Source organism: Alligator mississippiensis, chromosome 5 (genome assembly GCF_030867095.1).
Source record: "Alligator mississippiensis isolate rAllMis1 chromosome 5, rAllMis1, whole genome shotgun sequence".
NCBI classification, from domain to species: Eukaryota; Metazoa; Chordata; order Crocodylia; family Alligatoridae; genus Alligator; species Alligator mississippiensis.
Window position 1 is genome coordinate 109354751 of NC_081828.1, and position 576716 is coordinate 109931466.

At 42.9% G+C, this 576716-nt stretch overlaps 1 long non-coding RNA gene across 1 annotated transcript; it reads right to left on the minus strand.

The window, feature by feature from the left end:
- Window positions 1-156000: 156000 nt before the first annotated feature.
- On the minus strand, window positions 156001-157594 carry LOC132250651 (uncharacterized). Its single transcript, XR_009462250.1, has 2 exons — window positions 157315-157594; window positions 156001-157019 (listed from the first exon to the last, which is right to left on the minus strand). It is a non-coding gene; the product is annotated as an uncharacterized LOC132250651 (long non-coding RNA).
- Window positions 157595-576716: the final 419122 nt, after the last annotated feature.

A 576716-nucleotide genomic window follows, 5' to 3' on the forward strand; every position in this document is an offset into this window, starting at 1 on the left:
TGAAGGTTGCTACCAGCTAAGGATTATGTGGCAACTTGAAGTGGATAAGACTGGGCAAGGTATCCTGGCACTAGACAAGAGTATGGTATTTAAGGCATTTGGGGGCACTTACTAAAACCACCAGATTTTGTGCTCATAGGGTGTGTCTCCATGAGTGTGCATGTGTCATTTGTGGTACCAGAAAGGACTGTGGTGCTGCAAAGCACATATACCACACTTACAAGCATTCACCTGAGGTTGTTTTTTTGGGGGGGGGGGGTTCACTTGGGTTTTTTTGACACTGAGTGTCAAAACCCATGCCAGACAAAAGTGGGGCAGTGCATGTGGCAGCAGCATGCGCCACACAAAACTGGAGCCTAGCTGGCCAGAGCCATACTCTGGCTACTACCCAGGCTCTGTGTGACCAAATTACCACTTCTGGAGCCCTGGGAGGTCCCTAGGACGCCAGGTAAGGCTGCTGTGGCCAGCAGCCTCCTCTACCCTACCTGGAGCACAGGCTGCATGCCAGAGCTCACATGCAGGGGCATTCCCCAGGGACAACAAGCAGTGGCACATGTTTATTCCACTGTTCACTGTTCCCAGGGAATTCACATTCCCACTTGTGGGCACGTGCCTGTGGCAGAATGCCATCTCAGTCTCTGCCTAAACTCTGCTATCAGGCGTATTACCTATCGGACAATTTGGTTACCATGGTCACTGCAGAGGGCAGAAACACCCACCCCTGCTTCAGACACACCTGCTTCAGATATCCCTGTGTTGTAACCTGAGCTGGATACATTCCTGAGGGAGGGGGGAACCTGCTCCCTTTGCCTATGTGACTGTCCTCACACACCTGGGTGGGGGCTCAAACTCCCTATTGTTCTAAGCAATGATATCGGGATTGGAAGGGGGGCTAGAGACCCTGCCAATCTACACGGCAACCAGTGATTCCTTTCAAATTGGTTGGCTGGCAGCCAACAAGTGCTGGCCTTCATTGGATCAGGTAAATGAGGTCATAAGGTCTATATAAGTTAAAGACTGCCCAGGAGGAGGGGCAACAGCCATGATGAGGACTCTCAGAGAGGCTGGACCATCTGAAACTCACTCTCTCTCTTGAAACTCATGTGCAATTAATTGCTTGCCTCCAGAGGGAATCTCCACCTGCCCCCACCTGGTTGGGCACAATAAGGTGTGTGGCTCAGTGCAGGAGCACCCCCCCCACCCCACAGCCTAACTCAGCGCCCATAATGCCTTACTCTTGAAATACTTGTAATGTTTGTCCAAAGCATGGTGCATTGGGCAGACTATCAGGGACTATGTTAACTTGAAATGTTGCACTAAGACATCACAGATATCATTCAAGTCATACAATACAACATGTTATTAACAGCAGAGGCAGTGTGAATTTGATGACATGTTTAGCTTTCAACAAATTGTATCCATGTTTGACAGCTTTTTAAAGCCTATTTTGTCTTTATGTTTTATAGCTTTTGTATTTTAAGTGTACATGCCTAAGAATCTCTTACACCTAGACCCAAAGTACAATATTAATTTTAGCCTGTCCTAGGGACCTTATGGTGGGCCTCGCTTTCAGTCAACCTCTAGCTGGAAATTGAGCTGACTAAGCCAGAAATCCATCTACTCTGGGATAAAAGAGAAGTAGGTGGGAATTCTACTGACCCTCATCAGAACATTATAACAGGGTGGGCCATGTACCAGCATTGCATCATTTCTCTATAACCATTTTAGGAAGGCAGTCATTGCCTCTGGTAACAGGCTGAACAATCCATAATTCCAAATGAGACTTTCATCATTCCAAAGCTACATATCAGCATATGGGCATATGCATAAAGTATTGAGTATTGAGCCAATAGTTAATATGAATGAATATTTGCTGTTGTATATGCCATTTCAGCCTGTTAATAGTTTAACACAAGATCACATTTTAGAATCAACTCCAATAACATAGGGATGAAAAATAAGGCCTTTAAAATATATATAAACATATACTATAATCCAAATGTCTGAACTATATTAAACTTCATAATAAAGGCAAAAATAAAACACTAGTTAGGCTGACATTATAAGCCACTTTTTATGGAAACAAGTCCCCCTCTCCTATTACATTAAAAACTGTCTGGAAATATTATTTAATAATGGAAACACTTATTGGACTCCTAAGTATTTCAACCATGATAATGAATTAAGTTTTTGCTGTATTCCAGAGGGAATCTGAAGTCATTTATACACTTAAATTAAATTTGATTTATACTAATATCTAAACATAACTTTATTCACCACTACCAGTCAGTACTATTTCAGGAAATATTTTTCTGCATAAAGGACATTTTTGTAATAATATTGACTATACAAAAACATTTTCTTTCTTATATTGATAGCTTAATAGACTGTAAATTCAGAAGGGGCTGGTGAGTTCATGTAGCCTGACCTCCTGTAATATATAGGCCATAGGATTTCCCTGATTTAATTCCTATTTGAAACTGCAGGGAAAACAAAACAAAACAAAACAATTGATCTTGATTTTAAAAGGATTCAGTTATGGTGAATGTACCAGAAGCCTTGGTAAATTGTTCCAATGGCTTTTTATTTTTATTGTTAAACATGTGCTTAAATACACATTTCAAGCCTGTGCTTGAAATACAGCCACATTTGGAGTGAAAACTGGTAAGTGCTTAGCAGATAAGTTTCACAGTTGTAAAGGATAGGAAGTGTAGAATACTGCACTAAGGTGAATCTGCAATGGAAATATAGATTAACAGAATATTATTACTTAAACTGTAATTTAGTTGGGGTATAGGAGTTCCCACCTTATTCTGTAAAGACAGCATGAATTGTATAATTGGTACCAGTGGTCCTGGTTTCAGTCTGACTCATAGAAAAGCTACGTCTTCAATCGTACCCCCCATTACCCTCACACACTGATTTGTCATTAAGTCAAAGGAATAGACACCAATGCTGAAAAAAAAATCCCTTCAGCACATTCCCTTGTAATCTTCCTTCCAAATACCAATTTAGCTCAAATGAAAGTTGGCTTGTGGTAGCTGATGATAACTGGGCCCCAAATTGTCTTCAGGTATGGTCCTTTAGAACCCTTATGTTAGTTGAAGTTCAGCATAAACTGGTAATAGACAACTAGGATGCATCCACACATGCAGGCACATGCACTTGTGGCAACTCAAATAGGAGTGGCACAAATTTATGCCTGGGATTTTTGCCTCAGTGCAGTGCCTGGACATTCACTTTGATGTGGGGCAAGTTGTGAAACTTGGAGAAAAATGACCCTGCTCAGCTCCTCCCCAGATCTGCAACCAGGGGGTGCTAGAGACTGGCCCCACCTGTGCTGGCCCCAGCAGTATAAAAACCTGTCCTGTGCTGGCCACAGTAATGTAAAACTCTGCCTCAGTGAGCAGCTCAGGGCTACTTGCCCTCAGGAGCTTCTGAGGCCCAGCCAGTTGTTATCTGACAGTAGCCCCTTGTGCCAGCTGGACTGCTGAAGCAGCCCTAACCTGGAGTTGTCCCTGCACCTCTATGCACTGCAGCAGTCTGGCAGTGGGGCTGCTGCCTGACTGTGACCTGCTGCCACCTGGAACAGCATTCGCCCCCTTGGACCTGAGGCCCCTGCCAGACCTGGATGAGGTGCTTCCACTCTGCCATCTGTGTGGCTATTGCCCAAAAGATGTGCTCCTTGTGGTGGCCCACTTTGAACTCGCAAAGTGTATCCTCTTGGCCCCAAATGACCAAGAGGTAAGCCACCACATCTGCTCTCCAGCTGTGTCCCAAGTTCTGACCTTGGACAGGCTCCTCTGAATGGGTCTTGCCCTTGTCTCACCAGCAGATGTTCTCTGTTTAAGAACTGCACATACTCTGATAAGAAACCTGAACTCTCTCATTAAAATACCCAAAATAACGTTCTTCTGATATTAAAAGGAAACACCACTATATAGAGAGAGATCAGTTGGGCAATGTTTTATTGATATATTTACAAATGTAAAGCAATTAGAAGCAGGGGGGGGAGGGATTAGGTTACTTTATCAGTGGGTGTAGAATTTGTGGGGATGAGGTCTGGTGGAGTATGGGACTGGGGTTTGGCATTGGTGGCTGGGTATGGTGAGGGATTTGAGGGGGTAGCTTGGGGATGTGGGTGTTGTGGGTGGATTGTGGGGGGACTGGTGGTGTGAGGGTCTGTGTGGGTTGGGCTGCTCAGGAGGGGTGGGTTCCCTGACCCCCCACAGGGAGCTGCACAGCACATGGACTCCCCCCGCACAGGGCCCACAGCACATGGACTCCCCCCCCCCACAGGGCCCACAGAGTCACAGCCCCTCCCACAGGGCCACAGCTTCCCCCCATAGGGCCACAGACCCCCCACAAGGCCACAGTTTCCCCTCACAGAGTAAGAGCCCCTTCCTACATGGTCACAGGCCCTGCCCACAGGGCAAACCCTCCGCTACATGATTCACATGCCCCCCCACAGGGCCCACATGTGCCCTGGCTGGGCATACACCCCCTCTGCATGGCCCACAGTCCCCCCCCCCCCCATAGTAGCAGTGGCTGTTGGGGCACTTGGGGCCTTCCTGGCACAGCTCTCCACCATGGTGCAGGGCAGCGCAGCTTGGCCCTGGCCACCTGGCACCTGGTGCTGCCTGCGCCACACTGTGCATGCCCGGCCCAGCTCAGCATGAGGCTGTGTGCCTTCAGGCAGCTCTGGGCCACTCAGGCTGTTACCCAGGGCCCAGCACTACTCGCAGGTACCATGTGTCATGCTGGGCTGGGTCCTGCCTCGACAAAATTGGTCCAGTGGTTTCTGTGCATTTAGAACCCTGCCTGGCATGACATGTAGTCCCAGGTGACAGCCCAAGCAGACCAGAGCTGGCTGAAGGCATACAGCCCCACACCAAGCTGAGCTAGGCTAGGCCTGCACAATCTGGCACAGGCAGTACCAGGTGTTAGGCAGCCAGGACCAAGTTGATCTTGGAGGGGCTTTGCTAGGAGGATCGCAAGTGCCTCAATGGCTGCTACTTCTTCAGGGGGAAGGGGCCGTGGGTCATGCAGGGGGTTGTGTGCCCTGTGGGGGCATGTGGGGCAGGGGACCCACCCCTCATGAGCAGCCCCCCCACAGTCCCTCACACCCTCACAGCCCCTCCCCTTCAGTCCCCCCTACCCACTACTTACCCTGAACAGAGCCAGGGTTCAGGTCACTACAGCCTGCATCGGTGTTTGCCCCACATGGGTAGGCAGCATGCTGCAGCACTGGGGCAAGGGGCGGGTGTAGAAGCTCTCTGGCTGGCTACTGGAGCATCTCTATGGAGGACTCCAGCCTCCAGTTGCTTCAGGGCATGGTCCTGAACTGTGCCCTGCCCTGCTTTTTTTTCAGTTTTCTTTTGTTTTGGTTTTTTTGATACCTGGATTTTCTGTACTACAAATATGCAGCATGGGGAATGTTTTTTTGTTCCCATTGTGCCTCTTGTGGTGTCTCAAACTGCTTTGAGATGCAGTAACATGCATGTGTGGGCTCGTCTAGATATGCCCCTAGTGTCTGTTTGAGACTAAAGGAAAAACTTGTGCTTTTAGTTAAGTGAAGAAGTCTGATATAAGTTTTATTCCCTTATATAAGGCCTTAATTTTAAATATTTTCTATAAATAGATCGTATTTCCTTCTTTAGTAATATCAGCTGGGGTTTTGAAATCTAGGAGACTAAAGTAAGGGTCATAAATATTTAATAAATTGTGTTGTACTATGTTTTATATTTACATACTAGAAAAAATGAACTTGGTTTTCAAAAGAGATAAGGAATTACTGATCATTTGACTCTAGTGAAATAGTAGGCATTTAGTGATTTCTAAAACAATCCATATTTTAGTATTTGAGTGATGTGACCTGAACAAGAATGCACTGTATTTGAAGGCTTAAGTTATCCTGGCCATGCAGTTGGTCCAATATCTCACTAAGTGAACTCGGGTTCATGAAAACTTGCGCTCGCTCTATATATCTTATTTAGTTAATCTACAACAATGCATATCTACCCTGCCTTCTGACTGATTTCAGACTAACACAGCTAACTACCTCACCTAGTAAAAGATATCACTCAAAAATCCTTGCCTCTCACATAAGCTGTATTTTAGGTGTTCACTAATTTAAATAATGTTTGAGGAACCTCACTTCATGCAGTCTGTTTCAAAATGTTTGGCCATGAAATGTTAAGTTTCTTTAGAGACACCCACTGGCTAGTTGCCAAATATGATTTTCCCCAAAGTTGTTGAGTCTAACAAGTCTCCTAGATGAAAAAAAATGATGATGAAATTTACATTCCTTTCCTGTACTGCAAGGTACAACTTCAATGTCACTGTAACATTAAAAGTGGATTGTGATGAAAGTACTTTAAAAATCCACAATAATTTCCTGCCAAAATTCTGTTTACATTGACAATTTAATAGAGTGGAAAAATGCTTGTTTTCTCTTCAGTAAAATTTAGGACCTGATCTAGATGTGACTCACCTCCATGGCAGCCCTCCTACAGAAACTGTCAGGCTTATGGGTTCTGTAGCTGTGTAGGTGGATTGAAATTTTGAAAGGTAATGTACCTTTGCCCAGCAGATAATTGGGTGCTCTTCACAGTATACTTCTCAAGAAAGAAGTTTTCATACTGTACAGAAGAGACAACAGGGCCCTGGGGAGTGATACCTGGGCATTTTAGGTATGTTCAATGTATCAAGCCATAGTGCTTCTTATCTTACTAGCTGAGCACCATAACATTATATGAGTGGACTATTCCTTTTGTGTCTGAAAGACAGAACAGAAAATAATTTTAAATGCACTAGAGCTCAAAAATTCTGTGCTATTCCCACTCCAAGTTCTGTTCCTGAGGTCACACGGATAGAAGTACATATAACATATGCCCTTTTTTGACATTTATGTCTTTTTCTAATAATGAGAAGGCACAGATCAACGACTGATGTAAACGAGTCTCCTATGTTGAACTCAGAACCCAGAGAAAACGGAACAGGGGTTCCAAGTATTTCCAAATATTGTCTCATTTTTTTTTAAATCAGCAGCAATCCTTCCAAATTAACAACAACCCCACTCAATAAAAACAAATACTTTGTTCAGAAGAGGCAGGGCACTGAGTCTGTGTAGTTTGCTACAGCTGTAGTTAAAGGAGAGTTAAACTTTTTTGCTCTGACTGTAGAGTTTGTTTTATGATCTTTTGACACTTTGGAATGAACTAATATGGCCTTCAGGTCTAATTAAGACACTCTTTGTTCTGCCCTTGTAATTTTCTAATCAAGGGAGGTCTGGTCATCAATCTATGTTGGAATGGCTAATGTCTGGGAGAACATACTGCAGCATTAGACTTAGATCACTGATGATGTCTAGCCTTTCTTTTGGAACCTTGAATGAACAATGGTTCATACATACCCCCTATCCATTCAGAGAAACAGTTTTCATTAAGACTAGGCTTCATAACTGTTGAATCATAACAAAAGCTAAAGCAGCACATTTGCTTAGAAACTGCTTTAGTCCTGACATTGGTGTGGCAATCCCAGGCCTTAACAGCCATTTAAAAATGAGCTTGTAAATCTAATTATTAACATTTTTGTTCTCTTCTTTCTGCTAACCCCAGTCTTATTTTCCACTATGTCCTTAAACTTTCATATAAAATAGCTTCTTGTCTTGACTTTCTCCTGTTTACCAGTTCACATTTATCTTGTCAGATCTAGCTAAATTGCAACCTAAAAAAGAAATAGAACAATTAAATCTCTCTTTAGGAGAAGAAATGAGCAAATAAATTATTTCAATAGTCAGCAGAAATAATGTGTTGCCTGTGCTATTTTAAGGCCAAATTCAGTCTTGGTGAAACACTTCTTAAATTAATGTAGTTACACCAAGAATTAATTTGTTCCTGAATGTTTATCTTTGCAACAGGATGTCTATACTCCCTGCCAGGAACCAGATGCCTCTGATAAAGAACTACAAGATTTAGAAGAGCAATTCATACAATGAAGCTGGTACTCTGAAGCATTATTATAGGAAATTTAATTACTTTATTGGTGGTCCAACACCAGCTGAGACATAACATAAAGGGAGTTAATTCCTTAGTGGGTGGGATATGGGAGAGAATTCAATAACTGGACTAAGTATAGGATCACAGTTGGATCACAAATAGAACAGACATAAACGTTGATAATTTAAGGCTAATTATTTATAGTTAGCATCTGCCCATTTTGTGTGCTGATCCATATAAAAAGAGACACTGGCAGATTACATTGTAATAGAAGGCTATGAATAACTTAAGTGACTCAGGTGGGCATTTGGGTCCTGTGAGACACATGACCTCTCCATCTTTGATGCAATTGAAGATTGCAAAGGATAATCTGGATGCTGATTTGGAGGAAAAAGATTTAAAAAAGTTCTCAGTAGTGCTTTCCCTTGCATTGACAGATTTGAAAATGAACACCAATGTAGGCTAACCACAATGGCTGAATGGACATTTCTGTAGAAATTGAATAAATGACCTCAGGACACCCCCACTACAATATATAAGGGTGAAAAAAAGAACTTATTGTACCTAAGTGTAGGCAGCTTACTTTAGGTTGCCTATACCTAGAACAGGAGTGGTAATGGTAGGTAATGGTAGGTGTAGGTTGTCACCTCTTCCAGGACCTATGGGTAATCTGGGGTGGGAGGAGGTTAGTGGGTCTAGGGGAGGGGGGATCAGCCAGTTTGGGAGTGTGTTGGGGTCTAAAAATAGCCCAGTAAGTATTCTCAGGTGTGGGGGGGAAGGGGTAATATTAGCATAGACCTGGGCTGAGGTGAGGAGTTGGCCTTTTCCAGCCCCAGGGATGTGCTATGAATGAGTGCAGGCATTTGAGAGATTGCATTGACCCTCTCCTACATTAGGTTAACTCAGTCTTGATCTAAGTTAGTACACCTACTTAGGTATTAAATTTAGATTGTGCCACGTTGTTGGCAATTTAAGCCCTCTGAATACCTACACAATTGGGCATTTTTATTGACCTAACTTTAATTAGGTTTAAACTCTGATTATGTTTTCATATGCAATGGTTGCCTTCATTTCATCATGGAGCTCCTTGAATAGAGAGAACACCTTTTGGGGACAACCAGTTTTCAGCAGGATCTTGTAGATGTCATTCATGTTATAATATCAAAGGCCTTTTGTAGGTCAACAAATGCTACACAACTGTTGTTTCATGCAGCAAGTGCAGTGTGAAGGACATGTCAGTCATGGAGCTCTGACCCACACTGGCTCTCAGGGTAGACTTTATCAACAAGGACTTGGATTCTTTTCAGCAGGACCCTTGCAAGCACTTTGCCAAGCATGCTGAGAAGAGATATCCCTCAGTATTTGCTACAGTCTCCTCTGTCCTCTTAGTTCTTGTATGGAGTTATTATCTTGGCATCTTTCAGATTCTGGGATATATGGCTTTCTGTATATGGCTTTCCTTCCAGCGGGTGAGAAGAAGTGCATGGATGTCACTTGCAAGTTTTCTCCCCGCTGCCTTTAGGAGCTCTGGAGGTATCTGATGGTTGTCTGCTGCTTTCCCAAGTTCAATCTCTTTCTCTTTGATAACTTTCTTTCCATCTTTGAGAGTTGGTGTTGGGTCTAGCTCCTGCATTATTGGAAGCTGGGCGATGGCAGCTAAGACAGTATCATAGATAATCTCATCCTTTGAGTAGAGTTCTTTGTAACTTTCAGTGCATCAGTCAATTTGTTCTTGCCTGTCAGTCAGGATGGTACTATGATTCACTTTCAGGTTTGCAGTCTTTTTAAAAATTGGACCAAATGCCTCTTTGATTCCATCATAGGTACCGTGAAGGTCCCATCATTTGAAGCAAATCTGAATCTTTTTGTACAAGTATTGCCCATGCTCCTGGACACATTCCCTGGTGGCTTTCTGGACTGAAGCCTTAGCCTCTTTGAATTTGAGTTATGGACTTAGTTGGTTGAAGTAGAGTTAAGCAAGCCTGATTTTTTTTTTCCTGTGAGTGACATGGTCATCTAGTCATGTTGTTTTTTCTTTGTTGTTCCAAAGACAGCCATGGCAGTAGCCAGTGTCTTGTTCCTAAAATTGTCCCACAAGGTGTCAGAATCATAGATTCATCGATTGTGAGGCTGAAAGGGACCTTAAAAGATCATTGAGTCCAGTCCCTCTGCACCAAGCAAGAAAGACAACTGAGGTCAGGTGACCTCAACAAGATGACCATCCAGTCTCCTTTTGAAGATTTCCAGGATAGGTGATTGTACCACCTCTGGAGAGAGATTATTCCAGTTTGGACACCCTAGTGTGAAGTTTTTCCTAATGTTGAACCTAATGGTCTTCTACGAGTTTGTGACCATTACTCCTGGTTTTCCCCAAGAGTGCCTTGGTGGACAGTTGTTCACTGAGCCCTTGATATATGCCCCTGATGTATTGGTAAGATGCTACCAAACACCTTCTCAGCCTTCTCTTTTTAAGGTGGAAGAGTCTCAGGTCCCTGGGTAAATCAAGGAAATCGAGTTGATCATTTTCAGAAACACACTCAGGCACACATTGAAACGTTGCACAAGTGTTATTCATGTTCAAGTGAGGTGATATTTGCCTTTTGGATTTGCATGATGGATCTTTTAAGAGTATGATTGGAGCTTGACCATGAAAAAGGCATGGGCAGTGTCACAATCAGTGATTCCATGTGACCTTGCTGTGGATGCTGCCAGCAAAATAGGTGTTTGAGACTATCAGATCACAAGAGGCACAAAGCTGAAGGACACACTGGCCATTTTCACTGAGGCTACCTATGCCATGTCGGCCAATGATGTGTTCCCAGTCCTTACCAACAGGGGAATTGAAATCACTGAGAACAGCAAGTTTGTTACTTGCAAGAATGTTCTTAATGATTTGTTCCAGTAGAGAATATAACTCCTATTTTTGCTGTTTCAGGTAGGCAAGTGTTCGTGTTGGTCCATAGATGGACAAAAGACTCAGGGTTCCTGAGTTCACGTTCACATCTACTAGCATGATCCTCTCATTGATAGATACTGGAGGGGTACATGCACTGACGAAATACTTCTTGACAGAAAACCCAGCACCATGTATCTCCTTGGTTCATTGTCAGGTTTCCACCAGCAGAGGTGGTAATTTACTTCATCTAGTGATCCAGTTTCCAAAAGTCTTGTCTTGTTGAGGGCTGCAGTATCAAAGCTCAGTTGATGTAGTTCTCTATCAATAATGGCTATTTTCTAGAGTTCAGGGTCTTCAGCTTAAGTCCAGTTATCATAGTGAGAGCATTCCAACAAGCAATGATTAATTTAGAGCCAGGAAAAATTGATTAGGGCAATCAGGTCTCCCCTAAATAGGGATGCTTGGACATCTGAGCCACTGCCAAGTGCCTGGGTTCTTCCTCACCAGGACAAGCAACCACTGAGCATGGATCTTAGATGAGTATGCGTAGACAGAACAAAGAAGAAAGGGGTTGCCATGGGCCCTCCACCTTCTCTCTTGGCAGAGCTCCAATGGCAAGAAAAAGGTCAAGACAATTGGGATAGGTCTGCTGCAGCTCTGAGATGAAGGATGCACCCACTTTATCACATCTACTACTGCACCTTTTCTGAATTGGTGTGGTCCCAGTAGTATAGGTACCATTGGCCAACAGGATTTTGGCACATCTGCTTTTCTGTGGATATTTCCTTCAGCCAGTGGATTCCACTATCCCACCCTTAGGTGCTCCTCTGCCTGGGTACACTGGGGCTTCCCAGGGGGAGACTGGTTTGTTGACTGGTATCTGTCATTCACCATTGCATTGCTGGCTGCATCATCTATGCATCTGGTGGTGAATCCCAGGGCGGCAGGGGAAATGGCCAGATTATGAGTGTATGGTGAATAGTTAGACTTCACAGTATTTTCTATGTCTATTTCATTATTTTGGGATTGGACATCTTTATCTATTATAACTTCTTGATTATATGTTAGGATTAGATACTATGTGCAATAAATTTATCATGTGTCTTATAGTGAGGTATTCCAGTAGTTTACTCAAAGAGAAATTGAAGGGGTCAATTGATCATAATCCAAAAGGACGTACATGGGAAACAGAAATTTAATTATTGAGTCTTGTTCAATCTAGAATACAAAAGTATAACAAGATCTAATGGAAGTATTGTAACTAGAAACATTTTAACTAAATCTAAGGTGTATATGCTTAACCATGAAAATAAAGAGCCATTGGAACAATTTACCAAAGCTTCTGGTAAATTCACCATAACTGGAATTTTGGAAATAAAGTTTGAATATTTTGTTTTCTTTCCCCCCTGAAATTTAAACTGAAGTTTCGAATAGGAATTAATTCAGGGAAATTCTATGACCTATATATTACAGGAGGTCAGGCTACATGATCTGAACAGTATTTTATGAATCAGACTATTAATCTATCAGTATCTGCTTTTGTAAAATACATATTGCTTTTAAATGTCCTTTTTTCAGGAAAATATTTCCTTAAATAGTACCGACTGGTATTATTTTCTACTGTTTTTTTTCTTCTCATACGGCACATCTACACATGCCTCTGACTATGTAGTTGGTACTACTCAGTCATTTAGTCTTGCTTTAGCAGTCCCAGTAGGGCATGGGTCATTTCAGACCCTACTGTGCAGTAGCAATGACCTACTGTGCTCATTGCTACTGGGCAGTAGAATTGGCATCATGGTTTGTGCCCACTGATGCTATGTCACCGTAGGACAAGTTACATCATCATAACTTGCTGTTATGGTGATGTAGAATCTCATGTAGACATGCCCATAGAGTTGGAAACTATCAATGACTAATATAATCTTGTCCCACTCTGAACTTTCCCCTTCTATTTCCAGTATTTTCAAATGTTTGCTCAGATTAGGCCTGACTTTATTACCACTGTTTATATTGGAGGAGTAATTTGCCCTTGAAAAGGAATGATTTAACATTTATTTGTATGCAGTGCTATTTTCTTGCCCAGTGCATCGAGACAGAGAGACATAATATCAAGGACATTATTTGTAATGGAACCACCATTTTTAAATTTAGCAAGCATAGTTTTGTTTCATTTAGTGGACCAAATACCAGCCTAGTGGAGTTTAGAATTTCACAAGGCATTGATTTGGTAAAAAAAAAAACAAAAAACAACTCTCACTGCACTATGTTCATGACTCATACTGTAAAAAACAATACATTGGAGATAATGGGCCATTGTTCTACGCAAGTAATTGCAAATGGAAAGTAACTCCATAAAAGTCAAGCTTTAGATAGAGGGGTGCAATTGAATTCAAATAACAATAGAATATCATACGAATTAGTGCAAATTCAAATCCATTGGCTATGTCCAGGGAAGCATGGTCATGCAGTATGTGGTGCAGCAGACCAATCTATGGCACCACATATCACAGATTTAGTTTTTCTCTGTACTGCAAGGGAGCAGCACAGGGGTTTTTTTGACCCCTGGATAGCCAAGGGGACCCATGGATCAAAAAAACCCATGGTGAAAAAAATGGAGCAGTGCATGCACAGGCAGCATGCACTGCCCAAAACTGGAGTAAGGCCACCTGGTGCTGCACTGTGGCTGACAGCCAGGCTCCACATAGCAGAATTACTACTACAGCATCCCCAGAAGGCCCCAGGACCCCAGGTAAGGCTGCTGGGGCTAGCCCAGTGCTGGCCCCAGCCTCCCCTACTGCCCCCAGGGTAACTTGCCATGAACCAGAGGGTGTGTGACGTGGGCATTCCCTGGTGAAAACTAGCAGTGGTGCGAGGTGCGCTATTGCTAATTTTTCCTAGGGAACCAAATGTCCACACCACATGTGGATGCAACCATTGTGTTACATTTTGGAGGTAAAAATCTATTTCTAGTTTGCAGATGATATTAGTTCAACATAATTTTGCAGCTTCCAACATATAACTACAGCCATGTTAAAGAGTATACTAGTCAATTTGGTTTGGCCCTGTTTGTACCATAATGGGGATTCTAACTTTTCTTGTCACTTCAGCATGTACTTGGAACTCACAGCTAACAATCACAAGAGACATTACTAGCTGTCGAACTACTGTTAGCAGCTGAAGATTTCCAGGAGAGAAACAACACTTTATTGTCTTCAGGGCATCATTTCATTATTTCCCATTAGTTGGTATAACAGATGTCCCAGCTGAAATGTGAAATGGAGTCATGATTGCTTGGAACAAATCACAGCTTCACTACCTGCATACCGCATCTTGTTGCTGACACATGAGACAGGACTCCATGTAGGTAATGCCACAGATTTTAATTGACTCTCCAAAGCTTCTGGAAATCCACTTGAAACCCTATAAAATACAATTACCACTAGACATTAAAGAAAAGCTGGTGAACTTTGGAACATTTATTTCAATAGTAAATGGCAAGGTGAGAGTGATTGACAAGAAACTAACACTTCAGACATTTGTTTAAAGGCCTAGAAAGAATGTTTATAAGATGTGAAGTTTTTATTCAACTTTTAGACACCAGTTCAAATTATATTGAAAACAATTTCAATTGTTATCTTACCATTTAAAAAATAAACGACATAAGAAGAAAGTGTGTTGTAAATACAATCAATGCACGATTAAGCTGTCAGTCAAACTGAAATGTCAGGATATGAAGGTCCAGTTTATAAAATATGCAAACTTGACAAAGCTTGTAACGGAAAAAAGGTACGCATCTGTGTGTGTGTGTGTGCACACATGTAAATAAATAAATAAATAAATAAATATTCCTCATATGCATCTGAGGAACTGAACATGTCAAGAAGGATGTCAAGTAGCATATTTTCACTTTTAAGATCCTTTGAAAAATGATGACATAGAAAAAAACCCCACTTATCCACATAGAGTGCTCCTTATTTATCGGAATATCTGCCTTGCAGAGAGATGGAATTTGAATTCTAGTGATATTGAATCCACCAATTTTGGAGAGCGGATGTCTTGAAAAGCCAGTTTTGGACTTGATGGTTTTCTTTGTGGTGATTTTTTTTTTTCTCTTTTTTTCTTTTTTGCTAACTGGATTACTTGTGGAATCTACCATCTAAAAAAATAAATCTGAGGAAGAACTTCACACAGAAGGCACAAGGGCAAAGCAGAGATTACTTTTTAGAGGTAACAAGGGTGAAAAGGAACTGATATCTGATCATGTCTGCTTCTACGTTTATGCCCATGGCTGCAAGCTGTAAGGGAAACACAAGACATGTATGACCCTTACAGAAACAGTTACATAAAAGATTCTGCATAAAAGATTCTGTGAGGAAAAGAGGTTGAATATAGGTGGACAGGCACTTAAAGAACTGAAATTTAAGAAGGAAAAGTCTTGTATATCTCTGCCCTTCATGGAGTTGTCCTGAAAGCAGGCTGACCTAGAGGTGATGTATCTATCACAGCAATTAGGAACAGACATGATACTAGGTGGGTAGGTGGGCAACTTCTATTTGGAATTATGTAAACAGGGACAGCAGCACAAGGACAGACAGATGGTTAAAAAAACCCAAAACAAATAAAGGGTTTTTTTAATCACTGGCCACACATTTCATGAAATAGCCATAGCAATAGTGCAAGTTATGCTTCATGAGTAAACCTAGAGTACAGATATGAAACTCTACATATAGAGTTTGTCCCTTCCTAATGCAGCACCTCATCTTTATACAAGCACTCTAGCCAGCAGCAAAATGCATCTAGCCCTGGGTATCAGTGCAACCCTTCAGCATATTCCTGTGAGGAAAAATCAAGAGTTTCCTGTATTCAGAAGCAGACTCAATGTTCATTCAACTAAGAAACCCTAGAGCTGTAATTATGAAACAGGTGACCAGCTAGCATGCACACTGATCTTTAATCAACGCATACTCCAAGCTTGAAATCCATAATGCAAGAAAGTGATTAGTTAATTTAATAGCTAAAGGAAAGTCAAATGGGAACACGTTAAGAACAGCCTGACAGTTCATTACTGCACTGGCAATTTGTGACAGTAAAATTTCCACTTCTCTGAAATTTTCATGATAATTTTATTAACAACAAAACAATTTGCTAAAAGAGATCAAAATGTCAGTGACAGAAACAGAAACATTTTAAAGAAATTATATTAATTATATTCTGGATTTTCATTTTGTGGTTATTAGCATGTTTTGCCTTTTGCTAAGATAAAATTTAAACATATTACATGGTGCTTTGAAATACTGCCACTTTAATGTAAAGACTTGTGGGGTTCTGATTCTTATCTTATGCCAGCTGACTCCATTATTTCAATGCATTTACCCCTAAATTATGTTAATCTGAGAGACATTGGAAAAGGATCCATTTCGCATTAAAATACTGGAAAGAATATATATTTTTTAAAGTTTGGTGAATTAAATAGCCTGGGGGGGGGGGGGGCGGAGCATATTTATTTATTTACTTGGTTCTAAAAAGCTAAAATATCTTTGAGTCTGCTTTGCTCTGCCTCTGCCCTGAAATAAACAATTAGATCATCTTTTCATTTACTAGCAAACCCTGTACCACTCTGCTTGGATGTGGCAGGTGAAATATAAAAATTGCTGGAGTTCTACTGCAGAGGAGGTGAATGTACCACATTCAGTATGTATAATCTAGCTCCCTAAAGGGTCCCTAAATTGTCCTTTAAAATGGTTCATTATGGCAGAGAAAGGGGCTGGGAGGTCCTTACTGATGGCATTTGGGAATCATTGCAAGAGCTGCAGAGGTCATTCCAACCCAAAGACTTATATTAATCTTAGATTGCTCCTGGAGCACTTAACCCCTGGATTGTCCACACATTAACACCTACAACTAGTTTTAAGCTCATTTTAGGTGACTTAAAATTATGCCACTCTAGGGTAGGTTTATCTCTAATTGGTATTACCAAGTTTGTGTTTCTTTAATGCACCCAAGTTGCAGTCCTCCAGCATCTCAGTGTGCAGTGTCCACCCCCATAGTTTCATAGTTGGTAGGGTTGGAAGGGACCTGAGCAGATCATCAAGTCCAACCCCCTGCCATGGCAGGAAAGAGTACTGGGATCAAATGACCCCAGCAAGGTGTTCATCCTTTCAAAGACCCCCAGGGTAGGAGCCAGCACCACTTCTCTTGGAAGTTGGTTCCAGATCCTAGCTGCCCTGACAGTGTAGTGCCTCCTGATACCTAGCCTGTTTCTACTAGCTTGTGACCATTATTTCTTGTCACTCCTGGTAGTGCTCGGGGAAACAGGGACTCTCCCAATGCCTGCTGGTCCCCCCTAACTAGTTTGTAAATGGCCACCAGATCCCTCCACTCTGTTTGTCAACTCTGTGGACAAACATTCCACCCCCTGAACACTAGGACAGAAGGGTGATCCAGACAGACCTTGACAGGCTCAGGAATTGGGCAGATGAGAACCTGATGGTGCTTGACACTGACAAATATAAGGTTCTCCACCTTGGGAGGAAAAACCTGCAGCATGTTTATAGGCTTGACAGTGCTATGCTAGTTAGCACTACGGATGAAAGGGATTTGGGAGTCATGATTGAGCACTGCAGCATGTTTATAGGCTTGACAATGCTATGCTAGTTAGCACTACGGACGAAAGGGATTTGGGAGTCATGATTGACCACAAGATGAACATAAGCCTTCAATGAGATGCTGTGGCTAGTAAAGAGAGCAAAATGCTGGCCTGCATCCATAGATGCTTCTCCAGTAAATCCCAGGATGTCATTCTCCCATTGCACTCAGCTTTGGTGAGGCTGCAGCTGGAGTAGTGCATCCAGTTTTGGGCTCCACAATTCAAAAAGGATATAGAGAAGCTTGAGAGAGTGCAGAGGAGAGCCACATGCATGATCAGAGGTTAGGAATACAGACCTTATGATGAGAGGCTGAGAGCCATGGGACTCTTCAGCCTGAAAAAGCGTAGGCTGAGGGGCTATCTGGTGGCCACCTATAAGTTTATCAGGGGTGCTTATCAGGATCTGGGGGAACATCTGTTCACCAGAGTGCCCCAAGGGATGACAAGATTGAATGGTCACAAACTTCTCTAAGACCATTTCAGGCTAGATATAAGGAAAAACTTCTTTACTATCCGAGCCCCCAAGGTTTGGAATAGACTGCTGCCGGAGGTGGTTCAAGCACCTACCTTGAATGCCTTCAAGAGACATTTAGATATTTACCTTGCTAGGATCCTATGATCCCTGCTGACTTCCTACCCCTGGGGCTGGACTCAATGATCTTCTGAGGTTCCTTCCAGCCATCTGTGAATCTACTACTGCTCAGGGGGAAGTTCTGGCACCAAGGTCACACCTCCTCCCAATCCTGGAGGTATGATATTCTCATCTTTAGGGGTGCAACCCTGTGCAAAAAGCCTGATGAGCACATGCCAGCTAGCCAGGTCACGGGGCATGGATGGGTTCAGGCGTAGGATAGAGAGGGTGCAGATGGAATAAAATTGTGGTCTGGATCAGGTCTCTATGAGCTGCGGCTTCCTTCCTGGGGCAGGGGCAGTAGCACCCTCAGAAACACTTTCCCTCACCACTCCCATCTACCCCAGGAAGCATAACCAGCACCCATCACATCCCAATCCCAAATCCAAATTTATTAAAACATGAGACTGTCTTTAATTTGCTTCCTCTTTATTTCTTTTTTTTTATTTTACTTCTTTTTATTTTAATCTTCATTGGCTGACTTATTTTATTTTACCACACTTCCCCCACTCCTATTTCCTTTCCACTGCCTATTTCATTACCTACCCCCAACCCATTATTTCTCTGTTTCCCAGCTTCATGTGTCCTCCACCCCCAACCAATCTCTCACCCACCTCCATGTATAGCAGAGATAGAAGCCTATCTTGGCTCGCCAGCCCTGTAGTGACAATCACAGCTATGCAGATGAGGGCCTGTCAGAGATGGTTTTTAGGTTTAAGGTATGACTGCTTCGAAATCGAGCTAGTACTAACACTGATCAACTTGTGAGCAGCTTAAAGTACAATGTATAACAAGGCCCTTAGAGAAGCTGTCATGGAATAAGTTGATACGTGTTCTGTGGCATGTGGGAACAATCTTTGAAGCTCATTTGAGGACTATAATATACTGCTCAACTTCTTGCAATGACTCCTGGAAAATTTTCTTTGGTTCTATGTATATGTGAGGCAGTGTGTGTTTTTCTGTTAAGTTGCAGAGACCTGTAGGATGAGATAGGGAAGCAACAAGATGATTCCACAGCAATCGGGAAAGATTAAGAACAGGTTCAAAAGAATTAAAACAAGATTACATGAGGAATTTCTATTTCTATTTTAGCTCTGCATGAAATCAATACAAGAGCTTCTAATAATACCAAAAAGCCAAACAAAAAACCAATCAAAACAACCCTCCAAACCTGCAGGACTTAGCTATTTTTTATTATAGTTTTAGGATTGAATTCTGATTCAAGTTGCTTCTCCTTTGTTCCCTCTTTACATGGATTGTCTTGTAATCCCCTTCACAAGAACAAAAGTTAATGTAACATTTCATACTTGGGCAACTGCAAGAATTTGTTAATTTCTGGAGTAAATGTGCTTGGGAATGGTAAACTATCATGAGTATTTTCTTAAATGAAAGAACAAAGGTCATACAATGCATTTTATGTGCACATTTGTATGTGAAAACTGTACCATTGTTTTCATAAGGATAATATAAACATTTATACATTTTTTTTTTTAAGGAATAACTGCTGATTTATATTAACTCCAATAGATACCCTACTTCATCTGCAAAATAATGGAGATACATTTTTACATTACTACATTTCTAAATTTAAATAGTGCTGTAGACACTGCTGTAGACTATATTATCAGTGACTTCAGGGAAGCTGCCTCTCCTAAGCTAAGTACAGACAGTCAAAAAGCCCAAGACTGAATTGTTTACATCTTCTCAGGATAGTCTAATCCTGCATAGACTGAACTAATAAGCAAGTGAACAGCATTCGCTTTTGATTCCAGAAATGCAGCCACATGCCTGCAATGACTCAGGCTAGAAGCCAGGGGTTGCTAGAACATGCTTCCCTGCTCAGCTGGAGCAGACAGCTTGGGCCAAAGCTAGCCTGCGACAGTGTGAGGGGCAGGTCTCAAGGGAGGTGCAAAGCACCCTGGGATGCTGAGAGAATATGAGTTCACTTGAATCTGGAGATAAATTCCAGGCATTATCTGGGGATGATTCAAGTTTGAAGCCTATCTAGAGCCTGCCAGAAGAAGATATAAGCATGTCTACATCTCACTCACTGCCTTTGGGAAATTTGGGTCCTCAGAGATGATCGAGAAGGAATGATCTGTTCAACAGTGTTCAGGCTTGTTTCTTATGTGGACATCCAAGTATGGTGAAGACATGACCAGTCTCTATCTCCTCTGTACCCATGCAGGGGAGCAGTCCTAGCCTTGCCCTGAGTGAACAAAAACTCCTTCATTTCAAAGTACTTTTTATAGATTTTTTTTTCTATTCCTAAAATCAGCAGTACCAGCTATTTGCGTGAAGAAAAAGCATCCCTCCTGCGTATGGATTTTTAAAAGGAAATGGGAAAACTACATCCTTTCATCAGATGTTTATAAAGGAGAGTCTTCTGAGACTTAACACTGAGTACACTTAGAAGGGAAGTGGTTATGTAAGTGGAGAGGGCTCATGCAAGAAATTTAATAGAAAACCTACATTGCAGCAAGACAGAAGAAAATTATATAGAGAAAAAGCAATATATTTCAATAACAGAACTCTGTGCAGTACAAGCAGCTAAATGATAGATTACTGTGAATAAATGTAAATATACACATTTCTGCATTCAGTTATTGAACTGGCTTCAGTAAATAGACGCCTCTTGTAACCTCAGTGCAGAATAAATAGAAATTGGATTCTGCATGAGCAATGAAACCACATTAGTGGGTAATATTTTAAACATTAGTCTCAATAAGGATATACCCATTTTGCCCAAGAAATACATGTCTGACAGGGCAACTTCCCAATGTGAATTTAACCGTGTGCAATTTTTCTCCATTTAACATAAATTTCCTTTATTTCATGTATTTTGAAGGCCAAGTTCACTTAAAGAAATATTTCACTGTGTAATGCAGTGTTAAGCTATAATCTGATCTACTGCCATTTATTGATGTTTTCAGTGCTTCCTGCTAGCTAGGCTTCTGAGGAATTTAAATATCTTTTGAGGCCCTGATTCAGCATGATACTTAAGCACATGCCACATTATAACTGTGAATTTTGAAGTCAATGGAACTATGGAAGTGTTTACAATTAAACATATCCTTGTCCGGAGGTGATGTGACTCCACCAGCTTGTTGTTTGAGGCGTTAAGTGACATGGCTACCTGTGAGTGACATTCGGTGACGCAGTGCCGGAGGAATGTGACCTTAATATGCACCATCATGCGGACAGTGCGTGGTCGCTTATAGCCTAACCAGTCAGGAGTTACCCTAGAGCGTGACTGGCCGGACCAGCATGCTGAGGCCTCCAGAGTGTTCCATCAAGGTGGGGGGGGACCCTGATTGGCTAGGGAGTCTATAAAGGGGACTGCGCGCCTCGGCATAGGGTCCCCAGACACTCCCGGACTCCGGTCCTTGGGATCAGATCAAAAAGACAGCCTGATCACCTGTCTTGCCGTCTGGACAGACCCCTAGGCTTCTAGCTAGATTTCTAGCATAGGCTGCTATAGCTTATAGTTAGACCACACACAATCCGGAATGTCCTGTGTGTTGCCCAACTAGGCATCATACTTGTATCACGACTACACCTTACTTGTCACTCGCCGCTACTCATCATTTGTTCATTTTTCTACCTGCATCACGTCGTCTGTGTCCACCTGCTACTGTAAATAGTCCTTGTAATTAGTTCCTGTATTCATCAAGTTACTTCAACTCGTTAATCATCTGGTTGGCTTGTAAGTAAACTTATAAACTTTCCTCACATACCATTTGTCTCAGTAGCGCGCTCTTTCTCCCTCTCTCTTACACCTGGCATCCCCAAGCGTGTCTGGGTTGGTGTCACTACCCAATGCCCCACTCGACACGCAACTGTGGCCATCTCCCAAGCACTATCTGGGAATCGTGGCCCACATGGCGATGAGGATGGGATTGCCGAAGGGGTGAGAGAGGAATAATGCCCAAAATTTAAGACCCCCAAAAAGTGAGGAGGACAGGGTTGATTATGTGTCGTTAAACTGCCCCTGGAGGGGCTGTCAATGGCCCCTGGTTGAGAGTACCACTGATTTGCAAGATCATGCCCGGTACCACCGAGCCGTAATGGGCCCAATTAAAGGGTACTTTTCTGTAATTGCCGCTGCAAACTCCAAGGGCGAGAAGGAATGGGCCATGGAGAACCTAACTCCGGCCGCATTTGCCTGCCTAATGTCAAGCCCAGCAGTGAGGTATCGACCTTATGATAAAGCACAAGACGTAATTCCTTTTATAACATCAAAAGAAATCACCGACAACAAAGATAAAAACCCCAGACGAGAATACGGGTGATGCATCAAATATGTAAAACAGAGTAGCAGCTATGCCACACCGTCGGACAGATTCAATTGCCCCACTCTCCGTGAGGAGAGTAGAGAGAGTGAAATCCTAACGGAGTTCAGGGAACAATTAGAGGAAAAGGAGCGAGAGTCCTCCTGGTGGAAATGTGGAGGAGAAAAATGGAAAAAAGGAAAAGTTATCAATATAATGTTTAGAACAATAACTGAGCTCTTAAGACTTGCAGTGAACCAAGTCGGTGACATCGAGGCCTTGGCCCAAGATGTCGCCGACAAGAATGCAAAACTTGCAAGGTTAAAGTCTCAAAATGGCGGCGATGCTGAGGAGAAAAATACGGTTGGCGAAGAAAAGGCGTGAAAAAACCTAACGGACGTTGCGGGTAAGGAAGGCGCAGCTCACAAGATGGGAGGGGTAAGTGACATCACCCCAGGAGGGGAGGAGAACACCGGCCCCCTAGCGCCCCCTACCGTCTCACCGGGAAATGTAGGGAATAATGCTTTGGCACCCCCTACGGTGTTAATAAAGGGATCAATCACTGACTCTCTAGCGCCACCTCCCTCACCACCACCATACAAAATCCCCTCAGTATACTCCAAGTCTTCCCCAGAAGGCCGACACCGCGAGTACCCCCACCTTCCAAGTAAATCCAATCGCCACAGTCAAAACAACAGTGGAGGGTGAGGTAACCCGGACGGTTGCAGTCTACCAGACCCGGACAAGGGGGGAGATGCAAGATTTAATCAGGGAGACAAAAATCAGCCCAGAGGTGACCCCAGTAATGTGGGTGGGGCGCCTCGTATTAAATCATGGAGGCGAATTACTCGACATGGAGGAGGCCATTACTCTGATGAGACATCCCATCTGGAGCAGGGGAACATGCACGGACCAAACCCAAATTGCTAACAACTGGGTATGGCCGATACCAATAAGTGCAGTAGTAGTCCCGACCCTTTTAGCACAAATTCACAAGTGGCATGCAAACCCACCATCTCATCCGATGCCGTTACAGTTGCTTTATTCCATAGCTGGCATGAGTTACCTAATATGGAACACAGAGGTATGGCCAGTGATGCTAGATGAGCAACAGCGATGAGAGTACTGGCCGCACCGTTGGTGCAGGGAACCAGGCAGAGCTCCCGTGGAGGCGGATGCGGTGAAAGCCTGCGGAGAACTATACGGGGGAGACCAACCCCCCTTGCTAAAGGTAACGCTACACACTTTGATAAGGAGCCCCATAGGGAACATCCTTACGGAATTACCAGACCTTACAAGGACCAGCAAAGTGGAAGCGGCCATGGCTAGTCCAATCATACAAGTAGCAGAGGGGGAGGGAAAGAAACACCAATCCCCTAGGTCATCTCTAAAGCTGTCTCCCAACGTTCAGTGGAAGGAGAGAACCCCGGAAGAAAAGGCTAGATTTGGGTTCCTGCTTAAAAATAGTGGCCTCACACCGATACAACTACAAAGAATAGGAGATCAAGGCCAAAAGGAACTAGCTACCCATATGGGATTCAAATACAAAAATTTGGACCCAGACAAGAGGACCCAACAAAAAAACGAGTAGTGGCCGTTGAGGAGGGCACCGGCGGCTGCTTTAGTAGTGACGAGTGCCCGTATATAACTTTAACTATACAGAAACTAAGTAGTCGAGAGGAAATGTCTGCGCGCTTTTTACTAGACACCGGCACACAAGTTAATGTTATTAAACCCGAAGTCTATCATAAAAAAGTCAAGAATAATATTCGTACAGGGGCTCCATGAGGTGGCCAGTACCCCTGTGATAAGGTTTAAAGTCAATGGCAAGACCCTATCCGGGACCCTAGGGGGCATGAATATTTTAGGGATCCCTGGAATTAAATCTTTGTAACTACAACAACATCTTATCTCAGCCCTACCATTAGAAATCCTGGAGACGGAGAGCACCGACCAATTGTTAAGAACCCGACGTCGTGGTGATACAAGCCAATAGCGACAAAAGAGCATCTACGGGCATCCATTGAAAATCTGCTACAAAGCCTTCAACACCATGGCTGTATAACAGAGGTGAAATCTTCCACTTACCTCTCACCCGGGTGGGGCATACCAAAGCCGGGGAGGCCATCAGAGGCCCGGCTAGTGGTTGATTACCGGCAGGCCAACCGCCGATGCACCTTACTGCAAATGCCTGCAAATCATACGATCACAGAAATCATGCAAGGCATTACAAAGGCCCAGGCAGGGGGTGAATGGTGGGCAGTAACATTAGATTTAAAAGATATGTTTTATTCAGTCCCAATGATAGACGACCAAGGAATATTAAATGTGTGTGTCGGTGGCAAGATATACGGATGGAATGTATGCCCACAAGGGTACCAAAACTCCCCAGCTCTTGCAACTGCTATGATGAATAATAGCATCCAATCTTTCAGAAATATCTATGGAGGCACACAAGAAATCAACATCTGGACCTATGTAGACGACGTAGCGATAATGGGACATCACCGAGGAGCTGTACACCAAGCAGCCACGAACCTAAGGGCCTATCTGTGGATAGAAGGTTGGAAGATAAACGATGAGAAGTCCACGAACGAACCAGCTAACAGCTTCACGTTCCTGGGAACTCATTTCGAAGGTCAGTACCGTTTGGGTCCTACACATAACGTTATGCCTACATCTGCAAAATGACCAAAGACCGAAGCTGATTTTCAAGCCCTGTTGGGACATCTAAATTGGCTCTGAAATTATGTAGCACCTCCACACCCTAAAGTGGTACAGCGTATTCAACAACAGCTCTGGAAAAAGCCTAGGAATCGAAAGCCATGGACAAATTATGACCAGAGGGCTCTAGAATCAGTACTAACTGAGGTGACTAACACTCGCCTGATGGTACCATCAGAAAATACTCTTCTAAACGTCTATGTAGGGTTCACAGAAGAACACATTTGGGCCACTGCTAGAAACACTGAGACCCAACACCCAGTGTACATGGGCCACCGCACCCTGCAAGAGCATCAGCATAGATATGGGTGCCTAGCGAAGGCCGTGTTGGCTACCCAATTGGTAGAACACTTAGCTCCATATACAGGAACTCTGATTGCACCGGGAGGGTCACTCTTAATATCATTAAACCCTGGCAAGATCCACCAAGAGTATCAGGGGACCGCGAATTGATTCCGAGTACATCTGTAGAATCATGACTAAAACCGCTAGGGCTAAAGAGCATCTACAAATCTGGGAGGACATCAGAGAAACCCTGCTACACCTCGAGACATTACCACTGATAAAACACACCCGGTCACACCGGGGGGACACAGACCCAGCACATCAGGTCATTGATCAAGCTCTTGCACAAGGAGTATTATCGAAATGTACAGAAGCGGTCCAATCAATCCAAATAAGTAATAAGAATAGTCAAGGTACAGTGGATGACCAATTATTCTTAAAGTGGCTTCATGAATTCTGGGGGCATCCCAGTGCTGCCAGAGCCCGAATCCGATGGCAGTTAGATGCGGAGAAGGGGCCTAATATAAAACGTTGGCAAGAAATAGTGCAGACATGCCCCACCTGCGCTAAAGAAAACCAAGACAAAATAGACACAAATATGGAGCTTTCAACACCAAGTACTTTTCATCGGGAAAAACCTGGCAGATTGATATATTAGACCCCCTACCAGAGGCGAAAATACCTAACAAGGGCTTAGCTATAGTAGACCTAGGAACAAGACAGCTCCTTGTCCTCCCGATCAGAAAAACAACTGCAGTAAAGGTCCAAGAAAGTTTAATAAATGCACGTGCTCATTGGCAAGTGCCAGCTGAAATACATTCGGATGGAGGGCTGCCTTTCACCTCTAAAGTTATTGAGCAATTTGCGGCCACATATAACATCAATTGGTATCACCATTTACAATACCATCCCCAATCCAACGGGGTAGTTGAGAGACATATTGGCCTCTATATGGAGAGCCTATGCCTACGGGGCAATGGTAGTTATAAAAATTGGATCAAATTCAATGATGAAGTCCTAATCTCACTAAACAAAGTCAAAGGTTTATGGAAGGAAAGACCAGCGGTTACAACACCTACTTGGAAACCTTGCTACAATGAAAAAGAAAGGGTATGGCTAGCAGTACCCATGGCCGTAACAACGCGACCGACGCCTCTTCCTGGGACAGTTGAAAAAATAGGAAGTTATCCTAATACTTACTTTATTTCCCTAACAGCAGCCACACCGCCACGCATCCTCCTGGCCCACCATAATCGGTTGAGCCGAAGGAGTTAGGGGGAGGTTTTCCCGATTGATAATTGGGCATAACATTGTCTATATATACATTTATACTAATTAGGTGATGTTTTATTTTCAGATGCGCATCTATTTTAACGGGCAAGTCATCCCCAGCTTGTTGTCTAGTAGCCTACCTGGGGTCGCCAATAGTGCAAGGATGGTGACGACTTTCACCACCATCCACCTGTTCCTGCTCCTAACTCAAGCAACACCAGAGGCGAGCACTGAGGAGGACCCACTACATCGGAACTCTGTGCTCCGGATGATTGAAATAGGGGCGAATGCCACCGGCCCTCATCCAGAGGGGGTAACCGCTTGCATCCCGAAGCCCGCAGCAATCGAGGACAGTGTTCTAGAGGTGTATGTTACTCCCCTTAATATCACAAAATGGTTTTCTGAGGTACGAGGACCATTGTGTGGAAGCTCTATTTGTAGAGTCAATGGTCCCATACCTTGCCCAGGTTACCAAGTAGTGTCTTTTCCCAACTATACACACATAAGCGGGAGTAAAATGATGGCGTACTACTGGCCATCAGGTCAAATAACAGAGAAAAACATCTCTAGCCTAAACTCTAGGAGTTGGGGACTAGGGAGTAACAAAGTAGAGCCAATTGATTGTCATCGTATCCCCTGGGGGGCTCGGAAGTGGGGCACCAATGAAGATCAAGTACAATTCCTACCATGGCAAGCCCATAGTCTCCAGCCTTCATGGTTCCTTTTCCTTAATAACACTCCCATGCCAGAGGGAGGGTGGAATGTAAGCAGAGGGGTAAATCTCACTATTTTTGACGAGAAACATCAGCTGCTAGGTGCTTTCTTCCCATTGAGAAAAGAGGGAGTGCGGTATTTAGAAAGCCACAACCTAACACACCCCTACTGCACACCTAGAATCCAGGCCCTTTGGTGTCGTAGAAAGGGGCTGCCAACCAATGCACCCCGAGGACTCATGTGGGCATGCAACAATGGTGTACTATATACTGCTCTACCTGCTCACTTTGATGGGGCTTGCTTTATTGCCAGTGTGGAACTCTGCCCACCTCCTGCCACAAACACTTCCAACCCATCCACTCCCTGGTTCGCGCACACTGAGGCCAGGGGAAAACGCTCCACCACCACTTGGTCCAGAATGACCTATAGCCAACAAGTAGGCAAACATTTTGAATGGGTAATGGAAGGGTTGTTCCTTTGGTATGTAGGAATCATGAGAGCCCGGGAGGCCATTGTAAAATTAGCAGAGGAGGTAGAAATAGGCTTCAACGCCACCAATGAAGCTCTATTCCTGCGAAACAAGCAGTTACAAGAAACCTCAAAGATGACTATGCAAAATCGACTTGCCCTAGATGCTATGTTACTTCATAATGGAGGAGTATGCAAATATCTAAATTTATCTGATGAGTATTGCTGTATTTCAATTCCTAATGTGACAATACCACTAACGGCTCAACTGGAGTTAATTAAAAAGGCCGCTAAAGGTGCTAATGCCATAGCGAAAGTAAGTAGTGGTTGGCTCGCGGACCTTTTTTCCAGTTTTGTTTGGAGTTTTTCCTCGTTAGCAATGTGCATACTCGCCCCATTATTAACCCTGTTAATACCTCTATTCAGTTGTTTATTGTGTGTTTGCGTAGGATGTTGTGTCGTTGATTCAATCAAAAAGAAAGTCATAACACTATCAGCCTTAGTTTACACTCAAATACCTAATCCTTCCAAAGACGAGGACTTTAAGTGTGCGTCTATGACCAGTATTAGATAAATTAACGATGTATCCATGTTCAATCATATAACAATCTGGCAGTAGTCAAGGGGGCATGTCCAGAGGTGATGTGACTACACCAGATTGTTGTTTGAGGCATTAAGTGACATGGCTACCTGTGAGTGACATTCGGTGACGCAGTGGCAAAGGAATGTGACCTTAATATGCACCATCATGCGGACAGTGCGTGATCGCTTATAGCCTAACCAGTCAGGAGTTACCCCTAGAGCGTGACTGGCCGGACCAGCATGCTGAGGCCTCCAGAGTGTTCCATCAAGGGGGGGGGGGACCCTGATTGGCTAGGGAGTCTATAAAGGGGACTGCGCGCCTCGGCATAGGGTCCCCAGACACTCCTGGACTCCGGTCCTTGGGATCAGATCAAAAAGACAGCCTGATCACCTGTCTTGCCGTCTGGACAGACCCCTAGACTTCTAGCTAGATTTCTAGCATAGGCTGCTATAGCTTATAGTTAGACCACACACAATCCAGAACACCCTGTGTGTTGCCCAACTAGGCATCATACTTGTATCACGACTACACCTTACTTGTCACTCGCCGCTATTCATCATTTGTTTATTTTTTTACCCGCACCACATCGTCTGTATCCACCTGCTACTGTAAATAGTCCTTGTAATTAGTTCCTGTATTCATCAAGATACTTCAACTCGTTAATCATCTGGTTGGCTTGTAAGTAAACTTATAAATTTTCCTCACATACCATTTGTCTCAGTAGCGCGCTTTTTCTCCCTCTCTCTTACACCTGGCATCCCCAAGCGTGTCTGGGTTGGTGTCACTACCCAGTGCCCCACTCGACACGCAACTGCGGCCATTTCCCAAGCACTATCCGGGAATCGTGGCCCACAATCCTAAGGTGTTTTGCTCAAATGGGGTCAATGTGGAGTATCCTCATAAGACTAGAGTGTATTCTCCTGTAGCAGCAGTTTGAGGTAGTGAGAGAAAAGGTTTAGGTTTGTGTAGTTTCTCTGAAATGTTCTTCTCAGGTGAAAGACTAGCTTAGTGGTGGAAAGCAGAAAATGGACAGTGTTTCCATAACTTTAAGCTCCCAAATAGCTACAGGGAAAAACTTAATATCCCAACACACAGCCAACTCCTCCCAGGGGAAACTTGTCTTTATGGTCAGATACTATTATTTTTTTCTTATTGATACATTTCTAGAGTTATGCTCCCTGTCATTCTCTCTTATGACAGCCTGCTTGCACAGAGAGGAGTTCATGAAGGATACAAATGTTCATGCTACTTTGCCTAACCCCATCCCAGTGGATATTTCTGTATAGACTATTAGAATTTGTCAGCCTGTCTTTTCTTATTTATTTACATTTCAGTGGAAGAAGCAGTAACTACAAGAAAACTGAGCTGTTGGCCTTGTTCAAAGCATAATTAACTAACAAAGAAATGGGTGAAAGCCTACAACTGGAATTTCTAACCACTTTCGTCCCTACACAGAGCACTGACCTTATTACTTCTGGGCAGATGAAATACTGCAGCTCAGAAAGGTGGGGATAGAGAAGAGTAGAGCTATTGCTCCTTCTATAGTTTCATAATTTCATAGTTGGTAGGGTTGGAAGGGACCTGAGCAAATCATCAAGTCTGACCCCCTGCTATGGGTAGGAAAGAATGCTGGGGTCAAACGACCCCAGCAAGATGTCTATCTAGCCTTCTTTTGAAGACCCCCAGGGTAGAAGAAAGCACCACTTCCCTTGCAAGTTGGTTCCAGATCGTAGCCGCCCTGACTGTGAAGTAGTGCCTCCTGATATCTAGCCTGAATCTACTCTCTGTCAACTTATGGCCATTATTCCTTGTTACTCCCAGTACTGCTCGGGGGAACAAGGACTCTCCCTTTGCCTGCTGTTCTCCCTTGGCCAGTTTATAGAAGTCCACCAGATCCCCTCTCAGCCTTCTCTTGTGGAGGCTGAACAGGTTCAGGTCCCATAGCCTCTCCTCGTGGGGCCTGCCCTGCTGCCCCCAATCATGTGGGTGGCCCTCCTCTGGACCCTCTCCATGTTGTCCACATCCCTCCTAAAGTGCGGTGCCCAGAACTGGACACAGTACTCCAACTGTGGCCTGACCAATGTCATATAGACATGGAGGATCACCTCCTTGGACCTGCTCGTGATGCATCTGTGGATGCATGACAAGATGTGGTTAGCCTTCCTGACTGCATCCCCACATTGGCGGCCCATGTTCATCTTGGAGTCTGTAATGACTCCAAGATCCCTTTCCACCTCTGTGCTGATGAGAAGGGAGTTCTGCAGCCTGTAGGTATGCTGTTGGTTCTTTCTCCCTAGGTGCAGTACCCTGCATTTGTCAGTATTGAATCCTATCTTATTCTCATCCACCCACCCCTGTAACCTGTCCAGATCCAGTTGCAGCCTGTCCCTCCATTCTAGTGTGCCCACTTCTCCCCACATCTTAGTGTCATCTGTGAATTTGAACGGGGTGCTTTTCACCCCCTCGTCCAAGTCACTGATGAAGATGTTGAAAAGTGCGGGCCCGAGGACTGAGCCCTGGGAGACCTTACTGCCCACATCTCTCCAGGTCAAAAATGACCCATCTGCCATGACTCTCTGGGTGCAGCCCTCCAGCCAATTGGTGACCCGTCTGACTGTTTTTGGCATCGACACCACAATCTCCTTTTTTTTTTTTTTTTTATGAGAATGGGGTGAGAGACAGTGTCAAAGGCCTTCCTAAAGTCCAGAAAGACTATGTCCGCTGCAATACCTGTGTCCAAGGATTTTGTGACCTGGTCATAGAAGGCCACCAGGTTGGTCTGGCAGGACCTGCCTCTAATGACCTGATGTTGGTTGCCCCAAAGCATACACTCACCTGCTTGCCCCTCACAGATGTGCACCTGGATAATTTTCTCAAAGAGGTTCAGCAGGACTGAGGTAAGACTAACAGGCTTATAATTTTCTGGGCCCTCCTTCCTCCCTTTTTTGAAAATGGGGACCACACTGGCCCTTTTCCAGTCCTCTGGCACCTCACCAGAGCACCACAAGTGCTCATAAAGCTGTTCCAGGGGTCCCACAATGACTGCTGCTAATTCCCTCAGCACTCTGGGGTGGAGATTGTGAGGACCTGCTGATTTGAACACGTCCAGTCCCACCAGAAGTTCCCTGACTAGGTCCTCTCTGACCCTGGGCCTGGCTGTGCCTCCCCAAGGAACATTGGGGATCCCAGTGGGAGGGGATGACCTGGTCCCTGCTCAGAAAAATGGAGGGAAAGAAATTGTTAAATAGGTTAGCTTTGTCATCTGGTAAGACCACTAGATTTCCAAGCATGTCCTGCAGAGGCCCCATGTTACCCAGAACCTTCTTTTTACCCCCTATGTATTTAAAAAATAATTTCTTGTTATCCTTGATCCAGGTTGTTAGTCTCAGTTCCATCTCTGCCTTGGCCTTCCTAACAGTCCCTCTACAATCCTGAGCAATGGAGGTATAGTCCTCTCTGGTGATGGCCCCTCCCTTCCATTGGGTGTATGCCTCCTTCTTAGCTTTGAGACATTCCTGGATACTTTTGGTGAGCCATGGGGGCTTTTGAGCACTCTTGCCCTCTTTGATCCATCTTGGGATTGCCACCCTTTGGGCTTGGAGGATTGTCTCCTTCAGGAACGACCACTCTTTTTGGACTCCCAACTCCTTTGCCACCCTGTGCTGGAACCACCACACTTCACACTGATTGCACAACCTTCTGATAACAATAGTACAGGACAGCATCCTAACCAAAGACTTTGAAAAAAAGTGCATTACTCTATTTTTCATGCTATTTGTAAAACCAATCAAACTATTTTGCAATGTACAGCATGGAAATTTAAAGCCATACAGAATTATTTTAGATAGGCATAATGTCAGCATCAGTCAATTAGCCAAATATATATGTCAAGGAGTCAGATTCTCTTTAGACACTGATAAGACTCAAGAAGAACTTAACTGAAGGAAAAAAAAAAAAGAAGCTATTCCACATTGAGAGGGTAATTAAAATCCCACTCTTCTTGGGGTCCTTTGTGTATGCTCCTGTTGTATCTCTGTGATATATCTAGTCATTGCCCTACCTTTCTGTAATTTCTATGCATTCCCCCTAAGTTGCCCTTCAGATTTACTTTGTTCTTGAATCATAATAGAGGGATTAGTTAATGCAGTGGTTCTTAACCTTGTCACACTCAAGGCACCCCTTGGAAAATACCATCTCTTAGCTTTCATTTATTTTTTACAACAGAACCCCCCCCCAAAAAAAACCAATAGAGCGATTATTGTTTTCCAATGAATTCAGAAAGACCCCAAGAGGCTCCAGATCAGTCTTGATATTTTGTGAAACCTTTGGGTTTATCCTGTGACTCCTATGTAGTAGGGGTTTGTCCACTTAATAGTGCTAATATTGAGCAGTACCCTGAAACAGCCTTAAAACGATATCAAGGCATCCCAGGGTGCAATGGCAAATAGCAGCCTGGTTGAGAGTCAGTAAGTCAAAGTGTCTACAAAAGTGTTCTTGTTTGTGAAACTCACTGGTACCATTTGGTGGCTCACATCTAACTTAATCCTAAAACCCTGAAGGAACAACAGAGGGAGTGTAGCCTTTGTTTAACAAAAATAACATGGAAAACCTCATAGCTGGTTTACTAAGTCACAGGATTCCTTCGATTTTCATTTATTTGGTACTTGTCCTCACATATCTCAAAGATTAACAGCTTTAAAGGAAAAGTCACAGAGTGGCTATTTTACTTTTTTCTCCTAGGACAGATGCTTGGCAGTACAATTACTTGTGGAGAGGTGAATTGCATGCAAGTGGCACCTGGGTTCCGGTACCAATATAGAAATGTGTTTATATGTAAGGTTCAAAAAACCTAATGAATTACAGCTTCCCAATGAGCCCATTAACTAGGAAAATTAAAAATGAGTGAACTATACATTCAAATGTGCCTAGAACAGCAGCATGTTTTTTCAGCCTCAAATGCTTTCCAGCCAATAAGCATCATGAGGCTAAACCTTTTGTTTCTGTTCCTGTGCTTCTTTTCATGATTTATACTATACCTCTTTTCTAATATTAACTTCTTTGATATAACAATCTAAACCCTTCTTTTTACACCATTTATAGCAAGATACAAAAAAAGCACTAAAAATTAGAGGACTTAATTTGAACAATTTTGCAAATGCTGACTCACTATATTTACAATATATTTGTTTTTGTAAACATTCCTGGAGGGAAAAAAAAATCATTCACATATGTCTCCCTAAGCAAAGAAAGTCACAAATACCACTTAAGAGAAGTGGCTGGTTTTATATATTTTCCCTCGGCTTTGCTCAGAGAAAATTCTTCCCTGGTTGCAATGGAACATGAAGTTAGCATTTTCATAAAATCTGATGTCAGGTATGATTTCAGTTCTTTGTTCTCAGATCATGTTTGCACCCCACAAGTATGGACAGAATTAACCTTTATGGACCATTCTCTAATTTGCTACATAATTTAAAATGATAGTAGCTAGGCTTTTTTTATTATGGAAAGGAGGAAGAGTGAAAGATTATGGGCATAGTGAATTACTAGAAAGGATCCAAAAATAAAGATATTGCAGAGACGTTAACTGATTATTTTCACCAGTTTTCACCAAAAATGTTCCTTGTCAATTTTATAGACACTTGAAGATACTTAGGTACTCAGGAATGAAAGGAATATAGAAAAAATATATCATAGAGATCAATAGAATATGTCTGAAAAAGAGTAAAAACTAAGGAGGTAAACACAGTTTTTAGCCTAATAAAATTTAATATATTTGTATCTGATTTCTTTGAGAAGACCTTGCCTCTAAATTTGGTTCAGAGAGCTGGAAAATGTTACATTTATTACATTAAAATAATATTATAAATCATTACATTTATTACACCCCCCCTCCCCCATTAAAATTCTCAGGAATCATCTTAAGTAATAGAGATTCATCCACCTACTAAACACTTATCTTGAGAATTAGTGTTAGATTTATACAGTTGGGCAAGTATGCTTAGACCACAATAAAAGCAACTGAAGAAAACTTCAACACCATTGGCTGGTTGCTGGTTAAATATTTTGTGTAAGGGAAACAACAACAATAAAAAGACAGTCATGAAGATCCTCCTAGGGCATGTTTATATGTGCATTTAAGTGCAACTGAATTTATTGTGCATTAAGCTAATACGTAATATGCGATTTTGGGCAGGTGTCTGCATATGCAGAGACTTGGCACTAAATCTAGTGCCAAGTCCCTCCTGCCCTGTCATGTGCCCCTAGGGCCACTGAGGGGAGCTCCAGTCTCCAGCCACATGGCTGCCAGCACTTGACAGCCATGTTGAAGCCAGAGCCAGTTGCCAGCACTTGGCAGCCATCTTAGAAACTTTTATCCCTGGCCATCCCCTTCCCTGCACAGAACCTGCCTGCCCAGGTTGGCTGTGCACAGGTTCCCAGGTCTAGGCAGCTGCCACCCAAACCCCCCTTCCCTCCTTGTTCCATGGGTGATGGTGGCTGACTGAGTACAGTCTGCAGGTAGTCTTCCTCCCCGACCCACTTCCCAGGGTGGGGCAGGCCAGGCTGCTTGCAGCACCTGATGCTATGGCTCCAAACCCCACTCCACTCCTTTCTCCCTGTAGGCCAATTACTCTGCCATGCTTCCTCCCAGCCCACAGTGCCCAGGCTCAGGGTGCATGGGGTTCCCAGACAACTCAGGTGAGGGGTTGGTTGCACCCCTTCCCTCCCCACTGAGGTCCTCTCCAGAGAGATGCCCCAGGGACAGCCTTCCTGCTACACCACCACTGTGCCCCAAGTATGTCCCTCCTACATGTGTCCCAGGCAGTGCATGATGAGCTGTTTGTGAAAGCTGAGGGGTGCCCAAGTTACCATGCTGTGGTGCTGCTGATCCTCCTGGTGCTCCAGCCACATCTGTGCTCCTGGTTTGGGACCCTGACCTACAATGGCACAGGGGGCAAGCCTGGGTTGCCCCACCACCTCTTCTGCTTCCTGGAGGGCTACCTGTTGCTGTACTCATCTCAGCCCACTGCTGCTGAGGAGAACATCACTAATGGCATCAATGTCTTCCTTAGTGTGTGAGAAGCCCTGCCCAGCTGTGGGGACACAGGCTGCTGAATAAAATTCTGAACTGTGTGTCACCTCTATGCATGCTGGGGGCGGGGGGCATGGGGCCAAGGGAGTGCAGGCAGGCCAGGGGCAGGGAATGGTGTCATGGGCCAGGGTCAGGAACAGGAGCTGGGACCAGGGACAGGGGCAGGGTTGGGGACTTGAAGAACCCTCCTCCAATGTGGGATTTACCATGTCTGGGGCTGGTGTTATTGGTGACTCAGCATGGACCACCCCATCACTGATGGCATCTAGCTGTACCCAGTATCTGCAGCTCATGGTGTATGGTACGCTGGCGCCTGGTCAAGACCCCCTCCATGAAGGATCTGGTGCTGCTGGTGGACAGTGGTAAATTGCTGGCTGCTCTTCATAGTGGGGTCTGGGGCTGCACTGAGGGCAAGCATCCACTGGACAGGGCTCCCCAAGCTGCCAGTGGATGAACCATCCAAGGGGGAGGATGGGTTGGGGCACTGAAGGCCCAAGAGCCCCTTCTCTGCTGATGTGTCACCAGAGGGGTCAGATGGGGTGAGTGCTTGGCCAGGCCTCCCATGCTGCTGGCACTTGTAGGGATGAAGCTTGGGTCCCACAGTGCCAAAATATGGGTCAGCTCCCACATAAAGACCATGGTCTCATGATCATGACTGGATGGATAACTGTAGTTGGCCATGACCATCCACTGTACTCACAAGGCCTTGACCTTAATGTGGCATTGCCAGACTGCCATACTGACTGGGAGCGCCCTCACTCTCACATGCCACCCAACAGGGCCTCATAAAAGTTGGTGTTTTAGCACCCACCCAGTACAAACTGCCTCTGCACATCTGCATGGCCCCAGAGGACCAGGTCACCAACCTCCTTCTGGGACCAGTTGGGGACCTGGGCAGTCAGCATGGGCATGCACACAGGGGTGGGTCTGAGGCTTAATGGGGAGAATGGTGAGGATAACATTCTCATCCTGTGCCAGCGCTCTGGTCCTCTGTTCAGTTGTCTCTATATGGCTGGCCTTGGACAGTGCTTAGCGTCACTCAGCAGAGGGGCACAGCCAGGTAGTGGAAGCTGAGCAGCAGAAGCAATTCACCACAGCACCTGCAAAGAGACACTGCTGAGGGCCAGCAGGAGCAGGGACCTGTTTCTGTCCAGCTGCCAGAGACAGCCAGCCCACCGCCCTGGGGGATTGCAGGGCTGGGCAATGGGTGCATTAATCTGCAGCCTTTTGCAATGCTCACCTGTGGCAAAGCAGCAGCTCTTCAGAGGGGACAGGCAAGGAAAAAGCAGCCTGTGGCCTGTTCAGGGGGGTACGCAAGGCCTGTTGGGGTCCTGGACACAGAACAGGCTCCCTCTGCTTGTGTGGGCCCCAAGGCACAAAAGGGCTCAAGTCTTTTATACCCTGTAGCTAGGGGCTGCCAGAAAGCAGTCCAGCCCTGAAGCAGGAGAGACGGCCAGACAGGAGCCCTGGGCCTGGGCTCAGTCCAGCCCCCTAGAGGCTGGGTAGACCCAGCACTAAAGTTAGTGCCAGGCCTTGTCCACATGTACATTGCTGTTCATTAACTAATTGTGCTTAATTTTGATATCTGCATTTTCAGGGATCATCATATAGTCACTATTGGACATTTTTAATGCTCAGTAAAGGGTGTGCACGTGTAGATGTGCTTGCATAATGTGCAGTAAATTAGGTTAATGTGCATTACCACATCTTATGTAAATACATCCCTAGTGTTACAAAACCACTTGTGTGTGTAATGGCCTGGTTATGGGAGTAGGGACAAAATGCTGTTTATACAGGTCAACCCCTTATTATAATTACAAGTTTTTCTTTAAAAAGAAAGCTGTCTCTAGAGCATATCCTTTAACTTTCTCAGCTGATTGTGCATTGAAGAAGACATGTTCAGACGTTGTTATTGGAGAGATGGTAATCTCAAAAAAGGGCCACTGCAATCCTTTCCAATAGAAGAAAATGGAGACTTTTCCTAGATTTGAGTGGGATTTTTTTAACCATTATAAAAATCACTGCCTGTCACATTCAGGATTCTTTTACCTGATTTAAAATATTTAAGTTTGTATACTATAAATATTGAATAAAACTAATTTCCACAGTGTTGGTTTTCAGCTCATAGGATCTCTGGCTAATCAACCAAAATAAAATAAAATCATCAACAAGGCATAACAACATATTTTAGAAGGAAAACTATTCATTTGCTTTTGAATATTTTTGACAGCAAAACTTTATTACAATGGCTCACTGGTCTTGCAAAGGGAATGTTTACAGTCCAAACTCCTTAAAAAACCTAAAAATGGATATGCTTATTATCTTACAAATTTGAAAGGTGATTATCATTTTCAACACTCTATTTTTTATGAATCTGGGTGGATAGAGAAAAAAAAAATGTATCTCACAGCAACCTCAAAGGTATAAGCCACTGACTAGACTGAGAGAAAAAGGATATTAGCTCCTTTATGGATTCTGTACTTTAAGAGGTAGTAGGGTGAAAGGAAGGGAAGCTAAACTGATTTCAGATAAGGTCCCTGAGCACTGGGGAAGGGTACTGAGGCTGGGCTCCTCCAACCTGAATTCTCTCTTATGCTCAGATTAGTAGTGGCACAAAGGCAGAAGAGGGACATGCCATACTTATATTCAGACATAGAATCTTAAATGATTTCTTGTGACCAGCAGGATCCAGTGAGGACTGGTTGGAAATCACCCAAAGATCAGAAAAGACACTGTGGCTATTAAAGAACACAACATTATATCCAAGTCCTACCCGAGGTTAGGAAAAGCTCCAGGATATATAAAGCAGATATACGGCCTACAATAAAGTTCTTTTCAGTTGATGACCATGGAGTCAAGGGACTCTGACTTAAGATGCACAAGATGGCAAGACAGAATGAGAACTCTGTCTCTTAGGAAAGAACATTGGATTATTTCAAAATGGGGAGATTTTTTTTCTCTTCATGCACACACTGTCAAGGGTAGCCTGCTGGAGGGGACAAGAGGTTTTCCCAAGACCCAAAACTTGTTTTCTATTTATAAGTAAAAAAAAACCAACAAAACAATACAAAACAGATCTGTTCATATAGGAATAAATGGCAAGTCATGAATTATGAACAGCTTAAGAAGTCTGATTTTGCTCTTATATTAATAGTGAAGTTTGCTACTGATAAGAAAAGTTATTCTCAGGCATCCTTCTCTGGCAGCTTTGGAGAGCCATGGCCTCCAAGAGCCTTCTCTGCAGAGCCATGGCCTCCAGTATGCTTGAGAGCAGATGCTGGGGACAATTCCAGAGTGGCTTCATAGGAGTGTTTATAGGTTTGGAGCATGCAAGCACAATTTAAATTGCAAACACACATCAATTTCACATCCCAGGTGATACCCTTGGGATGTAATTTTTGCACTTGATAGTCAGTTTCCTCCTGATTATCCCTATACTCAATTTATTATTAAGGACACATTAATAGATGAAGGTTTTATTGAGTGTAGAATAATCCCTCAATCAGTGCAATGGGATATCCTTGAAGGCCTGAAAGTTATTTGAATGAATTATGTCTGGAGTTTCCATTACTGAAGCAGTGCTCATTGAAGATGGGAAACTTTCTCATCCTAGTGTCTAAGACTAACTGCCAGAATGACGTCAAGAGAAGGGGAAGGATTATGAAGTAAAAGAAAACAGAAAGTGGTCCCTGTTGGGCACAGGCACTTCTTCAAGTCAGTCAGAATATGGGATTGGTGGGATTTAAGAATTGGTATTGAGAGCCAGTGACGAGAAGCCTACTTCGATGGAGCTAAACCTCTAGAACAGTGATTCTCAAACTGTGGTATGTGTACCACCAGTGTTATGCACATGCCTTCAAGTGGTATGCAAAAGGCTGGGGGAAGGGGCTAGACACACCCAGAGCCCAGCAGCAGGCTGCTGCACACAGCCTGTTGAACATGGCCAGGAGCACAGCACCACATGTGGAGCAGCACCCAGCAGGTAAGTGTGTTGGGGGGAAGGGAGGAGGGGCAGATCAAGGCCCTCACAGTGAGGAAGGGAGTGGGACTGGGGTGAATGGGGCACTGGGGTGGGTAGTGGGATAGTCAGAGCCCAGGCAGCTCATTGATGGGTGCAGGGGGGAGGTCCCCACCATTGTGCACACCCTGGGGAGCCATGTGGAGTACATGCTTCCATGATTTGCATGTTGGGTGGAGGCAGGCTGCCCACTGGGCTCTGTGACCCACTGCCAGTGCCTCACAAGCCTTGTATGATTGCATGTGCCCGCCATGCACTGGCTGTACTGTGTCCTCTGCCTGCCTAGTGGCCGCAGGCACATGGTGTCCCACACGGCTCCAGAGGCAGCTGCAGTGGCAGCGGGGTGCATAGCACAGCAGGCAGCCCACCTCTGCCCTGCTCACAAATCTGGGGGGCACTTACCCCCCATGCTCACCCCGGGGTGTGCACAGCTGTGGAAGCCCCCTCGTGCCTCACTACTGCTGCCTCAGAACAAGTCACTGGGAATGGGGAGGATCAATAATTAGCATTTACATTTTGATAATTGGCACCCGAGTTACTTGGAGACTGCTATTCCACTAGTAGCAGATAGAATTTTGGCTATTGTTAGGGAGGGTGTTATTAATTGTCTGAGAACCCAAATAAAGCAGGTGAGAAACAGCTTAGATATTTATAGCACATGTCCAATGCAAAAAAACTCTATCTGAAATAGCTCTGGTTCCTTGATAAACAAGAACTGGATTTAGAGAAAAAACACATAATCTGAAGAGGTGGGAAAACAGGGCCAGGACTTTAATTGTCTGGCACAGTAAGGAAACCCTCTCCCTAGTCCTTTAACCCCCCCCCCCCTCCACATTTAAAATGGGAAGAGGGTGCCAGCAAATGTTTATGTACCAGCTGTGGAGGGAGAGGTCTGATGGCAGACCTCTACCATGGGGAACAATTAAGAAAGGAACCATAACCTGCATTGAACAAGCTATTGCTGGATTATTCCCTGATGAGTTAAATCAATACATTGAAACCTAATTAAATCACATTACTTGTATCTTGCCTTTTTTTTCTCTGCACATCCAAGACTACTACAAGTCTTCATAAATCTCAGGCAGTGTAGAGCTATTAACATTCATTCAGATTAGTTTCACATTCTATACTGGACTATAGTTAATTTAGCACCAATTCCCCTCCTAGAGACCCAGGGTAAGCATAATATAGTTTTCCCCTAGAGCATGTTCCCCCTTAACACTAGTTTCCGGTTAGTATAGTGTCATTGCCTTTAATGGAGTAACTCATTTACCTAAGTATTAGAAACAGCCGAATCAAGTTCATTTTCTTTAACTCCTAAGCAATCTAAAAGACATGAATCTGAATGTCCTCATGGACAATTCAGGAGTAACTCCACTTTGCTCAGTACAGACAGTCAAAAAGCCAAAGGCCAAATTGAGTCAGTGAACAGATAGCAAGTGAACAGAAATTCACTTTTGATTCTGGGAATGCAACCACATGCCTGCAGTGGGTCAGGCCAGAAGCTGGGGAGCATGCCTCCCTGCTCAGCTGGAGCAGACAGCTTGGGCCAGGGGTATCTTGCCCACCTTGTGGGGGCGGAGGGGAGGGGCTGCGGGGGAGGTGCAAAATATCCTGGGATGCTGGGGGACTGTGAGTTAACTTGAATCTGGAGGGGATCTGGGACAGAAGTTCAAAAAACTGATTTAACCTATATCAGTTAAATCTGATATTACATCCATCCAGGTTTATTTTAAATCAATTATGGCCATTTTGAAAGTAGCTTATGTGCATTGAACTTCAGTTGTGTTACAGATTTGAACCAGATCTGATCACTTATACCAGTTTATATGCAATTTCTGTCTCTAACCTAGAAGGTCAAAGGGTTAAGCTGCTTTAAGTTTGCTTCATTTTTCACTGAATTAAAAACCAAACAATATTAAAAAAAAAAAATTAACAATTTTTTTTTTTTTTTTTTTTTTACTGGTTAAACATAGTTTGAAAATGACTGTATTCAGCTAATGTATAACTATATTTTACTATAAGTGTAATACTTATTCAGATTTTACTGTTGCAGAAATCCAGTCTCAAAACATATTTTAAATGATGTGTGATGAGTCTGACAGTTTCCAATGTACACATAGCTTAAGTCAATTATACTATTCAAATTTCCACCTTGAGAGCTTCATGAAGCAGGAAATGAATGTATTCCTTCCTCTCCGCCATAAGATATTCCAAGCTACCCAAACAATCTGAAGTAATTGTGACTTTTTTCTTTAACCAAAATAATTTAAAATTCCTATTAAAGTATCTTAGGCCTATCTTCTATCTATGGGGAATATAATATACAAGATATTTAGTTAAGAAGTGTATAAATAACAATTTTTTTTCAAACTTAGTTATGTAAAATATGGAATCTACATTTGACATAGGTATCAAACTGTGCTATCCCAATTCACTTCAGATGGGTGAGAGCTACAAAATATGCTACTCTGTTAGGTGCCTTATTTTAGGGGCTGACATTTAAAAGACCAGCCATACTTTTCTGTCTTAGAACAATGTTAATGACACTAGAGAGAAAGCTTACATAAATGTGCATGCACATATACACACACAGTTCTCTTAATGTATTTCTATAAGAAAATAGATGTTTTATCCCCAAACCATTGCAACTGTAAGGTTATTAATTCCCCTCAAACAATGGCCACTCAGGCATAACTTTAACTGCCTAATAATTGCTCTGTTCACCTCTATCATTATCCAAACCTTAATTTTCACACAAAGTAAACTAGTTAATAATAAGAAAATGTTTTTATAATCACTACTGAAAACAGAAATATTTTGTCAATAGTGGGAGACATTATGCACCTGTATCTAGAGCAGGGGTGGGCAATTATTTCGGGTGGAGGGCCACTTACCAAGTTTTGGCAAGCCACCAAGGACTACATGACAGACAGCCAGGGGCAAATAAATATGAGTTTTCTAAATTTTTTAGGGTCCCTGTGGGTTGGACAGAATGGCCTGGCAGGCTGTATGCAGCCCGTGGACTGCATTTTGCCTGCCCCTGAAGTAGAGGAACCTTCTACTATGAAAAGTGAATGCCTGAAGCTTTCAAGCACTTTAACTGAGATAGGCACCAGCAGTAGTATAACTAGGGATGGATGAGCAGGACACCAGCCCTAAGTGCCAATTTAGGAATGGCACCAGAATTACCCTCACAAAGTCCATGCCCTGGTAGCAAAAGCAGCCCTACAGTTAGGGTGACCATCATAGAGGAGAGTCCGGTCATCAGAGAGAAAAATAGAGGCCATAAAGGTTTGTATCAAGAGAGGACAGAGTAGCAGAAAACTGGAATGTCCTCTATGATGACCACCCTACCTATATTGCTACCCGACCTTGGAGAAGTAGCAGCCAGGTGCGTGGATACACCTGGAGGAGGCAAATCAGAATGTAGTGGCTGCTACAGCACCATCACTACAACCACCACCACCAGCTTAGGACAGTTTATGAATCTCTGGCATAGATAGGACTCCCAAACACTCCCTTGCCCTCAGTATTGGAACTCACCTCTCTGATACTGTCCTCACCTGTGCCCCTGCCTGCTCCTACCCCCTCCCACTCTTGGAACCCACTAATCTCTGGTGCTCTCCCTGCCACCCTTCCCCACAGGACTTGCCTAGGGCACCAACCTTGCATATTGCACCTCTGGGAACAGATCTCTGTTAAAATTAGATGGAGGTCAGAACTTCTGCAACCAGGGAAGAAATTTGCTTAGTAACTAAGACTGGTATGTCTCTACAGTACAAGACTCTTGCACAGAGACACCCTTAACTATTTCACTGGATGGTAGCTCCTGAACGGGTAGCAGTGTAGTAACATTAGTGTAGTGCTGCATCTGGGCTAATTACCTTTGCTCAGACACTTGGTATTAATGAGAAAGGGTGAGAAACAAGCCAGAGGCTTTTTAATGTCAGCATAACTGAAAGGAAGCATGCTGCAGGAAGCTTAAGTGACATATATAGAAGTGAAATGTAAGAACTTACATGTTAATGCCTATTTCTTCCATCCATTGCAATGCTTCAATCTTGATGGAACTCTGTAAGTATGGCCATCTTCTCATTTTTGTACTGTTTTAAATTCAGTGAGGAAGATAATGACTTTTGTTGCTGAAAGAAAAGTTAAACAGCCACCTGGGACAACCCCAGAAAAATCAAAAAATGGTTTTCTTTTATATCAACTTCTTTTTTATTTCAGCAGAATACCTGTGGCGTATTTTATTATCACTAGATTGTGAAAAAAATCTAAAAAATATTTTCCAGCAGTATTCTTTGCAGAAAAAGGAACCAGTGAAATAATTATCTGAATTAATAACAGTGATTCCATTTAAAATATACAGATCAAATTTTGCCTCCCATGTCTGTTTCATATAATCTGTTACCCTGAAGTTCAAGTGAAAGGATCCATAGATTGTATTTTTCAGTTGAAATCAATTATAAATTAATTTAGTTATTCTAGGAGGCTTGCAAAGACCTATAATCTCTAGGTAAATAATTCCATTCTGCATTTGTGGTCAAACTTATTCTTTATTTTTGCTTCTAGAAAGGAGTATCTACACTGGCAAATGGACCATACCATGATTTAAGACATTTTTTACCTTCCCTGCTGTCTGAAACTGTGGTTTTGCACTGGCTTTTTGCCTAAAAATTGCCTTCTGGAATTTGAAACCATTTACAATGAGAGGATCTCTGTTTGATAGCTAACACTGTAGCATTTACAAAGTTCAGGGCCATTGATACTCAGTGATCAGCTTATGCTAGCTAGAATTATACCCAAAGCAGAAGAAAGAGCTTTTTGTAACTTACTGTAATTTTCAGACACTGGCTAAGTACAGAGATTCAAAAACCTGAAGCAGAATTGATTAAATTCACTTGGGTTTTTGTAAGCAGAGTAGGCTAGTTTGGGAGCAAATAGAACATACTGTCATCCTTTGCTGTGGGGTTGGGGGGGAAGGGGGTGCATGCAGGGTTTCTGCACTGGCTGAGGCCAGAAGGTTGGGGGCACTCCTGCACACTTCCCATAAGGCTCCCTGGGCAGCGGGATACTGCTATGCACAGCCAAGCAGCTGGGTCACCACTGACTGGCTGCCAGGAAACAGAGAGCACACCTTCCTGGGCCCCCATCATTATCAGCCACAGGCATCTGTCAAGCTTGCCCATCTCATGTAGCCTGTTCATGCTCTCTGGGGCTGTACCCACTTGTAGGGGGGCATGGAAATTCCCTGCTACATTCCACAGACAGAAGTCTCTCAGTCTGGGGAAGGCACAGGTGAAACTTGAGATCTTCCAGATGTCTATGCAAAAGATAGTTCTTGGGAAGGGGCATATTTAGTCTACAAGAAACTGAATGAACACCAGTATTCTGGCATTTTTTAGCCAGAAAGTGCTGATTATCCTGGTAGTAATGTAATGTCCACATATGGCTAAAGTTTGTACAACTTCAATTTATTCCCCGGTTTGCATCTGACTTGTTATACAACCTTTGCTCAATGATCACTTACTATTATTTCCTGTATGACCTCTTCCCAATCACTAGAGGATGGTCCTTGCCTGTAGGTAAATAAGAGTTCTATAGTAAAAAGGCTGTCATATATGAGACCCTTAATTCATTTTTTGAAGGACCCAAGATTTAGCTACTACAGAAAGAGAACTATCTACTAGTTCAAGTAGCTGAATAATGCCCTTTTGGATGTTATGCAATGCTAGAAAAAAGGCACTTGAAATAGAGTTTCCTGAGGTAGTCATCAGCTGTAAGTCAACAGTAAGTCAACTTGCACAATTCCATGCTCACCTGACCCCAGGAGAGCAGGTGTCTCTTGATCACAAGAAAGCAACTCCAGTACAATCACGGCAAAAGTCCCTGGCTGTATTCATGTTCAAGGCCAAAGGATGTGTCGTCCTGCCTTTGTGATGAATCAGGCTCAAAGTTTTGTGAGTGAAAGCCAGATTTTGATAAGATGCAATTGTCAGAAACCATAATAGTATATTTTCCTCATATCTATTTGGCCACTTGAAATACTCCATATCTAGTAGAACTGGCTACTCAGATGGGTGGCTTTGTGAGATGAAGTAAATAATAGTTATTGCTGGCCTCACAGAAGCTTCCCTTAAAAATAGCATTCAGAATGTGACACATCAAGATAAAGGTAACTTCTATAATTTCTCATAGCCACAGTTGTTATGTTTGTCCAAGACATTCACAAATAAACGACTTCAGCCACAAGTGTGTCAAAGGAGTCCTGCAAGACTGGCAGAATATATTGTGAACATAAAGTAAAACTACCCATGTATTGGCATTAGTAGTTCCAACAGAAAACAACTTTAGAGTCACAAATGAAGTTTCAATATATTTACATATTTCACAGCAGTCAGTTTTTCTTACAATGAACTACAGTCAGTATAGCCAGTACTTACTTGCAGTGAACCTTTGTTATTAGGGGACCTGCATGTAGTTTCTAGTCTGTGATTCCCAACTACAAATATGGTATGGGACAGCTCTTGATCAGCCACAAAACAATCTCTGTTCTTTTTGCATGCCATGTAATCTCACCACCCTGGATTCTTGGTTGAGAAGGTTTTGTACTCAGGGATAGACATTACTCTCCATTGGCACAGGACAAAAAAGAAATCCATTTGAGTGAAGAGGGCATCATATCACTATACAAAGCTAAAGGCAAATGTTCTAACATGTTACTGTCAGTTTCAAGAAACATTTTGGCCCATGATCTTGCCAGAACTGAGTCACTCCTGGCTCATTAGCACTACCCTGTCCCTCTGGGTTGTGGGCAGACATGTCAGGGGCCAGGAATCAAGATGCTGCCCAGAGTCAGAAGGAGTGAGCATAATCTAGGGAGAAGTCAGGTCAGGAAGCCAGGAGATCAGGCAGAGAGCAGAGTTAAAGATTAAGTCAATTAAGGAAGCCAGGAGATAAAACTATAAGCAGTGAAACAGGCTGGAATCACATTTCCCATTCCTGCTCAGGACCTTATATGGGGGAAGAGAGGGGTCAGTTGACCCCAACCAGCCACTCTGGTGACGGGGAATGGGCAGAGTTCTAGGCCCTAATGGAGGCTTCAGACCAGCCTGGTCCAGTCTGGGTGGTAGCCTGGTTTGAGACACCGTTTGAGGTCTCCAGATTCAAGTCTGTGGAGTGAAATGCCCAAACCATTTAGTTTCAGTACAGGTTGATCAACCATGGAGGCTGGCACCATGAGTACAGTCACAGAGATACTGAAAATTAAGCTGTACCTTACATGTTACCAGTTGTCAATTTAAACTCTTGCTTCAATTCTGCAATCAGAGTAGCCAGACTATAAACTCCAGAATAGTCTTACAAAATTTATATGTAGGCTATAGTTTGATACAAGAACCGAGGTGAGCAGAACCATCCCAATTGTTCAAAGTACGTATGACATCCAGGAAGATTTCATCTTTGGCTCAGTAGTATGCTATCGTGCCATACACAGGATCTCAGAATAAATGGCATAGAACGCAGGAATAACCACTGACCATATAGCCTTCACATACCTCAACTATGTGGATGAAATGGCTTTTTTTTTTTTTTGAGAGTCAGCGAAACACTTGGAATTTGCACGTGGATGCTTTCAGATAAAAAAATGCTTTACCTGGTCTCTCTTTCTCTTGGATGAAGAACAAGGTTCAGAATCTGCCAACTGGACAAGTCTTACAGAATGGTCATTCCACTAAGAGATTAGAAGGATGTGGTTATACACACTTCAAGCAGTGTTCTTCTGCTGGGTATTTACCAAATGTGCTTCAAATGACTATTATATCTGTATCTGTGAATTAAATATCAGGTGAAAATATAACCTGTATCTTTTTATGAAAATCAACATCTCCCAGACTTCTTTTTTTTTTCCCTGTACTTTTACATGAAACTAAGGTTTGGATGTTAGAAGTGGTGACTTACAGATACCAGAAGTAGTTAACTTAGTTATGAACATAATGTCTTAGTACAGAGTGGTAATGCAGATATTAAGCTTCCTACAGGGCCTAAAGGCAATTCTTAATCAGACATCTCTGTCACAGGGCACTTAGGTGCCTGCTTCTAAAAGAGCAGAGACTGCCTGGGAAGAGCCCAAAGAGCCAGACAGGAGCCCAGGTGCAGGTTGCCATGGCAACCAACTAATAACGAAATTAGCCTGCACCTGCTCAGCTGGCTGGAAGCAGCAGGGCCCTTGGCCCATATAAACCCCAGGACAGGAACTAGGAGGCAGTTCTCTGCTGGCAGCCAAGGGAGAAGGAGCCCTCCTGGAGTGAGTGGAGGGAGAAGGCCTGACTGGGTTCTGCTCTGGGTAATGTAGAGGGGCTGAGCACACGTTATGTAGCTTGTGTTATGTTATAGCCCAGAGGCTTATGTTTTGTTTGCCATTTTATAAGACTGGTGGATTGGGTGAGGCTATTTGGCCTCATTGGGGGCCCACTGCAGCGTGGGGACCCTGGCGCCAGAGAGGGTGCAGCATTTGGGGTTCACAGACCCCAGCACCAGAGACGGCACAGCATTTGGGGGTGCAGAGCCAGTGCTGAGGGGTGCAGAGAAAGGGCTGTGGAGAACCCAGTGAGGACAAGGAGCTGAAATAGAATGAGGCCTAGGCAAGACAACGCCAGTACCATCTGTGAGCCTTGGGGCATGGTAAAGGGGTGGTTGGAGCCACACATCTAGCCCATAAGGCTAGGATGCCCTGAAACACCCATTGTAAAATGGAACCCACAAGAGGTCCTGAAACCCACAGGGTTCAGAGAGTCCATCAAACTGTGTCCAAGAGGACTTAAAGACAGTCTCCCTATTTTTATATTTTCCATCAAAGACGTGGCAGGCGAGAACTGAGGGTGCCTATTGGGCCAAATTGGCATGGTCGAGTGGTCTTAGGAGATCATTGCCATCCTTGAGGACCCCATCCAATGACAATCTTTTACACTTTAAAAACACTGCATGCTTGGATTAATTCATCTTTGCACATAAGGCCCTGAAGTTTTTCCATTGACATGAGAGCAGACAGACATTTCTGTTACTGACCTGTTTGAAGGCTTGTAGTCAGGCTTGCCTATCTTGGACTTGTCAAATGTTGAACAATTCTCCTGCTACTATCAATGATATTTGAGATGAGACCATGTTCAGAGGTCATTGCAATCAATGCAATATACCTCAGCCAACTGGGCAAATTGGAGAAGACAAGTTGCAGGAGTGCTGAACACTCACAACTATGCTGAATTCAGGGGGGAGCTGCACTTTAAGAAGAGTGCTCTATAATAACAAGTAATATGAAAGATCAGAGCCAAGGAATCTTGGACTGTATACCAAAAATTAGTTAATGTTTTTTCTTTTCGTTCCTTAACACAGTGGCATCTGTAAAATGGTGCTGATATTGCAGAAATAAGAATGATATATTCAGACACTGGATAGTGCACAGTCGGAAAGGTAGGAGACACTAGATATAAATAAGTAGAATACTGATCATTTTATTAAGTAGGCAAATATTGCATTGAATGATATGTGAATTGTGGGGAGGGGGGCAGGGACACCATATGTAGTTAAAGAATGTAACAGTGATATGGACAATGAAGCCAAATTATGGCTTTGTAGGTAGGCAACCTATATCTTAGCATTCCTGTATTTCTGAGTTGACTTTTTGTATCTTTAATAATATCTATGGACATAATCTTTGCTGGAATGTACTAGCCACATCAAATAAATAATCATTCCCACATTTACTGCTAAGAAAATAATAATCATCATGGCTGAGACTTTCTTTGAAGTGGTCTGATTTCCCTGTATAGCAGCTGTTTGTTAATATGTTTTTATTGAGAGTAAGTGGTTTTTCATATTAGACAGAAGTGAACAGCTGTAGCCCTAAAGTGGTCTATTTTCAGTTTACTATTCATTACATACTTTTCAGTTTTGGTTGGTAGGTCTTAAACTTCATAGAGTTATACACACTTATGTCTGCACGCACCCATATATACTTTATTTACTCAAATATAAGATGACCCTGAATATAAGACCCCCTCCTCCCCAAATAACTGGATTCTATATGTGAAAAAATTATAAATCATTGGGGGTTAGTCTTGAATTTGTCACCCCTCTCTCCCCCCCCCCCCCAAAATGCTACAGCAGGAAAAAATAAACCTGGGGTTGGATGCTTCTTTGCTCTCTGCTCACCTCCAAAGTTCTTCCCCCTATATCCCCTTCTTCCCTCTCTTTGATGTCAGGCCCTGCTCTCCATGAGCACAAAGAAGTGGGTGACCAATTTAAGAACATTAGCTTTGAAATACACATACTAATTTGCCTACAGGCAAATTACTATGGGTATTCATAACCTTAGCTCGTTCAGAATTGTTGCATTGTACTTTTTTTTTAATGCTGCAAGTTTTAGCACGGGTACTCAATAAATATACTTTTGAGCAGTAATTTGGCACCTGCTTATATATAGCACAAACTGTGCATAATATTAGTCCAAAGCCAAAAAAAAAGCCCATGAATTACCATATAGTGCATTGGGCTGGGCCCCACTAGAGTCAACAGCATTTCATGCCATGGTAACCCCACAACTCAGCACTACTCTGTGTGTACTCCAGATACCACCTGCTGCCCCCACAAACCATCCATGGGCTAATTAGCCCCTCACTCATGGCTGGAATGATGTATTCTTCTCATGAGTCCTGGGATCTTCCAAAAATTTATATGCAGATGAGGACCAGGACAGCCTGGTCCAGCTCCAAGTCATGGAGGGCAGAGTCACAATATTCATATGATACAGGATGGTGGTGGGGAGGGGGAAGGGGAATTCTGTGTGAACTGTTTAGAGCTTCATTTGGTGAATCATTCCATATATTTAAGACTGGTGGAAAAAATGGGAATTGTTGGAAATGAGAAAGAAAGGAACAGCTCAGCTTTAGGAGTGAAGAGGAAGTCAAAATGGGTTCAGTTTAGTGGCTCACCATGACTGGAAAAAGAGTTGGTGCTGAGGGGGCTGAACTTAATGGGCATTACTATATATCTTACACAAATCTGCTGCACTAACATATCCTTGTGGTAGGTTTGCCCAATATGGGTCATGTGTTTTATAGTCATGTTCAGTGTTGGCTGCATTTAATCAACTTCATAGTTGGTTCCCATTATTGAACACATGCTGCTTTTGGCAGCAGCTTAATGTGAGACAACATATTTAATGAGGTTTCTTTGTATGTAAATGTAAGACAAAGAACTTTTCTTTCCCATGCCATTTGTGGTGAAAACCCTTGTCTTATATTTGAGTAAATTTGGTGTGTGAGGGGGAAGAGGGGAGTTCCAATCTTTTAATTAATCTGCCTCAACCCTATTCACTCCCCTATTTTATTTGTTTTCTAAGCTCAATATTGTTGAATGTTCTTAGAGCACAAATTTTACATGCATGACTAGATACTCACAAGAAAAAATACTGGAAAGCTGATTACAGGAATTACCATCATGCAATCAGAGAACTAACCAATACTACATAACTTAGGAGAGCAATCTTAACTAAATTACATCAATTCAAACTGTGGATAGAAATCCACTGGATGAACAAGACTTATAGAGAAAATTAATCTGAGAAAAATTCTGAAAAATGAATTTGAGAAAACAAAGATCCATTGTAGATGTTCTGTAATGATTAAAAAAGGCTAAATTTCCTCCAGAATTTGAATAAGTTATTTGGCAAATGTATCTCTCACACACGTTATTTGCCATTCTCTAAAATATAGATGTAAAAAAAAAAGTACACTTAGAGATTTCTTAAACCAGCTGATAAAATCAATTCTTTATCTGATTCAAAACTGGACAGGACAATGTTAATTTTAATAAACTTCCCTGAAATTATATGCTTGAATGGTTAGATAATCTTGTATCAGCTGTTGGTATCAAAGAATGAATGACATACTGATGAATCCTATATTACTTAATGGTTTTAAAACTCAATATAAAGGAGAGATACCCAACCTAGCTGAAAACTTGTGCTTAGTTCAGATACTGGGGGCAGTCTAGTTATGTCAGCATGTAACAGGTAACCCTAGCCTTGTTATTAGAATGTTTAATGACAGATTTTTCAAAGCACAGCCTGTAAGCAGAGTAGGAGTTAAAGGGTAGCCAGTCAACTGACTGAGGCTATCTCATGACCAGGACTCAGGCCAAAACTATATAAGCCATGGGATGAGCTAGCCAAGGCAGATTGCTAGCCCTGGATGTGGTGGAGTGTGGGGATCCTGAATGCCCAGGAGACTGGAAGAAAAAAGCTCTTCAGACCGGTGGACAGAACAGAGTGACCCAGAGAGAAAGAGATGTTTGGTGAGCAGTCACACCACCTCTATTGTTTTTCTTGTTATGTTATAGCCTGGGGCTTAGTGTTTATGATGCAGTTTAAACCAGTGGCTTGGGTTGGGACAATAAGGAGCAGTTTCAGAAGTCCCATTAGTGCCCAAGAAGCATGTAATTGTCTAACTGCCAGAGGCAGGCTCAAGGCCTGAGCTTTTGTTGAGCCCAGGGGGAGGGGGGGGGTCACAGTGCAGGAACCTGGCATCAGAAGGGAGCAGCTATGCTGGGGCTGGGGCCCAGAAGCCAGGCCTAGAGCAGTAAGTCGTGACTTCAGGACCAACCAGAGTAGAGGGGTCTAAGTCAAGGCGGCTGAAGTCCTGACACAAGGGAAAAGAAAGGGCTGTAGTGGCTTGAAGATCACTTTTGGAGAAGTGAACTCTGAGGCATGGGGCATGGTGTAGGGATGGTATGAAGCCATGCAATTACCCCTTAAGGCAGCAGCTCCACACCTTCAGGTGTAGCATGAACTGAACTAATGTAGCTGATGTTAACATAGAGTGTAATAGTAGTGAAATGTAACCATGTTAGTCTTGTCCTGTAAGCAAATTGAAAACTCCATTTTGTATCCTTCTGCTTGACATAAGTGAATGAACTCTGCATAGCCTTTATGTATTAGTGTGTGTAAAAGGGTGAATGATGAAAGAATGGCATAAAGATGGGAGAATAAGATTTAACTGTTTATGTAAGCAACAAGGCACCAAATGTAAGTTACCAGTGAGTAAACTAATTAATAAATGGCTATGGCACAAAGAAGATAACGAGGAGAAAGAATGCACCCATCCTGGCAGACAGGCAGCAAGAACACTCCAAGGCTGAAATAAGCTGAAGACAAAAAAACAAAACAAAACAAAAAAAAAAACTGCAAAAACAAAAGCTAGGCATGGAAAACCCCCAAAGTACTGAAAAAATGGATGCTAATCTCTATTAAATAACACTGAAAATGCCACGTTAGGTAAGTCTCTTTCTCTACTGCTGTTTCATCAGAGCACAGATGCATCTGTTCACCCTGCTCCAGCTGTTATCTTCAAATCTGTTATCTTCAAATCACTATCATCTGCTCAATAAGCCAGGGTTGGCCACCCTGGGCTGATATTAAGCAACTATTGCTGGTAACTGTATCTGGTGTATGTGTGGATAGAATAGTTGTCTTGTGTATGTGTATGCCTGTGTGTAATGATGTGTATAATGATTTGTGTGTGGTTGTATAAATGGTGTGTCCAAACCTGTATGACTAACTCATTTAATCAATAAATGCAGCATTCTGCCTTATCCCCTTTTAAAGAGTCTCGCTTGTGATTTAAGCAATTGGCAATTTAAGTAACACAGGTGTACTTTAGAGTGAGATCTGGGGCAGCCCCCCCCCTTTCAGAATGAGAAGGAACATCAAAATGTGGCAGTTGAGTGAAGGAGAAACTGCTCCCAGAGTAAGCTGAAGAAAAGAGGGACTCTGGGGTGCCTCCAGGGGTTTTTGACCAACCTGGGTATGGCACTCAGCCTGGGCAGAACTTTCTACTGTATAACAAATTTATCCTATCCCAAAACTTGTTATGTTCAGGTGTCTCCATTCTACATGGTAGTCCACAGGTCAGACACCAAAGACCAGATTCATTTACCTTTACTGTAACACCTAGCTATATGAGTAGCCCAACTAAATTTCTGTGAAGCTACTCTCACCACATTGTTTAATAGAAAGATGCCACAGGCTACCCTGAAACATTTAATCTAAATAGCTGTCTCACAAATTGCATGTTCTTATCTGGTATGAGCAAGTACCAGTGTAAAAGATTTTTTTCCTGGTACGAGACCTTCAGGATTAAGTCCCAAAGATGAGGTATTTAAATATGCTAAGAGTACTAAAGAACTCTGAAAGCACAGATTGCAGGTTTCATGCCCAATTCCACATTAATCACCACTGAAACTCCTAGTTATATCAAGAGGATCTTTGTGTGTGCAAAGAATGCAGAATCAATCCTTGATGTAATGTTTAAGGGAGCATTAGTCAATTGCAATGTATTAAAAGTAGGTTTGGGTTACTACTTCTTTCCCTGAGTCTTTCTCCAAAATTATTTGGACTGACAATCACTTTTTACTGCTTTCAGAATGCAACCCCCTCCCTCTCCCCACATTGCCACTACTTCAAAATTACACACACACAAACACAAAATGAGGCTGTGTAAAGATGATTCAAGGAGGTTAATGTGAAGTTAGATTGATTAAAAGTGGCCACCCCATCTAACTTAATTTGCCCAAGTACAGACCGTATACTAGTTATTTGGATCTATGTGCAAACTGTACAGAATTTCAGAACAGTTAGATCAGTCCAAAAATGGCTGACTCAATCTAAGTTAAGTGCACCTTCAAGGTGGTCTAACTTAGTTTAGGTTCAGTGAGACTGATCTAACTGAACTTTCATACAGTTCCCAGAGCTGGGAAACCCAGCTGCTGGGCCCAACTCTGAGGCTTCACTTTTCCTACCTGCCCTCTTGGCACTATGCTATTTTTAGCCACCTGCCCCACTAACCTACTCCCATAAACCAGCCAGCTTCCCCCACAAGTCCACCAAACCCTTTATCCTATAAGCCACTCCCATTGTTGGTTTTATCCATGTTCACTGATGCCAGGAGCTGAGAAAGTAAGTCAGGGTGGGGGGAAAAGTGGGAAGGATAGGGGGTATGTTTATGGGGAGGGGGTTAGTCTGGGGGATAGGGGGTGTCGGGGAGCTAAAAATAACCCCTTTCCCCAGGGGTGAGAGGAGAGAGCCCTCCTATCCTCCCAAACCTCCCCACAGATCTTGTGAGATACCAATCTGATCCTGGCAAATCTTCCCAGACTCCAGCAACCCCCTTGTAGGCCCTGCCTACACCATCAATCCTCTGTATGGACTCTGCCTGCCTTCCCTCCCCACCCCCACTGCTGCAATCCACCTGATCCCCGCAGCACTAGCCCTCCAATTCCAACTTTGCTTAGATTGGATAGCTATTTTGAACACAGTCTAACCTCCCCCTAAACTCCCAAATGTCTCTGCATAGCCCCTAAGTGCAAGGAGAACAAGGATATTACAAATTGTTGTTGAATGCAGAAGGTAAATGAACTGAAAATTTTATATCTCTAATTTATAGTAATCTGAAGTATTACTTGCAACACATAAGAAACAATATTCAAATAAGGTATGATTTCTTTAGTTGATAGTACCCCTGTAAGTGTGTTACCTAGTGCAAATGGACAAGTCTTGATCAATTGTTAGGAAGGCATCTAACAAGAAGTAGTAATTTGCACATTTCAGCACTATAGAACATGGTGATTCTCATTTCCATGACAAATCTGCTTAGAAGTGGAAGCCATCTTCTTCAGTCTAACAGAAGAATGATGATCTGCAAGATGAGCGTTAAAAAAAACTGTCTTAAAAAAAATACTAACTCCTTGAAGCTTTTACTAACTGCGACTTGAGAAGTAGTTTAAAGGTTTAAAGGTTTCAAACATTTTAAAGGCACAGATGAGAAGGAGGAAAGGAAAAAAAAAATCCCTCTCCAGAGCGGAACAAACTCTTAGAATTTAGAAAAAAAAGAAAAAGAATGCAAAGTTAGCACAACCTAATACAAAAGGGCCTAAAATACATTGTCATTAAAACTCATTAAAAGCAAAGTTAACCTGAAGCTTCCCTCCTTATACTGTCATTAATAGTAAAGAGAAAAAAAAGAAAAATAGACACAACAAACAAGAGACAAAACAGTGTTTATGATGTGCCAATAAGTATAAACACTGACTTGAAATTAAAATGTCAGATTACAGAAGAATGATAATGACAATAATAACAACAATAAAAATAAACATAAAACCAAAACAAATGAGGAATTGGACACAATGGAAAAACTCATCTGACACTGTTAATATGAGCCAAGATTGTGCCTTGATTTTCAGGGAGGTAATAATCCTCTGCCTTTTTCATTTCTATTTTTAATTTGTAAGAAATAATATCACAACTTTCTTTCAGTCTGGCATAGATTGCCGCATCTCTAAAGGAATTTAATAGGGTTTCTTTTAATACAGGCCAAGCAGACACAGGTGGAAGGATGACCAGTTTTACCATGGCTGAGCATACATTTAAAAGTGAAAAGAAGTCTGTCTTCACAAGCATGGGATGCAAGCAGAATGATATTTGCTAGAGTATGTTAATAACTAGCTTCCTGACCACATACCTAATGTCAGAAGGTTTCGTTTGAACTGATTCACTATGTTTGATTATATGAAATGACATATGTCTGAACCCAGAAGGCTGTACAGCAAACAATGCCTTGTCATATAATATGACATATGTATGCACCCAAGCTGTAAAACCTCCTCATTAATAAGGGATCTTTTGACATAACAGATGAGCTTTCTATTTATATGCTACCTTTAAAAGAACCTTTTTTGCTTCTTTAAACTCATTCATTGCAATGGGAAGACAACAACAATTCCCCAAACATTAGAGATCACTTTATGCCATTTCCTTTTTCTCTTCCCCATTTTGTACAGTGTATCCTTGAAAAGCAATCAATGTAAGATTTTATATGTTTCAATATTATGCATAACAAGTACAGTGATTATGATTGCCTGACAGGTGTTATATAAAAGCCCCTGTCTTTTTCAGTAAAACATTATGCAGCAGATTTTTTTTCTTTTTTTTCTCTCTTTTCTTTCTTTCTTTCTTTTTTTTTTTTTTTTTTTTTGATAACACACACGAATCAATGTGCCTAATGATACTCTGTAGCTTCCCCATACCAAAAGAACTAAGGTGTCAGGTATTCTAAACAACATTAAGTGATTCATTATATTTAAACTAAGTATCAAAGTGCAAACTAGATCTAAATATACTAAAGACTGAAGAAGGAGGAGTGTCTGATCAATATGGGTAAAGGGTACATCTAATAATAGTGAACTATACCATATAAATAGCTAAACCAAAATGCATCACTTACAGTCTTTATGGGAAATTGAAAACAAGTAAAATGTTTTTCTTATATTGCTGCACTTTTAACAGAGTGCTCAGGCATGTTTGCAGAGGTCTATGCTAGTACATTTCCACCCCATCTCCATATAGTCACTTGTAAGTTCCCTCTACCCATTACCTGTATGACACAATTAATTACGAGGTAATCTGAGCAATTAATTTAAACCATCTACACATGTAAATTTACAATCACACCCTAAAAAGGTCCAACCATGTATAAAATTAATGCTTGAGAATTCTAATATTATAAAAGCCTTAATCTGTCTGTCTGTCCATCCATAATGCTTTATTCACACTCTGATTGGCTGACTGAAACAGTGTTGGGACAGGGGGTGGTGGAATGATGGAGTGCTGCCATGATGTCGGGGACACAAGGGATGGAGTGGAGGAGGCAAGGCCAGCTCTGCTAGCCTCGTCTCCCCTGCCCTGCTTCCTGCAAGTGGCAATGATAGAGCAGGGGGCGCAAAACCACCAGAGCTGGCCTCACCCTCCCCTTGCTCCTTGGAGGTGGTGGCAGTGGTGCGGGGGGAGGGGGGGCAGGGTTGGGATGCTATGGGGCTTTGAGGCTATCAGCCATGGCCTCGGCTCACCCTCCCCGCCTTTTGTCATTGCTACCTACAGGGCCAATGTGGGTTGACATGGCAGTGGTGGGGGGAGAAGCAGGTACACTGAGGTAGCAGGAGTCGGGGAAGAGTGGACCCAGGCCAATGCAGTGGTGGGGGGGAGGAGGAGCAGGACCAAGTTGGGAGGGGGAGCAGAGGGCCCAGCCTGACATGGCAGTGGCAGGGGGAGGGGAGGAGCATGCCTCCACCCCCCCAACCTTGGGCCCAGGCCCACTCCTCCCCCCCCATGTTGGCCCCGAGCCTGGTCCTCCCATCGTCCCACTGCCACAGTGATAGCCTGGACCCACTGCTCCCCGCTTACTCCATGTCTTAGCAGGCCAGATTTTCCCCACCCTTGGGCCCGTTTCTCCGTGCATCAGGCCCGGGCCCACTCCTCTCCTCCTGCCAGCACTCTGGAAGGGATGGGGGGAGTGGGCCTGGACCCCAAGCAGGAGGGAAGGGGAAAGTGGGCTGAGATTTGGGTGGGTACGGGTTTCTGTCACCACCCACTCCCGGCATCATCCTTTGTCTAGTATGTAAAAACTTTATAGCTGGTTCCTATCCAGTTTGAATTTGCACATTTAGCTGAGTGTGCCTCTGCAGCTGGGAGCTCTGTCAGCTGGCTGGGCTCCTAGGAAGAGGGTTACACCAAGAGAAGTTGGGGATGGGAGTCTTACAGCTGACAGGACTCTCAGCCCCAGCAATGTGGGGCACCTATGGACTCTGGGTTCCAACAGCATTCCATAGAGGGATTAATTGCTCAGGTGCTGCAATCTCCCAGTTGTGGGGGGGGGGGAGGAGATGTGAGATGCCCCCACACCTGGGAATGCCATCAGCTAAGGGGGCCCCAATTGCAGGGGTCTGCTTCTTGCTGATGCGGGGGTGGGGGGTGGAGAAGGGAGGGGACCGCCCCTCCTGCACTGGCAATAAAATGTAATGGAATATAATCTATGATCTCACAATCACATCTCCTGCCATGCATGTGTGGCATGGTAGGAGGCACAGTTGTGGCAATTGCACATAGATACCCACTGAGCTTTATCTGTCCATGTAGAAGGGTCCATATCCTTCAAACATCTAATAGTAAAGATTCTGCTATGAAAGACACCAGACAGTGGAAGCCTTTTGAATACATGCATTACTATAACATATGGCACATTCTCTGAGACACAAGTCTGCTAACCAGTCCAGTTTATCCAGTAGTAACAAATTAGTTTGGATGTGCATTACTAGTTTTCTGATGTAGTAAATTAGCAATGGCATTGCTTCTGTATAGTAGGGTTGTGGCAAAACCTAAATTATGTCAGGTTCTACTGTTCCATCTCTGAGTCCTATTGTAGGGAAAGAGAACCACAATATGACAATTAAACTGCTACTCTCCTTAGGATTATCATCCCCTAAAAGATTACTTTCCCCTGGGCATTGAGCTACAGCCTACCCACACCCAAAGTTGCAATAAACCAAGATTCATTCAGTCACCATTTAGGTTGAACAACTTGTATTAAGAAAAAGTCTAAAGAACAGCCTGTAACAGAATAATATTAAGAACAGTGTCAAACAAACAGAAACCAGTAAGAGTATACATCTACAAAACTTCAACAACTTCAGCTCACAATAAAATAGTGACTCATCCTGTTACTGTTTTCTTCCCCTCAGGGATGAAAATCTTCAGTAGTAGGATAGGTGGATGGTAACTCAGGATCACCTCTTCTCAAAGTAAGTCTCCTCAATAGCCAAATCCACACATCAATCACTCCATTGTAACAATAATCCACCATTCCCTCAGATCCATGATGTAATCCAATCAATATAGGATAGACAAGTCCATGTGAACCATGCTCTCTTGCTCAGATGTACAATCTCACTCAAAATCTCCTCATTCTCAAAGTTGCAATGAAATTGCCTCATAAAGATTCTCTGTACCTGTCTGTGGCAGAGCACAAGTTGTGCTTGCTACTTTAAGAGGATTAGGCAGGCTGCAGGGCAGCAAGCAGGTGTGATCAGGACCAATTAGGCAGTCACATGACTGCAAGGGAGACACCTGACTGGATGATGGCTGGGCAGCTAGGATATAAGCCTGCACTAGGAGCTGAGCTGGTAATTACATCTAGGGAACCAGTGAAGAACAGCTCCCAAACATCTGGAAGTTAGGGTAGGAAATATGGGGATGGAGTATGTTCCTGATGGTCCTGGGTAAGACCTAAAACTGCACCCTGCTGGGGTTGGATTATGTGGTGGGGCTGCCTGTGGCAGGGCAGTCTCCAGGAAACGTCACACCTGAGGCTCCCCAATGAAAGGCCTCATTTCTCACTTCCTTGTGGGTACCCAATGGAGGAGAAAGCCTAGAAAGCCTAGAGAAGCACACTCCAACAGAAAAGTACTGAACCCAGGTCCACTGAGGGAGGTCTGAGGCAGGGTCCAGGCTCATTGAGTGGGTCCTGAGACAGGGGCCAAGGCCCACTGAGTGGGGCATGAGGCCCAAGGGGCATAAGTTCAAGGAGCCCAGTGAGGGGTGGAGTAGTGGCCCAGTGAGGTGCAGAGAGTGGCCTAGAGAAGGGGCCAGAAGGATAAGTTGCACATAGTGGGGCCTGAGGTGAAATCTGGGCTATAGGTCAAGTGCAGCCCAGAAAGGGGGCTGGGAGAGTTATGGGTGATTTGGATGCTACCTGCAAGGCGTGGGACCTGGTCTTTGGGGAGGTTCATAGCCTAGGCATCAGGGCAACAAATGGGCAACCTCCCTTATGTTGACAAGCATTATTGTAACATCAAAGGCATGGCAGCCAAGGCAGGGTGGACTGCTCTAGACAGGGGGTGGGCCAATGACATGCACAGCCTGGGCAGAGCTTGTAGTTGTCTACGTCCTTCCACACTGACTCTCACTGCTTGGTGGCACGGAAGCGGAAAGGGATCTTGGAGTCCTAGTGGACTCCAAGATGAACATGAGTCATCAATGTGATGAAGTCATCAGAAAAGCTTATGGCACTTTATCGTGCATCAGCAGATGCATGACGAACAGAACCAAGGAGGTGATAATTCCCTTCTATTGGGTGCTGGACAGACTGCAGTTGGAATACTGCATGCAGTCTTGGGCACCGCACTTCAAGAGGGATGTGGATAACCTGGAGAGGGTCCAGAGAAGGGCCACTCATATGGTTAAGGGTTTGCAGGCCAAGCCCTATGAGAAGAGACTAGGGCACCTGGACCTCTTCAGCCTCCGCAAGAGAAGGTTGAGAGGTGACCTTGTGGCTGCCTATAAGTTCATCATGGGGGCACAGAAGGGAATTAGTGAGGCTTTACTCACCAGGGCGCCCCTGGGGGTTATAAGAAATAATGGCCATAAGCTAGCAGAGAGCAGATTTAGACTGGACATTAGGAAGAACTTCTTCACAGTTCGAGTGGCCAAGGTCTGGAATGGGCTCCCAAGGGAGGTGGTGCTCTCCCCTACCATGGGGGTCTTCAAGAGGAGGGTAGATAGGCATGTACCTGGGGTCATCTAAACCCAGCACTCTTTCCTGCCTGTGCAGAGGGTCGGACTTGATGATCTATTGAAGTCCCTTCCAACCCTAACATCTATGAATCTATGAATCAGGTACCTTTTATACCACACCCCTGTCAATCACTGTCACTCAAAATATTAATAGTTCACAATTCTGTGCACACATTTCATCCACCTCTGCACTCATCATGCTCACTCTGCTCCCAGCACTTGATCCATCACAAGTAACACTTTACCTCAGGCAGCTTACCCACAAAGAATTGTATACACTTCACATGTCCCATAGGTACATCATTGAGGTAGAAAGTTCAGATGTTCTGGCAACCTCATACCTCAAGTCAAAGTGTGCATGCTTTGGAGGGAATTAAGGCCAGGAATCCATCTCCACCACTATGTAGTGCCTCCTTGTCCTGAGTTTTCAAAGGTTTTGTTCATGTCCCAATTACAGGAAGCCAAGTAAACTCCCAGTGATCCCTTGCTTTCCAAGAAAGAAAGAAAGGAAAAATATAATGGAGACAAAAGTGAAGAGAAAATATAAAACAAATTTAACAATCAATACACATACATATGTTTGAAGACAACTCTCTATTTAGTTATAATTTGATACCTAACATACTGTCAGTTTCTAGTCTATTTGAAGCATTCTGTGTTGGATTTATATTGTTCTACTGTCAAAGTGTCAATAAGTCACTTATTGACTTAGTCTAGTGTCAAAGTGTCAATAAATCAAGGGGTCCAAGGTTAAATGAGCTACTGAAATTAAAATATATGACATCATTATTTTACCTTTCTCAATCACACTTGTCATCTTAAAAACTACCAACTTTATTTGACAACTATTTTCTGTAAGCCAATGCTTTGATTATCATTAATTATTTTGCCTCCTACGATTGATCAAGTCCTGAATCAGAGATTTCAATATTTCACCAGGGACTGAAAACAGATAGGTCTATAATTACTTATAATATTACTTATAATAATGTTCACTTTCTTGTAGTTCTCTACAACGTCATCAGTATGCCAACACTTATTAAAAATCAGCATAATGGGATACAAATGCAGGGAGGCTGTTCTGGTGCACTGTAATTACAGTGCATGGGAGAAGACTCAATTAATTGAGTCTGCTGGAGTGTGGTAATTACCACTGGGGTTGGTGGCAGTGTGGAGCCTGTGCCCAGGGGCGTGGCAGAAATGTGGAGCTTGGGTGGGTGGGGTGTGAATGTGAGGGAAGGTTGGGGGTTGGGGGGAGATGTGGGGGCCCCTACACACTTCCCCACTTAGTGCACAGCCCTGGCCAGAGAAGCAGCAGCAGCAACAACAGGTGGATGCTTATGCCCAGCAGAGGCCCTGTTGCAGGTGGCATGAGGCTCTTGCTAGCACTTCATGTGGTGGTGAGGAGCACAACCCAGTCAGCCCAGTTCTATCATGCAGGGCTCCCCACACCTGTGCAGCCCCCACACTTGTGAACCACCAGGGGAAGCCCAGTGTGATGGAGCTGGCTGCCTTCAGTTCTATCTTCCATGCAGCTCCCAGGACTCTGGGGAAGCAGGGGCCAGGACTCCCCTCCATTTCCAGTGGAGTCCTGTAACCTGCACAAGAGGCAGTGAAGGCAGCTGGCTCCATCATGCTGGCTTTCCCCTAGTGAGGCATAAATGTGGGAGCTGCACATGCACCATGGGCAGCCCTGTATGGTAGATGTGGGCCAGACTGGTTGCACTCCTTGACACCATATGCAGCACTGGCTGGAGCTGCACGCTGCCTGTGGCAGTACCTACACCAGGCACAAATGCCCCAAATGCCCCTATGTGCTGATGATGCTTCTGCCGGTGGTGGGGACTCTGCATCATGATGGGGAGTGTGGAGGGGTGTCACAGAGCACTTAGGTGCCCTGCTTCTTAGAGTGGAAACTGCTAGGGAAAGAGCCCTAGCAGTGAGCAGGGAGCCCCAGCTGGTGGTTACCAGGGCACCCAGAGTGAGCTAATGACCCACACCTACCAGCGGTCAGCTGACCAGAAGGGCCAGGGCCTGGCTCACATATAAATCCCAGGGCTGAGGCCAGGATGGGAGTTCCCTGCCAGCAGCCAAGGGGGAAGGAGCTCTCCCAGAACAACCAAAAGGGGAGAGGCTTGACTGCAGATACAGCCTCTGAGACTGGTGAGGGACAGAGCACCCCTGGTGCAGCTTGAATGAGGTTATAGCCGGGTGGCTGGAATTTATGTTATAGCCCAGGGGCTTGTGTTTTTTTGCTGTATAACACCGGTGGCTTGGGTGAGTCTATTAGGGGTTGGAGGACGCCTCATAGGGGACCCACGGCAGCGTGGGGATCCTGGCACCAGAGAGGGTGCAGCATTTTGGGGTGCACCAACCCCAGCACCAGAGAGGGTAAAGCATTTTAGGTTGCACTGACCCCAGCGGCAGAGAGGGTGCAGCATTTGGGGTGCACCGATCCCAACCAGAGAGGGCACAGCACTTTGCAGGGCTGTGGAAAGCCCAGGTGCCAGTGACAGCACAGTGTGAGACAGGGGCTGTGGAGAGCCCAATTGCCAGTGGGGTGCAGTGTGAGGGCTGTGGAGAGCCCGAGAGCCAATGAGGCACAGTGCGAGACAGGGGTTAGGGAGAGCCCAAGTGCCAGTGAGGTGCAGTGTGAGACAGGAGCTGCAGAGAGCCCGAGCATCAGTGAAGGCGCAGTGTGAGACAGGGCTGCAGAGAGCCCAGGGAGGACCAGGGGCCACATTACAACAAGGCCCAGACCGAACAATGTTAGTTCCATCTGCAAGGCTTGGGCTGCAGTGTAGGGGAGGAAAGGAGCTGCAGATAGCACACCCTGGGATCAGGGCAGGAAATGGGCAGCTTAATTACATCTATTAATCAATTAACAACAAGGTGTGGCAGGCAAGAAGGTGGGTGATTGGCCCATAATAGGTGGGCGGGGCCACAAGTAAGCAAACCCCAAGGAGGCGCCTGTTACAAGGGGTCTCATCACCCCTCTCTCATACCCCACACACCCACTCAATGCCCCCACAACCTCCCCACATGTACACACACCCCATCATACCTTATTCCCTCCACACATAGCCACACTGCTTCACCATCCCCCCACAGCCCCTTCCAGCATACACATACACCCACCCCAACCACATCCCACACACCTCCCATGCACAATAGACAAAAGTAAGAGTCTATTTTAACTATTATGTAATCATCTCTATATACTCTATGCAAACACAAACCATGACAAAAATATATTTGGTAATACCATGAAAATAAGTTATAGTAGGTGTTTGACTTTTAGCACATGATTTGTCTTTTTCTGGTTCCAAGATGACAACTCTTCACTCCCAAAATGAGTATTTCTGGGGGGCAAGGAGAGGGACTTCTCATGGCAAAGGTCAGGAATTAGGGGCAGGACTTCTGGTGAGAAAATTGCAAACCGGGCAGGAGCACCTGCCAAGGGGAGGCGCTAACCTCATGGCCCTTGATAGCTCACCAAAACTCATTAAGTGACTGTCCAGTCAAAATAATTTACCATCCCTGTATTATATTGAAACTCCTCCTCATTGTTTTTAACTCAGCTGATCATGGATTTCTCCTTTTACTCTTTCTTTCCCTTATTAACATTTTATGAATGTCTAGGTTCTTATTTATATCCATTCCCCTTTTGCCACTTCTTATACTGTTCCTTTTTAAACTAGGTTAGTCTTGGACTTCCAGGTAAATATTTTTTTACACCATTTTGAATCATCATTCATATTTTTCTATTTACAATTGTTTTTTTCCAAGCTGATTTTAACTTCAGCTTTAAGAAACTGGCTTTATTCATTCAAGATGAAGTTTTAAGAAAGTCAGCTTTTGCCCACCATCCCTATCCTATCTCCCATCTAGTTCTTGGTGCTAGTTTAGATACATACCCTGTCATAAAAAACATCCAGCAGGCTCAATCAATGTTGCTTCAAGGTCTCAACAATGAGCTGCAGGAGGCAAAAATGGTCATCTGCTGAGGAGATCAAGCAATCTCATCTCTTTATTTGTATAATGATGCACCATGTGAGTAAAAAGAGGTAGGAGGAGAAAAGAAAACAAGGTGGGAATGCAGGCAGCAGTTTTCATAACAGATACAACTTGCATTCTTTTCCTACATTTTCAGTTTATCAGGAAGTCCACATTCATATGGTTGTTTTAGTTTGGTTTCTTCAAACTTTGTTCCTATTGATTTCGTTTAAGTACTTCAGCTAAAAAAATTAAATGCATTGCTTATGGTCAGCTGAAATTTAATAAAACGTAAACTTAGAGAGTTTTTTTTTTTCATATCTGCAAATGTAACAAAATAAATTAGATCCAAGGTAAGCTATACAACCCATCAGAAGTTTAGTATCCCTGCTACAGTGAGCCTGGAAACATCCCTCAACCTTAAGGTTTTGAAGATTCTATTTGTGTAGTAATCTTCTGATAATTAGAAGTGAAATCAAAGAGCAAAATCTTTACCTGAAAATAAGTTCATGATAATATACTCTTGGTAGCATTTTTCTCCTTCTGTTGTTATGGTCAACTTTGTTCTTTGCCCTGAATTACGTGTTGAAAGAAAAAAGCACAGGTTGTTAAGGTTAAGGCTGAAGTACAGTCAGTGAAGGACAAAGCCCGAGGGTATTGTAAAAAGCATCTCAGCAAATACAGTTGTTGATTAAAGAATACTGCAGGCCACCAAAGCCTATTTTAACAAGAGAAAAAGCCACTTTGTGGGCTAGTATATGAAGAGTTAGTTCACCCACACAGTATTTCAAATGATCCTCAAGGTGTTCTGGATACATTATTTTAATTACTGTAATTGTCCTGGAAGTGCCTGATGAAGGGAGGTTCAGCCCACAAAAGCTTGTGCTAAATATGTATATGTGCATGTATATGTACACTTGAGTAAATCTATAAGGTGCAAATCTGTGCTGCTTTCCATTTGCACTGTTTGCCAAGATGCACCTAAAGATATTATTAGCTAATTGCCAGGCAACTGAATTTTAGAAATTGCCATTTTTCAAATATTATGCCTGGCATTTCTTTGATCGCATTCCTGATTTCTCAATGGAAAAAAAGTTCAAGCTCTATAAAGCAATAATTGTTGTTCATCAAACAGGTCAACCCAAATATATTCCCATAAGTGGGAGCTGAATGTCAGAAGAGTGTTGTATAGATATATTAATTAGAGAAAACTATCTTTAACAGTCCAGCAGATTTAACATTGAAAGTCATTACCTACTGGGAACTCGAGCAGAAATTTCTTAAAATCATAGCAAATTCTATGTTACATTATATTTCTCTTTTAAAGGTTACTTCCTAGCTAGGAAATGTCTAATTGCTCCATCTGCCAACCCTACAGCACAGCAGTACTGTCAAGAGTGCCATATGTGGATAAGTCAGCCTGTTGCCCTATTTATCGTGCGCGCGAGCGCGCGCGCGTGTGTGTGTGTGTGTGTGTCTAACATATATAAATTACCCTGTGGAACCTGTAAAATGAAATATTAGTATCGCTCAATAGATCTTGAAATACATTAGCAGTGTTTATTTTTCTATTCCCTGAATTAAATTGACCTAGTGTTCAATGGTTAATAAGAGCCCTGAAATTCAGAAAGCTTAAGACAACATGGCCAGTTAATTCCTGTTGTCATAGTAAACAGCATATGCGTGACATCTATTTATGCTGTATAGTTTCTGGCTATTCCCACATCTAACCTCTCTTCTAAAAACTCATATAGCTACATGAACCAGATTTTATGCTGATGTAGACCCAATGGAAATGCACTCAAAATATGTCAAAATATGCACACTTCTAAATCAGCACAGGTCTGGCCCAAAGTATTTCTGATATATGAATATTTTATAGTACTGGCAGTGAAAGGCCAAGGCTACCAAGAAAAAAACAATCAATCTAGGAAGCAAGACTAACTTAATTCATCTTCAAGTTGGCTTGTTTCTTTCTGATACAAGTTGATTTAATCATGTTGTTTAAAATTACAGGGTGTTTGCAGAGCCTCTGTGTTTTCCTTAAGGTTTGCATATATTTGTATGAAAAGGAGGAAAGAAATTGATGAAATATTTGTGTGTATCAAATATTTATTAAATTTACTATTTTTACTTCAAGTCAAGCTATCAGGGGGAAAAAATTACATCAGAAATAAGGAGCTCTAGTATCAGGTTTTTTTAAGAGCACATGTAGCTTTTATTCAGTCTCCAGTTCCTTTTATTCCTGGCAGCTGCTTTACTGCAACTGAAGAGTCATTCCCTAAACATAATCTTTACAGAAAAAAATGATGTAATTTATTGACAGTCTCCAATACTACGTTAGAAGTCAAAATTCAATAAAGTCATTTGTTCTACATAAATGTTATCTTCTTTTAAATGAAGAGCTATAACCTAAGGCAGCAAGTTAATACATATTTGCCCTGTTAATGTATTTACGAGCCATTCCAATCACTACTTTGGTTCTTCTAGTGATCATTTGAATACTAACGTTGTTTAGAATGGCATTCTGCAAAATGCTCAGCAGGAAACAAAGCACTGTTAAAAGATATTAAAAATTGAGTCAAATTCTGAAACTGCACAAGGCTGACTTCATATAAAGCAAACCACAGCTCATTATGAGTAGCAGAAAGACCATCGTTCTCTGCTGCATCACCATATTGCTTTCAGAAGCAGGCATAATCTGTGGGAGCTTCTGTTAGTAGCTGACATTGTTGGCTCAGCAGCTGTCATATCAGCATAACAAGGGCCCTCCTCCAGCCCAAAATGCCCATCTGCAGCTCAGGCTGGTGGCCTGGCCCTGAGTTCTGGGAGAGAACAGAATAAGGACAGCCAATTTTCTGCCTCATGTTCTACCTTCTTGGGTGCAAATTTTCTGGTGGACACCCATGCACAACACCTGCACTTGCCAACAACTTTAGTGGGAAATGCATGATGGTTTCCTTTGGCCTGAAATCAAGAGGTGCATGAACTAAAAGAACAGGAGTGAAGAATTTAGCCATCTGTTTTTCACATTTACACACACACAAAAAAATGCTGCCTCATAACAAAGGCAGGCAGGCAATACCATATGTCAAACTATTTAAATCAGATACATTTGTTAAAACTTTTTATACTTTGACCTTTAAAAATACATGTGCGCACACATTACATGTTTAGTAGAGCTGAGAAATTTGCAGCATGCTAGAGAATTAGGCTTTTTTGAAAACTAGGGAAAGGCCTAGGAAACGCATACTTTTCCCTAAAGGCAACATGCTTGTTCTGTATTACATTCATTGCATGCAGATCCAGAAATGGTTAAGGTCTTAATTATAACTGGGGAATCACACTATCACACTATCTATATCATCATTAACATCTTGTTTCAAATGGATTTTGTAGCATTTTGTAAAAAGGCAATTTGAGACAGCCATCATAGCTACCCAATTGGAAAGACAGGAATAGGCCCCTCATCTAGGAATGTCACTACTAGGGCAACACCAAGTCACCAAATTGGGCTTTGTCTAGGGAGAAAGCCACTGAACGTGACAAAGTGAAGGAGTCTGTTAAGATTAGAAGTGTCTGAGGAGGCCCACGGACAGCAGTTTTGGGTGAAAAAGGAGACAGATGTCCTCTTCCCTTGCAGACTAGGCCAGCTTCTCTGGGACAAGGCTACCAAATGGCTCCATCCCAAGGAAAGGTTACCAGAAGAGTTTCTAGAACAGGTATCCCTGGAACAATTTGTTTGTGATCTAGAAGGTGGGGTCAAGGACTGGGTAAGGAGGCATCAGCCCAAGACCCTGGAGGAAGCAATCAAGTCGGTGGAAGACTTTCTAGTGGCAGAAAAAGAATCAGGTCAGGAGAACCAAGGTTGCCAGGCTAGGGGGAGGCCTCAACCATAGCAAAAAGGGGATATGGATAAAAACTCCCTATGCCTGAAGAGACTCCCTATGCCTGAAGAAGAGTGATTGTGCCTGAAAGCTTTCAAAGAACGTTTTACTAACTACTCAGTTGGTCTAATAAAAGATATCACATCTACCCAAAGAAGTTTGCCTGCCTTGTTGATAAAAAGGCACCTGTGGTCAGCAACCCTACCTGGGCAAGTTGCTGGTGTGGTCATGTTGGACATTTCACCCAGAGCTGCCTCTGGGGTGGGCAAAACAGGGTCAGATCCGTGAATCCAGTGGGGAATACAGGAGGTAGATAGAATCCACTACAGTAGAGGAGATGGAATGTGGCTATAGGGCCATTCCCCTGAGAGAAAGAGGGGGTGAGATACGTGATGGAGCCTACCTCATAGCAAAAATATGGGTGGAAGGAAAGTGGGTCCCAGCTCCCATAGATTTCAGATCTGAGCAAAACCTGGTGTGACAGGGGTTGTTGAAGGGAACCCTGGCATGGGTGATAGATCAACACATATTGGTGTACCTACACAACAAGCCAGAAAGATATTACTGGATGCATATGCTGATGACTATAACAGGAAGCACCCACATCTTCTTGGTGTGCATTGTTCTCAGTCTGCCTTACTCAGGGATGCTGAACCAGGACTGGCTGTGATGGAGGAGAGGCACTATGCCCTACCACTTGAGGGGGTACATTCCCCATTTTTGGCTGAGGACCTGGTGTGTGTGGGGGGTCCCAAGGAGATAGCCGGAGTCAGAGAGCCTACTGTGGACATGGAGGTAGATATCAGTGAAATCACTGAGCATAGTCAGGTGAGAGTTGAGCAGCCCAGAGAAGATGGGTTTCAAAAGATATATAAGGAGGGGAACATATCCCAGAATGACAATGAAGAATTATGCCTAGACCTTGTTCAGATGTACCCTCTATTTTAAGTAAGAACAGGCTATTATAGTGGGAGGATGGAGGGTCCACACAGGGGAAGGATATAACTCAGTTACTAATCCCAAAAGTATATCAGAGGGCTCTCATGAAGGTGGTATACAAACTCCCCCTGGGGTACCTTTTGGGGAGTGACAAGATATGGAACCACCTCCTCCTCCAATTTTTCTGGCCAGGGATGCACCAGGAGGCATTGGATTTTTGTAAATCTTGCCCAGAGTCACAGTGGGTGGACCCTGGGAGGCCCCAGAAAGTCCTATTAGTCTTGATCCCACTAACGGTGGAACCATTCAAGCAGGTGGTTATAAGCATTATGATGCCACATGAAAAGAGCACAGCCAGATACCAGTATATTCTGGTGTTAATGGACTAAGCCACAAGATATCCAGAGGCAGTCCCCCTTAGTGTGTGGGGTGGGGGGGGAGGTTCGAGAGTTATGTGAGACCGTATGCATCAAAAGACTTCAGACATCAGTATACTACCCTCAGACTGATAGAGTAGTGGAAAGGTTCAATCAAACCATAAAGGGAATGCTTAGGAAGATCATAGCCAAATATCCCAGATATTGGGACAGACTCTTGGACCCTTAACGTTCTCCAGTCAAGAGGCACCCCAGGAGTCAAATGGGTTTTCACCTTTTTATGCTGCTATATGGGTATACGTCTTGGGGAGTGTTAGATCTCATTAAAGCACAGGAGGGGTTAGCAAGTAATCCAGTCAAGCATGTACTGAACTCAGGGAACAACTTAAATTGGTCAGGGCATTTGCTAAGGAGAACCTGCAGGGCTCTCAGGTCAAATAAGCTGTGGCATACAACCGCCAAGTGTGGGAATGACAGTTTGAAGTAGGAGATTGGCTGCTAATCTGACTCCCAAATGAGGCAGCAAAATTGATGGTTTCATGGTAGGGGCTGTATAAGGTCACCAAGAGGGTAGGACCAGTGGACTACAAAGTGCAGCAGCCAGGTAAAAGAAAAACCTGTTTTGTGAGTGGATGCTCATGTTTTTGGTTTGCATTTAAACTGGAGAATTAGGTATGGTTGAAAGGGAGGCAAGGAATCCCTACAAAGAGCATTTCTAGGGCCTGAAGCCTGTTGGGCTGCATAGGTGCAGAAGACCAAACTCTTCAGAAAAAAGACTGCTGCTTATTGGGAAGACTCCATACCTGGTGGCAAAGATTGGGGGTTGCAAGTCCAGAGCCCATGAGAGGCAAGGCAAGGGGGCTGAGGGGCTCAGAGCCCACAGTGGGTAAGGAGGGGCTTGGAAGCCTGGGATCCCCGATACAGTGGACCTCAGGTGGGAAAACCCAGATAGATTAAAGTGGGCCAAAGCTGGGGACACTTCAGCCCAGACAATGGCCTACCACCCCAAAACCTTCTTCTACTTCCTAGGGGGAGCCCCACTTATGAAATCATAACATCAAGGTGTGGCAGGAAAGATAACAGGGTGAGTGAACTCTGAGAGGCTGGGGGAGGGGAAGGGGGTAATAAGGTAGGGTCTAGATTGCAGCCACAAGAGAAGAACTTGCTGCTGCAGTCTCAAGCATGTTACAACAAATAAAGTATGTAAAAATCAACATCACAAAAAACAGATTAGTTAGACAGCAATACTACTATAAGAACTATCACTTCCCATAAACTTAAAGGTTTCTGCCATTAAATTAAAGAATCATAAATAAGTAAATAAGATTGAAATAATCTAAACAAACCTGTGCTTTTTATTTATTAATTCCTTTCTTCCTTATTTACTTTTTGTCTAGGTTCCCCCCCCCCCCCCCCCCCCAATTTATAGTTCTTCCTATTGCCTTCTTCCTGAGGTGCAGGGAAAGAGGAGTAGTTCCTTTCCTTTTTCCCAGCACCTCACATACCATTTCTTCTCCCAATGATCTTGTTATCTTTATTATTTGCTATTTCCTTTGCTCCCCATCTAGACTCTGATAGGGGACCCAAATGGGAAGATAAAGCATCCACAGAGTTATATTAAAGAGATAGTATAAAGAAGGAACCATCACTCTACAGTCTTACATTCTACCCCAGACGCTTCACATCCCACAGTGTTAAACACTGCGGCAGCAGGGTACTATTGCTTTGTGTTGACAGACTGGGGTGGATACTTCCTTTCCTTCTCAGTTTCCCTATGCTGTCTGTTAAGCGGCAATAAGAAGCTGACATTCAGCAGGGGTGGAAGCACTTACGTTAATGGGGTAGGGCAAACAGCTGTAGGCTTAGCCAATTGCTTAGCCACGTGAACAGCAGCCACAAGACAGAGAATGCAAGAAAGGCAAATAAAAATGCATTATCTTTACACTGCTCTGTGGCTTGCCAAGCTGAGCTCTGGGAAAACATAACCCCAGGAACCAAGGTAGCACCATTGCTCAATTTGTACTGCTGTAACAAGGGACTTGCCAGAATGTTGCACATTATTTCGTGCTCTGGTCCAGGTACCTGACTGATTCTTTCTTTACTGTTTCTCCAAGTCAAAGGTTTTCTGCCACCATAGTTCTTACACCATGTGATAAATTCACAATTACAGCTAGTTCTTCCCTTCATTGCCACTCTGCACCATGCTGTCAGGATCCTTCAGAATACAGAGCAGCAGCTGGTAGTGGTAGAAGAAATAAAAGAAGTTTCTCTTCTAGCAGCTTTACAACAACCATCTGGTTCTTGCTTTACTCATTCTCCACAAGATTATTTCTTTTGTTTTGTGTGCTTTTTATTTATTACTGGGGTGGAGGGGGAGAGGTCCCCCGCCCCTTCTCTGACTAGTGAAGAAACAGGAGGAAGCAGGTTTTACCTTTATCACTGGAGGTGGGAAGAGAAGAAGTAAAGTCAATGAGTCACTCTAAAGTCCTTAGGGTTTTCAGCTTTTCTTAGGCTGGGAGGATCTGCATCTTTCTTTCCTGCCCCTGCTCCCTGTGAAGCATGCAGGGTTTAATCTTCTTTCTGTGAATATGTCTACTCTGCTACCCATGGCTGCCCCCAGTCCTCAACCCAAAATCCATGGACCATTTACAATTGAAGTCTTGCAGTTTGGTCTCTGGGTACCTTCCATCTTGCTCACAACATTTGTCCTGATTATTAAGGCCCCAAGATCAAGCGTCTCCTAATCTCACCCCTTCCCTACTATGTGTTCAGGACTCGCCTGGACTGATGGCCAATAAACACTGAAGTCTATCATCACCTGACTTCCATCCACTTGTCTTCACTGCCTGTAATCAGAGCCAAGAACAGGAACTGCCAAGAAATGAGCACACACATTCCCAGAAAGACCAGAGCAAAGCCCTTCTGGAGTCTGTCTGCCTTCTTGCCTCTTCTGTACCTGGTACACAGTTTGAGCAAGTAACATATTCATGGAGAATGGCAGCTTATGTGGCTTGGGTTATTTTAGGGGAACCACAACAGGTCGACCCTACACAGCAATTTTTCTCTCTAGATAAAAGTCAATGACCAAACTCCTTTCTATGGTTTCTTAGATAAGCAGTCAGAAAGGAGTGTGGCTCAAAGCAGCAGGAGACAAGGACATCAGCTGTCAAGTCCCACAGATGGGTAATATCAGGCTTAAGTGAACGACAGTCATTATATTATATTAGCCTTACTATAAGGCGCAGGTTAAATTGGAACTGAAGTGACTGAATTAACTCAGAGGAGTGAACCTGAACTAGTTTTGTGGCTATCCAGGCTGTGCCCTATAAAATACCCCTTCCTCCTGAAGTTCTGTGAGAAGCTACAACAGACTTCCTCTGCAAAAACTTCTAGTCCACACAGGTAGCTTAGATAAGAACAGTTATTACATCTCAATTAGTTTATTACAGTATTGTATCTTTCTTTACACAGTATTTAGAGGTCTTAAAAATAAAATGCAGTTAAGTAAACAAGCATTTGACATCCAATGAACTATCAGTTATTACTGTGCAATCATTTAGTACTTGCATACACAAGTACTAAATGACTGCACAGTAGCCAGCATTACTTCACGGTATTATACCTGAACAGCTTCTTGGTGATGATGATTGCACAGTAGCTCATTGCTACTGCGCAAGTGTTGCATCATGCTTCGTGCCACGTGATGCTACTACACAGTAGTACCAAACTACTTCACAGTAGTAATGAGATACTGTACAGTCACTGTCTCATATAGTCATGGCCAGTGTTAACCATTTGTCATATTGGCAGATTTGAAAGTTGAAAAGTGAAATTCCTGTCACACACTGTGTAGCTGAAGAGGGAAGAGATCCTCTCAATCTCCTCATCTCCTAAAGCTTATTAAATGGTCTAATTTTCTTCTGCTCCTTAATAAAATGCAAAATAGGACTGAGATATGGCTTTTTCCCCAACTACCCTTTTTTCCACCTTTTCTTCCTTTCCTTTTGCTTACATGCACTCTTTAATAGTGCATGTAAGCAAAAATAGTATGCATGTAAAAATAGTTTAGCAAAGGAATGCTGTGAAGTAACAAAAAACTCTTCCTCATCAACACACCTTTGTAGTAAATGCTTGTGTAAACTCTATTCTCATAACCCTCATGATATTAAGGACACAGTTGTTTTCAGAAATAATTTAATTTTTTAAACTGTGACCCAACTACAGACAAACCCAACAAAATCACACTAAGAATTATTTTTTTTCTTTCTGAAACATATTTATAGAACAGTACAACATATGGAACATAGCAAAGGAAGAAAAAAAAACAACTTTTCTTAAAAAAAAACCCTTAAAAACTTCTAGGGCAAAAATATTTTTTTCCATATACAGAATCCAATTACTGGGGAGTTGTCTTCTATCCAGGGCCAACATATGTTTGAGTAATTATGGTACTTGTCACCTTCATCTGATGTGAGTAATCTTGAAAGGTGAGTAGGGCACAATGACGTCAGTTCTTCCAAGGTGCTGGACATCTGCATCTCTTTGATTCAATAGGTGCATGATTGTGTCCTGGGTAAGTAGTCAGTAGTTTGAGAAAATTACAACATTTCAGCCAGTGTGTCTACAGCTGAGACTGAAATTCGAAATGAGATCAAATTTGATGATGTAAATGTTTTTTTTTGCATGCTGATGGGAATATATAGAAAGGTATATCACCAGGCGGTAGACAGTAGAAAACCCTGGTACATAAAAACATTACTCAAATAGTCTAACCTATATTAGATGCATAATTTTATTTTCTGTATTATTCTTCTAAAAGATAAATAAAAACAAGATTCCTTAATTGGTTCTAGTATGTACTTACTGTTTGTGAGCTTGTTGGCTTACTAAGACTTGATTTATAAGAATGTTGATATGTTCGGGGATGAAAGATTAAATGGTACTTTCACTTGAATTAATTCATATAAGCACAAATATTTGGAGATAAGGCCTCTTAGTCTTACGGAGAGATTTTATTTTTACTGCATTTGTGTGTTCTAATGATGGAAATTTTCAGGTGCTTGGCTATTTATTTATGAAGTAATGAAAGTGTATTGAATGAATACATAAGAATAATTTAATAGTGAGAAACAAGCAAAGTTTTGTCTCGTCTTGGGAACGTTTTCCTCTTTCTAAATTATTATCATATTATGAGTTTCACAAATTTGTTTTCATGGTAAAATACAATGATGGAATATAATAAATGCAGATGAAAGGTTTTGGATTTATATTTACAGGTTATGTGCATGTAGAGGTTATAATTATCCAAGATACTTGGTTAACTCAGTTTCCAGAGTCAAAGTATAGTGTTTGATTTATAAGCAGAAACAATGTTGGATTTATTTAGTTAAATAAGCTTTGTAATCCAAGCATCTTTTATTCATGTTTTGAAAAATTAAGCATAAAATTATTTGTGGGTGGTGTCATTCTGTGTATGTATTAGTCTTGTACTTTTCCCACTGAAATTACATTAGGAAGGTCCTTTTCTTTCTGATTAAGAGGTCTGCTTGTCTTCATTCAATAACAATCATGACTTTAGCTATAATATACATTTTAATAGCAAAACACCATAGAAAAAGTCCTATTTCTAACCTGTTCGGTATTTTCCAAAGATATTTAGATTGTCCCATTTTTCACTTGGTCATTTGTCTTCTCTCCTTTGGTATATGTTACTTCTTGATTAAAGAAGACTTCTCTTTTCATGCTGGAAAGCACTTCTTCAGGCCATTTAAGAACACAGCTGCAACATACACATTTTACAAGGTTCTTGCTTTACAAATTATTGTCAAAAAGATGAATTTGGTAACAGTGATGGAGCTACATAATTTTGATGTTTGGTGCAGGTTGTGTATGTATGTGGGAGAGAGGGGAAGAGGGGGGGTGTTGATTAACAATAGATACATCTTCCAAATTCATAGGCACTGAGAGAAAGTGTATCCATTTTCAACAAACATTGAGTCAAAAGTATAAATAATGCAATTGGACTCTAAAGAAAGGCATAAATAAAACATACATTTTTCCTTAAAAGTCTTTGTTGATATAAGTTGAGTCATGTTCTCATTAATAGAAATATAAACTTAACCACTGATAATTAATTCAGGGAAAAAGAGAAAAAAAACTTGAGAAAATAGTTATGCTAAGCTAAGACTTATTGGACTATATAGACATGATCTCTCTACTTATCCCTCTTTGTATGTCTTGTCTGTTAGCATGACATTCCTGAAGGGCATGGTTGGTATTTACCAGCAAACATTTTCAAAGTACAATGGTATTTTGATGAATGTTTCTCTAACTATGGGAACCTGGGCTGCACTAGGGGGAAGGAGGGCTGTCATGGTGACATAGATGGAAACCCATTATTCTGACATGTAAACGTGTATAGAAAAATGTTCTTTGAAATGTAAAAGTTCAGTGGATCAACTCTTTCCCCAGAGTTAATTAAAATATTTCTCCTGACAATCAACTAAACATAAAGGTCTCATAAGCTTCTAGGGGCCAAAATCATTACTGACGTAAATGGCTACAATTCCATTAATGTTGTTGGTAAATTTGTCTCCAAACTCCCATGTCTTCAGGACTGAAAAAGGGAAAAACTGAAACAAAAATTCAGGAAGCTGTCTTGAAAAATGAATTTCTATTCATAAAAGTTTTCATAACCAATATTCTGAGTTACTTATTTAATTGCCCAACAGAAATGATAGTAGTAGGTAGCCTGTTTTTTCTAATTAGAACTGATTAAAACAGTTCTGATTTCAGATAGAAAATACTTCCCACCAGGAACAACAACATACTCAATAGACTAGGAGTTATTCACAAAATATTAGCAAGTAGTTTTAAACAACAGTTAACACTGAACATTGCAAAGTGCAAAACGATAAGTATTAAGCAAAATGGCTGTTATAGAATCTTCCCATATATAATTACTTGGTCATCCTTACTAAGGAAGACTGTCCATGTTAGAAAATTTAAATCATAAAGCAACAGACAGAATTTATATTCCTAGAGCTTTAAAAGTTCATCTGTACTGCATCTTGGGAGGATTACTTTTTTCCCTTTGACTTGATGCTTTTCAGCCTTGACTGCCTCACAGGGCAAGACATTTCCTCTTGATGAGGGGAAATTTTAAAGATCAAGAAGTTCATATGCTGGAATAAGGGTAAAGCTCTACACAGTAATTAATAGCTTCATAGATGTGAGAGGTGGGAAAGACCAGTTGGGACAGCTAGTAATGGAATTTCTGGTACTGCTACAGCAGTTTCAAGAAACATCAGTAGGAAGCTAGGGGTTGAAATAAAGTATTTGCCCCAAAATGCAATAGTGAGTTCATAAGAAAAATATTAATTTGGTTTCTCTATCCATTTAGAAGTTGTAAAGTGGTTCATTTTAACCACTTTTGCTTTGAAGGTGTGGCATATTTGCAGTTTGACATTTCTGTTCCAAAGAAACACTGACAGGATTTTTAGTACAGAGAAAAATTAAGAATACCTTTGTCTTTCTTAATGACTTGCCATGATGTGTGACTTTCATTGTGCTGACTGGAAGAAACCTCTTGAAAATGTGTGTTTTTTAATACCTACTCTGTCATCAGAGAACAAGCAGATTTCAAGCATGACATTTTAGAAGCATGCAAGCATGGGGGGCAGATGTGCAACATAATTATTTGTGATTAACCTGAACTGCTTCTAAATTTAACCTTCATTCCACAAAAATATGAGCTAAATAAACAGCTTTTCTGTACAGCTGAGCCAGAACTGAAGTACTTTCAGCCTTCTGATCCATAGTCTGCAGGTGTTTCGAATTGGAAATGGTACACAAAGTTCAGTGTTACAGTATCCATGCTGGTGAAAGACTGGGACATAATGTTAAACCAGTGTCAATTAGGTCGTACTTGTTGATGGTCAGTCTTTAATATTTACATAGCATCAGTTACAGGCATGATCAAAAAGTGTGATAAGTCATCACCTGATTTTAAACTATTTTATGTTGCAATATGTCCCATCGTATCATGTTTTTGGCTATAATTAATCAACACTCCCAAATGCACTTTCTTAATCTACAGCAGTGTTTCAGAGGGTTTCGATCACAAGGATAAGTGTGATCACAAGGGAAAGGTGTTGAAAATGTCGTTGTAATCTAAAGCAAAGAATCCTCTCTATGCTCCCTGTGCTTACTTACACTTCAATGTCAAATAACCTGTGTCAATTTTGAAACACATTTACGTTAGAAACTTAATTTTTGTCATTGCGAAAGTTTTCACTCCTAATACGAAAGCAAAATTGAAGAGTGACTAGGAATATGATTGTCTCTTTCAAAACATGAAGGTGAGTGGGGGAAGGGGAGAAGGATAGGAACCAAAAAAGAGGGAAAGCTGTTTAAGCTAAAGGACAATTTTAGCACAAGAATAAATTCCCTTAAGCAGGGTATGAATGCATTTAAGCTGAAAATTGGAAGACGAATTCTAGGCACCAGAGAAGTGAGATCCTGGATAAGCCTCCCAATGGGAGCAGAGGGGACAAAAAAAATGCAAGATGGTTCAAAGATAGAGCCTGATAAAACTTAAAGGAATTAAGCAATTTAACTGCGAAAGGAGAGCACTGAATACCATGCTCTAGGACAGTGGTTCTCAGCATTTTTTTGTACCAGGACCCATTTATAAACATTGATGGCCAGTCCTAACCCAGTACACCTCACTCCTGACCCACAGCCCCCCTCCCCCCGTGGCCCCAGGTCCCAGCCCCCCAGTGTGTGAGGCAGGGGAGGTCACAAGCAGACACTTGCAGACTGGAACTCTGCCCACCTGCAAGGGTAAAGCCTTGGTTTCCCACATTTGTCTCCTTTGAAGTAAAACCCATTTTTAAAGTTTGTTGATCCATTTTTAAAGGTGTTTCTTGTGACCCTTTCATATATTCTTGCAATTCACTTTTCGGTTGAATCCCACAGGTTGAGAAATGCTGCTATAGGAGGCCTGTTCCAGTCCTTCTAGTGCAAACTTGTCCAACATACAGCCCATGGGCTGCCAGGCAGCCCTCCAAGCTGTTTTCTGAGGCCCAAGGTGCCGCCACAGGAAACAAAAGTAAACACCATACTGTTGTTTTGTGGGGGGTGATGTGATACCGCTTCCTGTGTGGTCTTTGAATATGGCTTGCTGGCCCACTGGGTGATAAAAAGTTCATGATCCAGCCCCACATTCAAAAAGGTTGGACACCCCTGTTCTAGTGAGTGCTCAGGGAAATGATTTTTTTAGTTTGATGTTCAAATATTATCAGGAAAGGTATTTAAGATAATCTATTCATTTATATATATTCTGTGCGTGTAACATGCAGCTTCCCAATATATGTCTTCCTCCTCTTTTTAAGATATCTAACTGGTTTATAAATTAATTTAGCTAATTTACAGCACAAATTGCAAATGTTTAATTTGATTGTAACAGTCACAATTTGACATATGTAAAGACTGAAAGGAACCCAAAGACTGAAAAAAAATAGTATAAAAATGTGGATAGTAGGCAAAGGGATATTTGATTTTTTCCCCCCAAATAACAGATTGGAGAACATTGTAATACATTTGCAGACAACAGCTGTATGCAGGAAAAAAAATTATTCATTGTAAATTATTCACTCTACTCGAGGCCATTACACAGATGTCACTAAGATTTTGTAAGTCAGGATGGCATAGTGACTTCTTCCTAAAGGAAAATCAAGGTACTAATATCTCCAGTGAAAACTGTATAAACAGTGGTAGATTTTAGCTTGTGAAATATAGTTTTGACAGTGCCAAGTATTAAAAAGTAATGAGCTAGGCTCCAAACTCAGAGTGGGTATGTGTGTGAGGGAGAGAGGTTTGGGTATTTACCTGCAACTGTGTAGGCTAGAATCTTATTTTAAATGACAGATGAGTCTCCCCTCTTTGGATACCTCTAGGCACTTATGTTCGAATTGAGTACACAGTTTTAGTTCCCCCATCCTTTTGTCCGTCCCAGCAGTGACAGAAGTGGGAGCTGATATGGCAGACATTCCCTCTTTTCTCATGGTACCCTGGATGATTAGGAGCTGATACTATCATCTGTTGTTTTTTAGGTAGCCTGGAGGCTTGTGTTTGTGACATCTAAGTTTATTTTATAAACTTTGTTTTTGAGACATCAGGACCAATTATTTTCTGGCTATATATTTAAAGATTTTCTTTTTTACCGGATCAAATATCAATGAAATCCTCCTTTTTTCAAAAATATTTGGCAACCTGATGAATATATCAGTATTTTCTGTTTTAGATGATTCAGCATTGAAAATCATTAGAGATCTAGATGCAATACAGTGAAAACAAAGCAAAAGCATCTGTTAAAAGCATACATATACAAAAGAAAATATACATAACTATCATATTTAATCAAATACAAGATGAGTTTTTTTTTCCCCAATTGACATGGGGGTCTTATAATCGCATACAAGGAAAACTCACCAAATACATTGTTTATCATTAAACTGTTGCCAAAATTGGCATGTGCTTAGTAATAAAAAACAACTTTGAGTTTGATTAAATACAGTCAACTTTGATTATGACTATAAAACACAAAGCCCATATTGGGCAAATATGCTGATGGAAATGTTTATGAAAACAATTTTTTTTGGCCCTTAAAATAATGGCCAGTTTCTTCCCCAGGAAGGAATGGGCACAGTGTCTGGAGGTACTACAATGACAGGATGACACTCAGAGAGGCTTGATCAAGCTTCAACATCCTCTGCTGGTGCCATAAATGCTGATTGGAATCTTATTTTAATGACAAGACAACTAAAAGAAACAACATTAACACAAAACTTGACAACCTCCTCTATAACAATATCTTGTTCTTATTATGCCCCCTTCTACTGGTAACACACTAACCTCACACAACCACCACCAAACCAGGAGGAAGCAACAAATTTAACTCCGTCCCTTTGTCCTGTTGTAAGAAATACCTTCATTCTTCTTTCCTCCATCTCTTCTGTACCTTCTCCTTCCCCATCTCATCTCATCTTGACCTTAAGTAACCCCAAGCCTCAGTTCCTCAGTCCAGCTTCTCTCTAGTCTACTAGTTCTTATCCCAGTTCCAGCAACTTTCACTCCTTACACTTTCTCTCTCACCTTAACCTTCCCTCAGGTATCCCAAGTACCCCAAACACACACATACATACCATACCATCCAAGTTAGGAACTCACCTGTGTATATGTGTAGGTGGGCGGTGTGTGTGTGAAGTGAATACACACACACACATATGTCATCATGTGTGTGATATACGAATTAGTGATCCATGTATGTGTATGGAGTGCGTGGGTATTGACAACTGATTGTTGCCTAATTTTTGGTGTGTAGTGTGTATGTGCTTGAATTGATGATAGGTATGCATGTGCCTAGGCTGGTTTAGCTGTGTATGTACCTGAGTTGGTAGAATGTGTGTGTGTATGCACCTAATTGATTTGTATGTTTGTATATGTGCAATTGTGTCACACCCTCCTGCCTAACAGTGCAATATTGGGATCCTTAGAGTTGACCTGACCCCATAGGGCAACAGATCCAAATAATATTTTAATCCATATATTGCCAACTAAACATTTTCTTCTGGTGAAAGCCAGTCCATTGGACAACAGTAGGTTCATCACATGCCATATTGCTACTATTGCACAAAGTTGTATGGTTCTCAGTCTCTGTGTCTCCAGCCCTTTGGGCATTAACCCATACAACACCTATTAAGTCATAGTTCATATTGAGTGTCCTCCAAAATTGACACCCCCCTCCTATATGCCTTGCACAAAAAGACAGTCTCAAAAAATATGTATGGGTACAGATTCTTCAGCCCCACATCCCACTCTTAGGCATGCTGCCAATCCTACCAAACCCCATTTATGCTGAATGCCCCTCTCAGGAAGAATATTTTGTATCATCACCCAAATGATATCTGTATGCTCTTTTTCAATTTATTGTCTCTTATTTCACCACATTTGCCATCAGTTCTTCCATTAAATCCCTAACTATAGTTATGATGTCTTTCTTTCTTACCATATTAATCACCTTCTTCCAGTCTTTCAAGCACTCTTATCCCACTCCGTCTAGTTTATTTACCTAAAGAAACTCTCCATCTTCACATAGTGGGTTGGCAGCTGGCACGCACACAGTTTTTTTTCATTACCCCCCATGTATGTCCCATGTTCTTAATATTCTTCCTGCCAGGTAACAGCAGAAACATGAAGTCTTCCCACCCCCTCCACTGCCTCGTTAAAAAAAAAAAAATATTTGTAAAATAAGTATACACAAAGCTTTCCAAATCTGGCATTCTCCAACTTCCCATATATAATCATGTTTGTCCATTTATATTATAAATCTCTACCATTTTACAAGCCTTCTATGTTATTGCTTAATACAGTCAGCTCTCATTCTCCCATTCTTGGCATCTCCATAGTCTTTGCCACTTGTTTTATTGTTTTGACAATCAAGAGAGATTCCCTTTCCCCTCTCCCCAGGTGCAGCTGGTGAACTCAGACTGCTGGGGTGGGTGGAGCATCCCACGAGAACAGGGAGGGAGGTTGCAGCCAGCCAGGCATGGGCTGGGAAGTTGCAGCCTCCCTGCTACCAGCTGGAGTGCCTGGTCAGCTGCAACCTCCCCCCACCCACTCCTAGCCAGCTGCAAACCCCACTCCACTCCCAGCCATCTGCAAACCCTGCCTCTCTGCTCCCGTGGGATGCTCCACCCACTCCACCAGTCTGAGTTCACCAGCCATGCCTGCCTATACCCAGCCTTTCCACTTCCACCCCTCTCCTTCCCACTCTGTCAGTCCCAGTTCACATTAGCTCTGATGAGCTTTTCATCAACTTGTCTCCTTCCCCCCTCTCTCTTTTTTGACCTTCTCCTTTCTAAGCTTACTAGCATGCCATTTCTTCTTTTCCCCCAATTTGGCTCTCTTCTTCTTTCTCCTGCTCTGTCCTCATTCCTCCGTCTCCTTCCTGTAGCATTGTCTCCTCTTTCTCTCTCCCTCCTCTGTCTCAAAGTCACTTGTGCCACTTATGTTTCCTTCTTTTCCCTCCTCTGTCACCAGCTGTGCTACTTTGACTACTGACATTTAATGCTCTTCCTCCCTGGCTCTTCCTTCTTGTGGCATCTCCTCTTGCGTCATACATTCTGATTCAACATCTCTTCTTTCCTCACTTTCCCTTTCCTGTCTCTGCTGCTCCTCTGTAGTTCTAGGTGTAGCTGAGAAGTACCATGGGCATTGCCAGAGTAAGTGTCCCTCTTCCCAGGAAATAAAACACTTCAGTATTACTTAGCACTCCAACATCCAAGAAATTGTTTTTTAGATATATAGGGAGTAAAAGGAAGGACCAAGGAGGAATAGGACCCCTGCTAAATGGGCAGAAACAATTGGTGACGGACAGGGGGGACAAGGCTGAACTCCTCAATGAGTTCTTTGCCTCAGTGTTCCTAAGTGAGGGGCACGACAAGTCTCTCACTGGGGTTGTAGAGAGGCAGCAGCAAGGCGCCAGACTTCCACGCGTAGACCCTGAAATGGTGCAGAGTCATTTGGAAGAACTGGATGCCTTTAAGTCGGCAGGCCTGAATGAGCTCCATCCAAGGGTGCTGAAGGCACTGGCCGACATCATTGCAGAGCCACTGGCGGGAATATTTGAAAGCTCGTGGCGCAAGGGCCAAGTCCCGGAGGACTGGAAAAGGGCCAACGTGGTCCCCATTTTCAAAAAGGGGAGGAAGGAGGACCTGGGCAACTATAGACCTGTCAGTCTCACCTCCATCCTTGGTAAAGTCTTCGAAAAAATTATCAAGGCTCACATTTGTGAGAGCCCGGCAGGATAAATTATGCTGAGGGGAAATCAGCACGGGTTCATGGCAGGCACATCATGCGTGACCAATCTAGTTTCTTTTTATGACCAGGTTATGAAACACCTGGACACAGGAGGACGGGTGGATGTCGTATGCTTAGACTTCAGGAAGGCCTTCGATACAGTATCCCACCCCATACTGGTGAACAAGTTAAGAGGCTGTGACTTGGATGACTACACAGTCCGGTGGGTGGCGAATTGGCTGGAGGGTCGCACCCAGAGAGTCATGGTGGATGGGTTGGTTTTGACCTGGAAGGGTGTGGGCAGTGGGGTCCCGCAGGGCTCGGTCCTTGGACCGATACTCTTTAATGTCTTCATCAGTGACTTGGACGAGGGAGTGAAATGTACTCTGTCCAAGTTTGCAGATGACACAAAGCTATGGGGAGATGTGGACACGCCGGAGGGCAGGGAACAGCTGCAAGCAGATCTGGACAGGTTGGACAAGTGGGCAGAAAACAACAGAATGCAGTTCAACAAGGAGAAATGAAAAGTGCTGCACCTAGGGAGGAAGAATGTCCAGCACACCTACTGCCTAGGGAATGACCTGCTGCATAGCACGGAAGTGGAAAGGGATCTTGGAGTCCTAATGGACTCCAAGATGAACATGAGTCAGCAGTGTGATGAAGCCATCAAAAAAGCCAATGGCACTTTATCGTGCATCAGCAGATGCATGACGAATAGGTCCAAGGAGGTGATACTTCCCCTCTATCGGGTGCTGGTCAGACCGCAGTTGGAGTACTGAGTGCAATTCTGGGCACTGCAATTCAAGAGGGATGCGGATAACCTGGAGAGGGTCCAGAGAAGGGCCACTCGTATGGTTAAGGGCCTGCAGACCAAGCCCTACGAGGAGAGACTAGAGAAACTGGATCTTTTCAGCCTCCACAAGAGAAGATTGAGAGGCGACCTTGTGGCTGCCTATAAGTTCATCACGGGGCCACAGAAGGGAATTGGTGAGTATTTATTCACCAAGGCGTCCCCGGGGGTTACAAGAAATAATGGCCACAAGCTAGCAGAGAGCACATTTAGACTGGACATTAGGAAGAACTTCTTCACAGTTCGAGTGGCCAGGGTCTGGAACGGGCTCCCAAGGGAGGTGGTGCTCTCCCCTACCCTGGGGGTCTTCAAGAGGAGGTTAGATGAGTATCTAGCTGGGGTCATCTAGACCCAGCACTCTTTCCTGCTTATGCAGGGGGTTGGACTCGATGATCTATTGAGGTCCCTTCCGACCCTAACATCTATGAATCTATGAATCCAGTACCCTTTCCCTTCACATGTGTACAAAATTCTGTACCAGAAGTATGGAGCCAGATGTCCACTTTCTACAGAGTTTGGACTGTTGAAAATACATTGTAAACCCTCAGTGGTCCCTATTTGAATTACTGATGGTAAGTGCACTATCCCACCAGGACTCCTCTTGTTTACCTTGTTACCACTTGAGTTCTCCATGATTCTGTCCATATACCATATGTATTGTATATCTTCTCAACACATATAACTTTTGCACATAATTCACCATCACTATGCCCTTGGCACTCCTGGCATCAATCAGGGTGATAAAACCAAGCCATTACCCAGCCACTATCTTTGATTTTATCCAAGGAGTAGGCAAAAAGCTGTGTCACTAATAGCACTCTATGACAAGGAAAGATTAATGAAGCCCATCTGAATAAGGCACATGGTACTGCTCATTAATTGCAATCCCCTGCACCACCGACTCTTTTTCAAGTTATGGTAAGCCATGACACTGCATACAGTTCACCCAGAATCTTTCTGCTGTACCTCTTCTCAGTTGTGCATATTATTAGTGTGGCCCCATATTCCATGAGACAAAGTTAGGCCCACTTGCCCTGCATCTCATCTGCACATTAAATATTTGGAGGATCCCAAGACTTATGACAAGAATACCCATTTCCAGCCATGAATGGGGAATAATCAGCATATGGCTCCTTTGTGGTGTGTATCTGCAGTAGAGACAGATACTGAGCAGTACTGGGCTGTGGGGTCACCATGGAGGGTGGGGCCACACTACTCATAAATGCCAGGCTAAGAGAGGACATAAAGAAGGATTTTGGGTGCACTGGCTGCAGTCATGGCTCACCATGGCTTGAAACACTGTTGAATGTGGTGGGGCCCAACCTAGTGAGCTATGTGGTAAATCATGAGCTTTTCTGCTTTGGACTAATACCATGAATAGTTCATACTGCATACAAATATGTGCTGAGTGTTTCTCAAAATTGTGTTCATGAAACATCTGTGCTAAAACTTGCAGCTGTTTCAAAAAAAGGTAACACGCATTAATTCCAGGTGAGTTAAGTGTATGGGTGTTATATTCAAATTACTACAATCATGTTTAATTTCAAGGTTATTGTTTTCAAATGTGCTTTTCACTTCTGCATGCCCAGGGGGAGCAGGGTCTGACAGTAAGGGAGGAGGGATGGAGCTGCTAGGGGAAAAAGTTGGAGGAAGCAGAGAGCAAAGGGCTACCTGATCCCCCATATTTATTTTCCCTGCTGTAGTAGTGGGAAGGGGACACATTGAAGGCAAACCTCCAATAATTAGATTCTATACCTGGAAAACTATTAAAAAATTATAGCATTTTCATACATCTAATTATTCAAGGGTTTTATAATCAGGTTCATCTTCTATTTGAGTAAATATGGTAAAATGTTGCAATTCCTACTTGAATTTCAGGCAGTCTCAGCCAGCCTTTATACTACTACTCCATAAAAGCACTACCCTTAGCATAATTCTTTTCTGTCCCTAAAGTGAACATGTTTTATCACTTCCTTTTGGTCTCCTATGTAAGGAACACTCCCTTCAGAATCTTAATAATAATAAAATTAATTGAATATAAAAACCTTCAGATGTAGATTTCCAAACCTAATTCTTAACTGAACTAAGTAGTTTTTGAGAGAGAACAAAAGTTTGTTAGCTACCACAGCGGTATGCACAAACTATTTGCTAACTAAAGGTATATTTAAAAAAAATGAATTAATCTTATTTACGTGACGTAATGAAAGAACAACATTCAACAAGGAGGTCAGTGCCTTGTAAAAAGAAATTTAAGCTGTATTGAATTATTCATGGAAACTGTTAATGTGTAGAAATGAATGTCTATTTCATGTCAAGCACATGATAATCACACATCTTTGACATTTGTCCTAACTGTACTTACCAGGCACATTCATACACCACCCAGAAGGTGGTGGATGGATCATTTTCAACATGGAAAAATGAGGGTAGTGGAGTTCCCCAAGGTTTGCTCCTTGGACAAGTGCTGTTCAATATCTTCATCAGTGACTTGGATGAAGGTGTGGAAAGCACTCTGTCCAAATTAGTGGACGACTTCAAATTATGGGGCAAAGTAAACACACTGGAGGGCAGGGAATGGATTCAGGCAAATTTGGACAGGTTGGGAAAGCGGACAGATAAGAATAGGATGTAGTTGAACAAAGATAAATGCAAAGTGCTGCATCTAGGGAGAAAGAATCACCAAAACACCTACAGACTGGGAGGTGACTTTCTAAGCAGCACAGCAGCAGACAGGGATCTTGGAGTCATAGTTGACTCCAAAATGAAAATGAGTCATCAGTGTAATGAAGTGATATGCATTCTTCTTTCATGCATTAGAAGGTGCATCATGAACAGGTCTAAGGAGGTGATACTTAAGGGCCTGCAGTATGAGGAGAGCTTGAGGGACCTGAATGTCTTCATCCTCAGCAAAAGGAGGCTGAGAGAGGATCTTGTGGCTGTCTACAAATTCACTGGGAGTGGAGGCAAGGAATAGGGGACACTCTATTTACTAGGTGCCACCTTGGGGTTACTAGGAACAACAACCATAAACTGATGGAGAACAGATATACATTAGACATTAGAAAATATTTCATTATGGTGAGGGTTTCCAAAATCTGGAATGGGCTTTCAAGGCAGGTGGTGCTGTCCCCTATCTTGGAGGTCTTTAAGGGGAGACTAAACAAACACCTAGCTGGGGTCATCTGACCCCAGCTCTCTTTCCTGCCCAGGGCATGGGGTCAGACTCAATGCTCAATAGTGTTATTGAGGTCTCGTCTGACCATAAAAAGCTATGAAATCTATGAATAAACATTTACTTTTCTGTCAAACACTGTACTTTGCCTAGCCCTAAGGGTTACTGGAGATATGTTGGCAGGTTTGGTATTTCTTGTCATGGCATGGTCTGGATCCATTCAGTGTGTTTGGACTGTAGGAAGTTTGCTTCTGGTGATGAGGTTAGCAAGGTTCAGTGCTTGTTTGAATTTACAAAACACTTTTCACAGATGAACCTACACACTTCACTTCATCAACCTCCTAGATACAAAAGCTCATGGACTCAGTATAGACATTGGATTTATAATACACTATAACCTGCCTGACATCTGACTCCCCAGGTACCTCTCCACTTTTACCTGCTACATTCCCCTCCCCCAACCACAGCCTGTCTCTCACTCCCTGATGCCTCAATTTACATTTTCACTGACTGGCTTTATTGCGTATCATACCAGCCTCTGGCTTGTTTACTATTCATTCCATCCAGGAAGAGCACACACAACTGCAGATGCTTTCTCAGCCTTATAAAGGGTTTTTAAATCCGAAACCTTGCTAAGATATATTTCTCCAACTATTCAGTTGGTCTAATAAAAGATATCAGATTGACCCAAAGAACCTTGTCTACCTATGTCCTTAGATGACACCTACCTACGGCTAACAACCTACACCCTTTAAACGCACACAAGTGATAAGAGTTTTGCTTTCAACAATTTGAGGGATACTTTCACAGAAACTCCTAAACCAATCTCTTTAAAACTTGGCAGGCTTCATGCCCTCTGAAGGGGCTACCATCTCTGCTGTCTTCATCTGAATCAGCAAAAAAATGAAAAAGTTATAGGCATTTTAGTGATACTCCATTATAATCTATGGCCGAATCTTGGAATCTGCGCCAAATCTCTGAATTCGATTCAACTGAATTGAATTGGGACAGTGACTCAAATCACCAAATTGAATCACTGTCCCTCCAAATTGGCTGAATCCAAATCTGAATCGAATACTTGCTGCTTCACACAGGCCTAATATCTAACCTAACATTATTCATATAGATCGATATCTATATTTACATCTATACCTATTAGGCCTATGTGAATAGGGAAGTATTTGATTTGGATTCAGCCAATTCAGAGGACAGTGATTCAGTTCAGAGATTCAGATCACTGTCCAAATTGGATTTGGAAGCTTTGGCACTGATTCAGAGAGATTTGGAGATTCGTCCATAGAATATAATGGGAAATCACTGAAATATCTATAACTGTTATTTTTTGGCTGATGCAGATTGAAATTGCAAGGATGGTAGTCCTTTCTGAGGGCACAAAGCCTGCCAAGTTTGAAGGAGATAGGTACAGGGGTTTTTGGGAAGCTGCACCTCAGGTTGCTGACAAACAAAACTCAAGACATGGGTGACACTGTATGTGTGTGTTAAGTCGCATCCTCACTGGTGCTGGTGCCTCTACAGGACACAGTAGTGTGCCCCAATGAAGTCTCCCCCTCCTCTACAGCCTCAGCCTGGTCCACCACTTTAAATAGCAACAGGTAATAAGCAGTGCACTGCAGCACAGTAGCATAAACAGCATCTGAGACAGCCAAATTTTCACAAAGTCTTTCTTTCCTTTCCTGCAGGAGCTTGTTCTCCAGCAGCTGCCAGAGAAATCTCCCTGCTAGCCCCAGCCCTGGGGCTCAGATGCACCCAGGACCCTAAATCACTGCAGTCAGCTGACCAGGAACAAGTGCTTACAGTGTTTGTCTAAGGACATGGCACTGGCAGAGAAGGTCCTTTGGGTTAATTTGGTATCTTTATAGTTAGAGAAATGTATCTTAGCAAGCTTTCGGGTTGAAAAAACCCTCGTCAGGCTGAGGAAGCACCTGCAGTTGGTGTATGTGTGCTGTTCCTGGATAGAAGGACTAGTAAAGGAGCCACAGGCTGACATGGAATGCAGACAAGAAAGTAAGCCAGTGAAAATGGAAATGGAGTTATCAGGGGTGAGGGGCAGGCTGGGCAGGGAGGGGTGATTAGCAGTACAGGAAAAAGTGGAGAGGTACCTGGGGAGTCAGATGTCTGGCAGGTTGTAGTGTGTCAGAATTCCAGTGTCTATACTGAGTCTGTGAGTTTCTGTAACTACTACCTAGGAGGCCGATGAAGTGAAGTACAAACCACTTTCCACAGCTGGGCCTATGAAAATTCAAACAAACACTGAGCCTTGCTAACCTAACCTCATCACCAGAAGCCAACTTCCTACAGCTCAAAACACAAAATCTGCCAACAATCTCTGGTACCCCCACAAACTGCACACCACAACCTATCAAAGACAAGAATACCCAACTACCTGTGGGGACATATTTCTCACAAAAAACCCACTCTGTCTCCAGTCTCTCAGGCCTGATCTTGAAAGGGAATTTACAAACCGCTTTTCACACCCAGGCCTATGAACTTCTATGTTTGGGGTGGGGGCATCTTGCAGCTCTCTCTCTGCCCCCTCTCCCTCCTCTGCCAGAAGACCTGGCACTTGCCTTTCCAGCATGTTTCATATTCATCTTTCCTGTGCTGAAAAATGTGTCTCTGTGTGTAACTAACTAATAATCTATGTCTTCTTCTTCTCTGATGTATGACTGTGTCTGACTTCTTCTGTGTTGTGTTTACTGTTGGTGTGTGTAAATAAAATAATACTTCTCCTGTTTCTCCTTCTCCTCCTCCTCTCTGACTTCAGTGTTGTGTTACTCTGAATCTCTGACTTCTTCTTCTGTGTTGTGTTTATTGTTGTGTGTGTAACTAAAATAATCTCTTCTTCTATGACTGTCTTCCTTCCAAATCTCCAAATCTTTTACGAATCAATTCAGAGCCTCCTAATCAATTCTGAGGTTTATTGTCTTCTCCTGATTTGAGTAGGATTTGGTGATTCAGGTGCTGAATCGCATCAAATCTTCAAATTGAATCGTGGACTGAAGCTTTGCACAGCACTAATATACGTGTGTGTGTGTGTGTGTGTGTGTGTGTGTGTGTGTGTGTGTGTGTGTGTGTGTGTGTGAAGTACTCTGCCAGCTAACAGGAAACTATGGGCCAAATTCAGACCTGACTTGCAAAGTTCAGTGGAAACTAAAATGTTTCACAACATATAAAATTTAGAGTTTTTAAGGAACAAAAAAGAAAGAAATGCACTGAACCAAGGAGTGGGGCATTGGCTATCCAAATAATCAGGACCAAAGACCATTCATAAAATGGAGCTTCTCAGTTAATTAAATGTTTTTAAAATGAGCATGCTCCAATGCCATATTCTAAAATAAGTTTGGTAACAGATTTGTCTCTTTTTCACATTGTTGATTATTTAAATTTTATTCTCAATCATTAAAACATTTCTTATTCTTTGAGTTCTCAGTGCTTTTACTTACAGGAGACATCAGACAGGCTGGTGATACATGTTAAAGATTAGATAACTTGATAGTTCAGATAACCAGCACTCTACTGTACCAATATCTTAACATTAAGAAAGGGTGTCTTGGTGCTTTATGTTTATAGTCTTCTCAATAGCTCAGGCTCTCTAGATAGACTTCATCTTTGATGGTACAACACCTCCTCTCAGAAAGAGGAGATATCATGGTGAGTCAAGGAACCCAGTGGCCACAGTGTAACATAGGAAATTAAGTTTATCTGAAGCAAGCTACAACTCCCAATAACCCTTGTGACAGCACATCTCTACTTATACTTCAGTTTTCATGCTTTAAATTCTGCCCCCTGCCCCCACAACAATGTCAACTACCTGCAGAAAGAGTTCATAACATTGTTTCTTTTGATCATAAGCCCATTTTTCTATCACACACAGCTCCCAAGGTAAATTTTCAACAAGGTCTACTTACAACCTGGAAATTAAATTAACTCTAGCAGGTATAGGAGAATGAAAATTGCACTCCTAAAGACATGCCTTATGGTCAGGGCACATTCACAAGGAAGGAGAGATGGTGGTACCCATGGAACAGCTCATTTAGATTTAGATTTTTGACTCATCAGGAAATTAATTTGTTCTGACTGTCTATTTTGTCCATTTCGCCTTTTGCTGATGAGTAACACTGACTGACTGCCAAAGGTGTTTGCAGAAGATAAGTTTGTGACTCATCACATCACTAGGATATCTCTTGTTTTGCCAGGAGATGATGGGCAAATTTGGCTTATTTTGGCTCATAACCTGTTAGAACGATAACTTCTTTTTTGATTATTAACCATAACTTCCCCCTATTTTTCTGAGGACATTTAGTTGAGGTATCTCTATAGTCTAACCTGCTATGATGTGGCATTGGCCTAATAGTAAGTATGTAGTTGTTATAAGCCTTTTCTTTCTTTTTAATAATGTTCATTTTCAACACTTTATCTTGCGTCTCCAACATTCATACTGTAATAGTAAAAGTAACTACATTACAGTTTAGACAATTAACACATTTAAAAAACTGAAGACAGGAGAGAGCATTTTTAAGCTTTAGTAATTGCTTATGCAATGTTCTGCAATTCAAAAATAGTTTAAAAGGAACAGATCTCAAATAGCTTCAGAACACATCATACCTTATGGTACTGACATGAGATCGTATCCACGTTCCCTAAATTTCATTATTTTTAATCCTGGTAAGTTAACTGGCTTTCAGAACTAAAGGTTGACCAACTGAGTTAAAGCTGAACAACCCATCAGGCTAGTGCAATTAAGCATGCCAGACACTGGCAAATAAACAAGTGATATGGCTAGCATCACATCCAACCAACTGTGACTTTCCACCTAAATAAGCAGGTATCTATTTAACTCTCTGTTTTTAAAAGTAGCCTGCAACATAAATATGAAGGAGAGCTCAGAGTCATTCCCCATGGAGCCATAGCAAGATGTCCTAATGACTTTTCCATCACATCTTAGCAATACAAGATTTCAGAATGAATAATGTTGTTGTGAAAATTTGCAGCATTTAGTTTTTGCTATCAAGTCTTGCATTTGTAAGAAGATAGGTCATTTTCAGCATACAGCCTCTTTGTGAACTGTTTACTTTGACTAATTGTTCAGTATTCACACAAGTGCAATTTGCTAACCAAGTTGCATGTTGTTGTTGTCGTCACACTGGCTGACTTTTTGAATGATACATCTTTAAACCACTTTCTGTCTAAAACTGTGAAGGCATCTCTCCCAAACCTCCAGGAATCTAGTACATACATTGAAAGAGAGCACAGGCAATGCACAACGTAAACAAACATGGGTGTGTGCACATTCATACCCATGGCAAATAATCAATCTGAGGAATTGGTGCTGCTTACACAGTCATCTTGCTAACCCTACACTTGTTACCAACAACTTAGAAAACTTTTGGAGCTAACAAGTATCACCAGCCAAAAAGTACCATAATCACTAAAGAAATTCATCATATTCCATCTGGTACTAGATTACAAAAGACTTCACATAGTGTTTTTATTTCTGCTTCAAAGAAGCTTTTCCCTAAATAGTCCTATACTGGAATATTTGCAAGACTACTATCTGAAGCAGTCACCTTCTCCTCACAAAACGTTATTGTTTGTATCTGACTATTAGATCCAATGCCAGATTTTGAAAAGTAAAATAATGCTGATAATCTGATTGATAAAGCTTCCCTCAGCATCCTAACAAGGATCTTGCTATTCATAGAATCATAGAAAATTAGGGTTGCTAAGTAGGGGATGGATCTCAAAAGATCTAGTTTAACTCTCTTCTCAAAGCAGGACCATTCCCAAGTAGAACATTCCAGCCAGGGCTTTGTTGAGCTACGCCTTATAAACCTCCAAGAATGGAGATTCTAGCACCTCTCTAGGTAACCTGTTCAAGTGCTTCACCACCCTTCTAGTGAGAAAGTTTTTCCTAATATCCAACTTAAACCTCTCTTGCTGCAACATGAGAACACTGCTCCTTTTTCTGTCATCTGTCACCACTGACAACAGTCTAGCTCCATCATCTTTGGAACTACTCTTCAGGTTGTTAAAGGATGCTATCAAATCCCTCCCTTAGACTTCTCTTCTGCAGACTAAGTAAACCCAGTTCCCTCAGCCTCTCCTCAACAACTTATGTGCCCCAGCCCACTAACAATTTTCACTGCCTTCTGCTGAGTTTGCTCCAACTTGTTCGCACCCTTTCTGTAGTGGTTGCCCAAAACTGAACACAGTACTCCAGATGTTGCCTAACCAGTGCAGAACAGAGGGGAATAATTACTTTCCTCAATCTGCTGCCAGCACTCCTACTATTAGCCTTCTTCACAACAAGGACACTCTGTTGATTCATATTCAGCTTATTGTCCACTGTAACTCCAGTCCCTTTCTGCAGAGCTGCTGCTTAGCCAATTGGTCCCAAGTATGTAGTATTGGGCTTTTTTGTCCTAAATTCAGGAATTTTCACTTGTCATTATTGAACCTTATGACATTTATTTTGGCCCAGTCCTCTAATCTGTCTAGGTCACTCTGAATCCTAGCTCTACCCTCCAGCATATCTATTCTGTCCCATGGCTTGGAATCATCCACAAACTTGCTTAGGGCGCACTCCACCCAATCTTTCAGGTTGTTAATGAAGATATTGAACAAAACCAGCCAAAGAATCAACTGCTGGGACACTCCACTTGATACTGGCTGCCAACTAGACCTTGAACCATTGATTACTACCTGTTGGGCCCAACAACTCAGCTAGCTTTCTATCCACCTTACAGTTCATTCATCCAACCCATACTTCCTCTGCTTGCCTGCAAGAATGCTTTGGGAAACTGTATCAAAAGCCTAGTTAAATCAAGGCATATCACATCCACTGCTTTCCCTGAACACACAGAGCCACTTATCTCATCATAGAAGGCAATCAGGTTGGTCAGGCATGACTTGCCCATGGTGAATCCATCTTGATTGTTCCTGATCACTTTCTTTTCCTCCAAGTGCTTAGAAATGGATTCCTTGAGGACCTGCTCCATGATTTTTCTGGGGACTGACGTAAGGCTGACTGGTCTGTAGTTCCCTGGATCCTCCTTTTTCCCTTTTCTAAAGATGAACACTATGTTTGCCCTTTTACAATCATCCGGGACCTTCCCCTTGTCACCATGAGTTTTCAGTGATAATGGCAAGCAGTTCTGCAATCATACTAGCCAACTCCCTCAGCACCCATGGAAACATTGCATCCAATCCCATGGACTTGTACACATCCAGCTTTTCTGAGCAGTCCCTACCCTGTTCTTTCACCACTGAATATCAATCATCTATTGAGAGATCCACATTGACATATATATGAAGAATAAATTATTTCTAATGCTATGATAATTGTGGTTCTTGAGATGTTGTTGTCAGTATGGTACTCACAACCCTACTTTTATTATCACCTAAGTCCTCAGCTTAAACACGTTTCTAAACACTGTACATAGCCTTGATAAATGTAACTATTGAACAAATTCTGAAATGTTGTGAGTGAGGTCCCACCTATATGATAATCAACCAGTTATGATAATCAACCAGTTGTGTTATGGGAATAGACCAGCTTTCAACCACTTGTAGTGGTAAAAGTCTGTATTTGGTCTGTGTGGCTAAAGGCCCCTGTGGCTGGGAGCCCTGTCACCAGTTCAGAGGTCCTGGCTGTGGGGAATTCATATGCATATCCAAGCCTGGGAGCTCCCAACTGACAAGGCTCCAAGCCACAGTGGGCCTCACACATCCCCATGTCTTCAGGGGCACCCCTCATATTCTCAATGCTGGGAGATCAGTTGCTGTGGTCTCCCACCCATAGGGATCCATGGGGTATCCTTATAGCTGGGAGATTGCAGAAGTTGAGGCCACTCCCAGCCATGGGAACTTGCTTCTTGCCAGTGCAGGGGGAACCCAGGATTGGGCTCCACCTAGACCAGCAATAAGCTATGATGGGATCTAATGTGCTATCTCACAGTCATTCCTCCTGTCATAAACATGTCATGGTGGGAGGCACAATTGTGTAGATGGTGCATTACATCCCATTGGACTTTTACCTGAACATGTAGAGGGACCTTACGTGCTCACCATCATTTTGAGAAGCATGTACACAGTCTTTTATTTAGTTTTCCTATTCACTAAGTTAATGACTTTTTAAAGATAAAAATGGAGAATATATAGCCAGATTAGGGTATGTATTCAAGTGAAATAGGAAAGAATAAAATATTGCAAAGTTATTCAGGTAGTTAGAAAATTCAACTTTGCTTACAGTTCTTGAAACCAAAACCCTAGCTTTTTTTTTCTCCTATGTTAGCTGAGCTTATTCTTATGACAGACAGACAGACAGACTTTTAACTTTTAAGAGGAGTTTATTCCAGGGAGGGTGACAAATCGGGGCCAGTAGAGGGTATGTACAGGTTGGCCCGAACACCTGGGCCTCATGGATATGGTCCTGGGCTCACGGCCTGCAAGGCCTGCCTGTACAATCTAGATTAGAAAACCATAGCGAGCCAAAGGACTATTTACATACTTACATTTCTGCCAGTGGGGACACCCATGGGGGGCCTCAGGGGTTGACCTGCATGAAGCAAAGTCCAAAGCCTTGGCCCGCTGGATGCGTGTCTGCAGCTTGAGCAGCCAGAGGTGTTACAGGGCGAGGAGCAGGAACCCCGCCTCGACTCGGCAGAGCGCCCCCTCGAGGGCCCAATGTTCCTCTAAGGTGGGCACCGTCCGCTGCAGGACCGTGTCCTCAAACTCGAGTGAAAGGTGGGCCTGCACCAGCAGGCGGAAGAGCTGCAGGGCGACGACCATACCGGTCCCGGCGAGCCGGTTTCGCCGGCTCTTCAGGGTGGCCATCTTGGCCTGGCCCAGCAGGAAGTTGGCCAGGCTGACCATGGCTTGCTCTGCTGCCCAGTAGGGGAAGGAGTGGACGTAGACGTCCTCGGAGAAGTCCCGGCCCAGCACCCAAAGCAGCGCGCTCAGGGTGGCAAAGACCAGCTGCAGCCAGGGACAGTCTAGGAATGCATGGAAAATGTCCTCATCCGGCACCCCCAGGCAGAAGGGACAGGCCGCCGAGGCCACCGGGTCCAGGTGGCGAACAAAGCTGCCGGTGGCCAGGATGCCGTGCACAAGCCGCCACTGCAGGTCGCCGGTCTTCTTGGCGGTGGGCACCTTATACAGCGTGCACCATGCTGGGGTCCCAGGCTGTGACAAGCGCCGCTGCCACGCGGTGTCTGGGCAGCCGGCCAGCACCTGGGCATGCCGGGTACACACCACCCACATGTAGAGGCCCTTGCGGGGCTCCGGGAGCCTGAGCAGTGTATTGGGCCACTCGGCCAGCTCGCAGGGTACCGCTGGGATGATGGGCAGCGGTGAGAAGGCATCGTGCATGACGTCCACGGTGGGGAGGGTCCGGCGAGCCTGGAGATGTACTTCCAGGGTGGTCGCTGCTTCCGCCGGGAGGATGCCCCTGACGGCCCACGGTGCGGACGGAGCGCGGCACCAGCTGGGCAGCCAGGGCTTCAGGGGACAGCCACGCTGACCGAGCAGGGTCCAGGAGGTGCTCCAGGTGGGTGGTGCGCACCTTGATGAAAGCTGCCACGAGGCTGGTGGAGGCCAGGCTTGGCGTGACACGCTGCAGGGCCGGGTTGTAGACCAGGGGCTCCCAAAGCAGGTGCGGGAACCGCAGGCGCCTGGCCTGGGGGCAGAAATGGAAGGCCGCCCGCCAGGCCCGCACCATGCTGCGGTAGAATGGGGGAAGAACCACGCCATTCAGGAAAGTGAGGTCCAGCAGAAACAGCTCCCAGTCAAAGCTGAGGCCCCCCACTCACCGCAGGAACCGGCATGCCAGCTGCCACCACGGGAGGTGGCCTTCGGCGTCCAGGAGCAGCTGGAGGGCTTGCAACCGGTAGGCGGCCACCCGGCTGGCCAGGTCGATCAGGCCTTGGCCCCCTTCCCCAGTGGGCAGGTAGAGGGCAGCTCGGGGGAGCCAGTGGCGTCCATCCCACAGGAAGTCGACCAGGAGCCGCTGCACTCTCTCCAGGAGCTCCAGTGGAGGGTCCAGCACTGCACAGCGGTGCCACAGGGTGGCCACCACCAGGTTGTTGGCGACGAGGACCCGGCTGCGGTAAGAGAGGGCGGACAGGCACCAGCGCTGCAGGTGGGCCTCCACTCCCTCCGCCAGGTCCTCCCAGTTGCAGGCCACAAAGGCCGGTGGCCCCAGGAACATGCCCAGGGCTTTGAGGCCTTCCCAGCACCAGGCGAGGCCTCCCAGCAGGTCCGGAGGCAGCGTGCCGGCCCACGTCCCCAGCAGGAAGGCGTTGCTCTTGCTCCAGTTGATGCGGGCTGAGGCGGCGAGCTCGTAGGCACATTGGCAATCCACCAGGGCCCGCACATCCTCCTGGCTGCCCAGGAAGATGGTCACGTCATCCACGTACACCATCAGCCGGAGCGGGGGGCTGATGGCGGGGCCCGGCGCCAGTGGCAAGGCGTGGCCGGTCAGGCAATGTCGCAGAGCGTGCAGCAGCGGTTCAACAGCCAGGGCGTACAGCATGCCCGACAGGGGGCAGCCCTGGCGTATGCCGCGATGCACGGGGAATTTGGAGCACAGAGCGCTGTTCACCTTGAGCAGGCCGGAGGCATCGTGGTACAGGACCCGAAGCGCCGCGGTGAAGAGCAGCCCGAAGCCAAAGGCCTCGAGGGTGCCGAGCAGGTACCGGTGGTCGACGCGGTCGAAGGCCTTCTCCTGGTCCAGGGAGAGCATGCTGATGTCCAGGCCAAAAAGCTCCGCGGCCGTGAGCAGGTCACACAGCAGGAACAAGTTGTCCTGGATGGTTCTGCCCGGCACGCAGTAGTTCTGCTCAGGCCCAATGATGGAGGCCATGACGGTGCGGAGACGGGTCGCCAGCGCCTTGGCCAGGATCTTGTAGTCAGCGCACAGGAGGGAGAGGGGCCGCCAGTTCTTCAGGCAGCCGAGGTCCCCCTTTTTGGACAACAGGGTGAGCACAGCCCAGCAGCAGCTGGTCGGCAGGGTCCCGTCGGCAAGGCTGTCGCGGAAGACGCGGAGGAGGCTGGACCTGAGGAGGGGACAGAAGGCTCTGTAAAATTCTACGGGCAGGCCGTCCAGGCCCGGGGCCCTGCCCGAGGTGAGCCCCCCCACCGTGGCCTCCAGCTCTGCCAGGGAGAGTTCGCGCTCCAGGGCCTCAGCCTGCGAAGCGCCCAGGTGCGGCAGGTCCCGATGCAGCTCTTGGGTGGCCCGCAGACAGACAGGCTCAGCCACAAACAAGTCCCAGTAGAGGGCAACGGCATGCTCCCGCACTTTGCCCAGGTCCGTGAGCAGCCGGCCCTCCGGCTAGATAGATAGATAGATAGATAGATAGATAGATAGATAGATAGATAGATAGATAGATAGATAGATAGATAGATAGATAGATAGATAGATAGATAGAGGGCTGTGCAAAAAAACCCCTCTGAATTGATTTGGAGGCTCCAAATCAATTCAGAAAAAGATTTGGATATTCAGAAAGCAGTCTTTCAGTGGAACAGAAACTGAGAAGAGGGATGGGGAGAGGGGGAAGGGAAGCTGACATCTGTAGCTGGCCAGTGACTGTGATCTTTCCCCAAGTCCCCTTCCAATCGCAGTGCTCTGGGGGAGGGATGTAGAAACAGCATATAAGCCTCTGTCTGCAGGTGTTCTGTGCCTTTTGTGAGCTGTTTCTGCTTGAGTAACAACATCTAAAGGGTACTGGAATGGCTTGGCTTCCAACCTAGTCAGTCTCCTGCTTCTTTTTGTTCTTGAAAAGGACTGGATATAGCTTACTAACTAGAACCCCTCTACTTATCCCTATGAAATCCATTTCTTTCAATTTATATTTGTTCTTGGCGGGGGGGGGGGGGGAAGGTTCCAACACTTTTAAAAAAGAAAGCTAGGTTTTCCCTGGCAATGTGATCCATCACTGTGCAGGGAAGCACATACATTACACACACTCAGACACATATATCATAGATGATGTCAGATATTATTACAACACAAAAGAAGTCAGATGTTCATAGAAGAAGACGACGAGATTAAATATAGTTATTAATATTATTAGTTATAGTTACATACAGGCTAAAGAGAAAACAGAAGAAGTGAGCTAGAATTTCACATTAGCAGAACACAGAAGTCAGACACTCAGGTCTAGAAGAATAAGAAAAAGAAGAGGTTATTTTACTTACACACAACAGTAAACACAACACACAAGAAGTCAGAGATTCAAACTAAAGCAACACAGAAGTCAGAGAATAATAGAAGAAGAAGAGATCAGATTATATATAGTTATTTCATAGATTTCATAGACATTAGGAGCTGGAAGGGACCTTGTGAGATCACTGAGTCTAGCCCCCCGCCATAGCAAAAAGTCAGCTGGGATCAAGTGTCCAAAGCAAGAAAATCTTCCACATTTTTTTTTAAAGAGTCCAGTGTACGTGCTTGCACCACTTCTAGGAGGAGTCTGTTCTAGACCCTGGACACACACACCGTAAAGAACTTTTTTCTTATGTCTAGTCAAAATTGTGCTTCTGGAGTTTATGGCCATTAGACCTTGTTACCCCTTGAGAAGCTCTGGTGAACAGCTATTCCCCAGATCCTGATGTATCCCTCTTATGTAATTGTAGGTTGCTACCAAGTCCCCCCTGAGCCTTCTCTTTTCCAGACTGAAGGGTCCCAAGTCCCTCAGCCTCTCCTCATATGGCCTGCTCTCCAGGCCTTGGATCATGTGAGTGGATCTTCTCTGGACACTCTCAAGCTCTTCCACATCCCTCCTGAAGTGGGAGGCCCAAAACTGGATGCAGTACTCCAGTTGTAGTCTCACCAGGGGCAAGTAAAGCAGGAGAATGACATCCCCAGTTTTGCTTGAGATGCATTGGTAGATGCACACAGGTCTGATTTGCTTTGACAGCCACAGCACTGTGGAAAGAGATCTCAGAGTCATTATTGACTCCAAGATGAACAGGAGCTGCCAATGCTAGACTGCAGCCAGCAAGGCCAGCCATACCTTGTCATGCATCCAAAGGTGCAGCTCAAGCCGGTCCAGAGAGGTGATACTCCCCCTCTATGCGACTTTGGTCAGGCTGCAGTTGGAGTACTGCGTCCAGTACTGGGCACCACACTTCAAAAAGGATGTGGCCAGCCTGAAGAAGATTCAGAGGAGGGCCACCCACTTGGTGAAAGGGCAGCAGGACAGGCCCTACAAGGGTCGGCACGGCGAACTAGAATTAGGCACTGACGCATAGAGGTTGATTAAAGATTGTTTTACTTACACCGTAGGTGGTCGCGGTGCAGGCAGGAAAAACTTTCTTGAGTTGCAGTTACAGACAAGCACAAGCGGAGTTTGCTAGGCTCCACTGAAGACACACTCATGGAGTTTGCTAGGCTCCGTGGAATGACTGAAATGAGAGTCCGAAAGGTGACTCTTCACGAACACACAGGGTAGGGTATGTTGAGGGATCGTGCGGCGACGGGGAGAGGCTAGAGGTTGATCAGGCCCCTGTATCCTCCTCTAAGGCACACGAGGAATTTGTTAGGCTCCACAGCGTGCTTAGAGTTCTTCAAGAGATGGATGTGAAGTCCTCCAACTTGGGCGGAAACTGCTCAAGCCTCTTATACGGCTAGCAAGCCAATCACTAGCTGCCACGTGGGAATAATTTAGAAACAGCCAATAGTGGTAAACAAATTTACATACGGGTGGCGGGAACCCCTTTGCACCGGGGTTTTCTCTATGCAACTGAGAATTGCACCGTGCAAAGAAAGCTCCATGTGGCGAGAAATAATTCTGCAGTGCCGAAGCACACACAAAATCATACCCTTTGGGTCATGACATCCCCCCTTGCTGAAGGCACAGCTGAATTATACCACATGCTTATCACTCGGGTCGCCAGTGGCTCTTATAACAGGTCGTTGAACTAAACAGGTAAACACAAAATCAGCTAACATAAGAAGTTCATCCTCCAGGGATCGAATTAAATAATAGCCAGCACAAATACATACACACATAACCAGATTCATAACAAAAAACTGCACGATCAGGGCTTCAGTGGGTGTCGTGGCGAAGGCGGGCGTCAAGCCCTCGCTTCTGCCGATGATGTTATCCTTCTTAGGGCTTCTCTCCGCCACGCACTCTGAGTTCTGGATCTGTGAAAAGAATTCTCTTAAAACAGTTATTTCACTAATATTTACAAAATTCACATGGAACCGCACTATCATTTCTAAAACATATAATACAGGTGTTTGAGCACAACTCTACTTTGGACAACCGTCTCTTGCACACTCAACTAGATGAAATTGTCGAGGATTCGTCATCCAGTTCTTCCAGATAATGAAAACCTAACTCATAGGCCAGTTGCCATTGGCCTGCGTCCCCTAAAATCCGAAGTTGCCGCTTATTGAGCCCAGAACGCTGTAGGAGAAATCCAAACATGTATCGCTCCTCTGGTGTTCTCTGTGGCAACGATGGAAGATCGGATTCGCGATGTCTTGCACCTTGAGCCTCAGTCGGGTGTTGACGTTCCCGATCGCTGGATATTCTTGGCTCCATCCGGATACACAGTCGTGACAATTGACGAAGAAGATTACTCACAGGATGGTTAACCATTGGGTTAAACAGAATCCGGAGGACAACGATGTTCTTTCACCCATAAACCTCAAGACAACTATCTATGCTGTGAATGGTCACTGGAACGGTTCCAGGATTTCATAGATGACGGAGAGGCCATGGTCTTATTCGCTGGAGTGATGTCAGTCCTAGTGCACATGCTCTGGTGTTCCAAGCACAGTACGAGACTCTGATAATTGCTAGCATGAGTTGCTCTGCGCTGGTATGTTCTGGCCGTCCGTCATGCCATGCATGGGCTTTTTGACCGATCAGTCCTGCAACAAGCACTAGCAGTGGAATAGGCCAGTGAATGTTAAACGCCACCATGTCGATGTCAGTGACATGTCCTCCACTCCACGAAGCTTGTCTGACCAAGAAGCTTGCTTCTTCCTGGTTCAGCAGGTCAGACCCAAGTTCCACGACCAAATGTCCCAACCATACAGCTAGAGTTTCTTCTGGCTGGATTCTTGATTCTCTGCACAAATCCTGCAGTTCAGTTCTGGTGCGAGCGTAATAGGTAGTAGCGCAAATTACACTCTGTGGATTGATGACTCGACTGGTTGTTGCTACAGGCTGATCTGTTACTTCGGGAGTCATTGCTGCTGTTATTGTTTCAGGCAGGAGGGGCGGATGCACTCCTCTGCTCGATTCTCCTTTCCGTCGGCAAGAAGGCACGGTCGCTGGAAGCGACACTGCGTCGGTGGGCAGGGTCGCCGGCTGAACTCTCGTGAGTTCCTCCGAAGCTCCACCCTTCGCTTCCGGTTCTTCCACGCGGTCTCCCTCTTGCTCGGCGCCATCTTAGCGTGGCGTCTCAAGATTTTCTTTCACAGATGCCTCTTTGACCGCTTGAATGGCCATAGGCAGCTGGGCTTTCAAACTTAAATTTTTCTGCATTTGATCAGTTACTGTACGGAAAGTTGCAGTTAACATTCCCCCCTTGTCGTATCTCGGGGTTACCCTCTCATCTGTGGTGTGTTCCTCCATCTCCAGATCTTTGCAGAGCTCAGATGGAAGCCCGCAACCCCTCAATCTAGACGCCAGCATAAAGGGGGCAAACCGGTCGATGGGCACCGGTTCTTCACTCTCCTGAGCACATCTTAGGCAACGGGCACAATCCCGGGTGAGGGTCGGGTTTACTGCACCTGCTGGGCTGACTCTGGTGAGGGACAGTGTTGAGGGGCCTAAACAGGTCCTGCTCATCATTCATTATACACCCGAATGCCGCGGGGTGAAGATACACTTCCCTCTCTCTTTGGGATCCGTCTTCGGAAGCTCCCTCTTCTCCCTTCAGCGAAAGGCGTCTGCTGATAAACCTTTCACCTGTTCTACCCGCCTAGTGGTAAGCAATATGCGCCTCCAGTTCCACGACACTTCCTATGTTGCGTTTCCCACTTCGCCAAGGGCAGTTCTCAACTAATTCTAGTTCTATCGTGCTTTCCCCGTATCCCATCCTCGTCGCCATGTCGGGGCCGAGGGGCTGTGACCAGCAGCGCGAGCACGTGGGCCAGGGAAAGGGTCAGCATGGCAAACTAGAATTAGGCACTGACACGTAGAGGTTGATTAAAGATTGTTTTACTTACACCGTAGGTGGTCGCGGTGCAGGCAGGAAAAACTTTCTTGAGTTGCAGTTACAGACAAACACAAGCGGAATTTGTTGGCTCCACCAAAGACACACGAGCGGAGTTTGCTAGGCTCTGTGGAATGACCGAAATGAGAGTCCGAAAGGTGACTCTCCATGAAAGCGCAGGGTAGGGTAAGTCAAGGGATCGTACGGTGACGGGGAGAGGCTAGAGGTTGATCAGGCCCCTGTATCCTCCTCTAAGGCACATGCGGAGTTTGTTAGGCTCCACAGCGTGCTTAGGGTTCTTCACGAGATGGACGTGAAGTCCTCCAACTTGGGCGGAAACTGCTCAAGCCTCTTATACAGCTAGCAAGCCAATCACTAGCTGCCACGTGGGAATAATTTAGAAACAACCAATAGTGGTAAACAAATTTACATACGGGTGGCGGGAACTCCTTTGCACTGGGGTTTTCTCTGTGCAACTGAGAATTGCACCGTGCAAAGAAAGCTCCATGTGGTGGGAAATAATTCTGCAGTGCTGAAGCACACACAAAATCATACCCTTTGGGTCATGACACCTACAAGCTCATCAGGGTGGATTAACAGCAAATAGGCAGAGCTCTTTTCTCCCCAGCACCACCTGGGGTGATGAGGAACAACGGTTATAAGCTGATGGAGAATAGTTTTAGGTTGGAGATCAGAAGGCAATATTTTACAGTTAGGGTGGCCAATATCTGGAACCAACTTCCCAGGGAGGTGGTCCTTGCCCCTACCTTGGGCAAATTCAAGAGGAGGTTGGACGATCACCTGTCTGGGGTCTTGTGAACCCAGCATTCATTCCTGCCTGTGGCAGGGGGTCAGGCTAGATGATCTGTTTTTGGTCTCTCCTGACCCTAGCTACCATGAAACTATGACATGACCTAAGCTAGAACTGTTAATAGACTGCCCATCACCCAGCAGTATTAGTTTAAAACCCTGTCAAGAGGGTCAGCCATTCTGGCTGAGAAGAGCTTCTTCCCTTTCCAGGTGAGGTGGAAGCCATCCCTTTCCAACAGTCCACTCTCTGAAGTGCAGACCATGGTCAAGGAAGCCAAACCCCTCACGATGACACCATCACTGGAGTCTTCTATTTACCTCACCAATGCACCTTTCCCTCTGAGCCCATGCCCTGTGACTGGGAAGATTGAAGAAAAAAAAATTATCTGTGCCTCCATACCCTTCAGTCTATCCCTCAGTTCCCTGTAGTCATGCATGCCCCAGCCCAAACTGCTCCACACCATATCATTCATGCCCACATGGATGAGTAGCATGGGGCTGTGGTTGGAAGGCTGGATGGGTTTGGGAATCCTCTCTGTCACATCCTGGACATGAGCTCCAGGAAGGCAGCAGACTTCACAGGCTAGGGGGCTAGGGTGACAGATCTCTCCCTCTGTTCCCCTAAGGAGGGAGTCACCCACCACGATAACTTTGCATCTTCTTCTAGGCACAGGTGCTGGTGGCCCTCCATCTTCAAATGCTGGAGCAAGTGGAATGGCTGCCTCAGTTGATGTGAGAGATGCATAGCAGTAGTGCAGCTCCAGGGGAGTGGTAACCCTGGTGCTATGCCTCTTTGGGATGGAGATAACCATCATCCAGGCAACCCCAGACTGGATTTTATCGTGGTTCTTGGTTCTGCCATGCTGTCATCAGCTATCAGGTGGACAGCCTGAAAGTAAGAGTCCAGTTCCTGCTTTACATTTCTAATGGAGCGCAGCCACTGGACCATTGTCTGGAATTCCCTAATCTGGCACTCCAGGGCTTCCACCATTAGGCACATCCTACAAAGGAAGATATCAATGCCCCCAAAACCATCTGCATTCATCCTTGCTAGGCAGCCTTCACATGAAGACAGTGGCTCCATCTGAGTGGAGGCGGAGGCCATGGGTCCTGCCTGGGTGGGGCCAGGACCACAGGTTCCATTTGGGTAGAGGCCAGAACCATGGGCTCTTTTTCAGTGGAGACTGCAGTGGTGCCAGAGAAAGGGAGTCCAGGTGTAGGGCAGAGCCTCAGGGTGTGACGTGTCCCACTCACCATAGTCCTTGTAGTAGTCTGGCTACTACTGTGTAGACCCTTAGCTATGGCTCAGTGCCTGGATCCTTGTTCCCTCCTGCTCACCCTCCTGCACAAACTCGGGTGCTGGGCCCAGAAGTGTGCCTGTTTGCATGGCTTGTTCACATAGCTCCCTGGGGGGCTGGGCAAAGTAGGAGCTGGGATGGGGCAAGACCCTGCTTGACTCCTCTCAGCTTCCTCCCTTCAGCTTGCTACTCCCTTCCCACCATGGCCCCACTCATCTCTAGCTCTTCTGGGTGTCAGACAGGGTACATTGCAACTGATAGGGGTCACTGGGGCGGGGGGGTCTTTGGAGTGGGGGGGGCACCATGGGCTTTCACCCATGCATCTCTCACCACTCCCCGACCCTAACTGAAGTTTTTTGTTTTTTTTTCCATTGGTGGGCCCTTTTTTCCATTGGTGGGTGCTGCTCCCAGGGTAGGGGGGACCTTACCCCACCACAGAGGGACTGGTAAGTACCCTATCCCCCTCCTCTCATGCCCTGGGGAGCTGACCAAGTTGGAGCTGGGGCAGGGTGAGACCCTCCTTATCTCCTCTCAGCTGTGCTACTACCCTCCCACCATGGACCCTGCTCACCTCTGGCTCTGCTGGGGGTCAGACAGGGCCTGCCGCAGCTACTGGGGGTCTTTGAGGCACGGGGGCACAATGGGCTTTCACCCATGCGTCTCTCACCACCCCCCCGACCCTAACTCAACTGTTATTATCAGTTATAGTTACAAGTCAGGTTACAAACAACACAGAAGTCAGATAGAAATTCAGATTAACACAACACAGAAGTCAGAGTCATAGAAGAAGAGTTTATTTTAGTTACACACACACAACAGTAAACACAACACAGAAGAAGTAGTCAGAGGTTCATATTAACACAACACAGAAGTCAAAGAAGAAGAAGTCAAAGAAGTAGCCTTCAAGAGGTCAACATCAAATGGAATACCAACACATTAAGGTAACCAATACAATAAATTCAGGTATAGAGTAGGGGTTGCACTAGCAGGATAAATAGATTAGCTTACAATCCTCTCATAATATAACATTAAAGACACAAGTTTACAACGAAAAGCCCAACAACATTAGGAACCAGCACACAATAGCACACCAGCTGTGCCCAAAGAAAAAATGGTATCAGGGGGAAGGAACCAACTATCTTAAAAAAACACCATCACTTTCCCCTAAGCCATGGCTAGGAGGGGCCCTGTAAACATCGAAACCACCCTTAACAAACAGCGGGCCCTATGTTTCTCTCTACTACCAAAGGGAAGTTGTTTCCCCTCATCAGGGGAAACCTATTTAATGATTCCTTTGCCTCCATTTTCCTCAACAGGGACCAGATCAGCCCGTCCTCTGGGACCCCCACAGGACCCAGGGGAGGTGCACCCAGGCCTAGGGTCAGTGAGGATCTAGTCAGGGAACTTCTGGAGGGACTGGATGTATTTAAATCAGCTGGTCCTGATGACCTACATCCCAGAGTGCTGAGGGAATTAGCAGAGGTCATTGCGAGACCGCTGGCACAGCTTTATGAGCACTCATGGTGCTCTGGTGTGGTGCCAGAGGACTGGAAAAGGGCCAATGTGGTTCCCATTTTCAAAAGAGGGAGGAAGGAGGACCCAGGGAACTATAGGCCAATTAGTCTTACCTCGATCCTGGGTAGGCTTTTTGAGAGAATTATCCTGGCGCATGTCCACGAGGGGCCAGCAGGGGAGGTTATGCTTAGGGGCAACAAACAGAGGTTCATTAGAGGTGTTCATTAGAGGCAGGTCCTGTCAGACCAACCTGGTGGCCTTCTATGACCAGGTCACAAAATCCTTAGATGTAGGGGTAGCAGTGGACGTAGTCTTTCTGGACTTCAGGAAGGCTTTCAACACTGTTTCTCACCCCATTCTCATTAAAAACACTTGGGGACCATGGCATTGACACCTACACAGTCAAATGGGTCACTAACTGACTGGAGAGCCGCACCCAGAGAGTGGTGGTGGACGGGTCATTTTTAACCTGGAGGGATGTGGGCAGTGGGGTCCCCCAGAGCTCAGTCCTCGGACCCACACTGTTCAACATCTTCATCAGTGACTTGGACGAGGGGGTAAAAAGCACCCTATTTAAATTTTCTGATGACACTAAGATATGGGGGGACGTGGGCAAGCTAGAAGGGAGGAATAGGCTGCAATTGGACCTAGACAGGTTACAGGGGTAGGCAGGTGAGAACAGGATGGGTTTCAACACTGACAAGTGCAAGGTGCTGCACCTGGGGGGGAAGAACCAGCAGCAAACCTACAGGCTGGGGAACTCTCTTCTTGTCAGTGCAGAGGCAGAAAAGGATCTTGGAATCATTATTGATGCCAAAATGAACATGGACCAACAGTGTGGGGACAACGTCAGGAAAGCCAACTGCAACTTGTCATGCATCCACAGATGCATCTCAGGCACGTCCAAGGAGGTGATCAATCCCCTCTATGTGACACTGGTCAGGCCGTAGTTGGAGTATGGCATCCAGTTCTGAGTGCTGCACTTCAGGAGGGATGTGGACAGCATTGAGAGGGTCCAGAGGAGGGCCACTCGCATGATCAGGGGGCAGCAGGGCAGGCCTTATGAGAAGAGGCTAAGGGACCTGAACCTATTCAGGCTCCACAAGAGAAGGCTGAGGGGGGATCTAGTGGCCTGTTACAAACTAGTCAGAGGGGACCAGCAGGCATTGGGGGAGTCCCTGTTCCCCCAAGCACTACCAGGAGTGACTAGAAATAATGGTCACAAGCTGGCAGAGGGTAGATTCAGACTAGACATGAGGAGGTGCTACTTCACAGTCAGGGTGGCTAGTATCTGGAACCAACTTCCAGAGAAGTGGTGCTAGCTCCTACCCTGGGGGTCTTTAAGAGGAGGCTAGATGAACACCTTGCTGGGGTCATTTGACCCCAGTGCTCTTTCCTGCCATGGCAGGGGGTCAGACTTGATGATCTGTCAAGGTCCCTTCCAACCCTACAAACTATGAAACTATGAAATCCAGATGAGTAGGAACTGGCACGTGTATCTCTTGGTTGCCATTATGTTTAACAACATAAAGGAAGGCAATGATGAAAAACTGTATAATAAAGCATTTAAAAATTGAACTAGGATTTTTATAAAATGGAACTGCTACATTTCATGTGGAATAGAAAGAATGAAACATGCAAATCACTGTAAGTACTAGACCCTCAGCTTAATTCAGAGAATCATTTAATGGCTTATTTTTTACACTTTCTTCCTACTTCCTTGTATAAAAATTGTACGTATTTAGACTAGGACACGTGGAGGCTATGTAAAGGGCTGTGAATTTGAAAGTTTAATTTTTTCAGCCCAGCTGAGCAAACTATAGGGTTCCTAGCATTTTGAAACTCATGAGATGCTTGTTGTATCTTGGTTACATACCCACCACTCAGTCTGAATCATGTGCATTTTTTTGTCTGAGCTGTAGGAAGGCTGAAGGTGTTTGTTTGTGGTTCTGAGTTACTGAACAGATAGGCACCTCCTCACCTGATGTTCCCCTCACTAGGTCCCAATTAAAAAGAAGCACTCAGGATAAACTGGCAGTAAAGGTTGAACCAGCTACTGGTAAAGCCCTGATAATGGTTCCAGGCTCCTGGCCTTGGCAGAGGCTAGTTGTACCAGGATCCCCCATAAACACCCAGTCCCAAATACCTGCACAGGCCCCAGGAGCCATCCAACAAATGATGCATAAGTTCCCACTCTGAACCTGTAACTCAACCATACATGGAAACACTAGTGAGAAAGTACGCATTCACTTATCCAGCCTTGCCACTGCTCAGAGCCAGGTGTGTTTGACCATATGATAAAATGCATTTTTTATGCGATATCTTCATGTCAAATTTGTATAAGTGTCTCACATGGTGCAAGAAAATTCAGAAAATACAATAACCTTTGAAAGGGATTCTAAGAAGGGAAATTTCAAGTGGATCTAAGGAAATCTGTGTGTATTCTCTATCTCTGTACTATTGTTGAGTCCTTGGCTCCAGTCTTCCTTTCCAGGCCAGTGCAAGACTTTTGGAAAGTGTTTACTAGGAGAGACAATATAGTTTGGTATATAGGGGTGTGAGAAATGGTCCATATTCAATTCAGATTTTGATTCAGCCTGAATCAGGAACAGTGATTCAATTCATTGATTTGGATCACTGTTCCGATTTGATTCAGCTGAATCTGAAGATTTGATGCTCATTCAGAGAATCAGTGATTTGGCCATAAACACAGCTTTAAATGTTTTTCTACATACCTCAAGGTACCAAGCACAGCTCATGAAAGCTGAGATGCTAGGGCGGATGGAGTATCCCATGGGAGTGTGGGGGGGAGGGGCGTGTACTCAGCAGAGAACACGGAAGTGGATTGGAAGCAACCCCCCCCACCTGCACTCCTGTGAGATGTTCCATCCATCCCACCAATTTAGCATTCATGAGCCACCTGGTACCTTGAGGTATGTAGAAAAAATATTTAAAGTTGTGTCTATGTCCAAATCATCAAACTTCCCTGAATCTGTCTGAATCAATTCAGAGGTTTCCAATTCAATTCAGAGAGATTAAATGGTCTCCTGATTCGATTTGATTCAATTTGGATTCGGGGATTCAGCCACTGAATCGGGTGGAATCTCTGCCAAATTGAATCAGCGACTGAAGCTTTGCACATCCCTGCTGAGATGGCATTAAGTCTCAAAGAAGATCTTTGTGGCTGTCCCATTCTCTCCACAGCACAAAATATGGGACTAGAGAGCATCCTCTTTGTGGGTACACATTTCAGCAGTTCAACACTCATCTTTGTAGACAAAGATCTTAGGTAGAGGTGTAATCTGATTCTCAATTGCTGAAACTGAGATAGGTAAAGGATCTGATTGTCACCTTAATTCACCACTGAATTTCAGTCTGAATTTGTACATGACTAGAAATATTTTGTCGTAAGTGTACCCTTTCCCTGTGACTTGATTATTTTTAAACTAAACTTCATACTTAAGTCGGGTGCATAGACTGCTGTGATCCAGTCTGTACACCGGTAGCATACTGTTTCTCCCCTGAACTATACTGCTTTTCTGTTGCTTTATGAGAAACGCATTGAGAAGAAAAAAAAAAAAAAAGGCAGATCGTTCTTTTCCACTAATATTCCTCATTAGGTCTTGTATAATCTTCATCCTTTTTCAAACAGTAGCTTTGACATGCAATTCTGAGGAGAGGATTTATTTCTCCACAGACAGCAAAACTGCAATAGAAAGCCCAAAGTAGAGCTTTAGCCACCTTAATTTTGTACACAATTTAGGGCATAAATATTAGATTTGACCTTTGTAAGCATCTCACAAAACCTTTAAAAAACGCATACACTTTCTTTAAAGACTGCCTTTTCTTACCTTAGAATCTCAGTTTTGCAGGACAAGCAACTACAGACACAAATGATTACAGGTAAACAGGTGAACACTCTACAGGTAAGTACCTGCCTTGTGAGCAAAAATTATGTTCCATGCACACAGAGTGAACAATGTTTTTTTTTTCAGTTGACATAGCCTCTATTTCATAATAATAATAATAATAAAAAAGAATTCCCTGAAAGCAATGTTACCTCTCAGCTCCGTGTTCTTGGGGAACCGTGGCACAGTTCACAGCCTATCTGACTCAAAGAATTTTCCCCCTCCCTCTGCTCTTCTACCTGAACAAGAACTGATTACTAAAGACAATGAAGATGCAGTGGAAGACACACCTAAAGCCCTCCAGATAAGGGAGAAACTCCCCTGGTCTCATTTGCATATGAGATGGAACCAGATGACACCTCATTTAAATGGGAGATGGGACAGGAATGCACCTTCATTAGCATTCAGGATGGATAACACAGATTCCAAGGCAAGGAACGCAGTGAATTCTGGGATCAGAAAAGCAGGAGAGCACTGCATGATGGGGAATCTGTGCTCCAAATGCTAATCAACCCACATTTACACACACACACAGCTCAGCATTTATCAGACCAATTCTAATCTGGATTTACAAAGGACTCCCCCCCCCCCCCCCATTTAGCAGAACTAAGCAGAAGTAAAATTTAATAGGCTTCTTGGGCCGTACATTCCCCAGTCCCACTATGGGAAGCCTATTTAAACTTGATTGACTAAAACTCGGTTGCCGGGTGAGGGAATGCTGAGGCAAGAGACTGAGTTAGAGGGGGTATGGGCAACATTTGAACAAAGGGAAAGGGTTCATCACAGCATCCAGCCCATTGGAGCCCTGACCACAAATGCTTTCATACTTTTCCTGGGATGACTGGTGGAAGTCCTCCCCACAAAGTTTATGAACACTCCAAGTAATCCCCTAAAGTCTGTTTAAAAAGACTACAGTAAATCTGGAAAAGACATGCTAAGCTGAGGCCTATTCACAACAGGTAAAAATACAAAACCCTGATGCTGCAAGCTATCTATTCTTTCTGAAGAAACAATGAGGTATTCCATCCAGTATATCTGCTATCCATAAGAATTTCAAGCTGGCTCTTAAGTGTCTGGTTACTCCTTAAAAACGTATATTTTTTTCCTGGTTGTTAATCAGTTTCTTGAGATGTTCCAAACCAGATAACCCCTGGTTTGTCTTTTCAATAGAAAAGACAATTATTTACACTAGTAAAATAATGCTTTGAAGAAGCTGAACAGAGGGTATAAAAATCTGTAAAAGCAGCAACCAGTGTGCTTCAAGAGAAGAAATCTCTCTGACATCATCCACTATTGTTCCTGAGAAGCTGGAAGAAACAGATCGTCTCCCTTCAAGGACTGTGCTAACAACTTTACCTGTCAGCATTGGAACCCGAGTTCCTTGGACTGGTGAGATCCCAGCTCTTGCTCTCTCTCTCTTTTCTCTCTAGGCATAGATTTCTGAACCTGAATTGTATTAAACTTGAGGTAAGTTTTCCCAAATACTTAGTGAAACCAGGGTAGTACTGTAATGGTTTTGATTGTTTTGCTTTGCATGTCTATTATTACTAGTACCATTATACATTTCATATACTCAGCAATAAATAGCTTTTATAGTCAAACTGGTAGTAACTGGGTATATTTTTCCTTCTCTACTTATTCCCCACTTGCTCTGCAGCAACTTATTTTACCTAAACTAAAGATCCCTGTGAAACCCAGAAATACTGTGGGGCCTGCTCATCAAGAGGCTACTACTACTAGGACAGTTGGGGCAAAATATTGGGACATGTTGAGTTTGAAACACATAAGGGGATCAGCTTGTACAGGCTGATTGACCCAGTTTGTCTCAGACGTGCCCTTATGAACTGAATGCTGGCCCATGAGGGTGTCAGGTGGATGCCCAGCCAGATTCAGAGGTATTCTATTCACCTGCATGCTTGTGTTTGACTGCAGTTTATTGTTACCTTAATGAACTGATTCCTGGCATATGAGGGTGTCAGCCTGTCCATGCTGATCAACCCAGCCGGATTAGGTGTGTCACGTTAATCTGTGTGTGTATGACTAATTTGGTGAGTGGAGGAACCCAGCCCCATTGAAACTGAGTCCTGCAAGATAGCTCCATTGGGAGTGAGGACTTGCAGAAGGGAGATATACAGCTGCATACAGAAACACCAGTACACAAGCAGCACATTGATAGAATTACAAAGACCCTAGAAATGTATCCCTAATAAATGAGCACACCCCAAAGTGATGGACAAATCTGGTAACAGCAAGTACTCTTTCACTCTGTTAAATTTCCTTATCCTGACTCTCTTTAAACCCTCTCTGCCTCAGAAAGGTAGACAAACACATATGTAAAGCCACATGCAGGGTATGGAGAATATGAACACAGATAGAGATCAAACATTACCCATTAACACATTACTAAAGCTTGTGTTGTGCAGAGGGCCCTCAAATATGTTAAGTGTAGGTACCCAGAAGGAATTCTTCAAACTTGACCTTTCTCAAGCTCTTCACATTCTGTCATCGGGATTCATTCCAGCGTAGCATTTTCATTTATTGTGTACTCTTGGGCCAACTAAAGACCTCAAGTGAGTAATCTGTTCTGATTGAGGACATTAAGATACACATTCACACAGAAAGTAATAATTTGATCCTGAGACCTTCTCTGTTATGGTCTCTCTCTCTCTCCTTTTTTTTTTTTTTTTCCTTTTACTTTTGTAAGGGAAAGGATCATCATCAGTCTTTTTTACCATTGCTATCTAGTGAATTCAAGATTAATTTTCATATCACAATAGTAGTGTAGATATTAAGATTCAAATCTCAGTTGAGACTTTTCTAAACTATACTTTTACTATCTAAACATTACATTCTAAGATGCATCTTTGTTCTGAGTTTACAGGGACAATTCCACAAGGAAAATGATCTTTAATAGATGGTTATAAAAACAGGAGGAAAGACCAAAGTCATACTCTATTTTTGGGACATCTCTTGTAAAAAGCAAAAGCTCCAATCCTCTGCTACTACACATCTATTTGGCATTTACATGGCTTTTATACTTCTAAGTCTCTAAATGTGATCCTATTCTACCCTGCTACAGGTCCTGAACAATTGTTACTGCATTTACTTTGGCAACATACCATAATTGCATATATTACAAAGTGAGGCTGGTAGAAGAAAAAACCCACATACCTTTTCTTTAGTAGATTAATTGTTAGGATCCTTGTCCAGAAAGTGGGAGACCTGAGAACCTGGGAGACCAAAGGGGATTTGAATCAACATCTTTCACTTCCTCTAGAGGTGCCCTAAGCACAAAATGGTGGTGCAGGCAGGAATGAGAGCATACTTTGGTAAAGTAGGACCACTAAATAGAAGGGAATACAAAGGTTTTGGTCCCAGAGGGAAATTGGGCAAGGCAAAATCTTACTCTGAAGCCCAGAGGTGGGCACATCTCCTGAGACAGAGAGAGAGAGAGAGAGAACTCTGTGTTCTACTTCCTGCTCCTAATGCTATTTATGTATTTTGCATTAAATAATTACTGAATGCAGTGCCTTTTTGGATTTCGTCCTGAGATGCTTAACTCTCCCCACACTAGAAGAAATAATGATACTTCCCACTTGACAGTAATATTTCTAAGCTTGTCATGTGAGATACAGCAACCAGCTGAATTGAATTCAAGGGACACTAGGGTGTGATGAAAAAAGTAATTTAGTCTTTTGCCTCTTTTAACTGAGGACAAAAAGCAAGTGTGTTTTCCAATGAATATCTGACATAGAAATAATCAATGGAAACATAATAAGTGTTGTTATTTCCTTATTAAGTCATATAGCTTGTTGTTGCCCAGTCACCTATGTTTATTAAATATGAGGCGGCAGAAAGGAACTCTCCTTTCTGAGAGCTAGAGCAAGAAAACGGGGTAAAGTGTTCTTTGTATAAAGTATGTGTGGTAATAGAGTTCATACATAACTGGTACTGTCAAATCCACATTTGTGTCTTCTGGGAATTTTGAGATGGGGGGAAAAGGACTTTTAAACAAACATGTTCTGGCAGATATTTTATTTTTACTTTTATGGCCAAGCACACAGAAGGAACAGTATAGCAACAGAGAGACCAACAGGCTGTCACACAGTGCTACATGATAAAAAGCACTATATTCCTTTTGAGTGGATGGTGGCTTTAGGGAAAAAAAAAGGTCAGAATCCTTTTATCTAGTTTAGAGGAATGTCTAGATGGCTTTCATATCAAAGATTGAATTAATGAATATTTTAATAAGAAACTGATAAAAAGACTATTAGGACAGGTAGGAGCTAGACAAATAGCATTAGAAAAAAATGTTTAGCAGAACTTTGGGGACTCCATGAGGGATTAACCACAAAACTGAGCAAAGTCTGTCAGATAAAATAATAATAATAAATAAAAACACAACTCCTTTGTTACCGTTCTGCTTGGGAATTCTAATTAATTTGTATATTTTAATAAATGCAGGGATTCAGATTATTTCTATAGACAGCAGTTTGTGAAAGTAGATTTACAATATGCTCTGGTTAAAATTATACAATGTTTTAATGCATGATGAAGGATGTAACTGGAAACAAAATCAGAGGAAGTGCTGTATGCAGTGTTAATGATGCATTTTCTGGTATAATCACATAATTATTCCAGCTGTTAAAGATTTTCTACTCATGGGTACTAAGTAGCCCCTAATGTTAGTGTCAGAAAATATTGTATATGACAGATGTTTGCTTATAGTTTGTTTGTTTTTTAAAGAATCTTCATAATTGCATGAACAAGCTTAAGTATTTGTCTTATCAAATTCTGACAGATGTATGAAATGATCCTGCATTGTTACAAACTGCAGTACAAAATGGGTTTGAATATTCTATTTATAATATTGTTTGGTGGTGTATATATATATACACACACACACACACTTCAGACAAATTTTGTCTTGCTACCTGCAAAGTAGATAATCACGGTTTAATTGCTTTTGTCCTGTCCATTTATTCTCTTTGCTCACTCAAGTCCAAAAAACATCCATCACCAGCTCATTAATAGTTAACAGTTACTTTTTTTTTTTTTTAATATCTATATCTATTGGGAAAGAATATTGGCACACACTGTATATGTGCATGTCATATATATATATTAGACACACAATGCATGCTATTATTCTCAATGTGTGCCAATATTTTTGCTAGATGACATTTTCAGAAGCTACATCATGTGACAACATTTGGTGTCATTGTGTTAAGAACAGGGAACACTTAAACAATCTTGAGGGTACTACTATTTTGGGGGTGAAAGAAACTCAAGTTTCCTTAGTATCTGCTGTTTTCACCACTTGTCTTTGTGAAAGGCTATGCACTGGCTGTAGCTGCTTTTAAAAATTACATATCCCTTCCTCAGTTATGAAAACTCATTGCTTAGAAGTCTATATGTTTTTTATCTTTGTCACTTCTGCCACAACATTATGTTGTTCCCAGAAAAAAAACACAATATAACCTCATGTAGGTAAGACTACTAAGATATTTAAAATGTTATAGAGAATGTCCTATAGGATTTGTGTGAAAATTGTGTGCATGTGCCTGTGCATATATGTGCACAAATCATCAATTTCAGTTATGATTCCCTTATCCCTTGTCCATAGCTAGCATTTTATCATGATGTACATAGCTGTAATTTTAATGATTTAAAGGAAAACTCTCCTTTAGTCATAATGGAAGAGCGCTGTATGAATATCTCAAGAAGAATTGGCTTATTAACGTATTTATTCAAATACAAGATGAGGTCCCTCCCCCATTAGCTCCTTGTCACAAGGAAAACTCACTAAATACACTGTCTATCATTTAACTGCTGCCAAAAGCAACACATACTCAGCAGTAGAAATCAACTGCAAAGTTGCTTAAATGACTGAGCATGACTATAAAACACATAGCAAATATTAGGCAAACCTGCTGATTATTACAAAATAAACTAAAAGAAACTACGTTCACACAAAACTTGACAACCTCCACCTACAACAATATCTTGTTCTTACTACATTCCTCCCACTATTAACACACTAACCTCTCCCAAAACTCCCACAACCTAAGAAGCAGCAATAACTTTCACTATGCCCTTTGTCCTTCTGAAAGAAACACCACCATGATTATTCTGCCATCTCTTCTCTACCTTCTCTTTCCACATCTCATCTGCAACTTGATCCACACAGTATTTCAATTCATATATTGCCAGCTCCAGACCCTGATTCTGGTGGAAGCCAGTCCCTTGACCAACAATAGGTTTCTCACTTTCCATATCACTACTGTTGCATAAAGTTGTATGGCTCTCAGTCTCGGTCTCTAGCTCTTAAGTCACAGTTCATATCAACTGCCCTCAGAAATTGACACCCCCCCCCCCCCCATACACCTTGCACAAAAGGGCAGTCCCAAAATACATACAGTACAGATTCTTCAGCCCCACATCTTGGGAACACTGCCAATTTTACAAACCCCACTTACACTGAATGCCCCTCACAGGAAGAATATTGTGTATACTCATCCATATGATAACTGTATGTTCTTCTTTTAATCTATTATCTGTCACATCTTTAACCACATTTGCCATCTGTCTTTCCATCATATCCCCAAATACTATCTTATCTTCCTTAACATATTAATCATCTTCTTACAGTCTTTCAAGTACTCTAATCTCATTCCCTTGGGTTCATTTACCCTTAAGAAGGTCACATCTTTACAGGCTGGTGTCTGCCACACCCATTTTTCCCAATCTTCCTTGTACATGCCCCCTTTTCTTAACGTTCTTCTTCAAAGTAACAGCAAAAACGTGGTTTTTCACAATCCCTCTGCTGCCTCTTTACAGAACATTCTTATAAGGTAAGTATGCACAAAGTTTTTCAGATCTGGCATTCCCCAACCTCCTAATTCCCTGGATCTATTTTGACTACCCTTTCTCTTTTACTTTCCCCTCAAACTTATATCAGCCTATGTATCATCCTCATCTGTTCCCATAACAGTGGATACACCACTCCCACATAAAGGATGATCAGTTAGAGTAATTTTTCAATGAAGCCACTTTCCTGTTGAAAGTTAATGTCGTACTACTGCATGTTCTCAAGATCTGCCTCACTGTTACCTCTAATTTCTCCCATGCTTTTGTTCCTTTCCCTTCAGTGTCCATTGGGATTCACAAGTTCTTGATTAGACCCTCTAATATCCACAGCCTGAACTTCTGTAAATTCTCCCAATCCCCCACACCCATCAACGTACTTTTCATCTTGTTTAATTTTGCCCATGACACTTCAACATAGCTCTCAGTATGCTTCAATACCCTTACAATTGATGTGTTGCTCTGAGCCACTATGTTAATGTTATCCATCTATATTGTGCATTTAACTTCTGCCCTTGATATCTTCATACCACTTCTTAGCTTATCACAAATTCATTATTCCAATGTCTCTGTTGTGTACACAAAAAGATAGGGGGACAGATGGCATCCCAATCTTGCACCTGTTTCTATGAGGAATGCTTTGTACAAATAACCATTTACCAGTATTCAACTTCTTGCCACATTATATAACACTTTGACCCATCCAATCATCTTCACAAGAAACCCATCCTCCTCAATCCTTCAAAAATGAATCATGGTCAACCTTATCATAAACTTTTTCCAGGTCTAGATTCATGATTATTCTGCTTTTTTTTGGGTCTCCTATTAACCATAGGGTCTGGAATATCCTCCTCCCAGAAACAGCACATGCTTGGTTCTTTTTGTATCTCATCTGCTAAACAGTCATGCATTCTTTTGTCCAGTACTTTGGCAATCAATTTATAGTCTATGTTCAAAAGGGTTATTGGCCAAATACACCTTCCTTTCCCTCCTTCAATATCAAAATTACCATACCTTTTGAAAAATCCTCTCCTATCTCTTCACCCTCTATTATTTCCCTGTGGGCACATCTATATATTGCCTTATAGTGATATAGTGATGTGCTACATTATTATACGGCACACTACAACATAGCCATCATGACGGTCTACACAATTGGCAGCTACATCGCTGTAGTGGCATGCTCCCCCCAGTACAGCACATTGCTATGGTGATGTAGCAGAGAAATCTAACTGTATGCAGTGCACACAACACAGTACAGGCAATTACTTCCAAAAGGAAGTACTAAAGCATGGTGTCATAGCAATGTCACTTTATGGCAACGTGTAAATGTGTAGATGTGTCCTGTATGTCTCTATTAGATCTGTCCCCAGCCATTGACAACATTTTTCATAGAATTCCACCAGAAGTCGATCACTTCCTGGTGCCTATGCTATTCCTGGTGTCTACCCTCTCTTGCAAGCTTTTAAGCCATCCTACATCTCTCTCATAAATCTCCAATGCTTGTTTCTTTCCACCCTTACTCCTTCCTTTATGTTGTCAAGGAATGCCTTCATTTTTCTTCCATCTACTCTTTTTCTTTTGTACAGCTGATTATAAAATTCTGCTACTGTGTCCAGCACCTTCACACTCTCTTCTACTCAGGTTCCTTCTTCAGTTCTCCTGCTTTCCGTTCCTTATTTCTTTTCTTCAATTTTGCTGAAAAATACTTATACCACCCTTCCCCCTTCTCCACCCAAGGTGCTCTAGTCAGAAAGATTTTCTGATGTTTTCCTTTTGAACCATTCTTCTGCCCATCACTTTATATCTTCCAGTTCTTTATTTACTTGTACTCCTCTAAGCATGTCCTTTAATAATTCTTGTGTCCCTGCCTGTAGTTCTTCTAGCTCTTCTACCCCCTTCTTCACTTCCCTTCAACCAATATTTCTTTTAAAAAAAATCTCTATTTCTCCTCCTGATCCACTCCCAGATACTTTTGTAGTATTTCTTCATCGCCCTCCACCCTTTATACAGCTCCACATATCCTTGACAGGTCTCCTCATCTTGTAGTTATTGAATATTTCACTTCCACAACCCTTTCCCCCTACCTTGGCTTTTATCTAAACTCACTTCCATTCTCAACATCTGGGCATTTGCTGATGGTCACTTCTAAGATCTCCTTCTTTCCAATCCCTGACCCATTTTACATTAATACAAAAATAGGCATTGACACCTGTCTCCCCCTCAGTTCCATCCTCACAATCACCTCACCAGCTCATACTTCCTTTAAACCTATTTTTTTTATGTTAACTAGTACCTTTGACAAGCTTTCTAGATCCCCATCCCCTCCATTCCCTTTCCTATCCCTCTCCTTAATAATTCAATTGAAATGCCCCTCCATAATGCTGTGCCTGCCTCTGCCTACATACACCTTTAATTTCTCAAACAGGGCAATTCTTTCTTTTCTTTCAGCTGGCATGTATATATTAAAATTTTCTACAACTTTCTTTTCAAACCCTACCACTATCCATTACAATCTACTTTCTACCATCACTTGTATTTGGTGCACTTCCATTTCCTCATTCATGAGCAAAATTGTGGCTTCATTTACTTCTTTTACATCTGACTCTACCCACCACAATGGTCCCCATCCCCTTCTGTTCATAAAATGCTTGCAATCCCTCTCCCATAGATTCCACACTCCTGTAAACATGTCTGCTTTACCCCACACAATATTGGCATTTTTTTTCCCCACCGCTTCCTTAATAACTCACTTCTTACACTTATAGATGCAACAGAGTCATTCTTGTCCATTTTAAATTACATGTGCCTACCACTTTACAATTCTTCTATGCTTTTGCTTGATGTAGTCAGCCCCTGATTTTCCCCTTCTTCACATTCCTGTAGTCTGCCAGTTGTTCTATGGCTTTGACAATCAAGAAAGGTCCCTTTTCTCCTTTGCATTAGTCCCAGCCCACACTGGCTCTGATGAGCTTTTTGTCAAGCAGTTTCCCTCCCCATCTCTCTCTCTATTTTGACCTTATTCTTTCTAAGCTTACTAGTATGTGATATCTTTCTTTTCCCAAATTGGATCTCTTCTTTCTCCTCCTTTGTCCCCATTCCTCCTTCTCCTTCCTGTAGCATTCTCTCTTTTTTCCCTTCTCTCTTCTCTATTTCAGTCACTTGTTCCACTTATCTTTTCTTCTCTTGCCTCTTCTGTCACCAGCTGTACTGCTTTGATTACTGAAATTTAATTCTCTTCCTCCCTGGATCTTCCTTCTTGTGGCATCTCCTCTTGTGTTATACATTCTGAGTCAACATCTTCTTTTTCCCCACTTTTTCTTTCCTGTTTCTGCTGCTCCTGTGTAGTTTTAGCTTTATTTGAGAAGGACCAAAGGCATCAGTGCTGCAAGTGTCCCTCTTTGCCACAAATAACATAGTTCAGTACTTCTTGGTATTCTGCCACCCTGTGCCATTTCCCTTAACATATGTAGCATATTGTGTACTAGAGGCAAGCAGCCAGATGTCTTCCTGCCCACACTTGCTACAGAGTTTGGGCTGTCTGAAATACATTGTAAACCCTCCGTGTGGCCCTACTTGGATTACTGATAGTAAGTGCACTATCCCACAAGGACTCCTCTCATCTGCCTTCATTGCCACTCAAGCGCTCCATGATTCTGTCCATATACTGTATTTATTGTGTATCTTTTCAAGAGACATAACTTTTTGTACATAATACTCCAAGCATTTTTCTGTCTTTCCAGCTCAAACATATCTGTGTGCACTTGAATAATTCTTGTCTTTTTCTTGTCTTTTTTTCCTCAGTAAGTCTTAACCCCTTTAATTATTCTCTCTCACCTACTGCTGCATACATCTTCCAAAAATTCTCATAATTTTCTCGGCTCCGGGACCAACATTTACCAAGACTTCTGCTTAGGAAAAGCAACAAGGTTATCAAAATGTTCCACTTTTATATTAAAAAAAATTACATCCTCCGATGCTCATGGCATCAATCCAGACAGTAAGCCAGGCCTCTGCCCAGCCACTACACTTGATCTTAGCCAAAAAGAAGTCAAGAAGCCATGCTGCTGATGGAAACTACCACAAGAATAGTTTAGTGTAGTTGTGACGGGGCAAGCTTTCATGCCCTGTTAAAGCACCAGCCTGACCCCCGTCTATGGGTAAGCCAGCTGCTTCAATCTCCTGCCACACCTTGATATAATAATATTGACATGATAATTACATGGGAGACTGCCCATTATACACCCCAAAATTGGGGGGGGGGGTGCTATCTGCAGCTCCGTTCCACCCCTACACCGTGGTCCAAGCCTCTCAGATGACATTTCAGGCAGCCAACTCAACCATCCCTTTTGACCATTAGCTGTGATCCCTTCCCTGGGACCTTTGGCTTCCCCTTAAGCCCTGGCCCTGTCTCAGGCCAGTCAGGACCCCACATTTCTTTTCTCTATATGGGCATCCTTGTGGTGGGCCCCTGGGCCTTTTGACCCCTATCTGGGTCCTGGCCCCAGCACTTACCAGTTGGGTTCCTACCAAGAAGATTACCTGGCCTGCCCTGGATGAGATGGATCATATAACCCACCCGAAGGTGAGGGCTGGAATTAAGGCGCCCCTATCCATCTTTCACTGGGGTGGTAACTGGCCTGGAATTTTCCTGGGGTTTCCACACCACTGGGAGCCCCACCAGACCACCCACTCCCAGCAAGGTCCAATCTTAGGTCATGCCCAGGACCAGAGCCTCCTGCTCCTACCTGCAAGGTGTTCCCATGCAGCAGCTCAGCCAGGCAATGTTTCTTGCCTGGCCCCCAACACCAAACAGCTCTTGTTTATATAGTCAGCCAGAGTTCTAAAATGGCCACCATAATCAAACACCTGCTGGCTGCTTGATCTAGCCCTTAAAGTAGCAGGCACCACTGGTTCCCTGCCACAGTAGTTCATCTGAATAAGACATATAGTAATTCCCATTAAGTGCAGTTATCTCTCACCACTAACTCTTTTTTAAGTCATAGAGAGCCACAACATTGCACACAGTTCATGCAGAACCCCTTTGTCAGCCTATGTCTCAGCCTGGTGCATATGGTTATTGTGGCACCACTTCCCATGATGTGAAGCCAGGCCAGGTTACCCTGCATCTTATCTGCATATACATTTTTGGAAGGTCACAGTTCTTGTGACAAGAATACACCTGGTTCCAATCATGAGTAGGGACTAATTAGCTCATGCACCTTTGTGGTGGTTATCTGGAGTATATACACATACTGAACAGTGCTGGGCTATGGGGTCACTATGGCTTGAAATGCTGTTGACTCTGGTGGGGTGCAGCCCAATGAACTATGTGGTAAATCATAAGCTTTTGGCTTTGGACTAATAGCATGCATAGTTTGTACTACATATGAGCAAGTGCCAAAGTGCTGCTCAATAGTGTGTTTATGGATTATGTGTGTTAAAACTTGAAGCAATTTCAAAAGAAAGGTAGCATGCATCAATTCTGAATAAACCAAGTACATGAGTACTATATGTAAATTGGTACAGGCATATTTAATTTCAAGGTTGTTTTCAAATGTTTTCCTCCCTTCCATGTGCTCAGGGAGAGTAGGTTCTGACAATAAGGAGAGAGAGAAGGGGCTGCCAAGGGATAAGGCTGGGGGAAGCAGAGACCCTCCAGATTTATTTCCCCTGCTATAGCATTTGGAGGGGGACAAATTCAAGGCAAAAGTCCAATAATTAGATTCTATACCTGGAAAATTATAACAAATGTATAATTTTTCTTTTCCATATATAGAATCTAATTATCAGGGAGTCATCTTATAATCAGGGTTATTTTCTGTTTAAGTAAATATATTGGCCCAGATTGCCTCTTCTGTGCCCTGAGAGTGAGAGATTTTCCCCAGTGTGGCATAATCTATGTTTTTTACCCAGATATTCTGCGGATCCAGCAGAAGCAAAGCCTATCTCTGCAATGACCTACATGAGATGGCTGCACCTTTGGTCCATAGTAGTATGGCTTCAGTGCATTACATTCACTTGATTGTTTAAAAGAGTTTAGAAGTATAATTTACTAATTAAAACATATCAAGCAGTGTCATTCATATCAATTAATTTTAGCGAGAATGCCTCCAGTGGTGGTATATTTAAGGTGAAAGCCAAGATCAAATTAAATTATTTAAAAAATAATTCTGTTAAATGGAGATAAAAAATAACCACGCATATGTAAACAAGAAATGTTCTGCTTCTCATTGACACTTATGAAATGAGGACTCTGTTCATCAATTCTTTGTTCAGCTATGACTCTTCTTATTTGCCAAATATCTCACATATGCAATGAAAGCTGCTGCTTTTCAGAAATGACTAAGTGCAAACAGATTCTTTGAATATTAATACTTTTTTTTCTATTTTTAATAACAATTGGAGCTAGTAATATAAGTAAAAGCACTGTGCAAGTGCAAAGCAATAGACAGTGCCAGTCTTGAAGAGCTTAAATCTAGGTAGGCAAGAAAAATGCAATGACTATCTTCATTTTTATAGATTGAGTGAATTTTCAAATACACTTTAAGCCTGTGATAGCACTAAAAATTTTACACTTCTTCAATCCCAACACATGTAACCACATAGCTATCCCTTTTCCCTGTCTTTGAAAGACTGAATAAATATTTGCAGCTTGCTCCTTCCTGTGTTTCTTTTTATGTCCAATGCCCTGCCCATCCTAATAGCTCCCTGTTCTCATCCCCAGTCTTCTCATCTAATGTGTCACTAGTTCTGTTTCCTCCCAACATTGCACCCACTCACTGGGGGGTGGGGCTAGAGTTGGAAGGAAGGAGGGTCTGCCTCCCTCCACCCCCCCCCCCCGCACCTCTCTCTCTTGGTCAAGTTTCCTTTCAAAATAGGGCCTTGATTCAAAGTGTACCCTACCCCTATTTATCCATTTACTTTTGAATCATATTCCTCTTCTAAATTGCCTTGTTACTAAAAAAGGGATAATGGGTTGTTGAGATGATGGGAAAGACTGGCTCTGTGATTTGTTTCTCTGTCTGTCTCTGTCCTACTCTGCAGCAGCCTAGGGCAAATACTGTAGGGGGAGTCCTGTTTAGCCTAAGGCAGTCCAGTACAGTCATCTTCACTGAAAGTCCCAATTGTTAATCCCTTCTCTTCACCTGAGTCTCACTGTGCTCAGTTGTCCTAATTAATTCTTTTCCCTACTTCTGGTTCCAGCTCTTGCTTTTTGCTAGGCAACCTACCAGTGCAATTTACAACAATACGTTCATAGAATTACTTTGCCTTAACTCTCCAACTTTAGTATTTGAAGACTGTTATCAAACTTCTCCCACACCACCCTCCCAATCTTCTCAAGCTTTCCTTAACTATTGATCTCACTAATTTTTGTTGTTTCCCTCTTGACTTTTTCCAGTTTGTTCACATCTTTGCTGAATGATTCTGAGCAAAACTGGACATGGTACTTAATATGAGGTCTCATTGTTGCTGAACAGAGTAGAAGAATGACTTTCCATAAATTGGTTACAACATCCCTGTTAATACATCCCAGTATACTAGTAGCTTTGTTAGTCAGTATAGCTGTGAGAGGAGTAAATATTATTTCCCTTCTATAAAAGGAGATTCTGAAATAGATTGGTTTGCTAAAAGTTGAGAAGGAAGTTATTGGTGGATACAGAATTAAATTCTAGATCACTGGATTTCTAGTGATGTAACCTTTAGACATGTTACTGTCTCCTTCTGTTTGGTTAACCAATATGCTACATCTTCCTTTCATTGTCCCTCATTGTGACTAGTATACTGGAAAAATCATTTGTACTTTTTGCCACTTTACAGTTTTAATCTTCAGTGATCTCTCTTATCATTTCTGACTAGAGATAAGCCTGAACTAAAATCCCTAGAGGAAAAAAACTTACTATTGTCTTAATAGCATCCTTCACTGCTTAAACTTTTTTAATGTGGCAAACATTAGCTGTGAATATCAGTTCTTTGACATTTGGGAAATCCAGAGTTTGGATCTGGTGTTTGACCCCTTCAATTCAAAGAGTTTGAAACTGAAATGTTGATTAGGCTCATTTTTAAGATAGGTAGTAAGTATCCATATCTGTATTTGACATTCAAATCCAGTGTTGGCTTTGGGACGATCCTTAAAATTAACCAGCTTGTCTTAGCTTAAGATATCTGCCAAATTGAAGCTCTAGGTCAGCTTGTCCTACTTACAGCCTGTGGGCCGCCATGCGGCCCTCCAAGCCATTTTCTGAGGCCTGAGGTGCTGTGATGGGAAACAAAAGTAAACACTGTGCTTTCATTTTGGGGGGTGATGTGGTATCGCTTCCTGTGAGGTCTTTGAATATGGCTCGTGGGACCACTGGGTGATAAAAAGTTCATGATCTGGCCCCACATTCAAAAAGGTTGGACACCCCTGCTCTAGGTAATGTCTGTCCTCCCAATGGATGTCACATCAGTATCAGAAAAAAATGTTAATTTTCTCAGTGCCCAAACTCAAATCAATATTGCATTTGGAACTCTCTGTTAATAACAGCTTATGTGGGCATTTCAGCATACATTTGATTTAACCCAAATAATTATGGAATTATTCATTACAATTGATAATATATTCATCTTAATGTCTTAATCTCCTCAAAGGAAGAACAACAATGTAATGAATTTGTTTTTCATCTGTCGTTCCATAGCATTTAAGCCACATCAGGAAACATTTCATCCTTGATGGATAAAGGTGATGTTTAGTACATCTGGATCAGAGAACATGACATACTAGATATGGGAAGGGTAACATAACTGGATAAGGACAACAGAGCAAATGATTTCATATTGATAAAGAAAGTGTTCTGAGATCTGTGACATTAAATATGTTTCCCAATTGCACAAGTGAAAAGAATGCTAGACAGTAGAACAGTCTCATAATGAAATTATATAATTTGCATAAGACACGCAGACAAATACCTGGTTACATTCTTCATAACATTTGTAATCAACCAGCATATCCAATAAATAAGGACCTCATTCTGTTCTGGTGAAAGTGGTTGCTGTCAGATTTGCTTAGGCTTGGACTACATTTAACCTAGAATATCAAGGAGATTCTCGTCCCTCCCATATCATCTACATTACAGAAAAATTACTGTGAAGGAGTGAGACAAACCTCACAACATGGAGGGCTGACAGGGCTGCAGCTGGACACTGGAAGGGAAGGAAAATACCCACCCCACTTCTGGAGCAGCATCTCACTCAGGATTGGAGGGGGAAGGCTGCCCAAAGGTATTTCCAGGCACGGAGAGGGACAGAGAGGGGTCAGTTCCCTGCAGGCCACAGAGACAGAGGAGTGGCTGAGCATCTCTGCAGTCAAGGGCTCCAGAATCTGCCTGAGGAGTGTAGTGGGAGTGACCCTGAGCAGGCGGCAGGCAGAGGCCTGCACACACATGGCTGGTGGTGATCTCTGGAACAGAGCTGCAGCTGAGGATCCAGAGTGAGGGAGTCCACAAGGCCTGTGATAATCTCTGGAGTGGAATTTTCAACACAGGATCTGGAGGAGGGCCTGACAGAAAGCTACAGTTACAGGTAGAGCCTTCCTGCACATAGGGGAGACCCCAAGGAGACTGGGAATGTTCATAGGGGTGCAGGAAAGGCTGGTGCATAAGAAAGACTGGACTAAGGGATTTGTCTTGATCATAGCGATTGGGATTTTGAAAACCTGATTCCGGGTAAAGGGGACATGGATGGAGTCTGACAAGAAGGCTGAGAGCAGTCACATTTTTCTTTGCCTTTTTCTGCCTTTTCTTTTGATATCTGAGCACAGGCCAAGACCAGCCCTGGAAGGGCTGTACCTAATCAAAACCAAAGGTCACCCTGGGGTAGAGGGCCAAATAACACCACAACAGGCAGCACTGCAACCTGGCTGCAGAAGAATTTTGTGAGTACCACCTGGAGAGGCTGGGTTGGGGTAAAGGGAAGGTTTGGAGCCCCACAGAAGAAACAGGGATTGAGACCAGGCAGGATCACCGTGGGCAGTGCCTCCTGGGAATATATTTCATTAAAGTCATGACCGGTGAGAAAACATAAGACCAACTTCCTGGCAGACCAGGTGATCCAAAGCCGAGGTCCACCCTGTTGCCGCCTGTAGGCAGACGAGCTCAGGGCAGTGGTAGCAAGCCCTACAACACATACAGCCATCACAGTTACTCATTTCAGAAGTAGAATTAGCAAATAAATTAAGCATTTTGAAAGACTTTGTTTTACAAATCTTCCTTAAATAAACTTCATGGACCAAAACAAGAAGACAGACTTTTTGTGGTTTGTATATACTTTCAAATATAAAGTGACAAACAGATTTAATACACACACATATTAATGTATCTAAAATAAATGTCAATTCATTTAAAATATATTCAGGGAAAAGTGTCTTCATTGATGCTACAGCAGATGGGTTTCTGGAAAAGATAAGAATTGCTCAGTTGGAGGTAGACCAGAGGCTATTTTTGACATCCTTGTTACAGGGACAGATGATGCAACAGTAACTTTTTAACTGAAATTCACTTAGCCTTGAGTGATGTTTAACAGAAATCAATTTAGAGTTCAAATGAGTTCAATGAGTGTGTTTCATGTACATTTTCAAGGTTGGAATTGTACCTCCTTTTACATTAAGAATCTTCTATTAGTGTATTTATAATTCAGTAGAGAGGGACTTAATGATTGTGGTGTTCAATACTGATCCATGTGCAGGTATTTACCAGAAAAAAATGAAGTGTACAAGTTCAATATGCAAACACATGGTTATACACTAGAAGAAGGTTATTCAGAAATCAAACTCATTTTACCACTTTTGTCTAACAAAGATTTCTCATTTTACTAAGTTCTTAAAACTAAAGGGATGACTTTCAAAATAATAAAATTTGAAACAGCAAGTTATGTGATGGAAAATTCTTAAGTTTGAGAAGGCTACCTCATCATCTTAATCAATATTTATTTTGAATATGAAGAAGCTAACTTTATTGTGTAAGAAAATAATACAGTTCCCTGGAAGAAGACTTAGCTAGTAAACTGATCTTAAATTGTATTTTCAGGCATTGGGATTATTATAGGTTTTTGTTGATGACAGCAGGGCCCTTTTTTCCTGCTGCACTTTTCAGTGCTCAAGGTAATGAATAGTATGCATGGGGTGAAAGAGATGAAAGAAAGCAGGGGTTTAGTATTTGCAATACTGTCAAGGAATAGGTGACATAGATGCAGCAGGTTAATGGCCTGCATAAACTGATTTTGCTCTAATGCTGGAAATAGTGAGGAGAGGGGAACATTTTCTTTTCTCTTTTTTAACAACTTCATTATCTTTTGTATCAAGTCATGTCTGGCTCATAATTACACATATGAGTGGGTCTGGAACTCTGAATTAGTTTTCTGTGAATATTTGAATTTAAGGTCTCCTCTACATGTTACATTTTTGCCATAATTAAAGTGTTAATTAAGGCATAAGTGTCAAGCATGCTACACATACAGACCAACCATAAAATGTTCTACATATAATTGACATATAGAACATTTAATGCAATATTCCACTTACAATGTAGACTATATTTATGACCAGTTTGTATGGAGCCCTAAATTGAATGTGATAGTGTCGCAGGGCACCTTAGTGCCTGTTCCTAGAGAGGAGAAACTGCCAGGGAGAGAGCCCTGGCAGAGCCAATTGAGCACAGCTGCGGGTTGCCGGAGCAACTAAGCGGAGCCAGCTGCCTGTAGGGGGCAGGGCCTGGCCCTTATAAAGCCCAGGGCTGAAGCCAGGCTGGCAGTTCCCTGCCAGCAGCTTGGGAGGCAGGAGCTCCTGGAGTGAGGATGCAGAGAGAAGCCTAAGAGCAAGTACCGCGGTTACATTGAGCAATGTTGTTGGAGCCATAGGGCTTTGAGTTTAGTTATGGCCATGCAGCTCGTAGTTATGTTATAGCCTAGAGGCTTGTACTTTGAGTTTGTTTGGCTCTGTTGGTTACACCCGGAGGCTTGGGTGAGGCTGTAGGGGTTGGAGGATGCCTCGTATAGGGACCCCAGAGAGTGTGGGGAGCCCTAGCACAGGAGGGCGCATTGCCCTCATAAGAGGGTGCAGTGTCCTCATAGGGACCCCAGAGAGTGTGGGGTGCCCTAGCGCCAGTGAAGGCGCAGGCTAGCACCAAGAGGGCGCATTATTTTCACAGCGCCAGGGAAGGCGCAGCTTGCACGTCAGTGCAGGAGCAACTGGCGGTGAGGAGCACAGCCAGTGGGTCGCGGGCGCAACCAGTAGGTTGCAGACAGGGGACATAGACCCCGGATTGCGTGCGGGGTACATAGACCCCGGCCCCAGAGCGAGGGGTGATTTCATTGAGAAGCCCAGGGGGGGCACGGCGAGCCCCAAAGAGGGGGAGTGCCATATTAGGGAGCCCAGGACAGGCGCAGCAGATGCCGGCAAGGGCATCACTTGCGGGGTGCGTAGACCCCGGCCCTAGAGTGGGGCTGTGTTGAGGAGCCCTAGAGTGGGGCTGTGTTGAGGAGCCCTAGAGCGGGCTAGTGCGGCAACACCCCTCAGACAGAGGCAAGGCGCTGCGGTTGCCCCCAAGACAACAGGGAGTAGCAGCGCGGTGAGCCCGTATCAGAGAGGGTACCCGTGCGGTTGGCCTGAAGGACCGGAGGCCTGCTAGAGAGCCCCTGAGCAGGACCATGCCATCAGGGAAGGCCCAGAGTGGGCTGGTTGAGAGTCCCAGTGAGAGGCTGGGTATTGGAGAGAGCCCAGGAGTGGGCTAGACTACAGGGGAGGCCCAGGAGTGGGCGAGACTACAGAGGAGGCCTGGGAGAATGGGTGTGGTTTCTGATGGACCAACGTCCAGAACATCTGTGAGGCTTGAGGCATGGTATCAGGGGAGGTAGGAGCCACATATAGCCCACAAGGCGAGGGTGTCTGGGGAACACCCACCATATCAGGAGACCCCCAGGGGGTCCGGGAGAACCACGGGGACAGAGGTCCCGAGTAGCCGTGCCCAGGGAGTCATAGGCAGCCTCCCAACCTTTATATTTACCAACAAGACGTGGCGGGCGAGAATAAGAGGGTGCCTTGGGCCGGCCTGACACGGAGCGAGGGACCTCAAGGAGATCACGGCCCTCTGCGAGGACCCTGCCGTGACAGATAGGTATGGGGCAGGGTGATGATTAGCTAACTTTTAGCCCTGGCCATGGGGCTACATTGGTGTCTCAGAGTGTGGCTTGTGTGCCACATAGGCCAACAATCAGCTGAATACCAGTTTGAGACCCTAGCCTGTTTTTGGTGCCAGGAACTAACAATTATTAGCTCCGACTTCAGCCCTGTAAGCACCTGGGTTTTGACTTGCTTGTGTAGCAGTATCATTGAAGTCATTCCTTGCAAATCCACTAATTTATCAAGAGGCCTTGAACGCCATTAAGCAAATGAAGAACAACAAAGCATGTGGTCCTATTGGAATACCATCTGTAACTTCTTAGCAAAGCAAATCTTTCTCCCCAACTATACATTGTTATTATGGAAAATCTGAAAATATGAACAGATTCCCAGTGACTTGAGAGATGCTAGAATTGTTACTATATTCAAGAAAGAAGATGGATCAGATTGCAGCAATTTGTGGTGTAAAATGCCCATTCATACCTGGGAAGATCCTTGCCCACATTCTCCTTAATAGACTTACTTTCCTCCCTGAAGAGAATCTACTCAAGTACCAATATGGTTTCAGACCACTCAAAGGTAAAATATATATAATCTTTGTCACTAGACGGATGCAGGAGAAGTACTTCAAGAAACACTGAGATTTTTATGTGGCTTTCATTGATCTGACTAAGGCCTTTGACTCTGTTAATACAGATGCCTTATGAATGATAAGGCATTACTTTTGGATGCTCTCCAAAATTTGTTATGATTATTAGGCGTATTCATAAAGACACAGCAGCACTGTCTTATGCTTCTAAATAGACCCCTTCACTATTAGAACTGGAGTCAAGCAAGGTTGTATGATTGTACCAACCCTCTTCCATCTATACTGCAACTATACCATACATCATTTCTGATAAACTTACATCTGAAGTACTCATCTAATATTGCATGGATGGACATTTCTTTAACATCAACTCATTATATTCAAAATTCAAGATAATTGCCTCCATTCCTGATCTTCTATATGAGGATGGTTGTATAATTTGTGCCCACTCAATTAAAGAGCTCATTTTGATTTGCTTATGAGAAACATATTACAAGCTTGGATTCACTATCAATTCACAAAAACTAAGATAGGTTACCAACCCACTCCAAACTAGCCAGCTGTTCCCTCCACATATCGTAATTAGAGAGCAAAGCTTGGAGAAAGTTGAGTATTTCCCCTATCTAGCTGGCCATCTTTTCCCATAAGTAAACACAATGATGTAACAAGAGAGAAAATCTAACAGTGCTGCCTTTAGATGTCTCCAAATTAGTATCTTCAATGATCATGACATCAGGATGCAAACCAAACTTTGTCTACCAGGTTGTTTTGATGCCTAACTTGTTGTTTGGGTGTTAAACTTGGTTAATATATTGAAAATACCTCAAATCCCAAATATTAGGCCATGGCTTTGAATCTGGTGTTTTCTTCTGGTGAATACAGCCATCCATCCAGGCCTGCCATTCCATAGCCAAGTGCCTAAACAGGACAAGACTAGCCTAAAGCCTCCAGCAGAGTCTAATCCTTCTCCCACTGCCTGTCACTGTAGTGGCCAGTCGGGGTTAGCTGTCTCTCCACTACCCCCAAATAAACTGCTTCACAGGAACAAGAAGTGTTTGGATAAAGGGCTCAAATTTTAAATCAATCCCAGACTGCTTTCATATTCCCTCTGGCTTGTGCTCTGACTCCACTGTCTGCTAAATTTCTCAGCTTCTCATCCCGGTTCGCTAGGTGTGTCTGCTCTTTGCCTGATTGCTTGGCTTCTGGACTCAGCTTCTTCCTAGACCTCACCCTTGGATTGATCTCCAGGATTCCTAATCTGGATTGTCCCTAGATTTCTCTCTCTCTCTCTCTCTTTTTAACTCTGGTCAGCACATTGATCCTGCAGTAGCCCATGACCTAGCATGACACCAAGACAGGTCCTATACTCCTAACTCTGTGATGGTCACCATTCTAGAGGTGGGCAAAAGAAGAGTTGAAGACACCTTGAAGACCAATCTGAAGAAGTGCAGTATTAACATCAATATGTGGGATACACAAGCACTGAAGCGTTACCCATTGGCATGATGATACATAACAAGGCATTGATAATTTTGAGCAAACTCATCTTGCTATGGAGGCAGATAGACAAGAGAGACAAAGGAAAATAACTGTGATCTGCCATCACCAGGATCTACTCCTTCCACCCAAAACTTTGCGCCATGTCTGCAATTGAACATGCAGCTCTCAGATCAGCCTCTTCAGTAATCTACAGGCTCACTGATGACTTCCTATTTCTTGGAAGTCTGTCTTTCTTGTATCAAGAGACTGCTAATGATGATTACAACGATATACATGTTATAGAAAGGTTCCCTCAGGAATGTTTAAAGAATATCTATTAAAAGCCATCTACTTTAATTTTAAAGACTCCAGTGTTTAATTGTCCTTATTGCTAGGGAATCACATTTCATTTCAAGGTTTAATTTGTCTAACTTTAACTTCCACCCACTGGGGGCTCCAATGCAAGCTGTTAGCCCTCTTTGTAATTGTTTACTGTGCAGTGTGGCTGACTTAAATACCAACTCCACTGAGGAATAGTCAATGTGTTTCTCATTTTAAGGATAATAAATATTCCTACCTAACAAATAATAGAAAAAGTATGTGGATCCTTTCAGTGACTACAGATTAGACTGGTTTCCTTGATTTCTCAATGTTGTTAACTGAATGAAAGTCAGCAGGTTAGACTTACCCTGGAAAGGACGATGCAAGCTGATGGGTGTTGGCAGTAGCTTTGAAATACTGGTATAAGAGGACTTTCATCAGAAGCCATCAATTTAGGGTATCACTCACCTTTTGTCATAGGTTAACAGTCTCAGGATCTGAATAGAGTCCCTAATAGCACTCCCTAATAGAGTCCTTCAACTATCTATCCTTAACTTCTGTGCTCAATAGCTAGAATGCCCCTTTCATCCAAGAATTTGTCCAATTCCTTTGTGAATCTGGCTAAACTGTCAGCTTCCACAACAGCTGGTGGCAATGAGTTCCACACTTTACATGCTGTATGTAAAAACCAACCTACTAGTTCATTTTGTGATTCCTAGTTCTTGTGCTGTGAGGGACAGTAAACAAAAAAAATCACTATTTATCTTCACCATTTAGATTTTATAAAACCTTATCGTGCCTCCCTCAAGAGTCTCTTTTCTGAACTGAATAGGCCTAGTCTCTTTAGTCTCTTCTCATATGGTAGCCCCTTATACAATTGATCATCCTTTTTGCCTTTCTCTGGACCTTCTCTAGTTCTTTTATATCCTTTTTTTCAGGTGTGGGGACCAGAATTGGGCACAGTAGTCAAGGTTTGGATGCACCTGGATTTATAAAGGGGGGAATGACAATACTTCCACTTTTGTTAACAATAGCCTCCTTAATAATCCCTAGCATATTGTTTGCCTATTTAATGGCTGCTGAGCACTGAACTGATGGTATAGTTAACTGTCCTCAATGAGTCCCAGATCTTTTTCCTTTATGTGGTAACAGCTAATGTAGAGCCTATCATAGTGAAAGTGTAGTCTGAGTTACTTTTGCCCAGGTTCATCACTTTGCATTTATCTACATTGAATTTCATCTCCCATTTAGTTCCCCTTTTTTCTCAATCCTACAAGATCCTTCTGTAGTTCTTCAGAGTCTACCTTGTTCTCTACCATTTTGAATAATTTTCTATCATCAGTAAATGTGGCCATCTCAATACTTACTACTTAGCTCCTTTTCTGAAACATATTTATAAATATGTTAAAACAACACTGGTCTCAACACAGATCCCTGGGAAACTCTGCTGTTTACTTCTTTCCATCCTGAAAATTGACCATTTATGCTGACTCTTTGCTTTCTATCTTCCAGCCAATTTCTAACCCAAAAGTGACATTCCCTGTAATCCCATGACTACCTAATTTAGTTAAGAGCCTCTAATGGAGGACCTTGTGTAAGGCTTTTTGGAAGTCCAAGTGTATTCATAGATATTAGGGTCGGAAGGGACCTCAATAGATCATCGGGTCCGACCCCCTGCATAAGCAGGAAAGAGTGCTGGGTCTAGATGACCCCAGCTAGATGCCTATCTAACCTCCTCTTGAAGACCCCCAGGGTAGGGGAGAGCACCACCTCCCTTGGGAGCCCGTTCCAGACCTTGGCCACTCGAACTGTGAAGAAGTTCTTCCTAATGTCCAATCTAAATCTGCTCTCTGCTAGCTTGTGGCCATTGTTTCTTGTAACCCCCGGGGGTGCCTTGGTGAATAAATACTCACCAATTCCCTTCTGTGCCCCCGTGATGAACTTATAGGCAGCCACAAGGTCACCTCTCAACCTTCCTTGCGGAGGCTGAAAAGGTCCAGTTTCTCTAGTCTCTCCTCGTAGGGCTTGGTCTGCAGGCCCTTGACCATATGAGTGGCCCTTCTCTGGACCCTCTCCAGGTTATCCGCATCCTTCTTGAAGTGTGGCGCCCAGAATTGCACGCAGTACTCCAACTGCGGTCTGACCAGCACCCGATAGAGGGGAAGTATCACCTCCTTGGACCTTTTCGTCATGCATCTGCTGATGCACGATAAAGTGCCATTGGCTTTTCTGATGGCTTCGTCACACTGCCGGCTCATGTTCATCTTGGAGTCCACTAGGACTCCAAGATCCCTTTCCACCTCTGTGCCACCCAGCAGGTCATTCCCTAGGCTGTAGGTGTGCGGGACATTTTTCCTCCCTAGGTGCAGCACTTTGCATTTCTCCTTGTTGAACTGCATCCTGTTGTTTTCTGCCCACTTGTCCAACCTGTCCAGATCTGCCTGCAGCTGTTCCCTGCCCTCTGGCATGTCCACTTCTCCCCATAGCTTTGTGTCATCTGCAAACTTGGACAGAGTACATTTGACTCCCTCGTCCAAGTCACTGATGAAGACATTAAAGAGTATCGGTCCAAGGACCGAGCCCTGCGGGACCCCACTGCCCACACCCTTCCAAGTCGAGACCGACCCATCCACCACAACACTTTGGGTGCGACCCTCTAGCCAATTCGCCACCCACCGGACTGTGTAGTCATCCACATCACAGCCTCCTAGCTTGTTCACCAGTATGGGGTGGGATACCGTATCGAAGGCCTTCCTGAAGTCTAAGTATACGACATCCACCCCTCCTCCTGTGTCCAGGCGTTTTGTAACCTGGTCATAGAAAGAGACTAGATTGGTCAGGCAGGATCTGCCCGCCACAAACCCATGCTGGTTTCCCCTCAGCATAATTTGTCCTGCCGGGCTCTCACAAATGTGAGCCTTGATAATTTTTTCAAAGACTTTACCAAGGATGGAGGTGAGACTGACTGGCCTATAGTTGCCCAGGTCCTCCTTCCTCCCCTTTTTGAAAATGGGGACCACGTTAGCCCTTTTCCAGTCCTCCGGGACTTGGCCCGTGTGCCACGAGCGTTCGAATATTTCCGCCAGTGGCTGTGCAATGATGTCGGCCAGTGCCTTCAGCACCCTCGGATGGAGCCCATCCGGGCCTGCCGACTTAAAGGCATCCAGTTCTTCCAAATGACTCTGCACCACCTCAGGATCTACGCATGGAAGTCTGGCACCTTGCTGCTGCCTCTACAACCCCAGTGAGAGACTTGTCTTGCCCCTCTCTTAGGAACACTGAGGCAAAGAACTTGTTGAGGAGTTCAGCCTTGTCCCCCCTGTCTGTCACCAATTGTTTCTGCCCATTTAGCAGTGGTCCTATTCCTCCCTGGGCCTTCCTTTTACTCCCAATATATCTAAAAAACAATTTCTTGTTGTCTTTTACTTGGGTTGCCATCCTCAGCTCAATGGTAGCTTTGGCCTGCCTAACTGCCTCCCTACAAGCACGAGCACAGGAGGTATATTCATCTTTAGTGATCTTACCCTGTTTCCACTTTTTATGTGCTCCCCTTTTGGCCCTTAGGCTGCCCTGGATTTCTCTGGTCAGCCATGGAAGCCTCCTGGCCCCTTTCCCTTTTTTGCCTCGCTCAGGGATCGTCTTACTTTGTGCCCGAAGGATCATTTCCTTTCCTATTGTCAGTGGATCACTCCAATCCACCTGCTTAATGACGCCCTCAAAGAACTGATAGGTTGGTGAGGTATGATCACCCTTTGACAAAGCCATGTTGAATGCTTCCCAGCAAATCATGTTAATCTGATGGCTAGAAAATAGTATATAGAGGTTTGCTTTTGGGAATTGGATGGTAGGTGAAATAAGATATGCATTTGAATAATGGCAAGTGTTAATTGGTTTCTAAAAGCCTGATTGTGACAGTTTCCTTCAATGCTCAATGCATCTAGCACAGGCTGGGAAATTAAAGACATGTACCATACTGTTCCATAACATGAGACAAGGGACTCCATCATGTTAACCAGGTCACAGCACCCAACTGAAGGGCCCTTGGGATTTCTAGTTTTGATAGATGGACCAAATTAAAAGAAACCAATAAAGTCCAAGTTAGGATGTGTGCATAGGATGGTTTTGTGAAACAAAGGAATATGCTGACAGGACAGAATTTGGACAGTATGATGTGATCAATGATGCCCAGAGATGAAGAGTTATCAGGATGGGAGAAGAATACAAAATCAGGGATTTCAAAGCAGCAAAGGATCCCTGACAGTGGAATCTAAGGCCACCATGGACCGAGGACACACCACCAGCCCATCTCACTCATCCCACTGCAGGGGAAAGCAGCCTCCAACGTTCAGGCTGCTGATATCTGACGTTCAAGAGAGAACCTCAGAGTGAAGCTCGTATAGTGGCCAGACATACCTTGACACTGTGAACCCTGGGACTGGTAGATATAGAATCGTTTACCTTATTCTTATTGTTTGTCTTGTTTGCCTCTGAATTAGAAGTTCCTTGACCTTATGTGTTGGAGGCTGCAAGTGAAAGAAGAACAATGGGGAAAAAGAAAAGCCTGGTCATACCCAGCTCACTCTTCCTTTCAGCATCCACTCTCTGCCACTGTGTGACAGACTACTTAGCAAGATGGACCTATGGTTTGGCCCAGTAAATGGCAATTCTTATATACTTATCTTTTAATTTTTTAGCCCTCTACAATACCATATATTCTTTAGCTTCACATGACTGGTAAATTATATTCTGTTTTTCTGGATGCAGATGCAATCCTAGAGCTCAGTAACTGCTATGGATTATACCTGGTTTATCCTTAAGCAGCACTTGGAATTTTAATTTACTAGGAAAAAGGGTGTATATCCATCTTTAAGATACTGCAAGTCAATGAGATGTATTACCCGTGTATTCTTCTCTTTTTACCTCATTTGCTTTTAATTAAGATTCAAGATAGTGGGTGCATGTACTTGAAGGTGCATGCTTACTGCGAAATAGCCTAACAACACTGTGCAGTAGTGCGCTGGTCAAAAACCATGCTAATAAGATCTGTTCAGTGTTATTAGGCTATTGCACAGTAAGCATCACAAAAAAACCCAAAAACAAAACGTGCACCAGTGCTACTGCTCGTAACTGTAGTTACTATGCATTTAGTTAGTACTTCTTTAAGCAAGTACTAAACTAAATGTGCAGTAACTACTGCACATTAATGAACATGTAGATGCATCCATTGTTTACTAAGCCTCAACTGTTTGAGGACGTGGTATTGGAGACTCCTTTAAACTGCTTCTGACAGCTGAATTCAGAAGGAACACTGACTATCTGTCTCAAGGATGGAGATATAGGAACTTGTGACCAAATCATTCTTATTGAAGGCTGGATAATTTAGGCAGTGATACATAGTAGTATTCAAAATACATTTTGGCTTAAGGCAGATTACTTGTGCACTGTGTAAGATACCTCTCTTAATATAGGATTGCTATTAAGTTGAGTTTTGCAATATTTCAGACAGTGTTCACTGCTTGATAATTCTGCCTGATCCTTTTTGGGGTAGTGATTGCTATCACCTTGGTATATTTGTTTGCTGTATATAAATATATATGTATTCATATTCCACAATATTCAGGCTGACCATCTGATTGTTCCTTAGGTTGGCCATGGCAGATATAGGGGGTGCTGCAGATGTGCACAAAAAGTGTTATGAGTTAGACCAACCCTCCCAATCCAACAGACATTTGCTGTTGGATCAGGAGTGCCTGTCCTCTAGTCCTGCCCCCCACTTTAAGCTCCTGTGCTCACTCAGGATGGGAGCAGGGATGGTGGGGGACTGAGTTCAGCCATGTTGAAGTGGGGGGATGGAGGGGGTGTGGATTGGAGCTCCCAACCTGAGGGAAACTCCAATCTATCTGCCCCACCCTCCAGCACGGTATTCTTATAATTGTATATTCCATCTTGCAGTGAAAACTGTTGGTAATTTCTGTCTTCTCAGGGCTCTGGTGGGTCCCTGTGATTCCTAAAAGCCCATCCCATGCATAAACATAAACATCTTTTAGGCAAAATAGTAAATCTGAATGGGATTCAAACGCCTTGCGTAGAGTTTCAAAATTCAGTCCACTCCTACCTAAACATTAGTGCCATGACTGTCAGGATCCACTGTGGACGTGTTTAGAAGTGGAAAATATTCAGGTTTTGTTTTCCACTTTTTTGTTTTGCTCTCATAAAATTGCTCTTTTGAGTCTATTTTCTTAATGACATTGTAAATGGTAGCAAAGGAAGTAGTGGCACAACCATTTAATTAATGTTAGAGAGACAGCATATCTTACAGTAATAGGGGAGGAGGAGAAAGGCCAAGCTTTTTTCCTAATTTAGCTGAAAACCAGAACAATCACAGGTGAGCTATCCAATCTGAGGCTTTTCACCTTTATTATTTGCTTTGTTTGGCAGCATGTGCAGTCTCTTTATATACCTTAATACTCCACTCTCACTCTTTTTCTTTTTTTCCTTTTTTGAAACAGGAATAAAACTAAATGTTAACACTCCAGCACCTCAATTTGGTTTCCATACATGCATCAGCTTCAATCTCTTTTTGGATTTCTGGCATGCTGTTAACATTATTTTAGCATAAGTAGAAATGCAGTCTCATCATGTGGAAGAAACCTGCTGTGTGAAGAGCATCTTACTTGTGAACTGTGATTGCTTTATTGGTTGGTGAGAATGGCTTTCCAGTGTAACTTCCCTGATTGTCATAAAATGGTAATTGTTGCTATACCATAATTTGTGGACTGCTAGAGCTTCTTGGTAAAAGAATTTGGTGTTTTGTTTGGTTGTCAAGGGCTTTCTCAGATTGGCTATTTCACCTGTGATTTGTTCTGATTTTCAGCTAAATTAGGAAAAGAGCTTGGCTTTTCTCCTCCTCCCCTATTACTGTATGATATGCTCTCTCTCTAGCATTAATTAAGTAAGATGCAGCTACATGGTTGCATCACCACTTCCTTTGCTACCATTTACAATGTCATTAAGAAAATAAACTCAGAAGAGCAATTTTATGAGAGCAAAACAAAAAAGTGGAAAACAAAACCTGAATATTTTCCACTTCTAAACATGTCCACAGTGGATCCTGACAGTCATGGCACTAATGTGCTTTTGAGACTTAAGTAGGAGTGGACTGAATTCTAAATCAGAGTCTTTAAAATATATTTTTCTCTTTAAAATCAAAAAGCCAAAAAACAGGAAAGTAAAACATTAACACAGCATAGTTAAGAATTAAATGCTACATCAGCAAAATTATTTTTAGTATTACATGTATTTGACACCTCTACATTTCTCATATTTGTTTTTATCTGTCTCCATATCACAGAAGAAAACATACTGTATAAGGGCCAGTCTGGTCCCTATAGACCAGTCAGTCTCACCTCCATCCTTGGAAAGGTCTTTGAAAAGATTATGAAGGATCATATTTGTGGGAGTCCAGCAGGAAAAATAATGCAGCAGGGAAACCAGAATGGATTTGTGGCAGGTAGATCATGCCTGACCAATCTGGTTTTGTTTTATGACAGGGTCACAAAATGCTTAGATGCAGGAGTAGAGGTGGATGTCATTTTCTTGAACTTTGGCAAGGCCTTCGATATGGTATCTCATCCTATTTTCATAAATAAATTAAGAGCCTGTGACATAGGTGTCTACATGGTCCAGTGGGTGGCACATTGGCTTAGAAGTTGCACCCAGAGAGAGGTCAGTATCCACCTGGAAGGATGTGGGTAGCGGGGGTCCAACAGGGTTCGGTCCTTGTACCTGTAACTCTTCAGTATCTTCATCAGTGACTTGGATGTGGGTGTGAAGTGTACTCTGTCAAAGTTTGTGGATGATACTAAATTGTGGAGTGAAGTGCACACCCCAGAAGGTAGGGAATGATTACAGGCAGACCTGGACAGGTTAGAAAAGTGGCCAGTACACAATAGGATGCAGTACAACAAGGGCAAGTGCAAAGTGCTGCACCTAGGGTGCAAAAATAATCGAGCACATCTACTAGCTGGGAAGTGACCCTCATAGCAGCACAAAAGTGGAAAAGGATCTTGGAATCATAATGGACTACAAGATGAACAAGAGTTTCGGACACTGTACTTCAAGAAGGATGTTGATAGATTCAAGAAGGTCCAGAGAAGGGCCACTCGTATGGTTAGGGACTTACAGGACAAGCCCTATAAGGAGAGACTCAGGGACCTGGACCTCTTCAGTCTCTGCAAGAGAAGGCTGAGAGGTGGTCTTGTGGCAGCCTACAAATTCATTAGGGGGATTCAGCAAGGGATTGGAGATGCTCTGTTCTCCAGGGTTCTTCTTGGGGTAACAAACTAACAGAGAGCAGATTTAGGCTAGATATCAGGAAAAACTCCGTCACAGTAATGGTGGCCAAAATTTGGATTTCCAAGGCAGGTGGTGCTCTCCCCTACCTTTGGGTGTCTTTAAGAGAAGGCTGGATAGGCATCTGGCTGGGGTCATCTGACCCCAGCACTCTTTGCTGCCTAGGCAGGGGGTCGGACTCGCTAGGATCAGAAGGGACCTCAATAGATCATCTATGAAGCTATAAATATAACATGTGCTTAGATATTAGTTCAAAGGTCAGTGGAAGCTTCTAATGAAATATATTCTACAAAAACTTAAAATACATGGGAAAGATCTAATAAATTATTCAAGCTGTCCCAAACCAGTGCATATTTCTAGAACAATATTTTCTAGTGTTTTGTCTAGTCTAGATTTAAACTCAGCCCAACTTTTCACCATATATATATATAATATGATCATTTCATTTCTCCTTTTTATACCACTTTGTACTTAATAAATTATTTCCTCAGAATCCCTGGAATTTATACCTATTAATACAATGCTATGTTTTTTCCTTAATTATCTATTTCCCTCAATATACATTTTCAGCTCTTTAACTCTTTTCCCAGAGCTAATTTACTTGATCTAAGTTTGTTGTTTCTTGAGAAGTTTTCAGTGAGCCACTTGGTGCATACAACCATTTGCCACATTCTGTCTATATTCACAACTTACTTTTAGATGCTTTAACATAGACCAGGAACAGCAAGTGCAGTTGTTTGCTGGTCCTGGGATACAAGTGCAGAAACTGAAGTAAGTAACTTGGGGTGACATCTGCCGGGGGTGGGGTGGAGGGGAGGGGCCAGCAGATCTGCTGGGGGGTGGGGAGGTTGTTTATCCATGGATGGGGACAGTCAGGAGGGTGAGCTAAAAATAGGCTGGTCAGGATCGGAGGGGGATGGGATGGGTTGCTTGGCTCTCTCAGCTCCAAAGCTGGGTTCTGAACATGTACGGGCGTTTGATAGATTGGCTTAATCCATTCCAAATATAAGTTAGTTTTGAAGTGAACTAACTTAGATCAGGCTATGGAGATAGTTCAGCCTTTTGACTCTTAACAGGACTGACCTGTCCCTTAAGTCTGCAAGGCCTAGAGCAGCCTTAATATAAGTAAGCGAAGAGTACATTCATGGAATTATGTGATTGTATGACTTGCTTTCTATAGGGAAAAGAATCTGATGCAGCTTGTTTTTCTTCAAGAGTCTAATGATAGAGGCTTGTTATGAATAAAACCATTTGTTATGGCACATGCAACCTGAATCTGGAGCAGATAGCTCCTGGTACTAAGTAGAAAGGGAAGAAACAGTGATAAAGGGGAGACATAATTCAGGTTGTTGATAAAAATGAAAAAAAATGGCTTAATTGGTAGCTACATAATTAGAGGATTATGAGTATTATTACCTGAGCAAAAGAAACCTCTTTCTTTTCCCCACCCCAGTGATACCTGAAAACTGAAGACATCTGATCTTTCCCTTCAAGGAACTTTGCCTGCTCTGGATGCCTGGCCAGCCCCTAGGTCATGTATTATTAGGACTGGTAATATACAATTACTTGCTTGCTAAAATCATATATTGGTAAGATTACTGAACCAGCTAAGATTATATCTATATGCATACTTGGATTTAATAATTTATAGTGTTGAATAAAATGTATTTATTAAAGAGACAACTGGGTTCTCATTTGGAGAAGACAAATAGACAACTGGGTTCTCGATTGGAAAATAGAAGCATACTTTAAGGCAATAAATATCAATCCGGCTGTTTGCTCCTTCTCCGTTTGGGATGAGAACCAGATACCCCCTGCTTCTTAGAGCAACAAGACCTGCCATTTTTTTGCCCAATTTAACCCTGCTGAACACCTGCAAAGATGGGTATTTACATTGACCTAACCCTAGTTAGGATAATCTTAATGTAATGGCTGTACATACTTAGTATCTGTTTGGTGGCTTACTTCCCAGAAATCAGTGCACTATTGCATGTGTGGATGCATCAGAGCTGTGATTCTTTTTCCCTAGATGCAGCACTTTGCACTTATCTTTGTTCAACTGCATCCTATTCTGATCTGTCCACTTTCCCAATCTGTCCAAATCTACCTGAATCCACTCCCAACAATAGAGGTGAGGCTAACCAGTCTATGGTTATCTGGATCATCCTTTCTACCCCTTCTTGAAAATAGGAGACACATTGGCCCTTTTTCAGTCCTCTGGGACCTGTCCTGAGTGTCATGTGTGCTCAAACAATCTCGCCAGTGGTTCTGCAATGACACTGGCCAATTCCTTCAGCACCCTTAGATGAAGATTGTCCAGGCCTGTTTACGTAAATATGTCCAGCCCTTCCAAATGCCCCTTCCCTAGGTCAGCACTAACTGTTGGTGGTTTGGAGTCCCTCTTATGCCTGTCTATAGCCCCTTTAGGAGATATGTATTTTTCCGTGTTTAGGGATACAGATGCAAAGAACTTCTTTAGGAGCTCAGCTTTGTCCCTCCTATCTATTACCAATTGCCCAAGTCTGTCCTGTAGGTGTCCTATGTTGCCATATGCCTTCTTTTTGTTCCATGGGTACGTAAAAGACTTTTGGTGTCTTTTTACTTTTTGTAGCCAGCCTGAGTTCCATTTCTGCTTGGCCTTCCTAACTGATTTCTTGCAAGTGTGAGCCAAGCAGGTATACTCCTCCTTGGTTGGATTGAGTTTCAGGTCATTATTAGTAACTCCTGATTTCTACTTGCACACTAATCCTAGTTAAAAACAAGAAATTATTCTGGGGAAAAAAATGCTTAGTGGTCTGCCACATTGTCAGTGTCCCCTTCAATATTTCAGACTTTATTTTAATAGAGGAATTTTAGAATGCCCATTCTAGTTATCCTTAGAGATTTCCTCCTCTGCAAAGAGAATTCTGTTGCAGGGCACAATCTCCTCCATTCCTCTTAAACAGAGAACATTTTCAAAGAAGAAGAAATACAATATTCACAAAGTCTGGGTGAAGTATTGTCAGTGAACAGTTAAATTTATTCTATTTTTCTTTTGTATAAACAGTGCTTTTACAAAATAGTTAAAAGTTTGAAATGATTTTTGAGTAGTTTAATGCAAACATAATATATTTCTAATCTTTTCTTGGACTGTTCCTTTTGACTGGAGCACTCCTCAGAACAGTTAAGTGTGTTATATAAGAAATGCACACAAGAAATGTTCAATTCATTACTTACCTTTCTGAAAATATAGTAGTGAACAAATTTGCACTGGTTAATCCCTATGAAAAGTAAAATGTTAAAAAAGAGGGTCCTGTGTTACAAGAGTATCTAGCATTACAGTACTGGTTTGCCATATGAAAATAATTAGCATTCTAGTGAGTCATAAGTCCAGTATCATAGAAAATGCAGGTCACAAGGGACCTCAGCAGGTCATCTAGTACAACTCCTGGCTCAAAGAAGGATTGTCCCCAACTATATCACCCCAGTCATGGCTTTGTCTAGTCAGATATTAAAAACCTACAAAGATGGAAATTATACAAACTCTCTGGATAGCCTGTTCCAGTTCTTCAATACCCTCTGAGTGAAGGAGCTATTCCTAATATCTAACCTAAACTTCCCTTGCTGCAACTTGAGACCATTGCTCCTTGTTCTGTCATCTACCACCAGTGGAACAGTTTAGCCATTCTTTTTGTAGCCACCTTTCAGGTAGTTTAAGTCTGCTATTAAATTCTTCCTCAGTTCTCTCTTCTCCAGACTAAATAAAACCAGTTCCCTCAGCCTCTCGTCAGAAATCATGTACCCCTGCCCCCTAACCCTTTTCTTCGCCTTCCACTGGATGCTTTTCAATTTGTCTATATCCTTTCTGTAGTGGGGTGCCCAAAACTGGACACACTACTCCAAAGGTGGCTTCATCAGTGCCAAATAGAGGGGAATAATTACTTCCCACAATCTGTTAGCAATGCTCCTACTAATTCAGCCCAGTAAGCCATTAGCCTTCCTGGCAACAAAGGCACATTGTTGGCTCATATTCAGTTTATGGTCCATTGTAACCCTTTTCTGTAAACCTGCTGCTTAGCCAATCTATTCCCAGCCTGTACTAATGCATGGGATTGTTCTGTGCTAAGTGCAGGGCTCTGGACTTGCCCTTATTGAACCTCAAGATAACTGTTGTGGTCCAGTCCTGCAGTTTATTGAGGTCTCTCTGAATCCTAGCCCTATGCTCGAGTGTATCTAATACGCTCCCCAGCTTCGTGTCATCTGCAAATTTGTTGAGGGAGCACTCATCTCATCGTCCAAATTGTTGATGAACATATTGAACAAAACTGACCCCAGGAACATGCATGCCACTTCATACCAGCTGCCAACTAGACACCAAGCCATTGATTACTACCCTCTAAGTAAAATGATCCAGCCAGTTTTCTATCCACCATACAGTCCCATTCATCCAATGCATACTTCTGTAGCCAGTGATTTGTTTGGTACCCAGATGTTGGATTACACATGAACAATAGTACCAATTGGAAAAGTCTTCTAGAAAGTGTAAACTTGGGACCTGGTGACCCAAATAGGGAGTATGAACATGTGTGGCTGTGTGGATTTGAGTGGTGGGAAATGAGGCCCCTTCTTTCTCAGTAGAAGTGAGACAACAGGTTTGACTGGCAGGTGAATTTTACAATTTGTAATGATTATCCAGAGTCCAGGGGAGAGCCATGTGCATGATCAGAGGGCAGGAGAACAGGCCTGATGAAGAGAGGCTGAGAGCCATGGGGATCTTCAGCCTGGAAAAGTGCAGGCTCAAGGGGACCTGGTGGCTGCTTATAAGTATATAAGGGGTATATATCAAGATCTGGTGGAACACCCGTTCACCAGAGTGCCCCAAGGGACAACAAGGTCAAACATCACAAACTCTTCCAAGACCATTTCAGGCTGGACATAAGGAATAACTTCTTTCCTGTCTGAGTCCCCATGGCCTGGAACAGACTGCCTCCAGAGGTGGTGCAAGCACCTGCTCTGGACTCCTTTAAGAGACATTTGGACCTTTATCTTGTGGGGATCCTTTGACCCCAGCTGATTTCCTGCCCCTGGGGCAGGACTCAATCTTTTGAGATCCCTTACAGCCCTAATGTCTATGAAATTATGTTTGGAGATGTGAATAACAGTTGGGTGGCAATTGATGGCAATTGGTTAACACAGGATGGTGTGAGAGGAGGTGACAAAGCATAAAAGGTGACTGTTAGACCAATCAAGTGGGTGAGTGAGTGTGTGGTAGTGGTTGTCGGTGTGAGCAGAGGGGTTAAGTGTGCCTTGTGAGATTGATTGATTGATTGATTGATTGATTGTCCTTGTGTGAAAACAACAAAGTGGTGATCTCTGGGGCAGAGAGAAGCTCCTTTAGAAATAAACAGAGCCTCTGCCCAGTCTTCAAATGTAGAGCTCTCTAGGATTTGGCAGTAGGGCTGTACAAAGCTTCAGTGTCTGATTTGAGTCAGTGGAGATTCTCCCAATTTAGTAGCCAAATCTCCAAATCTGAATCAAATCAGAGGACCCTTTAATCTCTCTGAATTGAGTCAGAACCCTCCAAATTGATTCAGAAAGATTTGGAGATGGACACAGCTTTAAATGTTTTTTCTACATACCTCTCAGTAGCAGGGGCTCATGAGTACTGTGATCCTGGGGTGCACAAAGCATCTCATAGCAGCACAGGGCCCCACCCAGTGCAGTCAGCAGCAGACCCGAAAGTGGACAAGAAGCATTTCCAGTCCACTTCTGGGTCTTCTGGGGAGCATGCCCCTCCCCAAGCCCCTACTGGCTTAGTGACTTATTCCTCATGGGTCTGGTGGGGGCACTTGGGGTCCCCCTGTGGCTGATTGCCAAGCCAGGGAGGTGGTGAGGGAGGGGTGGCAGACCCAGAAGTGGACTGGAAATACTTCCGGTCCACATCCAGGTTCACCGCCAAGCACATGGAGTCCCCCTCTGCACTCCTGTGAAGACTAAGGTAAGAAATTCATTGAGTACTAGCCTTTTCCACATCATCTGTCACTAAATTGCCTTCCACATTCTGTAAAGGACTCATACCTTTCCTGATCCTCTTCTTGTTGCTGACATACTTGTAGAAACCCTTCTTGTTACCCTTTGTCCCTTGCTAGATGCAACTTCAGTTGTGCTTTGGCCTTCCCGATTTCATCCTTGCATGCGTGAGTAATGCTCTTATACTACTCCCCAGTCATTTGTTCAAATTTCCACTTCTTACAACCATTCTTTTTATGTTTAGTTCACTGAAGAGTTCCCTACTAAGCCAAGGTCAGTAAATGAACCCTTAAAGTGTTGCTAGGCTTCTTCCCTTCTATAGACAATCAGACCATAGGAAAGAGGAATAGCCTCTCACATTCTCCCTTGCCTGATTTAGAGCAGAGACTTGAACCTAATTTTCCCACTTCCTACTTGTCCATAGCACCTCGTTGTCTGGCTATGGTTTTGAATGAAAGTAGTCATAGTTGTCACACTTTGTGCTGAACTTGGTGATGTCAATGTATGTTAAGTGTACTTTAAAAATGCTCCCAAAAGGTTAATAGATTCACAGGTGATGGGGTCAGAAGGGACCTCAACAGAACATTGAGTCCAACCCCCTGCCTAGGCAGGGAAGAGTGCTGGGGTCAGATGACCCCATCCAAACTCCTACCCAACCTTCTCTTAAAGACCCACAACATGGGGAGGATGTCTCACAAAAATAGCCTCACAACGTTTTTCAATAAGCTTTCCATTCTTTGGGTTGATTTTTTTTTTTTTTCCTGTTGGGGTAAGGAGAGAACAACAATCCAACCAGCTTTATTTGAAAACTATTCATAATCTACTACCTAATTGCAGATTGCTACTCTGTATCATCTTGTTGAATTTCTTATTATTCCCAAGCCAGGAATAATGCACCTTTTATTTTCTCTAAGTTTTACCTTCCAGGTGACCTGCAAACCAGTCTGTCCTCCACAGACAACTTTCATGCTGTTGGTTCCAGCTTACTGCTCTTGATCCCATATAGCTTCTGGCTTTCTGGTTTACTTTTTTGTTACTGTACTTGAGGGGTCTATAGAGCCCTCGATTGGCTGCCTGATGAATTGATGGCATAGGCAGAAGGCCAGAGCTAATGGGGCTTAGACCCCTCAAATTGGGCCAGCAATAGCAGCTCCAGTGCCACTGCTGCCACAGCGCCATGCCCACTGACCCCGCTGCGCACTCCTCTGCTGCCACGTGCACAGCACCAGGACACACCGGCCCCAGAGCGGCCCTGTGTGAGTGATGGGCAGGTCAGGTGGGTGTTCTGTGCACCACCCAGCCCCCACAAAATAATATTTTCTAGTGCTGCTTATGATTAATGGTAAATGATAACCCAGTAGCAGCCAGTAAAAATTAAGTATATCTATTCATGAAAAAAATAAAATAAAATTGAGGTTTCAACATTTAATTATATTGAGAAAATGTTAAATTAAAATCATATTGCTTAGTAGATTTAATAATAATACTGGACTTTGCACATCGTGGCTACATAGATACATAATTGTTGTATATTAATGCCATCTAACACATGTACTTAGTCAGACAGCCTATGTTAGCCTAGGATAAAATAACTGGGACATTGCCATGCAATGCTATGGTAGAAAAGAGGCAATACCCCTTCACGTGACTGTAGTAGTACAGAGTTGTAAGGTTTTAAGGCATTCTTACACAATGACTACAGTGTGCAGTACAAGGGAATATTAATTAAGGTTAGCATTATTTCAAAAAGGTCCATAGTATAAGGAGCAGGGTGGAAGAAGTCTTTATCAGTCTGTCCTTCCATCCTTAATTATAGCAGGTGGTTTCAGCTGACTCTCTTCAAACACATCACTGGCCATTGCCAACATGATGTAGACCACGAACATCTTATGAGGTACCTCATGGTATCTGACAGCATTATCCTGGAATATTTTGTAGGCTAAAATAGAACAAGGCTAAAGTACAGCAAAGCTGGGAGCTTTTGTGGGGCACAAAAAATTGAAAAACAGTCTCTGCCCTGACTCAGGAATACATGTGAAACCAGGTCTCCCATATCCCTTTTGGTGTTCTACTACATGGGGAGTGATACTCTCACCCCCACCTCTTTTCTTGACTTTGAACATAAATTCCCCCCCTCCCCCCCCCCCCCCCCGGTATAGAGAAATTTCCCCATAAAATTATTGTAAAATATGATTATTTCCCATTTGTATTTTTATTTGTTTTAAAGTATATTGAGAAATAACTCTATTCATTACAATAGCAAAATTGATAATACAAATACCAAACTAGTACCCCCAAAATATTACTCTTCTACAGATTTTCTTTGTAAAGAATAGCTCTCATTAATTGCCTTTGTTGAAAATTGTATATATAAATATAGTATCAGAAGGAAACTTGTCTCACTACCATAGCACTCAGAGCATATTTAACATGGACAGTTTCTCCATAGCACTAATTAACCATGTTAGAGCACCTCACTAATGGGGCTATACTGCTTATAGTTAGGATGACTAACTCTGTGAGCCACATTGCCCCTGACACCTAGTAGTGAGCCTGGGGGCCATGAGGAGGGACCCGGACACATGGGTTCTGTCCCCCATTTTATTTTCCCCAGCAAAGAAGATAATTTCTAGTGGGCTGACTGGCTGGGCAGCAGCTCTGCAGAAAAGGACCAAGGGGTTACAGTGGACAATAAACTGAATATGAGCCAACAGTGTGCCCTTGTTGCAAAGAAGGTTAACAACATACTGGACTGCATTGGTAGGAGTGTTACCAGCAGGTCCAGGAATGTGTTTATATGGCCTCACCCATTCTAAATAAAGGAAAATGTGGAGTACTGTGTTCAGTGTTGCTCCCCTCCCTCCACCTACGACTACAGAAAGGATGTGGACAATTGGAGGGAGTCCAGCGGAGCCAGTTACTCAGAGATTGTGGACTCTCCATCTCTGGAGGTTTTTAAGACCTGGTTAGTCAAAGCCTTGGCTGGGATGATTTAGACTTTTTTAAGACCTGGTTAGTCAAAGCCTTGGCTGGTCCTGCTTTGAGGAGGGGGTTGCACTAGATGATTTTCTGAGGTCCTTTCCACTCCTAACATTCTATGATTCTTTGATTATATGGGACCATGTGACATCCTGACCCCATCCCTGCTCCTCCCCATTCCCTTTGCTGCTGGCTGCAGTTAGTCAATGGCCCATTAATGACCCATTGTTCTTTACTTCACGGGTGATTTTTAACACCTGTGAAATAACAACTAGTGTTAATAGTGCTGGCTATTTCACAGCTCCTACCACTCCACCTATGCACCCCCATGCTTGTTTTAATTTTCACTGGCTATCTGGGACCAGCCTCTGAAAACTGGGGCCTGTCCTGATCAATCCAGGACATTTGGTCACCTTATTTATAGCTTCCATATGTTGTGTGGAGATTCATAACTTTCCCTAGGATTTTCAACAGACATTTCCAGAGTCAGGGAATAACTACCACCCGCTCTAGTGTCTTCGGCCACGCTACTTCTGCTATTAAAATGACACTGAGCATAGTGTTAAAATAAACCCAGGGAGCAATTCTGCAATGGACAAATCACTATGCTACTCCATTTTAGTTTACCTGGATGTCATATAAAACTAACAGTTACTCTGGTTGAAAAGGTCTCCAACTTATAAGGCTGTAAAACATTGTATAAGAGTTAAAAGTTCTTGTTCTCCAGGAGCAATTTCTGTAATTAGATAATATAGTGGATTAAAATTTTGTTAGCAAAGTATGGTCCAATCTTGAAGTCAACACTTGGTAGCTTTCCATTTCCTTCAACTGGAATTCTGCTGAGGACTATAAGATCAAGCCTAAAAACAGTAGTTTTAATCTAAAATGCAGAGACTTTCTCTCATTGTCCAATGGGGTATTGTACATGGAACTCTACTATGTAAACATAGTAGCACAGTGCTGCATAATATCAATCTTGAAACATGTCTGTTCCACTTGTTCCAGCTGTGGTATGACCAGAGCCACAAATGGTGGCTACTTTGCACTTTTTTGGCACTGCACATCCACAAAGCATGAGCAGGTGTGGTGTAACAGGTGCTTTCACTTTGGTACTCCCTAGTATAGTCCAATATTGTGTGGACGTGCCAAAGGTTTGTTTGGACTGCATTAAAAACTACTGAATATCTATTTACAGCACAATTTTATTTACTGTTAGAATTCTGTAAGTAGACTATATGAGAAAAGGGAGATTAGAAAAAAAAATCATTAAGTAAAATGCCAATCATGCATGCAGCATATATGAAATTTTTCAATGGAATGGTAAATGATATGTGTGCCTAACATTTTATTGGCAAGTTATGCAACACAAGGAGTGGCTCAACTTCACTCAATTACATTAAATGGTGTTAAATCTGTCAATCAAATTTAATGAATAAAGTCCAAACTCTGAACTTTATGGTTGATATTTCTTAGCGCATGCATATTTTGGCTCCTGGGGTGACTAGAAAGTAAATTCTGACACTAGGAGTTAGTTATTGTTGACTCAGCCTCATAATAAGTTGCTTATGATATTGTGAAAACTTGCTGCTCTAAGCTACATATCAGCTGCTCTGGGAGAAATGGTTTCATAAGTTTTAATAACTAATAAAAAGAAATATGAAATCATATTATTGAAATCCACTGGATGCAATTTGAATCAGAGTAAGTTGGAATGAGTATAATATAAATGAAATATGAGAATTTCAAGTAGTATTCATAATGACATAAATTTACAAGATAAATATTCTAGAACAAATGGGTTTGATTTACTTTTGAAGTAAAAAATGTGAGCGTATTAGCATCACTGTACATTTTCAGAACACTGCATTACTGATTATCTATTTTAACTGATGAAAAGCAGTTATGGAGAAAAACATTTGCAACCATCAGAGGCAGCCATAATGATTTTTATTATTATTTTGACAAACCACCCCTTTCCCTGACTCTCCGTTGGTCTTCTATGTACATTTTTAAACATACATACATGTACATTATCTGTTGTTACTTTCAGAGAGTCTTGAAAAGCTCACTCAATTAAAATAGGGTAAAACCCTTGCAAAATAAAGTGCTATGATAATTCAGAGTTGGCCGACCACCCATCCCTAACTGAGCAGGACAATCCTGCAACAGGAACCTCAAGCCCCAGTCCCAGGCTGCATGTCTCTGGAACACCATTTGTTCCAGATTCACAGCATCTGCAGGGATTGGGAAATGGTGGTTTTCCCTTGCAGGCTAGCCGTGTTCCAGCTTGCAAAGAACTGCCAGAAGTGGGACACAGGGAACACTACATGCATGTGCACACCCATACACATGCACATGGCTGAGAAATACAGCTGTGAAGCATGGAGAGCAGCTCCCTGATGGCAAGTCTATGGGGGGAAGGAGCTTAAGAGGCAGTGGGAGGGGGGGGAGCAGATTGAGTCAGCTGTGGTGAGGGACAGAGTGGAGCAGGGCTGGGGCATTGTTAGCCAGGGAGGTGATGGGGGCAGGGCAGGGAGTGGAGCAGAGTTGAGGGTCACTCATTCAGGGAGTGGAAGCATGAGGGACACGTTCCCCGAAAGTTGTGCGTGGGGCACAGGCAGGTGCAGGCTGCCTGCTGCAGGCTTGGGGCTCTTTGCCCTGCTGCTCTGCTTCCAAGGGCCCTGAGATGGTTTCTCTGCCATGGTGATGTGCCTCCTTCCCATCTGGCAGCCACTAGGGGAGTGGCAGCAGCGGTGGTGTGGAGTTGTGCCCCTGCCACTGCCAGGTGGGCAGGGGACACATGGCTGGCACAGGGCTCCCAAGGGAAAGGCAGCAGGGCGTGAGCCCCAAGCCCACAGTGGGATGCCCACATCCATTCCCCACTATGCTCAGCTGTGGTCCAGCCATGCTGGCAGCAAGGTGTGGGAGTGGGGGAGGAGGCGGACATGCATCTCACCTTCCCCTTTTGAAAAGGTGGTCACCTTAATTCAGAACATTTTGTACCAGCCAGCTTTCAGTATTATCCAAAATATCTGTAACACATCCAGGCATAAAAAGGGAAGGGCCATATCTTCCCACGCTCCCAGTGACTGCCTGGATCCTCCCCTTCCCTGCCTACTCCAACCTCTCAGGGGATCCACCCTGCCATCAGGCTTCCCCTAGAGGTCAGGGGTTTTACTTCATGTCTTAAATCCTTGTCTGTACTACAACTTGGTCTTGGCCCACTTTACTCTGGCTGGGCCCCTCTACCTGAGGTCACTGTCCCAGGACCCCAAGATTCCAGGCCCCAGCTCTATCCACACCCCCAGGGGCTCTGGGCCCATGTCTTGTCCTTGCAGGCTTTGGGCTTGTGCCCTTAGCCTTTGGGGCTCCAGGCCCTGCTTCTACTTCCTTCTGGTACTCAAGTCTATTTGTTACAGGCTCAAGTCTTCCTTTCTTAAACTAGTCATCCAGCAATGATAGCAATACCCTAGCTGCTGCCTGTGGTCTCCAAGCCTCCCCTTACAGATGTTTCCAATGCTCTGGTTAAATTTAAACATAGGTGTAAGCTAACTACTATTAACCCAAAATTTAATCCCTAGCCTGGGTCTCTCTTACTACAGCAATGTTGAATAAACATATAACAAAAATAACTTAACTTTAATGCCTGGTACTGCCTCTCAACTATCTCAGGGTCTGGAGATCCTCTTACCAGGCAGACCAGGGTCCATAACCCCCTCCCACCAGGTTCTTTTGGTTTGACAAGTCAGAGCCAATCTCCCTTCACAGCCATGGTCTTGACCTTATGAATCCTGCAATCCCTCCTCTGGGTCACCTGATGCACCATTTTCACTGTAGGCCTGTCACTCACCAGCCTGAATGCACTGCCTGCACCTGGGGCAAGCAGCCATCTTCATAAAGCGCTCTTCAGCTTTGAGCCCTGGAGCTATTTGGTTGTTCCCTGGCTCTTTCTTCTCATAAGTAATGAGATAGGGGCTCCATTACATTATCATACAAGTGGTTAATTTTTTAATTCAAATATTAATTCAGGTAAGCACTATTAATATTCCTAACTTGAAAACATTAGTGGCTTTGCAAGCAGAACTAGGTATCTCAGGACTATAAAGCTCTTAAGTCATATTTCCTTGGGTATGAAGGAAAATTCTAAAGATCAATAGATCTCTAAAGGTACATACAGGCATTGCATTGAGGTCCACTTAAGTGACTATTATTCTATCTAAACACTTAGATGTGCAGGCATTAGCCATGTAGGTTGGGTTAAAAAAATGAATTGGGTAACTTAAATTTAGGTTGTGTCCAAGGCTTATTAAGCTTATTTTGATAGGCTTATTCCTATGAAATGCTTATATGGTGTGCATCACATCCCTCCCCCAAGCTGTCCCTCATGGGTAGGCATGCTGGCACTCAGCAAACCTCACTTCTGGGCTGTCTCTGAGTCAAGAAAGCTCAACCCCAGCCCTGCATCTGACTGTGGATCACTGACAAGCAATGGGGAGGAACCAAGGCAGCTATGTCCCCTGCATACACCTCAGGCCCCTAGGCTCTGGAGACCGCAGACTGTGGCCTCAGACCTCCAAGACCCTGTCATAAAGCACCCCATGACCTACATGCAAACCCAGACACTGAGGCCAAGAGAACTCCAAGACCCAGACCCCACATTTTAAAGGCCAGATCCAGGCACCCTGAAGACTGGATCCTAACAGGGATGAACCCACCATGTGTGAGCTCATGCAGGCAGTTCAGCTCTGGAGAGAAGTGGTATAGACCCTCAGTACTGGGCCAGCTCAAAGAGGACCCTGGCCAAAAAACTGCAGGGCTTGGCCACTCCCAGCAGGTGCCTGGGCCATGTCAACCTGGGGTGCTGGCAGGGTTGTTTTTTTGGGGTTTTTTTTGCCATTAGGTACATGTTCCTGGAGCATTCATGTCCAGTGGGTGCTGTAAGCATTCAAGTTGTGGTAGCTAGGTGGATGCATATGGAAACTTCAGGAGCAGGTGGGAATGTCCAGTTACCTTGGGGTTACCAAGTATAAGTCCATGGAAATTTGAGGCTTGTAGTGGGGTACCTGGCATCTTAGAGGTGGGAGGTTGAAGTTCCTGGAATGCTTGAGGCTGAGAAGTGACTTGGCCAATGGAGCTGTGCTCACATTCAACTGGAGCAAGAGAGAAAACCACCTGCCAGCACCCATACCTATGCCCACCCATCTCTGCCCTGGCAATTGGAACCTCAGCCATCTCTGGACACAGACTCCACGGGTACTGCCACACATCATAACAGACTCCGTCCTATCCTTCTCCAGTACACAATCCTGGGCACAGAGCAGGGTGGTCATTAAATGACAGATCTCATCTCTCTCTGGACAAGCAGGAAACCCAGGAGCAGTTCTGCCAAGGGCACTGAAATACAAAGGTGTTTGAGTGGATTTCCAAAATAGAAGCAATCATAAGGCCATGACAAAGACTGAGTGCAGCGCTGGGTGAAGACCAAATGGATGAAGGTGCCATATAGATACTTAAAGTGTGTGGCCCAGGGTGCTAATTACTTAATTTTTTGTTCTTTTTAGTTTAGCACTAGGGAGATCTCTCCTTTCCTTGCGCTCACACCCAAGGCATCCAGCCCATGGCCTTGGACATTTTTCCATCCCCCATTCAACATGTGGGAGCATAAATCTGTCTTAGTCACAACACCCACCTTCTCTCTCTCGTCATGGTTCAAAAGGGCATCAGGCCTAGTAAGTGGAGCCAGGCATGAGGACCAGCAGCATTCCAGGAATATACTGTAGATTGGGAACAACTGAGGGCAACCAAATTTACAAACTGGGAGTCAGGCCTTGAAACCCAAAGTCTGAAACTGAAGCAAAGGTTTAACTAGGGGTCCAAGATTAAGAAGCTAAACCAAAGTCCAAAGTCAGTAGAGTTGACCAGAAATCAGAGGAATTACAGAAACAAGAGCCCCATGTGGACTAAAAACCAATAAGTTGTGCAGCAAGATCCCATCCTGGAGGGGTTCCTTAAGAATAGACCCCAAACCAATCAGATGGAAAGGGCCAGGACTCAGCTGACACTGGTTAATTTGTTAGGTTCAGTTAATGAGGCTTCAGGGCAAGGCTTCACTTAGTCTTGCCCCTGTAGACCAGGGGACAGCTGGTCCTGGTTAGTTCATTGGGTCCAGCTGATCCAGTTAATCAGATTGCAAGGTATGAGACTCCCGGCCTATTCCTGACATCTCAGGATGATCCTCAGCTACTGAGAATAGCTGATTTCCTCCCAATCACCCTGAATGTTGGCAAAAAACCAGAGGCAATCCATGCCCCTGAGCTCTGAGTTGGGAATTTCAGCATTCTGCACATCTCCCCACCTGCACTTTGGCAAGGGTCATAGGTAACTGCCTTTTTTCCTCCAACCTCTCACACAACCCACTACCTTGGGGTTCTTGCCAGGACCCTTCTTTCTGAGCTGGCCACACCACCACCCATTCTGGATCTGGGCAGCCACCGGGACCTCACAAGTGTAACTCATAGAAAATCACCAAAAGGATTTCTTTAACTGCAGGAATAGTGTAAGAAATAGGGAGAGCTGGTCCACACCATGCAACCCTGGTTTTGGTTCTGATCCTGGGAATGCTCCAGCCACAGTGGGAATAAGCTCCTGCTAGCCTGTGTCTCAGCATTAGGCAGGCTTCACTTGTGGCTGAGACATGGTGTCTCTGCAGAAGAAGATTAGGACTCAGGATCAAGTAGGTGTGGATCCCTCAGAAGAGCATGAGGAACCCATGACCTCAGATGTGTTGATACTTCTTGCCCCACACCAGCCATCTTCTCTGCCCCAGAGCCTCTCAGGAAGACAAAAGGTCAGGACCTCTGTGTCAAGCTTCCACATGGAGAAGTCCCTGGTTATCAATCCTAAATCTTGAAAATAATGTGTTAGGTTTTAATCCCCCTCCCTTCCAGGTTTTTGTGCTGGGTGCTGCCCTTGAGGTATTCCTTGCATCCTTTCCTGTGCCCATTCTTGAAAATAACCACCCTTTCATATTATTTCACCTTTTCTGCCCCCCCCCCCCCTATTCTGAACACCTACTGGCCTTCATCCATGGATGGAGGGACTAATTTCTGGCACAGTCTATGTTCAATGAGTTTTATGAAATACAACTAAAGTTTTGCAATTGATTACTTGTAAACTTCTTCACACTACACTCTCTCATATCCTTGTGTGTGCCCTTCAAGGGAAGGTGTCCAACCAACCAGGTTTGTGGATAACCCTGATTGACTCATAGTGCCTGAGCACCTAGGGCAGGAGGTCCCTTCCCCATCTGGGAAGTAGCCCTGGTCTCCCTCCTAACCCTAAGGGTGAATAGCTGCACGCTTCTCTCCTGATCTAAACTTAGGTCACTCAGAGTGAACTTTACAACTTAGACAAGTACTTCTCCATGCTTTGTGACTATATGTATGAACCCTGAGAAATTTCATTGATATATTTTATATGCACTTTTTAAAAAAGAAAAATATATATATATTTAGATCTTTTTCAGTAAATATCTCATAAAGGAACAAAATTATTAGTGGCCTCTGGAAACAGAAAGCAGTAACCCAATCAACTGCATAAATTAATCCTGCTAAATTAAATACTCTCTATGCATCAACAAGCTAAATTACAGCTACAGAAACTGTGAATAATGTGACTTAAGACAACAAATCTCCAGTGAGATCCTACTCTTCTCACTGGAGAATCTAAAAAGTTAGTATCAGTTACATGGAATACATTGGAAAACAAGAAATATATTTGCAAATAAAGTTATCTAATTCCACTGTCTCCTAGTTAGGTGATAATATTATTAATTGTATGTTCAACTCATTCCTGTGCAGGGGACAATCATGCACATTTAATCCCTCAAAATAGGTTTTAGGTGAGACTTCTGAGATTTATACTGTAGTTGGGTTTTTCTTCTGATATCCCTTTGCACAAGGGTGAGTTTCAATATATTCACAGAAATGTGGACAGCTACTGGTATTCATAAAAATAATTATGAATCCAAAATGTTTAACTCATTTATACCAGAAATATTTCCTGCATTCTTATATGCTACTCATTACATGCTTTTTGTTGCTCCTGTGAAAATGTTGATATGTAGGTGGGAAGCAGAAACACAACCACCTGACCAGCGGTTGTGCACATATTTTATACAAAATGGGGTGATGGAATTTTTAAATTAAATTATTCATCAAAAATATCCAATGACTTGTTATGCATTTGAAGAAACCAGAACCAGTATACAAACCAATACCTTTGCGGATTTTATTTTATTTATTTTTGATTGGTCTAACAGTTTTTTTGAAAGAAACTGAAAAGCCGTTCTCTATCCCCTCCTTTAATATTATTCCACATAGTTACCAGGAGACAAAAATGGATACTCCAAGCACCCATTCAAATTAAATCAATCATAAAATACAGATTATCTTGTGCTGAATTACCAGAGACCATTAACTCATTATGAATTGGGTAGAATTTGAAAAATGTGAGAATCTTGATGTATGAGGTTTCAGAAATAAGATTTGAAGGGGGTGGGGGGCAGGGGTCTGTGAAAATGTGATCGCTTCACTTTAGGATTAACATTACCAAAATGTGGTATTAGCAAAAGAGAAGGTATAAAAAGTTGTCTTACAATTCTCAGGTGCTTTATTCCTGAAGTTCAGCAGTCATAAAGTTTATAGCACTGGTGTGTGTTATTGGGCACTCATAATAAGTAGGTAACTGATAAATTTGGGGCACTTAAGAAAAAAAAATGTAAGCAACCCTAGTTACAATAGCCTAGTTTGTGGAGGTGGGATTTTGGGGGGACAGATAAAAAGCCTCCATAACATTTACTGCTACACAATGGCCCTCCTCCCTCTTATTTCTATCACACCATTCCTTACACTGTATCAATTACCCATAGGGCAAGTCACCATGCTGAACCCTCTTCTCTTAGTCCTTCATTATTCTATCATCATTCCCACACTGTTCACATTCCCCTGGTGTTTTCTTAATTTCTCTGGCTGCAGCAAAAAAGGAAGAACTTGGAATTAATATCCCATCACACATTCTTCCTTCATCCTTCCTTAGCTTCCTCTGTTTCCCCCTCCACTATATATTCCACCCTTAGACCTGTTTATCTCCCTTCCTTTGCCTGTTTCAAACTATTATTTCCTTTTTTGTTTGTTTTACTCTTCCATCTCTAATTTCCCCGTTTCCTACAGCCTTCCAGCTCCTATATAAGTGGTGTTTCATTTTAATGACAGAAAAATGTGGATTTTGGGTTCCTTTTTTAAAACCAAAAATTGGGGATGTTTTTTAATGAGAGAAAGCCAGGATCCCTGGTAATTTCCATGCTCCCGCAGACTTGATTAATCAAGTCTACTCTGACACACTATAATTATAGTGTGCTAGAGCAGTTCCACAGCACATCTACAGGCACCACATGGCTGGATGAAGCATGCTTCAGGAATCATGAACTACTCAACTACTGTGGTAGAAGACTGCTTGAAAATCTTCTTGCTGTAACAGAGCCCAAATAATTTATTTAAGAATATACATTTGTCATGTGCAAATCTGCAGTTGCACATGATACCCTTAACGTTTTTTTTCAAATATGCTTTCCCAAAAGAAAAATGATATTGTGATGTGATAAAGTCCAAATATGGGAGGCCTAGAGGTAAAAGTTGAATGCCATATGTGTACGGAAAAATACTGCTTAAATGACCTGGATTACTAATACAATCCAACACCTAGAAGAGGCACAATAGTGTTCCAGGCAATACCCAATAGTATGTGGAAATGAAAGCCCTTAGAGTACTGTGCCTTTACACAGAAAGTGATGCTTAACCATAACTACTGCAAGCACCATAACTACTGCTGGCACTCTGATTAATTATTCACATTTTTCTAAATTGCAGGTAAAATCACTAATAGCCAGTTCATATCTTCTTCACTTGAAATGCAGCCATTACTGTTTCTCTTTTCCTCTTTTCTGTTGCTTATGTAAGCATTCAAGAAGCACTCTGTGTATATTTATGAACACACACTTCTGTTTAATTTGAAAGACTATAGCCTGTCTTGTTTTGAAGCATCTAGCATCAGAGGGTGATATTGTTGTAAAATGACAGATTTTAGGACCATGTACTGTTAAAATGCTGATATGCCTGCAACTGCCTGAAGGATTAAAGATTGGTAAGAAATCCTTATTCTGGACTTCTGAATAACAACCAACAATTTTACAAATACCTCCTGACTGGTTGAAAGCAGCTGAGTCAGAGGCTGTGTACAGACATTCAGGGTGGTTAGTTTTCCCAGCTTTGAACCGTACACTAGTTTGATGGATCTACATGTAAACTGTATGTAGAAGTTCAGAACAGTTAGATCTGTCTAAAAATGGCTAATTCAATCTAAATTATGCATAACTCTGAGACAGTCTAATTTACCTTGGGTCTGGCAGAACCAATCTAACTGAACTTCTGTATAGTTTCCAGCACAGCCCCAGGGCTGGGAAAGGCCAGCCATTGGCCACAGCCCTGGTGTTCTACTTTTCCTATCCCCTCCCTGACATCGAAGTTATTTTTAATCCCCCAGCTCCTGCCCCCAAACTCCCAGATGGATAACTCCTCCATGGACCAGCCAGCACCCTCCCCATCATCACACTGACCATTCTAACTGTCGCTGGCTTTCTGGCCCTCATCCTTCCAACATACAAGCATGGCAACACTTGCTTCATCATCATCATCACCGTCATCATCACAAGCCCTGCCTGCAGACCCTGTGAGCTACCCTCATCCTGCTAAACCCTCCCCAATCCCAGCAACCCCCTTGCAGAGACTTCCTGCCCCCAATACCTCCCACAGCCCCCACCTGCCACCCAATCTCCCCAACTCCTCCTACTATCACCCTCATCCTTAGATTGTGTAGCTATTTTTAATGCAATTTATCTTCCCCTAACTTCCTCAAATATCTGTATACAGTCAGAAAGTGTATGTTGTTTTCTTCTTGTTCCTTAAAAATGTGCAAGTCTAGAAATATTACTTTTAACCAGTCATGGTGCAGATGTAGATTGGTGTATCTCAGACCGGTTGCAGATGAGTTCAGTGATAAATGTTTTGTTCTCATTAAGTTAACTTTTATAAATCTTTCTTGACTGGATAACAGACTTAAAATAATGGATTTAAATTACAATATGGGGAGATTTAGGTTAGATATCAGAAAAAGAAACATTCTCAGTCTGACAGTTATGGTTAGGAAAAGATTAGCTAGAGAGGTTGGGGAATCTCTGTCACTGGAAGTTAGACATATCTTTAGCTGGTCTAATTTAGTCAGAAATGATCCTGCCTTGAGAACGGGATTGGACTAGATTATATCTTGAGGTTCCTTCCAACTGAATTGTGGTTTGTTTTTCTGTCTGTGATTGTTAATAGCATTAATGCAGTTTTAACTTTACTATCCCTTTTACCTATTAGTTGAAACAAGCACAACCAAACAAAACTGTTATACTTCCAAACTTTGTAACATGGACAAAGTAAGGAAATGTCTAGATAGTTGAAGTTATTATATTGAGAAAACACATATCACTATATATGTTGAAATATTGCTTTGGTGAACATCACAATCTATTGTCCTTCAAGATAAATTCTTAGCTGACTCTCCTGAGTGAAATTATCGGTCCAGGAATTCAGAGGCATAGCTGAGAAGTTATGCACCCCAGGGGCAGAAGCAGTGGCCAGGTTCCCAGCAGTGGTAGCAATCTTGTAGAGGCTAAGTCAGTGCCCAGGGCTGGTTAACTGTTCACTTCCTTAGTTCCTCACCTCCTGCTGGGAGTGGGAAGTGAAAAGAGAAAATTTGGTTCAAGGAATCTAGGCTCCAAGTTCATTTTCCCAGGGGATGAAGATAATGCAATAATAATGTTTTAACAAAATAGTTTTTGATACATTTTATTTTTAAAGTGATTTTGTTATATTATTTATCCCCTTGAAAAAATAAGATGGCATCCAGACTCTTTTGGTATAGTGTATAACTATCTGAGTTATGGGTACAAGCACATTTGCTCCTGCTACAATGTGTGTGGAGTTGCAATTGCAGTTGATTGAGGATACAAAATCAAGAGTGGGTTTGAGGACTTTTAAAAATATGTCCCTTTCAGGTGCTCTAGCTAACATGGCTGTGCTTATTCTTTTTTGTATCCATGGTGCCAGAATTCCTGACTCCTAAGGAAAAAAAATAAAAGCTAACAAAGTTACAGAGGAGCAACAAAAGAGTTCAGGCTTCTATGTTACTATGGAGGCAATTAAACCTCCTATGCTAGTATAAATAACAAGAAATATGGGCAGTTATTAGACAATATTTAAGCAAAGGTTTTTTGCTCTGTCTCACAGCAGCTGCTGCAAATGAAAAATCTGACAAAAAGGGAGCATTGCTTCTTACAATAGTAGGGTCATATGACCGATATTTATAATACATTAAGACACCAAGGGAGCATAAAAGGACAAAATAGATGAGATTTTGAAAAAAAAAACTTTATACATTCTCTTCTCCAAAAGAGACTATAATATGGAGCATACAATCCCTGAGAGGTGGTGCTGGCTGGTTTTGAGTCAACTCAGCCTATTCAGAGGCTGAACTATTCAGAGGAAATTTCTACCTCCTATCCATATGTCACCCACTACCTAGTCACTGAAAGTGATGAGAGCGGGGTATTGGAAGGACCTTGCTACAGAGTTTGCCACCTCCAGCCACCCACAATACCTGATGTTGTGTGTGTTTTTAATGCTTCTCTTATGGCCATACTTCTAACAGAAATTAACTTCCTCTTTATCTTGTACTAACTTTCTTATGCAGTCATTCTTTTCATCTGTTTTGGAGATCATGTTTAGGAAAACTACCTTGAAAGGATAGAATATTAGAAATCTAACTATTGGTCATAAGTTTGATTTTTAGACTTTCAGAGCAGACACACCTCTTTTCTTGCTATTCCCCTGCAATACAGGTTTATTCCTAAACTCATTCAAAAAGAACCATTAACTGATTAATCCACATAATTTTTGTTATACATGATTTTCAGTCAACATTAAGAAAGGGTCATGGTAGACTTCAGCATCAAAATTTATCAGTATGCATATTCAACATTTATTACCACTTGCATATCTAAATGCTTATACCTCCCTAATTCTTTTGAACAAAGACCTCCATGATTAGGCATGGATTGTATATGGAACAGGACTCCTGGACAAAAGCAGAATAAGAAAAGTTTTTACCAGTCTAAGGGCCCTGTCACACACATTCACTTGCAACAGTTGCAGATCATCAGACTGTTGTGATGTATTAAAGTTAGCATGTGTTAGGAGATAATGCTTACCTGAAAGGGAACAATTTTGCAACACTAGGAGGGCATTTAACACCTGCTAAACTACTCAACATGTATCTACTTGCATTTAAACTGCACTTAGTAAGTATTAACTTGACTGTGTTGCACCACCCTAAGGTGAAGGAGGAACAGATGGTTTTGTGGGCAACTATACCTTTAAAGAGGCTCTTAAATGAGTCATTTATAACTGGTTATCATACTGTGCAGAGGCTCATGTTACACCAGGCTGATAATTAGAATGCAGATACTATATGAGCAGACCTTTGGTAGATTTTTAAGGCTGTCACTGATTACTGAACAACATATGCACCATATGGTATACTATGTACCAGGAAAAAAAACAAATGAAGAGACTACCCTGAGTGGGAGAATGCAGTACTTGAAAGCCCTGCCAGAGCTGATGCTTTCCAGAAATGTAGAAGGACAACTGGAGGAAGTTCAAATAGTGTTTCTCTGTGTAGCTATAAAATGGGTGCCAAAAAGAAAAAAAGACTGTCAGAAGGTATATTAATTTCTGACAATGATTACTTCTGAAGCACATGTTTAATAGTTTTCAATAAACTCAGGCAGAGGAAGTGTGAAGAATACTGTTTACAAATAGGTATGTTATCACAAGGGGTAACCCCACAGGCAAAGGAGGTAGTCAGCCCATATGGACATATACTGCCAAGAATAGGCAGCACTCTTTTCAAATCCCAGAAGATAGGAGACTGTAGAAGCAGGAGGCAGTACTCAGGTGGGAACCCAGGAGTATGAGCCCTGAGAAACCCACTTTCTCATACCTGGGTGAGATGGCAATGCCCAGTAAGGGCTGGAGACTCTTCTTGTGTTCCCACAGTGACAGCAGCAGCAGTGGCTGATCAGCAATGGGCACAGGGGCCGCAATTCATAACTTCCTGCTCTCTCCATATTGGTGGATTCTCAGGAGCTGGGCATAAACCTGGGTGTCTGGCATGGCTGGGAGAGGTAGTGAGAGGAACTGAAGGAAGGGACAAGGAGATGCATGGCTGTGAGAGGCAAACAGACAGAGCTGAAGCTGGTGTGGGAAGAATTTCCATGAACCAGGTGTTTGGAAAAACATCTGGCAACAGGTCCTTAAACCCTGGGCCTTCTGGAGGAAAGAGAAGACCTCAGGAAGCCCCTGCAGGATTGACCCAGCGCGTGAGGACCTGCCATTCCTCACCTGAACCTGGGGCAACAAGCTGATGTTCCTCACAAAAAGGTATGGCTCTAACATCCAGAACACTGGTCCAGAGGAATTGTGGGGGGAGAGCTGGAAGGTGGAGGAGGGAAGGGCACTGAGGTATGCTGAGCAAGATTGGAGGAGTCAATGGAATTAATTGGAGAATGAATTGCAGATGTATGATTATTCCATTAAATCAATTGGGTTAATGGAGTACCTGAATTAAGGAGATGGCATATTCAAAATAATTATATGGACTGAATCTCTTAGTTATTAAAAGTGATTGCATGGATGAAGATCCCTAATTGATCATGATTTTGTGAAACTTTAATTGCTTCAATTCTTATTTATTTACAATCAGTTAAGTAGATAAGCAAAGACAGCAATAATCCAGACTGTGATTCTAGTTAATGACCATCATTCTAAGGTCTTATTAATAATATGCAGAGGGTCAATACCTGGTAGCATTTTGGGTGCAGAGTTAGAATGGTTGGCTGATGTCATCATAGCTGGTTGGTGTGTGGATAGGATGTAAGGGGAGGCAGAGCCCCACAGAGTGCCTTTACATGTGGCAAAAAAAGTGAGTCCTGCTGTCAATCAGGAACCCGCACAACAACAAATAAGAACAAGGCGTGGCAGAAGAGAGGAGGGTCTACTCTGAGGAGTGGGATGTGCAAAACATCTAACTGTCAATCCCAGTCATCATTTTAGGGGCTTAAGATCTCTCTGCATGTGGCACAGGCTGTACCTGTGGCACCATATACAGAGACATGCAGAAGAAACCCTAACACATGTAGCAGGAACAGCACAGCTCACTCAAAGGACACAAAACTACTAGTAATAATGAATTCATTATAGAGTGACAAGACTATATTTGTCTCTGGGGAGATTATCAGGTCTATGTGATAGTTTAGTACACTGCATATCCAAACTTAATACTATTCAGAAAGTAGGTTGTTAATGTATATTTAGAACTGTGGGGAGCTATAACTTGAAGACACTTATGAGCCATTGGATCAGTTGTATTGAGAGTTACGTTAAACAATGATGTTGGGTCAGAACTCAGACATGGACTAATTAGATTTCTATCAGATTCTCTGGGTCTAAGTGATTTCTGAATAACAAAGTTTTTTATGGCTAAGGTCTAGCATTGGGACTCAAAAGAGCAAAGTTCAGTTCTACACTGCTATGGACGTATCAGATTTTGGTCAAGTCACTTAATCTCTCTGTGGTTCATCTCTCCCATCCTTTGTCTTTCTTATCTATTCAGCTTATAAACTCTTATAACAGAGCTGTTGTATGATTCAATGCCTGGCACACTGGTTCTTTATTTGAAATCTTCAGGCGCTTCTGTAATATGAATAGTAAAAAACAGTGATGATGTTAAAAAATATATATTTTTGATTATACAGGATAATGAATCCTTGTACCATAACCTCATATGTTATATTAGTATTAAGCACACTATGTGGTCTGAATGCTTATTATAGGTAGTACTGATAGTATTGCTTATTAACATTGGCTGACTTACCATTTTAAATGTCTGTTTTCATTTTTGACCAAATGGTTAGAAGTGGGCTTAAATTATAGACACTGGATATCTGACTTGAGCAGATTTTTTTTTTTTTTTTTTTTTTTTTTTATTTCAGCTAAAACAGATCACCTCTTTCCAAAAATCCATGTTAGGGGAAAATAATTGATTTTGCTAGACTTTTTTTAATTGCTTTGCTTTGAAGGAGGGATTTGAACTTTGCTATAGTGCATTGTTTGTTCTGGAGATGTGCCTCTGCAGTAAGACTTCTACTTCAGTTGTTGCAGAAATTTATAAGTGGGGTAGTGAATGAGACTGAAGTCTGCAAGAAGTAAAAAGTTGGTTTCATGGTTATGGAACCAAATCCCTTCTTGGAACATCAGATTCTATCCCTGCCTTTACTATAGAGGCAGAGTCACTTATCTTTTGACAGAATATCTGTGTGTTCCTTATTTTCTTGTGTCTTACCTGAGACTGAGATCTTAAACTCTTTCTGCTACTGAAATCAATGGGAGCTGTGCTCTAAGCCAGTAACAGTTCCCCTACAACACTTGATCTATGTACACGTGTTCATTCGTAGCACTACAAAGTGATGAGATACTTTTTGTGTTACTACAATATCCTGTTGCTGCTGCAACAGGGGAGGGAGAATAGAGCACTACTAGGTGCCAGGGGTCAGAGCCTCTGTAGCACTTTTCATAACTATCCACATATGACATGTGGTGCTACAAAAAGTGGAGCTACAAAGAAGTTCCCGTTTGTAATTGGAACATTATTTTTGTGATATATCTACTATTTTTGTTGTGGATATGCCATTTTCATAATGTTACAAACAACCTGAAAATATGCTATAATCCTTTCTTATAGCCCTATAAGCATTCATATAGAGCTACAAAAGTAATATGTCCACATTACTTAAATACTCTGAAAAATTAAGGCTCTCAAATCTGTTAAATGGGGATAACATAACTCAATCATAGGGGAGCAGCAGGGGAGGAGAGGGAGAGGGGTTAAGAAAAATTAGTATTTCTGAGGCATTTAAATATTATAGTGATGAGCTCCATAAAAAGTCCACATGGAGATGAATTATTCTGTGTTCGTAGCAAGGCTTGAAAAGTGTGGAGTAAACTGCCTTGGGCTATACGTTGAACAATGAAGATAAAACTAAATATTAAAAGGCAGCTTATTAATTGGCTATTGACCATGCTGTGTATTGTATGCAGCAAAGGGGAAAATAGTATATCATTATGTAAGTAAAGACTTCATCAATCTGAATGTATTCAAGGAGGACAAACCAAAATTGCACAAGCAACTTTAAATCTCTTATATTCATGACTTTTGTACACTTGACTTCATAATATTCTGTGATATTTTTTTTTTATGTTTTGTAAACACATCCCCTTATCTATAGACGTTAGTGTGTAGTGATGGAGGGATGTAAGCATCTTACTGTAGATCTAAAATAGTGGTTCTCAACCAGAGTGTTATAATACCTTGGCATTCTGTGAGATCCTTTTAAGCACCACACAATAAGAGCACTGTTAGGTAGGCAAACGCCTACACATGATTCACAAAATAAACCTAGAGATTTCACATAGGAATCCAAAGTGCCAAAAATATTCTGACCTGTTGTGATCTTTCCAAGTTATTTGCAAAAGACGAATTGCTCTATTATTTTTCTACAGTAAAGAAACAAGTGAAAGCTAAGAGCTGTCATTTTCCGAGGGGTGCCTTGTGTGTAATGAAGGGAGCCTTATCTAAAAAGTTTGAGAGCTACTAATCTAGAGGAATGAGATGAAACCCTGCCCTGGACTTATGCTGAAGACAACTACCAATTGATTGAACTGTAAATGGGGGTTTTAGTCATATAGGCTGGAAAATCAAAGGAGGCTATGATGTAATGCTAGTCATATCACTCTGAGTACTATCATCTATAGAAGCTAACAAGTTTTAACCTCACTAATGTAATGGGCTATGGTTTGAGAGAAACTTTGATGTCGATAGATATTTATATATACAAAACTGGCTAAAGAAGAGGTCAATAGCATGGCATATTATAAACCATCATTGTGTAATGGTTGAAAAAGTTATATGTCATTTTAGATATTTTGTAGATTCTGAAGGAGAGGATATATAGATGCTATGTAATGTGTATGTTCCAACAGTCTGGGAAAGTCTTGGGGTCTGACTAACAGAGGACAGCCTTTTCTTCTGGAGGCAAAGTAAGAGTTAGGTCAACAGAATTTGGGGGTGTAAGAGATGCCTCTCCTCCTGCACAATTTTAATATGAAAATCAATTCCAGAAAACTGGAAAATGTAAAATTGATCTTTATTAGAAGCCAAATAGATAATATATGTCTATTTAGTCACAGTTTATAACTTGATGAAGGTGAAAGGAAATTATAGAAATGTTATAGTATATGATTTTGAAATCAAATGTTTTTTCATAGTTTTATTTACTTATTTCTAATAGCTGAAATTTACAATCTTTTATGTGAAATAGTACACAGACTGAATTATATTGCACCAAATTGTTTTGGGTAGACATAATGGATTTTTTTATGAATTAAGCAAAGTTTTTGTTTGTTTGTTTTGTTTGTTTGTTTTAATGGAGTCCCCTGTCTCTTCATGTAACATGACTGTGTATAAATTAGTGTGAAAACTATAAGAATACCATTAACTTAAAGACAGAAATGAGGCAAAACACCTGCATTTACTTAAAAAATTGCTTCCCAAAGACCAAATGAGATATAGATCTTGCTCATTGTAGTGATCTGGTGACAGCAACAGCAGTGAATATAATGCATCAAGTTATTTCCAACACATTAAGCAAACAAATCATTTATATAGACTAAAGCAAGCAAATTATTTATATATTTACTGAACACAGTTCAGCAGTAAACAATGCCTGAGTGGCCTATATGAAGCAGGTTATCACATGAGCTAAATCCATAAAAAGTGTATTGCAGATGGGAGAAAATTGATACATTTTAAAGAAGTTTCCTGAATCAAAATCACATTTGGGCAATACTCCTGGTTCATCATGGTGGCCAAGCAGTAGGAAGTCCTCTGGTCTCCACTGCATTTGCTAAACCTTTGATATTTTTTTGCTATCTTACTGGTTTAAAATGAGGATTCCAATGACTATGTACATTGTGGATATATGCCAGCTGGAAGACTTGCTTGGAATTAAATGCTTTTCAGTTAGCAGCTTCAAACCCATTGGACCTACATTCTCAAAACAACAGCTCTTGGAGGAGGCCACTTCACCAGGGCTGAAGCTATCTTTAGTTGAGTCAGGCTTACAGAGGGGATAGGTGCCAAAAACACAACTTACAATAGGTAGTTAACCCTCCCCCCCCCCACCAAAAAAAAAACCCTCAAAAACTAGGGCTGCCAATTTTAATCAGCATTAATATGCACAGTTAATGCAAGAACTAATTAACACATTAATTTTTTTAACACATTAATTGCACACGTGGTTTTGGAGCCTGTGCTCAGGCTGCCCTGTAGCTTCTCTTAGCCACCATCACCGCTGCATCTGTGCTGCCTAGTGGGGCAGTGGTGGCAATGCAGGGGAGCTACAGGGCAACATAGGTGCAGGCTCCAGGCAGCTGCAGCAGGAAGACAAGTGAGAGGGACACACCTACCCACCCACAAACTAGAGGTGCACTGATATATCGGTGCCATATCAGGACACTGCGTGCAGGCGCAGAACCACAGCATACACATAGCAAGGAATGCAGACTGGTGGTGTGTAGAGCAGTGCCCTGCAGGTAAGTCTGTGAAGGGGAAGGGGCAGGAGGAGGAGGAGAGGGAAGTGGTGGGGCTGCAGATCGAGGCCCCCACAGTAAAGAAGGGAGTAGGGAAGGGTCAGGGACTGGGGTGGGTGGGATCCCAGGGTCAGGGTGGGTCATAGGATGGAGCAGAGGGAGGTTTATCCAGGGATGTGGTGGGGGATGTGGCTCTATGCTGCTGCATGCACCTCCAAGGTAGGCATGGAGGGCATGTGTCCCCACAGATTTGTGTGTGGGATGGAGGTGGGCTGCCCACTCTGTGCCCTCCTGCCTTTGTTCCAGGAGCCAGATGACCCACCCTGGCCCCAGGATCTCATTCATCCCAGTCTCTACCCCTGTCCCTGCCCCACCCCACTCCCTCCTTCACTATGAGGGCTTTGAGCTGCCCCCATCCCTTCCCCTCCACAGACTTACCTGCAGGGCACTGCTCTATACACTGCTGAGTTACATTCCTGTATGATTACCATACTTCCAGTTTCGAAAAAGAGGACACCTGTAGGTGGATATGATTGTGGGGTGGGGAAGTTACTTGCCTGTGCCCTGCCCCTGCCCTTCACTCCTAAACCACAGTCCCCTAGCCATGCTGCTGCCCCTCACTCCTGAAATACAGTACTCTTCATCTGGCCAGGACATGTGGTGGTTCTCCCATCTCAGGCTCCAAAACCCACACACACACTCACACACACACATAGACCACCCCCCCACACACACCTTCACAAATTGCACACACCCCACATCTACCCCAATCATACAAAATACCTGCATAATTGTTCATAATTTTGAGTTTTTCTGCATATAATTTTGAGTGTTTAGCTATGCAATTAAAATTGCAATTAATTGCAACTATTTCTTAAATCATGCAATTATGCAAGTTTACAATTTTTAATCATTCCATGGCCCTAACCCCACCTCCCATCTATTTCCTAATATAAACTTTGTCCAAACAGAGGGAAAACAGAATAATACAATCAGAAATTGGTAAGGTTGTGTTGCTCCTCCCACTGCCCAGAACTATCTATCTGCAAGCCAGCTACATTAATTGTGCCCTCCCTATTCATCAAAAATGTTCTTCACAGATTATAGGAAGATAACGAAATTTCAAAATGTGGGTTGTCATTTCTTCCTTCCTTAGTTCCTCACTTTTATTCTCCAAAGAGTAGTCCTTCTGGGCATCTTTACATGTACTCCAGGGGTGTGTGGGATGAGAGGTAGTACTTTAATTAGAGTGGCTCCAAGAGCTGCTTTAATTAAAACACTTACCATATCTTGTGTATTCAGAATCCTGCGCTTCAAAATGACATTGGAGGTACTTTAACTAAAGCTCATCAAATGAGCTTTAGTTAAAGAGCCCTCAATGCCATTTTGAAGCATGCGGGATGCTGAATACATGAGAGATGGAGACTACTGGAGCGCGCTTAAGAGCATGCTTCAGAAGATCCAATTAATCAATTCTGCTCCAATGCACTGTAATTACAGCATGTCCAAGCAATGTCCCCTGCATGTCTACAGTCACCTTCTGGATTGGAGAGATTATTCTGAGGCCTTTCTCTTGAAAGAATGATCCTATTCAAAGAAATGGAGGAGTTAAGATGTTCCCTGTTCACAAACACTTAATTCAGGAGTAAAATATTTATAAGTAACAAATAAAGCAAGAACTATAATGAACTATTCATAGATTCATAGACATTAGGGCTGGAAGGGACCTCGGAAGATCATTGAGTCCAGCCCCCTGCCCAAAGGGCAGGAAGTCAGCTGGGGTCATAGGATCCCAGCAAGATAAGCATCCAGTTTGCTCTTGAAGGTGTTCAATGTAGGCGCTTGAACCACCTCTGGTGGCAGGCTGTTCCAGACCTTGGGGGCTCGGACAGTAAAGAAATTCTTCCTTATGTCCAGCCTGAAACGGTCTTGTAGTAGTTTATGACCGTTCGACCTAGTCGTCATCCCTTGGGGCGCTCTGGTGAACAAACGTTCCCCCAGATACTGGTGGTCACCCCTGATAAACTTATAGGTGGCCATCAGATCACCACTGAGCCTGTGCTTTTCCAGGGTAAAGAGCCCCATGGCTCTCAGCCTGTCATCGTAGGGTCTGCTTCCCTGACCTCTGATCATGTGCATGGCTCTTCTCTGGACTCTCTCAAGCTTCTACACATCCCTTTTGAACTGTGGAGCCCAAAACTGGACGCAGTACTCCAGCTGCGGCCTCACCAAGGCCGAGTACAGGGGGAGAATGACGTCCCGGGATTTGCTTGAGAAGCATCTATGGATGCAAGCCAGTGTTTTGGTCGCTTTACTAGCTGCAGCATCGCATTGCAGGCTCATGTTCATCTTGTGGTCAATGATGACCCGCAAGTCTCTTTCTTCCATAGTGCTAGCGAGCGTAGCACTGCCGAGCCTATAAGGATGCTGCGGGTTTTTCTTCCCTAGGTGCAGAACCTTGCATTTATCAGTGTTGAATACCATCAGATTCTTGTCCATGGGTGAAAAAAAATTTTTTTTTTGAGATTTTTATAGATTTTCCAAATCCATGGCCTGGGAGCTATATCTATGACCAAAGGAACTATTTTAATCTGAAATCAGTTTTTGTACTTGCTATTGGCTGTTCAGGCTGTGACAGAGCACCTTTGGTTCCTGCCAATTTAAGGGCCTGAGCAGGCAGCAGAGCAGCCTGCAGGTGACTGCACTGCCAATCAGGAGTGTCAATATGGTCAGCAGGAGGCTGCCTGATGGGAAGATGGGCTTAGCTTCTAGAGAATAAGAGAAGGCCCTGAGCAGTAAAGCCAGCAGTTGCTGTAAGCAGTTGGAGGGAGAACATCATCTGTCTAGAGGTGTTGCTCTTAGAACACCTGGAGTTCAAGGGCAGGAACTATGGGGATGTCAGGAGGCTCCTGGTCCTGGGGAATTACCTGGGGTTTGATGGTGTTGTGGGCCTGATCATGGCAGGACAGCTTCCAGGAAATGCCACACCTGTGTCTCCCTAGTGAAAGGTAAGTATGGGATGCCAGAAATCCTCAGCCCCTGCTCCCTTACAGGTACCCCACGGAGGGGAAAGGCTAGGGGTGCACACTCCAACAGAAAAAGCATAGGGGCCAAGGCCCAGTGAGTGGGACCTGAGGCAGGACCTAGGTCCATTGAGTGGGGCCTGAGGCAGAGTTCATGTATGTTGACAGACACCTGAGTGAGCTATAGGCCAAGAGTGAGGTTCAGGCACATTGACAGACACCTGAGGTCTAAGGGGCATAAGGCCCTGTGGCTCTAGTGAAGGGGCAAAGTAGTAGCAAGTGGCCATGTGGAGTAAGGCCTTAGGGGGCCTGAGGGACTGCCCATGGGATGACTGAAGTAACCAGAGTTGAGGCCCCAGTGAGGGGGCATAAGTTGAGGCCCCAGTAAGGAGGCAGGACATCCAGAGACATCTGAGGACACCTGAGGTCAAGTTGGGCCATAGGCCAAGTGCGGCCCGGTTAAGGGGCCAGGGGAGTAATAGTGAAATTGCATGCCATCTGCAAAGCATGGGACATGGTATAAGGAGAGTTTCAGAGCCATGTATAACGCCCTAAGCATTGTGGCATAAAATGGGCAGCCTCCCACCTTGTTAACAACTTCTAATTAGTTTCATCAAAGGTGTGGCGGGTGAGGCAGGTGGGTGGACTACCCTAGACAGGTGGGAGGGCCAACACTGTGATCGACCTTGAGATGGCCCCCTGTCAGACAGCTACTCAACATTTTAATTATATAAGTAACGAACTATACTAAAATACTTAAGTAAAATTTCTTGTAAGCTAATGGATGTTAAAGTAAAGTTTGTTTGTTTTTTAATGAAGTGAAATATTTGCAGTGGTTTAACTGGAAGATATTTTGCTTTATAAGACCCAGATTTTCAAGAAGATAGGTTTTGAAGAAGATGGGCAAAAGTTCAGAGGACTGCAGAAATGCCTCCTCTCTACCTCCAACGTGTGTTATGTGCGTGTTATGTTATGTATGTATGTGTCTTACTGACGGTCATTAGGTGGAATCATAAGCTGGCCAGTTCACCATTCCAAGTTGACAGGGGATTACTGTATTTACCCAAATCCAAGACAGCTTTGAATTTAAGATTACCCCTCACCACCATAATTAGATACTATAGGTAAAAATTATAAACTTGTTAGTGAAGGTACATCTTAAATTCCTGCGCCCCCCCCCCCCCACTGCTGTGGCAGGAGAGGCAGCAGTGGTGGTCTCCCCAACACTCCCCACAGCCATGTGCTCCCTCCCCTGCCAGACAAGCCATTCTATCCTGGGACAGGCAGTAGCTCAGCTCCAGCTTCAGCCATGAGCCTGGGGCCAAAGCCGAAGCTGATCCACTGCCTACCTCAGGCTGGTACTCAAACCTAAAATGAGATTTTATTCCCACCTCACTTTCTGTCCCCACCCCCATGTTGTTTTGGGGGAAAAAGACTTCATCTTGGATTCAAATAAATGTAGTATTAAACAGCCCAAGCTTTTGAACAGTTGTAGAACACTGTTGTTTTGTGGCAATAAGATGCTGATACTTCCACCTAAACTAAATTGTGCTGAGGTCCAGGATTGGTGACAGGAACTGGTGGAAGATTTTTAGTTATGAGAACTGAAACTTTATCATATTAGAAAAGAGACATTTCTAGCTGTTCAGGGAGATGAAAACTTCTAGCCTTGGAAGGCCAAGAACGGTTGAATTAGATACATATTAAGTACATAATGCATATAGTTATGTTTGTTTATTTTTAAGGACAGGTCAATAAAGCAATAATGATAGAGTTCAGGAATTAAATAATATGCCTTTTTTCCTCTCACCTTTGTCAATTGAATTGATGGCAATTAAAGCCTATGGGCGTGTCCAGATGAGCGCGCATGTGCCTCTTGCCCCATCTCTAACCACTTTGAGATGGGGCAACAGGCACATGTGAGAACAAAAAAATGTTCCCCGCACTGCAAGTTTACAGTGAAGGGAGAAAATTAGACTATTGGATATCCAGGGGTTTAAAAAAATTGAAGTTTAAAAAAGCAGAGCAGGGCACGGTCCCCTACGGCAACTGGAGGCTGGATCCTCCAAGGAGATGCTCTGGATGCCAGAGCACCTCTGTGTTTGTCTCCGCAACCTGGTGCTGAAACACATGACTGGCCAGGCCATGTGTTTCAGCACCAGGGCTTCAGTGCCGTTGAATAAGGGGTCGGGGGGCTGGGGGAGGGGGCCATGGGGGGAACCCCTGCTGGCCTGGCCTCTCCCCCCACCAATCCCCCCAACAGCTCCCCAGGCCCCCCCAAACTCTTTCCTGCCAGGCCCCTGCCCCCTCACCCCATAGTTAAAACAAACAAACAAACAATCCCCCCCCGTGGCACTTACCGGCAGCTCTAACTGCCTGGCTCCATCTGGCTGACTGGGCCCAGCCTCCACAGTGCAGGGTAGAGTGACAGCCCCAGCCCAGGCCCTCTTGCCCCCCTGCTGTCCTGTGCTGCCCTGGGGGCTCTTGCAGGAGGTCCTGGAGCCCACCCACCCCTGCTTCTAAGGTAAGCAGAGGCTTTTTTTTCTGGATTTTTTCTGGGTTTTTTTTCACTTTAAGTGATGGGGCCTGGGGTTGTGGGAGTAGCCATGGAGTCCTGGGGAATGCATGTTGGGGGGTGCGGCTGGGTGGGGCAGCCACTGGGGAATCTGGGGGGGAGCTGGGTGCGGAAAAAGTCAGGGGGGCTGCAGCAGCTGGTGAGGGACGGAGCCAGGTGGGGCAGCAATTGAGAGGCTGGGGTGGGGCATGTGGGCCTTGAAGCGGGGTGGTAATCCCCTGTTGGTGGGCCGTAACCCCTGTGTGGGGGCCATCGCCCCTGTGGAAGGACAGCAAAATATATATTAATGAAACATGTTGTGGCAGAGCACAGGGTGTCTCTGCCACTTTAAGGGCCTGGAGCTGGCAGCCTCCAGGTGCATGATTAGGGCAGCCATTTTGAGGCCTAGGCTGCCTATATAAACAAGGCAGTTTGGCTGCAGGAGGTTAGGCAGCAACATTGTATGGCTGTAGGGCTGCTGTGAATGACCCGGAGGTAAGGGGGAGCTGCAAGGGGTTGTCAGGGGCTCCTGGTCCTGGGCATGACCTGAAACTGCACCTTGCCGGGAGTGGGTGGTCTGGTGGGGCTCTCAGTGGTGCGGGAGCCCCCAGGAAATGCCAGGCCAGTTATCACCCTGGTGAAAGGTGGGTCGGGGCGCCTTAACCCCTAGGTCCCACCACCACTGGGTGGGTTACCCATGTGTTTGTTGGAGGGCCTAGAGGGCCAGTGTTACGAGGGGCCCAGAGAGGGCGGACCCGAGAGTGTGGTTGTGCACACTGTGTACAGGGCATGGTGCTGCGGTTGCTCCTAGGAGGAAGGGAGTAGTGGCACGGTGAGGCCTGAGGATGAGAGAGAGGGGCTAGAGACCCAGCCTGAAGGGGATAGTACCCTCGACTGGCCCATGCTGGGGCCAGGACCAGTGAGGGTCAAAAGGGCCGGGGGCCCACCGCGAGGGACACCCAAGAGCCGGGGGCTTGGGGTCCCGACTGGCCTGGAGGTGGGCCAGGGCAAGAGGCTGAAGGTTCTGGGGGAACCACGCCCGAGAGGGGAACATGGCTTTGGGGGGGCTAGGTAGCCCGGATGGTGGCGGAGAGGCTGCCTGATAGGAAGGATCAGAGAGGGGTCCTGTTAGGACGATTCTGGGGCCCAGTATGGGGCCGGTGATAGTGTTAACACCGAGATGCCATCTGTGAGGCTTGGGCTGCGATATTAGGAGAGGTTGGAGCCGCAGAGCGCCCCCTGGCATTGGGGCATTACAATGGGCAGCCTCCCGCTTAATTGACATCGATATCTGAATCAATTATCATCAAAGGCGTGGCGGGCAAGATAAGCGGGCGGTTGCCCAGAGACAGGTGGGCAGGCCACGAAGAGCTCAGCCCTGAGTAGGCCTGCTGTCACGGTGACAGGTGGGCGGGCCACAGAGCTCAGCCCCAGGAGGCCCCCTGTCACACATGTATTTAGAGTTCACTTTTTTTTTTATTATGATAAAAGACATTCTTTAACATTGTAGCTATATCAATAAAACATTGTCCAACTGATGGCGCGCGCTCTTTCTCTCTAGTGGTCTTTTGTTTTACTTGTGGAGGAACATGAATTTGCAGGTATTTTATAGAGTGACCTTGGAATTTTTTTTTTTATCAGGGATTTTTCAGTTTTCCCATAAGGAATACCAGAATTCCTGCTAGGGTGGCCAGTGGCAGGACCCTGCCTGCTCAGTGCTAGCACCTTGGACTCATCTGGCTGTGGCTGACCTCCTGGCCAAATGGGGCTAGAAGGACATGTTTTGACAGTTCATAGCAGGCCACCACACCCAGAACATCTTCCAGGCAATAGCTGTCTAGATGGCTGGGTAGAGAGCACACATGGCAGTAATGCCACACAGAGGCCAACCCTGCAACCACAGTCCACTGGCAGCTGGCCCAGGGGGGCAGATGCCTCTACTGGCTCTGCAGTCCCCATCTGGGTCTGGCAGGTGCACAGCAAGTCACAGCCAGGCAGCAGCACCCACTGCCAGACTACTGCAGTGGGTAGAGGGTGCAGGGCTCTCTCAGGGCTGCTTCAGCAGTCCAGCTGGCACAAGGGGTAGTGTCCTCAGGTACCAATTGGCTGGGTCCCAGAAGCTCCTGAGAGCTAGTAGCTCTGAGCTACTTAACAGGGCAGCTTTTTATACTGCTGGGGACAGCACCCCAGGTGCTGGCCCCGGGCTTTAGCTCCCCCTGGCTACAGGTCCAGGAGGAGCCAAGCAGGGTTATTTTGCCTCAAGTTACACAATTTGCTCCACAACAAAGTGCATGTCTGAGCATGTGTGCTGAGGCAAAAATCTCTGGCTCAAATTTGCACCGCTTCTATGTGAGCTGCTGCAAGTGCATGTGCTTGCATGTGTGGATGCACCCTATGAGTCTACAGAAGAATGGATAGGAAACAGAGCAACAATATCTGTTTTTTGTAAAACCTCTGAACTACTTCCTGTGGTACATAGGGTCTATACAGAATACTTGATGGTGGTTTTGTGGAGGACCCCAGGAGCCACAGCAGGATTGCAGAGAAACATAATAGATTGCCTGGTAACGGTGGGACGTGGCTGGTGCTTACCTGCAGATACAGAGCTAGTGGAAGAGGAGTGACAAGCAGCACCATTGCCATCATTTATAATCACCTGTTTGTTGAGGAAGAAATGGCATGCAGGACATGACATCATAGATCTATGCCCGGGGCCGGTAAGGAAAATGTGAGTAGAGCTGAGTAGTGGAGGCAAGCAGAGTAACGCACCTGCATCCAACTTCTCAAGGATGAGTGGGGTAAGAAACTGCACTTGTTCCTCAGTCTGGAAACCCATAGGAGTCTTCAGCAATCCAGGGATGCCCAGAGGAGGGCTCTTCATGGACCCTGGCACCCTGACACTGAAATAGACATCACATGAGTGCAGCAGTGGCTGGAGCCCACCACCTGGGCACTGCTAAATCATGGTCAATGCTTTAAATTTTCTTTTGTTGTTCTTCAACGAATTGGTCAATGGTGACTTGGAAGGCTGGTGAGCATTTGATGTGAATAAGGAGGCCCAGCTCCAGAGGAGAGTGGGGCTCTGAATATTTGATTCAGATAAGAGATTTAATTGGAGCCAGGATGGTTGAACAGAATTGACTGGGGAGAAGTGCCTGATGGTTACCCATTCCAAATTAATTCTGAAACTGATTTATTTAAGAGAGCTGGCAAATTAATTATGTGCTTTATTTATTAATTTATTTTATTTATTTATGTGAACCTATGAATCAATGTGGAACTTTGAGAATTTAAGAACACCCACAAATTAATTACAAACCATGTTAATTTAGAAAACCCTGCATAGTGCCTGGGTTTTGGCTAGCCAAATCAAATGCCCTCGAAAGCAAGCACCAGAACCCCAGAATCACTTAGAGGTCTGGCATTCCTCAACTCTAAATGGGTCAGGGACATTATGATCTTGTCTGCCTATGGGCAGGAATATTGATGACAATGAGGCCTTGGTTGGTGAGTGGACGGGGTGTAGGACAGAAGAAGGCCCCCAAAAAACATGAATGATAAGAGCACACTCATGGGTTGTCTGTACCATCCCAGGACCCTCATTTCTGCTTAAGATCAAGGCATGGCGGGAGAACTGAGGGGAAACTTTGTGTGGACGTATTGCTCAATGTGCCTTGGCACCCTGAGCAAAGAGGGGGCCAAGCCAGGGCAGAATCCTCCCAAACAGCAAGGCACCTCTTGTTCTGGAATATGGGGTATATGCTCACACATATATCTTTATATATGTTTTGCCATAAAAATACCATATTTACTTAAATTGGAGATGAGGTCCCCACCTAGTAAACATGGGCAGAGGGGGTGGGGGAAGCCGTGTCTTACAGATTTCATAGATATTAGGGCTGGAAGGCACCTCAGAAGATCATTGAGTCCAGACCCCTGTCCCGGGGGCAGGAAGTCAGCTGGGGTCAAAGGATCCCAGCAAGATAAACATTGAAATGTCTCTTAAAGAAGTCCAGAGTAAGTGCTTGCATCCCCTTAGGTGGCAGCTCCTCTGGCTTTGACCACAGATGGGTGCCAGGGTGAGGACAGGCAGCAGCAGGGTAGGCACAAGTATGAGGGGTGTACAGGGTGGGAAGATGGGGGTGGGGCAGACACCAGATACAGGCAGCAGGAGAACAGGCACAGACATGGGTGGGGTATGGGGTTGGGAGGCAAAAGGCAGTGAGGCATGTGGCAGGGGAACAGAGTGGCAGGGGTGAGAAATAAGTGGCAGGTGGAAGGCAAGCAGGCACAGGCAGGGGAGAAAGGGTGAGGAGGCATAGGTGGCAGGGGGGCATGACTCTGACTCCTTTGCCCCCTCCCACTAATTTCTCCACCACAGTAGTGGGGAGGGATGCAGTTTAAGACAACTCTACAGTAATTAGATTCTATACATGAAGCATTATAACAAATTTATAATTTTTCATGTATAGGACATAATTATTAGGGAAGTCATCTTAAATTTGAAGTCTTTTTGGGTTTTGGTAAATACAGTGTGCATACATTTTCTCTTTCTGGGAAATGGTGACCATTTGATGGAGAAGACCCCATCGAATCTGTCTTGCTGTATATGCTGAGCTGGAAGTAGCTACCCTAGGGTATTGCATTTCCTATCGCTAAATTGGCCAAAGAAGCAGTTCAAGATTATTACTAAAATTCCTTTCGCCCAACAGTCTCAATTTTTTACTTACTGAAGTATTCCAAGTCTTTGACAGGCAGACAGTGAAAGATGAAGACCTCATTGCAACATGTTCCATAGACATAATATGCAGTTCCTTGAGAAATATTATTCCATTTCTCTCTTGTGGGCTTGGATCAATTGCTGTCTTATACACCTTTTTGGTTTAGATATCAGCAGCATATTGTAGTCCCTTTCAACGCAGGCACTGCAGGCCATTGGCAGTGAAGAATCAAATATAAGCCAAATTAATTAAATCTAGCTTAAGCCTATGTTTGAAAAATGAACAAAACAACATAGGGAGCTCCAAATTAAATGAGCACAGCAGCTACAGGCTCTAAGCTGAAAGGGTTTAAACTCAGATGTCTTTACACTGCTAGCTAGGAAGCCTTGTACAGGTTGAAGGCTGGCACTACTTGACCTCAAGGTGTAATACAGAGCTTGAGGGAATAAAAAGGTTAGTGGGATAGGCCAGATTGATTTGATACAGTGCTTTGTATGTTAAAAGAGCAATTTTCAGCACAGTAGGTCAGAACTGATTATTCTTGTATCACAGAAAAAGCACCGGTGTTGAAAATGCCTGGCAAAGGCAAGAACCCTAGCTGCTGAATTCTGTATAAGTTATGATCAATGCAGAGAAATCTACCATGGAAGTCTTTTAGACATGGTATTACAATAATGAAGTTTTACAATGACTAATCTAAGGTTCAGAACTTCAAGGCAAAAAACCTTGTGAGCTTTCCTGAGTGATAGAACAACGAAAAGACACAATTAGGTCAAGTTGCAAAGACATGTTTCCTATAGCTGAAGATATTTTGCTAATAAAACATCAGAATTTCAATAGAAGAATCCATTTTCTCAGAACATGTGCTATGATGAATAGAAATATCGGGGGGGGGTGTGTGTGTGTGTGTGTGTGTGTGTGTGTGTGTGTGTGTGTGTGTGTGTGTATATATATATATATATATATATATATATATATATATATATATATATATATACACGTGTGTGTTCAACTTTTTAAATTATGACATTTATTTGTGTGTGTCTTGGAGATGGGGAAATGACACTGGGATAAATGTAGGAGAATTTCTTCAGAAAACAAAATATTCATAGGACAGAGATTACCAGATATGCTGGGTACTATATTCTACATCAGATTTCATTTTTTTTTTTTCCTGGCAATAATAAATACTAAAAGAATATCTGTGCTTATTTTTTTTTTTTTTTTTTTTTTTTTTTTGTGATTCAGAGTACATCAATGTACCATCAAAATAACTGGTTTCTAAAAATGGGTAGTGATAATTAAGATATCTATATATAGATGTGTGTATATACATTAATATATAAATGTGTGTATAGATATATACAAGTCTGTCCCATTAACCAAACCCAAATAAACAGCTTATCTATCACAATTTATTACATCTATACTGAGTTAGAGATATATTGTGATAGACGAGCTGTTTCTTTGGATTTGGTTGATGGGACAGATGTTCTCTGAAGAGTTTTGCACACATTTTCACCATGTGGAACACAATAAATGCTCTGCAGAGTATGTTTGCAGATATATGTAACAAACCTCCTCTTCCATACCTCAGACCTTTTTGTTACTTCATTTTTCTTTGAATTTTTATTTAATTCAGACTTATTAGAAACTTTCAATCAGCTCACATACACTATACACCCCAAAAGTCCGACACAGATCACTAATTCGTATATATGCAAACACGCTCACACTAGCAACACATGTTCAAAATAACCAGTCTAGGTTCATGCACACCTATCACCAGTTTAAGCCCATACATGCTACACACCCCAGATTTAGACAGAATCATTTGCCAGTTACCAACACCTGCACATCCAATACACATACGTGGATTACTAATTTATATACACCCCACATACACACTGATATCTATATATGTGTAGTCACTAATTCACACACATACCACCCACCTACACATACACAAGGTGAGTTCCTAAGTTGGCTGTTGTGATGTGCATGTATGCATGTGCTTGGTGTACTTGGGATACCTGGGGAAAGGTTAAGGTAATAAAGTAGAAGTGTAGGGAGTTAAAGTTACCAAGACCGGGATTAGAACTGGTAGACTAGAGGGGCTTGGGCTGAAGAACTGAGGCTCAGGGGTAACTTTAGGTTAATTGATTTTAATGGATTAAAAGACCATGCCCAAAGCCTGCAGAACAGGGAAGCATGCTGGTACAGAGTCTAGGACTGAGCTAGAGCTAAGGAAGAGCTGAAAAGATAGGTGGGGAGAGGGGAAAATGGGACTGAAGGAAAGCGTGGGTGTTAAAGAGGGGCTCTGGGTGTAGCGAGCCAGAGGATGGCTCCAGGGCACCTAGAGAAGTTGCAAGGAGCTGGAAGCTGGATCAAGGCTCCAGCTGCTGGCTAATAGGACCTGGGAAGCTGCAGGGAAGGGGTGGGGGAGGATTACAGAAGGTGTGGGGGAAGCCTGAAAACAGAGAGACAGACAGACAGCAGAAAATCACAGTAAAAGCAGCAGGCTGCAGGGCAGCAAGAAAGCAGAGAAACGTAGCAGAAAGTCACAGGGAAAAGGCAGTAGAAGCAGGGGAGGCTGAGAGCTGGTAAAAAAAGGGGAGATGGAGTGGGGAGGAGAACGGAAAACTAGCAGAGAAGGTGGGAACTGAAACTGAGAGAGAGAGAGAGACTGGAATTTAAATAAAACAATGGGATTCAGTAAAAAAATTACCCAACTTGGGGTTGCAAATGACAGTGGTTTTCTTGAACAGGGGAGATGGTGACACAATGTCAAATTGGTATGGTGCTGGTCTAGATGGAGAGGGCATCCCACTGGGTCTGTCTTCACTGCCCCTTTTTATAGTGGCAGACCTTGTGTGAAATAGTGACAGGAGGCATGCTCAGGCAAAGGTCAGCCCCTGATATACTGAGCATGTGTGCTCCATGCAGGGATGTGCAGTTTCGGGTGTCTGTAATGGTGAGAGTTGTTGGTTTTGCAGGGTCTTTTGTCTTTCAAATGCTAGCCTTGTCTCTGTTCCTAGGCGAGATCCATGGTTCCAGGATGAATCAATGCAAGGTGATGGCCCAGTCATTACAGGCCATTCAGTAGAGGCCTGCTACCATTGTATTTCAATCATTCCCAATCAAACTCATTCATTGGGGAACCAATTTACATGGGAGGGGTACGTGACTCATACAGTTGCAACATGGGATGCCCAGGCAGAGGACAGAAGATGGAGGCTTGACATATAAAATGGAAACTTGACATGACTTTAGTTCACTTACAAACACAGGCCTAAACCATACAATATCCATATGAAACAATAAAAATCAGTACAAAAATGATAATAATATAATACACAACAGTAAGAATCAATACAAACCTAATAATTATACAACATAAAACAGTGGATATCCAAAACGAAAAACTTACCACCAAAATAAAAATGTTTAAAGCTTATCCTACATCTTAGCTTACTTATACTTATCTATAGGGAAAAGAGAGGGAGAGAAAAGATCAGAAATGGTTTGGGAAGGGGAGGGAATGCATTTAAAAATAAATACAAAAAAAAAAACCACCTGAGGAAAAAAACTTGGAGTTTGCTACACTACCATGCAGTTTACTTCCAGTATGAGTTCCAGTAGTCATTACTTATTAGTACCTCATCATACCAATCACTTTATGGATTATATGTGTGGCCTCCATCCTCACCTGTAGCCATGCACATGACTCTCAGGTGTTACTTTAAGTTATTCCATTGGGCCCTCTGGCTCCATACATCCAACAATCCACCCAGTCTGCTGAGTCACTGCCCTCCTCAGATCCCTGGCCCTAGTTCAGCTTCTGCACACCTTGGCCTTCAGCCTCTTTCCCTAGCCTTTCACCCTCTATTGCCTTAGCTCCCCTCCCTCCCCAGCCTTGGCCTAACTCCTTCAGCCATTTGGCCCGCAGAACAGCTGCTGTAGCTCTGCCCCAGTCTTCAGTCCTCTGGGTCCCTGTATGCAGGCTAGGCAGCTCTCAATGGCATTAGCTCTCCCAGCTTTAGTCTGCATCAGCCCTTAGCCCCCTGGATCCCTGACCTCAGGCTATGCTGTTTGACACTGGTCTTAGTTCTCCTAGCCTTGGCCTAACTCATCATACTAGCTCTAATCCCTCTGGTTCTCTGTCCTGGGCTAGGGTGTCTGTCACTGAGTGCACCACCAGGCACCCCTCTGTGTCCTCCTTCCTTTCCTACAGCCACCATTGGGTCCTCCGGTTTCAAGCTTAATCCCAACAATCATAAGCAGCCTGAAGGGCACCTATAGCCTTAAGGGAAAATTGTGTGGCTCCATTACTCCCCCACATCCCAAGCCTTGTGGGTATTATCACTTCAGATGTTAGTTTCTCTTAGCACCTCTTGGAACTCTTAGACTCTCTGGGTCTCTCCACCATCTTTCTCTGGGTCCTCAGACCTCCAGTCTCTCTTGGTGACTGTAGGCCATCTATTCCCTTGATCCAGCTGTCCTTTGCTGGTAGATCCTCTGTTAAGTTTCTTGGTTCAGTAATCTCTCTGGGTTGGGGTACTCTCTGTACCCCACTAAGCCCCTTCTCTGGACTGGTGGGCTCTATTCCCCACTCAGCCCATACACTGGGTTGGGGATCCTCTGTATCCCCAGTCAACCCCTTCTTTGGGCTGATGGGCTCTATTCCCTTGCTCAGCCCCTTCTCTGGGCTGGGGAATACTTTATACGCTTTAAGTCTGTATCTAGCTGGGCTCAAGACTTGTAACTCAAAAAATAATACCAACATAAAATGAAGGTCCCTTGCCTGCATAAACCCTTTCTTCTCTGCTCTGGGTAGTAGTAACTAGTTCCCATGCCTGCAGAGTCATTCTATTGCTCCTACCTTCTTGGGCCCCCCAGGAGTCTTCTGCCCTACTGCAGCAAACTCTTCTTCTCAGGCTCTTGGGGATAGGCTGCTTGACCAGATCAGGTACTGGGCTTATCTAGCCCCAGCCTGGCCCTCTGCCAGTCAAGGGAGCTTGCAGCCATCCCCCACATCACCTGGAAGGTGTCTAAGGTGGTTTTGCCCATTAAAGTGGCAGGCACATTACAGTCCCTGGCTGATTGTCTCAGGTTTTGGTTCCTAGGTCCCAGCCTCTCTGTGTCCCTGCTCTATACAAGGCTCCACACAGTATGCCCCTTTGGCACCCTGTTGTGTGGCCTCCAAAATTCCACCATAATCACACTCTGGTCCTTTGTTTAACAAAACTCTAAAAAAAGACAGCTATGTAACACAAACCCTCTTGGCTCTCTGAGAAGTCCAGCAGAGCTCCTTCCTATTGCAGAGTCAGGGCCAGTCTAAGCCTCTATCCCAAAGGTGGGTAAGCTCCAGCCCATGGGCCAGATCAGGCCCACTGCAGACTCCATTTCCCAGAAGCCTCTGCCCACATCACTGTGGCTGGCTTCCATGGAGACTTCAGAAGCAGCAGGTTTGTGACAGAATGGGGCCAGGATTTCAATGGCAACTGACCCCAGCAGTGGTGGGAGGGCATGCAGCTGGGCTGAGAATTGCTCTGGGGCTGAGATCTTGTCATGGTGACAGCACAGTCTGGAGTTGGACCAGAGCTGTGATCCAGTGCTCACATGCCCAGGGCAGGGGTATGCAGGCAGCAGATCATGGGTAATCAAAGGAAGTGAATCATCATGGTGCTCTGTGACCAGTGGTGTCCCCCAAGGCTCTGTCCTTGGACCTATACTCTTTAACCTCTTTATTAACAATGTGGACATTGATGTCTGAAGCATACTGGCCAAGTTTGCTGATAACACCAAACTTTGGGGTAAAGTGTCCACACCTGAGGATAGACTGATGATCCAGGCTGACCTTGAGAGGCTTAGAAAATTGGCAGATAAAAACATGATGACATTCAATACAGAAAAATGCAAGGTACTCCACCTCAGGGGCGGGGGGGGGGGGGGGCTGACCCACATCATGCTTATAGGCTCAATAGTGCTGCACTCATTAGCACACCCGAAAGGGACTTAAGGGTCATGACTGACCACCAGATGAACATGAGCCACCAATGTGATGTTGCAGCTGGTAAAGTGAACAAAACTCTAGCTTGCATCCATAGATACTTCTCAAGCAAGTCTCAGGATGTCATCCTCCCACTATACTCAACCTTGGTGAAGCTGCAGCTGGAGTACTGCATCCAATTCTGGGCTCCAGAATTTAAAAAGGATGTGGAAAATCTTGAGAGAGTGCAGAGGAGAGCCACACACATGACCAGAGGGCAAAACAACAGGCCTTGTGATTGAGAGGCTAAAAGCCATGGGAATCTTCAGCCTGGAAAAGCACAAGCTCAGGGGTGAGTTAGTGGCTGCCTATAAGTATATAAGGGGTATACATCAGGATATGGGGAAATACCTGTTCACCAGAGTGCCCCAACTCCTCCAAGACCATTTTAGGCTGGACATAAGGAAAAACTTCTTTACTGTCTGAGTCTCCAAGGCCTGGAATAAACTGCCTCCAGAGGTGGTGGAAGCTCCTACTCTGGACTCTTTTAAGAAACATTTGGATGCCTATCCTTTGATAGGGATCCTTTGACCCCAACTGACTTCCTGCCCCTGGGGCAGGGGGCTGGACTTGATGATCTTCCAAGTTATCTTCCAGCCCTAATATCTATGAATGGGGACAGTGATTTGAATCACTGTCCTCTGAATCAGCCAAATCTGAATTGAACACTTCCTTATTCACACAGGCCTAGTACTTAGTAGGGCAGTAAGGACAGAATATGGACTGAGAGCAGTCACCTGAAAGTAAGACAGGAGTTAATCACAGTCCTCTTTTCCAGTACAACACAGAGCTAATCATAATTTTGTAATCATCAAAGATATGTATAGATTTACTCTACTTAACCTTGGATGCAACTGCAGGAATAAGTGTGGCTTCTTCTTTAAGCACAATTTTGGTTTGGTTTCCATCATTTAAGGTTTTGATATCCTGAAAACCATCAGGGACTAGATTCTATTCTACTTATTAAGTGCTTATACCACCCTTCTCAAGTCTTTGGAAATCTATTGATGTGTCTATATCTGTAAGGTATCTAAGTTGTAGCTGTATTGGTCTAGAGGCAGAAGGAATCAGGAGTTGTAGTACACCAAGTAGAAGCTTACAATTAAATAATTGTTTTTGTTTTGTTTTGATTTGTTTTCTTCAAAAATCTAGCTTGTTATGTCTCAGCTCTGTGTTCTTGGGCAACACTGGTACAGGATGCAGTCCGTCTGACTCACAAGGACTCACCCCCCCCTCCCCTCCTCTCCTCTACCTAAATGAAACTGATTAAGATGCAGTGAGAGATGCACCTAAGACCCTCACCAGATAAGGGTGATAAGAGTGAAAACAACTGCGCTAGGTCTCATTTACATCCAAGATGGAACCAGATGACCATTCATTTACATGAGAGATGGAGAACAGAAAGCCTGAAGCAGAGACTGCAGTGAATTCTGGGACCAGAGAAGCAGGGGAGCACTGCATGATGGGGAATCTGTGCTTCAAATGTTAATCAACCCATGTTCACACACACCCAGCTCAGCATTTACCAGGCCAGTTCTAATCTGGATTTACTAAGAACTCTTCCCCCCCCAGACACACACACACACACACACACACACACACACACACACACACACACACACACACACACACACACACACAGCTCAAAGTTTAATAGGCATCTCAGGCCGTACATTCCCCGGTCCCACTATGGGAGGCCTATTTAAACTTGATTGACTAAAACTCGGTTGCCGGGTTAGGGAATGCTGAGGCAAGAGACCGAGTCAGAGGGGGTATGGACAACATTTGAACAGTGGTTAAGGGTTCATCACAGCATCCAGCCTGCTGGAGCCCTAATCCCAGGTGTTGTCATATCTTTCCCAAGACGACTGGTGGGAGTCCTCTCCACAAAAGGTTATGAGCACCCCAATAATTGTCTTAAGTCTGTTAAAAGACTATAGTAAGATCTGGAAAAGTCATGCTAAGCTGAGGCTTGTGCACAACAAGTGAAAATCCAAAATCCTGATGCTGCAAGCTATCTATTGTTCCTGAAGAAACCCTGAGATATCCCATCAGTATATCTGTCATCCATAGGAATTTCAAGCTGGCTCCCAAGTATTTGGCTTACTCCCTAATCTTCAGTGTTTCCTGATTATCAATCAGTTTCCTGAGATGGTCCAAACCAGATAACCCCTTGTCAATAGAAAAGACAGTGATTTACACTACTGAGGGTGCTTCAAAGCAGCTGAACTGAGGGTATAAAAATCTGTAAGTGTCTGTTCTGCAAGAAGAAAGAAAAAGAAGTAGAAGCAGGAGGAAAGAAGGAGAAGAAGAAAGAAGAAGAAAACCCCTGTGCTGACACCCACCATCCCCTGTCATTCTTGGGATGCTGGAAGAACAAATCGTCTCTCTCTTCAAGGATTGTGCTACGGACTGTGCCTGTTAGCTTTGCAGCCTGAGTACCGTGGACTAGGTGAGATCCCAGAGCTCGCTCTCTCTCTCTTTTCTCTAGGCATAAACTTCTGAACCTGAACTGTATTAGTTAAGCTTGAGCTAAGTTTCCCCAAATACTTAGTGAAACCAGGGTAGTATTGTCATTGTTGGTGTTTGTTTTTCTTTTGCATGTCTATTACTACTAGTACTATTATATATTGCATATGCTTAGCAATAAATAACTTTTATAGTCAAACTGGTAGTATTTTTCCTTCTCTGCTTCTCTTTCCTCCCGTGCTCTGCAGCAACGCTTCTTTTACCTATGCTAAAGACCCCTGTAAAGCCTAAATTATTGTGGGGTTTGCTCATTAACAGGCCAAAGATTGGGATGTGCTGAATTTGAAACACATAAGGGGATCAGTTTGTACAGGCTGATTGACCCAGTTTGACTCAGACGTGCCCTTATGAACTGAATGCTGGCCCATGAGGGTGTCAGCTGGACACCCAGCGAGATTCAGAGGGATTCTGTTTACCTGTGTGCTTGTGTCTGACTGCAGTGTATTGTTGCTCTTATGAACTGATTCTTGGCATATGAGGGTGTCAACCTGTCCATGCTGATCAGCCCGGCCAGGTCAGGCGTGTCACATTAATTTGTGTGTGTTTGTGTGTATGACTGATTTGGCGACTGGAGGAACCCAGTCCCATTGAGATTGAGTCCTGCAAGATAGCTCCACTGGGGGTGAGGGCTTGCAGAAGGGAGAGATACAGCTCCGTATAGTAACACAAGCAGGACATTGACAGAATCACCAAGACCCTAGAAACTATCCCTAATAAATGAGCACACCCCAAAGTAATAGGCAAATTTGGTAACAAGCTGGTCTCGTAAAAGATACCACCTCTACAATAAGTCCTCATTCCTTTTCACTTCTGTAACACACTTTCATCTTAATCTTAAAACTAAGTCATAAAAAGTAATAAAGAGGATACCTGTGACAGCTGAAAATTGTCTGTGTGATAAGGTGCTTGCTGAAGGCTCTATGAAGATTAGACCAAGTGTTTTTCTGTCACTTGTTCAAATATTAAGCTATATGTTGTTGCTAAGAGCCTAATTAAAGTTTAAGATGTAGTAAGGCCTAGTAAATTTAGAAAAGCCTTGAAGTAGTAAGGCCCTATATTATAGTTAAAATGAACCTTATCAAAGGAATGCAAGGCTTGTACTGCTATTGGTCAGTCTAAGGACAGTTGAAGTCAAAATAATCTGAATGGCTGTAACTTGTCAGCACAGCTCAGAAATTGTAAATTGGCTGGCACACAAACAAAGCATTCAGAAGGAAGATACAGCTCTGTGAAAAGGATTAATTAGCCATTGACCTGGATCAATGGGCCCGTGGCTCTCAAGGAGCCCTAAGACTGAATACCAGGGTTCTCCCCAGTACCTCTCGGACAGTGCTGATTGGGGACACCTGATTTCACTGAGCTTTGTGGAACGAGAAACTTGTCATGCATCAGAGGGGACTGCCGATAAGTTGCCAACGTGAATTATTATTGTCTGTCATTGTCTGTCTTAGTATAATGCATGTAGTCATGTTTTCATTAAGTCAATAAACCTTGCATACCTTTCTATCCCCCGACCACACTCTCAATCAATCCCGAATAGAGGAATAAGATCTAGGATCTGGTTCTTTGTCCAAAAACTCACTTAATTCTTGCTCTCAGGTGGAGGGAATACTTTGTTTAAATCTTCATATAGATAGATAGATAGATATAGATATATATATATTTGTTTTGTTAATCCAGCTGCAACCTCTCAGCCATTCCATATCAAATAATGCGTGACCCTGTGCTTTACTATATGAAAGCTTATAATTTACTGTTTACAGTATTCTCCATAAATATTTTTAGTAAAACTGAACTTTCTGTAATTTCACCTCCAATTAGTTTCTGATTACCTGCTATGAAACTAGAGAGAGAACTTATACTGTATCAAGCTCCATTTTAAATCTACTTCATTTATTTACAGTCGTTTACTGTATTCTAATTTAAACAACTGTAGAGGTGTGACATTCTTGGACAGCTCCATGATGTCTTCTTCAAGCGAGAGAATCTGAAATCCTTTATTAGTGTCCTTGTATAGTGGTGGCTATATTTTGCACTGACCTGCATTTTCTATATGTGGCCTGACTGATTTAGTCACTGAATCTTTAAACTGACATTCAAATATATAGAGCTGGCCAGAGAGCTCAAGTTAAATTATTCAGGGCCCGATCTTCATTTCCCTTTCCTAAAGAATTTTGGATTTTTTGGTTTTGTTCCAAATTATAAGAAAATTATGTTTCAATATATCAAACATCCATCAAACAGAACTTCCTTTGGTGTTTTCTGTCTTGTGCTTAGTACTTGATTTTGTTTGTCTGTATGACATGCTGCTATTGAAGCTCCCTTACATCTTTAACAATTGCCCTCTATACATACAGCAATGCCTGATGCATTAGCACACCCAAATCAGCTACAGTCAATAAATAGTTTGGAACTGTTTCATTTTGCTTATTCCATTATCTGGCCTCTACATGCATCATTTAAATGCTCTCCAAATGGACAATAGTTTGTTAATTTTGTTCCTTATATCCATAAGAGATTGCTCCTATTATTATTATTATTATTATTATTATTATTATTATTATTTCAAAATAGAAATACTTTGTAATCATTGATTACTTTGGGGATAGTAAATTTGGGTGGCTTCTAGTATATAATAACCTCAGGGGCCATGTCTATTAGGGCTGTGAGGAATTTCAGCAGCCATTCAGTACTGGGGATTTTTTAAGTTATTTCAGCATCTGAAATACTGAATCTAAATCAAAACGGAAGGCTCCAAAGCATTTCTGAAATGTTTTGGAGAATTTCAGAGTTCAAGCCGGGCTTTCAGGGAAACAAAAACTAAGAAAAGGGAGGGGAAAGAAGGGGGAAAAAGACTGTTCTGATATTGACATCCTGCTACTAGTTTAATTGCCCAGCTCTCTGATCGCTTCCCTCAGCTCTATGATCACTTCCTCAGCTCTTTCTGGGGTGTGCAGGCCCCTGATCCACACGTGGGGTTTCAGCAGGTTGCTGTTGTCAGCTGGGGCCAGTGGCAGCTGTTCGGCACAGCCCATGCCAAGCACCAAGAAGACTGCAGTACTGCTGCTGGCCCCAGCCTGCAGTGGCAGCCTACTGAAACCCGGTGCGCAGATCTGGGAGCCTGCACCCACAGGGAAGAGCTGAGGGAAGTGATCGTAGAGCTGGGGGAATTGAACTGGGGGCTGAACATTCCTCCAGTTCCTGGTTTGATTCTCCAGCTCCCCCATTTTTCTCCCAGCTCTCTGATCACTTCTCCCACCTCCTCCAAGGGGGCACAGGCCCCCAGATGATGCTGGATGTCAGTAGGCTGCTGCTGCCAGCTGGTGATGGTAGTGGCTCTGGGCTATTTCCTCAGCTGGCAACAGCACCTCACTGAAACATAGGCCATGCATAGGCTCCAGAATGGGCTGTTCAAAGCTGTTGAACATACTGGGTAAATGCTTGGGTCTCTGAAACTGAAGCTACTATATCCTCACTTTTATTGTTACCTTGCTAGCTACGTTAAATCTTGCTTGGGTATGTCTACCTTTGCTGCCATCACAGTTTATGCTCTGTGTAGACATACACACACACACACACACACACACACACACAAACAAAAAACAGCAGGTAGATATTTCACTTCATTACCCAATTCAAATCCCAAGATCTCTCTGCAATGTAGGTTTCATTTTATTTTCTTCAGCTGATTTCATCTGTCTGGAGAGTCTTCCTTAGAATTTACAACAGCCCCAGAGGGTTCTCTTGTTGAAAGCTCACATGAAGGCAGGAGGAATTCCTACTTTAAGCAACAGATTATCTTTCACTCTTTGAGCAGGCAACACTGTCTGAAGTGAGCTTGATAAATACTCTCCCAATAGCAGAAGAAACTTGGTATCTTGCTAAAGAAACTAGATATGAAATGTTTACATTAAAAACTTATAAACCATATAAAATAATTTAATACATTTTAAACAGTGACAGTAAGTAACTTCCTCATGCTGGTGGGATGAAGAGAAAGAATAGTGGAACTGGTTTATTTTTCAAATATGCTGAGGGTTTCTGAAACTAAGAATGCTGAGATTTTCTTAGGCTGCTTCAACTATCCATTCCTGCTCACCCAAGACCATCTTATAAAATCCTGTAGCAATCATAGCATTCGCTTATATGAAAACATAAGTTTGAAAGTATTTGATATGCTTTAAGTTATTTTTCAATGTACATTCCTTGGAAACCAGAAGAAAAAACAACATTCCCACCCCTGACCCCCAAAATTAATTGAGTCATTTATAAAGAAAAAGTTATTCTCGTTTTTGCATTTCAACTGATAATACTGTGGAACTGTACTTCCATATCGTAATTCAGTGTATGTATTATAAAAAAGCACGTTGTTATTTATTTGTGAAGCATATTTGTTATCTTGGTGCCAAAGTGAATCCCAGTAGGAATAGTTATAGTTATCTGTATTAAATAAATATCTCGGGGAAAGATCTACATTTGTTGCCATTCAGATTTGTTTAAAATTCTGTGCATAGCATTAATGACAATTAATATTCTTTCTGGAACTGTTAATTAAAGGTATGATGGAGATCAGATAGCGGCTGCTGAATGGTAAGAGGAATTTAGTTAAAACTGTGCTATTCTTGAAAGCAAAAATATCTATGATGAATTAACCCTTCAGTCTTTGGAATAAAGAATGTAAGATACAAACAGTTCACCATTTTCCCCTGAAACTCAGAAAAGGTATTGCATAAAATTAATCAACCATTTTTATTAATATTATTTATTTGTTCATATCTCATACTATTTATTTACTGGATTTGGAGAATTTAAGCAGAAGTATAATTTTTGCAAAGATGTTACTCGGAATGTATTTTAAAAATATAGGTGAGGGTGAACATTTTCTTTGTATTATGGGACAAGTGAGGAGTTGTATCACTTTAGTACTCCCTCAATATGACAGTATCCCATACCTAAAAATAGGTAAAAAGTTAAGTATTGTTTAATAGATTATATAAATGTAAATTAATATGTAAATTGTGGAAAATATCATGCACTAATGCTTATATACTTGGAATAAAGTAAGATAAAATAATATTGCTATGTATTAATGGTAATATATTGTCCAACAACTTTCTGATTTCCCTGGATAGACCAATGGAAAGCATCGTGATGGCTAAATGCCTCAATATAAAGGTGCATGATAAACAAACAAACAAGCTGAAGTTCACTAAAAATGTTACTCTGTTCCTGGAAAGTGAGGGCTTCAGAGCCAGGTTGCATTCCTCCAACAGATAACTCAGGCTGTTTGTCAATTTAAAAAGAGTAACTGCTTGATAATTCAACAAAGATAATGGTATTTTGCCCCAAAAAGGAAGAGAACCATGGAGATATCAAAGAAGATAGCAGCAAGATAAAGAACTATACCTTGGCCTATGTTGCACATGTCATCACATGGTACAATCATTGTACCATCATTTCCAGGAGGACACAGCTGGAACACTCAAGCCAGGGTGATATGAAGATGATTGAGATTCAAGGGAATCTCCCTTCCGGCTACTGAGGATCTGCAGGTTCTCAGTCCTGTTTCTTGTGATGCAAGCACGAAGCTTTAAAAAATAAAAAACAGACACAGAAAAGCCTTTGAAATTAAATCTTATGGATGGTTGCAGTTAGCTTGCAAGACTGTGTCAAAAATGAAATTATTAGAAAAAAGGTTTCTGTGAAAGTGACAATTATATGGCAATAAGGAAGAAGCTTCAACTGTTTGGAAACATCTACTGGATGAAAGAGGACCAGTGATGCCAATGACATTATAGGCCAAAATACAAAATAGAGCACAATGAAGAATTACAGTACAATTTAGTCATTAGATCATGGCAAAGTTGAAGGATGAATACTTTGAATTTATTATAGATTCGTGGAATTAGCTTAAAGAAGTCAGTATTGAAGTGATGACATTAAACTTGTCTACTATGCAAAAAATGTATATCTTTAAGCATATGTGGATGTCCAGCCTCTGTCCAAGACGCAACCACTCATTATGGAGTCTATACACCAAGTCATAAATAAGGATAAACACATAGATTTCTGTATTGTTTTGTTTTTGTCTATAAGGTACCAAGAACAAAAAAGCAATAGTCTGATAGGTCTCAACTACTACACTTGAAATAATTAATACTGCTTAGATAAAACAAGAACAGATGAATGTCCAATACCTGATTCAAACCGGAAAATAATCATTTATACAGAACAACTAGTTCCTTAATTCTTTTTTTTTTCCTCCTCATTTTTACTCTTCTCTGGTTTCAATCATTGTCAGAAATGCAAGTTTTAAAATACTGTGAAATAGTTACTGCTTCGTGGTATTTTAGTCTATTAAGAAACAAAAAACAAGGAAACCTTTAAAAAGTATTTCTGGCATGCATTCTTAAGACATATCAGTGGTACCTGGGTAGGTATGTAAATTGGGTCTTCAAACTTGATAATTGCCTATCACTAGTAATATTATGGAAAGGTGGCCCTTTTTTTTTTTTTTTTCAAATTATAAACTTGGACATTTCTGTGATGATACTGTGTTTTCTCACTGTAACAAGTGGGCATCCTAGGGCCAATCTAAACATGGGCCCACCCACTTGTCTCTGGGCAAACTGTCTGCCTACCTCATCTGTCATGCCTTAATGGTAATGACTGATAGATTTTAACAAAGTGGGAGGCTGCCCATTTACTTTCCCTGATGTCAAGGGCTGATACACACAGCTCTGACCACCCCTGTACCATGTCCCATGCCTCACAGATGACATCCATGACCTCACATCCAGGCTTAGTCTGTTTGGCATAGCATGTGGCCTGATTGTCTGTCCTAAACCCTAGCCACTCAATCACTTGGGCTCCCAGCCCCCTATCAATTCAGGGTTCCAAACCTCCCCCGCCCCTAACTCTGGCCTCCAAGCCCCATTCCTTTTCATGGATCCAAGCCCCGTACTGGGCTTCCTAGTATCCCCAAGCTTATCCCCTGCCCTACACTGGGCCTCAACAATCCCTAATCCTTTTTCCCCAGGAGCTTCTTGTATAGTTCCCTGAAGGCTCAGGGCCCTACCCCCCTGGACACTCATTCCTGGCTCCTATGTGCAGCCTCAGAACTCACGGTGAGTATGGGTGCTGCCCCAGGTCCCTTCCTAACCTGGGGTCCTGCTTCAGAACTCACCGTGAGTCTGGGCTCTTGCTTCATTATTCGGGGTATGCTCCCCTAGCCTCTCTCCTCCACGGGGTAGCCTGCAAGGCAGCAGGGGCTGAGGCTTTCTGGTGCTCCATACTCGCCCTTCACTGGGGAGGCCCTATGTGTAGCATTTCCTGGAAGTTGCCCTGCCACAAGCAGGCCACTACACCATCCAGCTCTAGCAAGGTGTAGTTTTAGGTCATGCCCCAGGACCAGGAGCCTCCTGCCATCCCTGTAGCTCCTGCCCTTACTTCCAAGGTTTCACAAGCAGCAGCCCCAGCAGGGTTGTTGTTCTTCCCAGCCACTAGCAACCAACTACTGCTGCTGTGCTGTTCAGAGCCCCTGTTCTTATAGGGCACAGCTGAGCTCTGTTCCCAAACAGGCACTTGTGCCCAATTGTGATTGCAGCCAGCTGCAGGCTGTGTTGCTGCTACTCAGGCCCCTGCAAGTAACAGAGCACACCCTGTGCTCACATACAACATCCCTGTAAGATGATATGCTCCTTGTTCTTGAAAGGGAGAATAAAGAGAGAGATGGGTCTGCTCATTGTTTTAGCATACAGATTTTATTTCTACTTTTGGCCACAACTGCCAAAAACTGTACGTTCTGTATTCCTTGAATGTAATATGCACTCTAATTTTTAGGAGCTGTTTTTGTTTAGTCTGTGTTTTTTGGAGGGTGGGAGAGGGAGTGTGTTGTATGTGAGAAAATGTAGGGTTTTTTTAAAGTTCACGTTCCTTAGGTCTGGGATGACAGAATTACTGCCAGCTTCTGACTCAGCAGCAGTATGTGCACATTTCTCAGATTCAAGGACTTTTTCCAGTAATTTTGGCTTCCAAATGAGCTTATCATGAAACACTGAAAAAGTGTTAACATGTAGTTCGAGGCAGAAAAAGAAATCTTTGATTGGAATTCTTTTCATGTGAATTTTCACTAAAAATGCTTGTCATTACCAGATCATTTGTTTCCTTAGTTTAACACTGTTATATATATATATATATATATATATATATATATATATATATATATAGTAGTTATTTAAAAAATAAAAAGGAAACAGACATTATATAATTCTTGGAGCATTAGGATATTATATAAAAAAACGAAGATTTTCCTAATAAATTAGTAATGTACAGACATTTTATATACTGGGCATTAAAAACTGTTTGTATTATTCTTGTGTTTAAAAAATGTTATTTATTCTAAAGAATACTAGAGTTTCACAAATTATGTACAAAGGCCATTTATGCAGGTATTTTTGCAAGAGGTCATGTGTTGGGAATGAGCATCTGCAGAGGGACTGAAAGACAGATTATCATGTATGGCTGTGCAAAGCTTTGATCCCTGATTCAATTCGGCAGAGATTCAGCCCAATTCAGTGGCCAAATCTCTGAACCAAATCAGAGGACCCTTTAATCTTTCTAAATTGAATTGGAACCCTCAACTGATTTGGAGAGGTTTGGCGATTTGGACATAAACACAGCTTTAAGTGTTTTTTCTACATACCTCTATGTAGCAGGTGGCTGTGAATGCTGTGATGCTGGGGCACCTGGAATGTCCCACAGAAGTGCAGGAGGCTCCCCAGTGCACTTAGCAGGAGACCCAGAAGTGGACCAGAAGCACTTCTGATCCGCTTCTGGGTTCGCTGTTGAGCACGTGGAGGGCCCCCCCCAGCATTCCTGTAGGACATTCCATGCACCCCAGTATTGCAGCATTCACAAGCCATCCCAGTACCTCAAGATATGTAGAAAAAACATTTAAAGCTGTGTCTATGTCTAAATCAGCATCGAATTTGCAGATTCACATTCAGCCAAATCTTATCAGGGAGAGTGATCTGAATTAACAAATCAAGTCACTGTCCCTGATTCAAGCCGAATCTGAATCGGAATCGAATAAGGCCCACTTCGCACACCTCCTAGTAGTCACTCGTCTATACAAGAGATAATTCTTTAGTTTGTTCTTTACAATAAAGGTGAAAACTAGGTTGTCACTGAGCTTTCCAAATAAAAACAGTTGTAGACATATATAAATACCTCCTTGGACTGGTGATTTCAGAATGACAATAAAATCAGAACACAAATGGTGAGCAAGCTCTTGATTCAGGACTCTAATTGACATGTGAAATGGGCAGAATTTCAGTATCATCTGTAACATATGATTATTTCTAAATTAAACACTTTTAAGGCCTTGATCATTTCTTCATTAAAATTAATGGAAATTTTGCCATTGGCTTTATTGGACCAGAATCCAGCTGTTAAGTAATGATGGATACAAAAAAAAAAAAAAGTCAATACCACTTTTATGATTCCATGCCATTAATGCAATTAAGTAGCTTAGTGTCATCTCATCTCAGGAAAGAAAAGAAGCTAATCATTTTTCTTGCATAATTAGAAAGTGCTATTGAGATTTCTAAATGAAAATACAGCCAGAAGTAATTGATAATTAATTACCTTGTAAACATTCAGGTAGTTGGAACAATTTCAGTTAAGGGGCTAATTTCACAAATTCTATAGGACCTAAGAAATTTGTGGTTCTTTTGTTAGGTAATGACTATAACTGCCTTAGAGAAGTTACAAGAGTGTTATACCTATCATCATGTAGATATTTAAGGCAGTAAACACTTATTTCAAGAATATTTCCTTTTACAATAGTAGTTGGCTTTTTATTTAGGTGGTTCACATTAAGTTTTTGAAAAAGGATGTTTTTACTTCTCCCTTTTTAAAATATTCACATTAATCTTTTGTACAAAAAAACAAATACTGCGTTTCACTTACTTCATGAGTATGTTCATGCATACTAATGTTCTGTTTTTTTATTGTTGTTATTCATTAAGAAATAATCTTTACAGCTGCAAAAAATGGTGGTAAGAAAATATTTCCTCCTTGGCAGTGGTCTGTTATCTGCCATCATGCTCCTAGTGTTTTGGCTATTGATCAGTGTTGTGAATTTCTTTTCATTGGTGACTGCCAGCAATTAATATCTTCCCTCCAATAACTTAATTCAAAACCAGGCTGTTGCCTGACAGAGACAGAAGACTATCCTGGTAATTAATTAGAGGTAGCTATACATTTAATGGTAATGGGCTTGCTCCTCATTTAGAATGAGCTCTTAGAATCAACTCACATAATGCAAATGATGAGGAACTCCAATGGTTGCCATTAAAAAGTGATAATTTACTTCAAGAATAAGAACTAAGAATGGCTTCATTTCGTGTTTTCACTGATCAAGGGCTCCCGTGAAGTGCTGTATTTTAGGGAATGGCTACTCTTGGCCTCTGTATATATATTGCTGCTGTTAAGGACGTTTTGGAACTCAGACCTACTGGCCTTGGTTTTTCATTGGGTGTTCACTTAGAGATGTCCTGTCTGGTACAACTTCCCTCATAGATGCAGGAGCATCTTCTCCACTAGTGAATAGGCAGGACACCTTCCTCTGACTTCTTTGTCTATCTTATCTTTTTTTATGTTTGGTTATATTGCAGAGTTCTTTAAGGAAGAAGACAGCTAATCAGGGTTTATTTTAATTTTATTACTTTTAAGTAGCTGATAGAAGAAGGAGAGACATGCTGTAAATACTGCATGCCAGATATCTCTGTTATACCCATGTGATGCGTTCAATAATATGCAGAAAGCGCTGCATTAACCCTCTGAGCACAACTGACAACATAAAAAGTGGTTAACAAATATTGTCCTAGCAGTTCCAGTAAAAGGGGATGTTCTATGGTGGTAGTGGCAAGAAAGGGAGTGGCAAAAAGTTGTGCATATGGTTTACGTGTATGGGCCCCCTGGATGAGGATAATGAAGCAAAATCCATTCTAGCAGGCACTAGTTTTGAAAGCTCCATGGTCATATGTAGCCATACAGTCCCCAATAAATGGGATCTTATTAGTAAAACTTTAGGCCTCATTTTGCCAACTGGACATCTTGAGGTTTCACATCAGCATCCCTGCAAAATGCAGACTATTTATTCTTTCCCCATTCTCACCTTTTTTTCTTCTCACCCTCGGTGATTCATACCAAATGCAAAGCTATGGCACAATCAAGAACAAGAGGTCTTTGAATTTTGTTACTCACCTGTTCCAGGTCTGCAGCTAATAGAGCACCAATTACATTTCATAATTGTTTAACAGAAGAACTTCAGACAAGACAAGCATTTTTGCCTGCTTCCATTTTCACAATGCTTTTCTCCCCAACACACAGCAATGCCTTGACATCAAACGGTTTTGTACATCAGAAGGAAGAATAAACACAATCTGTAAAAATGCATTAGTGGATCTTCATAAATTGTCTTTGAGGACCACTCTGTCAATGGCAAAATGTCTGCATTCATCTCCGGCAATAATAAATCTATATGTATAGTACTGACCACTAAAGCCTTTTCTAGACTCTACAATAAACTGATGCTGTCTAAATTACATCTGAAGAAGATTCCACAATGATACTTAAAATCTCTCTGTTGTGAAATGTGAGTATATAAGGTGTCCAATATAGAATCCCTGCATTTAAAAACTCTCCTATATAGTTTTAATTTCAGATCTGACACAGTGCCTAACAGTCACATTTCAGTCCACATAACATATCGCCCAGGAAGGAAAAAATATTGGAAGACTTGATTTTAGAAGACTACACTTGATTTTTCTTGAATCATCAAGCTCCAGCAAAAAACCAAAACAATACAAAGCAAAACTTTCCAATGCCTAATAAGGAATGTATGTCATTCATCTGAAGTGGTAAGTTCGCAAGCAGGTTTCCCATTTCACAGAAGACCAAACTGATACAGCTCCCTTTAAAACTATATGCTCAATCTTTAATACAAAGTCAACAGCTGAGTAGTCACATAACAACTGAATTGCTCCTCAGACTTTTCTTAATGTCTGAAATTCTTTTCTTTTACATACATCTTTCTCTCTTTTTTCCTCCCCTCTGCTTCCCACCCACAGGTTGCTTTCAGCTCTTCTTTGGTCTTCTTTCCCTTTCTTAATATCTAACACTTTCATTCCCCCTCACATCAGCTGTAGTATTTGGTCTCAGGCACTCTTTTTTTCCCAAATAATTTCCATTTATTTCCCTCTCTTCCTTTGTATTTTCCTTGTTCTTTATGTGTAACCTCCACTCTGGCTTTGTCACATCCTACTTCTCTGTCTCTTTTGGCTTTACAACACAATCCTCCCTCAAGTCACAGAACACGGTATGGAATACCTGGTCACTCTGGTTCCAAGCTACACATTCAATTTGGATATTTTTTAATGTTTTCATATAGTAAAATAAGTACTATTCTAGCAGGTAAAACAATGATTGGAAGAGGAAGTATAGCTGCAGGATGTCAGTAATGTGGAAAAAACAAAGGAAGTCTCTGGTCACCCCATTCAGACTTGGATAGGCATGGTTTTCAGCAGGGGTGTGTGACTGGAGAAAGATCACATGGCCAGTTGCAGTGCCGGCCCACCCCTCTATCTAAAGCAGTCTGCCCTGTCTTTCTTGCCATGACTTGCTGTTCAAGAATACAAGATGAAATTAGCAGGAGGCTGCCCATTTAATGCCCCAATGCCATAGGGTCTACACACTGCTCCAAACTCCCCTTACCATTTCCTATGCCTTGCAGACAGCATCCAAAATTGTAGTTGCTCTGGGCAAAACTCTGTCCCTTGTTGGGCCTCTCACACTCACCTCATACATTCTGCCCCCTCTTACAGGACCTCATTCACTCTGTCCCCTCTCACAGGGCTTATTTTATGCCGCCCTTCACTGGGCCTCTCCCAACCCACCCTGCTCCATTGAGTGACCCCCTTTGGGCCATCGGGCTTGCCTAAATACACTCAGAATGATCCCCAAAGACCTTTGTGTGCCTCATGCAGCCTACAGGTAATGGTGCTTTTGCCTAACACTAGGCTGACTCTGGCCACTAGCTCTTCTCTGCACCCCACCTCAGGGCTGCTTTCTGCTCCCTTCCTGGGCCTGGGATCTTACACCCCTAGGGAATCATGTTCCTCCCTTTAGGCACCCCTACCCACCTTTCACTGGGGAGGTAACTAGCCTGGCATTTATGGGAAGCTATCACACCACAGGTTGCCCTACCAGGCCATCCTTTGCCAACAGGGTGCACTTTCAAGTCATACTCATGACCATGAGCCTCCTACCATCCTCATAGCTCCTTCCTTCATGTCCAAGATTTTCCTGAGCAACTGCTCAGCTGGATATTGTTCTGCTGGCTCAGCCTTGAGAGCCTGATCTAAAACGGAGTCTGCTCCCCTCTCTCCTCCAATCATATAGCCCTCACAGGGTCATGTGACTTCCTCATCAGGACTGGCCTGCACCTGCTGGCTGCCCTGCTGCCACTCAATGCCGTTAAAGTGACAGGCACCAAAAGTACTCCGTCACAGGGTGTTAAAAACAGATTCCAGGAGCCCTTAGAGGGGCTAGGAATTTGTGGGGAGGGTGAACTGGGATAAGGCATGCCACCGAATTCTGGGCTACAGAGCACCATTAGGGACACATTTCAGTGGTGGTAGGGTGAATGACAGCTGCATTAAACCCTGTATCTTCCTGACACAATGCCACTTGCCCACCACTACACTACTGCTGCAGGTGATGTAAGGTTCCTAATGATCCAGATCCAGCCCAAGGAGCCAAGCAAGTTGGACACCCCTGCTTTACAGCATGAATACAATAAAATAGTTTATTAATATTTTTGAAACTCAGTAGAAAAAATGAAGACTAAACCTGGGTCTGAGCTGACCTTCTACATACCCGAGTTCCCAGGTGCTTTGGATCTGCTGGATCCAGTTTCCATTGGATACACACATTAAAACAGATAACACTGGCTACACCTAGTCCATATGAAATATCTCACAATAAATGTTCTTTAGGGAGCAAAAAATGAATGTTTCTTGTAATGCAACAAATTAAGCAAAAGCCTGAATGAAAACACAGGTGATGTTCTGAAATAAAAGTCTTAAAATGTCAGCCATATGAGTATGGGTTGGAAAACCTTAGGTGCATGCAGCTTGGAGAAAAGGAGTTTAAATCCTGAGGACATGATACATTTCCAATATTTGAAAAGCTTCCATAAAAAAAAAGATAGAGAAATACTATTTCTTGCCACAGATGATGAGACACTAAGCTATGTGTTTAAACTACAGCAAAGCAAACTGAGATTAAATTTTATGAAAACAAATAAATATAAGATTAATAGGACAATGGAAAAAACTGCCTAGAGAATTGGAAAAAGCTTCAAGAAGATTTTCAGGTAGAAGCTGGTTAGACATTTGTGTCAGATAATTTAGGAACTATGGATCCTGCAAGTGTGCAGAGTATTGGACTAGATGACCCTTCAAACCCTATAACTTCATGAAAACAAGTACTATTGCCACATTGCCTGAACTAGCTCATGGTCTGTACATCTTAGTTAATATTGTCTATAGTGCTATACTTTGAAAGCAGCTTTGCATATATGTAACTTATCTTAAAAGCTATACATTTTACTTTAAACAGTGGATTTTGTTTTTACCCAATAGTTTGGACTTTATAAAAATCTGATATTTTTTTCTTTTAGTTGAAATGCCAAAGACTATAAAGTAGAGCTTGTTTATGAAATAAGACTGGAATATGTTATGAGAAATGTTTTTAGTAAGTTAAAAAAAAAACCTCATGGATGTAGTTAAATACACTGTCAGGGAGATGTTCTAATTTTTCCCTATGTGTTGCAGGCATGACTTTCAGAGGTTCTGAACAGTCATCATAATATCATTGTTCACCTTTTGAATTTAAAAAGTAATTTTGGATGTACTTCTGCAGGTCATTTCAAAATTAAATCTATAGTGAGAAATGCAGGAGGGATGGGCAAATCCATGTACTCTGAACTCATGAAAGGTTCTAAACATTAGCTAATGTTCTTTTATTAATCTCTGATAGAAATTAAGACCAAAACTATTTACTCTGTTCTTTGTATATATAAGACACAATGTCACCTCTGTGGTGCCTCTGCTTCTCATTTGCTAGACAGCAGCAGATTTCTAGGGTCTTCCATGGTAGCTTCCCAGTGAAGTATCGGCAAGTTTAACTGTAAATACCATTATTTACACATCACAGATGGCTGAACAATATGAAACCTATCCTTTGTTGCAGGACTCCATGTCCAATTCTAGCAACCTGTTCCCATGGAGCAACTTCCCTCAAATCAAAGAATGAGGTAGAGAGTAAGTCTATTTGCCACTAACAGTTCCATCCCCAGAATCTGTCCTACAGAAAATCTTGTGTTACAAAAAAAAGTGATAACACAGTGTCTCCAAGACTGAACATTTACTTCTACCTGAAGTGGGGAAAAAGAAGACCTCAGAAGATTATATTCCATCTGCCAGTCATAATCCTGTTGCTGCTTTCAAGGCCAGATTAACTCCAATAAACTTGGAACCAGATCTTCCATGGTGCTGTCTGTATAGAAGACTGTGCCCCTGATATATCATCAGGGCTTTGATGTATAAATGAACCAAAAAAAAAAAAATCTTCAAATGTTAAATTTATGTAGGTGAGTTCAATTTTCTTGAAAGATGCATATAAGCAGATTTGGACTATGAACTCAGTGTGGGCTTGTACATGTGTTCATCATAGATGTCTGTGCCTTAAACTCAAAAGATGCCAGCAATTTGACATTTTAACTTCATATACTTCAATGTTTTGCCCTGATTTTTTTCACTGGCTTCAGCCAGTTCCCAAACTCATTTATTTTTTTGGGTGTTGGCATATACTTTTGACATAATGAGGACTGGAACATATGGCTGTAGCTTTCTAAAACATAATGCACTCTGGTATAAATAATGTAGCTGGGTGTATTTAGTTACTAATTTCATTAAAGTTAAACAGAATTGTTGACAGTGCAAGTTACTTTCTTTCATAAACAGTAGGAGAGGCTGTTAAATTTACAATATGAGGGAATACAGCAGAATGGAATTAATATGGCATGGGAATTACAGTATGAATGCCTACATTATGACTTGTTCCTACTTAATCCTACTGGGTTTTATTTCCCTGCCTTGATCAATGATTATCCTAACACAGGCGATCAGACAGTTCTAGAAGACTTTATGGAAGTTAAGATGGCAGACAAGCCATAGATACTAAAAGAGTGACTTGCCACTGCAGGGAGTCTTGGGGCATGTGTAGATGAAATGGGGGCCCTAAATTTAAGTGGTAGGTTTTAAAAAAACACTGCTTCAATTTAGGGTTGACTAAACTCCCATGTCATGCACACACCCCACTGACTTACTTGTCTCTCTGGCAGGGAGGGAAGGGTGAGTTGCCAGTGGGCAGAGAGATCCCTGGGCTGTGGAGGGGGTGGGGACTGGTGCTTTCCTTCATGGCAGTGATGCCTTCCCTTCGCCCAGGCAGAACCTGCCTGCAGGCATCGGGCTTGGGCAGTCCCAGGGGGCACCACAGCTGTGGAGGGAAGCAGCGGGACCCTGCACAGCTCAGGCAGGCAGGCAGGCTCCAGGGGGGAAGTTGGGGGAGATCAGGTTCACTGCTTTTCTTGGGCACAGCTGCTTTCCCAGGCTGCTGTCAGGCTGCATGCAGGACTTCCTGCAGAGCTGTGGAGCTGCACAGAGCCTGGTGCTTCACTCCATGGCTGTAGGGAAAGCAAAATAAAACTCCTCAAAGGAGTTTTAGTTTGCTGTGCCCCAAGTCATTTAAGGCACATTACACTGCCAAATTTCCTACAGCAGCTGGAATAAATGTGCAATACACCGCTGCAGGATGCAAACACTCACACCACTAAAGTGGTGCAAAAACATTTAACCAACTTTAAAGTGGCATGCACATACGCCTCTCGTTTCATCTATACATGGCCCTGGTGACCCAGGGCAGGCTTCTATCCCTGCTGTAGGTGGGGCATGTGAGAGATGGGTTGGGGGGCGGGGGGGGGGCAGGAGCATGAAGCTGGGAGGCAGAGAGTTAATAGGATGTGGGTAGGTAATGAAATGAAAGGTAGAAAGAAAATGGGGGTGGGAGAAGAGTGAAATGAAATGAAGGAAGTCAGCCACTGAAGGATAAAATTTTAAAAAAGGAAAAAATAATTAAAAAGAAATAAAGAGGAATTAAATTAAAGAAGGTGTCATGTTTTAATCAATTGGGATTTGGAATTGTGTGTTGTGGGGATTGCTGGTCATGATTTCCAGGATGATTGGGAGGTGGGAGCAGTGATACAAAGTGCTTTTGGAGGAGCTATCTCACCTGCCCTGGGAAGGAAGCCTCAGCTATTGGGGACCCAATCCAGCCCTCTACCTTGTTTCCCACACCCCCTCAGATCCCACTCCTAGACCTGTCTGTGCCCTGTGACCTGGCTAGATGACATGTGCTCTGAAAGTTTTTTTCATGGAGTTGCACCCGTGGGGATGGTAATGTCACATCCCAGGGGCAGGAGCTGGCTTGGTCCTAAAACTGCCCCCTGGGCAGTAGAGTTTAGGGGGTGGAAAGTTTGTACGCATAGAACAGGACGGTTGGGAAGAGTACACTGCATCCTGGCATGCTGGAGAACTGCAACTTGGGCAGCTTATCTGTGGGGAATAGCTATGTATAGAGCATGAGTTTAGTAACATAGAGCATTTGTACACGGCACGACATTTAATCCTCATTAATTTACTGTGACTCAAAAATGTTAAGCCAGCTTGTTTTGGTGTGTTGTGTTTGTGTTTTCATGACACGTGCTTTTGAATGACTTAAGTCTGTCTAGAGCTGTTATACAGGAGTTGCTTCCCTCAGTCAGCTGTTATGGGAAAACTTCCTGGGTTGAGCTGTTGTTCAAAGTCCAAAGGCTTGGTCCTCCTTTAGAGATCCATGCTGATGTCTCCCTCAGAAATCCATACAAGGAACAGTGAAGAGCAAACACTGATTTCATTTGTTTAGGTTATTTAACTCTTTAGTGATGTCACCATTATCAATGCTATCCAAGCTTGTTATAATATTTTGGTTCATATATTCTAAAAATACAAGAACACATCCTTGTACTTTGAGAATATTTTCCTGCTTTTTTCCCATCCCCAAATGAATTACTCCCCAAAATTACCACGTTATCATTTTATTTTATGGTTCTATTGTTCCACTGTTTTAAATGTTCTGTGTTCCCTGGCATTTTACTGGGGTTAACTTTAGGCCACAATCACTGAGTAATCTTGAAAAGACTTCTGGGAGTTTGGTCAACTTGACATGACCAGATTCAATTTTCTTTGCAACACCGCCATCCACTATCTTCCCCCACACACCCCTGCAGACAGACACAGATGTTTTTATGTTGTAAATTGTAAAATGATTTATTGTAACCTAACCAAAAGAAAGAACAAGCACTGCTAGTTGTTGTCAGCAATAACACTGGTGTGTGCACTTCTTAGAAGTCACTTCAGTGCAATAAAACTTCACGCCTCCCTGTCTCTGTCTGCCTGCCTTCTTTTTTTTTTTTTTGTGAAGGAGCAAAAATGCTTATCTCTGGGTGAACAGGGGCAAGGCAAATTATGTGAATAATTTAAAGTCAGCAAAAAGAAAATTAGCCAAGAATGGCTTTGAGTCACTGACGCAGCTTCTTCTCTGCACCCTGATTGAATGGGTTTGTTTTCCTTCTTCACTACATACACTCACACTTTTAACTTCTCTCAGTCCTGCTTTCTGGATCTCCAGCTATTTTCTTTTTCCCTGATAGCCTCTTCCCTACCTTGTATTCTATTAATGTATTGTCTCCTTTCAGCCTTTTTCTATTCCCCCGCTCTCTTTCCCTTTCCCCTTCCCCCTCTACTTTTACCTCTCTGCTTCACCTTTTGTCTTTCTAATTTCTAACTATTTACATTTTCACTGACATCCTGCTACACTTTTAGCTTCTCTCATTTCTGGGAATGACAGACCAGCAGAGATTCCCTATGTCTGTAGAATGGTGACTGCTCCCAATAGCTTGCCAAGTACTTTTTTTTTCAACTACTCAGTTCGTCTTAGTATTGAAAGCAAAAAGGTAAATAAAAATAATCATAGGATTGTTAAAAGAGAATGAGTCATATGACCTCCTGTCTTTTGTGAAACTGTCTTGCATACATGCATACAGCTGACCCAACATGCCTAAGTGAGATCATATACCCTACCCCCGGTGGAGGTAGGGACAAAACTGCCAGGGGGTAATAACAGTAACAGAACTTCACCATATAATAGGTGGCTCCTCCATTTACCTTTATTAAGTCAGTTGTGGGAGCAGGGGAAGGGAGGGATGGATGGGCAGGAAAAAAAAGAAAATAGCAGCAGCACCTACTGGCCACTACAGAAATAGCACAGTGCCACTAATTACAAGTCTTTGAGTCACTTACTTTTTCATAGATTTCATAGACATTAGGGATGGAAGGGACCTTGGAAGATCATCAAGTCCAGCCCCCTGCCCGAAGGGCAGGAAGTCAGCTGGGGTCATAGGATCCCAGCAAGATAAGCATCCACTTTACTCTTGAAGGTGCTCAATGTAGGTGCTTGAACTACCTCCGATGGCAGGCTGTTCCAGACCTTGGGGGGCTTGGACAGTTTTTCTTTAAACAACATAAAGATAGGTCCCATAGATAGGGTGACATAAGTGGAAAGCGCCACAGAATAAAACATACCCAAGCAGGATTAGTTTAATGCACTGAAAAGACTTTTAAAGCAGTGGGAAATCCTGTTTGTGCAAACACAAATGCTGTTGTGATGGCATAAATGGGCAACCGCGCGTCATCTACAAATGCCAATGGATTATCAATAAACCTGCCCTGGAGTGGTGTTACCGCAAAAGCTGTGTTAACCAGCACTTTATTAGCCGTAAAACTCTATTAACCAGCATCCAAGGGACGCGGCAAAAGCAAAACCAGGAGTACCACTTCCAGGGGACTTCCAGTTTCACCGTTGTGAGCTGAATTTTTCTTCACCATTTTTTTGACCTGCAGCCCAGGCCAAAGCAACCTGACCCATGGCACACTGATGCCAGGGAGTGCACCAGACAGTGCACGTTTGATTAACCAGAATATTTGATTAACCAGCATTCCCCATTCCCGGGGGATGCTGGATAACAGAGCTTTTACTGTACTTTAAGCCAGCTCAAGTGTGCTTAAAACCAGTTTCAAGTGTTAATGTGTTGACAATCCAAGGATTAAGAGCTCCAGGAGTCACCTAAAATGAATGTGTAACAGGGCTCTTAAATAAGGTTTTGAATAAGAAGGTCTTCATCAGGTATAAAGACCAACCTGGCTCAGTGTGCTGTGGAGGTGCTCTGGGGCATGAGGGTGCTTCAGTATGGAGCTAGCTGCTAGACAGCCCCTGTACTGAAGCACCCTCATGCTCCAGATAGCCGGGTCAGCATCTACACGTGTGCTGCTGCACACAAAAAACCTCCACAGCAGGGTAATACTTGTATGTCCAAGTGCTACCCTGCTGTGGAGTTGATTAGTTTCCTGTGCTCTAATAGGGGAGCACATGTAAATGCTGAGATGGTTACTGCTGAGCTAATTAGTTAGCTGGACTCCCTGTATGCCAATGAACTTAGGTCTCTGAAATCAGGCACATATCAGGACCATCCACCAGTCTTCGGAGTCTCCAGATCTTCTTTCTACAGTGGTATTAATGCTTGGGTTTTGCACTGGAGTAGTATACTTTTGCCACTGTCTATACTTCTCTGCAGTGCGCAGTCTATGTACTAAAGCTGAGTGGCTGGGATCTAGATATGCCCCTGAAATTATTTCAGCTTGCCACCCAGAAGACATATGGATCATTCAGTAACACATTCAAAAGTTAATGAGTAAACTGAAAAAAATGGTGGTGAAAGAGCTCTGTGTTAGGTGCTCTGCTAACAAAATTGCTCTTTTACTGAACACAGTTTGGATAAGATTTATAGTTTGTTATATATTATGGAAAATATGGTGCCTGTAATGTAAAGGGTGCTAAAAAAGAAACACCAGCTGAAAACAAATTTTCCAAAATGCAAACATTTTATTGTGAATGTAGTTTCTTGTGGATTGGGGTAATTTCTTGTCCAATCAGTTTCTTCTCAAATGTTTGCCCTGCATTAGTGATATTACTTAAGATATGGTAAGTTAGAACTGCAAGTGATTTGTTTATTTCCCATAGAAAGTCTCTCTATCTCTTCATTCCTCTACAGTATCCCTTATTAGCCTTGTGTAGGACAATATTATAGATTTAGAAAACATTTTCTATTGCAGTACTTTACATCTGTCCAGGAATGACACATAGGTAATGGATTGAGCTAGTTTGCAGCATGCTTCAGTTTCTGAGTAGGGAAGGAAAAAAAGCAGAGTATAAATTGAAATTTCAGTTTACTTGACAACTTAGCACATAGACATTTTTCTTGAGCCATGTTGTTTAGGTGTATCTCACCAGTGCTACGTGTTCCTTAAAATAATTCAAATTTGTGATAAAAAATCTTAAAGTTTGCTATCTATATCAATTCTCAATGTGTTTTTATTAATTTTGAACATATTATTTAATTATCATTTTATTATAGGAAGCACTTTCATTTTTAGAGATGGAATGAATTGAGTATTATAGAAGTTTGATCATATTCTATGCTACTGGTTATGGCTAATGCAGTTTTGTTAATTTGCTTAATACCTTTGTGTTTGGCCTTGTATGGTTTGATATTCTTCTTTTTACTTCTTTTCATTGAAACTCAGGTACAATAATTGCTTGTGTAACACTTTTTCTTATAACATAGAGAAGGGAAATGTTATGTTTGATAACTGCAGCTTAATTAAATATCTATTTGGAAATTCAGGAAGGAAGCCAAAGTAACTATACCTGTTGTTTCTCCACTGCTGATTATATCTCTGCAGTTCTGTGTGCAACTAAAAAAGCTTTTCTTTTTCTTAATAAGAAAGGAGGGGAATAGAATCTGGGGGGGGGGAAATGTTAGTGTCACTATCACAAAATCTCACTTTCCTGAACAGTAACAGTCCTCAAAAATAAACTCCATTGTTATGTCAGCATGTATCAAGTGAAAGGAATTTTGAATACAGAACACCATAGAATACAAAACACTATTTAGTTTTGGAGGAATTTTGATGGCTTTGTGACCTATATGAACTCACCATAAAGAGCTAAATTTTAATTCACCCAGTTATTAATTAGTCTTAACAGCATGGATTAAACAATCTGGATTAAAGGGAAAATGCACACCTTTTTAAAATAAAAGGACAGCTTTAAATTCCCTTTTAAAAGTAATAATATAGCTCTGCTTTTAGTCATAAGTAGAACTGAAACATCAACTGTTAATCATTATCATTTTCATCAGTTCAGACCGTTTTTATGTTCTACAAAGATCAAACAACACTGAAAGTAATTAACCTTTCTTAGAGATATTCTCAAGATGTTTCCAAGTAATGTTTTCCTCTTGCACAGCATTCACAGTCTATGTCAACAGCTTTGCTTTTCAGGTAATGCATTCGCAAAAGCTCAGGGTTCAATACTGCATAACAGAAGCAAGAAACAATCCAATCTTTTTATGCCTTACTGTTTATGACACAAAAGATATGATTCTGTTGGTCGGGTTTTTTTTCATAAACAAAGTTCTAGCTCGATTTACTACTAGTACAGTCTTCACTATTACAAATGTCCATGGCTAATGCAGGCAGTCAAGTATATCAGGTAAATAATACTAGCCACTAACCCTTAGGTTTCAATGCCAAGGGCCTCACATTGTTTATACTGAGTTGTGTGTGCCAGGTTTTTCAGGCAGGCTTAGCTGTTACAGAGCAGCATATTACAAGTCAGTTTAAGGAACTACTGTCACTGCTTCTTATTGAGATACATACAGCTAATTGATTGAATCTGAATAATTTCTCTGACAATATGAACATTTCACTCATTGCACTCCTATGGATGTTGAGGATTACCTACCCCTGCCAGCCTGAAAATTCTACCAACGAGAAAGTCTAGAAAGAGTAAAAAAAATGACTTTTTTTTTTTTTTAAGGAAGATTATTCTAGAAAGATTAGGTTTTGTCACTTACCAGGTTAAAATTATAGTAAAATCTACAGAAATCCACAGGCAGCAGAATAATGAATAATCAACTCACCACTTTCCCAACTCAATCCTTTGTTGCTCCAACATATAATCAACTAAACTGCACACCAGGGTTGCCAACTGCCCATAAATTTATGGATAGTCTATAAAAAAGGAATAAACACACTTGCCCATAAAAAAAACCAAACTGAGCCATCCTTTAAAAAAACTAAGAAACAGGGAGTGTGATTGAAGATCCATTGTTGAAAGGCTGCTGGACTGCAAGTGTTGATGGAGAGAACTGTTGCACCTGGTGTCTGAGCAGGAGTACAGTTCAACCCCCTGAAGGGAACTTTTTGTCAGGGTTTTGGGTCCACAGGAGAGTCTGTAGCTCCCTCCTTTCCCCTTCCCAACATGTTTTGTCATTGCCTGCTTGTAGTGGCTGCACGCCTTGCAAGTGAGCAGGTAGGCAGATCTGCATGGCCCTGGGCTGGGCAAAGAGGTGGGTGGTGCAGCCAGGACAGAGCGGGGGGGGGGGGGGGAAGTGGGGAGGGAGTGGGAATGGCAGATAGGGTCCATGCTAGGACTAAGGGAATGAAACCTGTAGGAGTCAGGTTGGGAGATAGGCTTGGGGCAGAAAAGTGTGAGGTGTCATTGGGGACATAGGAGTTCAGGGTGAGTAAAGGATGGGTTGTGGGCAGCACAGAAATACCAGGGGAACTGGGTATGGAGCAACAGTGTCGGGAAATGGGGACCCACTCACAGCTGCTTTCCCTGACTAAGCCCATCATCCCACACTCTCTTTCCCAGAAGTCCCTGGCTGAATCAGGGCAGGAGCAGCCCTGAGGCTTTCTTCACTCCTGGGTCAGCTGAAGACAGTGGTGGCAGAAAGCAGGTCCCCCCTTTTTGCACCCAAAGGCAAACCCTGCTGGAGAAGGAGGAGTGGGGGAAGGGGAGGGGAAGGGAGAAGCCTTTAGTGGAGGGGAGTGAGTGCCATGAGAAGTGGGGGTGACTTAATTCTTAATTGCTTTGGGTCTGGGACAGATATTGCATAAACCGGTTTGAGCCAAATCAGTTAAGTCTGGTACTAGATCAGCCAGATCTATCTCAAACCTGTTTTAGTCATTTTCAAACTGGTTTATGTGCACTGAACACCCGGTCTGTCACACATTTAAAGTGGTTTCTGATCACTTAAACCAGTTTATATGTAATGTCTGTCCCTAGCCTTCGGGACTTAAAAATTCCCTAATAGCTACTGCTCTGGTGTGGTCTCAAAACTTGTATGACAAGCTATTGAAAGTAGCGCTAATAGTTTCAATAAAAGTCGTTTTATTTTTCCCTGACTCCTAGAAGATAGACTTGCTCTGATGTAGGGATTTTATCAGTTGTGCTCCCCTGAAAACTATTCTTGTGTGGATAGAGTATTTACATTTTTGACTGACCCTGCCACTCTGCAGTCTTAGTTAACTGGTGCAAGGTTGTTTATTCATCTATATAATGTTCTCTTTCACCCTTCTCTCCCCCCCCGGCCCACCCCCTGGTTTCATCATCAAATCTGGCCATCTCTTTCCTCACACTCTCCTTTCCTCACTATACCAGTCTCCTTTCTCTCAGAACCTATTAATCGTTTTGCTCAAGATAAATAACATTCCTGCCCCAGCTCCTTGAAGCAACATTTTTTTGCCTTTCTAATAAAATCTTTCAAAACCAACCACTAAAGAGCAATGCCTAAAAGTAGCAATGCCATCCAGTGACCCAAGGTGGTATTTACTATTATAAACCCTCTATGCTTCTCCTAATCTGCTGCTTCTACTACCTCCCACTTTTCTGGTAGACATCCCATGGTATGAGAGCTATCTAAATTGATATTTTGTACTAGTTGCTTAACACTGAAACTGGTTTCAATTGTGCTTTGCAGACTCTTTTGTTAGGCTCACATAGTAGTCATAAAGTTAACAAACAAAATACTTCCATAAATTGAATTTAAATATTGTAAACATCTTATTAACTTATAGGTAACAAGACTTTGAGCATATTATAATTCAGGAACTAAAATCAAACCAGAAAGACAAGGAAGTCCAAGTTAATATGGTATACAGGCATGAAAAGACTGATGCCCTACTACATGGAACTGAGAACTTGATCAAGTTTTTCAGCTGTTAATTTGATGAAAATAAATTTCACAAACAAACTATCCACTCAATTTCTGGAGACCTTACTGACTGTTAGAAGTGGATATAGACAACTTACTGCTACAGTTGTTGACAGTGTTTATGTTTCTCACAAACAGAAGGATTCTGAGTTAAATTAAAAGAGTTAAAACATTCTTAGTTGCAATTCTTATTTGTGTGTATTTTTTTTCTTTGTACTTCTTGATGTCTGTAAGAGACTGGGGTGTAGGCAGTCTTGCCTGATGGTTAGGCCACTGAGGGAAAGAGGGCCTGGGGCTAGGTCAAAGGGCAGGAGCCATATACCAAAGCCAAAGGGAGATCCAAAAGCAAAATCCACCACATGGTGCAGGGTCAGGATCCAGAAGTTAGATGCTGAGTACCAATCTGGGATGGGGATGGTAATCCTGAGGCTGAAGTCCAAAAACAGAGCTAAACCAGGGTCAGGAAACAGAACTACAGGGAAATCCAAAGCTGAAATCTAGAAATAAGATGGAAAACAGGATCAGGAGCCAGGTGCTGTGCCACAGAAGACCCCTTAACTAGCTTGCAAATCCAGGGCAGCCCAGGGCCCAGCTGGTTGTAAATGCATCAGTGGTGCTTGATGCTCCTAAATTTGGGCAGAGCTTATTACCTGGGTCTTGGTGAAGGTGTGGTACATGGCTGAGGCTGGCCTGCCTGCTCAGACTCCTGACTGCACTGGATCCAGGCTGTTCTGCCTGATCAGTATCCCTGATAATGTCCTTGCTTATATAATATAAGTTCAGGTATGACTATACTGTACTGTATATTTATTTCTTCTTTGAAAACTTTCATTAGTTTGCAAAGTGTAGAGGTTTGGGGCACTACTCATGCCTGTCTTACTGTTTGTGGGCCTGGTCTTACTGTTTGGGAGTTACTTTGGACTGCCATAGATGGTAGAAACTCTCAATCACCCTCCTGGGTGAGTTTCCCTTGTCAACAAACTGGGATGGACACTAGCTCCCCTGGGTTGGTTTTCTACTGACAGAATCTATTAACTGTTTGGACGTTACTTAATGTTTAATGGATAAGGCTTTTCCTCAGGTTATATGTTTCTCCCTTTCACCTCTTTAATAACTCCTGTTGTAGTTGCATGTTGCTTGTGAATGAGGAAGTTTGTTCATGTTAGAACACTCAAATAAAATTTATTTTCCCAGCTTTCTGGGTTAGGGTTTGACCCAGGTTTAGAAAATTGGTATTAAACCCCTAAATTTGAACTTAGCCTTCGTTACTGCTATTCAGGATCTGGCAGAAGGGATGCATTCACATTAAAACATATCTCATTAAAAAATAATGGATTGTCAGTTTTAAAAGGTTTTTAGGTTGGCAATCCTGCTACGTGCACCTTGTTATTTCAGATCATATTCAAATGCAGAGTCTCAACTCTTACCTCAGCTAGCTCAAGTAATATTATCTGAGTAAGTACAGTAAGTAAGTATGCAAATTTTTATTTGCTCATGGATGGAAGGTTTGCAGCATCTGAGAAAATTACTGAAACTCCTTGTGTAGGTGTAAAGGTAGAATGTGAAAAGTAGCTTATGGCTGTGAAATGAGAAATAATTTGTACAGTTCCTTGGTCCAAGATGGGTTTGTTAGCAAGTGGAAATCAACAGACTGAAAACAAGTAGAATTTCAATGAAAACAAAACTAAAAGTTGAAAAATGCACTTCTTCCTCTGTCAGAGTATTTAAATATTTTATGACAAAAATATTAAAAATTGCATTTAATTCACATTTGTAAGCTGATTTTTACAAACCTAGAGACTATTCAGATATTACATTAGAGCTGAAAATTAGTTCTGCTTTAACTGCACTTCTTTATATTTTAGTTAATATTGTTTTAGCAGTTAGGGGACCTTTGCAGGATCTGTTGGGGGATGTTCTGGTGATCTAATATCCAGATTGTTTTGATTATAATACTTTCAAACATTCTTGTGACTTTTGAGAAGCTCTAAGCAGGCCTGTGAAATTTAGCAGAAAAGAGAAATCCTCTGGAAACAGAATAATATAGAAGTAGGCCTGGAAGGGACCTCCAGAGGTTATCTAGCCTCACCCTTGCCTGTGGCAGGATCACCCCTAAGAGCTCTGGTGGTGAACTCAGACTGCTGGGGTGGATGGAGCATCACACGGGAGGGAGTGGGGTTTGCAGCCAGCCAGGCATTTCTGCTGAGAGTGGGGAGGCTGCAATCCCCCCCCCCCCCCCCAGCTAGCTGCAAACCCCACCCGGCTCCTGTGTGCTGCTCCACGCACCCCACCAGTCTGAGCTCTCCAGCTGCGCCTGATCTCTATCCAACCTATGCTATACAAACCATAATCTAAACTTTACATAAGACTACTATCAACCCCAACACAACAAAGAACTAGCACCCTTACCTGCCATGGGTAATTCAGGGCAAACGCAGCAGCCAATGTCATTCTTCAATGATTTGTTTTCAATATATGCTCCAAAATTCTGGGTAGAAGGCTGCATCCTCTTCTACAGAGGAATGCAAAAACCCCTTTAGTCTGTACCAATCTGATCATGGGATAACATTCTTTTCTGACTCCAAATATGGCAATTGGTCTGACCCTGAGTGGAGGGCAAGACCCTCTAACCAGGAGCCTGACTTTGGTCCTAGCCACAAGCATTGACACACTCCAGTCAAAGCTCCCAGCCTTGACTGTAGCTAACACACAATGTCTCTGAGGAAGGTTTAAAAACACACTGACACATGTAGCAAAAAGTGGGGAAAGGTCCTTTTTAAAATGTGGAGTCCATAACTGCACACACTACTCCAGATGAGGCCTAACTTGTGCCAAGTAAAGCAGAACTATCATCTCCTGTGTCTTGCACCTAATGATTCTACTGATGAATCTCAAAATCACATTTTGTGCAGCTGTATCATACTACCGATTCATATTGAGTAATCTACCAAGACTCGCAAGTCCTTTTCCATAGTGCTGCCATCCAGCTAGGTGTCATTCATTTTATATTTGTGTTTTTTGATTATTCCTCCTGAGATGCAGAACCTTATATTTGTCCACATTGAACTTCATCCTGTTAGCTCTAGCCCAACTTTCCAATCTGTCCATCTGAATTGTCCTCACAACCTCCGGTCCTTTCTAGGTTTGTCATCTGCAAATTGGCTCAAGAAGCTTTTTCTTTTTATGCTGGCATCCAAACTGTTTTATTAAACACATTGAACAGCACCAGGCCCAGGACAGACCCCTGCAATACTCCACTCAAAACTTCCTGCCATTCTGTCATGGACCTGTTAATAATTATCCTTTTTGCTTATCAGTTACCTTGTGGTAGTTTTATCTAGCTCTTATTTTCCAATTTGTTTATGATAAGGTCCTGCAGGACCTTATCAAAAGCCTTGCTGAAGTTCAGATGCACTACATCCCCAGCATTTCCTTCTTCCATCAAAGTAGTTACTTTTTCAAAGGAGATCAAGTTTGTTTGACGTGATTTGTTTTTCATAAATCTATGTTGTCTGCTTCATAAATTCAGGTTGGCTGATGCCTTTCCTTCTCCAGATACTTGCAAATGGTCTTCCTTACGATATGTTCCAGTAACTTCCCAGGTATTAAGGTGAGAATAGCTAGTCTGTAGCTCCCCAGCTCCTCCTTTTTGTCTTTAGAGAAATGTCTTACTTTTTCCCCTAAAGTAAAGGTTCCATTTAGCTGAGGTGTAACTGGTTAAGTATCATCATTCTTTTCTCTCATTTGTATGCATTTGGAAAATGTGGCAACTTGCCAAAATAATAATTGAACATGAACAGTTTTAAAGAGTCTTTGTAGCTCACTGAACTAGAAGTAGCTCTAGAGGAATGAGAGGTTGAGGCCAGGTTGAGCAACCTCTTCCCTTATGACCATACCTTCCCAGACATGATATATGGAACCTATTATTGTACTCCTTATCTTTTTGGGAACCACATAAGGAAGGAGTTTCCTCAACTGACAGGTGATGGAGGAGGAGGCAGTGAATAATACTTCCTAAATTAAATGCATCTAAGCCATCAGAAGCTTCCACTGCTGTCAGAGTCTGTAGCTCAAGTGTTATCAGTGAGAGCTGCAGTTCTCAAAGCTTAAATACTTTTACTGATGCTTAAATGACAGGGTAAGTGGGTTGTTAATTATACATAATAGAATGCTTTTTATTTAAAAAAAACCCAAACACTTTATACACTTATACTGTGTTTGGCTTGTTGTATAATATATTTTTACACAGAATATATATACAGTATATCATGTTGAAGAGTCATATAATAGAATCATAGAAAATTATAGTTAGAAGGGACCTCAGGAGGTAATCTAATTCAAACCTTTGATCAAAGCAGGGCTGCCCCCAACTAGATCCTCCCAGCCAAGTCTTTGTCTAGCAGAGTCTTAAAAACCTCCAAGAATGGAGATTCCACGTCCTCCCTGAGTAACCTGTTGCAGTGCTTCACTATCCTCCTAGTGAGCAAGGGACATTTGGATTAGATATTAGGAAAAACTCTTTCTACAACTTGAGACCACTTGTTCTTGTTCTGTCATCTGCCACTGTTGAGATCAATCTAGCTCCTCTTCGGAACCATCTTTCTGGCAGTTAAAGGTTGCTATCAAATGCCTCCTTGGTCTTCTCTTCTGCAGACTAAATAAGCCCAGTTCCCTCAGCCTCTCGTCAGAAGTCATGTGCCCTAACCATTTCCATTGCCCTCCACTGGACTTTCTCCAACTTGTCCACATCCTTTCCATTCTGGGGGACCCAAAACTGGACACAGTACTACAGGTGTGGCCTCACCAGTGCAGAATAGAGGGAAATAATTACTTCACTTGTTGGCAAAGACCTGGTACACTTATCACAAATGTGGTCTGAGGCTACGTGACAGACCTAAGGTATCAGGGGAGGGGCCTAGACTGCTTGATCTAGTGTGACCAAAGAAAGCAAACTGCATTTACATTTCAAAGCAGAACCTGTAATGGGTGAGAGTCTGGAAAACCTGAGAAGAGACAGAGACACTGAATACATGAGAGTCATGAGGGGTATGCACTACATGAGGGAGGGAGAAAAGCATGTTACGGTCAAGGCACCCAATGGAGAAAAGGAGGTGCAGATTAGCCTATAAAAACCCAAGCAAAAATGTGGCCTATAGGAGCTCCTCCTCATCATCTAAGAAGACTTGCAGACCCCCCCCCCCGAAGGACTTTCTGGCTGCCAGAAATCACTCTGCCCTCAGGATTATGTAAGACCTATGCAAGGCTTTCTGTTGTCTTTTTGGCGTATCGTGTTGCATTTTAATTTATGCTAAGTTGTGTGTGTTATCATTGTGTCTTACAGGGCTGTCTCTTGGTTTAGGCAAAGCTTTTCTGTTGCTCTTTGTCATGTGTATGAAGTTGCAATGTGCAGTGCTTAATAAATGCAGTCTTCTGAGAGTAGATTATTCTTGTTCAAACATTTATGAATTCAGTGCCACTACCTAAAATCTAATATTAAGCCTGGTAATACCCTCAATCTGCTGGCAATGCCATTAATGAAGCCCTGTACGCAATTAGCTTTCTTCAGAACAAGGACATATTTTTACCTCATATTCAGATTGTTGTCCGCTGTAGCCCCCAGGTCCTTTTCTGTGGAGCTGCTGCCCAGCCAGTCAGTCCCCAGCCTGTACCAGTGCATGGGATTTTTCTGCCCTAAGTACTTGTCCTTATTGAACCCCATGACATTTATTTTCGTCCAATCTTCTAATTTGTCTAGGTCTCTCTGAATCTTATCCCTACTTTCCAGCACATCTACTACTCCCCTTAGCTTGGTGCCATCTGTAAACTTGCTGAGGGTCCAATTTACTCTTTCAGATCATTTATGAAGTTATTGAACAAAACAGGACCAACCCCTGTGGCACTCCACTTGATACTAGATGCCAACTAGCCATTGAGCACTGATCACAATCGAGTAATTGATTACTACCCTCTAAGTCTGATGATCCAGCTGGTTTTCTATTCACCTTAAAGTTCATTCATCCAACCATACTTCTTTAGCTTGCCTGTGAGAATGTTGTAGGAGACTGTAGCAAAAGCCTTGCTAAAGTCAAGGTATACCATATCCACAGAGACCGTCACTTCATCACAGAAGGCAGTCAGGTTGGTCAGGCATGATTTGCCCTTGGTGCCAGGATCATGATCCTAGCTCCCCCTGCACAAGCAATATGGTATAGTAGGATCTGATTCTTGATCCCACAATTGTATCTCCTGCCATATATATGTGGCACTTCAGGAAGCATAATTGTTGAGATCACACACCAAATCCCATTGTGCCTCCTTTTTTAATGTCTGTTAATGGCTTAAAGTACATATATTCTAAATACCAATGTTATCTTTGGCGATTTGCTTATTTTCTCTCAGTTCATCCTTCTGTAAATTAGAGTAAAGACTTAGCTTATAAAAGTATAATAAAAAAAAACTGCTAATAAAGTAATGATATTTAGAGCTAAAAAAACTAGCTATGGCTTTGTGTGTTTTCATTATGCGACTTATGGGTATGGTTTATAATAGCAGTCCCAATCCTAAACAACTGCTGTCTCTGCTAACTTGAAAGTATGACACTGAAGATGAACATTAAAGCACTTGTGCTTGTGATGTTTATCTGATTCTCAGCCACAAAGTTATGTTACACATAAACAAAACCACAGCAGAGGGAATGAGTAATTATTGCTTTCTTAATTTGGTCGGTAGATTTTTTTGCTGCTGCTGCTGCTGCTGCTTTGAATTGTAATATGGAAATCATTTGGCAGTCAGTTGTAAAATACATCATGAAGCAGGCCTGTAGGTTTCCTTGGTAAGGAGGATGTGTAAAATTCATTACTGTAGTTTGTCATGTGACTAAGCCACAGGCTAACCTTAAATAGCCAGAGGCATACATCCCAAAGAGCATTTCAAAATCTTGTGTTGCTGGTTGCTGTTATACATATGGCATTGTAATACTTCAGGATTCAGACAACTTGTATAAAGCCGTCCCATTTATCGAAAAAAAAAATTAAATGGTTAATACTTTGGGAATTAATTTTATATCCCTCAGGTAGTCATAAAATATTTTAGTTCTGATTTTTCTACATGAAGATATTTATGACTTCTAATGCATTTAGAAGGGACATTTAAGCTCCAATGCAGCTCATCACACAAAAAGTGGGACGTCCTGAACCTTACTGGTTTTACTACAAGTTATGCGGAAGTAACATTTTATAATAAGTGCTCAGCACTTTATAGGATGAGACCTTATGTGGCAAAGGGAAAAAAATGTTTATAGATGTTGCAAAATTCAGCCAAGCAGAAATTGATAATGAAGAATGCATCCAAACCAATTACAGCTCTTTTACAGAGCTAACACTTGCAACATTTGAAACATTTCCCTATAAAGAAGAGAGAGGACAGGAAAGACTATCAAAAAATCCAAAAACCTTGAAATATTGAGCAACACTTCTACAGCCAAAGTTATGTCCACACGAAGCCATGAAAAATAAGAAGAATAGCTAAAATAACGTTGTTCTTTGCTGTGCTTATGCCATGCTGTGCTTTGCTTTGTCTCCTGTAGTCTGGAAGTGTTCAGTGTAAATTTGAGGGCAAATCCCAAGCTAGTATCTTTCTGTATAGCTTCACTGGAGTCACTCCAGCTATAATGAACTATTAATAATATTGACTGAATATCTGGCCTCTGATTGTCATTCTATTAGATAACTGTATAGCACTATGGTAGCATCCAAAGACTATATTTATTTACATGAACATTTGCTGAACAAGTGTAGTAATAGGCATAGGGATGGGATTTTGAAGTTGTGTGTGTAGTACATGTTAGCATGTAAGCAGCACAGCTGTTGTGCCTAGAGAGCAGATTGAATGGGAATAATTTAAGGAAGGAAGTTTTAATTTCATATATAGCTAGACCCATATTTTTAAATTAAAATACATCTGAGGTCAACATTGCATATCATGGAGGAAACTCAAATTTAACAAAAATACCCTGCTACTTAACACATTTAAAAAAACAGCAGATTCATAGTATTCATCTGACTTTCCTGTTTTTGGGGGGGGAGGGGGGGGGGTTGGGAAGTGGAGGGGGTTGTTTCCTTGTTTTGCTTTGCTTTGCTTTGCTTTGTTTCTTTTGTGAGAAACCTTTTATACACCATAATCAAGTGATAATGGAAAATGCTTTGCCAATCAAAGGCATATTTAAAAGTAATAATAATAAAGAAAGAAAGAAAAATAGAACAAATGAATGACAATATTCCATTGAACCTTCCACTAAGTAAATATTAACTTGGCTACTTAATATATTTCACTATTAAGGCAAACTGCATGTATATTCACAAATCAATCAATATTAACATGCTTTATAGCATAATAAGACATAGGGTAATTTACTTAGGATTTCATATTCTCTTTACAAACATTTACAAACATTATTTGTTCAATTAGCCAATTATTTAATCAACTGTGAAACTGTCCCAAGTTTATCTTTGTCTAGAAAAAACATCAGGCATTCTTTGTATCAGCTGCTCAAAAGATGGCAGCTTTCTCTCTTAAAACAAAGATAGCAAAACACAGCTAACATTAATGTAGAGGAATGAGCCTCATACACCATCTCCCTTAGGAAATATAAAATGTTAACCTTCCTAAATGTTAACTAAGATGCTAGCTCCCCCCACAGAGCACTGATATACATACTTGAGCATTTTGCTGAATTGGGGCTTAAGGCAGATTGTACACAAAGCTTGTTGTAAGGTTTCTCATGTGCACTTTAAGGCAGAATTTAGCTCTTCTGATACAGACCAAGAGTTTCCAAACTGCAGGATGTCCACCACATTTACTTCCTGGCATTTTTAAGAAGGTGATATACATGTAAACAAGTAAAATCTTGGAGCTAGTTCAAATGAACCCATTTCATTTTAAATTCCTGCATCTTTAGTGGGGCCAACGTTGTATTAATTTTTAAATGAATTATTTAACACACATAATGTAACATTAAAGGACATAATACATCACCATAAAAATAAGTAGAAGCCAACCGTATATTTATTTTTAAATGTCACTCTTACTAGAGTATTTTGAATTAATAATGAACATATTTACTGGAATTTTTACTTTTTAATAGGTTGGTCACTCATTTATTTTGTTGAACATTCACTAACCGATCAATCCATAAATTGCCATGCATCTTCAAGATCCATTTAAATCAATCAGAAAGAGTCTCATTACCTCACTGTATTAATCAGTTGTAGCTCAAACATACTCACATTTCAGCCAATTTTTACAGGGTTTACGAAGAAATGGATTTATGAACTGATTCATTCCAAATAAGCAAATAATCAAGAAATGGCATATCATACTATGGTCCAGTTCCAAGTGATACCCCTTGAAGTGTACAGACCAAAACAAAATAAAATAAAACAAAACTTTTCTAAAAGAGCAATATTGACTGGCAATAAACAATGCTGGCTTATTTAAGGGGGAACCTATTGCTGCTGCTGCTTTATTTTAAAAGCTTAAAGTGCATTAGGAATGTAATTTATTGGTCATTCACTGTAATATTCATAATAACGTACTTACAAAGTGGAAATATGGTTAGAAAAGCAGACTTTCAGTCTGCATGTACAAACATAGGTAATTAATTTTATAGAAAGAGTAATGTTCCCATATCAGTGATTCTGAGTAGCCTTTCCTCTTTTCTACCTGACTTTTGCCACCTCCCCACTTCTGACTTTCCTACTGTCACAATGTATTTCTTCCATTTCTAAACATTTGAAGGAACCAATTTTGTTCACTTCTTTCAACACCCAGATCACTCCACTTCAGCTTTTAGCCTCTCCAATCAACTGGAAATGCACTATCAATGTTCCTAACAATTTCTTTTAGGCCAAATTTCATGGCATTTACTTCATCTGTTTACTTCACCAGTATGTTCCTGGCCTTTTCATTGCTTTCATCAGCACTGAACACACCCTTCCTCTTGACATCCTGACTTCACCTTGGCCTTTGCAAATCTGACATCTATTTATTCTCCTCCTACCTCTCTCAGTAATCTCTTGTCTCAGACGGCCAGAGCCGACTCGAGGTGATCTAATAATTGCTCGTTCATCGGGCGGGCTGGTGAATAGAGAGGCCGAGAAAGCTTTATGGTTGTAAAACTTTACTTACATCGCTTGTGATTGCGATGAAAACGGTCCGGTCGTCTGAACAACTATGTCAGTTGTTCCAGCTGATAAGGCTCAGGCTAGCTCATCCGTCTACAAATCAAGCCGGCGGGAATAGGGTACGTCTGGGATTGCGCTCGGTGACGGGGAGAAGAATCGATAGGTGATCAGTCTATCGATCAGCTCAGCCGCAAGTCAGATCTCTTTTTGAAGCACTCTGCAGCGTGCTCAAAGTTCTCCGACTTGGGCAGAAGTCGTGCGGAATTTTAAACGGCTAGCAGGCCAATTACTAGCCGCCACGTAGGAATAATTTAGAGCTGGCCAATAGCGGGACTCAAATTTGCATTCGAATGGCGGGTACTCTCTTGCACGGGGGGGTTTCTGCTGCAACAGAAAACCTTTACTTTGCAAGAGGCTCTCATGTGGCGGGAAAATTCCACCGTGCTGAGGCACCAAAATCACTGGGTTGTGACATCTCTAAGGGCCTTTTTTAGTGGTTCCATCTTCATTCTTCTCTTTTCTCCATAAAATGGAATCTTTGTGCCCCCCCCTTTTTTTTTTCCTGCATATTCAGAGGGTGATCTCCTATCCTCTCACAAAATGTTAATTAGGAGTGCAAAGCTCATTATTACTATTTTTTTAATTATTATTATTTTATTATTTACTTTGGAAAGATCTGGGTATTAGTAGTAGTACCAGGAATGCCACTCTGTTTCATTAATAAGGAACAATATGTTCCTCTCCTGTGTATTTTTATTTTCTAACAGCAGTATAGAATATTGTATGTTGTGACATTTGTCATTGGCGTGCTTTCCTTTGGACCAGTTCTCTAATCTACTTGCATTTCATGGCTTCTAGTCTGTCAGCAGTAGTGTCTAGTTCCTATAAACACTGAGTGTCCCCTACAAAGTGTCATTTACTCTCACCTAGAGTAATATAAATAAGACCTGAGAATGTTCATTGCTTCACGGGAGGTATCTGACACTTCACAGGATCAGTCCCAAAATGATATAGGCTCCTAGAGAAGCCAGAAGACTTGCACTGACTTTTATTTCCTATCTATTTTCTCTTAAATCTCTAGCAGTTTTTGAAAGGGCAATTTATATTGGTTTGTGCAATGTGAGGCAAGTAGTCTATAAAGTTCCATCTATGAATTGTGCTCAAATTCTCATAAATTGGCCATGCACTTTTTTCATGTATTACCTTTCAAAGATTAAGTGCTTGCTTTACATTTTTATGTGAATGGGCTATTTCTTGTATTTTTTTCTTTCTGTCTTTCTGCTTATTTGTTTGTATTTTCATTTATTTTTCTTTTAAAGATCCATTATAGAAGACATTCTTCTTCTAACTTTTAAAAATCTTAATCCAGAAACTATTACTTTGTAAAAATTGATTTAAAAAAAAAACAACCAAAAATTAATACTGAAATTCATGGATCAAAATGTAATACGTATAATATGTCTACACAATTTTGTTGTTCCTTTATTAAATACCACAAACAATGAAAAAGAAAGAACCCTATAGCACAAGAATTAAAACTACAATAAGAAGGAAATTCCACCTCATTAACTTGGGCTGCAGTTGCATAAATAAGGGTGGGCAACCAGGGCACCAGTCCTAGGCACCAATTTAGAGGCGGTACAAGAATGGCAAACAAACACTGCTAATGCCTCCCAAGGCACAGGTGTAGAACCTGCTTCTTACAGCTCTGTTGCATTGCTTGCCCAGGCATAGGTGATGGAAAAAGTTAGCTTTGTAACTTGAAATCTTTGCTTTTTTTGAATCTTTAACAATCAAAATTACTGAATCTAGTGAATACTGACCCTTTTCATGTGACAAAGGTAAATAATTTTGAAATTAAGTCGGGTTATATGGCTTTCTATAGAATCTGTAATATTGTTGTTGTATATTCACTGGACTCTCCAAGGTACCAGGAACAAGATTTATGTGTAGAAGTAATATCTTTATTGAACCAACAAAAGATACGACCTCACTTCACAAATCTTGATTTTGTTGGACAGGAAATAAAGTTCCTATTTCTTACCAATGTTCCTGTGTGACAGATCCTCTAGATTTTTGTTCGAATGTACATTCTCTATCATTACTAGACCTCATCAAGCTGAAAATGATTGTCCTTGAGGGCTACTCAAAAAAAGATTCTAATTAGATGCACAGGAGAAATATAGCACATTTAGGAGATGATTAAAAGAATCAATAAATGACCCCAAAAAATCGATTCATAAATTTATCCCAAACCTACTTTTATGCAACACTTAATCTCCTTTTCCTTGTGCAAAAATGTTCAAGTATTTCTTCATTTCATTCTCACTGTTGTCTCAAATTTTGGCAATTGTATCTGTGCTGCAATAATCACAAATAAACCCCTGAGCAAGGGGTTGGACCAGAAGCCCTTCTGAGGTCCATTTCAGCCCTGATTCTACTACCTTTGATTCTATGATGGAAAAAGACCTGTTAAAAGAAGGTCTTAATGTTTGGTGGTATTAATGTTATGATTTTAGTTAACATATATATCATTTAGTTTGAAAAAATGTTAAACTTTCTGTAAATATAAAGAAAAATAGAATAGAAATGATAAAGACATCTTAAATTTATAAACAGTTTTATAATCTGTATTTTATAATAAAGAGAATGATTGTATTAAAATACCTTGGCATTTCTCTAGTGGGTTTTTTTTTCCTTAGTGATGGATGCCAAAATGCTTAATAAGTATTTTGATACTTTGCTGCACTTACGCCATGGGGATTAGAAATCTGGAATATTATAGATATGTATTTGGTTTCTGCTTAAACTGTGCAAATTGGGAATATTTCATTAGTTTTAATAGAGTTTTATAACAAGTCAACATAACTTGTTCTTTAAAATACAAATTACATGCAATTGAGGTGCCAAATATATGGCCCATGGATCAAATTCAGCCTGTGCAGCCTCTCTATCTGTCCTGTTGAGCAATTAGTGGGCCAGGAAATTTGGGGGGCATTGCTAGGCAGGAGGCAGTGCCTGCCATGGGATCCAAGGCTCTGGGACCCCATTTGACATGGGCATTAGCAGCAGGTGGAACAGCAAGGGCTGTTGATACAATCCTGCTCACCCTACCACAACTTGGCCTCCTGCCATTCTCAATTCCACTACCTCAGCCTCATTAAGTGGCCATTTGCTCATGGTCACGTGGCCAATTGCTTCTGATTCTAGCCCTACTACAATCTCCATTCCTGCTGACCTCACTGCAGCCTCCACTTGCTCCACAGAGTCCACAGGATATGAGGTGAGTTTGACATCTTTGACATGCAGATATTGCTTTGCATAAAACTGAATTGCAGCCACTTTGGGAGAACTCTTTAACACAACAGCATCATATATCAAAATCTGGTATATACAATAGGAAATGCAGAGTATTATTTTTTCCACTCAAAACTAGAGGAGGAATTTTAGGAAGGCAAAAATATACATGTAGTGAAATATTGCTCAGAAAATTGCTGTAGATGTTTAATGGTCACCTATAATAAGGAGCTTTAAGGAAGATTCAAGCACAAATATGCTGGGAACAATAGCAGTGAAAAAGAAAACTTTTTTTATAGAAGTGATGGGACCAATTACTTTGTAATTGATAGCCTTATTTTATTGGAATCATATTACCTTAAATCATATTTCCAGTTTTAACTTTCAGCTCTTTCATCCCAAAGTAAGTGTGGGCTGAAATTTCCTAAATCAAGCTTTTTTTTTTAATAAAAACTGTCTCAGCTAAAAGTCTCTGCACTTAAGAGATAATGTTCTTGAAACCTATGCGTATGTGTTAAGTTAAAAGAAAACTGCCCTTTTAACAACTGAAATTGTCTGCCTTGTGAATGTTTCCAGGGAATAGTGTATGGAGGGGCTGGTTTGGTTTGTCGAATGGTGACTTGTTTAAAACAAACACAATATCCTTTTTACTAGTGTCAGTACATATCTTTTATCTTTCCTCTGTGCTCTTTCATCACTACCAGTTCCTTTCAGTTATTCAGACCAACTTAAATAGTTCAAAAAAAAAATAAATTTGCAAGCTTTTCAGTTTAGCAAACCCTTCATCAGGCTGAAGAAGCCTCTGCAGTTGGTGTGCGCTCTTCCTGGATGGAATGAATAGTAAAGAAGCCAGAGGCTGGGCTGGTATGCATGCAAGACAGGCAGTCAGTGAAGATGTAAATTTAGTCCATGATTTCTTGTATCCAGGAGGTTGATGAAGTGAAGTCCATTTGGTGGCATGGAATGGATCCAGACCATGCCATGACAAGAACTGAAAAACCTGCCAACACTTCTCCACCACCCGCCCAATTACTACACCCCACAACAGAGCCATCAGCATTCCTGTGTGTTACAGCTGCACCCCCCAGAAATTTAATATATCTCATCCAATGCACCAAATGCCCTTATGGAAAATACATAGGAGAGACCAAACAACAACTGTGCACCAGAAAGAATGCACACTGGAAATCTATCGAAGATGAGAATTACCTGTGGGGGCACGTTTCTCACAAGAAAACTACTCTCTCTCTACAATCTTTCAGTTCTAATCCTCAAAGGGTACTTACAAAACACTTCTCAGAGATGAGCCTATGAATTTCACTTCAACCTCCTGGATATAAAAAAATCATGGACTAAATATAGACACTGGATTTATGATGCATTATAACCTGCCTGACATCTGACTCCCCAGGTACCTCTCCACTATTTAACTGCTACATTAATCCCCTTTTTCTCAACCTGCCCCGCCCCGCTACTCCCCCAGCCTGTCTGTCACCCACTGACTCCTCAATTTACATCTTTACTGTTGTTGGCAGAAGGCCAAAAACACCCACAACCTCAGCTTGTAAGTTGTTGGTATGGCAGGGGTGAACAGTGGAAGAGCCACGAGGGGCCTGCTCCTTGTTGTGGTAGCACAGCCCTGACCCCTTCCCTACTGTCTGCCCTGAGGCATGTGTGCCAAGCAAAATGTCTTTGGGTGACTTGCTTTGGCACCCATGCCAGGGCCTGCCTACCTCTAGGCTAACAACAATAGACTGCCACCAGCGGTGGTTTAAGCACCTACGTTGAACACCTTGAAAAGAAATTTGGATGTCTGTCTTGCCGGGATCCTATGACCCCTGCTGACTTTCTGCCCCTGGGGCAGGGGGCTGGACTCGATCTTCCAAGGTCCCTAATGTCTATGAAATCTATGAAACAGACAGCCAGTTTTATTTGTAACAGATCATTTTGTGCCACATCAAATCCAGACATTGGAAACAACCAAGCTCCATGTCCTGCCTGTGAATTATTCAAATTAACACTTTGCTTTGAAACAATGCTGGCTAATTTCATTTAATTGCCATTTATCTTAGTGTGTAAATGGCTATATCCCATCTGGATGAATGTAATATCCCAGTCTAATCAGGGCCGCATCAAACCAGGTGTCTGTTTTTTTTATCTATATGGCCCAATCCAAACCCACTGAAGTCCATGGAAAGACTCATTATGACTTCCAAGACCATTGTAACAAGCAATTAATTTTCCTTCCTAAAATTTCCCCCCTCAGTATATACCAGGGGTAGGAAAAATATGGTCTTTGGGCTTGATTTGGCCTGCCATCTAATTTGATCCAGCCTGTGGGCAGACACCCACTTTGCATGGGGCTGTGCCCTGACCACTTGCACCCAGGGTGCTGTGGACTGCACTGCGCTCACACTCCCACCCCTAAACAGCATGCAAAGCTTCCCAACAGGGCTGCTGCTGCCACTGCTTCAGGCACCTGGGAAAATGCTCAGCTCCCCATGTCTCCAGTGGCTCCTCCTCCTGTCCCTGTGGCAGTGCTTTAGGAAGCAGGTAGGGATAGAAAGCAACAGTGGACAGGAGGGAAATGGTGGTGGGTGGAGGGGAAGCTACAGCTGGAGGCTCCTGTCCCAGTGTGCAGGGTTCCAGATCCTACTTGCCTTTTACCCACTTTGTCCACCTGGTATAATCAGTAGCCAACTGCAGGCTGGCAAGTGGGTGGAAGGCAGCCCTGCCAGGAAGGTGTGTGCACTGGCCGGGGCCAGAACTGGGGCTGGGGCCGAGGGCAGTTGGGAGTGTGTGGTGAGTGAAAGTGGGAACTTTGGGGTGGGTACAAGTGGAAGCACAAATTGGGCTGCCCCAAGGAAATAGGCAGGGCACAGCCCCATGCAAAATGCAGTAGGGACAGCTGCAGGTTGAAGGGGAGAGGGGATGGAGTACACCTGCACCACCTGGGCAAGGTCTGCTGCATGCATCCCCTGCCACTCCCTCTCCCTACCCACCCCTGGCTAGCTCCAAAGATCTAGCACTCAGGCAGCCCATACACCCACACCCCAGCCACACGCTCCCCCACACACCTCTGCAACACCATATACAAAAGTAAGCCTTTATTTTGAGCTATTATGAAATTGTCTCTATACACACTACTCAAACACATGCAAATCAGGACAAAAATATGTTTTTGAAATAACATTAAAATATGTTATAGTAGGTTTGCTTTTTGGTATATGATTTTTTTTAAATCTTTACTTCATTAAAATGATTTCTTCTGAATGATTTTATGTGTGCGGCTCTTGATCTGATTGGTTTGGCATCATTCTTGGGGAGGTGTGATGCTTCTGCAGCCCACATTGATTGGTTGAGGGCAATGGGGAAGATTTTTTAGAAGGGTCACAATCTCTTGCTAACTGATAGGTCATGCGGCACAGGGATGACCTAACAAGCAGAATTTCTGGGGCCCCAGGGCCAGGCCATGCACCATAAGGGTAGGCCCTGTGGAGGGGCAGTGTTTCCTAGTCAAGGGGTGGGCCTTCGGATGCCAGGGACCATGTGATGAGGGCAGACCTGGAACCAACATGGTGATGAGTGTAGCAAAGTTTGCTGTTGGGTGTTTGGGCCTTCATATGTCATGGACAATGTGACAGGGCAGGATTGTTTCCAGATAAGCAACCCCCTCCCAGAAGAAGTAGTTTCAGGGAAAAGGGAAGGACTTCCAGTGGCAAAGATCAGGGGTTAGGGGCAGGACTTATAGGCCCAAGATGGTGACAAGGAGGCTGGGCACCTGTCAAGGGGAAGCATCTAGCAGTTTAATAAAGGATGTATCCTCGTAGGTCTCAACAGCGCACCAAAACTCATTAAGCAGCCCTCCAGCCTAAATAATTGCCCACCCCAGTGTATACTAATGTAATATTTTATAAACTTTTAGCTTTTCCTTTCCTATTCAAGCTAACAAAAGCATACATCCATAGATTGAATTTTATTAGTAGATGTTAAGAATCATGAACCAAAAAGATGACAAAGCCAGAAGGGAAATACAGAGTGCCCAAGCAAGGGACCAACATAAGAGGGATGGGCATGAGGAGGAGAATGCAGCTAGGTTACAGGAAGTACAATGTTAGTCAGCTGAGCCTGGGGGGAGGGAGGGTGATCGCAATGCTGAGAGAGAAATAGCTGCACACAAACCCATACAATGGTCTGCAATGGTGGACAGTGTAGACTGAAGAAAGTTTCTCAGGCTATAAAAAGTCTTGTCGCGGGGTTCCTCTTTGGGTGGAGTGGAGTGGTCCATCATTTAATATTCCTCTGAGTCCATCATGTACAGAGGGGGGTTCAGGCAGTACCCTCTGGGGTCTAGTGGCATTCGGTCTCCTGGGGTCAGTGTACTGGCGGTGGCCCGTGATGTTGATGTTTTGATGTAGATGTCATGGGACCAGCAGATGGTGTCAGACACCATGAGGCAGCACATCAGCTTGGCATAGTGGCGGGAGATATCGCAGGTATTCAGGATGCTCTCATCGCTGGGGGCCCCAGGCTCCGAGCATTCCCACGATGAGTACATCGACTGTCACATCATAGCTGCGGCCCCTCAGGATGTTGGCCAGTGGGACATGCTTCTCTGGTTTGAGAGCCCTGGAATCAGTGAAGGCTTGGTGCCAGTTATCGAAGGGGATGGTGATGTCCATGATCACATCCACTACACTTGATCTGAGCCTTAAAGAGGCCAAGAAGCAATTAGTTTAGTTCCTGGAAATAGGATATCAGTGACACGAAGATAGGTAGAAGATGGAAATGCTTCCTTTGACTTTCCCTTACCACACTGTAACAGGGCAAAGACAGCCAGCCCTGTTCCTTTAATATTGCTAAGTTGCAAGTAGTCAGGTCAGGGACAGGGCAAAGTTAATTACTTAATAAACACAGTTGGGAAGGGGATTGCACCTGGGGTGAATATTAACTGATTAGGAGCCAGCAGCTACTTAAGTCCACAGCAAGGAGTTTTCCTTTGTCCCCTGGGGCACAGCGTGGAGAGATTCAGCAGGGATGCCAGGAGTGGCAGACCCAGTACTGGAGCAGCTTGTGGATAAGACTGGTCAACTGGGTGTAGGTAACTACAGTGACCAGTGAAGTAAGAAGGTGAGAAAGAGAGGAGAAACTTATTGTTTGAGAGAAGGTCCCACGCAGAAAGGATCCACTGGTACCGCAGAGAAGAGAGTGGGACTAGAGTGGAGTTGACTGACTTGTGGGAGTGGGCTGCAGAGTGGTGGAGAAAATAGAGACCATGAGCTGTGGGAAGAGCCAGGGTGCTCCACAACCTGTGGGGAAGTTGTTAATAAACCAGTTTTCTGTTATCCTGCTTCTAGGGGGACTTACCACACCCTCTCTCTTTGGGGAATTAACTTCTTATTCTTCCATCATTCCAAAGCATGGCAGGCGAGTCCCAGGGAGAGAGATTTCATTATTCACCCCACCTGGCCACACACACCAAAAAAATAATATAAAATAATTAAATGAGATCAGACAGTGAGAGAATAATCAACAATATAAAATCTGATGTACAGACCTTCAGAGAACTCATACAGTACTGAAGTGTTTTTACACTATCAGTAGAAATGGTTAAGGGGAGATTTTTTTACATAAAGTAAAATATAGTGGAAGCAGACATAAAGCACTTTTCTTTAAAGTCACATTAGTATATTCACTAAATAGCAGTTACATTTTGGAATGACAGAATTCAGGATGCCTGATCTTTGCCTCTGTGACTTAGGATAAGTAATCTTCAATGATCACTTAACAAGTGGTTTTGATGAATAGATATCACTTTTTGCCCTATGTCACTATTGATTCCTCACTCCAGTTTGATATTGGGGTAACTGCACTGCTGGATATGCTATTATTTAGAAAGATCCATGAAAAGTAATTTGCTGACTAATGTTTGCCTTGGTTCAATAACAGTGGACAGGCAATGGTTAAGAGCAGTCTTTGATTTCAACCAGCTTGTTTAGAATGCACAGAGGTGCTGATGATAACCTTTGAAAAGTAATTGTTCAAAAGTGTTTGGAGTAAACAAGAACAATGACATTAGTACAATAGTGATGTACACTCAGCTGTTGTGGTCTTTAAAGATCCTATGGTAATCCCCATGAGCAGGTCCCATTTGAATTTGGGTAATTTAATTTTACCTATTAAAAACCCTTTCTTGAAGTATCAGTAGGGTACAGAAGTTTGATATTCAAAATAAAGTATTCAGGCATAATCAGGAACACTAGAATCTTGGAACAGACCCAATTGCCAACAGATGCACAAACAGTACAAAAGTAGAAGGCACCTGTGCCATGTTCTGAAAATGTTGGATATAAACTAACCAAGCCTGTGTTCTGGGAGGACACAAGTAAGAAGCCACAGGGGCCCATTGTTGTTGTGATTTGCCAATCTGAGCAGAATAATGGAAAAACATCAGTATAGGACTGGTTGTTGAAACATGTCCTAACCCTGCTTTACCCATGAGAAGTGGTTTGGATTGGATTGGATTGGATAGACTAAGACTCTTCTCCATCCTAAATAGAGTATGCTGTACTCCTGCACTATTAATCAGTCATTGGATTTTGTGTGAAATGGAAAATTCATTCATTGGAAAAAGTACTTATTCTATTTAGTTGTTTTAAGTGCCCAAGGGTCCTCCAGCTTATTATTTTAAGAGACTTCTTATTTCAATTACATACAGTTAAAGGATTTTTATAATTTGAGATCCAGTAGTTGAAAACTATGAATGTCTCCAGTTACAAATTTAGTTTTGTTAGCTCTAATTATGCTTTCTTTTCTTAAACCCTATTTTTCAATTATTTTGGCTACTGATTTCAACTGAGGATAGTAAGGGGCTTTTATTTGTTTGTGATGGCCAGAAGAAAAACTCTCTTTTATATGGCAAATTAGCATAACCTGAGTATAGGTTGCTATGGGCAGAGTCTGGGCAGATCACAGCAGAGTATGTCAAGGGTTGGTCAAGCTAGTTGAGCTGACCAGATTTACTTTTGCTGCTGGCTTTGGCCAAGGACCCACTGTTCAGGTCTCTTGCCTCTCCTGCAGCCAGGCTAGTAGATAACACCTGGAGGCCACCCCAGGCTTGTTAGCAATGCAAAACTAGCAAAAGAAGTTAAACAAATGAACTATCACTCAATTGTCTTCCAGTGGTTCTTCCAGGCTTCATCTTCTGGTTGCCTCTGATCTTTCAGAGGCTTTGTAGAGCCTGCAGGCTTGTGCAGCAAACCAAATAATCAAGCAAGCAAACAAACAAACAGAAGAGCCTTGCTCTGGGGCTCTCTGGTGGCTGCTTAACCCCTGGTAGCTCCAGGCAGCCTACTCTCTGACCAGTTGCAGCCCCTTGAGGCTGCTTTCAGTGTCTTTTATCCTTGCCACTTTGGGCTTACGTGGCTAACCCTCTCTGTCCCCACACCTGTGTCAGCTCCCTTGCTGAGCGACTCGCTACATCCCAGGACCTTTTTCCTCAGCCTCCAGTGAGTTCTTCCAGGTCTGGGTTGGGTGTGCAGAGGCAGTGGTGGTTCATAGAGGGTGCACAGGGGTACATATGCACCCCCTGAGAGTGCCAGTGCACCCTGGCTCACTGCGCTTACTGCTTAGGCAATGGGTGGGGGGCGGGCAGGCAGGAGTGCAGCTGTCCCGCCCCCCCCCCCCCCCGCAAGCTCTGGCCAGGGAGTGGAATGCCATTGCACTCCCAGAAGCGGATGCAGCAATCATCCGGAGCCATCGCCTGCCTCATGATTGGCTGCAGGGGGAACCCCCCTGATCAGCGGGATCAGCTGCAGGGGACCCCTCCCCAGTCAGTGGGGGTCACTGACTGGTCACTGGGGGGCACATGCCCCCCTTGACTAAGGCAGCACCAGTTGACCATGTTCAGAGGTGCTTCTGGGGTATGGGGCTGTTCAGATTTCCCCCAAGCCCCTAGTAACAGGGCAGGGCCCTGTTACAATGAGTCACTTTTGAAGTTAAATATTTCTAATCCTAGAGTAATATGTCTTGCATCACTTGACAGATTTTAGTTTTGAATCAGCTATTTTGAAATAAAAAGTAAAAATCTGAAATTATATAAAATAGATTAAACAAATAGAAATGTCTAAATCACTTAATATGAAATGTGTGTATATACTGAAAAAAAATTATCTTTACAGTCATTATTTAGGGTGTAGCCTAAAACTTTAACTTAGTAGAACCCTATTTATTGTCTTGTACAGCTACATTATTTAGCTGTGAACAGGAGCAACAAGCAGATTGTAAAGGTTAAGTGTCTGCTCTTCAACTTAATGAGCTCTCCTGGGTGGTCAGCTTCACGAGGAACAAGGAGCTCAGTGGTGGCGGGTTCTACAGCTGTGAGGCCTACTTTTGCTCCAAAGCTACCTCTTACCTCCAGGCACAATACTTCTTTGTGGAATTCATTGACTTCCTGAATGCCTTTCTGGAACAATAGGCACTGCCAGATGTTCTCTGATGATCCCCCTGGATCCCTTTTCCTACATCTGTGACCTATACCTTCTTTCCTGTTCCCCACCCTGCCTCTTTCCCTAGGCAATTATTTTTAATCCTGGACCTGTGGTCATCCTCTGGAAACAGGGAAGGCTTTTAGTTGGAGAAATTTCAGAAAAATCGGGAAGAGCAATGCCAATTGTCAAAAATGAGGTAGTCAACAGACTTGTGTAACTGTAAGGCAATCAGATCGGCAACAGTTCTGGGCAAAATAATGGAAAAGCAGATGCAGGAACCAAGCAGTAAAGAATTCAAGGCTAGGAATATAACTACTACAAGTCAACATGATTTTATAGAAAGTAGGTCTTGTCCAACCTGATTTCACTCTGAGTTTCATTATTTTAGAGTGGGTAACAAAATAAATAGTATAATGTAACACAGTTAGGTTTTTGTAATATGTATGATTTGGTGCCATTTTACATTCAGATTAAAAATTAACTCTGCATATTGCTAAAAAAACAAAACAAAACATATGCTAAATGGATTAAGAACTGCCTAATTGACACATCTCAAGAAATAGTGTCAATGGGGAATCATTACAAAATGGGGATATTTTTAAATCTATTCTTCAGGTATCAGTGCTAGGCTGTATCCTAGATGCCTGCACATACCTTTCAGAAGTGAGAAGGGGGGCAGAAGAAGCCCCTTCCATGTAGCTCAAGAGGCTAATGGTTAGGGCAATTGCCCCCAAATCAGAAGAACAAGTTGTAGGCTCTGCTTACCTAGAGGGGATTTGAACTTCTACCTTCTATTTCCCAGCATAGTCTTCAAACCAGTAAGCTACAGGTTAGGCATTATCTTGCTGGCTCTCCAACCCTTCTCTTTAAGTTTAGCCACTTCACCTTCCATCCAATAGTTACAGGATAAAATGGATGGAGACTGGTGAGAATGTTTTTGCCCCATTGGGAGGAAGGGTCTAGGCTGGACCTTCCCATCCAGAGCAGCACCTATCTTAAGAGTCAGACACCTTCAGGCTTGTTGGCTTCTCCTTGGCTCCATATATCTCTTTCTCTTGGTTGCCAGATTGTAACATAGTGCAAGGAGGCACAGGAGGATCTTACTCCTCTTGTGATGTCTAAGACATGCTAGTTTTTGGTTCTTACCTGCTGCATATGAAAACTGTGAAACCTTGGACAGTGTACAAGATAATGACTGGGGAAAGACTGGATTGTGGCAACAAGACTGTCATGAGAAAAATCAAACCCTGCTAATTGCAGTACCCAATACCATACCCATGCCATAAGATAGTAACAGTCATAATAACAGTCCTCAACCTTCTACCAGACCTGAGATGTGATGATTAAAAGTATTGGCAGAATCCTGGCACGTTCATCACAACTGTATTTCCAAGCTAAGAGAGCCAAAGGAAAGGCTGAGCCAGTGAAGGCAAGTCAACTACATATGCATTTCAATGGATCTAGCAGAGAAATAAAACAACAAATTAAATATGCATTTCAAGAGAAACTTGTAAAAGATACAGGAAAGATACCCTGCATGTGACAAACACACCCTGCTCACATATCTCACAACAAGCATCCAGTGTACAAGGTGTTAAAATGTCTGAACCATTAAATCTTTGTCTGGAGTTTGGTAAACAGGCCATCACCCATACAAGCTACTGCAAATGTGCCCCATTGATAAACAAATACCCCGGAACAGGTTTGGTGATACCTGAACATCCTATCTGACCACTCAAGGGCTATCGCCTGTAAATAGACATATAATTAAAGGGACTGCAGAAAAACACAGTCTTTACACCTAGACAAATCCGGAACAGGAGCCAGGCAATTAACAGTTGTGATATGATGATCAGCTTTTTCCACCCTGTTTGTTCAGACTCTAATCCTCCAACCATCAAGGAAAAATGCTTTGAAGCTATATAATTAAACAATATAAGAACTAAGCATATTTGCTAGCAAGGTGTGTGCAGTCCAAGAAGCCATCCTGCCTCCCAGCCAACAAGCAAGGGAGTCTCACTTTGGGGCTGTACAAGAACTGCTTCCTGCCTGCATTGGGTAAAGATCTCTGTGCAGCTAAGATAATACTAAGGATTAATAGCTTGTTTTGTATTGGGAAAGAGTCTTTGTAGCTTGTTGGTAGTTATTAAAACAAGACCTTCTGCTTTTCATCAACCGAGTGTTGTGTCAATTTTCAGAGCACTAGGTTTAAAAACCCGCTTTCTAAGTGCTACATTATCTAGCTAGAATTTTAGGACGTACACAATCAATTGGATACGTGTATAGCACTCCAAAACTTCCCAGACAGAGCTAATCTCTACTGAGAATGATCAGTAGATATGTGGATTCTTGTGCACACATACTGCATCTAGAATAGAAGTACAAGTTGTATGCGTGTGCCAAAAGCATATGGGTAAATCCCATTTGGGCATGTCAAGTGAAATAGGATCTTACTGAAACAGTGGTATAACTGGAAAGGGGGTAATAGGGGCAATTGCCCTGGATGCAAGCTTGGGCTGTAGGAGATGGTGGGAAGCAAAAAAAAATAAAAAGGGACTGCTGCCTGCAGCTGCATGTGCACGTGTGTGTTCACATTCACATTCGTAATAACTAATTCAAACTTGCCACTTCAGTTTTGACCCAGGCACTGGGCCCAAAGGACACAAAGTTTGGTGGAATGGTGAATAATGAGCATGCATTAAAAAAAAATTCCCTATTACATAGCCAAATATAAAACTGTACATTTAGGAACAAGGCATGCAGACCATATCTGCAGAATAGAGAATGTATGCTAGAAAGCTGCTACACTGAAAAGAATATGAGTCACAGTTAATGAGCAACTAAATGTAACTTACCACAGCCCTGTGGTGAAAAATGCTAATGAGACATCTGAAGATACAAACAGTGGAGTAGCAGTAGAAGGTGATTTTTTTTTTTTAACCTCTGTAGGTGAAAATTTTTAGACCCATTTAGGAATACTGCATACCATTCTGGTGTCTACATTGTAAAGACAAGTTAAGAAACAAAAGAAGCTATAGAAAAGAGCCAAAATGAAATAGTGGTATACAGTGAGACAAGGTGCTCAATCTGATTAGCTTCTCAAATAGAAGACTGAGAGGCAGTCTGGTTATGGAAATATACATACCTTCTCAAGGAGAGAATATAAGGTAGTACAAATCTCTTCAAACTTGCAAAAAAAGGAATAACAAGAGCCAACAGCTAGAATCTGAAGGCAGACATTCAACTGGAATGATGAATTGTTCAAACAAGCTCCAGGAAAAGATGTGCATTTTCTTGAGTCTCATTGCCTTCAAATCAAGATTGGATGCCTTTCTGGAAGGCATTCTTTATCCAATCACAACTTATGGGTTCGTTAGAGGGACAACTGGGGGAAATGTAATGGTCTGTGATGTACAGAAGGTTAGACAACATGATCTAATGGTCCCTTCTAGCCTTAAACTCTATGAATCTATCACCATAATGGAAATCTTTACTCAGACAATTCACCTGGACAGACTTCAATGGGAGTGTTAGTGGATTAAAGCCTTAACTTCAGAATAATGCTACCAGAGACTTATTTCAAGCATTTTAAGGCAAGAAGGGACCATTATAAACTTCTAGTCTGATTTCTTGCATACTGTAGCTTATACAGACTTCCAACTAGTACTTTGTGCATCTGGTAGCTTGGTTAGAACATATCTCCTAAAAAAAGAGAAGGAAAATCTTGAGAGAGAACTGTTGCAAATGGTCCCCCAAAATACTTTTAATTATGGGTAGAGTTTACTCAAATATATTGTAAAATCAGCTTGTTTCTTGGGGTTCAAAGCCTTTAGAATAAGTAATAAGCTCAAACAAGATCCTTGTTGTTGTTTTTCGGTAAAAACATCCAAAATATATTTTTTTTAAATGCTGATAACACTAAAGTAACCACTACAAGAAGAATGCATACACAGAGAGAATGTGTTAATTAGATCATTAGTTATTTTTATAAGGGTTATTTTTGCTGATTGTCAGCCTTTATGTTCATTACCTCAGTTAGAAGGTTGAGACCAGTTTTCCCAGGAAACACCTCACAATTATCTCTGGGACAGTAGCTGAACTCTGGTCACCCTTCCTGACTTTGCAGAAAACAAAGAGTAATTTGGGTGATGGAACTCTCACCATGATATAAGATAATTTACTGTGAGAGGACTGGACTACAATGACCAGAGTATTTGGATTAAACTTTCTGGCTATGCGACCATTAATGGTGATTCTCTGAAGCAGAGTAAATGGGAACCACTTCCTATAAAAGCAAAAACCAAGCAAAAGACAAGCTGTTCTCATGCCATCAGAACCAGTGTAGCTTTGTGTCTTTCCTCTATGCTATAGGGACAGACCCTCTAGAGCAAGAAGTAGTGAATGAGTTGAGTCATTGGCTAGACCAGCCTGTCGCATCTGTGAAGTGATTAGAGACAAGTCTTACAGGCATCATTATTTCCAAATCACCAGGTTTCAGATAATGCCAACCAGTGTGTGAATGAAAGATCTCAAACAATTGTATTAAACTATTCTTTTCCCCTCTTTGGTCCTCATGAAGGGGCATTTTCCACTCTAATTTTTGTTAATGCCTGTGTCTGATGGCAGCTCCTTTGATATTTTGGCATTTAATAAAATACTATTAAATTAGTCAGTAGAATATGTAGCAAAACCCCCAGCTTTTCTTTTATATATATATATATATTTTTTTTTTTAAATGCATTCCCTCCCCTTCCCCAACCATTTCTGACTTTTTCTCTCTCTCTCTATTCCCTATAGATAAGTATAAGTAAGCTAAGATGTAAGATAAGCTTTAACATTTTATTTTAGGTAATAAGTTTTATTTCTCTCCCCTCTTTGCAAATAAGTTCCCTGCTATTTTGATATTGATAATCACTGTTTTATAAGTGATAATTATTATGTTTGTACTGCTTTTATATTGTGTGATTACTGTTTTAGGCCTATATATGTAAGTTAGCGTGAGTCATGTCAAGTTTCCATTTTGTATGTCAAGCCTCCATCTTGTGTCCTCTGCCCAGGCATCCCCTGTTTTGCAACTGTATGATTCATGTACCCCTCCCATGTAAATTGGTTCCTGGATGAATGAGAGTGATTGGGAATGACTGAAATTCAATGGTAGCAGGCCTCTACTGAATGGCCTGTAACTACCAGGCCATCACCTCGCATGGATTCATCCAGGAACCACGGATCAGGAACCAGGAACAGAGACAAGAACCCAGCATTTGAAAGACAAAAGACCCTGCAGAACCAGCAACTCTCACCATTGTACCCCACCATTACAGACATGCAAAATTGCACATCCCTGCATGGAGCACACATGCTCAGTACACCAGGGGCTGACCCTTGCCTGGGCATTCCTCCTGTCACTAGGGTAACACAAGGTCTGCCCCTATAAAAAGGGGCAGTGAAGACAGACCCAGTGGGACACCCTCTCCATCTGGACCAGCACCATGCCACACCACCTATCCACCCAGAGGTCCTGCTGGCAACTCCCCCTCTGGACAACACCTACTGGACAAGGACCTGTTTTCAGCCTGGACAGGTAGCTATCACCTCCCACCCCCTCTTCAACCAAGGACTTGGACTCTGCTTCTCTCCTCTACCTGGACTCCAACCCTTCCACTGAGTCTCTTTCTCCTGCTGTCAGTGTGAGTGCTTGTCTGTGTGTGAAGCAATAACTTCATGGGGCTGTGTAGTGTGTTGTCTGTTTAATAAAACTGTTATTTGGACCCCTAAGTTGGGTTTTGCTTTATTATGGTTTGGCCCTGCTCCAATCTCTGCTCCTCACCCCTCTAACTTCTCATTTCTCCCTCTCCTGCTTCTGGCTCACTGCCACCTCCAACACCTGTCCTGAGCTCCTCTCTGCCTCCAAACCCCCTGTTTCTTTGCCACTGTCTTATCCCCACTGCCTTTGCCTTTTCCCCTGAGCAACCAGGTTTCTGCCTCAGTTTCTTTCCTGGCTGTCTCCTCCTTGCCACCACTTATCTTTCCCCCACCTCAATATCTCAGCTGTCTGCCTCAGTTTCTAGCCCCAGTCTACCTGAAGTAAACCCAAGCCTCAGTTCCTCAGCTAGATTCTCTGTAGCCCACTGGTTCTAATCTTGGTTCTGGCAAATATTACTCCCTACTCTTTAACTCTCTCTCTCTCACCTGAACCTTCCCCCAAGTATCCCAGGTACTCCAAGCACACACAGACACACACACACACACTGTACCATCCAAGTTAGGAACTTACCTGTGTGTATGTGTAGGTGGGTTGTATGTGTGTGAACTGGTGAGTGTGTGTGTGTATGTATATGTCAGTGTGTGCATGATATACACATTAGTGATCTGTGTCTAACTTTTGGGGTGGATAGTGTATATGCTTGAATTGGTGATAAGTATGCATGTGCCTAGGCTGGTTTGGATGTGTATGTGCCTGAGCTGGTAGTGTGTGTGTGTGTGTGTGCACACGCACATCTAATTGATTTGTGTGTCTGTATATGTGCAATTGTGTCACACCCTCCTATCTAACAATGCAATATTGAGATCCTGAGAGTTGGCCTGACCGCACAGGGCAACAGTTCTTCCAGGTAAAAAATATTGTTTTTCAAAAACTGCAACCTCATATGATTTAGTGATTATTTTTAGGTTAAATCTGAGAGAATATACTGAGTTTTTGTCTGAATGGGAGTGAAAATTAAAACAATCATGATAATATGTTATGATGAGATTTAAGGAAGGAATATTAAACTGGGATTTATGCTGCTTTAGTTCTTTATGCTGAGCCAAAATACAAACATTTCTTGCTTGGGCAGTTTAGCCTGTGGAGGGGCTATGTCCTGAATAGACACTTCAGTTCTACAGACACTGTATTTTTGATTTCCCAAGTCCTTCATGCCTATGAGCTAGGTCAACACACTGTATTGCCTAACAACATTGCCTGGGGTTGAGATAAGAAATAATTTCCTCCTTATTTTTTCCAAGACAAATAGACTAATCCAAAGCAATTCCTTGTAGTGTCAGCCTCTTAAATACAATTTGATTACCTGTTGCACTAATTTGGTGATTGAATAATTTGAATCTATTTATTTCATCTTAATTGTGGCTTTAATTTAATTATCACATTGTTCTGTCTTTAATTTGCTTAGGACTATCTTAAGTCCACATTTGCTTGCTCATCCTTTTTCATAAAATCCACAACAAGCACATAGAACTAGTTTATTCAAAGGACTAATTATGTATTTTACATAAAGCACACATTGGATAAAACACTCATTGGATCTATATCTATATCGATCAGTCCTTCGAACTGGGACTCAAATCCAAGTGTTCCTCCCCTCCAACAGTGCCCTAAGAACTAGGCTAGAGAGTTCTAAAGCTTGCCTTCTTTGACTGCATCCACATGAGTGCAGACAGGTGGCATATGACACCTCAAGCCTGCCTGTGGCACCACACCTGGAGACGTTTCCTGCTACCCTGGAGATCCTGGGCTGAGAAAACCCCATGCTGAAAAAAAGTGGGGTAACACATGTGGCAGCAATATGCACCACCCAAAACTGGAGCCTGGCTAGTCAAAGCACAGTTGCTGGCCCCAGCCTCCCCTACCTCACAAGGTAAGCTGCTACATGCTAGAGAATGCGAGGCATTGGCATTTCCCAGGAACAAGTAACAATGGCACAAAGGATGCTGATGCTACTTGTCCCCAGGGAAACAAATGTGCACACTCATCTGGACATGCCCTTTCTGTCCCAATGAGCATTAATTTCTTTAATGTACCTTTGAGCAGCTTCAACAGGAGAGGTAGAGCCCAGAACAGGCTAAAGCCTGCTGGACAGGACACTATTTAGGGGAGTGGGAAATGTGGACTTGACTCTTCATATGCAGGGGAAGAAAACATAAGTGGCAAGAGAAAATATTATTTGGGGGGAGTGGGTGGTGTGGGCTGCACTTGCCTAACTGTCTCAGACTACTGCAAAATTAGTTTGGGGAGGCTACGACCCATTAGCCCCAGCCTTTCACTGCCTATGGAAGAAAATATACCTAGGTTCTCCTGAGATACTGCACTAACTACTAGGTTATTTTGTACAAAAACACCACCTTCTCCTGATGACTTTCTAAATGAAAAGAACGATCTCTCCTCTATCCAGGAAAGAAAAGGTTAAGACATCCTTGAGAGAGGTTCAGAGATGTGGATCACACATGGTCGGAGGTGCCTATGTTCCAGAGAGAAGAAAAATTTTAGATAAATTTTCCTCAACGTTTCATATAGGCCCTGCTTAGCATGCTGGCTGCTGGAAATCCACCCTAATGCAGACACTCTATGTATTTTGTAGGATGCCAAGGCATCAGGGACCTAAAGGTCAGGAATTAAGATGCTCAGTGTTATAGTGTCTCAGTTCCTCACATTTTAGAAACTAACCAGTCTGCAAGAGTAGTAGTGAATGGGCATGTTACCAACTGATTCAGACAATCCTATCTAATACCATTTGTCACTGTCAGCCTCTGCCCTCTACCCCAAACATTTACACTTCCAATGATAGTCAAATTAAGGCATCTTCCTGCACATGCTCAGTAAGCATCAACACATGCTCACTACATGCTCTCTGTCCTAGTCCAAGGTCTGGGATCCTGAGTCAGGCTTGTCAGATGCAGATTAGTGTATTTTATACACCTAATACATTGGTATATTGTTATAGAAAAGTAATTAATAATAATTTGCATTTAAAAGTACCTTTCATTCATAAAGATGAGAGTTTTGTAAGTTTTGTAATTATCTGTATGGGTCTACATCATTGATTTGAAAGCTACAATACTAATCCTTATCTCATTGTGGTTTTTGGGTTGGATTTTTTTTTTTTTAAGCAAAGCTAATTTTTGCATGAAGAAAAGAGAAAATAAAAAGCAAGCACCTGAAAGCCTCATGTCCAGAACTAAGAAATTCTAAACAGTGTGTAAAGATTGCACACCATTTGTATGTTGGAGTAATTGAGAGGACAAGGCAAACATAATTAATGTGTGACTCAAATAAATGAAGTCATCAGGGTTCTATGGCCTTGTGTTGCACAAATAAGAAAAGGTAGAAAAGAGTGTGTGGGGGTGAAGGAGGAAGAAAGAAAATCTGAAATGAAAAATTATAGTCAATAGATATTACATGGGTATGAAAAGAGAGGACATCTTTTCTCTGTATGCATGCATATCTTTGCCAACGGACAAAGACATTTGCAATTTTGGTACTTGGGAGAGCGCATGGACTGATTCTTCTGCAAATCCCTGTTCACTAACACTGCCTCAAAGTAAGGGAAAAAATATATAGTTCAGTTCCCACCCATTTTTCAAGACCCCCCAGTAATGCACCAGAGACCTGGGAGGAGGGAGGATATTTTACAGTTCCATTTATTGAAGCCTTGCACTCTCTCAATGTAGGACTATCTTTTCCTGAACTTCCTATATAGCAGGTCAGCTCTGCTCATGGATTACTGATGCCTATTTATAGTACGCAGAATCTAGGTCTACATGTGCATAAGCATTTTTCTCCTTCATGCAATCACCACAAAATTCAAATCTGTAAAGTGTTTTATTTTGTTTTTGTTCTGTTTTAATAACTTGATCTGATATAAGGTAAGTTATTTCCACTGAGGTAAATTATTATTCCAAAAGGAAGGTCAGGGAAAGTGTGGGTCCCTTACTGAATGGGGGAGGCAACCTAGTGACAAATGATGAGGAAAAGGCTGAACTAAACTACTCAATGTTTTTCACCTCAGTCTTCACGAGCAAGGTCAGCTTCCAGACTACTGTACTAGGCAGCATAGTTTGGGGAGAAGGTGAGCAGCCCTCAGTGGTGGACTATTTATAAAAGCTGAACATGTAGAAGTCCATGGGGCCAGATACAATACATCCGAGGGTGCTGTGGGAATTGGCTGATGTGATTGCAGGGCTGCTGGCCATTATGTTTGAAAGATAATGGTAATCAGGGGAGGTTCCAGACAATGGAAAAGGATAAACATAGTGCACATCTTTAAGAAAGGGAAGAAGGAGAATCCAGGGAACTACAGATCAGTCAACTTCACCTTCGTCTCCAGAAAAAATCATGGAGTAGGTCCTCAAGGAATCCATTTCTAAGCACTTGGAGGAGAAGAAGGTGATTAGGAACAGTCAGCATGGGTTCATTAAGGGAAATTCATGGATAATAAAGGTGATCAGCTCATGGTCACTATCACCCAGCTTTCCACTGATTCTTAGGTCACTGACTATGTCATCCCCTTTGGCCAGTACCAGGTCTGGTAACAATTTACCTCTCATCGGCCCATAGACTTCTTGAGTCAGGTAAGGCTCATCCATGCACATGAGGAAGCTTTATGACCAATCAGATTTGGCTAAGTGCTCTTCCTATGAGGTGTCTGGGTAAAGTTTTCCATGATAACCATGCACTGAGAATGTGCAGCCTCAGCCAGTTCCCTGGTGAATTCCTGGTCTAGTTCTTGTTTCTGGTTAGGAGGTCTGTAGTAGACTCCTACCATGATGTCCCCTGTGCCACATTCCCCATGTATTTTAACCCAGAGAGACTCCAGTCATCCTTCTTGGGTGCCGATGTCAATTTGGAGGGACACGTGGCTATCTTTGACATAAAAGGGGTGGGGGTGTAGCTCTCCATCTGCATGACCTTGCATGTACAGGGTATAGCCAGCTACACCTGTAGCCCAGTCATAGGTGGAGTCCCACCAGGTCTCCGTTATCCCTATGAGGTTGTAGTCATTTTTGTTTACCAGGAGGACCAGTTCCTCCTGTTTATTCCCGAGCTCCTGGCATTGGTGTACAGGTAGGTAAGTGTCCCATTGGGGGCCCCTGCCTTCCCTACAGATCATTCCGGGACTAGGGTAGGGGTGGGTTCTCTTAAGTGCCTTAGCTTGCTGGATTTACAAGGGTTGCCCAGTGGGCTTGCAGTGGCAATAATCCTTCCAACCCCAGGCAGGTTTAGTTTAAAGCCCCTTGTAACCAAGAAGGCTAACAACATACTGGGCTGCAGTAGTAGGAGCATTGTCAGCAGGTCAGTAATCATCATAATTGGATGATTCCAATTATTCTGTACTGGTGAGGCCACATCTACAGCATGGTGTCCAGTTTTGCGCCCCCCCCACACACACACACACACACACACACACACACACACACACACACACACACACACACACACACACTATAGAAAGGATGTGGACAAGTTGAGAGTCCAGTGGAGAGAAATGAAAATGGTATGAGGGCAGAGGCACATGACTTATGAGGAGAGGTTGAAGGAAGTAAGTTTATTTAGTCTGCAGAAGAGAAGACTGAGAGGAAATTTGGTAGCAGCCTTTAGCTACCTGAAGGGTGGTTCCAAAAAGGATGGAGCTAGACTGCTCTTAGTGGTGGTAGGTGACACAAAGGAGCAATGGTCTCAAGGTGCAGCAAAGAAGGTTTAGGTTGGATATTATGAAAAACTCTCTAACTACAAGGGTAGTGAAGCACTGGAACAAGTTACCTAGAGAGGTCATGGAATCCCCATCCTTGGAGGTTTTTAAGGCCTGGCTTGACATTGCTCTGGTTGGAATGATCTAGTTGGGAATATTTCTGCTTTGAGCAGGGGGTTGGACTTGATGGCCTCCTGAGGTACTTTCCAACCCTAATTTTCTATGATTCTATTATTTAAAGAAGTAATTCCAGACAAGACAAATGATCAAATTCTGAGTTGAAAGCCCAAAATGATACCATTGGTTACTGTTTTTGTTCTTAGAAAAGGGTTGAAATACCCTGATAAAAGTCCCAGTATTAATAACTGAGTTCTTCATAGATTTCATAGACATTAGGGCTGGAAGGGACCTCGGAAGATCATCGAATCCAGCCCCCCGCACAAAGGGCAGGACGTCAGCTGGGGTCATAGGATCCCAGCAAGATAAGCATCCAGTTTCATCTTGAAGGTGTTCAATGAAGGCGCTTGAACAACCTCCGGTGGCAGGCTATTCCAGACCTTGGGGGCTCGGACAGTAAAGAAATTCTTCCTTATGTCCAGCCTGAAACGATCTTGTAGTAGTTTGTGACCATTCGACCTCGTCATCCCTTGGGGCGCTTTGGTGAACAAACGTTCCCCCAGATACTGGTGGTCACCCCTGATAAACTTGTAGGTGGCCATTGGATCACCCCTGAGCCTGCGCTTTTCCAGGCTAAAGAGCCCCAGGGCTCTCAGCCTGTCATCGTAGGGTCTGCTTCCCTGACCTCTGATCATGCGCGTGGCTCTTCTCTGGACTCTCTCAAGCTTCTCCACATCCTTTTTGAATTATGGAGCCCAAAACTGGACGCAGTACTCCAGTTGCGGCCTCACTAAGGCCGAGTACAGGGGGAGAATGACGTCCCGGGATTTGCTTGAGAAGCATCTATGGATGCAAGCCAGCGTTTTGGTCGCTTTACTAGCCTCAGCATCGCATTGCAGGCTCATGTTCATCTTGTGGTCAATGATGACCCCCAAGTCTCTTTCTTCCATAGTGCTAACCAACATAGCACTGCCGAGCCTATAAGGATGCTGCGGGTTTTTTTTCCCAAGGTGGAGAACCTTGCATTTATCGGCGTTGAACACCATCAGATTCTCGTCCGCCCACTTGCTGAGCCTGTCCAGGTCAGCCTGGATCATCCGCCTGTCTTCTGGTGTGGATGCTTTGCCCCAAAGTTTGGTGTCATCAGCGAACTTGGCCAGTCCGCTTCTGACTCCAGTGTCCACATCATTAATGAAGATGTTGAACAGTATGGGTCCAAGGACAGAGCCCTGGGGGACCCCACTGGTCACAGGACACCACGATGAGTGACTTCCATCAATTACTACCCTCTGGGTCCGACCCTGGAGCCAATTTTCCAGCCAGTGGATCGTGGGGGACCCAAGGCGACAATTGGCCAGTTTCTCCAAGAGACGATCATGGGACACCAGATCGAAGGCTTTTTTGAAGTCAAGATATATGACATCAATCTCATCTCCCTTGTCCAGGTGATAGGTCACCTGGTCGTAGAAGGAAATGAGATTGGTCAAGCAAGACCTACCCACAACAAACCCATGCTGGCTATCCCTTAAGATGTTGGCGTCGGCCAGTCCATTAAGGATGGCCTCCTTAATAAACTTTTCTAAGATCTTCCCCGGGATAGAAGTCAGGCTGATGGGCCTATAGTTAACCGGATCCACTTTCCTCCCTTTCTTGAAGATAGGCACCACATTGGCCTTCTTCCAGTCTTTGGGCACTACACCAGAGCGCCAAGAGTTTTCAAAGATCCGCGCTAGAGGCTAGGCTATGATGCTTGCCAGCTCCTTGAGTACTCCTTCTTGCACTTTTTCATAACCTAAGAGCAGTATTTAACCTTCATATGTTCCCAAGGGGTAATTTCCTACCCCAGACACATATTTTGTGCAGTATCTTAAGGTTAATTAATTCTAAATAATTTGCTTTTTAGGACATTGTCACTGGCACCACAGTGCAAATATCCCCAAAGAACAGCCAACTTACATGAATGGTTTGCTCTCTGTGGATGAAAAGCTGTCCAGAGTAACATATTACCCCAGGCATAAATGTGTTTTTCCATATAGGGTAACAACTTACCACAGGCCCATGCTAACACATTGTGGTAACTTGTTACCCCAATGCAATTTCAGTATAAATGACAGGCCTAGACCGGCTTGGCTACTTTGGGTGGATGCATCTGAAAGGTCAACATTCATTCACACTTCATTCATGTCCACTTCAGGTATCCATGGTAACTAATGGATGGCCATCTTCCACTCTGCTTTCGCAGAAGATGTGGTAATCCGTTTTGCTAACCACTTTGTTTGTAGGCTGAAAGGTTATCAAAACACCCTGCCCTTTCCTAAAAACAAACAAACAAACAAACAAAAACAAACAAAAAACCCTTTGTCACACCCAAATCCACCTCTGCCCTCTTTTCTCATGGCAAAAGTCCACCTCACCTACCCCTTTCATAACATACAAGCTAGTTTGCCCTGCCTTTGTTGGCAGTGAGGACAAGGAACAGAGGGACAGCAGAGAAGAAAGAGAAACATCATACTACAATACAACATACACTATGAAGTCCCCTTCAAAGGTAAGGGCTTGACACCCCCGGTGCCCTTTTTACCTGCTCTCAATAAGCCCCTGCATGTGTGGTTTCCAAACAGAATCCACCCACATTTGGTTTGCCTACAAAGGGTGGATGCTGGTCTCTCATTTCTGTGCCCAGTAGGAGAGGGTTCTACCTGCGTTACCATAGGGCAGGGTGGAATTGCTTCTGTGACAGCATAGGTGGACAGGCTTGTCTTTAATTGTTACTTATATGCATTCATCAGTAATCATTTTTTTTTTTCTGCAGTCCAGGATGAGAAGGAAGCACATATTTAGTGCTGAAGCCTGTCTTGCACAGGTAACCGGGGATGACAACAACACATCCACTGATGAAACCTTATCCCAAGGCAGTGAGGATGCTGACATTGTTCCAGACATGGGAGATTGTTCAGAGCAAGAAGACCATGTGTCTATGGAAGCTTCATCCAACTCAGATGAGGATGAGTTGGTGCCACAAGCAGAAGTGATGCCAACACTTCCAGTGGGAAAGGGAAGAGGACCAGCTCAGGGTCACTATGGAAGACTGAGGAGAGCTACAGCAGGATGTGGAGCAGAACCACTGTCATCACCCCAAGGCAAAAAATTGCAGATGATGATACCTTTAGAAGAAGAAATGGCAGAGTGTGGGGAAAAAAAGTCCACAGCTAATACATCAGAGAATAGCCAAGGACATAGTCCATGAAAGCGCTGGGCCAACAAGAGAAAGTAATAAAGGCACAGTGGTAGAAGTGTTCCACCCCTTTCTCTCACAAGATATCCTGATTGTTATCATAAGAGAAACAAACAGAGAGGCAGAAAGAAAATTCAAGGAGTGCAATGATAGCCATCCTGAAAATAGAAAGGAGTGGAAAAAGTTGGAAGAAACAGTGCTGAAAGCCTACATTGGACTCATACTGCTGAGTGGTCATACCACAGTAGTAATGAGGTACTGGAGGAGTTGGGGAAGCAATGTATCGGGTGTCCTTGCTTTCATACCACCATGAGCTTAAAACAATTCTGTCAAATCACCAACTACCTGAGATTTGACAACAAAAACTGACATGTGGGGAAAGTAGAGCTGTGGACAGATATTTGGACCCAATTTGTGGAGCAGTTCAGAAAATGGTATATTCCAGGAACACACCTGATGGTTAATGAGCAGCTCATTGCATTCAGGGGTTACTTCTCATTCAGACAATATATGCTCAGCAAGCCTGCCAAATATGGGTTGCAAATTTGATGGTGCTGTGATTTGGTGGTGCTGTGGGCAAGCAAACAAAAGCTTCATGCCAAGGTAATCTTGGTAACCAGGTTGTTGAAAAATGGGTTCATCCCTGGTACCAGATGGCAAGGAATATTGTGGGTGACAATTTCTTCACAAGTACTGACCTAGTAGAAAGGCTGCTACAGCAGGACTTGACCTACGTGGGTATGATTTGGAAAAACAAAGCCAATATCCCAAATGAAATGCAAACAAATTGAAGAAGGGAAACTTTTGATGGGGAACTTACCCTAGTTTCCTTCGTTCCAAAGAAGTCCAAAGTTATGCTGTTGATGTCACGCTTGCACCGTGACCTGTCAGTAAGTGGAGAGCAAAGACAGCCAGACATCATCCATGACTACAATAAAAACAAAGGTGGGGTGGATAACCTTGAAGACTTAGTCCATATGACCACCTGCAGACAGAAAATCAACAGGTGGCCAATGACGCTATTTTTCAATATGCTGGATGTAGCTTCCATTGCCCGCCTCATCATTTGGCTAGGCCACAACACAACCTGGAAGCAAAGGTCATGTTTAAGAAGATGGTGCTTTTTTTTGCGGGAGCTTGGAGAAGTTGATTGATGGACAAATAAAATGAAGAATGATGGATACACATAATCTGTCTAGGTCCATCAAGTCTGGTATGACTGTCCTATATTATGAATTGCCACAATGCACCCCAGTAGAACCTTGTGCAAGCATGAGTGGACGTTGTGCTTTTTGGCCAAGGACAGATGACTGCAAAACCTGGAAACAATGCAAAGAGATTAAGCAATTTGCTTGTGCACAGTACAATACATCACTTCTGGTTTGTGAAGAATGCAATATTTAATTAAAACAGGAAATGTTTTTGGAAGTAATCGTTAGTTTGAAAACAGTGTGAACCACAGACTTAGCAATTTTTTCATTCACATTTTGAAACTCTAAACAAAGTTTACGTTTTGTTCATGGTTTTAGTTAAATAATATTTTGGTTCAAATAATCATAAATACTCTTTCAAGCAATCTGCATGTTTAATAAACAGGTTTTGGGACATTTATACTGTTGTCACTGGTTCCATTTTGTTCATGCGGGTGGGGTAACAAGTTACTCCATGAGAAAAACAATGGTTACGGTTTCATGAGAACAGATGAGGCTAAGGCAGATTGCTATTACCCAGATCTACTTTGAAATCTTCCTACCAGGTATTGTTTATATAAACATCGATCCTGTCATATTGTGGTCAGTCATTTGTCTAGACTTTGTAGGTCTAGACAAATCAAGTGTAAAATTCTTGATACAAATCCAAAAGGAGACATGTATATGTATTTATTTAAAATATGGTCTGAAAAAAAAAATGAGGATTGAGAGTAAAATATTTATTGTGTTTGGAGGAGGCTTTAAATATGACAATGTGTATTTTATTTTTCTTTATAACTATTCTATATAACTATTAAAATCTTACATTGTGATTTAGTCTATTTGCCCTCGTGTTTTTATGAGAACCAAAAAACAGGTCTGGTCTTTTGTGGGCCTGGCCAACTGTTACTGGAAATTTATCCCCCATTTTTCCAAGGTGGTATCTCCACTCCTTGATTTAATAAAAGACATATGAGGGCAAAAAGATGGACACAAGGGGCTCAAGGGGCCTTCAAAAACAACAAGAAATCACTGTGCAGAGAGCCTATGCTCTTTACACCCGATTTCAGTAAGCCATTCATCCTGGAAAATGATACCTCAGGAACTGCTCTAGGGACTGTGCCAACACAGTGTGTTGATGGTGAAAATAGACCAGTGGCATATACGATTCAAAGACTCCTGGACCATGAAACCTGTTATGCCACCATGGGACTTGAGTGTTTAGACATCAAGTGAGGCATGGAACACTTTTGATACTATTAAGCCTTGAATTCATGCTCATTACTGACCACACACCTCTCAAGTGACTACAGTCCAGCAAATCCATTAATGCACAGATTATAAGATGGGCATTAGCATTGCAGTCATACCATTTTAAAATAGAGTACTGGCCAGGAAGGAAGAATGTAGTAGAGGACTTCCTTCCCTACCAACATGCGCTGGACAGTACCCTAGGAAATCCAAGGAGTTACAAAGGTGTCTGCTCACACGGGGCACCCCCCCCCCCAAGTGAAAGAGACAGGGGTACTTGCAGCTTAAGAAGGGGATATGTAATAGTGAGGGGGGGTAGAAGAAGGGAGGCCCACCCTTACCCGTGTGGTGGTATAAGTCCTCCCCAGGAGCTGCCAATTCAGTCGGAGTACTGAGCACCACAAAACTGGCCTTGCTGTTCATGCCACACAGCACAGAATCAAAAGTCAGAGACACCCAGCCATCAGTGGAGGAAGCCCTAGTCAGGGATAAAAGTTCCTCTGACAATGGGATAGAGCAGGGGGACTCCCCTGTTCTGGGTTTCCAAGAGCCCTCTTGCAATTTACCCCACCAGTGTTCCTTAGGGAAGATGAGCAGCAGCTGGTCAGAGAGTGGTGTCCCTAACTGGCTAGAACCCTTAGAGAGCAGATATAAGATGAGGGAAGTGAACAGAAGGGGCCCTGGATGATGGACTACAGGACCCATGCTTGGACACAGGTAAGAGGCAGCCAAGCTGCTCACATTTCTTTATTTTCATGGAGGATAGACTATCAGGAATTCCCAGTATGAAGCCAGGGACTCTAGACTAAGGATCTTCCCAGGCCAGTTTAGTGAGCCAGTGTCCAGCACATACTATGACCATACTTGGGTTCTTGTTGTGGTCGGTCATATGGAGGCCTAAAGCAATAGAGTATGGGGTGGAGGAGCTCCCAATCTGGACCCTGTAAAGATCATGCCAGTTGGCCTTTGGGGACAAGAAAAAGCCTAACAGGAGAGATACCTAAGCTAGTTGAAGTATTGCCTCTTGCAGAGGCCAATTCTCCTTTTTTCTTTTCCATCAAAGTCATGGTGAGCAAGGGCCTCAGAAAGAAATGGGCCCCCCTTGGGGAGGATAGTCTGAACAGAGGCTGTGCCCCAAGCTGGCTTTTGTCACACATAGCACACCTGCTAACATCTTGGATTCTTCACATTTAATTTTTATATCAGAGCACAGGTTGAAGATATCTGTAGGAGTATGCAAAGATTACCTTCTCATAGTAACAGAGGTCATAATTCAGTGCTATTAAGTTATCAGTAGTAGCTCATACTTTGCAGTTTACCAAAAGCTGCCACTTGTCTACTTCCATGACATAGCCTGAGCATATTTAGCAATCCTTCAAAATATCTCCTGGTAATTCCTGTGAAGAAGGACTTGAATAGTGGTAATATGAGATTGACCTTTAGAGGTTCTTATTTATGGAGCCCCAAAGGAATTGCTTCTCCTTTTTAGTGCTTAGAGGAGATGCCAGCCTATCTCAATGGACCAAGCTCAAGTGGCCATATTCTTCTTGTTCTTTCAGTCTACTTCCTGATGTCCACTGGCACCAACTGGTGAGGACCTGGCTTATAAGCAAGTACATTAGAAACTGTTGCATCTTGCACTAGCTTTGCTAGTAGCTTCCAGCTTAGACACCCACAAAGTAGTATATGGATGCTGAAAATAGAAACTCACAGTTCAGGTACTTGGAAGAATGAAATGTAATAGCCAAAATGTGAACTATTTTGGACCATGCTGGGGGCTCTCTATTTTGATGGTATTATTGCTATCGTTATTGATTTGTATTACAGTAACCCACTCACAGGCCTCTACTTGACTTCAGACTGTAAAAATACAGACTAAGGTGCTTCCTCTGATGGAGGAGTTTATAATCTAAAAAAAAGGCAGATATATATTGGAGAAATGAAGGCTATCATCCTCATTTTGCAGAACAGCGTGTGTGTGGGTGCATGTATACATATATGGAGGCAGATGGACACAAAATTATGTTACATGTGTGCATATATACAAAATATAATATTGTATATATGATAGTATAACATATGAGCTTCTTAAAATTGGGTGGGTGGGGGGGAACTGAAGATTTTATGAAGTTCACTATGGCCCTCTCCAATCTTTTTTAATTCATCTGACAAGCCCTTGCATTTGACTGTTCTGCATGCTATAGAACATCTTGAGATGGATGCTTTGTATTTAAACTATATTAATCTCTCTAAAATCTGATGACATTAAAAATATACTGTTATAAACTCCAGACATTTCTATGGGGCTCTTAAATGCAATGTGGCTTATAACCATATACATTTACAGAAATCTATTCAAAATTTAAAGCAACATAAAAAATTTCATGACTTTTGCTAGTGTTTTAAATATAGCAGTTAATATTGGAACGAGTTTCAAGTCTGTGAGGTTATAGCACACTGCAGAATTTTAAAGATGCTGGTGGGAAAAAATGCTATCAGATATGTCCTTGGAATAAAATCACGCTGGTGAAAGAGACGTGGAGCCTTGCTATAGTAAGTTCTGTTATTAGAAGTGAATATTTGCAGGCAAAGGTAGCCCTACGGAAGTGACTTCAAAGATGTGTGGTCAAAGGGAAAACATGTTGGAGGAACAGCAGTGCTTCCCCTGAGAGAAATTATGACAACTTTTGCTTATCATTTCTAGACTGTGTATGGGTACACAAGCCAAATAAAACAATAAGAAGGGGGTGGGGGGAAAGGTTTGTTGTTGTGCTAAAGGACAGAATGAGTCAGGAGGAAATAAACCACAATCAGGATAAATTGCCCTTTTGGGTCTCATTATAAATGCTATCATTAGCCAGTCTGATTTTGACAGGGATGCTAGTTAGTTACCCCAATAAGCTTGGTGTAGTTTTGAGCTAATCGAAGTGTTATTAGGCAGTCAGATCTAGCAGACTCACAGAGGTCTTTCTCTCTTATGGAGGATGTAAACATGACTCATACAGGCTGTATACAATCAACTGATTAACCAGTTTCCCCAGTGGAGATATTTGTAGATTTGCTAAGGTCATTGATAATACCAGTTCTAAAAGCTATGGATGTTTGTTGTGGCACTTAATCAGTGAGGCACTAGAGCACTCCAGACTGCATTTTATGTAGGCAGTTAATTTTATTTTGTAGTTCATCCATGACCATGTATTAAGGTGAATTACAGTTCCTTTTCAGCTCTGTACCAGACTGTTCCTATCACTTTAAAAGGATCCAACATATTTCAAAATAGGGAGGGGCATAAAAATGTGGATAAAATGTTCAAAACTTTCCTTTTATAAAACATTTTTTGTCCTGAGGCTTGGGATAACATGGATCCTCTCTTTCTCATTGTCCCTACCCCCGACCCCCCAACCCCCCTGCCCTTACCAGTATTTAATTTGCCTGTTTTTGTACTTCCTTTTTATAGGACGATGGTTGTATTTAGCATGTGTGCTATGATAAGGACTGTATTTCTACCCTGGAAAATAAAAGGAAGGAAATACTAGAAATCTTCCAATTCCCTGTTCTTACAAAATTCTAGCCAAATTCTGTAGGCTCATTCAAGTTCAGATGTCTTGGATAAGGTGTGGTAGAACACCTACCCTTTTTGGATGCCTACCCAAAGGATGTAGTAACACAAGGTCTTGAAGTTATCTTCTATTAGGATATGACAAAAACATTGGTCAAATAAAAAGCTAATAAGCAAGGGTGTGTTTGGAGAGAATTGTGTGTGTTTGGAGATCATTTTATTATTTGATTGATCTGATTCTGAGAGGTGACATGGATGATGTGTCCTGGCTCCAAGTGCAACCTGGGTGTGTGTGTTAGCAATTCTGGGTGCTCACACATCTTTGGGTTGCCCTGCTGCTCCAAACCCTTCTCTTCTGTTTGCTGATTGACCACTGAGAACCAGCTGAGATGTGCCACAGGGTAGCTGCTTGGCCTGTGGTGCCTCACCCATACCTGTCTCACTCAGGCCTTGCCAACCCTTAGCAGATGGAATTTTTACAGTTAGAAGGATCACATTATTATCTGGCCATCTGCTTAGAAAAGACAAATACATTTTTCCAGAACATGAAGAAGCCTGTCATCACAGGGCACTAAGGTGTGCCTGCTCCTTTAAGGGCAGAAGTAGCCCCATCTCTATGACATCTGTATCTGGAATCACAGTTAACACTAAGTGGGTACAAAGATAACCAAAAGGCTTTATTATTAAAAAAATAAGAAGAAGAAGCAGCAGCATAACAAATCAGTAATCATATGCTAAGATACTAAGGTTACCACATTTCCAGTTCCAAAAAAGAGGACACCTGTTGCACCCAGGGAGGGGCAGACTGTGCGGGAGGCACTGATATGGCAGTGTCCTGCCCCTACCCATTCTGTTGTTCCTCACTCCCAAGTCATGCCACCCCGCTTTACTCAGAAGCCTCAGTCCCTCCCAGCTCTGCCAGTGCTCTTCATTCCTAATCTGCACCCCTCTATTCTTACCTCTTCCCACCCCACTTAAATCCAAGGATATAGTCACTAACCAGCTTCAATGAGTTAAAAAGCTACTTTTCTTTTCATCACTGAAGTTTCCTGTAGTTTCTTCTGCCGGCTTCTTTACTCTGCCTGCTTTGCTCAGGCTAAGGGACTTCAATCTGCTCTTTACCTAGAAAGACTAAGGCCATGTACAGACATTACACTTTTATTGGTATAAGTTATTGGGAACTAGTCCACACTCATAACAGAACAGAAGTTCAGCGCACACAGACTGATTTAAAAATGCAGAACCCTGTCTAAGATTTGTCTCCCCCTCCAACAAAGAGTGAATGTGTGTTTTGTTCGCTACCGATCTAATCTGTGCTGCTTACAGAAAAATCACATAACTTAGATGGATTGTACCTCAGGCACCTGTACCTAGCCTAAATACAAAGCCAAGCTCTCAAGACCAGGCTTAAGTACAGTTGCCTATCTGACTATATACATATATCATCTTCTCAGTTCTAGGGGAGGCTCAAGCTATGCCAGAAACTTCCTGCCCCAAAGGTGCATGTTTACCAGACTGCAAGATTTTCCTAATCCTGTTAAAATAAGGGAAATGTGCATCTTTTCAGGCACATAGATTCACTAATACAACCAACTGTCTCTTCCTTAATTTCCCCTCCATGGAAAATGTTCTTCCTGTTTCAAGGGGTTACCTTATGCTAGAGTTTTTTCCTTTTAAAATGTAAAGTCACCATTGCCTGGTCATAGTCTGGCACCCATGCCTCACAACAAGTACTCAAGGGTGATGAGTCAGCAAACCCCTGTCAGATGCTAATTTTCAAATTCTCTCTTCTAAGTGAGAATTGGTGAAGGTTAGTTAAAGTTAATCACTGCCTCACTAAAACAGTCTTGGATATAATACACATATATCAAAATAATATTTGTAACAAATATCACAATCTAGACAAACAAGAACAATATGGCTGAACACAGCTTGCACAATCTATATAGACAGAAGAACAATATGACTGAACATAGCTTGATGTTACCTCTACATAGAGACTATACATACCATGCTGGCAAAATACACTAAAAATATATATATTTAATACCCCGTGAACCCTTAGTTCATGACAACAGCTAGAAGCATCACAGGTTCCTATGGAATGCATATTTTTTGTTGACTGTTGGAGGCATTTCAGTTTGATTGTTCAAGACTACTGGCTCTTGAATTTATTTTTAGATTAATGTTAATGCTGCAGCATAACAATTGTAAAATAAATGATTATTTGTTAGAGCATTCAACTATTGGGTACATTAATGTCTATGGGCATGTGTAAACAAAAGAAGGGGCATGTATGCACAACACTTTAAAACGAGTTAAAATGCTTTTGCACCGCTTTAATGGTGTTGGTGTTTGCATGCATCGGCAGTATGTTGCACATTAATTCCAAGAGCTGTAGCACATTCAGCTGCGTAATGTGCCTTAAATGACTTTGGGGTACAGCAAACTAAAACAACTCTGAGGAGTTTTAATTTGCTGCCCTACAACTGCAAAGCGAAACACCAGGCTCTGTGTGGCTCAAGGACTGTGCAGGCAGCCTGGCAGCAGCCCAGGAAGCCAGGCTCCACTGAAAGAAAAAAAAAAAGTGGGGAGCCTGATTTCCCCCCGCCCCCTGGAGCCTGACTGTTTGCATGAGCTGCATGGGGACCCAGTCCTTCTTTCTGCGGCTGTAGTGCCCCCTAGGACTGCCAGAGCCAGGTGCCTGCAGGTGAGTGCCATCTGCGGGTGTGTGGCTGCTGCCACAGAGGGAAGCACCAGCCCCCCACACACACTTTGCAGCTCAGGGACTGCTCTTCCCACTGGCAGCTTTCCCTCCCCTTCCTGCCACCAGAGAGGCAGGTAAGACACAGGTGTACACAACACAGGGGTTTACTTCCCCCAAAATTGAAGCGGTGTTTTTAAAAACCCAGTGCTTCAATTTAGGGCTCCCATTTCATTTACACATGCCCTTCTTCTACAGGGAGAGAGAATTAAAAAAACAACAGCAATCTTTCCCCCCCCGCCCTGAATTTAAGCAAATAGATATGGATATCTATGTGTACAAGGATACAACAGAATTGTGGACAAGGTCAAACCTGTTAATATCAGAGATCTTTCATACGCCAAAAAAGAATTTTAGAGGCCAGGACTATGATTCAGTCAATAGCTAAGCACATGCCTAAATTTAAACATGTAAGTTAGTATAATGAATGCAAGTTGTACTAAAGTACATTGCTGAATTGAGGCCTCCTTTTCTAATGCCAATTTCTTGGAGAAAGGGAAAGCAGTTTAGTGATGAAGGGGCTAGGTGGATCAAGTGGACTTCATCAGCGGGGATAGGGTATCAATATCTTAGGATCAAAACTGACAGGGATCATTAGGCTGGTTTAAAAAAACAGGCAAAAGAGATTTGAGAAGGATTTTCTGGCTTAGTTCTAATGTAGCACATACTTTAAGAGGAGATATTCTGTAATAAAAGGTGAAGAATATGAAATACATTATGAATTCTGGAGTAGATTGTCATTAGATAACTTTGAAGTAAAGAGCTTATTAGGACTGTAAAAAAGGATTAGACATTTATAAAAATGAGAACATTTACATTTATATCAGCTAGGATAAAAAAAAGAAAGGGTGTAACCCTTCATGCTTCAAGAAACATTCCAACCTTTAATTGATGAGGAGGCGAATAAAGAACTGTCTTTACGGACAGTTATTTTTATTATTGTCTACTATTTGGATTTTTTTGCCTTTCTCTGAAGTATGTGGCACTGGCCACTAGCAAAAGTAGACTAGAATAGATTGATCATTGATCTGATCTGGTCAAAAGTTTGCTTACAAATTCAAAGACTAAAGGAAATAAGAAAGAGCTGGATAATCATTTAATGATGGAATACATGAAGGTGTCAACATGGATTTTATTTGGAAGGATGATGGTCTTACCTAGAATAAAAGTGTGGTTGAGTACAATATTTAAAAAGAAAATTGACAGATTACAGAATTTTAAAAATGTGAAAATCTTTCTCCCCTCCAACGTTTGTGTGTTTTGTCTATCATTTTCAAATGATTGTATTCCACCAGATGAAAAGAACTAATTCATATGGAAAAACCCAATGTAATAATAATCTTTGAATATGGTGTTCAACCATTCTACAGTACTTACCAGCATATTCTGACTTTAATCATTTTGACCATTCTATATAATTTTAATCAGTAGAAGGGAAATAATTTTAAAGCAATTACAATTCTGAAGGCATTATGAAAGCACTTTGAAAGCAATGTTTTCAAATATTTTTTTATAAAATGAGTTGTTCATATAGACATTTTTTTCTTCAAAATTTAAAGTTTAGAACTTGGTTCAAAATGGTTTGAAAAATGTATATTACATTATAATACATAGTATTGATGAAATATTGAAATCTTAGTCCAGTGGAGGAAATGAAAATGGTGAAGGGGCTAAAAATGGTGAAGGGGCTAAACACATGACTTCTGAGGACAGGCTGAGGGAACTGGTCTTATTTAGTCTGGAGAAGAGAAGACTGAGAGGGGATCTGATATCAGTCTTTAGCTATCTAAAAGGTGGCTCCAGGGAGGCTGGAGTTAGACTGTTCTATGTGGTGGCAGATGACAGAGCAAGGAACAATGGTCTCAAGTTGCAGCAAGGGAAGTTTAGGTTGGATATTAGGAAAAACTTTCTTACTAAGAGGGTGGTAAAACACTGGAATGAGTTACCTACAGGTGGTGGAATATCCTTCCTTGGAGGTTTTTAAGGCCCAGCTTGACCAAGCCCTGGGGGGAATGATCTAGTTGGGGATGGTCCTGCTTTGAGCAGGGGGTTGGACTAAAAGACCTCCTGGGGTCCCTTCCAACCTTAATTTTCTATGATTCCATGAAATATAAATTATTAAGCCAGATATGTGCAAATTTCTGTAGCTATCAGAGAATATATTTATATTTGATTCACAGTGTCAATTTTTGACGTAGTTACATTCCTTAACTCCAGAGATATCATTTGGGAACCAAGAGTTCTAGTTTTTTGTATGCCTTAACTCCAGAAAAGCATTTGCTTTTCTGTGGAAAAAGAAATCATCCACAGAGCAGATTATGTTAAGTATGTTCTAAATCAAGATTTTTATCCCATTATCTGGATTATTTTTTATAAGCCCCAAGTCCTTCAGTAGGTTAAGTGCTTTTTTCTTCCTTCTGACCATCTTGCCTCTGCCAGCAGTGGTCCCTCTTTTTTTTTCTCCTTTTCCTACATTTGTATTCTAATGGCTGCTTTCTATTTCAAAGTTCTGCTTCCTGCACTCCCTTCATAGAGTCTGCTGAAGGAACTGCTGCTTATAAAATTCTTATGAATCTCTGATTTAGCAGTCTGTGGGTGTGTCTACATGTACAATTGGTGTACATAGCTAAACTTCGGTGCTTATTGCTTTTCCTCCCAGGTGTGCCTTTTCGGTGTGTACCTGGAAGCAATTAACTCTTGAGCAATTAGTTTTTGAGTTTATTTATGTGCATTTAGCGTATAGATAGACTACTGTAAGATATTCAGTCTACATTGATTTCTTAGATCTCATGAAAGCCTTTGACTCCATCACCCAGGAAGCACTGTGGAGGATCCTTCTGAAGTATGGATGAACACCAAAATTCACCACCATTCTTTGTCTTCTCCATAATGGTATGCCAGTGATGATTCTCAATAATGGATCTATCGCAGATTCCTTTCAGGTTAAGATGGGAGTTAAGCAAGGCTTCCTCATTGCTGCAACACTCTTCTCAATATTCCTTACTGTGACGTTCCATTTGACAACCAACAAGCTTCCAGCTGATGTGGAGTTAAACTACTAAATGGATGGTAAACCGTGTAATCTCAGATTACTCTGAGACAAAGCCAAGACCATCCCAACCTCCAATATGCTGATGATGCTGTAGTATGTGCTCACTTGGAAGCAGACCTTCAGACAACTGTTAACGTTTTTACCGAGTCATACAAGGAAGTGGGACTGATACTTAACATTCAGAAGACTAAAGGTTCTCCATCAACAAGCTCTTAATTAGCTGTCCCTACTCTGCTAATTCAGCTTTCCGGTAAGTATTATCCATGACTCAGAAGCCAACCTTCACAGAAGACTGACATCAAAGAAGAAATTCAACATAGGCTAAAATGTGCAAGTGCAGCCTTCAGACCTCTGAAGAAACAGGTGTTTGAAGACCATGGCAAGCTCCTGGTTTATCAAGTAGTTGCAAGCCACATTTTACTGTACAGAGCTGAGATGTGGAAAACATACAGGACACATCTGAAGCTGCTGGAGAAGTACTATTAATGTTGCCTGTGGATAATCCTTCAAATCCAATGGGAAGACAGATGCTCCAATGTCAGCACTCTCTTGTGAGAAAACATCACAAGCATAGAGGTGATGATCATCTGACATAAACTTTGCTGGGCTGGCCATCTCATCCAGATATCTGACTCCAGATTCCCGAAGCCAGTTTTATTTTCCCAGTTCATCCAAGACATATGCCTTCAAGAGGATGAAAGAACGTTCTTCAAGGACATCCTCAAAACCAACTTGAAAAAATGCATCATCAGCATCAACTCATGGGATACAATTGCCTAGGACCACCATAAATAGAAGAAGAGTCTACTGCAAGGTTCTCCATACTTTGAAAATGTATAACAACAGCAGGAAACAAAAAAGCAGGAGTGGCAGAAACAGTATGTTGTGAACCAAATCAAGAATCCAGAGTCTCCCACTCCACACAGAAACATGTGCAACACAGTCTGTTAATCCTGGTTAGGCCTTGTCAGCCCATCTTCAGACGCATAGATAAAACAGTCATGGAAGACAATCAACCTTGATTGCAAGGGATTACTGATGATGAGACTATTATAAAATATTCAATATTAAGGCTTATCAGTAGTTGTTTATTTGGTGACTATGAGAACTATTGCATGATTTTCTTGTCTAGGACATGGAAGATAGATCTCACAAGATGTTTAAACAAACTTTCAGTGAGTAGAACCTGTCCTGGGTTAACATCTTATATTGGGCTAAGTTTATAATGGTGTTTTGAAACCAGACAACATATAGATATCTAGCAAATTTTACATAGTTGTCAAATGCCTCTTTCATTAGGAATGCCCTTTGGGCATGTCCCAGTGAGTGCATACATGTGGTTTCTGGCCCCTCAAAGCAGAGATCCCACTGTCAATAAGAACTGCCACGGAAAAAGTGATGTGCAGTGCATGCGGCAGCAGCGTGCGCTGTCAGAAAGGGAGCCTGGCTGGTCAGAGCCATGCTCTGGCTGCCAGCCAGGCTCCAAGTGGTCAGCTCAGTGCTGCTGCTGCCTGAGGAGGACCCCATGACTCCAGGTAAGGCTGCTGGGGCCAGCACAGGTACTGGTCCCAGCCTCCTCTACCCCACTCAGGTCACTTTGCTACACACCAGAGTGTGCATGCTGGGGTACAAATAGCAAAGCTGCACAAATATGTGCTGCTGCTATTTGTCCTGCAGGAAATGTGTGCTCCTGCATATGCATGCTCAGCGGGTAGCACCCTTTGTCTCTAATGGGAATTACACGCCTAACTTTTTAAAAAGCTTATTCACAACCTATTTCCATCTTTAGGGTTCTGCATACCTTTGTAAACATGGATTATCATCCAAACCATGTGAAAAATGATAAGGTAAATTTAAGTAATAATGATGTATGTAACTTTGCTGTTGACAGAAAAAAGAATGGAATCAAAGAAAAGATCTGACATGACTAAAACAAAATACTAATTTGTGTGTAATCTTTATCAATATACATTTCTTCAGTGTGTGTGTCTGTGCATGTCAGTGGGTATGGGTTGTATGGAGAAATCAATCCAGTTAAACTGTTAGGCTGTTAATCTGTTTTGTTATTGACAGATAATGCCTGTGCATTCCTAGATGTCTCCACTATTTAACACATCTGCTTGTTACAAGCTGATGCAAACTGGCAGGCAAAATTAACTTGTGCCAATCTTAAATCTCCATGCTGGGGGCAAACATGGAATCTTGGGTAATTTTGTACTTTTGCTATTGGGTTGGTACCATCATAGATGAAGACCATACTTCTCTAGGTGCTAATGATTGGAGGTCCTTAGTCCTAATCATGCTACCATGCATGGAAAAAACCACAGGCTGATAAAAAGATAATATTCTGGAAAAGACCTTCAGGACGTGCTCCTTGTGAAAAGCATTATGCAACCCTAGAACATAGGAGGAAGAGTGTTAAATGGCTTATAGGAAGATTATGATTAAATATATGAGCTAAAGAGTCTTAGAGATAGGTAGATATAAAAAGGGCCTGACATAGGAGCACCATGAAAACCAAGGTCACCCATGTGTGTAAGTGTATTATAGGGAATAAGGTGCTACTCAATATGAAGAAGGGTATTGGAATCTGATCTTAGGATAGCAATAGTTATGTTACTATACAGCACCCTGTATGCCAGTGTACCTAGGAGCAGATCACACGTAATAGAAAAGAAATAGAGTTTTGGAAGGGGACAGATATATATATTTTAAAGCCACAACTTACTGGTACTGTTGTTATAAAGGGTAACTGAATTTACTGGCCTGGTTCTTTCACTGGTGAGTCATGGTTAGCCATGCTGACAAAGGAAGGTAATTAGGAGGAATCATCTTGTGGCTGTAGGACTTGGCTTGAATTTCCGAGATCAGGGTTCAGTTCTCAGTTCTACCACAGACTTCCTATATGACATTTTAGCAAGTCACTTAATTGATCAGTGTGTTAATTTTTCCTTTGTAAAAGAGATGGTAACATTTCTAACTCACAGGAATGTAGACTACCCATATATGCTCGGATTTCTGCCAGATCCTATAATAATAGGAGATGTGTTAGGACCTAAACAAATAATATGGCATTTACTTATGTGAAAGAACTCCTGGTGGCTCTGCAGATATGACATTTTAGTGTAGCTGGCAGAAAAGGGGAAACACCATGCAAACCTATGCCAGATAGTTTTTGATATCTAAATGCAGGTTTAGCATCAAATAACAAATAGGAGCAGAAAATAGAGAAAGAATGGGAGAAATTAAATGACAGGTGAGAGAGAACCTGAAAGGGGCTGCAATTTGAGGGAAAAGACATGTTGTGCTGTTCAGGTGGAACAGAATGGAACAAAGTATTAGTGACAAAGAATAATCTGTTCAATTAACAGAGTGAGATTGTCCAGTGGAACTGGGAAGAAGATGGCCTTTGATGAAAAAGAGGTGAAGAGGTAGGTCCATTAAGCAGTAAGTGTCAAAAATTAAAAGCAAATGAATATTAATAGATCACAAAATAATTAGAGCACCACCCTAGGGATTAGAGAATGTGGAGGGATCTGTGATTTTTTTTAGTTACTGTACATACTATTTCTAGCAACATTAGTATAAAATGATTCAAATACAAGAGGAAGAGAAAATGAGACACCATTGGCTTTCTTTCAAGTCTGTATGTTTAACTACTTGTTAAAATGATTATTTCTACTAAAAACACCAAAGGTAAAATAGAGCACACGTTTCTAGTCAGTACAGCATGGAATCCCACTTGCATGATGTTCTGGAAGGATTTAGAGTTGAAATTAAAGATGCACTTTAAAACACCTCTGTACAGAGATGTCGCTAATGATGGCATAAAAAGTAAGCCTTTTTTTTTTTTTTTAAATAGAAAGGACATGAGATAATATTTTACTACTAGTGAAAATATGAAAGATTTTGTAGGCTGACACTATTTTTTTTTCTCAGAAGCCTTTAAAAACAAAGTCCAGCCATGAAAAAAAAATAGCTGGAAAAACGGTCTAATTTTGCTGCAAAATGTCACCTTGTGTAATTGCCTTGCTTTGTGTTTTACAACATATCCAACAAAGTAATGATTTTGCTTCTAGAAATGACAAGAGTTCTACCCCCAGAAAATTATTTTGCTGTAAATTTTCAGGAAGCTTCTTATTGAAATTCACACAGAACTAAAGCTTATTTTTAATACAGAGCTGGTTGTTGAGTGCACTTCATTTTTACACTTGTGCTCAGTGTCCAGAGCTACAGTATAACTCTGCCTGTCTAAAATTTGATTAGCAGAAAAGGAATACATTAAAATTCCAGGCCTCCTCCTCCCCCTTCAGGCACACAATATATGGATTATGCAGAAAGCATTTTGCATGAGCAAACTGAAGAAATATACCCCATGGGTGACAGGCTTGTGTCTTACTGATGATAGAGGTTTATACCAACTTATCACAAAGTACAGGCATAGGACCCAATGTTAAATCACTTACACTAGTACAAACAGGAGTAATTCTTGGTATAGGCAAGAAAATAATCAGACTACAAGAAATTTTCAAAACCGAAGTGCCTAGGTGTGTTAAATGAGTTGTTCTGAGTCATTCTGTGTCACTTAGAGAATCAGTTAAAAATATTACAAACAACTATTATTTGTACCTGAAGCCAGGTAAAACATGTCATTGACTGAGGTTGACTTTGGGTTCTGAGATTAAAAGCATGCTAAAACAAAACTCAGAATGTTTACTCATGCATACTGTGGCCAACATAAAATAAAAGGACTCGGGCAAAAACTGCACATTAAGCTATCAAAATTTATCACACCTCAAGAATATTACAATGATTCTTTTTATATTTGCATTTCTTTTTCCTTTGGTTTTCAATTGCTACCATCTGGTTCTTCCTTGAACTTTTTCTTTTAGATATAAGCTAATTTAAAAAAAATCTTATAAGACTAATTCCAGATATAATAAAGTACAGAACTACTAGGCTTAGACATTAATTTAGGCTACCTGTAAATCACAGTTTTGTTTTGTTTTTAAACCTGCACTCTCTTGACAGTTTACTTTTTTAACACTGACCATCTGGCTAGTGAAATCTATGTTAATGACACATAGTGAACTCAGTCATGGCATGTATCCATCATGCAATGACATAACACACCCACAAATCAAATCTTTCCACCTAAATGATAGTGCTGTCCATCTTTATTAACATCACTGACAAAACTGGAGTGTTCAGCGTTAACCACCAATTTCATTAGTGCCCATCATTCTGACGAAATTGTAATTGGAATGCTAAATGAGTTACTCATGGATGCTTTGAGAAGTCATTTAAATTAGAATGCAAGGATAATTTGCTTATAATGGTACCCTGTCTAAAATCCAGCCTACTATATATATATATAATATATATATATATATATATATATGCAGTAGGAATTAAACAAAAGGCACACAAGGTCATCAATCAACCTCTCATTCTATGGTATCACCCAGCTATTGCTATTTATCCCCTATGTCCTTTTAAAATTCAACAGTCAAATGAATTATAAGGATTAAATACATATGATGACATAATTCTTCAGTGAATACAAATTACATAGTCAAAATGCTGTCATCAAAGGACATGCTAAATGAAGTGAAATACAATACATTAAACATAAATAATAATAAAAATCTGGTTAAATCAGTTATCACTTAACATTCACAAAAAAACATTACCATGCAAATAGTATACTTTTGTACAGTAATAATGGGCAGCAATGTTCACTTAGCCATTCAGGTTCCAGTCCCTAAAGCTGTGATTTTGGCTGAGACTTGGAGAAAACATGATGATGGGTGGCATATGAAAAAGTTTTATAGGCAGGATTTAACAGTAGGATGACATTAATCACAAGTAGCAAACTCATGATTAAATTATGCAGATCATCCCAAATGAGAGCCAATAAAACCTTTATACAGCCATGTACCACTGAGTACTTTAAACATGCCACATGTTCATCAGGGAGGACAGGGAACCTAAGAAGTATGTTATACATTTTATGGGTACCTGTTTTATCACTTCCACTGTAAAGCCAGAGTCTGTAACAGGCTGATTTTTCTATCTATATTTGCACTGATGAATACCCGGTGCTATAAAGACTCTTACTGGAATTCTGAAATATTCCCATTACTACCAACAGTTCATTTGTATAGGTTTGTGAAGGAAAGAATATTTTTAGGCCACATATAGATGCTCAGTTTCTATCAGGTGAATCACTCTCCTCTCAGGGGACTACAAAAGTGTTCAGATGTCCAAGCTCTTTCTTCAGGAGTAAAAATGGCTGCTGTAGGAGAAAAATAACTCAGGAACATTGAATGTTAAATTGTTCCCCAGTGAATTTATCTTGGGAGACTGGACATTTGCAAACTTTTTCTGCAGCTTAACTCTTCTTGGAGATCAAAAGGAGTGGAGTCAGGGGAAAGGCTCCCATGCCTTCCCAAGACCAAAATCACCCCAGTTTGGAGAAGATGTGTGGGGAAGCTGCTTAACACCCATTGGTGGGAGGGAAGGGAAGGAGAAGCCTCAGCTGCTTCCCATTTCTTTCTCAGGGCCTCATTACACTTGCAGCAGTTTCAAATCATTGGAATGCTGTACTATCTTAATAGGTATTATAATGGTATCATATGTTCACTTGCAACAGGTGCAAATCATTGGACTATAGTGAGTGACCTATTAAAAGTTAATACTTGTTTAAAGATACCTGAAAAGGAATAACTTTCCAAATTCAGGGCCAAAAGCTGGAAGCACTGCCCCTCTCTTCTTTCCCTTGTCCCACTCCCTGCTTAGCTGAGCAGCAGTAGTGGCAGGCCAAGCTTCTAAGTCTGGCTCTTGGCTTTGCCAGCTTCCTGTTGCCTACCCCTGCTGCTCTGCTGAGCAGTGCGGGCAGTGATTTTAAAGGTCAATGTTGCTGGCAGCTGGGCCTACAAGCCCAGCTCTAAGCTACACCAACTTCCCCTTGCATCCCCTCAGAGCTAAGTTTAGCTGGGAGCCTGGCATTCAAAGACTTTCCCCAATTCCAGTTCCTAGTCCTGCTGGCTTTCCCTTGCTGCCTAACTGACCCAGAGTAAAAAGGGAAAGGCAAGCTGCCATTCCATGCCACAGCAGCAAGGCTTGAGAACCTTGCCACCTTGGTGAAATATTCCCACTTCACCCCACACTTCTTTCAGTCAGCTTCAAGCGGTGTAGGGGAAGACAGGCTACAAGGGGTCTCTTCCTCATCTCTGTGCTCCACCAGGTTAGCCCAGAGGAGTGCAAAGAGTAGGAATGCAAAGTGCATCTCCTGTGGTATAGAACTGAGATGGTTCCTACCATGGGAAAATGCTCCTCTCTTGGCATACCAGCTGATTGGTAGGATGCAGGTTCATTATTCTGAGGCCCAAAACCTTCCCAGCTGTGGCAGCTGTTGCTTTTGAGTGGCTACCAACTGCCACTTGAAGCAACATTCCTTCTCAGAACAGGGAGAGGACTGATGGGTGTGGTTCCAGGAATAGCCCTCTCATGCCTCCAGCTGAATAACTTGCTTGTGAAGCTCTCCAGCTATGAGGAGGGAGGAATGTCTGCGAAGTCCAGATCCCAGACTATTTCTACCAGAAGAAATGTCTTCTGGAAGATATGAATGTCTGTATGCATCCTTTAAAACAGCCACCTAAAACCTGACAATAACTTCCTACAGTACAAAATGAAACCCCCTGTGCCTGTGCAATTCTGGTGTTCATCTACCACCCCAAACTTGAACCTATAAGTAGAATCATCAAACAACGATGGCCCATACTCAATAAAGATCAGACTTTGAGAGAAATATTCCCAGCCCCTCCCCTCCTGGCTTTCAAATAACCTAAAGTTGTCCAGCTCAACATCAGAAGCCAGCTTCCTACTGTTCAACAGACATCAAGTGGGACACAGGTGCAAAACCCTCCAACACATCTCCACTGCTACAATCAACACCTCCCCCACAAGTAACTCATCAGAAGTCATGGATCCTACAAATACCATTCCCAAAAACATGGTCTATCTGATCCATTGCACAAAATGCCCTCATGTTAGCTATGTGGGGGCATATCTATACAAGATGCTATGGCACAGTAGCAATGAGCTACTGTACTGTAGCTCATTTCTACCATGTCATAGCATTGCTGGACACTAACCATGACATGATGCTACTGCACAGTAGCATCGGGGAAAAAAACTGTGTGATGATAGTACTGCACAGTAATGCTTATGCAAGTACTAAATGACTGTGCAGTAACAACTGAACAGTCCACCACTCATATAGACACAGCCTAGTGAATGAACTAACACAGAGAAAAAAATATAATGGACAGTTGAGTAGGAGTGCATTTTTTTTTCAGAAAAAAAAACACTCCTTTTCTGACCTCGCTATGCTCACACTCGAGGGAAATTAAAAAAAAAATCCCTTTGTAACAGCTGCAAAGGCTTTCTTGGCTGTAAGCTGAGTGGGTGAGCTGTGCATAAGAACTTTGCAAGAAAAACAACAAAAAGTTTCCAGACGGTGCAATAACCTTTCCAAACAGAGAGTATGCTATGCACAATGCTTGCTTTTTACTGGAGGATTTGAACTGGAACTAGAGCCCCCACTGCAAACCCCGGGCTTTGATTGGCTACTATGAACTCATAAAAGCTGAGGGAGGAAAAAGCAGCTAGAAAAATAAGCTGTAGGAGAGTTATGCTAGCTTGGAGAGAGGGAACAGCTCATCCCCTTCCTCCTCAGGCAGAGGGAATGAACCTGAGGCTTGCTGGGGAGCACATTTCAGGACAGAGGACAGCCTGAGTCATCCCAGAAGAAGCTGATTTCCCACTCAGGTTGGAGCTGTGCAATCTGGGACACAGGTACCCAGGGAAAGAGTTGGGAGGTGTTGGTAAGCTAGCTGGGAGAAGCTGTCTAGTCAGGGAACTGCAGAGGGAAATCCTTTGTTTGGGCTGAAAAGCCTTGTACTGCAGGGACAGAGGCCTGCAGAGGAAATCCCCTGTCTGCACCTGGAGGTAGGGGAAGAGAAATAGCCCAGAGAGCGAGCTGTGAACACTTCAAATCTGCATGGGTGTGTGAGGGGACACATAACCCTTAGTTTTTGCAGGAGGTGTATTTTTTTCTGGTCAATGAGAGGGGGGGTCCCCAAGCCAGTCACTGCACATGCCCTCCCCCACAGGACTAAGGTGGCACTAGTCACCTGTGTGTGTATTCTCTTGACTAATCATTTCTTTTCTGTATATAGTTGAGTATAATAAAGAAACCCATTTGCTTTTTGAACATAAAGTAAATTCTTGGGAAGTGAGGGTGAGGAACATGGCTCTCCATGGGACTTACCTGATGGGGTTCCCAGGGCTACTGGTACCCTGAGGATCCAGAATCTGGCATATCACCTGGCCTAGCATGCTGGTGACAGCTACACCTTGAATGGATGTCTGAGAACAAGAGTTCATAAGCTGGATGGACACTAATAACCAGGGATCCTGGTTTTCTCTGATTTAAAAAAATCACAAATTCTCTGATAAACCTCCAAATCCGTTATTAAAATTAAAAGCCCTCTGCAGCCCCCCACCTCTCCCCAGCCCTGCTGGTGCCCCTCACTGTACCCCAATGCCTCCTGAAGCCCTTCTGGTGCCTCTCATTGCCCCCACCCATAGCCCCTTCGGTCAGGCTCTGCTGGAGGGGCCTCCAGCTGCCAGGGCTATGGGGCCAGGGACCCAAGTCTGAAGCTCCCTGTCTGCAACAGCGGGCAGCTGCAGCAGAAGCAGCATAGAGTCAGATCCCCCACTGTTCTGCCTGCTCAAGTGGGGATGGGGCTGGCTTCTGGCCCCCGCCAGCCCTGCTGGTGCCCCACAGCCATGACCCACAACCCCCCAGCCCTGCCAGATGGGCCCACTGCAAGCCCCACTTACCTCGGGTTCCAGGAGCGAAGATTGGAGCTGAGCTGAGCAGAGCCCTGGCAGACCAAGAGTCTCAGACCCCACCTTTCCCACTCCCCCTTCCCTCTGGGCAGGGCTGGGGGTTTCCCCACCCAGTTTGCAAACAGCCGTTGCAGACTGGAGCTCAACCAGCCTGCAGAGCTGTTTGCAAAAAGCAGGGAATCCTTGGGTTTCTCTGCTAAAAGGAGACCTTGTAGTTTTCTCTGTTTTTTTTCCATGGGAAAACAGAACCAGGCTCCCTGCTAATAACTAAGTACTGAATGCTGATATTGACTTTATGGCATACTGTAATCTACCTCAGAGGCTGACAACCTTTACAAGCTGCAGGCCAAAACATCCATAGTGTCACTACTTCTAGCCATATGAACACAGCTTCCAGCCAAAAAGGAGCTGGGCTGGGTAGCTGGAAGCTGTTTTCAAGCTGCTCCTACTTCTCTTTGCCCCTACCCCCACCAAGTGTCCCAGGATGGCTCTGGAGCAGCTCCCCACTGGTCCATGCTTCATCCTTGGGATGGGGGAGAGGAAAGGGCAAGGAGAACTGAAGAGAAACAGAAGCAGCAGAGGCACAGCTTCCAGTCGCACAGCTTCCCTCCATCTGGAAACTGTACCTACAATGCAGGCTTGGGGCAAGGTACAGGGAAGGTGGAGTGGAGAGCAGAAGCAACATAGGCACAGCTCCTAGTTCCCAGGTCCCCAGCCCTACAACAACTCCTGGATCCCCTCCCCAGGGCTGGCAAAGGCACAGACAAAACACACCACATCCAACCCCTAAAGCTCCATAGGTTGGATTTAGTGACTCCTTGGGCCTGATGGTATGTTGCTGATTTACCATCTACCTGATTCCAGGAATTCTTCCTTCATGGTACAGGTGATAATGACCTTTCTTTCTGAAAGTTCTTGATCTCTCACCAATGAAGCTCTTTCCTCTTTTTTGTCTGATATGCATGGAATTTCCCAGTTTTACAGTTCTCCATGCTGGTTTTAATCCCTGCTGTGCCTTTTTCTTCCTCTTCTTCCTTCAGACCTGATGATGGTCTTCTTATTCAAAAGCTTTCTTAAATCTATCCAATCCATGTACTTGATCCGATAAAAGGTATCACCCACAAAAATCGTTGTTTATTTTCTGAGAATGGGCATTTCACCTAGGGTACCAAAATGTGTGTTGCACTGGGTCGTCAAGGGAGTACTATGTACTGTTTAAGATGCCTGACTGGTCCTAAAACTGTGAGGCTGCATCTACACAAGATGTTTACTATATGGTAGACTAATTAGCTGCACAGTAAGGGCATTTTCACACATACAAATACAGCAGTGCTGGGCACTCTGAAAAGCACTCAGCGTTGTGTTGCTTGAAGTTGTATAAGTGGTGAAATGCATATCAGCACTGAGAAAATGGTGGCAGTGCACTTCTGAACTAAAACATATAGAAGGTGTTTTAGTTCAAAAGGACACCACTGCCATTTTCTGCAGTGCTGACATGCATTTTGCTGCTCATACAAGTGCATGCAGTGCAGCACAATTTGCACCAGCTCATGTAGGGAGTGGACTATTTTAATCAAGTTTGCTCTGAAGCGGCAGATTCCTAGCGTATCATGGGACAAAAAGTTATGTGAATAAATGCTGTAAATGTCTTGGTGTCTACACATGCACCCCTATAAGGCTAGGGTAAACTAATTTATTCCACAGCAAGATAGTATTTATGAATAACTCTGCAGCAGCACACTCCTTTGTGTAGAGGCTGCCCCAGCTGCCTGCATCTCCCAGCTGTTCCATCCAGATAGCCCCACACTGAAGCATTTTCATGCCCCAGACAGCCCCTCCACAGCATGTTCATCCAGGAAAAGCAGCCCCAGGCTGACAAGTTGACCCCTTGAGTTCTCTGTCAGCTGGGGCTGCTCTGACCTGGCTCAACGTGGGCGCATGTTCAAATGACAGTAAACACCAGAGTTTATTGCCCCCATTGCATGTTCAGATGGCATGCCTGGGAGCAATGAACTCCGGAGCAATAAAGTCTGGAGTTTTTATTGCTTTGCCTTTTAATTGCGGGTGTAGATGTGTCCTGAATGCATGAATGGCATGGGGTAGAGAGATTCTCAGTCTCTGGTTATGGTGTGCATTTGATTGATGAAAGCTTTTCATGCTTAGTCTCTTGTGAGGTTATGTGCTAATCTTTTTGTCTTTTTTTTAACATTTTTATTTTTAAAAAGTCTAAGAAGTCTGCCTAGCTTATAAAAATCAATGTATAGTATTTAACTCTGGGAGACATGGCAATTTAATAACAGGCAACATGTCTGCCCTAAGCTATAGGTTCATATGTAATAAACATGTTGGTGACTTTGTTTGTTATCACTGAGTGGCTGATCATTGAGCCTATAAAACAATATACTAGTTTGAGGTCATTTACCCTTTCGTACGTGTCTACAAAAGAACACCACAAAAATTGATGGTTTTACTGTCTTAGCAGGAAAGCCAGCAATGAATATATACAATGTAAGTTTTTGTTTCTAAAGATCATTTCTAAGATTCTAAGTGAAGCCTAATAGCAAGGACTTTCTTCTTTGTCTTAGTCGTGGCTTCCCTTCCACCTTAAATGTGAAACATTAAATACATTTCAGCTTGTACCAAGAATATTAAAAGTGAGACTTCACAATTTTTAAATGGGTCATGTCTTTTTATTTTTATTTATTTGTTGGTTGGTGGGGAGGAATATGGGGAGAGGGGGGCTGATGCCACTTCATGAAAGCACTTTTTTTTTTTTTCCTGCTTATCTATCAAGTATATAAAATGTCATGTATTCATTGTGTAATTGCCGTTTACCTGACATTTTATTCTTCCTATTGAAATACATGGCAGGAATAAAGGGTTATAAAGGGGTTATTGACATTTTATTCTTGTCTTGTATTTCAATGATGCAAATCCTGTATTTGTGCACTCTGGCACATCAGTGAAAAAAATCACATTGAGGTGGAAAGAATGGGTGAAGTTGAAAATAATACAACTTGAAAGAAAGGAGAAGGCAAAATGGGCAGTTCTGAAAGAAAGGAGGAATGAGCAGTAAATTATAGTATCTTTCAATATTTAGACCTAATCTGAAAGTATTACTTTTTTTCCTTACTGTATACTATACTGTCTTTTTGTTTGTTTCAGCTTTGCTTTGTGTTTATAATTTCTAATTTTTATATCCTTCCTTCAAACATTCCAATGTAATTCTCAACCTGATAATTCTCTACTTTAAACCTTTTACTACACAAAGTTGAAAATGTACTTCATTGCACATCTACACAAGAAATGTTACTGTGTAGTAGACTAATCTACTGCACAGTAAATTGTCATCATCTACACATGCAGGCAGTTACTACTTACTACCTTTTAAATGCAGATGGTAAACTAGCTGCACAATAGGTCTACTGTTCAGTAGTGCACATACTGACCAGGAGCAAATTTGGAGCACCAGGGTGCCAGCTTCCTGCTTGGCCCAAAGCCATGGGGCTGGGAGTTTCTCTTTCATAGAATCATAGAAGTAGGGTTGGAAGGGACCTTGTAGATCTTCAAGTCTGACCCCCTGCCTGAGCAGGAGAGAAACTGGGCTCAAGTGACCCCAGCCATGTAGGCATCAAGCCACTTCTTAAAGACCCCCAGAGTAGGAGCTAGCACCACTTCCCTTGGAAGTTGGTTCCAGATCCTAGCCGTCCTAACTGTGAAGTAGTTCCTACGGATGTCTAATCTAAACCTACTCTCCAACAACTTGTGGCCGTTATTTCTGGTTATCCCGGGGGGCACTGGGGGAAACAAGGTTGCCCCCAAACCCTTCTGGTCCCCCCTAGTGAGTTTATAGATGGTCACAAGGTAAACGCTTGCCCCAACCTTGGTTTTAAACCCCTGGCCTGACTCTAGAGCCTATGCTATCTGCTGCTTGCCCCTGGGCATTGTATCTCACAGCAGTGACCTTGTGGCTGCCTCAATAGGCCCACAGAACCCAGCAGTGTCCCCTGGGGCCAGCCCTACCACGGGGCTGCCTCCTACACACCGTGCCCTGTGCTGCAGGCATGTACCAAGATCCAGTGGAATCCACAATGGTGTACTCACTGATGTCACAGACAGTGTATTGGGGCCCCAATTAGTAACAGGGAGAGACTGCTGACCTGAATGTGGGGAGATGTCAAGGTGCAGAGCCAGTTTGCCCAGGGTGGGTGCTCCAACACCTGCATATATGAGGCCCTTGAGGGCTGCAAGTGGGAGCGTGGACACCAGCAGTCATCACAACGCTGCCACATAAAGGTCAAGGCTCTATGGGCACAGGGGCCCATGTCACAGATCACAGCCACCAGCTCAGGGCTGCCCACAGGACCATGCTCTTCATGTGGCAGATGGACTGCTTCCTGACTCCCCAGGACCCTGGACACAGCTGCATGGTGTACTCCAGCACAGGTGGCCTGCCATAGCCTCCACCAGGGCCCAGCAGTGATGACCACTCTGTGGGGAAGGGCCACACAGTGCACCAGGGGTAGGTTCCAGCATGCTCCCCACCCCCACCCTGATTTAGCAGCTCCAGGAGCCCTGGTCAATGACTACCCTGAGAACTCCAGGTGCACTGCCCCAGTGAGGAGGACACATGGGGGCTGTGACCAACTCCTCCCCAGAGAAAGTCACTGCCTGGGCAGCCAGGTGCCATGCCTCTGTAACCTGGGACACCAGCAGCAGCTGCACCTCATTACCTCCTATAGGAACAAACTTGGGCTACCTGCCACACCCATCCTGGTAAGTCCCATATGAGGTGGAGAAGGAGTGGAGGAAGGCAGTGCCATGGCCACCTAAGCCCATGCTAGCTCTCCCACCCACCCCCAGGCTTCACACATGGAGCCAGGGGCCCCTCACTGGGGAGGGCCCTCCCCTCCCCTGCTCTCTGCCCTGCCTGGTTGAGCTCCTCTGTGGGAGCTCAACCATCAATGGAATCAGTGATCTCAGCTGTGGGGGTCAGGCATTTGTAGCATAGGCACAAATCAGTGATCACATCTACCTCTGCATGTGCCACATCTACCAGTGGCAGATGCTAGACCACACTTTCTTGCTGAACTGGCTGTTCACCATGATGGAGGAGCAGCTGACAGACTCACAGGCCTGGTACACCCAGGATGTTGTGCATGAGCAGGAGAAGGATCATGAGGACCACACATTCCAGGACAGACACCTGGCCCTTGAGGAGAAGCACACTGCCCTCCTTCAGAGGTTGCTGGAGGCACAGGAGCAGCAGTCTCTTGTAGTCTTGTGGAGGCCATGGAGGACCACTGGGTATTGGCCACTATCCTGGCTCTGGCAGTCACCTTTGTGTTGCTCACTACCCAGACTCTGGACCTTGCCCAGCCTGCCTCTTGGCAGCCACCCACTGCCTAACAACAAGTCCCCCAGTAGACTTGGGCTGAGGTGCAGCATCACTGCAGTGAATAGGGCCCACTGCCCCTGCACCCATACTGGATCTTCTGGCAACTGGGCCCCCAATCTGGGCCAATCCCTGCTGTTAGCCAGTCACCATGTGGCCCCTGAGGAGTAGCTGCCTACAGTAGGGCCAACACTACCTGTGGACCCTGCTGCCCTAGGCCCTATGCTGGAGGAGAGGGAGCCAGCAGTGCAGCCAGAAGAGTGTCTGCCCATATCCCCAGTTGAATCCCAGCCCGATGACCTCATCGTGGCATCCACACCCACAGTGTGCTGGGCACCTGTCCCTGGGATCCACTTGGTAGATAACTCCACTCCAATGCCCATGACTTAGGGCATACAGCACAATCTAAATAGTTTGCATGGTGAAGAGGGTATATTATTGGTGGTGGATGGTGGGGTTAGTGGTGGGGCCTGTGTTTTGGGATGGAGGGCATCTGTGTTTCTCGAGGGAAATAAAGACTTGCTGGAAACTGTCTACAATGAGTGTGTTGTTGGGGATGCACTGTGGACCTGGGGTCCATGGCCAGATGGCCTGGTGTCCTACAGTGGGGAGTGCAGAAGGAGGTGGTCTGCCAGTGCCTCTTGCACATGGTGCCCTGGTCCCCACTGCTAGGTGTGCAGCTTGCCCAGAAAGCCAGGAGGTAGAGAGGCCATGGCTATCACTGCCATTGAAGCTGGCACTCCCACTGTGCCTCCTCCACCCACACCTCATGGAAGAACTCCTGCCAGTCTCGCAGATGTTATGCAGTACAGAGGCTACGATGATGACCATGGGATGTTGGCATCTGTGACCTCAAGGCAGGTGGTGAGGGTGCACAAGGATACCTTCAAGCAGCAGAAGGCATACTCCACCGGTACAGAGCTCTAACCCAGGCACCCATTGAAACATGCCTGGCGTGGGTTGAGCTGGCTAGTATAGAGCTGTATAAGCCATCAGCAGGTAGGCGGGGGCCCTGATGAAGATGGGTAGGAGAGTCACATTGCCTAGATGAAGGTCTGGAACATTAGGTGCAAAGCACCCACTCTCCACCAGGGCTGGCAGGCCAGAATTCTGGAAGATGTGAGCATCGTGAGTGCTGCCAACCCAGCTGGCATGGACATTTATGAAGGTGCCCCAGTGGTTCACCACAGCCTGAAGCACAACTAAGTGGAAACCCCATTGGTAGTATGGGAGGTCCACCTAAGCTGGGCAGGTGATGGGGATGTGTCCCCCAGCTAGGGCCCAATGCACTGTGGAAAGTCCAGGACTTGGAATCCTGTCACCAACTCCAGTGGGTCAGTGACTTGGAGCACAGTGTGGCCCAGCATGTTCTGGAGGGCACCACAGACCTCAAGAATTGGCTTTCCTGCTGGTTACCTTTCCCACCCCAAAGAGGTGGTAGATATAGTGCAGGCTGGTAGGTATGGTAAGCGTGAGGAGGGTGATGGTCTGCCAGGTCTCAGTAGGGAGGCTGCAAGCACCTGGAGTAGTCACATGATGGTAGGCTGCCACTCCAGGTGAAAGCACAGGTGGTGGAATAGCTCCTGGATTGTGGCCCAGGTTATCCAGGAGGAATCCACCCACTGTTCATGATTCCACGTAACCTGGACAATGTGGAGCCACCAGTCCTAGTTGGCAGGGATGGCCCACAATCAGCAGGGATGGAGCTTCAGGAGCTCATGGATAGCATGCCTGGTAGCATCCTTTTGGGTATCATTGTTGTCTCAGTTGGGGCCCAGGTCATGGCTCAGGGGCTGGTACACAACTTTCTGGGGGCAGTGGACCTGGCCACATGGCTATGCAGCACAGGGTTGAGGCTGACCTAGGCTAGGTGGCAGTTACTGCATCTGCAAAACACAGTGGGCATGGCATCAGGCAGAAACCCATGATGTGGCTTGTCACTGCTGGGGCCTGGTTGTAAAACAGCCATTGTACACTGGGTATAGGCTCTGCAGACAGATAGAGGGCTGTGTCAGAAGGCTGCAGACTGCTCTTGGCCAGAAAAGAAAATGGCCAGGGAACACTGTACAGGAGTGCCTCTGGCACCCAGAAGGTGTGGCTACAGCCACCAGCTTCTCCTGGCTGCTGCAGGGGGGCAGAGCAGAGTCATAAGGAGCAAATCTGCTGTGAAGAGGCTGCATCTGTAGATGCCTTCTCAGGGCTGGCTTAGTATTTTACTGTGCAGTCAACCTAATGTGCATTAGTTGTACATGTAGACACTACCGGTGAAAATGTAATTTTCCTAACGTGGATTCATTTTATGATCTCATACAATCTAAAGAACACATCTGAGGAGGGGAAAGTTTTATCATATGTCAATGGAAATGTAATTTTCTTTAAAGCTGCATTAAGTTGATCATCTTCACATATTATCTGTGTGTTAGAGTAACTAGCATCTTCAAATTGTACCTACCCTTAGTAATGCATACTTGCTATATGACTGGAAAGCAGAGAATGCCTTCTGAATTAGAGTGAAGGGAATGAAGTCAAGCACTGAGAGACCTTATAGTTCACAAAAGTAATTTCTGGCACTCCATAAAGATATTTCTACTTATTAAGAGTAACATGGGAGTGCAAAAAAACATGACAGCATACTTACATTAGGCAGGCATCATGCTGCTAGGTTATGGCACCATGTACTATGTTTTTTAAGTGTACCACCACTCCCACAATAGTTATCAGCATGATTCTCTGGGAAAAAAAAAAAAAAAAAGCAAGCATCAAGCAAAGCAGAAAATGTATTTATGAGAAAGAAGCTACAGATGGGATTATATAACATACGTGTTCAAGCTTGGTTGCAGAATAAATGGTAACCTTTTATTATCCTTCTTTGAGCCTGTAGCCATGACCTCACCTATTGAGGGAGTAGACTGTTTATCAGAGATAATTGATTTGTCCCCTATGGGTCAATGAATAGTTTAATATCCTATGATTTTCTGACAGTTACTATGTCATCTATATGACCTCTGATCCCTATTTGATAAGCCAGTCACACAAGGCAATTTGGTAGATCTTTTCAATAGAGGCTAACATAAAATTAAGTTTGCACTGTCATCAAGTTCAGCCTTAGTTATACTTCTTAAGGTTATCTGGGTTGGGGCATCTCCCTAGGTTACCACTCTAAATAATGAATAGGCTTCAAGCTGGTCCCATTAGACTCTGTAACTTTTTGTATAGATATTAATTCCAGTGAGTCATTTTTTCAGTAGCTAAGTTTAAATAATTTCTTAGGTGTATTTATTATGCCTAACTGTAGCAAACGACTACTTATATGTTTAAAAATCAGTGATAAACTAGAGGTAGTTGAAATTTTCCTAGGTGGGATTTTCTGATAGAGAAGATATTTTCCATTAAATGACTCAATCTTTTTTTAGAGCATTTTTTTTTACCTTTTTACCATCAGGAAAATTAGAAATAAAATAAATATTTTGTCACAAACAAATTAAGTATTGTAGAGTTCTTCTTTTAAAAATAAGACAAAATGCATGATAATCTCTTCTTGAAAAGATTTCTTGACAACTGCAGTTCCTTTGACCAACATTTGAGGTAAATGCAGACTGTTAAAGTATTTTTCCATAAGGGATATACTTTATTATGATGCATCACATCTTTTTGTTTTCATTTCAGTGGGGACCTCCTCCATGCTAGTTAAAACATTGAAGATAAAATGGTCTTTTGAATTATAAAGAGGAGGTCTCTTTCCGTACTACATATGCCCAACCAAACTGTAAAGCTCTTACAAAATAAGTCATACCTACTCTAGCAAGCCATATTTCTTGCAGTGTGATCTGTGGCGAATCTTGACTTTTATTGATCTTCACTTCCTCAAGAGCTATCAGAATTTCATTTTCTTACATCAAATGTGAGCGGTAGACTGCAAAAAGTCATTCAGATTTCATAGGTATGGGAAATGCCTTATATTTAGGACAAATCTCTTCCAATTATATTTCTTTAAAAGCAAAGAAAGAAACTAATCACCTCCACTGAACATATTTTGAGCATGAATTTAAAAAGAAAAATCTCTGCTAAAAGGTAGTGTGTGTGTGTGCATGTATTTAAAAATGTTATGAGAATAAACCTTTATCCTGCTTGCTTGAGTATCAGCTTAGTGATTATTACAAAAGGAGGAATATATTTTCATTCTGATTTATAAAATATAACACTGGAATTTGAATTGCTATTGTGGATTACTAGAGATCAATGTGATATATAAATATTTGCATTTTATAATTGTTTCTATCATAAAATGATAGGGAGTGTGAATCTTTGAAGAGCACTATGTTATTTAAAGAGCAGCGTCTCAATTAGAAATGTGCTGTAGGATGAAAACATCCAGTCACTCTGCTGAAATGTTGCTCAGCAGTAGTCATTACTGACATTACGTTGTCTATTTAAACTCAGTGTCTGGGTTCAATCCTGGACTGAACACCATTAGTATACAATTAAATTAATAAGCGCTGAGCATACTCTGAACTTCCTGAAGTTGTACCATACCATGCAAAGAGATTGGCAATTTAGGAACCTGCTTAATTAAATTTTAGCTTATTATTATTATTTAATCATTCTTGACTCAAGAGTTGTCAGCATAGTAAACAAGATCTCTCCACACTTGGCAATTCTTCGCTAAACTCACTGATTGATTAATCCTTAATTTCATTCATTTCCCTACTTTATCCATCCTCTTCTTGTTCTTAACTTTCTCCTCCTTCCTTTGATACATTCTTGATTATCTCCCCTAGGCAGTCCCTGTCTGATGTAACTATGGGTGCCTATACACGTGCAGGCTGATCTGACATGCTGTAATTACAGCGTGTCAGAGCAGACTCAATTAATCCAGTCCACTGGAGCATGGTAATTACCACTCTCCAGCATCACATGCATCAGCATTCCCACCATTTTTCAGTGTGGTGAGAGTGCTTTAACAAAAGCTTGTTTGACAAGATTTAAAGTGCCCCCGCCACCATTTTTCAGTTGAGGGATGCTGATTCACAATACTCTCCAGGTGCTTTCAGTAGATTCAAGCACCCCTCCCCCCATACTCCTGAGGCATATGTATAAACACCCTACATGTCCAAATAACTTCAATTATTAACTGGCAAATCAGTTTGTATGAGAGTACAGGGATGGGACCAACTTTAATGTCATTTGTCTTATGTATGAATTACATTTATATATTAGATATGTTGTGAATATTTCTAAGAATAGAAATGTGTATTCGTATGAAGGTGAAGTTTCACATTACACTTAGAATATTTAAAACATTAATATCTGTACATTAAAGCTTGTTACCTCATGCTTAGTGCCATCTGATTTTCTCAAAGTTATGCCACTTCAGGTGAAGGTTAACTCTGGGACTATGCTACCTAGCTAATGTTAAGATAACTTTAGTCTGCTTCACCAAGATAAAACAAGCAATTAGCAGTCCTCCAGAAACCCTGAATAAATTGCTTCCAACCCCGCCCCGCACCTTCTCACCCAGGACAGGAATAGACCTCAAGGGCGTGTCCAGACAAGCCTGCACATACCTCTTGCAGCATCTCAAATCTCTTTGAGTGGCATACAAATTCATAAGGGGAGAGCAGCATGACGTAGGTGATGATCTGTTTACCGGGGCACTCCCTGGAACAACAAGGAGAATGGCCATAAGCTATTGCAGAGTAGGTTTAGACAGGCCATTAGAAAAAAGCTCTTCATGGTCAGGGTTGCCAGGATCTGGAATGGGCTTCCAAGGGAGGTAGTGCTCACCCCATCCTTGGGAGTCTTTAAGAGGAGGCTGGACAGGCACCTGGCTGGGATCACATGATTCCAGGTTTGGTGACCCTTTTCCTGCCTGCCAGAGGCAGGGGGTTGGACTAGAAGGCCCACTGAGATCCCTTCTGGCCCTAGAATCTATGACTCTATGTATTATGATTGTGTATAGACTTTAGCAAATTAAATACAATGACCCAATTTGATGCCTTCCTTATGTCTCATGTTAGCGAATCAAGGTTATGCATCTGCCTATATTGACAATATAGTAATGTATATGGAATCCTGGGAACAACATTTGAGTGCTTTAAGAGCCATCTTACAAGAGCTGAGAAAAATAGGATTGACTGCAAACCCTAAGATGTGCGCATTGGGAAAGACTGAAACTAAATATTTAGGGTTCTTGGTCAGGCAAGGATGTATGAGACCCCTGGCAGATCAGCTACGAGCTGTTAGAGAGTATCAGGAGCCTCAGAATAAGAAACAGATGAGAGCCTTTTTAGGGCTCGCAAGTTATTATAGATGTTTTATACCCAAGTTTGCTGAGGTAGTGACACCCTTAGTCAATGCTATTAAAGGTAAGAGATTTTATCAGATTGAATGGGACACTGTTCACCAGAAGGCCTTCGAAGACCTCAAGTGAGCCTTGTGCAAGCATGTATTACTTCATACCCCCAAATTCTCGCTACCTTTCACCTTGCAGAGAAATGCCTCATTGCTGGTTTTGGGAGCTGTTTTGTCCCAAGAAGTGGATGGTGTAGAACAACCTGTGGCATACACCAGCAGAAAGTTGAATGAACATGAAAAAGGTACTCCACAAAGGAACATGAATGTCTTGCTATTCATTGGGGGGTTGACTACTTTTGATATTACTTGTTAGGCTGTGAATTTAAATTAATAACTGATCATGCACCATTAAACTGGTTGCATACGGCATAAATGGACAATACTCACATTATGTGGTGGGTGTTGACACTCCAACCTTTTCTGTTCCATATTGCGTACAGGCCAGGAAGATTGAATACAGTGGCTGACTTCCTGTCCTAGTGTGAGACATACAGTGAGGATAAGACGAGTAAAGAAAAGAGGTGAGAGATACTGATACCCAGGAGGCAAACCAAGTAAGAAGAAAGATGGTAGTGCTTAGTGGTGTCTTGAGGAGCAGGATGTGTAAGGAAAGAGAAGAGCCACCTTGGGCAAAGATTAACTCACCAGAGTTGCGAGCAGCTGCCCCAGCCCTGAGGCTGCAAAAAGCCATTCAGGGATCCTTCTTCTCCTGGTGTTTCCAGAGGGGAGGCAGAGGAAACATGAGCTCCAATATAAAAAGTGACCCGGACCAGGCAAGAGAGATGCCTGGAACCGGAAGTTCCTGACTCAGTCAGAGAAGCAGCAGGGATAACTGAAGGCACACAGGGAATGATCAGGATGAGTTTTCAGAGAGACAGCTCTGTTGAGGGAACTTACAGAGAATAAACCCTGAACTAACAGCTCTCAAGTAACCTGAAACTGCCACATGGCAGCCCAGAGAGATAGGCAGGGAAGAAGGTACTGTAGAGGCCCTAATAGCAGGTCTGAGAAGAGGTACCATAGAGACTGGCCTAGAAGGGCAGAAAGAAGTCAAAGTTTGTTTTTTTCCTCTTTTTTTTTAAGTGGGAGAGGATCCCTCCCAGATATAGCAGGATAGCGAGACACAATTATCCAGACAAGAGGCTAGAAAACTGTTAAAGTACAGGTCAGTTCCTTCTTTTTTTGCACTAAGCCTGGTGGAGGATAACCAGGATCAAGGTGGCGAATGATTTGGCAGAGCCAGAGATGTAAGAAGTGTCCAGCCAGCTCTGAGGCTGTCTACAGACTGTGAATTAATACCCAGTGGAATGGGTGAGGGCGTAGAGGTTGGTGGAGCCCTCACTACACTTAGGCAGATATCAAGACCAACAACGTCAGAAGCCACATGTCCAGGTATTTCTTTTCTCCCTTAACAACAAGTCATGGAAGGAAAGAGTGTGGGCATGTGGAATGTTCCATCAAGACTTCGTGGCGAACTTCAGTCAGCTGGCCAAAGTGATAAGACTGTCTTAGCAGAGAAATCAGAAAGAGAGAGAGAGAGAGAGAGAAAGAGAGGAAACCTTCTGGATAAGGTAATAACCACTAGAGACTGACTGAATACAGAAAATTGGGGCAAGCATCTAGCTCAAAGACAGGTGGGTAGGCTTGGGAGAGTGCCCCCCTAGGACTCATAGAAGGGTACTTTTACAGGGGTGGTGGGGGTGGCACTTTAAATTAGACCAACTCCAAGAGTCACTCTAATTAAAGTGCTAGAATATCTTGTGCTCAATGAGTTTTAGTTCAAAAACTCTACTGCCATTTTGAAGTGTGGTGATGCTGGTATGTGAGATGCAGAAGGGTGCTGGAGCACAGTAATTACCACGCTCCAGAAGACTCAATCAAATCTTCTCCAGTGTGCTGTAATTACAGCGTTCCAGAGCCACCTCTGTGCTTGTGTACAGGCACCCAAATGCCTAAATCTGCTTGGTATTCTAATAGGTAGAATAGGATCTGATCCAGAGCAATTGAAGTATCCAGCTCTATAGGTTAAGGGATCTGAAAACTCTCAGAGTTTTGATTCTGCCAACAAGCTAACTAAACTGTTTCTAATGAATGTACACAGGGGTTTTTACTGGTTTAACTGATTTTTAAAAAATGATATTACTCATATTAGTGTGACTTTTCTGTGCAGAGAAGGCCTTAGATTTCCTGTAATGTACGAAGGAAGTGGGGAGTGGTATAATATAAAGATGTAATTAACTTTACTGACCTTAGTAATATGTTTCCCCATGATGAGTAATGCCAGGATCTGAAGCTCATGCTTCTGAAACTTTTAGACCCTATATCATCCCCACATGTCATTTTTTGATCTTCACTATTGCCCTTAAAGTTCCACTAATTTGAAAAAACCTACCAGTTCTAATGGGATTCCCTGCTGTGAAGATAAAAAAAAAAATATCTCTACAAACCATGAACTTTTCAAATAATTTGGAAGTTTGATGACATTTTTAGCTGAGATATGCTTGTGCAGCCAGGAAGTGAGGAGAGGGAAATTGCTATTGAAATAGTTTAATAAGCCAGTTTTGAGCCCATCTGTCCCAGTCAGCATTATGCATCTTATATAACCCTATTGCAAGTAAGACATACTATAACTTCTAATCTATACTCATACCCAAAGAGACCATTAGAAATTTAAGAAATGGCCAAGGACTGGCATAGCATCTATAAATCTTGTGAGTACCCCAACTACACTGGCTTAAGGAGAACTTTGTGCATGAAACTGCAGAAAGCTTCCCTATTGCTGTTCTAGGTCTGACTTCTTAAGAAGTGCATGAACTGTAAAAGAGTATGCAAGATTTCTTGCATGGTAGGATGAGGCATCTATTTTTTTTTTTATCAGCTTCAGCTTGCGTGCTTCAGAGGTTGTCACTCTCAGAGGACTGAAATAAGGCAGCACAGGCTTTTCTGAATGAGTGTAAAATACAGCTTTGAGCAATTATCAGTTTGGTGTCTTCCACATCAATGAGTGGAAGATACCAACATTTTTACAACACGATTCAATATTTTGAATCATAGAAGGAATTCTAAAAAAGTAGTTGTAGTGGGACATATTCTGACATAGGTGTGTGTAGAAGTGTCATTACCCTCAGTTAAGAAATATATTTATTATGTGTTTTTTTTAATTAAAGTTTAAAAGCAAAAATTGCAGAGCAGAATTTTTGCAAGATTTTTTAAATGACTTTGATTGTATATTGTGCATCTCATTCAGTGTTGCTCGGTATGCCTCTTTTAGAAATACTTTTCATTGGATAATAAGTAACATATAGATCTTTAAAGGAAGTTGCATTATAAAATTAAATTTAAAAAAAATCCTCACACTTAAAGCATAAATAACAAAATGGGCTAGATTAAATAAGTGCATCTAATGCTAGTATATTGCAAAATGTCTTTTAGATTAATCTTTAAAAAACAAAACCTTTATCATTGAGAAGTAGAAATAAAAAATGTATCCTTTACCTAGTTGCTCTCTCTCTCTCTCTCTCTATATATGTGTGTGTGCATGTGCCTGTATCTGTATCTATCACATACACATACATATATGCAGGACAATTTAACACTTGTGAAACTTAGACTTTGAATTTTAACTTTTTCATATATATATATATATGTATATGAAAAACATGAATAAATAAATAAATAAAACTATTGTAGATGTTAACCAGGAGTAAGTAAATATCAAAGAAATAACAAAAGAAAGAAGATATTCCCATTCAGAAGGAAGCAAATAGTTTATATATTTCTTGAAAAGGCAGAGCCTTTTGTAGTTTTTCCACTTTCAGAAATCTTGTTCTTTGCTGACAGTTGGACTATAACTATATTTCATAAACCCTAAACCCCCCAAGTTGCTGGAAATAAATTGATTTTGTGAAAATATGCGACACACAGGTTTTCAATATGGGTCCTGAACAGCCTGTCCCTAAAGTAGTTATTTCCATTTACACCCCTGACCTGCTGGTATCTTTGGTGGTGCTGTAGTTTTTCATGTACTCCAAAAGCCACAGATCTGTTTCCATCCTTCTTAATTTAATATAAACTGCACATGCTTCTATCAGTAAGGACTTTCATTTTTATACTTCTTCGATTTCATGACACCAATGGTTCTATATTTCACAGCATAGGGTGCAGAATGAAATTACACTGCTCTCAGACTTCAGCAATATCTGGTTTATGTGATTCAGGACCTCCATACAACGAAGAGGTCAGCCTCAATATTTCTGTAAATGGCTCTTTCTAGAGGAGTCTATATGATAAGCCTGAAAAAGTGTATGATTTGTTTTGGGTATGTGAGGCTGTGGAGAAGAAGTTGAATATTTCCTCCCAACTCCTTAAGCTAGTTGTGGTGGTATTATGCAATTAAATGATCAAGCACAAAATTGTAGAATAATATTATTGTTTGGGAATTATTTTGCATAAGTCAGGCAATTCTAAGTAAGAGCTGCTAAACAATTTTCTAATCTTTTTCTCTGATATTTTCCTACTGAAGCCTCTGTCAAGAGGACTTCAGTGTCTGAAAAAAAATCAAGTTTGATTCTGCTTTATGTTAGAGATAACAAGTTAGTCCAATATCAACAAATGTTGAATATCTTACCACTACTATCTTGAGTCTGAACTAGGCTCAGTTGAAATTCACAAGATATTTTTAACCTAAGAAACTTATATTTGTATTTTGTACCTTTAAAATATTTATTGATTGTGTACTTTGTGGTAAATTTAACCCCCAAGGGCACCTATTAGAATCAGTTCACTATAGGTTAGTTATTCCATTTGTTACAATGGAGAAATACTTCCATTTTTTAGTCAATCCAGCCACTCCAACTTCTCCTGTAATTAGTTATCAACTATCAACAGTGAAATCTCAGCTACATCAACCAAAATCAGGCCACAGAAATAGAGTACACAGCAATATGCTACCTTTTCCTCCTGCATTTCAAGAAATTACTCTAAAAAAATGATCTGCTTGTTTTATTTTCAGCTGAAGACATTTATAAACACGGGGTTACATTCTGCCAGTAAAAGTAGTAAAAATGAGGAATTACCACAGTTTCTCTGAAAAAAAATTAATTTCATTACAATATTGACAAGCCGTGTTTAAAAGAATCATTACATACCTCTTAAGCTGCAAATTTGGGAGAATAACAGTAATAATGTTGTTTGCTACTTAGAAAGAATGACAACGTCTAGCACAGTGACAGAGCAGAGAAATCATAGCTCATCCAGTTGTTCTAAATGTTTGTTTCTATCACATGATAGATGAAGTGTATGCAGCTTCAGTTCCCCCCCACCCCCAGATTGGAGGAAAAAAATGCCTCTTGTTAGGCTAATGGACAAATAGCATTGTAGACCAGCTATCAAATTAAAGAAACTATTGTATATTTTTAAAAATAAAAATATAATATAATTAGTACCACTGTAACAGGGGGCTCTCAGGGCCAGTCTGCCATTGGCCCACCCACCTGTTTCTAGGTCAATCACCCTCCTCCTTTTCTGCCATGTCTTGTTGTCTCTAATAAGGTGGGAGGCTTCCCATTCTTGCCTTGATGCTAGGGGATGTTATCTGCAGCTCTGTTCCTCCCCTACACCGCAGCCCAACCCCCGCAGATGGCACCCACGTGACATAATGCTCCCAGCCTACAGCTGGACCAAGCTTATCCCTCATTGTCAGGCCTCAGACACACACATATTTATAGCACCCTCCTCTCACTAGGGCCTCTCACACTCTACCCCCTCTCACAGGGTGTCTTTCATGCATTGACAACTTATACCACCTTGCTCCCTTTTGGAGCAGGCCCCTTCAGCCATAGGCTTTATCTAGTGCACACCTTGGGTGGCAGACGTACCATCTTTAGGGTCTCTCTCACAACCCTCACTGGGGTAGTGGCCAGCCAATTACCCAACCGGAGCCAAACTTGCCCTGGCCCCTCCTGGGGCAACTCTATACAAACTCATACACATCTACACTGCACTCCCCGCCCTCTGGTTTCCAAATCACTGGGGCTCCATATCTCCACCCCCTCACTGGGGCTTCACATCTTCTACACCCTCACTGGGGCTATGGGGCTTTCCTCCCTGGTGGGGGTTCAGGTGGCCGTAGCCGTGTCTGACCCCAACTGCTACCCACAGTGATGTGGGGGCTAGGGGTTATTGAGGCACCCTGACCCATCTTCTACCAGGGTGGTAAGTGGTCTGGTATTTCCCTGGCGGCCCCCACACCACTGGGAGCCCCATCAAGCCACCCACTCCCAGCAGGGTGCAGTTTTAGGTCATGTCCAGGACCAGGAGCCTCCAAAACATCCCCATAAGCTCCAGCCCTTACCTCCAAGATGCTTCACACAGCCTTTCAGCCAGGCAATGTTTCTTCCTGCCCTGCCAGCAGCAAACTGCTCTGTTTATATAAGCAGACAGAGTTCTAAAATGCTCACTGTAACCAAGCACCTGCTGGCTGTTTGGCTCAGCCTTTAAAGTGGCAGGCACCAACAATGCCCTGCCACAACCACATTTACTTAAATATAAGATTAACCTGAATATAAGATCCCCCCCCCCCCACACACACACAATAATTTAAAGTATATAGAAGGAAAATTATGAATTGGAGACTCCAAGTTTTGCATAGTGGAAACTCCAAGTTTTGTTTACTCCACAGACACCAATAAAAAGCTTAAAGAAAAATAGGAAAACATGCTTTGTTGTAGCTCTGTCTTCACTGTCTGAAAAATGTAAGGATGGGTACATTTGAAATGAATATTCAAGATTTCAGACAAACGAATATCTCAGTGTAAAGCTTGAGGAAGTTTCTGTCATTACATATAGCTGTCTGTCATTTTGTGCCCATTTGCAAAGCAAGGAAGAAAATAAAAAGTGTGGAAGAACTAGTGCAAGTGAGCAATAGTCACAGACCTCAATTTTGTGTTTTCTTTTAAATGTTTCAGCAGGAATGTAGCAAAAAACAGGTACTTCAGCCGCTGTTATGTAAGTTGCTTATTGAGCACAAATTGAAAATAACAAATAGTTTTAATGTGAAAATACATCAGACTAACAATACATTAAGCATCAAGGGAAAATATGTAGGAGAAACCAAACAACAACTGTGTACCAGAATGAATGCACACAGAAAATCCATCAAAGACAAAAATATCCAATTACTTGTGGGTGCCCACTTCTCAGAAGACAATCACTCCCTCTCTGATCTCTCAGTTATAATCCTCAAAGGGAACTTAAAAAAAATCTGTAATAGATAAGCCTATGAATTTCACTTCATAAATCTACTGAATACAAAAAAAACATGGACTTAATATTGACATTGGATTTATGACACATCACAACTTAGCTAACATCTAATGATACCCCAGGTAATATGTCCTTAGGTGACCACTGGCATTCCTTCACACTTTCGCCTTCCTTCCCCCCTACCTTTTCCCTCTCCTCCTATACCTACCCATTGTCTTCTAAACTTTCACTCATTTGCATCTTCACAGACTTGTTTACTTTAGCTTCTTTTCTACCTTGGAGAACTCATAAGAGAAGCAGAGTTTCCTAGTGCCTGAAGATGGGTGTTTGTGCCTGAAAGCTTGCAAAGAACTCTTTTCCAGCTACAGTAAAAGCTGTGTTATCTGGTACTTCATTAACCGGAATGCACTATTAACCGGTACAGCAGTCAACACCAGTCAATGTGGCAAAAGCAAAACTGGAAGTGGGACTTCCGGTTTCACTGAGTCCCACCTTGGGCCATGGCCTGGGGCAAAGCAGCCTGCATGGGGCCCCCCTCCCTGTCCCCTGCCAAGCTGATGGCAGGGGAGGGGCGGGAGGGGAAGCACAGTGCCTGTCCCCCAGCACACTGATGCCAGCCAGGCAAAGACTTCTCTCAGGTAACTGGCATATTTGGTTATCTGGCATCACCCGTTCCCTATGGGTGCTGGATAACAGAGATTTTGCTGTATTTATTTGGTCTAATAAAAAATATCACATCTACCCAAAGAACCTTGCCTTAAGCACAAAAACTCATTGCATATTATTAATCAGAGCTTTTGGACAGAGGTGATATTTTGTATTAGACCAACAAGATTTTTGCAAACAAAAAAAATCTTTAATTGGAAGCTTTTGGGCACAAACATCCTTCATCAGGCATCAGAGAAAAGATGGTCAAAGTTCTCCTGGGTAGAAATGAAAGTGCATATTTCATAAGATTTCACAGAGGAGTCAATATGGGTACAACCTGGATACCTTGCATATAGTTAAGGTATCTGGTCATTGACATTTTTTCGACAATTTATGTTTTGTAGAATTGCCAGGATTACATTAAAAAGAAAACCTGATTGTAATTGGATTTAAATTGTGCATTGCAATTTGCAATTATAAAACCAATTGTGAGAATTCTTTTATAGATTATATCTAGAGAATATCCCAACTTTATAATTAAGGGATTTGAATATTGTTTTTAGTGAGCACTGATAATATATAACGTTTTTATGATCATTTATGAGAATTGAGGGCTCTCAGAGGCACAGTTTTTTTTAAATATTTAAAATATCTATCTATCTATCTATCTATCTATCTATCATATAATTTAAAACATATGTTATTGCTTAAATGAATGGGTCCTTATTTGATTCAGATAAGGACAAGAGGTGAATTTTCCCCCAGTATATGTATCTCCTTTGCAGATAGATGCTCTGATTCAGGAAAGTACTTTAATATCTATTTAAGTTAATTCTTATTTGCCAAAGCACTAGTGCATATCTTTTTGTCCCATTAAATCAAATTAAATGACTTGATTTCAGTAAGACCTAAGTATATGCTTAAATAACTGGTAAATAGAACCAAACAGATGGAATGCACAATGTAAGTGCTTTTCTATACAAGGGTTTTGAAGGAGAGTTGGTTCAAAGAATGAGAAACTCAAAATACTTTCTGGATATTATCTGATAGTATGCCTAGTTTAAAACTCAGTACCAGATTTGTTTATTCCACTCTATTTTAGCTCAGACTGTCCAGAATGTCCTCATTCCCACCACCAAATTACTTTGGCTATTGAAAAATAGGATTGTATTGTAGTCCCAGTAATGCCAGAGTTAGCCCCCAGGAGTAGATATTAGAAATGTCCATACTTAAGAGCTCTAGCACAACTCTGATTCAGTTAGAAGAATGGGTCTGCAGAGAGGATGCAGGTTTTGCTTTTACCCTTTAAATCAAGTTGAAATATCTGTATTTTAGAGTAAAGTCATTTTGACAAAATTCAAATCCTTTATTTATATCTATCTTGGTACACCATAATTTTAATATTAGAAAGAGCAGGTTAAAGACTTGTTTGTCTCTGTATGTGAAGGGGTTCTTTGTTGCCAACGTTCCTGACTTTGACTTAAAACATGATCTCTTGCCTAATATTAATTGGTTCTGTCTTCATTCTGACAACTACTTTACTAAACAGAAATTGCAACGATAAACCATACTTTAAAGTTTAGAAGGCTTTTCAGCAAAGCATGATAGATTTAAACATAATTTATATTATGATATTAATTAACTCCATCATTTTTTTCTTCCTAATTGGTTGGCAATTTTGCAGATTTAGTTACAGCAGTATTGTACTTTTTTTCATATCAGTTTGTGTCTTTGTGTGGGATTTTATTTTTGTTTTGCTAAGCAAAACTCCACATCCAAACAACATGAACAAACCTAAAATCAAAACATACCTGGAAATTTACTGTAAAAGAGGACATGTGTCTTAGATCTAGTTATCTAATTTCAGGTTCATATAGCACTTGAAGAGATTTTATATTGAATGCAGTACATTGAAAAGCATTGAAAAGATGATCCAATTTTTTAAAACTTGTTGAGGAATAAAAATATATCATTATTACAACATGTACTTAGATATAAGATTAACCCGAATTAATTTTCCAGGTATAAAATCTAATTATTGGAGGTTTGCCTTGAATTTGTCCCCTTTCCAATGCTTTGGAAAGGAAAATAAATGGTGGTTAGAGTGTCAAGTCATCCCCCTTGCCCTTTGTCTTCCAACTTATTCCCCCTGAAGCCCCTTCCCACCCCACCTTACTGCCAGTCCCTGGTCTCCCTGAGCACATGGAAGTGAGGGGCAATTTTGAAAATGACAGCTTTGAAATAAACATGTCTTTACTCATTTACATATAGTCAGATTACTATGGGTACCGATAGATTTAGTTTATCCAGAATTCATGCATTTTACCTGTTTTGAAATTGCTTCAAGTTTTACCACAGGTATTCTATAAGTACACATTTAAGCAGCACTCTTGTACCTATTTATATGTAGTATAAACTATGAATGATATTAGTCCAAAACCAAAAGGCTCATGGCTTACTATATAGTTCATTGGGTTGCCATGGTGACCCCATGGTTCAGCACTGCTCAGTATGTATTTACTCCAGACCCCGCTCACAAAGGACCTGTGCGCTAATTAGCCTTCCACTCATAACTGGAACCATGCATTCTTGTTGTGAGTCTTAGGGTCCTCCAAAAATTTATATGCAGATGAAATGCAGGGCAACCTGCTTTTGCTCCAACTCTTGGAAAGTGGGGCAACATTAATCACATGTGACAGGCTGAAGGGCCAACAGAGGAATTCTGTTTGGGGTCCTGGTTGATGTTTGCCAGAATATAAGGCTGGTGAAGAAATAGGAATAATTGAAAATGGGAAATAAAGATACAGCTCATCTATAGGAATGAAGAATTCAAAATGTACCCAATGTAGTGGCTCATTTTAGATCTAGTTATCAAATCTAAATTAGATAACTTTTCTAAGTCATATTATGACTTGGAAAAAAAGTCCGCTCTGCAGTGGGCATTACCATCATTTTATTCAGATGGGTTGCATTAACCTAGCCTTGGGGGTAGATTCCCATCAGTGATTTCTTCTCAGCCTATAGGCCAAGATCAGGATGGTGTCTTGGTTTGGCTGGAAGGCTTAGGAGGGTCAGTGGCAGCTGGAGCTGCTGTGGTGGTGAAAGCAGCATCAACATTTGGAAGGGCAGGAAGGAAGGAGATGGGATGGACTGCACCTGGTGGAAGACAAGAAATAAGAGCCAGAAGAAGGAAGTGGTTCTCTGTGAGGATCTCCACAAGGCAAGGCATTTGTTATAAATTGTCTAATGCATATGCTGAGCAACTTGGGTTGGGAGGTAATGTTTAGGGATGAGACAGCATACTGAAAGATTTCGGAGATCTACAAGGAATGTTGTGAAGACCAGGGCTGTACAAAATGTTGATGGGTGTTTCATTTAGAAGCTGTTTCTACATGTTTCAAGCTCAAAACAGTGAAATCAAAACAAAAGACTTCAAAATGAAACAAGGGCACTCAAAACATTTCAAAAGTTTCAAAATGTTTTGAGTTTTGAAACCTATGCTTGCTTGCAGCTAAACAGAAACTAAGGAGAGGGAGGGGGAAGAGTGGGGAAGGACTGCTCTGATATTGACTGTGTAGCTGGCCAGTGACTGTGATCCTTCACTGAGGTCCCTTCCAATCCCAGTGCTCGGGGGGGAGGAGGGGGCAGAAAAACATCATTAAAAGCATTGTTTGAACTGAGCTTTCTCTGTGCCATGGGTCAGCTTACTGAGCTGTGTCTTTTAGCAGCATCAGCCCCTGTGCACCTATCCCCTTGAAACCTGGCAGGCTTCATAGCCTCAGCAGGGGCTACCATGCCTGCTGTTTTCACCCCACTCCGCCTTAACACACACACAACACGAGTTTTGCTTGTCAGCACTTTGAAGTGCAGTTTCCCAGAAACCCCTGAACCTATCTCCTTGAAACTTGACAGGATTTGTGGGCTCAGCAGGGAGTACCATTCCTGCTGTTCTAGTTAAAATTGGGAAAGAAATGACAAAATTATAGGCATTTTGGTGATTCCCCATTATAGCCTATGGACAGAAAGTCAAAACACATCAAAACAGCATTGGAACAGCTGAACAGTTTCAATGAAATGAAATGGAATAGTGCTTCAAAACATCAAAATGAAACACTGTTCCTTTGAAAAGGCAAAACGGGAGTTGAAACAAAACAGTGCTGTTTCACACAGCTCTAGTGAAGACCCTGTTTTGGCACATTCTGATTTTGGGGCTGTTGGGGAAACCTGAGAGGGTCACAACTAAGATGTATACAGCCTTTACTGAAGAGGAGGATATAAGATTTTGGCTAACAAGACACTGTGAGTATGTGGAGAACACGGACAAAGTCCAAGACCTAGATGAGATATGGACTGGGGCTTGGACAGCCCAGGTACTACTGTGAGCAGACTCAGTAGGGGCAGGTGGGGTATGACATCTTCCTCCAGGAATCACAATAGGCTGCCACATAGGATTGGTTACTTACTATATATTGCTGAAGTTCTGCTTGAGGTGCAATGAGAAGGAATATTTGGCAGTGGCCTGTCCATATGAGATTTGCATGGTGTGCAGAGAGTTGGGGCATGGGGTGCAAGAGTATAAAAAGGAATAGATGTTTGATATGTGAGGACAATCAGGTCATGTGTTCTGCACCCACCCTAGATCATTTGCAAATATGGTCAAAAGAAGACAAAGTGGAAAGAGTACAGCAGGGGAAAGCAGATTGGAGGGGGAGGGGCTCAGGAGGCACAGATGACAGAAGAGGAAGCAGATGAGGAAGGGGTAATAGTCTGGAGGAGAAGGGAGAGATGGGATCCATGGAAGAGGAGGACTTGGGAGGGGGCAAGAAGGAAGAGATTAGGAGAAAGGGAAATGGAATGGTGATGGGGAGGAACTGAAAGAAGGGAAGGGGAGTACAGAAAGAGAACAAGGAAGGGAAGGAGATGATGGTACAAGTGTAATAGTGAAGATGGAGGGAGGGAAAGAGTCAGGGTAAACTGGGAGGGTGTAATAGGAAGAATAAGGGGGAGAATGGAAGTAAGAAGGGTTAAGGAAAAAGGTAGGGAGTGGGGGAACAAAAAAGAGGAGAAAAAGGACAACAATATGGGGTGGTCTGAATGGTACATGAAGTGGAACCACAGTGGCAGGTGACTAAGAGGAGGGAGAGTTGCAAGGGGGGAAGAAAAGGAAATGAATAGACAAGTCTCCCTTCAAGTCTTGCCCCAGCTGTCTCTTAAGATCATGGCTCTCAGTTTTAGTGGGGCCTGCTGAGGAAAGCCAAAACCCCAGTGGGGTAGAACTAATAGAGGAAGGGAAAGTACAAAGGTTGTTGTTTTTAAGGGACTGGTGAAAGGAGGAGGAGAAGGAACACAAGAAGAGAGGGGATTGATCTCAATTTTGGAATTAGAAGACGAGTCATACCCAGACCTAGACCTCAGTGTATTGATTAGACTTGGAGGGTCATGGGGAATATCTTGAATAAATATGAGCATCATGTGAATATCAGTTAATGTAAGGAGCACTCATAGCCATGCAAAATAAGTGGGGTAGGCCAGTAGTTGGACCAGATGAAGGTGGACATAATATACCTGCAGCAATGTGGGATCCCATAACAGAGAGAGTATAAAGACCTCAGAGGAAGATGGAAGCATGTTTTATCCATGTGGTCTGGCAGTAATGAGAACAGGGTGGCAGGTTTATCAGTACTAATTAAAGATCCACAGCTGTGACTAATAAGCTAGTTTTATAGGTGTTCAGGAAGAAGGGAGGGGAAACATTTAGACTACTGAATGTTTATACACCTGCAGTGCGGGAGGCAGGCTGCATCCTCTTAGAGCCTTGTTTTATAATGTACTTTGAGCCACACAAATGTTGATCAGCTTAGTGCTATCTAGAGTTTGGAGAGATCACACCCTTAGTCTACAAAACTTCTTTCATTGTCCCCCAGCTTCACAGCTATGACTTGCCACAGACCTGGTAAGCAGGGCGGTCCCTTCCAGCCCTACTACTCTACAATACTCCATGCTTTGCCAATCCCTCACCTGTCATAGCAATAGCATAGTAGACTGTGGGGAAGGGAGGAGAGAGGAGGAGAGGGAGGCAGCAGGGGGATGAAGAGTAAGGATGAGGGACTGAGCAGCGTGCTTCATGGGGAGGTCACTGTCCATGCAGCTCCTGGGTCCTGGCTGTCCATGCCCATGGGCTCCAGATTTGCTGTCTCACACATCCAGGGGCATCTCCCGGCCACATGCATCATTCAGGCTGGTTCCACCCACATCTACCCTGCTTCACCTCCTTTGTGCCCCCAGGCCCAGTGAGGGCAGCCCAGCAGTGTGAAGGGCGAGTGGACAGACAACCCTAGTCCCTGGGTCAGGAGAAGGACCAGGCAGCAGCCCTAGGAAGATGGCAGCAGTGGTGGCAGCTGAGGTGGTGGGCTGGATCTAGGGCATGGGGATGCAATGACAGTGGTAGCTGGTGCAGCCAGCTAGCTTCATAGCTGGGAGAGGAGGCCACCCCCACAGCAGGCTCCTGTATCCACATGGGCAGCAGCAGAGCCCCATGTCTGCAGCCCATATCCACCCACAGCATGACACTGATAGAGCCATGGGACTAAAGCTCAGAGTTTGCTGGTGCGCAGCTGGGTCTTGGAGGCTATCTGGGTCTGTCTGTGCTCTTCTCCACTCCCCAGGGCTTGGTGAGGTTCGGGTCATGGGGTCCAGTAGTTGCCACCTACCCAGACAGGCTTAGCCCTGGTGGGGGAAGGTGCCCCATTCCATTGTTTCTTTACCAGGGCCTGCAGCCTCGGAGAAATACGAAAGTTGCATCAGCAGTCCCTGGGCCACTCCACTAAGTAGCCATGGGTGTGAGAACCCATATAACAGGAAGATGATGGAGGAACTACTGCATCCTGGGATACTGAAGGACTTCAATTTGAGTGGCACATCTGTGGGGAATGGCAACACATTAATGGAACAGGAGCTGGATTGTGCAGATTAGAGATAATTCTGCCTGGAGTGGCATAACTTTAAGCTGCATAATTTAAAGCTTTAAGTGGCTTTAAATGCTTTAAGCTACTTAAGGCTGTTAACATGAGGACAATTCAGAGTTTAAGATCTCCGGGAGCCTCCCAAAATGAACATGGAGCAACTCATGAACTCATGAACTTGGAGGAACTCATGATCCTCCTACCAGGAACACTGCCCCTAATACTGCTTAGAGATTTAACTGTAAATTGGAGGAAGGGGATAGAATGGGGAGTGATGCCTCAGGATTAAATAGATCATCACAGGTACTGGCAAGGATGGTAGTGCAGCATAAATGACAGGACACCCAAAAAGCAGTGCCTGGAGTTGAGAGTAGGTTTACTAGAGTAGATGGCACTTCCCATTCATGTTTCTGCATAGACATTGTTTTTTGGTCTGTAGACTGGAAAGTTTAATCAGTGGAGATAATACTGGTCTTCTCTGATTATCTGCTACTAAGGGCAGTGTTGGAAGTGGTAGGGTAAGCAACACTAGGTAGAGGGCGGTGGAAGTTAAATACAAGACTATTGGAAGAGGCACAAATGTGCAGATGGTGTAGAAATCACTCTGAAGAATGCGGAGCAATGAAAGGAATGTTAAAAGTAGGGTGAGATAGTAGGAAGATGTTTAAAAAAGAGCACAAGCCTTTTTTTTCAAAATGTGGGGAAAAGGGCCTTGGGAAAAGAAGAACTGGTTCACAAGATTGCAACAGAGACTACAGCATCTTCTATGACTGGAGGAAAAATTCCCAGTAGCAGAGGAAACTGGAGACACAAAGAACCTATTGAAAGAGTGATTTAGAGAGAAGGGACAGAGGAACATCTTATTTCTGAAGGCCACCTAGGTAGAGGAAGGAGAAGAATGATCCTCTTACTTTGCCTCAAGGAGTGGAAATAAAAGTATTATGGCAGTGCAGGGGAGAGGGGAGTGCAGCTAATAAAGATGAAGACATATTAACTGAGGTACAGAAGTTTTAACAAAATGTATACTCCAGAAGAGTGTTGCATCAGGGAAACCTTGACTCCTTTTTGGAGGGGTTAGAGGTGAGCTTGAGGGAAAATGAGAAGCATCACCCAGAAAGCAGTAGAATCATAGAAAATTAGGATTGAAAGGGACATCAGAAAGCTCTCTAGTCCAATAGCCAGCTCAAAGAAGGACCATCCCTAACTAGGTCATCCCAGCCAAGGTTTTATCTGGGTCTTGAAACCCAAGAAGGATGGAGATTCCAAAGAAGGTGTGAACATTGGAAGGGAGGCAACCTGAACCTTCAGGACAGAAAAGGCCCTAGGGAATGACAGGCTCCCAGAAGAATTTTACAAGACTTTTTTGAGATATACTAGGTCCCGACCTGTTCCAGGAGTGTCTGGAAAGGGAGCAGCTGGGGGCAGGTATAGACACAGGAATAAGAATGCTATTATACAAGAAAGAAGTGTTGGAGAGCTGGAAGCCAGTCACTTTACTGAACCTAGATTATAAGATAATGAGTAAGGTGCTAGTGAATAGATTTTTTTTTAAAGTAATGAGAAAGGTGGTCCACAGTGACCAGGCTTGTGCAATCCCTGGCAGAGTAGTAACTGCTACTAACAAGAGATGTGATTTGGTACTGCCAAGAGCAAGGATTTACTGTGACACTCCTAAATTCTAATTTGGAAAATGTGTATGATGGGGTAGAGCATGAGTTCCTGTTTGGCAGTCTGAACAAGATGATGGCCCCATCAAAGTTTCTAAGTTGGATTGAGACCTTATACAAAGAAACAGTTGTAAGGTAGAAGTGAATGGCCATGTAATGGGGGAAGTCAAGGTCAGATCATATGTAAGACAGGGATGCCCTCTGTCACCAGTCCTCTACATGTGCACCATCAAGCCTGCACCATCCTGATCCTGGCACAGAGAAGCAGAACAGATCATGTGATCAGGGGTGTGCCAATCTTTGGTAGAAAGGTCATACAAATTTAATGTAAGTTATACATATATGATGTTAATATCTTAGAAAGAGACAGCATGTCCCTAGAATAGGTGATAAGACATACAAACGAATACAAAAAAGTGTTGGAGGCAAAACTAAACATACAAAAAAGTAAGTGCCTGGTGGCAGGAAGGATGGAAAGAACTGGAAAACTGGGATTAAACATCACAATGGGCCAAATCAAGATATTGGGAGTGGAGATGGATGCATGACTGACAGGAAAAGTGGCCTGGGAGAAGATGAAAGGTAAGATGAAATGAAAGCTTGGGAGCTACTGTGACCACAAGCTGTTGATGGCAGGACAGATACATGTAAGTATGGTAGTGGTTCTCTCAGTCATATTGTATGTAGGCATGGTTTTCCCTCCATCATAGACCACCACATGCAGGAGTCAACAGGAACTGATAGTGTTCTTTTGGAAAGCCAAAAGAGAGAGGCTTAGGAGAATAACTTTATACAAAGAGAAACTTGAAGGGAGGATGGGGCTTTCCAGATGTGCTTTTGTTTGTTTATGTGAAGTATATCAGCCTGTGCTGCACAGAAGGGATAAAAGGGGGCACCATTACTGCAAAAATATAATGCGTGTAAAATGTCACTCGCATAGCCCTGAGTCTTGATAATACTGCCAATATATGAAAAGATTGTAAAATGTGTGAATTGGTATGGAATGCAGACAGTAGAAGCAATGGAGTTAATGGACCATAACAAAAATCAAGGCCTGGGTCAGGGAAAAGAAGGCTGTGTTCCCGTTGAGGAGGCTCATAGGGGAAGAAGCGTGGACAACTTGGAAGCAACTGCTTGAAAAAAGCTTAAAGAAGTAGCCCTGGGATTTTGGATGGCCACTAGCACATCAGATTGTACCAATGAGGTCACCAGTGGCTGTGTAGGACAGCCAAATGCCCCAGACAAGCATTATCATGGGAAAAAAGCATAATGTATGTGATGTAGGAGTGTCAGTTCACCAGACTGGCTGGGGGAAGGCAAAGAAACTCCTGCCGCAGATGGGTGCTCACTCTTGTTTGAAATGGTTCTGTGTAGCATATGGGCTGCAGCCCAGAGGAAGGAAGAAGGGAGAGTAAAGAATATTGCAGTGAGATTTTGTGAGGCATCATGGAAGGTAAGAATCTTACTGGTCTTGCTACAACTGGAACTCCCGGTACGAGATATGTTGAGTTTGGGTTTGAGTGAAATGGGTTGGTATTGCTGGTGGGACAAAAGAGGACTAGCTAAGGAGCAGACAATGGATTTATGAAAGAGAAGAATTGAGATACCTAGTGCTTTTACAAGGAAGAAAAGATGTTGAGTCATGAGAGGCGGAATAGCTATAGCTACAGACCAGGGGTTGGCTAGGGCAAGGCCTGATAGGGGCTGAGACAGGACATGTATGGGATAAGAGGTTATAGTCATTAATAGATGAGCTTGGAAAGTGACAGGGAATAATGAGGTAACAAAACAAACAAAAAATATCCAAAAACAACAACAACAACAACAACAACAACAAAATAAAGGGTCTAGGCTCTTGGATTAATGGGAAGTTTGGAAAGAAAGGAATAATTGGATAATGTATAAATGTCCTATGTCTTTTGTTGGTCTTTTCTGTTGAAGTTTTGGAAGTGGATGGAAGCATGTTTTAAGTTTTGACATTTTATTGTTTAATTTTCTTCTGAGTTGATACAGTATTGTAAGGTAACATAAACTGATGGAAGTATGTTTTAAGTTTTAATACTTCATTGTTTTGCTGGTGTAGTTTTTTGTTGTGTTTTGTTTTTTCTTTTTCCTTTTGTAACCCAATGTAAGCTTTCATTACCTTCATAACAACAACAACGGCAACAATAATAGATTCCCATCAATAAGTTTGTCCAATACGGGCCAGGTGTTTTATAGTCATGCTCAATGTTGGCTGCATTTAATCAGCTTCATAGCTGGTTTCCATTACTGAGCACATGCTGGTTTTGGCAGCAGTTTAATGACAGACAATATATTTAATGGGGTTTCACTGTATGTGAATGCAAGATGAGGAACTTTTTCTCTTCATGCCGAATGAGGGGGCGGGGGGGAGGGGGGAACCTTATCTTATATTCAAGCAAATCTGGTAATAATATCCTTGTATAGTACCCATTACCTTTCATCTGAGTATCCTTCTGGAAATGTAGTTATATATTTACTATTTCAGTTTTTAACTGAGGCATGCAAGTTTTTTTTATCCCCATTTTACAGTCAAGGAAGGTAAAGAGAAGGTAAATTCAATGAGAAGAGAACCCAGGAGACCTATCTCCAACTCCCAATTTCATAATTAGAATTACATTATTTTCAGCTGCATTCATTTTCTGTTCCCATATAATTCCCATATCCAAATAATAGTTGCTGTTTCAAGTTATACATGCAACTGAAAAGTCCTCTTTTAATAGGTCAAATTCTACCTTCAGTTTGTCACAGTAAGGACTCGGTCAGCCATGAATGTCTAAGTAAGCCACTAACAAATCATCCAGAGTCCAATGTTCAAGAAGGGAGGAAAGGATCATTTAGTGGTCAAATTCCATAGTACATTCACAGAAATCCAAGTAAACTGAATCCTGACCTTCTATCTTCTCCCACAAGCCAATCCCCAGCCCAGTTTTTGGAACCACTAGATTGGCTCCATAAAAACCCATCACAGCCTCTTTGTTAGTCAATGACAATTTGGAGAAAGAAAGGAATCAAGAGCAATTCTTTTCTTCACTGCATGTATGAGAGTATTTCTACCTCTCCTTCTTTCTACTCCAGTTTGATAGAGAGAGGTATCAGATATGTATACAGCTTGGGCAGGTCACAAAAAAAGGAGTTGGAATCACAGTACAACTTCTCACAAATCATTCCTCAAAGTCATTTAGATTTTATAGACAGCTACACTTAAGAGGAAGTTGTTGATTCCATTTCAACCGAAGGGGCTAATGTTGATTTATAATTCATGCCTACATCCTCTTTCTTAGAGCATTCTCAATTTGAGTTTTCTCGACAGATCTGAGCGTGAGCATCTTTAATGACAATATTTAAAAGGAAACTTTCATTTTCACCAACCACCTACACTACTGTTTCTTTTTCTTAAAAAATATTTTATTCCCTTTGACCCAGGAAGAATTACCACATTTTCCTTGTCTTTATATACAGAAGAGTCATGGCAAAAATTGGCAGATTTTACAGCTTAGGAGAGTGTAGCCTTACTGATATATAGTTCATTTAGGTGAAATGCTGGACACACACGCAATTTTTTAGATAAAAATTCTAGTATAGGAGAACTATTATTGGGTTAAGACAGAACCCTCTTTAAGAATATCATGGAGTATTTCCACAGTCACACTTCAATATGTCACAGTGGTTGCCTCATACTTGTTCCACCATGCAATGTCCACTTACAGCTTGCTTGGTCACTGTCTCTTGAATCTTAACAATTCAAGAAGTTAGTAGGCAAAGCCTGCTACTTTCCTTACACAGAAGCTCCTTCCACTGTCTCATAGATGGAAAGATAATACTTTTACTTATTTTTGGCCATACAGGAAGCTGAGCAGCATTTGGACATTAATTATCAACATGGATTTTGAATAGAATGGGTTTCAAATCTGGATTAAGATAAGTATTCCACTGTGCAAATATGGGTGAGTTATTTGATCTTTGTGTATTGTACTTCTATTAAACAGAACAAAAATAAATTCTCAAGTTTTTTGAAAACCAATTCTTGTCTAACCTGGTGGTGTAGCAAACCCTTCAGTTTTTCTTCTTGTTTTTCTTTTAAAATGCATTCCCTCCCCTTCCTCAACCCTTTCTGACTTTTTCTCTCCCTCTCTATTCTCTATAGATAAGTATAAGTGAGCTAAGACATAGGATAAGCTTCAGCATTTTATTTTGGTAGCAAGTTGTATTTGTTTTGTTTTTTCTCCTTCTTTATATTGTATAATTATTATATTTATATTGCTCTTTACTGTTCTATATTACTGTTTTACTGATACTACATTATTTAGACCTACATATGTAAGTTACTATGTCATGTCATGTTTCCGTTTTGTTTGTCAAGTATCTACCTTGTCCCCATGTCCTGTTGTATAACCTATGACTCATACCTACCCCTGCTATGTAACTTGGTTCCTGAATGAATGGGGATGAATGAGGGTGCTTGAGAGACAATGGCAGTAGGCCTAAAAATAGCTCCTTCTGAATGAACCATTAAAACTAATACCTAGACCAATGACCCAGCCATTGGAACCACTCTCAGCATTCAAGAAACAAAAGATGAGGCAACCCACCATTGTGCCAAGGCTGCACATGCTTAGTAAGAACACCTGGAACCCACTGGAACAGGACTGACATTGCCTGGACAGGCCCTCCCCATAGGAGATCAGAGGTAGTCTGCCCCATAAAAACGGGTAGTGAAGACTGACTCCTGGGAACACCATTTCCATCTAGACCAGCACCATGCAACACCACCTATCCACCCAGATGCCTTGCTAGTGACACCCCCTCTAGACAACACCTGCTGGACAAAGACCCCTTTCCAGCCTGGATAGGTAGCTATCACCCCAACCCTCTCTTCAACCAAGGACTTAGACTCTGTTTCTCTTCCCTACCTGGACTCCAAACCCTTCCACTGAGTCTCTTTCTCCTGCTGCCATTGTGAGTGCTTATGTGCGTGTGGGAACCAATAACTTCATAGGGCTGTGTAGTGTGTTGTTTGTTTAATAAACCTGTTATTTTGAAACCCCAAGTTGGGTTTTTGTCTGTTTCCTTACTGTTTCCTCCTTGCCACCACTTATATGCCCCCCAAGCTCCCAGCTGTCTGCCTCAGTTTCCAGCCCCACGTTGCCAGCTTTCAGCCTGTTTCCAGCCCCAAGCTCCCAGCTTTCTACCTAAGTTTCTTTCCTGACTGTCTCCTCCTTGCCCCTGGGCTTTTTCCCTTGCACCAGTGACCTTGAGTAATCCTGGGGCCACTTCACCTTAAGTAACCCCAAGCCTCAGTTCCTCAGCCCAGCTTCTCTCTAGTCCACTGGTTCTGATCCCAACTCCAGTAACTTTCACACCTTACACTTCCTCTTGCACCTTAACCTTTCTTCATGTATCGCAAGTACCCCAAACACACACATACATACTGTACCATCCAAGTTAGGAGCTCACCTGTGTGTATGTGTAGGTAAGTGGTATGTGTGTGAACTGGTGAATATGTACACGCACACACACACACACACACACACACACACACACACGTATATGATGTGTATATATCACCGTGTGCGTGATATACGAATTAGTGATCCGTGTATGTGTACAGAGTGTGTGGGTATTGACAACTGACTCTTGTCTAATTGTTGGTGTGTAGTGTGTATGCATGTGCCTTGGCTGCTTTGGATGTGTATGTGCCTGAGTTGGTAGTGTGTGTGTGTGTGTATGCACCTAATTGATTTGTGTGTTTGTATATGTGCAATTGTGTCACACCCTCCTGTCTAACAGCGCAATATTGAGATCCTGAGAGTTGACCTGACCCCACAGGGCAACAGTGGCAGTATCTTTTGTGACTTCATAAAGCATTTCAGCTCTTTTTTTTTAAATTCAAGTCATCAGAAGCCATTTACTGAAAAGACAGATTGAACACAGTCTAGAGAGTAAGGAAGCGGACAGCATCTCATTTGATACTCTAGGAATCCCTTTGGTGCCTCTATGGAATGAGGCTAATGGAATCTGAAATGAAATGTGTCCAATTGACTATTGATGGGGAAATTGCAATGTGGGGTCCTTAAATGATGAAGGTGGGAAAGACGGGGTACAGTTTCTGTGGACTTTAATTCTCTGAAGCTACTTTGGAGAGTCTGAGCTCAAAAAATAACAGAAATAACACCAGATGTCACCTTTTACTGATATTTTTTTTTAACAAAAAAAAAAAGAGAGAAAATGAATCACTGATCATAGCTAAGTGTCTTGCATATAGTAGCATAGCTAAGGTGGAGCAGCTGTGGGTGCTGAGTTGGAAATGTTTTCAAAAACAGCGGTTGCTGTGCTGCCAGCCCAGCTGCTATCACCAGCAACTAAGTCACTGATCTGCCCCATGTACTGCCACTGCAAAGAATATAGAAGTGTCTGGTTATGCCTCTAGTTACGTAGGTAGTTGTTCCACTCTGGGCTGAAACACAAATCCATTCTATAAGCAATCAGTTCTCCTGGATCAAGTTGCAGGTATGGAGGTGAGAAATCCTTTAGGAGATCCCCCCTCCATCTGCACATGGCTCTTGACCCAGCATTAAGATAGGAAGACTTGGCTTTTCTCAGGGCACCATGAGAAAGCAGAGGGAGTTCCCACTACATGCTTTTCAGAGATGTACTGGGGGATTGCTCTCTTTCTTGATACTGGGGCACAAGGTTTCCTCACTTGTAGATGTGTACCCGAAGTTGGAACTGGCTATGCATGACCCTTTTTCCTCAGGATCAGGCCCCTGAAGCCCTGGGAAGGCAGGGGACCAACCCCAGGGGATGACCAGCTTGGCAGCATCTGTTAGACATTTGTGACAGATCAGCTGTGCTGTGAAGTTTCCAGCCTGTGAGTTGTACAGATGAACAGTAGAAAACAGAAATGCTTTAAATCAGAAATAGAAGTTGCAGGATGCAATGGTGATCTTCAATAAAACCAAGAAGAAAACACATTTCAGTGATTTTCCTTGTGATTGCTGTGCTGTGGTCCAAGCCAGCTGTTATTCTTAAAGATTCCATTACTAAACCAACATTTATTTTACATAATGATTCTCTTAACTATGGTTATGACATCCCCTCAATGTACATTTTGAGGGGAAAACGGTTAGTAAAGCCTTTCCTTTTTGAACTTGCCTTTTAATATCTAAAGAAAGGATTAATTTATCAGCTGGAATCAATTTTCCTGATCAGTACATTACTAGAAAAATGTCATGGTTTAACATGAAAGTCCATTATTTCAGTCACTGGGGAGAGATGGTTTGCCAAGCACATTATTCCATACTATTATTATTCAGCATTCACAGTTAAATTATGGTGGCTGATCCTACTCACATTTAAGTCAATAGCAAAATTTCTGTACACTGCAATGAGAGCTGGATTCGCCCATAAAATGTCCTTTTGTTATGCATTCTCTGTTGTGTATATAGCACTTCACTCTTAACAATGTACCCTAATTAACAGCAATCTGACAAACTGAAAGATCCCACTGTTCCATCCCTGTTGTTGCTGCACCGTACTGAATTGTGGGTTTTGTTGATAAAGGGAAATTGTAGTTAGGTAAAATATGCATAATTTTCCTCACAAAAGAGCTGTTACCGCTCAGCAGTATGATGCACATACTAAATACCAACTAGCTTGTTAGGAAATGGTGGGATCACAGTTCAGCAGATTGCCATGATGAAAACTTCTCTGTATGTAAACATTAAAGACTAGGAAATGGCTAAAACTAATATATTCTGGTATAACTTCACATTTTAAAAAATAACATTGCAAAACTAAATATGCTTCACCATTGTCTGTATTACATGTTTTAATCAAATGTAAAAATAGGAACTATTTCCCTTAATTTACCTCCCTAATAAATCAGATAATTTTCTAATTGAAGTGATTAAGAATATTAAAAATGACAAAAGTTGCTTAACATTTTAGCTGTCTCTTGATATGATTCTTAAGATAGCAAGCCCTATTATAGAATGTGTTTTAGTAAGTCAAAAGGACACCATGAACAAGAATCTATTAGTATGAGGTTTCCATCCTGACCTGAAACTGTGAAATGGAATTTACTATATTTTATGTAAAAGGGTAGCTGATAGAATTATCTTTCAAAATACACTGACTGTTTGAAGGCAAACAAATAAGGTGACATTCTTCCATCTGCAGTTAAAACATCCAAGGTTAGTAAAAGGTAAAGAAAAGTTGAGTGTTTTGAATCCTTCTGATTGTCTTGTGTGAACTGAGTTTTAAACATCACCAATTGTATAGAGTCAATGTAGTCTAGACATTTCTTTGTTTGAAGTCAATGGAGGATTTTGAAATAGTCTTTACTGTAGTAGAAAAAATATCATTTTATACTAGAATTTTTACTTTTGTACTGAGATGAGCACAAACCTATATCTGAAAACTTCCAAAGTTCCACCGGACCCTTTTTAAAGATGAAGTGAACTCTCCTAGTTAAAGAAAAGAAGTGAGAACTGAAACAATTTATATTACTGAATTAAGCTGAAATTCAGCAAACCATGCCAGTAACTTCATACAGATAAATTTAAGCCATATTTAAGTCCCATTGATTTTGATTAGACTTAATTACCTGGTTAAATATTTTGCTATATTTTCTTGGCAAACATTAATACTCTGGATCATGCTGTATGTGCAAGAGGTCTATATGGCCATCACACCAAGACCTTCGGTGCATATGGCTCTACTCCTAAGAGGATGGAGTGGAGGCTGCCCTAAACCCACCATCCCCGCTTCATTCTATTGACTTGGAGTCCCCTGTGGTTCAGTGGTAGAATCCTTGTCTACCACACAGGAGAGCTGGGTTTGATTCTCAGACATGTATACAGCCATGGAGGCACCAAACATCTGGATTCAGTCTGGTCTTTGAATTCTCTCTCAGTGGCCTAAAGGGAGGATGGAAGGTCTGGGCAGCCTCTGCTACTCCCAACAAAAATTCCTCCCTAGGCACATGTATTGAAGGTCTGGGTGGCCCACATGCATACACCATGATCCAGGAGGATTGATGGTTGCCACCACCATACTGACAAAGGCTAGACATTTTATTCTTTGACGGTTGTAGCTTCTGCCAGAGAACAACAGATTAGAGTTGCCTAATATCTCACTGAGGCATTTCTGTCAGGGTGATGTTCATTAGCTTTTCTCCAACCAAGGAGTACTCACAAAGAAGTGGGGCTAGGGTCATAAGGCACCTTACCCTGGAGATTTCAACATTGTAGTATTTTATAGGAGCTGTCCTACCAAGAGTAGCCTCACCATGTTCCCACCAGGCCCTCCAATCAGATGGAATTTATGGTCATAGTCAGGACCATATTTTTACAGACTGGAAGCCTGCTATTTGTTCTGCTTATATAGATCAGACTGCAAGTTTACTGGCCTAAGGCTCAATAGTGTTGTTAAGACACTGCCAAAATAAAAGGGGCGGGGGTGTAGCTCTCTATGTTAAGAAGAGCTACACATCCCTGCAAGATGATATTGGTGACCAGGGTGGACGGCTGGAGACCCTCTGGGTTAAAATCCATGGAGAACATGGTACAGGGGACACAATGGTGAGAGTCCACTACAGACCTCCCACCCAAAGTCAAGAGCTTGACCAGGAATTTACCAGGGAATTGGCTGAGGCTGCATGCTCCCGGTCCATGGTTGTCATGGGAGACTTCAACTACCCAGACATATTGTAGGAAGAGCACTCGGCTAAATACAAGCAGTCACAAAGCTTCCTTTCATGCGTGGATGACCTCTATCTGACTCAAGAAGTCTACAGGCCAATGAGAGATAAAGCACTTCTTGACCTGGTATTGGCAACTGGGGATGACCTAATCGGCGACCTAACGATTGATGGGAAGCTGGGCGACAGTGACCATGAGCTGATCACCTTCACCATCCGCCATAAAGCTGGCAAGTCAGTCAGCAATACAAAAGTCCTTAACATTAGGAAAGCTGACTTTGACAAGCTAAGGAGGCTTGTCAGTGAGGCCCTAAGGGACCACAACCCTAAGGGGAGTCAAGTTCAGGAAGAGTGGTTGCTTCTCAAGGGAGCAATCCTCGATGCACAAGCTCAGGCTATTCCGTCTCAGAGGAAAGGCAGAAAAAGAGCACAGCAGCCCCCTTGGCTCTTCAGGGAACTAGCAGACCTCCTGTGGCTAAAAAGAAATGCCTACAAAGAATGGAGGATGGGATCCACCACCAAGGAGGAATATTCTGCGCTGGTCCAGTCCTGCAGGGAGCAAACCAGGAAAGCCAAGTCTGAGACAGAACTCCAGCTAGCTACAAGCATCAAGGACAATAAAAAGTCTTTTTTCAGATATGTGGGGAGTCAGAGGAAAAGCAAGGGCAACATTGGAACCCTGCTAAACCAGATGGGACAACTGACACCCAAGAAAAAGCCAACCTATTAAATAGGTACTTTGGTTTGGTCTTTCATCAGTCCCATGGGACACCTATGCCCATTACAGGACAAGGAGGCGCAGGTGAGTGAGACTCCCTGCCTTCCATCAATGATGGCCTCTTGAAGGAACACCTTGAGAGGCTGGACACCTACAAGTCAGCCAGCCCTGACAATCAACACCCAAGGGTGCTCAGGGACCTGGCTAGCATCATAGCCCAGCCCCTGGCATGGATCTTTGAGAACTCCTGGGACTCTGATGAAGTGCCCAAAGATTGGAAGAAGATCAATGTGGTACTTATCTTCAAGAAAGGGAGGAAAGTGGATCCAAAAAACTACAGGCCCATCGTCCTGACCTCTATCCTGGGCAAGGTCTTAGAAAAGATTATCAAAGAGGCCATTCTTAATGGACCGGCTGATGGCAACATCCTGAGAGATAGCCAGCATAGGTTTGTTGTGGGTAGGTCTTGCTTGACCTATCTTATTTCCTTTTATGACTAGGTGACCTATCACCTGGACAAGGGAGAGGAGATTGATGTCATATATCTTGACTTTAAAAAAGCCTTTGATCTGGTATCCCATGATCACCTCTTGGCAAAACTGGCCAATTGTGGCCTCGGGTCCACCATGATCCACTGGCTGGGGAATTGGCTCTGTGTTCAGACCCAGAGGGTGGTGGTTGATGGAAGTCAATCATCATGGTGCCCTGTGACCAGTGGGGTCCCCCAAGGCTCTGTCCTTGGACCCACATTGTTCAACATCTTCATTAATGATGTGGACATTGGAGTCAGAAGTGGACTGGCCAAGTTTGCCGACGATACCAAACTCTGGAGTAAAGCATCACACCTGAGGACAGGAGGGCCATCCAGGCTGATTTTGACAGGCTCAGGAAATGAGCGGATGAGAACCTGATGGTGTTTAACACTGAAAAATGCAAGGTTCTCCACCTTGGGAGGAAAAACCTGCAGTATCTTTATAGGCTCGGCAGTGCTATACTGACTAGCACTACAGATGAAAAGGACTTGGGGGTCATGATTGATCACAAGATGACCATGAGCCTTCAATGTGATGCTGCAGCTAGTAAAGTGAGCAAAACGCTATCTTGCATCCATAGCTGCTTCTCAAGTAAATCCCGGGACATCATTCTCCCCTTGTACTCAGCCTTGGTGAGGCTGCAGCTGGAGTACGGCATGCAGTTTTGGGCCCCACAATTCAAAAAGGATGTGGAGAAGCTTGAGAGAGTCCAGAGAAGAGCCACGCTCATGATCAGGAAAACAGACATTATGACAACAGGCTAAGAGCTATGGGGTTCTTGAGCCTGGAAAAGCGCAGGCTCAGGGGTGATCTGATGGCCACCTATAAGTTTATCAGGGGTGTTCACCAGGATCTGGGGGGAACGATTATTCACCAGAGCACACCAAGGGATGACAAGGTCAAATGGTTATAAACTCCAGCAAGACTGTTTCAGGCTGGACATAAGGAAGAATTTCTTTACTGTCTAATCCCCCAAGGTCTGGAATAGCCTGCTATCAGAGGTGTTTCAAGCACCCACATTGAATGCTTTCAAGAGAAATTTGGATGCTTATCTTGCTGGGATCCTATGACCCCAGCTGACTTCCTGCCCCTGGAGCAGGGGGCTGGACTCAATGATCTTCCGAGGTCCCTTCCAGCCCTAATGTCTATAAAATCTACAAAATCTATGAAAACTCCATTGGTTCTACTGGAGCCAAGTTTAGGCCTGTAACTACTAAAAATTGTTTAAGAAGCATATACTATCTATATTACCATTTAATTATTCCTCTTAAACATAAATCATTCACCTCAGACCATTAAAGAGAAAATTTACCATGTCTCATTCATTTATTTGTCTGTTTTGTTACTTGTTTATAATATAGCCATTTTCTATCTTCAGTTCATGACTGTTTCTCTATGACAGCATTTTGTTCTTGGTATACCAAATTCAACTGTAAGTGTATAAGAGCTCTGTAGTATGAGAAATAATATATACATTTTACCACTTCAATGATGTAGACATTTACATAATAGATGTATAGCTAATGTGATTCTGACTAGAGCTGTGCAAATCTAAGTAATTTCCCTTTACAGGGGCTTGGGTAAACATTTCATCAGCTTGAAGCCACATGGGTTCACATCCCCATGTTATATTTTAAATTTAGAACTTTAACAAACCCCAAATCTCAAGCAGAGCTACCTGATTTACACTTTCTCTTGTGTATCAAAACCAATTTCCTAACAGAGATGCAGCTCCTAATGATCTCAAATGGCATTGTAGCTGCTTAGCAACTTCGCAGATCAAGCCACAAGTAATTCCACATTTTGCTCAAAGCAATATATTGACCCAGATTTATTTGAAAGCTTTTGCAATTCATACTGAATTTTTTATTAAACATAATGTAAATTTTCATTTTTTCTGTTAACTTCATGTGGTTACTGAGCTTCACTGAGTACAGTGATGTTAGTATAAACTGTAGGCAAATCTTTTAACCTTATTAGGGTACAGTGTGCCCTTAAATTCTACTCTGTAAATACAGGTTCAAAGCAAATAGACAAGTGAAACTTTTACAATACTGCTAAATTCTGCCTTGTTTGGTGGGTGAAAACAATGAAAAGTCAACAGACATTTATTGTTTTGACCCAGGATCGAAAAGTACCCTTGTGTGAACTGTAGTGAGAAGAAAGGATTTATTCAAAATATACTCAGCATATTTCAGATCTAATTATTCTACAACAAGAGTTTGGTGTTTGCCTCTTACATTCTTATGAGAGTTTAGATGGAATTTGTTAACATTATGTATTTCAGATACGTAACCCGGGTGTCCCCAAAGTGAGTGTCCCCCCTCACCAATAGAATGTGGAAAGCCAGCAGGGCATACGTACTGGGGGTAGAAACTACAGTCTACTCACAGTTCCCTTTCACCTATCATGTCTCAATAGAGGAGGAATAGAAAGTGATGTCTTAAAGAGGTACAAATTTAATATATGTATATAAAAAGGTAGTGAACTAAAGTGAGTATTTACAGGTTACACATACATATAACTATAACTATATACACACCTAAATACAAACAGGTAATCATAATGGTCCCAAATGGTATGAACAGGTAAGTAAAACAATAAATGGCACGCTAAAATTGAAGGCACACAGTTAACAGTTAATAAATACTCCAAAAATTCACAGTGTGGATCAAAAAATCAATAAACACTCCAAAATATGAGACGCAAGAGTTCTGTAGTGGTTCCCCTCCTCTAGAGGGTCTTTTCCTCCTGCCCCTTTATTGAGGCTACCTTTCCCTGTGTGTCATTCCTCAGTGGGAGACCCACTGCCCCGCTAACTGACATGTCCCAAGGAGCTGGGTGTAGCAGTGTTCATAAGCTGCCAGGCCTGACTAATATTTCTCCAAGGGAGAGGTCAGTTCTAGGCCTCAGGGGAGCAACATGACTTGCTCACACATCCTAGCGGCTCAACTTCATAGGGGGAACTGTGGGTCTGGGCTGCCTCATGCATGCCCAAGGCCATGCTTCTAAGAATGCTGCTTCCTGTGCTCAGGCACTGCTCAATTTCCAGGGCCTTTGCAGACCCACTGCAGGAAATGAGTCCCAGACCACCTGGCCCCTCCATTTCCAGGGCCTTATGCCCCACAATGACTCACCCCATGGTAGCACTGGCTCCCATGCCCAGAGAGGTTAGAGACCCAAGCTGCCTCGCTTCAGCTCCCAGGGTTCCAGCCCCTTGCAGATCCTCTGGGCAGTGATGCCTGCAGTGCAGCCCAGCCTCATGTCGGGCATTGGAGACCTGAGCTGCCTCATTGTGGCTTCCAGGATCCCAGTCCCTCACGGACCTTCTGTGCAATGACACCCACACTGCCTACCATTTCCATCCAGTGGCAGAATCTTTCGGGCTCTTCTGAGCAGTTGGATATGCCCACTGGGCAGCTTTCCCAGGTCTTCTAGGCCCCATGACCTCTTCCTTCTTCTTCGTCTCTCACTGATTGCACCGTGTGCTCGGCACACAGCTGCTTATATCCCTTTCTTGGGCTCTGCCCCCAAATTGAAAATGAACCAATTAGGGGGGGCTGCAACTACAGTTCCCAATTAAGTCCACTCCTGATTGGAGGGTTTTGCTCCACCAATCACATTTGCAATCTCCTAATCCTGGAGAGCCAGGCAAACCCAGCAAGCCCACCACAGATGCAAAAGATATTCGTTCTATAAACCTAATCTGAAGCTATTCATAAGCCATCCACCAATTTAGTTTTGTCTCTGCACTGCCAGTCACAGAGACAGGAGTGCATGTTTCTTCATTTCAAAGAGTAGAGCAGAGCAAGTGCAGCTTGTACTCCGTGTAATATTCTTTTATCATACTTTCAGGAGCTGCTGCTAGAGTACAATTCCTTCTAATCACTATTGTCAGAGTATAGTCTTCAATATTATATATGAATGGACAATATGTAATTGGGAGGAAAATAACATATTTTGGTGTAGGACAGGTAGACAAACAAACTGTGCAATGGTTTGGTCCTGTATAGTAGGTTCTTCCTATGTGCTTAAAATCCATTTAGTTTTTATGTAGTTCCAAATGGAGATTCTGTTTCCCTGGATATTTCCCTGAATGTACATGGCCTAAAAACCCATCTGGGAGTTCATTATAGGTTGGACTGGGTCCCCTTAATTTTCAGTTTCATGGATGAAAATAAGAACATACTCTTTACCTTATAAAGCAAATTCAGGGCCTAATATTTCCTTTCACAGGTAAGAAAACCTAGAGAAAGGTGACAGAAGAGGAGGTGTGTCTATCTTACATGCTTCCTATTTCTACCAACACCAAATCTCCCTCTGTGAATGTTGTGTAATATTCTGAAGCTCAGGGACAGATATGGGAGTATAGCCAGAAAACTGCTTTAATCTCATTGCATAGCATCAGAAGTTATGCTACAGCTATGCACATGTAGTGCTGCTTTAATGTGGTCCTCCGCATTCAGTTGTGGAGGGCTTGCCACTTTTGCCCACCATGCCAGGCTTGGAAAAGGGCAATTTGGATTGGTGGAACATTTCCACCAATCAGGTAACAGCTGGTAGGGGCGTGCCCCACCCCTGCTGAGGTGGCGGGACGGGGTGAAAAGCCCCTGGACCTGATTGAAGAATGTGCTTTGAGGTCTGACAGACTTTGGGGCAGGGCCTCTGGTGTAAATAAAAGCCCAGCATGGTCAACAGATGTGACAAGGGATTCAAGAAGAGTGGGGCCCAGAAGAGCTTAGTAGAGCAGCCCAGGGGAGGAGTCCCTGAAGACACTGCTTGGGGATCCAAGCAGCAGGAGGCTCCAGCAGTGCATTGATCAGTCCATGGAGCCCAGACCCAGGCAGCAGCACCACCCTGCTCAGGTCCACCTATGGTTCACAGGGAAAGTGCACGGAGCCCAGACCCTGGGAGTAGCTCAAGGCTGCTTGGGTTCATCCATGGTGTACAGGGATGATGTATGGAACCAGGCCCTGGGAACAGCTTGGGGTGGCTTGAGCTAGTGGTCCTGACATGAGGCCAGGCAGCCAAAGCCACTAGCATGGCTTGGCACTGTGGAAAAGGCCCCTATAGCCCTGAGTGGGGACCAGGAGAGAAAGACCCAGCATGAGCCCAGACAGCCAAAGCCTGTGTAGTGTGGCTTGGCTTAGCCAACAGAAGCCTCGGTGCCCAGAGCGGGGCACAGGGCCATTGGAGAAGCTCCAGTGGGAGGCTGGGTAGGCCCAGAGCTGGCAGTGATGCCACTCCAGGAAGCAGAAAAGCCCTGGGTGTCCAGAACAGGGCACCAGGCCATCAAGAGGAGCCAGAGGCACCACTGGAGAGAAGCCCTTGCAGGACTGACCACCAGGGGATGAGCCTTGTCTTCTTCAGTGTGGGAGCATAAGTTGCTAGGGAAGCAGGTCCCACAGGGGAGGCGGCCTTGGGAGGGAAAGGGATGTAGCCTCCACTGTCCTCCATTGTGGAGGGGCTTGTTCACATCCCAGGCCCTAAAGAGGAGAGGCTCCAGGGAACACCCTTTGGGGTGCTGAGCACACCTCATATTTTGTAATTGATGTTTGTTTCATACTGTTGATGTTAACATAGTTATGGGTACTCCTTGAGGGGGTTTATATTGGTTTACATGTTTCACTGCCTATATATGTTTACTGCCTATTACCTGAACTTACCTGTATTGTTGCCTGTGTACGTCTATTGTATTGCTACTTCAGCTTACCTGGATTTATCTGAATTGATGCTTATATGTGTTTACTGTATTGATGTCTTGACTTACCTGTTCTAGGGTGTTAATGTTCTTCTGTGCAGAGGGTTAATTATTGCCTAGGCTATGAGTCACCTGTACTGAGTTCCCAGTTACCTGCTCTATGTTCTGCTGTCCATCAAAGTGGTGCAATTAATTGAATGCAGGTTATTGCATATGGTGTCACATACCAATTCTAGTGTAAATATTTAATGTCTCTTATTCATATTTATTTTGTAAATTTGCATATACTTAAGTGCTTTGTCCTGGCCTTGCTCTACAGAGAAAAGAGGGATCTGCTCCTCCGGTGGCAGGCCCCTCTCACAGCACTCTTGCCTGACCACCCCATCCCTTCCACTTGTGGACAGGGCATGCCCCTCGGTGTATCCAGGCTATACAGAAATTACAAGCTACTCTGGTGACTTGATGATTTTTCATTAGGGCAGATCACTTGGGCCTATTTATACACAGAACTCCTTCTCTGTAGACAGGTTGTCAGTGTGAGCCTAATCATCCTAGCTACAATTTGGTTTGCATATATGTGTGAGATGATGTGGCAGTATAGTCAATGTCTGCACAAAGGGCCTTCACAAATAGGGAAGTATTCAATTCATATTCAGCCAATTCAGAGGACAGTTATTTGATTTGGATGCTGTCCTGAATCAATTAGCTCTATAGACTTCAGAATATTCAGTGTTGATTTGGAGAGATTCAGTGATTCGGCCATAGACTACAATGGGGAATCACTGAAATGCCTATAACTTTGTCATTTTTCAGTGGATTTACATGAAAATAGCAGGAATGGTAGCACCTTCTGAGGGTATGAAGCTTGCCAAGTTTCAAGGAGATAGGTTTAGGGGTTTCTGGGAGGCTTCACCTGAAACGGTTCAAAGCAAAACTCGTGACGTGTGACTTTGTCTGTATGATAAGCCAGAGTGGGATGAAAACAGAAGGCATGGTAGCTCCTTCTGAGGCCATGAAGCCTGCCAGATTTCAAAGAGATAGGTTCAGGGGTTTCTGGGAAACTGTACCTCAAGCTTCTGAAAGCAAAACTTTTAACATGTATGACTTTGTATGTGTGTTAAGGCACAATGGGATGAAAGCAGCAGAGATGGTAGCCTGTAACAGGGGGCCTTCCCAGTGCCAGTTAGATCAGGGATGTAACAGATAAAAGTGGAGAGGTGCCTGCAGAGTCTAATACAAGATATCAGATTGATCCAAAGACCCTTGTCTGCCTTGTGTGTGTCAAAGCACAGCAGGATGAAGCCAGCAGGGAAGGTAACCTGTAACAGGAGGCCTTCCTAATGTGGGTGAGGTCTCACCCTGCCCACCTGTTTCTGGGCCAACTGCCCACCACACCTTGGTGGAAAACTGCTCAAGATGTTTCCCAGGGGGGAGGCTGCCCGTTTAGGCCCCTGATGTCTTGGGGTTACATCCATTCTGCAGCTCCATACCTCTTCCTACACTGCAGCCCATGCCTTACAGATGGCACACCAGGCAGATAAGCTCACCTGGGACTCACAACTCCACTGAAACCAGCAAGACTCAGGCCCCTCAAAGATCTTACAGGTCTGGGCTTTCCCTAGCCAGGACTGTGCATGCATGTGGAGGCTGAAGGTTATAAGGCACCTCCTACCCACCTTTCATCAAGGGTTAAGGGTGGTGATTTTGCCTTATTCCCGCCCCCCCAACAGGCAGAGACACAAAAACAAAGGACACTGAGCCACCAGTCCCCACAACCTCCTCCTAGGTACCTTCTGGCTCTAGGGGAATTTTGAAAGGTGCAGAGCACAAACTCAGATTCCACCTAGTTCCTCAGAATTTCTTTTGTTAGGGAGCTCAGGTCCCCTGCTTTCAGATACAGCTCCTCCTCTGGCACTGGGAGGCTTATGCTGGGAGATAAAATTGGGGCATAGGAGACTGTCATGCTGGTGCTGGTGGGTATTTCTGGTGTTAGGGGAGAAGAATAAGTTGAAAAAAATGGATTGGATTGGGATAAGTAGAGGTATTCTAGGCAAGGGTAAGCTGTATTCAATTCTTTCCAAGAAGAGAGACAAGCAGGAGACTGACTAGAAAGCGAAGCCAGTCCAGTAGTACCTTGCAGATGCTGTTGCTCAGGCAGAAGCAGCTCACAAAAGGGCTAGAAAGCCTGCAGACAGATTCTTATATGCTGTTTCTATGCCCCTTCTCCAGAGCACTGTGATTGGAAGGGGACTCAAGGAAAGATCACAGTTAATGGCCAGCTACAGATATCAGTCTTCCCCCTGCCCTCCACTTCCCTTCTCTCTTCTCAGTTTCTGTTTCTCTCCAGGACTGCCTTCCGAATCTCTTTCTGAATCGATTCAGAGGCTGTGAATCAATTCAGAGGGTTTTTTTGTCTCCCAATTCAATTCAGATTCAGTGATTCAGCCCCCAAATCTGCTGAATCTTCTCTGAATCAAATTGGCAACCGAAGCTTCGCTTACCCCTACTGCACAACTCCCTATCAGTTTTTTTTAGCATTAGCACAGGGCAGGTAGAAATTAGTTTTATGATGCGGGGGGATGACACTCAGGGGCAACCAGCATGGGTTCATTAGATGCAGGTCCTGCCAGACCAACCTGATTGCCTTCTTTGATCAGGTCACAAAATCATTGGATGCAGGTGTTGCAGTGGATGTAGTCTTTCTGGACTTCAGGAAGGCCTTTGACACTGTCTCCCACCCCATTCTCATTAAAAAGTTAGGTGACTATGGCATTGATGCCTACACAGTCAGATGGATCACAAATTGGCTGAGGGGCTGCACCCAGAGAGTGGTTGTGTACGGGTCATATTCAACCAGGAGGGATGTGGGCAGTGGAGTTCCCTAGGGCTCAGACCTTGAGCCCGTACTGTTTAATTTCTTTATTAGCAACTTGGACAAGGGGGTGAAAAGCATCCTGTTCAAATTCGCTGATAACACCAAGATTTGGGGCTAGGTGAACATGCTAGAAGGGAGGGATAGGATACAACTGGACCTGGACAGGTTACAGGGGTGGATGAATGAGAATGGGATGGGATTTAATACTGATAAGTGCAAGGTACTGCACTTGGGCAGTAAGAACCAGCAGCATACCTATAGGCTGAGGAACTCCCTTCTCATAAGCACAGTGACAGAAAGGGATCTTGGAGTCATTATCAATTCCAAAATGAACGTGGGCCACCAATGTGAGGATGCAGTCATTAAGGCTAAACCCACCTTGTCATGCATCTACAGATGCATCACAAGCTGGGCCAAGGTGATCCTCCCCCTCTATGTGATGCTGATCAAGCCACAGTTGGAGTACTGTGTGCAGTTCTGGGCACCACACTTCAGGAAGGATGTAGCCAGCATCGAGAGGGTTCAGAGGAGGGCCACTTGCATGATCCAGGGACAGCAGGAGAGACCCTATAAGGAGAGGCTACAGGACCTGAAACTATTCAGCTGTCAGAAGAGAAGGCTGAGGGGGGACCTGGTGGCCATCTATAAACTTACCAAGGGGGACCAGTGGGGAATGGGAGAGACCCTGTTCCCCTGAGCACCTCCCAGAGTAACAAGGAATAATGGCCATAAGTTGTTTGAGAGTAGGTTCAGGCTGGACATTAGAAGACACTACTTCACGGTCAGGGTGGCTAGGATATGGAACCTACCTTGGGGGTCTTTAAGAGGAGGCTTGATAATTACCTAGCTGGGGTCATATGAGCCCAGTATTCTCTCCTGCCCAGGGCAGGGGGTCAGACTTGATGATCTATTTAGGTCCCTTCTGACCCTACATCTATGAATCTATGAATAATTTTAAATGTTCTGATTGATTCTAGTCACCTCTTTCTTTTGGAGCTTCACCAAATCAATGGCACATGAAATTCACACCAGGTAACTGTGTTAATTTAGTCTAGATTAAGGATACTTTACTTGAACTACAAGGTACTGATATAAACACATAATTACTTTTAGACAGTACTCCAGTACATCATTCTATTGATGTTTAACCCTCTGTGTCAGCTGAGTGAGAGATTTCTAGGACATAAAAACATATATTAACTATATAGAAGACATCATATAAATGTAGGCATACAAGATTCTTTGGATAAATCTGATATCTTTTATTTAGACCAAATAAAATAGTTGGAAACATTCTTCTTTGCAAGCTTTCAGGTACAAACACCCTTCATCAGGCAGAGGAAGCATTTGCAGTTGGTCTGTACGCTTACTGGATAGAATAGAAAAGAAGCCAGAGGCCAGTGTGCATGCAGGAAAGCCAGAAATTTCATTTCATCAACGTACTGGATACAAAAAATGATGGGCTAAATATAGACGTTAGATTTATGACACATTATAACCTGCCTAACATCTGACACTCAAAGTAACCTCTCTACTATTTACCAGTTATATTCTTATCATCAGCAAGGACACTCCTCTAGAGAGACAGATTTCACTTTTGAAACAGCCACCCATATACCACATGAAGAAATACTGCAATACAGAAGGAAAACCCCTATGAATTACACATCACTGGTTTTGACATATCATCCCTTCCTCGAACCTATATGGAATATCCTCAAACAATTGCAACCCAAAATAGAAGACCCAGTTCTTAGAGACATCTTCCCAGAACCACCCATCCTAGACTTCAAACAAGCACTGGACGTTGCCAGCCTCATCAACAAAAGCAAACTTCCTACAGCCCAAAACACACTGAATGAATCCAGACCATGCATGACAAGAAATGTAAAACCTGCCAACATATTTCCTCCATCTCCACAGTAACTAAACCTCACAACAGAACCATCATCATTCCTGAATCTTACACCTACACATCCAGAAATGTAATATATCTCATCCAGTGCCCTGATGGAAAGTATATAGGGGAAAGCAAACAACAACTGTGTACCAGAATGAACGCACACCAAAAATCTATCAAAGACAAGAATATTCCGTTACTTGTAGGGGCACATTTCTCACAGGAAAACCATTCTCTCACCAATCTGTCAGTTTTAATCCTCAAAGGGAATGTACAAAAAAACACTCATCAGGCTGAGGAAGCATCTGCAGTTGGTCTGTGCTCTTACTGGATAGGATAGAAAAGAAGCCAGAGGCCAGTGTGCATGCAGGAAAGCCAGAAACATCATTTAATCAAACTAATGAATAAAAAAAATCATGGACTAAATATAGACATTGGATATATGGTACATAATAACCTGCCTAACATCAGATACCCCAGGTAACCTCTCTACTATTTACCAGCTAGCCTTAATTTGCATTTTCACTGACTGATTTTCTCACATACATGCCAACCTCTGGCTTCTTTTCTATTTCATCCAGGAAGAGCACAGACCAACTGCAGATACTCCCTCAGTCTGACAAATGGTGTATGTACCCAAAAGCTTGCACAGAAGAATTTTTCCAACTATTTTAATTGGTCTAATAAAAGATACTGGATTCACCCAAAGAACCTTGTCTGCCTTTGACCAACATGACTACAACCTATACACCTAATAGAAACAGATGCTTTTTGTAGCTGTCCATGGTACTGTTAGTGTTCTGTGTGCAAAGCCATACACAATATTCATTGGTGCCTCTTATTATTGAAAAAAAGAAAGTGAACCGATCAATTTATTATTCTGCCTTTGTGGCATCTTGGGATTGTTGTTTTGTTTTGTTTTTTTTCCCCTAGAGACAGAGTAGTGAACCATGGACCTTTTTAAAAAAGTTTTATTTCACTCTAGTCATGGATACAGGAAGATTTCCGCATCTAATTTCCAGCACCCAATTTTAAGATTCTGAGTGAGGTACAGGATAAATGCTGCCCCTACCTCACCATTCATCCCCTTCCTTTAATTCTTGAGAAGAAATCTGTAAGGATAAGTAACCTTGCATGGGAATGTCTGTAGCATTTCTTGTTCTCCCTTAGTGGAGTAGGTTATTGGATGATATGTCCATGCACTATTAACCCATAGCCCACAGTTAATTATATGTTTCAAAGGGTTCACCAGATATTAAGAGATTAATAGCAACATAAAGGCAATCTCAGCACATGCAGTAATATCTGATGGCCACTGGGGCAATATAAAATTTTTAGATAGCATTTGATTAAAGAGATATATACTCCATCGTTTCCCATGTTAGTATAAATACTTTCAAAAGTATACCACAGAATAGCTGAAAACTAACCAACATTCACCAAGAACGTGTTTCTTAAACCCTGAAAGGTTTGAGCACACTTACATTGTTTCTCTTAATTGATTTCTGTCTCTAGTTTTTGTTTTTGTTTTTTGTTGTGTTTTGTTACCTAAAGGGCAGCAGAGTTGATTCCAAGGAAAGGGAATTATTTGTAAGCCTGAATCTCAAAACTCATGGGAATGTGGAATTAGCAAGATGCATGAATGCCCTGAGCATTAAGCTTCTTGGAATCTGTAACCCTGTGGCACTGGAGCTCAATTTTATTGTAGCACCGTCAATGAGAGAAGGAAATGCAATAGCCCTCTAGCATTTTATCCTTTAAGTCTGTTTTTAACAAGCTTCATCATGGCAGATTTGCACTAAAATCAGCTTGGCAACCTAACAAAATTACACTAGAAGCCTTTATTATACTGGGGGAGGAAAGGCAGGGTGAAGGAGAGAATGACAGTTTTTTTTTCTCCCTCACACCATGTGCATTTTAATAGATATCATTGCCAAACATTTTTCATCTCCCCAAACCCTCTATGCTCCTGTTGTTGTCCCTCTGACTGCACCTACTGTCCCCTCCTCTGTGTAAGAAGTGAAGAGAATAGAAGGAGAATACATAAATGAAGAAATGGTCAGTGCCCTCTGGGTTCCTCCTGACTGCACAAACAACATTACAGTGTGTTAATGCCAGGATGCTTTAAAACCTTTAAAATGTATTCACACAGTGCTCGATTCATATCACATTTTTAAGTCCCAGGGCCAGAAGCTGCAGAGGGGAAAAAAATAAAGCTCCCTATATTAGGAAAATGGGAAAGCTGTTGTCATGGAGAGCTTCATATACATAAGCTACCTACTCACAGTTCTTCCAGTGACATGTGAGGATCCACTATAAAATATAGATAAACATGGGTGCACTGGTTTGGTGCCTTCAGAAAGAGACAAACAAGGTTGTGACTTATGACAGAGGAGTTATTTACAAGTGTACTCAGCTTTCCTCCTGTGGGGACTTTGCAACAATAGGCAGCTCTAACTGCAGAGTCTTTGATGAGAAGTGCTGTGGAGAACAGCAAGAGCAAAGCAAGGATCCATGAGGCTCTGCTTGTTCCAAATCTGTCCCTTTCCCTATAGTGGGTGCTGAAATTGCACCCAGTATTTAGATTCTAAATAGCTCACACCATTTGGTTCTGGGCACTGCCTTGTTAATATTTCCAATTTGAAGTCTTCATGGCACATTCCCAGGTTTCCCTTGTCTGGTCCACCTCCTTGCAATGAGCCTCTGCAATCCAATTGCCTTGGCCATGAAACCAGTCTTTTGGCCTTCCTAGTCACCATTGTTCGTTATGCACCTTCTGCCAACATCTCCCTGCACAGTTTTCAGAATATAGTTTCTCTTTAGGGGAAAGAGTAAAGCTAAGGACATAGGCTTTACTTAATGCACCTAGACCTGAAGAAGAATGCACTGCATTTGAGAGCTTGTCTAAGTCTATCCCAACCATGCATTTCAGTAAAAAATATCACACACAGAAATCCTCACATCAAACCTACAGGAAGTTACTTTCTGTTCCAAGGAGCTTGCATTCTTAAAAGGGTGGCAGGGTATGAGCAGGGGGGTAGTAGATAGGACCGCTATACTCTTTACTTTGCTGTTGTAATGATTTTTCTAAGGGAAAACTAAGACAATGAAATAATACATTCATTTCACAGACTTATATCCTTCTGTTCTACTTTGAAAAGTTGTTAATTTAGTCTATACCACTTCATTGACTTCAAGACCAAACTTTTTTTTCCTGATTCTCAGCGAACCTGTTACAAACTTCAGGTTGGATTCTTATATTATAAATAACGAAAATTCTGTGCAGCACATTTTCTGGTGACATGCAAAACACTTACATCTCCTAACCTGTTATCTTCGGTGGGTTTGTATAGTGATTATTGGGATGAAGTGAAGAAGTCTATTGATGACAGAGAAAAGACGAGATGCAGGTTGATGGTATTAAAAATGGTAAGGATTTATTTCTGTTAGGAAAATCAGATAAAAAAAAATATAGTTCTGAATAAACATGGAGAGTAGGTCTTTTGAGTGAGAGACTGCTTTGTTTCCTCATTTTTTTCTGACTAGAAAAGCATTTTGAACCACAATAGGTCAAGAAAATAAAAACATACCAGCATGAATTTAAGGTCAAAATATCAGCCTAAAATGAACAACCAGCCTCTATTATTGTGTGTCAGAACACTAATGTTTGCCTAAGTGTAATATTATATATTATGTTCTTATTTCCTATATTTATTTAAAACTTTCATGGTGATTTATAAAATGTGCATTATATTCCCTCAAAAAGAACAGCTCCACAAATATAAAAGCTCCACTTGTTAAACAATGTACCTTGAGGAAAAAAAGTTCAGAAAAAAGCCATTATACTCTCAATTAAAAGTACTTCTAAATTGTAGTGCACATTTTTTAAACAATAGAATTGGGTTAAATGAATACAGAAACTTTTTTAGCCAGCAAAAAAATAGTTTTCACTTGTTTTGATGGTCATTGTAAAAATGAAAATAATTTCCCTCCCCCACCCCACCAAAGGCACTTCTTGATTTTAGCCTATTTCTGTTTGGTTTCCTTTCTTCCTTTTCTCTGATAATGAAGGTCTTGATCCTAGATGCAGAGATGTGAGTCATGTTAGTTAAAAGAGCTGTCTCAATGAATTCTGTCAGGCAATTCATGGCAGGAAGTACTAAAGACAGTAGTGCTTTTATATATGGCCCCTAAGGTCAATACATTTAATTCATTAGCAAATAGTCACTGGTCCACTCTAAGACAACTCTAATACTGAAATCCTATGTGATCTGGCCTTCCAAGAAAAATAAGCAAAGATTTTTTTTCAATAAAAAAATTACAGGATAGAACCTGGAGATACCTGTCACAAAGCTACTAAGTTTTTATGTCAATGACAGTACTTGAATTAAAGTATATTCAGGGACTTTCTAAAATTCTTCATATAAATTGATGTGTTCAATACTAGTTCAGTTTATGTTTGTTTTTACTAGGTTTCTACTGCATCTTTACTACCTTATCCTTATAGGCTCGGCAGTGCTATGTTGGCTAACACTATGGAAGAAAGAGACTTGGGGGTCATCATTGACCACAAGATGAACATGAGCCTGCAATGCGATGCTGCAGCTAGTAAAGAGACCAAAACACTGGCTTGCATCCATAGATGCTTCTCAAGCAAATCCCGGGACGTCATTCTCCCCCTGTACTCGGCCTTAGTGAGGCCGCAGCTGGAGTACTGCGTCCAGTTTTGGGCTCCACAATTCAAAAAGGATGTGGAGAAGCTTGAGAGAGTCCAGAGAAGAGCCACACGCATGATCAGAGGTCAGGGAAGCAGACCCTACGATGACAGGCTGAGAGCCCTGGGGCTCTTTAGCCTGGAAAAGCGCAGGCTCAGGGGTGATCCAATGGCCACCTACAAGTTTATCAGGGGTGACCACCAGTATCTGGGGGAACGTTTGTTCACCAGAGCACCCCAAGAGATGACGAGGTCGAATGGTCACAAACTACTACAAGATCGTTTCAGGCTGGACATGAGGAAGAATTTCTTTACTGTCCGAGCCCCCAAGGTCTGGAACAGCCTGCCACCGGAGGTTGTTCAAGCTCCTTCATTGAACACCTTCAAGATGAAACTGGATGCTTATCTTGCTGGGATCCTATGACCCCAGCTGACTTCCTGCCCTTTGGGCAGGGGGCTGGACTCGATGATCTTCCGAGGTCCCTTCCAGCCCTAATGTCTATGAAATCTATGAACCTTCTGGGTACCTGATAATTTCTCTTATATTTTATCTTAATTTACACTCCCTAAACACATGGAGTTTTACACAAGTCCTTTTTTCCAGAGACCTGAGGAAGGGTACCAACCATGGTGCCTGAAAGCTTATCTAAGTCTATTCCAGCCATGCAATAGGTCCAACAAAAGATATCTTCCACAAAAAATTCTTGCCTCTTTCACACTGCTTGGACCATAATGGCTAAACATCACTGCAACATTAATAAAGTCATGGATCTTTATAATTAAACAAAATGACCTAATGCAAAATCTCTTGCATTTGATACTTTGTGTAATTCTATCCCAACTATGCAGTTGGTCCAATAAAAGTTCTCACCCTAATATATCCTTGTCTATCACTTAATTCCTGGGCCATCATGGCTACGAAAATCATACTAATACTACTATAACAGAATTTTACATTTGTCAAATTATAGTGGGTGCATCTACATGAGGTGTCTACTATGCAGTTGACTAATTAGCTGTGAAGTAAACATCTCTGTGCCTCCATGTGCACTCTTATTAGGCTGGAATAAAATAATTTACAAGTACTATCCACAGCAGTGCACTTATAGACACTGCCCAGGCTGGCTGGAGCATGAGGGTATTTCAGTACAGCCCCCAAACTGAAGCACCTTTATACCCCATGTGGCAGGGCACCTTTGGTCCCTGACACTATAAAGGGCTTAAGCAGGCTGTGGAGCAGCCAGCAGGTGTGATGTGGCCTAATGAGGCAATCACATGATCACAGGAGGGTTCCTGGATTGAAGGATAGGGTTCAGCAGCCTCAGCTTAAACCCAGGCCCTCAAAATTGAGCAGGCAGTTGCTGCAGGGAGCCAGAGAGATAACATTGTCTGTTGCTATCAGAACACCTGGAGGTTAAGGGTAGGAACTATAGGGATGGAGGAGGTTCCTTGTCCTGGGGTATGACCTAAAACTATACCAGCTGGGGTTGGATGGTGTGGTGGAGCTGTCTGTTTTCACTAGATGATATAGAAGTAATTAACATAATAGGTAATAATAAAACCACAGCATGCTTTTCACTACTGACTTGACTTTCTGAGGTTTGGTTATTGTTCTTGTTGTAAACTTTCTAATATCCACTGGGAGATGAAAATGTGTCCTTGAGCACCTATGGATCAGCTACTTGAGACTATACAAAAGTAACCTTGTTCTGTGCACAGGTACCATGACTGGCAGTCTTAGATTATGCTATTTTCCCTTCTCACTGAACTAACCTATCTATTTAAAAGGTTTAAGCATGATTCACCTATTAATTTGGTATGTTAATGGACTGGTTGCGGCTCATGGAATTTGTAGCAGGGCACTAGGGTGCCTGCTACTTGGAGAGCCGGGATAACCCTGAAGGTGCTGGTTGCTGAGGCAACCAAAAGGAACTAATGGCTCAGACCTGCCTAGCCAGCTCACAGGAAGGGGCAGGGCCTGGCTCCTATATAAACCACAGGCAGGAGGCCAGGAGAGAGCTCCCTACCAGCTGCCAGAGAGAAAGGAGTTCCCTACAAGGAAAGAGAAGAGAAGCCTGAAAGCCAGAGCAGTTTTGGTCGCTGTGGCAGGATAGAGACTCCCCGGTAGGCTTGAGCATAGTTTTAGCTGGAGGCTTATGTTTGTGTTGTAGCCCAGGGGCTTGTGTCCGTTATTATTTGTTACACCGGTCGTTTGGGTGAGGCTATCAGGGGATGGAGGAGGCCTCGTAGGGGACTCACATTAGAGTGGGGACCCCAGTGCCAGAGAGAGTGCAGCATTTGGGGTGCATAGACCCCAGCCCCAGAGAGGGGCAGTTGAGATGCCCCAGAGAAGGGGGCAGCCTTGTGGTGAGCCTGAGAGAAGGGCGGTGTACTGAGAAGGGCACGGAAAGAGAGATGGAGACGGGACTGCAGAGAGCCTGAGTGCCAGAGAGGTAGTGAAGGTGGAGAGAGGGACATAACAACGTCCACTACATCTGTGAGGCTTGGGGCATGGTATTGGGGTGGTAGGAGCCATGCATAGCCCATAAGGCTTGGGTGCACGGTACAACCGTGACAGGAGAACCGTGACCAAGAGAACAGAAGGTAGCCTCCCTATAAAAATATAGAAAATCAAAGACGTGGTGGGACAGAAGCAGAGAGTGCAAGACGGCAGCTTGGCATGGTAAAGGAGGCGGCAGGGGAGAGTGCGGCGACCCTGACATCCCTACAGTTACAAAATTGATATTTGATCTAGTTGTTCATAATTAGGGGTGGTGTTGTAGTTGTTGTGATGGTCCAGGGATAATATGAAAAGCAAGATTTGTATTGAATATCTCTTTTGCAACTGAGAAAGCTGGAGAATGAGAACTGTAAAGAATTTGATAGAAAGTCTAGTAACTGTCTTATTCATGGTCATTATTTGCTGTGGAAGCTTTGCAACAGCTTTCATATTCCTGTAGAAAACAGAACTTGAAAGTACACCTGGCTAGGTTTTTGATCTCACACGTTTTAAAGTGACTTATTATTTACTAAAAACCAACCGTGAAGGGCCAAGCTCATATACTTTGTTACCTATAGAACACAAAATCTGTAATTTTCCTCCTCATCAAGCTATCACACCAGTATACAGTAAATTCAGTTGAAGTACTTTTAACTTTTTTCTCAACTTTGATATAGCTTACAGTTTAACAATGTTTTGGGGAACAGTCCTCATGACTTTGTGGACCATGACTACCAATCAACTACCTGAACTAACCACAACAAGCAAGTTGTGGAATTGAGCAAATCCAGTTCAAATGAGAACCAAATTTTACTTTAGTTGGTTCTCTTTCCTCTCTTTCATTGTATATGCTTTCTTAGCTATTCTGAAGGGTCATACAGTATGGCTGTGAGAAGCTTTGGTTCCTAATTTGGTTCAGCCGAATCTCTGAATCCGAATTGAATCAGAGGACCCTTTAATCTTCCTGAATTTCATTGCAACCCTATGAATTAATTTGGCGATTTGGACATAAAAAAAAATTCTACATACCTCAAAGTAGCAGACAGCTTCTGGGCACATGAAACATCCCACAGGAGCACAGGGGACTCCCCAGAGCACTCAGCAGCAAACCTGGAAGTAGACTAGAAGCACTTCTGGTCCAGTGGGGGGGGGGGGGCTGTGCCCCCCATCTTGGCAACTGGTGCCTCCTGGGTCTGTGGGTCCCCCCTATAACAAAGTTGACAGATGTTCAGGCTTCTTTGACTAGAATATTTTTCTCCTGAAGATTCTCACATTTAATCTGGGAACAACCAGAGTTAAACTATGCTTTCTAAGAATTTCTGCTGTAAAGTCTCCTGACTGATGACAGAGGAGAATGTAAGCAAACAAAGGATTTTTCAGCCACACTCAAGCGCTAAATATTTTTCCATCTTGGCTTAATCTTGCTATGTCTTTAGCTTTTGTCACTTCATATATATGTGTGTGTGTGGGGGGGGGGGGGGGGAAATACATTATATCTTTAAAATGAAAAGAAGCAATAGAATCCTGTAAGCAGGATTGCAGAATCCTGTAAGCATCCTGCTGCCCTTTGGCAGGCTAGTTAGCCCTCTTATTAGTTTATCTGGCTGTTCAAGTCCCATCAAAACCTTCAGTTTCTAACAACCCCAAATGAATAAAACTCAAATCCTCCATCCTATCCAGATATTGGGGGAAGAGCCACTTTCCACGCTCTCTCTCCCCACCCCACTACCCCCACAACAGATCAACCTAGCTTCTCCTCCCACTCTCCTGAGGTTTTAAAGGGCCCAGCGGGACACAGTCATTTAACAGAATGCCCCACATCTGAACAACTTTAACAGAGCCAGCTGTCCCTTCTTAAGAGGGCAGACCACCCTGTTAGAAACCTTTCCAGCCATAATATCTGTCAACTGTAACTAAAGAATTGGTAGATGGCAGCTGAGAAATCAGATGATAAATTACACTTGCACATTACTTTGTTCATTATGCAGTTTAGAATTTAGCTATTTAATTTCATTTACCATAAAATAATCCCCAACGTATACAAACTTGATAAACCAATTTGCCTTGTTCATCTATGCATTTTAAGCCTAGATTTCTCAATGTAGTATTTAAAAAACAAAAACAAAAAAAAAACCCTCAAAAACCTCTGGCAGTTCCCTAAAGTAAGATTTACATAGGTTTTTAAGATGTTAATTTGCATATTATATCTTTTCACTAATTTAAGTAACCATAATGTTAGTGCTATATCTCTTATGCACTGGAGAAAGCCATGGGAAGTCTGTGTCTTTATGCTGCTTTGTGATGAATTTTACTTACTATTCCATGACATCTTTGAGAGAGACAATTCTTAGAATTAATATACTACCTAGAATCTCCAAAGCTCTGCACAGGTTAACTAATAATTCTAAAGTGAGATATGGAAGGAAGTAAATACACCCATTTTCTACCACTCTTCTCTCTCTCTCCCACCCCCCCCCTTTTTTATTGAAGAATTTGTAGTAGAGAAACTCAAACTTGGATCTGTCTCTTCAAAATCTTATACTAATCGGTTATTATTTCTACCCTAAGCCAGCTTGCAAGTTTAGCAATATTGTGGATCTTGATATTAACAGACCCAAGGAAATGGACAACATTCACAATATCTGTTTGATGGGTTTGTTTTGACACATTCTCAATTTTAATTTGCATTTACTGTGCATGCCTTCATTGACAGGCAAGCAAAGCCTGTTCAATGATGTTTACTCTCTGACCAGGGAACTTGACCATCTTGGAACCCCCATATTTAATGGAGTTTAATTTTTCACCATGAAATTTTAGTATGTTGTCTTGTTTGAATTTCCTTCTACTCCTTGCATTCTCTAACTTTCCTCCTTTTCACTTTGCATTTTTGTTATAGTTGCCATCTTCGCTATCTTTCCTAAATTCTAAGACTTCCTTTTTTTTAAAGTGACAACAGCTTCAAGGTTTGTGGCTGTCTTCTCTTACCTAATTATCTGCAGCTCCCTTTAAAAAAGCTTCCATGGTATTTCCATCCCTCTGCAGCCTTGGATAAAAGTATACACATTCATATGTCATATTTCTTTTTGAATAAATTGTGTTCTACAGTTGGCCTAGTAAATGAATCTGGATAAATTGGAGCCATATTACCAATCACTTTCTCATATTTCAGAAGACAATTTAATTTTGCTTATATTTGAAAGAGGTTAGTGTGGAACTATATCAACCAGAATCCTCACAGGGGTATTTTACACAGATGAGGTAGACACTGAGCCATTTTTAAATAAATCTTTCACCATATATCCACAGGATAGGATAGAATGGGAGCAGGCTGTGAGAAACTGGGAAATATATTTCACAGGAGAAAATATTAACCTCAGGGTCATGGCCAGAACTTGATTAAAAAAATAAAGTTACTGAGAGTTGGGATAAGAATTAGGCATGCTATTTCTAAGAACTCTGAAAGAAGAGGGAAAGAAATGAGTTATATGGATGAAATTAGAAGCAAGAAAAAGGAATACTTCAGGGCACAGTCTTAAAGTATGAATAAAATGGTTCACAAAAGGAAATGCATGGCTAAGTCTGAATGTCTGAGGTTTTTTGTGTATAGAAGATCCAATTTGGGATGACAGTAGTGTGCTTCATGTAATCAAAGAGGTAGTCATTAATTTTTAAAATAATAAAATATTATAACAAGTCTCCCCCAGCCTCACTTCATATTACAGAATATTATTATTCATCATGCTAAAGGTACAAAGACCCATTATAATGGATTTTTTTCAAGCCTGCTACCAGCTTGTGGGCAGAACCAAGGAGCAGGGGAATGACTTCTCCCCTGAAATTCCTTCGCTTCTTTTTTTTCCCCCCTCCTATCACTCCTGTGTTTTGGCTTTCTTGCTGTAGAGCATTTCTAAGAGAAATTCCAGTGAAAATATCTTCTGCTAGCTACTATTTCCCATCCAATAAGTTTCTGATATTGGGAGATGTAATATTGCAATTCTGCTTCCATAAACTGTTGTCTCATTTATTGACTATGCAAGCTTAAAATAGACAATATGCATGCTCCCTTCTAATATGGCAAACTGCAGTCCTTGGAGACAGACTGTCTCATGACAGATAGTCATGTCTACAATGTTGAGATGTGCTAGGCATCATGGCCATATTTCTATCACTTCCGTAAATTGATAATATGGTCAGTCATTCATTAGCAAGTCATTTTTTCTTTCTCCACAGGAATCTTTACAACTTAGTTCCCAGGGAGCACGCACACATACACTCCATATTTTAAAAAATAAAAATAAAAAAAAAGATGGTCCTATTTCCTGCTGTGAGGTCCTATGACTATGAAAATTGCTTCATAGCAGACCTCTGGAATTTTGGTACAATGAGGAATAGAAAAATATCTGGGTTTTTTTTGTGTGTTTTGGTTTTGTTTTTTTTTACCTGAAATTCATTTCTGCAAGTAAAAAAAATATACAGATTCCAAGCCTCCCTAAAAACAAACAAATCATCTAGAATAAAGATGGAGATTGACAAAGATTTAGAACTATTTTTATGAGGATGAACTTTCTGTGCTTTTAGGAAAACAATATCGCAAGTCTAGGTCAAGTCAACAGAAGACTTAACTTGGAAGTAGAATTATTCTGGCTGTGGCTATTGGCCTGAATAAGAAGGAACTTCAGAGAGTGGGGCTATTCCCAGCTGCTCCCAAATGATGTGTCTATTTTTGTTTGCATCCCTAGAATGTATTGTTCAAGAGGAATTCTTCAGTTAAGTAAAGGTAGATTTTTCCTGTTTCAGAGCAGAGAGTGTGTGTACCAAATTGTATTGAAGTATTTCATTAGTACTGGAATATGTTTCTATTATACTTGGTAGAAGTTTTGACATGGGCTTCAATGACAGTAGGATCAGTCTTATTCTCATTTTAAGAGGCAAATTATAAATCATCCAGAGATGATAATTCATATTACATAAAGGATTGAACATATTGCCTTACACCTCAATAGAATTAAACAGATCTGAGCCTAATAATTCACTCTTACAAATAGTATAGTAAAATTGATAGAGGGTTCTATCTTTGACAAGGGAATTTCCAAGTACCCTGACATATGTCTGTAAGAAATTAAAAGAAATATGAGGCCATAAAAATTGCACCATGCCTTGACAGCTCCTTAAAAAGGAACTTTGAGAATTAGACGTTTTCTCATTTATTCCATTTTATGACCAGCTTCCAAATGGTCACCGTGTGCTTGTGCAAAGACTCAAGGAGATGCATGTTAACCTCTGAAGAGCTGCATATGGCTCCAGAGCTACAGATTGGCCTCCTGCTCTAGACCATTGTTTCTCACACTGGGAAACTGTATCCCTGGGAGTATGCAGCAAAATCTAAAATGGAAGGGAAGGAGTTGGACAACATAAATATGAATAGAAAAATTAAATTAAGCATGGAAAAACCATTCTAAAGTATCTATGATTGCTGGAGAAACTTCCATGGGCTTGAAAGACAAAACCTTATTTTTGCATTATGATAACAAAGAATCATGTAGAGGTGCCCATTTTAGTATGGTAGGCTTAAAAATGAATGCATGACACCACAGGTTTTGAGAACCACTGTTCTATTTTATTGGTTAAGAAAGTATAGCATAGCCCTTATATATGGAAACACCTTAGTCCTTAAATTAGGGTTTCTATCTGATCCTACCAGCACTTCTAGTTAAATGACACGTGAAGAAATATTTCAATGGGAAAGACAGATGAAACGATCAAATATGATGTTGGAGCATCAGATATTGTGAGTCCGAAACTGTGTGTTGAGAGGGACAATTGAGATCGCTGTCCTAGTATCGCTCTTGTCAACTACAAGGAGCTCAGAGCCAGACATTGTACACGATTTTCTTTAATACGCAAACCCTTATTCCCAATAATGCAATTGATGGAGTGTACAACTAAATACTGATGGGTGTTGCATAAGACAGTTTATGTGGACATACTAAATTACACTGATAGAAGCTGACCACAGTTGCTCAAACAATTGCAGCCAGTGGCTCTAATCCAAAAGTTTGGTCTATTTTAATTTGAAAAGTAAATGTTTTTAAAGTTTAACTAATAATAAAGGATATTTTATGTATACTTCTGAGTATAAGAAATTAGTAAAATATTTTGGACAAATAGTCTCTTTAAAACAAAATACAACTTGGGGCTGATTGAAACTATTTTTGAATCTGTGTCAAATTTCAGCAAATACCTTCAGCTGGAAAAATGAGAAGAATTAGTCAAAATGTGTCAAGACCACATTTGCCTAAATGCAAAAGGAAAAAAAAAAAATCCCTGAAGCAAAATATATCATCTGAAGTGAAACAACATGTTTGTTGATGCAAAACATTGTTTCCCTGTCTTCCTGTTAGGCTAGTAAACCAAAAATAAAACAACCCCACCCCAAAGCAATTATTTGCAAAGTTATACTTCAGAGACCTTGGAGAATGTGCTGATAGCAAACAAACTAAGCCCAGTTTTTGCTCTTCTATTTTGCTAGACTGGAAGCTATCCAGTCCACAGGAAGCTGAGGTTTAAATCTGATGAAAAATTCTGGTGCTTGGCTAACAAAGTTAGTGTCACTCTGGTGCAGACACAAACATTACAATGTGTAATGTGTAAAATGGTTTGAAACATTAAAAAAAATTAAGCATTTCAGTTCCAAACACACCTACAGTCCTCTTCCATGCCCCCTACTAGAGCACTTAAAGAAACCAGTGGTGGTGTTGTTGCTGCTGCTGCCGCTGCCACTACCACCACTGAGCCTGTTACTGCTACACCTGTGGTGTCCTGTGCTAAGTGCTGGGTAAAGTAGCATTTTAAGTGCCCTAGAGTACCAAAAGCAGCAGTACCCACAGCACCAAGCTCTCAGAATACCAGGAGTGGAAGTGCACTCTTTCAAAGAGATCCTTTCTTAGAAGACACTATTGTGGCAGGGATAGCCGTAACTAATACACTCTGAGAGCATGACAAAAATGGAAAGAATGGATCAAAGGAATAGATGTGACCCACATGAAGCAGGAAAGTCTGGCTAGCCATTTGTGAGCTGGGTAAAGACCCAAAGAAAGTACAGCAATTCCACAACATCAGAACCATCCATGTGGCTCACCAGCTTCTACTTAATGGTAAAGATTTAAACAAACAGACTAAAATACAGGTTAGATGGCAAACTGATCTGGAGGAAAATCAGTTTAGTGCACCATAAAAAATGGATGAATTTGACACTGGAATAAGTCACTTGAAGAAAGGCAAAATAGCTGTACTCAGCGACACACACAAAGCAGCTCGAGCACTTCTGTTCCACAACCAGGTTATGGATACTATGCCTTTTTACCAAATTCTCATTAACCCTTAGAATACTTAAACTATGGCAACAAGCCCACATTATAGGTCTATTAAAGTCAGTGAAAGGTGCCTCTGGGCCAGAGAACTTGAGGTCAGTATCACGTCTATGCCATCTTTATAAGCTTTACAAATGCCTCATTCTCAGTCACCTTTCACCACATATCAAATAGCAGTTAATACCAGAACAGGTCAGAATTAGACTAGGCAAGCTATGCTCTGGCCAAATATTAAACATCACCAGCATGTAGAAGATGGATTCAAGAAAGGGATGATAACAGATTCTGTGTTTGCCATCCTATCAGCAGCATACAACACAGTCAACCACCATAACCTGCTTGCCAAAGTCATTGATTATGACACATGATTACCACCTAGTGGCACTCATTTGATCTCTTTTGGAGAATAGATGCTTTTACATAAAACTGTGCAATAAATTGACTCCTACAGGTTAGTGTTCTAGCACTGATTCTTTTTAACATATACCAATGACCAACTCATACAGAATAATACAAAGAGATTCATAGATGCTGATGATCTATCTATGTATCATGTCACAAGAGAAGGACTTCACCTAGTCTTGCCTAGTCTAAATCTTCACCTAGCTTGCCTAGTCTAAATCTGACCTGTTCTAGTATTAGCTGCTGTTTGATATGTGGTGAAAGGTCATTATTGACTCCAAGATGAACATGAGCCTCCAATGCCAGACTGCAGCCAGCAAGGCCAGCTATACTTTGTCATGCATCCAAAGGTGCATCTCAAGCCAGTCCAGAGAGGTGATACTCCCCCTCTATGTGACTTTGGTCAGGCCGCAGTTGGAGTACTGCGTCCGCTACTGGGTGCCACACTTCAAAAGGGATGTGACCAGCCTAAAGAGGGTTCAGAGGAGGGTCACCCACTTGGTGAGAGGGCAGCAGGACAGGCCCTACAAGGAGAGACTGAAGGACCTGAACCTGTTCAGCCTCAGCAAGAGGAGGCTGAGGAGGGACCTGGTGGCTGCCTACAAGCTCATCAGGGGGGATCAACAGCAAATAGGCAGAGCTCTTTTCTCCCCAGCACCACCTGGGGTGACAAGGAACAATGGTAATAAGCTGATGGAGAATAAGTTTAGGTTGGAGATCAGAAGGCAATATTTTACAGTTAGGGTGGCCAAAATCTGGAACCAACTTCCCAGGGTGGTGGTCCTCACCCCTACCTTGGGCAAATTCAAGAGGAGGTTGGATGATTACCTGTCTGGGGTCTTGTGAACCCAGAATTCATTCCTGCCTGTGGCAGGGGGTCAGGGTAGATGATCTGTTCAGGTCCATTCTGACCCTAGCTACTATGAAACCATTGTCAACAACACACTGATATGCACACTGAACAAACTCTCAGATTACTACAATAAGAACTAGCTTCAGGCCAACCTAACCAAGACACAGGTCTTTTCACTTAGGCCATAGAGAAGCCAAGCAGAAATTTCATATCACCTGGGATGGAATCCCATTGACTAATCACCTGAATCCTGTATACTTGGGGTTACATTGGACCAAATACTTATTTTCAAAGTACACGTAGAGAAGACAGGTAAGGAAAGTCAGCACCAGCAACAACCTATTTGAAAGTTGATCACCTCAAAGTGTGGCACAAACCCAGCTACATTATGAACCACTGCTGTTGCCTTATGTTACTCCACTGAATAGTATGCATGGGAATGATTAGTATGGGACTAATCATTTAATGCCAAGAAAACTAGACCCTTTCTTAACAGCTGCTGTCATGAAATAACAGGAGTCTAAAGTCAGCACCAAAGGATAGACTATTCTTACTTGCTGGCATTGCACCTCATAGCATAAAAGGTGCAAGCCAAAAAGAAAGATTAAGACAGATGGAAGACCCCCAGCATCTAAGCTATGGTTACACAAAAAAACTAAAAAGTTTAAAAACCCAAAATATTTTTGTGACCAGTGTTGTGCTATTGGACATGACAGTTGGCAGGGTGTGACTGAGATTATGGAAGGAAAGATTATGCACGTGTTTGTTTGCCAACTACATGGTGAAATCTGTACAAAGAGGGACTTCACTACAGCAATAGGGAGAGCCATTGATTGTGCACAATTCTGGAAAAAAAATCTAGTTTCTGACAAAGACATGAAAAAAAAAAAGGTTCCCTGAGAGCCCAGAGTGCAGGGAGTCACAGAGTCTGCATCCCCTTTTAGCACAAGGAACTGATATACTACAAAAGCCAGAGTGTGGTGAGATTGGTGTTTAAAGACTGAAGGTTGTGTCAGAGTCTCAGGGCAGAAATACCATGACTTTGTGAATTGGACTTCAGAAGAGGTAAACTATAAAATTAGACATTTGTGCTAATTTATGAGTGGAAAGCTTTCTTCATGTTATATTGAAGTATGTTTTATAGCATCTATTTAACTCAAGAAAATTTAACTGAAAGAATGAAGCTGATGAACAGAACCAAAATATTACATTAGATAAAATAACCAGACAGTAGAATAAATATTTAATGCTGCATATTGACCAGTTCCTTTCAGTAAATTATAAATTTCTTCTTAAGAAAAAAAAAAGGGGCCATTAAAAGACTAAGTTACACAGGGATGAGAAGACAAATTATTGACGTCAAATAAAATGTAAATGAATTATTGACGTAAAATAAATAAAAGTTGCTGTTTATAAACAAAAAATGGATGTGAAGCGTGACTTGTCTATCCCACCACCAGATATCACACAAGTATAGCTAATATCTTTACCCTCCTATTCAGCTCCTATCAAAGCACAGCCCCTATACCTGCACTATTTGTACCTCCATTAGAACACCTCTTTAAAATGCTGTGTTCAGTTCTTTCAAAACTATTAGGATTCTCAAATGAACAGAATCCAGAATACAGGATTACTGGGTTTTGATTAAGTTACTCTGTGTTTTTTGTCCGCAATACAAAAGTCCTTGACTTCAGGAAAGCTGACTTTGACAAGCTAGGGAAGCTTGTCAGTGAGGCCCTAAAGGGCTACAACCCAAAGGGGAGGGGAGTTCAGGACAAGTGGTTGCTCCTCAAGCAAAGTCTATCCCATCTTGGAGGAAAGGCAGCAAAAGGACACAGCAGCCCCCTTGGCTCTCCAGGGAATTGGTGTACCTCCTGCATCTAAAAAGAAAGACCTACAAAGGATGGAGGACTGAATCCATCTTCAAGGAGGAGTACTCTGCACTGGTCCAGACCTGCAGGGAGTGAACCAGGGAAGCCAAGGCTGTGATGGAACTCCAACTAGCTACAAATATCATGGGCAATAAAAAGTCCTTTTCTAGATATGCAGGGAGCCAGAGGAAAAGCAAGCGCAACATTGGACCCCTGCTAAACCAAATGGGACAACTGATGCCCAGGAAAAAGCCAACTTGCTAAATGGGTACTTTGCATCAGTTTTTCACCAGTCCCATGGGATGCCCCTGCCCATTATGGGACAAGGAGGCCCGGGTCAGGGAGATTCTTTACCTTCCATCAATGCTGACCTCATGAAGGAACACCTTGAAAGGCTTGATACCTTCAAGGCAGCTGGCCCTGACATTTTACACCCCAGAGTACTAAAGGAGCTGGCTAGCATCATAGCTCAGCCCCTGGCACAGGGAAGATCTTGGAAAAGATTATCAAAGAGGTCATTCTCAACAGACTGACTGATGGCAACATCCTGAGGGATAGCCAGCATGGGTTTGTTGCAGGTAGGTCTTGCTTCACCAATCTTATTTCCTTTTATGACCTGGTGACCTATTACCTGGACAAGGGGGAAGAGATTAATGTTAAATATCTTGACTTTAAAAAATCCTTTGATCTGGTATCCCATGATCACTTCTTGGCAAAACTGGCTAACTGCGGCCTCGACCTCACCACAACCCGTTGGCTGGGGAATTGGCTCCACAGTAGGACCCAGAGGGTGGTGGTTGATGGAAGTCAATTGTTGTGATGTGTTGTAACCAGTGGGATCCTTCAAGGCTCTGTCCTAGGGCCTATAGTATTTAACATCTTCATTACTGATGTAGACATTGGTGTCAGAAGTAGACTGACCAAGTTCGCTGATGACACCATACTTTGGGGTAAAGCATCCGCACCTGAGGACAGGATGGTGATCCAGGCTGACCTTGACAGGCTCAGAAAATGGGCGGATGAGAACTTGATGGTGTTTAATACCAAAAAAGGCAAAGTTCTCTACCTCGGGAGGAAAAACCTGCAGCATGCTTATAGGCTCAGCAGTGCTAGAGTGGCTAGCACTACGGATGAAAGGGACTTGGGGATCACGGTTGACCACAAGATTAACATGAGCCTTCAATGTGATGCTGCAGCTAGTAAAGTGAGCAAAACACTGGCTTGCATCCACAGATGCTTCTCAAGCAAATCTCGGGACATCTTTCTCCCATTGTATTCGGCCTTGGTGAGGCTGCAGCTGGAGTACTGCGTCCAGTTTTGGGCTCCACAATTCAAAAAGGATGTAGAGAAGCTTGAGAGAGTGCAGAGGAGAGCCACACACATGATCAAAGGTCAGGAAAATAGATCTTATGATGAGAGGCTGAGAGCAATGGGAGTCTTCAGCCTAGAAAAGCGCAGGCTCAGGAGTGATCTGGTGGCCACCTCTACATTTATCAGGGGTTCTCACCAGGATCTGGGAGGATGTCTGCTCACCAGAGCTCCCCAAGAGATGACAAGGCTGAATGGTCACAAACTCCTCCATGACTATTTCAGGCTGGACATAAGGAAGAACTTCTTTACTGTCCGAGCCCCCAATGTTTTCAATAGACTGCTGCCGGAGGCGGCTTAAGCACCTACTTTGAATGCCATCAAGAGACATTCGGATGTTTATCTTGCTGAGATCCTATGATCCTTGCTGACTTCCTGTCCCTGGGGCAGGGGGCTGGACTTGATGATCTCCCTTGATGAGGCTGAGGGAACTGGGCTTATTTAGTCTAGAGAAGACACTACTGAGAGGGGATTTAAGAGTAGCCTTCAACTACCTGAAGTGGGGTTCAAAATAGAACAGAGCTAGCTTGTTCTCAGTGGTGGCAGATGACAAAACAAGAAGCAATGGTCTCAAGTTGTAGCAAGGAAGGTTTAGGTTGGATATTAGGAGAGTAGCAAAACACTTGGAACAGGTTATCCAGAGAAGTTGTGGACTCTGTCCTTGGAGGTTTTTAAGACCTGGCTAGACAAAGCTTTGTCTGGGATGATCTAGCTGGGTAGCCCTGCTTTGAGCAAGGGGTAGGACAAGGTGACCTCCTAAGGTCCCTTTCAATCCTCATTTTCTATGATTCTATGTTTCTCAGTCAAATAGGGCTGAGGGTGTTCCAGGGGCATTGTGACCATCTCTGGAGTGGGACCCTGTTACCATGGTGCATTGTCTGGGAAACTGCCACTCTGTTATTAACCAATAATCCTATGTGTAGGGCTGTGGACATAGACTTTGAGGTCCCATGGGGTGTGGAGAACAACTTCTCCTCCCCTCCCCTCTCCTCCTTTTCCCTCCCACACCCACACCAGGCCTTCAAAGCCTTGGGCCTGCAACTGTAAGCATGATCTGTGCCATATGGCTGGAAATCCCCCCCCCCCCAACACTTAACTGCTCTGTGCTGCAGTACCACGAGCAAGCTTTGAGTAGAGTAGAGACTCTCCCTTCTGTGGCACTTGACAGCCGAGCCCTGCTATAGTCAGGCTGTGGCTATGGTGGAAGGGATGCAGACCTAGATGCCTGCAGCCAAAGCTCCCCGACCAGGTCCATACCAGCTGTGTGCAGAGCCAGCAACACTCTGGCCAAAGCGGCCTCCCCCCCCCCCCCCCCCCACAGATAATCTTAGTTTCAAAAGCAGATCAGTTCCCTCAAAATGTAGCTAGCAAATGGATTTAAGAGAAAAAAAAATTATCAAATCTGTACAGTGCTACCCCACGATACCATTTTGGTTTTAATCAAATTTCATTATGTTTATTAGATGTCACAGTTATGACAAGTGAAAGCGTATGGAGTCAATCATAACACATTCATAGATTCATAGACACTAGGACTGCAAGGGACCTCCTCTGAAGTCATCTGCCCCAGGCCCTAACTTTTTTTGTTGCCCACCACTGGACTTTCTCCAATTTGTCCACATCCTTTCTGTAGTGGGGGGGGGGGGAGGGGGCAAAAGTGTTCACAGTTCTCTGGATGTGGCCTCATCAGTGATGAATACAGGGGACAAAGAAATTCCCTTGATCTGCTGGCAAAACTCCTACCAATGAACCCAGGATGTTTTTAGCCTTCTTGGCAAAAAGGGCACACTGTTAGATCATATTCAACTTATTTTCCATGATAACCTCCAGGTCCTTTTCTGCAGAGCTCCTGCTTAGCGAGTCAGTCCCCAGCCTGTATCCATGCATGGGATTGTTTCATCCTGAGTGCAGGACTTTGCACTTGTCCTTATTGATCCTCATGAGATGTATTTTGGTCCAACCTTCCAATTTTTCTAGGTCTCTCTGAATCCTAATCCTGTTGTCCAACCTATCTGCTACTCCCCACAGCTTGGTGTCATCTGCAAACTTGCTGAGGGTGCACTCTGCCATCTTCCAGGTCATTGATAAAGATACTGAAAAGAAATGGCCCCAGGACCAATCCCTGGGGCACTCCACTTAATACCAGATGCCAACTAGGCATTGAGCCATTAACTACTACCCTCTGAGCCTGATGATCCAGCAAGTTTTCTATCCAACTTACATTTCGTTCATCCAACCCATACTTCTATAGCTTGCCTGCGATAAAGTTGTGGGAGACCATATCAAAAGCCTTGCTAAAATCAAGGCATACCACATCCACTGGTCTCCCCACATCCACAGAGCCAGACAACTCATCATAGAAGGCAACTAGGTTGGTCAGGGATGACTTGCCCTTGGTGAATCCGTACTGACCGTTCCTGATCACTTTCTTCTCCTCCAATTGCTTAGAAATGGATTCCTAGAAGACCTACTCCATGATTTTTCCAGAGAAGAGGTGAGATTCACCTGTCTGCACTTCTCTGGGTCCTCCTTTTTCCCTTTCTTAAATATGAGCACTATATTTGACCTTTTCCAATTGTCCAGGACCCCTCCAGATCAACATGAGGTTTTAAAAATGATGGCAAGTGGCTCTGCAATCACATCAGCCAACTCCTTTGCACCCACAAGTGCATCCTATACAACCCCATGGATTTGTATGTGTCCAGCTTCTTTGAATAGTACTTAATCTGTTCTTTTGCCACTATTAGCTGGTCACCTCCTTCCCAAACTGTGCTGCTAGGTGCTCAAGTGTGGGAGCTGAACTTGCCTGTGAAGACGTGGTGAAAAAGGCATTGAGTAATTCAGCCTTTTCTGCACCCTCTGTCATGAGGTTGCCTTCCCAATTCAGTAAAGGACTCACACTTTCCCTGATATTCTCTTGTTACTGACATACTTGTAGAAAGCCTTCTTGTTACCCTGGACATCCCTTGCTAGCTGCAACTCCAGTTGCACTTGGGTCTTCCTGATTTCATTCCTGTGTGCCTGAGCAATACTCTGATACTCCTCCCTAGTTGTTTGTCCAAGTTTCTAGTTCTCATAACCTTTCTTTTTGTATTTTAGCTTACTGAAGATTTCCCTGCTAGGCCAAGCTGGTTGCCTGCCATACTTGCTAGTTTTCCTGCACATTGGGATGGCTTGTTCCTCGACTCTTAGTAAGATTTCTTTAAAGTACAGCCAGCTCTCCTGGACTCCTCTCCCCCTCAAACTGCTTTCCCAGAGGGATCCTGCCCATCAGTTCACTGAGCAAGTCAAAGTCTGCTTTCCTGAAGTTTGGGGTCTTTAGTTTGCTGCTCTCCTTCCTTCCTTCCTTTCCTTAGGATACTCAACTCAATCATCTCATGGTCACTAGTGCCCAATAACATTTATACATGTGCTCCTGGAGTGTGTGTGTGTGTGGGGGGGGGTGCTTTAATTAGAGCAGCTATCTGAGAGATGCTCTAATTAAAGTACTCGGAGCATCTTGGAGTGTCTTTGCGCTGAACAATGGTGCTGAAAAACGGCTCAAATGAGCTTTAGTTAAAGCATCCCTGCCTCCATTTTTCAGTGCAGGGACACTGAAATACAAGATGCTGGATTTTTCTGGAATGTGGTAATTACCATGCTCCAGCAGACTTGATTAATTGATTTGAGCATATTGGAGCAGCCTTGCTGTTCATGTATGGGTGTCCCAAGTTGCCATCCACTATTACATTCTCCACCAAGTTTTCCCTTTGCTGACACCCCCTCCCCCCCAGGCTACAGTCTCCAAGCCCCAGTCCTCATTCTTCCTGGGCTCCTCATCACCCTTGGTCTCCAACTATGACTGCTGGTCTTTGGGCCCTCTCTCTGGGCCCCATTCCTAGGCCAGTTCAAACCCATGGATTTCCCTGGCCCCACCAGTCTGGCTGTGGCCCTCCTCAGCCTTCAAAGCAAATCTCTGGGCCTTGACCCTACTCCTGAGTCAGTGAGCCCTTTGGGATCCCTGGCCCTGTTTACACGTATCCCTCTTGGGCTCTGACTCAGTCTCATAACTTTTCCCTCCTGCCCCCAGCTCAGACTTGCATGTTCAGCCCCACCTGGGGCTCAGACTCTTATGCTGTGTCAACACTTCCAAATCTACCCCTGGCCCTGCATACTCAGCCCCTCTAGGGCCCAAGCCCTCTATTCTCTATTCCTAGGCCTCTTTACTCCCTGGCCTGTTGGGATCTCTTCCTTCCTTTATTCCCTTCTTCAAATGTCCAGAGTTGCTTACATCAGCTCTGATGTTAACCAGGAGCCCTACTGCCCAGGAGCTCCTCTCTCCATGGCTCTTAGGGCTAGACTACTTGACAAGCTCAGGTCCTGGGTTTATATGCTCCAGGCTCAGCCCCTTTCTTTTCCGGTGACTCTCTAATTGACCCCTGCCACACCTGAAGGTTGTTTCACATACTTCCTTCTTTTAAAGTAGCTGAAGCACCAAGACACCTGCTACAGTCACATATCTGTGACTAATATACTATTGTAGTGAAAATAAGCGAATAACAGGAACTGGAATTATATAGCCAGTAGTAACTGCCATTGGTATGATAAATTCACATAATAATCGGAGGATCTGGACATCCCTACAGCAGGAGGATTTTTCTTCATACTTTGTATTGCAGCTCAATGCTGGAATACAGAGAAGGAAAACGCACCTGCTTTGGCTGTCCTAGAGGTTGCTCATCATTTATATCACTTGGGATATTGGTTAGACTTCTCACTTCCCCTCCAGACTTCAATAACTTGTTTATGGATAATCCAAATCTCCTATACTCCTTCTATGAAAACACAAAATAGACAAATTGAATATTTAAAAATTACCATTTATCAAGACAATATTATAGAGGATTTAAACTCCAGCAAATTCCTAAATATTCCAACCAAGTCAATGTAATCAAACCTGTTTTATGATGGCTTTGGGAGAGAATACTTCATTAAAAAAACCCTATGATCTAAGCATTTTACATTACTGTTAGGAGAAATCCAATTCTTTTAAGATTAATAATCTCCTACCTGAAGAGTTTGTGTATCACAGTCTTGATTTATATATACAATATTTTATATCTGGTATAGTTTGTAGAGAGACCTTATCCCATACTGTTGAAGCAGTATTATGTACTACTTCTTTATCCTGGGTTTTATCATGAATTTAGAGGCTTACTGAATCCCTTCACAAAAACTGCATGTGAGAGAGTAAGATGGAAAGAGGGAGGGAGATGAAAGTTGTCAGAGAAAAGGTAGTTTCTCATCTCTCTGATAGTTAAATATTTTTTCCACTAGAGTTAGTTGTTTTCATTAGCATTCACAATGTAGCTACCTTTTACTATTTTATTCATTTTATCCATTCATTTTTATCCATTTTATTTTGTCCTATAATGTATTGCTCTAAGGATCTAGTAGACAGGAAATTATTTTGAATCACTCTGTTACTTGGTGTGAGAAAATTCTGTGTAGTTGGTTGCAAGTATGATAACCCATGAGGAAGGTGCAGCTTGTTAATTTTATCTAGGATAGTGTGTGATATGTGATATCAAGTCACATTTTGTAAAATAGGAACTGAGAAAGTGTTAGGTTCAGGGATGCCCATGTACAGTACTGTGTGCTTGGTGTTCCATATTTCCAAGCTAACCTTTTGCTTGGTTGAACACATATGCACTTACCCGTTTGTAACAGTCTTGGGTCCTCCCTAGTAGCAAGCAGCCGCTTGCTTTGCATGTTTGTTAGCTGTTTGGGGTTTGTTTGTTTTTTAAATTCCTGTTAGGTTGAAGCATGCTATCGCTTACCCTTGTGGGAAGCACGATCTTGTTTCTGTGGCTAATCTGGCTAATAATCCCTCATAACTGATTATTATATAAACCCTGGAAGTATGTATTGCCATAATCCAGCACTAAAAGATAGGGATCCCTTCCTGTCTTTTTTTTTTTTTTTTTTTTTTGCCTTTTGCCTTTTGCCATCCATCTCTTAATTGTCTCTATTGCTTCTTTTGCATTTTCATTGTTTTATGGGTACTTAGGAGAAACTGGAGTAGTAATCCACCTTGAGTCTACAGTTCCCATCCTTACAACTGAACAGGTCTGTTCTAATTTTTTCATGGTTTGAATATCATGAAGCAGTAGGAATTTTTGCTGCATGTCAAGAGTATAGTGATTGACCTTGCCCTATTCCATTTATGCTCTCAGTTGGACATTCATGCCTACATACACTCTCTCTCTCATGTAAAAATACTTATATCTCTGGGTAGAAATATGTGTTGGTCTCAAAATTGATCTGTTCTGTGTGCTTTAAACAAAGAAAATAGAACATCTGTTTTAGGTTGACCCAAAATGAGATATTTATCTTGGGTCAAGGATATTTTTAGGTTATGTATTTTCTTTTCATGTAGGGCATTTTTTCAATGAATGTAATATTTACCAGTGTGAAAGAAGCTGAACACTATAAGAGGAGTGATTACTAAAAGCTGAGATATTTGAGCTGGCTGCAGTCTATTATTCTCAGTCTGGATTGTAGGTGGAAAGAGGGAAGAAGGATCCAGTGATCCTAAAAGGACTGACCAAAATTCATAGGGCTCTGAAGGAAACATTAGTGAAAGGAACAGAATTTAATGTTTCAGAACCATATTTAGTTACATACCATACACATCTTTACCCCCAAGCCCTAAAGATTTGGGGTGCATGTGTTAAGCGAGGACACTGATTTTTATTTTTCTGGAATAGAAGAATGGAAGAGGAGTAGCTTTGTGTGCTAACATGGCTCTCAGCCACTGGCAAGGCAGCAGCTTTTGCTGAAAAGACACTGAGCTGGCTGAGGCTGGATGCACTGTTGCATGTAGTCTATAGTAAGGGTTCTCAACCCCAAGCCTGCAGGCCAAATCCAGCCCACAGTGCCCTGTCATTTGGTTTGGAGGGCCCCCACAGGTCCCAAAATTTGATGGTGGAAGAGCAGTAGTACCACTGCCACACCATCACATTTCCAGATCCATGGGAAACCCCAGACTCTGTATGCTAGATCAGGCAACTGATCCCAGGGCAAAAGGCTGCATGGAGTTGTCCCAGGACCCAGGGTCCAATCCTAGTGTACTGGGTCTAAAAGCCTGCTCCCAGCACACACGGCCTGGAGGGAGCAGTACTAGCCGCTAGGACCCAATCTTGGCACACAGGGCTTGAGCCAACCCATGGACTGGTCCCATTCCATTCATCTGGCTCATAGGAACAAAAAGTTGAGCACCCTTATTGGTCTTTGGTATCTTGATGAGGGTGGTGGTATGAAAGCAATGCTTTATCATTTATAGTAATTTATAAGAGCTATTTATAATAAAGATGTAACAGTTTTTCTAGTGCCCATGCAAGAGCCCAGCCTTGTTGCTGTTATGCCATATCAGGAGTTTCTATTGGCTCACCCAGATTATCTTCTAGGATTCCAGACTTCCTGGATGCACTGTTTCCAGGGTGACTTATTCTATGTCATGCAGCTGCCCCTGACTCTGGGGAAAAAAAGTATTTTCTACATTCTGCCTTCCAAAAAGAAGGTATGGGTATTATTTGTGGGCAAAAAAGTACAGTATTTTTTCAGAGATGTTCATATATGTCTTGTGCTTTGTGTCTGAAAAAGATAAAATATGATAGCATTAGAGTGATGTTGTACCTGTGATAGTCCAGAAATTATTCACAAAGCAAGGATTTTTTGGGAGGCGAGATCTTATATTGGACCAACTACATGGTTGGAATAAAATTATGTAGGCTTTTGAATGCAAGATATTCTTCATCAGGTCTGAGGAGGGAACGCAAAGCTGTGAAACTATAGTGGGGAGGGAAATTCTGCTACCCTAGGGAATTTCTGTCCCTCCGCCCCACCCCTAAGGATACATTGTCATTGAAATACATAAGCAAACAAACATACATTTTGAAAAAGATTTTTTTCTTCCAACTTCTCTTTATTTAATACCAACCAAAATACACTAATCCAGACAAAATAAAACATATTGTGGGTCCTTTCTTGCTTCCATTTCCTTACTGTTCTTCAAGATTTGAGTCAGTAGTCTTTCAGGACTCCAAGACCTTGTCCTCCTGGGTACTCTTCTGGAACTGTGAATCTGTACCTTTTCTCATTTAGTCATCTTCCTTTGAGCCTGGCTGGTCTCCTGCCCCTCAAAAGCACCTTCTTTTTTTTCTCTTTCTAGAAATTTGCTTTTGCACTTTTGTCTTTTTGTTCTTCTCTTTGGGGATTTTATACTCTAGACTCCTTTCTCTTTTGTAGAGCTGTGAGTAACCTTAATTGAGGGCAAAGAGAAACATATTCAAGGGATAAGACCCAACCTTCTTTGATACTGAGCATGAAACAGAAAGAAATGACAACTGTTTGAAAGAGTTTTGATGCCCTCACTCCCATATTCATGTTTGGATCCTTTTTACCAGTTGAAATTTCTGGAGTTCTTATACAGGGCTTTTTTAAAGTGAGAAACCCATTTCTCAGAGGAATTTAACCTATGGGCCTTGCAAAACTATACATTCTTCCAAGAATACTAAAATCATAGATATTGACTTTCTGGCAGATAAAATATCAAAGGGAATAAGTTCCTCTACAATAACATCACAGGCTTTGGCCCTAATCTTAGTTATCCTGTGTGTCAGAAATCAAAGAGAATACCTCTTGGTTATTAGCATTAGTTGCTCCTGTGATGCAGAGCTTTTCCTACTGTCACTGTCTGTCACAGTAACCCATGGGCTCACAGCCCAGCAAGCCTGTGCAGCATGTGTGAGTTTTCTCACATAATTAGCAGTTAGGGTAATGAGTTCAGGTGGAAATCAGTTTATCTGATTATGCTTATTTATTTTTATAATGTGTCTGTGGCACTCATTATCATAACATTGGAGGGCTTCACAAACTTCAGAGGGAGTTAATAAGGTAAATGGTTTGCTTAAGCTTCTAAAGCAGTACCGTGTGTGACAGAGCTAGCCTTCAGCATGCATATAATTTGGACTATGAATGCATGCTTTTTTCATTGGAACAAATAGTATCAGAAGAATATCTTCCTTGATGTGGATACTGTTTTATAATCCCTGAGCTCAAAATAGTTCAAGACAAATTACTCCAAGGAATGTTCTGGACTTGCCTTTTGTAGCTTCTTTTTCATCATACTTTTAAGATAGTATATTATACTCATTGTTCTATACTCAAACTTTTCTACCAATTGATTGAGGGGGGACAGCCTCAGTCCTCTTGCCCTTTTCTATGGCTTGAACTGCAGGGTGAAAAAAAGTGGTCTGTATGCCCAGGAGATCTCAAGGATTGTAGTTGTACCTACCGTTTATTCAGAGTGCACAGGTATAAAACAGATTCATTGTAATCTTCCCAGCCTACGTAACTGTGCAAAGTTCTAGCCTTCCCAACACCAGTTCTACTTAGGTGATCTGTGGCAATTAGTCTAATATTAATCTGAGAAAAGACACTAATTTTCCTCAGATTTATGAAAAATATAGTTGTATTTCTCTTTGTCTTTATGATAAATCATTGTCCTAATGTCCTTAATTTCATCTTTCTTTGTTTTTTCTACCTTTCAGCCTCTTCTTTGTATTCAGGAAAGGGACTACCAAGATCTAAGGTGGGGGACTTACAAGACAGATTTCCATTACATGTACTAGAGCTGAGCAAATATTTATAGTGAATAATTCAGTCAATGCATTTCACCTCTGCTAGAGGGGTACCAATGGTACCCTGTCTTATCCAGTAATAAACTACTTTGGAGCATAATAATTAAAGAAGTAATTAAAGAAGTAAAATAAAAGGGGCTTTGGTTCAGAAATGCCTAGTCAAACCTGAAAGGGAGATTGTGCTGATTTTGCATGACAACTTCAGGACAGAATTACCTTTTGTGAAGGTACTTCATTTTTTCTCCCTCCCTGAATAAATAGACAGCATTCTAATACAGAACAAAAACATTATTTGACAAAGGTTATTTCCAAATTCATAAACAGTATTGAAAATACATAAGTTGTCTTTTTTTTACTTATGGTAGCATTAGACAGGAGTGAGGAAACAGTCTTATCACAAAATCTACCAGTCTTTTGTTCTCTACATGTGCATCACTCCACTTAATATCAGCGAGAGTTTTGAGTGCATAAAGATGACATGAGTGTGCCCTTAAAGCATGCTGAGGAGAAGTCAGCCTATTCGTTCAAAATTCAAGCATAGGTGAAATTCAAGCATAGTTGGCCATTAGTCAAGATCAGGCATCTTGGGAGGCTTCCAATTTCACAAAGTAACCCCTCTGAAAGTCCTTTAAGGCAGTGCAGTCATTTTAAAAAATCCAAACAAGTGATGCTTTGATCCATAATTCATCAGAGAAAATGAAGAATGGCAATAACTTTATGTTTAACAATAGCCTCTGATCCAAAGAATCACATTGGGCCTAGCTCAGAGCAGTGTTGCTGTTCCTCGCAGAATGTGGCCAACTGAAATCTTTATTTCAGTATCCAAATAAAAAAGATCATTTACAACAACAATTTAATAAAATATTAAACAATTATAAGTAATTGAAAACAGCATCTGTTATAACCCATAATAGCACTTATTTTTTGAGAACTGCACAAACATAATTTAGAATCCACATCAAAGTTAATCCTTTCTGAAACTTCTGGTAAGTAAAAAACATTCTTCATTGATGAGATAAGCTAGTTTTGTGTCTGAATGTGGCTCATTTTGTATCTCTAAGTAGTCCAATAGAATAAAAGGAAGTAAGGGTAAATGGTGACCTCAAAGCAACCATGGCTAGTAGGGCTGTGTGAAACAGGCCCTATTCGATTAGGATTCAGGTTCAGCCTAAATCAGGGGCAGTGATTTGATCCATTGATTCAGATCACTCCTTATGGAAAATTGGCCAATTGTGGCCTCAGCTACACCTCAGTCTGGTGGCTGGGAAATTGGCTCTGAGGTGGACCCAGAGAGTAGTAGTTGATGGAAGTGAATCATTATGGCACTCTGTGGCCAGTGGTGTCCCCCAAGGCTCTGTCCTTGGACCGGTTCTTTTTAACATCTTTATCAACGATGTGGACATTGGTGTCAGAAGCACACTGGCCAAGTTCGCTGATGACACTAAACTTTGGGGCATAGTGTCCACACCTGAGGATAGGCTAGGGATCCAGGCTGACTTGAATAAACTTAGTAAGTGGGCAGATACACATCTGATGATGTTCAATACTGAAAATGCAAGGTACTCCACCTTGGGAGGGAATAAAACCCCACAGCATGCTAATAGGCTTGGCAGTGCTACACTTGCTAGCACCATGGCTAAAAGAGACTCGGGGGTCATTACTGACCACAAGATTAACATGAGCCACCAATGTGATGTTGCAGATGGTAAAGCAAACAAAACTTTGGCTTGCATCCATAGATGCTTCTCAAGTAAATGTCAGGATGTCATCCTCCTACTGTACTTGGCCTTGGTGAGGCCACAACTGGAGTACTGCATTCAATTCCGGTCTCCACAGTTCAAGAAGGATGTTGAGAAGCTTGAGAGTCCAAGCTTGAGGAAAGCCATGCACATGATCAGATGGCAAGAGAATAGGCCTTATGATGAGAGACTGAGAGCCATAGGACTCTTCAGTCTGGAAAAGCACAGGTTCAGGGGTGACCTGGTGGCTGGTCATAAACTCCTCCATGACCATTTGAGGCTGGACATCAGGAAGAACAACTTTACTGTCCGAGCCCACAAAGCCTGGAATAGACTCCCTCCAGGCACCTACTCTGGACTCATTCAAGAAATGTTTGGATGCTTATCTTGCTGGGATCCTTTGACCCTAGCTGATTTCCTGCCCCTGGGGCAGGGAGCTGGACTTGATGATCTTCAAGGTCCCTTCCTGCCCTAATGTCTATGAAATCTATAAAATCTATGAAAATCTCTGATTCAATTCAGCCAAATCTAAATCTGAAGATCCAATGATGATTCAGTGAATTAGTGATTCGGACACCAGCACAGCTTTAAAAGTTTTTTCTACATACCTTGAGGTAGGAGCGAGGCTTGTGATCACTGTGGTGCTGGGGCAGATGGAGCATCCCACAGGAACATAAAGGGCTCTCCAGCGTGCTTGGCAGCAAACCAGGAAGTGGACTGGAAGTGCTTCTGGTCCACTTCCAGGTCTGCTGCCAAGCATGCTGGGGAGCTCCCCATACTTCTGTGGGATGCTGCATCTGCCCCAGCACCAGAGCATTCAGAGCCCCTGCTACCTAGAGGTATGTAGAGCTGTATCTATGTCTGAATCACCGAATCTCTCTGAATCAGTTCAGCAGCAATCAAGTTAAAGCAGAGGGTTCTGAATTGATTCAGAATGATTAAAGTGTCCTCTGATTCAATTTGGATTCAGAGACTTGACCACGAATCAGGCCAAATCTCTGCTGGATAGAATCAAGGACTGTAGCTTTGCACAGCCCTAATGGCTAGGTAGAGATATTAAAAAAGCCTGAGGTGGAGTCAATCTAAGTTATGTGGTTTACTCTGAGTGGTATAATTTAGATTGGCAGTGAACAGAATATCAGGGCTTGTTTACATGTGCCCTTTAATGTGTAGGAGTTTATTTTACTCCACATTAAAGTGTCCCATAAAAAAAAAACCTGGGAAATTATGCTAATGTGCAGTAAAATAGGCTATTGCACATTTAAGCATCATTTAAAACCATGTGCATCCATTATTGTGCATTTAGACAGCCTAATGCACATTTCTGTAGTCTCACATTAGGGGTATTAATTTAATGCACGTTAGAAAAAACACCTTAATGCAATATAGTATAATGTCTGCACCTGGTTTATTAGTATGTCCCAGTCCACACTAGTAAAGCTCTGTTTTGTAGAAGATACTGTTTTGGCTACAGTCTCTATTCCTTTTCAGTGATAGCTAAAGCATTGTGAAGGAGAGGGAATGTCAAATGAAAGAGTATCTTCTGGGACATCACATTTTGGGAAGCAGTATTTGCCTACCTGTGTAATAGCTGTAGACAAGTGAAGAGCCAGGTACAATTGTTCCAAAACAAAGTAGGTAAGAATTAAGACTCAGCTACTACTAGGGGATCTGGTGGCCATATATAAGCTTACCAATGGGGACCAGCAGGGAACGGGAGAGATCCTGTTCCCCCAGGCACTACCAGGAGTAAGTAGGAATAACAGCCATAAGTTGACTGAGGTAAGGTTCAGGCTAGACATCAGGAAGCACTACTTCACAGTCAGGGTGGCCAGGATCTGGAACCAACTTCCAAGGGAAGTGGTGCTCATTCCTACACTGGGGGGTCTTAAAAAGGAGGCTAGATAATCACGTAGCTGGGGTCATTTGACCCCAACATTCTTTCCTGCCTAGGCAGGGAGTTGGACTTGATGACCTGCTCAGGTCTCTTCCAATTGTACCAACTATGAAACTATTCATTCAGGCCAACAGTTAAAGCAGAACGCTACCTGCTCCTACTTTTTCACTGTAATACTAAAGATTATAGTTCCAAAATCTGATTATGACCCAATATATAGCCCCTTTGGTATCTGGGAATAGATTCTCAATGCCTCTCTGGCTGGCTTTTCTCTGGAGCAAGATCAATTACATAAAGCTTTAAGTATAATTTGTTTTGTATCAGTCCTGCAACAGAGGTGGTAACATGAATATATAGGGTAATTTTTTTCTCTTAAAAATCTCAATCCTGGCATCAATGGCTACTTCAGTGACTGAGAGCAGGTTCAGGCTTGATATCAGGAAGCATTACTTTATAGTTAGGGCTGCCAGGCTCTGCAATGGGCTCCTGAGGGAGGTGGTGCTCTCCACTACCTTGGGGGTCTTCAAGTGAAGGTTGGATAGATATCTGGCTGGGATATTATGATCCCGGCACTTGTTCTTGCCCAGGGCAGGGGGTCAGACTTGATGATCTGTTCAGGTCCCTTCTGACCCTAAAAACTATTAAACTATGAAACTTTAGAAGGAGGAAGACTGCATCAAAAATTGGCTCCAATTAAAACCAAGGACTTTCAGTGAAAAACAGGAACCCAGGAACCACCCCTTCCTTACATAGTGGGAGCAGAGGAGCACTAGAGTACAACTTGTGACCTTGTCAACTCTTATATGATTATCAGCTTTTCTGTTTAGTATGCTTACAGTGATTCCATGTTATTCCCGCAGTGCCTGACTCTTCACCCTATTTTGTTCCAATAGGGACTAATTACAACCACAAAGCAATATTTGTCTTTAGTGAAAAGATACAGATCAAAGGAAGAAAATAAATGGGGTCTCTGCATCCCTTAGATCTCTACATTTCCCTAACTTGTTATTGTGGAATAGCTCTTTGAATTCTAGCCTTAAGATCAATTTGGCATACAACCTACCTCTAAAGAGGAAAAGCAAGAGGCTTGTGTGGTGTTTTTTGGGATTCTTTTTTTTAGGGGGGGGTATCTTTATTTCTGTCCTTCTCTTCCTACTTTTCCCCCACCCCCAAGACACACACAAAATAAAATGTGGAATATGGGCTCAATATATTGTCATGATATATGAATATGTATATGTATGAGGGTGTGTTCGCATGCATATGGGCATCCAGACAAACCACAGTTGGGTCTTGAATCCCTGAACAAAACAGGGGCCACTTTGTTCTAGGTCTTGTTTATATATGTATGGTAAGGGATATTCTGAAGTTAGGAGGGGAAGCATGGGCACACCTGTGAAATGACTTGTGACCCAGAGGCAGAAGCAGAAGTAAAAACTTATGTTATGATATCTGCTTCTACCAATGCCATAGCCAAGAGATGTGCTGCTTCTTAAAGTGATAATTGGTGCTCAAGACATAACAGTAATAGAATTTTGCAGATGTAGTCAGTCACTGAGATACACCTGGGACACCTCATTTTCTATGGATTTGCTCCGAGTAACATCTGAGTGTTGCACAGATAATTCTGTGTCATAATCTGAAAAAAATGGGTTGCAGAAGGGTAGGTTACATCTTTATTTGACTTGTATAGCTGATTGAGGAGTCTCAGGTAGAAGGAATTCAGGATAAACTCTCTGGAACTGGCAGTGAGAACAAATATCTTTTTACTTCTAAAGAGAACAAATTTGATGTGGAAGTTAGCTAAAACACTAAATATAGACTTCCAAAATAATGGTTTCTGAATGTTACTTTTTCAGAATTGAAACTTCTATATAATTAGTGAACAGAATAAATTCAGGAATAAACAAAGAGATATAATGCAGAAGGAATTCTGAGGGGGAGAGATTTTTAAATGTTGTTCTGTGCCTCACATCTATTCTCAGTGAAAACAAAGGATATCCAAGGTGTAGTCAAAGCCTGAGTGGCCACACGTACATGGGCTACTACTGAGCTGTAGCATTGCATGGCAGGAAGTATGATATGATGCTACTGTATCATAGTCATGAGCTACTGCACCGTCCGTGTCACAAACAATCTGTTCCTTGGTGTGACTGTGCCATAACTCCAGTTACTGTGCAGTCATATAGTAGTTGTTACTTAAAAGATACCTAAAACAAGTATAAACAAATGAACAGTCAGCATCTTATGTAGATATGGTCAGTGAAAAGGAAGTTACTTTCTTCATTGTAGGGATTTTGTTTGTTTGTTTGATTGGGTTTTTTTGCTTAACAATTCTATCATAATTTATTGTATTGACAGCTAAATTAAAATAATCTTTTCTCTGGAGTCTCTTGAATTTTACTTCACTCTCTCCAAATTTCCAAGGTTTGAATTTGTTATACATTTTAAAAATTAGGTAGAAAAAGACCTTCACCAACAAGGAAAGTGAATGTAAAGAAATTGTTCTAATAAGTTGAATATCCATACATTTATCACATCACAGGGCAGTGATGTGGAAGACCCATTATATAACCATTCTGTTTTGCTATCAATTCAGAAGAGTGTAAAGATTAGCTTGTGCTATACATAACTTGGTGGTTCCATTTCAGATGGGATTTAGTGAGTTTCAGTGCATACCTCTGAGTGTGAGGATCAAACAAACTCAAAACTTCAAAGCACAACTTGCTTGAAAGCACAAAGGTTCAAATAGTCTTAAGTTAAATATGAAAAGCCCCTTGCTCCCTGTCACTTAGAGGGGAGGGAAGGAGTTCACATGAATCTTGACTGAAGCCTTTCTTTATACTTGTGATGATTTTAGGTTTCATTTAAAATGTTTTCTAACCCTAGTTAGATATGAAAATTCAGAGGTAAGCACTTGAATCAATTTCTATTTAAATCAATGGCTGTATGAAATCCTAAAACTGATAATCTGTGAACACCAAAATCCACTAGAATAGGATCAGTCTCAACACTGAAAAGACTCAAAAGAAGAACTGAACAAACATTTATTAACTGATAGCATTTCCAGCTACATCCTGGAAATATGTTCCATGGCTTAGAGGTGGAAAACAATGACAATACTTCCCAAATGCAGTGCACACTTGACATTATTACATTTCTTTCTCTTCTAGTTTCTACTACTGTCAATTATAGAAAATTAATTTTTGCAGGGATGATAGCAGCTCTGGAAGAAGCTCACGTACTGGTAGCTGGTACTGTAACATAAAGTTTACAACATTTTTAATGTGCAAATTCATTATTGGGTAGACATGATTTGCACTGATGTTAGCATTTTATTCAAAATTCTTTGTAGGGGGAAATGTTCAAGCCAGAAGAGAGTGTGTTTTCTTCCCTGGTTTTGACTGAAGTTCATTTTTGAGGCAGACTTCCTCCTTTGGAAGTAGGAATTAATACCAGAGTTGAAAGTCTTTGAAAGAAGGAATTACCATATATCCTCCTGTTACCACCTCTGTTGCAGGGCAGATACAAAACAAACGATACCTAAAATGTTCACAAACTTTTTGTAATTGTTCTTTGTGAATTCTAGCACTATTAACAGTTCTAGACTTCTCCTTAGTGACACATATTTATATGGGTTTTTTATAGAATTACAAAACCGAAAGAAGAATGGGGACTTGGAGAAGAGAATATGAACTTCAGCCAAATTTTTGTCTGTGTGAAGAGACCAGAGAAACCTATTTGCAAAAATGTGGCAGTTACTTATGGTCAGCACCTGTGCTTCAGGGGGTGCAAAGGGTTTCAACTGAGAGCAATCAGTTATGCAGAGGCCATCTGTTTGCCATCTAGGAACTGAGGCTATTACAACTCAGGGGAAAGGCAGGGAAGTTATAAATAAGGAAGATGGTAGCAGCCTTTTGCACTTAACTGTGGAACAAGGATGCAGTAAAAGGTGTTGTGCCCTAAAGTCTGTGTAACTTTAGATATAGGCCATATATTTCTTGGATAACTTAGTACTATCAGCTGTTGGCTCAACAAACTGAATTTGCTGATGTCAGTGAAAGTTTTTTGAACTGTTGCTTGCTAAGGACACTGAAGCATTTGGATGAATCTGAGATGCTACTGTTTGCTTCAGGCTCTGAAGAATGCAAGTTAGATCTCTGTATGTAATTTAAGGTCCTCAGATCAAGGTTGGGAAATCATTTCTGTAATATAATGCGGGCTGTGCCCATATCTGTATGACAAAGTTGTCAAAATCTCTTTAAAATATACATAAGAAGCATCAAAGTGGAGAAATCTATACAAATAAAAGGTGCGTGTGAAATGGGCCTTATTCAATTTGGATTCGGCCCAAATCGGGGACAGCGATTTGATTAGTTGATCTGCATCATTGTCCAGGTTTGATTCGTCTGACTCCAAATTTAAAGGTTTGATGCTGATTGGGAGAATCAGCAATTCAGCCATAGACACAGCTTTAAATGTTTTTTCTATATACCTCCAAGTACCAGGTGTGGCTTGTGAACACGGGGATGTTGGGGAGGATGGAGGTTCCCACAGGAGCCTGGGTGGCAGACCCAGAAGTGGACTGGAAGAATATATATATTCCTGGCAAACTCAATGATTTGTTTTTAACCTAATTTACCATCTTGTTAAAAAATTAAATAAAAACCCACGACTGTTTAATATATGCATCTTTCAACATCATTATACTTTACCTTCATTATACTATCAAATACTCAAAATGGTAGTTCTAAACAATGCAACCAACTGGAATTATTTTGTATTAATTATTTAAATACTTATAGATTATAATTTGGGTTTTGTTTTTTTTTTTTTACAGAAACTAAATTATTCATGAAAAACATCCCAAACTAGAATAACAGTACTATTGTGTACAGGTATTTTAGGCACTAAAACTTTTGTCTTTCCAAAATAAAAATATGTTTCTAATTAGTAAGCAAGTCTAAGTCTGTCACTGTTTGTTCCTAATTCTCAAAGCATGTGTTTTAATTTTCACTATTGAGAAGAAGGAATAATGTTTTAGTTATTTTATAGCACGTTTAGCAGTCAGATTTAAAATATACCGTTGTATAATTGTAAATGGGTATACGTTATTTATATATTTCTGTCTCAAACTAAACAGCCCTTCATTCCCACACTAATGAATTACTATGAAATATAAGTTCTCACTTTTGTGTAAGACTTTTCAAACAGATGGATTTATTTATATTAGAGAGCAGTTTGGTTTCTGAAAATGCTGATTTTGTTTGTTTGACTTTTCCAGTTGCTATTGATCTTCTTTATAAGCACTTCTAGGAATGGTGCTGTGCAAGGCATACAGCTGTGTATAGCAGAAAGCTGCTTGCTTTGAGACTGAAAATAAAAATAGCAAGCAGGAAGATGAACAACCTTATTACATGGTTAGGTGGTGTGTGTGTGTATTATGGAACATGACTGTACTAGTAATAAGTTATTTGATAACTTGGGGGAAAATCCTATTTTAACTTATATGTAGCACAGGGTTTGCATCATTTTTAACAAATAATTCACAAAAAGGACAGGGCTATATCAGAGGGGGCAGGATGCTGGGCTATAAAATCAAGCCATGATGTACAACATAACTCCTTAAGTTAGGTAGCCACTTGTTTCCTTCCCTGAAATCCACTATGTAGGAGAATGGAGTAACCAGCTTTGAAGTACAGTCCTATTTGAAAATTACCAATGTTAAAATTTCAGCTTAATACTCAAGAAATCCATTCCTTTTGTGTATTCAGAGTAATATCTACTCCCTTCGGTGACAAAAATCAATTTTTACAGCTTTTAATCCTGTTAGCCCTGCAGAACCAACTAAAACAGACTAGTCTCAGAGTGAGAGCACTGAATTTTATTCTGTTTTTTTTTTTTTTTTTGCACCAACAGAATTGTTTACTAATTTCTATTTGGTTACGCTTGTCAAAACCCAGGGAAGGCATTTTTCTTATACAGGTGTAGCTGAGGGCATAATTTGGTTTTAGAAACCTATATGCTGGTGACAATACAAGATGGGATAAACCCAGCTTGATTTTTTTCAGACAAATAATCTGTTTGTATAGAACAGGACAGAAGCAGGGCTTTAATGGAAAATTTCACTAGCACTAGAAAAAAGTTCTTTAAATTCTAGAAGAATTTGACTCTTGTCCTCAAACTCAATTTAAAAAAATAAAAATGGCACCCTCTGCCTCATGGGAACTGGGTGTGCTTGTTCTCCTGAATAGGCTGAATACTTGAGTGGGCTCCACCCCACAAGATGTGGTATTATCGACCCTTTACCTGAGCTGTTATATAGTGGACACAGTTCAGCAGTCCAGGGGGAAGCCTCAGTTCATTGAGAAAAGGTACTCAAACTACACTTCCTATGCAGCACCACAGTGCTGTTTTTGGTGCTAGTCACTTCTTTCAGTTGTTTCTTTGTTTTTGTTTGTGGGGTTCCTTTTCTTTCTTTAAATTTGAAGCTTTCTTTCTTTCTTTCAAGATGGCCGCCGACAGCTGAAGCCTTTCTAAACTCCTCCAGCTCAGATGCTTTCAGCTCGTTGCCCCGCACTCCCTGCCCCCCTTTTCCTGTGACCCCCCCCAAAAAACCCTTGCCTCTCCCCACCCAGTCCCTGGGGACCCCCTCCCTGCCCCTTCCCCCCACTTTCTGAGCCTTTTTCCCCTGGGCTCTGGCAGCCTCGTTTGCTTCTGCCCCTCCCCCACCCCCGCCTGAGTTCTCCCTTTGATTTCTGCTGCCTCCCTCCCCCAGGGCCCCTTCCCTTGGTCCCTGCCATCTGCCCCTGCCTTGGGGCTTGCCCTGAGCCCCTGCGGGGTTGCTCTGCCCCCCCTCAGGCCGATTTTGGGGCGTTTTCAGCCCCCTCCCAGTCCCAGTCCCCCGTGTCAGCCTGAGGCTTTTGTTTGCTGCGCTTCGCAGTTTAACCCTGTCCTGGCGAGGAATGGCGGCTCCTATGCCTGGCAGCTGGCATGAGGATGTCTCTCGGGACCTCCCACTGTCTCATGGCCTGAGGGTTCATGCCCCTCTCCATGTGGGGCTCGAGGCTTGCGTGGAGGCTCTGGCCGCCCTCCTGGGATGGCGTACCATCCGCTACGCGGGGCGCGTGAACACGGTCCCGATGATCTATTTGAGCAAGCCCGCCTTGGTTGACAGGGTGTGTGCGGAGGGCCTGGACATTGCGGGCATCCACTACCCTGTCACGCCCCTAGAGACTCAGGCAGTGAGGGTGGTGATTTCCAACGTCCCACCGCACGTTTCCGATCGGGAGCTGGCCAGGGGACTCGAGGCCTATGAGGTTCCTGCGAGTCCTTTTCGCCGCCTGCCGATGGGAAACAAGAACCCTCAAGGCAAGCACGTCCTGTCCTTTCGGAGGCAGGTCTTCATGCTCCTCAAGGAGGGCCCCCAGTCGCTGCCTCGCTCCCTGAGCCTCACGCTCGAGGGGCGGCGGTTTATTATCTATCTATCTATCTATCTATCTATCTATCTATCTATCTATCTATCTATCTATCTATCTATCTATCTATCTATCTATCTATCTATCTATCTATCTATCTGTGGGAGAGACCACGTGCTTCAAGTGTGGGGGCTCCTCCCACCTGGCTGCGCAGTGCCCTCAGGGCAAGGCGGCCGGACCATCGCCGCCTGCAGCAGCGCCGAGAGACGGCGCGTCGACCTCTGGGGCACACGGCAGGCCCAGGGAGGCTGAGAGCTCTTCCTCCCGACCTCCTTCCCCCCCATTCCATCTCAGGGGACCGGGGTCTCCAGTGGGAAGCCATCGTCCAGCCGAGGGGCTGGTGCTACTACCATGGCCCCACCGCCCCCTCCCCCGTCTGTGGTGCCCCCTGCCCTCGGTGCGGCAGCCCCACCGGGTGGAGGGGCGGACGCTTCCCCTTGCCCCCTGCCTGCCCCGGCCGAAGTGGCTGGGGTGGCCGGGGACTGCGGCGCTGGAGCCTCATCGGATGATGGGGCTCGGGCATCCTCCCAACCACCCGACAAAGAGAGGGAGATGAGGGGGGCCTCTCAGGACACCCCATCCCTGACAGACCCCTCCTCGGCCAGTGCCGAGGGCCCCCCCACTACAGAGCCGGACCCCACTCCGGCTGCCATACCACCCGCCCCGTCGGATGTAGCCACCGATGAGGCAGACTTAGCGGGTGGGGGGGAGGGACCTTCAGGGGTCCCCCTCCCCTCGCCTGTCCCCCAGCCTCCGGAGTCAGGCGGCAGCAGGGATAGTGGCGAATGTCTCTCTTTCGGTGGCCTGGCCCCGGGGGTGGCGGGAGAGCCCGCTGCCCCTTTGGTCACGCCCCATCCTACTGGAGCAGATGGGGAAGTTAGCGAGATGGAGATCCAGCTCTCGGAGTCTCGCAAGAGACGTCGTGAGCGGGATGGCCCCTCCCCCCCAAGAAGACAGGGAATGTCCTCGCGGAGCCGGTCCTTGACTCAGACGACGAGAGGCGGCTGATGTGCCTGGACATCGAGGGGGTCAACGCTGCAGTTGCGGGCGAGCTCCCGCCGGGGGTGCGGCCTCGCCGCTCTTCCGTAGGCAACATCCACCCCAAGCTGGCGGAGCCCCCCTGGGTCCCTCCTGACTATGGGGGACTCCTGTCCTTGCTGAAGCTAACTAAGGGGCAGAAAAATGTAGCGGGGCGCATCACCCAGTGGTGTGCGGACCCCAAAGTGTTTGTCAAGGCTGCCAGGGCGGCAGTCAAGCTCATGCAGCAAGATCGGGGCACACGTCAGATGGCCTACCGTCTAGACAAGCTTGCCCAGAGGGTGAGAGTGGAGTGGGGCCTGGGCGGGTCCCTCGACTAGAGTAGGGCACGGTAGGCCTTCCCTGACCTGTCTGTATTGCCTTGCTCTGCTCTTGGGTGCTCGCTCTTCCACCCGCACTCTGCTTTGCTCCTCCTCTCCCACACCCACACCCATGGCAGCCACAACCATTGGCACCTTCAACGTCAACGGCTGTCGAGACGCGGTGAAGCGCGAGGCCGTCCTGGAGCTCCTGCGACAGAAGAGGCTGGCCATCGCCTTCCTACAAGAGACCCACTCTGACAGGTTCAACCAGGCGGCCTGGAGGGCTGCCTGGCGAGGACAGGTGTTCCTGAGCCACGGCATCATCCTCCACGCGGGGGTCGCGACACTCTTATCGCCGCAGCTGCAGCTTGACGCGGCGGTGCCGCGGGAGGTCGTCCCCGGCCGCCTGCTGACCGTCCGCGTCACTCTCGCGCAACACTGTCTGCTGCTCGTCAACATCTACGCGCCCTCCGATGGCCAGGAGAGGGTCGCTTTCTTTGAGACCTTGGCTGCCCTCCTGCGTGACGCTAGCGAGGATGATGACCTGCTCCTCCTAGGGGGCGATTTCAATTGCACCACTGCCCCGCGCCTCGACTGCACAGGGCCTGAGCCCCACCTGCCCTCCGCTCGCAAGCTGCAAGCTGCCCTGGAGGGGGCAGACCTCGTGGACGTCTGGCGAGCCCTGCATCCCGATGCGCGCCAGTACACCTGGGCCAAGATGAGTGCCGGCGGTCTCACCATGGCTCGCCTCGACCGCCTTTATATCACCAGGCACCACCTGCCACTCCTGCGCAGCAGCCGCATCGCTCCCTCGGGTCTATCAGATCATGGCCTGGCCTTCAGCGAACTGAGCCTGCCGGGGAGAGCCTGTGCACGGGCACCGTATTGGTGTTTGAACATTAGTCTGCTCCAGGACTCTTATTTCCGGGACTGCTTTGCCCACTTTTGGCGGAGGTGGGAGGCTGCAAGACTGAGCCACTCCTCCTGGAAGCTGTGGTGGGACGTGGGCAAGGTCCAGACCCGAGCCTTCTGCCAACAGTACACCCAGCTGGCCGTGAACGAGACGCGCCGCCGTATCCGGGAGTTGGAGGAGGACGTGGCGGAGCTCGAGGCTGCTCTGCTGGCCGCTGGCAGCGACGCAGCACTGAGCGAGAGCCTCCGGCTCTGCAGGAAATGCCTGCGCGACTTGGCGGAGAGTGCGGCCCGCGGCACGAGGATCCGCGCCCGCTGCCAGGAGCTGGTGGAAACCAACGCCCCGACCCGCTTCTTTTTTGACCTGGAGCAGCGGCGGGCAGCGAGCAAAGTCTTGGACCATCTCAAGACTCCTGAGGGCCGGGTCATTACAGAGCCGGGCGAAGTCTGCGAACGTGCCGTCGCCTTCTATCGCGACCTGTTCGCGGCCGAGCCGTCGTGCCCCGAGGCCACGCGGGAACTCCACGAGGGCCTACCACGTCTCGATGCCCTGGCGGCCGGCGAGCTGGAGCAGGACTTGTCCCTGGAAGAGCTGGCGGCCGCCACACCCGGCCTTGCCTCCAGCAAAGCCCCGGGCCTCAACAGGCTGCCTGCCGAGTTCTACAAGACCTTCTGGCCTCTCCTCAGCCCCAGCCTCCTGCGCGTTTTCCAGGAGAGCCTCGCCGACAAGGTCTTGCTGATCAGCTGCCGCCGAGCGGTGCTGACCCTGCTGCCCAAGAAGGGAGACCTGGGCTACATGAAGAACTGGCGGCCGGTCTCCCTGCTGTGCACGGACTACAAGATTCTGGCCAAAGCGCTGGCCACCCGCCTCCGCGCGGTCATGGCCTCTCTCACCGGGCCGGAGCAGAGCTACTGCGTGCCGGGCAGGACCATACAAGATAACCTGTTCCTGCTGCGGGACCTGCTCACGGCTAGCGAGCTCTTTGGCCTCGACGTCGGCCTCCTCTCTCTCGACCAGGAGAAGGCCTTTGACTGCGTGGGCCACGCCTACCTCTTCCGCACACTGGAGGTCTTTGGCTTTGGGCCCCTCTTCACCGGGGCCCTCCGGGTCTTGTACCGGGACATTTCCAGCCTGCTCAAGGTGAACGGGGTGCTTTGCGCTCCGTTCCCCGCGTGCAGGGGCATTCGCCAGGGCTGTCCGCTGTCGGGCATGCTCTACGCCCTGGCCATCGAGCCGCTGTTACACGTGCTGCGCCGCCGCCTGAGTGGGGTGGCCCTGCCATCGGCCACGGGCCCGTCCGCTGGCCCTCGTCTCCGGCTGTCGGCCTATGCGGACGACGTCACCGTCTTCCCCGCCACCCAGGAAGACGTGTGGGCTCTGGCAGATTGCCAGCGGGCCTACGAGCGCGCCTTCTCCGCCCGCATCAACTAGGGCAAGAGTGACACTCTGCTGCTTGGTGCATGGACTGGCAGGCCTCCGCCGGACTTGCCGGGGGGCCTCGCCTGGCGCCGCGAGGGCCTCAAGGTCTTGGGCGTGTTCCTGGGGCCGACGACCTTCATGGCGCGCAACTGGGACGGCCTCGAGGAGGGAGTGGAGGCCCGCCTGCAGCGGTGGCGCTGGCGCCTGCCCAGCCTTTCCTACCGGGGGCACGTCCTCGTCATCAATAACCTGGCGGCGGCGACTCTGTGGCACCACTGCGCGGTGCTGGACCCTCTGCCGGAACTACTGGAGAGACTGCAGCGGCTCCTGGTCGAATTCCTGTGGGACGGACTCCACTGGCTCCCACGAGCTGCCCTCTACCTGCCCACCGGCGAGGGGGGCCAGGGCCTGATCGATCTGGCCAGCAGGGTGGCCGCCTATCGGCTGCAGGCCCTCCAGCGGCTCCTGTACACCGAAGGCCACCTCCCGTGGCAACAGCTGGCGTGCCGATTCCTGCGGCGAGTGGGGGGCCTCGGCTTTGACCGGGAGCTGTTTCAACTGGACCTCACCTTCCTGAACGGGGCGGTCCTTCCCCCATTCTACCGCAGCATGGTGCGGGCCTGGTGGGCGGCCTTCCATCTCTGTCCCCAGGCCAGGCACCTGCGGTTCCCGCAGCTCCTTCGAGAGCCCTTGGTCCACAACCCGGCCCTGCACCGGGTCGTGCCGAGCCTGGCCTCCGCCAGCCTCACGGCAGCTCTCGTCGAGCCGCGCTCCACCCGCCTGGAGCACCTCCTGGACCCCGCTCAGGCAGACTGGCTGTCACCCGAGGCCCTGGCTGCCCGACTGGCGATGCGCTCCATCCGCACTGCGGGGCGGCTTCTGCGGGCCGTTAGGGCCGCCCTCCCGACGGAGGCAGCGACCGCCCTGGAAGCCCATCTCCAAACTCGCCGGCCCCTCCCCGCCGCAGACGCCGCAGAAGACACCTTCCCACCGCTACCCGTCATCCCAGCGGTACCCGGCGAGCTGGCCGAGCGGCCCAACACGCTGCTCAGGCTCCCGGTGCCCCCCAGCAGCAATACGGGCTGCCCTTTTGGCACCCTGCCCCGCAAGGGCCTCTACATGTGGGTGGTGCGCACCCGGCACGCCCAGGTGCTCGCCGGCCGCCCTGACACTGTGTGGCGGCGGCGGCGCCTGGCGCGGCCCGGGACCCCGGCGTGGCGCACGCTGTATAAGGTGCCCATCGCCAAGAAGACCGGCGACCTGCAGTGGCGGCTCGTGCACGGCATCCTGGCCACCGGCACCTTTGTGCGTCACTTGGACCCAGCGGCCTTGGCGGCCTGCCCCTTCTGCCCGGGGGTGCTGGACGAGGACATTTTCCATGCCTTCCTCGACTGCCCCCGGCTGCAGCCTCTCTTTGCAGCCCTGGGCGCACTGCTTCGGGTACTGGGCCGAGACTTCTCCGAAGACGCTTACGTCCACTCCTTTCCATACCGGGCTGCCGAGCGGGCCACGGTCAGCCTGGCCAACTTCCTGCTGGGCCAGGCCAAGATGGCCACCCTGAAGAGCCAGCGAAACCAGCTCGCCAGCACCGGGATGGTTGACGCCCTGCAGCTCTTCCGCCTGTTGGTGCGGGCCCGCCTCTCGCTCGAGTTTGAGCACGCTGTCCTCTGGCGGACGGTGCCCGCCTTTGAGGAGCGCTGGGCCCTCGAGGGGGTGCTGTGCCGGGTCGAGGCGGGACTCCTGATCCTCGTTCTGTGATGCCACCGGCTGCTCAAGCCGCAGAGACGCGTCAAGCGGGCCGAGGCCCTGGACTTTTGCTCGTGCGGGTCGACCCCGGAGGCCTCCATGGGTGTCCCTGCTGGCAGAACTGTAAATACTGTAAATAGTCCTTATGTTCGTTGTGTTGGTTGGTTTTTTTTTTGTCTAGAGTGTACGGGCAGGCCTTGCAGGCCATGAGCCCAGGCCTTGTCCATGAGGCCCAGAGCTTCGGGCATCCTTGTACATGCTTTTTACTGGCTCCGAGTCATCACCCTCCGGGGAATAAAGGTCTCTTAAAAGTCAAAAGTCTTTATCTAAAACAAATATTTTTGCAGTAGAAATCATTAAAGGGTGAAATATACAATCCTGCCATTTTACAAACCACACTTTCAGTTTTGATCCTTATTTTTGTGGTTGTTCAGACATAAGTCATGGGGAGTCTAGTGTGGAACCTTAGCTTGTGTCCTAACAATATTTACAGTGATCTGTCAGTGAGCGTTTTCTGCTCTCATAGGAACAAAACAGGTATTCTCAAGTTCTTGCTACCTAATTTTGTGGTGTGCAGTGTTAATTATGCTAAAGCTGGCTTGTAATGAAAACTGAAGGACATATTTTAGGTATTTTCTCAATAACTTCTGACCCCCGTTCGTATTGATGTTACAAACAAATATATTTGGGGCCAGAATTAAAATGGTAATTAGAATGATTGGGTTTCATGTTGTGATCTCATAAATTAATAGGATAAGAAAATGTTGCACATGATAAGAAAACTTCCCAAGCATCTGTATTACATTGCTTTCTATCTAGGAATTCCATGAGGCGATGTATCACTGCAATGTTGCTTGGTACTGTTGGTACCAATGGGATAGGGTGATATAGAATATCGCTTCTTTGCTAAATTTGGACATAATTTCTTTCTAATAATCTCAAGATGAGTTGGCTTTGAAATGCTTCCATTTCATGACACATGGCAAGCCAAACATAGGAAGCTTCCAGGTCAGTATACAGGTAAAAGTTACATAAATTACTTACATTTTTTGTGTAGTTCAGAACTTCTGAGGATGATAAATGGAATACTCTGCCTTAACCAGAACTGAGCCTGACTCCTGACAAAAAAATTGGACAAACTTATGAAAAATTATTTAAATTAGGAAGGGAAAGCTGACGCTTATGAGGGGGAATCATATTCGGGATAACCATCTTTTTGGAATTCTAATCATGATGAAAAATGTCTGTAATCAGTAAAGGATGGAGAGATTTGCAATTGCATTGGGAAAGGGATAGTGGAGATGAAAGATATGGTCAGGAAATATAACATTTATGCAAAAAAATACCAGTGCAAAGCAAAAATAAAATATCAACCTAGAATGATGGCAATAGAAAAACATTTTGAAACGTATGCCAAGATCTCAAGAATGACTAATTTGCCATTTTTTAGACTGAGGTTTTCAGAAGGCTTAAATTGCCCAAAAATAGTACACCCAATCAATGTCAGGTTACCTCAGTGGTTGCATTAACTTTGACTGAGATTGGCTTAACTGAGTCACCTGAACATTTCTATGAGGTTGCAGTGCAGCCCAGGGGCTGGGAAAACCTAAGTGTTCACCCCAACCCTGGTGCTGTACTACTCCCACTCCTCTGACCCTGACTGGACTATCTTTATCCTCTCTCTCATCCTCGCTCCCACACCCCCCTCCCTGTTGATCTTATCTGCCCCTTCCTCCACCCCAAGTTCCTTGTACCAGTTTCCCTGTGCAGCTCCTGGGAGTGGTAAATGGTTATACATGCCTCTCCTGGTTCATATTTTAGATGGCTTAACGTAAGCCACATGAACATAGACTGGATGTAGCAAGTGGCTGTATGCACCCTCTGGCTAGGAACAGAAGTTCCACATAAACTCCTTTAAGCGATTGGAAACTGGCTTAAACCTATAACAGAACAGAAGTTCAGTGCACATACACTGTTTCAAACTGGCCAAAACCAGTTCAAAATAAACCTGGTTGTATGTAGATTTAGGTTAAACCAGTTTATGGAACATGTGTCCCAGATCCCTTCCTGATTCAAGGAAACTCAGTCTCCCAGGATGCTTTGCAGCCCTGCTCTGTACTCCAATGGAGTCTGGTCCTGCCTCCAGCTGTCACAGACCACAACTCCCCAGCCTGCTTCCTACCTGGGGCTATCAGCCAAGTGGAATGGGGGCAGAGCAAACTATGTATAAGAAAGGAAGGAAAAGGTCCAGTGGTGGGGGCTTTCTGCTCCCCCCCTCCCCTTGCAGCCCAGCAAGCTAAGCAGGGATTGGTTCAACCTCACCCTATCCCCAGCCTCTGCCTCCTAGAGCGGGGAAATGTACCCCTCCCCACTCCTGCTTGGCACTCACTCTCCCAGCCAGGATCTGTGGGGGAGATCAGGGAAAGCCCCTACCCAGGAGCTTTTTATTTGACACCCTGAAACTTCAAGCCAGGCTGGGATTGGCTCAGACCTGCCCCCTCCTCAGCCATCTACTTCCGGGGGAGAGGGGCAGGGTACGAACATATCCACCAGCTAGGAGGTGTACCCAGCATGAGGGCAAAAGTATCCACTATGGAGGGTTTTTCATCCTCTTGCAGCTCAAGCAAGTCTATGATTGTTCCAAGCCCACCCCTCCTCAACCATCACTTCTAGGGTGGGGGATGCACTCCCCCAGCCTAGCATTCCCACCCCCCCCCTCCATGAAACAGGGTCTGCCTGGTGGGGGTGGGGGGACACTTCTGGGGCTTTTCATCTACCAACAGCTCAGAGGTGAACTGGGATTACCCCATCCCCACCTCATTCTCGCCAGTTTGGCTGGGAAAGGGAATGGGGCAGGATCCTAGCCTGGCTTGGAGCTGTGCAGGGCTGGGGCAATCCGAGCTGGGTTCAAACTGCTTGTAGGGGGTGAAGAGGGGAAAGAAAAGCCCTTGGGTTGATGCTTTCCCCTCCATGCCAGGCAGGCATCAGCTGGTGGGGACCACTGTGGGTGAAGTCCTAGCCCATTCCCCCCAACCCTGCTCAGAAGCAGAGGGATAGGGGAGGGGTGGATTTGGGTGATTACAGCCTGGCTTAAGCTGCAGGGGGAGCAACCCCCCCCCCATGGGTGCTTTCTCCCCTTTCCACCACTGCCAGTGAGGGCAGGGGGTGGATGCATTCCCCCCTCCCTCTGCCTCTGAGGCAGATGGCTAGGGAAGAGGTGTAGCTGGCATGAGCCAAGTCTGGCTGGGAGCTGAGGAGGGTGGAAGATTCCTCGTGGGTGCTTTTTCTACAGCTACCAATCAAGCCTGGGCTGGCACTGAGGGGGGTTCAGCCACCTTCAGCAGTCTGGCCATAAGGGAGCACCCTCAAACTCCTGATCTGGGGCAGTGCAGGCTTCTGCCTGTCTTGGCCACCCAAACACTGAATGTCAGTTCAGGTTGTTACCACTTCAATCTACCCATCTTAGAAAAAAACTGGTGAAGATTGAATCAATTTTGCCTTGGGTTTTTTGACCTTTTGTATTTAATCTCTCTGTCATCTTTTTTTTCTTTTTTTTTAAACTGGGAAAAATTCTAGGGTATCTTCCAAAAAGATAAGTGTACTGCTAGAACATACTAAAATATGTAAAAGCAATAATCACTATGACTCAGTAGTATTGATTTAGGAGTTTGAATTAATTAAAAAAAAAAAAAAAGAAGAGATTACTGGGTGTGCCTACACAAGACATTTACTGCATGGTTGATTGATTAACTGTGCAGTAAATGTCTTGCATCTACACATGTGCTGCTATTCAGTTGTAATAAATGAATTTACTCTGCAGCAGGATAGTACTTGTAAATACGATCCTTTGGCAGAGTTAACGACTCCATGGCAGCTTGCACGTAGATGTTACCCAAGCTGGCTGGGGCATGAGGGTACTTTAGTGCAGGCTAGTCCTACACAGAAACTCCCCTCATGCCGCAGCCAGGCCCTCTGTAGAACATTGAGCCAGAAGGAGTAGCCCCATCCTAGCAGGCTGAGCTCCCTTCCACCCCGGGTCCCTTGCCAGCCAAGGCTGCTCCACATGCTGCACATGAATAAACTCCAGGGCTGATTGCTCTGGAATTAATTGCTTCCAGGCACACATTCAAATGGCACACCTGGGAGTCAAAAACCCCAGAGCAATTAGCTTTGGAGTTTATTCATGTGCATTAATTGCATGTGTAGACACACACAGAGTTGCAAGCAAAAATATGCATTTAGATTAAGTTACTTTACAAGGGGAAACCATGTATTTTATAGACGGTATATACTGATAAACTTTCATAAACTTAAGTTACTGCTTGAATATACTTTTAACCTCATAGCCAAACTTTTCCGTCTGTGTGTTTCTAGCAGTGAAGTCAGACATGCAATATTAATGATATTAGACTAATTTTCATGGCGATTGACTATGTTGTATCAAATTTATGGGTAAATCTTTACTGAAGATCAATTAATACAAAGGAAAAACTTTGTTGCAAATGCAGTGGAAAGGATAATAGATTTAAAACATGTCTCAAGTCTGCTATATTTGAAAATTTAGAAGCTACTAAATGGTTTCTTTGTTGTTCTTCATGAGTGAGATGGTAACAATTCTCTGTCTTTGGCTGGTTGCTATTAATAGCATTCCAAACATACTTATGAATTTTGTTTAAGGCTGAACATGTGCATCCACAGAATGAAGAACTTGATATCTGTCAGTTGTAATATATCACAAGGATATAGGAGCTAATAAAGTAATATAAAGTGCAATGTAATTTTTGCTTGTCTCATGAGGAACATGTATTTTCCTGGTGTATTTATAACTATGATATTGCTATCGTACTGCTGTTCTTACATGGGTCTTCTTTCACAGTAACCTTTATTGACAACATTATAAAAACACTCCAACTATGATCCATCTTGTTTAGACTGACATTCTCATTCATTAATTTACTGTACCTGTAATATATTGCAAAGAGACATTGCTACAGGAAAAAAAAAAGGTCAAGAGCAGTATCTAGCATGGCATTTTCTTCATGGTTTCTGAGTTGTACAAGCATTACCACCTCTTGCCTAATATGAGGCCAAGATCCATTTAATATGCTTTGTGCATGCACACCACAGGCTTAATTTAGATGCTGTTTGCATGGGTGTAACTGACAGCTGAAACTAGCTATACATACAAATTACACAAAACTGGTAGAATTGATTGGAAACCAGTTCAAGTCTGTAACACAACAAAAGTTCACTGCACATAAATGGCTTTCAAAATGCCTATAACTGGTTTAAGATAAACCTGGATGGAAGTAGTATCAGACTTAACTTGTAACTGGAGGGGATGTGGGACAGAAGTTCAATGAACCAATTTAACTGAAACCAGTTAACTCTGTCCCCCAGCATCCCAAGATGCTTTGCAGCTCCCCTGCAAATCTTCCCCTTGCAGGGTAGGCAGACTAGCCTTGGCCCAATCTATATGCTCCAGTTGAGCAAGGAGGCATGCTCTAACACCCCCCAGCTTCTGGCCTGGGCCACTGCAGGGACATAGCTGCATTTGCAGAATTGAAAGCAAATATCTGTTCACTTGGTTCAAGTTGTGATTCGCTTATGGTACCCTTGTCTGCGCCCGCCACTATTTTATGAGTTGTCAGTATGTCCTGACTTTCTCGCCTGCCACATCTTTGATGTTATTATTATTAATATTAAGTTTAGATATTATTAGTTGGAGGGTTATTTTTCTTTAGTTTGCTCTTACTGTAACCTTTTAATGGGGCTCACGTGCAAGATGCATATACCATCCAATCCGCTTATTCGTATATACGACCGCACTTGAAGTTAGATATCCAGCCACAATTTGGTTAAGTAACTTCCCACAAAAAACAACTTTGCTTTTAAACAGTTAAAACACAAATGAACTAAACTTAGTATTCATGAACTGACTCTTTCCTGGCGTCTTCTTCCTTTCCTTTTATATTGTTCAATGTCTCCCAATTTTAAGAGAGATCTTATCTCTTCAGATCTCTCTGCATGAAATTTGTTTATCTTTGCTAATACCGGAGTCACCAATCAGACTTCTCTTATACTGGTAAGCTGGAATCTTCTTGGTGACCCAACAAATCCAGTCTTTAACATAAGCCTAGGGGTTTAAATATAAATCCATTTTTTTTCTTCTTACTGTTGTGGACAGATGCCCCGTGTCCCTCTGAGCCTTTCCAGGAATCCTCCCCTCGCTCCATTCCCTCCAGAAACAAAAATAGGTACACTTAGTTTCTCCACAGATCCTCTGGTGGATCTCTCCTTGTTCCCCTCTCTTGTCTTTTCTCTTTACTCCCCCCTCCTGGACCTCATGTCCCGCTGCTCCCCTCCTCTCTCAGAGCTTCTATCTTAATTAGGCAACAGCTCCAGAAGCGGTGCTCTCCATTCTCTCTCATCACGCCTGTGCTTGTACTCGCTCCTCCACATTCGGTCTACACAATTTAGACTAAACAGTGAAGATTTAATCAGTTCAGACTTGGATTTTTTGACTGTCTGTACTTAATCTTCATGTTTAAGTATTTTACACAAAGAAAACTTTGAATTCCTTTTTGGACCCCTGTGAAGATGCTTACTTTTTAATGATGTTAAGCTGGAAATCACACTCCTGTTTTAGAGGTATATCTGTTTTAGAGGTATATCTAATAAAAATGCTATTGTTTGTACTTTACTTACATAGGGTCTAGTTGTCATTCACCACTAGGGCTTTCAGTGAGGCTGTCAATTAAATAAATAGCCAACTTATAGTATTATTTGGGTTAGTCAGTAGCCAGTAAATGGCTGTCAGGTGGAACTTTTTTTTGTGCTTCTTCATTCACAGATGAAAAAAAAAGACATGAAAATTTATGACTGCATTTCTTCACTTCAGAGTCATAGGACTTTTCCAAGTTCAAAAAGTACATGTGTTCTTGGCTTGCGTTCTGTATGGGAGGCAGAGAGCAGATGATAAAACCTTGTGATGCCACAGATTAAAGCCTAGCATGATATAATGAGCAGAAATAATTTCATTTAAGTGCTATATCCAGAACCACACCTCTGTTGCATTCAAAATTGCACCCTTTCTTTTGCTGCCATTCTTAAATTTCTGGAGGGAGAGAGATCAATCTTTTACTTCCTTTTTGAGTGAATTTTTTTTTTTCCAAATTCACAAAACTATATCAACCTCCTTTTTTCTTTTTTTTTAAAGGGAACTATGGCAAATTATATAGCCCACAGAATGGACAGTGTGAAACCCTAGCCCCACCTGCTGCCTGGTAGCCAATAGTTGCCCATCAGCTGGCCCCTGATAGGCCTGGGAGGCAGCCCAGCACCACTTCCCCAGGCAGGAGCCCCTGCTCCAGAACCCACCCTGGGTCCCCTGCATGGGCCCAGGCTCACCACTCACCTCAGCTGCATTCAGGCATGGAGCCAGAGCTGCCTGCAGTGGGGGCAGGACCGCATGCCATCCCTGCTGGCCTTGAACATTGGCTGCCTGAGGGGTAGCTGCTGGGGGATGATTGGCCACTGTTGTCTCTCAGCAAGCTCCACACCTACCAGGCTCACTGAAGCATGTGCGCCCATGGGGAGAATGCCCAGAGACCAGGGTGCTGGCCACCTATCCCTGGGCTCTATCACGTAAGTGCCTCCATTCCAGTCCCCCCACCCCAGAACAGCACACTTCAAAACACATTATAAATAGTTTGCATGGGGAAGAGGTGTTTTATTGTGAGCTGGCTCTGTTTGTTGGGGAGGGAGGGGAGAGGGGTCTTTCTGATTTGAAGGGAATATAAACTGTTCTTTTGGGATACAACTTCAATGTGGTGCTGGGGGTGGTCAAGGAGGGGTAGGGGGTCCATGGCCATCTGTCCAGGCAGGCTACAGCAGGCACTGCAGGAGGAAATGGTCATCCAGTACCTCTCACATCCAGTGGTCTGGCCCTGGGGGGAAAGTGTGTGACTCACCTGTGGCCTTGCCTGTTGCTGCCACTGCAGCTGGTGCTCTCACTGCCAGGCATCCTTCCCCCACTGTACCTCCTCCACTGAGGCCTCCTGGAAGAGCTTCCCCTGGCCTTTGCATGTTATGCAGCATGCAGTCTGTAATGATGACCCAGGGGAGGTTGTCTTCAGCAAGCTTGAAGTGGCCAGTGATGGTGCATGAATATCCCTTGAGGTGGCCAAAGGCCGACTGAGGAGAGACTGGGGCACCTGGACCTCTTCAGCCTCCACAAGAGGGGGTTGAGAGGCAACCTTGTGGCTGCCTATAAGTTCATCACGGGGACACAGAAGGGAATTGGTGAAGTTTTATTCACCAAGGCGCCCCCGGGGGGTTACAAGAAATAATGGCCACAAGCTAGCAGAAAGCAGATTTAGACTAGACATTAGGAAGAACTTCTTCACAGTTCGAGTGGCCAAGGTCTGGAATGGGCTCCCAAGGGAGGTGGTGCTCTCCCCTACCCTGGGGGTCTTCAAGAGGAGGTTAGATAAGCATCTAGCTGGGGTCATCTGAACCCAGCTTTCTTTCCTCCCTATGAAGGGGGTCGGACTCGATGATCTATTGAGATCCCTTCTGACCCTAGCATCTATGAATCTATAAATACTCCACCAGGACGTGGACCCAACCCAGGCACTGGTTCAAGTGGGCCTGGTGGGGGTCCAGCTGGCTGGTGTAGGGCCATATGAGCCAGGGCAAAAGTGGGTAGGTGAGGTTCCTGATGTGGAAGGGTGGGACCACTATAGTGCCCAACTACAGGTCTGGCACCCCCAGTACGAAGCAGCTGCTCTGCACCAGAGCTGACAGGACAGAGTTGTGAAACACGTGGATGTCATGGGTACTGTAGTTGTATTATCTAGTAGGGGTCTGCAAAATGGGTCATATTCAATTCTGACCCAGCTTGAGTTGGGGACAGTGATTCAATTAATTGATTTGGATCACTGTCATGATTTGATTCGGCCAACTCCGAATCTGAAGATTCAATCCTGATCTGGAGAATCAGCAATTCAGTCACAGACACAGGTTTAAATGTTTGTTTTTTTTTCTATAAACCTCGAGGTACCAGGTGTGACTTGTGAATGCTGCAATGGTGGGGCAGATGGAGCATCCCACAAGAGCACAGGGGGCCCCTGCATGCTTGGTGGAAAACCCAGGAGAGGACTGGTCCACTTCTAGATCTGCTGCCGAGTGTGTAGGGGGCCCTCTCTATGCCCCCAGGCTCAGAGATTGGCTGCAGCGGGGACCTTAAATCAAAACTATCTTTTAGTTTTAAATCACTTTCTGAAAATGCTATTAGTTTGTTTCTTACAATTTCTTAATTTGAAGATTTCAAAAAATAGAGGGTTTTCTTTAAACAATATTAAATTCTTGCATTGTTCAAAAAAAAATTTTTTTTGAGGGGAAAAAAGGATTTTTTCATTCAAGGAAAAAATTTCCAACTACCTTTCCTTTAACTGCATAGGATTTCTACCACTTCAGCACAACTAACTAACTTTTGAAGACTTTTGGAGGTTACTTGCGTAAATGTGATGTCTTTTATTAGAGCAACTAAATAGTTGGAAAAATTGTTCTTTCCAAGCTTTTGGGCACAGGCACCTGTCTTCAGACATAGGGAGAGTCTGCTGGCCTGGCCTTTGTCTTCTCTTGAATAGAAGTTTAAGCCAACATGCAAAAACAGGTCTCTGAAATTGCAAATGTCTGGCAGGGAAGATCAGAAGGGATGGGAGTTAATGGGTTTGAAACAGGTACTTGGGGTGGGGGCGGGGAGGAACAAAAGAGGGAAATGTAGATAGGTGATAAAATGTAACTGCTAAAACAAAGAGAGGTTACCCGGAATTATTAGATGGCAGTCAGGTTATAATGTGCTATAAATCCAATGTCTATTTTAGTCCATGCTTTTTTTATTCCAGTAGATTTATGAAGTTTGTAGGCTCATCTACGAAAGGAGTTTTGTAAATTCCCTTTGAATATTAAAACTGAGAGATTGGGGGAGTCATTTCTGAGGAGTCGCTCCCAACTTGCATCTCTGAATCATTCCCAATATTTTGGAAATGTAGATGCAGGACACTTGCATCTACATTATTTCCCTTGTGGGCAGATTCCATTTTAAAATGAAATTTTCTCTTGTGTTGCACATTATCCAAGTAACAGTGTTTTAAAAAGGGGGACTAAGCATGCACACTTAAAAACATTTCTCAAGATTTGTTTTCTGAAATGAAGGAAATTTGGCTATCCTCTTTTTTAAATTGTGTTCCTCCAAGAAAAACAATATGTGCAGAAACTGGCAATCTATTGTACGAAGATCTATTGCTGATATCCTCAGCATTTCTTTCCCTAGTTATCTTAGCATTTCTCATACAGTTACCATTTTACTCATGATAATCACTAAATTGCATTTTTTCTGTCATTTTCTATTTTATTGATGTAAATTTCTTTATCTACTTTTATCATTCATCTTCAAAACATGATGCTTTCTTTTGTTACCTAATTCTCAGTAATATTTTACTATTGCTACATAATTTGTTCTTTGTTTTAAATAAACTTCCAATTTCATTGTGGCAAGACTGTTGAGATGCATTCTTTCAATTATATATTCCTTGTAGAGAGAGAGCTGTCCCTCCCAGGCAACATGTACAAAAGATTCTAATATAAATATACAGGCAGTCCTTGGACTTATGACACAATTGGTTCCTAAAAGCCGCATCTTGAGTCAAAACGACATAACTCGGAAACCAATATTCTCATAAGAGACTATGTTATAAATGGGGGATTTGTTCCTGAACCAAGGCCTGATATCCTGTTTGCACCAAAAATACCCCAGAATTTTGTACTTGATCAATTATAGATGAGTAATATAGCTACATTAATGTATTTATATTGTAAATAGCAATCATATTGATTTGGAATGACTTCTTTGAGGTGACTTTGCTGGACTTTTTGAAGGGGTCTTGGCTGGAGGTTTTCCTGGAGTCCTGTCTGCTTTCTTAAAGAAAGTGTCCAAGGAAGTTTAGACAGATGTTCTCCAGGGAGATGAGTGATGGAGCGAACTTGTTTGCTGGTGTGGCATCACATTGGATCAAGTGTTGTAAAATTGAGACTGATGTCATAACGTTGAAACAAGGTGTCAATTTATAAATGTTGTAAATGCGAAACATTGCAAGTCAAAATAGTTGAGGACTGCCTGCAATGAGATGCACTTTAAATTTGTCTTTGAGGGCAATGGGAGCCTTTATTTACCATCCTTTATGTAAAAAAAAAATATATATATATTGTAGCAATTTAATCAGTTAAAAAGATAGTATGTTGGGCTCCAGACTTTGTATTGGGCTAAGCATTTCTAAAAAGTACAAGTTTAGAAGAGTCCATATAAGCAGTTATATTCCATACTCAATACTCTGCTGGTCACGTTTTCCTAAAGTGCTTATCTTAATTTCTCCCCTCTCTTCCCCCACATGGTGGAGAGGGGCTACGTTGTCCTGCAGTGCTTTCTCACTTAATCATTCCCCTTCATTTCAGAAGGATAACCACAATGAAATAAGTAAGAGCTCCACAGGATAGAATCTTCTATTTTTGCATTCCACTAACAGGTGCCATAAGAAAAGCACAGATTATCATTTTGTTGCTGCTGAGATGTTCATGCACTAAGAAAATGACAAATCTACTGTATTTGCTTGATTAAAAGAAATACCAATGAGCCAATATCATTGGACAAATATGCATATGAATAATTAATATACTCAGGATTTTATAAGCAATGCTGCAAGAAAAAAGATCTGGCAGGCAATTAATAAGCTATGTATGCCAATAGATAAGGCATGCATTCTCAGTGTTTTAACCTGGCAGCTGATGGCATGGACCCTGAGACTTTTCAGTTTTTGTACCAATTGCTCATTAACATTATAAATTACTGCTGTTATTTTTTTTACCTTGCTCTTCTCTAGTAAGATTTTCCAATGTTGCAAGCTCTTTATGGTGACTCCTGTGATATTTGATGGTTTAGTTGAAGTTCCAGATTTGGAGACAAGTGGTTGGGGGGGGGGGGGGGGTTGGTTTAAAAAATAAAATCCACTTCAGGTTTTTGGGTGTTTTGTTTTTTTTTTTTTTTTAAGAACAAAAAGTTTTTAATTCTTGTGAAAACTCTCATACTTCCCCCCGCTGCTGCACCCCCCCCCCCCGTCCCCCACAAGCATTATACATTATTTTAATTCATTATTTTCACACATCCAGAAATGTCTATGTTCTTATCAATCAGACATGGAAGGGAATGAACAAAGAAACCTTTACAGCATGCTATAAAACTGTTAAGAATTTAGTCATAAATATACCTGTTGTAAGCCACTGAGGTATTCTACTTTGTATCTCCTTGCTGGGAGAAGACACGTGCCAGAGGGTTTATAGGGGATAAAGTTTCTAGAGGGTTTGTATCCACCTCCAGGATGGCCCTGAGAAAATTCTACAACAATAGTCATTAACATCCATTGTGAAACAATCCTACCTTTGTTTGGTTATGGACTCAAAAAATATATATCTGTATACATTCTGGAGTGAAAAGCTTGGAATATGTATACGGCTTGTACTGTTCCCAACTTCAAAAGTTCAAAGAACACGAAGCTAACTTATTGAGTTTATTTGGCTTCTGGTTTTTGACTTTTGGGTTCACATTATCAACTTCCTTTAAAATCACAGGAGCTTTTTAAAATATAAATGCTACTTTCATTGAAAAGGTGGTATGAAATAGAAATGCTAAACATTATGATATTAATGTCAAATTGCAGTTGCTAGCAACAAAGAGGTGGGGTTCACATTTTGTATGTGCTTTGGGGAAGAATTCTGCATAGTTACTTTGGGAGTTTGTACTTCTACAGGTGCATACAGATATTTGAGGAGGTTAAACTGAATTAAAAATGGCTACCCAATCTAACATAGTTTGCCCAACTAAATATCTCACACTTAGAGTGCTTATACATGTTACTCTATTTGTGCAATATGGACCCCGAAAGTGATCTACAGCCATGATATAAAACAAGTTCATGGCTGCAGAGTACTTTTTAAATGGCCAGTTGCGCAAAAAAAAAATAACCCTTGATAAATCAGCAACTAGCTGAAGGCACTCTAGACCAGAGCACCTTAGCAAACTTCTGTTCAGGTTTCCTTATGGGTTCATTTTCCACGTGTCTCTCTACAGGGCTGGGATGGTGCTTGCATCTGGGAATGGGGAGGATGGGGATGGGGATTGAAAAATAGCCCCTGGTCCCTGGGTGGAAAGGGGAGCCCCTCAGATCCTGGTAAACCGTACCATGAAGCTGCCAGCTCCCTGATCTACTTGCCTCTCTCCCACCAAGACTTGCTTCATTTAGGGTCCTGGGACCCATGAATGCTGGTAAAACTGGCCATAGGAGCAGTTTGCATGATTGGGGGTGCTGTGGTGGCATAGGGGGAAGGCTTGGTGGGATCAGAGAGTCTCTCTGAAACTGCCAGCTCCCCTACTCAATTCCCTCAAGGACCCTGCTAGCTTCCCCTGATCCCACCAAACTCTCCTGTGGCCCCTACTAGCTCGACCCCCTTCCCCCACCCACACAAGCCCTTCTACTAACCCCTCCCCCATCTTACCACCCTGTCCCCCTAGCTCAATTTACCTTAGATGGGGGAGGGGGGGCATTTTTAGACTGAGCTTACCCCCTGAACTGCTAGCTATAATATCTGTATGAAACTTAAATGTAACAGGTGAAACATGCAGGTGGTAAAATATATATAATTTTTTTTAAATTTTTAGTTAGACACCCATTCATTATTTCAAGCTGTTGCTCTCTTTGGTCAAAGGAAATAAGTTGGCTCAAATATACACAATATATTAGGCAGAAAAAAAATGTACACTTCTTTTTGTATATGGACTATAGTACTCCTCTCCCAGTGCCTTTGTACATGTTTTCCTGCTTTGGCATAAGACTAAAAGCTTCAAGTTGCTACACTAGAAATTATTGCAAATCCTTTAATTTGTATTTATTTTTTTCATTATGTTTAAATTACATTAAACATAATGCCTAGAACCCAAGTCATGGAGGAAGACTCTATTGTGCTATGTATTGTACTAACACAGAAAAAAAGAAAAACACTGTATTATAAACAGGAATGATTCCTTTAATACTCTTATCTTTAAGCATTTGAATGTATTGCCATAGTACCTTAATGCATTTTATGTACCTTAGATTTAAAATACAGATAGCATTTCCTCCCTTTCCAAATTGAGAAGATGTACACTTTCGTCTTTTAATTAAATAAACTCACAGGACTGAGGCAGAAAAACCTAAACAGTAAGCTTTGTGCCAGGAAAATCTGCAACTTGCAGTTATTGAAAAGCTTAGACACACAATATGTGCCTCAAATATAATGGAAGGCAACTGCTAGAGGGACCCCTTCTCTGGATAGCATTTGACCTACCTGCTGCTGCCTGACTGCTGTCTCTGACCTGTGGGATTTGGAGACTGTTCAGAATGTGAGATAGCTGATGATTGTCTCTTGCTATTTTCTTACAAAAATATTGAGATAAATTAAGCCTTTACTTGGGTGTTTTAAGGCAGACTGACTTGCAACTCTTTGTACAGTGACTCAGTTGTCTGTGAGCCATATTTGTTTGCCTTTTTTTTTTAATGAAATTGTTTTAAATAATTTAGGACCAGAGAATCTTGGGTCAGCTAAGAAAAGGGGGACATCAGGATTAATTCATTAGGTCAAACACTATTTTTTTTTCCTTTAGCAGAGATCCTTTTTTATTTGTCTATGTTAGGAGCTAAAATGAATTAGATATAATATATTGATGTCTTCAGATTTTTGCCTGAGGTACACTAGCTTACGGCTTTTATTTAGTTATGGAACAAGACTGTAAAAGTCAGTTTCCCTAATGTAATTTTAAGTCACCCAAACCACGCCACACTGGGGGGCGGGGGGGGGGGAGGAGGGGGAGGCTCTGCTATGAGTTCCCAGAGACCCTGATGGCCACTGCAGCACCCAGTGAGTATAGGGCTTTTTTTTTTTTCTTAAGTGCCGGGACACTGGGGCCGGGTGGAACAGCCACTGAGGCGGCTGAGAGACTGGAGGGGAGATGTGGCCTGTTCAACTAGGAGATTCAGCCAATCTGGCGGTGGCTGAATCTCTGATCAGATTCAGCCGAATCAATTTGGGACAGTGATTCAAATCACTGAATCAAATTGTTGTCCCCTGAATCGGCTGAATCCAAACCCAAAGGGAATACTAGTCACTTTCCTAGCACAGGCCTATTATGTAGGCCAAGATTTTTAAAAGTGGCTAGTGATTTAGTATGCCTTAATCTCATATAGTGCACCTAAAAATTGTGTTTTGGTGATTTAAATTTCAGAGAGTAAGGGCTTACTGCTGACTCTTTACATAAACATCTAAAAATCTCTCTCAACTATACAGTTGGCCTAAAAAAAGAGAATCAAAAACCCCTTGCTGTTTATGTATTAGGGTTGCGTGAAGCTCTGGGTGCTGATTTAATCTGGAGGAGATTCGGTGGCTGAATCTCCAAATCCGAATCGAATCAGGGGACCAATAAAAAGGTCTGAATCAATTTGAAGCTCTCCAAATCTTCAGAAAAGATCCAGAAAGTTTTGATTTTGGCAGTTCCCACCTGCTGGAGCAGGCAGCTGGGGCCAGGCTTAGAACTCATAAGTAGGGGGCAGAGGAGGCGGGGGGCTGGAAAATGAGGGAAGGGACAATGCAGGGGACCCCTGTAAGGCCCCATCCCCTGCCTATTTCCCAGCCCTCCTGACCACTGCTCACTCCCCCAGCCCCCCCATGGCTGCCCCGCCCCAGCTCCGGCTCCTTAAGAAAAAAAATCCCCCCCCCCCCAAAAAAAAACACGGGTCTCACCAGCTCCTACAGCAGCCTTGAGGTTTTTATGTCTCATGGATGGGTTGATTAGTCTTTTAAAATGTTATTTTTAGAATGACTTTAAATATCAAGCAGCATACTTCCTCTGCAACCCCCATGCATTTTGTTGTGACGTGGTTAGCCAGTGCACAAAATGGGTCAGAAGTGGTGTTTGGGCTTGCAGGTCTGTTAAAATAACAAGCCAAACATGCTATAAAATAGCAGTAGTCACTTCAAGTTTTAATACTTACTCTCAAAACCAGAAGAACTGCACAAGTGAGTGGGGAAGATGCAGAGATTAGGACCAAGATAAGTAGAAAAGAAGTCTGCTCTTGGCAGTTTGGCTTGCATCAGTGGTGTCTTAGCTGGAGTTTCTGCAATTCTGGAATTGCCTGTGTGCTTATTTATCCTTTTGTATTCAAGTAAACAGGATATGCTTACATGTTGTAAACAAATTACTTTGGAAAACCATCTGAATCTTACTAACTTCTCCCACAATAAGAAACTAACCACTGCAAAGAGCTAGTAGAAACTGCCCTTCAGGGAAGAGGGAATGACAGTAACTTCTCTCACAAACGACAAATCAGAAATCTTTTTCTTGTAATTGCAGCTGACCCAGAAAGAAAGTGTTGTTCTATTTAGATTATTTAACAGCACCTATATGAAGTGTTTTTTAAAGGTTTTTCAAAATTCAAATCATATTCAGCATTTTTTTCTTTTTTTTTTTTTAGCAGACTTGAGTATGAATGGAAAGGTAATAAATATCGAGCATTGGAATGTTACTTAGTGTATGGAAAAAGCATGCAATCTAACATTTGGAGGAAGGTTTGAAATGCCCATCCTTCCTTGATATAGGGTACATAGATTCATATATGTTAGGGTCGGAAGGGACATGACTAGATCATCGAGTCCGACCCCCTGCATAAGCAGGAAAGAGTGCTGGGTCTAGATGACCCCAGCTAGATGCTCATCTAACCTCCTCTTGAAGACCCCCAGGGTAGGGGAGAGCACCACCTCCCTTGGGAGCCCGTTCCAGACCTTGGCCACTCGAACTGTGAAGAAGTTCTTCCTAATGTCCAATCTAAATCTGCTCTCTGCTAGCTTGTGGCCATTATTTCTTGTAACCCCCGGGGGCGCCTTGGTGAATAAATACTCACCAATTCCCTTCTGTGCCCCCGTGATGAACTTATAGGCAGCCACAAGGTCGCCTCTCAACCTTCTCTTGCGGAGGCTGAAAAGATCCAGTTTCTCTAGTCTCTCCTCGTAGGGCTTGGTCTGCAGGCCCTTGACCATACGAGTTGCCCTTCTCTGGACCCTCTCCAGGTTATCCGCATCCTTCTTGAAGTGTGGCGCCCAGAATTGCACTCAGTACTCCAACTGCGGTCTGACCAGCGCCCGATAGAGGGGAAGTATCACCTCCTTGGACCTATTCGTCATGCATCTGCTGATCCACGATAAAGTGCCATTGGCTTTTTTGATGGCTTCGTCACACTGCCAGCTCATGTTCATCTTGGAGTCCACTAGGACTCCAAGATCCCTTTCCACCTCTGTGCCACCCAGCAGGTCATTCCCTAGGCTGTAGGTGTGCTGGACATTTTTCCTCCCTAGGTGCAGCACTTTGCATTTCTCCTTGTTGAAATGCATCCTGTTGTTTTCTGCCCACTTGTCCAACCTATCCAGGTCTGCCTGCAGCTGTTCCCTGCCCTCCGGCATGTCCACTTCTCCCCATAGCTTTGTCTCATCTGCAAACTTGGACAGAGTACATTTGACTCCCTTGTCCAAGTCACTGATGAAGACATTAAAGAGTATCGGTCCAAGGACTGAGCCCTGCGGGACCCCACTGCCCACACCCTTCCAGGTCGAGACCGACCCATCCACCACGACTGTCTGGGTGCGGCCCTCTAGCCAATTCGCCACCCACCGGACTGTGTAGTCATCCATGTCACAGCTTCTTAACTTGTTCACCAGTATAGGGTGGGATACCGTATCGAAGGCCTTCCTGAAGTCTAAGTATACGACATCCACCCCTCCTCCTGTGTCCAGGCGTTTTGTAACCTGGTCATAGAAGAAGACTAGATTGGTCAGGCACGATCTGGCCACCACAAACCCGTGCTGGTTTCCCCTCAGCATAATTTGCCCTGCTGGGCTCTCACAAATGTGAGCCTTGATAATTTTTTCAAAGACTTTACCAAGGCTGGAGGTGAGACTGACTGGCCTATAGTTGCCCGGGTCCTCCTTCCTCCCCTTTTTGAAAATGGGGACCACGTTAGCCCTTTTCCAGTCCTCTGGGATTTGGCCCGTGCACCACGAGAGTTCGAATATTCCCGCCAGTGGCTCTGCAATGATGTTGGCCAGTGCTTTCAGCACCCTCGGATGGAGCTCATCCGGGCCTGCCGACTTAAAGGCATCCAGTTCTTCCAAGTGACTCTGCACCATCTCAGGATCTACGCATGGAAGTCTGGCACCTTGCTGCTGTCTCTCTACAACCCCAGTGAGAGACTTGTTGTGCCCCTCACTTAGGAACACTGAGGCAAAGAACTCATTGAGGAGTTCAGCCTTGTCCCCCCTGTCTGTCACCAATTGTTTCTTGTAATACAAGCATTACAATTAGATTAGCCTAACCTTGATTAGATCAATCTAAATGCCCAGACATTTAGGCATTTATAGGGCTTAAATTGCCCCAAAGTGGCTTGTTTTATGTAAATTTAGTTCACCTCAGAGGTGAACTAACTTCAAATCAACCTGGTTTAACACTATCTAAGGAACACTTAAAGGGTTCACAGCACAGCCCTCAGGCTGGGAAAGTCCAGCCACTCAGGCCAGACCTAAGGCTGTGCCATTCCTATATCTCTACCCACCCCCTTCCCGACTAGCTTCCTCTAATCTCATCAGACCCTAGCACCTCCCCTCCTCATCAGCCCTTCCCCACTAAGTTACTTACCTTGGGCTGCCAACATTAGTCCTGGCAGTGGCTTAAAGCCAGACATCTAAACCTAAAACAGATCCTGTGAATATTTATTCATACCAATAAAGGCCATCCACTAGTTATAGAACCTAATTACAGTATCTCATAGCTGCATATGAAAGAGCATCGGACTGATACCAAACAGATGAGACTAAATAAATTTGGACAAGTAAATATTTTTTTCAAAATCCATATTATTAATAATTGCCTTAACCTGCATTTGTTAATAAAACATTAATAATTCTCAGATGTTTAGCTGTTAATAAAAGGCAGGTGGAGATGAGGGGGCTGTCTGTTAAACATCCATAATTCCATCTTTTCATTTCTGTATGAAGAGAATAGATTTCTTAGCCTATGAGTTATCCAAGAAATATAAGGAAGGAAAGAAACAGGGAAGATCCAGATAATAGTCTTGATACTCATATGCACAGTGATTCAAGTCTCCTTATGTATTGTAACAAAAAAAAAAAAAGAACAAACTGTACTTTGTTTTCTTTACAGGTCACCTCTAGGATGGACACTTTTAAGAACCTAGTTTTAAAACTAAATGTAAGTGAGACAGTATAAGTTGATGTTGTTGTCATTATAATTCTTAAAACTGAATCGATTCACAGTACTTGCAAGAAAATGTGTACCAAATTAGCATGTAACCAGATGCAATTTGAATCAATTTAATCAATCTCTCAAGATAACAATTCTGCTTAAAAATCAGTTTCACCTGCTAAGGTCATTAATGAGGTGAGCCTCATCACTATTCATTTGAGCATGATTCACTGTATTCTAAAAGAGCCCCCTTTTAACATTAAATGGGCGATTACACTCCAATGAAAGATATTACCTACAGAAGACTCATTATGATTCATTTCCCTTCCCATCTGATCATTATGCTCTCTTCTGTCCACTAACATATCTAAGAGGTTACCTTCCTTATTAATTCCTTTTCCATTGCACAGGGCATACAGTATATTAGAATGAACACAATTCCAAACCAGGAAAAGGTAGTAAAAGCTTTCTCTCCTATTATACAACTTAAAAAAGGGTGGGGGGAGCTTTGTTCGCATATCACAAGCCTAATCACATATTTAATGTTAATGGACATGATTCATTGATAACCTTAATAACCTTCTTGATTATAGTATCATGAAACAATTTTTAAGCAGAATGAGCCTTTTTTCCAGTTATCTTTTGAGCCATTGTAATGCTTCATATAGCTCTCACACCAGGCCAATTGCAAGACCATCAAGGAATAATGTAATTTTTCAGTGTTGTAAAGGCATCACTATCAGATGGGGGGGGGGGGGGGGGGGGGGAACTGTGCTATGGTGAAAGTTTCATGATATATGTTTACTAAGTACCTCTCCAGACTTGCATAGAAAGTGAAGGCTATAGTGAATCACATTTTTAAGTGACCTATAAACTTTTCTGGAGCCATGGGATCAGTGATATGATGCATAATAAACAATAGGATGAGTGATGATTAGCAGCTAGCTAGGAAAGACCACTTGTATACAGCAACAAAACCAATTCTTGCTACACTTTCTCAATTTGAAATTTTGAGGAGAAGAACATCTTAGTTTCTGGTTACTAAAAAAAAGGTCCACAAAGGGTCAGTTCATCAAAAGTACTGAATGGAGTAAGAACAGCAGAACCCAAATATCATGACTTTACTCCCCTTGTCCAGGCTTGGAATGAGAAATGGCTTAGATGAAGTGTGTTACAGTCTTTAATTATAGTGAAGAAACCATTCTAGAAGTTAATAGCTGTTCTTGATCCTTAGCATGATCTTTCCTTGTGGACATTATTTTTACAAAGGCTTGGGAAAATGATGAAAAATTGTTGTGAAATATGAATAGAAATAAAGACTAGTTCACATTGTAACACGTATTTGAGCCAGTGGTCAGAGTTTTTGTTATAATGTTGAACATTAATAGTGCTCTCTGATTTCTGAAGATTCATAGTCTCCTTACGTAAGTAAATGATGAATCTGTAAAAAACCTTCAAAATTGTCATAGAGACTTTAAGGCATGAACCTCCATAGCCTTGTACATTAGAAACCTATACTGAATGATTACTCAATGTTAAACCTAGAATGGTAGTACTTGTACATATTCAGCATAGGTTAATAACTATACACAGTTCAAGGGGATGTGGTGAGTCAGGCCGCAAAGCGGTTATTGGGTCATATGCTTGTCTCTTTCCAAAATGTATATCCCAAGCAATTACTGACTTGTAAATCCACTCCAATGTGCCTAGATGAAAATCTTGATCATCATCATGTAACCTCTCTTTCGCTCTGGTACTGGTTAATTCCTAGCGTATTACATGATACTGATAACATCAAACAGGACATGTCTACATATGCCATTATTATGGATGAATAAACTGTGGAACTTACCCCTCTACAGTTTATTACTCCTGGGCATGCCATTTGAATGTGGGCCCAGGGCTGCTCCCACGTGGTTCAATATGCTGTGAAGGGACTAGCTGGGGCACAAGAAAGCTTCAGCAAGGGGCTAGCGAGCAGGCAGCCCCTGCATTGAAACATCCTCATGCCCCAGCCAGCTCCTCTAGCATCTACACGTGTGCTGCTGCAGAGTTTGTTTTTTTTTTACTCCACAGCAGGATATTATTTACAAGTGCTATCTTGCTGCAGAGTAAAGTAGTTTATTCTGGCTTAATAGGGATGCACATATAGACAACAAAACATTTACTGTGCAGCTAAATATTAAAACTGCACAGTAAATATCTCATTTAGATTCTCCCTCAGAGTTGTATTTACACGTTTTATGAAAATGCTTAGTCCATAACTATGAACTGATTTGTAAAGCATTTTATTATCATGAGAATTTAGTGAGGATTGTTTACATCAAAGCAGAGTGACTTGATATAAATAACTGGTGTTTCCAGGGAGAAAAAAAGGGTTAAGATTTTTCCAAAGGGTATAAATGACTTGGAAATATTAGTACTATTTAAAATGAATGAATTCTGGTCACTTTCAAAAATTTGACCCCAGACCTGTGCTGCATTAAGTATTAACACATCACTTTCTGTATTCCCCAAAGTCTCTGGGATCCATGCAAACTTAGAAAGAATTCTTAAGAAAGATAATTGAATGTTGCAAGCTGGAATGAGGGCATTAGAAAATATAGAAATTACCACTGCAGGAAAGAGAAACACTTTTAAGCACACCAAAATTTAAAAATGGGGGTTGGAAACTGGCACACAGTAATGACGATTTCTTAGAAACCTGACATACTTGTATATCAGTAGGGTAAATCTAGTCCAGGGACATGATTTTACAGATTCTGTTAGCAATTAATCTGGTGTAAATGCACAGTAATACGTTTTGATGGCAACTGCAGTGCTCAGGACTTACACCAGCATAAATGCAATGAGTTTCCTGTTGTAATGATTGGAAGTCTTTACCCTCTGTTAGTTTTCCATGGCCCATTTGAAATGAATTGGGTTTTTTCGTCCAGTTTTGACAGCTGTCTGTACTGCAGCTCCATTTTCTCAATTAGCATTCTAGTTAGTTGTCTCAGTTGAGAGGACAGTTGTTGAATGATCATTAAAATAAACTACTCCCTCTTCCCTGAGGTTAGCATTACAGCACTTAGTATGTGCAACAGTAGAGTAAGGCTTGTCTATCTGTTCTTTGGGTAAATAACTTCAGTCACAAGAACTATCAATATGTCACCTTTCACAAGGACTAAATTCATAAATAATACTAAAGCACACCCGCACAAGGAGAATAGAATGCAATTTTGGGGTACTTCAGCCATAACTGAAAAGTTGTTTGAATGTTGCACAGTGTTATCATCCTAGCATGTTGTCAAAACCCTAAGAGTTATTTCCTCACTGAGTTTTTTTTTTCCATTCCTGTGTTTTGAATTGCTGCATGAATAAATGGAAGAAAGCCACACATTCAGCAGGTTTGTTTGGGAAGTATGTGATAGGAAAAACAAATGTTGCTGCTGTTCTGACTTTCACCTAACAGGCAAGTTGGTTTAATACTGTCCTTTCAACTAATGACTCAGGAGGTCTTTTAGTAATGGACCCACCTAATTTAGCTTAGCATGATTATACATATTGCATTGTTGACAGGGCAATGAGAAAGTCCCATGTGATATTTCCAGATGGAGTGTGCACAGGCATGATGGAATCCAAACTGTGGCAGGTTTTCTAGAAATGGGCAGCAATACTTTTTGTAGTTTCTTGTAAACACTGGAGAATGTAGGCTTCTTGAAGTATCTGTCAGCAGTGTCATTCTTAAGCTATCATAAACACAAGAAGTCCATAGTACAGAAAGTAGAAAGATAAGGTAGAGATAGCTATTTGCTGTCACAGAGTTAGAGAAGGGAAACCAGAGTTACCTAAAAACTTCAAGTGTGCTTGCTTTCTATACCAGTGAATCAGCATGTTTCTCTTTGTCCAGTGAGAAATCGTAGTCCAGGTTTAACAAGCAGATCACAAAGAAATGGGAACTCTTTTCCCATTCTAATTTAGCCACTTACTTCCTACATGCATTTTGAATGTCTTAAAGATGAAATGTCAAAAGTAGCTATTGACTTCTGAGCGCCAAACGGGAGACATTTTGACCAAAAGCCAGTTTTGCAAAAATAACTAGTCAGTTTGAACGACATTTAGGTGACTCTAAGAAAGTAAATTTTCAGACCATGCTGAATGCCCACTTAAGACTCTTCAAAGTGTCTTAGTTCAGGTCAGGAACCTAAAATTAGTGTTCACTCTTGAAATGCTTGGGCTTGCAATTTCAACTCTCTGCTGTTTGAGCAGTCATTTCTCAAAGTAGACCCAGGCTATCTACTAAATTAATGAGCCATCTTTGAAAAAGTTTTGTTTTAACTTTTTAATTTCTGGGTTGTTTTATTGGTTTGCCTCTAAAATAGGGCTTTACCAAAACTTTCAATATGCCACTGTGGATCCTATTGCAAGGACTGCATCCCTGTAGACCTTCTCTGCATGAGCTTGGGATCTTTTGAATATCTGTTATTTGGGGCACACACATAACCTGCACACTTTTGGATTCCTGTATGCTATTTAAGTAGAATCTCTATAATAGGTGGATTCTTGCCCAGTTTCTTGGGAAGCTGCTATAGTGTGGCAAAGTCCTCCCCTGACTTGTTCCTTATTGGGCTTATTGAAGAGGTCACAAAAGAGAACAGATTAGAAGGTTATTAGAGTGCAAGAGCTACTTTATTTGAGCCCATCTTTCACCAATTGAGGTAGAGGGAGCTGCTGCCAAACCCTAATAGGAGGAATCCTACCTTCTTGAACATGGATGGAACCCCAATTTAAGTAAATAATGTTTATGTTCAGAAGCCCTCTACAAAATCTTTAAGAGGGTTACCCATTTCATTGGATTCTGGAATATATCCAAGAGTTGTTAGGGAAGCTGATGGGAGGGATGCAGAGGGAAGAGACATCATTAGTTCTGTGACTTGGGAATTTGGACCACACATTCAGGAGGCATGTCCGATGTATGATGTGGTTCTGGCATGCGTGCATAGAGAACTAAAATAGGTAGCTGTCCTTAAACTCTTCAGGAAGTGAGGGTCACATGGGGTTCAGCCTTTGGATCCACTCAGGACTTCCTTCTGTGTCGCACTTTGGCAGTTACAGGCAGGGGAAGAAAGAATTATAGCCATTGTCTTTGGATTGCAGATTTGCTTTCTGAAGAAGCATAGCAAAGTAAAATGCTGTACAACTTGAATAGAATTTCAGAGAGATTAAACTCTAATTGGTAAGTTGGGAAACCATATCAAATTTTTCATATAAATATTCAAGCAAGACATACCTTATTTTCTCAATAATTTATATCTTTTTCTGCAACTGTTCACACAAGAATCAAGGAAGTCAGTAGTTCAGAACTTGTGTATCTGTGTACCTAAAAATGTTTGTTAAAATCACTTATATAACATAATTTCCTATTAGTTGAATTTATCTTAATAAGTAGTTTCTTTTTAAGAAGCACTCAGTTTCTGCTTGTCCTTCACTCCAAATCATAATGTACAATCATTCCAGAAAAGGCTGTTCAGGGTTGCTTAGCAAAGGAAGCTTTGTGCTGTCAGCTGCTTTATCATGAAAAAAAGATCATGTCTATTTTTGCATGTAAACAGTAAAAGCTATAAACCTACTGCAGTGTATCAAATTTCCACACTGTTTCTAAATTGATAAGTATCCTTATCATCTTTTATATTAAAAAAGCACACAGTTTTAACTGTAATAGGTGGCATGGGGTTAGAATTGCAGGTGGCAAAATTATTTTAAGTAAATGACCTATTCAAAAAATATATATCTTTGTTTGCAGATTAGGATTTTTATTTTAATTTTTAATATCCAAAATGATATATTTTGTTTTCTTTTAAACTGTGAGCACATTTTACTATGGATTGCTTGCATGTTCTCTTCCATAGGCTTTGTTACTAGTTATTTCTGTGACTTGATGGCTCATTTTAATTATCTTATTTTCATTCTTACTGATTGGGTGAGTATAACTTCAAATGAAATTATGAGGTTATGACTGAGTTCCTTAGCGGTGAAATCCTTCAGTGGAAAAGTGACAGCAGCTTGAAATATCAGGAGAGGTATGTAAATTTACAGATTTTGAAGGGAGAATTTAAATCTTGATTTTTCTGGACCAGGTGAATCGGGTTTTACTTGAAACTTCAGCATGTAAGCTTTTAATATGTGCTTTTCTTTTAATAAAGTAGTTGCCAATGTTTAAGATTAATCTTATCTGGTCACATCTATATAAATGCATTTATTAAATGTGTAGTCTCAGCTTTAAACCTGAAAGGGTTGGGCTTGTTCAGGTGGTATACCTTCTGACCCCAGGTTAGGCAGTTGTATACTAGGCAAGGTTGCATGACAACTTAATGCCCTGGGGTCTTGAAAATGCAGTCTGAAGGCTGCTGTGTTCTGACTTGTTTTAAGCATTGCACAGCAATATTTCTTATGTCTGCTGAGTGCATGTATTGATTCTGCCCCCCCACCCCCCCGTGCACAGACACATTAGACTTGAGTATTGTCACCATTTACCACGGTGTCCATCAATGACTAATAGGGTGTAATGATATGGGTGTACATGCACAGCCCTGGTTATGAAGTTTATGATCAGATCTACCTCTGTACCCTTCATGCAAGCTTCAGACAGATGTCTAGAAAGTAACTGAGGCCCCATTTTCCTGTTTGGTTAAGACATGGCCTCTTTAAATTGTGTTTCAATTTGTATCTTTTTTTATTTATTGTTTTCCAGTTTTCTGTCACCTGTTAACTCCTGTTACTCTTCATCCTTGTCTTTGGCACAGAGTAATTAAAGAGTTCATGCATATACTTTGGGAGGTGTAAGTTCAGTTCCCTGCAGTAGTGTTTTTGGGAAGATACTGGCTAGGCAAGTGGATACATCTGAAAGGCTTTCTCTCTATTGTGTTTTGAGTAAATTTTCCTTTACTTATTCATCATTCATCCAAATAATAAACAACAGATGTACAATGGTGGAAGGAAAGATGTCTGCCAAATGAACATGTTTTGGTCTTGTGCAGATGTAAGGTGACAAACCTAACATAGGTATTCCTACAATTATTTCATTATCACATCCTGTCAATCACTAGCATAGTTTCATTTTCAGTACTTGACCTCTTTTTTTTTTTTGTTAATGGCAGAGTACAGTGATCTACTGTAAAGATACATTCATCCTTGTTAGGCAGATTGTGGAAAGTAGTGTTTCCTTCCTTTACCACAGTTTGTATAATCAAGACAAGATTTATTTTTTCTTTACAACATGTCTGAATAAAAAGTTGTTAGTGTAAGGGTGAAAGGCATGTGAATACTGTGAATCAGAATGTATGTTCTTCCAGTGTCTAGCAATATTGGGGGCAAAAATAACTACAATTTGCCTAGCTCTAGGAAAATGGTATGTAGGGTTGCCAACCCAAGAATTTATTTTATCCCCCCAATCCACTAAAAATCTGCAAACTTTTTGCTGACATACAAGAACTTTTACTGACACTTGTTTTTACTGACACATGTTTTACATAATGTGGATGTAACCATTCTACTGGGCACTAGAAAGCAGTAATGAGGTTTAGCACCAACCATAGTCCTGGCTGTACCACCGTCTGCAGCCCTGCCTACCTATGACTGACAAATATTACAGGCAAGCAATCAGATGCAGAAGCAGCAGCTTGGAGGAGGTCAGAGGCTATGCAGCTTCTGTGAGCCACAAAGTGCTCCCTGAAGGATTCTGCACCCACTGTTAGACCAGGTGGTATTTCTTTACTGTCATTCAACATCCAGCCTTCTTCAGATAATGGATATTTAATCAAGCTCATGGTTGGTTAGTTTTTTAAAAGAGTTTATAGAAAAGTGTTTTTATCTCTCTTTATGGACTGCCCACAGATTTACAGAAAGTTCGCAACCTTGGTGGTATCTACAGTTCAGGTCATCAGATTGAAATGACTGAAAGTCATCACAAGAATTTTCTCAGGAGTAAAAGGTTTAAATTAGCTACTTTCATGTAGCCCTTTTACCAGGTGTTCCAGACAAAAACAAAGGTCATAGTCAAATGCAACCTCTTAAAATCAACCACTACACACTTAGGTCATCATTCAGAAACCTTGGAAGACAAAATATCTTCCTACTCCATTTTTAATAGGCAATACTTCCATTCTTACAAGCACTCAATTAGAACATAAAATAAAACTTGTTTAATGAAACACTTTATTAATTTGAGTATGTCTTTTGGTGTGGGGGAAGGGAAGCTCTATGTATCTATATAGAGCTTACCTTGATGTGTACACTGGGTGGTAGTTCTTTCCATTTCCCCCCATCTTCTAACATAAGCAAATATGGAAAAATATGCATCTGATACCTAAGCTCCCACCCCTCCCCCTTTTTCGCTGGACTTCTTGTTTATTCTCAGTGGTTATTATCACAGACCCCAGGGATGTTCCCTGACAGATCTGGTGGGAAATGTTTTCTAAAGAGAGCATTCTTATAACCTCTAATCTTACTGGCTTTAGTTATGATGACAACTCTGTATTGTTTGTTTGCTTGCACTTCTTTGAGCTCTAACCGAACCTATGTCTCAGTCTTCAGGCTCTCACCTCCACTATCATGATTAAAGTTCTATTGGTGCTGACTGGAATGCTTTGCTGTCTCTGTCTCTTGTGATAATGCTGAAGTTGAGCTGGAAAAAACCTCACAAGATCATCTAGTACAGCCCTGTGCTCAAGGAAGGATCATCCCTGACTAAACCATCCAAGCCAAGTGTCCGTTCAACCTCTTCTTGTAAATTTCCAGGGATGGAGATTGCACAGGTTCTCTAGGTAGCCTGTTCCAGTGCTTGCCCATCCTAATAGTCAGAAAATTCCTCCTAATCTCCAACCTAAATTTCTCCTGTTGCATCTAGTGTTCCCTATGAATGGAAAACAGTTTATCTGCCTCCACTCTAGATTCACCCTTCAACTATTTGAAAACTGTCTGAAAATTCCCCCCTTCCCTCCCCCCATACACAGGCTTCTCTTCTCCAGACTAAATAACCCTTTCTTTTTTTCCTTTCAGCCTTTTTTCATGAGCCATGCTTCCCAGACTCCTAATTATTTCTTATTACTCTCTGCTGGACTCTTTCTAGCCTGTCCAATTCTTCTTGAAATGTGGACCCCAAAATTGGAGACAGTGCTCCAGATAAGGCCTCACCAGTGCTGAATAAGTGGAAGAAACATATCCCTTGATTTGCAAGTGACAATCCTGTTAATACAATCCAGTATACTGTTGGCCTTTTCCACAACAAGAGCACACTGACTGCTTATATGCAGTTTATGTTCCACAGTAATTCCCAGGTCCTTCTCCACAGTACTGCCACCTAGATAGTCATTCCCCTACAAGTATTTGTGCTTTCAAAGATTCTGTCTCAAAGGACTTCTGTCCTTCTAGAATCTTATCTTATCTGTTGCTTGATTACAGACTACTTTTCCAGTCTGTCCACATCGTTTTGGATCCTAGCCATGCCCTCCAGAGTGTCAGTAAGTCCACCCAACTTGATGCCATCCATAACTTTCCTAAATGTAAAGTCAATCCCATCATCCAGATCATCATTAATGACGATACTAAACAATACTGGACCCAGGATAGACCTCTGGGGAACTTGACTTGATACCTTCTTTGATCTAGACATTGAGCCATTGATGATCATTCATTGAGCACAATAATCTAACTAGTCTTGTACCCACCTTACAGTACTTTAATTTATTCAGGCTTTCCTTAGGTTGTTAATAAGAAGGCTGTGAGAGATGGCATCAAAAGCCTTACTAAAGTTTTTGCTCTCCCCTCATCCTTGGAGCCTGTTTCCCTTATCATAAGAGAGAATCAGGTTGGTCAGTCATGTTTTGCCCTTGGTGAATCCATGCTGGCTGTTCCTAGTCATCTTGTTCTCTACCAGATGATTCACAATAGATATCCTGAGGGCCTGATCTATGATCTTTCCAGGTATCAAGGACAGGTTGACTGGTGTGTAATTCCCCAGGTCATCCTTCTTCCTTTTCCAATCATCTAGGACCTCACTCAGCCTCTCTGAATTCTCAAAGAGAATAGCCAACAGCTCTGAAATTATCTCAGTCAATTCTCTCAGCATCCTAGGGTTCATCTAGCCATCCCTGACAACTTGCAAGTATATAACCTCTTTAAGTACTCCCTAACCTTGGGTATACTTGGGATTACTCTGCCACTGTTCTAGGCTGTTTGGCTTCTTCTCTATTTTTGATGCCAATGAACTGTACTCATTTGATAGCAGCTGCTTTTTTTGTGAAAATGGAAGCAAAATAGGCATTAAATACTTCAGCTTTCTCTTCATTGTCCGTACTTAGATTGTCTTCCACATTCTGCAAAGGACCTATGGTTTCTTGGTTTTCCTCTTACTTTTGACGCACTTGTAGAATTGCTTTTTATTTCCGGTTTTGCCCCTTATTGGATATGAAATATAGTGCCTTGGCCTTTCTAATTTTTTCCCTGTATGGAGGTGCAATATTCCTTATACTTTCTCTCATACTATAATCGATCTTTTTGGGGTTTCAGTTCATTGAAGAGAGAGCATTCTAGGCAATTGTTAATACAAGTACTAAATAAATTGAGAGTAGCAACTGTGCAGTAGCATCTCATAGACACAGCCACTGTCACCCAAGTTATCTTTTAACTTTGCATTCTCAACCAAGTCCTTCCCATTTGTGAGTAGCAGGTTGAGGAGAGCTGAGGTTTTCTTGTTTGTTTTTTACCAGCAGTGTCAAAAAGCTATCTCCAATACTCCAAGAATTACAGCTACTTTAGACCTATTGCTGTCTGGTTTCAATTTGATTTTTGTGGTGGTGGTAGATTACTTTTATATCCAATACCTATAGGCATTATGTAGTTTTAAATTTCAATTGTGATCACTACACTGAAACAACATTGCTTATGTATTTGCATTTTTAGATGAGTATGTGGTGACATTTCATTCATTTTTCATTTATTTCTATCTGGAAGTTTTCTGTAGCAGGTGATATATCAAACCATCTGTGACCATGTATTCTTGTCACTTATTTAGGGCCACTGAGTCCATAATTTTAAAATAGCTTCCCAAGACATGAAAGGCAGGAATTTTTATTTTCTTACCAGGTAGATTTGTGTCCCCTAAAACTCTAAATATATGAATCAAGACTGCAGAGAGATTTGCTTTGTGTCCCTTCTAAGATACAACTTTTTTATTCCTCCAAAATCCTACACCACAATTTTCACACCATGTAAAAGAGAGCAGTTTCCCAGTGTTAAATTTCAGATGATTGTTTAGGATATCTCTATAGTGTTTCCTTGTTCTTGAACAATTGTATCTCATTTGAGGATATAAAACATTCCCAACCCCTTTAAAGTGGATAACTTTTATGTTTATTTATACTCCGTGCTTTACAGAAGTCAAGAAACTTGGCCAAGTTGCACAGAAAGTCTATAGACAAAAATCAGGAGGTAAATCTGGTTCCTCTGATCCCAATTATGTGCTTTAACATCAAGACTGTCCAAGGCACAATCACCTAAATAATTCCATATGTAACCTACCAAGATATAATTGGTCAAAAATGAGCTAAATTTGAATTGTTTATCAGTTGTTCATAAATTGTTACTTTGTTACAAAGACAAGAGCTAGTGGTGATAGCCTTTAAAATTTCCTGTCTGTGCTTCTATTCAATATACACCTATAGGTGTTACTGAAAAAATAGTTAGGACTTTCTGGCAATTCTTGTTTTACAAAAGAGAGGACATGGAGACATATGGTAGTTTTTTTATAAGTTCTGATGAGATACCAGCATAAGGTTACTTTGTCTAGAGGCCTTAATAAAGTGCTGAAGGCACAACTGTCAACAACCATATTCTGCTTGGGTATGTCCTGGGGTTTTAACTCCAAATTCTCAGCAGCTATCAGAGCAATTTAAAACAGAAATATCTGGCCCTGAAGTTCTAGATGATTGTGTGAGGAACCTGCAAGAGATTATCTCCTTGACTCTACCATTTCTGTTTAAAATAGCTATTATTTCAGTATTTGTAACCTAGGGACTGAGAAAAGGTAGGAACAGAAGAAGTGCACCTGGCAATCCTCAGTTTGCCCTCCACTGTTGTGCAACAGTAGAAAAAGATCACAGCCTTCTTGAAGAAGGGACCAACTGGTAAGACAGTAGACCAAAGAGTGTGAGGAAACAAGAATACGGGTGGAGTGACAGAAAGAGTGTTGGAGTGACAGAAATTCTACTTCTGGGGCTAGGGACAGACATTCAACACAAACTGGTTTAAGTGATCAGAAACTTGTTAAACCTGTAACAGAACAGATGTTCAGTGCACATAAACCAGTTTCAGCCATTTTGAAACTGGTTTAAGATAAACCTGGTTGAATGTAGTATCAGACTTAACTGATTTGGGTCAAACCAGTTTATGCAATGTCTGTCCCGAACCCCTTCCTGGTTTAAGTTAAAAAAGAGTCCCCCAGAATCCCAGATGCTTTCCAGCCCTGAGCTGGGCTTTCTGCTCCAGAGAACAGGCTGGCCCCTCCCCTCTGCTCCCTAGCCAGAGCTGTGGAGGAGACTGCAGACACAGAAGGGTCCTCCTGGCTTCCCTTGCTGCTTGCTGCTCCAGCAAGGATTCCCTGTCCCCCCTCCCATCTCCCACAGCATGGACCTCAGCCCCATGGACTCTAGGCATATGGTATGCCAGCTAATGCTGAGAGGTGTGTGTGTGGCTCCAATTTCACTGGGACAGCCAGACAAAACAGTGCCCACTTAGGGCTTTTTGGAGATATTTAACAGGTCACCTGGTACTTCCTTGGAAATAGCTGTTTAAGGACAGCTTGAACTAATGATGAAGATTTTTGTTCTGTTGATGGGCTGATAAACACTGTTATCGAATCCCTGATGGTTTTATCAGCCCCCTGCTGGTTTGCAGCCCTGTCAGGTTTGCAGATAGTATGAAGAAGCAGGGATAGGGAGATTGAAAATATGAGTGTCATCAACAGATGCATGCACTGCACACCCAACTTTGCCTCAGGGTGCTAGCCAGTGGCTGGGGCCTGGCAATACTCCTGCCCCTTGAGCAGGGAAAATCCTGGGATGGTGCAGGCCAGGGTGGGGGGTTTACACCCCTCCCTAATCAAAGCATCCTGCCCGGGCCTGGCCACCGCCCTCGCCTCGCCCCCCCCCCCCCCCCCCAGCTCAGCAATTTGGAAGGGAAGGCAGGGCTGCTCCAGCTCCCCCAGCATCCAGCCTAAGCCACTGCAGGAATGTGCCTGTATTTCTTCAATCCAGAGGCAATGTCTGTATGGTTACAAACTGGTTCAACCTAGTCAGGTTAGACTAACCTGCAAAGATTGAATCCAGGCTCAGGATTTTTGAATGTCTGTCCCTATTATGACTGTTGCTTCTTGAGACTGAAGTTCCTAGCCAAAATTCTAGGTCCTGCCTGATGGTTCTTTCAGTAGGTGGAAGAAATGCAGCTTTCCCCCACCTGTTGCTCAGAGCACCACAGCAGGGGCAGGAGAAACAGGAACTGCTGGAGGTGTGGGGAGCCAAGCACTACCCAGGCAGCTGCAGCAGTGGGGGGAGCAGCAACAAAAGGAAGCTGTGTGCGCTGGCTGGGGCCAAGGCTGTCCAGAGGGTGTGGTAGGAACAGCCAGGACCTGGCCCCATGTGCAACACAGGTTGTATACAATCAGTTGGCTGGTGTCTGCCTATGGGCTGGATCCAATCAGGACTGACCTCTGTAGCACTGTACTTGGTACTGGCTGCCAACTAGACATTGAGCCATTGGTTTACTACCCCTTGGGACTGATGGTCCAGCCAATTTTCTAACCACTTTATAGTCCCTTCATTCAGATCATACCTCCTTAGCTTGCTTGCAATAATGTTGTGGGAGACCTGAATCAAAAGCCTTGCTAAAGTTAATGTATGCCACATCCACTGCTCTCCCCACATCTATAGAGACAGTCATCTCATCATAAAGGCAATTAGAGTGGTTAGGCATGTCATGCTCTTGGTGAATCAAGGCTGACCACTTCCCAATTACCTGCCTCTCTTCCAAGTGCTTAGAAATGGATTCCTTGAGGACCTGCTCCATGATTTCTCCAGGGACTGAGGAGAAGCTGACTAGTCTGTAGCTTTCCAGATCCTCCTCCTTCTCTTTCTTAAAGATGGACACTATATTTGCCCTTTTCTGGTCTGAGACCTCTCCCTATCATCATGAGTTTTAAAATATAGTGGCCGTCAGCTCTGCAATCACTTCATCTACCTGCCTAAGCACCCTCGGGTGCATCGTGTCTGGCCTCATAGACTTGTACACAGACAGATTTTCTAAATAGTCCCTAATTTGTTCTTTCAATACTGTTGTTGTCCTGTAGGGCCAGGTCAAGTCTCAGGATCCAAAGTTGTGCTCTTAGACAGGAGGGTGTGACACAATTGCACGTGCACACACCCCCAGGCACATGCACATCCAAGATTACCAGTCTAAGCACATGCACACCTATCACCAATTCAAGTACATACACACTATATGCACCAAAAATTAGGCAAAAATCAGTTGTCAATACCCACCCACCCACCCACACACTTTCATGGCTGTGTTAACCCTAGGGGCCGTTTGGGGTAACTTGGTGCTTGGGGTTACTTAAGGTTAATGTGCCCCAGGGTTACTTGGGGTCACCTTGTGCTGAGGTGGAAGCAAGGGAAAAAGCCTGGTGGCAAAGAGGAGACAGGCAGGAAACTGAGAGGCAGAAAGCTGGGAGATAGCCAGAAAATCAAAGAGGAGGGTTGGGAGGTCAATAAGACAAAAACCCAACTTGGGGTTTCAAAATAACAGGTTTATTAAACAGACAACGCACCACAGAGCCCCACAAAGTTATTGGTGCATACACAGAGAGAGAGAGAGGCTTGGTGGAGGGATTGAAGTCAAGGTGCGTAGGGACAGAGTCCAGGTCTTTTACTTGGGGAAGGAAAGTGGGTGATAGCTACCTATCCTGGGCTGTGAGTTGATCCTCAATGACCAGTTGGGGTCTTGTCCAGCAAGGTGTTTTCCTAAGGCAGTCACCAGCAGGGCCTCTAGGTGGATAGGTGGTGTGGCATGGTGCTGATCCAGATGGAAAGGGCATCCCACTGGATCTGTCTTTACTACACCTCCTTATAGGGGCAGACCTTCTATGGCCCTAGTGGCAGGGGCATGCCCAGGCAAGGGTCAGCCCTGGTATATTGAGCATGTGCATTCTAGGTGAGGACATGCAGTTCCAGGTGTCTGTATTGCAATAGTGGGTTGGCTGATTTCTGTGGGGTCTTTTTCTTTCAAATGCTGGGTCCATGGTTCCTGGGTGAGTCAATGGAAGGCAATGGTCTGGTCATTGAGCTGATGGTTTAGTTGTTGAGTATTCAATTGAAGCCTGCTACCATTGTATTTCAAGCACCCTCATTCATCCCCATTCATTCAGGAACTAATTTATGTGAGACTGGCTAAACATGAGTCATAGGTTACACCCGGGCAGAGGACACAAGATAGGGACTTCACATTCAAAATGGAAACTTGACATTATTTGACATTACTTATGCTGACTTGCACATGTAGGCCTAAATCACATAGTATCAATGAAGAAAAAACAGTAAACATCAGTAAAACAGTAATCACACAGTAGAAATCAATATGAACATAATTATACAATATAAAACAGTGGATCAAAGGAGAGAGAAGAAGAAAAAACTTGCTACAAAAATGCTAAATCCTATGTCTTAACTTAATCATACTTATCTATAGGGAAGAGAGGGAGACAAAAAGTCAGAAATAGTTCAGGAAGGGAAGGGCTGCCTTTCAAAAAAAGAAAAGAAAAGAAACTGGAGGTTTTGCTACACTGTCAACTTCTCATCTCCTCCCAAAAATCTGCTGCCAGGTGCCATGATCTGAAAGCTGATCTTGTCTGTAAAGACTGAGGTAAAAAAGGCACTAGATATACTTCAGCCTTTTCTGCATAATCTGTCACAAGGTTGCTTCTGCCATACAGTTAGGGACCAACACTTTTCCTGATCTTCCTCTTGTTGCTGACACTTGTAGAAACCCTTCATTTTACCCTGTATGTCTTTTGCTAGCTCCAATTCAAGTTTCACTTTAGCTTTCTTGATTTCATCCCTTCATACCCAACCAATGCTCTTATACTCTTCCCTAATAGTTTCTCCAACTCTCCATTTGTAAGCTTTCTTATGTATTTTAGCTCACTGAAGAGTTCCCTGCTGAGCCAAGCTTGTCTTTTACCATACTTGCTAGTCTTCCTGCTCATCTTAATGGTTCATTCCTGCAGCCTCAGTAATGTTTCTTTAATTTATAACCAGCTCTGCTAAACTCCTTTCCCCACTCAGACTGGTCTCCCAGGGGATCCTGTACATCAGTTTCCTGGGGAGTCAAAGTCTGCTTTTCTGAAGTCCACAGTCTTTACTCTGTTGTTCTCCATCCTTTCGTTTACCAGGATTCATAGGATCCTCAACTCAATCTTTTAGTGGTTGCTGCTACCCAAGTTGACATTTACTTCTATATTCCCAACCAATTCTTCCCTGCTTGTGAGCACCAGGTCAAGAAGAGCATGGCCACTATTTGACCTCTCCAACACTTTCACCAGGAAGCTGTCCCCAGCAGCCTCCAAAACCTTCCTGGATTGCCTCTGCCCTGCTGTATTGTTCTCCCAGTGGTTGTCAGAGTGGCTGAAGTCCCCTATGAGAACCAGAGCCTGTGATCTGGAAACTTCTTCCAGCTGTTTGATTAAAAACCTCATCTACCTCTACCCCCTAGTTTGGTGGTTTATAGCAGACACCCACCACCACATCACCCTTGTTGGCTTTCCCCTCTGATTCTAACCCGGAGAATTTCAACAGGGCTATATCCAGTTTCATACTGGATCTCCAAGCAATCAGATGGCTCTTTTACATAAAGCACAACTCCTTGTCCTCTCCTCTGCCTGTCCTTCATCAACAATTTATATCCATCCATGACAGGGCTCCAGCCATGTGAACTATCCCACTATGTCTCTGTTATTCCAATCATATCATAGTTACATGACACTGCAAGGACTTTAAATTCTCCCTGCTTGTTTCCCAGGCTCCATGCATTTGTGTGCAGATATTTGAGGTAACTAGCCAATTGCCTTACTTTCTCAGAGAATAAGAAGGTCTCCCCTGTTGCCCTTTCCTGCTTGTGCTTCCTCTAGGTCATCTGCTTCCCCACTTCCCTTGGGGCTTTGTTCTCCATCCCCTGGTGAACCTAGCTTAAAGCTCTCCTCACTAGGTTATCCAGCCTGTCTGTAAAAATGCTTCCCCCTCTCCTCAATTGAATCCTGTCTCTTTCTAGCCATTCTTCATCTTGGAACAACATCCCATGGTCAAAGAAGCCAAAGCCCTGCTGGCAACACCATCTATGCACCCATGCATTGATCTGCAGGATGCATCTGCTCCTGCCTGGGCCCTTCCCCTTGAATGAAAAGCTAGAGAACACCATCTGAGCTCTATGCCCTTCACCCTTGCATCCAGAGCTATGTAGTCACTTTTGATTTGCTCAAGGTCACCCCTGGCAGCAGCATTGGTACCCACATAGATGAACACTATGGGGTAGTAGTCAGAGGAATGGAACAGATCTCCCAAGACAACAGGTCAATCCAGCAGATGGATGCCTCCATCCCTCACAGAAGGGAATCACCAGCCACTGCCACACATTGTTTCCTCTTAGGGGCAGTGTTCTTGATGCTACCAACCCTGGGGAGGCTTATTCTGTCAGCATAAGAGGCCAGACTATGCTCCTTTTCTCTTGATAGATCTTCATATCTGTTTTCCAAGCAAACTGCTGCAGGCAGGGGATAAAGAATTCTGCTTGCTGCCCCAAGTCACAAACTTCCAGTTTCCACTTTCCTGGGGGTCCATGCCCTCTTCCTTCTCCAGTGCCGCCCCCGGAAGTCCTTCCTTTGCAGCCCTAGAAGTCTCCTTAAACACTAAATTGATTAACTTCTCATAGCTGAGGATGCTTTGGAGCCTTGCCATCTCCTCCTGTAACTCCCTTTTGCCTATTCCCTGAGGGATACCAGGAGCAAGCGTCACTCACAAAGCCACCTGCCTTTCACTGGAAGGAGCCTGCAAGGCACAGTCCCCACAGTGCCAAACCTGGACCTGGTGGAAACCTCAATGGTGAACAGTCCTGCTTGGACAGACAACTCACAAGTGCTAACAGAGGAAAAGCTGGTAGTGTCAGTGGCTCTGACATTGTGAGATTCTCCAGCCATCTCTCTGAGTCTCTTAAATCCACTCCCTACCTCTTCCTGCTCCTGTATCCAAGCAGACCTTGCCTAGCAAACTCACCTATAAGGTGGCCCATTTGCTGCTCCTTTGTCCTGAAAGGCTCCCTTTTCCTTGCCAATCTGCTTCCTTTCATCACGCTTACAGTGAAGGAAGGTAAGAGGGAGTTTCTGGGAAAACTCCCTAGGGAACTCCTCACGTGCTTTGATCTCTATTTAAAAAAGGGACTTAAAACTCAGCAGTTAGGTCAATGTTTAGCTACTTACGCTAAATATCTAGGTTAGGTACTCTTAATTAAAAAAGAATTTACCTTAAAGGCACCTCTTCAGAGAGAGGGGAGGCAAACTGACCTGTTAACTGCTTGCAAACTGCCCTGTTTGTTGTTCAGATATATATTTTAAATGGTTTAAAAGGGTTAGTAACTGACTGATGTATGGTATAAACCTTTTACAGTAATGAAGAGTGTGCATCATGAGTTGGGGGTTGGCAACCTATGCCCCCTGGGCCAGATTCAGGCCACACAAATTGAATCCAACCAGGGAACATCCAGCATGGGGGATTGAGTGGCATAAAGCTGAACTGAGCTGCCCATCCCTTTTGAATACCTCCCTACTGTTCTCTTCACCTGTGTTTACCCTCACTGTAGAGAGGCTGGCCATCTGCAGCAAGGTGTATGCAGGTATGAGCTACTGGGCTGTAGGAGGAGGAGGAGGGATGTAGCCCCTTATAATGGCTGGCCCTTACGTTCTGACACACAGCAACAAAAGGCTACCAACCCCAGTCCTGAGTGGTTATACTCATATTAATGCAACCCAGGTGGTACGCAGCTGTTACCCCCTCTTCAATTGATGGGATGTTAGCAGGTGTGAGTGTGCTGTGGGAGTGTGACTGACTGTCTTTCTTCAGGCCATCTCACCTCCCTTCCCTACAGAGCACAATAGAGACTAGGGACATCCAATGATGTTTAACTATTTACAGATTTAACTTTACAGTTCAGTGTCGATAAACTTAAAACACGTACATATATTTACAAACTGTTTACAAATATAAATTCACAAAACAGTAACTGTTGTTGAATGTAAACCCAAGTAATCTCAGCTGGGTATGGCAGATGAAGGTATTATATCAGCATAGGCCTTGACCCTCTTTGGTCTTCCAGTTAGTGTACAGGCCCTAGCCTCAGCAGGCTCTCCAGGTGGCAGGCAAGGGACAACTGACAGTAAAAACACAAGTTAAACAGTAGGCCAGGAGACTAAACCTGGCAGGGATAAATCACTAATCTAAACAAACATAAGTGAGATTACATTAATAGGATTCAATACATAAAGGTAACAAACGCAATGAAAGCAAATATTGAGCAGGTCCTTAAGCAACTGAACCACTGGCAGGCTCATTATCATCTCATAATACAGCATTAAGTACACAAGGGTACAGCGAGGGTCCCAACAATATAAGGAACAAGGACAACAACAGTGGTACAGCAGTTGTGCCCAAAAGAAGGACTGATACCAGCAGGAAAAAAAAGCAGGTTACCATATAGACACACTATCTGCCTCCTCTAGGCCACATAACTAGCATGGCCCAGTGACTGCAAAGCCACCTGCTAATGACTGGGGGCCCTTAACTCCATCTGCCACAAAGGGACCCGCCCCCCCACCCCTCATTGTGGGGCTTCCCTTCAGTCACCAAAAGGGGAGGGTATCTCCTCCCCTCCTTGGGACTGCAATACCCTTTTGCAGTAACTCACAACTCCCAGCAGTTCTGGTGGGCTTGGCTTGTTTCTCTGTAGGTTGGCTGCAGCGCTTTCCCCGCTCCTTGGGGTGGTCATTCCATCTTGCTGCCACTTGCCACAGGAAGGTCCGATCTGCCTCATGCAGCTACCTGGCCTGTCAGCCCTCTCAGACCCTGTGCACTGCTCTGTACCTGCCTCTTGCAGGTATGGGGACCTGCACTGTCTCGTACAGCTGTGAAGTCCCTTCAGCTCTGTCCAGGCCCTGTGCACTGCTATGTGCACTCCTGCCTCCCACAGGGATGGGAACCTGTGCTGCCTCATGCAGCCGTGGGGTTCTTTCAGCTCTCCAAGCCCTCTGTGCACCAATACATGCACCAATGCCATGGCTCTCACCACAGCAGGGGTGGAAGCAGCTGCTTGCTGCTTCCACCCCTGCTCAGCAGGGGTGTCTTCAGGATGCTTCTGGGGCAACTGCTCCATCTCACTGGTCAGCTCCACCACCCATTTTTATCATCCCTTGTTGAAGCCCCTGTGTGCTGGGCATGAGGGCTTTTATCCTTTCCAGAGGCTCCTCCCCTGCATTGAAAATGAACCAATGAGAGAGCCTGAGGAGCTGGCTCCCCCTCAGGTCCTCTTCTTCACCTTGCCTCTGGATCAGGGCAGGGCAAGCCTGCCTCCTGCCTTCTCGTGATTGGTGGTGAAGGGAAATGCTCCCACCAATCAGCCTGAGCCATTTGAGCTCAAACAAAGAAGCTGTGCTGCTGGTGAGCCCACTGGCCAGCCTACCACACTTAATACAAGCTATTGTAGATGCTTTTGGTAACTTGTTTGACTCTGTGGGCCTCTATATGCCACTTTAGTATTTCACCAGGGAGCACTGCAATCAAACAGGCCCTGTCTACTCTGCATGCACTACTTCCAAACTTGGAAATAATGTAGTCAGTGTTGTTGCTGTTCTTATCCTGTTTTTGTTCCAGGGGCATCCACATTACTTCAGTTTTAGAAAACAGTGACACTGGGCAATATAGCAAGTCCTATATCCTCTCACTATCCCACCAAAAACCTTAGTAAGCTATGGTCTGTAAGCCTACAGAAATTGATTCAGCATTAATTAAAACGTTAACTGTTTATAAATTATTTATAAATCAATATAGTCATCATAATGCGACATGCTCATACATAATTTTGTATGCAGTTTTGGCTACCAATTTAAGGAGAGCATAAAGGATATCAACAATAATAAGATGGTTAAAAAATATGCCCTGAGAAACAGTTGAGGGATTTTTGTTCTCTGTAGAAAGAAAAGGGCCGAGTCTTTCCATATGTGAAGGCTGTTATTAAGAACATGGTGATGAACCAAGTAATTGTCATACTTTTCAGTGAAAAACAGTTAGATATTTTGACTTGCTTTCTAACTATGATGGTAATTCATCACTGAAAAAAAGCTACCTAGGGATGTTGTTGCATCTTCTTCATGGGAGGCTTCTAAGAACAGGTTAAATAAATATGTCAGGAGTGCCCTACAGGTACTGATCCTGCATCAGAGAAGAGGGATAGCTATGAGTCTCACTGGATCCTTTTCAGCTCTATATCTTTGATTGTAGTAGACCTGCTACTCCCTTCCCTGAATGTGAAGAAATGTCCACTTTTGGAAGATGTTCTTTTTTAGTTGTTTTGTTATGGAAGATTCTTTGTGGAGGCAGTGGTCTTTGGAGAGGGAATGTAGTGAGTGGGAAGAGGTTTTTGTGTTTTTTCTTTTCTTTAAGTTAGTTTTCAAGGCAGAGTTGTTCCTTGGGAGCAGAGCACTGGTTTGGTGCTTTGATACCTGAAAAAAGGGGTTGCCTTTGTGTTCTTGCTGACCAATTTTGCTCCAGGACTAGAATGTTTGTATGGATAAAAATGAATTCCAATATAGGATATATTCAATTTCCAGGTTACTAATTTCTCCAGATTGGTAAGATGATAGACAAGAAAAGGGGGTCAGAATGAAGCACTCATGCTGCTAAAAGGGGTAATGCTATTGTATGTGAACAATGCTTTGCTGCTCCTAGAAGTTTCCTATTACTGTTAGGAGTTACCTAGTGTTTTACTGAAATGGAGTAGGATGCCTTTTGGGGTATATGTGAATGTTCTTACTTTCCTGAAGTGGATGCATGACACAGGTTTGAGATTTAGGTTCTGCTGAAGGATTTTTCCCCCGGTTTTTTTTCTATCTTTGCCTCTTAAAATTGCAAGTGATATAATACCATTCCCAAAACATCTGTGACTGGGAAATCCATAGCAGGGTTCAAAGTCTATAAATACTCTGCGACTGATTAAATGTGTTGGCCTCTCTCCCTCCCTCCCTTCAAAACAAATGAAGTGTATTGCTTTATTTAAAAAAAAAAAAAAAGCAGCAGATTTTTGTAACAAGTTTCTCTTAAAAAAGAAAAAAAAGGGGGTGGTGGGGGAAAAGGAGAATTCATGCAAGCTATGGGCCTCCTATATTTATTCTAATGAAAGGGTTTTAATTTAACTGAAGTTTCTTTTGTCAAAGAAAAAATGTTTTGAATTTTCCAAAACAAAATAAACATGGGAGAAAATATTACGTATATTCATCCAGTTCCATTTTCACTGAATGGAAGTTTCAATTAAACTCACCCTGTTTTAATTGTACGGTGTTAAAAATAAAACCATTTCCTTAAGTATGAACAATTTTCTTTTGCACTCATCTTATGCATTTTCTCCAAGATTTGTGTGTGTGTGTATATATGTATACATTTATAAATATACAAATGCTTTCTTCATTTGAAAGCAGTACCACATGGCAAAACACAGTAAGAGTACTGATAGCAGTTCCCCCAGAGCCATCTTTAGGCACATGGGCCCTAGAATGAACTGATATATAGTCTTACTATGGTTCTTATCCCCAGAGAATCTTACAGTAGTTATTGTACTTACTTGAATCCAAGAAGACTTCACATTTTAAGCCTATCTCCCAATAATTAGGTTCGATAAATGGAAAATCATAAATTTCTCCCTAACCACACAGGTGGAAGGAAGCCTGACCGCTGGACCTAGCTGCTCCACATGTACCCCCTTACTGCCCCAATCCCCCTTTACTCCTGCTTCTGTCGCATCCCATGACCATTCTGTGACCCATGCATCTGATTGGCAGCAGCATGGGCCAGGCGATGGGAAAGCAGCTCTGCTGCCTGATCCCCCATGTGTGAAGCTGCTGCTGCTCTCACATCCCTTAACCCAGCTGCTGCTTCTCAGGGGATGGGGCAGCAGCATATCCTGGATGAGCAGTAGCACATGATGCTTCCCCATCCCTGACCCCCACTGCTGCACAATTAGCAACATGATGTCCTGTTCCCCTATGTGCATTGATGCCTATCCCCCACCCACACTGCCACCCTATCCTGGACACTAGCCCTGGTCATTGACCCACACTCATAGCACTGCTGCAGACTCCATGGGTCCAAGCAGCATCAGCAGCCCCAGCAGCACTGGCTCCAGAGTATAGCTGGAGCACTGATGCTTGAATATAAGATGAGGGTTATTTCCCCAACTGTTGACTGAGAGGTGAGTGGGCAGTGGGGGATGAACCTTGTCTTGGATTCAATTAAAAGTAAACATATCAAATTCTCATGTGAGAGAGCATTATTCTCTTTACAGCTAGAAACCGAGACCACAGAAGGATTAAAAATGCGTGTTTCTATAAGACTGAACCTTTAGTAGTATGGACAGATTAACTTTATTCCTCTCAATCCCCTGGGTATGCTTAATAAGAAGTGAAGGATTTGAGACCCTCTCAGCTACTGACCATTGAAGCTGACACACTTGGCTGGACTGGACTTGACTTCTCACACCTGCTAGGAAGCAGTAGCTGTCATGCATGCAAGCTGAGAAGCTTTTGAAGACGTTGTCTCTCTCTGAACCAGAAAACTTCTGAACTCTGTCTGGGGCATGAATATATGGGAACGTCCTATATATGACAGCATCACTGAGCCTTCCATAAATTAGTATTAACAAGTAATAGACATACACAGAAGAGTATATCTATCTGAATTAGAGAAATAATGCACTAACTTGTAAGCAATTGTACCTAGTACATTGTTATAGGTCCCATTCAGTTGCGAAACCTGCACAACATCTACAATTTATGAATAATTATTTTTATTTGGTTTAGTGTATTCCCTTGGTAATCTTTCCCCCACCCATTTTATTACCAGGAGCAGTACTGTAACTGGGAAAGCAGCACTAATCACTGCTCTTGGGAAGGGAGAAGGAAGAAAGACTTTTTACAGTTTTGCTATATTTACTTCAATACAAGACAAAATGTTTTCTTCAATCAGCACAGGGGTGGGGGGAACTCCTCTTCTTACATTTGAATACAAGAAGACCTCATTAAATACATTGTCTATCATTAACCTGCTGCCAAAACCAGCATGTGATCAGCAATAAAAACTAGCTTTGCAGTTAATTAAATTCAGCCAACCCTGATTGTGGCTACAAAACACAAAGCCCATATTGGGCAAACATATATTCATGGAAACCTACCACAAGGTTAGGTTGGTGCAGCCTATCTAAACAAGATATGTGGCAGTGACCATTGCCTTCTCAATGTGAACCCCACACCCAGTCATAGTGAACCATTACACTGAATACACTTTAACTACTACTTCACTTCCACAGATGAGCTATGCCTTTCTTTCCCACTTCCAATGATTTATGTTGCTTCACCAGTCTAAATATCTGGCAAATATCATCAAACAGGGCGCCAAACATCTTGCCCAGATCTGTCTGTTGCCCCCTCACTCAGCCTGGATCATCTAATACATGTAGCCCTACCATGCATGAAGTATAGCTAAGCCAAGTTGCCCTGTGCCGCCTCTGCATATAACTTTTTGGACGATTGTAGGTCTCATTATGAGAACACTCATTTATAATCATGATTTGGGGGCTAATCAGCACATAGACCCTTTGTGAAGGGTACCTGGAGTATACACACATACTGAGCAGTGCTGAACTATGGAATGCTTATGGCTTGAAAAACTGTTGACTGCTGGGACTAAAACCAATGAACTATATGGCAAATCATAAGTCTTTTGGTTTTGGACTAACATCATGCAGATTTTGTATTATATGTAAGTAGATACAAAAGTTCTGGTTTAAAGTGTGTTAATGGAGCATATGAGAGAACTTTTTCTGAAACTTCTGCACATTTTAAAGGATCAATACTGGCTAAACTAAATTACTTGCATGCATTTTTATTTCAGTAAGTGTTTTCAAATTTGCTCCTCACCTCCATGTCCTTGGGGAAAGCAGGGCCTGACTGTAAGGAGTGGGAGGAAGGGGCAGCAGGGGGAAGAAGTTGGGCCAGTGGGGAAGGAAGCCACCTGCCCCCCAGAATTATTTTCTATGCTGTAGCAGTGGGAAGGGGAGACATTCAAGGCAGAGCTCCAATAATTAGATTCTATAGCTGGAAAATTATAACGTTTATACATTTTCTTTGTACATAGAATGTAATTTTGAAGGGTTGTTTTATATTCAGGGTTACCTTATATTCAAGAAAACATGGCATATGCACAACTTTACTAAACTTTCTCAAGATATTTGCAGAAAGATCAGTAAGAAAAAATGTTGAAAAAATTGGTTGGCATGTTTTAAAAGATAGTAGAATTTAGTTTGGCATGCCACTCTGTGTAAGAATTGTAACTTTAAAAATGTGTCTCATTTGTGACAGCAATCCCAATATCTAGCTTATTGCTTCACAACTGGGGTTCCACAAAATCCTTCCAAGGGCTATGTGATTCCTGGCACCTGTGCTAGGTGCCAGGCTCCACTGCGCCAGCAGGGAGAGATTGTGAGGAACAAATTTGAAAGGATCACTCCTTCTGCCTGATGGCTAGAAAATATTATTTAGGGCTTTGCTTTTGTAAATTGGCCTGTAGGTAAAGTAGATATGCATTAGAACAATGGTCCTGAGCAATGGCAAGGGTTAATTACTTTCTAAAAGCCTGTATGTGCGTTCAAACCCCACTGTGTCTCATGCAGGCAAGCAGCAAACAGACTCACAAGCTGGAAAATTGAAGACATGTACCACATTGTTCCATATCATGACATAAGGGACTCTGCAATAGTGGCCAGGTCACAGTGCCCAATTGCAGAGCCCTTGGGATTTTCAGTTTTGGTGAACAGACCAAATTAGGACGTAAGCTTATGATAGGTTTGTGAAACAAAAGATTATGGTGACAGGACAGAAAATGAACAACATGATGATAACCACAGAGAAACCAATCTACAACGCCCAGAAATGAAGAGTCATCAGAGAGGGAGAAAGAATAAAAAAGGCCAGCCAGAGGGGCATGGGGCTCAATTTGTTAACATTTGAGTCCTTGGAGGAGCAACTATTACCCCCTCAGATATGAAACAAGGCTTGAGTTAGGACAGATGTTGGAAAAAATCAGGGTATGGTGGTCTAGAGCCTGTTCCTTTTCCCCTTCACTTTTCACTGCCTAGATTCATGCTCAGTGGTTCTTAGTCAGGATGCCCCTGAAGTCCAAAAAAAGAATCCCCCCCCTTCTCCCCATCTCCCCAAGAACGGGTGTCTTGAGTCTAGAGACATTGGGAACTACTGATATAACTTATAAATGTATTTTCCCCCCTAATCCTCCTCACCTGTCATATGGACATAAAATCTTTGGAATTTCTTTCTCCCTCTTCTAGCTGCAATAACAATAATTAAGTTGAGATCTTTACAAGTTACTCTTCATTTTTTTTCCCTCCCTCCCACCATAATTATGAAAGTTCAGGGCTGCAGGAATTGACATTCATTGTCTATCCTCTGCTAATGTAATGAACAAAAGGTGGCTTATGTCACTTAGCTCCTCTAGCAAGGAGCGTGTTTATGTTCTCTGACAACTACAAAGGCTTCTAATTTCTGAGAGCAATTTCCATCTGGTTCATTCTAATCACTAAGGACTCTGCTTTGGTTCTAGTTTAAATAAAAGTGAAGAGTCTCATTCTAGTTTCTTCTATTGCATCTGATTATTCTGAAAATTTAAACCTCTCTTCCAAGTGGACTTCTTTTCAGCTTTGATTGGGAAATATTCTTTTTAATATTTTCCCATCTGTCTGTCTCTCTATATTAATATGTATACTAAATGTTGTAGTAGAAAGGAGCATGGATTATAATGCCAGTTTCACAGCTCACCATCCTCCATTCTGCTGAACTTTAGATATAGATTTGGATTCAAGCTTTTTAGATGGCATGTTCCCTGAAGGTTGGGATTTTTGCAGTGTTCCCCTCTACAGAACTGGCTTAATTTGGATATAAACATTAAAATATTGCAAAATTCAGCCCATTTCTAATATAAATTTATTTGCACATACTGCAAAGCATTAATTTCTAGATATTTCAATGGAAAACAATGGCGATATTCCAGATAAATACATGAATCTGTTTAAAATATGTACATATGAACATATCACATACCTACATGTAGACCAGGGGTGGGCAAAATGCGGCCTGTGGGCTGCATCCAGGCTGCCACACCATTCTATCTGGCCTGTAGGGCTCCCCAAAAATCTAGAAAATTTATATTTATCTGTCCCAGCTGTCTGTCAAAGATGACATCAGTGAGGGGTATTAGGACACACAGGAAGCCCCAGCAGGCTCCTGCAATAGCAAGGCCTGCCGGCCCTGTCCCACAGCAGGAAGCCCCTGGCTAGCAGGGGCTTTTGGCCTGGGATTGTGAGGCTCTTTGCACCTCCCTGCCCTGAGAGGGAAATTCAAATAAGACGGGAGTGGGGCTGGGCAGGAAAGTGGGGAAAGTGGCAGCGGGGGGAGTGGAAACAAGAGGGCATACAGGAATGCAGGGCCTAGGCTGATGTCCTGGGGCCAGCACTGGTGGGGCCCAGAGTGGGCCAGCAGGAGTGTGGGGCATGGGCTGGCAGGGGGTCTATGGTGCCAGGCTGCACTGTGCCAGCAGGGAGAGAGGGGAGCTGACCCGGCTCCATAGAGCCCTAGTCAGCTGGGACCCTGCACTCCTGGCACCCACTCTGGGCCCCACTAGTGCTGGCCCTCAGGCACCAGCATGGGTCCTACACTCCCACCTGGCTGCTGTGTGCCTGCTCGCTCCCAGCCCTGCCTATCCCAGCCCCACGGCATAAACAGGGATGACCGCGAGTATCCCAGATACTGTGCACCCCACACTCGCTCATCCCAACACCAAGCACTCCCTGTGGCAGCTGCTCAGAGCCCATGCAAGCTCCCCCTCCCAACACCAGCACTCCCTGTGGCAGCTGCTCAGAGCCCATGCAGAGCTGTCCTGCCTCTCCGCCACATCCTCACTGCCTGTGGGGCAGTGGAAGCAATGGAGAGTGGGCACAGGCAGCCCTACGTGGGCTTCAAGCAGCTGCTGCAGGGAGCACCAGCAGTGAGAGGGGAGCACCCATCCTTACCCCGCCCCAGGATCAGTTTGTGCCCCGCTGCTGCTGCTGATGATCAACCTGCTGGGTGAGCCCAGAGCCACGGTGGCATCCAGGCTGACAGTGGCAGTGATGAACAAACTGCAGCTGTGTGTGGGGGGGAAAGTGCCCCCCCCCCCCCCACTGCCACCTCTGGGCAGTCTGATAGAGCCTGCTCCATGCTCAGATCCACTGCAGATTCTTTGCCACCAGCTCTCTGCTGCCCAGCGTGGTAGCAGTGGCTGTGTGGAGTAGCCATGCTGGACAGCACAGAGCCAGTGGCAAAGGAGCCACAGTGGAGCCTATTGTGGTGTGGGCTCCCCCAGCAAACACTGCCCAGTGGCAGTGAGGAGCACAGGCGCTTTCATCTGTCCCAGCAGCAGATTGTGCCCTGCTGCCACTCAGCATGATGGGCGAGCCCAGAGCTGGCATGGGTCCCAGGCTGGCAGTGGTGATGAGGAACAAACTACAGCTGAGCATGGGGGAAGAGCGGCTTCTCCTGCTCCCGCTACCAGGACTCCCTGCAGCTTCTGCTTGAAGCCCATTTGGGTCTGGCTGTGCCCACTATCCATTGCCACTACTGCCCCACAGGTGGTGGGGACATGGTGAAGAGGCAGGACAGCCCCATGTGGGATTTGGGTGTCTGCCGCAGGGAGTGCCGGCAGTGGGAGGGGAAGCATCTGCTTTTCCCCCGTTCTGAGCAGCAGCTTGTTACCCTCTGCTGCTGCTGCTCAGACTGGATGGGCGAGCACAGTGTGCATGGGGTCAGGGCTGCTCGCAGTTATCCCCACCTGTGCTGTGGGGCTGGGGCAGGCGGGGCTGGGAGTGAGCAGGTGTATGGCAGCTGGACAGGAGCCATGGCTACTGCCACTGCTAGTTATGTCTGGTAGGTGGGGCAGCCCTGAGAGGGAGGCAGCTGGCTCTGTGCCCTGTCCCACCCCCACCTCTATGGCTGAGCCTGGTAAGGTGCTGCCCATGCACCAGGGCCTACGCCAGTCTGGTCCACCCCCACCTGCAGCTGAGTAGGGGGATGTGGGCAGGGAAATGCCCAGGATGAAGGACAGGGAGGTGGCTCTGCTGCTTGCTCCTAGGAAAGGCAACAGAGGCTCTTCTTCCCAGGCAGCCTCCACTGGAACCCCTGGGCCACTGCCTACTCAGCCCCTTCCCTGGTGGATCCCCTGGTGCCCCAACCCCATCCAATTCTCACCAAAAAAAGAGTCCTCTCAATAAAAATTAAATGTAAACATGTAAATTAAATTTAAAACAGTAAATTATACAGTTTGCAGGTCCAAAGTATAAAAAGGTTGGGAATCCCTGCCATAGACCCCTGCCAGCCCACACCTCATGCTCCTACCACCCTATTCTGGGCCCCACAAACCCCAGACTGCTGCATACCCATTCACTTCCACTCCGCCCTCCCATGCTGCCACTTTCCCACTTTCCTGCCTACCTGCCAGCTGCTTTGCACCCTGTGGCTCCCATACCCACAATACCATACCCACACAAACCCCATACCCACCCTATACTCCCTAACACCCATGCACATACCACACAATATACAAGTAAGATAGCTTTTTGAGCTTTTATGCAATCACTTCTACATATACAGCATAAACACACACATCAGATCAAAAATATATATTCTTAAATTAAAATAAAATATATTAGTATGGGTGTTTGATTTTTAGTATATAATTTATATTTTTCCCCTGAGATGGCAAACCCTTTTCCCCAAAGGAGTACTTCCAGGGGCTAGGAGAGAGACTTCTGGTGGCAAAGGTCAAGGTTAAGGGGAACTTCCAGCCCCAAGATGGTGTCCAAGAGGTCGGGCACTTGTCATGGGGCGGGGCTACCCATGCGGTCCTTGACAACTTGCTAGAACTTGGTAGGCCGCCCTCCACCCAAAATGATTGACCACCCCGATGTTGGTATAGTTGTGAAGGCTGTACCTCCCAGGGGTTCACCCACATTTTGGACCTAAACTGTGTTTTCAGAACAAACTATGAATTATGCATATTGCATTTGAATATATATTCAACAAGCGTGCTTTAACAGGGTACATTTAGATAGTATATATTGGAATATACAGCTAAAAATAATGAGAGTCATAGGAAAACAGTTTAGTCTTTCAAACAATAAAACACGGAACAAAAACGCTAAGTATAGACTAAGCAAATATTTCCTAATGCCATAAATGCAAATTTATATTTAGATACTTGATTGAGCAATGTTATTAGATGATGAAAATGTCACGTGCAGCATTTCTTAATATCTGGTAATGTGAGAGTTCAAAAATAATTGGAGGTGTTTGATTTTATTGTGATTCCATTAGTGACATATTTAAAAGGCAACTGTATGCAGCAGCTGGATTCACTTCAAATGAGAAATGCCAGGACTGAGAGCTTGAAATAAGTTCAGTGTGAAAAAAAAAAAAAATTACATGTTGAGAGCAGAGGTTGGCCTACCTTCTCTGTTGGTGGTAGGATCTATGTATGTATATTTCTGTCCACCTCCTACCCCCACGCTCCCTGTGGAGCCCCTGACCTTTTTTGATTAGAGTCTGCTATAGACGAGTTTAAATTATCATAAAGAGATTTGGAAAAAAAAAAATGGTGAACAGAATTAAATTCCAATATCAGATTCTTTTTTTTTTTTCCTGAAGCATTTGAGGTAGTCTAGTCTTTCTCCTTCTCTCTTTGGCACACGTAACCATAGTACAATTGTGTTCTGTAATTGCCTGGTAAGTACATAGTAATTAAATGTGTTCTTCCTGCAGATCTATTAGCATTTACATTTGAAGTTACACAATTTTGCAACATTTAATTATCTTGCAACTTGCAGTCTTGTTTATAATGCCTATTGAAGAAAATGAATAACCTGACATGTGTTCACATATAGAGAGATGAAACTGGGGGAGAGGGATAAGTCTTAGACTACAACCCAAACATAAGATGTAATCCAACCTTTGAAATATTTTATCAGTTATGCCCCTCCCTTGTTCAATTGTACATCCATTTTGGTCATCCTAATTTTGCTGTCATTGTTGCCCTGTGGGGTCAGGCCAACTCTCAGTATCTCAATATTGCACTGTTAGACAGGAGGGCATGGTGTACAACTGCACATACACACACTCAAAAATCAATTAGGTGCATACCATCCAGGAAGAGCACACACTAACTGCTGAAACTTCCTTAGCCTGATGAAGGGTTTTTGAACCCAAAAGCTTGCTCAATAACTTTTCTCCAACTATTTGGGTTGGTCTAATAAAAGATATCAAATTCACCCAAGGAACCTTGTCTGCCTTAGGTGCATACACACACTCTAAGCACATACACACACTCTAGGTGCATGTACCCCCACCAGGCATGCGCACACACACACTACCAATTCAGGCACATACACATCCAAAATTACCAGCCTAGGCAAACGCACACCTATCACAGTTCAAGCACCTACACACACTATTCAGACCAAAAGAAATCAGACCAGAATCAATTACCAATACCTGCACACCCAATACACATACACAGATAAGAAATTTGTATATCATACACACAGTGACATACATGTATATCAGTTCACATACATACTCTCATCAAGCTCTCCCCTACCCTGGGGGTCTTCAAGAGGAGGTTAGTTAGGAATCTAGCTGGGGTCATCTAAACCCAGCACTCTTTCCTGCCTATGCAGGGGGTCAGACTTGATGATCTATTGAGGTCCCTTCCAACCCTAACATCTATGAATCTATACCACTCACCTACACATACACACAGGTGAATTCCTAACTTGGGTGTTGTGGTGTGTATGTATGTGCTTGGTGTACTTGGGATACCTGGGGGAAGTTTAAGGTAAGAGAGAGAGTGAAAGTGTAGGGGGTGAAAGTTGCCAGGACTGGGGTTAGAACTGGTAGACTAGGGAGAGCTGGGCTGAGGAACTGAGACTTGGGGTTACTTTAGGTTACTGCTGGTGGACACTGAGATGAAAGTTGATGGTGCTAGGATTAGAACTGGCAGACTAGAGTTGAGGTAACTGGGAGTTGGGGTAACTTAAGGTTAATTGGTGTTAATTGAAAGCAGAAAGCCGGCAGAGCAAAGGAGCAATGCCAGGGAGAAGCCTGGAGGCTGGAGCCAGAGCAAGGATGCTATGGGGGAGCCGAGAGGTACATGGGGAGAGGAAAACTGGGAGTGGGGCTGCAGGGGGAGGCTGGAGAACACAGAGAGAGCGTGAAAGAGAAGGCAGAGAGAGATAGGGATTGGGGAGAGGTGGCAGGAGGCAAAAAATGGTGGAAAGAAGGCTGAGAGCCGGCAGAAAGCAACAGGACTGAGAGCCTGCAGAAGAGGGACAGAGAAGGGACAGAGAGGAGCTGAGAGGTGGCAGGAAAGGGAAGACCGAATTGAGAGATCAGGAAAATGGGGGGCTGGAGCCGAGAGGGAGACGGAGACTAGAATTTAAGATAGGTAAGGGATCCAGGGCTCAGTAAAACAGAACCCAACTCAGGGTTACATATGATAGTGGTTTTATTGAACAGAGGAGATGGTGACATGATATTTTATTGGTTCCTTTGCGCGTGCACACACAGACAATGGCAGCAGGAGTTAGAGGCTTGGTGCAGGGGCTGAAGTCCGGGTGGAGAGAGAGAGAGTCCAAATTGGAAAAGGAAATATGTAGGTGATATCTACCTATCCCAGGCTAAGAGTGGGTCCTTGATGGCCAGTTGGGGTCTCCTTCAGCTCGGTGTTGTCCAGAGGGGGTTGCTGGCAGAGCCTATGGAGTGTGATGTGGAGCTGGTCTGGTCCAGATGGAAACGGCATTCCCAAGGTGTCAGTCTTCACTACCCCTTTTTATGGGGTAGACTACCTATGATCTCCTATGGGAGGGCCTGTCCAGGCAAGGTCAGTCCTGTTCCAGATGTTCATACTAAGCATGTGCAGCCTTGGCAAAATGGTGGGTTGCCTCATCTTTTGTTTCTTGAATGTTGAGGGTGGTTCCAAGGGCTAGGTCGTTGGTCCAGGTATTGGTGTTGATGGTTTGGTCATTCAGAGGGAGCTATTTTTAGACCTAGTGCCATTGTCTCTCAAGCACCCTCATTCATCCCCATTCATTCAGGAACCAAGTTGCACAGGTGAGGTAAGTGTGAGTCATAGGTTACACAACAGGGGAGATAAGATGGAGAGGGAGAGATTGATCCCTTGTGCCAGTTTGGATCTCTGGGTTATCTTTGAGGGTAGATCCTGGCCATGGACCATAAATTACTGACCCCTGGGCTATATAGTTCATCTCTTCCAACACAGAAACTGAGATTGAATGTTTCTTTTTAAGAGTTATTGCAGGGGAATACTGGATGACATTTTCAACCTTCTATTTCCAGTACTGTGAAAATAGGAGACATTAAGTACACAGTCTATCTGAGGTTGGTAAATGCAACTTCCCCTCATCTATTTTACAGATGGGAAAACAGTCTCACAGGAAGATTAACGTATGTAAGACCAAACACTGAATGAGAAATAGATTTTGGAAAAATCTAGGTGTCCTTTATGCCAGTCCTGTAATGCAATCACTAGGCACTCTTCCTGTCAGAGGTACAAAATCCTTCTGAATGGCCTCTAGTGTTGGAGTTCAGAAATGAACTGCAGATAATTACATTAAGAGACTTAATTTTAGCTGAGTGAAACTGAAATGAAGTGCCTTAGAACTAATTCCAGCTCAAATGAGGCTAGACAAAGAGCTACTGCTCGCAGTGCAAGGAAGAGGCTCTTAGGTGACTAGATATTGAAACTATGAAAGATGCCAAGGAAGCACTACATATTTTCATGAGTTTCAGTGAACCTGAGGTGAAAAGGCTACCCTTTTATTAAATGCTAATTTAACCTGATTTTGGAAAGAATATAATATACATTGCATTGTTAGAATGTTTTTGTTTTATGGCTTGTGCAGTCTGACCATGGAGTTAGTGAGATATCAAGAAAGATCAGGAAACTTCTTGAGGTCATGGAAATTACTTTTTTGGGAAGGCAGAAATAACACAAAGCATTTTTGGTGTAAGATAATCAGGAGCAAAGAAAAAAACAGAGATGTGCTTGATTACAAGCAGGACAAAGGGTAGAACAAAAATCTAAGATGAGGGAAAAATTAAAAACTAGGGGTGCCTATACATGAATTTTGGAGGCTGCTATGACACACTGTAATTACAACTCAAGCAATTGAGTCTGCTGTACTGTGGTGATTACTGTTCAATGAGCTTTAGTTAAAGTGTCCCCACCACCATTTTGAAGCGCAAGAATGGTGATACACACAATGCTCCAGTCATTTTAATTAGACCAGCTTTCAGAGGCACTTTAATTAAAGCACCTGTCCCCTCCCTGAGCACATGTAAAAATGCCATGGAAGACTGAAAAGTCAAATTCAGGGCCTGTGCAGAGGAGTGGAGGAGAAAGTCAAGGTAAACATTCAAACTTTTCTGGGCATTTCAAAGGGAGGTTTACCTTTTACTAGCTAGCAGTCTATGATGACAGTGGTCCTACAAAAATGTACATAATGAATGTCAAAGCTATTATATGGAATAGTTATTTCAGTATTTCATTGAAAGAAATTGTACTATGCATCTTCATCTGGACATAACAAATTCTGATCCTGTTAATTATTAGATTTGCACCTTTTTTGGAGTGGAAGGTAAATCCTTTTTAAAATGTGTACTTAATGGAGATGGATTAAATCAGTATACTTGTGAAAAAGATCAGTTTGCTGAATGAACTGCTGTCAAGTTGGAGTCTCTAAATTGTTTTTAAACAGTTGTCCAAACATCTCAATATCAGAATTTTCTAGGAATTATTAATATGCAATTAAAAAGCCTGGTTATTTACTTTCCCCGTATCTGAGTGATGATTTTGGCCACAGACAATTCAGGTACAGCAGTAATATGAAACTCAAAAATTGGATCAAATGTTCTTGTACCTCGTTCACTTAAAGTCTTATGTGTAAGCTGTTCAAAAGGAAAATCTTTAAATGATGTATTACAGCTTCAAATAAGCAGCAACTCTCTCATCTAAAAGAAAATTGATCTATCTAAGCAGACTATTTTAACAGAAGATATATAGAAGGGTTAAATAACTGAATTTGCAGAAGAGACTATGAAGAAGCCATTGTTTGCCAAAGCTTTAGTCTGAGTTACAAGTTTCTAATTTATCTATCATCTTGGCAGGAAATTCTATACAGAAGCATACTTGGGTCTGTCACTTTTAAGCATATATTCTCTTAAGAAGAAGGGAAGAGTTAACCCTTAGCTCTTGTATAACCTTTTGATAACAATGAGTATCTTGGGAACTAGACTTTAGCAAGGTGAATCTCATTATGGCTAGCTTGGCAGCCTGCCAGAGTATTTCTAACCTTAGGTACCAAAGGTCCTGTGTTTAAACTATATAAAAAGTGGTGTCCAATGTAGGAAAATTGTCATTGGCTTCTCAGATATTATACTGATAGATATTACATTTGGATAAAGTATAAAAATGAAGTGGATAAATAGTTTCACTCTCTCAAATCTGTAAAAAGAAAACATATCTTTAGAGTCTGTCTCCATTTTCAGAATAACGCAATTGGTTGACTAAGAAATAATGAATATGAAGACTTCATGAGTCTTCATGAATGACACTGTCTTTCATGAAGAAGTAAGTTGCTTTGTGAGTTATTTTCAACATTTTGCATCCAAGTCAGGGCACACAATTATAATTAATTCTGAAGCTCTCAGGGAGATGTCTATACATTTAAACATTGTATCTCTGTAGGGTGAAAGTATCTTGCCAAGAAAGACAATTTATACCTGCTTTTCCTTTCCTTTCCTTTTATTTTCATTTTTTAAACACTCTGGTTCTTTCCTTGCATTTTGAATTTAACCTTCTATATCAGCTTTAGACCAATAAAAAAGTAAGCTTTTCCCTTTCCAATACTTATATGGTCATGAGTTCCAATTTCAGGGTCTTTTTCTTTCTTACTAAAAGTTTACCTTTTAATAGCTTGGTCAGCAAGGAGCTTAATTATGTCCCGTGATGACACTGGGTCCCAGTACCTTTCTTTTGCCATCTTTTAAATATTGTTTTTCTTTTCTGTAATTCCAACTCTCCTCCCCTTGTTTTTGTGGTTTTTGTAAGCATAAAAACCTAATAGTATAGACTTTTGGTTCCTTTACACTGCGGTGTTTTATATCCAGTTCTTTTTCTAGCTATCATCTAGCCTATTTGTAACTGACATGTAAAAACAAACTCCTATGGAATGGGTCTCAGCCCAGGAGTTTCACCTGTAAATCTATATGTTAATGGCCCAGTCATAATACACTGTATATTCCTAAAATAAGATACCTTGCTTTTGAAGGGAAAAATGGAGGGGAAAAAAATATTTCCTTGTATCTGCAACAGAAGCTTCTGATGGGAGGGGGAGGTTTGGGAAGATTGAAGAAAAAAAATGTCCACAGGCATTTGCAGCACTGCAGCATTACTTTTATTTTCCCCTGCTAGAGGCAGAAACTGTCATTACCATAGTTCCTCACTTTTATAATGCACACCCCAGTTTCCAGAAGTTTTGAAGATGTGTGTTGTATGCAATAAAATATTGTAATATTATACGGTTCTGTATCTGGTGATATCATAAGATGATTTATTTAGCCTAACATCCCTTAAATATTTTACACAATGTGATTGGTGCTAACACACCTGTTTGATGCTAGATGATGAACATCAAATCAGTATTAACTTAATAAATCTCTCCTGAAGAATAAATAAAATCCTTCAGAAAGAACTGGAGAACATTTGTGATGTGAAATGACCTATTCAGGTAGTTCCTAAGTAAACTAGTAAGCTATCCTGCTCCTTCACAACACCCACACTCTCAGAAATGTTGATCTTTAGAATGAGGCATTTAGGGTTCCATTTTCTGCTCAGATTTTTTAGACTTCTTCAAGAAACTTTTAGTGTAAATTCTACAAAATAATTCTTTACAGAGTGCTGATGACAATAGCTGCAAAGACTTTGCACTTCCAGTTTTGATACTTCATTTATTTTGTACTTTAGAATTATAAAATAATTTCGGGATTTCTTTTATATTAGTTTGGTATTTGTGAAAGAAAAATATGGATATGACAATTGTGTGTGTATAAGCACACACATTAACAGATAGCACTAACAGACATGACCTGAATTTCATTTTGAGTCTACTTAGCCATGCTCAGGAATACCATACTTTTGTTGGCATTTGACATGATGCTGCTTAACTTCCCTGCTAAAAATTAGTTCAATGATGAGCTAGAGCACAGGATTTTATTTAGAAGTAATAATATTGGATTACAAAATTAAACACAAAAGGCTGACTATTTTTTTTAAGCCATTGCATTGCAGATGCACTCAATATGCTACTTCCTTCATTTCTTAGCTGACCATTTAAGCAGTAGCAAACATTAAAATAAAAACAAAACAAAATCATGACTGAAATGTAAACCAAATAGCAGTGCCATACACTATCAGTCTCTTATGAGGCTAAAGAATGGGAATAGAAAGGATTCCCCAAAGGGTCTTTCTTGAGCTCTAGCCTCATACTGTCTGTGGACCCACTGTAAGAGCTTGACTGAGATGTTTCTCCCTAATACCTACTATATAGAATGGCGAATGCCTTAACATTTTGACACTTGTGCCCCATATATCAGAAGAAGGAGCTACTATATTATCAATGTGCTTGTGATTAACTCGAACAGGTATTTTTAACAAATAGAAACTAAAAAAAAAAAATATTTTCAAATGTGTAGAACAAAGGATGCAACGAATCAAATGTATCCTTTTGTTTTAGATCAGAAATCCTTAGAAAATCCAGTATTCAACCATGGGTGAATAGTTCACCTTCATGTATCGTATAGGGTACTAACATTTGTTTGAAAACTTTTCTTTAATACTCAGTCTTGCAGTAACCTGGGATGACCCCAGCTGCCCAAGCCACAGAAGTTCTTTTAGGAAACTGCTAAGAGTATTTATAAGAGACTTAAAAGGCATTGTCAGATGTAGAGCATCAAGCTTCCATTAAAAGTTAATAAGGCTTCTTCAGAATCCCTTAGCTACTTCCTCTTTATTACTATGAACTTTCTACCAAGCACTTCAGAATTAGCTTTCAAAAGTGTTCTTTTTTTTTTTTTTTCATACTGCATTGTACTAATTCTGTTTCAAGTGAAGAGGCAAAAGTAAAACTATCATGGACTAAAGTGAATATGTACTTTATCTAAATCTAAGAACTTTTGAATAGCCTACTGCAGTTGACTAGAAAGTTCAGAAAGATTCTAAGGGGGTTTGAGTATCGAACTTATTTGAAAATCCTATCTTTCATTGATAACTATGTATTTATTCTAGAACTGTAACAAGATGAGGTGGACACAACTAAGGCTAAGTTAAGCTATTTAGGAAGATTAGGGGGGAAGGTTAGGGGGAGGTTTGATCCCATTAAAAATGGCCACCTGATCTTAGTTCATCCATGTATGGACCTTGCACTTGGATACCAAGTTTGGTCTATCTAAGTGTAAACTGCACAGAAGTTCCAGGTAGTTTTGATCAGTCTAAAAATGGCTGACCCAATCTAAGTTAACTATACCTTGGAGGTAGTCTAATGGGGCTGTACTTTCCTTACTTTCCCTCATCACTGGGCTATTTTTAGCCCCTGCCCACCCCCCTCCCCCTTCCACCAGATGGACAACCATGTCCTGTTGACTGGCCAAAGCTCTCCCCCTTCCCCCCCCCACCAAACTTGCCATCCCACAAGCTGTTCCTGGTTCCAGTTTTAACAGTGTTTGACAGGGCAGAGAGCTAATCAAAGTAAGTTGGGATGAGGGAAGGGGCAGGCAAGATTTGGGGGGTGGAGATTAGTTTGTCAGGAGTGTTGTTTGTCTGGGGGTGGAGGTCATCAGGAAATAAAAGAAAGCCTCACTATTGTGTCAAGCCCCACCCCCTGCAGAAATGTCAGATCCCCAATCTGACTGCCTCTCCCCCTACCCCATCTTCCTACAATCAGGCTCCCAGAACCAGTGAATGCTCGTAAAATGGGCCCAAGGAGCAGCTTGTGGGATTGGGGAAAGTTTTGACAGCATCATGGGAGCTAAGGAAGTCTGGGGGAACACAGTAGGATTGGAGAGCCTCTCCTTCCTTGCCCTTGTGATCCTGATCCCCCCCCCCCAGCTCCCTCCACTAACCCCTTCATCCTGACTTACCTTAGATCAGGTGGCTATTTTTAACTTGATCTAACTTCTTCCTAACCTCCCAGAATGTCTGTATGTACCCCAAGTTTTTTATAATGACCAATTAGATGCTTGGTGGCATGGCTAAATAGAGAGTTCCCTTATTTTTCTGGCAGCTAGTGGTTCTGGGAGAGGGGAAATCTACTTTGTCAATTGTTTATGATTTTGAATTATTTGCTGAAATTTGCACTTTTAGAATCCATTTATTCATGTCATTGGTGATGTACAAGCAAAATTTACACAAGCTTTGTCAATCCATTACTCTGTTGGGCTTTGTAGTTATCAGAAATCCAAACCATCTTAATTCTATTTTTTTTTTTTTTTAGCATGGTCTATGGACTGAATGTTACATCTGGTAACATATGATGATTACATAATTTTAGTCTTTTTTTCTTTCTTTTTCCCTTTTTTTTTAACTTGAGTTTTACCTACCAATCTTAAGTGTTGTTTAATCATGTTTTTTGTTTGGGAATATATAAAACATATCTTAAACAGGATATGGTTAGTTTCTAAAAACCTGGCAACTTAAAGTCATAAGGCTTGAAGAGAACTCCAGAGTCATCTGGTTCATGATGCTCCTAAAACATTGCTGACCAATGATTATCTAGTTTCTCCTTAAAAACCTCCAATGAAGGAAATGCCACAACTTCCCTGGACAACCTAATGTACTATCTCATTCTTTTAACAATATTGCCACCCAGTCAGTTGTTAATCATTCATTGTTCTTCCATAGGTGTAGTACCTTGCATTTGTCTGCACTGAACTTCATCCTGTTGTCTCTATCCCAGATTTCTAATCTGTCAGCGTCCTTCTATATTCTATTCCTGTCCACTGTTTGCAGCTCAGCCCAGTCTTATACAATCTACAAATTTGCTTAGGAATCGTTCTATTCTGGTATCTAAATCATTTAAAACCTATTACATAATACTGGACCCAGAATGGACCCCTGTAGAAACCTCTTTCCATTACAACATGGATCTATTTATAATGACCAGTTTTATAGTAATTTTATCTAGCCCACATTTCTGTCATTTTAGGGGACCATCAAAGTAATATTAATTGTCAGATATTTCTGAAGGAAAATTATTTCTTTAAAGAGTTAGCTGATTGAAAATAAACCTTCAAAATAGAGCACTTTGTGCTAGGCATCCACTAGTAGATGAGAGGTTTATATTACCAATATCTTTACTTATGAAAAAAAAAAAACATACATAGTAAAAAAAAGTATACATCCCTGTGTGTTTTTTTTTTCTTTTGTCTTTCATTGTTTGCTTGTGTCCTCCTCTTTAACTAACTCTTTTCAGTCTCTCAACAGTAGATCTCATGGCCAGTAACATTCAGATTAGAAATTAGTCAAGGGAGAAGAAGGTTCTCATGCCTGATGACCACATGAGCTAATTACAAAAGAATGCCCTTTAGCAGTGGTAGTGCTGGGTTTATCTGGCATAGCCAATCAGTCTCATTCCATTAGCAGATGACGAGACTAAATATCTATATACATTAAAGGTAATACAAATCTAAAGTAGGATGTCTTTAATTCAGTCGTTTATTTTCTTTGACTATTACATCTTTATTCTAACAATTACTAGGAGCCATTCTTTGGCTTTTTTTTTTTTCTTTTCATATCTCCATCCATATGCCTGAATTTACTACCAGGAAAGTAGTAGTGGGTCATAGTTCTTTGGGAATATGTAGGCAGTTTTTTGCTGTTAACTCAGCAGGTCTCATAATATTTTGTTGGCTGATAATTAGAAGGTAATTCATTGGATGTGGCCTGAAAAATGTGTTTATTTTAAAAGGAAAGGGTGTCCAGGGAAGAACAAAATTTGAGACTTTTGTAAGTTTGTCACAAGAAAAGTGTTCTATGCAAGCATCTGAAATATGTTTTGAATGAAAACAACAAAAACTATAAATAAATATAAATATAAATAAATATGGTACAAATCCTAATGATTTTCCTCAGAGCTGGAACCTTGTACTAATAAAGCTATGAAGTATTCTGGTCATTTAAAGAGCAAGCGTGCAGAACTGTCTGTTCAAATGATCAAAAGTTGGAGTGGTTCATTTTGGAGACAAGCTTTCTGAAAGCTTCTATATTTATAATTTGAATGGGTCAGCCACTGAATAAGCCACAGCTCAGCAGTGGGTATGTCAATTTTGCAAAGTAAGGACTTATTTTCCTGCATTACCGTTTCTGCTACACACTACCCACTTTTTATTAGATTAATGAAATGTAATAAACATGAGTTTTAATGTTTTGTTTTCTTCCCCAAAGAGGATAACATTTTTCCAAGCTAACCCTTAGTGATATTGATATTTGCATAAAAATCTCACAAGAGAAATGTATGTATAAATAATGCAAGGTCTTAAGCAGTAATGCAACATAACCAGAGGCATAGCTGCTAGCATAGCTCCCTAACACAATCTTCTAGGATGGACTATCATTTGGAGTTTAACATCCTGTTCTTTGACTGCCACCTGAGATGAGGGTTGGGACGAATGACAGGCCATCATTCTGAAGAAAACTGAAACACACTATCCACAGGTTTGGGGTTTTCTTTTATTTTTTTTTTTGTACGTGTGTGTTCTTGTCAAACAAATTTAATATATATAATTACATGTTTTATCAAGCTGAAAAGTAATGCTTTTGATCAAAGTCTGTCATACGAGGAAGAATATAAAAGAAATGTAAATGCTTGCATTTAATCACTCAGTAGAAAGTGCTGTCATATATAACTCTTATTTTCTTATGAAGCCAAAGTAGGAGTTGCTTTAAACTCCCTTTTAGTGAGTATGTTAATTAATAACTCTACTTTCTTTTGAATTTTTTATGGCTCAATTTTTTTTTCTAGAAGAGAAGCTTTTCCTAGGGTATGTACAAGTGTTACATTTGGATTGATCTAATCAAACTAAGTTTGGTCTAAACCTGTAGGTGTGCAAACATCTACATAGCTTAGGTTGGGATAAAAATAGCTCACCTAATCTAAATTTAGGTGGCATCTAATGAGAACTAGATTTAGATTGAGAAGGGTTTGATTGGTTTATGGAATGCCTGCATAGTTCTCCTATCCATTCAAATTAGTCTGGTGTCCCAGTGTTCATTGCCAGGCTTCCCCACAAGGAGATGATCTGGTACTCAGGCTGCACTTGGTTGTTCTAGCCAAGTGCCCAACAAGCCCCACCTCTGGGCTGTCTCAGAGGCAGGAAAACCCAGCCCCTATCACCAGTCCTGCCTTGAACTGCAGGCTGCCAGGAGATATTGGAGGGGACCAATGCAGCTGTGTACCCCACACACAGCCCAGGCTCCTGGACACTTGATACCCTGGGCTATGCCCCCAAGACTCTGACCTGGAGCACCCAGTGACCTACACACAGACCCAAACACTGAAACAAAGAGAACACCAACATTTAGGCACAGAGCCACAGACCCAGACCTTGACACGCAGAAACTGAACCAGAAACCCCAAATTCCAAGACTTGGACACAGACCCCTTGTTTGAAAACTATTCACTCTGGAGCAGTGGACATGCCCAGGTGGAGTGAGAGGGAGAGTCATGTGCCAGGACCTATACCCTCCTCATTTATCTCTGGACACCAAGGGCCTTTGTACACACCACAAAATTGGCCCTTAAAGTGGCTTAAATGCCCTTTTGCACCACTTTAGTGGCATTGCTGTTTACACTGTTGGTGGCATATTGCTGTTTACACTGTTGGTGGCACGTTAAATGACTTTGGGACGTAGCAAAATAAAACAACTCTGAGGTGTTTTAGTTTTCTACCTTACAGCCACAGAGGGAAGGAGTGGGCCCTGTGTAGCTCAGGGGCTGTGCAGTCAGCTCTTGCAGGCAGCCTAGCAGCAGCCCATGCAAGCAGGCTCTACTGTCACCCAGGTAGGTGGTTGGACATGGATGCTGCCAACACTGATGGTGAGGATGGTGTCAGTGCTCCTGTGTAGTTGGGAAAACCCATCTAGTGGAAGCTAGCGATGACCTGATGTAAGTTCATGAGGCAAATGAAACAATTGAAAACAGGTACTCCACCTTGGGAAGAAAAAGCCACAGCATGCTTATAGGCTCAGCATTGCTACGCTTGCTAGCACCATGGCCAAAAGGGACTTGGGGGTCATGACTGACCACAAGATGAATATGAGCCACCAATGTGATGTTCAGTCAGCAAAGCAAGCAAAGCTCTGGCTTCTATCCATAGATGCTTTTCTAGCAAATCCCAGGATGTTATCCTCCTGCTGTACTCTGCCTTGGTGAGGCCACAGCTGGAGTACGGTATTCAATTCTGGGATCCACAATTCAAAAAGGATGTGGAGAAGCTTGAGAGAGTCCAGAGGAGAGCCACACACATGGTCAGAGGGCAGGAGAACAGGCCTTATGATAAGAGGCTGAGAGCTATGGGAGTCTTCAGCCTGGAAAAGCACAGGCTCAAGGGGGACCTGGTGGCTGCCTATAAGTACAGAAGGGGTATTAATCAGGATCTGGGGGAATGCCTGTTCACCAGAGTGCCCCATGGAATGACAAGGTCAGACAGTCACAAACTTCTCCATTTCAGGCTGGACATAAGGAAGAACTTCTTTACATTCTGAGCCCCCAAGGCCTGGAACAGACTGCTGCCAGAGGTGGTGCAAGCATCTACTCTGGACTCCTTTAAGAGTCAATTGGACATTTATTTTGCTGGGATCCTGTGACCCCAACTGACCTCCTGCCCCGGGGCATGGGGCTGGACTCAATGATCTTCTGAGGTCCCTTCCAGTCCTAATGTCTATGAATTCCCCAGGATGTTCTGTAAGACCTGGCACATCTCTTGGACAGCCATTCCAGCTGTTGCCTTTTCTATGTCAAAGTGATTTGCAATAGATCAGAGGCTATAGGGAGTGCAGAGCTTCTAAATGGTGATAGTAAGCCACTTCTCCACAGTTAGGGGCCAGCTGATGCTGAAGTCCTGGTGCTCGATGTCAGGGGGGGCACCTGGGTGATGATGTTCACAAAGGTGGCCCAGCACATCTGGAAGTTTTGGAGGCACTGCTTATCATCCCAAGTGCCCAGGAGAATCCGCCCCTGCTAATTGCTGCTAGTCTTCAGGCCCAGAACTGTCACTTGACACTGATGGTAGAGCAACCCTGGGGCAATACTGTCCTGGATGACCTCATCCTCATCAGACATGTGAAAATTTGTTGGCTGACTCTAGGATGCTTGGTGAGCAAAGATATAGTAAGTGACACTATCCAGAACACCTGACTCCTAGGTCACGGGCAGGTGTGGAAGAGAGGGGCCACTGTGAGGGGAGCTCATTGGCATGGGTGGAGGGTGGGGGTGGTATGGTTACCTATGGCTTTTAGGCAATAAAGGGTGGCCCAGATGCTCATTTGTGCTTGTCAATCTCTGACTGCTTAGGAGTCAGTAGGGCAAAGCATGCTGGTGGGTTGCAGGCTATTGCCAGCATAAACTGCCTGAATACCTCTTCCCCCCAGTGGGAATGCTGCTCTGTGGATCCAAGTTTAGGTTGCTTAAATAAACTGTGTTGTTCTCCATGCTTTCTAAACATTTGCATGTATGCTTAATGTATGGACCCAGTTGCCTGGGATTCACAGGGTTTGATTTGATTGTTACCTTTATACAATATTTCTGAATAACCATGGGCAAACTTTTTTTTTTCCCTAGGGTACTGGTACTCTGATATTAGGTCCTTAGCTTGACTTTATTTAGCAGATCCAAAAGTGTGGACCCTTGTTGGTCTCTCCCTTTCAAAGAGATATGGCCAAAAGCAGATTCTGCTGACAGCAGAGCTGCTTTTTTTCAAAACAAGACACAAAATATTTGTCAAATGGAATCCAGTGTTTATAGACTTTAGGTTACAAAGGTAAAGCACAATTCTGTTCTGACTGGAAAGAGGAAGTCTAAGGGTGCCTGTACACATGTGGAATGCATCTTCCAATGTGTTCTAATTAGATTAATTGAGTCTGCTAGAGTGTTCTAATTAGAATGCTCCAGCTGCCTCCCTGTCACATGTATTCAGCATCCCCATCTTTCAAAATGGTAGTGGGGATGCTTTAACTAAAGTTTGATGAACAAGCTTTAGTTAAAGCACCTTGCCACCATTTTGCAGCATAGGAAACTAAATACAGGTATTGCTGCAGGTATTTTAATTAAATTAGAGTGGCTCCTGAGAGCTGCTCTAATTAACCACCCTCCACCCTACCCTGGAGCACATGTATAGATGCCCTTAGTGACCAACTGAACACCTTTCTCTTCCCCAAAAGTTATGAAATGAAAATCATGAAAAGTAAAAACAAAGCACTGGGACTGGCATGACAGCAGAATTTTTAGATCATTCCTCGGATGTTTTGTCTCTGTCAAGTTGTGTTGTTTCAAGGAGCATTTCAACTAACAATTTTAAGTCAATGGTCCTATCTCCAAGACAGCTCCATATAAACCTTTCATGCTTTTCTATCTCACAGCTGTCTACTTTAGTGCTTATTCCCTTTCCTAGATAGAAATATAATTCTGCAAGCACCAGATGAAACTAAGTCTGGTAATAATCTCAACAGCATTATAAAAACAATATGGAATTCCCCACATTTCCCATATTGCTCAAGGGAGAAATATAACCATTTCTGTTACTGACCCTACTGTGTTTTGGTTGTATTATTAGCTTGCACTTCCTAAAGCATATTAGTGTACAGTACTGCAGTGAAGGCAGTGGAGCAGGATACAACAGATGTAGCATTACAGAAGAACCAGTTCTTTATGTTCACAGTCAGTTGTGCTTGCTTTGGTGGAGGATAACTTTATTAAGAATATTTTATCAAGTTATTATCATTATAATAGGTTCAAAATTAAATGAAAATAATGAAAACATCTTTATAATAAAAAGAATACTCTGTCTTATAAAGTATATTATCTATGGAAGTATGAAAACTATGTCACTTTTTATCTATGCCAAATGTGACATGATTTCAACGCTCCATTTTCAAGGCTTCATTCAAGGCTTTTATTGGCCTGTGTAAGTCTTGTGTTATTCTTTAAAAGCACTGTTCTATTTCTTTGGTGATGTAACATAAAACAAAAAGTCTGTGTATAATTGAAACTCCCAAAACTGACAGTTTTGCTTTGCTCCTGAATTTCTGACCTGGTTCTTATTTCTGTTATTTATGTAGGCATATGAGATGCATAGTATCTGAAGAGTACTGTTCAGTTAATGCATGCATAGAAATATTTTACTTTGATATACGCTGATGTATATAAGGCACTAAAGAGTTACTTCTTGGAGTTTTTTTCAGTTTTGTTTTTTGGTTGGGGGTGAGGGAACTAAATGTTTGAATGACACTCAGACACTTTTAAAATATTTTTAGCAATGTGAGACTTAATTGGCCACATACTATTTATCTGTACAAGCTTTAACGTCAAGTTCCTAAAGAGTGTATCACCAAAACCCATCTCCATTTATAAATTATTGTTAGGGACCTACCAAATTCATGGTGGAAGTAGAGTGGATAGCAGCTACTTTAATCTTGCATGTTCCCCTTGCCCCCCTGCCCCCCCTTGCTGTTGATTAGTGGAGGGCTCTGCCACCCCTTCTTGATTAGCAGGGAAGCTAAAACTGTGGTTTTAAACATGGTGCCATTTTTGCCTTCCTGCCAGCCAGGGATAAACAGCAGGGCCATCTGGGACCCCTCAGCCAGTCAGTGGCAAGAGGCAAAAACAGCACCATATTTAAAACTGCAGTTTTTGCCTCCCCACTGATCAGCAATGACACACAAGTGGGGATCCTCCACCAATCAATGGAGGTAACAGGGGAACCTGCAAAATTACAGGAGTCACAGCACACCCCACTTCCACCATGAATTCAGTAGGTCCCTAATTATTGTTACTGCACAAAGTATATGTTCTCCTAATTTTAGTGTCTTTTACAATGGAACATGATAGTTCACAGTTGATTTGAAAGATTTCAAACTAAATCTGGACTCAAAATGGCATGCTAAAAAGATTTACTGTTTTAAGAGAGTTCTTTTGAAGACTCAGACTGGTTTGTTTTCAAAGGCAGCATCCCATGCTTTTAAAAATAAAAATTGCAACTTTGAGCAGTAATCAGGTTTGATACCTATCAGCAATGGAGTGTGTTCAGAAAGCCATAAGGGTTCCAAACATGTATGGTAAGACATACCTCATCTGAATTTGACATCTGGGGTCCCTTAGTTTCTTAGAAAATCAGCTTGGAAGAAGTGGTCTTTAGTTGACTGAAGCTGCTGGAAGCCAAACAGCTATACTGAAGATATATTCAAATAGCCACAGATGGATCACGTCCATCTTGAGTTAACTGAAGGCCCGTCATTTAAAATCCTCCTACGTCTCTTCTGTAAAAGGAGGAATTGGGTTTTTGTCTACCAACACTTGTTTAGAGGACAATGAAGTTCTTTAAAAAGAAAAGGAGGAGGAATATATTAGTCTTTTTCCTGGATAGTTTCCTTTCCAGCTTTTTTAGCTTCAGATCCAGGTATAAGAACTTTTGCAGCATGTCCAAAGAAATTATTTCAGAATTGTTTATCTTTAGCTTCTTTCTGTTTTCCTGATTATGTTGCCTCTGAACAATTCAGCTCAAAGAGCTGCTGAAGTCGGGTACTTAAATCCATGTTAGCAGCCTGACTTCCAAAGATTTGTAGTTCCTACAGGTCTCATAGTGTTAATTGACTTCAACAGGGGTCCACATGAGACCAATGGTTTATTGATGTTTATCAGATTGATTGCAAGTACAAGGACCTAGGTTTGCTCACACAAATTGGTAGATGCAGTACTTGTCACTTTGCACTTAGCACATGCATCTCTTACTTAATTAGATGGATGACCAATCCTGTTGCAAATTAAGTCAGTGGAAATTTCAGTTAGAAGTTACTATTGATAATTTTGGTCTTTTTTCTCACTGGTCATAAAAATGCAGTGAGTCGTTCCACCGGATATAGCTCAGTATGTTTCTGTTTGAGTTATCTTATACCAAAGCCTAAGAAGCAATTGATATTCTGAATGGAGTATTAGAAATTGCTATAACTTTTAAAATAGTAATAACTTTGATCAGTTTTAATTATTATGGATATTTTCATGAAGAACAAAACATTGCTAATACATTGTGAAAATGTGACTTTAAAGGTCTCACTATGTGACAGTTTGATTATACTGTACTGTACCTTACACACATTCTTGAAAAACATAGAATCATAGAAAATCAGGGTTGAAAGGGATCTCTGGAAGTTATCTAGTCCAACCCCCTGCTCAAAGCAGGACCATCCCCAACTACAAAATCCCAGTCAAAGCTTTATCTAGCCAGGTCTTAAAAACCTTCACAGATGGAGATACTACAACCTCTGTGGGTAGCCTGTTCCAGTGCTTTACTACTGTCCAAGAGAAAGAGTCCTTTTCTTCATATACAACCTAAACTTACCTTGCTGCAACTTGAGACCATTGCTCCTTGTTCTGTCATCTGCCACTACTAAGAACAGTCAAGCTCCATCCCCTTTGTTAACCGCTCTTCAAGTAGTTGAAGGCTGCTATTAAATCCTCTTTCAGTCTTCTCCAGGCTAAATAAGCCCAGTTGCCTCAGTCACTCCTCATAAGTCATATTCCCCAGCCCCTAACCATTTTCTTTGCCCTCTGCTGAACTCTCTCCATTTTGTCTACATCATTTCTGTAGTGGGGGCCCCAAAACTGGATGCAGTACTCCAGATGTGGCCTCACCAGTGCCAAACAGAAGGGAAGAATCACTTCCTCAATCTGCTGTCAACACTTCTAGTAATGCATCCTAGTATGCCATTAGCCTGCTCTGCAACAAGGGTACACTTTTGGTTCATATTCGGTTTATTGTCCACTGTAACCCCTAGGTCCTTTTCTACGGAGCTGCTGCTTGGTCAGTCAGTCCTGAGTCTGTACTGGTGCATGGGATTATTCTGTCCTAAGTGCCAGACTTTGCACTTGTCCTTATTGAACCTCATGAGATTTCTTTTGGTCCAATCCTCCAATTTTGGCTAGGTTTTTCTGAATCCTATCCTTACCCTCCGGCATATATACTGCTCCCCCCATCTTGGTGTCATATGCAGACTTGTGACGGTGCCCTCCATCTCATCTTCCGGGTTGTTGATGAAGATACTAAATAAAACTGGCCACAGGACTGACCCCTGGGACACTCCACTTGATACTGGCTGCCAACCAGACATCAAGCCATTGATTAGTACCCTCTGAGCCTGACAGTCCAGCTGGATTTCTGTCTACTTTAAGTCCATTCATTCAACCCATATTTATTTAGCTTGCTTGTGAGAATGCTGTGGGAGACTGTATCAAAAGCCTTGCTAAAATCAAGGTATATTGCATTCATTGCTCTTCTGCATCCACAGAACCAGTTTTCTTGTCATAGAAGGCAATCTGGTCAGTCAGGCATGATTTGCCTTTCGTGAATCCATGCTTACTGTCCTAATTGCCTTCTCCTCCAAGTGCTTAAAAATGCATTCCTTGAGGACCTGCTCCATGTTTTTCCCAGGGATTGAGGTGAGACTGATAGGTCTGTCATTCCATGGATGTTCCCTCTTCCATTTCTTAACAGTGAGCATTACATTTGCCCTTCTCCAGTCATCTGGAACCACTCCCTATTGCCAGGAGTTGTTTTTTTTTTTAAGTTCTATGTTACATTTTAAATAGTCATTTATGCAAAAGGATTCCTTCTGTGTTTCTTTCATAATACTCCCCTAATATATAATATAGATCTTCCTAAAAATGTTTAAATAGAAATGAGAATTAATATTTATACTCCTCAATACTTTGATACATTTCTTACAGTTCTGTAGCTCAAGAGCAGGAATGTCTGACAGAGAAAATTGTTTCAAGGTGAACCAGAAAAGAAACATTGTTGAGGCCAGATGGACCTTACTTCCCCCAACCAATCAGGAGGCAAGGGAATTAGCACAGAATCAATGTAATTAAAACTTTTACAACTCTATTTTCCTGTGAAATTCTCATGATATAACAGATATTACTCATTTCTGAAGGTGGTCCAAAATTCGTGAAGTATTGAATACCAGGGGTTCTTTTTTTATTTGTTTTTTTTTCCTTCATTTAAAGCTTTGCATATTGAAACCAGGAACTATGAAGAGAATGTCACAGGAGTCTAGCAGAATGTTATACATTTTAGTGAAATCCTATTTCTATATTTAAATGTCCATGTTACTGTGGCTTGGATTTCAGAAAGCAGGTCTCAGTTCTTTTTCTTATTGTGCCTTTGGAGCTCCTTACACTATTTTGCTTACCCAGAGCCTTAGATGACTAGACAATTTTCTTTTTATCCATTTATTGACTATATTATTAATAAAATATTAATCACATCTAGTGGCAGACAATGACAACATAATTATGAAAACAGAAGCTATGCATTAGAGTATTGATCTTCAAAGTGGAATTGTCTTGAGGGGGCACACTGTAACCCCAACCAATACATTTTAATCTGGATTTTGTTGCCTAGCTAGTTCTGAGGTGTTATTGTTATCAAATGGAAGAGGACTGGTTGTCCTTATACTGGAGTAAATCTGTTCATTAGCATTTATCCAGATGTGAAAATCCATGACCAAGAGAAGAATCGGTCATATTGTATTGTCAGCCATATTTATCTGGCTGATCTTTTTCTTATTTCATTTGCATTTGGTCTGAAATGACCTGTTTAATTATAAAAATACAAGAGCAGCTACACAAAAAGAATAATTAAATTATGCATTTGCAAAGTAGTGCACACTGAGAAAATCCTATGGAATTAATTTATATAATAACTTTACTTAGTTAATTATTGGGAAATAGTCATAATTTTTGTGAAGTTGGTTGTAATATTTTCACCTTTAAATAACGTTAAGACAAAAAAAAGACTCCCTTGCCAAAATGATTTTCAGAAGCATCCCCTATTATTAGGATATTCTTCCTTAATTCATGTTTTTTTAGAGCCAATATCCATAGCAAATTTCATATGGTAGAATGTTTTGTCTCTTCTTATAAATTTGGTTTTCCCTGCAGTGGGGGAAAAGTGTTGTTTGTTTTGCCCTCTGTATAATCCCATGTTTAGTGATTATGTCAGGAGGAATTACTTCTGTGCACAGTGGGATGTACATTAACATTTTATTTTCTTAATACCTATTGCACACCATTGTATGAAGTCTTTGCACCCTAGCTACTTAGATTCCCAGCATTGGCGCTTCAGTTTCCAACCTCACATTTGAATACATTTAATTTATTGAAGAATTACAATACTTGGAATTAGTATTGTACTACTAGTAGTAGTATTGGAATCAGAAAGATATCAGTAAGTAACAGCACTCATGATTGTAGTCCTTAAGTGGTTATCTTGATTTACTACACTATCAAGTCATGGAAGAGCTTGAAATTGTATTTTTTTGTCAACACTATTTTTTTTTTTTTGAGAGGATGGCAGCAGTTGCAGATGTGCCAAGTAAGACAGGACGTGACAATATAGTCATACTTCTATTTTGTGGGTAGGCTGCTTTGTGTTCTGTATCTTTCATGCCTGCCTGAAAGAGGATATGAACGTTTCCTCTGCTGATGGTGTTTCTTTGGGCAACTAGCACCTTACTTATAACAGCACTGACTCAAAGAAAAGGATGAAATGGATAGGCCATCTACTCTAAAATCCCACTTGTGATAATACCCGGTATCCATGCCTCAGTAAAAGTAAAATAATATATAATAAAAAATAAAATGCTCTGGTGGCAATTCCTTCCTAAACAGCCATTTAATTGTTCTCTTATTCTAAAACTAGTGATAATTACAGAGAATAGTCATCTTTGTGCTCATACTTAATCTTTTTAAAGTTGATCTGTATTTTCTCCCTGAGCTGTACTGTCACGTCTCTTATAAAAGGTTGAAGGGCCCATTCCTTGTCAGCGTCAAGCTTTCGAGCATTATCAGTCAATTACATACCTTAATAAAATAGGGGGCAATTGACTGATTTTCCTAGTTTTATTATAGATATATTTGTTTTGTCAAAACTTGATTTAATATAGGAGGGCAATATTTGTTGAAAATCTTGGGATTTTTTTCCCCTCCTTTCTCCATCTGTTGTGATTTTATTTAATTTTTTTAAACCCTGCATTATAGGAGAACAAATGACATTTATATACCTTTTCTGGCTAAATTTAGGTTAAGATATCATTTGAAAAAAGCAAACTTGATATAAAATGATTTGATTTGTGTGGTCTATCCATCATGTTGTCAGGCAGTGGACAAATATTTTAGGGTAATGTCATCAGATGTCAAAATCATCCTAAAGCAAACATAGGAGCTGCAGCAACTGTATAGACACACTCCCCTATGGGAGAAGTTTGATGCCAATCAGTTTGTTTCTCAGTTGAGAAATACTCTGACAGGATCATTATATCAAAAATAAAAAGTTTGAAATTAGTATGTAGTTTTAGGAATGTGTGATTTGATATACTTCTGGTTATGGTAACGGAAAAAAAGAAACTGGGGATGACTTTGAAGGTTAAAATCACTAATTGGTGGTAATGAATTGAGTAAACTTTCCTATGCTCGCCACTCGCTTCTTACTCATTGCCTACTTCCTGCTTGTACCCCTTAGTTGCCTGACTTTAGCCTGGTAGATTTCAAACTATGGTTTTGGTCTCTTACTGTCATTTTTTTGGTTTTACTTCTATAGGCCACAGCCTCAAACTTGGGGCCTCAGCCTGACCACTCATCTTGGCCTGCAACCACAATGGCTAGTAGGGGTGTGCAAAGCAGGCCATATTCAATCTGTATTTAGCCCAATTTTGGGGCCCAGTGATTCAATTAATTAATTCAGATCACTGTCCTGATTCAATTTGGCTGAATCCGAATCTGAAGATTTGATTCTGATTTGGAGAATTAGCAATTTGGTTAGAGATGCAGCTTTATATGTTTTTTCTACAGACCTCGAAGTCCCAGGTGTGACTCATGAATGCTGAGATGGTGGGGCAGATGGAGCATCCCACAGGAGTGCAGCGGAGACCCCCATATCCTCTGTGGCAGAGCCAGAAGTGGACCAGAAATACTTCTAGTCCACTTCTGGGTCTGGCACTGAGCATGTGATGGGCCTTCCTCATGCTCCACCCCCCCCAGCTCAGTAATTGGCCATGCGGGGACCCCAGATGCCCCCCGCCAGACCCAGGAGGCACCAGTCGCCAAGCTGGGGGTGGAGGGGGGTCCCCTGTGTGCTCTGCAGCAGATCTGGAAGTAGACCAGAAGTGCTTCTGGTACACTTCCACGTTCACCACCAAGCACACCCCCCCACCCCTGCACTTCTGTGGGATGCTCTATCTGCTCCATCTTCCCAGCATTCATGAGCCTCCTGGTACCTTGAGGTATGTAGAAAAAACATACAAAATTGTGTCTATGACTGAATCATTGAATCCTCCTGAATTGAATCGCAGGCTTCCAATTTGATTTGGAGAGATTAATGTGTCTCCTGATGTGGGACCGATACTCTTTAATGTCTTCATCAGGGACTTGGACGAGGGAGTGAAATGTACTCTGTCCAAGCTTGCAGATGACACAAAGCTATGGGGAGAAGTGGACCCGCCAGAGGACAGGGAACAGTTGCAAGCAGACCTGGACAGGTTGGACAAGTGGGCAGAAAACAACAGAATGCAGTTCAACAAGGAGAAATGCAAAATGCTGCACCTAGGGAGGAAAAATGTCCAGCATACCTACTGCCTAGGAAATGACCTGCTGGGTGGCACAGAAGTGGAAAGGGATCTTGGAGTCCTAGTGGACTCCAAGATGAACATGAGTCGGCAGTGTGACGAAGCCATCAGAAAAGCTAATGGCACTTCATCGTGCATAAGCAGATGCATGACGAATAGATCCAAAGAGGTGATACTTCCCCTCTATCGGGCGCTGGTCAGACCGCAGTTGGAGTACTGTGTGCAATTCTGGGCACCGCACTTCAAGAGGGATGTGGATAACCTGGAGAGGGTCCAGAGAAGGGCCACTCATATGGTTAAGGGCTTGCAGGCCAAGCCCTATGAGGAGAGACTAGAGAACCTGAACCTTTTTAGCCTCTGCAAGAGAAGGTTGAGGGGCGACCTTGTGGCTGCCTATAAGTTCATCACTGGGGCACAGAAGGGAAATGGTGAGGTTTTATTCACCAAGGAGCCCCCAGGGGTTACAAGAAATAATGGCCACAATCTAGTAGAGAGCAAATTTAGACTGGACATTAGGAAGAACTTCTTCACAGTAGGAGTGGCCAAGGTCTGGAACGGGCTCCCAAGGGAGGTGGTGCTCTCCCCTACCCTGGGGGTCTTCAAGAAGAGGTTGGATATGCATCTAGCTGGGGTCATCTAGACCCAGCACTCTTTCCTGCCTATGCAGGGGGTCGGACTCGATGATCTATTGAGGTCCCTTCCGACCCTAACATCTATGAATCTATGAATCTGAGTCTATTTGGATTTGGAGATTTGGCCACTGAAAAGGGCCAAATCTCCCCTGAACCGAATCAGTGACCAAAGCTTCACACAGCCCTAATGGCTGGCCATCTAGACTAGTCAAAGCTGATGTGAAGCCTCCAGTAAGGCTTAACCAAATTACCCCTCCTAGACCTTAGTTGGCCAAGTCTGCTACTTTTTATTTCCCATTAAATACTTCAGGGTCAGGGGTTTATCTGAAGAACAGACAGGGCTTAACCACTTTGCTGTTTCCTCCAGCTTGCTCTCCAATTCTGCTTGACCTCCTGATTTCTCATTCCTCTCTGAATTGTCCACCAGGTTTGACTATCAGACTCAGACAGCAGAGGCTGTATTATGGAACTTTGCCAGCGGAAGGGTAATGCTGCCATCCATACTTCACTTGTCTGCAGACATGCAGCAGACAGGCACTGGAATGAAGCTTTAGCAATTACAGTGCGAGCTCTGGGAAAAGGTAAAGATAAAATTTGCACAGGTAGAACTGCCTTCAAGATTTTATACCTTTAGTAGACCTGGCTATCTGCATTGACCACCACTCCAGGAGTAGAAGGCAAAAATGAGGTATTCCCTATCCCTTTCTGGTTCCCATTGTGCTGTGGTCGCTCCAAAGCCCATGCAAATTTATAAGAAATTCCACCTCACCGACTGGAACCCATCCTATTCGGCAAGAATGAGTTTCTACCTCTGTGTAGACCACTGGGTCCTGAACTAGGTCACCATCTATAACCAGTACTCCTTGCCTCTCATGCTAGAGTTGCTTGATAGTCTAAAAACTGCCTGCATATTCACCAAGCTCAACTTTCGAAGAAATATAGCCTAGTGCAAATCGGAGCTGGTGACAAATGGAAAATTGCCTTCTGGACTCAGTATGGGCACTTTGAATATTTAGTTATGTCTTCTGGGTTCACCAGTACCTCAGCCACATTCCAGCACTTAATCAACCTTCTAGATCAATTTGTGATTGCTTACCTGGATAAGATTCAACTTTCTCAGAGGCCCATGAGCAACAACTGTCACATGCCCAGGTGGTTCTGGAAAGTTTTTGTCAATATGACCTTTTAGCAAAACTGAAGAAGTGTGCCTTTGACCAAACTGCCACCACATTTCTTGACTTTTTTTTATCCCCCAAAGCCTTGAAATTGGACCTGCAGGAGGCACCCCAGAATATTAAGGAACTCCAGAGATTCTTGGGCTTTGCCAATTTCTACTGGTGTTCATAGCCAACTTTGCCTAGGTGGTGGCCTCTCTCACCAGCCCTTTATGCAAATGTATCCCATTTTACTGGTTTGCAGATGGCCAGTGAGCTTCCAAACACCTAAAATGGGCCTAGCAATGGGAAGACAGAAGTCCTTTCCTGGAAAGCTGGGTACAGTGCAGATTCATGACAGGAACTATCTGAATCCATCCCTATTTTGAAGTCTTATAACTTTGTTGGTGCTGTGTTTCATAGATTCATAGATTGTTAGGGGCTGGAAGGAACCTTGCAGATCATCAGGTCCAGCTCCCTCACTCTAGGCAGGAAGACAACTGGGGTTAGGAAACCCCAACAAGGTGACTGTCTAGTCTCTTAAAAACCTCCAAGGTAGGTGACTGCACCATCTCTGGAGGGAGTTTATTCCACAGTCTGGACACCCTGACTGAAGGAATATTTCCTGATACTAAGCCTGAAGCGACCTTCTAGGAGTTTGTATCTATTGGTCCTGGCCTTCTCCAGGGACGTCCTGATGCACTCCCCTGATATAGCGGTGAGCCGCTATCAACTCTCCTCTCAACCTTCATTTCTTTAGGCTAAAGAGACCCAGGTCCCTCAGCCTTTCCTCTTATGGCTTGGCTTGCAAGTCCCTGATCATAGGGGTGGCTCTTTTCTGGACCCTTTCAAGTTTTTCCACATCCTTATTGAAGTGTGGCACCCAGAACTGGATGCATTACTCCAACTGCAGTCTCACTGGTGCTGAGTACAGCAGAAGTATCATTTCCTTAATTTTACACAAGATGCATCGGTCGATGCATGTCAGCGTGTTATTTGCCCTGCAGACCACCGCTTCACACTGATAGCTCATATTCATGCAATGGTCAATCATTACCCCTAGATACCTTTCAGCCATGGTGCAAGTCAAGCTGTCACCACTGAGCCTGTATGTGTATTGAGGGTTGCTTGTGCCCAGATAGAGCACCTTGCACTTGGAAGTGTTAAACTTCATCTGGTTCCAGTCTGCCCAACTCTTGAGCCTGTCCAGGTCTCCTGTATCTGCATCTTATCTTCTGACATGACCACACTGCCCCATAACTTGGTGTCATCCACAAGCTTGGCCAATGAGCTTTCCATTTGCTGCTGGTAGATCTGCTCTCCCTGATCTGTATTTCCACCTCAGAGGAAATACCTCCAGAAGAGATATTGTACACCTGCATTGGATCCAGGATGGGGTCATGTTTATCTGGGGCAAGATCTATGTGTCCTTGAGTCTGGCTAGACACATTATCCTTAGCCTAAGCTACAATGCCCTATTTCCAGACTACCCTAAAAATGAAAAGACTTAGTGGCTAATCTTCTACTTGTGGTGGCCATGGTTGTGCACGACATGGCCTTTGTCTCTTGAAATATTTGTGCCCACAGCAAGAGATCCCCTCAAAAGTCTTTCAGACTCCTCCAAAATATTCCCACGTTACCTCTCCCTACATTTCATTGTACAGCTACTAGTCTCAAACAGTTTCATAGATTCATATATGTTAGGGTCGGAAGGGACCTCAATAGATCATCGAGTCCGACCCCCTGCATAGGCAGGAAAGAGAGCTGGGTTCAGATGACCCTAGCTAGATGCTCATCTAACTTTCTCTTGAAGACCCCCAGGGTAGGGGAGAGCACCACCTCCCTTGGGAGCCCATTCCAGACCTTGGCCACTCGAACTGTGAAGAAGTTCTTCCTAATGTCTAGTCTAAATCTGCTCTCTGTTAGCTTGTAGCCATTATTTCTTGTAACCCCCGGGGGCGCCTTGGTGAATAAAACCGCACCAATTCCCTTCTGTGCCCCCGTGATGAACTTATAGGCAGCCACAAGGTCGCCTCTCAACCTTCTCTTGCGGAGGCTGAAGAGGTCCAGGTGCCCCAGTCTCTCCTCATAGGGCTTGGCATTGAATTGCATTCTGTTGTTTTCCACTCATGTGTCCAACCTGTCCAGGTCTGCTTGTAGTTGTTCCCTGCCCTCCGGCATGTCCACTTCTCCCCACAGTTTTGTGTCATCCACAAACATGGATAAAGTACACTTCACTCCCTCGTCCAAGTCGCTGATGAAGATATTGAAGAGTATCGGTCCAAGGACCGAGCCCTGTGGGACCCCACTGCCCACACCCTTCCAGGTCGAAACTGCCCCATCCACTATGACTTTCTGGGTGCGACCCTCTACCCAATTCACCACCCACCGGACTGTGTAATCGTCCAAGTCACAGCCTCTTAACTTGTTCACCAGTATGGGGTGGGATACCGTATTGAAGGCCTTCCTGAATTCTAAGCATACAATATCCACCCCTACTCCTGCGTCCAGGCGTTTTGTAACCTGGTCATAAAAAGAGACTAGATTAGTCAGGCATGATCTACCTTCTACGAACCCGTGCTGGTTTCCCCTCAGCATAATTTGTCCTGCTGGGCTCTCGCAAATGTGAGCCTTGATAATTTTTTTCAAAGACTTTGCCTAGGATGGAGGTGAGACTGACTGGCCTATAGTTGCCTGGGTCCTCCTTCCTCCCCTTCTTTAAAATGGGGACCACATTGGCTCGTTTCCAGTCCTCCGGGACCTGGCTCGTGTGCCACAAGTGTTCAAATATTACTGCCAGTGGCTGTGCAATGACGTCCGCCAGTGCCTTCAGTACCCTCAGATGGAGCTCATCCGGGCCTGCCGACTTAAAGGCATCCAGTTCCTTCAAGTGACTCTGCACCATCTCAGGGTCTACACATGGCAGTCTGGTGCCTTGCTGCTGCCTCTCTACAATCCCAGTGAGAGCCTTGTCCTGCCCCTCACTTAGGAACGTGGAGGCAAAGAGCTCATTGAGGAGTTCAGCCTTGTCCCCCCTGTCTGTCACCAATTGCTTCTGTCCATTTAGTAGGGTCCTATTCCACCCTGGGCCTTCCTTTTACTCCCTATATATCTAAAAAACAATTTTTTGTTATCCTTTACTTGGGATGCCATCCTCAGCTCCATGGTAGCTTTGGCCCATCTAACTGCCTCCCTTCAAGTGTGAGCAGAGGAGGTATACTCCTCTTTGGTAATCTCTCCCCATTTCCACTTTTTATATGCTCCCCTTTTAGTCTGCAGGCTGCCCTGGATTTCTCTGGTCAGCCAAGGAAGCCTCCTGGCCCCTTTCCCTCTTTATCCTTGTTGTTCTATGATCTGGACTGTAATGGACCAACTCACTCAAATGGCCTGCTCCATCCCATTCATGGGCCATCCTTACCAAAGGATACAGCCCAGATGTGGTTAGAGCCTGGGGTTACCTCCAGAGCCTTCCAGATTGCATAATATATGATCATGGAGCTCAATTCCTCTCCTGATTTATGCTGCAAAGCCCTTTGCTTACTGGGATACAAGAACCAGTGCCCCCAAGAGTCTACTTTCTTTTTCAGAGGTTGGGGGGGAGGTCAGACCTCAGTGTCAAAGCTGGGACCCCAGCCTGACAGCACAGCCACTCACCTTGACCTACCACCCTGTAGCTAGCAATGCAAGATGGTCAAAGCTGGTGTAAAGCCTCCAGTAGGACCTAACTGTACATTGACAGTTCTTCCAAATCTTCTGATTTGGTAAGGAGAATTCTCTGAAGACATTGCTGATGTAATGTTCCAAAGCTTTCAGGTTTCTGATATACTGTCTAGTTTGCATACCCATACAAAAGGGTAAGGATAATGATAACCTGGTAGATAAAAAGTGTTTTGGGTCCTGATGTCATAATAATCAAAAAGAAGATTTCACAGATGTCCGAAGTCAGCACTGGCTTATTTTATTCAGTGTTGAATTTTGTCATGTGTTTATTTTTTAGGAGAGGTGGCTAGCCAGGCAAGGCTAATGTTCAACATTCTGCAAAGATTGCCTTCTAACTGTAATGTGTGTAAAGGATCTTGGTTTTTGATTGTACATTGAGTCCAAGCAAATGGACACACTTTGGAGAAGAAATCTAGAGTGTCCTAACACTCCAGTTGAGTAGGTGCACATAACACAATTGTCAGTGTATTGAAGATAGGTCATGAAGGTGTTGATTATCTTGGATGTAGATTTTAACTTGGTGATGTGGAAGTTCCCTTTAACATGTGTTCCAGGGTGGAAGGGTGGCAATTTAATTAGAGCAGTTCCAAGAGTGACTTTAAAGCACCACAGCATCTTGTGTATCATCATCCCTGCACTTCAAAATGGCAGTGGGGGCGCTTGAGCTAAAGTTCATTTGAGCTTTAGTTTAAGTGCCCCCCAACACCATTTTGAAGTGTGGGGATGCTGGTGCATGAGACAGAGGCTGACTGGAGCACAGTAATTACCATATTTGAACAGAAGGGATGGAGTCTGCTCCAATGCACTGTAATTACAGCGTGCCAGAGTATAGTTTCATAGTTTCATAGTTTGTAGGGTTGGAAGAGACCTTGACAGATCATCAAGTCCAACCCCCTGCCCTGACTGTGAAGTAGCACCTCCTGATGTCTAGTCTGAATCTTCCCTCTGCCAGCTTGTGACCATTATTTCTAGTCACTCCTGGTAGTGCTTGGGGGAACAGGGACTCCCCCAGTACCTGCTGGTCCCCTCTGACTAGTTTGTAACAGGCCACTAGATCCCCCCTCAGCCTTCTCTTGTGGAGGCTGAACAGGTTCAGGTCCCGTAGCCTCTCCTCATAGGGTCTGCCCTGCTGCCCCCTGATCATGCAGGTGGCCCTCCTCTGAACCCTCTCAATGCTGTCCACATCCCTCCTGAAGTGCAGTGCCCAGAACTGGATGCAGTACTCCAACTGTGGCCTGACCAGTGCTGCATAGAGGGGGAGGATCACCTCCTTGGACCTGCTCGAGATGCATCTGTGGATGCATGACAAGGTACGGTTGGCCTTCCTGACTGCATCCCCACACTGTCAGCCCATGTTCATTTTGGCAGCAATAATGATTCCAAGAGCCTTTTCTGCCTCTGCACTGATGAGAAGGGAGTTCCCCAGCCTGTAGGTATGTAGGTAGCCTGTAGTAGCATCCGTGCTCGAGTACAGGCACCAGCCTATCCAATAGCTTGAGTACAGGCACCAGTCCAATTAAAACTCCAGTCCATGCAATACTTCTTGCTAACTGCAGGTGGACGTTTGTCAGATATGAGATATACCATAGTTGTGGGAGAATGTTGGTGAAATCACACATCCTTGTTTAACTCCAGTTCTAGCAGTGAAGGGGTCTGTTTTGAACTGTTGCTCAGGATGGTTGCTGCAATGTCAGTGTCCTCTGATAATGGTAACAAATTTTGGTGGAAATTTGGATCAAGATCTTCCATAAAGCATCTTTGTTGATTGAATCAAAGGCTTTACTCATGTTAGTGAAGGCCACACAAGGATCTTCGTGTGGCTCATAACAAAACATCTTCAGTTATCTAGCAAGAAAGATTGTATCTCTGAAGAGTCTAAAAATGCAATGAGGCTCAGGTAGAATCTCATCAGTGAGGAAAATGAGGGTAAGATTACAGATTAGAGTTAGCAGTAGCTAATTCTAAGGAATCTTAGTCTGTGCTGAGGTTAACAAGTACTAATAATTTGTAAAACTTTCTGGGTTAATACCCTCTCTAATGTGCACTGCTCAACCTGCCATTAGAGGGCTAGTGAGCAGGGGAATGACTAGAGAGACTGGAAGTCTGCTCCATACCTGCATTGCTTGCTGGCTCCCTAGACAAAATATAGGCCAGGGACTGGGGGGATGGGGGGGGGGAGGGGTTGGAGGAGGGAAGGGGGAAGGGAAGGGAAGGGCAGAGTGGGATCGGGAGAGGGAAGGGAGCTGCTGGTGACTTTTCAAGGGGTGTGGGGGGGTATCTGTCCCAGGGTAGGGGAGATGTAAAAATAGCCCAGTCAGAGTAGGAAGAGGAGAAGTGAAGCACCTAGGTTAGGCCAAGTTGGGTTGGGCTCTGAATGTGTACAGATCTTCAGTATACTGGGTTAACCCATGCCTGATGTAATTTAATTCACCTGAGGCTTGCACTAAATTAGTTTGGGCAGGCATTTCTTTTTTTTTCTCTTTTTTTTTTTTTGCCTGATCTAACTTCCCCAAACATGCATAGATCAGTCTGTTGACTAACTTAACCCTAGTTAGACCTATCTAAATATAACTTCTGCACATACCCATAATATTCTTGTGACCAAGAGTGGAGTAATTCACCCTAGACATTCATCATAGATCTTTCAGCCATTCATATCATACAAAAGAATCCAGTGCATTTTTTTTTTTAGTTGCTATTAATTGGCTTGCACTTTCAGAGTTCTCTATGTCACAGTTGTTTATATTGCAGTAATGCTCAAAGGCCCCATCTAAGATTGTTTCATGCTACTAGATAGTATACAAATTCATCTGTAGACATCCTTGCTTTAAAGAGTTAACAATCACTCTTTAAAAGGTGTGAAAAGAGGGACATAAACATGGAAACACAGTGATTAGGGCTATACCATGCACACTTCATATTAGTTTGTATCCTTTATGCATTTAGTTTCTTATTGTTTTGTTTTTTATTTGCCATTGTTTGCTTTGTTTCTTGAAAGACTTCAAAGTAAGATGTGGCACACAGACTTCTGGGAAAACTGGGAAAATAGAAAAGCAAGTCACATCTAGTTTTCCTCCTCATTCTACTTCACCCCGCAAAAAATGGGATTTATGAAGAAAGCATTGGCTGTATCCTTAAAGTACATAAGATAAAGGCCAGTAATCATTGTCAAGAACTTAATATCCGTAAATGGCATAAAGCTTTTTGCAATCCTAACAGATCTCAAATAAATTTCCCAGGACTCAAAAATGCTGGCTTCAAATGCTCTCAGATTGCAACAAACACAAAACATTAGCTACAAAAAAAATAAAAAATCAGGCTTCGATCATTCCTTCTGTTCTTTTTTTCTAACTGATTGTTTTGTTCATATAATGCTTATATGGTGTTGCTTTATATAACTTAAAGCAGATGTCATTTGGTGAAAAAATTAGACAATGTATGACCTATATGCAGAAAAGCTTCTACGTAGCTTTTTAGTTTTCATTTCTTATTTGTATGCAGTATTTTCATGAAAAACAGGATCTTTGCTTTTTAGGATTTCACTTTTGTTCCTCCTGCTTATTCTTGATGAAGATCTTAGATCATAATCCTCAATTTGACATCTTAAGAGTTCCCATTATCACCAAGTGGAAGCTTTGCAGTGTTATGAAATACTATTAAAATGCTCAAATTGTTCTCTCTCTTTGTAGTAGGTGCAGAAAAGGGAGGGGTGGCAACAATGCTCTTAATATTTTCATGAAATTCTGCACTCAGAAAGATAATCTTCTAATTTTACACTAGGGAGGAGAGGCACAGCCAGCGGTGGGGATCAGTGTGCAACCCTTTAGAGCTTGTTGGCTGTATGAGGCAAGTGAAAAATTCCATAGTGTTCCTGAAGACCTCTTGAAGATACTGAAAAAGCTCCCATTGGTTTCTGTTAACTTTCCATGAAGCCTTACGTGTTCATTTCCTCCTGGTAAAGCTCATCTTTAAGCCTACATTCATATTCTGTTAAAGATGCATATCAGAACAAAAAGTTAATAGTGCTTCAGTCCTAATTAATTATTTGGTAGATATACATTTGCATACCTGTCAGGCTTAAAAAGCTTGTGCTTCAAGGGCCACTTGCTTCCTATATTTTGCCTTCTACAACTCCATCAATACAAATCCATGAATTCAAAGCCCCTTGGTATTCCTATAGAAGGGGCTTCCATAAATGCATGAGATAGGTAAGCATGTAACAGAGCTCTTCTTTTCCAGCTTCTATAGATTCTCTGTCTAATTTATCTATCTTCCTCCTACCATGCAAGTGGAACAGAAAATTAGCATGAGATAATAAGACTAAAACTTGCAAGAATTGTTATTTATTTTTGGATATGGTTTGTCAACTGCAGACTAGTTAGGGAAGTTTCTTCTGTGTGAACAGGTTGGGTTTTTTTTTTTGTTTTGTTTTCTTTTTTTGATTTTGTTCTCTTTAAACATTAGTGGACAATAAGGCTTAAAGCAAATCTTACAAAAGGGAACTGTAGTATAAGCAGATTCTTAAAGAAAATAAGTACAATAATGGAAAACTCAATATGAATTAATGTGCCAATAAATCTTTTTCCTCTGAGTATTGCCTTACTCTGAGTAGCTTATTCAGAGTTAGTACAATCTAACACATGAAAGTATAGCAGAATCAAGTCTATTTTCATAAATTAACCATTTAAGACAATTTTAAAAATATTTACATATTGTAACTAATTGACTCTAAAAATAAAGATGTTGTACCATTTCTTGTTGACAGAGGTTGCTGCCAGTCAAATGATCAGGTACAGTTATGTATTTAAAAGATGTGAAAAACCTTTTTCACTATTCAAAGTTAAGCTCAGCATTTTCAAGAGTGAGAGGACAACAACTTTTTGTTCAGCCCTATTAGTGTATTGGTACATCACTATCCTTAACTAGATAGAATGTTCTTGTCCCCTGTTTGTGAATGGACTGCAAAGATAATTGTCATGAACTAATGCATGTTATAAAGCTATGGACATTTGTAGATGACAAAGGGGTTTAATTCCCCCTAAATTGAAGTAGTGTGTTTTTTTTTTTAAACACTACTTCAATTTAGGGTGAAGTAATCCCCCATGTTGTGTACACTTGTGTTGGAGCCCAATCCTTACCTGCCTTTCTCCAGCGGTGGGGAAGGGAGATCGAGCTGCTGGTGGGCAGAGCAGTTCCTAAGCTGCAGGGGGGTGGGGAGGAAGGAGGATGGTGGTTCCCTCCATGGCAGCAGTGCCCTCTTCCGCAGGCACCTGGCTTGAACAGTCCCAGGGGCACCGCAGCTGTGGAGGGAAGCACCAGGCCCCCACACATCTCAAGCAGGTGGGCAGGATCTGGGTGGGTGGAGATCAGGCTTGTCACTTTTTTTTTTTTTCTCTCTTCTGTGGAGCCTGCCTTCCCAGACTGCTGTCAGCCTGCCTGCACAGCTCCTGAGCCACAAGGAGCCTGGTGCTTCCCTCTGCGGTTGTAAGGTAGGAAACTAAAACTCCTCAGAGGTGTTTTACTTTGCAGAACCCCAAAGTCATTTGCTGCATCACAATGCCATTAAAACAATGCAAAAGGCCTTTAACACACTTTAAATCCACTAAAAATGTCATCTACAAATAGCCTATGTCTCTATTGATAGGATTGACCTTAAAGTCACCCTAAAGCCCATATCCATAGACTGTTGGCACTGTAAATCCCTTGCTTTAACCCCTGGCAGTAGTTCTGACCAATGCTGGAAGCTTGCTAAACTTTCAAGTATGCGGTCCTCTCGAACCATAGTCCATCCCTTTTCCAGCTATTTATTTATTTATTTATTTAGTATAATTTAAGTTCTTGCTTTCAGACCTTTTATCCCAGGAAGTCTACTAGCTGCAATCTCACAATTTCCTTGTCCTGACTTTCAACTGTGTGTCCCCCTTCCTTTCTCTCTGGCCCATAAAAAAAATGACAAGTCAGAAGAATTAATTAGTAGTTTGTAGATGGATTCTGAAAAGGGCTCTGCTTTGAAGAGCAGAGGCCCAATGTTGGATGGCTTAGGTTCAGAGTACAAATTATTTGGAAGGAATGTTTTAATAGGTCATAGATTGTCACAGTGTTGGCTACTTTTATTCATATAATATAATATAATACTGTATCTGTAACAAATAGCAGGGATAGATGACCTTTTCTGGCTGCAGTCTGAAACAGCCCACCCAGAGTCAGAGGTGGCCAGGTAGTAGGACCTGACTGCAGCTGATGCACATCCCTGTGGCAGCAAGGTGAGAGTGAGCACAGCTGAAGCTGCCTGCCACCAAATGCCACTGAAGCTGTACCCCACAGGCCACATCCGTTTTGTGGGCTACAGGTTGCCAACCCCTTGTATATAAGGTAGGGTAGCTCGTATTGGTCAGATTGGTTGAACATGACCTTAGCTAGGTTGGAAATATTTGAATCCACTTTATTAACGTCTAAAACATTAACAGAAAAGACTTTTATTACCATACAAGAAAAGTTGATAAAATACAAGTTCAAGTCAACTAAGGCAGCTGTAGAGGAGGTACAACTTTCCCCAAGAGGAACATGCTCTCTCTAACTAAAGATTTGACCAGCATATTTCATGAAGTCAGAATCATTAATTAATTAAATGTTGGAGAACAATGGGAAGTCTCTGGGTATAAACAGATGTCACCAAAAGAAGTGGATCAGCCATGCTGGGATGCATTTGCCATTACCTCTTGGGAGCAGCTGATCCTGATTCTCCAGGACAACACTTGAGGCACACCTCTGGAAAATGGGGAATGCCAGGTTTCTCTGCTAGGAGACCCACACCCTAAGAAGAATTCCTTAGGTGCGTCTCCCTGCAAATGGGGAAACCTGTGTAGGCACACTGGATCAGGCCTCTTGAAGATTGGGGTGATTGGACAGTGTGGGCTATCCAAGCTCACCCACCTTAAAGGAAACACATGTCCTCTGAGAAATAATGACACAAATCCATACCACTTACATTACAGTCAGAAATCTTGGCCATTTGTGGCATAAGAAAGGGATGGACATCTTTGTTTGCCCTGTGTAGTGCCATAAAGAATTTTATGGTGGCACAGAGGAGACATCTGTTTATACCCTCTGCTATGACTAGTAAACAATTTCCTGGATTCTCTTACTTCTGAAAGCTGTGGTCCATTCTGCGGGCTATGTTTACATAAAAATCTTGTCCATGTGTTCTTTGGCCCTATACATTAAAATAGAATGGACACATTTCTTCTTTTTGTTTTGAATACAATTAGGCAACTTGAATTGCTACAGTTATTATTGAAACTACAAAATGTCTAGAAATGTGAAGCAAGGAACCAAAAAAAAAGCAAAAATATCTTGCTCTAGGAGCTTTTGGAGTTTCTATCTTCTTTCTGATCTACTTGCTTTTAAATAAGAGAAATGGCTAGTCCCTCACTGATACTCTGATGATCATTTTCCCATTGAAAATTGCATATGCTGAACAAGTCTCTCTGAATCAATTGTACCACATCTATCATTGCTTTCAGCATCAGAACAACATTTCTGCTTACTGGGGTTTCTTCTCTGCAAGCCCTGGTTTCTCACGCTATTGTTGCAGGTGTCAAAAAAGTTCATAAATATCCCCATTAGCTCTGGTGCTCCAGTCACCTATACACTGGACCATACTTGAACACAGATAGCTCCTGTTGTGGCTTCTTCCTAACATATAATCACCACAGACATTGCTAAGGATGCTGACATTGCTATGATTTCTTTGGAAAACTATCATTGTGTTTGAGAGAAGAAACCATGGTAAAGAGAAATCTCCTGTTGAAAGCAGTGATATAAGTGGTATAGGTGATTCAGAAAGACTTGTGCCATTGCAAATCACAGCATACACAATTTGCAATGTGAAAATGGTCACTCATATTCAGAGCATCAATAATAAACTAGCCATTTTTATATTTCTCTTAATTAGTAGCAAGCATTTCATTAGATTATTATTTAAGAATTTTGCTAAAATATGTATTTTCACTATGTGATTATTAAACAAGCCATAGATGATTGACAAATCAAAAGGACAGTCTGAGGTATGTCCAATTAATTGTGAGTGCCTGTATTATGCCTCACCCTTCTATACACTGGAATGTTTTCTATAACATGACTTTTAGTGTACAAATACAACATATGTTTTGTACAAATCTACATATTGCATTACATTTTTTCAGTAGAATGCTTAAACTGTGATGGATTGTTGTCCTTGGATAACACCTAGCACAAAGCAACACAACAGTCAACCTTTGGGAGTCTTTGCTCAGAGGCACTAGTGGTGTGCCAAAATAAAGGTAAGAGCACTACATTTTCAAATAGTGACAATGCATCAATAAAGTATAGACACACATGAGATAGAGAGAGAACAATAACAGTAGCAAACTGTTTTGCAGGATGTTTAGAAATATGCAACCTTTGAAAGGGATAGTTTCTCATGCATTGGCCTTTTCAGTAACTTACTCATTTCCCATGTCTGACTTGCAACCAAGCTAATGTGTCATAGTCATCCTCTACTACAAGGTGGGGGATACAAGTATGGTGAGCTTAGGCTTATCGATCAGCCTTGGATTCTGCCTAGTCCCCCAATTATTTAAAGCATTATTTATTATTTAAAGTATGAGGCGCGCTGCTCTTCTGTCCTCACATTCTGAAGGATAGAAGTATGAGTCACTATGCACTATTCTATCCTCGTGTTTCTTCATGGATGCTAGATCTGATAATAGCTGTTGAACAGAGCAGTTGGAGATATTTCCTCTGGCAATGATGGATGCCAGGGAGGGTAATTAATCAGGGATAGATCCCTCTGGATATTAGGGCTGCGTAAAGCTTTGGTAGCCAATTCAGTGGCTGAATCTCTGAATCTGAATCAAATCAGCAGACTCGTTAAGCGGTCTGAATTGAATCAGAAACCTCTGAATTGATTTGGAGAGATTCAGAGATTCTGCCATAGGCTACACAGTTTTCCTTTGGACCTTACTTAAAGTGAACCCACTTTATAATGTAACAAATAGGGATAGGTTCCCAAGGCAGTGAGGGAGGGAGGGACTGAGGCTGGGACTAGGGAAGGGGTGGGGGGAGGGGTGCCGTTCCTGGACCAGCACTGTGCTCTGCCTGTCCCCCCACACCTGGGCTCCACCTGCCCCCACTCACCCCAGCTACTTTCTTGTCAGGGCCTTGGCCTTCCCAGCCTCCTCCCTCTTCCTCTGGCTGTGCCCTTTACCTAGGACCTATGCCCCAAACTTGGCTTGTGGGCTTCAGCCCCCCTATCTGCCCACCTTGGGCATTGGGCCTCTGGCCCTGTCTCTGCTTGCATTGGGCTTTGGGCCCTGGCTGCTGCCTGCCTACATTGTGAGCCCAAGCCTTGGCAGGACTCCAAAATATGACATGTTCCTTGAGTACCACTGCAGCTTGTTCCCTGCTCCTGGTAGGCTTCAGCCCCACATGTGCCTCTTTGGAAGTCTGTGACCTCCTCCTCCTTCTCCCCTATTAGTCAAAACCCAATCTACCAGTAAGCCTCTTCGAAACACAAACACCTGCACAGTGACTTTATAACAAAACCCTCCCCACATTTGGTCAATACTTCCCCTCACAAGCTATAAGACCACCCTAGCTTTTCCTTTACAGCTCTCTGGGGCAGCTTGGGTGCCAGGCAATCCATCTGCTTTGGCTATCTTGCTCAGGAACTCCTATATCTTATGCCATTAGGGACAGACTGCTTGCCTAGCCCCAGGCACTGGCCTTGTGTGCCTCCTAAGCCCTGCCTCCTCCTATCAGGTGGCTCTCCATCCACCCACAGGGGTTTCCACTTTGGGCCTGATGACCAGTTTGTTTTCTCCTGGTGGACTGGGCTCAGGAACCTGCAGCCCTCCTCTTAAAGTAACAAGAGCCTTCTGGCTCCCTATTACAACATACTATAGGAAACTCTGTGTTGTCTTACCTCAAGGTTAAGTCAGCACCAAATGAGAGATAAAAATACAAAAGTTTGTTGTCACTTACTAATTAATTTCCCTTTTTTGTGTTATTCCATCCCAAGTCTTGAAAGCATACATGTATAGGAGAAGATAATTACCCCTCAGTACAATACTAAGCATGTATCTGAGTTGGGCAAGAGTGTTGGCAGCAAATTCCTTTCAGCTCTTTTATTTCATACAAGACAGAATGGTTTCGCTTTTATTTTTGATGGACTGCATGGGATGTACATGTATCAGTAGTCTTCCTAGAATAACATTTTATACAAAAACTTATTTCTTATATACCTTTGTTGGATATTTGACAAAGTACAGATAGAAGTATGGTCCTTAATCTAATTACAGAAAAGAAAGGAAAATCTAAATTTTCTAGAAAGCAAATCCCATCTTTGACCTTCTTTTACCAGTAAGCCTTGTGTTGCTATCTCCAGAGAGAGATTATCTATCCCTTGCCAGATCTGCTTTAAAAAGTCCTTGTTGTTAGAGGTCATTATCATCTCAGGGTAAAATGACATTAGAATTTTCCCAAAGGAGTCTTTTTCTCAGGGATGCCATATGGAGGACATATATACAAGCCTTTTTCTTATATAAAAGGGCTATTTTCCCTTTATGATGTTTGGGAGCCTCTCCAATCTTTCCTTTTCAAATCCACCATTTCAAAACGCCTCTGTGCTATTTTGGGTGCTCCTCAAACTGCCCTTTCATTTTTCATGTTTACTGTACTTTACTATTAGTTAGGTTGTACCCACCTTCTGGATACACCCTGCTTCTGTATCTTGTAAATCTCAGGCATGTGACTTTGTACTGCAATGGATACTTAATATTTAAGAGGTTATGAAAATATGTTTTTACAATACTGTGACAAATTTGTTCTTGCTCAGTGGTCAACCCAAAATAGAGGGCCTTTCACACTGTCCTGACGCATATCCTTGGGGTTCTTAGCACATCTTGCACATGGGAGATTCTCACTTCTCCCCTCCCCTTCAGCAAGACTTGTTCTGACCAGCTTTTTGACCAGACATTACAGCTCAGTGAAGGAGCATCCTGTGAACTCCTAGAATTCCCTAGGTTTTCAAAAAAAATATGTCTGCCATCTTCATAGGATCAGAATATCTGTTTCTGCCAAATGCCCTGAAATCATTCTTAGCACAGGGCAATCTGTAGGGTAAAAAGCCAAAACAGCTTTATTGTATAAGATAGAAAAGCATAGGGATGAGGTTAAGTTTGGTGATGGATATACAGAAAATAAATGCCTTACTGCTACCTTCAAATCTGGAACATGTTAGAAGTGTTCTCTCCCAGTGTTCACTGTAGTTCATGCCTCTAAAGTTATATCAACTTCTGTGGTGAACCTCTATCCTCCTTGGTTCCAAGGGTGTCTCCCACATTGCCTTCAACAGACTTTTCCTTAAATTCCCAAGCTCCCATTGTACTTCACCTTCTCTCTATTCATTGTCTAGAATATTTTCTATCTCTGCTGAAGATCCCAGAGCTTCATCTGATACCTAATATGAAATCAGCTATTATTAAGCAGGAAGCCCTTAATCTTAAAAGCTAATGCTAGGGTTAACCATAAACCAATCATTTGCTGATCACACATTTCATACTATAAGAACATACATTATAAAAATGAACAGAGCATATCATTAGCTGTTCATAGAGATGAAACATGATGGTAATCTTCCAGTCTGGTAAGATACCCATGTGTGTGGGAATAGCATCCCCCAAAATGAACCACTGCAGTTTTGGGTATCTTGTGATATATACTTAAAAAATGGGCAAGATAGACAGGATTGAAGCTTCACATCCACAAGCCTGTCATAGCAAAGAGTTATTTATTCACAGCCCTTCTCTGCGAGACATGAGAAATGCAAGGATACAGATAACCAACAGATAAGATCTGGCCTAGATGAAAAAGTTAACACAGCTTCAGATGATAAATTTCAGGATTAATGAAGAGAAACCAACATCCTAGTTGGAAATTAACCCATGCTTAACATGGAGAACAACCAATTAGGAGTTGATAGCTGTCCATAAAGCCAATAACCTATGAAAAACAGTCCAGATTTTTTGTAGCAAATGTCACAGAAATGCAGGCCTTCCAATTAATTTGGTCCTGTGCTGCCTAAGGAGATCAATCGTGGCATCTATGAATGAGAACAAATAACTTGTTTGTCTTATTAACTAGTTTTAAATTGTACATTTCTTTGAATCCTACAATTTGTGACTACATTCAGGCATACTCCATCCATCCATGCCATTAGACCACAGAAAACTCTGCGATGCTGAAAAGAATAATATGCTGGAGCATATTATGATTTTTTTTTTTTTTTTTTAAGTTTTAAGAATTTTGGACTGTTGTTGTGAGCAAGCTTGAAGAAATCTTTCTAATACATATGAAGTTACAATATAAACATAATGGAATATCCCTGTAGTTATGTTGTATAGATAGACCTGTCTGTATTTAATGCAAATATAAGGGTGACCGTCTCAGATGGTGTAAATTGGCATAGCTTCATTAAGTTCAGTTGAACTGTGACAGTTTGCACCAGATGACAACTTGGCTAGTAATGTTTGATGGTAGGGAAGGAAGTTGGAAAATGAACACCTATTTAAAAAAAAAAATTAAAAAGCTTGTAGGATAGCAAATTATTCTTAAAACCTACAGGTAATTTATCTAGTTTGTACATATATTCTTAAAGAAAAAAGGATTTGTATGAAAGAAACTACTATATTTATGAACCTATTTTGATCTCTAACAACTGTATTTATCAAAATAAGTAGTAGGGGTCTAGTGGGTAAGAGCAATGAAGATGGAATTGCTGAATGAAATCTAGTTCAGAAGCATATTTATCAAGTATGAAGGCATATGTGTATTTTCATATATTTTGGGTACCAGAAATGATTGATTGAGCTGACTAAATTGATGAATATTATTTGCATTGAGCAAATATTTATATGTTGCATTTTTTCTTGAAATTCTGATTGATATATGCCATTTGTAATATTTCACAAAAGTGGTGACTCAAATACAACTCAAATGAAAAAAGACTGAAAGGGGGTGCAAAATAATGGGTTATTTCTGTGGCTCAACGTTCAATTTATGTTAGGAAAGAGGAGGTGGTTGCCTCCTCAGGATTTGTTTCAATTGCCACTGTTGCAAAACCCTATTTTAACTTGTATATTGTGTTTGCTTGAAAAAGTTGACTTGACATGCTGTCCTTTTTACTTTGAAAAGCCAGGAGAATATTTCTGCAAAATTTGAGGGGAAAAAAACCCAGTCGTCTTTGTTTTTCTTTTTCCTTTTTTTTTTTCCTTTAAGAATGGTTATTAAGAAATTCTGATAGGAGATTCTAAATGGTGTCAGAGGGTAATGAAGAAAGTTAGGTAAGCGATTTGTTTCCCCCTTAACCTCCATTGAATATTCTTGAGAGCATGGCCCCTGGGTGTATCTGAAAAATATAAGATGTTTGTACTTTAACAAAATTGTTAATAATTATTTTTGCAGATTACTATATCTCTCATCTAATCCATTGGTGTTGATGGATTTTCTTTTGCTGACTTCAAGATTAACAAGATTAGGCACTATATATTTACATTTATAAATCTATTGTTTCATTTTCCTGATTGAAGGGAAAAATAAAGATTCTTGTTATTATTAAGAAAGTATTTTTCCAGCTCTGTAAGCTGCATGGCAAAGAGAAAATTTGAAAAACATGATATATTTTAACTTTTTTAAAGTTTGGCCAAATAATTCATTTACAACGGTTTGATCAGTTCTATTCAAGATGTTAGCACATGTCTGTCTTTCTGTCAGCATTCACATTGTGAATCCTGATTTATTTTTTTTAATACTTTAATATGATATATTTTTCTTGATCTTTCATTGCCAACTACATTTAAGATGATAAAACAATTAAGATTTCCCTATATTTTTACTTATGTGAGAAGCAAGGGTTTCTTAGAGTGATATCTATCTTTGACTGGACCAACTAATATAATAGGGTTAAAGTTAGACAAGCTTTTGATTTCAAGACATTCTTCTTCAGGTCTGATCCCAAAGACAATTCACAATTTAGCGAATTTCTCAGGGGTGTGAGAAATTACTAGTCATAACAGGCACACAATTAACAGAAAAAAAAAGAAGCTGATTACTGGGAAATCAAGGCCTATCAAAAGGGACGATGGTCATTCTGACACTTCCTGCGTGGAAAGAATTCAGGAGTTGGATAAATAATAATGAGCCATAAACCTGATATCAGTGTTTAGTCCTTGATTCTTAGGGCCCCTCTATACTTGCATGTAAAGGCAAGATGGGATCTGATGTGTGATCTATACAATAATGCCTTCTGCCTTACCACATATACATGACAGGAGGTATGATTGTGGGAACATGAATCAGATCCTGTCATGCCTTATTACTGGTGCAGGGGGAGCCTGATCCTGGGTTTCCCCTGCAATGGCAAGAAGCAAACTCCTACAACTGGGAGGCCCCTTGTTGACAGGGCTTCTAACCTCAAAGGTTCTCCAGGGGTCCCCATGGCAGGTCCTTCATGTACTTTCCAGTGCCCCAGCCATGGAGGTCCTCCATGCACCTCCACAGCTGCAAGATTGCAGCTGCAGTGGTTTTCTAGCTTTGGGGGGCACTACATGCACCCCCATGGCTGAGAGACCACAACATTTTCCCTGTGGTTGGGAGCCCTGTCAACTGATGGGGCTCTCTCCCACAGAGGCATTTGCTCCTGTGGCTGGGAACCAGCATCAGTTGGGGAACTCCCAGTCTCAGGGGTGCACCTGGGCCCCCAGCTTGGAGCTCCAATCAGCTACTGGGGCCCCCAGCTACCGGGACCACTGGCCACACATTCAGTTAATGATGTGATAGGAAGCAGCTATAAAGTTATTCCACATATTTTGTGGAATGACTTTATAGTTTATTCCTCCCTTATCATGCCATTAATTGAGTGAACATGTGGATAGGTGACCACTAAAGATTTGGTTAATTGTTTACACATGTATTAAGTATAGCATATAGATGGAGCCACTGTGCCTAGCCAGCTTGTGGATATTTGTTCCCAAGTTTAACATTTTAAAAGTGATACATAGATTTCCCTTGAGCATGAGGATAGTGAGGTCAGAGAGGAGTGTTTTTTGTTTTTTTTTCCTGAAGAAATGTGCTTATAAGGCTGTCTGTCTCTCTGACCTTTATATTTTTTCTGTGAATGTTCATTCTGGTGTGTAGTTGCTGTTTAGTTTCACCCACATCGTTTCCATGAGGACAGTTGGTGCACTGGATCAGGTATATCACATTTTGGGAAAGGCATGTAGAAGAGCTGTGGATTCTGATGGTTTTGTTATGGTGTGGAGGGGAACAGTGTTGATAGTAGTGGCAGTGGAGATGTAGGTTAAGCTTGGTTCCTACATACGATGTACATGATCCAACTCACCAAGTGTCCTCATGGCAGCATCACCAAATTTCCAAGCCCTGCAGCTGAGTAACATGGTCCCATACATGGGACCTTGTGCATGCACAGAGCCTGATATGGTGCAAAAAGACATGGGGCCAAAAGTTTGGGCAAAATGTCCTATTGCATTATAACTTAAAGAATGACTTGTTCATCTCAATTTGATACTCAGCATATCAACAAATTGTGATGGACCAATCACCTGTCTGGAGTGTCAAATGTCATTGAAAACTTCTCAGTAATGTGAATCCAATCTCATCACTGACTCAGTTTTACTACTCCTTAGAAGTCTTTGACTTGACACACCAATTCATTTGTTTTAACATTAGGTTGAGAAGCTCTTAAATTGTCTGAATTGCAGCAGAGAAAATAATTAAATGGGTAAAAAAAAGGTATAGTAAAACAACGTGTTCATGAATACTACGAAGCAGCTGCTATCATATAGAGTATTCAATACTTAAAATGCATGTAAACAAAAGCAGTTACCATTCCGGGTGAACTGCAGCTGTTTCATGCAAGAAGATATTTCCTCTCAGGAATCGATTCACAGCTGATTTTTTTCTCTCAAAATTAATCCTGCTCATAGGTATAGTACAAGCAATTTTGACCTTTGAGCCAGAGCTGTCAGCAGTTCTGTGCAAAAACATGATCTTTTTTTTTTTTTCCTGTAACAGTGAACCAATGCTGGAGTGATGGCAACAATTCTAGTTACTTTCAGCAAATGTTCTACCTATCAGTTACTTTCATGGTTTTCCTTTAGTATTTTGCAGTTGGATTTAACACTTGGCTATGGTATGAATGCATTTTATCTATTTACTTATTTAATTTCAAATTTTTTGGTAAAATAACATGAACGATAACAATTCACATAATTTATTTTCCATGTTTTCTTCTTTTATTATATGCGATAGGTATGAAAAAAAAAAAAAAAAAAGATTTCCAATGTATCCAAGCAACAACTCTGTCATTATTTCGATTTATCAGCTTTTGAGTTGTTTGGGTTTTTTTTTTTTTTCATAATAGATTAGCAGATCTCAGGCTTCATGTGGAAAAGAGATGCACTTGTTTTAAGGAAACGTCTGTATCAAAGTCTGAGGAACATAATATTCTATTAGGATTTTTACATTAAGACCATTTTAATCTTTCAATTGAAAAAAGAATCCACCATTTTTGGTAGATTTCTCAAAACTTTATGTTTTCACCATGACTGTAGAATTTATGAACAGTCCACTTTCTGGGGTTTTGAGATGTTTTAGTTCATTCAGATTTGGCCAAATAATATGGTATTTGAAAAGTACCGTCTTTTATTGCTTGCTACATCTCGTTTTTGTTTTGCTGCCCAAAGCAGCCAAGATACCATGCCAGTGCGCTCTCCTAGCATATTGTCACACAATTAAATCTCTAGGCAAGACCCATAGTAAAATAACTAACTAAAATAAATAAATACAAACACCTTTACTTTTATCAAAGTAGACTTTGATTTAGGGATCCAGAAGATCATAAATAAAGAACTCATTGATTTTACAGATCGGTGATAACTCAGAACTTTTCATAGCTCTCATTATGAAGGAAGGAATGATGAAGTGAGCTGGGAATAAATCAAAATTCTTTGTGATTCCTTCATGCAAGTTAACTTGTAACAGTTCTACTTTAGTAGGACTCAAATAACACTTTACTATAACTAGTATAGATTCTACTGCCATATGTAAACCAGACATCTAAAGCTATATATATTACATTACTTTTAAACGTGAATGAATTACAGTCCAAGGTGATTTGATATTTTCATCTGACGCATTTAAATTAAATTAAATGTATAACCATTATTATATGAAAATCTTTGTACACTTATTAGTAAAGGAGTGTCAAGTTTCAATTAGAAAAATCATAGGATAGCCTTTATGCAAGATTTTCACATTTTACACTTTGTAGTGATATAGTATAAAAAATAAATGAACTGGCCAGATATCAAAGTATAAACAGTCAATGTTTTAATAAATAAATGTAGAGATATATGTCCCTCTTTCCTGGAGCTATAGGAATGATTATTAGAAATGGTTATGAGCTTAGACTTAGTACTTGTGGTTTAGTAGTGTCCATAGTTCAAATATGTAAAATCCTGTTTCAGATAACTATCTTGCAATCTTGCATATACCATAGATGCCTGTAAATTCTATTACAAACTTATCTCGTAATATTTTTTCTGATTTTTGTAATATGTGGGTTTTTTCCTAGTTTTTTTCCTACCAGATACATACAAGATATCATCATTAGTTGTCCCTCAACATAACGATGCAGTATTCCAGTCAACAGGGAAGTCGCCAGCAAGGATCCAGGTTTTCTGTTTCCCATGGAAACATGGGGAAAAAACATGGATTTTTTTTTATGTTAATGGAAAATATGCAAATTTTTCCCTTTGCAAAGAGCCCTTTGCCACAGGGCCCCAGTAGGGACTGGGATGGGGCCACAGGTGGCTCATCTGGAGGCAGGGGGAGACAACTGTCTGCCACCATGCATACTCCCCTGGGTGGGCAGTAGAGACCCATGCCTCCCAGATCTGTAATGGGTCAGGGATGGGTCCTGTGGCAGGCTTTCATGGCATCTTGCCTTGTCTCACCTCACCTCACCTCACCTCAGCCTCAGCCCCTTTACTGTGGGTTCCTCCACTGCACCACTCTTCACTGGAGTCTGGTCCTCCAGCACCATAAGCCGCACTAAACTTTACCACCCTGGGGCAGGGGCAGCAAAAGTCAGAAGAAGAAAGATGCGCCCTGAACACCCAGCTGATGTGATAAGGACAGCAGCAGCCAAGTGGGAGTTAAGGGGCCATATATTAACTCCTAGTGGGCCACATGCAGTCCATAGGCCACCAATAGAATAGCACTGGCTTAAAAGATTCCAGGGGTATAAACCTTCCTTCCTATCTATTTAGTGAATAACTATGACTTAGCTGTCTGGCATCTCATCCTTGTGAGAGTTAACACTGCTCCCTTTTTGTAAGTAAGACGGGGGTAGCTTGAAGCTGGCAAAATGTATATGAGGTCAATGAAAAAGGCATATATACACATGGAATCAACTTCCTGCAGTTGGTAAAAATTACAGTATTTCTTCTACCTGGCCTCAGAAGTTTCCAACTGGCATAAAACTTTTGTAGATCTGGATTGCAAATGGTTTTGAATCAGCACAGCAGAGAACACAGAAGCTTTGTAAATATAAAAATCATTTTGACCACTTTTCAAAAGTACTTACAGAAAAAGGATACAGCCACTTAAAGCCTCGATTGACATATGTATTTACTCCTGTTGCAGCTTGTGAAACTCCAATCCCTGTTACTTTCATTATAGGTCTTCGTCTGTGTTTACATATAATTTCTTCATCTTTCACTCATCCACATAATATATGTATCCCAAGAGACATCTGAGCTGTTGCAGGGAAGTGTGGCAATTAGAAGAAATGGTTAACATAAGTGAAGACTGAGAGTTACAGCTTAAACAGTATGCATTATATAAACCCTTTTAAAGAGTATAGGAGATTTTTAAGCTCTGTGAGAGCACAAATATTGCTTTCGACTGCTATCTACTATTCCTTTTATGAAATGAGACATTTTTCATAATAAAGTTTAGTATATTTATGTATTTTCATTGATGGATGGGTTGTCATGTAGATACAAATACTTCCTGTCCTGTGAGATGTAACTTAAGGCATGAACAAGGCTCTTATCCCCCTGTTTATACTGGGACACGACACATCTCTATAGCATAAAATCCCACAAGATTTGCCTCTCTGAATAGTGTTTGACTTAGAGACTTGGTGGTTCAGTTCTGTTTTCATGTTCCTCCAGCTGCTGACAGATAGCCTTCTGTACTACATGCTCTTGCTTTGTTCCTAACATGACCCAAACACTTCTATCTTCTTTTTAAGGTAACTTTGGAGGTTCTTGAGATCACTGACAAATCTTGCTGTTTGTTATAAACTCATTCTTTTAATGCATAGCTTTTCCTGTATGCATAAGCAATCAGAGCATTTGGATGGAGGTCTGTAGCTTTGTATTTCTAGATTTCACGTCCATATGTTAGGATGGAAGTAATATGCAAGTTGAAGATACATAACTTGATCTTTAAATTGTAGGTATAATCTTGTTTTTATGTTGACTAATGCAGGTGCTGCCTTGCCAATTCATGACATTATTTCCCCACTGCTGCCAAATCATATAAAGTGACTTGCTTCTTGTATTCCTTTGCCTTCTAAAATACAACATATGTTGAGAGTTTTGGGGGATCTAATTAAATCTGTTTTTTAATTAATAAGGTATTATTAATTCAATGTTATGTTTATTTCTTTGGTATTCTCCTTAGTGATAATCCCTGAGGTGAGAAATGGTCAATACATAATCTTCAGAATGGAAATTTAGCTCTGTCTGTTTAATCTCAAACAATTTCTTGTTTTTCTGTGTAGCTTGCTACCAAAATGAAAAACAAACACCAAAGTTACCCATCATTGTAAGGAGTGAAACATTTTGCATGTTGTTGGAGTTATATAACTCACTACTCTTTGGTGTACGACTGTAATGATATTTTATTATTTTTCCATAAACTTGTCTTGGATATCTGGCTAGTAGGAGAGGAAATGGAAACAGTAAAAAGGAATACAGAGATCATAGAATGAAAACACCAAAAAAAAATGGATTTGTTATCAGTATTAGCAAGACTAAATATGTGGTTACATCCAGAAATAAATCTCAAGACCACAGGCAGATAAGCATAGAGAATGACAATGTGGAAAAGGTAGAGAGATTTAAATATTTAGGAACAATAATCACAGAGGACAATCAAATATCTGAAGAAATGAAGGCAAAATTTAAGTGCTAATATATGCCTGTTGGGCCTGGATAAAATAATGGTGACAAGGGAAATCTCAAGAAACCTTAAAATCCATCTTTATAGTACAATTATTCAACCTGTCCTTTTATACAGGTGTTAATCGTGGCCATTGACAAAGGCAAATGGAAAAAAAAAAAAACCAAACAAACTGCCAAGTGTTTGAAAACAAAGCAATAAGGAAAATTACTTGGTTCAGTACAAGAAAATGTTGTATGGAAGAGAAGAAATAATCAAAACCTTGTGGAACTTTTACATAAGATCTGGTGTCTTGAGTAAGATAACACAGAAAATGAAATGGGCCGGGCATATTGCAAGAACTGATGAGAGAAGGCATGAGAGGCAGATTTGGGAAGCTGAGGTAGAAGGTATCAGACAAGGCAACAAAGAGGAGATGACATAACTGATGTGGAAGGGATAGGTGACGATGCAACAAGGTGGAAGGATTTTGTTCCAGATGCAAAGAGTTGGAAGGCTGTAGTTAAGGTGGTTATAGGCCCTCAAGGCCTTTGAGATGAGAGAAAGAGACTTTTCTTGGTCTGACACGCTACTGAAAAGTTTACAGATTCACTTTTTTATTTATATCTTTCACTTCTTTGTCTGTGACTTGAGATGTTGTTATGTCTAATCTGAGCCTTTCATTTTTTTCTGTTAAAGTTGCTAGTTTTTGTTTTTTGATTTTGTTTTTGGGGTTTTTTAAGGCATTGGTCTGTTTGGTAGCACTTGAAACTGTTCTATCAGTTGATCTTTTTCTGTTTCTGTTGTTAATTTTTCCTCCTTTCATTGACAAACCATCTGCCTGATAAAATCTCACTTTTAGGAATGGAGCTGAGAAGAAATAATGTTGTTTTTTCATTGTAATAATATCTACGCATTCCATCTTGCCTTTCTGTATACTGCTCTGCTCTTTTTTATGGAGATATTTTTTGCAATTTCTGTTTCTGGAAATGTTGTGTGGAGCTGATGTTACTTTATCTTGTTTCCTTTCTTTTACACAGTTCCATGTATCCAGGCTTGAGCTGGCTGCCAGATGGACAAACCTGAATTTGTTGTAGTATTTATAATATTTTTTTTCAGAGCAAAGACTAAGAACTATTAACGATGATATTTTTTGAGAGTCCAAGCCTACTACTATCTAAAATCTATTACTTGGTTTTGTTTGAAGTTACTGCTTTAATATCTTAGTTATTAGGCTTTTACTGTCAATCTATGTGGAAATAGTATGTGATCAAGTATAAGCCCTAGCACCAGGAACATTATAGCTTTAATTTCTAAAATGAAAATGACAAAAGAGAGAGCAGAGAACATAAAGGTTAAAATTTATCATTCTCATTCTTGACCTTGTAAATTCTCTGTTGCCATACAGATATTGTGTGTTTGGTACCTTTGTTGATCAGAATTTGTAAGGAATTTGGGGATTGATCATGCTTATTGCTTTCATTTTTAATATATATATTTTTTTTTAATTTTTTTTTTTTTTGTCAGGGGCTGTCCATCTGTATTTGCTACTCTAAGGTTTTTGTGATTACATAGTTTTGAGAGGCTATTAGCAAAAAGGGATTCTCAAAAGTATTCGTAAACGTGCATGTGTAAAAATGCTGTAAACTGGAAAAAAATCTAAGGCATATACTCTGGACTTCCCTTACTCTTTCTGTAACATATATATCTATAAAAAAAACAACTTTTAAAAAACCCTTCTCATCTTCCATTTATGTTTAAATGTCTTTAAAAAAGAGGAAGAAAATAAGTTGTTGGAGATGCTGATACCAGCATAACAGTAGACAGATGCAGTGAAAAAAAATTTAGCTTGAAGCTTGAGTCACGCATTGCAACCAAGTGCATTGCCAGGAATCCTTGAAATGATTATAGAACCCACAAGCGTAAGTGACAGTATGATCATGAGGGGTGAGATAACAGTTCTAGGTCCATAAAAAAATTGCCTAAATATGTGCTTGTGCATCTGTTATGTGTCATGTTCTGTGTCATTTATAATGCTTTCAGAGATATTTACAGTTAGAAGGTGAATATTGATATCAAATATGGCAAAGAAATATAAAAATAGGTTTGTACAGTTTCAGAGGGAGTTTAAGATGTGTTCATTATGCAGGGGTTTTTTTTGGTAAATTACAATTAATCATCCTTGGAGCATGTTTTGCATATTTAATAAATGAGACAAATATTATATATGGTGAAATGTCCAGTAATGTTAACTTGGCTGTTAGAATGGGTGGGGCAAGTTTCTGCTTCTGAATTTTTACATATTGATAGTCTATTTTACTGGCAAACAACTCAGTATTATTTTTTTCATTTAGGGCCTGATTATCTATTTCCCTCCCCCCCCCCCCCCCCCCCCCAACCATTACAGGAAAACTTTACTCAATATATCCCATGATCTGAAGCATGTTTAGACTATTGGAAGTGAGTACAGCTGTGAAACAATTTACTTCAAATTGAAATCAACATATTGCTATTGTCTCCTTTTGAGCTTTCTAGAAACCTAAATATTCTGGTTTTGGTGTACCCAGTCTCCATGCAGCTATGACCTCAGGGTAGACAGAAGCAATGATAAATTTAAACCCACTGAATTTTCAGATCATACAACTTTTTCCTGAGAGCATTTAAGAGAAAAAAATCTTTCACTGTAACACTATTTATAGTAACTTGACTGTGTAGAAAGCTATGGATTTATTCTTATTCATACAGATATCATGGGATGTGGATCCTTTCAAATAAATATGCATTGCCTACAAAATCCTGTGTCTTTTACCAGTTTGCTTACTTGAATCTATTTGACACTTATATGGTACCTGTCAGGATGATTGGCAAGTAAACCCCGACTGTACTTTTTCCTTTTAAGCAAAACTCTTTATGTCAGATCATACATTTATTCCCATTATATTAGAACAAGAACTCTGTGTGGTCTAAATAACCGTTCAACTTCATACCATAAAACAACTAAGTCTGTACAAGTGCCAACATTTCTGTTAAAATTTTACCCCAATGTTTCCCTTGGATCAGGGGAACCAGTGGACTGAGAGAGAATGCTTGAGACAGGAGTTTCCCCTCCACTAATGCAGTTTTATTCAGCAGACTGAATACGCTCTTAGACTAAGAACTGCACTAGTTACCTTGCAAGTGAGTCTTGCTTTAACCAGATAGACCTTTTCATCAGCTCAGTTGCTGTGCAACAGCTCACAGAAGTGGACACTGGAATTTTATGGTTCAAAAAAATCTATGAAATGATGCTTCATTTGATTAAAATCCACATTGACTGCAGTAAAAAAAATTAATTTTCTTATGTGGTGGTAATTGCAAAAAAGAATGTGGCTCAGATTAAGATAACTTGGAAACTGGTCAGAACCAGAATGACAAGGTTGGAGTAAAAAATGTTTCCCTAAACTTTTATGGTATAGTCTGGAGGTTTTTAATAGATGAGTTGTACTATTTTTCCTTGAAATACACATAGGAACATTAACTGTAACTAGGTATTTTAGGTGTTTAGTCTCCTCTCCTTTCCTCTCCTCTCCAGCTTTTGCTTGAGAATCAGTTAAATATATTTTTGCCAGATGTGAAAAATTGTGCCAAGCAGTAATGATGGTTTAATGAGCTGTCGGGTCACCCTACAGTCATGCTACTGTATCCTGGGTTCTTCAGTTAGTTCTTGTTCTTCTGACAGTCTTTGTTCTTTGAATGCATCTGTCAGACATCTCCAATATGCAGCCCAACACTGGCACCAGCCTTATGGTCCTCAGATTATTTCCATGCATCTTGGCATCAGTTACCAAATTAACCCTTTTTTTTTTTCTTTGGCTCTTTCAGTGTTCTTTCCCTGCAACCCATCCACATTTCTTTCTCCTGCTAAGATTTACAGCAGTAGAGCGATGCACCATTTGACAAAATAAAATTTTTAGGCAGGGCTATCAGGGATTTTGCTGTTAAACTGAACACAGTTGGTATATCATTATTTTAATTGCTTAAAGCCTGTGTGTAAATGGGCCACTGCATTCTGAACAAGCTCCAGGTGATGAAATTGTCCTACTGGAAGAGCTATTAAAAGAAAAATAAGAATGGTAGAAGATTATGGTCCTTGGGGATTCTGTTACTGTAGCAAGTCATCCCTGGATAATTAGAAGGGCTGCCTGAAAAACTAGGTGAAAGCACTGTGATCCTACTTCCAAAACATGGTTTTCCATGAAGAGGGCATGCTTGAAAGTCTCAATGTGATTTGTTTTCTCTGAACATATCACCTTAACAAGTGGAGACATGAAAGAGATGCCCCTCAGATCCTTGACCTCTGCCCACTAACAATACTTCTTTCTTCCCAGTTTTGAGCATGAGCTGGAAATTACCCATTGAACAATATCATTCAAGCTTTTTGCAATAGCAGCAAAGTGTCTGAACTAAAAAGGGCAGGAAATACTACTGCATGTCCTTAGCATACTGATGATGCCATCTTGTACAGAGAGATGAACTTGATCTTATCTGCATGTATGCTAAATTGCATAAGAAATGAGCTGGATCTTTGATTAATTTTGTGCTTGTGTTATACAATTACCTGCTTCCTTTAAGTGCCAACAGAAGGTTTCCTAGCATGATAGTCTTTTAAGAGATGTTATGTCACCTACCTCAACACTCCTACTCTCAAATTTCAGATAAGTACCGGAATATATGAGGTTTCAGCCTTTAATAAACCAAGTGCTCTTAACTTTCCCAGAAGTTCAGATGTGTGGGTTCTCAGGGTGAAAGGTCATCAGTCCTTACATGATAACAGGAGCAAAACTATTTATACCTTGCTATTTCTGTCCACTTGTATAGAGTTTTACCTGTATTTTATAATTCCATGGGGATAGAATTCAAGCCTTTCTATTAACTGTTCTCCAAAGTATGAGCTCTCATTACAGGGAATGTCTCTCTAGTCATTATGGTTTAATGATAATGTTGAAAATACTAATTGATTCAGGGTTGCCAAAGTGAATTTCCAGACAGCCTAAAAATAAAGCTTTAGAAGGCGAGTCCCACAATAAGAGCCCTACATGTTGTGCCATCCCAATGTCATGAAACAGGGCATTTTTCCAAAGTTCAACAAATTTAGGTTTTCTGTGCAAAATGTAATTTGCCAAAGCCAGATAACTCCCACAGTTCCTTCTCCCCTCCTGGTCTTTTCCTGCTTGGACTTACCTGCAGCTTGCTTCTTCCTTATAGTTATCCCCCATCAAGAGTAAGGTAGAATTAACTGGGTACTCTGTGTGCTTTCTGTCTGGTTCCATGAAGTCAAAGCTGAAATCCAGATTACAGTTTAAGCAGTAGTAAAAGAGGAGCCAGAATTGCAGGCTCATGATGTTGGCAAGCCTGGAGGAGAGTAGAGCACCCATGGCTTTGGGACCTGGGAAGCTGAGCTTCTGAAATCTGTTATAAGCAACCTGTTCCCTGGCAAAGAATGGTGATAGGGGAGGGGAAGAAGGCTCTGAGCCATACCAAAGAAGCCAAAGCCTGGAAGCCACAGCCAACTATGTCTGAAAAGCATTTCAGGAAAAAAAATCTAAGCAAAAATAAATAAAATAATCCACAGTGTTTCTTGATGAGTATGAAACAAAGTCATGTTGGGGAAAGAGATTAGACAAAAGAGTGTTTTATACCAATAGAATAACTTCTTGGTGGTGTAAGATCTACTTTTTTTCAGTGAAAATGTCCATTATACAGAAGAGAACACAAGTCTTTGGATGTTTCTTAGAGGGTTAAATTCTATAGTTAAAAACAGGTTCAATGCAAGTATAAAACCATTAAAAACCCTGTCTTCACATTCTATTTTACTTTAGTCAGACAGTTTTAACATGCTACCCTTTAAGGGAGGATTATTTTGTTTTTACTATTGGAGTTAGTTATTAACTTCCGAAGAGTTCATGCTGTCTAAATCTCCCCGTTTGAATTTTGGTCATGACAATCTCATCTTTTTGGGACTATCTAGGTCAAAAAGCCATTCTCCAGAATCGCATATGTATGCTTTCCAAACATCTTGTGGATAGGAATCTAATTTTCATCAAAATATGAAATGTATTCCCCTCATTAGTTACAGCCTGCTTTATTCTGCCAAATATTGCCAACACCACTGCTCTGATTCATCAGCTGTTTGTTGTTCAGTGCTGCCTCTTTAGCCCTTCTGTTATCTGTTCTTCCATTATTCCCGGTTTACTGTCTCTACCAGTCATTAACCCTATTGACTTACCTTTCCCATCAAACACACATGCACCTTGGCAACTTATTGTATTTCAGTAGCAGAGTCCTTATCTGTAGAATTTTCTCTGGTCTGATATGCTAAGACCTACCTCCACATTGTGAAACGCAGGAAGTTCCTCAGAGGCAGCTGCTGTTCATGGGATTCAGGTGTTTAAGTTGGGCTGCAATATTCATTTTTCCTCATCTACTCTTTCCCTCTGGACTGTAGATTTTTAATAAAACCTTGGACTACTAAGAAGCAGAAAAGAGAATCAGAGAACTGGAATTTGTACATTTGCTTTGGGTTGTCATAGGACAGTCTAAAGCAGGGGTGGGCAACATACAGCCCACAGGAGGGTGCCCATCAATTGATTGCATCTGGCCTGCAAATGCCCCTGTGGCACTCGACATGGGTTACAATCACAAACCCTTTTCAGCCACCGATACAATTATTTACAAATATTTAATTATATACAGATTTAATTATATACAGAATAAGATACAACTAAGGTGGATACAAATTACAAACTGCTACCAAAATAGTTCTATATACAGTATACAAAAGAAGCACTGGTGGTACAAAGATACTCACTTGGGTGTCTATGGGGTTCACAAACTGATAACCTCAGATGTGATACAGGTTAAAGAAGCTGAGCCCAACCCACTCCTGCCTAGGGCAGCTGACACCGTGCTCCCACTGACTTCCATTAATGGCCCTGGCCCTGGCCAGCATGCACAGTTTCCCAGTAGGGCTGCTCCCAGTGTTGCTGCAGCTATCCAGGTGCTGCTTGGCTTCTCCTGCCTCCAGCAGATCCTCCTCCTCCTGCTGCTGCCCCTATTGTGCTACTTTGGGCAGCAGGTAATGCGGGGAAGCTAAGGGGATGCATGCTGCTCACTACACAACCAGACAGATCAGGGGAAACTGCAGCTAGGCAGATCCTGCCCCATAGTGTGGGACTCCAGCTCTCAGCTGCCTTCAGCCCACTCCTGGCTGCCTGCAGGTAGCTGCTTATCATGTCAGGTGGGTGAAATGGGTGGAAGGTGGCTGGGAGCTGGAGGTGGAGCCCCGTGTGTTGGGGCAGGAGCTGCCTGGCTGCAGCTTCCCCCCTAACTCCCCCTCCCCCCACCCCCGTCTGACTGAGCATCTGCTGCTCAGCATTTGTGCCCATGGCTTCCCTGTGCTACCCACTGCCTGGAGTAGTACAGTAGGGGTAGGAGCAGGAGGAAAAACTATTGAAAGTGGGGGAGCTGAGTAGTACCCAGGAAGCTGCGAGTACTAAATGGGGCCAGGGGTTGCTGTTTGGAGGGTACAGGCAGGAGTGCAGCATGGGCTAACTCAGGTGGGAATGGGAACACTGCAGGGGCAGCCATGGGCCAGATGTGGATGGGTGGCAGACTGCACCTGCACTGCAACGCTAGGCAACTCTCCTGCACATGCCCCCTTCACCACCTTCCCTCCCTTCCCCCACCCCCAGCCAGCTCCTGGGTCCTGGTGCATGGGCAGCAACCTCTCCCCACATGTCCACCCCATACCCACCAACCACACATCCCCCCCCCACACCTCCTCACACAATATACAAGTGTAAGACTTTATTTTGAGCTATTATGCCTCTGTATACACTACTTAAAGAAAAAGAAAAATCAGGATATATGTTTATAAATAAATATATAAACATTTATTTTGAAATATAATTGAAATCTGTGATAGATCATTTATTTTTAGTATACAATTTGTGTTTTGTTTTGTTTTTATCTGTACTTTGTTAAGATGATACTTTCTGAAAGATTTTGTGTGTGTGGCCCTTGACAGCTCATTAACACTTTATTAAATGGTCCTTCAGCTGAAATGTAATAAACTGTGAAAGGTTGCTTACCTGACTGGAGGGTGTTCTGTACCAAGGCTTGTCTCTTCAGAGACCCTGTACTAGGGCAAAGGAAATTTATCCCCATGGAGACGTTGCATTCAGGACAAAATGAACCTGTCCTGAACAGGGACATCTTGGTAAAGGGAAAGAATGGAAAAACCCCAGCCAGGGGTTTGAAGTCAGACAGAGATGGTTAGGGAGAGCCTGCAAAAATCTCAGCCTCTGGATTGGCTGGGAGGGTTTCTTTAAAAGCAGGGAGTTTTCCCTGCTCAGAGAGGGGGTGAGGGGCAGGGGGAGAAGGAGCGTGCTGTGGGGAGAGAGCTGTGTGAACCCAGGCACAGTGACTTACAGCTCCCTCCTCCCCCCCCCCCCCGCAATGGGAGTCTGCCAGAGATATGGTGAGCTGCCAACAGGTTAAAGGAGCACTCGGCCCCAGGATTCAAGCTGCAGCTTTGGAGGGAGTAGGCTGGTCCCCTCGGGCAGTTGTTTGAGGAGTACATGAGTTTGCTTGTGGGAAAACCAGTCCCGGTTACTCTGTGTGTGTGTGAGTGTGTGTGTGTAATTCAAGCAAGGGGTACATGACTTCAGAAGACTGGCCCAGTACATCCCAGTGCTCAGGCAAGGGGAGGCAAGACTCGAGGAACTAGCCCCAGTTCATCAGTTTGTATGACCTAAAGGGAGGGTGCGGGCTGCGAGAGCCAAACCCAGCACACCCATGTATTCACCCCGGGAGAAGTGTATCTACTTTAGCCTGCAGCCCGAATAGCACAGCCCACTGTAGAGGGGCCGCAGCCTGGGGCAGTGTACACTGTGTGTTGTACAGACCCAGACATGGGACTAGCTGCCAGCAGTGTGGTGACATCTGGGCTGACATGGGAGGACCCCAGCCACAAAGGGCCCACCATAGTGCCGTGGGAGGAGCTGGGGATTGTGTGTAAATTAATTGTGCATGAAGGCCATTCACATTTGAAAATAAATATTCAATTGCTCATATTGTAAATATTAAACAATTTATTTAATAGTGCTTCAATGTCTAATTATTGTTTACGCTTCTCCGTTAACCTATATCATATCTGAGAGGTAATCAGTCTGTGAACCCCTTAGGCACCCAAGTGACTATTCCTGTACCAGCAGCGCTCTTTTGGTGTACTGTATATAGAGTTATTTTGATAGCAATTTGTAATTTGTATCTGCATTAGTTGTGACTTATTCTGTATGTAATTAAATTTGTATATAATTAAATATTTGTAAATAATGATATTGGTGGCTGCAAAGGGTTTGTAAGTATAAAAGGGGCACTCTCTGCTGGAAAGCTCCATTTCAGCTCCTAGGAGAGGCAAGTGAGGCTTACGCTACTGGGCACCCCAGGATTCCAACACTTGGATATGGCACAGGTAGCACTGTGTGACAGGGTTACATAATTAATTGCCCACCCTGGTCTAAAGCAAGAGACCACAATACGAAGAGTAAACAAACAATGCTTTGGCTTTGAGTATATTTAAAAGCATCTCTCAATGCTGTTTTATGTAGAAATAGAAAGAAGAAACAAATAAATTTGAAAAGTCCTTTGTGTGATTGTGTGCTGCTGCCGCCTTGTTAGATAGGTGCTACTTCTGTGTATATGTATCTGTGTATGACTATTTTGTCTACTGCTGGTATAAAGAAGTTAAAAATCCTACTGCTACTATTACAGCTTAGTGCATTTTACTTTTAACTATGTTGATGGAAAAGTAATGATAGGCTGATTATGTAGTCTTGTGTATGCCATGGTATGCAAAACAACAAATGATGATAAGGGGTATATGGTGATGGATAATAACAGAGAGCAATTGCTACCCTTCATTACAACAGTATCTGAAAGATGGTAGATTGATAGATGATGCACGTACAACAGCTGAATAAAGCTCTCTGCTTTCTAAGTTCTGCAAAGCTCACTTTAACTAGCTTGAAGAAGCTTACCCTTTGGTATATAATATTTGCTGCAAAATTGCTTTTTCTTAAAGTACTAAATTGGACAGCTACCTAACTGTAGTGAAAGCTGAATAAGCAGCAGAATTTGTAATGCTTTGAATTTTAATAAAGCAGAGAAAATTGAGGAAAGAGTGTGAAGAAGCTTTGAGGGAAAAACCAATGCATTTATCTTTTTCTAAAAATACAACAAGAAATACTGAAGTAAAATTACCTAAGAAGTCTTAGGTTAAGGATAAATATGACATTTTGTTGTCAAGGATCTTGGGAGATCCAACCAATTAAATATCTATGCATGAAAAAAAAGAATTATTATTTACATCTGAGGTTACTGTTTTATAGGGAGAAAGGTTCTGCCAATATGTGATTCTCTTTTTATTTTTGTTGACTCACCACCCAGTGGACTTTACTTCACTTCATCTATTAGTAGATGTACTGTAGATGAGTGGAACAAATAGAATTGGGAATGAGAGGTGCCCATTTCTAAAAAAAAATTCTGTTTTTTCAGACACTATAAGTTTACATCCTGTACTGTTTTGAGTGGTCTTAAGAAACGCTAAGGCTTCTTTAAGTGCATTCTCTGTGATTTAGTTTGTTGCAGGCATCATGACACTCAGTTTAGTTCCTGGCTCAGCCAGGACATTCTACATAAGCTTTCTATGTGATCTTGAGTGCACAAAGCCTCTCTGTGCCTGTTTCCCATATATACAATCAAGAAAATACTTTAATAAATTCACAGGATACAGAGGGAATCTGACAACTGCCATTGTTGTGAAGCCCTAAAATACTATAGTGATGGGAGCCATGTATGTATAAAGATACACTCTTAGAACAATCTGAGTGTCGCTGGGTGCATCTATACATGCCACTAAAGTGATGTGGTAAACTCCAGTGCAGTTCATGCTGGAATTTATCATGGCACCTTAATGGCATATGTAAATTCTCAAATTGCTGTGGCCCAGGGTGCATATGTAGACACTGTGACCAGAACTGCAGCAGTGTGAGCCAGAGTAGATCATCCCATGGTGACAGGATGCCTGGGAGTGGTCAGTCCCAGGCTCTTGGACGTGGCGTGGAGCAGTGCAGGGGCTGGCTAGACCATGAGAGTACCTCAGCATGCAGAGCCCTGGGGCTAGGTGACAGGGAGGGGTCTGGCCCCCTGCTGCCTAGGCTGACCAGGCACGATGTATGGTTTTAGACGTAGTTATTTTTCCCGCAGTAACATAGTGCTGTCCCTGACAGTAATATCTTATGGAGGTGCAAATTAGTTTTCTGCAATCTAATAGCATCACATGTGTAGACTGTGATGCTTTACACCACAGCAAATTAGTCTACTGCATAGTTAAGCACACACATATAAATGCACCCACTGAAAAACCTAGAAAGCACCTGTGGAAAATACTTAACTAATAATTTTGTAGTTATAAAAGGTCATCCTGAAATTTTCAGATAGAGAAGAGCTCCTGCTCAACGTGATTAAAATAAAGTCAGACTAAACTATGCATTGCAAAATTCATTTGACTACATTGTTTGTATGTGATAAAAATAAGTTGGGTCCTATTTTAGTTTATAGGTGAGCTTGAATTTTAATCTTAACCATCATAGAAAGAAATTTTACCCTCAGCCAGAAAGAACTTGCCAAGTCTAAAAGGGAAGTAGAAGGCCCATAGGTGCCAAACTAGACAAAATGTGCTAGTATTTATAGTGTCTTCTCATTAAGTCTGGAGCTATGAGTGCTTAATGGACTTGGCACATACCTGAGTCCAACCAGCTGTCTGGAAAACCTCTGTGTTGTGCACCTGTTCAAATAAGATTATGCCTCTCCTGTATTCTTGTCTGTGATTTTCTTTTTATACATCAACATAAAAGTGTTTTGAAAATATTTTAACTAGAAAATTGGAGTCATGGAAAAATATACAAAATAAATAATAAGCTAATAGCACATGCTGCAGTAGAGGCCAAATCAATTTCATTGTCCTCTGCTGAAGCTTAGTGAAAGTTGTTTTTGTTCAAAACACTGGGCAATATACTGTAGCATTCAAATCCATGTCAGTGGAGTGATGCACTATGCTGATGCCTTTTCCATATTACTGTGTGTCACAACCCAAAGTTGTGATTTGTTGTTTGTGTGTTCTTCGGCAACGCTAAATTATGTTCCCGCTAAAATTACAGCTTCCTTGCACGGTCGAGTTCTCTGCCGCAGGACAGAACTCCGGTGCAACAGGGAATTTCCCGCCAATTTGCAGCTTCTTTGCATGGTGCATTTCTTTTGCATCTCAGAGATGCACAGTGCAAAGGAGTTCCTGCCATTTGTATTTAGATTCGTGCTACATTATTGGCCAGTTCTGAATAAAGGCATACGTGGTAGCTAGCTATTGGCTTGCTAGCTGTACAAAAGGCTTGGGTAGTTTCCACCCAAGTCGGAGAGAGAGGAAAACTGGAGAGAAACAAAAGTCGACAGGAGGAGGAGACTTCGCGCTGTGTGAATATCTCTAAGCGATGTGGATCCTTGCGGACCCAACACACCTCTCTTAAGCAGGCAACAGAGGTCTAAACAGCCTCTGGCCTCTCCCCATCGCCCAGCGCAATCCTAGACGTATCCCTATCCTATATACCCAATTTTCGAACCCACGGAGTCTTAACAGCTCTGGGGGCCTGAGAACCGAACAGAACCCACGGAGCTTCGACAACTCTGTGAGGAAAGAATTGCTGAACCCGCAGAGCCTAAACAACTCCGGGGCCAGAGAACCGAATTTGTCGGAGTCCTCCAACGAGGATTTAAGCGGAGCTGCACCTGGAAAACTGTCCAGCCTACACCGCGACCATCTTGGGTGTAAGTAAATAATCTTTTCAATCAACCATTAAGCCTCTGTGACTAATTCTAGCCCGCGCGTGCATTGCCGCCATGCGGTTTTCTCTGGCCCAGCGTGCCCGGGCTGCTGGCCACAGCCTGCGTGCGCAAAGACGGGCCCGGCTCGCCCCCGGCCCGCACACTATGAATTTATTTGTATGAATTCAACCTTCCACATTAGAAAAAAAAAACTTTTGTCAGAATATGTATAACTAATAATTTAAATATAGTTTTGTTTTTATGAGCAATAAAACTTAGGGATGATAATGTAATGTATAACATTTTGGAAATATGTATTTGTGTTAAACTAGCTAATTTTTGTAACAAATGTCCACTCAGAAATGTCTCAGGATTTTTTTTAATTGGTTGGTTTAAATAAGAATTGGAACACTTGAACAAAGGGGTATCTGTCTAAATCCTAGAAATTGACATGCACCCTTGATTTCTGAGCATCTCACTTGCCATTTGCACACTAATTTATTTCCCCTGCTACTTGATTGTAACATTCATACTCCTGAACAGGAACATGTGGGCAACATTTTGTATTAAAAGAAAAATATCAGAAAAAAATGTTTCTTTCCCCTCCCCCCCCTAGAGCTTCCACCCAACCTAATTATACATTCCCAAGGCCCCAGATGGGCAAGATTCAATTTTGAACCATTATCAGCCAAAAATGACTCAAAATTTCATACCTTTTGGAAAGGGGGCACTGAAACTTTTTAAAGTAAGATTGACTTCTAACTCTGGAAAGTCCAGTGATGATGAAATTTAAAATTATGGTGCTATAGTTATCCTAATTTTCTTTCCATCTGAACCTCATCAGCTTTAGAATTGTGGTAACTCCAAGGCCTCTTTAGATAAACCAAGATTTAAAGAAATGTGCATACTGTCTAGAGTCATGGAGCTTTGTGCCCATCTGGACTGAACTGTGGGTCATGCACACACTTTGCCTTAGACTCGCTATGGAATGACCTGATTCTCACCTGCTACCTCCTGATGTTTAGATGATATTTTAAGGGCGTGTCTGGGTAGGGACTTCTTTTGGGGCTTCAACCTTCCCTACACCCTGTCCAAGCACCACCCAGATGTGATGGCATCAATTATGCCCTTGGATCTTGATGGGCATCTCTTTTCTTTCTGGTTTACTTTACAGGCCAAGCGATCATCTTGGGCTTCTTTCTCTTTGGTTTCAATGGACCTCTAGGACCAGATAGTTTCCCTGCCAGATGGTTAAAAAAAAATAAAATGAAGAAGAATCCCAGAATTTTACTTCAGTCACAGGCAAGTCTCATTGGCCTTTTCCGGATGCAATAACTTCTATCATAATTTATCTACTGTGGCATTCTCTGGCCAAACAACAGAGGACCCTCACAGTTTTGTGTAGGCCCTGTCCTTATTAAATTAAAAGAAGGTAAAAATAAAGAAGAACCCTGTTTGCATTTTTATTCTCTTCAGGCTAGCCTACAGAAGGACTTCAGAGCCTCACTGGTTACTCCCCCATCCAGGTTATAAAGGCCCAGGTACTCAGACCACGTGTCCCGCCTGTGACTCTGTCTCTCTTCTTGGCTGTGGCCAATTTTTTGTGTTTCTTTTTATATTATTTGTTGGGGTTTTTTTTCCTATGTCAGAGCCCAGCCTCATGATCTATCTTCCATTTACCCCTTTCCTGGTGCTCAATCAGGCATCATGAAATAACAAGTTCAACTAAACCTTTAATGGAGCATGGCCACTTCTTTCCGCAGTCAACTTAGCTTCCGGCGAGTCTTTTCATCTTTTGCGCCGCTTGTCCTGCAGTGTCTCTGATGTTGGCGTTTGCCAGCTCACCAGAGCTCAGCTGAGCTCTCCCACCAGCTGTCAGCCAGCTCGCCCAGCCCTGAAGTCTCTTCTCTGGCATGCCAGGGTTTGGGATGCTTCCCTCTCCATCCCGGCTCTTCTCTCCCCACCCTGATGTCCTCTCTGCTCCCCTGCCAAGACTGTGCCATTGCTGAGCTGCTCTAGCTGGGTGAGCAACTGCTCCAGAAATGATGCTCCTGTGTTGTCCTCTTCTCTTGTGACACTGCTGGCTCTCATCTGATAGTCACATCCCTACTTGCAGTGAGTTCACTCAGCTTTTTTCTTTCTCCTTCACAAGTTGGATTCAAAAGCCATGTTTTGTATTTACATCAGTTGGAAGATGCAAAAAAAAAAAAAAGGATTTCTGAAGGGAATTTAAATATCCCCAGCTGTTGCTTTTAGAATTTTTTTTCCAAGTGTTTGGACAGAGCAGAGATCAAAGGCCCAGTTCTTTTCCTTAGGCATTTGAAACTTTCTTTAAAGTAAATGGGACTGTGATGCTTCAAGGCTTTGTGCCATATAACTTAGTATTGTTGTATACTTGCATTACTCTGGTGTAAAATTATGAGGTACAGTGAACAGGAGAATTGGGCAGTAGAAGTTGAGAGCAAAATGAATGACAGATTGGCCCTCTGGTTTTGAAGTTGATCCATGCATGCATTGTGAAAGAGTTCACTACAGATAACAGGCCTTTGAAAGCCTCTAAAAGTGCTCTGCCAAAATTTCTTGCCAAAGGATGTACAAATACCCCTCAACATACAAACAGAAGAAACACTGAATAATTTAGAATAATCAATCCCAGCCCACCTATTTAAACAAGGATAGCCAAATCTTTTTTAACCAAAGATTAACTCACAGATGTGGAAAGTGCCAAGATAGCCCATATGAGAACATGTAACAGAAGAATAAACAAGTGCAGGGGAGTCCACAATCATTGTTCAGTATTGATTTTTGTATATATATTATAATCAAATCCTTGTGACAGGGCTGTCATCAATGCCAGTCTTTAATCAGGCATGAAAAGAAAGCAGAATGTGAGTTTGGAGGTTCACTGACATTTAGATTCCAATTCTATAGTCTTTGGAAAGGTTATTATATGCATGTATAACAGATAGTGGCAGGGGTAGATCTAGAGGGGCCACAGTGGCATGGTCACATCTCCCTTTCAGACTACAATACAGGAGCAGCAGCCAGGAATTTTTTAAGCCCCCAAATCAGGTAAGAATTCTTTAGGCCCTTTCCCTTTGGCATGCAGTGACACATTCCCCATCATCCCCTGCTTGCTGCTGCTGCTGTCCTCAGCTGACCCTAGGAAAGAAGGAGCTCCAGAGATATTCCTTCCTCAGTCCAGCAGGGCTGCACAGAAAGCTGGGCTCAGCTGGGGACAACAGCAATGGCAGGCATATGTCTCTTCCCTGCCTGGTCCTCCAATGTATTCCCTACCAGCCCAAGAGCATGCTCAGCAAGGGGGAAACCTGCTCACTACTGCTGGTGTCTTTGGCTGAGCCTAGCTCCCTGTGCTACCTAGATAGAGTGGAGTAAGAACAGCAGAGGTGGGAAGGGGAAAAAAGGAAGTGGAAGGAAGATGCCATTGATCATGGAGAGGAAGCCAAGGGGTACTGAGAGCAAAGGGTTGGGGGAAAGATTCTTACCTGATTCAAGGACTTAAAAAAGAAAAAAAGAAAAAAGTAAAGTCTTCAGACAGCTATTGCTGCTGCCAAGCAATAGTTGCCCATCCTGAAGGGGGAGGGGAAGTAAGGGGGCAGAAGCTGGGAGTGAAGATGAATCCAGGGGTAGATCCAGGGGGTGTGTGGTGGTACATTTGCACCCCCATTTGAATCTTCATCCAGTCAAAGTTTAAAACCAACTGCCTGGCAGTGGCAGCAGCATTTCTAGTAAGGCAATACCGAGGAAGTCAATTAACTTCATGGATCATTATAATACACCTGAATCCTTCTACAGACTTAATTCCAGAAGATTTAGCAGCCCTCTCTTCTTTTAATGGTCTTGATGTTTCACCAATCAAGCTAGCCTTTCTTCTACAATTCTGTTCTCTGTTAGTTTGTCCTGAAGCTCCTATTTCACAGCCCTGCAGATTGTTTTTTAAGTCATTCCAGTGAAACTGTATTTGTTTTTGCTTCAGTCTTAAATTGAGTAATACAGTCCTAAACCACTAACATATTAGTAAAGCTCCTAGTTTATTTTTAAGTACAGAAAAATGGGTTGTCTTATATGTGATGATGCACCTCACCACCTGCACATGGCTTTTCAAAATCCTAGACTTGCCTGTGGGTGCAACCAGTCCTTGTTCTTGCACCGTCTTTGCAAAATCTTGGATCCACCAGTGGATTAATGAGAGTTATGATGAGGCATCAGGATTAAGTAATCACAATCCTCATTGCTCTCTTGTAGCTTAAAAAAAATCCTAAGAAGTACCCTCAGAGCAATAACATTTCCCTTTGCTGTTCTTGGAACCAGACAGTTTTATTACCAGTCTTCATACTTTTCTCCATGTGTCCATATTCATATCTCAATCAGGAAATACTTGAAATAATTCTTTGAAATTCACTACAAATGAGATAATAGGAACCAAAGTGTTAGGTTATTTTTACCTGTTGTGACATTTAAGAGAACTCTTTCCTCCAAAATATTGCTGGAGTTGGCAAAGGCATTCCTGCTAAAAAGGAATTTGACACAGCAAGAGACACACTGATGTTGGTGGCAAATTAATTAATGGTGGTATGTTTTAGGCAGTCAGTGTAGCCAAGACAAGTGTTATTCCTGCTAGGTATTGTTAGATCCCAACTCCAAGCAGCACCTAACGACTAGGGAAACGATGATCCAGTTACTTAGAAAGCAAACACCAGCACACATTGCTGGCAACAGCTTTATTCAAAGTGAAGACAGCTTTGGACTAGCTCCCCCAAAACTGGGAAGCCACAGTGAACATTAGTTCTTTCCACATTTATACACCTTGGTTCATGCTCATTAACATTTACTCCACCTTTGTCCCTCCTTTGTTCCACCCATATTCTCCCCTATCTCAAGCTCTGCCTCTGTTTACTGTTTGTTTCATTAGCATGGACTTACCTATGCATTTCACTCATTTATGTGCCTTTTTACTATGAGCACATGCCTAAGACTTTAACCTCTGCTTCCTCCGGTCACTTGCTGTTTCTTGTTGACTACTTCTTCATCTCCAAGGTCTTACATCTACTTTATCTCCTGATGATAGCTGGTGGGCTGCATCCTGTTCTCCTTACACAGTGAGCTATATATCTTACAACACTGCAACATTGTTAGAAAAATGCTTGCTTAAGCATCTTGCAGTGTTACTTTTAATATATCATTTGGCCTTGTGGTTAGCAGCTTCACTAGGCCACAGGCTAAACCTTGTATTCAGCTGCAAATCCAGTGCTTCCTAAGATCTAAATACAGTCACCCTAACAGGTTTCACTGTTATAAGTGTTACTTTCAGAAGTAACATGCGATAGCAACAGTGATTTTGGGTCCCTAACATACCCATGTTGTTTTTTTTTTTTATATATATCTTTTTTGAACCTGGAGATAAAGTCTGGTTATCTCATTCTTGTATGGTAAAAATGCTCCCTGACTGTGAGTCTGCTCTAGGGAGGGTGAGTGAATGATGTTCAGGAAACTTCATACTTTGGAGTGTTGTTCTACAGGGAGTTCTGATACAGGTATGTATTATTAGTGGAGATGGTTTTCTATTTTTGGTAGGGTTTTTTTCCATTGGAAAATCCTATTTTATCTTTTTTTACAGGAATGTGTGTACTGATACAAACCATTACAGCATTTTCAAAATGCAATTTTATTTTTTTTTACTCTCAAAATATGTTTTCTTAAATTACTTTAGTTTCATGGGAAAGATGAAACTGTTAAAAAAATGTTGGTATCAAAACAAAACTTTTGATGAGCCTAAATAAAAAAAAAACAAAAAACACACACTTATTTGGCCATTTTGATTCAGGAAAAAATACCAAAGTTCTGAAATTCCCCAGGAAATGAAAATTCTTGTTCTTGCACAACACTAATTATTACATTTGAGTATTGCAGTGTTCCTTCCCTGTGAATTCTTTTCCAGATTAAAGAGGAGGAGAAGGATGATGAAGTTCTTAGTGGTAGCCTAGAATCTGAAAGAACTTGCCTCAAGGCCCTTGTTCACTATTGACTTTTTAATGTGAGCTTGGACAAGTCAATCGGTTTCCCTATGCTTCAGTTTCCCATCTGCAGTGTAATAGAAATAGCAATTGCTTACCTTACAATTATGCACAGGAAAGATTGTGAGGCACTAGCAGCGGTATAATTGAATGCTTGAGTGCTCTGGGTAGCAGCAGTGCACAGGGCAGTATCATGATATGCTGCTGGTGGCAGCAGCTGGGCTGCATACGTGCTGGTAATTTTGCACGCTTCTTCCCTCCCAGGCCAGCATCTGATGCTACTGTTAGACTACTGGGGACTCTGATACTGTGTTAACCCAGAATTAGAGCCATATGCAGTCTATACATAAAGAAGTAAGATAGAAGTAATGGGATAATGCCCCTAAGCTGGAGGAGTGTCTGAATTACTCAGGGATATTTCAGTGGCCTGAGTGATATAATTCTGTTCCTTACATTGCCCTATATATTTTCCTGCTGCTTATCTGAGATCCTTGGGCTGGCCACTGGAGTTCAAATCTTGGTCTAAATCAGGGGTGTCAAAGATATGGCCCATGGGATGGATCTGGCCTATGGAGTCACATCATCTAGCCCTCTGGGCAGGCCCTGGGTCTCCAGCTGATTGGCCCAGGGCCCAGGACACAAGTTGTGCATGGCATCCACTCCAGGACTCACGCAGAACACAATACCAGTTCAGAGCCAATTTGGTAACCCCCACCCCCCACACCTGCATGCCGGATCCAGTGCCCACAGCTCATGCTCCAGCAAGTCAGGGACTGTGCTGCATGTCACATTTATTCTAGTTCATCCAGGACATGAGCCATGTGCAGCATCTGCTTCAGCCAATCTGGTAGGGGTGCTGTTTGCAGCATGAGTCCCAGACTAGCCAGAGTGGGTGCTGGGTCTGGCATGAGGAGGTGGGGGCAAGTACCTTTAAATATGTCCCCCATGTGCTGAATCCAGCACCTGCTCCAACTTGTCTGGGATTTGCTCTGCGTGTGGTGCCCATCCCAGACTGGCTGGAGTGAGCACTGTATCTGGCATGAGGGAGTAGTTGACATGGGGCTAATCTGATTAATCTGGCCCAGGGACTGGTCCTGTGCCCATCATCTGGTATGCAGGGCCAGATGCTAGAAACCTCTGATCTAAATGAATGACCAGTAAAGGAACAAGGTATTTGAGGACATGCTGACATTTCAATACCCTGTTTAACAGCCCACTCAGTCTTATTTATTAATTAGATGATTTTCCCTTTGTATGATGTGCATTTAGTTCCTTGTGTTGTAGACAACATGCCTCAAATAAAATCTGACTGAAATTTTTCATGCCCTCCATTCTTTTCTGGCTGCCTTATCATCCTGTTACTACGTTGGTGCTTTTTATTGTCATGCTGCATTTCAGTTTGTTACATCTGTCATACCAATATATAAAATTTAAAGCATGTGGATGTTCATATGTACACACACACACATGCGTACACACACACATGCGTACACACACACACACACACACACACACGAATTTAAATGTGTGTGTGATTTTGAATGATCAAATTTAAAATATATGAAGTATTTAATCACTTTCCTCCTGTAAGCAGTCTTTCTTCTTATATTTTTCATATATCTGGGATCAAATATTTACAGTTGACCTAATTATTTTCCCCATACCCCACCATTCTCTGATTTCCATAGAGAAAATAATCACAAAAAGAATGAAAAAACAGCACCCAAGGCACCTATAGATGTCTACAGCATTTGTACTTGCAGCATTTACTCTATAATATGGAAAAGAAAATAGTGTGTATTTCTGTATACCTCAAGCATGATGGACTAGCATTGACATACATTACAGTATTGTGAAACATTAATTTATACTTTCTGTAATATGCCAGGTGTCACCAACAAACAAGAAATGTCACTTTGAATCTCATATGTGCTATATGAGGTTGGAGGACCACAGAGATATTAGGTACAGAGATATAACAGGTCTTTCAAAAGTGATTCATTCTTATATCTTTGGAAATGTGCTTGAAATCAAACCATAGGTATTTGGCTGCATGGGTTAAGTGCTGCATAGGTGTTGCTGTGAGAATGAGTCACTGGGGAAATTTCAAAATTCACTGGTGCTTGGAACAACACTTCAAACCACATGATGCTTCAGGTTAATTCACTGAGTTGCAGTACAAAGCCTACAGAAATACTGTCTAGTTCTTTACTTTCCTCTCCCCTCCCCCACTCACAATTTTTCATATTTTACCTTCTGTGCTTCTCTATCTAGCTGCACTTTTGTCTTGTGTTTATATTTACTCCTAGCAGAAAAAGACTGGTGGCAATTAAGGTTCTATACATGCTGATTAATTATAGTATATAAAAAGCTGAATTTCCTTTAGTACGTATCATGAGATAATCTGAGATTTAATCTGAAATTGATAATATTTCAGTGTTTTTTTTAGAGTCAGTTCAGAGAATATAGTATAACATGCCGAAAACGTTGATGTCCTCAGCTCCTATTGATGTTTCTCAGGATGACTATGCCACTTGGGAGACTCAGACACCAAAGCCTAATTCAGTAGATTAGATGGATAAAATGCATTCCATCCTTTCTAAAAGGCAGAGAAATACTACAGACATGATTAAACAAATGTATTGGGAGATATAACTTTTGATTGCGTACTCAACTGGTGTCCTGTATGGAACAGAATGGCAGACCTCAAGTGACCTTAGCCAAGAGAGGTGGTGCTTCCAAGGGAGGTGGTGCTTTCCCCTACCCTGGAGATGTTCAAGAGGAGATTAGATAGGCATCTGGCTGGGATTACCTAACCCCAGCGCTCCTTCCTGCCTGGAGCAGGGGATCGGACCCGATTATCTACCAGGTCCCTTCCGACTCTAGAAATCTATGAATCTGCAAAAAGATAAGCCTATAAAGCTCTGGACAGATGAAACATTTGAACATTTCAAATGTTTATGAAACCCTTTAAAGGACCAGACATACATGCCCTTCGAAGCATTTCAGAAGCAGATGAAACATGTCAAATAGTACCTGTCTGATTAGGGAAGCGCTTTGCTGCATTACCTATGCTTGGGAATGGGGTCTTCTGTCCACCCTCTCCCATTGGTGCAAGAAAGAGGGCAGGTTGAATAGACTGATTGGTCTGAATCTGACAATTCCAAGGCTTTTGATATGATCTTTCACAAAATTGTTGCAAGCAAGCTAAGGAAGTCTGCGTCGGATGAATGGACTGTACGGTGGATAGAAACCTGGCTAGATGGACCATCAGGTTTAAAGGGTAGTAATCAATGGCTTGATGTCTAGTTGACAAATGGAATGAGCAAGGGTCAGTTCTGGGGCCTGTTTTGTTCAATACCTTCATCAGTGACCTGGAAGATGGGATGGAGTGCATGTTCATCAAATTTGCAGATGTCACCAAAGTGGGGGGACTAATAGATATGCTGGAGGGTAGAGCTAGAATTCAGAGAGACCTCAACAAATTGTAGGATTGGACCAAAATAAATCTCTTGATATTCAATAAGGAGAAATAAAGTCCTGTATTTAGGACAGAATAATCCCTTGCACCAGTACAGGCTGGGGACTGACCGGCTTAGCAGCAGCTCTGCAGAGAAGAAACTGGGGGTTATAATGGAAAATATTCTGAGGATGAGCCAACAGTGTGCCCTTGTTGCAAAGAAGACTAATGGCATACTAGGATGCATTAGTAGGAGCATTTCCACCAGATCAAAGGAAGCAATTCTTCCCTTTTATTTGGCACTGGTGAGGTCACATGTGGAGTACTGTGTCCAATGTTGGGCCCCCCCACTACAGAAAGAATGTAGAAAATTGGAGAGAGTCCAGCATAGGGCAAAGAAAATGGTTTGGGGCTGGGTAACATGAATTCTCGGGAGTGACTGAGATAACTGGGCTCATTTAGTCTAGAGAAGAGAAGTATAAAAGAGGATTTAATAGCAGCCTTCAATTACCTGAAGAGTGGTTACAAAGGGGATGGAGTTAGACTGTTGTCAGTAGTGGCAGATGTCAGGGGTCAGATTTTCACTCAATAACCTCTTTTGAAGCTGTCTGCAGCTGTGCATTTGGGTTTATAATCATGGCTTTAGGCTGCTTTCTGTGTCCAGATCAGGCGAAAATTCTCACTTCTGTCTGCACCCTTAGAGGTAAACTGAAGTCCATTGTACCATATGAGGATGTCAGGAATGCAGTGCTTTGCAAAGACAGACTTCAGTTTCTGGATACCTGTACCAATGGGGTCTGTGTAAGTAAAGCCAAGGCAGTACATCTGGAAAAATAATCATATAATAATATGTATGTGTCCTTTCCAGAAAAAAAAAACAAAAACAAATCCATTGCTACCAGCTGTCAAGGTCTATCTCATATCTTTGTGGAAAACAATGGCTCCAGAGACATTTTTATTTGTCTTTGTTGTGTTCCTTAGAACCCTTTGCTAAAATTTGAATTTATAAAATTTGGACCACCATATAAATTGTTGTGCTCTTGCCCTGCATTTTTTTTTATACCCTGATTATCCTTCATGTAACTTTGAAAGCATTTCATCCCAAAACACCTGAGGGATCACAGTGGATTTTCCTTTAAGGAGCAGACCATTGGTGGTATGGGGATCATTTCAGTCCTGCCAATATGGCTGTAGGTCTTCTGGCAGTTGCATCCTGTGGTTCCATCCATTTTGACAGAAATAAACTAGTTTGTGGCAAGTGTCATCCTGTCATTGCTTATTTATAATTGACTCAAGTCTAGTAGCAGATGCTGGCAATATTGTCAGAACATGGTCAATGTAGATATTAATATATTTTTCTGAAGTTATTTCTTCTTCTGGCAGTGGCTGCTCTGTATACAGTATCTGCAGCTATGAGCAGTTGCCTTGATAGGTGTTCAAAAGTGAAGGAAAACTGCATTAGTCCTAGTAAAATCTCTGAATTCTGGGTAGAAGGTTTCCAAAACTTTGGATCCCAATAATGCCACCAGGGGGTTGTGATCAGTTTCTATTTTGAAATTCAGGCCAAACAAAGAACTGAGCTGTTTACAGGCCCAAGTACCTGCCAAGGCTTCTTTTTTGTCCACTTAGGCATAGCATTGCTCTATGTCCTTAAGACATCTTGATATAAATGCAACAGGTCTCTGGTGTCCTTCTGGCTGTATTTCAATGAGTACTGCTCTTAAACCATATGAAGACACATCTGCTGTGATTACCGTGGGGTAATTTACTGAATAGCATACCATACAAGTGGTGATGCCAGTAGTTCTAAGATTGTATTGAATGTTCCTTGTTGTATATTCCCCTAGACCCACATATTGCATCCATTAAGGAGACCTTTTAAGGGTTTTGTAAGCTGTTCTAAATTTAACAGCAAATTTCCATACTGGTTGACCATACCCAGCGATTAGGGCTGTGCAAAATGGCTATGGTTTGATTCAGTGTCAGATTTGGCCATTTCAGAGGGACAGTGATTCATTTCAGTGTTTCAGATTGCTGTTCCATTTCAATTCAGCCGAATCTGTTTCAGCATTTCAATGCTGTTTTGGTGATTGGGCCATAGGCTATAAAGGGGAATCACTAAAATGCCTCTAACTTTGTCATTTCTTTCCTGATATAGATAAAAGTTGTAAGGATGGTATCCACTTCTGAGGGCATGAAGCCTGCCATGTTTGAAGGAGATTCTGCAGGGGATTTTGTGAAACTGCACCTCGAACTGTTCAAAGCAAAACTCTTGTCATATGTGTGTGTTAGGGCAGGCTGGGATGAAAACAGCAGGGATGGTGGCCCCTTCCCAGGGCATAAAGCCTGCCAGGTTTAAAAAATATAGGTGCAAGGGTTTCTGTGAAACTGCACTTCAAACTGTTCAAAGCAAAAGTCATAGCATGTATTACTTTGTGTGTGTTAAGGTGGAACAGAATGAAAACAACAGAGATGGTATTCCCTTCTCAGGGCATGAAGCCTGCAAGGTTTCAAGGAGATGGGTGCAGGGGGTTCTGTGAAACTGCACCTCAAACTGTTCAAAGCAAAACTCGTCTCACTTGTGCATGTAGGTAGAGCAGGATAAAACCACAAGGGATGGTAGCCTGTAACAAGGGGCCTTTCCAGTGCCAGTTAGATCTCTGCCCACCCACCTGTTTCTGAGCCAAACATCCGCCCCTTTTTTTCCTGCCATGCCATGATGGAAAACTGAGTCAGATGTTTCCCAGACAGGAGGCTGCCCATTTAGATATCTTAGGGTGACATCCATTCCGCAGCTCCGTACCTCCCCTAACACTGTGACCTATGCCTCACACATTGCATCCTTCACACCCTCCAGCTGTGGTCCATTCTCTGGGACCTTCAGCTCCCCCTTAGGCCCTGGTCCTGCCTTCAGGCCTGTTGGAATCCTGAGCCTCTTGCTCTGGGCATTCCTCATGATGGGCCCCTGGGCCTTTGATCCTGCTTTGGGTCCTGGCCCCATCATAGACTAGTTAAGGGTACCTCTAATATCTTTTTTTAGACCAACTGAATAGTTGGAGAAATATATCTTAGCAAACTTGCAAGTTGAAAAACCCTTCATCAGGCTAAGGAAGCATCTAGTTGGTGCGCATGTGCTCTTCCTGGATGGAATGAATAGCGAAGAAGCCAGAGTCTGGCATGCAATGCATATGGGAAAGCGAGTCAGTGAAAATGTAAACTGAGGTGGACAGGAAGGGGGATGTAGCAGGCAAAAGTGGAGAGGTTCCTGGGGAATCAGATGTCAGGCAGGTTGTAGTGTGTCATAAGTCCGATGTCTATATTGAGTCCATGAGTTTTTGTATCCAGGAGGTTGATGAAGTGAAGTTCATAGTCTTGTCTGTGAAAAGTGATTTGTAGATTCAAGCAAGCATCTCTTGGTAGCAAACCTCACTAACATCATCACCAGAAGCAAACTTTCTACTGCCCAAAGTGCACTGAATGGATCCAGACCATGCCATGATAAGAAATGCAAAACCTGCCAACATATCTCCAGTACCCAAAATTACTAAAACCCACAAAAGATCCGTCACCACTCCTGGATCTTACAGCTGCACCTCCAGAAACATTATAAATCTCATCCAGTGCACAAAATGCTCTAATAGAAAATATATAGGAGACACCAAGCAACAATGGCACACCAGAATGAATGCACACTGGAAATCTATTACAGACAAGAATACCCGACTATCTGTGGGGACAAGCAAGAAAGCCACTCTGTCTCTAGTCTCTCAGGCCTGATCCTCAAAGGGAATTTACAAAACACTTTTCATAAATGAGCCTATGAACTTAACTTCATCAACTTCTTAGATACAGAAACTCATGGACTTAATATAGATATTGGATTTATGACACTCTATAACCTGCCTGACATCTGACTCCTCGGGTACCTCTCCACTTTTACCTGCTACATTTTTCTCCCCCCCCCGCACCCCCAGTCTCTCCCTCACCCCCTGACACCTCAATTTACATTTTCACTGACTGGCTTTTTTGCCTGCATTCCATGCTGGCTTATGACTTCTTTACTATTCCTTCCATCCAGAAAGAGCACACACAACAACTGCAGATGTTTCCTCAGCCTGATGAAGAGTTTTAAACCCCAAAACTTGTGAAGCTTTTGGACTAAGCATTTAGGCACCTGATGTGTAGTGGTGACATACATTCTTCAGCTCTGTAACTCCCCTACAATGCAGCCCATGTCTTGCAGATAGCATCCCAGGCAGCTAAGCTCACCAGAAGCCTCAACTCCAGTTGCAACCAGCAAGCCTCAGACCTCTCAAAGATCTGGACTTTCCTGAGCCAGAATTGTGTGTGAATATGATGGCTGCGTTGTCCTGAGGGGTTAGGCCAAAGCTCAGGATCTCAATATTGCGCAGTTAGAAAGGAGGGCATGGTGTATAATTGCACATGTACACAAAAAATCAATTAAGCACACATACACTCACTAAGTACATACACCCCTACTAGGCATAAACACTCACACTAGCAACTCAGATACACACATGTTCAAAATAACCAGTCTTGGTTCATGCACACCTATCACCAATTTAAGCCCATACACGCTACACACACCAAATTTAGACAGAATCAATTACCAACACCTGCCCATCCAATACATATATGTGGATTACTAATTCATATACCCCACACACACAATGATATCTATATATGTGTATATATGTGTATTCACTAATTCATACACATACCACCCACCTACACATACACACAGGTGAGTTCCTAAGTTGGGTGTTGTTATTTATGTATGTATGTATGTGCTTGGTGTACTTGGGATACCTGGGGAAAGGTTAAAGTAAGGAAGTAGAAGTGTAGGAAGTGAAAGCTCCTGGGAGTGAAAGTTACCAGGACTGGGATTAGAACCGGTAGACTAGAGGGGCTTGGACTGAAGAACTGAGGCTCGGGGGTAACTTTAGGTTAATTGATCTTAATTGATTAAAAGACAATTCCCAAAGCCTGCAGAACAGGGGAGCGATGCCAGTACAGAGGATAGGACAGGAGCCAGATCTAAGGGGGAGCTGAAAAGGTAGGTGGGGAGAGGGGAAATGGGACTAAAGGAAAGTGTGGGTGTTTAAAGAGGGGATTTGGGTGTGGAGAGCCAGAGGATGGCTCCAGGGAAGCTAGAGAAGCTGCAGGAAGTGGCAGTAGGTGCTGGGAGCTGGAGAAAGGCTCCAGCTGCTGGAGGAAACTGCAGGGCTGCCACGAGGAGCTGGGAAGCTGTGGAGGGATGCGGGGAAGGACTACAGAAGGTGCAGGGGAAGCCTGAAAACAGAGAGATGGACAACAGAAAATTACAGGAAAAGTGTCAGGAGAGACTGAAAGGCAGCAGGAAAGCAGAGAAAGGCACCAGAAAGTCACAGGGAAAAGGCAGTATATGGCACAGGAGCCTGAAAGTCAGCAGGGACAGCAGGAAAGCAAGGAGAGGCTGAGAGGTGGCAGAAAAGAGGAGATGGAATTGGGAGGAGATCAGGAAACTAGTGAGGGGGGACTGGAGCTGAGAGAGAGAGGGAAAGAGAGAGAACAAGGCTGGAATTTAAGATAGGGAAGGACTGGCATTCAGTAAAACATGACTGAACTCAGGGTTGCAAATGACAGTGATTTCATTGAACAGGGGGAATGGTGACACAATGCCAAATTGGTTCCCTTGTACCCACACACACAATGGCACCAGGGGTTAAAGAGGCTTGGTGCAGGGGCTGAAGTCCACGAGGAGAGAGAGAGAGAGAGAGTCCAAATTGTAGGAGGAGGTGTGCAGGTAATATCTACCTATCCCAGGCTGGAAGTTGATCCTCGATGGCCAGTCGAGGTCTCCTTCAGCTCGGTGTTGTCCAGAGTGGGTCACCAGCAGGGCCTCTGGGGTGGATAGGTGACATGAAGCTGGTCTGGTTGAGATGGAAATGGTGTTCCCATTGGGTCTGTCCTCACTGCCCCTTTTTATAGAGACAGACCTTGTGTGACCCTAGTGACAGGAGGCATGCCCAGGCAAGGGTCAGCCCCTGGTGTACTGAGCATGTGTGCTCCATGAGGGATGTGCAGTTTCGGTGTCTGTAATGGTGGGGTACAATGGTAGAGTTGCTGGTTCTGCAGGGTCTTTTGTCTTTCAAATGCTGGGTACCTGTCTCTGTTTCTGGGTGAGGTCTGTGGTTCCTGGATGAATCAATGCGAGATGATGGCCTGGTCATTACACGCCATTTAGTAGAGGCCTGCTACCATTGTATTTCAATCATTCCCAATCATTCTCATCCATCTGGGAACCAATTTACATGGGAGGGGTACATGAATCATACAGTTGCAACACAGGGGATGCTTGGGCAGAGGACACAAGATGGAGACTTGACATACAAAATGGAAACTTGACATTACTTTGGTTCACTGACAAACACAGGCCTAAACCACACAATATCCATATGAAACAATAAAAATCAATATGAAAATGATGATAATACAATATGCAACAGTAAAAAGCAATACAAACCCAATAATAATACAATATAAAACAGTGGATATCCAAAACCAAAACCTTGCTACCAAAATAAAAATGTTAAAGCTTATCCTAAGTCTGAGCTCACTTATGCTTGTCTATAGGGAATAGAGAGGGAGAGAAAGAAAAGTCAGAAATAGTTGGGAAAGGGAAGGGAATGCATATCTATCTTATATATATGTATTAAAAAAGAAAAACTGGGGGTAGAGGTTATAGGGTGCCTCCTACCCACCTTTCACCAGGGAGGTTTGTGGTCTTGGCCTTTCTTGGGGGTTCTGCACCACTGGCAGTCCCACCAGGCCTCCCAACCATGTCAGGGTGCAGTTTTAGGCCATGCTCAGGACCTGAGGCCTCCTCCCTTCCCATAGCCCCAGCCCATACCTCCAAGTCCCTTTTGGCACAGGAGCTCAGCAGGGACATGCTCTTCCCCTACTGGGTGGTGATGCAGTGAGTGCTGCCTGCAGCTCTAAGAGCAGGGCATCAAATGGTTAAAAAAAAAAAAAAGGAAATAGGTGCAGATGGAGTGAGGATTGTGGCACTCCATCTGCATGTGAAGCTTGGGGAACCCCAGCAGTGGGAGGTTCACCTTCAGGAACACCAGCTGCTCCAAAAAAACAGGATCCAAGGAGGGTGTCACAACATTACCAGCAATGCTGAACACCCTATCACTTGGAACACTGGTTGGTGAACTGGAAGGATATTCCTGGGCAACCATGGCCAGATCCTGCCACATCTGGCTGCGTCTTGTCAAGTAGGCCAAGGGGTTGCAGAGCAGTGGCTCCACATCCTTGGCAAGATACATAGCCACTGAGGCCTCAGCGCTACTTGCCCAATGCTGAGGTCTGGTGCATTTGGACCCCAACATGGAAGCTATGCCCTTGCCCACATTGGCAGTGGTTGGCGTGGAGAGGAATGGCTGGTGGATGGAGTGCTGGCATGGGACAGTGATTCTCCCCTCTTTCATGTCCCTCTACCTCTGCCCTTCTGCCTCCCTGACTCTGTTCTCCCAGCACCTCTGTCCAGTGATCCTGGGTTTTGCTGGCACACAGACTCCCCTTCACCCTTGGGTCACACATGGCCACCTGCACATGACTGTACTAGACTGCAATGGATCCTGCCATTTCCTGATGCCCTCCTTCAGTTGCTTCACCAGTGCCTGCACCTCTGGTGACAATGGCTTGCTCCAGCAAGGAACATTGATCCCCTGGAACTTCTCCATTTGGTTCTGAAGCTCTCTTACTATGGGGATCACTTGGCTAAGGAGAGCATCGCCAGTGATGAGGCTTTTGGTGGCCTCGAGGAATGGCTTGAGGACTCCCAAGATATGGGAGATGGTATCTCACTCAGCTTTGTTAAGGGGGCTGCTGATCCAAATCTCCCTGACCAAGGCCATCTCATGGATGGCCTTTTGTTGCTCAACCAGCCTTTCCAGAATCAGGTATGTGGAGTTCCATCGAGTCTCCACATCTTACATGATTTTGTACTGTGGGATGCTCAGCTCTTCGTGTCTGTCCTGTGGCATCTTGCCCCCCCTTATGCCGTGGTGGAAGTAGCTCACCACCTTCCTGCATTTTGAAATGAGCTGACTGGTTTTGATGGCACCCTCACTGGCAGCCCTGTTCCCCTCCAAGGGGTCCCTGACTATGAGGTGGAACTTGTGTGCCACATAGCGGATGCCAAACAAGTTGGCATCATGGACCGCCTTGACCATATTAGACCTGTTTTCAGTGCCCATGAACTTGCAAGTGAGCTCACCCTGCCCAATGAGCCACCTGTGTACCATGCAGTTCATAGCCCCTATGATCTTGATTGCTGTGTGGGACTCATCCATCACCTTGACTTGAAGGGGACAGCCCACTGATGGCCTGACTGATTGCACCAGTGCCCTATGAGGGAGAAGTAGGCATGATCTCCACCCCCACTGCTCCAGATATCCAAGATGAAGTGTAAGGCCACCTGCAGACCTCCTTGTGCAGCTCCTCCCTCAAGTACCCCCTGCATTCCTCATAAAAGGAGGGCACCACTGTCCTGCTGAAGGTGGTGCAAGGGGGTATGTGGTATGATGGGGCCATGAGCCATCTGAATCCTGGACGCTTACCTAAGGAGAAGGGCTCTCCATCCAGAGCACCCATCTCCCCAAAGCTCTGGATGACCTTGTTTGCCTTTGGAACACCCCCCCCTCCCTCTCCTGTTCAAGCGTGGCTTGCCTTTGCTTCTGGGGGATGGGGGCTTTAGAGAAAGAGGGGGACTTCCCTTTAGGCATGTTCCTACTGGTGCCAGGCTGAGGAGGGGAAAGGAAGTGGTGTCTCTCAATGTGCATCAGCATCCCCGTGGTGCTGAAGTGTTTCTCTTCCTTGCCTCTGATGGTCTTGCATTGGCAGTGCAGGCAAGTAGCATATGTGGGATCATTTGCCACCTCAAAATGATCCCGCATTACACTACTCCCTCACTTCTGGAGTGCAGGTGGGGAATCCTGCCTTATCCCCCTCCTCAGCAGGCAGATGCACAACAACAGGAGGAGCTGATTCAGCTGAGCCACTTGCCTCCACGACCTCAACCTCCTCTGAGGTGCTTTTCAGAGAAGGAGACCTGGTTCTAGAGGAACTTTGAGAGGTTTGGAGCACAAACTCAGATTCTCCCTCCTTCCCCAGAACTTCTTTGGCTATGGCACTGAGCTCCCCTGGTTCCAGAACAAGCTCCTCCTCTGGGACTGGGAGGCTTATGCTGGGAACTGAAATTGGGGTAGAGGAGACTGTCATGCTGGTGGTGCTGGGGGTTATTATTACTGCTGGTGTTAGTGGAAATTGGGTAGGTGCAAACACTGCTCCCATCTCCTTGCTGCCACTAGCAGGAGATGCCTCATGCCTGCTAGGGAAGAGGGTGCATCTAAGTTTGGAGTGGGGTGGAAACTTGGAGCTCTCCCTGTGCCCCCTCTCACTCTCCTGCCAGAAGGCCTGGCATCTGCCTTTCCAGCACACTTCATGTTTGATGTGCTGGAAAGTGTTTGTTTAATTTATATGTGTTTTGCTTTCCTGCACAGTGATGGATGAGACACTGCCAGGCAAAGCACAGCTTTCTTTTTGTTTGAGGTAAAAAAAAAAAAAAAAGAACCAACACAAAAACAAGAATAAGAGGGATTTGGGGGAACAAATATTTCAAAGGGATTAAAAATGGGGATGGTAGGCAAGGGTAAGTGGGAAACAACTGTCTAATGGCTGCCTACAACTTGATAGCAACAGACTACCTACTGCCTAGACCTTTCAGATGCTGTGCTCTGCTCCTTGTGCTGCAAGAGAGAGATCTCTCAAAAGGCAGTGAAAGGCTTCACATAGAGCCTTATATTCTGTTTTTCCATCCCTCCTCCAGAGCACTGGGATTGGAAGGGACCTCAGGGATAGATTGCAGACACTGTCCAGCTAAGAGATGACAATATCAAAGCAGTCCTCCTCCCCTACCCACTTCTAAATTTTTGTTTCCCCACAAACCCACCTCCAAAACATCCAAAATGTTTCAGATGGTTTTGTTTCATTTTGGAGATGTTTCAGAGTCTTCTGTTTCATTTCAGATTCCGTGTTTCAGGTACCAAAATGTGCCAAAACACCTCTGAAACAGAATGACTGCTGAAGTTTTACACAGCCCTACCAGCAATCATCTTATGGCAGGAACATCTTGGAATTCAAGTAAGGTACATAATGCCTTTATTTTGCCTGGGTCTAGCTGCATTTTGATTTTGCTAATGGTACTGTGACAAGGGGCACTCTTGGGATCAGATCTCATGCCAGCCTGCCCACCTGCCTCTATTAGGCAGTCTTCCCAGTCTTTTCTACCATGACTTTGCTGTTCCGATAAATTAGTGGTATAATGTGGGAGACTGCCCATTTCCTGCCCCAATGCCAGGGGATGCTATCTGAGGCTCTGAACCTGCCCTACACTGCAGCCTATGCCTTGCAGATGGCATCCACATTATGTTCATAACTTACACCATGACTGGTGTTCCAGGGTCTCCTAGGGATTCTCACTCACTCCCTGGAGCAGCAGGTCATTGTGCTCAGCCTTTAGGTCTTTCCTTCAACCCACCCTCAGCCTCTTTGCAGCAAAGGACTTACCTGGGTCAGGACTCACCTCTAACTCTCTGGCTGAGCGCCCCCACTCAGCTTCTGGCCCAACTATGGCCTCAGGAGTCCAAGGACATACTTTGACCTACCCCCCCCCCCACTCCTGGCATTCCTATTGTGCCCACTCTAGTGCCTCTACATTACACACCACCCTGGGATCTTTGCATGATTCTTACAATCAGCTCTACTTATGGGACTGGCTCTTGCATTGCCCTTCAGACTTACTCCCAGTTTGGCCCTGCTCAATGCACCCCCGGGACTGCCTTTGAGGCCTACTCCTTGTTCAGCCCTACTCAGCCCCCTCACGCACAGTCAGCCACCCCTGTAGGCTCAGGTGGCACTCTGCTTGCTGTGCCTGGCCCACCACACTCACTCCCCTGGGGTCTTGCACCCCCCTCATGGGCTCAGGTAGCCACAGCTGTGCCTGGCCCCACTACTGCCTTCAAAGCCTACCCAAAGATGGGGGCTGGTGCTAAGGTGCCCCTCCTTGCCTTTCACCAGGGAGGTAACTGGCCTGGCTCCTCCACTACCAGGAACCCCACCAGGGCACCCTTCCCCAGCAGGGTGCAGTTTTAGGTCATGCCCAGGACCAAGAGCCTCCTGCCTGCTAGATGTCCCACACAATTCAACCAAGTAATGTTTCTATCTAGCTGCCAGCAACAAACTTCTGTGTTTATATAGGCAACTAGTGTTTTAAAATGGCTGCCACAATCAAGCACCTGCTGGCTGCTTGACTCAGCCCTTAAAGTGACAGGTACTGCAAGTGCACTGCCATAGATACATACAACACATTTTATGTCTTCCTTCCCAAATTCACATTTTTTATTCAAAGCAAGACCAGATTATTGGAAGCATAGCAAAACAGCATGTAGATGTTCATTGTGCTCCTGTTTTGGTCATATACCGTTATGTCGTCTTCATAGCAAAGGATGCCAGGCAGGCCTGTCATAATCTGAGAGTTGTTTCTGGAAATGCTGCAGTGCTAATGATATGCCAAAAGGAAGCCAGTTGAAACAAAATCTCCTGAATAGAGTGTGTCGCAGGGCACCTCAGTGCCTGCTCCTAGAGAGGAGAAACTGCCAGGGAGAGAGCCCTGGCAGAGCCTAATGGGCACAGCTGCGGGTTGCCAGGGTAACAAGCGCAGCTGCGGGTTGCCGGAGCAACTAAGGGGAGCCAGCTGCCTGTAGGGGGCAGGGCCTGGCCCTTATAAAGCCCAGGGCTGAGGTCAGGCTAGTAGTTTCCTGCCAGCAGTCAGAAAGGCAGGAGCTCATGGGGCTAAGATATGAGTAATGCTTGAGCAGGCTGAAGGATGGTGGCTCTGTGATGCAGGAGCTATGTTATTGCAGCCAGGTGGCCTTAAGTTAAGTTACAGCCAGGAGGCTTGTGTTTTGTTTGGTTAGTGTTGGTATTACAACTGGAGGTTTGGGTGAGGCTGTAGGGGTTGGAGGAGGCCTCATTGGGGACTCACAAGGGAGTGTGTGGCCCCGGTGCCAGTGAGGGTGCACTAGGCCCTGAGAGTTACAGGGCAGAGTCGTGAGGTCAGTTAACCTCAGAGAGGAGTGGCTGAGCCTCATAGGGACCCCAGAGAGTGTGGGGTGCCTTAATGCCAAGAGGGTGCACTGTCCTCATAGGGACCCCATAGGGGTGGGGTGCCCTAGCGCCAGTGAGGGCGCAGTCTAGCGCCAAGAGGGCGCAGTATCCTTATAGGTACCCCAGTGGTATGGGGACCCCAGCGCCAGTGAAGGCGCAGCTTGTGCGCCAGTGAAGGCACAACTGGTGGCGAGGAGCGCAACCAGTGGGTTGTGGGCACAACCAGTGGGTTGCAGACAGGGGACATAGACCCTGGGTTGTGTGCGGGGTACATAAACCCCAGCCCCAGAGCGGGGCAGCATTGAGAGGCCCAAGGTGGGCATGGTGAGCCCCAAGGAGGGGGAGTGCTACATTAGACTATTGAGAAGCCCTAGCGTGGGCACGGCGAGCCCCAAAGAGGGGGAGTGCCATATTAGGAAGCCCAGGATGGGCGCAGCAGATGCCAGCAAGGGTGTCACTTGCAGGGTGCATAGACCCCAGCCCCAGGGCGGGGCCATACTGAGGAGCCCGAGAGCGGGGCCATACTGAGGAGCCCGGTAACAGGCTAGCACCGCGGAAAACCCAGAGAAGGGCAAGGTGCTGCGGTTGCCCCCGAGAGGACGGGGAGTAGCAGCACGGTGAGCCCGTATCAGGAAGGGTGGTAGTGCGGTGGGCCCAAAAGACCGGTGGCCAGAGGATGTCCCAGAGGGGACTAGCCTAGTGTAGAGAAGGTCCAAGAGTGGGCTAGGCTATAGAAGAAGGGCCCAGGAAGCGGGCATTCAGACACAACAACGTCTTTCACATCAGCGAGGCTTGGGGCGTGGTATTAGGGACGGTAGGAGCCATGCATAGCCCATAAGGCTAGGGTGTCTGGGGAACACCCACCATATCGGGAGGCCCCCAGGGGTCCAGGAACACATGGGGACAGAGGTCCTGAGTAGCCGTGCCCAGGGAGTCATAGGCAGCCTCCCAACCTTATTTTTACCAGCAAGACGTGGCGGGCGAGAATAAGAGGGTGCCTTGGGCCGGCCTTGACACGGAGCGAGGGACCTCGAGGAGATCACGGCCCTCCTAGAGGACCCCACTGTGACGGAGTAACAAATGAAAGTAATAACTTAGATTTTCTTTAGCAACAGGGTTTTGCTAAACTCCTGATGTAGCACTTGATTTTGAGAGTATTTTAGCCTCTGACAACTAAGTCAATGTCAGTTCTACTGCAGATAATGTGTTTTCCTCTGCATACGTTTCTGTTAAGTTGTGTAAGGTCCGCACAAATGAGAATTTTTCTATTGGGTTTCAGTACTACAACTATTTCTGCACACCAATCTGTGGCTCTGATACTCTTCCAGAGTGAGACTATCCCCCTGATACAAAACTGCTATGCAAATAGTTAAGTCTAATTTTTGGTTTTCTCCCAGCTGGGAATGTCTGTCCGTCAGCAGATCAGAACTCCCAGACAGAGGAACATATTTCACTGCCATAGCTGGAAGTTCTGATCAGCTGAGGGGTACTCCCAGCCTCTGGAACAGATGGGAGTCTTAAAGGGCTCCAGTGTGATCAAGAGGCTGTGACCGCTAGTCACACATTCAGTTAAAGGCATAATAGGACCCAGCCACAAAAGTTGTTACACATTTTGTGTAATAACTTTGCAACTTATTACTCATTTTATCACACTATTAATTGATTGACTGTGTAGCCAGGTCACTTGTTAAGACATGATTAACCAGCTAATCACATCTGAAGTGTAATGTTTGTCAGGGCCTATGGGTCAGACCTTTATCCACCTCTCTAGGAATATGGCTGCAATTCTATTCCACCCTACTCAAGTCACTTTAAAACTACCCATTATGCATTAACTATCTATTAATGCGAAGAGTAGGTGTGTGATCCTCTGCCTCTTTGTTCTTTTCAATGGCTCTTCTGTAGCTAATATGGGAAAAAATTATATTCAATTTTTTTAAGAGACTTGGAATAAATGTCACATAGACACTTAAGAGCTACTTAGATGTCCAAGAGATTAAATAAAGCATAGGCACAGCCAGAGGGAATTTAAAATATGTAAATAAAAGCAAATGCCAAAATTGCAGTAAAAGACCAAAATATAGCCTGAAATAGAATCTGTGTATTTTAAAGCCATGTTTTTTATCTAGATTTCAACACTTAAAATGGTTACTTGTAAGTTTTGTGCACCTTTGAAATGTGGTTAGGGTAAAATTCTGAATAAGAGCAGTGGTTATAATGCTTATGTTTTCATGCTGTTCACATATCACCCCAGTATCTATATTTTAGTCATTGAAAAATATTTTGGTAACACATTCTGAATCTGTTTTTACCTTTTGCCATTGCCTGGAGTAATGGAGAGTTGTGCCTAGTTTCCAATAATAATTTCTTCTTAAACATTTTACTATTTCTACCCTTGAAAACTTCCTCTTATGAGCTGAAGTCAATCTCTGTATGCAATCTTTAAAAGGAGATTATCACTGAGATAGTAAAGCTCTGCATGTTCTCCTTGCTAATGAAACTTAACCTCAGAAAATTAAAATAGTGACTTTTTTTTCTTTTTATGTTTGTGCACATGTTTATGTGCATGTGTGTGTATTTACAAGTGAAGTTAAAAGCTAACCATGAAAATGTAGCAATTTTCACTATGATAAGTATCACCTTTCCAAAAAAAACTACATGCAGCTGTGGAGTTACAACTTGGAAAACTGGTCAATCAGCTCCAATAGCAGTACTTTTTTCAGTATAAGTTAATGAGCACTATTAACTGTTAGTTATACAAATATTCTTTATGCTCTGTCTCTTACCAGACAGCAGAAGGGGACAGAACTAGTTTTTAAGTTCTTCAGGCAGAGTTGTAAATAGGAAGAAGTTTCTTACCCACAAAAAAGCTTGCTGAGGATAGGAGAGAGGCTGGAGTGAAGTGCTAAGCACCAAAGAGTGGGGGATAGGGGAAGAGGATGTGCCATGTCAGTCTTACTTGCCCAGGGGACTCAAAGTGGATGCTAAATCTGGTGCCCAGTTACCCACCCCCATGTCACTGGCTTCAGGACTGGACAGATGTAAGCTTACCTCTGTCTTGTTACCTTTCCTTTCTTCAGGTTTAGTATTAGCACAGAGAGAGGGCAACTGTCTCAAGGTTTAAGGGTTGGGTTTGTTTTTTTATTTTTTTCCAAGAAGTTCCACGTATCGGCAGTTCCAGCTGAAACTGCAGAAAGCTACAATGCTCAGCATCTTCAAGCATCATTGGACCAAGTAGCTGAAATTGGTTATAACAATAACAAGAACCCTAAACACCCACCCTAGGCAGGCTTGAGTGAGGTGCGGGTAGGCACATAATGGTGGTTCCCTGCTCTAGTGATAGAAGTTATAGTTTAGAGATGCTACATTATACGAGACTGATGGAGTTGGAAATTAGGATGTGGTGCCTCAGTTAGGAAAATGCTATCTGGTAACTTATAGATCAGGGGTCTCTAAGGGTGGGCCCAATCCAGGTTATTAGGGAATGGGCAGTGGGCTCAATCTCAGTGGGGGGGGGGGAGGGGAGAGGGTAGACAGTAGGCAAGCAAGGGCTGGTGAAACCAATGGGACCATGCCAACTACTGGATGCCAACAATCTGAGATACCTACCCTGCCCCTGAGATCAGGAGAGCTTGAAAGGCACAGAGACAACATGGATCCTTGCCATGTCCCTGCTACCCAGGCCTCTAAAGGCAGGTCAGACACACAACCCTTAGTGTGGGACTGCTCACATAGAAGATGCTAAATTTAACACCAAGTAAAATTAACATTTGCTAAGTATAACATGTAATGAGGCCCTAAAAATAATGTTCATTGTTTAATTCTTCTCATTCATGCTTGCCTATGTTTATTGAACCTGGTGATCACAGTGGGCAATAGTCTCATGCACGATAGATCCTGATTGTCAATTATGTCCTATCTAACTTTGAATGAAGTGTCTATTGAGACCATTAAATGTGGCCATAGTAGCATAAAATGGAAAATCAAAATGTGTTCAATATATGTATTTTTGGGCTGTTTTATTTTTGAAGTTCTAATTGTATGCTGTCCAAAGCACAGACATCTTTAAAATGTCTAAGCGCAATATGTGTCTTTTGATAATTCTATTTCTTAATGAGATTTGAGCTTATGCATTGTAAAACAGTGGAAGTAAGGAGGTGGGTGAGAACTTGCACAGGTATTTTGTTAAAAAGATATGGCATTTTTAGACATAATATATAAAATCAGTGAAAAGAAGTAAATGCTTTTTCATTTTTATATAGTCAACCTTAAACATTTCTGATGTTTGTTATGGGTGAAATTCATTGTGCATATCACCCACACAAGATCTATACACCACTTAATTCCTCAAGAGTAGGTTGTAAGTTGTACATAAGTAGTTCATAAGCCCCATTAAAACTTGAATAATAAAGAAGCCTTTCAGGGTGATTTTCATCTGATGATAGTATATTAACAATATTACATTCCTGGAATGTCCTTATAGAAACATCTTTTAACAGATCTCTGAATTCCACAATAGACCTGTGCTACAGAAATTCATTTCAGATAATGTTTATTCTGGAAAATGGACACAGTATAAGTTTAATCCTATTGAAAAAATAAATAGCGTTACTAATATTTTTGCTATCATTTTAAATTAGGGATGTACAGAGGAATCACTGCCACCAATTGAAGTTCTTTAGATATTCTGCAGTTAAGCATTTCTAACATTTATTTTCAGTCCTTTGTTATATAAAACTTATAACAACTAAGAAAATGAAAGCTCCAACATGACTCTAAAAGAAGTATAGATATTTCTCTCTTCTTGAAAAGTCCAATCCAAGGAAGAACATGAGGGAAAACAGTAAATTGTCCATACTGTTGGATGATAAGTTTCCACAGGGCCAGTTATCACTCCTGAAAATATTATAGGTCTTATTTTACTTAGTCCTGGTGCCTAACTATAGCTGCTTAGTGCTTACCACCGTTGTACTTGGGAAAGGGGTCCACTGTCCCACTAGTATGCCCAGGCAGAACTCATAATAGCTTAGAATATATCAAGTCAGAACCTACCAGATGTATGGTTACTTTTGTAAGCCATACTTTAAGAAGCTAGTTTAGTCTCTTGAGGGGAAAAAAATAATTTTATTTAATTTTTAAATGCAAAAGGCAGTATGTGTTTGGTTAAAATGATATGTGGTAAGCCTTTTGGAAATATTTTGAGACAGATATTACTTTATGCTGTATACCTTGTTTCTGAAACATTGTGATTTAATACATGAAATATCCTGATTATTCATCAGGTGACTTACTCTGGCCTGTGCAGCAACAACATCCTATGCTATTCATAGATTCATAGATGTTAGGGTTGGAAGGGACCTCAATAGATCATCGAGTCCGACCCTCTGCATAGGCAGGAAAGAGTGCTGGGTTTAGATGACCCCAGCTAGATAACTATCTAACCTCCTCTTGAAGACCCCCAGGGTAGAGGAGAGCACCACCTCCCTTGGGAGCCCGTTCCAGACCCTGGCCACTCTAACTGTGAAGAAGTTCTTCCTAATGTCTAATCTAAATCTGCTCTCTGCTAGCTTGTGGCCATTATTTCTTATAACCCCCGGAGGCGCCTTCGTGAATAAAACCTCACCAATTCCCTTCTGTGCCCCCGTGATGAACTTATAGGCAGCCACAAGTTCGCCTCTCAACCTTCTTTTGCAGAGACTGAAGAGGTCCAGATTCTCTAGTCTCTCCTCATAGGGCTTGGCCTGCAAGCCCTTAACCATAAGTGTGGCCCTTCTCTGGACTCTCTCCAGGTTATCCACATCTCTCTTGAAGTGCGGCACCCAGAATTGCACGCAGTACTCCAACTGCGGTCTGATCAGCGCCCGATAGAGGGGGAGTATCACCTCCTTGGATCTATTCGTCATGCATCTGCTGATGCACGATAAAGTGCCATTAGCTTTTCTGATGGCTTCGTCACACTGCCGACTCATGTTCATAGATTCATAGATGTTAGGGTCGGAAGGGACCTCAATAGATCATCGAGTCCGACCCCCTGTATAAGCAGGAAAGAGTGCTGGGTCTAGATGACCCCAGCTAGATGCTCATCTAAACTCCTCTTGAAGACCCCCAGGGTAGGGGAGAGCACCACCTCCCTTGGGAGCCCATTCCAGACCCTGGCCACTCGAACTGTGAAGAAGTTCTTCCTAATGTCCACTAGGACTCCAAGATTCCTTACCGCTTCCGTGCCACCAAGCAGGTCATTTCCTAGGCAGTAGGTATGATGGACATTTTTCCTCCCTAGGTGCAGCACTTTGCACTTCTTGTTGAACTGCATTCTTTTGTTTTCTGCCCATTTGTCCAACCTGTCCAGATCTGCTTGCAGCTGTTCCCTGCCCTCCATCGTGTCCACTTCTCCCCACAGTTTTGTATCATCCACAAACTTGGACAGAGTACACTTCACTCCCTCGTCCAAGTCGCTGATGAAGACATTGAAGAGTATAGGTCCAAGGACCGAGCCCTGTGGGACCCCACTGCCCGCACCCTTCCAGGTTGAAACTGCCCCATCAACTACGACTCTCTGGGTGCGACCCTCTAGCCAATTCGCCACCCACCGGACTGTGTAGTCATCCAAGTCACAGCCTCTTAACTTATTCACCAGTATGGGGTGGGATACCGTATCTTGTCTTGCCCCTCACTTAGGAATACTGAGGCAAAGAACTCATTGAGGAGTTCAGCCTTGTCCCCCCCTGTCCATCACCAATTGCATCTGCCCATTTAGTAGGAGTCCTATTCCACCCTGGGCCTTCCTTTTCCTGCCTATATAGCTGAAAAACAATTTCTTGTTATCCTTAACTTGGGATGCCATCCTCAGCTCCATGGTAGCTTTGGCCTGTTTAACTGCCTCCCTACAAGCGCGAGCAGAGGAGGTATACTCCTCTTTGGTAATCTCTCCCAGTTTCCACTTTTTATGTGCCCCCCGTTTGACCTGTAGGCTGCCCTGGATTTCTCTGGTCAGCCAAGTAAGCCTCCTGGCCCCTTTCCCTCTTTTTCCTTGCATCGGGATCGTCTCCCTCTGTGCCTGAAGGATCATTTCCTTAAGGCACAGCCACCCTTCCTGGGCTCCCATCGCTTCAGAACTCCTACTCTGCAGTGCGTCCTTGACTAATCACCTGAGTTCATTGAAATCAGCTTTCCTAAAGTCTAGCACTTTCACCCGACTAGTTACCTTACCCACTCGACGTCTTATGAAGAATTCTATTATTTGGTGATCACTGTCCCCCAGATGACCACCGATCTGTAGATCCCCTACCATATCATCCCCCATTGCCAATACCAGGTCCAGTAAGGCATTCCCCCTAGTGGGACCATGTACCTCCTGCATCAGGTGGAGGTCCTGTACACAGGATAGGAACCTGCGTGAACGGTGGAACTTTGCTCTCTGCGTCTCCCAGCAGATGTCTGGGTAGTTTAGGTCCCCCATGAATACCGCCTCCTTAGTTTTTATGGTCTCTGAGAGCTGCCTCAGGAACCCCGAATCTAGTTCCTTCCTTTGGTGTGGGTATCTATAGTAGACCCCTACTACCAAATCCCTTTCTCCTTGCCCCCCATGTAACCTAACCCACAATCCTTCTACTTTCTCATCCTTCGAGTCCGTCTTGATGAGGGTCAAAGTATATTGCTCATTGACATAGAGCGCAACCCCTCCCCCTTTCTTCCCCACCCTGTCCTTTCTGTACAGCCTATAACCCTCAATATGTACCGCCCAGTAGTGAGATGAATCCCACCAGGTTTCTGTTAGCCCTACTAAGTCGTAGGTGTTTTCTGCAAGAGGGAGTGCTAGTTCATCCTGCTTGTTCCCCATGCTCCTAGCATTAGTATATAGGCACTTGAGCCCTGTGACTGGTGCCTTTGCTGACCCCCGGCTCCGATTCCCAAGGTGCCCCTTATTTCTTACCTGCTTATTGCTTACCTGTGCTGTACTGCTGGCCGGCTTATGGCTTGCAGGTTCCCAATGTTCTCCTTCTTCAGGCTGGGCTGTCCTTGTGGGTGCCACATAGTTTGGTGGTCCACAGCTTCCCCCTCCCTCATTTTCCCCTCTCCCCGATGAGCCTAGTTTAAAGCCCGCCGGAGGAGATCCACCAATCTAGAAGAGAACGCACGCTTACCTTTGGGGGACAGGTGAAGCCCATCCCAACTGAGCATGTCCCTCGTCGTGATGTGCAGGTCATTGTCCAGGAAGCCGAAGCCTGCCATGAGACACCATTGCCGAAGCTGCCCGTTGGTCTCTCTAATGCAGTTCTCATGCCGTCTTCCATGTCCGCTTACTGGTAGGATGGAAGAGAATACCACCTGTGCACCGATCTCCCTCAGCACGCTGCCCAGAGCATTGTAGTCCATCATCAGGTGATTGGGGGTTCTCCTGGCTCCATCATTAGTACCCACATGGACTAGGACCATGGGGTAGTAATCGGTGGGCTGAACCATGGCCTGGATTACTTCCGTCACACCCCGAATCTTTGCTCCGGGCAGGCAGTAGACCTCTCGTGTTGAGGGTTCCTGGCGACAGATGGGCCTTTCTGTACCTCTCAGGATGGAGTCGCCTATGACGATCACTCAACGCCTCCTCCTCTGGGTCCGCTTGGATCTCTTGACCTGTTTGGAGTGTGAAGAATGTGGTGTTGCTTCCTGCCTAGAGGTTTCCTCCTCTCCTCCCATCTCCTGCAGGGTCGCCAGGGCCTCGTACCTGTTCTCCAGTCGGACTAGAGGAACTGGTACCAGTTGCTGTGAGCAGCTCCGGTCCTGGATGTGACCGTCTGCCACTCTGCTGTGGAGGGCACTCCCCGGGATGCTTCTTCCTTAGGTGCCTGGTCCTGCAGGGAAAGGAAATAACTGTCAATTTCATCCTCTGCCTCCCTGATACCCCTCAGTCTGCTAACCTCCTCCCGGAGCTCCCTCACCTGCGCCTCCAGAGCCCTAAGACGAGCACCTGCCGGACAGGTGTGGAGGCCCCCAATCTCTGCCCCCCCCGGCCCTGCTGGGGATCCCCCACAGGCCAGGAGGCAGGGGGACATCAGCTCCCCCATGGGCTTGGTCTGGGTGGAGGCCTCAGACCCACCCTGGGTAGGCATGGCCCCCTGGGCAGAGGCCGTAGCAGCACTCCTCGTCGACACCATTCTATACGCTTCTGTTTGTTATTTCTGTGTGGTGTCTATGCTCTACCCATACAGGAGTCTCTCTCCTGGCTCTTCCTGCTCACCCGCCGGCGCGAACGCCTGCTCAAATGCCGGTGCGCTCTGTTCGCGTTGTGCAGCTTGGGAGTGCGGCTCCCTACCGCCTCAGCTATAAGGGACCCGGGAGGCTTCCCCTCCGGATCCAGCTCAGCTGTGCCGGGTCCCTCTGCCCCACTTACCTTCGGGGGATTAGCTGTTGCTGCCCCCGCTGCTGATTCCTCTGCTGCTGGTGCTGCTGCTTCTGCCTCCGGTCAGTGAGTTAGTAAGGGGACACATGTGCCTGGATCCTTTCCTTCCCACTGCTGGTTCCTGAGTTGTGGGAACTATGTCACACCACAGCTTTTCCTTCACGGCTATGGGCTTAAGTGGTGTGTATGTGGCTCAGAGTCCCCCTGCATGGAGATGGAAATTATCCTTAATAAACCACCACAGCTGATTTGATCCTTATGAAATCATATTTATTATTTGAAGATTGGCTTTGGGAACCAGTATTGTTTACTGTTTTAGCTTCTAAAGCTTGGCATATGGGTTTTTGATCCAGTGCATTGTGTGGTGTATTTTGGTCTAGCTACATGCTTCCTGCAACAAGAACCTTTGGCTCTGATACAGAACTGTTATGCAGATAGTTCAGTTTAATTTCTGGTTTTCCAAATCCTACAGAAGAAAGCAGATTTTATAAGGTGGGCAATGGGATGACAAAAATATAATGCTATTTATCTGAATTTCTGAAAGATTTTCATGAAAGAACTTCTATCAGCAACTTAGAAAAACCCAGGTCTGAAATAGCCTGGGAAAATAGATGAGATTTGCATTGCAAGGGTGAGTCAGCTCTGGGGCTGAGGACCTGTCACTGAAGATGCATTGTTTTCAGGTTCCTGTAATTTAAGATAGGAGCTGAATTGCCCTGCACTGGCCCCTCTCTAATGATCACTATTTCCAGGGCAAATTTGATGGCCTAGCCCATGTAATGAATTAGGTGGGAGGAGGAAATTCCAAACAGGGATGGTTGTAGTATTTCACTCTGCTTTGGTTTTTCTTTCTAGGGAAAGTAACTACTTGCCTTCCTGATTTCAAGATGATGAATATGGCTTTTCAAATGTCCTCAGCATTGCCATTAAGCTTTTTAAAAATTTACCCTGAATATATTCTTAATATTTGAATAGGTTGCTAATTTCTCCTAAAAGTAACCTAATTTTACTTTTACTTTTTAAAACTGAAATGCATGTCCATAAAAAATAAATAAATAAATAAATGTTTAATTTAAAGTTCCGGATCTGAGGTCTCCTTCAGAAAAGCATGTGTAAACTGAAAATATTTTGATTCAGAATTGTTGTAGAGGTACAAGCAAACCAAATAATCTGAAATTAACCACCGGAATGACTTGAGACGAAGAAGATTGGTTGTACATTTGGCATAAGCAATGCTGTACACTTAGACCTAAGTATTCAGAAAGGTAGGCTTTGCTACAATGTGAAAATAACATGAAGCTTGTATGGCTCTCTTATTTTCTTGCCTTGACTTTCTATTGGACTATAAGGGACAGAAGTTAAACATAAACCATTTTAAACTGGTAGTAGAACAGAAGCTCAGTACACATCAACTAGTTTCAAAATGGCTGAAATAGGTTTAAGATAAACCTGGTTGAATGTAGTATCAGACTTAACTGATTTGGGTCAAACCAGTTTATGAAACTTCTGTCCCAGACTCTTTCCTGGTTCAAGTTAATCATAGTTCCCCAGCATCCCAAAATGCTTTGCAGCCCTGGGCTGGGTTGGTCTGTGCTGTCTGCCCCAGAGAGCAGGGCTGGCCCTGCCCCTCTTCTCCCTTGCTGGAGCAGTGAAAGCTTGCTGACAAGAGGGTGGAATAAGGTATGGAGAAGGGCAAGGCGGGCTGGGGATGCAGCCCATGCTACATGAAGGGTTACCGCCCCCCCAGGCAAACCCTGGCTGGAGTCAGGGAGGAGAGTTAAACACCCCTTCCCCTTCCTCTTCCCCTTCTCAAACTTACTGCTGGTTGCAACTGCGGACTACAAATCCCAGAGACCCCAGGAAGAGGAAGTAAAGAGCAGCCCTGCAGAGTGCTATTGTTGTAAGTCTGGACTGCAAATCCCATAGACCTCAAGGGCAGCAGGAAGAGGAAGTGAACACAGCCAGAGAGACGAACCCTTTGGCTTTTGGCCTGAACCACTGCTGGCATGTGGCTGCATTTCCTCAATCAAAGGTAAATGTTCATTCACTTACATTTCAATTAAATCTGTGAAGTTTAGACTAACCTGCAAACATTGAATTGATTCAGTGTCAGGCTTTTGACTGTCTGTGCCTAGCCTCTTCCCTTTCCCTTTTTTTCTCCTTTTGCTCCTTTCTCTTTTTCGCTTTTCTCCATCCCTTTTTCTTTCCCACCTATTTTCTTTCTTCTTCCCTCCCCTACCCCCACTGGGTACAGTCGTCTTTGCCTGCAAAGGACAAAAAAAGCTGTTAATTACCTAGCCTAATACAATTCTGCTCAAAACAGAAAAAGACTATTTTAAGTAGAGGCCATAAGTTTAATCAAACAGAAATACTTAGCTTATTTGCTTTTTTGGTGCTATTTCCCAAAAGAATTGATGTTTGTAATACTCAACAGCCTGAAAAAAATGAGATTGCATTCCTAAATATAAAATGAAAATACGGTGTACTTTAAAGGCTAAAAAGTCCAGGTTTATTCTGGAGGGGCATGCTGGTGGGTGGAAAAGGAAAAGCTTCTGATCTATAAAACCTTTCAAAATCTGATGCAGTCACTATTGTTTGGGTTTGCTACACTATAATAGGATATCTTCAGAACAGAAAATGAGTGGCCTCTTGACATCCTATGACTATAGTAAAGACTAAGGGGATTTTGTCTTATTAATGCTGAGCACTTCACTAGAAAACAATGAGCTCTGGTGACAAGCGAAGAAATAAACTAGCTTCAGTCCACAGAAGGTGTCTTAATTCTTCTACACATGTCTCTATCATATTTGACTATTTTGTTATACATGCTTTTGCTCATTTATTGTACATTTCTAGTTCTTTCATTGTACATGTGCCTTTAAGCAGTGGGCATTGTAGCAGGTGGTTGAACTAGTGATATAGCCCCACTTCTTCGATTGTCAGGATCTTAATTTTGTATTTTTCATTTCTTGCTGCAGAAATATGACTTAAATTTGTTGTGTTGCTTGTGTGGTATATCATATACCATAGTCATTTCAGGTATTGAAGAACAGCTATTATGAGGCCCTCAGCACATCTCTTGTAAGCATAAGACATCGCACTGGACTTTCTTACATAGGTTTACAATCACTTCTTTTTTCACTGTTGAAAACCCTTTAAGGTTTGCGTACTGTACTGTCAATGATGGCCCTAAGGAGGGCTCATGTCTACTTCTATCACAAGCATGTTAAATGGTTATAGTCGATTAATTTGTAGGCTTAAAATTGTGATTTGGAGTGTGTGAAGAAAATAAACAAACCCCGCTGGCCTTGGCAGAAGCAGGGAACTCACCAGAGATGGAGGGGAGAGCTACAAGGAAGACAGCAGAGAAGTGTTTTTCTAGCAGCTGTTCAGTCCTGATCCGACCAAGCCACAGCTGCTCGGAGCTCCTGAGCATGCTCCTGAGCCGGAGCACATGCTGGAGGACAGAGTGGAGGGAAGAGGATATGCCAGAGAAGAGCGTGAAGAGGAGAAAGCGGGGAGCTGTCAGCCAAGGGCTGCATGAAACCCCCAAGGGGTTGGGGCACCCCTGTGGTTTGGAGCCTCTCAAGTGAGAGGGCTCCCATCTGTAGGAGCTTGCTTTTTGCTGGTGCAGGGGGAGCCTGGGATTGGGCTCCCCGTGCATCAGCAATAAGGTGCACTGTGGCATGGCGTGGCATGACATGACATGGCAGGAGGGACAATTGTGTATATTGTACATAAGATCTCATTGTGCCTTTACCTGCACAGGTAGAGGGGCCAGCAAACAGACAGACATGCATGCTTAAATATATGCTGAGTAGGACTAGACTTAAGCATGTGTTTCAGTGCTTCTCTGTAACACTGCTTTCAATTGCTTCACACAAGGAAGAATAATGTTTGCTGACATTCGTGTTAAAAATAATCTGGATTTCTTCCTGACCCCAAGAGAAAGGCATTCAATAACTATGGATTGTGTCTAAGAAATTACATTTAATTTTTTCCTGTCATTTTCCCACTATTTGAAGGTATGTGTATATGTTTGTGTGGTCTGATCTGCAAAGATTGCAGCTGGATTCCTGTCTAACTTTGTTAGCTGTTTGCAGTATGAGTTCTTACACATGCATATCCCTGCTGGTTGTTGTTGTTATTAGCATTTGTTCTTGATATGAGGTTTGATGGCACAATAAATCAGATCTTTCTTAGCATCCTTTCTTCTATGTTGTTTATCCACATTCTTCTTGGTCTTCTCTTCCTCCTCCTCCTTTGCACATATTTTTGAAAGATTGTCTTCTCTAGATAGTCCCTGTCTTCTCTAATCACACTTTAAGATTTTTTTTCTATCTCAGTTGTGTTGCTCATGTCTTGTAGTGCCAATATTCTCCACTTCAGTCATTAGATTTTTTTGCTGCTGATTTTAATTCTTAGTATTTTTTACTAGCTTTGGTAAGACTGCATTCAAATGTTTCTGATCTCTCAATCTGTCTCTCTTTCAAGGTTTAGCTTACACAGCCTTTATGGCTGTTGTTCATTCAACTGTTTGAAAACAAAAATTTAGACTTAAAACGGACTCCTCTAGACTTCCAGATCCTTTACAAATTTACCATGACTGTTCTTGCTGTGCCAAGCTGGTTTGAATATCTCAAAGGCGAGGTTTTTTTGTGATAACTTTTATTAGACTACTGTATAGTTGTGAGAGATATCAGACAATCTTCATCAGGTGCCCTTCCTTAGATAACCTCACACTAGAGGAAGAGCACCTGCCTGAAAGCTTGTCCAACTGCTCTCCCAACTATACAGTTATTCCCATAAAAGATATCACAAAAAAGCCTTGCCTATCATTTATTTTCTGGACCATCATAGTTACAATAACACTCCAAACCTACATGAATATCACAATCACATAAAATACTTTGATTGAGGACTGGGCCTAGATATAAAAACTTCTAGCTGTTAAAAAACTTATACCTGTTTAAGTTCTTTCCACTCCACCAGAACCCTTACAGCTTGTTCTTTTTTTATGGCTAACATCGTTGGAGATGTTAATTAAGAGTCCATAATCTTTCTCTGATGTATGCAATCTATTAAGCAAGTCTTGCATAGATGATGTAATCCAAGACTATATCAGATGCTTACTTCTAACAAATAATCAACTAGTTACCTAACTTAAGGCCTACTCTAAAGCCTTCCAGTGCTTTTCTGATTATTAGAACACTGAATAGATGAGATGAGCATTTTTACATATGCTTCTGATGCGGCACCATGTACTTTTAATTAGGGAGCTATGCTAATTAAAAGTGCCTGTGCATCACATGTATCAGCAGCACAGTGATTCTGCATATCACTTCAATACTAAGCCTGCTACTTTTATACCTGTCTTCTGGTTATTGCAAAGCTTAAATTGCTTTTAAACTAAGTGTGTTTGAAATCCTATCTTGAATATTGTCAGCCTTAACTTCTCCTGTCCCACTGAAGCAAATACCTTTGTGAAGTTAACAAAACAAAACAAAGATAAAATTGTCCAGATTCTTAGGTCTTACAGCTTGTCTCATGGCTTGTCAATTCATACCTTGTGCTTCTTAGAGGTCTGAATATCACCTAATCAATTAAACTTATTTCAAGTTCTATTTTTCTTTAAATTGTTTCCAGAATGAACTTCAACATGGCCTTATTTGCACATGAAGCTATCTATGTAAATGATCCTGTACTTCATATACTCCTTGAGTGCATGACTTTCTTTGGTATCAAAATATATGTCCAATTATAAGCAGCTGTCCATTTTCCCCATACATCTGGGTAATTTAAATGCATAACTGTAACCTAGGCGGTACACCAAGATGTACCCCCTCTCCAATTGAAGGGATCAGAGCACATGCAGAAGCGCTGTGGGAGGCGTAGGGGCCCTCCTTCCCCTATAGAGCAGAGCCAGATCACCAATGGGGACTTTACCATATGGCCCTGAGGGGTCAGGCCAAAGCTCAGGATCTCAATATTGCACCATTAGACAGGAGGGTGTGGTGTACAATTGCACATGCACACATAAAAATCAATTAAGCACACATACACTCATTAGGTGCATACAACCCCAGTAGGCATACACACTCACACTAGCAACTCAGATACACACTTATTCAAAATAACCAGTCTAGATTCATGCACTCCTATCACCAGTTTAAGCCCATACACACTACACACACCAAATTTAGACAGAATCAGTTACCAACACCTGCACATCCAATACACATATGTGGATTACTCATTCATATACCACACACACACAATGATATCTGTGTGTGTGTGTGTGTATGTATATATATGTATTCACTAATTCACACACATACCACCCACGTACAGTTATACACAAGTGAGTTCCTAAGTTGGGTGTTGTGATGTGTGTGTGTATGTATGTATGTATGTATGTATGTATGTGCTTGGTGTACTTGGGATACCTGGCGAAAGGTTAAGGTAAGAAAGTAGAAGTGTAGGGAATGAAAGTTGCTAGGAGTGAAATTCACTGGGACCAAGATTAGAACCAGTAGACTAGAGGGGCCTGGACTGAAGAACTGAGGCTTGGGGGTAACTTTAGGTTAATTGATCTTAATTGATTAAAAGACAATGCCCAAAGCCTGCAGAACAGGGGAGCAATGCTGGCACAGAGGCTGGGACTGGAGCCAGAGTTAGGGGGGAGCTGAAAAGGTAGGTGGGGAGAAGGAAAGTGGGACTAAGAGAAAGTGTGGGTGTTAAAGTGGGGCTCTGGGTGTGGGGAGCCAGAGGATGGCTCCAGAGCATCTAGAGAAGCTGCAGAGAGTGGCAGTAGGTGCTGGGAGCTGGAGAAAACTGCAGGATAGCCACAAGGAGCTGGGAAGCTGTGGTGGTGGTGGGGGGAGGACTACAGAAGGTGTGGGGGAAGCCTGAAAATAGAGACAGACAGCAGAAAAAAATAACAGGAAAAGCAGCAGGAGAGACTGAAAGGTAGCAGGGGCAGTGGGAAAGCAGAAAAATTCAGCAGAAAGTCACAGGGAAAAGGCAGTAGGTAGCACGGGAGGCTGAAAGACAGCAGAAAAGCAAGGAGAGGCTGAGAGGTGGCAGAAAAGGGGAGACGGAAGTGGGAGGAGATCACAAAACTAATGGGGGCGGGCTGGAGCTGAGAGATAGAGAGAGAGAGAGAACGAGGCTGGAATTTAAGATAGGGAAGGGACTGGGATTCAATAAAACATGACCCAACTCGGGGTCGCAAATGACAGTGGTTTTATTGAACAGGAGAGATGGTGACACTTGGTTCCCTTGCACCCACACACACAATGGCAGCAGGGGATAGAGAGACTTGGTGCAGGGGCTGAAGTCCACTGAAGTCCAGAGGGAGAGACAGAGAGAGAGTCCAAATTATACGAGTAGGTGTGCAGGTAATACCTGCCTATCTCAGACTGGAAGTGGATCCTCAATGGCCAGTCGGGGTCTCCTTCAGCTCGGTGTTGTCCAGAGTGGGTCACCGGCAGAGCCTCTGGGGTGGATAGGTGACATGAAGTTGGTCTGGTCCAGATGGAAATGGCGTTCCCACTGGGTCTGTCTTCACTGCTCCTTTTTATAGGGGCAGACTGTGTGTAATCCTAGTGACAGGAGGCATGCCCAGGCAAGGGTCAGCCCCTGGTGTACTGAGCATGTGTGCTCCATGCAGGGATGTGCAGTTTCAGGTGTCTGTAATGGTGGGGTACAATGGTTGAGTTGTTGGTTCTGCAGGGTCTTTTGTCTTTCAAATGCTGGGTTCTTGTCTGTGTTCCTGGGTGAGGTCTGTGGTTCCTGGATGAATCCATGTGAGGTGATGGGCCAGTCGTTACAGGCCATTCAGTAGAGGCCTGCTACCATTGTATTTCAGTCATTCTCATTCATCTGAGAACCAATTTACATGGGAGGGATACAATTAATCATATTGTTGCAACACAGGGGATGCCTGGGCAGAGGACACAAGATGGAGGCTTGACATATAAAATGGAAACTTGACATGACTTTGGTGTACTTACAAACACAGGCCTAAATCATACAATATTCATATGAAACAATAAAAATCAATACAAAAATGATAATAATACAATATACAACAGTAAATAAGTAAATATCAATACAAATCTAATAATTATAAAAAATAAAATGGTGGATATCCAAAACCAAAAACTTGCTGCCAAAATAAAAATGTTAAAGCTTATCCTAAGTCTGAGCTCACTTATACTTATCTATAGGGAATAGAGGGGGAGAGAAAAAGTCAGAAATGGTTGGGGAAGGGGAGGGAATGCATTTTAAAATAAATTAAAAAAAAGAAAAAGGGGGGGGGGTTCTACAGCCATATACCTTTTAATGAGAAAACAGTAGTGGGAACATAACATGTATAAACCCGGGGGTATAGGGGACATTAGAACACCCCGAAGGGGAGGATTCAATAAAGGTTAGGCACTTACAGTCATACACATATTCATTCAGTTGACAAAAGACAGGTTTAACAAAATATAAAACACAAACAGCAGAAAAAACAATACTGGTTGGCAAAGTATAAAATGCACAAAATGTCAAATAACAAGAAATATAGGGCCTAGGTACCTGGAGGGGGGAAAAGAGGGAAAATACAATGACCCCTTTTCCACCGAAACAGGAAAGTCTCCCTGTCACTTCACTCACCACAATTCATCCCAGATGGGATCTGAATGATCTCCCACGTGGTAGACAGAAATTCTACCACACAGCCACCAGTGCTGGTACTGCTCCAAGCTGTGGCTTTGACCTTCCAGGAGCTCCTGCCTCATGTTAAGCTTCCTGGCCTCTTGCTGGAGCTGGGGAACCTCTCCTGCTGGCTGCAGCCTCTCATGGTGGGGATCCTGGAGCCCAGCGGTGAGCCTCTCCTGCCAGCCGTGCACCGCGCTGCTGAGGGTCCAACTGCTGCCTGCAGGTCCCACTCCTTCAGGTTATTCTGGGGCAACTGCTCCCACCGTTGGCCCAGCTTTTGCCAGCTCTTTGAAACTCCTTCCTTGTGGTCCCTCTCTGGTCTCTCCTGAGTCAGCTGTGCTGCCCCTTTTATCCCCCTCCAGGTGACCCAAGGGGCCAATCAGGGGACATGGAGGGTGAGTATCTGGGGCCTATTTGGTGAGGAAAAGGAATCCCAAACCCTCCAATCATCTTTTGCACTTTCAAACCCCCTGGGCCAAATCATTACCAACTAGCCCATCACATAATGTTTACTGTTGCTTCCCCACCCAGGTTGGCATTTTTTATTGGTACATCCTGCAGACCTAGAACTCTTTTGTGCTTTAGTATTTTTCTTTTCCAGTTCTACTTCTGATTTTGATTCTGGTGATTCTTTCAATTTCCCAATGAGCATCATTTATCCTCTCTCCTCATACACTTCTTTCTTTGGAGCATTCTCTCTACCTGGTAACTCCTAGAATCATTTTGAGAACCATTAAAAGTTTGAAAAGCCAGTCACACCAAAATTAATTACAAACATAAATGTAAATACATTTTAATCGCAAATTTAATTATGAAATTTAGGTAGGATATAAATGACAAAATACAGGTAAGCCAGATCGAACATATGATTACTATTTTTAAAATGCACATTCATGCAAAGAAATAGCATTGTTATTGACATCTGTATGAAACCAGTCCTATATACTGTAAATCCTTTTTTTTTAAAGCACTCCAACAGGTGGCTGACCTGTTCAGAAAAAAAAAAAAAAATTCTTATCTAGGTTTATAAATAAGTTTTAAAAGAGGACTTATCATGGTACATCTGCAGATGGGCTGCTCAGCACTCACTATTGTTAAGGTCTGAAGAGTAATGATTCTCAGGTGAATGTGGAATTTTATACTCTATTGCTTGGCTGAATATCAAAGAGCTTACTAAATAGTTTCTGTTCTAATATATTCATACACCTATTTTATCCCTTATTTAAGTTATGCCTTTTCCAAACAATATCTAACTGGCATAAAACCAGTAAATGCACTCTGAATGATGTTAGCCTACTTCTTTCGACCTTTCTTTAACTTCTTAAAATTATTCTCAAGTTCAATATTTTCTTGCTTGCTTATTTTCTTTGCCACTTCTCTTACTCATACTTTGGTCAAGCAAATGCTACACCATATTACCATAAGAAGCTTAGGGCCTACTACAATCTATACATCAGCCTATCAGTTTATTTTTATTCTATCAGGATTTTATGTATTTTTTTATTTTAATAACTTCAGCTTAGGCTTGAAGATTCACATAAATAAGCTCCAATACCTTGCACATCTTCCTTAAGTCACTTTTTTGTCTTCTACTTCCTAGTTCTTTGCTGATCTCCTTCTTAGTATTGTCTGACTAATTTTGGGATTTTTTTTACTCAGCCTTCACCCATGTGCTGGTCTTATTTTTTCTTCTATTCTCAATCAGCTTCAAATCCTCATCTGAGATCCATTCTGCATCCCTAATTTGTTCTGCCTACCTCTATTAAACTTGTCTTTGTAGCCACTCACTTACAGCTTGGATCTCATTTATAGCATACTTTTTGTCAGTAAGTCAGCGGAGCCAAAGTTTTTTTGTATCCTTCATCATATTAACTTAAGTACAAAAAGGAAAAGTTAATTGTCCGAGTCACAAATTGTTCCAGACTAAGTTTAACAGTTTTAGACATTCTCTGATTTTTGGATATCAGTACACAGTCAATCTGATTTCCAGTCAAGTAATATATACTTGGCCGTTGCAAACATACTGTGTGCGACAAAGGTACAACTTATTTTCAGTATGGTAGTCCACCAGCTGTTACTTTTGTTTCTCTCTCCTTATGTGAATGGATTCAGTAGTCCCTTATTTTCATTATTTTCCTCAATTTTAGTATTGAAAATACCACAAATTTATAAGAATTTACTTTTTAGGTGTCAGGCATCCAGATTCTAGCCATACTGGTCGGGAGGAAAAGGCAATCGGGACTCCTAGTAGAGATGATATCTTTTATTAGACCAACAAGATTTTTGCAAAAAACAAAAATTAATTGCAAGCTTTCAGGCACAAACACCCTTCCTCAAGCATTGGAGAAAAATTGTAAAAGTTCTCCTGAGTAGAAATGAAAGTTCATATTTCATAGGATTTCACAGTGGTTTTTTTCAAAGGAATAGAGGATTTTTCCATCTATTGACTCCTCTGTGAAATCCTATGAAATATGAACTTTCATTTCTACCCAGGAGAACTTTTACAATCTTTTCTCCAATGCCTGATAAAGGGTTTTTGTGCCCAAAAGCTATGCAATTAAAAAATTATTTTTTGCAAAAATCTTGTTAGTCTAATAAAAGATATCATCTCTACTATGAGTCCTGATTGCCTTTTTAGGTATAATAGAATATTTCACAGATAACCTGAACATAATAAAACAATCAAATTGATAAACAGTGCTATAAATTAGTAAATAATATTACATAAAAATTAATGAAACATACACAATATACAACATTTGGTTTCTGGGTTAAAATGAGCATTGCATTTCTAGCACATATTTTTTGGAAAAATAATAGTTCTTAAATTTTATCAAAATTAAATTATTTAAACTTCTTCCACCCCAGAGCAATTTTGAGATAGATTCAAAGCAAATTAAAACCACTGAGACATGACTTTTATAAGCTTCGAATCAAGCCCTCTAGGAATAAGTAAAAAGTTTTGAATAGTTGTGAAAAAAGATGTATTAGTTTTGGAGGAATAATATTGAATTGCACATTTACAAAAATGTCTCTGAACTCTTTAAAACATATATTTACAGGTTTCTTTAGTCTTATTTTCATTTTTTACATATAAAAAGAATGGTAACAGAACATATGTATGCTGCAAATGTGCTTATATGTTAAATACATTGTTTTTCACTAGATCTTCTGTTATTTATCTGGCGAGTCCCAATTTCAATCACCAAACAAATCTTAAGCATACTGTTTGAAGTCGTTGTGATGTTATCAGCAGTTGCAGAGCAAATCAAGAATCCTGAATGCAAGTTTGGCAGGCTACTAAAGAGGAGATAGGGTCTGATTCTCCTATTTACACCACAATAAATTGATGTATAACTCCAATGTCAATAGAGTTATAATGGTGCAAATCCTGCATTAGTGAGATGCAATCAGATACATGATATTCTAACATGTTTTATAATGAGTTTCTGATTGTAGGGGTATGCGTCTTGTTTGTGGCTGACCCCTGACTGGCTTGCCAGCAGAGTGCATGTCTACACTGCCTGGGAGTTGGTCTAATAAGTGCTGCATTGAAGCACAGCATACCTACTTCCCTTGTGCTATTCCCTGAAATGAACAAAAGACATCTGCCTTAGAATAGCACTGTGTCTTGGAAGAAAGAGTGGTATTAGGCCTATTTTGGTGGAAAAGGTGCATGGAGAGGTTTTGACATGCATTGGTGTAATGCTTCCTAATGCAGTCTTTAAGCAATCTAGACAATTCTGCTTTTTCTGTTTTTCGCCCATTCCTTTTAAAATCTTTTACTGAGACAAAACAGGGCCTTTGAAACTTGATTCTGATTGTACTTATATCTGGTAACTATACTGACTTGGGTTGGAGCTGTGGATAGTCTCTTTAGTACAGGGGCTTTTAAAGAATATTGGGCCAGCTTCCAATAATAATTAATGCAAGTTTACAACAGCTAGATTAATAAGATTTCTGAAAAGGAGAGTCGCAAACTAAAGACTTGACATACAGTCTCAACAATATTACAGAAACATTGATTTGATTTGGCAGTTGCAGTAATACTTAGCATCTGCTCATGTGATCAGTTGACAAGGAAAACCGAGAATTGTAGATTTCCTTGATGCTGTAAAAATGTCCCTATTCTGGCAAATTTAGAATTTTATCCATAATGTGAAAGAAAAATTCTCATCATTTTGGCAAAATGAGATGCTCTGATGAGATAAGCTCTTCAGTGGATAAGCGTTGGGCCTTTGGCACATGTTAAAACAGCTTAGCTCTTAAGAAGTTGTTACCTGGCCACACAATCATGCAGTTAATAGTATGACAAAACAAGGAATAAGTCACAAAGTTATTACACAAAACATGTGTAATGACTTTGGGGCTAGTTCCCATCATGTCATTGATTGAATATGTAGCCAGGCTGGGGCCTCCCAGTTGTGGGGTATACGCTATGATTTCGAAGTCCTTCAGTTGATCTGGGCTTCCAGCTGTGGAGGTGCACTACGCTTCTCCATGGTTGGGAACCATCAGTTGATCTGGGATCCCAACTGAAGGAGCTCCCTCTGCACCAGCAATAAGACATGATGGGATCTGAGGCTCAATCTCACAATCCTACATCTTGCCATGCACATGTGGGATGGCAGGAAGTGTGACTGTGGGGATCATGCACCAGTTTTCATGGCACCTTTTTTTGCACAACTGCCATGGGCTTTAGAGGCATCTGGTCCATGTTCACAGTTCAGTCACAGTCAAGCATTGACATAAAAGAAAATGAGTATAGATGGCCTTTATTTGGCAGCATCTGATATATGCTTGTCTTCTGCTTTAAGTTAACACTCTGCCAAATGATTCTAGATCTTGACAGCAATAAATAGAAATATAAATTTTGATATTTAGAACTTTTTATGTGCTTAAATTTTGAGCAGAGATCATATCGATTCTGTTTTGTCATATGTTGATATCAACGACTTCGTATTTGATTTGTTACTTGATGATATCAAGATATCCAAATAAGCATGTCATAAGTTCCACAGCTTGGTCATGGCATATGTAGACAATTCTCAGACATTTGTCATCTTTATCACTTCTAGCTGAGCCAAGGATTAAAAGAAAAGATGCACTGACATAAACCGTTCAAATAAAGTCATGGAGGTGGGGAGGGGGGAGTGTCTAACCTGGTCAGTAAACAATGACCTGAAATTCTTGGTTAATGTGTGGTATTATGAATACAAATAAACTTCCCTCACCTCCTCTCCACTACCTTTTTTTTGTATTGGAGCAAATTGACTTGTACTATTTGTACTACAAGCATTTTAGTTAGAAAAATACAATGGTGAAATTACTTGAACTCATAGGAATATAGGGAAGAAGGCTGGAAGGGACGTTACAAGGTCATCTGGTCCAGCTTCTGCCTAGTGATTAAATTATCCCAGCCAAGTGTCTGTCCAATGTGCTCTTGAAAATATATAGGGCAGAAATTCCACTATTTTTTTTTAGGTAACCTATTCCAATACTTGATAACCTTCATAGTGAGAGAGTTTTTCCTAATCTCCAAACTAAATTTTCTCTGCTGCACCTGCTCCATGATTTTTCAAGCTACCAAAGACAGAGTGACTGATTTGCAATTCCCTAGATCCTCCTTCTTTCCTTTCTTAAAGATGGGCACTATCTTTGCTTTTCCAGCCATCCTTACTTAACCTTCACAAGTTCTCAAAGAGGATAGCTAATAGAAGACTGTAGTGAAAAGGACAGGGGAGATTTTCACCCTATAGATTATTGAACCAGAGATGTAGAGCACAAGTTTTCATAAGCAGTTTGCTTACTTCATCAAATGTTACTAAATAGAAAACATTAATTAGAATACAAAGGGTAGGGAAGTGGGTCAAGAAGGAGAGGGCACTGCTGAGAGAATCAAGGTGGGTAGGAGGTTTTTTCACTTTGCTTCACACCTCTTGGCTGATGCAAAAGTTGTACTCCCTGTGGATGTGCTCACTGCTCTTGAGGACTGCCTCCTCCTACAATGAGCACTCCCTGATGGCAGTTAACCAGACAGATTCTCTCCCCACTTCCCCTCCCACCTACCTTCTTCTCAGTTGCTACTTATTTCTCTGACAGGAATAAGTGGTTTGCCTGGTATATTGCTGTCTGCCCTGCCCCAAATGAAAAACAGTGATGGGATCTGCTTTGAAATCCTGTCGGGAAAGGCATGTGGGCAGCCATGGTGCATCATACCCATGTCCTTACCATCCACCCTAACATGATCTGGAGGTGGTACCTAGAGGCAGCAACACCAGAATAAGCCTACCTGGCCTGATGTACCCTGTACAAGCTGTCCATCACCAAGAGAACTGGTGACCTCAAGTAATGGCTACGTTAGAGGGCCCTGGCCATGGACACCACTTAGGGCAACATCAGCTGCCCATCCTTTCTGCAAGGAGGAAGTGGAGGAGACTCTCTCCCATGCCTTGTCAGATTTCCTCTGGTTGTAGCCACCCTCTGCTGCCCTCAGTGCCCTCTTTGGTGTGCTGGACTTGGAATTCTCCAAGGCTATTTACATTTCCCCTATCCCATACCAGTCGAAGGTAGCATGATCTGTCTGGTAAAACTTCTTGTTTGTCCAGGCCATAATAATGACTCTGAAAAGCTGCAGAAAGTGACCCATGGGTACCAGTTCTAACAATGCCCTCCAACTCTTCTGCATCTTGGACCAGGCATGCATCATGTTTGAGTTTGGTCACTTCATCTTGTGACACAATATGGCACAGTCCCAGGGACTGCAGAGAAGCAGAGTGGATTCCTTAACTCATTTGGCCCTCTAACCACTACTCCATGCTCCTCATCCATGTAGGCATAAATGACACAGCTTGGATCAATCCTGGCTGGATCATGCACTAGTGACTACAGGGCTCTGGGGGCTGGTTAAGGAATTAGGGACACATGTCGTTTTCTCCTCTGTCTTCCAGGTTGTGGGCCACAGGCCTAGGAGAGCTGGTTGTATTGAAGAGGTGAACTAAAGGCTCTGGAGATGGTGCTACCAAGAGGGTTTGGGCTTCCTTGACCACAGCACACTTTAGAGACTCTTCTGGGAAGGGACAATATCCACCTCATGCCAAAGGGGAAGGCTCTTTTCTCAGCCAGGATAACAGACCTCCTGGACAGGGCTTTAAACTGCGATCACTGAGGGATGGAAGGGGGGCGGGGGACGAGCAGAGCAAACCCAGAGGACAACAAACAAACAACCATTACAACAGGATATGACAAGAAGGACACCACAGCATTAACTGAGGGAATGGAACTCGCTCAATGTGACAGGAAACCAAGGACCTCCAAGGGAGGACTGAAATGCCTGTACACAAATGCCAGGAGCATGAGGAACAAACAGGAGTAACTGGCCCTCCTGCTCTCCAGCAGGGACTACGATATCATAGGGGTAACAGACCTGGTGGGACTCTTAACCATTATTGTATCATAGCTATATAGGGCTACACCCTGCATAGGAGGGATCGCATATGGAAAATGGTGGAGATGTAGCTCTATATGTAAAGGAGCCATACAGCTCCTGGAAGCTGAAATTGGTACTAAGGAAGGGCAACTTGAGACTGTCTGGGTCAAGATACATGGGGGACATGATGAAAGGGACCTAACTGTATGAATATGTTAAAGACCCCTGAATCAGGATGAGGAGCTAGATCTGGAATTCTCCAGAGAACTGGAAAAGGGTGTGAAAGCATGGGATATGGTTGTCATGGGCAACTTTAACTACCCAGACATCTCCTGTGAAGAACACCTGACCAGATCTGAGTGGTCACATTGTATCGATGAGCTTTACCTGTCTCAGGAAGTGTACAGACCACCCAGAGGAAATGGACCCCTAGATTTAGTTTTGGCTAAGGGGAACAACCTGGTGAGTGATCTGAAAATAGAGGGTAACAGTGACCACAACACTATCACTTTGACCATCCATTGTAAGGCTGGGAAATGTCAGTAAGGTACAAATTTGGTGGTATCGTACAAATATATCAGGGGTGAGCATGAGGGGCAAGGCAAACAGCTATTCACCAAAATGCCCCAGGGGAAAACCAGGAGCAATGCTGCCCAAGCTTGCTCTGTGGGGCTGGCAGCTGGGCAAAGGCCAGCTGCTAGAAAGTAAACAGGGTAGAGACAGCAAGGTAGGAATTCCCATGTGGGGACGGACTGTCCTGGAGGTGGGGGTCTGCACCCTTGCAGAACAACTAAGAATTGCAAGTGGCTGAGCTAAGCAACAGAGGAGGACAGGCTTATCATCAGGCCCAAGTGGAAACCCCTATGCTTACAAATGTATCAGGGGCTAGATGAACAACTATTCATCAAAGCTCCCCAGAGGAAAGCCAGGAGCAGTGGTCATAAACTCCTAGAAGAAGGTTTCAGATTGGATGTAAGGGAACACTTCTTCACAGTTCATGTGACCTGATTCTGGAATAGTGGTGATGCAGGCTCCTACCTTGCAGATCTTCAAATGGAGACTGGATGCACACCTTGCTGGGGTTATGTGACCCTAACAGTCTTTTCCTCCAAAATGGGGGGCTGGACCTGAAGAACTCATGAGGTCCCTTCCAGGCCTAAACTGCTGTGAATCCCTGAGTTGCACTGGCCAATCAAGGGGGCACTCTATAAGGTAGAGGACAGATGGTCCTAATTTTTTTACTCCTGAAGGGCATGAGGAAAGGAAGTTTAATCTCTGGTGATATGGTGTTTCATGCTCAGCTCCTGGGAAAGCTACACACGTTTGCAATTTTGCCTTATGTTTTTAATATTTTAAAAAGAAAGTATTAAACAAGAAAAAAAATATTTCTTTCTCTCTCTCCTCCTTTCCCTCCTCCACCCATGAGTTGCTGCTATATTTAAATTTTCAACATTTTCATTTTTTTTATTACTGACATTCTTACAAGTGATTAGCATTTAGTTGAAGATATTCTTAACTGGATGAATATACACAAATTAACCAAGTTCTCTGCCAAAAGAAAAAAAAAATATACAAAAATTAATGGAAGTTGGTACAATATGTATACAGATTGTTTAAACACCCCATATTCTTCATATATTGCTGTCAATATCAGGTAACTGATCAACCACAGCAATAGCCTTAAGGAGGACCTGCATTGCTGCTTTCCCTTTACGTCTTCATCTTGGCTCTATGAAGGAGGAAGTTAAACATCATGTGACTGAAAAAGAGAGCAAGAACAAGCACTGGTATCTTGCCCAACAATCCTTCATTTAATAAAATCAGGTTTTAATGTCTACTGTGGTGGTTAGAGCTATTGCTGGGTGCAAACCTTCCAGATGAAAACTAATAAAAACAAATTGTATTTCTGTTCTGCTGTTCATATAAATGAAAAAAATGAATGGAGAAAAGCAATTGAGAGAGCTTACACACAAGCTTTCCAATATTATCTGTGATGTTAAAATAATGAAGGGGAAAGCAAGGATGGAAAACAAACAAAGGATATTAAATTTATGCCAATACATATTTTTAAAGCATTTTAAATAGAGAGGGGGTTACACAAACCAGCACAAACTGTATGCCTCCCCCATAGGAGAGAGAAATGCTAGAGATAATGGAAAATGAACTAGTAGCTCTCTTCTTGAGTGCACAGGATTCTTGGGTGGGTGAAATAAAGCAACCTAAGTTCATTGCAATCAATGATGCATACTCGTATAAATTAATTATCTGTTCTCTTTTGTATAAGATGGGTATATTTGGGGCAGTAGCATAACAAGATGGGTGAATGGGGAATCAGGCTGAGGCACTGATTTGGATGGGTGGGTACCAAAATGGCAACCCCTGGTGAGCCTGTAGCAACACAGCAACAGCCTGAACACAAGGAGCTCTCACCCCTGTAGCTGGAGCTCACATCACCACAGCAGCAGCTGGCACCATTGTAGTGTACCTCCTGCACTCAGTGGATACAGTATACTTTCTTCCAAAGTCAAGCAGCCTCTAACACAGGGGCAGGCAATTATTTTGGGTGGAGGGATGCTTAACAAGTTTTGGTGAGGTGTCAAGGGCTGCAAGGGTATCCCCACCACTTGGCAGGTGCCCCGTCCCCTGGTCACCATTTTATGATTGAAAGTCCTGCCCCCTAACCCCTGACCTTTGCTGCTGGGAGTCTCTCCCCCTGCCCAGGAAGTACTCCTTTTGGGGTGGGGGGCAGTTTTCTTGCATATTGGGTGTGGAGGGGTAGGGGTGTGTGGTTGGGGGAGTATGAAGCTGGGGGGCATGTGTGGGGTGTGGGTATTATGTAGGTGCAGTGTGTGGGGGCATAGGTTTATGTATGGGCATGGGGTACATATGGTGTGGTTGAGGTGTGGGGTGTGTGGGACTTCTGTGTGTGTGTGTGGGTATGGTGTAGGTGGGGTGAGTTTGGGGTATCATGTGGATATGTGTGGGGTGTGTGGAACTGTTGGATGTGTGTGTAGGTATGATGAGGGAGTAGGGTGTGTGAAGGGGTGTAGGTGCATATGTGGGGAGGTGTAGCGTGTGTGTGTGTGAGATGTGGGTATGGTCAGCACTTCCTGGAATGCTGCAGCAGGGACAGCTGCTGCTGCCACTGCCCAGGGAAGTACTAGGCTTCCCCATCCTCCAGCAACTCCTCCTGTCTCTGCTGCAGTTCTCTGGGCAGCAGGTAGGGAGGGGAAGTTACAACACTGAGGGGAGCGGGGCTCTGCCTGAATCTCACTCTGGTCCTGCTTGTGCTGGGAACAGGAGTGTGTGGATGAAGTGGGGAGGGGTGTGTGTGAAGGATTTTGGCTGCTCACAAAGCCCAGATGGGTAGGCAGGGACAAACAGGAGCGGGGAGCAGCAGCAGGAGCCAGTGTGCACTTAGTGCAACCCCGCTGGGCAGGCAGGTGAGAGAGAAGCAACAGCAGCAGGAGCCAGAGCAGGCTTGGCTGCAGCCCTGCCAGGCAGGTGAGTGACAGAGACAGAGAGCTGGTGATGCCAGGCTTGGCTTCTTGTTCCCCCTCCCCTCACACAGGGGCTTTTGTTGCTTCTGGCACTGGAAGCTGCTTTCCTGCCCTTTCCTGAGTTGCTGGAGGCTGGGGGAGCCCAGAAGTTCCCTGGGCAGTGGCAGGAGCAGGAACCCTGCTCAGAAACTGTGCTTGCTGGTGGGGGAGGCTGATCAGATGCCATGAGAATAGGCTTCATGAAGAGAGGCTGAGGGCCATGGGAGTCAAGCTTAAGCTCAAGGGTGACCTGGTGACAGCCTATAAGTACATAAGGGGTGTGTATCAGGATCTGGGGGAACACCTGTTCACCAGAGCAACCGAAGGGATGACAAGGTCCAATGGTCACAAACTCCTCCAGGACCATTTTAGGCTGGCCATAAGAAAAATCTTCTTTACTGTCTGAGCCCCCAAGGCCTGGAATAGAGATTTCCTCCAGAGGTGGTGCAAGCACCTACTCTGGACTCAAGAAATGTTTGGACACTTATCTTGCTGGGATCCTTTGACCCTAGCTGACTTCCTGCCCCTGGGGCAGGAGGCTGGACTCGATGAACTTCTGAGGTCCCTTCCAGCCCTAATGTCTATGAAATCTGTGAAATACATTTGTCATACCTGACCAGGGATGAATCAAGTGCAGGGAGGGTATAGTTTCACCCCACTTTGATTCCTGGCCCACCCAAACTTTAAAACCAACTGCCTGACAGTGGCAGTAGCACTTCTATTCAGGCAGCCACGTCACTTGGCTTTGTGGCTTATTATAGTCTACTTGATTCCTTCTAAACACTTCATTTCACAGGTTTTAATGACCCTTTGTCCTTTTTTTTAATGGCCTTGGTATTTTTCTAATTAAGCTATCCTTTCTTCTACAATTCTGCTGTGTTAGCTGTTCCTCTTAATGTATAACACACTCCTATTTCACAGTCCTACAAACTGTTTTTAACTATAGCTAAAAATATTAACTCTAATAACATCAACTCAGGTGTGAATATAACTTTCAATGAAGCATTGGATGCCCTGTCAAGATGCTCAAGAAGGCTACATTTTGTTTCATTAATCTGAAATATACGTACATTTAATTCTAATGCTTATAGGACTAAAGAAGCAACATCTTTTAATTTCTCCTAATTTGTTGTGTTTTATACATAATATAGGATATAGCAAATTAACACAAATACCAATAAGGTTATATTTGTTTTTGCTTTGATCTTGAAATTAATAATATATCCCTAAGTCTCTACCATCTTAGTATAGCTTCTAGCTTCTTTTTACCTGGAGAAAACTGCATGTTGGTTTGTAAGTGATGATGTACAACATCATCTACACCCCCTTTTTCAAAATCCTAGATCTGTCCATGTACCTGACACACACACAGAAATCTTGACATATGCCATCCATTGCTTTGTGGAGTGTTGCGGGTGGGGCGGGGGGGGGGGAGGGGAGGGGAGGGGAGGAGAGAGGAGGGAAAGAAAAGGGAATGGAAGTTGCTATCCAATCTAGCATATCATGAGAGAGCTGTATATTCTATATATTTTTTCCTCAATACTACATTCTCTGTTCTATTTAAAAGTAAGCAAACAATATAAGCTTTAGGTAGGCAATGCTTTGATATTATGTTTGCTATTTGATTTTTTTCCCTTCAAAGGTGCTAAAAAAACCAACCTAAAAAACTGCTTTGAAACTAAATACAAAAATGCAGAACCAGAAATGTTTGCTGTTTAAAAAATAAGGATAAGTACATTAATGTTTTCTTAGCATTTATAGAAAATCTGTCTACTTTTTCAAGTGGCAACTTTTTGGGAAAAACAAAACACCACCACCTAATGAAGTTTTTAAGAAATGGTTGATGGGTGAAAATGAAGATGAGAGTGCACCCAGAGTCACTCTAAAAGTTCAGTCTCTCATGTTGGGCTTTTCTCATACTAGCACAAGTAGTAACACAGGTAAGAAATAATTGTTGTTGGCATTAAATTCTGTTTTCCAAGTTTACTGAAACAAAAGAGTAAATAAAATTGCATTAAGCTGGTACATATATCATGATGTATGTATGTATTCAAGGAATCAGTGTGACAAGATAACATATAAATTATGTTACTTTAATTTTCAATAAATATATATTATGGTCATTAACTCTTTAGAACTTATTTCTGCATTTATAGTTTTTTAAATGTGGTAATTTTCTTGTGGTTATCAAAACTTGAAATGATGCTCTAGAATCCAAATAGATTACAGCTATTCTACTTGAGTCAAAGAAATCACGTCTTTAATAACAGAGATGAATTTGACCTTACTGACCAGTAAACAGCATTTCTAATCAGTTAATTATAACAGGGAATTTCTCCTTCCCTTGATCTAATACAGGGACTTAAAATTTATTTGGCCCTTTGGGCCAAGCTGAGCCCACTTCTGGTGGCAGGGCAAGCAGTGGTGGTGGTTGCCCTCTGGCAGCTGTGAAGATTAAATTGCCAAAAAACTGAATCCCCCATCATAGAATCTTAGAAAATTATGGTTGGAAGGGACTTCAGGAGGTTATCTAGTCCAACCCCTGCTCAAAGCAGGTGTTGACTTGACATGCATCAAATCAACACTCAGGATCTCAATATTGTGCTGTTAGGCAGGAGAGCATGACACAAAATTGTATACACACACACATAAGCTACACATATGAAACTACACGTCTACACACATACAGATATATACAAACATGCACTTTGGTAGTGGCTGTGTGTTAACACTAGGTGTGCTAGGGGCTACTTGATGCCCCGGGCGGAGAACCTGGGGGAAAAGCCAGGAGGTGGCAGAGCAGAGAAGGAAAGCTGGGGCCAGAGAGCTGGCTGGGAAGCTGGAGCTGGTGGAGCGTGGGAGCAGCCAAAGCTGAGAGGTGGTGGAGATGGGACTAGAGGCAACAGAGCAGGTAGAGACAGGGCTGGAGGCAGCAGAGGAGGTGGAGGCAGTAGGAGGAAAGCCAGGGGGAGGAAGCCGGGCTGAGGAGCTGGGCGACAGTGGGGCAGAGGAGCTGGGAGGACCAGGGTGTGAGGCGGCAGAGCTGGGACAAGCTGGGAGTGAAAGCCAGGGGCTGGAGCCAGGAGGGACTGGGAACCAGTGGGGCTGGAGCTGGGAAGAGCCAGGAGGCAGCACAGAAGCTGGAGAGGAGCTGGGTGGCAGTTAGAAAGAGGAGAGGCAGGGAGAACCATGGGGCAGTGGAAAGAGAAGAGTGGACAGGCAAGCCGGGAGGTTGGGCCAGGGAGCTGGGCTGGGCTGGAGAGCCAGGCTGAGGAGCAATGAGCCGAGGCAGAAGCCAGCAGGTGGCACAGCAGGGATAGCTGTGCCAGGGAGCTGTGCTGGGAGACAGTAAAATGGTAGATTGGAGGTCATCTGGGAGAAGCTGGAGGAGCGGCACTGGGGAAAGAAAGCTAGGAGGCAGGACTGGGAGGTTGAGAAAAAGCTGGGAGCTAGAGGTAAAGAGAAGCCACAGAGCAAGGAGGTAAAAAGCACAGAACAAGGCCGGGCCTATCCTGGAGGTGAAGGGAGGTTAGAGCCAGCTGGGGATGAGACCCAGGAGACAGTGGAGTGGAGAGAAGCTGGAAGGGGAGGCTGGGAGGTAAGTTAAAGAGCTGGGAGGAGCCAAGGTGAGGGGAGAAATCAGGGAAGCAGTAGGGTGAAAGCTGGGGCCAGGAGAACCAGCAGGGAGGCTGGGAGGCAGCAGAGAGGGGGAGAAAGCTGGGAGGCAGAGGGAGCCAAAGCCAGGGGAGGAAAGTCAGGCGGCAGCCAGAAACCTGGGCTAGGGAGTGATGAGGAGGTGGAGGACAGCAGGGAGAGCAGCAGAAGCCAGCATGCAGAGCTAGGAGGCAGAAGGGTGGTGGAGACGGACCGGGAGAGTCCAGAGGCAGCCAGGGGGCAGGAAGAGCTGAGAGGCGGTGGCGACAAAAGTTGGGGGAGTAATCCGGTAGATCGGTGATGAGCTGAGAGGTTGGAGAAGTGGAGAAAGCCGGGAGCTGGGAGACAGAGAAGTGGAGGAGAAGCTGGTGGTGAAGCTAGGGCCAGGAGATTCAGCATAGAAGCCGAGAGGCAGCGGAGGCAAAAGCCAGAGGAAGATCAGGGGTTAAAAGAGAGGCTAGGAGAGTCAGCAAGAAAGCTGAGAGGCAAGTCCAGGGGGGTTGGAGCAGAGTGCTGGGAGGCACAGAGAGGGAGCTGGAATGGAAGTCAGCAGTGGCAGAAAAACGGGGGTGTTTGAGGTGAGGGAGACAGGGAGAGAGGGAGCCGAGATGACAGGGAGAGCGAGAGAGAGATGAGACAAAGGTCAGAGGGGCAGAGAACAGAGATTGGAACAGGGCCAAGATGTAAGACAAAACCCAGCTCGGGGTTCCAAAATAACAGTTTTATTAGACAGGCAATACACTATACAGCCCACAAACTTATTGGTTTCCTCGCACACATGCGCGTGCTCACACACACACACACACACACACACACACACACACACACAATGGTAGCAGGAGAGAAAAGGCCCAATGGAGGGATTGAGTCCAAGGTGTGCAGAGACAGAACTCAGGTCCCTTGCTTGAGGAAAGAAGGTGGTTGATAGCTACCCATCCGGGCTGAGTTGATCCTCAATGGCCAGTCAGGGTCTTCTCCAGCAAGGTTTTGTCCAGAAGGGGCCGCCGGCAGGGACTCTGGGTAGATAGGTGATGTGGCATAGTGCTGGTCCAGATGAAGAGGGCATGCCAACGAGGTCACAGCCTACTACCCCTTTTCTGGGGTGGGCTACCTGTGACTCCAATGGGTAGGACATGCCCAGGTAAGGGCCAGTCTTGTTCAGATGAAGCCATGCAGTTCCCAGTGTCCTCATTGTCCAGGTGGATACAATGGTGTAATAGCTGGTTTCTATTCTGTTCCTTGTTTCCATGTTGCTGGTTTCATGGAGGGTCTTTATCTTTCAAATATTGGGTTTTGTCTCTGGTCCTGGGAGTAGGTCTCTGGTTTCAGAGAGAGTCAATGCAAGGCAGCAGTCCAGTTGTTAAGTTGATTGTCTGGTCATTAAGCTAATGGTCTAGTTATTCAGCAGGAGCTATTTTTAGGCCTGCTACCAGTATGTCTCAAGCACTCTCATTCATGCAGGAACCAGCATTTCTAAATAGTCTCTAACCTGTTCTTTTACCACTGTTGGATGCTCACCTCCACCTCAAACTGTGCTGCCAGATGTAGTGGTCTGGGGGTTGACCTGGCTTGTGAAAACTGAAGTGAAAAAGGCATTGAGTACTTCTGTCTTTTCTGCATCATCTGTCATTAGATTGCCTCTTCCATTTAATGAGTACCTCCACTTGGCAATGGAGTAAGAATTGTGGCATTAGGGGTCCAGGCCCCACTGAAACAGTGACTTCGGAAGCTGTAGGGGGTTAACGCTACCATCAATCTTCATGCCCTATAGATTATATGCAGAGTTGGGTGTGAGGGACCATGAGAAACACCATAAGCCAGATGCCCCACCTTTTTGGTTTGACACCCCTGATCTAATGTATTATGCACTGAACTATGAATCATGAGATGTAGCTTCAGTTTCCAACTGAGCCTCAGACTTCGTGTGCGGTAAAGCAGTCCACTTAATTTATCTTGTATTTTAGTTTTTCATCTGGAGGGGAGGAGAGGCCATCAGGGATAATGTATCTTTTCCTCATATGAATGATGTGAAGGTAAAATTCATGGATTATTGTTAAATTCTTAAAGAGTATGGAGGGTCTGAGAGCCACATACGTAGACATTTGCTTAAGCATTTACTGAGCATGGTTTTCCCTTGCCATCATATTTCACATACCTTACAAAGGGATGACAATGTTTCACCTAGTTTTCTCATCTTGCTAATGATTTTAATTCACAGGAGGATGATAAATACATGATGGAAATGTATTCCATAGGCAGACAGTGCTCAAAAGGGTGTGTGGGGTTAAATGCTTAAGCCTTATACTTCCTTAACATTACCAGACAAACAGAAAGAAAGAAATTCAAGAAAAAAGCAGTGTCATTCCCCCCCCTCCCCCAGCTCCTAATAATCCAATCAAATAAAAATATACCAAGGGTTGATATACCCTCATCACTCCATCTATTACTGCAAATGGTTACTTGTAAAAACAAGTTGAAAATTCATCAATTTACATTCAAATGAAGCATGGAGGTATTTGTAAAACCCAGTATAATTTTTTTCTACAAGAAGATTTGGGACATGCTTACTGCACAAGAGAGCAAACAGTACAATTATTATGCGTGTTGTGACTATTTCTGTACCTGAATGTCATGGAAACAGGCTATATGAAAGATGTTATGCTAGGAAAATGTTCTCTGCATACATCCAGCTACTGTTTTGCTGTCAATGGATTTAGGCTAAGATGGTTGAGTATCACAATGGGTTTTCCACTATATTATTTGATGTCATTGATTGTTCTGCCAAAACCCTGCAAGGCAAATAGGACTGGGTCATTGAGAATGGTGAGGTAAGTACACATGTGCTAAAACAGTAGTTGTGAACAGGTATGTATTGCAAAGCATGCATATGTATAGTGGGTGGTAAAAAAAGGCTTCAGTTCCAGTTGTATAAATCTGTCATTTCTATCCAAAGGCAATGCTTTATAATCAAAGTAATACTTATTTAGAAGGTGGCAAATTGGACAAAATTGCAATATACTATAACTGAATCTTCAGCCATCTTTTTAGTGTTTTGGACCTTTACTATAGAGTTTTCTGAAACTTCCATGATGCCATGGTTTGTAAAACAAGTAATAAAGTGATAAATACTTACAGACTTTTTTTGTTTATAGCTGTGTGTTACTATAAGCTACATGAAAGAAAAAAATCCCTTTTGCTCCTATTACATACAAAATTTACTATAAAGTATTGCTTAGGTCAGAGTGTTTATGGAATATTGATTACTTTGCATTTTTATGTTGTATTAAATAGAATTACTTTTCTGAGTTCGAGAAAACACTCAGACTACTGAGATTTTTTTTAATTAAAGTGTTCTGGATATCATTTTTTATTTTCTTTAAAGATCATTTTATAGTTCAGACATTCACCAGTGGGAATGTTTGTACACAAGAAAAATAAATACTCTACAAGTTCAAAGAGAAGCTCATACTATATCTTCTACTAGCAGCTGGCAAGCCCATGCCAATCTAACATGGCAACTTACAGAAGAAGAAAAATCTACAGTAAATATAACACTTCAGAACATAAACCTAATCAATTAATTTTTCATTTACAAAGAGCTAATCCAGTGATTTCATAATGTAAATCCATTTTAGGAATGTATGCTAAAGAAAAAAAAATGTGCACCAGGGATGCCTTTCTTGCTTTCATAGTAATTTATAAGAAAATTCCACACTGGCATCATACTATTACAACCTACTGTCCTAATGATGCTGACTTTAAAACCTTTGAACATTTCACATACATTTCTACCAGCATAATCAATTAAAAATACTATTTATCTCTAACTTTTACTGAAAGAAAATTCATGACATCTAACTGATGTTTTTACTGCATTTCACTTCAAGATTTATATACCCTTAATGTATGAAAAGTGATAAATGTGTTGTGTGCACATGAATAGCATAATAGAAATTTGTATGAAGTGAAGGCAATTAGGTGTCCATGCTCAGAAAGGCCTAAGAAAGGTCACTTGTTTATTACAGTACTAAATTCAATAAAGATTAAGAGGAGGGACGAGGGGATAATTAATGGCTGTCAAAATGTATAGAATATATCCAGCCTAAAAACAGGTTTATTCTCCCTCCAAATTGTCATGTCACATTTTCCTGCATTGACTCTATAGAAGATATTATATAATACCCAGTGGAACCTCACAGTTATAAGAGAAAAAGAGATGAATTGCTGTCCTAGTCTAGTGATACACATCTCTTTAACAATCATTGTCTCGTGTATTCTTAGTCGTTCACAAATTCCTACACATTTTTCTCAGTACAGAGCCAATCATAATCGTGTTTTATAAATGCTTTGTCTCCTACTTGTGATTACATTTATTATGTAATCTCTCTGTCTGTGGAAATATGTAAGTGGAAAAACAATGTTGAGAAATTACATAAATAAAAAAAAATGTGGGAAACATGCTTTACATTTGTGACAGCTTTTTACTTAAATTAATAGTGACAAACAAGAAAAGTGTTGGGAACATGTGACGAGTCAGCTGTCCATGAACCACAATTGAGTCTCTGTAGACCATCCAGGTTCAACAGACCACATTCTGAGTCTCTGCTCTAGTTTATAGTAATTTTAATTGGTAGCCATGTAGGTTAGAACAGTGTACTTAAGCAAAGTCCTGTGTCTTCCTTTGCTTGAGATAGGTTATAAGTAGATAGCTTTGCTTTTATATAAGTATATATGATAGTATTTGATTTTGTATGTTTATATGATTGGCATGTTGATTAGCTACTGAATCAATACTGTGTTCCGTGCTCTTTTTAATCAATTTTCTTGTGCCTTTAAAAAAGTTTCTGATTGCTCGTTGTTCACATTTTATGTTTGAACAAGGCACTGTGCTCCCATAGTATGAGTTGCCAGAAATACAGATTGGAGCACAATGGCGTTATAATTCTTTCACATCTATGATATAAAGTAATACTTCATCAACAGTACTTATGCTCTTATAAAAAAAAAGTGCTTTCATGGTCCATCCCAAAGAGTTTCGTGTATTGTAGATACATGAGCTCTGTGTGTAATGACACTTGTACAAATAGTGGCATATGGAATCTTAATGACGAGTGGGGAATAAGTGTCTTCAGTATGCTGTCTGTATAATCAGGAATATATAATGTAGGTAAGAGTTTTTCTGTGAACTCTGTTTGACTATTAAGGAGGTTCAAGTAGAACTGCTTCTGTGCATTTAAGAGTAAGATGTTTTAGGTTTTGTGATAATTAACTAAATAAAACTTTCTGATGGATAGATATGCAGTCTGAATTTTAGTTTTTTTAGGAGAGTATCTATGGGGCAGTGTTAATTTTGGTGTGACATAATTGTATATTTCTTCCACTCAAATATTTGGATTTATCTTAATTTATTCCTAATTCCAGATTAACTGTGTTTATATCAGATTTTCTTTCTTCCTCTCCAATGTGAAAAGGTAAAAGCCTGCGCGGGGTATGAAAATTCTATAAAATAATAGAGGGTATGGCTAAAGTGAATAGGCAACTGCTATTTACCAAGTCCCAGAATATGAAAGCCAGGAAGCACCCATTCCCAACTCAAGTTCCCTCACAGTCCCCAGTACCCTGGATGCTTTGTAGCTCTGGGCTATTTTATCTACTCCAGCTGAACAGGACTGGTCCCACCCTTAGCTGTCACAGACCTAAGGAAGTAAAGCCTCTGTTCCCTAGCCTGCCTCCTTCCTGTACCTGTCAGGATGGGGGCAGGGGAGAGGGAAAGCCCCTGTGGTTAGGGATTTCAGCCTCTTACAGCCTAGGAGATGAGCTGGGATTGGCCCAGCCCTTCCCCCTAGCCAGCTGCCCACCTCTTTGAGAGGCAGGAGTGGGGAACACATGCCCCTGGCCCAGGACTGCACCCCCACCAGTGGGGTCTGCATGGAATGGGGAAGAGAAAGACCCCAAAGTAGAGACTTTTCATTTCCCTGCAGACTGGCAAGCCAGGCTGGGATTGCCCCATCCCTGCTGCCCCCCATGCTCCCTGCATTTAAGAGAGGGGGGAGGCCTGGGACTTTCTACCCTATGGCATGCAGACTTGGGGTAGGGGGGCAGTTCTGGGTGGGGGGTGCATGAGGGAGGCAGGCAGCTAGTGAGTGGGTGGGGCTGGAGCAATCTCAGCTCAGCTTTCTAGGCTTCAGAGAGATGAAAATCCCTCACCATGGGGGCTCCCCTGCCAGGCCATGCAGAGCCCAGCTGGCAGGGCACCCTCTGCATCTCGGAGAGGTGGGTGGCAAGTGGCCAGCTCTGGGGAGAAATTGTCTGCTGGCTCTTCCACTGTGTGCAGCTGGCAGCAGGAGGTGGGGGCCTGTGTCCAGCAGCCAATCAGGAGTGGGCTGCTGATCTCTTGTGTTCAGCAGCCTTTGAGAGTGTTCGGTATGAGAGATGGTATGCATGAGCACCCTGCTCTCCTGGCTTGTGCCAGCATCACAAGTTCTCTTTCTTATAATCAAACAAGAAACTTCATTAGAATAGGGAGAAAATCACATTAAATCTCCTGTTGGTACAGGGAGAAGTGAATGTGTGATACCACACTCAGTCATGATTCCTGGTTCCAAAAGAAAAGACTGAAGCCAGACAGTTTTAAGAGTTAGTAAAGGGTTCCTCCCTTGTAGAAATACCCGATTGTTTCCCCAAAACTGAGTAATATATGCACAAAAACCAGGATTAATTTGCTAATGAAAATTAACCTGATATCAAATTAATAGTATTCATAGGGAATATCTAGCCTAGTACTGTGTCTCCAGCAGTGGCAGAAGTGGAGGAAAGCATCTGAACAGGGTATATCTAAAATGATTCATCCCATGTTATATTCCCTGGCATCTACCACCATTGATTTAGGGATGTCAGCAGATATATTTTTGACTCTTCTATTTAATACCTATTTAAGGTCTACACAAAATGGAACAGATCCTGCAGAAGTAAGTAGATACATGGCCCAATAGCAAATAGCCTGAGGCCTCAGGCATGTAACTGGGATGTTGGAGAACCAGTTTCACAGTCCTGTTCTGAATTAGAAGAAGTAGGGACTCCAACATGTCCTCCATGTGTCTGCTCTTCTCATTTAGAAATACCTAAACTTCCAGAAATACCTTCAAGAACATGGCATATACACAGATTTGCAACATGTTGCATTGCAAGAATTTTCTACTTCTTCTGCACCCACAACAACATCACTTTCAACAAACTGACTCTTCCTCTAAACCATGGGTAAAGTTATGGGCAAAAAAATGGTCCCTCCGTATGCCAACCTCTTCACAAAAACCACCTGCAGGAAAAAGAAGTAGAATACTGCACCATCAGACCTACACTACACCTGCATTACATAGATAATAAGACATTTTCATCACCTGACTGAACACTTAGATTCACTTACTGACTTCTACCACAGGCTTAACAACTATCACCCCTCATTCAAACTTTCTCTGGAATATTCTTATACCAAATCAACTTTCTAGACAATAGAGCCCAAAACTGGCATCTACAAACTACCATATACAGGAAATGCAAAGAACATGATACGTATGTCCATAAGATCAGCAATCATCCCAAATACTTAAAAAAAGCAAACAAGCCCCATGGAGGGACCTGTAAACTATGGTCAGATCACCAAGGTACCACATCTGTTCTAGAGAGAAATACTTGTGATGCCCACCTGGCCAGCCTAAAGTCTGCCTTCAAACAACAAGGACACTCCAGTAGAGAAACAGACCATATTTTAGAAAGAGTCACCCAAATACCCACAAGTAACCTACTACAATATAAAAATATGACTGCAGATCCCTGGTGGTCACCTATCAACCCACACTGGAGCTGATTAGAAAAATCATGAAACCATCAAACTGGACAAATACCTTGAGAGAAATATTCCCAACCTCTCCTCTCCCAGATTTCAAACAAGCCTTTAACCTTGCCCAACTCATCAGAAGAAAACTCTCCACTGCTCAACCAACTTCAAATGCAACACAGAAAGTCTTGTCAGCCTATTAACACATCTCTACTGTTACTCCATTCAGCAGCTACAATAAACCTATCAAAATTTGTGGAACCCTTTCCCAAAACATGATACATCTGATTCAATGCACCAAATGCCTTCATGGTAACTGTATGGGTGAAAGTAAACAGCAAATATGCACCAGAATGAACACTCACAGAAAAAAAATTATAAAGGACAGAAACATATATATGTCAGTACAAGCACAGTTTTCATGGAACAAACACTCTGTTTCTGACCTTTATGCTCAAGTAAAATCTACCAGGCACATTTAAAAGGCAAGCTTGGGCACAAAAATGCACAAACTGTCTGGGCATTGAGAGCCAAGGATTGGACATCAATATTTTTGACATGTCATAATCTACCAATTTCTTGAATTTCCTCTTACACACAAGAGATATTAATGACTATGCTCTCTTTTGATAGGTTATGATCACCCAGTAATCAGCTTCTTCTCTTCTGCTACTAGTTTGTCTACTACCCATGGGTACTTCATTCCTCCCTCTAGCTTCACAGCTCTACACTTGACTCTTAACATTCATTGTGTTTGCTTCTCTCCTCAGACCCAGGCAGGGGTTTACGAAACAAGAGCTGAGGGATCACAATTCCTGTTGGTATTTTTCTTCAGAGAGCTGAACATGTGATGTGTGCATGGAAATATTTGTTACCCTTTTAGCACCAAAAAACCCCAAGAACAAACAAACAAAACCCCCTCAAATCAAAGGACTATGACTGTTTTTCCTTAAGAACCAGAATTCAGATACATTTCAGTTGTTTCTTTTATAATTAGATTAGGTCTCCACACTGATGCTATGTGGCTGTGTCTACATGTGCATTTACTGTGCAATAGCTTACTGTACAATAAGTGGGTTTTAGACCAGCATCTACACGTGTAGGAATTACAGTGCAGTAATGCTGGGTATAAATGGACTTGGGAGTAAAGTTACTCCCAAGTCAGTCCACATAAACAGGGTTACCATGCAGTAAGGCATCTACAAGTGCCTTACCGTGCAGTAAGTACTTGGGAGTCGACATAAGTTTCCATAGCTACTGTGCAGTACAGGCACTCACATGTAGACATGAGCCCGTACTGCATGGTAATTTTCAATTACTACACAGTAACCTTAGTTACTGTGCAGTAACAGTGTTTGTAGATGCACCCTGAGTAAACTATGAGGTAAGCTTAGGTTATGAATTTACTGTACGTCAGCTAATCTACATTGACTGCCCATTTATACACTCCTAACTCACCATAAATGTGAGGTAGCTTAGCCCCAGAGAAAGTTTTATGAGGTCACACTCTAGGTTACTTTGCAGTAACTTGCAGTAACTTATCCACATGCTCATGCTCTTACTTTAACTAAAAAGCTTAAAAATTAGCATACCTGTCTTTAAATTGTACCCTATGGACGGTCAAGGAGCAGAAAGTCAACTGTCATGCAAATCAAGGACTAGATTGCAATTTACATGTGTTTTTAATATTTAACTTGTTATTTTAACAGTTCACACTGGCATTATATAGTCATCTTCCTTTTTTTTTTTTTTTTTAAGTGCAGAACACTGTCTAACTTTTCCATGGTTTTAACCTAACTAAACATAAACTAACTTGCTTGTATTTGAGCACTGATGCTTTCATTTTTAATTGATTTTTATGTTAAATGTTCATATCTATTTTCATACTTTGAGACATATTGGGACTGATTTTTCCAAAATGTATTGCCAGTGGAGTCTAGGAATAAAGTAAATTTAGTGCTAGTTTTCGGGAAGATCCTGTTGGCTCTGGACTTAGGACCCAGAAACCTTGTTCCAGGGGGGACCCACCCTCAGACCAACCAGACTTTCCATTCAATAACAGGCACATTTTTTGATACACAGTGATAACAGAAAAGAAACAATACAAGCAATCAAGCAATTCTATATATCTACCAAATCCTAGGGCTGTCATCAAAGTACATCTGGCCAGGACACAGTCTTTATTCTGAGGGTCTCAAGTTGTGACAACTTTTCACTGCTCCTGGAATATTATACTTATTTCTGAGTAAGTGGAAGACTTCAATCTCCAAGAAAGTCATTACAGTTCTTTTCACATACACTAACTAAAAAAAGGAGGAGGGGAAAAAAGCAAATAAAACCATTCACACACATTTACCACTTGGATTATTGTAGAAATAATTATTTGTCCCTAAGAGTAGAAACCATTAAAACACTGATGATTACTTGATGGCCATTACTACACAGTTGTCAGTTATTTCCTATTCTAAGTATAAAGTAAACTTGCTTTTTTTTTTTTTCCCCAGATACTGCTGTGCAGAAATGGTTGGCAAATGGCTTTTTAATAGCAACCCACTGTATTTGTTAATAGTTATTTCTCTCTTTGCTAGTAAAGTCAACAGTCTTCTCTCTGTTCATTTTACACCATATATTGTAGAAAATGCTAGAACCATGATGGATTATTTCCTCTCTGTTTATATTCTCGACTTCCTGTCTGGACAGGTCTCCAAACAGAGTGCCTATCTGCAAGAAGAGGCTCTTCTCATCTCTGTATGATTGTTCTGGTGATGGGAGGAATGAAATTAATCATTGTTTTAACGTCTTTATCATATCTCTAAGTTAACTTAAGTTGATGAGGTCCTGACAGATCTGCTGACTTTTTGCCAGAATGCCATTTTCAAGAATGATTTGATTACATAGAAAGTAAGTGTTTTCCTCTAGAGGGAGTGCAAGACGGATAAAAATAGCCTTTCTAATGTTTTACCAGATCACTGGAAGGAAGATTGCTCACTTTAGTATACAATCAAACAACTGTTTGAAAAGAGTTTCATGGCCAAGATAATATATTTTTTTTTCCTTTCAAACACATTTATTCACTAATTACTTTTGGAATTGGATCAATTCAAATGCCACTTTAGATGCCCCTTAAGGGCATGTTGCTAGAGTTTAGTTTTATAAAAAGAGGAGCAAAGCACAATGCCAATTTGCTACTAAACTGCCTGCCATGTCTTAGAAATTACATAAGCAATTATGCAAGGCAAAATTGAAGTCATTTTAATATCAAACATTACAGTGCACTTTTTTAACCTAATGGTAATAAATATGTCCATCACACAAGTGGCATGATGCCTAATCATTTTTATGCTTGGTTAATTCATATCTTTTGGTCATGCTTGGTCAATATTTCCTCCTCTAATATGTGGCTGCTAACCAAATTATTTAGAACCAAGTTTCAGCCACATAAACCTTCAAAATAGTAAACTCAGCAGTTACTTTACAGCACATGCAATATTCAACATTTCTCCAGAGAACTAAGGTACCAAAGGTGGTTTTAAGAGTAAATGGAGCTTGATTTAACCAAAACTAGAGAACTGCTAAAGTATTTGTAGAATTTTCAGAGATGGATATTAGGGCTGTGTGAAACTTCATCACCTGTTTTGTTTCAGAGGTGTTTCGGACCATTTTGGCCCCCAAAACACCCAATCTGAAATGAAATTGAAGGCTCCAAAACAAAACCATCCGAAACATTTTGGAAATGTTTTGGATGTTTCATAATATATCAGAGGACTGCTCTGATATTGATGTCTGTAGCTGGCCAGTGTCTGCAATCTGTTCCTGAGGTCCCTTCCAATCCCAGTGCTCTGGGAGTGGGACAGCAGCCGCTGTCATCCTGCGTGCAGATATGGGGGCCTGCACCCTCCAGGAAGAATCTGGCATAGCCCCACAGCACTCCTTTTAAAGTGCCAGGAGGCTGGGCCTGGGTGGGGGATGGGGCCGGGCCAGGCAGGGCAGCCATGGCGGTTTCTCCCATGGCTCCTCCAGCTTTACCTGCCTCTGCCCCAATGCGGGGAGCTGGAGGAGAAGCCCCCATGGCTGCCCTGCTTGATTGCACCCCCACCCAGCCCCAGCCTCCACGGCACTTAAAAAAAAACAAAACAAAAAGCCCTGCACTCACTGGCTGCAGCAGTGGTGATAAGGGCCTCTGGGGGCTCATGGCAAAGCCTCCCCACATAGCGCAGGGCAGCAGGGATCACCCCCTGCCCCTGCTTGGCACTTGCACAGCATCTGTCACATCATGCAGGTGCAGCGCAGCTCAGCAGGGTGCCACATACTGCCTGGGAGCTGGGGAGGCTCCTCCTGTCAGCTGGAGCCCAGCACCCCTCAGCTCCAATGGCCCCAGCTCCCAGACAGTATACAGCACCCGGCTGAGCTATGTTGTGCATGCACCATTGGGCAGCTTCCATGTGACTGCCAGGTGGGGGGAGGGCAATCTCTGCTGCTCCCCACTGCCTCATGCCATGTGGGAAGGCTTTGCCACAGTCTCTCAGAGGCTGTGATTTCCCCTGCTACAGCCAGTGATTGCAGGGCTTTTTCTTTTCCTTTTTCTTTTAAATGCCAGGGGGGCAGGGGATGGTGCTGGGCAGGGCAGCCATGTGGGCTTCTCCCTTGGCTCCCCCAGCCCAGGGAGAGGCAGGCACAGCTGGAGGAGCTGTGGGAGAACCTGAATCCGTCTGGCTGTGCCTGCCGCTCCCTGGCTGATCTGAATCTCTGAAACAGCGTTTCAGCCTAAATAGATTCGGCCAAATCAAAATGAAACAGTGATCCAAAACACTGGAATGAATCACTGTCCCTCTAAAATGGTGCAATCCAAAATGGAAACAAAACATAGCCATTTCACACAGCCCTAAGAACAGGAGATGAAAATATGTATAATAGTTTCTTATGTCTGATATGTATATTTATACTATTTATTCATATATTTTTCACAAAAAAATTCAGTCTTTTTACCTTAGATAAAAGATGAAGGAGGTTGTGTTAGAGAGCTTTAAAATCATGAATGGCATGAAGAAAGCTAATAGGGACTGTGTCAGGGCACTTCATTTGTCTTCTACTTTAAGAGGTCAGGCAGCCTACTGAGCCACTGACAGGTAGGGGTCAGGGCTAATTGCAGAGTCAACTGACCCTGAGAGCTGGCAGGTGAGGCTATCCCTGAACAAGGGCTTGATTGCAAGGGAGTCTCCTGTTTAGAGGAGGGTTGAGAGTAGAAAAGGCATAAACCCAGACCCTGAGAGTAGGGGTGGCAGTAATATTGCGGGAGCTGGTGAAGGAAAATCACCCAGTAGGAAGGCTGCAGCTCCCTAATGCCATCAAGGAGAATAACATCTGAAACATCTGGAGGTTTGGGTAAGAACTAAGAGGATGCAAGAGGTTCCAGGTGACCCAGTGTAGGGTCCAGAGCCCTGAGAAAGGGGATGAAAGTCTGTGGGCCTGTTGAGGGGAAAGGAGAGCCCTGAGAGAAGGGTTGAGTGCCTGGGTCCTGTTGAGAGGCTAGATAAGCCTGAAGATAGGGGCCAAGTGCACGGGGACCTAGTGAGATACCAGGCAAGACCTGGGAGAGGGGCTGAGAGTTGATGGGCCTATTGATAGCCTGTGATGCCTGGTGGTTATTTCATAGATTTCATAGACATTAGGGCTGGAAGGGACCTCGGAAGATCATCGAGTCCAGCCCCCCGCCCAAAGGGCAGGACGTCAGCTGGGGTCATAGGATCCCAGCAAGATAAGCATCCAGTTTCATCTTGAAGGTGTTCAATGAAGGCGCTTGAACAACCTCCGGTGGCAGGCTGTTCCAGACCTTGGGGGCTTGGACAGTAAAGAAATTCTTCCTTATGTCCAGCCTGAAACGATCTTGTAGTAGTTTGTGACTATTCGTCCTCGTCATCCCTTGGGGCGCTCTGGTGAACAAACGTTCCCCCAGATACTGGTGGTCACCCCTGATAAACTTGTAGGTGGCCATCAGATCACCCCTGAGCCTGCTTTTTTCCAGGCTAAAAAGCCCCAGGGCTCTCAGCCTGTCATCATAGGGTCTGCTTCCCTGACCTCTGATCATGCGCGTGGCCCTTCTCTGGACTCTCTCAAGCTTCTCCACATCCTTTTTAAATTGTGGAGCCCAAAACTGGACGCAGTACTCCAGCTGCGGCCTCACTAAGGCCGAGTACAGGGGGAGAATGACGTCCCGGGATTTGCTTGAGAAGCATCTATGGATGCAAGCCAGCGTTTTGGTCGCTTTACTAGCCTCAGCATCGCATTGCAGGTTCATGTTCATCTTGTGGTCAATGATGACCCCCAAGTCTCTTTCTTCCATAGTGCTAACCAACATAGCACTGCCGAGCCTATAAGGATGCTGCGGGTTTTTTTTCCCAAGGTGGAGAACCTTGCATTTATCGGCGTTGAACACCATCAGATTCTCGTCCGCCCACTTGCTGAGCCTGTCCAGGTCAGCCTGGATCATCCGCCTGTCTTCTGGTGTGGATGCTTTGCCCCAAAGTTTGGTGTCATCGGCGAACTTGGCCAGTCCGCTCTGACTCCAGTGTCCACATCATTAATGAAGATGTTGAACAGTATGGGTCCAAGGACAGAGCCCTGGGGGACCCCACTGGTCACAGGACACCACGATGAGTGACTTCCATCAATTACTACCCTCTGGGTCCGACCCCGGAGCCAATTTTCCAGCCAGTGGATCGTGGGGGACCCAAGGAGACAATTGGCCAGTTTCTCCAAGAGACGATCATGGGACACCAGATCGAAGGCTTTTTTGAAGTCAAGATATATGACATCAATCTCATCTCCCTTGTCCAGGTGATAGATCACCTGGTCGTAGAAGGAAATGAGATTGGTCAAGCAAGACCTACCCGCAACAAACCCGTGCTGGCTATCCCTTAAGATGTTGGCGTCGGCCAGTCCATTAAGGATGGCCTCCTTAATAAACTTTTCTAAGTTCTTCCCCGGGATAGAAGTCAGGCTGATGGGCCTATAGTTAGCCGGATCCACTTTCCTCCCTTTCTTGAAGATAGGCACCACATTGGCCTTCTTCCAGTCTTCGGACACTACACCAGAGCACCAAGAGTTTTCAAAGATCCGCGCTAGAGGCTGGGCTATGATGCTCGCCAGCTCCTTGAGTACCCTGGGGTGAAGATTGTCAGGGCCGGCTGACTTGAAGGTATCCAGCTTCTCAAGATGTTCCTTCACAAAGTCAGCATTGATGGAGGGCAGGGGATCACCCTCACCCGGACTTCCCGGCCCTGTAGCGGGCACGGGTGTCCCAGGGGGCTGATGAAAGACCGACGCAAAGTACCTATTTAATAGGTTGGCTTTTTCCTGGGCGTCACTTGTCAGTTGCCCCATCTGGTTCAGCAGGGGTCCAACGTTGCCCCTGCTTTTCCTCCGGCTCCCCACATATCTGAAAAAGGACTTTTTATTGTCCTTGATGCTCAAAGCTAGCTGGAGTTCAGTTGCAGCCTTGGCTTTCCTGGTCTGCTCCCTACAGGACCGGACCAGTGCAGAATAATCCTCCTTGGAGGTGACTCCCATCCTCCATCCTTTGTAGGCCTTTCTTTTTAGCCTCAGGAGGTCTGCTAGGTCCCTGGAGAGCCAGGGGGGCTGCTGTGCCCTCTTGCTGCCTTTCCTCCGAGATGGAATAGACTTAGTTTGTGCATTGAGGATCGCTCCCTTGAGGAGCAACCACTCTTCTTGAACTCCCCTCTCCCTGTGGTCACAGTCCCTTAGGGCCTCAGTGACAAGCCTCCTGAGCTTGTCAAAGTCAGCTTTCCTGAAGTCAAGGACTTGCGTGTTGCTGACTGACTTGCCAGCTTTTCGGTGATTGGTGAAGGTGATCAGCTCGTGGTCGCTGTCACCCAGCTTCCCATCGATCACTAGGTCGCCGACTAGGTCCTCCCCAGTAGCCAGCACCAGGTCGAGCAGCGCTTTGCCTCTTGTTGGCCCATAGACTTCTTGAGTCAGGTAGAGGTCATCCACGCATGAGAGGAAGCTCTGCGACCGCTCAGATTTTGCTGAGCGATCCTCCCACGAGATGTCTGGGTAATTGAAGTCACCCGTGACAACCATGGTCCTGGAGCAAGCTGCCTCAGCCAGTTCCTGGGCAAACTCCTGGTCTAGCTCAGGACTTTGGGTGGGAGGTCTGTAATAGACTCCCACCATTGTGTCCCCTGTGCCGTGTTCCCCACGGATTTTAACCCAGAGGGTCTCCAGCCGTCCACCCTGGTTGCCAATATCGGCTTGCAGGGACGCGTAGCTTTCCTTAACATAGAGAGCTACACCCCCGCCCCTTTTCTCTACACGATCCCTCCTGTACAGGGTATAGCCATCTATCCCCGTGGTCCAGTCATGGGTGGAGTCCCACCAGGTCTCCGTGATCCCTATGACATCATAATTGTTTGCACTGAGCAGGAGGATGAGCTCCTCCTGCTTATTCCCCAAGCTCCTGGCATTTGTGTACAGGCAGGCAAGTGCCCCCTGGGGGGCTCCTTCCTTGCCCACAGATTTTACCAGGGCTGGGGCTGGGGTGGGCTCCCTTGAGTGCCGTGATCCGCTGGCTTTGCAAGGATTGTTCAGTGGGCCAGCAGTGGCGGTAGTCCCCCTGTCCCCCTGCGGGCTTAGTTTAAAGCCCGGTGGAGCAGGTCAGCCAGTCTGGCTGAGAAGAGCCTCCTCCCTAGGGGAGAGAGGTGGAGACCATCTCTTCCCAGCAGCTCTCTGCCTCTCTCGCCAAAGAGCGGGCTGTGGTCATGAAAGCCAAAGCCTTCCTGACAACACCAGCGCTGCAGTCTTTGTTTGACCACATAGATCCTCCTGTCCCTTCTCAGCCCATAGCCTGAGACTGGGAGGATCGACGAGAACACCACCTGTGCCCCCAGACCCTTAAGCCCCGCTCCCAAATCCCTGCAGCGTCTCAGGACCTGGCTGGGAGTGCTCCGAGCTGTGTCATTGGTGCCCACATGAATAAGGAGCATGGGATAGTGGTCTGTGGGTTTGAGGAGCTTGGGGATCCTCTCTGCAATGTCCCGGATGCGGCCCCTGGGAAGCAGCAGACTTGCCGGGCTAAGGGGTCAGGGTGGCAGATTGGCCCCTCCGTCCCCCTCAGGAAGGAGTCTCCCACAACAAACACCTTACATTTTGTCTTGGGGAGAGCAGGGGCGGGAGTTGCAGTTAGGCCCATGTTGCCTGTGGGGGCCGGCAACTCAGCAGGCTCTGCTGGGGCAGCAAGAGGTGCATACCTGTTGCTCAGTTCTGGCGGGGGAGGGGCCTTGGTGCGGCGGGCCTTAGGGCCCTTGACCACCTTGGTCCATGCCCCTGGCTGGACACAGCAGGAGGTCCCAGAGTCCTCCTCTGGCATGGAGGGAGACTGTGATCTACCCTCTGCCTCCCAGGGGAGAAGGGCCTGGCAGTAGGAGTCTATCTCCTGCTCGCAGTCCCTAATGGCACGCAGTCTGTGGACTGTGGCCTGGAGCTCCTCCAGCTGGCGTGCCAGAGACCCCAAAAGGGAGCAGACCCCGCAAGGGGAGGTCACCATGCTCCCAGGCCCCAAAGCCTGAAAAAGGGACAGGCAGCCCCCGCAGCCGAGAGCCAGGGGCTCCGTCTGCGTGGAGCCCGGAACCAGGGGCTCCGTCTGGGTGGCCATCTCTGAGGTGCCGGGGGGGGGCCGCGGAGCCCGAGGGGACCCTCGGGGTGCGGCGCATGCCCATCCGTGTCACGCCTCAGGTAGGCTAGCTACGGCTGGGACTGTCTACCCTGGGGGGTGCGCAGGCAGGGTCCGGCGCCCACCCGCACTCCCTCCCGCACGAACTCCGCGCTAACTCACGCACCGGCAGAGAAGCGCGCCTGTTTTTGCAGCCTGTTCGTGCGGCTCCGGTCGCGTGGCTCCCTGGGGGGCTGGGCGAAGTAGGGGCCTGGGCTGGGCTTGACCCGGCCCGGCTCCACTCAGCTGCCGCCTCCCACACACACACTAAGGGGGTTAGCCCCTTCTCTCCACGGGCCCCGCTTACCCCGGCTGTGCTGGGGGTCAGTGGGGGGATCCGCGGCTGCTGGAGGGTTTCTGGGCAGCCCAAGAGGGGCATTAGACATGTAGGGGGAGCCCAGAGAGGGACAAGCAAGATCAGGTAGGCCTGAAGACTGGTCCTGGGTAAGACCTGAAACTGCACCGTGCTGGGGCTGGTGTAACAGGGAGCCCCATTTGTACACTCCCCTTCTGGGCATTGATATAACAGAAGCCCCTTCTTGCCTGCATCCCTGCCTCCCTTTTGTGTGTTTCTTTTTCCTTCTAAGTACTGGCAGAAAACTAGCGCATTCATTGCATGGGTGTGGCAAGGCTCAGAGCAAGCCAGAAAGCTGAAGTGGCTCTCTGTAGGAGAAACCTACAAGCTACATCTACATATTAATTAAGCTAAGTGTCACTAAAGACAACAAAAGAACTAAAATATCCACTTCAAAGCAAAGCCTGTAAGAGACAAGAAAACCAAGGTGCATTGAAAACATGATTGTAAATATATCCTGGTGAACACATTCCCCCTTTGATTAAAACCTATTTCTCAAAGCAAACTTCCTATATAGTTAGAGTTTTATGTTAAATCAGTCTACATGACTGCATCTGAGCTAACTCACTTACTGTCTCTAGTGCCTTTGATGCTCATTACTTCACATTGCATTTTTATATATTTCTTATAGTACATTTTTTATATTTCATCTGTCTCATCTTTGTCTGGACATTCTGTATTTTATGTTTTATACCTTTTAAATTTAAACAAATGTATTCTTTAGAGTAATTCATACCTTGTATTACTAAAATTACTATTATAAGAATGCATTGGAATTGTACTGCTGTATTGGGCTGGTCCCCTGAGTGAATGCGAATATGTATGAATCAGTAGGTAATTGAATGACAAAGCAAGTGCCTCTGGCTATTAATTAACAGTAACCTAGCCAAAGGAACTGACCATTAAAAAACTCTACTCTGCTAGCCATTTGAAGTTAATCAAGCCACCTAGAACTTGCAACAACATAGCCATTGCATCAATCAAGTCAAGAGTAGACTCCCAGAACTGCACCATTACACGGAACCCCCAGTAACTGATAATTGTCATGCACTACTCAAGATCCATGTGGGAACAGCAACCTCCAGATTGGGCAGCCAAGATGATGCTGGGGGATCACAGAAGTCTGCCAGGAAGGGATAAAAAGCAGTGAAGTGTGACCCTCAGTGGTGCACTCTCATCCAGCACCTGACCTACCAAGATGGAAGGAAAACGTTGGTGATCCCCTTCTGAAGAAGACATCACCTTGGAGGAATCTGACCATTGACAGCAGACACCAGCATCTCAGATAGGTATAAACCAATATCAGTGCTACACTACTATTGCAGCAATTGTGCCTATGAGTGTGTGTATGTGTGTCAGTGTAGCCAGTACCCCTTCTAACACAAAGTTTTCATTTATGATTGTATTGGTAAATTCACATCCCATACAATAAATTAGAATTTATTATGATCCTGTGAGTTAGTCCTTTGTAGGCAACATTGGTTAACATGGTGGGGCTTTCTGTGGCAAAGTAGCCCCCATGAAATGCTGCACATGTGCCACTGTAGGCAAAGGTGAAGATGGGGTGCCAGAAAGCCTCAGTGCCTTGATGGTTGCTGCATGGAGGGGAAAGGCTATGGGAGCATAGCCCAACAGAAAAGCACTTGTCAGGGAGACCAGGACTACATGGATCCAGAGACTTAGTGGGTCAGGTGGGTCTGACGGCCTGGATAGTGAGGCCCATTGAGGGGCCTAAGGATCATAGTGAGGCTCAGTGGGACCAGAAGGGTCCAGCAGCTCACCAAGGGGCTGGGAATTGATTATGGAGCTGAGACAGGTCTAAGGGCCTGGAGAGTGGCTGAGAAAGGGAAGAATAAAAAAGGTCTAGGACAAGGGGTAAAGAGAGGAGCTGACAGCCCAGAGAGAGGCCAGGAGGGAGACTGAAGGGCCTGGTAGTCCAAGAAGTGGTTGGGTGATACAGATGGGTCTAAGGGCCCAGAGGTGGGCCAGAGGAGAGACCAAGGGGCCTGGCAACTGGAGTGAGCCTGAGAGGCCAAGGGGCCAGAAGGCCTGGTCAGGGGCTGTGATAGCAATTGGTTGAACATCTGTAATGATGCCATCTGTAAGGCATGGGTCATGGTATAGGGAAGGTATGGAGCCATGCAATTGTCCCACAAGTCCACAACCACAATCTGGGTGGTCATTATAGTAAGATCAGGGCAGCCTCCTTATTTATCACTATATTTCCTTCAAGGTGTTGCAGGTAAGACAGGAAAGTGCCCTAGGGGCAGAGTGTGCATGGTTGCAGAGCCACCAGCGGATATCACAGCCACCCTGGGACCCTGACCTTGTGACAGGGACTTACTATTTATTGGGCACATCTACATGTGCAATTAACGTGAGGCAATAATCTACAGAACAGTACACCCTAGATTTTATTGCCATTTGCACATGATTGCAGTATTCTGAGCCAGGTCAGAACTCCACTGGCTGCAAGGGGGCTTGGGGCAGTCAGCCTGCCAGCTTGGGTCTGCTCCCTCCAACTCAACATGGAGGGGCTGTCTGGGGCACGAGGAAGCTTCAGTGCAAGGCTAGCTGGCAGGTAGCCCTCTCACTGAACCCCCCTCATGCCCAGACAGCCAAGGCAGCAGCTACACATGAGCTAGTGCAGAGTTTTTAACCTCGCAACAGGATAATACTTGTAAGTACTGAGGGGTAAATTAGTCTACTCCAGCCTAACAGGGGTACATGTGTATATGCTGAAACGTGTACAACACAGCTAGTTATTCTACTGAACAGTAACTATCTCATGTAGACATTCCCGCTATCTCACAAATACTAAAACTAGGGGACATGCAATGAAATACCTTAGGTTAAATTTTAAAGCAAACATGAGGAAGTCATTTTTCACACAGAGTATAATTAACTGGTATAACTCATTGCCACAGGATGTTGTGGAGCCTGATATTTTAACCAGGTTTCAAAGGAGAAGGACAAAAGCACAGATAACAAGTCCATCAGCTGGTATTAAACATAGTAGGGGTATAACCTCCAAATACATTTTTTTAGGTCTCTGAAGGCTGAAATTTTGCCTTCAAAAGAGAAGGGCGGGAGATGGATCATTTTGGATATTCCCTGTTTAAATGTCCTTCTTAATATTTACTCAGCTGCTGAGAAAGACTGGACATTCCCTATGGCCTGACCCAATATGACATTTCTTATGTTGTTATTTTGCTAAAAGTTAATGAATAGAAATAGTATTAGCACTGATTCTGACAAGACCAAAAACAACTGGTTTGACATGTGACAGGATTTGAGGTATACTTTGCAGAACACTTTCTCTTTACATTTTAAAGTGATTGTAACTGGAATCTGAATGCATCATTGAAACTTCCTCACTTCTCAAATGTGGTTCCCCCTTCTTATATTTTTAGGCACCCTGACAATTCTAGATTCTGCTCAATATCAGAAGTTTAATAATGAACCTATAGAAAAATGTCTAGAATACTTCTACTTCCTGCTTTTATTCAGAAGAGCAATATTAAAACTGTCATGAAATGCAGATCCTATAAGTTCAGAAGATGCTTTAATAAATAATTACACCAAGGTGTGTGATTGGTCATGTCGATCAAAGTTATATCTGTATTTTATTTGTTTGACATACTATTCATAGACAGTGCTTTTCAACTTCGGAAATTTGTCTGTGCTTATGTAAAAATGTCACTTCCTTTATGACAAATCTATTCACATTTGTTGTATTTTTCTTATTAATGCATTACTCCCCAACTCATATGATATCCTAACATGTAATATGCTGGAAAGAATTTACACATGCTTAATTTTAGAAGCACAGACATTTAAAATAGTAGTGCAATGGATTGTCTTTCTCTTCCCATCTTGGTTGTATGGAACCTCCAGGGTGGCCTCTCTAATTACCACATGTTCTTACAATAGACCCCAGAATAATGTGCACCTTGCTTCTGAAAGGGAGAATGAAGGGAAAAGTATATATCCTTATGGTAAGTTATTGAGTAGCAGCAGCTAGGGAGATGTACCTGCTCATTGTTCTGCTTCTATGAGTAGTATACAGATTTTACTTTCACTTTGCCCATTAAAGCATAACCTGCTTCTCATGTCATGCTTCACCCTGCTTCTCAAATATCATGCATCTTGCAGTTTCCAGCTGCTGATTTTTGGAAAAAAGGTACATGTTGTATGCAAAAAGTGATTAAACTGTTATTTTTTAACCACGCCACCATTTTTTGTCTTGCACATTTTAGCAGCAAAGAAATTGCTGTTGTTATTGTTATTCATTACATTATTAGCTATTGGGAGGGAAAACCATTTCTTCACCATTAGAAAAGTAAAGCAGTGTAATAGATTGCCTAGTGAAGTTATGGGATCTTTAACATTGGAGGTGTTCAAAAATAGGTTGGATAAGCAGTGGTCAGGTTTGATCCAGGTGTAGCTATTAGGCCCATGCAAAGCAGAAAGTATTCACTTCGGATTTGGATTTGGTGATTCGAGGGGACAGTAATTTGATTCAGTGATTCAAGTCACTGTCCCAGTTCAGTTCAGCCAAATCCGAATCTGAAGATATTTGGTGCCTAATCTTATTTGTCCATAGACTATACAGGCAAGCAGTGCTGGTGGGAGCAGCTGGGGGCAGCCACACAAGCCCTGGCTTGAACCAGCAGCTCCTGGTTCAATTTCCAAGTTGCTGGTTTGATTTCCCCCAGCTCACCAATCATCCCCCCCCCCCCAATCCCCTGTTGCTTCTTCTGGGGCTGCCAGCACCGCCTGCCTTACCCCAGTGCGTGGTCAGCTGGGGGAGCAGGCAGATGAGCCATGGCTTCTCCCGGGGCTGCCGGCTCAAGCCGGGGCTTGTCTGGCTGCTCCCCAGCTGCTCACTCCGGCACTGCCTAGTACCTGCCTGTACAATCTATGCCCAAATTTCTGAATCAATTCAGAGGCTTCCAATTCATTTTGGAGAGATTGATGGGTCTCCTGATTCGATTCAGATTTGGAGATTCAGCCGTCGAATCTCCTCCAAATTGAATTGGCTACCAGAGCTTTGCACAGCCCTAGTAGCTGTGGTTATGCCATACTATGGGTATTTCCCATATTTCTAAGCTTTTCTGGTTGCCAGATGGGGCTGGGAAGGACTTTTTCTCCTCCTGTTGCTACACACATCAGAGTCCTTTTTAAAATCTTCCTCAGAGGCCTTAGGTCTTGGCTACAGCCAAGCCTGGGGATATTGACTGGGGTGTGCCAGCGCTCCTGCTGGGGACTATTCCTGGGAAATTCCTGCTAGAAGGCATTGCCTTTTTGCACAAGATCAGACCTATCATCCTATTTTACCTCATGGTCAGATTAGTATGTACTGTGGGGGGGTTTGCCTTCCTCTGTAGATTAGACAAAGATTTGCTTGCAATGGTTTGGATAGAGATGATCCTGCCTTAGACAGGGTGTGGGACTAGATAACCTCTAGAGGTCATTTCCAGCCCAAATTTTCTATGATTCTATGATAAAGCTCTTGGGTCAAGAAGAGATTTTCATGGGGTCTAAAATAATAATTATCCATTCACAGTTACTTTTTGATTTATTGGGTAAGCTATTTTTATCCAGTTGAATATGTTCCACTTGGATTTTTTTTCTTTTTTTGTAATTCTCTTAGTTTTTTTTTTTTTCCCCAATCAGAATGTCATGTATTATTATATTTGATACATTACAGAACTCTACATGTATTATGTCAATATTTACTTTGACCAGAAAAAAAATATGATCTCATAAAAAATATATCACTTATATTTCTATGAACTATATTTCTTAAATCATTTTATAATATCCATTTTCTATACATCTGCAAGTTTGAAGTGAGGTCAAGATACTTGTCCCAGAGTTGCTTTATATCTTTTACTCTTTAAAAATATTAGTATAATATTAGTTTTTTCCAGTCTTGTTGCAAGATTTATTTAAAAATATCATTGATGATTCAGAAAGATTTTTTTAATCTGTTATTATAGATTTAAAATATTTAACTCTAGTAGTTGCTCTATGAAATCTTCTCTCATCACTGAAAGAGTAAAAGCAAAAATATTTCATTCTCACTATGTTGTATGAATACATTATCCAGCTTCTTTCCAAAACTAGAGCAGCAATATTAATTAAATACTTCTGCTCTTTCTACATCATAAGTAACAATTTTATAATCCTCATCTAGTATTACACTTAACTCATAGCTTGATTTTCTTCATTCCTACTGACCAGGGATGTGGGTTTTCCATTTCCCACAGAAAAATAGAGAAAAACTTGGAGTTCTCCTTTTATCTGAGAAAAAAATAATTTTTAAAAATTTTAACAGAGACACACACAGACTTTTGTACTTTTGCAAAGAGCTGTCTGCAAGCTGGCAAAGTTCCAGCCTGCAAGGGGCTCAGGGGAGTGGAAAGAAGGTGGTCAGGCAGGGGGCACCATGCACATGTATATGCACATGGCAGACAGGCATCCTGGAGAGCTTCTCCTGCAGGTAAGTCTGGGGGTGGGGTGGACTTGAGGCCCCCATAGGGAGGAAGGAAGTTGTGTGGGGCTCAGGCTGGGGCTGCTGCCCAACTGGGTGGAGCTTGGGGCCCAGGACCAGAATGCACAGCCACAGGGCCCTGGGGGGGGGGTGGGACAGGGCCACAGGTGACTCAAGTTGCAGGGGTGGGGGGAGGAGGCTGGCTCCCCACCACTGCGCACATTCCCAAGGGAGAAAAGGAGGGCTGTGACCCACAGATCTGTGCATGGGGTTGGGGCAGGGGCAGGGGGCAAGCCCACAGCAGGCTGCCTGCCACCAATCCCTACAGGCTCCACTCCAGCCATGCTGGCCATAAGGCAGGGGAAGCCAGGCTCTGCGCTCCATTATGCTGCAGCAGCCACCCCTTCCCATGGATGGTAGCTGGGGCTCAGAACCTGCTATGGGGGCCAGGGGACTGCAAGCCTGGGTTCCTGGATCCTTAGAGCTGGCAGCTTTGGGCCCCCACCAGCAGGGGGGGGGCCAGTGGGCTGTGGGGGTGGGAGTGAGGGGCACCAGCAGGGCTGGAGGGATGGGGGCGTGGAGTGAGGGACCTGGAGCTGCATTCTGTGAGGTAGGGAGTCAGGGGGAGCTCTGATTTTCCATGATAAAAAACCCCAAAACAAATACCAAAATGTATAAGTATTTAGAATTTATTTTATTATAGTTATTGAGGCACCGGTAGGCTTTGAAACTGCTTTCAAATTGTAAATATATATATAAAACATTGTGTTCAATTGAAACCTATATGCATATATAGGGGTGTTTCATTTTAATCATGGATTTGGTGGGGTTTATCAGAGAATTTGTGACATTTTTAAAAATATATTTTTTTTATCAGAGAAAACCAGGATCTCTACTGATGACAAGGGACAAAAAGAAGAAATATTTTAAATGTTTCTATTTGAAATGGTAGTTATGTTGCTACTGTTGTTGCCCTGTGGGGTCAGGCCAACTCTCAGGATCTCAATATTGTGCTGTTAGACAGGAGGGTGTGACACAATTGCACATATACAAACACACAAATCAATTGGATGCATACACACATACACACACACACACACAAACTACCAACTCAGGCACATACACATCCAGACTAGCCTAGGCATGTGCCTACCTATCACCAATTCAAGCACATACTCTATACACCCCAAAAGTTAGACAAAAATAAATTGTTCATACCCACACACTCAGTACAGATACACAGATCACTAATTCACATATCATACACACAATGACATATATATACACACACACACTCACCAGTTCACACACATACAACCCACCTACACATAGGTAAGTTCCTAATTTGGATGGCACAGTATGTATGTGTGTGCTTGGGGTACCTGAAATACTTGGGGGAAGGTTAAGGTGAGAGAAAGAGAGCTAAAGTGTAGGGAGTGAAAGTTGCCAGAACTGAGATTAGAACTGGTGGATTAGAGAGAAACTTGCTGAGGGACTGAGGCTTGGGGTTACTTAAGGTAGATTGGGGCTGGAAACTGAGGCAGACAGCTGAGATATTGGTGGGGTGGGGCAGATAAGTGGTAGCAAGGAGGAGACAGCCAGGAAAGAGAGAGAGAGAGAGGCAGAAACCTGGGAGCTTGGGGCTGGAAACAGGCTGACAGCTTAGAGACTGGTGGGGCAGGTAAGTGGTGGCAAGGAGGAAACAGTCAGGAAACAGACAAAAATCCAACTTGGGATTTCAAAATAACAGGTTTATTAAACAGACAACACACTACACAACTCCATGAAGTTATTGGTTCACACACACACAATCACAATCACAATGGCAGCAGGAGAAAGAGACTCAATGGAAGGGTTGGAGTCCAGGTGGGGAAGAGAAGCAGACTCTAAGTCCTTGGTTGAAGAGGGGGTAGAGGGTGATAGCTACCTGTCCAGGCTGGCAAGGAGTCCTTGTCCAGTAGGTGTTGTCCAGAGAGGGGTCACCAGCAGGGCCTCTGGGTGGATAGGTAGTGTGGCATGGTGCTGGTCCAGATGGATAGGGTGTCCCAAGGAGTCATTCTTCACTACCTCTTTTTATGGGGCAGACTACCTCTGATCTCCTATGGGGAGGGCCTGTCCAAGCAAGGTCAGTCCTGTTCCAGAGGGCTCCAGGTGTTCTTACTGAGCATGTGCAGCTTTGGCACAATGGTGGGTTGCCTCATCTTTTGTTTCTTGAATGCTGAGGGTGGTTCCAAGGGCTGGGTCATTGGTCCAGGTATTTGTGTTGATAGTTCTGTCTTTCAGAGGGAACTATTTTTAGACCTACTGCCATTGTCTCTCAAACACCCTCATTCATCCCCATCCATTCAGGAACCAAGTTACATAGGAGGGGTAGGTATAAGTCATGGTTTACACAACCAGGCCTAGGGACAGGATGGAGACTTGACAAACAAAATGGAAACTTGACATGACTTATGCTAACTTATGACTTATGCTAACCAGGCCTAAATCATATAGTATCAGTAAAACAGTAACATAGAATGGAAAAAAAAATCAATATAAACATAATAATTATATAATATAAAGAAGGAGAAAAAACAAAACAAATGCAACTTGCTACCAAAATAAAATGCTGAAGCTTATCCTGTGTCTTAGCTCACTTATACTTATCTATAGGGAATAGAGAGTGAGAGACAAAGTCAGAAATGGTTGGGGAAAGGGAGGGAATGTATTAAAAAGAAAAAGAAAAATGGGTTTTTGCTACAATGTTAACATTCTTCAATAATTTATACTCATTGCTATAGGTTTCCCATTTTTCTGGTGTATGTATAATTGTTATTTCACTTGTTCTCATAGCCTGTTTTGGGGTAAAGAGTAGGTGAAATCAGGGGGCTTCTCCCCATTTCCTCCATGATTACAAAACTGTGTTTTGAAGCATCTGATACAGATATCTGAATCAATTCACAACTGCCTTCCATGTTCTTCCTTAACATTTTTCTTTGACACCGTTTAGTACATGGTTGTTTTCAGCTTTGAAAAGTCAACCATTTTAAAATGTGAAAGAAATAGATTTCTGACCAATATTCTTCATCCATTAGTAATGAAATTAGATCCTGGTTGCTTGCAGTGAGTCAGCCATAGTGGTGTTTTTTTTTTCCTTTTTCTTTTTTTTTTTTAAATTCAATGGCAAATTCATATTGACCTGTTAGACTTGAAGTCTGTTATAAAATTACTTAGTTATAATATTTCTTGTAAGCAAGCTATCTTCTGTTATTTTTATACTATCTAATAATGTGCTATTACAACAAAATTTACATCATACATTTTTTAGATTGAAATTCTCTATAACAATTCATTTGACATATTTTTTCCTCCATGTAGATGGTTAAGAAGCCATTCATCTTGATCTCTTATCTGATCTGGTGAGCCATAACACAGCCTATCTTAATCTCATCATTACTTGATTTAGTACATTGATTCATTACCATTACAAACCCTGTGCTTATGAATTTCCTATAATTATAAAGCAGATGTTACATCTCTGATGTACCATGTTACACCTCTCCATTTATGTTCAGTCAGCCTTTACTAAATAGGGTGTATCAAGGGATTTTATTATTTTAGCCATGTGATACATCCCAACAGATGTCAACAATATCCACATCCTAGCATAAGTATATAGGTATTTAAAGACTTTCTCCTCCTTGACTTTGACTTTTTATATCCCTTGACTTTCACTTTTTATATTTTCATGCTATATTAAATCCACATTGTGTGTTAGAATATATGCTATGAACTTATTTTAGCATCCATCCCTTTAGAAACTATTCTGCTGAAATAGAGCTGCTTCCAGCCATGTATCCCCCACTCCCTGCAAAGTAGCAGCTCAAAATTCCACAGACCCAAAATTTTTTCTAGGCCTCAACTTCATAGAAAAGTTGTGAAAATATAGACTATTAAAATATGTCTCAGGGTGGAAACAGATGTTGCCTGAGGTCTCACTTGTGCTGCCATAGCGTTTTTGAACAAATACATGTTGATACTCTTTGTTGTACCACCTGAAAGGAAAATCAGTGGTGCAACAAAAGATGGTTGACTCTACCACTTAATTGTGGCAGATATCTATTACCTTTGTGGTGCTTTTCCCACTCAGCCAGACCCATGCCCAGGGTCTGGCTGAATGGGAAAAGGAGGGAGATAACATTAGGGTAGTGCAAAATAGCACCATTTCATTGTGATTTCTGTTTTGCCATTTTGAAGGGACTGTGTTTAGCTTTGCTGTTTTGGCACACTGTTCCGTTTATTTTCATCGAAACTTTTTCACTGTTTCAACACTGTTTTGATGCATTTCAACGCTATGCTTATAGGTTATAATGGGAAATCACAAAAATACCTATAACTTTTTTTCATTTCTTTCCTTATTCAAATAACAACATCAAGGATGGTAGCTTTTGCTGTGTCTACAAACCATGCCAAATTTTAAGGAGATAGGTTTAGGGGTTTCTGGGAAACTGCACCTCAAACTGTTCAGAGCAAAACTCATATCACTTGTAAGTGTAAAGGTGCAGGAGGATGAAAACATCAGGCATGATAGCCCCTGCTGAGGCCACAAAGCCTGCCAGGTTTCAAGGAGATAGCTGCAGGGGGTTCTGGGAAACTGCACCTCAAGTTGCTGACAAGCAATACTCATGTCATGAATGTGTGTTAAGGCAGAGTGAGGTGAAAACAGCAGCATGCTGAGGCCATGAAGCCTGCCAAGTTTCAAGGAGCTAGGTGCAGGACTTTCTGGGAAATGGCACTTTGCCATGGAATAGGGTCCCTAGAGATGGCCATGATATCCCTACATCCCTGTGACTGTGCCAGCTCCACCCTGCAGGCACCTTCTCTTCTCACCTGCTGCCCAGTCTTGGAAAAGATAATAGATAGAGAGGCTGCCTTTGAGTTTCAGCTCAGTCATGGTCCTAATGGACCCCACTAAACTCCGTAGGCTCTTGGACTGCTTGCTGGGACCTGCTCTAAGTAGGTGCCTCAAGGGGACACCCTAAACCTTATGGGATAGATACATGGCTTCAACCACCTCTTACCACACCTCATGTCTCACAGATAATAGATCAATATCATTCCTGTAATGAGGTCTTGGTCTCACTCTAAGTTCTATCGTCACTCGGCTCTCTATGCCTCTGTCATTGTGACCTCACTGGTGCTGGGGCTTCTACATGACACAGTAGTGTGCCCCAATGTGATCTCCTCCTCCCCTACAGCCTCATTCCAGTCCACCACTTTAAATAACAATAGGTAAGTAGCACAGTAGCACTAGTAGCCAAACTGTCACAGATCCTTTCTTTCTTTTCCTGCAAGAGCTTCTTATCCAGCAGCTGCCAGAGAACTTTCCATTCCAGTCCCAGCCATGGGGCTAAGATGTGCCCAGGGTCCTGCTTCCTTCTGATCAGCTGACCAGGGACAGGTGCTAGGGCTGTAGGTTGTAGCCTTGTTGGTCTAAGGACATGAAAGACAAGATTCTTTGGATCATCTGATGTCTTTTAGTAGACCGACTGAATAGTTGGAGAAATATATCTTAGCAAGCTTTTGGGTTGAAAAACCCTTCGTCAGGCTGAGGAAGCACCTGCAGTTGGTGTGTGTGCTCTTCCTGGATGTAATAGTAAAGAAGCCAGAAGCTGGCATTCAGGCAAGAAAGTGAGTCAGTGAAAATGTAAATGGAGGTGCCAGGGGGTAAGAGAAAGGGTGGGGCAGGGGGAAAGGTAGCAGGTAAAAGTGGAGAGGTACCTGGGGAGTCAGATGTCCGGCAGGTTGTAGTGTGTCAGAATTCCAGTGTCTATACTGAGTCCATGAGTTTCTGTACATAGGAGGTTGATGAAGTTCAGTTCATAGGCTCATTTGTGAAAAGTGGTTTATAATTTCAAACAAGCACTAAACCTCGCTAACCTCATCATAAGAAGCCAACTTCCTACAGCCCAAAATGCACTGAATGGATCCAGACCATGCTATGGCAAGACATGCAAAATCTGCCAACAATATCTCCAGTATGGAGATATCTTCACAGTACATATCTCCATCAGGGCACCACATGCCCTGATGGAAAATATGTAGGAGACATCAAGCAAAAACTGGCCACCAAGCAACAACTGTGCACACCAAAAATCTATCAAAGACAAGAACACTCAACTACTTGTCTCCAATCTCTCAGGCCCGATCCTGAAAGGGATTTTACAAACCACTTTTCACAGATGAGCCTATGAACTTCACTTTATCAACCTCCTAGGTACAGAAACTCATGTGCTCAATATAGACATTGAAATTATGACATACTACAGCTTCCTGGACCTCTGACTCCCCAGGTACCTCTCCACTTTTACTTACGCTGCTACATCCTGCTGCCTCCCCACCCCAGCCTGTCCCTTACCTCCTGACACCTTTATATCCATTTTCACTGACTGGCTTTCTTGCCTGCATTGCTTGCCAGCCTCTGGCTTATTTACTGTTCCTTCCATCTAGGAATAGCAAACACACCAAGTTCAGGTTCTTCCTCAGGCTGCCAAAGTCAGGGACACCTTGGAGAGGAACAGGGCTGCCACCCTGTGTGCCCACCTTTCCCCTACAGTTCCAGGGTGGCCTGCTTCTGCTCTGAGGGGACAGGGGCTTTGGAGTAAGAGGGGAACTTCTTTTTGGGCACACTCCCATTGGTGCCAGACTGAGGAGGACAAGGTCAAGGAGGTGGTACCTGTTGAGATGCATCAGCACCCCCGTGGTGCTCACGAGTTTCACTCCCTTGCCCTGGCTGCTTTTGGCTCTGCAGTGCAGGCAGGTAGCTTACGTGGGATCATCTGCCAGCTCAGAATGATCCCAGACCACACTACCTCTTCACTTCTGGGATGTGGGTAGGTGTGCGGATGCTGCCTTTTCCCCCTCCTCAGCAGGCAGAGACACAGCAACAGGAGGAGCAGACTCAGCTGAGTCACTTGCCTCCACAACATCTACCTCAGCCTTCTGGGGAAGGAGACCTGGCTCTAAGGGAAACTTGAGGTGTGTGGAGCACAAACTCAGCTGATTCTCTCTCCTTTCCCAGAATTTCCTTCACTATTGCACTCATATCCAGCTCCAGCTCTTCCTCCAGCTCTTCCTATGGCACTAGAAGTTTCAGGCTAAGAAGTGAAATGGTAGTGGAGGAGACTGTCATGCTGGTTCTGCTTGTTGTCATGGTGTGGGGGGTATGGCTGGTGCTATTGGAGGGCATGCAGATGCAGGCAGTAGCACTGTTCCCCTCTCCTTGCTGCCAGTAGAACCAGAAACCTCATGCCTACTAGTTATAGGAAAAAGACTGTATCTCAGTTGGGGAGGGAGGGGTGGGAACTTACAGCTCTGCCTGTACCTCTCTTCTGTCCCTCCCTGACTGCTTGCAAGCTGCCTTTCCAGCACGCTTCATAGTGTGTTTGGTCTGCTGGAAAATCTTTGTGTTCTTCTGTAATGTAATATGTATTTATGTAATATATGTAGATAATTGTATGTATATATTTATGTAATAAATAAAATATAAATGTATGTAGGTGTTCCTGTATACATTGTATATTATAATATGCAATATATGCTGTGCTCTTCTGCACAGTGAATATACCGGTATGCACACTGTGAGACAAAGCACAAATTTCTTTTCTGGGGAAAAAGAATCAAAATAGACTAATGAAAAAAAAGAGGATTTTTGGGAAGGAATAAATTGAAAGGAATTAATATAATAATAAAGGGTATTAGGAAAGGAAAAGGGATTGGAGCCTACTTGCTAGGAACAGGCTAGCAAGTAGGAAGTGATAGCCTTTCTGATGCTGCTGAGCTGCTTGAAGACACAGGTCAGTAAGCTGACATCAAATCACAGAGGAAGCTCAGTACAAACAATGCTTTTTATGCTGTTTTTCTGTCCCTCCCCCAGAGCACTGGGATTGGAAAGGATCTCAGGGGAGGATGACAGTCACTGGCCAGCTACACAGGTTTTCTAGTATTTATCATTTCTGATAATGAACAATAAATTATAAACAGGCCACTCTGCCCTTTCACATTCTGCTAATCAGAGGACCTAAAAATGAGTGTGTTCACCTTTCAATTTTGTATTGGAAAGAAACCTTTTAAGTATGTTGGAAAAAATATCCATGATCTCATGTCACCCAGTCCTGTTGGATAGCTCCTGAAGACAAAACATTCTCATCTTGTTTATGTACATATGAAAATTGGTTGACTTCCTCATATTTATCTTCAGATTACATAATTTGTTTAGAAAATAAAGTACTAGAACTATAATATATAACTTATTATGTACATTTTTATCATATACCTTTTCATTATTCTGATATTGATCAGATGGTCATTTTCTTTCTTCATCATTTCCTTTCTTCGCTTCTTCCCCCTGTATTTCTTTCAGACTGACTGTAAAAGCAGAATGGGGCATCCACTCAATCAGAATAGAGACTATTGAAAAGGTCAAGATCCTATGGTACATTGCCATCATCCTCAGAATATATTAGTCATTAAAATTCTGGTAACTCATTCATTTAACAAAGACTAAGATATGACCTTACGTGAGTGAGATTTTAATGTGTGGGAAACCACAAATTCTTCCTAATTTGTTCTTGCATTCTATAGTATGTTTAGCTACAGTATAAACTTTCACAATGGGTAAAATTTGCTGACTTGAAGGAAAACTGGAACATGTTTTTAATGCTACCAGACCACATAGTATCTTTAAATGAGGGGAGCGGGTGAAATGGCCACCTGAATTTCTTGGCATTCAATTGACTTAAGCTCTATACATGTAGTGAATAGTTTCGTGCAAAAAGAAGAATAATGGGAGGGGAGGGGAGGAAAATGGCTTGCAAGAATGGTAATTAGATTAATATAAAATTATGCTTAAAGTTTATAGACTAGTAAGACTTACCAACGTGGCCTATGTGCTATAGTAGTACCTGCACAGAAGTGGTATTTCAGCACTGTGACCTGCTTTTAGGTGGAGAGATATAATTATTTTTTCTCACATTGTGCCTGGTTGTTTTGACAAAGCATCTCTTAGATTCCACTTAAATACTTCAGATTAATCCCTGAGGTAAGTGGGCAACTGGGCAACCTGTAGGAGGCACAAGGAGGAGGGAGGCAACAGGGGAGGCCTTGTCAGTCTTCCTGAGAAAGCAGGGCAAAAAGCTAGTTATTTGTAGTGCCTGTACACGTATGCATGGAGCTTGGGAAACAATTGGGCAGAACTGGAGGTCCTTGCATAATCATGGAACTATGATGTGGTTGGAATAACAGAGACTTATTGGGTTAGCTTGTATGATCAGAGTACTGTCATGGATAGGTATAAACCGATCATGAAGGGCAGGCAGGGGGAAAGAGGAGGAGGAGTTGTGCTTTACATAAAAGAAAGGTATGTTTGCTCAGAGCTCCAGTATAAAACTGGAAAATGATCTGTTGAAAGTCTCTGGGTTAGGGTCAGAGGGGAGACCAACAAGGGTGATGTCATGGTGGGGGGTGACTATATACCCCTAGAAAAGAAATATGAGCTACCTGAGGCTTTCTTCAAACAGCTAGCAGAAGTTTCTTGTTCACCGGCCCTGGTTCTCATGGGGGACTTGAATCCCTGTGATATATGCTGTTCTTTAACATGTTCCTGATTTTAACCCTTTGCCTTTATTTTAAGCCCTCTGTTTTCTGTTTTTAAAGCTCATTTCCCTTCTTCAGTGAGTGGTAAAACATTGTACCTTTTAAATGTAGTCAGGGAAAAAGATCCATGGTATCTATATTAACATTTATTCCATAAAATTTGCTAAACAAGTGCTTCCATATATATAGATATATCCTATGTGTCAGGAGATCTGTTAAGGCCAGTTGATTAGATAGGAGAATAGGATAAAATCCTCTTACTACACTGAAGAAATTTTATTCCTTTATATCACCGCATATAATTATATCAGACAAAATAGAAGACCAAAGTCCAATGTCTTCAAGTAAAAATGAAATTGTAGTACTGTCTACCTAGCCACTTCTATTTTCTTTTTCCTAGTTTTGTCTACAATGATTTCTGTTTCTTAAATAGTGCTTTGGGCTAATTTGGGGGTTTATTGATATCAACAGGAATTTTGTCCTTGTCTTTAATGATAGTATATATTATTCAGTAAGTCTTTAATTTCTCATCTCTTTTTTAGAAACCAACTGTGTAGATATTTTGAAGTAAAATTTTACAATTACTTCAGTTTGCAGATATTTGGTATGTGATATTCTTTGATGTATACTTACTTCATACCTACACATAACTGCAAAAAGCTTACCAGAAAACATTCTTTATGGAAGGCTTTCCTAATGAGGACTTTTGATACAGTACTCCAGATGTTACACATTTTGAAGTGGCTAAAAGAACTCATTAAGTCATACCAATTAGCAGGATAAAAAGCTAAAATCTGATTAATAGAAGGAAATAAGCTACAGAATATTCTTTTTTTCTTTTAAGTTAGGACTTTTGCTTTGTTCAGGATTTGCAGTCCCTTTTCACCATTCATTTTATTGTCACAGAGAAAAGACATTTTATGATGCAATCCTTATGTTAGATGGCATTCATAACAATGAAATTCTATATTTTCCTCCTTTATAATTCATATTTCTTTGAACATTTAATAAAGGTCCAGTGAATGACAAATAGTTATATTTTCCAAATCACCTGATTTTTCTCCACAAACAGTGTTGGAACCTACACTCACCAAAGGAACTACAAATACCACCAACCAACAGGAACCTTCATTGACCAAACCATCCAGCTGTTGTGGAAAACCAATCAGACCCATGCACCACCCACCAAGGTGAGTTTAGATCCCCATGCCCTCACAAATCCATCCATCTTCCTTGCACCATGGCCCCTCAGTCTAGTAACTCTAGTACAGTTAACAAGTGGACCAGGGAGAAAATAGTGGATAACAATACCTTCTGTGGTGACATCAGGAATCAGAGGGTGCTCTGGTCAAGCAACCAAAACAAGGTGGTCTATGAATGGATTACAGAGAAAATGGCAGCTGGGGACTGTCACAACCCAAAGTTGTGATTTTTGTTTTGTGTGTGCTTTGGCACTGCTAAATTATTTTCCCGCCAAATTTGTAGCTTTCTTTGCAGTGTGCATTTCTTTTTGCATCTGAGAAATGCTCGTTGCAAAGAGTTTCCGCCATTTGTATTAGAATTCGAGCCACATTATTGGCTAGTTCTAAATTATGCACACGTGGCAGCTAGTGATTGGCTTGCTAGCCGTATAAAAAGCTCGAGTGGTTTCCGCCCAAGTTGGAGGACTCCACGAACACCAGGAGGAGGGATCTTCACGCTGTGTGAAGATCTCTAAGCGCTGAGGAGCCTATCGGACCCAGCACATTTCAAGCAGGCAACAGAGGTCTGATCAGCCTCTAGCCTCTCCCCATCGCCGTTCGCGATCCTCGACGTATCCCTTTCCCTGAGCGCAAAAGGATCCACGGAGCCTCAACCACTCCGTGGGAGAGACCCGAGCTTGTCGTAGTCCTCAAACGAGGATTTAATCAGAGCTGTGCCTGGAAAACTGTCCAGCCTACACTGCGACCATTTTCGGTGTAAGTAAACAATCTTGAATCAACCATTACGCATCCATGACTAATTCTAGCTCTCCACCTGTTTTCTCCAACCCCGCGTGCCCGGGCTGCTGGCCACAGCCCGCGCGCACAAAAGGGCCCGGATCGCTCCCGGCCCGCACAGGGATATGTCATGCCTGGGCCCAGCGTCAGTCCAACTGCAAGGTATTAAAGCAGCGGTTTGCAAAGACACATACAGCAACCACATGTTAGGTACATGCAGGGTTATGTGCACCCATTGTGAGGAACTGTCCTACATCTTTGCTTTAAATGACATGGTCATATCTAAAAATGTGGTAAACACAGTGTCCCATGCTGCCCAGGATAGCAATGAGAACTCTGAAGTGCAGGTTAGTCCAAGATGTACAGATTAAATTGAAACAGAAGTGAACAGACCTTTATCTTTTGATTTGGGAAGTGCAGCCATATGTCTGCAGTGGTTCAGGCCAGAAGTTGGGGGGGAGGGGGGCGTTGCTAGAACATAGCTCTCTGGCTGTGTGTTCACTGCCTCTTCCTGCTGCCCCTGAGGCCTCTGGAATTTTCAGTCCAGAATTACAGAAGCAAGACTCTGCAGGGTTGCTCATCACTTCCTCTTCTTGCTTCCAGGTGCCTCTGAGATTTGTAATCCACAGTTGCAGCCAGCAGTAAATTTGAGTGGGAGAAGGGGTTTTAACCCCCCTCCCTGACCCCAAAACCCAGCTGTGGTTTGCCTGGGGAAGGAATTCTCCCCCGTAGATTGGGCTGCATCCCTAGCTGGGCTTGGACCCTCCCCACCCCCTTGTCAGCCAGTTTGCAATGCTCCAGCTAGGGAGCAGAGGGGTGGGGACAGCCCTGCTCTCTGGAACAGACAGCATAGTTCCAAGTCTGGAAAGCATGCTGGGCTGTAATTTAATTTGAACCAGGAAGGGGTCTGGGACAGAAGTTTCATAAACCAGTTTCACCCAAGTAAGTCTGATACTACATTCAACTATGTTCATCTTAAACTAGTTTCAGCCATTTTGAAACAGGTTTATGTGCACTGAATTTCTATTCTGTTACAGGTTTAAACTATTTTGTGATCACTTAAACTAGTTTATGTGTAACTTCTGTCCCTAGCCTGAGAGTCTGGAACTTCTTGCCCTCCCCCAGTGTTCAACAACCCAGCCAGCCATCTCCCAACATGGATTGGTGCCCCAGAGTTACTAGACCATGAGAGAACAGTGGGGATAGTAAGTATCACTGTTAGGGTTGGCTTAGGGGAGGTCAGGTTATGGTAATAGTTGGGTGAGGAGCTGGAGTTCTCAGTGACTTGCTGGACCCCTGGCAGTGGCTGAAATGTGACTCCCTCCTGCCTTCCCTCAACCCCCTGCAGAATTGCAGTTTGGGGCTGCACTGGACCTGCATAGCTGTGCTTAGGGACTGTCCTGCCATACCCCCTTTACTCCCATCCCCCTTGAAAGTGTGATGTGTTAATAGGTACAACTTTAAACAAAGTAGGTAATCTAAAGGAACCAACATTGTTTTTGTAGTGGTGTCACTATGACATTGTTAACCTTCATTGTTTTATGAGTCCCACTCAGTTAAATGGTCAGTTAACTTAAATCTAATGCCTCATTCCTCCCTTTACCAGAAACACAATAGGAATACTCACTTTCCCATCCCCTTCAGCTTTTTACCTTGGCTCCTGCTCTGAGAAAGTATCATCAATGACCTTCACTCCTATGAAAACAAGTCATTAAAGGTAGATAAAGGACACTTTATTACAGGCAACATGTTGCAAGCCAGTTAGCAAGGAAATGAGAAAACAAGAAGTTTTTGAATCATCAGGTCTGCTGTTAGGTCTAACAGTGCAGATAACTGTGGCAGTTCAGGTTTCCCTGTAAACCATGGTTGTACTGTCTTAGACTCTTCTAAATGATGGTGCCAGCCGTGGAAAGCAGTCTGAGCTCCATCTGGTTCCCTCCATCTGGTTCCCAACTCAGTTTGTCACATCCAGGGCCCTTTCACAATGGGTTATGGGGTGGACTAGGAGTACTGATGCCATGCACGGTTGTGGAGGGGAGAAGGTGGCAGAAGACCCATTAAAGGTTTTGGGAGTCCTGATCATGATCCTTCAATACACTACAAATTGCATAGGGTTATGCACTCTTCACAAGAACAGTCTGCTAATCTCCGTAAGGCAGGAATAAGCAGGGCAGGGAGATGCCTGCTCCTTTTGCATGCCATGTGCTTCCAACAGTGAAGTGGCCACCTGTCTTCAGCCTTTGTCATTTATTAGTTGATAGTTAAGTTAGTGATGGATTGATGGTCCTGCTCATGGCATCCCAGTCTGACTTTCATAGTGGAGGGTAAAGTATATCATTAGACATTCCCTGACATTTCAGGGCAGAGCCAAATGCAGTGGTGACCCATCTTAGTATACTTGTCCTCTCCACAAGTCAAAGTCACCAGGGACCACCATCTCTTGCAGTAAGAGGCAAGCAAAGACCATTGGATTCCCTCACATCAATGGATAAGTGCTGCTTCCACTACAGAATGAAATGGATCAGGGTTTGGGGGCCATGCAGTTATAGACAAGGGGAATTAGGACATCTTAAGTCAACAGATCATGCTCCACAGACTCCCTCATCCTGACTGGCCTGCTATGTTTCACAAATTCTGTGTTCACGGGCCCTAACTGTACAACAAGTCCTTGAAGTACCCTGTAGCTGCTTGATGGCTTCTCAAGCATGGCCACGTAACTCCCACTTCCTTGGCTCTTTAGGAAGCATAGGGGAGAGTGCACTTGTCATGTTGAGAGTCTTCGGGTGAAGAAGCCTGTCCACTGATCAGCAAGCTGAAACTGTTGATTGGGAGTTCTTCATACCATCAAGGTAACAGCAAATTAAAAAAAAATGAAATCCTGTTCATCCTCCTCTACTTTCAAGCTGAACACCTACAAATAGTTGTGATGGCACCTTGGGACCAGAAAGTGGATGCAGTCAGAGACAGGTGCCCAGAAAGCTTCCAGGGAAAAGGAAGACCAGTGCCCACACAAAGATGGGCATCCCAGCTTCTGTGGTCTAGACCAACCACTACTATGTCACAGAAGCCAAATGACAGAGGGAGAAAGAGAGAATGTACCACTACCAGTGTCTGACAAAGATCAGAAATAGGATAAAGAAAATTATTTTTCACTGCTATGTGTTTTGCCAGGTAGCATGCAGAGGCTGAAGAATGCTACATGACCATTGCTGAGCACACACATGAAATGCTCAGGGAGTCTATGAGGGTTGAGCAGGTACTCATGGATTTCCTTTGCCTGTTCTGAACCTGCAGACAGGGGGCATCCTGGGTGCTTTCTGCATTGCAATTTAAATCACAAATGTGACTGTTCAGTGACACCTGTGGGCACATGTCATTATCAGGCGTCACTGTTCTACAACCTTCTGAACATTCAAAGAACTGTCTACAGTTTTGGCTGGGCTTTCACTATTCTATGCCGATTGACTCCAGCCCTCCTTCATAACTTTCACCTGAGCTTCAGCCCATGCCAGCAGCTCTTACTGTTTTCTCCCCTGCCCCGTTCTCTTTATATCTTTCCCTTCAATGTCCTCTTTCTTTACTTCTGTTCCAATTTAGTTTGTCCCCTTCAAACTAAACCCACCTTCAAAAGATGTGATGCTAACATCATATTTTTACACCAATCCCACCGTTCAGTCTTCTAACATATTCTACATTTTCCCTAACTGTGTCTGTCTTGGATCTTTAGTGTCAGCATTTTGACTTAGAGATGCTTTGCTACTCTTTTTTGTACGGTGCTGAGCACAACTGGTCCCCATTCTTAGTCGTGAGTCAGCCATGAACATAATAATAATATAAAGCCACTGCAAATTGAAAAGTTGTATAAATTTAGCTATATGTCAGAATTTGTAAAGTATTGATTTTGACATAAAACATTGCTAAAGCTCCATTGCAATATAGTGAGACAAGAAGTTAGGCCATGTTTCTTTTAATTCAACAACTGACAACTCGTCAAGATGTCTGAAGGGAATACGTTAGGTCAAGGGTTTAGTTAGCTGTTGTCTCCCAGTGTTGTACTGTTGAATTCTTTGCAAAGGGAAATAAATTTAACAGGAAGTTGTATGCATTTTGCTTAGTGATGAAAACAGTGGATTTTATAGTGTCAAACTGATATTTTTATTAAAAGTTTTCTTTACCTTTAGAGAAATTTTTAATAAAAGTCAGTGTTGAATTCATACCTCCACCACAGAGGAGGACAGATGGATGTTTGGGAGGGGAAGCAAATAACAGGCAAAACCATGGCCTAAAACATCCTTAATGAACACTTTCTTTATTTTCCTTTTTGCTTTTCTGCATTTTAGTTTTGCTTTGACCTCCAGCCACATCATATATGAAAATGGGATTAAACT